Raw genomic sequence first — 576,716 nt, forward strand, 5'->3', positions numbered from 1 at the left:
CTGTAAAAAATGTAAATAGCCTTTCACACCCTGTATTTTACCCCTACCACCTTCAGAATTTGAAAGAGAGTATTCCAGTCAACATTGTCAAAAGCTTTCTCTAAGTCTACAAATGCTAGGAACGTAGGTTTGACTTTCCTTAATCTATTTTCTAAGACAAGTCGTTGTATTGCCTCACGTGTTCCAACATTTCTACGGAATCCAAACTGATCTTCCCCAAGGTCAGCTTCTACTAGTTTTTCCATTCGTCTGTAAAGAATTCGTGTTAGTATTTTGCAGCTGTGGCTTATTAAACTGATAGTTCGGTAATTTTCACATCTGTCAACACCTGCTTTCTTTGGGATTGGAATTATTGTATTCTTCTTGAAGCCTGAGGGTATTTCGCCTGTGTCATACATCTTGCTCACCAGATGGTAGAGGTTTGTCAGGGCTGACTCTCCCAAGGCTGTCAGTAGTTCTAATGGCATGTTGTCTACTCCTGGGGCCTTGTTTCGACTTAAGTCTTCCAGAGCTCTGTCAAGCTCTTCACGCAGTATCATATCTCCCATTCCTTCTTCATCTACATCCTCTTCTATTTCCATAATATTGTCCACAAAAATATCGTATTTGTATAGACTCTCTATATACTCTTTCCATCTTTCTACTTACCCCTCTTTGCTTAGAACTGGTTTTCCATCTGAGCTTTTGATATTCATGCAAATGGTTCTCTTTTCTCCAAAGGCCTCTTTAATTTTCCTGTAGGAAGTAGCTATCTTACCCCCTAGTGATATACGCTTCTACATCCTTACATTTGTCCTCTAGCCATCCCTGCTTAGCCATTCTGCACGTCTTGTCGATCTCATTTTTGAGACGTTTGTATTCCTTTTTGCCTGCTTCATTTACTGCATTTTTGTGTTTTCTCCTTTCACCAATTAAATTCAGTCTCTTTTCTGTTACTCAAGGATTTTTACTAGCCCTCGGCTTTTTACTTACTATATCCTCTGCTGCCTTCACTATTTCATCTCTCAAAGCTACCCATTCTTCTTTTACTGTATTTCTTTCCCCCATTCTTGTCAATCGTTCCCTAATGCTTTCCCTGAAACTCTGTACAGCCTCTGGTTCTGTCAGTTTGCCCAGGTCCAATCTCCTTAAATTCCCACCTTTTTGCAGTTTCTTCAGCGCCAGAGTCCACATCTGCCCCTCGAAATGTCTTACAATCTAAAACTTGGTTCCTGTATCTCTGTCTTACCATTATATAATCTATCTGAAACCTGTCAGTATTTCCAGACTTCTTCCATGTATACAACCTTCTTTTATTATTCTTGAATTTCCATGTATACAACCTTCTTTCATGATTCTTGAACCAAGTGTTAGCTATGACAAAGTTCTGCTGTGTGCAAAATTCTACCAGGCGACTTCCTCTTTCATTCCTTACCCCCATTCCATATTCACCTAGTACGTTTCCTTCTCTTCCTTTTCATACTATCGAATTCCAGCCACCCATGACTATTAAATTTTCGTCTTCCTTCACTATCTGAATAATTTATTTTATCTCATCGTACATTTCATCAATCTCTTCGTCATCTGCGAAGTTAGTTGGCGTATAAACTTGTGCTCCTTTGGTAGGCGTGGGCTTCGTGTCTCTTGGCCACAATAATGTGTTCATTATGCTGTTTGTAGTAGCTTACCTGCATTCCTATTTTTTAAATTCATTATTAAACCCACTACTGCATTATCCCTATTTGATTTTGTATTTATAACCTTGTATTCACCTGACCAGAAGTCTTGTTCCTCCTGCCACCGAACTTCACTAATTCCCACTATATCTAACTTTAACCTATCCATTTCCATTTTCAAATTTTCTAACCTACCTGCCCGATTAAGGGATCTGACATTCCACGCTCCCACCTGTAGGACGCCAGTTTTCTTTCTTCTGATAGCAACGCCCTCATGAGTAGTCCCCGCCGGAGATCCGAATGGGGGACTATTTTACCTCCGGAATATTTTACCCAAGATGACGCCATCATCATTTAACCATACAGTAAAGCTGCATGCCCTCGGGAAAAATTACTGCTGTAGTTTCCCCTTGCTTTCAGCCATTCGCAGTACCAGCACAGTAAGGCTGTTTTGGTTAGTGTTACTAGGCCAGATCAGTCAATCATCCAGACTGTTGCCCCTGCAACTACTGAATAGGCTGCTGCTCCTCTTCAGGAACCACACGTTTGTCTGGCCTCTCAACAGATACCCCTCCGTTGCGGTTGCACCTACGGTACGTCTATCTGTGTCGTTGAGGCACGCAAGCCTCCCCACCAACGGCAAGGCCCATGGTTCATGGGGTGGGGGGGTACGTCTGCATGGTTTAATTTAGTATAAAATTTTGTGAATGCAGTGTTATTATTTAATCTTGTGTTTCATTCATGTTGCAAGCTATTGTTCCAATTAAACAGCGTCTTGGCAAGGCTGAAGTTCCGTGTTACAAATTATATTAAGATCCAGTACTAACCAAAGCTCTGGAATTATTCAAACTACGAATTCCGATATTTTCAGAAAAGTCATGGTCAATTAACAATGAATGGACCTTACGCAAAAAGCCTTTGTCAAGCGCGAAAAACTTGTAGAAACTGACCACATACAATTATTATTAATTATTATTATTTGCTTGTTCTTCAATATACTTAAACCAGATAGGAAAAGCTGCCATAAATCAAACTGGTATCTTCGTGTCTGGACCTTTTACTGTATTTGCTACATTGTTTTTCTTTGTTGCGTGGATAATGGGATTATATCTGATGAGCCATTGCCACTGAATATTTGTAAAAACCAAACAAAAAGACGAACCAGTGAAATTGTTGATGAAATCTGGAATCCACACTACATATTTGGATCCTAGGTAAGACATCACATTTTTACATCAGCACACTAGTCCAAGCGCTTTCAGTAATTGTAGCTTGTTAGTAGTTTTGACAAAATTTTCCATAACCGTAGCAGTCATTTTTGCGCAAGGCCGCGTATTTCAAATTATTTTTATCGTATAGTTTCTTTCAACAACACAGTCATACCATTCCACAAAATGGCCAACTTGTGTCATGTGCGACGCAAAATGGCATGCAGCAATGAATGTTAATTTGTTCGCCATTAATTGTAATTCTTGCTCAGTTAAGCCAACATTGTTGCCATACTAAATTAATTTCATGCATTAATTCTCAAACGTGTTTAAGCATTTTTCTTGCAATATACATTACGTGTAGCAAGGTGATAACGCGTGAACAGTTATCAGAAATGGAAAATGTCAGAAAACAGATGCAAACTGAATCCAACTCGGAGATTGGACAAAACATTGACAATGACTGCAGAGTTGGCCCCAGTAGTAACGATTAATCAGCAGGTAACATGCCTAGGGACGGAAATTTCGTAAATAGACCGACCATCAGTCAAATAGCTAAATTCAGTTCAGAGCCCATTCTTGTACGTGACGTCATGCCAAACGACGTGGCGGGGGCAGAGCAGTCTCAGTTTACAAATATGGCCAGCATGTCTAACACTGTTATCAAGCAAATGACTGAAAACAAAAATAAATGACTCAAAACAAAACAGACATTGACGAACACATGACAGTTTTAAAAACGTGACATAACGAGATTAAGCTGACTTAAGAGTACTAAAAACTGGTGGTGACGCTTTGTGTGAAAGAGTAGACAAGATTAACAAAAGACTAAGCGGCCAAGTGTCCAAACTTGACTCAAAATTTTCCGAATTGAACTTACAGCAGGAAAAAACCAGAAAATAGGTAAAAGATATTAAAACTGTTGTCAAACATTTAAACGCTACATGCAAAGCCGTTCCAACTCAAGTGAAATCTTATCCATCAGTTCATGACTCAATAAAAACACGCATTACTGTAATTGAAGGTAAAGTTAACACTATGGATAAACAAGTTACAGACAAACTGCAATTGCACACTGACAATCATTTTGCCAACACTAATATAGAATTTTATGACGGGGTTGATCAGAAACATAACTATTTTGACCAATGTGTAGAGGAAAAATTACCATCAGTTGTGCACGACACCGTAGCCTAATTTGTTAAAAATTATAAAGATGTCATAGCTGAGGCAGCTCAATCCAACGCAGCACGACAGAAACAACTAAGCGATGACATACGATCGGAGTGTAGTAATACTAATAAACACAGTGCTCGCTTTGGTACTGAAAACATATGTATGACACCTATTCCCCGTACAAAACACACACGTCACAGCAACGACTGTACACACCCATACACATGGCACCTAATTACGATAGCGACATTTATTGGCAGTACATTCCTTTCCATTAACCAGCCGATCACTACAATAATTAGAGTGAAAGCAATCGACATTACAGTGTGAAAGAGGAAGAAAGTCTGATTAAACATCGGTAATTTCAACCTTCCATCCCAGAAAAACGTAGTGTACATCCTGCAATTTTATGAAAGCATTTAGAAATGCGTTCCCAAGAGCATGGAGTGACCGACAGTGAATGTCTTACGTTGTAGGTTACGTCCAGGGTGACGCAGCTGTCTGGGCATATAATGTAACTGAGAGATGCGTGACATATCAACAATTTGAAATAGCTCTCTTGGCCAAATTTTGGTCGCAGTCGGTACAAGAACGTCTACGGAAACACATTGTGGAACCAGAGCCCTACAATGCTAAACATGGCAATTTTCGGCGGTATTTTGAGAAATATTTGAATATGGACCACTTTCTCGATGAACCTGTAGCTACGCGCGATATATTCCGCGGACTGAAAGCCAGATTACCTTCAAACATCCCCTTAGAAAAATTAAGAGTAACAATGCAGGTAAACCTCTTACGTTATCTGATTTTCAAACAGCTGAGCAAAACTGAACATACTCAGACATTTCTCTCTTTACTTCTTCTGATGAACAGTAAACTGACACACTCTTTTAGCGCAACGCAATCTGACTTTCAATAATCCCTACAAAAGAATGGCCCTGACTAGCAATAACCTATACCTTTCATGAATCACTTACCTCACAAAAATCTTCGTTACTCCAACTACTGCAATACAGCGTGCACCAATACTGCCAGCTAAAAAAAGATTCTAACTACTGAAGGCGCTAACTACTGATAGGCATAGTTAGCAAATGAAAGATTTTGATGCAGAACAAACAATGTATCTACCTTAATAGTGTTCAAAAGTTATTATATATATAATGACATCCAGTCTTACAAATTTCCTTTTTCTGATGGACACACGACCAGATCATCCGCTCTCAGAACTCTGCCATCTCTCTCCCCGCATCCACCACTGCTGGCGACCCACCTCCAACTGCACAATGCTACACGCTGTTCACATCCAACTGCCCATCACTACAATAGCGAATATTCCAACAATGCCAACCATCCACAGACTGCACACAGCACAATCAGTGAGTTTCATACAGAGCACTATGTGGTGTTACCAACATAAAAATCTAAACAGCCTACTTACATAGCTCCCATGCTCCCACCAAAAATTTTACAAATTGTTTTGGGCAGTGTCCAATACTTATTTGCTAAAAATTTTTATATCAACGCTAACAAGTATATCAAATGCACAAACTTATCGATACAATGTTGGTCAAAAGCAAAAACGTTCTCACAGTCCATAAAGACAGTCCTGATCATACATCACAGTAGTAATTGCAGTTTTTTTCTCAAATTCTGAGCAGTAAAAGAAATTCCATGCAGTCTTTAAGAAGTAGTGTTGTCCTTCCAATGGAAGGACAGTGCTGACTCTTGACATGCAGACAGGTAATGTGTCACAACAGAGCAAACCCACAGCAGAATCAGTCGAAGTTTTGAAGAATATTGGTAGATAGATTATCACAGAGCAGACCCACTGTAGTCCTGGTAAAGATTATGGTATTGGTGGGCCACCAGATGTGCAGACCCACTGCAGTCCTTGTAGAGGTAATGGTATTGGTGGGCCATTAAAGGTGCAGACCCGATGTAGTCCTTGTAGAGATAACGGTATTGGTGGGCCATTGAAAGTGCAGACCCCCTGTAGTCCTTGTAGAGATGTCCAGCAGCCATCTGTTGCGACTGTGTGGGTGCACAATCACCATTGAAGAGTCTTGCGGACAATATAGCAAGTCCATGAACCACCACTTGTGCAATCACAAAAATTTTTTTTGAAATGTTCTTAAAACCAGCAATGCTGTTAAGCAGTCACTTGTTGAATTATCAACACATGTGAAATCACCAAGAGTCCCTTTTTTCACATATTGTGCATATATTATGACCAACAGAAATGTGTGCAGTGAAATGCAACTTAATTTGAAGAACTGGTTCTATACAATTACAAATTTACGACATGAAAATACGATTACAAAGGTTCAAAATACATCATTAAAGAACATAGTAATACAGATAACATTTGTAGCAATATGGGCTTTACAAAAGAATAGAATTAAACATATACATCAGTGTTGTAGGAATTATGACATAAGTAAACAAATAAAAATGAGAAGAGCTTTCGAATGATTAACTTCACACATGGCCATTAAAACAGAACAGAATAAATAATGTTTAAACATCTTTACAAAGTAAATAACATAGAATTAGAAAAATTCTCCAACGTAACTCTTATCAGATAAACACATAAAGACAGGAAGAACACAAATACACAAGGGTACACAAACACATAATGGGATAACACAAAAGGAAAGGACAGGGTTTGTTTTCAGTATGACATTTGGTACTGCAGTATTTATCATATATGATTTGCAAACAAAACTTTCTTTACTTCTTGGAGATCTCTCTGAGTTCATCATTATTCCCAAAAAGTTCTCTCTATACCTGCTTTCTGTATTCTATTCATATCCTCTTTCAAAATAATTATTCTTCATTGTGCACTCATTTTTTCTCCCAAACCCTTTTTTTATATAACTTCTCAATGAATTTCTTCCAATTCATCGCAGCTCATTCTCTTATATAGCCTACCCCCTCTTAAGCTAACTACTGAGCTTTATATATATATATATATATATATATATATATATATATATATATATATATATATACTAAGGGACAAGGCAATGTAGCAGCACAAAACAATTAACACAAACAGCAATGACAAAAAATGCAAATTGGCAAGGCAAGCAGCAGTCTATCTAGATTAACAAAGGAAATCCAACATTACAACTAATTTGAGCCAATGTGCAGCAACAAGCAAAAATAAATCTGTAGTAAAATTGGGGTAATACAATGTAAAATTCAGTGGAACTATGCCTGGCAAACAGCAGCAGCAAATGCAATAACTTATACCTAAACATGATAAAGCTCAACCAGAAAGAATATTACAGTAAAGATAGGAAATGTCGAATACCTATGTCAGATCTTAATACTACAGTGATGCATCACCTTAACTTACTCTGCCAAAAAGTTACCAAATCGAAAAAATTATGTATGCAATTCCTGTGACAGGAAATGTCTATTTGTCCTCCCTTTTTTTAATAAAGTAGATCATAAAATTATTATTTAATGTATCTGTAGGCATAAAATAGTGATATTGGTACATCTATTAAATTTTATTTTAATCAGTGCTGCAGTGCAACTAGAAACTAGATTATAAACAAAATGAGCGAATATATACATAAAGTAAGGCGTGAAACGCCATTCACTAGCCATTTGGCATTTCATAAGGCAGTAAAAAATCTCTCAACTATCAAGAAAACAGACATAAAATTTTTTTCATCATTTTATTAGGCATTTCAGTAAAAATCAGAAATTACGAGCTCCAAAGTGTAATCATGAGTTTCCAAGTATGAGCGTGTCATATTTGCGATGCTTTCTACAAAGGAATGTCAATATCGAGGTTAATGGCCTCTTTTTTCTCCACCTAATGGCTTTTTCCCTGGGTGACTGTTGAGCAGCTGGGCGCCTACAGCGCATTGCGACAAGGTCACTTACCTTCCTTACCGAAATATTTATGCCAGTAGTCTCTGCTACAGTGATAGTCTGATATATAATTTCACACGTTGAGAATTTACGTTACAAATGTGTAGAAACGAAATCTCATGAATAGCATCGTTGTGATACTCACATTCATACATGTCTGACAGTACGATTCTTGGTTTCCAACATGTTTTTTACAAATCAGAGTCCCTAATCACTACTCATCATTCATATACATATAAACATGTAATCACGTTTCTCATATAGTATCATCTTATTGATCATAAACATATCTCTACAGCATAATACACATAGGTGTTTGCAATAATAACATCATAACACCTCATTCAAATCTCAAAAACGTCGTAGCTTTCTTCAATACTCTCACAACCTTTAAAAAATGGTCTCTGCTCGTTTCAATAAAGTCATCTACCTCAAAAGTACTTCAAAAATCATTATCCCATACCAAATACATCATTCAAAACTCTCATAGTATCACAATGGTTCAAAAAAAATGAAGAGTTCACAAAGTACAGACAAAATACAATTTTGTAAGTGTGAAGTTACCCAACTGTATAATTGCGTAAACATGTGTCACTGATGTAGTAAAAAAATGATTATCTCTCTGAGTTAAATGATCAGATAGCTGTGTAATTCTGTGTTAGAGAAATATGGTACCGATGTGTAAAGTTGTATAAGCAAATACCATATTAGCTAGGGCCCCTAGCGCTTGCCACACGCTTAGTACACAAAGTAGGCGTTTACCCCCTGAGGATTAATGTAATTATACCCTCAGGTGTTACAGATTACAGCAATGGAATGAAATGCATCATGGAAAACCTTTGTATCTTTGTAATTCAAAAATCTTTAAAAATAAATGTTTTAAGTACAAAATTAATCACTCAAATACGTGAACTGTAGCGCTAAACTGTGTGTCTTGTTGTAAGATAATCTCTGTCATTACTTAATGGTAAAAATGTGCCAAGTGTCGTAATTATCGTCGTACTTAAGCAAAGTTCTGTAGAAGTCAATGTACTTACCTGATAATAAACAAAAGTGAAGTGCTATGCATATAGATATCGTAGTTATCACGTACATTACCATGATCAAGAATGTACTATACTATAATGTATTGTTGTGCTACCGGAAAGACTGCATCATTGTAGCTATACGATAAAAGTTACTACTAAAACATGTTTTACTTTCCAGAAGAATTCAAAAAATCTGTGTAGATATAAAACAGATCCAGCGCAAAAGCAATAATATAAATTCTGTCACTTATCAGTAGCGTCGCGATATAACCATGTAGCTGTCAAACAAACCAGATACTAAGTCATCTGTAATCTCTCAGAAACTACTTTAAATCCAGAATGTTTTTTCAAGTAAACCAAAATGTTGCATCAAAATCTCATTAGCAGTACTAGTATATGTTCTAATTATGTAAGCCTTATAGTCATAACGTAATCTTGCAACTAACAAGCAAGAATGTACACACACTATAACACTGTGTCGCCTGTTCACTATAATAATGCATTCGTAATTACTGTCTAAATATGTTCCCTAGGTTCTAGACTGGATAGTTAACTTCAAAACATTGTTGCATATTAGCGATTTCTAAGTGTGACAAAGCGTACTAGCAACGTGAAGTAAAAAATTTTATGGTGAAGACTACGTTAAAAAGCAGATTATCTCTCAATAAACGGTTTTACATGTGAAATGTGGTGCAATCCTTTACTCTTCCTAGTACGCAGAGTTTCAACTTCAACGCAATTATCATGTGGTATACATCGGTAAAGAATGCTCAGACCTTTCTCAAGGATAGCATCTACGTAATTTTTTTCTGAGCCAGTCGGCGCACGTGGCAGTCTGCAGTGCGAGTCATTGTCTGTTACCTTTGCTGTCGTGCGTCATTATTGGTATTTGGAATCTAACTTCTACAAATTCACCTTGTCGAGAGGGCCCTACCCTGTTTGAATCCCGCCAGTTCTGATGACATTCAGGCTGTCGTTATGATTATATCGTCTGTCGTCATGTCAGTAGTTTCCGTAGTTTCTTTTTGTCAGTCATGTGTGGAGAATTTCTCCCAGAATCGTAACTGCGTGGTGGACCGTTACGTCTGAAGTTATTCTGTCTCCCTTGGTAATAATTATGTTGGTGCCCATATTGTCTGTTTCTCTGATTGTACCTGTCATAGTCATTACCGCTGACAGGTGAACTTTCCCTGTAATTATTATTAATCTGCCAACAGTTGTCATACGGGTGGTGTCTGTTTTGGTCACAATTTGCGATGTAAGAATAGCCTTGTCGTGTCCAGTTGTTATTTCTGTCATCGCAGAATTGTGACGGATGTGACCTGTAATTGTTGTGTTCCTGTTTTCGCATCCCGCGATTGTCAGTGTAAATTCCCAATTCTTGTAACAGTCCCTGAAAAGCTTCGATGTCGTTTTTGCAACGTCCTGCCAAAATAATATGTCTTAAATGTTCAGGCAGTTTGATTCAGCAAATGTGAATAAGTTCTGAGGGGCTGTATGGGTTTGACAGATACTGATTCTTGTGCAACATGTCTTCAAAATGTTTGATAAGACTGAAAAATTCAGATTGTTCGAAATGTTTCATGATTCTGATGCTATGTTTCACGCGATCTTGAATAGCTTGAGATCAATATGCTGAGAGGAAGGCATGATAAAATTCTCCTTCACTGTGACAATCATGAAATACCGATCGCATTCTTACAGCTGGCATTCAAATCTGTGCTCTAATCTGTGCCCCAATGACTAGTTGGGATGAAAACAATGAGAGAATTGATGAAGCCACGCTTGTGGATGAATGTCGTTGCCAGAATTCTTAAATGTTGTGAATTTACGTGTAGTAATGAATAGCTTATATTCAAAGTCATCATGTCGGCGAGTCGCATATCGGTCATTGTTACGTCGTATCGGTGGTTCCATCTCAAAATTTGGCGTACCTTGCCAATCATGAAAGGAGGTTGTATACATGGAAGAACACTGGAGATACTAGAAGATATCAGATACATTATATAATGGTAAGACAGAGATTTACGAACCAGGTTTTAAATTGTAAGACATTTCCAGGGGCAGATGTGGACTCTGACCACAATCAATTGGTTATGAACTGTAGATTAAAACTGAAGAAACTGCAAAAAGGTGGGAATTTAAGGATATGGGACCTGGATAAACTGACTAAACCAGAGGTTGTACAGAGTTTCAGGGAGAGCATAAGGGAACAATTGACAGGAATGGGGGAAAAAGTACAGTAGAAGAAGAATGGGTAGCTCTGAGGGATGAAGCAGTGAAGGCAGCAGAGGATCACGTAGGTAAACAGACGAGGGCTAGTAGAAACCCATGGGTAACAGAAGAAATACTGAATTTAATTGATGAAAGGAGAAAATTTAAAAATGCAGTAATTGATGCAGGCAAAAAAGAATACAAATTTCTCAAAAATAAGATAGACAGGAAGTGCAAAATGGCTAAGTAGGGATGGCTAGAGGACAAATGTAAGGATGTAGAGGCTTATCTCACTAGGGGTAAGATAGATACTGCCTACAGGAAAATTAGAGAGACCTTTGGAGAAAGGAGAACCACTTGCATGAATATCAAGAGCTTTGATGAAAACCCAGTTCTAAGCAAAGAAGGGAAAGCAGAAAGGTGGAAGGAGTATATAGAGGGACTATACAAGGGCGATGTACTTGAAGATAATATTATGGAAATGGAAGTGGATGTAGATGAAGATGAAATGGGAGATATGATAGTGTGTGAAGAGTTTGACAGACAACTGAAAGACCTGAGTCGAAACAAGGCCCCCAGAGTAGACAACATTCCATTAGAACTACTGACAGCCTTGGGAGAGCCAGTCCTGACAAAACTCTAACATCTGGTGAGCATGGTGTATGAGACAGTCGAAATAGCCTCAGACTTCAAGAAAAATAAAATATTTCCAATCCCAAAGAAAGCAGGTGTTGACAGATGTGAAAATTACCGAACTATCAGTTTAATAAGTCACAGCTGCAAAATGCTAAAGCGAATCCTTACCGGCGAATGGAAAAACTGATAGAAGCCGACCTCAAGGAAGATCAGTTTGGATTCCGTAGAAATGTTGGAACATGTGAGGCAATACTGAGCCTAAGACTTATTTTAGAAGAAAGATCAAGAAAAGGCAAACCTACGTTTCTAGCATCTGTAGGCTTAGAGAAAGCTTTTGACAATGTTGACTGGAATACTCTCTTTCAAATTCTGAAGGTGGCAGGGGTAAAATACAGGGAAGCAAAAGGCTATTTACAATTTGTACAGAAACCACATGGCAGTTATAAGAGTCGAGGGGTATAAAAGAGAAGCAGTGGTTGGGAAGGCAGTGAGACAGTGTTGTAGCCTATCCCCGATGTTATTCAATCTGTATAATGAGCATGCAGTAAAGGAAACAAAAGAAAAGTTCGGAGTAGGTATTAAAATCCATGGAAAAGAAATAAAAACTTTGACGTTCGCCGATGACATTGTAATTCTGTCAGAGACAGCAAAGGACTTGGAAGAGCAGTTGAACGGAATGGACAGTGTCTTGAGAGGAGGGTATAAGATGAACATCAACAAAAGGAAAAAGAGGATAATGGAATGTAGTCGAATTAAGTCGGGTGATGCTGAGGGAATAAGATTAGAAAATGAGACACTTAAAGTAGTAACGAAGTTTTGCTATTTGGGGAGCAAAATAACTGATGATGCTCGAAGTAGAGAGGATATAAAATGTAAACTGTCAATGGCAAGGAAAGTACTTCTGAAGAAGAAAAATTTGTTAGCATCGAGTATAATTTAAATGTCGGGAAGTCGTTTCTGAAAGTATTTGTATGGAGTGTAGCCATGTATGGAAGTGAAACGTGGATGATAAATAGTTTAGATAAGAAGAGAATAGAAGCTTTCGAAATGTGGTGCTACAGAAGAATGCTGAAGATTAGATGGTTAGATCACATAACTAATGAGAAGGTATTGAATATAACTGGGGAGAAGAGGAGCTTGTGGCTCAACTTGACTAGAAGAAGGGATCGGTTGGTAGTACATGTTCTGAGACATCGAGGGATCACCAATTTAGTATTGGAGGGCAGCGTGGAGGGTAAAAATCGTAGAGGGAGACCAAGAGATGAATACACTAAGCAGATTCAGAGGAATGTAGGCTGCAGTAGGTCCTGGGAGATGAAGAAGCTTGCACAGGATAGAGTAGTATGGAGAGCTGCATCAAACCAGTCTCTGGACTGAAGACCACAACAACAACAACAGCTCTAATCTGTGCCCCAATGACCAGTTGGGAGGAAAACAATGAGAGAATTGATGAAGCCTCGCTTGTGGATGAATGTCGTTGCCAGAATTCTTAAATGTTTTGAATTTACGTGTAGTAATGAATAGTCATAGTCATCGTGTCGGCGAGTCGCATATAGATCATTGTTACGTCGTGTCGGCGGTTCCATCTCAAAATTTCGCAGCACCTTGCCAATTTCTTTCATAATTTCCGAAATGCCCTGTGTTATTATTTTGTGGCTTTTCCGTATTTCTAAGTCCCTCTTCCTGTGTCGGAGCGCGAGTCTCCTCTGAAATATGTAATTCTTGTATTACTTGTGCCAACTGATCTTGTACTTCCCGGATTTCTGTTTTGTGTTTCGTATTAATTTGATTTTGATTTTGTTTGAATTTCCTAATTTGTTCGTAAACTTCTGTGTCATTAAAGACGACCGGTCTTCACATTATAATCTACCTTCGTAGATAAATTATTTTGCTGATGCTAAAGTTCGACTACTTTCTCTGAGAATGAACTAATTTCCTCCATGTGTCTTTCTGAACCAATTTTCAGAGTATCTACTGTGTCCTTTAAGTTTTCCTGAGTTTTTGCAAGTTGCGTAACGGAATCAGTAGATGCAACTGAGTCAATTTTAGCCCGCAAGGTTTCTTGATTTTCGTGAACAATAGTTTGCAGTTCTTTTATGGCTGCCTCGTGATTCTGTAAAGCATTTTCATGCCGCGAAAAAACAGGTTGAAAATGCTCACAAATTTGTGTTTTTACGTCATTACAGACTTTTTGACATTTCGATTCGATGTTATGTAACTCAGTAGATAAATCTTCACGTGTTTGTTGAAGTGTTTCTTTAATGTGTTTCTGATTTTGTTCCATTTGTTGCTGTGACTGTTTCTGATATTGTTCCATTGCGTCTAACTGTTGCTGTGTTTGTCTCTGGTGTTGTTCCATTGTCTCTAACTTTCTACACCATTATTTGCCACCTGGTCCATTTCCCTATGCGCAATTACCAAATTACTACGTTGAACATTAATTAAATCATTACATGGTGGCGCTAACACACTACTCTTGTCTTCACTGTCCTTTCTCATTTTACTTTGGAGCCTAGTATTACGTTTTTCACACGCCATAATTGACACAATATTTCACACGATAACACAGAAAAGCACAATTTGAAGAGTAAAGTAAGATAACACATTAAAAGAGCACTGAAAATAATATCTAATTAATTGAAAAGCACAGCTGCGAAGTATTTGGTGCAAATCTACATGCATGCCACAACTGTTTTACTGTACAACAATGAAAAACTACAACTACAAAGAAGATTCTCTCTACAATTTCGCGCTAGCAATAAACAATAGCTACACTAATTACACAAACTACAAGAAAAAATCAGAAGATTGTAGTGAGGGATCCTCGACTAAGGGTCGACATATGAAACATTCCCTTAGAAAAATTAAAAATGACAGTGCTGGTAAACCTATTACGTAATTTGATTTCCAAACAGCTGAGCAAAACTGAATGTACTCAGACATTTCTCTCTTTACTTATTCTGATCAACAGTAAGCTGAAAAACAATATTTTTTTTTAGCGCAATGAAGTCTGACTTTCAATAACCCCTACAAAAGAATGGCCCTGACTAACAATAACCTATATCTTTCATGAATCACTTACCTCTCAAAAATCTTCGTTACTCAAACTACTGCAATATAGCGTGCGCCAATACTGCCAGCTAAATAAAAGATTCTAACTACAGAAGGCACTAACTACTGATAGGCATAGCTAGCAAATGAAAGATTTTGATGGAGAACAAACAATGTATTTACCTTAATAGTGTTCAAAAGTCATTATATATATATATATATATATATATATATATATATATATATATATATATATATATATAAGTTCATGACATCCAGTCTTACAAATTTCCTTTTTCTGACGGACACACGTCCAGATCGTCCGCTCTCAAAACTCTGCCATCTCTCTCCCCACATCCACAACTGCTGGCGGCTCACCTCCAACTGCACAACGCTACGCGCTGTTCACATCCAACTGTTCAACACTACAATAGCGAATATTCCAACAATGCCAACCAGCCACAGACTGCACACACCACAGTCAGTGATTTTCATACAGAGCGCTATGTGGTGTTACCAACATAAAAACCGGAACAGCCTACTTACAACCTTTTGACATTAAAGAGAAGTTTCTGCATATTCCAGAAAATGATGTAGAATATTTTGTGACTGTGCTTGATTCTGTGCATATGTTATATGAGGATCAACGTTCCGCACGGCAAAACAGTTGCCACAATGTTTACATCAGTGGCACGGTAATGCGCGGTCTAGGCAACTTATTCCTGGCGTGCCAGGCACTGTTAGTTACGTAGTGCAGCAGAATCAACAGCCTCCTTTCGTAAACCAATACACGTACCATAATTAGCAGCCACACACCATTATGAATAATAATCAGAACATATCATACATAACAACAGGCAACCCGTACAAGAGACGCTGCAACAATTGTAATGGAAATAACAGAAACGGAAACAACAAAAACGGGAACAAAAGCAGAAACAATTATCAGCCTGTACAAAATCAGCTGCAAAACTGGAACAGTAACTACGGTAAAGCGTACCAAAATACTGGTCCACCACCTGAATACCACATCAACACAGGTCCATGTGAAATACCACCACAGCATGTACAAAATCAGAATTGGGCTTTACCTACAAATCAGCAGGTAAGTCAAGGTGCTCCACCACAAAAGCCACAACAGATTGGAGAGTGGAATACAAATAACCTAATGTAAACGAAATACAAGTGTCAAGTGAAGCTTTACCTCCGCCTGTGTCATCACCAGCAGCAATTACGACGACGTCAAACTAAAGACAGTCGCTACTGGGCCCCAGGTCGTGATTGAAGAGGGTTGGGGGGGGGGGGGGGGAGACTTCAATATCAAATCATTATCTAATACACCCACTGATGAACAACACAATGATCATGTACCAAATAGTTTCAAGCAGCAACCACTGTTATTTATACGCTACAATCATGATGAGAGCGTATCTGGTGAACTATTGCAGGAAAATACACAATATCGTTCATCTAGCACTGAAATAGTTTTAGCTACAACTAATGATATAGTAGGAGGTATTCCAACCAGTATTGTTTTGGACACAGGAGAGGCTGTGAGTATTTTGTCGTATAATATGTATAAGAAAATGACTGAATTTGAACCTTTTCCAGAGTTGCCTGTTCAAAAGTGTAAGATTTAACTGCTGTAGGTAATAAGTCTAGTAGAGTTACGAAACAGGTTTCTGTGACCATTAAGACAGGTAATGGAACCGTACAATGGCCATTCCTCGCGGTCCAGAATCTAGTTACTAATTGTATTATAGGTTTAGATATGTTATGTGAGAAGGACGGTATTATTGACTTCTAGAAACGTAAATGTTTCCTTAGACATAAGGGCAGTGAAATCACGATTGGCTGGGATACCAGGACTTTCAAACAAGACAAGTACTGTACAGGGTAGAAAATCCCATTTCTGCAAGAGAGCGACGAAACAAACTACAGACACTCGCATCTGAAACGAATATTATGACTTGAAAACACTGATTAGCCATAAGCTAAGTGAAACCCCTACTATTACTGGTGATGAATGCAATGAGATTTATCAAGTACTATCTAAGTATATACAGGTCTGTAGCAAACTTCCATGTGCCCTTAAGAACAGATGTTAAGAGTGGAAGATAATCGAGCCTTCCACATCTCCCTACTATAGGCCATTAGTTGTCAAGAAACCGAACTGAAATATTACAGCGGTGTTGGACACACGTGCCATAAATGAAATTATATTACCAATACGTACTAAACCAGGAAATTTAGAGGAACAATTACAGAAATTTTTAGACGCTAAGTACTTTTCCACCGCCGAGTCGACAAATTAGTTTTGGCAAGTCGCAATCACTCCTGATTCTAGAAAATATACTGATTTCATATTCGGGGGCAAACATATCAATTCTGTGTTCTTCTTTCGGATTGAGCGTCAATGAGGCGTATTCATTACTGTTTTCGATACTGTGCGTGCTTGGTGACGAGTTAGTTGAGACTGTTACACATTATGTCGATGATCTTTCTATAGCTACTAATACTTGGAATGAACATTGTGATGCTCTTGAAAAGATTCTGGATAAATTTGCACAAGGTGGTATAATAGCTAACCTAAAGAAGTCAAAATCTGCTTGTAGTGAGATTAGGTATCTTGGACAACAATTAATGTACAAGGTATACGCCCTTATCCAATTGGACACTATTAGGAATTTTCCTAGTCCTCGTACTAAAAAGCAACTGAAGTCATTTCTAGGACTCTGTTCTTTCTTTCGCCATTTCCTGTCACAACAACTATTGAACAGTAAGCATCTCCTAGATTTACTTAAGAAGAATCAGGTATGGATCTGATCTGAGTAGTGCCAGCAAAATTTTGATAGCATTAAGCACACATTGGCGAATGCAAACGTTTTAGACCATCCAGAATTTAGTTTAGATTTTCGTATGATGTGTGACGCGTCATGCAGTGGCTTGGGTTGTTGCCTATTTCAAGTATTAACAATGGGGAAGATAGACAGGTTAAAATCATTTGATCTGCAGGCCATACTTGAAGTGAATGTGAACTTACTTATTCAACCACTGAACTTGCCATATACACTCGCTACACACACTCGTAATGCGAGAATTCTATAGGCTTGATTCTAGTGTGTTGCTTTAGACGTTTGTCCAACAGTATAAGTGCTTGGTCTTGTTCTCTGCTGTATCCAGATGTTGTGTCTAATCTTTTCACTTTCAGGTGACATCATTGCGTGAATGCAAAATTTGGTTCAAAAATCTGTAATGTCTGTAAAATTATATAAATACTTGTATTCCGTATAAAGCCAAAATGTAATATATGTATTTATGTGTAATTATAAATATTGACGTAAAGTAAAAACATAATATGTTGGTATGTAAATGTGATCAGAATTTCTAATATGTAGAAAATGTGTAAAACCTCGAGATCCATGTGAAAGAGACTGCTTTAAAGACATTCTACATACTTCGCAATGCATGTAATCGCGATGAAGTTTGTGTGGAAAATTGTTAAAACTATTCTTCATCTATCGCTATGAGAATGATCGCATTGAAATATTAATGTAAAAAATTTGTTAACAAACATTCTTTGTACGTCGCTAGATAAACTGTGAGCGCGATAGAACTGTCCATGTAAAGTGCAATAACATTTGTAGTGCATCACCCAATGACATTTACCACGATGTAATTGTGCGAAATAAGGAACTGGTAAACCACTAGGCCTACGGTCGCGATGCACAAAACCATTGAAGACTACTTCACTGGTGGAGGAATTTTGGATGGGACTCCAGGGAATGCAATATTCTTGGAGTACGACAGCCACTCTTTCCTGAACAAATCGAGGATCGATGCCAACAGTTTGTCAGCGGAAGTCTTGGATCCATGTATTCATGAAACTTAGGTTGTGGAATGGAAATCCACTGGTCTTCAATCACGCAATGCATGACCTAGGAAAAACAGTGTTATCAGTGAAAATAAACAGTGCGACGAGTGAACATGCACATATATCGATTGTCAAATCTGTGAACAGTGACGTCCATATGCAATAACTTTGTGTTAGCCAAACTACCAAAAAAATGCTCACCTTTGCGTTATTATTGTCTGTATTGCGTATATGAACTGCAAAGTGCGGCACATCGTACAAGGACTGCTAATCTAAAACAGAAAGACATTTTAAATCCTAAACTTTCCATGAGAGACAATGACCAACAATGAAATGTATTTCGCTTTAACATATGTAGTAGTTTTAAGACTATTTTACCTGTTTTTGATGTTAGTACACGTTTTTGTAAAAACTTCTTGGGATGACCTGTCGCAGTGATGCGAAATGCATATAAACTGCGATTACTGTGTCACAAGTTCAATCTAATGGCCACTGCCACACTGAAATACATGTGATGGGGTATGCACGGCATCTGCAATATCTACATTGAATTTTTCAGGGAGCACGCACCTCATTCAGATTTTGTATACTATGAATTGTATTTGAATATGTATGTAAATGTTGCACTGAATGTGCTTTAGGGTAAACTGCTCGCCTACAGATGCGCCCTTTCGCCTCGCAATTCAGGCAGCAATTGCAAGGCACATCTGCTGGATGGGTGTGGATATATAGCAAAAACGTAGAAATAAGTTCAGAATATTCTCTTCATGACACATGTTAACAACAAGATGCAAAATTAAGAAAATGTCTGTGATATGTATTAGGCGTATGTTCGTCACTTAAAGATAAATAAGTACATGATAACTAACAGAGAAATTGAACTTCTTTTCTTGCCTAAATGTTTACTCTTTTCCACGCTTACATCATCTAAAACCGTTGCTTACCTTTTTTCTATTTATTAATGGCTTTGTCAAGTTCTAACATCATCATTCCCACTGTGGTGTTGCTAGTCTCGATATATGTTTGTCGTCCCCTTATGTTATATTTATGCAGTCAACAGTTTTCAGTTAAGCAAGAGCCGATGAACAGCAGTATCAGAAGACAAGCTGATGTTCCCAGGACCTATCTTGAAGGCATTAGTTTATGCTTAGGTACATAATTTACACATCCACATGCTCGAGTGTTTAAGGTGAGGAGATGCTTTGAATCTATTGTTTATCTCCTCCATGATGAGGTCTTAGTCTGTCACAGAATAAACTTAAGTTGTCAATCTATTTAACAAATTTTTTCAATGCCACTCAGCAATTAACCAAATTATGTATTTACAAGAAAATTTAAAATTTTATTGGCTGAAACATAAAAATACTGGTATTAACAAATATGTAATTTAGGAATTTCATAAGTTTTTCACCTTTAGATCCACAGAATACTGAAACAAGGTTGCGAGAACACTACAGGTGCTGAGGTTTATTAACATTTGCTTGCCAATTTTCGATCTGGCGTTTTGCATTTCGTTTAAAGAAAAGTAAAAACGTAGATACACTATAATAGTTCTCCAGTCATAGTGGAACCAGCAGCTAATGCAGTCTTAGACTGAGATTGTGGTCACATAATCACATAGCTATCATGTCACTACTGTGTTCTCTGCTCTGGGATTGCCATAGTGATGGCTACGTTAGACAAGATTAGTTGTGTTTTTTGTATGGAACAAATTTTCTTGACTCGAAACCATATATTTGGTTACCCTATGTTACAATTAAAGTGAAAAATCATCCAGATTATTTAATGGACATGTCAAGAATAAATCAAGCGAAATTTGCAGGATAATTCTGTGCCACTCCAGGAAGAATCTCGAGGATTACAGTGTTGCCAAATGTAGGCCTATTCTGCAATATTGAGAATTATACTACCCTCAGTAAGCATATGTGTGGTGTCACCGCCAGACACCACACTTGCTAGGTGGTAGCCTTTAAATCGGCCGCGGTCCGTTAGTATACGTCAGACCCGCGTGTCGCCACTGTCAGTGATTGCAGACCGAGCGCCGCCACACGGCAGGTCTAGAGAGACTTCCTAGCACTCGCCCCAGTTGTAAAGCCGACTTTGCTAGCGATGGTTCACTGACAAATTACGCTCTCAATAGCCGAGACGATAGTTAGCATAGCCTTCAGCTACGTCATTTGCTACGACCTAGCAAGGCGCCATTACCCGTGACTATTGATTGTAATACATGTACCGTCAAGAGCGATGTTCACCAATTATGGATTAAAGTTAAGTATTCCAGAAGCTACGTACTTTTCTTTATAGTATCGTTACTTTACCTGTTCCAGACCCCACGCCAGCCTGCGTGAGTTTAAACGCGTGCTTTTCGGCTTCACCTCATAGTGGCTTGGCTGTCTTGCCAAGTCACAACACATGGCGACGAGTCTAAAATCGGTCTTCGTCTCTCTACTGCCTGATTTCATTGTGTAATGGCTCCGCCACAATCTCCAGATGTACTGTCCGAATTTTATCGCTTACAGAATCAGCAGACGCAGGCTTTGCTGGATGCCCTTGGACAGCTCGTCCAGGGTCAACGTGCAATGCAAAACGATGCGGCGACCGCCGCTCCACCGCTATCGCAGCCACAACATGCAGTTGCACCACCTTTTCGTCCTTTGGATGCTGCACTGGAAAGCTGGACGGAGTGGTCACGCCAATTTGGATTCCATCTCGCCGCCTACAGAATTCAAGGTAATGAGCGGTAGCCTTATCTCCTTTCGTCCGTCGGCGTCCAGACGTACTGTGTGATAGTGAAATTATTTCCCTGACGCGACGTAGCAACTCTGTCCTATGACGAAATTTTGTCTGCATTGGATGCATATTTCAAAGAATCAGTCAATGTAGTTGGAAAAAGATATACCTTCTTTCATACAAAACGTCCGGCCGGTCAAACTAATCAGGAGTGGGTTGCAACCTTGCAAGGCCTTACTAGGGATTGCGCTTTTGAGTGTGACTGTGGACTCCCTTATTCAGATACTATGGTACGTGATGCAATTGCACAGAACGTTTCTGATGTTCGTATCAGGGAACAGATTTTGAAACTAGTCAATCCCTCCCTTCAACAAGTGATAGACATATTGGATCGGCAGGACACACTTGACTTTGCTCAGAAATCATATGAAACTTCACCGGCCGTGTGTCACGTTAACCGGCCCGCCGGGCGTGCTGCACGGAACTGTCAACAGCCCTCGCGCCCGTCCGCGCAGCTGCCGCCAAGCTCTCAGCCAAGTGTGCCGCTCAAGCATGCAAATGCAGTGCTAAAATCATGCCCGCGGTGTGCTACTAGACATTCACGTGAGAATTGCCCGTCACGCCAAGCTATTTGCTTTTTCTGTAATAGAAAAGGACATGTTCAAAGTGTTTGCCAGAAAAAGCTCCAATCGGACACTCACAACCATTCCAGACCCTTTGCTTCGCGCCGGAATCGGAATCGAACCAAGCATACTCAGGCTTGTGAACCTTTGCCCATGGAAATTCATGCATTTCATTCCACTCCGCCCAGTGCCACTTTCTCTATCAGTGACTGTGTTCGTCCCACAAATAGTGTGTGTCGACATCGACGGAAATCCTGTCAAGTCGCAAGTGCTTCTGTACCAGTATTAGTTCACGTTGCACGTGACAGTCGCTCTTGTCGTCAGCAGGACAATAAAGTTTTTGTAGACTTGGACCTTAACGGCAAAGTGATACCATTCCAGCTCGATATCGGAGCTGCGGTTACACTGATCAATCACGACACGTACAAACAGCTGGGCACACCTCCGTTGCGTGCCGCAAATGTTAAGTTAAGTAGTTATTCAGGACAAGCAATCCCTGTGTTAGGACAGTGCAGCCTTCTTGCAACATACAAAGGACAAACAAAACTTGTGTCATTTTATGTACTTCATTCTTCTTCTGCGTTGAACTTGTTTGGTTTAGATTTATTTCAGTTGTTTAACTTGTCTATAGTCAATCAGGTCCTCTCAGTGAACCAGACTGTGCCTTCCGACAGTGTTTCTCGTCTATGTGAAGAGTTTGCAGACATTTTTGCACCGGGCCTTGGTTGCGCTAAGAACTATAAAGCACATTTGGAACTGAAAGTCAACGCGGAACCGAAATTTTTCAGAGCGCGCAATGTTCCCCACGCATTGTGTGATGAGGTCGCAAGAACATTACGCGATTTGGAATCACAAGGTGTAATTGAACGTGTGCAGGCTTCTCTCTGGGCATCACCCTTAGTAATTTTGCCAAAACCTTCCGGAAAATTGAGACTTTGTGTGGACTTCAAGGCAACAGTGAATCCACAACTAGTGATTGCAACTTTTCCTTTACCCCGCCCGGAAGATCTTTTTGACAAACTGTGACCGGGTAAATATTTTTCGAAGTTGGACCTAGCAGATGCGTACTTGCAAATACCGGTGGACGAAGACTCCCAGCGCGTTTTGGTGGTTAACACGCATCTTGGTTTCTCTCGATTCAAAAGACTGCCATTTGGGTGTGCATCCGCTCCTGCATTGTTTCAGCAATATCTGCAAACAGTTTGTGCGTCGGTCCCTACTGCAGCAAACTATCTGGACGATATTGTGATCTCCAGAAAGACGGAAGAAGAACATTTAGCCAATCTCCGAACTTTATTTCAGGTCTTGCGCCAAAATGGTCTTCGCTTGCGGAAGGACAAATGTGTGTTTATTGCTCGTGACTTACCCTATCTGGGACATGTAATCAATGCCCAAGGCATACATCCCAGTCCCGAGCACCTCCGTGCCATACAAGACTTGCCTTCGCTGCAGAATTTGAAGCAGCTACAGAGTGTGCTGGGAAAAATCAATTATTATCATCGCTATGTGCGCCACGCCTCTTCCATTTCAGCTCCGCTTCATCGCTTACGCCGTAAAGGTGTTCCGTTCGTCTGGACGACGGAATGCGAACGCGCCTTTCGCCAGTTGAAATCGGCGTTGCTTTCCCATACTTGCCTTACGCCATTCGATCCCCAGAAACCCCTTTTGTTGATGGTAGATGCATCGGATTTCGGGATCGGTGCTGTGCTTGCGCACAAAGATGGATCGTATGATCGACCTATTGCCTTTGCGTCCAAATTGCTCTCGTCTGCGCAAAGAAATTATTCACAGATCGAGAAAGAAGCTTTGGCTCTCGTGTTTGGTGTTACTAAGTTTCATGATTTCTTGTATGGTCGTCACTTTACCATCATCACAGACCACAAACCTTTGATGTTGCGTTTTCATCCGAACAAGCCTGTACCTCCACGTACAGCGCAGAAATTCATTCGCTGGTCAATTTTCCTCTCGCAGTACCGCTACGATATCTTGTATCAGTCCACTGCTAAGCACGGAAACGCCGATGTGTTGTCCCGTTTGCCTGTTGCTGAGGATAGAGCATTCGATTCTTCTGAACTTGCTTGCATGTTCATTGATGCGGAAACCGATGGCGAGGTCGACTCGTTTCCGATTGATTTTCGTCGTGTAGCTACAGCCACAGCTGCTGACCCTGTCCTTGCTACCGTTCTGCGTTTTGTTGTTACGCAATGGCCCTTGTCAAAGTCACGGATCGACGTGGTGTTTTGCTGTTGCGTTCTGATAATGATCAGTCCAGGGTCGTGGTCCCACGTTCGTTACAGTCCTCTGTCCTACAGATTCTCCACCAAGGACATTGGGGTATAGTGCGAACGAAACAACTTGCTCGTCAGTACTGTACTTGGTTGGGAATCGATGCTGCGATTACGAATATGTGCTCTTCTTGCATGGCGTGTGCCGAACAACAATCCGCACCACCGCGGAAATTCTTTGCATGGCCAAAAGCCACTTCCCCTTGGCAACGCTTACACATCGATTTTGCTGGTCCATTCTGGAATGCTCCATGATTGGTTCTGGTCGATTCATTCAGTAATTTTCCTTTTGTTGTCCGGATGTCTTCCACGACGTCATCTGCCACCATCCAAGCGTTATCTGCTATCTTTTGCATTGAAGGTCTTCCACAGACAATTGTTTCCGACAATGGCCCACAATTCATGTCCGCAGAATTTCAGTCATTCTGCAAGGCCAATGGTATTCAACATTTGACGTCCGCGCCGTTTTCGCCGCAGTCAAACGGTGCCGCTGAACGATTGGTCAGGACTTTCAAGTCCCAGATGTTCAAGTTGAAAGAGTCGCATTCTCAGGAGGACGCGTTATTGCTCTTTTTGTCCTCGTATCGCTCTCAGCCTCGAGATGGTCGCTCGCCGGCTGAGTTGCTCCACGGTCGTCCTCATCGAACCTTGATGTCATTGCTACATCCGCCGCATCAGGTTCCTGTGCAGCGGCAGACGCCTGCTTTTGCTCCAGGCGACGTTGTCTACTATCGTCACAATCGAGGTTCACGGCATTGGCTCGCAGGGCGCATTCTTCGCTGCCTCGGCCGCGCTATGTATCTGGTTTTGGGGGCCTCTGGTGAGGTGCATCGGCATCTCAATCAGCTGCGCCTCTGTCGTCGCACGGGTTCTGCCGCTCCCCATCTGCTTTCAGCGACGGTGCCGTCCGGTCAGCGCCCTGGGGACCCATCTACTGGCTCGCCTCATCCCCAGATGTTACCGACGATGCCTTCCATTTTTCCCCATGGCGACGCGCCGCCTCCGCCGCCGCCGCCTGTTCTCCCGCCGGCGACGCCTGCAGTGGACGCCTCGCTGCAACCGCCGGGCGCCTCCCTGGGTCACGCGTAGCCGATCGCTTTCTGTGACCAGTTGTCCTCCGCCATGGACTTCTTGTCCGCTCTGGACCACATGGCGTCTTCGCCCGTCGGGTGCCCCGACCCGATGGAGGTCGACCCTTCGGCCCCTTCTGTCTCTCTACGGGCGCATACATCGCATGTTGGCGTGCACCCTGTAGTAGGTTTTCAGGCGTTTCCTAGCTCCCCTCGGACCGAATGGCCGGGTGCGGGTGGCACAACCTCGCCTGTTGTTAGGCTCCCCACCTCGTCGCATACGTCAACATGGGGTCCTCCCCACGGCAGGCGGAAGCCTTATAACACAACCGTACGCCGATTTGCGGGGGAGGAATGTGGTGTCACCGCCAGACACCACACTTTCTAGGTGGTAGCCTTTAAATCGGCCGCGGTCCGTTAATATACGTCGGACCCGCGTGTCGCCACTGTCAGTGATTGCAGACCGAGCGTCGCCACACGGCAGGTCTAGAGAGACTTCCTAGCACTCGCCCCAGTTGTACAGACGATTTTGCTAGCGATGGTTCACTGACAAATTACGCTCTCATTTGCCGAGACGATAGTTAGCATAGCCTTCAGCTACGTCATTTGCTACGACCTAGCAAGGCGCCATTACCTGTGACGATTGATTGTAATACAATTTATATTGTGATGCATGTACCGTCCGACCGATGTTCACCAATTATAGATTAAAGTTAAGTATTCCAGAAGCTACGTACTATTTTTGCTACTATAAAGACCTTGTCCTGTTCCAGACCTTACGCCATCCTGCGTGAGCTTAAACGCGTGCGTTTCGGCCTCCTCTAGCAACACGGTGTTGGCTCTTCTGCGAACACTACATGTTTCAATATGGAGGTTTCTGAAAGCGCCAAACTAGTATTTTGCAATTATTAATCTGGTACTTAAAATCATTTTTGTTACCATTGAGTATTTGATACTATTGTTTCTGTTTGTTGTAGATCTTTTGGCCCTTCCTGTGATTAGTGGATGTGGCCTGTAACTGAAGTCTTGTGCGCTTCGCCTTAAAGTACGGACATGTGGGTGATATGTGCGTGTGCCTCTTTGTATTTGCACACTCTCCTGCTCCGTGTTGAGAAGCGCTTTGGGTTATTGGTGTACATTTTAGCCGGTCATCTACCATTCGGTCCATATCCAAATAACAGTGTCTATTAGGCCGTAAGAGGCTCTAGTGAAGGTATACCTTGACGTATTGAATCTTGTTTTAATTATTATGTAATCTCTTTAAAATGAATTTGTACATTGTTTCTTGTTATTGCAAGGAAGGTTAACTTGCAATGTTTATGAGCGGGGCGCTCCTATACTGAATTTTTAATACTTGGTTCCCTTGAAAATAATCTATAATTGACCGTTTAAGTATTGCTGTGTATGTTAATTTCTATCAAACTCGTCTGCCGTTTGTTGTTTGGTATATGTTGACAGCCTTGTATCGGCAGCGGTTGACGCGTTGTCGGTATGCTAGTCAGAGGTAGGGATGCGTTTTCCTTCTGCTTCGGCGGTTTTCCCGTCATCGCACGAGGCATAGGTGTTTGCAGGTCACACGCACTTCTGCGGAACTCCCGTTACAGGCTCAAGTTTGCGTATCGTGCCGCGGTGGGGGCACCGCTTGTTCAGGAATACTCAGTGTTTCTATTATTGTAAGCTCCTTACGGGCTTGTGTTGAAAGCATTTCGGCAAACTGAGCACAGAGTTTCTTGATTTCTTATAAAAAGGGGATTTAATTGTCATTATCATTTAATAGTGTTTTACGGGCCTGGCAGTTCATCTAAGTGCTTAACCTGATTTACGTGTCATAGGCTTGTGACCCGTCAGTGAAGTACTACTGTTTGCTTCGGTTTTTACACATGGGTAGCTTTCGGCCAGCTTGGCCGTATCTTGTCTTTACGAGAGCAGAATAACCAGTGGAGAAGTATGCATTTTAATGTATATTCTTTGACGCTAGTTGAGCTTCTGTTCACGTCCTGTTGTGGGATCAGCCCACAGTTGTGATGCTAGTCGCGCGATCGGAGTGCCGCTGCAGGTTTGTTTAGTCAGTTAACTGTGAGTAATAAGGCCACCACTGTATTGCACAGTTGACATGTTCTTCGAACAACATTTGTAGTTTTTGGTATAATGGAAATGTCCTTATGCATTGTGCTTTTAATTTAAAAACCTTAACTGTTTGTATGTGTTTGGCAAAAATCTTGGCAACTGTTAGTTGGCTCATGATAGAATTGTTATTAAATAAAACTGTTTGGGAATGATAAATTGACTGGGTGTTGTGTGATGTCCCCAGGTTAGTTAAGTTTAAGTAGTTCTAAGTTCTAGGGGACTGATGACCATAGATGTTAAGTCCCATAGTGCTCAGAGCCATTTGAACCATTTTTGAATGATAAATGACGCATCAAATTGGGTCAACCTTCAGAGTGTTTACTTAAATTAATACCGGTCCTTGTCCAGTGCCCGCAGCTCTTGGTCTCGCGGTAGCGTTCTCGCTTTCCGAGCACGGGGTCCTGGGTTCGATTCCCGGCGGGATAAAGGGTTTTCATCTGCTTCGAGATGACTGGGCGTTATTGTGTCGTCTTCATCATCATCATTCATCCCCATTACGGTCGGAGGAAGGCAACGGCAAACCACCTCCCTTAGGACCGTGCCTAGTACGGCGGTGCGGATCTCCCGCATCGTTGCCCTACGCTCTGTCAAGGAGTATGGGACTTCATCAAAGTCACTGCTTGTCCAGTAAAGGTTGCGTGTTAGTAGTTGTAAACGCGAATGGGTCGCTAGCATATTGTGACTCGGCTCTGGGACAGGGCTGTCGTAGCGCACTGACGGATTATTGGTGCGGCCTCACAGCTGTGTGACGTCACTGGCCGAGGGTCAGTGGATCGGTGCGACGCGGCGTATCCGATCTGCGGTCCATCGCCCGCTGGCGGCACCAGAGTTTGTGCTGTTGGCTTGTCGCCGTGGCGATGTGTGCCGCGAGTCTCCCGGCCGCGCACGGCGCTATTGACCCTGACGTCGACAGCACGCGGCCGCTGCTACCGCCCCCGCCGCCCCCGGCCGGCGCCCTGGCCGCAGCCAGCGTGGAGACGCTCAAGCACCGACGTCGACTGCACCCCACGTACGGCGCCACCGTGAGTAGACACCGTTCTGACCGTGCATTCCTGTTGCAGGCGTTTACTGCAGAGAATCTGCAAGGTGTTTCCGTAAGAGTGTGCAAAAATTGAATGGTAACATAGAGAATGCTTCATTGAACTATTTGAGGCAGGGAACCTGGCGTCGGAGAAGCCAGCTTAAGGAGATAATAGGAAGAAAAGCACATTACTGTGTACTTTTATAATTTACATTAGTTACAGGTAACTGCAAATACCGTCACTGACACAATGAACGTACCATTTGCACTGTATCTTACAAAAATGTGCTGAAAATGACGTGCGTCAACGCAAGCAAGCATGACATCGGCGAACATCTTCAAAATCGGGTGGTCGAGTGGTCCTCATTTTGGCAGGTCCCTCGTTCCTTCTTTCCGGTGAACCAGTCTGCCGCATTCGTCTATAGAGAGAAATAGACTCGTCGTGACGGATGATGTCTGCTAGGAAATCGTTCCCTGTACAGCCTTTCAGTAGCGAGAGCACTGCAACGTTCTTCTTCACATACAAGGTGCATGTCAGTGCCGGTATTGCTCCATTGCTGTGCGTCTCTGAATAGCATTGAGTAATGAATGGGTCTGTCGTTGATTCATAGCACGTTCTGTCATGGGACAGTGAAAATACGATACAACAGAGCGACATTATGGACAAGTAAAGTAAACAAAATCGGCAACATGACTTCCTAGTAATCAGGCTCTCCCTCCTTGTTTCCTTGAAGCCGGCCGAGGTGTGGCCGAGCGGTTCTAGGCGCTTCAGTCTGGAACCGCGCGACCGCTACGGTCGCAGGTTCGAATCCTGCCTCGGGCATGGATGTGTGTGATGTCCTTAGGTAAGTTAGGTTTAAGTAGTTCTAAGTTCTAGGGGACTGATGACCTCAGACGTTAAGTCCCATAGTGCTCAGATCCATTTGAACCATTTGTTTCCTTGAAGGAAATAAAGAATGTACATGTAAATAAACAGCACAGTACTTGTAAACTTCCAACTTCCTGGCAGATTAAAACTGTGTGGAAACATCCCCTAGGTTGTGGCTACACCATGTCTGCGCAGTATCCTTTCTTCCAGGGGTGCTAATTCTGCAAGGTTCACAGGAGAGCTTCTGTGAAGTTTAGAAGGTAGGAGACGAGGTACTGGTAGAAGTAAAGCTGTGAGGACGGGGCGTGAGTTGTGCTTGGGTAGTTCAGATGGTAGAGCACTTGTCCACGAAAGGCAAAGGTCCCGAGTTCCAATCTCGGTTTGGCACACAGTTTTAATCTGCCAGGAAGTTTCATATCAGCGCACACTCCGCTGCAGAGTGAAAGTCTCATTCTGGACTTGTAAAGTTGTACGCAAGTTAGTTATAAATAAGCTGGAAAACAGTAGTGCTAGACAAAGTGGTAGACAAGTTTACTTCCATGTCTCCTTAAGCTGGCTCCTCCGACTCTAGGATCCCTATCCCAAGTTGTTCAGTGGAGCATCGTCTATGTCCTGTTACATTTTTGCTCGCTCTTACGGAAGCACCCTGTATAGGGGCAGAGTGGCCGACCCTGACTGGTCGAGAGCTCAGAGCGCCATGTTTTGCCAGAAATGTGCTTTTTTCTCTTTTTTGTATGTTTTTCATTTATTGATGCTCCATTACCTAACTAAACGGACCGATTTTTTTACGTTATATTTTAAGACAAATTGTATATTTTGTTGTTATTTCTTAAAGTACACAGTATAAAATGATGACTTCACCATCTGCCGGCCTACAACCATTCCAGTAGCGTGTGTTCCTCGGCATTATGTTTCTTCAAAGAAAAAGCACTAGCTGTAACATACATACATCGTCCGTCCAAAAAGTTCCGAGACTAATCTTATGCGTACATTCGGTTCAAAAAGTAACGAGACTGGTTTTATTCGTTGCAGTTAAGGACGTTAGCGCAATAACTACGGTGTCAACTTGATCGACAGTAATCAACAGAAATGCATTTGACTACTCAGTTTTGCAGCATACAGTGTTAAGCAGTGGACATGCGGCCGTAGTGTGTCAACGCTGTTGCATCACGAATCTCGCTGTAGAGTAACGTTTTTAAACAAATGTTCAAGAGAATCTAGAGAAAAGCGCACAATGTTTATCGCGCGCACCTTGACTCCCGAACAAAAATAATGACTTGTGGAAGCCTGCCGCGACTTGGCTGCAATGCAAAACGCGGACAACTCTTTTCTGAAAAAAAAGTCAAGACTGGTGACGAGACTTGGTTTTATTAGTACGAACCTACTACAAAACGACGAAGGGCAGAAATTCAAACAAGGGGTCAACGCTTTCCCGACATAATTGACATTAAAGCCAATGCGACGCGCGAGTTCAACAACATTCCAGACAAGGATTTTTCTGACTGTTTCACGTTGTTGTATGAACGTTACGTGTGTGGTACTCAAGTGGAGGAGTTCACGTTGTAGAACACATGAAGGATCAAAACCTCCATCTTAACGATTCTCCGCTTTTTATTTTAATGCAGTCTCGAAACTTTTCGGACTGACGGGTGTATATATGTGAAAAGAGTTTGTGGGTGAATGATGGTACCTCAAGACTACCCACCGCCAATCACTTATGTTCGTGTCTGGTGCTGTCCTTGGTTCCCACTGTTGTACCTATAGCTGTTGGGCTGTGGTAACAGTTGTGGTTGTGGAGACATGAATGTTTTAAGTGATTGCCATCAGATCGTGGTGGTCACCAGGGTTTTCTGTTCTTTCACTTGAATGTATTTCTCGAGAGACTAACGGGGATTGTTCTATGAAGTTCTGTTGAATGCTGACTTGACGTCAAATATGTGGGGTCTAGGAAGTCTGCCTTATGGGATCGCTAGACAACATTCAAACAAATCGTATTAATGAGTTTTATTACGAAATGAAGAATGACAGTACTTAACTGTGACAATAAGACAGAAGTGTCACAAGCAAAGGGCGACACGCAAATAAGAAATCTCTTCAGTATATACAATTCCTAATACAAGTGAAGTGATGTAATTGACTCTTCTATTCGGGTCGCTACTCGTGAGGCTTCTGTAGAAGTGGGGCGCGGCCAGTTGGGAGCGGCGCTTGTGTTCTCTTCGCACAGAGGCCGCTGCTGTCGTGTTGTCGTCCTGGAGAGTGGTCGGTCAGCGTGCGATTAATTGGCTGACGTCTTCTTCACAGCTCTCTCTGCTCTGTCATTCCCAAGTGGCGTGCCGACGCTTGACTTTACGCCGTAACACGTTCTCGAGTTTTTACGATGATTCTCGAATGTTATCGAATGTTTTCGGAAGTTCTAGAATAACAGGAATGTTCCAGAACACATCTTGGAAACGAAACATACAGAACTGATCCGCACTCCAGGAAAATCACCTTAACCGACGAATCGTACAACACAGTAAAAACAAAAGAACACCTAATCGAAAAGCCTATCCGCGTGTACACAGGAACTACGTAAACAAAGAACAGTTGTGTGAACGAACAATTTTAGCAACGAAAAATGACGTACTTCAACAAAGAAATAAGCGAATACAGGCTATGATAACAGGGGAGGATAAAATATTTAAACCCATTGGCACAATGATGAACTAAGACGAAATAATTCATAATTTCATTCAATGTTCCCGGCATGTCCTCGCAAAAAAGTTTCTGAACTACATTATAGAAGCGGAAACGTCAAACGGAAAAGAAAAAGAGGCGACTCAGCATTCATACCGCGAAATCCACTCATTTCAGCAAATTTAGCATTAAGCCTCCAATTTCCGGTAAGAATAGCATATACACTCCTGGAAATGGAAAAAAGAACACATTGACACCGGTGTGTCAGACCCACCATACTTGCTCCGGACACTGCGAGAGGGCTGTACAGGCAATGATCACACGCACGGCACAGCGGACACACCAGGAACCGCGGTGTTGGCCGTCGAATGGCGCTAGCTGCGCAGCATTTGTGCACCGCCGCCGTCAGTGTCAGCCAGTTTGTCGTGGCATACGGAGCTCCATCGCAGTCTTTAACACTGGTAGCATGCCGCGACAGCGTGGACGTGAACCGTATGTGCAGTTGACGGACTTTGAGCGAGGGCGTATAGTGGGCATGCGGGAGGCCGGGTGGACGTACCGCCGAATTGCTCAACACGTGGGGCGTGAGGTCTCCACAGTACATCGATGTTGTCGCCAGTGGTCGGCGGAAGCTACACGTGCCCGTCGACCTGGGACCGGACCGCAGCGACGCACGGATGCACGCCAAGACCGTAGGATCCTACGCAGTGCCGTAGGGGACCGCACCGCCACTTCCCAGCAAATTAGGGACACTGTTGCTCCTGGGGTATCGGCGAGGACCATTCGCAACCGTCTCCATGAAGCTGGGCTACGGTCCCGCACACCGTTAGGCCGTCTTCCGCTCACGCCCCAACATCGTGCAGCCCGCCTCCAGTGGTGTCGCGACAGGCGTGAATGGAGGGACGAATGGAGACGTGTCGTCTTCAGCGATGAGAGTCGCTTCTGCCTTGCTGCCAATAATGGTCGTATGCGTGTTTGGCGCCGTGCAGGTGAGCGCCACAATCAGGACTGCATACGACCGAGGCACACAGGGCCAACACCCGGCATCATGGTGTGGGGAGCGATCTCCTACACTGGCCGTACACCACTGGTGATCGTCGAGGGGACACTGAATAGTGCACGGTACATCCAAACCGTCATCGAACCCATCGTTCTACCATTCCTAGACCGGCAAGGGAACTTGCTGTTCCAACATGACAATGCACGTCCGCATGTATCCCGTGCCACCCAACGTGCTCTAGAAGGTGTAAGTCAACTACCCTGGCCAGCAAGATCTCCGGATCTGTCCCCCATTGAGCATGTTTGGGACTGGATGAAGCGTCGTCTCACGCGGTCTGCACGTCCAGCACGAACGCTGGTCCAACTGAGGCGCCAGGTGGAAATAGCATGGCAAGCCGTTCCACAGGACTACATCCAGCATCTCTATGATCGTCTCCATGGGAGAATAGCAGCCTGCATTGCTGCGAAAGGTGGATATACACTGTTCTAGTGCTGACATTGTGCATGCTCTGTTGCCTGTGTCTATGTGCCTGTGGTTCTGTCAATGTGATCATGTGATGTATCTGACCCCAGGAATGTGTCAATAAAGTTTCCCCTTCCTGGGACAATGAATTCACGGTGTTCTTATTTCAATTTCCAGGAGTGTATTATAGCTGTCAATAAAATTCAAGGGCAAACAATCCAATTTTCCGGAGCGAATTTACGAGACCAGTTTCTCGTATGGACAGCTACACATCACGTATCCGTGTGTCTAACAACTAAAAAACATATACTTTCAATAATTTAGACGCTGTACGAATAAAATGATTAATTACACTTTTTTCCAGTTCACAAAACACGAAAGAAGAGTCACAGTGCAGTGGTTCCTTTTCAGCTAAAAACCAGCCAGTAAAACTAGCTTCCGCCTAAAACAATAAAAGATCTGTTAATAATAAGAATGAGAAAGAGTAACAATGGAAGTGAGAGAGGAGAAATGTAAAGAAGACCAGACGCCAGTATTTCAGTAACCTTAAGTAATTTCAGGAGCCGGAATACTCCACGTTTAGATTGCTTTTCGCGCTAGGTTTAGGAGCCTCGTGAATCCATAGGCTAGTCCGCAGTGCCATGGATTATTTATCGTTTTTACCACTAGTGCAGTAGGTGACGTTTCGAAGATACAGTACTTGGCTTCGGTTAGTGTAATGCATCCTGTGCTCTCCGAATACCCACTCCGTGGTATATAATTGCTGTTTAGAATTGCGACGCATCACATTTTCCGTAATTTGAATTCGATAAGCACTCGTACTGTAAATCGATTCTGTGATGAAAGTTTGCAAATTATACTTTCCCAATTGTTTTTTGTAGTCTAGATTCTGACTGAAGGTGATTTAATAGTTCTATCTAGTATGCCTAACACCGCGAAGTGAAGGTGACTCCGTGATCCTGATATTTGCAAAAAAAAAAAAAAAAAAAAAAAAAAAAAAAAAAAAAAAAAAAAAAAGGAAATAATGCGTAACGGTAGCTAGAAATCTACATCCATACTCCACAAGCCAACTAATGGTGTGTGGCTGGGAGTACCTTGAGTACTTCTATCGGTTTTCCCTTCTATTCCAGTCTCGTATTGTTCGCGGAAAGAAAGATTGTCGGTATGCCTCTATGTGGGCTCTGATCTCTCTGATTTTATCCTCATGGTCTCTTCGAGAGATATACGTAGGAAGGAGCAATATACTGCTTGACTCCTCGGTGAAGGTATGTTCTCGAAACTTAAAAAAAAAAAAAAAACCGTACCGAGATACTGAGCGTCTCTCTTGCAGAGTTTATGTATCATCTCCACAACGCTTTCACGATTACTAAATGGTCCTGTAACGAAGCGCGTTGCTCTCCGTTGGATCTTCTCTATCTCTTCTATCAACCCTATCTGGTACGGATCCCACACCGATGAGCAGTATTCAAGCAGTGGGCGAACAAGTTTACTGTAACCTACTTCGTTTTCGGACTCCATTTCCTTAGGATAATTCCAATGAATCTCAGTCTGGCATCTGCTTTATCGACGATTAATTTTATATGTTCATTCCATTTTAAATCACTTCTAATGCCTACACCTAGATGATTCATGGAATTAACTGCTTCCAATTGATGACCTGCTATATTTGAGCTAAATGATAAAGGATCTTTCTTTCTATGTATTCGCAGCACATTACACTTGACCACATTGAGATTCAATTGCCATTCCCTGTAGCATGCATCAATTCGTTGTAGATCCTCCTGCATTTCAGTACAATTTTCCATTGTTGCAACCTCTCTATATACTACAGAATCATCCGCGAAAAGCCTCAGTGAACTTCCGATGTTATCCACATGGTCATTTATATATATATTGTGAATAGCAACGGTCCTACGACACTCCCCTGCGGCACACCCGAAATCACTCTTACTTCGGAAGACTTCTCTCCATTGAGAAGGACATGCTGCGTTCTGTTATCTAGGAACTCTTCAATCCAATCACACAATTGGTCTGATAGTCCACATGCTCTTACTTTGTTCATTAAACGACTGTGGGAAACTGCATCAAATGCCTTGCGGAAGTCAATAAACACGGCATCTACCTGGGAACCCGTGTCTATGGCCCTCTGAGTCTCGTGGACGAATAACGCGAGCTGGGTTTAACACGATCGTCTTATTCGAAACCCATGCTGAATCTTACAGAGTAGATTTCTAGTCTCCAGAAAAGTCATTATACTCGATCATAGTACGTGTTCCAAAATTCTACAACTGATCGACGTTAGAGATATAGGTCTATACTTCTGCACATCAGTTTGACGTCCCTTCTTGAAAACGGGGATGACCTGTGCCCTTTTCCAATCTTTTGGAACGCTACGCTCTTCTAGAGACCTACGGTACACCGCTGCAAGAAGGGGGGCAAGTTCCTTCGCGTACTCTGTGTAAAACCGAACTGGTATCCCATCAGGTCCAGCCGCCTTTCCTCCTTTGAGCGATTTTAATTGTTTCTCTATCCCTCTGTCATCTATTTCTATATCTACCATTTTGTCATCTGTGCGACAATCTACGGAAGGAACTACAGTGCAGTCTTCCTGTGTGAAACAGCTTTGGAAAAAGACATTTAGTATTTCGGCCTTTAGTCTGTCACCCTCTGTCACAGAGTGTCTGGACATTTTGTTTTGATCCACCTACAGCTTTGACGTAAGACCAAAATCGTAAAGCAGCCTTGTGCAAACCTAAAGTAGACAAGCAATATCTAACATGTGTACAAATAATTCTTTTCGGTGTACAGTAAATTTCATGCCTGTGATATGACGTTAATAATGATCAACTAATAAATAATATTTCGGAGTATCTATTATTGTAAAAAGTACATGGGAGACATATAGTGTACAATTTTTACGCTGTTAACACAAGAACAAAATATTCCATACGTGTATTGCTAAAGAGTCGTCACACTATAATCTCACTAGTACACAGATCGTGAAACTCGTTTCTTTTCTAATGAATAACAAACTACTGTTAATTGATAAGTGACTTTTCGCTGCGTTGCATAAAAATGCCTTGCCAGGCTAAGTGGGCCAACTGTCAAAGGCGACCATGATGAGATTCAGAACATTGCCAGTCACCTTCCACAGCTGAATCCCACCTACTTCAATAAAACTTTGATTCAGTTAAACCAATTAGATTGGTGTCTGACGGCAACTTTAAATGATTACCTATTAGCTACTTCCAGTTTGCTGATGCTGCAAAGTGTCCTGTATGTGAAACCCACTGCTGTCTGTCGTGTGCCGCACATACACTCCTGGAAATGGAAAAAAGAACACATTGACACCGGTGTGTCAGACCCACCATACTTGCTCCGGACACTGCGAGAGGGCTGTACAAGCAATGATCACACGCACGGCACAGCGGACACACCAGGAACCGCGGTGTTGGCCGTCGAATGGCGCTAGCTGCGCAGCATTTGTGCACCGCCGCCGTCAGTGTCAGCCAGTTTGCCGTGGCATACGGAGCTCCATCGCAGTCTTTAACACTGGTAGCATGCCGCGACAGCGTGGACGTGAACCGTATGTGCAGTTGACGGACTTTGAGCGAGGGCGTATAGTGGGCATGCGGGAGGCCGGGTGGACGTACCGCCGAATTGCTCAACACGTGGGGCGTGAGGTCTCCACAGTACATCGATGTTGTCGCCAGTGGTCGGCGGAAGGTGCACGTGCCCGTCGACCTGGGACCGGACCGCAGCGACGCACGGATGCACGCCAAGACCGTAGGATCCTACGCAGTTACGTAGGGGACCGCACCGCCACTTCCCAGCAAATTAGGGACACTGTTGCTCCTGGGGTATCGGCGAGGACCATTCGCAACCGTCTCCATGAAGCTGGGCTACGATCCCGCACACCGTTAGGCCGTCTTCCGCTCACGCCCCAACATCGTGCAGCCCGCCTCCAGTGGGGTCGCGACAGGCGTGAATGGAGGGACGAATGGAGACGTGTCGTCTTCAGCGATGAGAGTCGCTTCTGCCTTGGTGCCAATGATGGTCGTATGCGTGTTTGGCGCCGTGCAGGTGAGCGCCACAATCAGGACTGCATACGACCGAGGCACACAGGGCCAACACCCGGCATCATGATGTGGGGAGCGATCTCCTACACTGGTTGTACACCACTGGTGATCGTCGAGGGGACACTGAATAGTGCACGGTACATCCAAACCGTCATCGAACCCATCGTTCTACCATTCCTAGACCGGCAAGGGAACTTGCTGTTCCAACAGGACAATGCACGTCCGCATGTATCCCGTGCCACCCAGCGTGCTCTAGAAGGTGTAAGTCAACTACCCTGGCCAGCAAGATCTCCGGATCTGTCCCCCATTGAGCATGTTTGGGACTGGATGAAGCGTCGTCTCACGCGGTCTGCACGTCCAGCACGAACGCTGGTCCAACTGAGGCGCCAGGTGGAAATGGCATGGCAAGCCGTTCCACAGGACTACATCCAGCATCTCTACGATCGTCTCCATGGGAGAATAGCAGCCTGCATTGCTGCGAAAGGTGGATATACACTGTACTAGTGCCGACATTGTGCATGCTCTGTTGCCTGTGTCTATGTGCCTGTGGTTCTGTCAGTGTGATCATGTGATGTATCTGACCCCAGGAATGTGTCAATAAAGTTTCCCCTTCCTGGGACAATGAATTCACGGTGTTCTTATTTGAATTTCCAGGAGTGTAGAACACCGACAAGGATACCGGCATCAAAAGTGGTCGTAATTGATCAAATGTTTATTAAATGAACTCTCTGATATCTTTCGAAATTCATCGACAGAGCGTGTCAAACAAAACATTTCCTTTTGAAATCCTAACCTCTGGAAACGCTGATAATCAACAGTGAACTTCAGTACGATAGAACAGAACACGTAACACAGATAAGAGAAACTTAACGATACATTTTGTATTTGGAAACCTTGAATGTAAGCATTAAGTGGGTGTGGTTAAAAAAAATGTAGCCCTTTTTATCTATTTGAGTCTAATAATTTAATGTCATTATGAATGAAACACACGCAACACTGGTGTAATACTCTAAAATATTTATTATTTGTTACACGAACCGGTTTTCGACTTGTACGCCATCGTCAGGTACAAAGAGAAGTATGTGGTGCAGTGATTTCCAGAGATAAAAAAGGGGGGAATATTTCAGTGTAAATACGATGCAAGATTACGAGATAACTTAGATAAAATACGTGACACATTAGCCAATAAATTGGAGACAAATTACAATGGTTGTACATAGAAGAAAATAATTGAACAGCAAACTTTGGTGATGTACTCCAAAGATGTGGCTGACAAAATAATCTTGTCATTAATACGTCCTAAATTATAAACAGATAAGATAGAATAGTGGTATTAAGCAGGTGAGTGAAGCGCCTGTGACTACATGAAATAAATTTTTTTTTAACACAACGAGAGAAATTATGGTAACTGAAATAAAGGAAAATGGGGCAAGTGAGTAAGAGGGGTAATTTATAAAATTGCGTGGATGGGATTGTGAGCAACATTTGCAGCTAGAAGTGGTGAGTAAGGGAACTGTGTCTGGTCATTCTGATAAGATAAGATAGAATAGTGGTATTAAGCAGGTGAGTGAAGCGCCTGTGACTACATGAAGTAAATTTTTTTTAACACAACGAGAGAAATTATAGTAACTGAAATAAAGGAAACTGGAGCATTGTCAGGATGGGATTATAAGTAGTATTTTCACTTATAAGCTTAAATCCAGGAATGTAAAAACCAAGTTTTATATGCATAGCACTGTTGGAGACTTTTTGCCCAATGGCAAAGACACCAGTCCAGCTTTGGAAAATAATGGAATATATAAAATTACTTGTAATTGTGCCAATTTCTATATGGCCACCAACTCAAGCATTGTGTTGAATGACCAAACACAGTTCCCTTACTCACCACTTCTAGCTTCAAATGCTGCTCACAATTCAGATAAGATAAGATCCACGCATCCCCCGGTCGGACTACGACTGTGGCTGCCCGGGATACTGCCCACATTGAAGCTGATCCCTCACCTGTGGTAGAGTGGGAGGTCGTCACGAGGTGTGGCAGGGGGCGAAAGACATTCCAGAGGGCTGAACGGAAGGCCTCTCCAGTTTGTCTGACGAACCGGTTTCAGGCTCTGTCTCAGGCTGATACTGATCTTCGGCCGGACATGGCTGCTTGTCCTGTTCCAGAGGTTGCCGCTCAGTCTGCAAGATCCGGGTGGTCGCTTAGGGTGGGCTTACTGGTAGTTGGGAGCTCCAACGTCAGGTGCGTGATGGGGCCCCTTAGGGATACGACAGCAAGAGAGGGGAAGAAAACCAATGTGTACTCCGTGTGGATACCGGGGGGAGTCATTCCAGATGTGGAAAGGGTCCTTCCGGATGCCATGAAGGGTACAGGGTGCACCCATCTGCAGGTGGTCGCTCATGTCGGCACCAATGATGTGTGTCGCTATGGATATGAGGAAATCCTCTCTGGCTTCCGGTGGCTATCTGATTTGGTGAAGACTGCTAGTCTCGCTAGCGGGATGAAAGCATAGCTCACCATCTGCAGCATCGTCGACAGGACTGACTGCGGACCTTTGGTACAGAGCCGAGTGGAGGGTCTGAACCAGAGGCTGAGACGGTTCTGCGACCGTGTGGGCTGCAGATTACTCGACTTGCGCTATAGGGTGGTGGGGTTTCGGGTTGCGCTGGATAGGTCAGGAGTCCACTACACGCAGCAAGCGGCTATACGGGTAGCAGGGGTTGTGTGGCGTGGACTGGGCGTTTTTTTTTAGGTTAGATTGCCTCAGGCAAGTACAGGAAGGGCAACAGCCTCAAAGGGTGCGGGGCAAAGTCAGGACATGCGGGGACCAAGCAGCAATCGGTATTGTAATTGTAAACTGTCGAAGCTGCATTGGTAAAGTACCGGAACTTCAAGCGCTGATAGAAAGCACCGAAATTGAAATCGTTATAGGTACAGAAAGCTGGCTGAAGCCAGAGATAAATTCTGCCGAAATTTTTACAAAAGCACAGACGGTGTTTAGAAAGGATAGATTGCATGCGACAGGTGGTGGCGTGTTTGTCGCTGTTAGTAGTAGTTTATCCTGTAGTGAAGTAGAAGTGGATAGTTCCTGTGAATTATTATGGGTGGAGGTTACATTCAACAACAGAGCTAGGTTAATAATTGGCTCCTTTTACCGACCTCCCGACTCAGCAGCATTAGTGGCAGAACAACTGAGAGAAAATTTGGAATACATATCACATAAATTTTCTCAGCATGTTATAGTCTTAGGTGAAGATTTCAATTTACCAGATATAGACTAGGACACTCAGATGTTTGGGACGGGTGGTAGGGACAGAGCATCGAGTGACATTATACTGAGTGCACTATCCGAAAAGTATCTACTCGTGGAGATAACATCTTGGACCTACTGATAACAAACAGACCCGAACTTTTCCACTCTATAAGTGCAGAATAGGGAATCAGTGATCATAAGGCCGTTGCAGCATCCCTGAATATGGAAGTTAATAGGAATATAAAGAAATGGAGGAAGGTTTATCTGTTTAGCAAGAGTAATAGAAGGCAGATTTCAGGCTACCTAACAGATCAAAACGAATATTTCTGTTCCGACACTGACAATGTTGAGTGAAAAAGTTCAAGGCAATCGTAAAATGCGTTTTAGACAGGTACGTGCCGAGTAAAACTGTGAGGGACAGGAAAAACCCACCGTGGTTCAACAACAAAGTTAGGAAACTACTGCGAAAGCAAAGAGAGCTTCACTCCAAGTTTAAACGCAGCCAAAACCCCTCAGACAAACAGAAGCTAAACGATGTCAAAGTTAGCGTAAGGAGGGCTATGCGTGAAGCGTTCAGTGAATTCGATAGTAAAATTCTATGTACCGACTTGACAGAAAATCCTAGGAAGTTCTGATATTACGTTAAATCAGTAAGTGGCTCGAAACAGCATATCCAGACACTCCGGGATGATGATGGTATTGAAACAGAGGATGACACACGTAAAACTGAAATACTAAACACCTTTTTCCAAAGCTGTTTCACAGAGGAAGACCGCACTGCAGTTCCTTCTCTAAATCCTCGCACAAACGAAAAAATGGCTGACATCGAAATAAGTGTCCAAGGAATAGAAAAGCAACTGGAATCACTCAACAGAGGAAAGTCCACTGGACCTGACGGGATACCAATTCGATTCTACACAGAGTACGCGAAAGAACTTGCCCCCCTTCTAACAGCCGTGTACCGCAAGTCTCTAGAGGAACGGAAGGTTCCAAATGATTGGAAAAGAGCACAGGTAGTCCCAGTCTTCAAGAAGGGTCGTCGAGCAGATGCGCAAAACTATAGACCTATATCTCTGACGTCGATCTGTTGTAGAATTTTAGAACATGTTTTTGGAAAGCCAGAATCTACTCTGTAGGAATCAACATGGATTCCGGAAACAGAGATCGTGTGAGACCCAACTCGCTTTATTTGTTCATGAAACCCAGAAAATATTAGATACAGGCTCCCAGGTAGATGCTATTTTCCTTGACTTCCGGAAGGCGTTCGATACAGTTCCGCACTGTCGCCTGATAAACAAAGTAAGAGCCTACGGAATATCAGATCAGCTGTGTGGCTGGATTGAAGAATTTTTAGCAAACAGAACACAGCATGTTGTTATCAATGGAGTGACGTCTACAGAAGTTAAAGTAACTTCTGGCGTGCCACAGGGGAGTATTATGGGACAATTGCTTTTCACAATATATATAAATGACCTAGTAGATAGTTTCGGAAGTTCCATGCTGCTTTTCGCGGGTGATGCTGTAGTATACAGAGAAGTTGCAGCATTAGAAAATTGTAGCGAAATGCAGGAAGATCTGCAGCGGATAAGCACTTGGTGCAGGGAGTGGCAACTGTCCCTTAACATAGACAAATGTAAAGTATTGCGAATACATAGAAAGAAGGATCCTTTATTGTATTATTACATGATAGCGGAACAAACACTGGTAGCAGTTACTTCTGTAAAATATCTGGGAGTATGCGTGCGGAACGATTTGAAGTGGAATGATCATATAAAATTAATTGTTGGTAAGGCGGGTACCAAGTTGAGATTCATTGGGAGAGTCCTTAGAAAATGAAGTCCATCAACAAAGGAGGTGGCTTACAAAACACTCGTTCGACCTATACTTGAGTATTGCTCATCAGTGTGGGATCCGTACCAGATCGGGTTGACGGAGGAGATAGAGAAGATCCAAAGAAGAGCGGCGCGTTTCGTCACAGGGTTATTTGATAACCGTGATAGCGTTACGGAGATGTTTAGCAAACTCAAGTGGCAGACTCTGCAAGAGAGGCGCTCTGCATCGCGGTGTAGCTTACTGTCCAGGTTTCGAGAGGGTGCGTTTCTGGATGAGGTATCGAATATATTGCTTCCCCCTACTTATACTTCCCGAGGAGATCACGAATGTAAAATTAGAGAGATTCGAGCGCGCACGAAGGCTTTCAGACAGTCGTTCTTCCCGCGAACCATACGCGACTGGAACAGAAAAGGGAGGTAATGACAGTGGCACGTAAAGTGCCCTCCGCCACACACCGTTGGGTGGCTTGCGGAGTATAAATATAGACGTAGATGTAGAATCCCATCCACGTAATGTTATAAATTACCACTCTTACTCACATGCCCCATTTTCCTTTATTTCAGTTACTATAATTTCCCACGTTATGTTAGGAAAATTTACGGTATACAGGATGAGTCTCCTAACATTACCGCTGGACATATTTCGTAAACCACATCAAATACTGACGAATCGATTCCACAGACCGAACGTGAGGAGAGGGGCTAGTGTAATTGGTTAATACAAACCATAAAAAAATGCACGGAACTATGTTTTTTAACACAAACCTACGTTTTTTTAAATGGAACCCCGTTAGTTTTGTTAGCACATCTGAACATATAAACAAATACGTAATCAATTCCGTTTGTTGCATTGTAAAATGTTAATTACATCCGGAGATATTGTAACCTGAAGTTGACGCTTGAGTACCACTCCTCCGCTGTTCGATCGTGTGTATCGGAGAGCACCGAATTACGTAGGGATCCAAAGGGAACGGTGATGGACCTTAGGTACAGAAGAGACTGGAACAGCACATTACGTCCACATGCTAACACCTTTTTATTGGTCTTTTTCACTGACGCACATGTACATTACCATGAGGGGTGAGGTACACGTTCGACGGGCGTTTCATAAGACGTGGAGGACGCATAAATTGGCCAGCCCGTTCTCCTGATCTTACACTTCTGGACTTCTTTCTGTGGGGTACGTTAAAGGAGAATGTGTATCGTGATGTGCCTACAACCCCAGAGGATATGAAACAACGTATTGTGGTAGCCTGCGGCGACATTACACCAGATGTACCGCGGCGTGTACGACATTCATTACGCCAGAGATTGCAATTGTGTGTAGCAAATGATGGCCACCACATTGAACATCTATTGGCCTGACATGTCGGGACACACTCTATTACACTCCGTAATTGAAAACGGAAACCACGTGTGTACGTGTACCTCACCCCTCATGGTAATGTACATGTGCGTCAGTGAAAAAACAAATAAAAAGGTGTTAGCATGTGGACGTAATGTGCTGTTCCAGTCTCTTCTGTACCTAAGGTCCATCACCGTTCCCTTTGGATCCCTACGTAATTCAGTGCTCTCCGATACACACGATCGAACAGCGGAGGAGTGGTACTCAAGCGTCACCTTTAGGTTACAATATCACCGGATGTAATTAACATTTTACAATGCAACAAACGGCACTGATTACGTATTTGTTTATATGTTCAGATGTGCTAACAAAACTAACTGGGTTCCATTTAAAAAAACGTAGGTTTGTGTTAAAAAACATACTTCCGTGCATTTTTTTATGGTTTGTATTAACCAATTACACTAGCCCCTCTCCTCACATTCGGTCTGTGGAATCGATTCGTCAGTATTTGATGTGATTTAGGAAATATATCTAGCGGTAACGTTAGGTGACTCACCATGTATAATCGGAGTTGCTTCACTCACCTGCTAAATACCATTATTATATCTTACTTCTTTGTAATTTAGGGTCTATTAAAGACAATATTATTTTTTTCAGCCACATCTTTGGAATTGACAATTATTTTCTTGTATGTAAAACTGTTGTAATTTGTCTACAGTTCATTAGTTAATGTATCACATATTTTATCTTTGTTAAATAATCTTATATTGCAATGACACTGAAATAACCCCTCTTGTTTTTTTTTCCTAATTCTAAATTAATATTTTTCATCTCTAGAAATGGAGATACTCTGTAGCTGCACTAATTTAAAAACCTTTGATCCAACAAAATTTCACTGCACCACATACTTATCTTTGTATCTGATGATGGCGTAACAGCTGAAAACCGATTCGTGTCACAAATAATAAACATCGTAGAATATTACACCAGTGTTGCGTTTGTTTCATTCATAATGTGTAAAATATTCTATCAAGAACCGACGAAATACTCACTCAGTACAGTTTAATGTCACTTTTTTTGTATATTTTTTGCTCCATCCATGAACACAGGGAGGGTAGTTTTAAAACATGTGTCTTTTCAACGAAATCGCAGCAAGCAGGTCTTGTGGCATACGGGCCCCCCCAAATGGAATATTTGGGAGAAAATTTACAGTACAGCATTCGCTAGAAAACTTCTTTTCTTTTAGACATCAGTATTATGACTGGTTTGATGCGATCCGCCACGAATTCATCTCAGAGTAGCAGTTGCAACCTACGTCCTCAGTTATTTGCTGGATGTATGCGAGTCACTGTCTTCCTGTGCAACTTTTACCCTGTACAGCTCCCTCTAATACCATGGAAGCATGGAAGTTATTTCCTGATGTCTTAACATATGACCTATCATCCTGTCTCTTCTTCTTGTCAGAGTGTTCTATATATTCATTTCCTGGGCGATCTGGGTAAAACCTCTTCTTTCCTTTCTATCAGTCCACCTAACTTTCAACATTCGTCTGTAGCACCACACGTGAAATGATAAGATTCTCTTCTGTTATGGTTTCCCCGCAGTACATGTTTCACTACCATACGATGCTATGCTGTGCTCCAAACGTACATTTTCAGACATTTCTTTGTCAAATTGTGGCCTATGTTTGATACTGGTAGACTTCTCTTGCTCAGGAATGCCCTCTTTACCAGTGCTAGTCTGCTTTTTATGTCCTCCTTGCTCTGTCCATCATGGGTTGTTTTGCTGACCACGTAGCAGAATTCCTTAACTTATATTGTATACTTATCAGACTGTCCATTCTAATCAGCAAATCCCCTAATTCTCCTTCACTTTCACTGAGAACAGCAATATCATCAGCGAATCTTATCATTGATATCCTTTCACCTGCAATTTTAATCCCACAATTGAACCTTTCTTTTATTTCCGTCATTGCTTCTTCGATGTACAGACTGAACAGTAGGGGCCAAAGACTGCAGCCCAGTCTTACACTAATTTTTATTTGAGCACTTAGTGGTTAGTCTTCCATTCTCACGGTTCCCTCTGGATTCTTGTACATATTGTACACTACCCGTCTTTCCTTACAGCTTACGACTACTTTTCTCATGATTTCGATCATGTTGCACTCTTATACACTGTCGAACGCCTTTTGCAGATCAACAAATCCTATGAACGTATCTTGATTTTTCTTCAGTCTTGCTTCAATTATCAACCGCAACGTCAGAACATCCTTTACATTTCCTAAAGCCAAACTAATTGTCATTTAACAGATCTTCAATTTTCTTTTCCATTCTACCGTATATTACCTTAATGAGCAACTTGGATGCATGAGCTGTTAACCTGATTGTGAGATAATTCTCGCATTTTTTGGCTTTTGTAATCTTCGGTATTGTGTGGTTGACGTTTCTTTCCGAAAGTCTGATGGCATATCGCCAGTCTCATAGACTTTACACACAAACTTTATTTTAGAAATTTTTATGGAATGTTATCTATCCCTTCTGCCCTATTTGATCTCAAGTCTCTCAAAGCTCTCTTATATTTCGATTGTAATACTGGATCCCCTATCTCTTCCGTATCGATTCCTGATTCTTCTTCTGTCACGTCGCCCTCCTCATAGAGGTCTTCAATGCGCTCTTTCCACGTGTCCGCTCTCTCCTCTGCATCTAACAGTGGAATTGTAGGAACCGGAGGATCAAAACTATTTTTAATTTGTTTTTGGGACTGTATTGTTCAGTGATCGCCTTCGGGTGCTCCTTGTTTCCACAATAAATAACTTTAGTTCGAATATTGTGTACAGGCTCCTCTACATAAGCTCACCGCACAAAGTAATGGTCACCGCTTTAAATACTGGTCTCTTTGGAGCTCTGCAGACGGTGTAGGTCTTATAACTGGTGTTGAGTTCGGTATGAGCAGATTCATACCCAGGGAGAAAAAGCAGAACAACTTTGTTAGTAGTAACATAAATGCACACTTCTCGTTTCTGATGCAATGACGAGGAACGAACGCAAAAGTCTTGATGAATAACCAGTTCAAAGAGGAGTAGCAGAAAGTCTAAATTGGAAGGGATCCTCTGAATCCAGACACAATAGTCAGCTACGGTATCAGTGTGGGATGCACAGTCGTAGAAGTCAGTTCTGCGCAGCGATGACCAGAAGGCTGTCGGCTCCCCTGTTGGCGTGCTGGCTACGACTCAGTCCAAAGTTGAAGCTGTAACTGCAGTATGATAGATTCTTCCTGCAGTGACTCAGATAGAGAAACCGCTAAAGCAGTCGGCATAAGCCCAGAGAGCACTCCTGCCGTTGCGTGATTGTGCGCCCGTATAAATACTGTCGGGCGCATGGGTATGCCGCGACCTACTTGCGGGGACGTGACATTGCGGAGGTAAAACACAGTTACGGATTTGCCCTTTGCTGGCGGCGCGCCATGTGCCTCTTGTGGCACCTGCTGGAGATTCTGCGGACAACAACTCGACCTTTCTTGTCCACAAAGTTTACTAACATATGAAATGCGCGCGTTTCGCTGTTTGGCTTGTAGGCACTTGTGCCGATTGCGGTGGATGACGCCTCATGTTCGGCCACCCGCTTGACGCAGCTATGTGCGTAGTAGCCTAATCGGTGGGAGAGCGACCGTGAGTGCAGCAACAGGCTATTGAGCTTGAAATCAAGTGGTTTTAAGGCGAGGAACTCGTGGAGCCATACTCGGAACGCATTTTCATCCCGAAAGGGAGTTCCTTGAATGTTGTCCGATACAGAGCGGAAAGGGTGAAATTCTGTGGGTGCAAGATCAGGTGAATAAGGTGGGCCCGGAAAGACTTCCCAACCCAACTCCTTTATAGTGTCTTTTTGTCTGCCTAGCAGAATGCGGCCGGGCGTTATCGTGGAATAGCATCACTTTCCGTACTCTTCCTGGTCGTTCTTCGTAGACTGCGTCTGCAAGGCGTTTCAGTTGGTGACAATAAACGTCAGTACTGTTGGTTACACCTCGGGGAAACAATTCATAGTACACTACAGTGTCGCTGTTCCACCAGATACATAACATCATCTCTCGTGGATCCGCGCAGGTCTTTGTTCGGGGAGTTGCTGCTTTATTTGGGCTCTGTAATTCCTTCCTTTTCCTTATGTTAGCATAAAGACAACATTTCTCGTTACCAGTAACAATAGAGGAACGAATGTTCGGTGGTCTTCACGAGCCAGTTGTTGTCGTGCAAGCAGAGATGCACGTATAGCCACCCGCAGATTTTTTGATTTTTTCTTAGAGCACGCGGTACCCATACATACGATTTTTGAACCTTCCTCTCTGTACGCAAAAGTCGCACGATGGTGGAATGATCACAGTTCATCACATTTGCCAGTTCAGTCAGTAGATCAACGCCCGAAGGTCTGCCTGAACGTGGAGAGTCACTAATGTCAAAACGATCCCCCTTAAAATGAGAAAACGATTTTCTTAGCGAGCTCTGTCCAATGACATTATTCTCATGCAAGACGCAAATATCTCTGGCTTCCTCGGCTACTGTTACTCCTCTACTGATCTCAAACAGAACAATACGTCGGAGGTCTTCCGATTTCTCCACTTGGCACGCCATTTTCTAGCGTCCACAACTCCACCCACTACCTCCAAATGACAATATGTAAACTCAGACAGCAAGAGTGAACTACAAATACAAAATGACAATAAATAAACCCATAGCAGCCAGAATACCAACTAGCAAAACAAAAACGCTACGAAGTTATGCATCAAGAAGTTATGCATTAACTTAATATTTTTGAAACAGGAAACAGCTTCAAATTTACGAATTCATATGTCGGAAGCTATTGAACTCCTAAAATAATTATATTTTGTTGACTGCTAAAATATCTTGTTCGCAACTGATTTTTGCAAAGTTGCGAATCGCATTGTACTCGTATGTATAATCTTAGCAAGATACCGTTGTATTTGAAATTTTGTCAATATTCAACTCTCAACACCTATCAAGTATAAAGTCTGTATATCATCTAAATCTACATCTACGTCCATACTCTGCAAATCACACTTAAGTACCTGGCAGAGGGTTCATCGAACCACCTTCACAGTTCTCTATTATTCAAATTTCTTATAGCGCGCGGAAACAACGAACACCTATACTTTCCCGTGCGAGCTTTGATTTCTCTTATTTTATTGTGATGATCGTTTCTCCCCCTATAGGTCGACGTCAACAAAATATGTTCACATTCGGAGGAGAAAGTTGGTGATTGAAATTTCGCTAGAAGATTCCATGGCAACGAAAAACGCCTTCGTTTTACGGTGTGCATCCCAAATCCTCTATCACGCCCGTGAAACTCTCTCCCCTGTTTCACGATATTACAAAACATGCTGCTCTTCTTTGAACTTTCTTGATGTACTCCCTTAATCCTATCTGGTAAGGATCCCAGACCGTGCAGCAGTATTCTAAAGGAGGAGGGACATGTGTAGTGTAGGTAGTCTCCTTAGTAGACCTGTTACGTTTTCTAAGTGTTCTGCCAATAAAACGCAGTCTTTGGTTTGCCTTCCCCACAACATTTTCTATCTGTTCTTTCCAATTTAAGTTGTTGCTAATTGTAATTCCAAGGTGTTTAGTTGAATTTTGGGGCCTTTAGATTTGACTGATTTATCGTGTAACCGAAGATAAATGGATTCCTTTAAGCACTCATGTGGATGACATCGCACTTTTCATTATTTAGCGTTAATTGGCAGTTTTATTACTATACATACATCTTTTATAAATCGTTTTGCAATTTGTTTAGATCTTCTGATGATTTTACTACACGATAAAGGACAGCATCAACTGCAAACAACCTAAGACGGATTCTCAGATTGTCTCCTAAAGCTACCAGAAATCACATCTGTTTTACTCGATGACCTTCCGTCAGTTACTACGAACTGTGACCTCTCTGACAGGAAATCACGAATCCAGTCACATAACTGAGGCAATATTCCATAAGTACGCAGTTTCACCATTAGCCGCTTGGTACAGTGTCAAAAGCATTCTGGAAATCCAGAAATACGGAATCAATTTGAAATCCCTTGGCAGTAGCACTCAACACTTCGTGAGAATAAAGACCTAGTTGTGTTTTACAGGAACTATGTTTTCTATATCCGTGTTGACTGTGTGTCAATAGACCGCTCTCTTCGATGTAATGTTCGAACACAATATATGTTCCAAAATCCTGCTGCATATCGACGTTAATGATATAGTCTGTAATTTAATGGATTACTCCTACTACGTTTCCTGAATATTGGTGTGACCTGTTCAACTTTCCAGTCTTTGGGTACGCATCTTTCACCCAGCGAACCGCTGTATAAGATTGTTAAGTATGGAGCTACTGCATCAGCATACTCAGAAAAGAACCTATTTTTCGTACAAAAAACAAAAGTATTCACATACGGTATAGACCTCCATAGTGTCTCCTCTTGGGTTCTCTTTCGATTACTTCCATAGTACATCGTAGGGCACGGCAAACTAAACGTTACACGAATCTTCCCACGCCCGGGTTCCCGGGTTCGATTCCCGGCGGGGGCAGGGATTTTCTCTGCCTCGTGATGGCTGGGTGTTGTGTGATGTCCTTAGGTTAGTTAGGTTTAAGTAGTTCTAAGTTCTAGGGGACTGATGACCATAGATGTTAAGTCCCATAGTGCTCAGAGCCACGAATCTTCTACTGCAACACTGGAGGCCGACAATACCAGTACTTCCCCCGATGGTGCACTTTTGGTGTAGGCAGTCCGGCGCACTAGCTGCCAAATGATGCCTTCTGTATTTGGTACACATTTAGACTGCTTCTCTAGAACGCTTGAAACGGTTGCATGCCATGTGCCCGCAGCACGTGCAACAGCACTCGCACTGGTCAGAGATGCATTACAGGATCTGTTTATCACCCAGCGGGTGGCGACCCTTTCCATGCTCAATATGTCGTGCAGAATCTTGAAAACTGATGAATTACTGTTTCTCTCTTTTTCCACTTTCGCCTCGACTGTGACACGCCGCTCTCCGAGAACCGATTCTCGTTTCTTCCCAGAGACATGCTCTGTGAGCTCTTTCATTGTCACTCAGACTTGTCTGAACACACCAGAAGCGCCAATTGCACCTGGCCACTGTCTCACATGACGGTGCACCGCTGCTGTGTACTTTCAGCGCTGAACCACGGACTGCCGCTCCGTTGTTCAGCTTTCAATGCAGAAAGCGAATTACGTCGCGATGACCTACTTTAGCGCTGAAACCATTGGAGAGGGGGAGGAGGAGCAGAGGGTGGTTCAACGATAAGTGTAGATAGACATGCAGTCAACAAGAGAAAAGAGGCTAAAATGTTATGGCTGACAAACGAACAAGACGAAAGATTAAGATTGGGAGACGTGGAGGCAGTTAGAGGAGCAAGAAAAGTGCTCCGAACATAAAAGCGGGAGTATACAGGGTGAAGAAAAATTCGCACAGTCGGACTTCGCAGCGCGATTCCTTACATACTAGCATTACAAAAATGTCTGTCGCAAAATTTCGTCCTGCACGTATTTCGACTATTAAATGGATATTAAAAATTGGCATTCTGGTGACACTGTAATCACATGTACGTAACTACCTCTGCCAGTAGGCAATAGGAGTTCTGTGCAGTTGTTGCAGTGGAAAGCGTTTTGTGTTAGCATGCAAGAGGTGGAGGCTTCGATTGTGGGTTGAGGTTTATTTGATAAATGCGGTCTCCGTGGTACAATATCTGGCGTCTTATTCGTCATACAACGATTACGGTGGGTCTTCTGCAAAACATATGCAGTTACGTACTACGAATACAGAATTGGAAGTACAATCGTTTTCATTGATCGCCGGCCTTTGGTGGCCGAGCGGTTCTAGGCGCTTCAGTCCGGAAGCGGGCGACCGCTACGGTCGCAGGTTCGAATCCTGCCTCGGTCATGGATGTGTGTGATGTCCTTAGGTTAGTTAGGTTTAAGTAGTTCTAAGTTCTAGGGGACTGATCACCTCAGACGTTAAGTCCCATAGTGCTCAGAGCCATTTGAACCATTTTAGTACACGCAGTAGTGCAAAACAATTCGCGTCCACGATATGCAAAAAGCTTCTTTAAAATCTGACCAATGAAAATGATTGCACTTCTATTTCTGCGTTCATAGTGCGGAACTGTAGATGTTTTGTAGAAGAACCATTGTAATCGCTGCACTGCCATATGCTGACGGAGGTAGTTACCATACATGTGATTACAATGTTGTCACATTTGTGTTCCTTATCTATATAAACATTTGGGAGACAGTCTGAGCAGCCGTCTTCGGTTGTTTGCAGATGAAGCTGTCGTTTCTCGAATAATAAAGCCATCAGAAGATTAAACAAACAGCAAAACAATTTAGAAAAAATATCTGAATCGTGCGAAAAGTGGCAGTTAACCCTAAATAACGAAAAGTGTGAGGTCATTCACATGAGTGCTAAAAGGAACTCGTTAAACTTCGGTTACACGATAAATCAGTGTAATCTAAAAGCCGTAAATTCAACTAAATATCTAGGTATTACAATTACGAACAACTTAAATTGGAAAGAACACATAGAAAATGTTGTGAGGAAGGCTAACCAAAGGCTGCGTTTTATTGGCAGGACACTTAGAAAATGTAACAGACCTACTAAGGAGACAGCCTACACTACGATTGTCCGTCCTCTTTTAGAATACATCTGCGCGGTGTGGGATTCTTACCAGGTAGATCTAATAGAGTACATCGAAAAAGTTCAAAGAAAGGCAGCACGTTTTGTATTATAGCGAAATATGGGAGAGAGTGTCATAGATATGGTACAGGATTTGGGCTGGAAATCATTAAAAGAAAAGCGTTTTTCGTTGCGACGGAATCTTCTCACGAAATTCCAATCACCAACTTTCTCCTCCGAATGCGAAAATATTTTGTTGAGACCGACCAACATAGGGCGGAACGATCACGGCTATAAAATTAGGGAAATCAGAGCTCGTACGGAAAGATATAGGTGTTCATTCTTTCCGCGCGCTATACGAGATTGGAATAATAGAGAATTGTGAAGGTGGTTGGATGAAACCACTACCAGGCACTTAAATTTGCAGAGTATCCATGTAGATGTAGATGTAGATGTAGATGTAGACTGCCAATCGTTAACGTCTATTTATTGCCTGAAATATGCGCAGGACGAAATTTTGTGACAGACATTTTCGTATTGCCAGTATGTGAGGATTGGCGTTGCGAAGTACGAGAGCGGAAATTTTTCTTCATCCTGTAAAAACAGCAAGATAACATTGACAGGAAATGATCGAACATTAGACAATGGAAGAGACTTCTACGTAACAGTCAGGTACTTCAATAGAGGATTTAAGGCGAGGATTGACGTCATCAAAGGCCGAGAAGGACAGTTGATAGCAGATGAAACAAAAGCTATGGAGGAATGGAAAAAATATTTCGAAAGTCTCTTGGATATGGATGACACCAGCGACAGGGTTGCGACAACAACATCAGAAGAAGAAGAACTGCACAGAGAAGACAGAGTAACAATACCAACGACGGAGAATGAATTGTCTAGCATGGAAGACATACGAGAAATCATAAAAATACTGAAGAGAGGAAAGGTGCCAGGAATTGATGGCATTCCTGCAGAGATGCTGACAGAGAGAAGAGTTATCCCACAAGAGAGAGTATACCATCTAACCAATTTATTGTGGAGGAAAGAGGGATCCCAGCAAAATAGAAGCAGTCTATCATCTACCCAATACTAAAGAAAGGAGACCCAATGAAATGCAATGGCTAGAGAAGAATTACCTTACTAAACACAACTTATATGATCCTGAGCATGTTGTTCCTTATTCGGCTAACACCATACGTTGCGAAGGTTCTTGGATTCAACAAGAAGGGTTTAGAAAGGGAAGATCAACCGTAGACCAACTACATATAATAAAGTAAACGCTATCAAAGAGCTGGTAATTTCACAGATATGTTCACTGCCTTCCAAAAAGCGTATGATACTGTGAACAGGCAAGCAGTACGGCAAGAACGGGAAAAAGCGCAGGTTCCTTGAAAACTGATAAAAATAATACAAGCATGAATGCAAGACACAACATGCATGGTGAAAGTGAACGGAAAGACGTTGCTCTAGTTTTGGAAAGAGTACTGACAAAGGTAACAAGCCTGGAGACAGGAATACAGCTAAGTAGGAGAAACAACATTCTGGGCTTATGCGGATGATGTGGTTTTAATAGCACAGAATGAACAAGATGTGGTTCAGATGGCAAGAGTGTTAATGGAAGAAGCAATGCGAGCAGGTCTGAAGATGAGTATGGATAAGACCAAATACTTTGTTGTGTGCAGACAGTAGACAGACCTTTAGATATAGAGGACAGTCCCGGATCTACGATATTTCCGAGTCGGGGCGAAAACTTGATAGTGGCGCCCCCCTCCCCCTGAACGTTTGAGATAGGACGTCAAAAATTTTAAAAAATAGATTTTTCAAAAATATGTTCATTTTGTAGCACACATCTTTCGGAAGAGTTTGATATATAAAACATATATGTTCCAGGAAAAGTAAGACATGTTATTTGCTTTTAAGTGTACCAAAGTGCAGTGGCACCCCTCTTCACACAGCATTCTTCTATCGTGGGTATTCACTCCGTAGAATTCAAACGTGTATATTTGTAATGGAAGCCATCAAACCTATATTCAGGACAGAGGAAATTAAAATGTCCTTCGGTGCCCCTCCCACTTCCAGTCGGTCGCTTTGATATCCTACCCCTCTTACAAAAAACTTACAGTTAATAGTGGTGTTATTATTCTGACCGGGAGAATAAGAACTCTTCAGAAAATTTGCACCCTTTATTGCCCATTAGCTAATAAATTTCTCTTTTGTATCGCACAAAATTAAGTATAGGAAACGTAAAAGCAGTAACGACAAGTGACAAGCAAGACAGTACACATTTCAATCCTTAGGTCCCAGCACTTTTTCCTCTCTAATCTTGCCACAGCTTTACACGGCGTGCCTTCCTTTCTGCGAAAGAATGTTACCTCATCAAAGTTCGTCAAACGTTTTTCCTAAATGAAAAATTAAAATGTCGTTGTCTAATACTGAAAAATTTGTTAATACGAACAGTACACAAGACTGGTGTGGTTTCTCGATTTGACTCCGTCTATTTTGTTACTGCTAGATAAAACGAAATAAGTCTCTCTAATATTGCTGCAATCGTAGCACACGCAAAATAAGCGAGACTGTTTTGGCACAAGTGGTCATTCTTATCTACCTCATTTACATAAATAACACGACAGACTATAATTCACAAAGTACCAATATCAAATGCCTATTAGGCCTACTGCAGGCAAAATGTTTTATGCTAGGAAATAGTTTCACATTTCATTTGTATGCTCCAGTTTCTCAAGCATGAGATCGAAAAGTAGTAGCAGCACGAATTTTTTTTATACATTTCGAATCGTTATATTCTTCCATACAATTTGTGTGATCTCCCCATTTCCTCTCCTTCCTCGAACAAACAATCCTGTTACTAATTCTGAAACTATTCCTGCAATTGTCAAAACTTATTCTCCGGCTTAACTTCAGTAACCCTGTCAGAATCACCGGTTTAGTTATCCCGCGTCTATTCTCCTGTTAGGCCTTATTACATGTTCGTACGACGCGTTTTCCGCCCTGTTCCTAGAATAAAACTTAAGCGGCTGCTAACCGTGGACTGTACAACTGGGCCTTAGTAGTGTAGCGTTCTGGCAAAAATTTTCTGTCAAAATTTCATTTTCTTGGATACGCACAGAAGATAATACGTAATCTTACATGTTATTGCTGTTAGTCGTTTATTTTCACGCTGGTTGTCTGAATCTATGGATTTCGCTAGTAACAACGCTTATCATTCTAACACCCAATCAACCACATAAACAAAAAGCGATTGGCCTTCACCCGTTCGGATTTATTCGGCTCAGCTCGTATAGCCCAGTCCCCTTTTATCTGCGGGAAAGCTTTTTATTTCTAGATGCGACGGGGATTCTCCTGGCAGAGACATTATGCACACTACGCAAGCATTCAAAAATTAACTTATGATTCATTCAGATATCAACTTATAATGTGTTCATATACCAACATGGGTGTATTTCAAAGTCATATAAATAATCGGTAGACCAACGAGCGCTGGATGCTAGGCGCTTTGTGTAAAACAAGATTTTTTCTTCAAGAATAAGAATTTGGCTCCCTCTGGAATTGCCACCCGGGGCAGTTTCCCGGTTTTGCCACCCCCCCCCCCCCTCCTCCACCTAGATCCGAGCCTGGTAGATGGTAAGACCTTTGAAATGGTAGGAGAGTTCAAATGTCTTGGGGCAGTACTGAGTGAAGGGGAAGTACTCAGTGAAGGGAATGAGATAGACCAGGAAATAACGGCAACAATCCAGGTAGGTTCAAAAATGGTTCAAATGGCTCTGAGCACTATGGGACTTAACTGCTGAGGTCATAAGTCCCCTAGAACGTAGAACTACTTAAACCTAACTAACCTAAGGACATCACACACATCCATTCCCGAGGCAGGATTCGAACCTGCGACCGTAGCAGTCGCGCGGTTCCAGACTGTAGCGCCAAGAACCGCTCGGCCACTCCGGGCGACAATCCAGACAGGAAACAGGTAAAGGTTTGCCCTCGGAAAGCTGTTGAAGTCCAGGCTTCTGTCGAGATCCACAAAGATGAGGACCTGCTGGACAGAAATACGACAACTTCCATTATGGAGCAGAGACCTGGACTGTGACACAGAAGGTAGGAAAACTTCTGACGTTTGAGAAAGCTGTTCTAAGATATATTTTGGGCAATGAAGGATGGAAACGGCTGGAGAAAAAGGAAAAACCGCGAATTCCAGGAGTTGTACAAGTCAACTGGACATAATGTTTGTGATTAGCGAGAGGAGACTGAGGTGGTACGGGCACGTAATGCGGCGAGAAGGCCAGATCACCAGGCAGCTCGTGGAAGAAGACATCAGAGGCCACAGACCGGGGGAAAGACCACGGCCGGGTTGGACTGACGGAACTAGAGAGGATGTGTGTAAGATGGGACTACTTGGAGGAGACTACGAGGCTGATTAAGAAAGTAAGGTTACAAGAATTTTTAAAGTAAAAAATGAATTTATTTTAATGAAATATACATGCATCATAATATATATCTTGTATTATATTTTCACACAATCACCATTTACCTCTATACATTTTGTCATCCGTGGGACGAGCTATTTGATTCATGTGTCATAGACGTCTCCCGCCCCTTTTTCAGCCAGTTCTTCTCTTCGATTCTCACCTTGTCGTCGTTGGAAAAGTGTTTTCCACAAAGATGTTCCTTCAGTTTAGTGAACAGATGATAGTCACTAGGTGCGAGATCGGGTCTGTGAGAGGGGTGGCTTAAAACATCCCAACCAAATGAAGTCAACAACTCTTGTGTTGCATGAGCGATATGTGGACGCACGCGACATTCATTTTGCATGGCTGTACGAAGTTTCTTTATGATCTCACAATATCTTGCAGCATTTATTGGTTCATCTCTTTCCAAAGAATCGATGAGCAGAACAATTTTTCTTTCCCAAAACAATGAAATCATGATTTTCCTCGCTGTTTGCTGAGTTTTGAATTCTTTGGCTGAAGGAGAAAGAGTATGGCGCCACTGCATTGATTGTCGTTTGCTCTCTGGAGTATGGTGATAAGCCCAAGTTTCATCTCCTGTCACTATAGAGTTGAGAAAAGCCTCGCCTTCAGTCTCAAAACTGTCAAGAAATTCGCGAGCGGCACTGGCTGTGTTAATTTTGTGTTAAGCATCTTTGCCACCCATCGCGCGCAAAACTTGTGGTAATTTAGTTGACCAGTTAAGCTTTCATGAACAAACTGCATGTATGTCGTCAATTGTCGAACGGTGATCAGAGAGAAGATATTCTTCAATTTTCTGCACGACATCATCAGTCACAACAGACGGCCTTTCGCTTCGGTCTTTATCGTGAATTTCCGTCTTTTCAAAATTGAAATTCCGAATCCATTTCGTCACATGCTGCTTTGACATCACGTCCTCTCCATGAACTGAATCAATTTCGCGACGAATCGCTGCGGCGTTCAACCCTTAGGATTTAGATAGCGAATTTCAACGCACACTTCGTACTTGGCGGGAGCCGGAATGAGGAGCTCATTTGTAACAGTCACCAAAACACTAATCGACGAGCTACTGATTGTTGGGATACCCCACGAACATCCCATATTACAGCTACATTCCTTGCAACCTTAGTGTCTGGATAATCCTCGTACATGGACCGAGGAGAATGGAGGAGGCTGGTTGGTGAGCCCAGAAACCGACTATGGTTTGTGTGGCCAACCTAGTAGTAGTAGTAGTAGTAGTAGTAGTAGTAGTAGTGTTTTATGGATAGGCCGCACCATGCAGTTTTGGATCCTCTAGCGGCATTCTACGGTACAGTGCGCCGCGGGAATCTCATTGTGTACAAGCTCTGCACACACGCGCTTGTAAACAAAAAAAAAAAAAAAAAAAAAAAATTAACTTTCTACCTGTATTCTTTCGAAGCTATAATTAAAACTTCACGACTACTTACAGTGCGACCGCACATCTTGGCCGCTGTCGGACGGTGCCCCTACCAGTCTTTACGACTGCTCGGTGAGGGTCGTCAAAATTCTGACTGCAACAAAAGGAATCCGTGTCGACTGATCGGTATGCAAACCGCAGAACAGCGCCGCCCTGCTGTACACCGACTCTCACCACAGCAGGCGCCACCCACTGCCTGGAGGTGAGGACGGCTTCCAAACCTCGCCATCCTATACTCGTACACAGAGACGATCGCAATACCGGAGCGGGGAAATGGGGGAGAGGGCACTTCCTTCCTCTTGAAATCTGGGTACAGGCTTTAATTCAACACAAAATTCTCTGGAATCTCTAGCAATGATTGTCCCCGGCTCTACTAAACTGCAGATTCAACATTACGGGGTGCAGCGAAAGATACTGTGTTTTTAGCGATGAGTACCTATCTAGGGATTTTTTCTGATTTTCGCAAGCAATTTCGTCGCGATTCTGCAATTGAGGTGTATGCAAACTTTTACAGGACATATAGTGATACGAAATATTGTGTCGTATCATTGCTGCTCTTTTCAGCAATTTGTGAAGTCGAATACGTGTTTCAATGTAACTATGACTTAAAATTTTATGTGAATGTAATTTGTGCCAAGTCGTGGGCTGAAGAACGTGCCAAGAGGGTCATCTTCTTGCAATGCCTACGTTTCAGTAGAACGAAAAACCAAGTAGGGTTGCAAATTTTTACTTTTTAATCGTTCAATGATTAGTTCCGGACCGAGACCCAGTTATCTGTATGCACTGTAAATGCGCATTCCAAATTTTTGATAACTTCGGAAATGCCATTTTCGACTTCGTTATGATGATTTGGAAATGGGTAGGGTAGGGGTAGTGGTTACAAGAGAAAAGGGATTGGATTGTTTGAGGAAGAGACCAAACAGCGAGATCATCGGTCGCATCGGATTAGGGAGGACGGGTAAGGAAGTCGGCCGTGTCCTTTCAAACGAACCATCCCGGCATTTTCCTGGAGCGATTTAGGGGAATCATGGAAAACCTAAATCAGGATGGCCGGATGCGGGATTGAACCGTCGTTGGAAATGGGTCTGGGCCCGAAACTAGTCATCGAATGAATAAAAAGTAAAAATCTGCAACTTGGACTGGTTTTTCGTTCTACTGATTAACAGAAGCTGTTGACTCATGCTACTCCAGCATTATGGAAGTTCGAAAATGCCTGTTTTTGTTAAAAATGAAAAAATAAAAAAGTTATCATTTGTATTGTAATAAGGACTTTCAATAAGTAGGCCAACACTTTTTTTTCTCGGTCAGTTTCGGTTGAAAAACTGTGAAATTTGTTGTAGGACATGGTAGAATTTTCCCACATCAACCACTAACTATACTTTCATGAAGTTCAGATAGGTGATAGAGCTACACGTAGCCTTCAAAATGGCGTCTGTAACGGAGGTGAGTTCCAAGCAGAGATGTGTCTTTGAGTTTCTTTTGGCGGAAAACCAGAGCAGATATTCCTAGGCACTTGCGCAGTACCTACGGAGACCTGGCAGTGAATAAAACCACGCTGAGTCGTTGGTCGAGGCGTCTGTCATCGAAAAAAGGCCGCGCAATCCTGTCCGACACAGCGCGTGTCGGCTGGCCACACACAGCTGTCACTCCTGTAATGTGGAACGTGTGGAAACTCTCATTAGAGGCGATCGGCGGATCACAATCAAAGACGTCGCTGCACAATGGGACATAACTGTTGGCAGTATCACACACGTCCGCGCACCCTAGAGGAACTCCCGAAACTTCATTGGACTGTTCTTCCCCGTCCACCCTTGATTTCGCACCATCCGACTTCCATCTGCTTGGCCCAACGAAAGTTGCACTCTACGGGAAGCAGTACGTGGATCGTGGGGAGGCTATTGATGCAGCAAGACGTTGGCTCTGGCGTCGACCGGTGGAGTGGTACCATGCGGGCACACAGGCCCTCCCGTAAGGCGGCATAAGTCTGTCGCATTGAATGGAGATTATACTGAAAAATAGGGTTTCGTAACCAGTAGAGCACGGAATAATATGACGAATCGGAATCCTGAATAAAAGTAACCTGCTTTCAGCCAAAATGTGTCTCCTTACTTACTGAATACCCCCCCACAAAACTTTGAAATGTTAAGAGCTGCTATCTGAGCTTGTAATTGAAAGCTACTACGTGACACGACGCTGTACGCAAGTGTTCGGATAAAACATCGAAAATTAAAATAGAGGCATGCCGCATCGCGGAAATTAGTCCAAGCTATAAACTCTGTCTCAGAGCGATGAAATAAATCGACAAAATTTTGACCACTCTTCCCTCTTTTCTTACATTCCAGCTTTGCTGACGAAACATAATTATAATAATTACACTGCAAGCCATTAAGGCCAGGCTCTCATTCAAAATGGTCGAAAATTCTATTTTTAATAAGATTTTTTGAAAAGTGTAGGTGTCTAGAATGTTGAACGAAAAGGTTTTGTAACCCGTGCGTTACGAAAGTTTCTACAGCCCCTTGTTCAAAGCAGTGGGCCACTCTCAGCCGGAGGCGGCCGGTCCAGGTAGAAAACTTGTCGAGGCGTGACGAGACGTTCACAAAATGCTTTATATTGCAGCGCGCGTGCAAAAGTTTTAGCCGAAAAAGCTGGCGAACAACATGTGCAGGCTGCCGGACGCAGCAAATCCAGCTCAGCCAGACCGGCTTTTCTCGCCAAGAAGTACGAGGTAATAGCTCTACGGGAACAGTTCGAGTTGATACACGGTCCTGGAATTGCAGACTAAACGTAGGAAACGAAAACACTTTTTTTGATCAAATTATGGTCAAAATTGGTCCAAACATAGTTTTTCGTCCGCCATGATGGATTAGCCATTTTGAATTTTGAAAATCTAACTACACATGTGTGTTCAGCGACATCAAAAATATTCAATAACATGTAGTTTTTATGCAAGTTGAACTAATAATACACATAAAACTTTGCCTAAACTTTAAACCGATTGTTCTTGAGAAACGATTTTTCAAAACTGCGTGCAGCACAAATGAAAGCTGTTCAACCTCTTAATTTCTACCTTTGATCCCCGAAAAGTAAACACTTTTCTTGGGAGCTTATACGTATAGTATACGAAATTTCTTAATATTAACTGTTTTTTTTATAAAGCCATAAAGGGTGAAGAAAAACACAAATATCTACGTGCGAGTTGGCAGCATACCATTAAATTTATGGTGATCTCATTGCAATTAGGTATAAGCTCCCACAAATTTAATGTAGTATCGACTGATATTATCCATTTTTCATTTCAGATGATTTCTGAGGGGCTACACTGCACACATCTGCGTACTTCAAACTCGCAGGCCCCTAATCGAATCATCGTTATGGGCACCATTTTGTTTTTTTGTATTGAAAATCTAAACTTCAAAGTATGATCAATCATAATCCCCAAACAGATCCTTTATACACTCCTGGAAATTGAAATAAGAACACCGTGAATTCATTGTCCCAGTAAGGGGAAACTTTATTGACACATTCCTGGGGTCAGATACATCACATGATCACACTGACAGAACCACAGGCACATAGACACAGGCAACAGAGCATGCACAATGTCGGCACTAGTACAGTGTATATCCACCTTTCGCAGCAATGCAGGCTGCTATTCTCCCATGGAGACGATCGTAGAGATGCTGGATGTAGTCCTGTGGAACGGCTTGCCATGCCATTTCCACCTGGCGCCTCAGTTGGACCAGCGTTCGTGCTGGACGTGCAGATCGCGTGAGACGACGCTTCATCCAGTCCCAAACATGCTCAATGGGGGACAGATCCGGAGATCTTGCTGGCCAGGGTAGTTGACTTACACCTTCTAGAGCACGTTGGGTGGCACGGGATACATGCGGACGTGCATTGTCCTGTTGGAACAGCAAGTTCCCTTGCCGGTCTAGGAATGGTAGAACGATGGGTTCGATGACGGTTTGGATGTACCGTGCACTATTCAGTGTCCCCTCGACGATCACCAGTGGTGTACGGCCAGTGTAGGAGATCGCTCCCCACACCATGATGCCGGGTGTTGGCCCTGTGTGCCTCGGTCGTATGCAGTCCTGATTGTGGCGCTCACCTGCACGGCGCCAAACACGCATACGACCATCATTGGCACCAAGGCAGAAGTGACTCTCATCGCTGAAGACGACACGTCTCCATTCGTCCCTCCATTCACGCCTGTCGCGACACCACTGGAGGCGGGCTGCACGATGTTGGGGCGTGAGCGGAAGACGGCCTAACGGTGTGCGGGACCGTAGCCCAGCTTCATGGAGACGGTTGCGAATGGTCCTCGCCGATACCCCAGGAGCAACAGTGTCCCTAATTTGCTGGGAAGTGGCGGTGCGGTCCCCTACGGCACTGCGTAGGATCCTACGGTCTTGGCGTGCATCCGTGCGTCGCTGCGGTCCGGTCCCAGGTCGACGGGCACGTGCACCTTCCGCCGACCACTGGCGACAACATCGATGTACTGTGGAGACCTCACGCCCCACGTGTTGAGCAATTCGGCGGTACGTCCACCCGGCCTCCCGCATGCCCACTATACGCCCTCACTCAAAGTCCGTCAACTGCACATACGGTTCACGTCCACGCTGTCGCGGCATGCTACCAGTGTTAAAGACTGCGATGGAGCTCCGTATGCCTCGGCAAACTGGCTGACACTGACGGCGGCGGTGCACAAATGCTGCGCAGCTAGCGCCATTCGACGGCCAACACCGCGGTTCCTGGTGTGTCCGCTGTGCCGTGCGTGTGATCATTGCTTGTACAGCCCTCTCGCAGTGTCCGGAGCAAGTATGGTGGGTCTGACACACCGGTGTCAATGTGTTCTTTTTTCCATTTCCAGGAGTGTATGTCTTTTCATTGTCTAAAAAAAATTTGCAAACTTTTCCCATTTTTTGCTCTCTTGAATGGGAACCTGATCTTCTACATCTACATGGACACTCTGCAAATCACACTTAAGTGCAGCAAGAGAAGTATCCTCACGGACGCTGCGGTAAGAGATGGAGCAGAGTCCGCGCAGCATACTGTGGTCGATGCGCAGTGAATAATTTTCGTCCAAAGCGCTTGGCGAGCTTATTCGTTTGTTCAGACAGTGACACCGTCAATGTCTGCTACCTTTCGGCCTGTCCGCGATGACCGAATCGAGACGCAAGCCCTGTAATCTTTCATAAAGTATTTTGCAGAAACTATTCAGCAAAAAAAAAAAAAAAAAAAAAAAAAAAAAATCCGTTACTTATAGATTTATATGTCAGGTTCATGATGATGTGCCCATCATTTCGTTAATGGTTATAATTACTGGCATATTCAAAAAAGCTTGCAATGAAAAATAGGGGGCGTTACAATTTTGCGTATGGTGCATATTACATAATATGTTGCTACATATGAAATTTAACTTTATACTGAATTTTTCTTTAGACTTGGGTGGACGTCTCTATGTGTCACCAATCTCTGGAAAATTGATCTGATGTAGCACACTCATTTGCCATCACGCCACGCCAGCGATAAAGCCAGAGTGAGATTTTATCAAATGATAACATGCAAAGAGGAGACTATTTTGCCATATGATTATTATGTAAAACGTGATTACCTACCCTGTTACTCCACCAACTACTGACTTTTTCGATGAAAGAATGTAATTTTTAAGGCCCATTGATATCTGGTGAAATGAGAAATACTATTGGTTTTGGAACAACGTAATTAAGACTTTCATGTTGAATTTGTGCCGAGATTATATTTTTTCATAAGCTACTGACCTTACTTTCCCTCATTTCCTCACTTAATAAACTTAACGAACTGTCTGAGAATTCTCTTGCAATTTTGTCTGCACAACGTGTTACTGAGGTGACACTGTGTAAACTCAACTGTGATTTGGCGAAAGGAGCATATTTTAACATGGCAACAACAGTAATGTGCAGATTTTACCCAAAATTCGCCACATGGGATGCTTCCCTGACTGTTGCAGGCGGTTAACAAACCATGGGAAAATACATTTTTGGCGAACTTTTTTAAGATGCAAATGAAAGCAGAGGTGACAGAGCTTTTTGAATAGCCACCACGCAAGTGTGGACTTGAAGAGCTCCACTGGATATTTAGAAAAAATGTGAGTGCAGGTTTCAGTTTAAAATGCCACTTCCCCTTCATTTTTCGGCATTTCCCCTACAGCAGCTGCCTGTAACATCCACTGACAGTAAAATTTAAACTGGGTGTACCTAATGGAAATTTGGGAAAAGCAGTTGTCATCGAAGTTAATGTGTCGGTAAAGATGGAGGAAAGGGTTACATCTAAATGAAAGGAAAAATGCAAATGAAACTGGTGGAAATTAATTTTGAAAAGGGGTAGAGTTAATAAAGAAAGTAAATGTGCGGTCATTAGGTTAACAATTAACTGGCGTTAATTACATATTTGAGATTTGGGGAAAATTACGGTCGTCAGTCCTATGGACAACTACTATAATAACTGAAAAAGAAAGGTTATTGCACATATAATTAGCACTAAAAGCGTGGCAACTGAAGGTTGACACATGTAGTGTGAAAACTGAATGTTTGTCAAAGTAATAAATTTCGCTACACTCTGACTTAATTTAGCAAAAGAATTAATAAAACCGGAAAACTGAAAGATAATTTAGTGACTGAAATTAATAGTGAACTTTGTTTCTGAAACACTACGAAATTCAATAAAATAAGGTTAGTCTTGGGCTACCTCAACAATCAGTTTAAACGCTACTTGAATTTACGCAATTTAGAAATAAGAGATTTAACTTTGAACTTGAATTAAATGATTCTGAACAATTAACAATAGTAAAATTTAGTACGTACCAAGATGAGCTGCAGTCACAGGTAAGTTAAAATATGGTAACAAAACTCGCACTCTTAATTTGTGCTTGTGTAATCTAAATATTGTAGCCAGCTATGAATACTTTAACTTAACTTTGAAATTAAAGCAGTGAAATGGAGTGATATTACTTTAACGCTGACGTTTGAATTTCAATGACACTGGAGTTTATTTCGGAAAAGGAAGGGACCTTGCTTGGTAATGCAATTGGGACAATGAGCAACAAAGGTTCATGCTAAGTTGCTGTATTTTAGTGATGCTAATGGAATAGTTTGAAAAGCTGAGGTGTGACATACAGTTCTAAAACTTTACGTGCTTTCATTCTTCCTTGTTGGTTGATTGAATGTTTGAAGTCGTCGATCGAGGAGGTGGCGACAATCACTCATTGTCGGCTGTAGCTGTTGCAGAAGCTGGCACGGTCACCAGGCAAAACGGGCTCTTGATGTGTGCCAGCTAATGTTTCCCGTCCGCGACATCGTGCCAGAAACTATCATAGCAAGTCAAGAGCAATTACATGCTGCCAAACCCCGGAAGCGCCGCAACTCGCGGGAGCGTCACACAACACACCTGCTCCACTGCCCTACTCCAGCCAGACTACCCGCTCTGCCCGCACTCCACGCGGCAGAGTTAACTCTACCAAAGATCCTTTACACTTTGTTTCTCTACACGACCAATCGATGTAATTGTTCGATAGCATAGTTTTCCCTAGGCAAGACCCAGCGTAAAAATTCAAATAATATTTACGAAACAAACCAATTATACAGCGACATAAATGCATAAATATATATAAACAAATAGTAAAACAATTACAATATATAAAGACACAGAAATGTCATATCTTTAGGAAACAAAATAAGGAAAAAAATTATAGTACAATTGATGGAAATAGGAGGATATGCATTTCCGGCGTTATACCACCACTACCGCTCTCCCCACATATCCCCTGCCAGCCGCACATCTGCTGGCCACGGTATTCTGGGTGGACTGTATCGTGGACCTTCTTCATGGCGACCACTCGTGTGGCTTCCCCTGACACGGCGGCAGGGAGAGTGGCGCCGACAGCGTTGCGCCCAGCGGCGATTCCGGACGCGGGAGCGCCGCTGAAAACATGTAGTCGTGGGCTACAATGCGGCTGCTACGCCACCAACCACCATTCACTACGACTGACGAGGTCTCGTTGAGGCAGCCTGAGATACGAACGTATATCTGTCATCCAGTCTCAGTTCGATTTGTTGCCTAGAAATGTTAGAGCCATTGTAGCTGCCAGAGGTGGCAGCACTGTGTGCTAAACTTTGTACCCCGTGTGCATCAAATCTCCTACAAACGTGATCATGTATTCCTCCTACCGTACTGTATATCCACAATAAACAAAGTTTCGCTGCTTGCTGCCATTTCTGGTTCTGCAAATTTAAGGCATGTTAGTTTCTTTCCGCACTGTTTGAGATTGGAATAATGGAGAATTATTGTGAAGGTGGTTTGATGGACCCTGTGCCAGGTACTTATGTGTGATTTGTAGAGTGTCCATATACATGTAGGAGGTCAAGTTCCCATTCTAGTGAGCAAAAAATGGGCAAACTTTGTAAATTTTTTTGAGACAATGAAAAGACATATACAGGACCTGTTTGGGGATTATGATTATCATACTTTGAAGTTTAGTTTAGATTTTCAATACAAACAAACAAAATAGCGCCCATAACGATGGTTCGATCAAGGGCCTGCGAGTTTGAAGTACGCCGATGCGTGCAGTGTAGACCCTCAGGAGTTATCTGAAATAAAAAATGGATAACATTAAATTTTTGGGAGTTTATACCTAACAGCAAAGAGAGCACCTTAAATTTAACGGTATGCTGCCAACTCGTACTTTGAGATAGATTTTTGGGGTTTTCTTAACTCTCTATGGATTTACAAGAAAATAGTTAATATTAAGAAATTTCATACACTGTACTATACGTATAAGCTCCCAAGAAAAGTGTTTACTTTTCGGGGATCAAAGGTAGAAATTAAGAGGTTGAACCGCTTTCATTTTTGCTGCACGCAGTTTTGAAAAATCGTTTCTCAAGAACAATCGGTTTAAAGTTTAGGCAAAGTTTTATGTGTATTATTAGTTTAACTTGCATAAAAACTACATTTTTGACCGATTTTGACCAGAATTTGACCAAAAAAGTGTTTCGTTACTTACGTTTAGTCTGTAATTCCAGGACTGTATATAAACTCGAACTGTTCCCGGAGAGCAATTCCCTCGTTCTTTCTGACGAGAAAAGCCGATCTGGCTGAGCTGGATTTCCTGCGTCCGGCAGCCTGCACAGCGTTTTCGGCATATATGTTTGGATGCATATTGCAATATATATCATTTTGTGAACGTGCGCTTTCCACATGGGACGGACGTCTTCTGTTGAGAGCGCCCCACGGCGGCCGCGACACTGCTTCGACTGATGGTCTGTAGAAACGTTTGTAACGCACAGATTAAAAGATTTGTGTCGTCCCAACATTCTAGACACATACATCTTTCAAAAAATCCGATTTAAGAAATCGAATTTTCGACCATTTTGAATGAGAATCTGGCCTTATTTGGGCTGCAGTGTAATTATTCTGATTACGTTTCGTCAGCAAACTTGGAATTGAAAAGGAACTAAAAAATGTTGTAATTTGATCTAAAAGATACAAGAAGAAAATTTGTTCGACTGTCATACCAGAGGAGTACTCTAAAAACTTTTTTATCATTGAGAGACAAAGGACTAATTTCGAGATTCTTTTATTACTTCTAGTATTAACTACCTTTTTGTTCTCATGTGCTGGGGTAAAGACGCACTGTATAGTTTCATGTCTATGCGTGTGTTAAATGAATGTGTTAAATAATGAAAAATGTGTTTTATAATTTCTGGCAAGATCAAGCCTAAATCCCATACCAATGGAGTACAAATTATTCTGTTAATTCGAGAAGGAGAATTTTAGATGGAGGCGACGATCTTGACGACGGCGCTGCTCAACAATAGAGGTACGTGATTGTGCTCACTACTTTCCTTTGGTGGCCGCTAAGATTAATTCCGATGTGTTTTTGCCGAGACATTCAGAACCTGCAATCTTCCTTTTCGTATAAAAATAGGAGTCCGATTGAAAAAGAAATATTCTTAAATTAATTGCACTTCTTTTACCCAGGCCACGGGGAATGACAGAAAGTACGTGCCTCTACCCTGATTGTACGTTCGCAATCTCCGAGTGTGTTACGACGTAATTATTTTACACAAAAAATTTAAGATAGATCTTTCTCATCAGATCGCATCTACTCGTACGCGAATGTACGTACCCTCTGAATGTGTCTAGTCAGTCGTGCGCATTGATCTAAAGCTTTTCTGTTAATATTCTGTGGACTGCATCTCCGCAATTAATTTTTGTTTATGCCGCTAATCGCACTTCACGCGAAGTATTTATTACGCAAGTTTCAGGCTCCATTTAATGTCAAAAAAATTCCGAAGTACGGCTGACTAAGCAAACCGCTACAATAATTTCATATCTCTACAACTACAATAACAAAAGAGAATGTAAGAAAAGAGCTATAATAGCACAGCGAGGGTCCCATAAGCCGAGTATAGATGGAGTGCGTCACGCACCGCAGGAAATCCGCTGTCCTCTCCCTTTCGGTAGACTGACGCCAGGCTTAAGAAACGCCTGCGTGTTTCGCGGCCGGCTGCGAGCCACAATAGCCGCCACAATTCATGCTCCTGGTTTGTACCTCAACGCAGTAGATGCGAAAAGCCAGTGGCGGTAGGGAAATTAACACTGTGGCCTCATAGTTCCTCTGCATCACGGTAGATGAGTGGATACCAACCTGGGGTAATTACCTTCTGAGGGATAAAATGAAATTTTGTGAGGATTAAAAACTAATCGGTTCGATTCTGTTTGAGTCAGGGAAACAAATTATTTTCAAAAAATCATAACTATAACTACGTTTTTGTAAGACTCTAATATTGATTATACAGGGTGTTACAAAAAGGTACTGCCAACTTTCAGGAAACATTCCTCACACACAAATAAAGAAAAGATGTTATGTGGACATGTGTCCGGAAACGCTTAATTTCCATGTTAGAGCTCATTTTAGTTTCGTCAGTATGTACTGTACTTCCTCGATTCACCGCCAGTTGGCCCAATTGAAGGAAGGTAATGTTGACTTCGGTGCTTGTGTTGGTTGACATGCGACTCATTGCTCTACAGTACGTAGCATCAACAGAACGTGGTTTTGCAGTCAGTGCAATGTTTACAAATGCGGAGTTGGCAGATGCCCATTTGATGTATGGATTAGCAAGGGGCAATAGCCGTGGCGCGGTACTTTTGTATCGAGACAGATTTCCAGAACGAAGGTTTCCCGACAGGAAGACGTTCGAAGCAATTGATCGGCGTCTTAGGGAGCACGGAACATTCCAGCCTATGACTCGCGACTGGGAAAGACCTAGAACGACGAGGACACCTGTAATGGACGAGGCAATTCTTCATGCAGTTGACGATAACCCTAATGTCAGCGTCAGAGAAGTTGCTGCTGTACAAGGTAACGTTGACCACGTCACTGTATGGAGAGTGCTACGGGAGAACCAGTTGTTTCCGTACCATGTACAGCGTCTGCAGGCACTATCAGCAGCTGATTGGCCTCCACGGGTACATTTCTGCGATTGGTTCATCCGACAATGTGTCAATCGTCATTTCAGTGCAAATGTTCTCTTTACGGATGAGGCTTCATTCCAATGTGATCAAATTGTAAATTTTCACAATCAACATGTGGGGGCTGACGAGAATCCGTACGCAATTGTGCAATCACGTCATCAACACAGATTTTCTGTGAACGTTTGGGCAGGCATTGTTGGTGATATCTTGATTGGGTCCCATGTTCTTCCACCTACGCTCAATGGAGCACATTATCATGATTTCATACGGGATACTCTACCTGTGCTGCTAGAACATGTGCCTTTACAAGTACGACACAACATGTGGTTCATGCACATTGGAGCTCCTGCACATTTCAGTCGAAGTGTTCGTACGCTTCTCAACACAGATTCGGTGACCGATGGATTGGTAGAGGTGGACCAATTCCATGGCCTCCACGCTCTCCTGACCTCAACCCTCTTGACTTTCATTTACGCAACCCCGGTGCCAAATGTAGAGACTCTTCGTGCTCGTATTGTGGACGGCTGTGATACAATACGCCATTCTCCAGGGCTGCATCAGCGCATCAGGGATTCCATGCGACGGAGGGTGGATGCATGTATCCTCGCTAACGGAGGACGTTTTGAACATTTCCTGTAACAAAGTGTTTGAAGTCACGCTGGTACGTTCTGTTGCTGTGTGTTTCAATTCGATGATTAATGTGATTTGAAGAGAAGTAATAAAATGAGCTCTAACATGGAAAGTAAGCGTTCCCGGACACATGTCCACATAACATATTTTCTTTCTTTGTGTGTGAGGAATGTTTCCTGAAAGTTTGGCCGTACCTTTTTGTAACACCCTGTATACATTACCACTAATTTCTTTTTCTCTATTACTAGTCGGCCGCTGTGGCCGAGCGGTTGTAGGTGCTTCAGTCTGGAGCCGCGCTGCTGCTTCGGTCGCAGGTTCGAATCTTGCCTCTGGCATGGAGGTGTGTGATGTCCTTAGGTCAGGTAGGTTTAAGTAGTTGTAAGTCTACAGGACTGATGACCGCAGACATTAAGTTCCATAGTGCTTAGAGCCATTTGAACCATTTTTCTCTAACATTAATACGGTGGAAGTTACAGGTTCCTCGCATACTGCATTCATTACACACATATATTGTGCTCTGTCCCATACATTGCTGATCATAAAAGTGAAACATATACGTAACAAATGCTAAATATCTCAAGAAAATGTCGTCTCCAAATTGTAGATAGTGCCTGCACTTGTACAGAAACTACTTCATTACCCGCTTCGAAACAGATAAATGAATTACGAGGGCAGTTCAATAAGTAATGCAACACTTTTTTTTTCTCTGCCAATTTTGGTTGAAAAAACCGGAAATTTCTTGTGGAATATTTTCAAACATTCCCGCTTCGTCTCGTATAGTTTCATTGACTTCCGACAGGTGGCAGCGCTGTACGGAGCTGTTAAAATGGCGTCTGTAACGGATGTGCGTTGCAAACAACGGGCAGTGATCGAGTTTCTTTTGGCGGAAAACCAGGGCATCTCAGATATTCATAGGCGCTTGCAGAATGTCTACGGTGATCTGGCAGTGGACAAAAGCACGGTGAGTCGTTGGGAAAAGCGTGTGTCATCATCGCCGCAAGGTCAAGCAAGACTGTCTGATCTCCCGCGTGCGGGCCGGCCGTGCACAGCTGTGACTCCTGCAATGGCGGAGCGTGCGAACACACTCGTTCGAGATGATCGACGGATCACCATCAAACAACTCAGTGCTCAACTTGACATCTCTGTTGGTAGTGTTGTCACAATTGTTCACCAGTTGGGATATTCAAAGGTTTGTTCCCGCTGGGTCCCTCGTTGTCTAACCGAACACCATAAAGAGCAAAGGAGAACCATCTGTGCATAATTGCTTGCTCGTCATGTGGCTGAGAGTGACAATTTCTTGTCAAAGATTGTTACAGGGGATGAAACATGGGTTCATCACTTCGAACCTGAAACAAAACGGCAATCAATGGAGTGGCGCCATACCCTCAGCCAGTAAAGTCATGGTTACAGTCTTCTGGGACGCTGAAGGGGTTATTCTGTTCGATGTCCTTCCCCATAGTCAAACGATCAACTCTGAAGTGTATTGTGCTACTCTTCAGAAATAGAGGAAACGACTTCAGCGTGTTCGTAGGCACAAAAATCTGAACGAACTTCTCCTTCTTCATGACAACGCAAGACCTCACACAAGTCTTCGCACCCGAGAGGAGCTCACAAAACTTCAGTGGACTGTTCTTCCTCATGCACCCTACAGCCCCGATCTCGCACCGTCGGATTTTCATATGTTTGGCCCAATGAAGGACGCAATCCGTGGGAGGCACTACGCGGATAATGAAGAAGTTATTGATGCAGTACGACGTTGGCTCCGACATCGACCAGTGGAATGGTACCGTGCAGGCATACAGGCCCTCACTTCAAGGTGGCGTAAGGCCGTAGCATTGAATGGAGATTACGTTGAAAAACAGTGTTGTGTAGCTAAAAGATTGGGGAATAACCTGGTGTATTTCAATGCTGAATAAAACAACCCCTGTTTCAGAAAAAAAATGTGTTGCATTACTTATTGAACTGCCCTCGTAAATATTAGAATGACACAGCAATAACTACACTGAATACCGAAAGAAATGGTACGCCTGCCTAATGTCGTGAGGGCCCCCGCAAGCGGTAGTGCCGCAACACGACGTGGCATGGTCTCGAATAATGTCTGAAGTATGAAGATGATACTCAAACTCAACAGGAACTCGCGGAACACTAGGAGTTATAGATGCCTCGGGACACAATGGGTCCATAAATACGTGTGATGGACTGCAGAGAGGACTTAAAAATTGTCCAGGTGCGAGTGGGACATGGCATACGGAAGATTTCGTACGAACTTCATTATGTACATAGACAGTTCACCCATTCTGAGAAACGAGGATTTCGACAATTATTGTCTGTTATCGACATTGATACTGGTCAGATATCGGTCCAGGGATTCCAAGGCTTCCGGGAATATATTAATTTTATATAAAATTAGTGAAAAAACAGTGTAGATGGAGATGGTTATAGTATTTAAAATGGTGATTTCGGCGTAATCTTAGGCCATCTTCAGAATAGCACAATCAGCTGAAGCTGACAGTGTCCAGAACAATCAGTAGACCTGAGTCGTTGAAACTGCAGTCTCAGCGACTGAGGTCTACTGATTGTTCTGGACACTATCAGCTTCAGGTGATTGTGCTATTCTGAAGATGGCCTAAGACTACGTCGAAATCAGCCATTTTAAATAAAATAACCATCGCTATCTAGACTGTTTTTTCACTAATTTTATGTAGCTTACAAGTGCGCTGTTCCCCAAAAATGTTATCAAAAATATTAAATTCAACTTCTAAGTCGGGTAACAAATGACAAAAAAATTTTTTTTGTGTCATATAATTACAGATTCACGACGTTCGGATTTTTTCCATTGGTTGTAGCGTGAAACGTTGCTTCTTTGAAAATTTCATGATTCCAGAGCAACGGGAAGTAACTTGTATGTTTGGATGAGTGAGTTTGCGAATATCAAAATATGTAACCGCGTTTTTTCACTGCGTTGACTTAGAAGCTTCACTTTTTTGTATCAGCAAGAGGCCATAGAAATTAATATCTGTCATAAATTTCAACTCGATACATCTACCAGTTCCTGAGAAATAAAAGTGTTCTAAACAGTCGGACAGAGAGAGAAAGAGAAAGAGAGAGAGAGAGAGAGAGAGAGAGAGAGAGAGAGAGGAACAAGGAACAACAAAGTGATCCTGTAAGGGTTCCGTTTCTACGGAACCCTAAAAAGGAATGTCAGACAGGCAAAGAGGGATGTTACTGCTACTGGGAGGTGAATAGTTTGTTACGTGAGAGGATATCACGTTCTCCCCATCACTTAGAGTAAGAGCAGTTGCTGACAGGTTTCTTAATGGAAGAAGTCTCGCTTACCTTAAATTACGATTATGACCACATTTAGATTAGGTGAAAGCTATCTTTCTGCACACATTGTGGAGGGCCGTAACCGAGAAATGACAGCCTTGTTGCCTTGCATATCATCGTTGAATCAGAGAGTTACAAATAGAGCGTTTTCTCCGTAATTGTTGTTCGTCTGTGAAAGTGTAAAGGTGAGAGGACTGTCTTCCTTAAGCGCACTTCCCTTCCTCGGTCTGCCTGCTGGCTTGACACTGCGACAGTTGGAAGATTACGTGACGAGGTCACTAAGCATCTGACTGTACACGTGGCAGGCTCTTCCGCGTAAGTCAATAACGGTGAGTTGTACAGTCGCTTCCAACTAGCTCTGCAGGCAAAATCTCAGAAACGTCTTAGAGAAAACGCTTGTGCTTTACGCCTTAACGACAAAGATACGCAGTATTTTTCCAGTTCAAAATGTCGTTTCAAAGAAAAAAATTGTTTGTTTCGATATGATGTGGTTGGTATGGTCTGAAAAATTTTATTGTTTGTCTGTAACATTATTAGTGGCTTTCAGTGTTAATTTTATGCCTCTGTGACGTCCACAGTCTTTCATAGTGTTGCATCTGTTCCCTGTTGTTCTGTTTGTTTTTCGTCTAAGGAAGAAATACGCGGAAGATTATTTTACTCAACGGGTGGACCTTCAGTGTCCAGAAAACGGTACTAATTATTCATGGATTCGAATAGAAATAACAGTATTGTTATATATTGACTCGTTACTGGCAATTTTACCTCCTGAGATCCATTAGCCTCTCCTGCTGTATCTCATTTCTCCCTTAAGTGTTCAAAAACATATTGTAAACTGTTCTTAATTGCTAAGCGTGTTTATTGGAAATGTTTGTTGGCAGTTCCTTTTCGCAAAAGAAGTTATTCATGCTAGATCTGGAGAAAGGATGTGACAGTTTGTAGAATATAAATGACTATAGATGCAGCAAAACACTTTGCAGGACGGAAATGAAATGAGCAGCAACAAATGATCATATTTATAAAGTAAATGGAAAACTGGTTAAATAAATTTCTTGCTCGTAGGTAGCTAATCTCTCAGAGGAATCAAAATGAATGATGGAATATGATCAAATAGCATACGGCAGCAGCTAAACATTCGAAAAATTGTAAAAAAAGATCGTAGAAGCTAATAGTGGAACAATATATGTAGGATGTCCAACAAAATGCATGGTGACTATAAAAAAGTCCCATTTATAAACTTTAATATTATCAGTTGTAAGCGTTGTACAATGTTGGTTCGAGGTCACAGTTAAAGAGTAACTCAACAGTTTAAGATAAATGCTTACGCGAGTACTGCTTTGTTGTTTTCCCACTTTCAGCGAAACATACGCAACATGGCGACCTCTGAACGTAAAGTGTTTTGCAGTTTGCTAAGAATGAATCTGTAATTTCAGTTCAGTCGCCATAGAGGACAATGAGAAAGGTTTTAAGAAAACATTTACACTTCTGTCCATACCGGCTACAGTTGATACATGCTTTAAAGCCAGATGACTATGGTGTACGTTATAACATTGCCAGTGAGGTGTTGCAGCGGGAAGACGACTTTCTTGATCGTGTGTTGTTCAGTGATGAGGCACCTTTTCATCTAAGTGGAAAGGTCATGACCAATAACCCATAACGTTCGTATCTGGGGGTCAGAACATCCTATGAAGCTGTACAGTATCAAAGAGATTTCCCAAATTTAAACGTTTTTGCTCTGTATCCATACTTCAAGAGGACGGACAACCTTTGTTTTCGCAGAAGTTTCCGTAACACGGGTAGCTTATCTGAAAACGTGGCAAGAATGACACTTTCCCCGGTTAGAAGGTGAGCCGGAAAACTTTATTTGGCAACAAAATGGAGCCCCTCCGCACTGGCATGTCTTTGTACCAGAGTGGTCGAACGTCGAAATCTCTGACCGTTGGATTGGTTGTAATGGTCAGTAAGACAGAACTTTTTTCTGCTTGACTCCACGTTCACCTGAGTTCACGCCACGGGATTTTTTTCCTTTGGGGCTTTATAAAGGATCGTGTCTACATTCCGCCACTACCTAATGAATTACCACAGTTCAGACACAGAACTGAAGAGGCTATTGCTTTCAACACTCTGGACTTAACCGAAGTGTCTGAAGAACTGGATTCTTTGTTGGATGTATGCCCTATAACTAAAGGTGCAAATTTTGCACATTTGTAAGGAAAGCTAGGTTAGTTTACTTTCAGCTTACTGTAAACAGTCTCAATTATACTATTATAATAGACCATTGAAAATTAGGTATTCTTTTATGGACGCCCTGTATGATTTGAGAAATCTTGGCAGACGAAGCAGAAGACGGGGCAACATATACAGACATGAAGACAAGAAGGATTACAAGGTTCACTGTCAAGCAATAAGAAGAATGAGTCTGTAACAATATTTTCAAATGACATTCCAGATGTGCGAACAAAAATAATGTGTGCCGTGCAAGACGCATGGCGTATATTATCTTCGGCATCCAAACTTATATGTGTATTAAAACTAAGTGAAAGTGTATAATGTGATGTGTATGACACCTAAGTGTAAAACAATGTTCTAGATGCTCGGTACGCGTCAAGATGACAGAAGGCTATGTTGTAGCTGTGAAGCAACCACTCGCCATCGCAAGAGTCAGCGATGGTGCAATAGCGCTACGAAGTAGCCGGCCGCCGCTCGAGTTTACCGAAGGCCGCTGCCGGTAATGCTATCTGTGGCGTTGGGTGTTTCTTCGTTTTTAATGGTTCCCACACGATTTGCATGAGAATGATAGATAGTTCACGTATAGGCCTCAGGCAGTCCAGATGTATTTCTTAATCCATCTACATACCGTCATTGCGCAATTTGGATCGTCACAAGGCGTTCAAGTTTAGCTAGGCTGGGGTATGGTTGAAGTAATTGTCAGGCGTAACCAGGTTGCCTGTCTAGAAGGCTTACGAGTGCTGTAAGTCAGATGTTTGACAAGACACTATCGTGAATCATCGTAGCTGCGTAAACTGGCTTCTCCTCTCCCCCTACCTTGGAATGTTTTGGTTCTTATGAGTTGTCATAGTGACAGTTTAGCCATTGAGTTGGCGTAAAACTGCCAGGGGTGATCTGTTCCTAGAGTTTTAGTACTGTGGGCGATTATAGTGAATTGTGATAAATTTGGGCTTTGTTGGAAGGCACAGCTGGAGTGAAATGTTGATGCGATAACAATAATTGAATTTTGTGAGGATATCGGAGGTATACAAATTTTTGGTCCGCTACGTATTGTTAGTGGCTTACAACTCGCCCAATGGTGATTGGGTTGTTTGCTGGTCTGTCAGTAGTGAATTAGATTGTTTGAAGCGCATCGAGCAAAGTTTTGGTGGAATTTTGGGCCCTACTATATACGGCGGACATCATTTGGCTCGTTAGTTTGAAATGGCCCACAGATGGTTAAATAGATCGTATCTGTAGCCGATGTTTAGAGCGCAACGTAGTAAAGTGGAACCGTTAACGAACCGCACGTAATTAAACTGAGACTTTCAGAGTGAAAAGTGACGAGTGGCTTATTTCCAAACAGGGAACGGTAACGGGTGACGTCACGCCACCCCCTGAAGAGGCAGAGCTTTGCTGTGACCGTTGATTGTCAGGGTCAAAGAGGCGGTGGTATTTACGATTTTTATTTTATTTTTGTTGATTGTATTATTACCTATGTTTGGGGTGCTAATTTGTTGCTGGAACACGACCAGTTACGTCGAGAAATTGTACTGAAATACATTAAAAGATTCAAATATGTTGATACTACGTGACTGAAATATAAAAGAGAGATTTCGTTCTGAATTATAGTTATTGTAGGTACATGAGGTAGCTCCGAATTCTGTATCACAGATTTGCAATTAATGTGCTAGGTTGAAATAGAAAGTCAGATATAGAGTTAGTATTCGTAAGATTTACGTAATTCAGGTATAGTAACCAGAATCAGCAACTAAATTTGCTAGAAGGTAAAGGTTCGTATAAAGAATACAGTAATCTGCAAGTGCTGAAACAAGCCAGCTTAGCTATTGCTCATTGGTTGTAATTTCGGATTTTAATGAAACTAAATACGCAATTGGGAATCTGTTTGATATTTTCGGCTAGTTAACGAAAAGATAGAGGAAAAGGTAACAGAAAGTAAAAAAAAAAAAGGCTGCTATTTTGTGAGTTTCTTTTGAGCAAATAACAGTTCGTAATGAAGTTTAGTGGTAATTACACATTATCGTTGACATTCAAAGATTGTGTTATCTTTGCTATACATTACGAACAGTTGGCAAGGTATTATTTTGAGCAAATAACAGTTCGTAATGAAGTTTAGTGGTAATTACACATTATCGTTGACATTCAAAGATTGTGTTATCTTTGCTATACATTACGAACAGTTGGCAAGGTATCTAAAGTTCTGATTACAACGTAGTGTTTAAACGGAAAGGAATTAGAAAGCAAAAGATATTCATATATTTCTGTTACGTTTAACTACTTCTCAGAAAATAAAGAAAGGCCGGCCGAAGTGGCCGTGCGGTTAAAGGCGCCGCAGGCTGGAACCGCAAGACCGCTACGGTCGCAGGTTCGAATCCTGCCTCGGGCATGGATGTTTGTGATGTCCTTAGGTTAGTTAGGTTTAACTAGTTCTAAGTTCTAGGGGACTAATGACCTCAGTAGTTGAGTCCCATAGTCCTCAGAGCCATTTTGAAAATAAAGAAAGAGAGATTTACTGATAATTAATAACTGTCGCTATGCTTAATTACATACGAGTAATATCTCTGTAGCAGCATTGAAAGATATTGCTATTTGATGCCAGCAGATTTAACGGATTGAACAAATGGTAGCGACTTATTACGACATATCAGAAGAATTCTTAAAGAAATCGTTTTAAAGTTATTGTCACCTAAGCTAATGCCCGGATAAGATTATTACGAGATAATCAGAATTTTTAGAGACTCGTATTCATTGTGAGTAGGATTTGTATGTCAGATGAGATTCCAATATGCGCCTTTAATCTGTAATATGTGTCGCTGAGTGATGTAAGGAAGTGCAAAATGGCTAAGCAGGGATGGCTAGAGGACAAATGTAAGGATGTAGAGGCTTATCTCACTAGGGGTAAGATAGATACTGCCTACAGGAAAATTAAAGAGACCTTTGGAGAGAAGAGAACCACTTGTATGAGTATCAAGAGCCCAGATGGCAACCCAGTTCTAAGCAAAGAAGGGAAGGCAGAAAGGTGGAAGGAGTATATAGAGAGTTTATACAAGGGCGATGTACTTGAGGACAATATTATGGAAATGGAAGAGGATGTAGATGAAGAAGAAATGGGAGATAAGATACTGCGTGAAGAGTTTGACAGAGCACTGAAAGACCTGAGTCGAAACAATGCCCCGGGAGTAGACAACATTCCATTAGAACTACTGATGGCCTTGGGAGAGCCAGTCATGACAAAACTCTACCATCTGGTGAGCAAGATGTATGAGACAGGCGAAATACCCTCAGACTTCAAGAAGAATATAATAATTCCAATCCCAAAGAAAACAGGTGTTGACAGATGTGAAAATTACCGAACTATCAGTTTAATAAGTCACAGCTGCAAAATACTAACGCGAATTCTTTACAGACGAATGGAAAAACTGGCAGAAGCGGACCTCGGGGAAGATCAGTTTGGATTCCGTAGAAATGTTGGAACACGTGAGGCAATACTAACCTTACGACTTATCTTAGAAGAAAGATTAAGAAAAGGCAAACCTACGTTTCTAGCATTTGTAGACTTAGAGAAAGCTTTTGACAACCTTAACTGTAATACTCTCTTTCAAATTCTGAAGGTGGCAGGGGTAAAATACAGGGAGCGAAAGGCTATTTACAATTTGTGCAGAAACCAGATGGCAGTTATAAGAGTCGAGGGGCCTGAAAGGGAAGCAGTGGTTGGGAAAGGAGTGAGACAGGGTTGTAGCCTCTCCCCGATGTTGTTCAATCTGTATATTGAGCAAGCAGTAAAGGAAACAAAAGAAAAATTCGGAGTAGGTATTAAAATTCATGGAGAAGAAGTACAAACTTTGAGGTTCGCCGATGACATTGTAATTCTGTCAGAGACAGCAAAGGACTTGGAAGAGCAGTTGAACGGAATGGACAGAGTCTTGAAAGGAGGATATAAGATGAACATCAACAAAAGCAAAACGAGGATAATGGAATGTAGTCAAATTAAATCGGGTGATGCTGAGGGGATTAGATTAGGAAATGAGACACTTAAAGTAGTAAAGGAGTTTTGCTATTTAGGGAGTAAAATAACTGATGATGGTCGAAGTAGAGAGGATATAATACACTCCTGGAAATTGAAATAAGAACACCGTGAATTCATTGTCCCAGGAAGGGGAAACTTTATTGACACATTCCTGGGGTCAGATACATCACATGATCACACTGACAGAACCACAGGCACATAGACACAGGCAACAGAGCATGCACAATGTCGGCACTAGCACAGTGTATATCCACCTTTCGCAGCAATGCAGGCTGCTATTTTCCCATGGAGACGATCGTAGAGATGCTGGATGTAGTCCTGTGGAACGGCTTGCCATGCCATTTCCACCTGGCGCCTCGGTTGGACCAGCGTTCGTGCTGGACGTGCAGACCGCGTGAGACGACGCTTCATCCAGTCCCAAACATGCTCAATGGGGGACAGATCCGGAGATCTTGCTGGCCAGGGTAGTTGACTTACACCTTCTAGAGCACGTTGGGTGGCACGGGATACATGCGGACGTGCAATGTCCTGTTGGAACAGCAAGTTCCCTTGCCGGTCTAGGAATGGTAGAACGATGGGTTCGATGACGGTTTGGATGTACCGTGCACTATTCAGTGTCCCCTCGACGATCACCAGTGGTGTACAGCCAGTGTAGGAGATCGCTCCCCACACCATGATGCCGGGTGTTGGCCCTGTGTGCCTCGGTCGTATGCAGTCCTGATTGTGGCGCTCACCTGCACGGCGCCAAACACGCATACGACCATCATTGGCACCAAGGCAGAAGCGACTCTCATCGCTGAAGACGACACGTCTCCATTCGTCCCTCCATTCACGCCTGTCGCTACACCACTGGAAGCGGGCTGCACGATGTTGGGGCGTGAGCGGAAGACGGCCTAACGGTGTGCGGGACCGTAGCCCAGCTTCATGGAGACGGTTACGAATGGTCCTCGCCGATACCCCAGGAGCAACAGTGTCCCTAATTTGCTGGGAAGTGGCGGTGCGGTCCCCTACGGCACTGCTTAGGATCCTACGGTCTTGGCGTGCATCCGTGCGTCGCTGCGGTCCGGTCCCAGGTCGACGGGCACGTGCACCTTCCGCCGACCACTGGCGACAACATCGATGTACTGTGGAGACCTCACGCCCCACGTGTTGAGCAATTCGGCGGTACGTCCACCCGGCCTCCCGCATGCCCACTATGCGCCCTCTCTCAAAGTCCGTCAACTGCACATACGGTTCACGTCCACGCTGTCGCGGCATGCTACCAGTGTTAAAGACTGCGATGGAGCTCCGTATGCCGTATAAATCTAGCAGCACACATCTGAATTGCTTCGAAGTCTTCCTTTAATCCGGTGTGGTGAGGATACCAAATACTAGAGCACTACTCAAGATTAGATTGCACTTGTGTTTTTAATTTATAGGCTTTTCCGGTCTGGTTTGAGACTGACTGTTCTGAAAGAACAGATACCAATGATGACAATGCATCTTCTCTAGAAAGAAATGATAATTAAACGAAACCTTCAGCTGCCAACAGGTGTTGTTGATACACCTCAATGGGGATAGTTGAAAATGTGTGCCCCGACCAGGACTCGAACCCAGGGTCTCCTGGTTACATGGCAGACGCTCTATCCATTTGCGCCACCGAAGGCACAGAAGATAGAGTGAGAGAAGGTTCCTATTCCTTGCTCGCTTCCCGTGAGACCCACATTCCCAACTGTCCACAACCTATATTCGTAATGTTCCTAAAGGATATTTGCCCATTCACACATTACTCGCGCCAACTAAGGTGACGATTTCCGTAAGAGTTCGGGCAAAGTGTGCGCATTCACACAGAAGAAGGTCAATTGTTATGAACCATATGAAGATAGTAACTGTTCTGAAAGAACAGATACCAGTGATGACCATGCAGCTTCTCTAGAAAGAAATGATAATTAAACGAAACACTCAGTTGGGCAGTTGTTGATATTCCTCAATGGGGACAGTTGAAAATGTGTGCCCCGACCGGGACTCGAACCGGGATCCCTGCTTACATGGTAGACGCTCTATCCAGCTGAGCCACCGAAGGCACAGAGGATAGAGCGACTGCAGGTACTTATCTCTTGCTCGCCTCCCGTAAGACCCATTGAAGTATATCAACAACACCTGTTGGCAGCTGAGGGTTTCGTTTAATTATCATTTCTTTCTAGAGAAGCTGCATGGCCATCACTGGTATCTGTTCTTTCAGAACAGTTACTATCGTCATATAATTAAAGGCTTCTGTGCGAATGCGCACACTTGCCCGAACTCTTACGGACATCGTCACCTTAGTTGGCGCTAGTAATGTGTGAATGGGCAAATATCCTTTAGGAACATTACGAATATAGGTTGTGGACAGTTGGAAATGTGGGTCTCACGGGAGGTTCAAATGGCTCCACTATGGGACTTAACTTCTGAGGTCGTCAGTCCCCTAGAACTCAGAACTACTTAAACCTAACTAACCTAAGGACATCACATACATCCACGCCCGAGGCAGGATTCGAACCTGCGACCGTAGCGGTCGCGCGGTTCCAGACTGTAGCGCTTAGAACCGTTCGGCCACTCCGGCCGGCTCTCACGGGAGGCGAGCAAGGGATAAGTATTTGCAGTCGTTCTATTCTCTGTGCCCTCGGTGGCTCAGATGGGTTGCCGGCACAGTAGCTCAGCGTGTTCGGTCAGAGGGCTGCGTGCTCTCTGTAATAAAAAAACTGAGTGAAGGAATCAACGATCAACTTGAACGGGTGTCTTGTGACGTCCGACCTGACCAAACGCAATGAACAATACCGAACAAAATAAAGAAAAAAAAAGATGGATAGAGCGTCTGCCGTGTAAGCAGGAGATGCCGGGTTCGAGTCCCGGTCGGGTCACACACTTTCAACTGTCCCCATGGAAGTATATCAACAACACCTGTTGGCAACTGAGCGTTTCATTTAATTATCATTTCATAGTAGTATGTGATCAGGGTATAAATTTCTAATGATGCTTTCCCATGGCTTTTTTGCGTATGCTCCGTCCGTTGTAAGTTTGACCATGAGTGACTCTTCTGAAAATATTTCCTTATCGGACTTCTTAGATTCAATAATTCCAAAGCATTGGCTCGTGCTGGACCATTCATAATATTTGTAACACGGAACCTTTAGTCCATGCCAAGATGTCTTTTAATTGGAACAATAGCTTGCAACATAAATGAAACACAATATTAAATAATACCATTGTATTCACAAAATATAACAATAATTTAAATTACACAGACACATTAATTCTGTTGCTGTGTGCAACTGTGAGTACGCTTAGTGAGACTGCGTCTCAATAAAGTAGTAATAATGGCGGTGTGCCAAATAATTATCTGCAACGGTGGCAGATATGCGTCCGATCTGGACGGCTACAGGAACAAAAAGTGTGCCGTCTTCTCAGCAAGCCAACTGAACTGCGTAACTATTCTAATATTTCAGAGATCTTCAAGCCAGAATCGATACAACCGCTTATACTAATTAATATCTTAAGTAATTCTTTATTTATATTCTCAACTTGTATATACGTTTTTGAATATATCATCGCCGATCCTGTTAATGTGCCTTTAAATGCGTTATAGGCAGTTGCCTTTATTGATGAACTAAACTTTCCTAAAATTCTCTCAATAAACCGAAGTCTGCTGTTCACCTTAGTTACTACCAACTTACGTGCAACTTTACGGCCATATACAGGGTGTTACAAAAAGGTACGGCCAAACTTTCAGAAAACATTCCTCACACAAAAAGAAAGAAAATATGTTATGTGGACATGTGTCCGGAATCGCTTACTTTCCATGTTAGAGCTCATTTTATTACTTCTCTTCAAATCACATTAATAATGCACACACAGCAACAGAACGTATCAGCGTGACGTCAAACACTTTGTTACAGGAAATGTTCAAAATGTCCTCCGGTAGCGAGGATACATGCATCCACCCTCCGTCGCATGGAATCCCTGATGCGCTGATGCAGCCCTGGAGAATGGCGTATTGTATCACAGCCGTCCACAGTACGAGCACGAAGCGTCTCTACATTTGGTACCGGGGTTGCGTAGACAAGAGCTTTCAAATGCCCCCATAAATGAAAGTCAAGAGGGTTGAGGTCAGGAGAGCGTGGAGGCCATGGAATTGGTCCGCCTCTACCAATCCATCGGTCACCGAATCTGTTGTTGAGAAGCGTACGAACACTTCGACTGAGATGTGCAGGAGCTCCATCGTGCATGAACCACATGTTGTGTCGTTCTTGTAAAGGCACATGTTCCAGCAGCACAGGTAGAGTATCCCGTATGAAATCATGATAACGTGCTCCATTGAGCGTAGGTGGAAGAACGAAACTAAAATGAGCTCTAACATGGAAATTAAGCGTGTCCGGACACATGTCCACATAACATCTTTTCTTTATTTGTGTGTAAGGAATGTTTCCTGAAAGTTTGGCCGTACCTTTTTGTAACACCCTGTATTTAACTGACATGAGACACCATTAATACTGAATTCGAACATTACAGGATTGAGTTACCTACACATCCGCCCTAACTTACAGTTTTCTACATTTAGAACAAATTGCCAGTTTATCACACAAACTAGAAATTTTATCTAAGTCATCATGTACCGTCATATAGACACTCAACGACCACACCTTCCCGTACACCACTGCGTAAATTGCTGTCCACTTTGTCCGCCAGGTCATTTATGTACCACAATTCCCTGGGACACTCCTGACGACTCCTTTGTCTATGATGAACACTCGCCAAGAGAACGTACAGTTTTTTTTTAGTTAATTAAGAAGTTTTCGGGCCACTCACATATCTGGGAACCTATAGCTACGCTCGGACCTTCATTAACAGTTTGCAGTAGGACACTGGGTCGAACGCTTCACGGAATATAGGAATTTGGAATTTGCCCTTTGCTCTTCATCCACAGTTGCCAAGATGTCGTAGGAGAAAAGAGCAAGCTGAGTTTAGCACAAGCGATGCTTTGTAAATCCGTGCTGATTTGCGTAAAGAAGCTTTTATGTCTCAAGGGTATTTATTATATCGAATTTAGGATAACTCAAGAATGCTGCAGCAAACCACTGTTAAGGATATCGGCTGTAATTTTGCACATCCGTTCTCTTATCCATCTTATGTACAGGAGTCAACTGCGCTTTTTTCTAGTCGCTTCGGACTTTGCGCTGGGCGAGAGATTCGCAACACAAGGAAACTATGGCCGTGTTGACTTAAATTTTTACAAAAACGCAAATGGTTCTTCAAGCTAAAAAAGAATCTAACAAAAAATCTAAAGTGAAGAAGAAATCTGACGCATTAGTACTGAAATGAGCACAACATCTCATACACGTAATCATGGAACAAATAAAAATATGAAATTTTTAATTTTCCCGCAATTCACTATATACGCCTACATGTGTTAGACTGTATCCATTACTGGCATTCAAAAAATGTAAGAAAGTTTCCACAGAGGCTCTGAAATACAGCAGTATGACGAGTTGCGAGATGCAAAGTCTAGTCAACACGGGCAAGTGTGGACGCTATAACGTGAGTTTGACCGTGATTGTAAGGCCGGTATTACACTATCAAATTTCTTTGTCAAAGATTTGATCAAAGATGTGATCAAATATTCCGTCAAATATATTTGACAAAGATATTTAACGTAGCGCTAGAAGGGGTATTACACTGTCATCAAATTTTTCGTCAAAGTTCAAGATGGCTGACAACAACTTGTTTTTAACCGCAGCAGTTGCACGTACCGCAATTGCATCGTGTGCACATGCGGAAAAGAAGTGGAGGAAAAAAAGGAACCATACATATGAGGTTAACAGTCTTAAATTCCTGGGATTACAACTTGATAATAAATTCAGTTGGGAGGAGCACACCACAGAACTGCAGAAACGCCTTACAAATCTGTGTTTGCAAATTTGCAATTCGGGAGTTAATAGCAGACATAGGCCACATAAAAATGAAAAAGCTTGCATACTTTGCCTACTTTCATTCCATAATGACATATGGGATAATATTTTGGGGTAAATCTTCATATGGGATAATATTTTGGGGTAAATCTTCAAGTCAAACAAAAGTTTTCAGAGTCCAAAAGCGTGTAATACGTATTATTTGTGGAGTAAATTCACGGACGTCCTGCAGAAACCTCTTCAAAGAACTGGGTATACTAACTACTGCCTCTCAGTATATTTACTTCTTAATGAATTTGTCCTAAACAATATATCTCTTTTTCCAACAAACAACTCAGTTCATACATACAATACCAGGAACCAAAATGATCTGAACAAGGACTTAAAAGCACTTACTTTAGTTCAAAAATGGGTCCACTACTCACGAACACTCATCTTCAATAATTTGCCAGCAAACATAAAAAATTTAGTTACAAATAAAGATCAGTTGAAAAGGAGCCTGAAAGACTTACTAGCGCTCAACTCATTCTACTCTATTGACGAAATTTTTAATAGAAACAAATGATGTATTTATTCATACTATTAGTATTGTTGGTTGGTTGGTTTGGGGAAGGAGACCAGACAGCGTGGTCATCGGTCTCATCGGATTAGGGAAGGATGGGGAAGGAAGTCGGCCATGCCCTTTCAGAGGAACCATCCCGGCATTTGCCTGGTATTAGTATTGTTATTTCAGCTTTAAAAAAATTGACATTTTCCACATCCACGAGGATCTCCTCACCACGGGGCTATGGAACGAAAAACTAATCTAATCTGGGTGAAGCCGTGGGTTTTACGACGACACGATAAAAGCATTCAACAAAACTTGTTATGTGAGCTTACTGTGGATGACGTCAAGCCGTACATCAATTACTTAAGAATGGATGAGCATACATTTCTGTATGTGCTCAGTGAAGTGTATCCTCATATCACAAAGCACAATATTCACTTAAGAACTGCCCATCTTCAGAAGACAGGCTCACTGTAACACTCCGATTCCTTGCTACAGGAGAGGGTTAGGTTAGGTCAGGTCGTCTCCAATCTTCTTAATCTATTTTTGTATTCAGGGTGCCTCACGTTCTAAAGCGCCTCATCAGCTTCATACATCTCTATTAATTTTGTAGTTGTCGGCACACACCAATTGTATTTACCGGCAATGTTTATAAAAACACTACAGACGACAGAACGCTACAGCGATGCTAGCGCTCCATATGGTAACATGTCACATTGCAGTGAAATGTGAACAGAAGACAAGCGATTTCTTTGATCAAATTTACAGCGAGGCCCTAGATTTGATCAAATATTGGACGACATTTGACGAAGTCCCTATTACACCATCAAAAATCTTTGACAAAGATTTTGGACAAAGATATTGGACAAAGAAATTTGATAGTGTAATACCGGCCTAAGCAAGTGAGAGCTTTGAGCGACGGAGGGGATAGGAGCGGTTCGGGGTAAGAAGCCCCCCACCCTCTCCTCCCCCCCCCCCACCCCTCTCGCAGGACAGCCAACCTACGTCCACGTTGTGTGCTTCTTCTAAAGGAGTGCCGTAATCGAACCCCATGATGGACCATTCACTCATTCCAAAATGAGCGAAGAATGCAACGAGCCGCACATAACCCAAAACAAAGTGGAGTAGCTTGCATAAAACACTTGGAAACGACTACAGAGAAATTGAGGTTGGTAGCGTGGTAAACATTGTAGTTCAGGCGCGAACTCTACCGGTACCTTGCCCAACTGTTGTTCGAAACACCTCCGCCCATCCATCTAAAACAACCAAGTTAAAGTGGCCGCACTAAATCACTCTGATTTAAAGTTTTCGCACACGATCTAAACGCTTAACGAGCGAAATCCCACCTGTTCTTTCCTGATTGGGAGAAGCCAACCGAGTTAATGGCGTATCCATACGACACGCTTTTTTATCAGCAAACTCACAAAGTCGAAATGAAATTTGCTTAAACATAAATAAGTGGGTAACACATACAAACAGTACAAATACAAGCATATGATGAAAGGCGATGAAAACATAAGTAGGAAAAATTCGTATCACTACAGAAAGCTCAAGAAAATGTAACACTAACAGCATGAAACCAGTGTCAAAAGAAACCATTTGCCCATAGGTTTCATACTATTATGAAGAAGTATTTAGTGGCAAAAATTTAGTTTCAGTTCCAGCTCCTGAAAGTACTAAAAATGATTAAAAAGATCTTGGAATAAATTTATGTGCGGCTGGTAACCACAACGAGAAGTTGTACGTGTAAATTCAGTAAAGGAATTATACATTTATTAGTCAAATCTATTTTCAAACTGATTTCTGAGGGCGAAGGACCCTGAGAATCAGAATGCTCGATAGAAAACACTTTGGTGTTGGAAACGGCGAGTCATTAACCTAATTTGGCTGACCACGAACAGTATTCCGTTACTGCAATCCTTATTAAGAACTGAAGACGTAATTGTCTTGTGAAACAAGGTCAGTTATATCACGAACCAGTAGAACATGCATTGCTTATGGCCTCCTTACTGGTTGAAATAAATCTAGTCAACGATGTAGAACGCACGCAGCTCTGACAGAAAACGTACTGTCCGCCATCTCCACTGCTCTTAATAACATTTGTCACACCTCTTCAAATGCTGTGTTTCTTATTTATTCAGGCTGAAGAAAAAATGACACATTTGGCGGTCGGCATGCGATTACTCATCCTTATTCAAGAGAAAAGTATACCTAGCAAAACCTAATCCCGCCAATAGGTTTAATGGGAATGTGACTTGAAAAGCGAGGCTGTGGCAAAGCTGTAACTGCGTGCCGCGTGGCCAAGAACAGGTAGCATGAACTCTGCGCTGTGCCAGAGCTGGCAATTATCTGAGTGAGATGAGGCAATGCCATGGGGAAGGGGCATGCACACTCCCCCTGTTCGAGTTGCATTCGCGCAAAAACATTTCCTTTCTACAATTAAAGCATCACATTGTATGCAATTTGGAGCTCCACAATGCGGTATCTTTTGTATTTCTTCCTGATAACTGTTAGCTTTACTTAAACATTAAGACAAAATATGAACTTCTTACACCCGTAAACGACCACTCTGTTTCGTCCATGACACAAATAAAGCCAACAGAAAACAATAATGGATACAGTAAAATCGTCTGTATCCAACGAGGTTAGAAAAACGTAGCAAATAGACTACACTAGATTACACATTATGCTATGCATAACAATTCCATTGTGCAGGTTTGACACACAAGGTTATCTGCATAGAGCCGGTACGTACATGTACGAGCAACGTTTACTTTGGAGAAGATAATCAAAACGACCACCTTGCATTTGCAAAAATTTCGGCAGTCGCTGAACCTTTGTTGGACCCTAAGCATCACATCTGCATCCACCATTACCGAATCGGCATGCATGCGAGCTATTAGGGTGTGTACACCCATGAGTGGAATACTATAAACTCGTTCTTTTAAGTGTCCTCACAAATAGAAATCTAATGGATTAAGATCTGGGGAACGTCGAGGCCAGAACATTGGAACTCCAAGATCAATCCATTTCCATGCAAACGCTCCATTTAAATAGTTATACACATTCATTCCAAAGTGTGGCGATGCATCATCTAACTGAAACGATAGCTGTCGCCAACACCAAATGGAACGTTTTCTAATGCACCAGGCAAAGTACTGCAAAGAAAGTTACGGTACAGGGGTGCCTTAAACTTGTCCAGCAGTAGCTAAGAGCCGAAAACCACTCCTCATACGATTCCAGCCCACAGGTTTACGCCAAAGGGTGTCTGAAAGTCACGTTCGCGGGTGACATGTTGATTGTGTACTGACTAACAAATGCTGTTGTGGAGGTTGAAAATATCTTCACGAGCGCAGTTAGATTAGTCAGTCCATATCGCGTTACTCATAATTCGTTCATTATCTTCCAATTGGTGCAAAAGCCAATCACAAAATTGTACTGGTCGAATGGGCTCTTCTGACCACTGGCGTTGAGTCAACGATTTGAAGTGGAATGATCATATAAAATTAATTGTTGGTAAAGCGGGTGCCACGTTGAGATTCATTGGGAGAGTCCTCAGAAAATGTAGTCCATCAACAAAGGAGGTGGCTTACGAAACACTCGTTCGACCTATACTTGAGTATTGCTCATCAGTGTGGGATCCGTACCAAGTCGGGTTGACAGAGGAGATAGAAAAGATCCAAAGAAGAGTGGCGCGCTTCGTCACAGGGTTATTTGGGAAGCGTGATAGCGTTACGGAGATGTTTATCAAACTCAAGTGGCAGACTCTGCATGAGAGGCGCTCTGCATTGCGGTGTAGCTTGCTGTCCAGGTTTCGAGAGGGTGCGTTTCTGGATGAGGTATCGAATGTATTGCTTCCCCCTACTTATACCTCCAGAGGAGATTACGAATGTAAAACTACAGAGATTCGAGCACGCACGGAGGCTTTCCGGCAGTCATTATTCCCGCGAACCATACGCGACTGGAACAGGAAAGGTAGGTAATGACAGTGGCACGTAAAGTGCTCTCCGCCACACACCGTTGGGTAGCTTGCGGAGTATAAATGTAGATGTAGATGTAGAATGGTATGGGTGCAGTTCTTCATCGTGCAACGGTTCAACAACCAATCTTTCAATATATCTGAAGCTGCCTTGCAATACCACGGGTACTTGGTGCACTCAAGTGCAGAGTATTGTGCACCTGTTTGGACGAACAGTCATCATACAAGGCTTGTTGATACCCAGCTGAATACGACAATGCGCATAATATCTGGCGCAATCAGATCTACTCCAGTTTACTGTCTTCCACTGTTAACCGGTATAATGCCTCCTGATCTACGCAGATGTACTGCCCTTATGAGAGAATTCCACAAGATCTCCAGAAATTCTAACCTACCCGTGCATAGCGACCTGCCACTTTTAAATCGTAAGAGACTGAAATCACGCCATCCAGCTCTGTGCGATGCTGCTGACATGGTTGCTAAGGATTTCAAACCTCTTGAAGAATGGAAAGGTCGGTGGGAAGCAGTGACAGATGTGCACCTGCATAACATCTTCTCAGGTGCTAAACTTCCAAGTGGATTGGACCTACCACGCAAGACCTGGACTACTCTCAACAGAATCCGTACCGGCCATGGCCAATGCAGGCATGCTCTCTTTAAGTGGAAAAAGCTGCCTGATCCAGCCTGTGACTGCGCGACTCCATACCAGACTGTTCACCACATTGTCAGTGAATGCAGGATTCGAACCTATCACGGCGCCAAAGAGGACTTCCTGCTAGCAACTCCAGATGCAGTGCGCTGGATTGAAGGACTGGATATTCAGTTGTAAAGACAAACTTGTGTGTCAATGTGTACATATGTATATGTCACTTAATTTCATGATATGTCTGTATTAGCCATACGCTAAATAAAACCACGGGTAGTTCGTGGATGGGACTGGTGAACGGTTTCAAGCCGGCCGGAGTGGCCGTGCGGTTCTAGGCGCTACAGTTTGGAACCGTGAGACCGCTACGGTCGCAGGTTCGAATCCTGCCTCGGGCATGGATGTGTGTGTTGTCCTTAGGTTAGTTAGGTTTAAGTAGTTCTAAGTTCTAGGGGACTGATGACCTCAGAACTTGAGTCCCATAGTGCTCAGAGCCATTTGAATCATTTTTGAACGGTTTCAAGAATCGCGTTCTCACTTTGTGAAGTACGTCTAGTTCTCGGATGATCTCTGTCCATTACTTGTCGACGAAAATTGCCGATTTCCCGAAGGTTGATTGGTTACAGGTAGGAGACCAAGCAGCGAGGTCATCGATCCCATGAGATTAGGGAAGGATGGGGAAGGACGTCGGCCGTGCACTTTCAAAGGAAACGTCCCGGCATTTTTCTGAAGCGATTTAGGGAAATCACGGAAAACCTAAATCAGGATGGCCGGACTCGGGTTTGAACTGTTGTCCTCCCGAATGCGAGTCCAGTGTGCTAACCACTGCGCCACGTCGCTCGGTCGTTGCTCCAGGTGACGAAACACATTCTTAGCAGGATGGCACCTTTGAGGGTACTGTGCAGCATACACATAAGCAGCAGCAGCAGCAGCAGCTTGGTTATCGGATGCACCCAGCACCAAAGTACACTCCTGGAAATTGAAATAAGAACACCGTGAATTCATTGTCCCAGGAAGGGGAAACTTTAATGACACATTCCTGGGGTCAGATACATCACATGATCACACTGACAGAACCACAGGCACATAGACACAGGCAACAGAGCATGCACAATGTCGGCACTAGTACAGTGTATATCCACCTTTCGCAGCAATGCAGGCTGCTATTCTCCCAGGGAGACGATCGTAGAGATGCTGGATGTAGTCCTGTGGAACGGCTTGCCATGCCATTTCCACCTGGCGCCTCAGTTGGACCAGCGTTCGTGCTGGACGTGCAGACCGCGTGAGACGACGCTTCATCCAGTCCCAAACATGCTCAATGGGGGACAGATCCGGAGATCTTGCTGGCCGGGGTAGTTGACTTACACCTTCTAGAGCACGTTGGGTGGCACGGGATACATGCGGACGTGCATTGTCATGTTGGAACAGCAAGTTCCCTTGCCGGTCTAGGAATGGTAGAACGATGGGTTCGATGACGGTTTGGATGTACCGTGCACTATTCAGTGTCCCCTCGACGATCACCAGTGGTGTACGGCCAGTGTAGGAGATCGCTCCCCACACCATGATGCCGGGTGTTGGCCCTGTGTGCCTCGGTCGTATGCAGTCCTGATTGTGGCGCTCACCTGCACGGCGCCAAACACGCATACGACCATCATTGGCACCAAGGCAGAAGCGACTCTCATCGCTGAAGACGACACGTCTCCATTCGTCCCTCCATTCACGCCTGTCGCGACACCACTGGAGGCGGGCTGCACGATGTTGGGGCGTGAGCGGAAGACGGCCTAACGGTGTGCGGGACCGTAGCCCAGCTTCATGGAGACGGTTGCGAATGGTCCTCGCCGATACCCCAGGAGCAACAGTGTCCCTAATTTGCTGGGAAGTGGCGGTGCGGTCCCCTACGGCACTGCGTAGGATCCTACGGTCTTGGCGTGCATCCGTGCGTCGCTGCGGTCCGGTCCCAGGTCGACGGGCACGTGCACCTTCCGCCGACCACTGGCGACAACATCGATGTACTGTGGAGACCTCACGCCCCACGTGTTGAGCAATTCGGCGGTACGTCCACCCGGCCTCCCGCATGCCCACTATACGCCCTCGCTCAAAGTCCGTCAACTGCACATACGGTTCACGTCCACGCTGTCGCGGCATGCTACCAGTGTTAAAGACTGCGATGGAGCTCCGTATGCCACGGCAAACTGGCTGACACTGACGGCGGCGGTGCACAAATGCTACGCAGCTAGCGCCATTCGACGGCCAACACCGCGGTTCCTGGTGTGTCCGCTGTGCCGTGCGTGTGATCATTGCTTGTACAGCCCTCTCGCAGTGTCCGGAGCAAGTATGGTGGGTCTGACACACCGGTGTCAATGTGTTCTTTTTTCCATTTCCAGGAGTGTATATCGCCGTATTCATCATTTGTGTACTCCATCGGGAAGCCATACCACATGAACTTCACGGAACCAGTTTGGGTTGTGTACGGCATGGTTAATACAGCAAGCAGTTTAATGGCTCCCACTGTCATGTGACAAAATGATTTCCTGCTTATAAAGGACGAGAACTAGAGAACGGACGTCTAAAAATAAAGGAGTCTAATGAGGATTTGAACCACAGCTCCACGGTGGATGTGGATGTCCCAGCAGTCTACTCAGTGAGCTCCGACGTCTGGTACGGTTGTGTGTGGTGGTACTTGTTCCTCTGTACACTGCTATGCTGCACGATGTGACCGTTTCGGGAACTCCACGTTTTCATACGCTGTCTGTTCAAAAAATTCCTGAACTTTGTCCACATAATTTTTCTACGCTTACCTTTAACTTACGGTGCATGGTCTGCTTCGAAACGCTTTCCTCCACAATTGATGCACCGCTCCCAACCCCGTTTCCACTTCTGGGAGGAGTCTTTGTACGCCTCTTGCTGGATCACGCGAAGCGCCGTCTGCGAATTTTCATTTATCTCGTCTATCGTTGCAAATCTTCGTCCTCTCATCGGGGTTTTCAACTTTGGAAATAAAGGAAGACCGCAGCGGTCAGGTCTGGAGAGTACAGAGGTTGAAACATCACAGTGATTTCGTTTTTTGTGCAATAGTCACGCACCAAGAGGAATGAATGTGCGGGTGCATTATCGTGATGCAAGATAATGATGTCTCGCCTCGTTACAGGCCGTTTACTTATCATTTTTTTTTTTTTTTTTTGCAGACGTCGCAACACGCCCCGATAATACCACCAGTTAACAGTTTGTTCCTGTGGCACGAATTCATTATGACTTAATCAATCAAAGTAAAAAAAAACTAAGAGCATGGCTTTGACATTTGGCCTGACCTGACAAGCTTTTTTTTGGTCTTCGAGTACCCTTCCCGACCCATTGTGAAGACTGAACCTCGGTCTCAACGTCATAGCCATAGAATCACGTCTCATCACCAGTTATGATTCCCTTAAGGAGCATGTCGTTCTCATTTGCGCGATGCAAAAGCTCTTCAAAGATTGCCAGGTGGAGGTCTTTCTGGTCTTGCTTCTTGACCTGTGAGACGAACTTGGCGGCAACTCGTTGCATTCCTAGATGCTGTGTCAGGATTTCATGACGTGATCCAACTGAACTGTTACATTCTTCTGCAATCTCTTGGATAGTGAGTCTCCGATAGGTACGCACAATTTCGTTGACATTCCTGACGTAAGCGTTAACGATAGACGTTGAAGGACGTCCTGAACAAGGGCCATCTTTAACTTCCATCCGGCCATTTTTAATGTGTGTTAACCATTTGTGGGCAACGGCCTTGCCGCAGTGGATACACTGGTTCCCGTGAGATCACCGAAGTTAAGCGCTGTCGGGCGTGGTCGGCACTTGGATGGGTGACCATCCAGGCCGCCATGCGCTGTTGCCATTGAGGAGCTACTCGACCGAATAGCAGCGGCTTCGGTCAAGAATACCATCATAACGACCGGGAGAGCAGTGTGCTGACCCCACGCCCCTCCTATCCGCATCCTTCACTGAGGATGACACGGCGGTCGGATGGTCCCGGTAGGCCACTCGTGGCCTGAAGACGGAGTGCTTTAACCATTTGTAAAACCTAGTACGGATTAAGTACTCATCATCGTAAGCTTCCTGCAACATTTGATGTCTCTCTGTAAAGGTTATCTTGAGTTTTACGCAAAATTTAATGCAGACGCCTCGCCCCGCTAACTCTGCCATCTCGAAATTCGCAAACTGTGTGACATAATGTTGTATTCAATACAGTACTGAACAATAACTAACAGGAATACAACAATGAAACTTTTTGGCAGTTACGCATTAAACGCAGATGTTTGCCCTTAATCTGGATGAGGAATCAAAATGCCGACCTCCCAAGTGCGGCATGTTTACTTCAAACTGTATACTTCATTATATTTAAACTGTTCACTTAGCACACCTGTCTTTCCACAGTGCCAGATTCGTGGCTTTTATTATTTCCTGAGATAACAGCTTAAGACGGGAATCGCTCTGATACAAGCGTATATTAAGAGTCCGTCCTGTCCACCGAAAACAGTCTACATATACACTGTTCTGCGAAACTTAAGTATGAGATACATAAAGTAACAAAACACGGAAGTTGTACGTTACATGGCGTGAGGTTAGAGTGACTATAGCGCCATATGAGGCTGACCCCGTAACACGAGGCAGTTATGGAATAGAGAGAGACGGTGTGTGTCAATCAGCCAGCAGTTACGGTGCTCTGTGGTGTTGTTCTTCACCACAACGTGGCTGGGAAACAACACTTTGGATGGGGAAGAAACATCGGGAAAGCAGAAGAAGGACGAAGTGTGACAAGTGTAGCCCATGGGTTTGATACAGCTGACAACATTATTTCACGTCCGTAGGAGAGGAGGTGGTCAGCCACGGTCAGCTACATCAACAGAAGACCGCCACATCGTACTCACTTCAAACTGTAGGTGCAGTTCAAAAATGGTTCAAATGGCTGTGAGCACTATGGTACTGAACATCTGAGGTCATCAGTCCCCTAGAACTTAGAACTACTTAAACGCAACTAACCTAAAGACATCACACATATCCATGCCCTAGGCAGGATTCGAACCTGCAACCGTAGCGGTCGCAGAGGTGGGGGGGGGGGGGATGTCTCTGTCAGATGACCAGCAGGTTGTGTTCGGTTGACACCCAGACATCAGCGGCACCGTGCGCGCTTGTGCCAAGAGATTAAGGACTGGACCAACTTAGAGTGGGGTGGCGTGCTCTTCCCAGGTGAGAGCAGATTCACTCTGAGTGGTGATTCTGGACATACCCTCATATGGCGAAAGAAGAGAGCAGGTAATGCACTAAGGCACATTGCGGAACACGATCGTTTTTTGGTCCAGGTGTTATGGTGTGGGCAGGCATAATGTCGTATGGGCATACTGAACTGTAAATATTTGAGCACAGTACACTCACCTGTCAATGTTATTGTGACACTTTACTCCTTCCCCATGTGCGTCTTTTCGGGGAGTATTCGGCCCTGACTTCATTTTTATGGATGACAGTGCCCAACTAGATCTAACTAAAAAAAAGTTCAACTGTGTGTGAAACCTTATAGGACTTAACTGCTAAGGTCATCAGTCCCTAAGCTTACACACTACTTAACCTAAATTATCCTAAGGACAACCACACACACCCATGCCTGAGGGAGGACTCGAACCTCCGCCGGGACTAGTTGCCCAGTCCATGACTGCAGCGCCCTAGACCGCTCGGCTAATCCCGCGTGCCCTAGATCTAACAGAGTAGTAGGAACTTGGTGGAGCTTTTGGAAGGAATGGATATTCGGTGATCTGACTGGACTGCCTGTTACCCCAACCTAAATACCATGGAGCATCCGTGGGATGCGGTGTGGGGACGACCACCTGCACCAACGACTGTCCAGCAGTTGTCAACTGTGCTAGTGAAGGAGTGGAACGCTCTACCACAAGAACTCCTTACCTACTCTGTGCCTAGCATGGGAGCACATTGCACATCATTGGTGATCACACACCATATTATGAATCACGTTCTGCTTTTTGTAATGTCCAGGAGACAATCATAAATCACAGTGACTTAAGTGTAATTATAATTTCCGAATAAAAATGTCATTTCCGTTTCTCTCATTACGTAAGTATTGGAACAAGGCAGGTTCTGCCACAAAGACGTCATCCAAGATGTTGGCGATGACGTCATCCATGATGGCTGCTGTGATGTCAGCTGATGACGCAAGTACCGTTATCCAAGATGGTGGTTTTTGATGGGAAGTTTGAATTTTGGCAGGAAAGTGCGATGCCCCGCTCCCCCAGAAAAATGGTGGGAAGTTCAAATCCCAAGAGGATAATGCACCACACCACGGTTATCTCTATTGACCAAAGAAAATAGCGGCTAGGTATATCACTTGGGCTACCTCCACTAAACTAAGTCACCTGACTGCCACTTCCTCGTATGAACTGGCGCCAAGTTTGAATTTTGGCCGTAAACACAGGTCACTTGTGGTTTCAGTGCTAAGATAAGAAAATGGCGCGAAAGAAAGGACACTTGTACTAACCTCAGTCACCTGACCGCCACCTCCTCCTAAGGTTTTGTGGGAAAAAAGGACTTGGACATAAGTCTTTATTGTTTATTTCATGCATTTGTGCTCGCCATGAGGTCCAGAGTCCAACTGCCTTAGTACATATCGCCACCAGCAGAGGGTGCTCTCATCTGTGACGTAATCCAAGATGGCGGCACCCAATGTGTTCACCACGAGGTCCAAAGCCCAACTGACTTAGTACATTTTGTCGCCCCAGAGGGCACTACTGTGATGTCAGGTGATGACACAAGTACCATTATTCAAGATGGTTGCATACATTTCTTTCGCTATGTGCTCTAGGACTCAGCTACTGCACAATCCCATTAAGATCATCTGCTTTCTCTCTCACACATTTATAATGGGATACGTGGCACGTGTACAGCCAGCAAGTGCATGACGGCTGACATCACAGCCTCCACCCCACATGGACATAAGTCTTTATTATCTGGCAAGCAATGTCTCCACCAAGAGACCCAGACTGCAACTGACCTAGTACACATTACTGCCACCAGAGGGTACTGTCATCTCTCCTGTAACCAAATCCCAGATGGTGGTCTGTAGGGGAAAAATGGCGCGAAAATGACTCAGCCTGCTCTGAGCTGCTGTATAGAGTAAGGAAGGAGTGCACTCTATTTATTTGGCAACATTTTATTTAGGGAATGAGTATATTTATCACACTGACACAAAACACTAGCCCTGATGTGCTTGCAGTCCCAATACACAGTCTGCAGACATGCAAACAACTCCTAGTTTTCTGAAATAATTTAAGTACAGACCTGTCAACTGCTCCTAAATAATGCAGTACACAGATGTGCAGACACCAAATCAACTCGTAAACTGCCCAAATAGTGCATAGCAAAGCCTACAGGCCCTCTCGATAAATAATGCAACAGACATGCATTCAACACATGCCACAGCCCCCGTGAAGTGATGCAGCTGTCAGCTGTCAAAGCACACACAGACGTCTGTTCAGGACTGCACGCACCGTCAAAGCCGCAACCCGCCACCGGACATAGGGGAAAGTTGTCTCTATTTCCGAGTATACAGTCACAGTTGTCCCGAAGTCACAGAACTCCAAGGCGCGTTCACGTCTGTCTCATACTCGAGGCACCTCAAGGCAGCACTTGTCTTTACTGCTGATGAGAGAATAGCACAGGCTGCTTTCCTCTTAGCGTTTGTAACGGACCATGCGTGACGTGTTCAGCCGTGCGTACCCGCCCCCAGCATGGCTCACTTATCACCTCACCACGAAACGGCCATCTAGAGGACGACAAAGTTAACTCAGATACATTCCTACACTCCAACAGGCCTCTGCATTCGGACAGCTGCTGCCATTAACGGGAAACGTGAATCATTCCCACCACAGGCCATGCATACACGGTATTGTTCCAGAAAACCGGTCACATATATTTTTTATCATTATACTTACAATTAAATGTTTACGATCGCGGTCTCAGTTGAACGCCATTCGACAATGAACGAAGTATTGGAAATACGACCTTATGTCGGCAGTTGCTCTGCAAATAGAAATATCACTACCTTTCTTATGACATGACATACTCTTCCCTTTGCTATCACAGTTCTCCAAGTGAAATCCGTACCCACTTTACGACTGGACATAGTCTTTTCCATTCCACTAACACATAAACCTTTGGACTGTAGTTTGGAGACCTACGCCAAGGCAGCAAAACTTTTGCACTTTGCTTATGTTGTAGCTGTCTTTTATTTAAAATCAATCGATGTGTGGCGTGTAATACTATCCGTTGTAAGAATATGATTTACACCATGCAACGTCTAGTTTCCTGTGAAAAGCCTTGGATCAGAACTTCTTAATGTCAGCTTAGAACTTGACACTGGCATCGAAGTCATGACAGAAAAACGAAATGTTTGGCACTGTACAAAAGGGTGTTAGAATACAGTGTTTGAATCATGACCAGAGGGAGCATCTCTTGCGACTTAGTAAGGTCTGTGGGATACGATCATTCGCCTAGAGTATAAGTGATCAAACTTTAAAGTGGCCTCTGCAGTGCCTGTATATTTAATAGGCGGCAGTAGCAGCAGCAGTTTGAGGTGTAAATTCGGTGAGGGACGAGGTATACCGTTAGGAATGCTTGGATGGCTGCATGCTACGCCATTCTAGGAAGCATTGAGTAATCTCCATCTCCGTGCTGGAGGCCCACTGCACCTTTGTGTCATTGCGTTGGCATCGGTGCCTCGGTGACTCCTTAATCGGATGAAGTTTTATAGTTCGTAATTTTTCTATGTCGGGGGCAGAGAATAACGATGATAGCACGATGGGCTGATTGATTTGAATGGACGTGGATCTGTTGTACTTGTATCTAGTTTGAGGACATACCACATTGCGCGCATTTCCGCCAAATGGTCAAAACACTGTCCTGTTGAACTAACTCAGATCGTTCTGTTTCTACATGGGCTGCAGAAGGTGGTTGGTATGGTTTTCTCCGACTTCTGCTCAGTTTCGACGTAAATTGGAACGATCACACGTGGAAAGTTGCAAGATGTGTAGGGGGTGACGAAACCAGGTTGTAATTTTACTGTAGCAGACAGGTTCGAGGAAGGTGACTGGTTTCGAGATATGAGAGTGCCACAAATATGATTCACTTATGGGTGTGATCTGATGCAGGTATGTTCTTGAATGGAAGGACCTGATTCCAAATGATGGACATCATTTCTAGCGGATAGCGTAACACTAGAGATCTGAAAAAGCTAGTGTACATTTCCTACGACCTGAATCGGCACATCATCTACTACTACTGTTTGTGTTCCTTCTCAGTCAGTCATCGCCTATAACTTAGTGGATATATCGCAGAACCTCTGACATGGTATCGAGACAGAATGCGCTAGAAATACTATATAATTATCTAGTTGGGGCGGAGTGGCTGGTTCAAATGGCTCTGAGCACTATGGGACTCAACTGCTGAGGTCATTAGTCCCCTAGAACTTAGAACTAGTTAAACCTAACTAACCTAAGGACATCTCAAACATCCATGCCCGAGGCAGGATTCGAACCTGCGACCGTAGCGGTCTTGCGGTTCCAGACTGTAGCGCCTTTAACCGCACGGCCACTTCGGCCGGCTGGGGCGGAGTGAGGTAATCGCAAATACCGCTTACATACTACGTTCCTTCGCCGAATCACTTTGAAAATGCTGTAATTTTATCCCACGGTTGTATCGTGGTCTGGTTATATGCATTCCTATGATCACTGTCACGGTATTTGCCTGGAAAAACCACCTCATTCAGAGGTAATGTCGTATATCGATTCATGAAGCGGGTATAGCTTTTAACGTGTATACTTGTGTGCACCTGTAGAACCAAGATCGCTTGTGACAGTAACATACGGTAGTTGCTTCGCTCGGTTTTTTCTTTAAAATCTGGCCTATTACGTCCCTCTTTCTAAGACACAGTGGTAGCACTTGCAAGAAAAACATAACAGCGATGCCCACATGTTGTTGATTTTCGATCAGTATTGTTTAGTATTGTACGCAATCAGTTACTGACGAAGTATTATATTTAGTAGTAGAGGTGGGTGCGTCAGGTTTAGAAAGTATGTGTTTGTGGAACTGAAATGACTATGTCCAGTCGTAAGGAGGGTATGGATTTGACTTGGAGTACTGTGATAGCAAAGGGAAGAATATGTCATGTCATGAGAAAGGTAGTGATCTTTCTATTTCCAGAGCAACTGTGGACATCACGGTGTATTTACGATACTTCGCTCACTGTTGAACGCCTTTCAATTGAGACCGCGATCGTAACATTTAATTGTAAGTATAATGACAAAAATATATGTTAACGGCTTTCTGGAATAATTCCGTGTATGCATGGCCTGTGGTGGGAATGATTCACGTTTCCCGTTAACGGCAGCAGCTGTCCGGAATGCAGAGGCCTGTTGGAGTGTAGGAATGTATCTGAGTTAACTTTGCCGTTCTATAGACGACCGAACAGCGAACTAATACTTAATGTGTGTTGGGCGGCTTTCGTGATCAAGTGAAAGTTTGAAAAGATTTATGCATGGAGGTCCGTTTGCGCTGGACCGTTATTCCCACCCATGTAAATTATTTGGTTGACTACTTCTGAACATTTCACGCCTTTACGTAGTTGAGAGAAGATCGAGTGTGGCGTGTGCATCAGGCATGTGGAAGACAGGTTTGCCTGTTCTCTAGACATGGTTCAAATGGCTCTGAGCACTATGGGACTTAACATCTCTGGTCATCAGTCCCCTAGAACTTAGAACTACTTAAACCTAACTAACCTAAGGACATCACACACATCCATGCCCGAGGCAGGATTCGAACCTGCGACCGTAGCAGTCGCGCGGTTCCGGACTGAGCGCCTGAACCGCTAGACCACCGCGGCCGGCCTCTAGACATGGGGAAGACCTTAATTGGCTTGTAAATTATATGGGTGATTTGGAATTTGTTACATCACCGACATAGGTATTCGAGAGTGGAAATAACACTTTAATTTATTTGTTTCTAGTTACTCAGTGGTTTGCAGCACTCTGCACCTCGCTAAAGTTTAGGGTTTGTAGAGAAATAATTTCCAGTCTATATCTTGGGAATTATGTTGCACTGGTGATCGGCGATCGGAGGCCGTCTAGTGCTTGATATCGAGAAGTACCGCGAAAATGGTATAATATAATGGTGAACCATGTGAAAATAGGTATGTTCTTGTAATCCCCAAGTCTGGAGATGTCTGTAGAAAAGCGAGCAGGTTCGGAGCACAAACAGTAACGCGTGTGTGCGGAGGGGAAACGATCTCGAATTTGTAGAAGATTTCTCAGAGCGACTTCGGTCTGCTGAGGGTGCTCTGATGTAAAAGGGATGCTTTTGTATGACGCAGAATGTCACATCTGTAGAAAGAAAGAAAAGGCTGATGGTGCTTCCCTAGGACTGGGTAGCACCTAGTGTGAGTGTAGGTATACCATACTTTTTTCGGGTGCTGCTCAGATATAAAAGATAACTGCACTGTTTGTGTAAAATGTGTGTATATTGTACTGTAAATTTACTGTGGTTTACGATGTGTAAAATGTGTGTATATTGCATTGTAAAGTTAGTATGGTTTATGTTATGACCTGAGTAGAGAGGATGACTGTGTGTCCTATCGTAAGAGTATTTCCGTATTTGAGGATATGTATGGTGGTTTGAATGATTTAATTGTCAGTGCAATATGGCGATCTGTGTAAAATAACCGCTGAAAGCCTCGTCTGCAGATGGAAAAAAAGGCAGATAGTGTTTCGATATCGGCGGTATCAGTAATTCAGTGGGTAAATTCGATAAGAGCCAATCATAATGCTCGATTCATTGACATCCTTTGCGCTGGGATATAGGAACCTCTACACAGCGATGAGAACATTTGCTTATGTTGAGAGCAGGAAGGCTATCGCATTACGTCTGCGAGGAAGACTGCCTTCAGCGTTATTTTCGTAAACAGGTTCTGTTAGGGTAAGAGTTTTCATGCATACAAGCTGAGACATAAAGAAAGAGAGTGTTAACTATTTCTGGGACACTGTACAATTCCCGACAGGTCGACTTCGCTGTTATTTTTTTCAAAATCATGTGACGTAAGAATAGCATTAAGAACATTTTAGATGGCGAGTCGCCACGCAGACGTGTCGCGGTGAGGTGATGTGTGAGCCATGCTGGGGGCGGGTACACACGGCTGAACACGTCATGCATGGCTTGTTGCAAAATGGTAAGGGGAAAGCAGCTTGTACTATTCTCTCATCAGCAGTAAAGACAAGTGCTGCCTTGAGGTGTCTCGAGTATGAGACAGCCGTGAACGCGCCTTGGAGTTCTGTGACGTCGGGATAACTGTGACTGTATACTCGGAAATAGAGACAACTTTCCCCCGTGTCCGGTGGCGGGTTGCGGCTGTGACGGTGCGTGCAGTCCTGAACAGACGTCTGTGTGTGCTTTGACAGCTGACAGCTGCATCACTTCACGGGGGCTGTGGCATGTGTTGAATGCATGTCTGTTGCATTATTTAGCGAGAGGGCCTGTAGGCTTTGCTATGCACTATTTGGGCAGTTTACGAGTTGATTTGGTGTCTGCACATCTGTGTACTGCATTATTTAGGAGCAGTTGACAGGTCTGTACTTAAATTATTTCAGAAAACTAGGAGTTGTTTGCATGTCTGCAGACTGTGTATTGGGACTGCAAGCACATCACGGCTAGTGTTTTGTGTCAGTGTGATAAATATACTCATTCCCTAAATAAATTGTTTCAAAATAAATCGAGTGCACTCCTTCCTTACTCTATACAGCAGCTCAGGGCAGGCTGAGTCATTGTTGCGCCATTTTCCTCCTACAGACCACCATCTGGGATTTGGTTACAGGAGGGATGACAGTACCCTCTGGTGGCAGTTGGAGTCTAGATCTCTTGGTGGAGACATTGCTTGCAAAATAATAAAGACTTATGTCCATAATAGGTAGAGTCGGTTTCCCACCATTCCACCTCACCAACTTGCATGACGTCATGTGCTGTGCACATTAGCACACTTTAGTACATGTTAGTGAATGTTAGTGTAAGTTAGCCCGACAACATTGGTCGGTAAGGGGACATGGCGGTCGGTTGAGGATCGTAGTGGAGACTTTAAGTATTTCCTTCCAAGTCCAGGTGGGCGTGGTATTCGCGAAAATTAATTCCAAGTTCACTGTAGCGCTCTCTGGTTGTGTCAATGTGTAGTAGATCTTGAATAATGGCAGTTGCATCATAACCTGATGTTATGGTAGTGCCCCCTGGCGGCGGCGAAACGTACTAAGTCATTTGGGCTCTGGACCTTATGGTGAACTCATTGAGTGCCACCATCTTGGATTGCATCACAGATGAGAGCGCCCTCTGCTGGTAGCGATGTGTACTAAGGCAGTTGGGAGAATGCTGCTCTCCTAGTGGGAAAATGTGGAACTTCTCATTTGATCATTCAATATTGAAACGGTACATTCAGTTACTGAATATCATTAAAATTGAAATGGAATTAAGGAGTTAGGTAATTTATACATTAGATGTGTGATGTGGGTGTCACATATGTTCACTTACATTCGTTAGGATATTTCCAGAAGACTATCTGTGGCGGGAGTATGAACATGCGGGCTGGAGGCTGTGACGTCATCAGTCGCACGCTCGCTGGCCATACACACGCCGCGTATCCCGTTATAAACGCGTGAGAGAGAAAATAGACGATCTTGGATTACGTAATGGAATCGTGCAGTGGCTACGTCCTAGAGCACATGGCGAAAGCAATGTATGCAGCCATCTTGAATAACGGTACTTGTGTCATCACCTGGCGCCACGGTATCGCCCTCTGGCGGCGACGAAATGTACTGTCAGTTGGGCTTTGGACCTCATGGTGAACACATTGGGTGCCGCCATATTGCATTACGTCACAGATGAGAGCGCCCTCTGCTGGTGGCGATGTGTACTAAGGCAGTTGGAGTCTGGACCTCGTGGCGAGGACATCTGCATGAAATCGGTTAAACAATACAGACTTATCTCCTACTCCTTTTTTCCCACGAATCCTTAGGAGGGTGTGGCGGTCGGGTGACAGAGGTTAGTACAAGTGTCCTTTCTTTCGCGCCATTTTCTTAGCTTAGCAGTGAAACCACAAGTGACCTTTGTTTACTGCTGAAATTGAAATTTGGTGCCAGTTTATAGGAGGAAGTGGCGGTCAGGTGACTTAGTTTAGTGAAGGTAGCCCAAGTGAGCTATCGTCCCGTGATTTTCTGTGCTTAGTAGAGATAACTGGAGTGTGACGCATTATCCTGTTGGAATTCAAACTTGGCATCAGTTGGTAGGAGGAGATGGCGGTTGAATGACTTAGGTTAGTCGAGGTAGGCTAAGTGAGCTATCTTGCCATGATTTTCTTTACTTAGTAGAGATAACTGTGGTGTGGTGCATTATCCTCTTGGAACTTCTCACTATTTTTCTGGGAGAGGGGGACGTGGCACTTTTCTGTCATGATTCAAACTTCCCGCCAAAATCCGCCATTTTGAATAACGGTACTTGCGCCATCAGCTGAAGTCATGGCAGCCATTTTGGGTGACGTCATCGCCGCCATTTTGCATAATGGTACTTTGGGGCAGAACCAGCCTTGTTCCAATACTTATATATTTCCTTCAGTTATCTTTTGTACTGTACTGTAGCAGATCTGTGTAGCTATGATCCAAGTTTCAGTGAGCTATGTTTCTTGGCAGTGACACACCATGTGAAACTAGCGTTCGTCTTTAAGTATTGCACACCAGTGTACCAGCGGCTCTCTCACATGTAACGTATCTTTCCTCATTGGCAGGCAAAAGTGAGATAAATATTTAATTTAATAAAAAATATGCTGTGCATAAATGGGCATAAATATGAGTTTGCCTCGCGAAAGCAAGTGCGATGGCACAATGTTGTTAGTATCTTAACGCAAGCACACACATACACACACACACACACACACACACACACTCGCACACACACACACACACACACACACACACACACACACACACATATATATATATATATATATATATATATATATATATATATATATATATATAGAATCACTGTTGAATTAGACCTTTTTGCCGTCGCGTCCGCGAAGTGGGGCCGAGTCAGTTTCAGATATGTTTTATAGTCTGACGATAATTTATGGATTTGTAGTTTTAACTTGATGATGACCACTATGTACTAACGGTAGTTACCGTTATTCTGAAGAAGGTTGGGTTATCCCGACTGAAACCTAGGTAAATTCTAGGTAAACGGTGCAACTGAGGCTGTTGATTATTAACATTAAAATTAATATTTATACAGTTGCTGACAGGACCGCGAAATGTTGAAGATATTTAAACAAATATTCTACTCGCAATATGATGTCCACTGTGACAAATTTCTCAAGTGTCTTTACACATTGCGTCTACACGTTTTTTATATAGCTGATTCCTATTATTACCCCAACGAGTCAGAATCGTATTTTTATTAACAATAACCTTATAGATTTTTAAATATATTATAGATAGCAGTTTTCTCATTAATATTAAGAATAAAACTTTAACGTCTGCGCCGGCCGGTGTGGCCGAGCAGTTCTATGCGCTACAGTCTGGAACCACGCGACCGCTACGGTCGCAGGTTCAAATCCCGCCTCGGGCATGGATGTGTGTAATGTCCTTAGGTTAGTTAGGTTTAAGTAGTTCTAAGTTCTAGGGGACTGATGACCTCAGGAGTTAAGTCCCACAGTGCTCAGAGCCATTTGAACCATTTTTTAACGTCTGCGTAATTACTTGTTTGACTCGAAATAAGGGCGTCTGAGACAGGAAGGAATTTCAAAACTCATTTTAGAAAGCAAATGTTTAACCAAAATAATAGCGCTTTCGGTACACGTTTGGACAGAGAAAAACTTTCGGCACGAAACATAGAGGATAATATGAAAATGTTGCATAGGGCGCCAAAGGAGCGGTTACTAAACCTACACGAGGAAATGGAGATTTACGTACACAGAAAACGGCAACACTCAGAAACGAACTAGTTTGAGCAGCGTCCAGCGTCTCATCAGCTTGGCGTGCAGCAGCGTGCGCCTTCCAGCGGCGGCGGGAAGACTGGGCCATCTTCCGCGAGCTCCGCCGCAGGAAAACAAAAACGTCATACAGAGGAGCCACGAGGGGCGCCATTGAGATCCCACTCCGGACGTATTATCGACTATCGACTTTTTAATTAATAGTCACTGTTTCGTTAATTACCTTACACTTACGGTTATGGTTAATTGTTTTGTCATGCTGAAAGAATTCAATTTATAGACAGGAATTTATTTTTAAACTTTTTATATACTGGCATTTACACAATTATGTACACTACTGGCCATTAAAATTGCTACACCAAGAAGAAATGCTGATGATAAACGGGTATTCATTGGACAAATATATTATACTAGAACTGACATGTGATTACATTTTCACGCAATTTGGGTGCATAGAGCCTGATAAATCAGTACCCAGAACAACCACCTCTGGCCGTAATAACGGCCTTGATACGCCTGGGCATTGAGTTAAACAGAGCTTGGATGGCGTGTACAGGTACAGCTGCCCATGCAGCTTCAACACGATACCACAGTTCATCAGGTGTAGTGACTGGCGTATTGTGACGAGCCAGTTGCTCCGCCACTATTGACCAGACATTTTCAATTGGTGAGAGATCTGGAGAATGTGCTGGCCAGGGCAGCAGTCGAACATTTTTTGTATCCAGAAAGGCCAGTACGGTACCTGCAACACGCGGTCGTGCATTATCTTGCTGAAATGTAGGATTTCGCAGGGATCGAATGAAGGGTAGAGCCACGGGTCGTAACACATCTGAAATGAAACGTCCACTGTTCGAAGTGCCATCAATGCGAACAAGAGGTGACCGAGACGTGTAACCAGTGGCACCCCATGCCATCACGCCGGGTGATACGCCAGTATGGCGGTACGAATACATGCTTCCAATGTGCGTTCACCGCGATGTCGCCAAACACGGATGCGACCATCATGATGCTGTAAACGGAACCTGGATTTATCCGAAAAAATGACATTTTGCCATTCGTGCACCCAGGTTCGTCGTTGAATACACCATCCCAGGCGCTCCTGTCTGTGATGTAGCGTCAAGGGTAACCGCAGCCATGGTCTCCGAGCTGATAGTCCATGCTGCTTCAAACGTCGTCGAACTGTTGGTGCAGATGGTTGTTGTCTTGCAAACGTCCCCATCTGTTGTCTCAGAGATCGAGACGTGGCTGCACGATCCGTTACAGCCATGCGGATAATATGTCTGTCATCTCGACTGGTAGTGATACGAGGCCGTTGGGATCCAGCACGGCGTTCCATATTACCCTCCTGAACCTACCGATTCCATATTCTGTTAACAGTCATTGGATCTCGACTAACGCGAGAAGCAATGTCGCGATGCGATGATCCGCAATCGCGATAGGCTACAATCCGACATTTATCAAAGTCGGAAACGTGATGGTACGCATTTCTCCTCCTTACACGAGGCATCACAACAACGTTTCACCAGGCAACGCCGGTCAATTGCTGTTTGTGTATGAGAAATCGGTTGGAAACTTCCCTCATGTCAGCACATTGTAGGTGTCGCCACCGGCGCCAACCTTGTGTGAATGCTCTGAAAAGCTGATTATTTACATATCACAGTATCTTCTTCCTGTCGGTTAAATTTCGCGTCTGTAGCACATCATCTTCGAGGTGTAGCAATTTTAATGGCCAGTAGTATATTTTACTTTCCAAGGCTAGGAGCTACCCATTATTACTATTTGCACTTTTAATGTGCACATATTGTATATCAGTACATGTTTTATTATTAGACGCTCATTTAGCTATACGAATTAATTTTAATTAATGACTACACATATTGCATTTTAACTATTAAATTTGCGATACTGGTTACTCACGTATCCTAGCTACAGTGTCTCTGCTGGTCTCAGTTATTTGTATAAATATCAGACGCATCCAGATCATCACCAGCACTTACTATGTGCTTACATGTATAATTTGACGGTGATGTTTTCACCAGAATATTTTATGGTATCCATGGCTGGTGTGCATGGCGGTTAATCATGAAAATATTTTATATGTATCTTATGTAGCACTAGGCCTTTTACAGATTTAGCTTCAACAAACTGAACTTAGTTGGTTACATCTCTCTCTTTATTTAAAAACATATCTGAAGATGGCAATAGCCGAAACCGGTGATAGTGAAGTGTAAAGGCTTTTGTGTGATCAAGACGGAGCTGTAAAATAAAGTCCCACAGTATGATGAGGGACTCATTTTCAGACTTTATGTCTTCGATTGATTAGAGCGTTGACTTTTTCTTCAAATGGTGCTACATAATCTACCCACTTTGTTTGTTTGGTGCATATTTACATATAAATCTACTGAATTCCCTAATTATTCTCCCTGTGGGGTTACTTTCTAAATGAAATTTGTACACCAAAATTTATTGTCTGCTGTTTTCCTATAGGAGACTTTCCATTTTCTATGTTTAAGTTGAATGCTTTTTCAGATAAACGGACACCGATATGCCAAGCTGCGGAATGTAGTCATCTGCAATTCTTTTGATAATGGGAACAGCTGTCGCTGACTTCGTGGGATACATTGTGACGTTTTTTGAAAACAAATTGTACATGGCTACTTTTAAGCTTTTAGCTTTCTTTATATATATTCCTGACATGATCAGTCTGGACGCGGTCTGCAGTGTATGGTAACTGAAGAAAACTTCTCAGGTCAAGATCTCTAAAAAAGCATTTCACTGGATGATCGGTTTCGACAGAGCTATGCTGTTAACATCGGATCTGTAAGACGATGAACAGAAGTTGATACGAAAATATTTAACAATTACAGTATTTTCACTTGATAAACTCTCTTGTTACATAATCTATGAAATTATAACATACGTTATGCTTCTGAATTTTTACAACACATCTACCAGTCGCTTCACACTGCATACGCACTTCTCACCACCATAGAGATCGCAGTTACATTTTGCCGATTATAAGTATTCATGTTCACAACCAACTGACAGCTGACAAAAGTGGTGAAAACAAGACAAGTTCCATTTACGCCCATCCGGAGGCACTGTGACGGTTGATTGGATTATCATCTTCTATAAAGCATAAAACGTAGATAATTCCATATGAGTGGTAATACATTATTGAGGATCATTTTTATTTACAATATTATGCAACCCAAATCAGAGGAAGATGGGAATCATTGCGTTTAATTAATGCGTGTACTAAACAAAGACTGTTTTTGCCTTGTTTCACAAATTTTATTATTAATGTTACTGCACAACCTAGGTTTCGGGTTATAAGCCCATTTTCAAGTACATTACTGATTCCCAAAAACGATAATGCACTGATAAACACGATAACAAGGCAAAGATAATCACCTCAATTTCTTAAGGTATCAATCCATAGCTCGATGTAAAATTACGTCAATGGCCATTTTTTAACAAATTAGATATGTAATAACCCAATTCAGCAATTAAATTAACGTGACAGTGTAACCTCCCCCTCACTTATCGACCTTAATGACAGTGAAAAATTAAACCGCGTGTACCTAATGGAAATTTGGGAAAAGCAATCGTCACCGAAGTTAATCTGTCGGTAAAGAGGGAGGAATGGGTTACATCTAAATGAAAGGAAAAATGCAAATGAAACTGGTGGAAATTAATTTTGAAAAGGGGTAAAGTTAATAAAGAAAGTAAATGTGCGGCCGTTAAGTTAACAATTAACTAGCGGTAATTAGATATTTGAGATTTGGGGGAAATTACGGTCGCCAGTCCTATGGACAATTACTATAGTAACTGAAAAAGAAAGGTTATTACACATTTAATTGGCACTAGAAGCGTGGCAACTGAAGGTTGACACGTGTAGTGTGAAAACTGAAAGTTTGTCAGAAGTAATAAATTTCGCTACACTCTGACTTAATTTAGCAAAATAATTAATAAAACCGGAAAATCGAAAGTTAATTTAGTGACTGAAGTTAATAGTGAGCTTTCTTTCTGAAGCACATGGAAATTCAGTAAAATACGGTTAGTCTTGGGCTACCTCAACAATCATTGCAAAAGCTACTTGAATCTACGCAATTTAGAAGTAAGAGATTTAACTTCGAACTCGAATTAAATAATTCTGAACCATTAACAATAGTAAAATTTAGTACGTACCAAGCTGAGCTGCAGTCACAGGTAAGCTAAAATATGCTAACAAAACTCGCACTCTTAATTTGTGCTCGTGTAATCTAAATGTTGTAGCCAGCTACGAATACTTTAACTGAACTTTGAAATTAAAGCAGTGAAATCGAATTATATTATTTTAATGCTGGCGTTTGACTTTCAACGACACTCGGGTTCATTTCGGAAAAGGAAGGGACCTTGCTTGGCAATGCAATTGGGACAATGAGCAACAAAGGTTCATGCTAAGTTGCTGTAATTTTGTGATGCAACAAGTTTAAAAGCTGAGGTCTGCCTTACAGTTCTGAAACTTTATGTGCTTTTAGTCTTCCTTGTTGGTTGATTGAAGATTTGAATTCGTCGATAGAGGAGGTGGCGACAGTCACTCATTGTCGGCCGTCGCTGTTGCAGAAGCTGGATGCTGGCGCGCCTTCTTCTCGACACGGTCACCAGGCGAAACGGGCTCTTGATGTGTGCCAGCTAATGCTTCCCGTCCGCGACACCGTGCTAGATACTATTATAGGCAGTTGAGCGCAATTACATGCTGTCCAACCCCGAACGCGCGGCAACTCGCGGGAGCGTCACACAACACACCTGCTCCACTGCACTACCCCAGCCAGACTCTCTCTCCTCAGCCCGCGCTCCACGCGGCAGAGTTAACACTCCCAAAGATCCTAAACACTTTCGTTCTCCACACGACCTATCGATGTATTCGTTCGATAGTACGGTTTTCCCTAGGCCAGACCCAGCGTGTAAATACACATAATATTCACAAAACAAACCAATTATACATCGACATAAATGCATATATATACAAATAGTAAAACCATTACAATATACAAAGACACAAAAATGTTATATCTTCAGGTAACAAAATAAGGAAAAAAATTTGCAGTGCAATAGATGGAAATTGGAGGATATGCATTTCCGGCGTTACAACAGGACTAAAGTTATGCATCAGCCAAGAGAATTTATCTAGTGATGGACTTAGGTCCACAGTTTTGTTTCTATTCTGGGGTTGCAAACTCGTCTAAACGAGGTGAATAAATGAATTGGGTTTGATCGTTTAATAATCGGTGTAGGGATGTACACATCTGTCTTTTAATTTGTAAAATTTCTAATTGGTTGAGTTTAGCCCTCTTTTCCTCTGTTGTAAGACTTGTACATCTATTATGTATTTGTGGTTATTGTTCAGGTGAAGTTCCCCAAAGGCTGAATCAGGTTTCTTCAATCTCCAGCTTCTGTGACGTTCTTTAAGCCTGGTGCAGATTGACCTCTCCGTCTGTCCAATATAGCAAGACTGACGCTCACGGCATGTGATTTTATAAACCCCACTTTTTGTGATGGCTGGTTGTTTGTCTTTTGTATTGAACAAGCAAATATCTATTGACTGAGTTACGTAGAAAAACACAGAGAAATGATATAATGTATGTGCTTTTGATAATTTTTTGGGATAAAGTATGTATGGCATACGTTAGGGAACAGCAATTAGGTTCGCAGTACGATAAATACAGACCAACATTTATAAACAGAGTTTGAATCTTTTATTTAGCTGGCAGTAGTGGCGCTCGCTGTATTGCAGTAGCTTGAGCAGCGAAGATTTTTGTGAGGTAAGTGATTTGTGAAAGGTATAGTTTAATGTTAGTCAGGGCCATTCTTTTGTAGGGAATTTTGAAAGCCAGATTGCGTTGCGCTAACAAAATATTGTGTGTCAGTTTAAGCACAGTCATGTATAAATTGTTCAAAGGGGACGTTTCATATGTCGACCCTTAGCCGAGGATACCTCACTGGAATCTTCTGATTTTTTGTTGTAGTTTGTGTAATTAGTGTAGATTTTGTTTATTGCTAGCGCGTCATTGTAGAGAAAATCTCCTTTGTAGTTGCAGTCTTTCATTGTTGTACTGTAAAACAGTTGTGGCATGCATGTAGATTTGCACCAAGTATTTCGCAGCTGCGCCTGCAATTAACTAGATATTATTTTCAGTGCTATGTTAATGTGTTCTCTTATTGTTGCTCTTCAAATTGTGTTTTTCTGTGTTATCGTGTGAAATATTGTGACAATAATGGCGTGTGAAAAACGTAATACTAGGCTCCAAAGTAAACTGAGAAATGACGGTGAAAATGAAAGCAGTGTGATAGCGCCACCGAGTAATGAATTAACTGATGTTCAAAGTAGTAATTTGGTAACTGTACATAGGGAAATGGAGCGGGCTGCAAACAATGGTGTAGACAGTGAAACAGGTAGTGAACAGGGAAGCATTATCGATCGATCGGTCGGCAACAGCTCGCCTCAGGAATCCGAAATGACAGGACACAATTTCGCAAATACTGTAGATTCAGGTTTTGGGTTATCACCGTTTTCTCAAATAAGTCAAGACGCATTTTCTGCTTGTCAAAATGTGAATGTTGCCGGTGCAAATGCACTGCCGAAAAGCGTAGAGAAACAGAAAATTATTGCAATTAATGCAACAAATGGAACAAAATCAGAGACAAATGGGACAAAATCTTAAAAAGTTAGACACAGTGGAACAAAATCTCAAAAAGTTAGACACAGTGGAACAAAATCTCAAAAAGTTAGACACAGTGGAACAAAATCTCAAAAAGTTAGACACAATGGAACAAAATCTTCAAAAGTTAGACACTACACTTGAACAAACACGTGAAGATTTAACCACTGAGTTACATAACATCGAATCGAAATGTCAAAAGGTCTGTAATGACGTAAAAACTCAAATTTGTGAGCATTTTCAACCTATTTTTTCGCGGCATGAAAATGCATTACAGAATCACGAAGCAGCCATAAAAGAACTGCAAATTATTGTTCATGAAAATCATGAGACCTTGCAAGCTAAATTTGACTCAGTTGCATCAACCGATTCGGTTACGCAACTTGCAAAAACTCAGGAAAACTTTAAGGACACAGTAGATACTCTGAAACTTGGTTCAGAAAAACACACTGAGGAAATAAGTACACTATCGGAGAAAGTAGCCGAACTTTTGGATCAGTTCACTAATTTATCTACGAAGGTAGATGATAATCTGATTGACGCAAGACCGGTAGTCTTTAATGACACAGAAGAGTACGAACAAATTAGGAAATTCAAACAAAATCAGAATCAAATTAATACACAACACCAAAGAGAAATCCGGGAAGTACAAGATCAGCTGACACAGGTAATACAAGAATTACGTATTTCAGAGGACACTCGCGCTCCAACACGGGAAGAGGGACTTAGAAATACGGAAAAGCCGCAAAATAATAACACAGGGCATTTCGGAAGTTATGAAAGAAATTGGCAATGTGCACCGAATTTTGAGATGGAACGGCCGACACGACCTAACAATGACCGATATGCGACTCGCCGACATGATGATTTTGACTATAAGCTGTTCATTACTACACGTAAATTCAAAACATTTAAGAATTCTGGCAATGACATTCATCCACAAGCATGGCTCCATCAATTCTCTCATTTTTTTCCTCCCAACTGGTCGTTGGAACACAGATTAGAATTTATGTGTGGCTACTTAGAGAATGAACCAGCTGTAAGAATGCGATCGGTAATTCACGATTGCCACAGTGAAGGAGAGTTTTACCATGCCTTCCTCTCAGCATATTGGTCTCAAGCTACACAAGACCGTGTAAAACATAGCATCATGATGATGAAACACTTTGAACAATCTGAATTTTCCAGTCTTGTCAAATATTTTGAAGACATGTTGCATAAGAATCAATATCTTTCAAACCCATACAGCCCCTCAGAACTCATCCGCATTTGCTTACTCAAATTGCCTGAACATTTACGACATATTATTTTGGCAGGACGTTGCAAAGACGACATTGAAGCTTTTCAGGGACTCTTACAAGAATTAGAAATTGACACAGACAGTCGCGGGATGCGAAAACAGGAAAACAATCACTACAGGTCACATCCGTCACAATTCCGTGACGACAAAAACAATAACTGGACACGACAGGTCTATTCTTACAACGCAAATCGTGACCAAAATAGACACCACCCATATGACAACCACTGGCAGAGTAATAATAGTTACAGAGAAAGATCGCATTTCCGTAATAATGACTATCACAGAGACAATCAGAGGAACAGACAATATGGGAACCAAAACAATTATTACCAGGGGAGACAGAATAACTTTAGACGCAACGGTCCAGCGCGCAGTTACGACTCAGGGAGAAATTCTCCACCACGTGACCGACAAGAAAGAAACTATGGAATCTACCGACAAAACGACAGACCTGAATTTCATCAGAACTGGCGGGATTCTAACAGAGCTGGGCCCTCTCGGCAAGGTGAATTTGTAGAAGTTAGGTCTCCTAATCCCAATAACGACGCGCGCCAACAAAGGGACAGACAATGACTCGCACCGCAGGCACCCACGTGCCCCGGCTGGCTCAGAGAAAAATAACATAGAAGCTAACCTTGAGAAAAATTCCAGTGTTCTTTACCGACGTATACTGCATGATAATTCCGTTCAAGTTGAAACTCTGAGTACTAGGAAGAGTAAAGGATTTCACCACACTTCACATATAAAACCGCCTATTGAGAGATAATCTGCTTTTTAACTTAGTCTTTGCCATAAAATTTTTCACGTCACATTTCTAGTATGCTTTGTCAGACTTAAGAAACTGTTAACATGCAACAATGTTTGAAGTTAAATATCCAGTCAAGAACCAAGAGAACTTATTGAAACAGAAATGACGAATGCATTGTTATAGTGAACAGACGTCACAGTGTTATTGTGTGTGTACATTCTTGCTTGTTAGTTGCACGATTATGGAACGACTATAAGGCTTACATACTTAGAACATTTACCAGTACTGCTAATGAGATTTTAATGCAACATTTTGGTTTACTTGAAAATATATTCTGGATTTAAAGTACTTTCAGTGAGATACCAGATGGCACAGTGGTTAGTTTATGTGACAGCTACACGATTTTATCACGACGCTACTAATGAGTGACAATTTACAATGTTGCTTTTGCAGTGTTTCTGTTTTATATCTGCACAGTTTTCTGTTTTATTCTGGAAAGTAAAACAGGTTTTAGTAGTAACTTTTGTAGTACAGCTACAATGAGACTGCCTTTTCCGTAGCACAACAATACGTTACAGTACAGTACTTTCTTCATCACGGCAATAAGCGTAATAACTAAGACATTTATACGCAAAGCATTTCACTTTTGTGTATTATGAGGTAAGTACATTGACTTCTGCAGAACTTCGCTTTCGGAGGACGGTAACTACGACACTTCCACACAGATTATGTTGCAACAAGACGCACATTTAGCGCTACAGTACACGTATTTGAGTGATTAATTTGGTACTTAAAACATTTATTTTTAAAGATTTTTTGAATTACAAAGAAAGTTTTACGTGATACATTTCATTCCATTGCTGTAATCTGTAACACCTGAGGGTATAATTACATTAATCCTCAGGGGGGTTACACACTTACTTTGTGTACCATGTGTTTGGCAACCACAAGGAACCCTAGCTAATATGGTATTTGCTTATACAACTTTACACATCGGTACCATATTTCTCTAACACACAAATTACACAGCTATCTGATCATTTAACTGAGAGACAAACATTTTTTTTTACTACATCAGTGACACATGTTTACGCAATACACAGTTGGATAACTTCACACTTATGAAACTGTATTTTGTCTGTACTTTGTAAACTGTTCATATTTTTTCGGAATCATTGTTATACTATGAGAGCTTTGAATGATGTATTTGGTATGAGATCATGATTTTTAAAGTACGTTTGAGGCAGCTGACACTTTTGACATGAGCAGAGAATTTTTTTAGGCTTAGAAATTATTGGAGGAAGTTACGACGATTTTGAGATTTGACTGAAGTGTTATGATGTTATTATTACGACGACGATGTGTATTATGTTGTTGAGGAATGTTTATTATGCTACGTATTTCTCATGATGAAATATTGAAGAAGTGTCGACGAATATGTATATGTATAATGAGGTAAGGAATAATGAGTAGTGTTTAGGGACTCTGATTTATGAAAAGGATGTTGGAAACCAAGAAACGTACTTTAAGAGTTATGAAATGTGTGTGTATATGCGTGACTGTATCACAATACTGACGAATATTTTATTTGGACACTTATATTTTTAGGATTTTCTTTCTACAGATTTGCAACGCTAATTCTTGACCTGTGAAATATTTTTATGTGAGACTGTCACAGTAGCGGAAACTGGTGTCGTAAATATTTCCGTAAGAAAGTTAAGTGACCACCTGCACGTAATGCGTTGTGGGCACGCAGCTGTGTCAAACACCTGGAGAACAAGCCATTAGGGTGTGCCTTTCCGGAAGCACAGGTAGAAAAAAAAAAAAAGGAAAAAAGGCAGGCCTTTATCCTCGCCATTGACATTCCTTTAGAGAAAATATTGCAAATGCGACACCCTCATTACTTCCATTAACCTTGCTATTGACATTCCTTTGTAGAATGCATCACAAATATTACACGCTCATTACCTGAAAACATATGATTACTCGTACTTTGTGCTAATTACTGCAATGCTTATGAATTGATGGGAAATATTCGTACATCTGCACACCTGATTATGACAAGTGTCTTTCTATGAGAGTTGAGAGCTACTGACTTACGAAATGCCACATGACTATTGAATGATGTTTTTATGCTTTGGTTTGCGTAATTGCTTATTTCATTTGACATCTGTTTTCCAGCTGTGTTGCAGCATTGGTTTCATAAAATAAAATTAAATGCATTTGCTAATGTGAACACTTTCTGTCAACAGATCTATTAAATAATAATTTTGTGATCCACATTCTTCAAAAAAGGAGCACTTGGAAAGGAAAGAACAATAAGAAGGGACTAGTAACAGTAACACGTAATTTTCTTTTCAAGTACATGGTAATATTTTTTTTTACAATAAGTTGTTGTGGTGCACCACTTTAATTACTTAGGCATTAAGATGTGAATATACATTTCCCTTATCTGCATTGTTGTTTTTACTGTAATATTTTTTCTGCTTGAGCTTTGTCATGTATAGATATAAGTTTTATATTTTTTATATTTTTTATATTTGCTGCTGCTGTTTGCCAGGCATAGTGCAACTGAATTTTAAATTGTGTTACTCTGTTAAGCTAATTTTACTACTGACTTATTTTTCTTGCTACTGTACATTGCCTCATATTAGTTGTAATGTTGAATTGCTTGGTAATTTAGATTTATTGTAGCTTGCTTTGCAATTTTCCATTTTTTTTGGTCATTGCTGTTTGTGTTACTTGTTTTGTGCTGCTGCATTGCCTCGTCCCTTAGTTTAGCATCTGAGCTCAGTAGATTTAAGTTAGCTTAAGAGGGGGTAGCCTATAAGAGAATGAGTTGCGATGAATTTGAAGAAATGCACTGAGAGGCTATACGAGAAAAGTACAGAAAGCAGGTATAGATAGGACTTTTGGAAATAATGAGGAATGAAGGGAGATCTCCGAGAAGTAAAGAAAGTTTTGTTTGCAAAATACTGCAGTAAAACAAACCCTGTCCTTTCCTTGTATTATTCCACTATATGTTTGTGTACCCTTGTGTATTTATGTTTTTCCTGTATTTATATGTTTATCTGATAAGATTTATGTTGTAGAATTTTTCTAATACTAAGCTACATTCACTATGATGAGGAATACTGTTATCCTCAAATATAATTGGCATTAATAATATGTTATGTACCTTGTAAATATGCTTAGACATTATTTATTCTGTTTTGTTTTAATGCTCTTGTGTGAAGTTGATGTTTCAATAACTATTCTGATCTTTTATGTATTTACTTATGTCATAATTCCTGTAACACTGATGTATATGTTTATTTCTATTCTTTTGTAAAGCCCCTATTACTACAAACGTTATCTGTATTATTATGTTTTTAATGATGTGTTTTGTACCTTTGTTATTGTATTCTTATGTTATAAAATTGTATAGACACCAGTTCTTCAAATTAAGTTACATTTCACTGCACACGTTTCTGTTGGTCATAGTATATGGACAATATGTGAGAAGTAGGGACTGTTAGTGTTTGCACGTGTGTTAAAAATTCAGCAAGGGACTGGATAACAGCATTGCTGGTTCTAAGGACAATTCCAAAATCTTTGTGAGTGCACAAGTGGTGGTTATGGACTTGCTATATTATCCGCAAGACTCTTCAATGATGATTGTGCACCCGCACAGTCACAACAGATGGCTGCTGGCCATCTCTACAAGGACTACAGTGGGTCTGCTCTGTGATGACCTACCTACCAATACTCTTCAAAATTTCGACTGACTCTGCTGTGGGTTTGCTCTGTTGTGGCCCATTACCTGTCTGCATGTCAAGAGTCAGCACTGTCTTTCCGTTGGAAGGACAACACTACTTCTTCAAGACTGTATGGAAATCCACAACTTCTGTGTGCAATTTCTTTTACTAATGAGAAACTGTAATTACTATTATGATGAATGATCAGGACTATCTTTATGGACTGTTAGAAAATTTTAGCTTTTGACCAACATTGTATCAATAAGTGTGTGCATTTTATATCTTTGTTACTGTAATTATGAAAAATTTATGTCAAATCTGTATTGGCCAGATCCCAACACCATTTGTAAAAATTTTTTTGTGGGGAGCATGGGGGCTATGTTAGTAGGCTGTTTATGTTTTCTTTATGTAAGTAGGCTGTTTAGGTTCTTATATTGGTAACGCCGCCGCCACGTAGCGCTCTCTGTATGAAAATGAAATCACTGGCTGTGCTGTGTGCAGTCTGTGGCTAGTTTGCATTGTTGTCTGCCATTGTAGAGGGGCAGCTGGATGTTAACAGCGCGTAGCGTTGAGCAGTTGGAGGTGAGCCGCCAGCAGTGGTGGATGTGGGGAGAGAGATGGCGGAGTTTTGACATTTGTCATGAACTGCTATATTTATATATGATGATATCAAGGTAAATACATTGTTTGTTCTCTATTAATATCTTTCATTTGCTAACTATCCCTATCAGTAGTTAGTGCCTTCCATAGTTTGAATCTTTTATTTAGCTGGCAGTAGTGGCGCTCGCTGTATTGCAGTAGCTTGAGCAGCGAAGATTTTTGTGAGGTAAGTGATTTGTGAAAGGTATAGTTTAATGTTAGTCAGGGCCATTCTTTTGTAGGGAATTTTGAAAGTCAGATTGCGTTGCGCTAACAAAATATTGTGTGTCAGTTTAAGCACAGTCATGTATAATTGTTCAAAGGGGACGTTTCAAATTTTGTGGTAAGTTCCTATGGGACCAAACTGCTGAGGTCATCGGTGGACGAGAAGTGATCTTTGTATTAAAACAGAAGGCGATGTTTCGGTCTAGTTACACACAGCAGCAGCGAGGGAAGTGGTGCAGTCTTAAGACACTGGACTCGCATTCTAGTTTTATGTTCTCCGTGGTTTCCCTAAAGCGCTTATGGCTAACGTCGGTACGTTTCCAGTGAAAAGAACGCGGTCCATTTCCCTCCCTGTCTTCGCATAAAGCGAGCTGCTGTTCCGTCTTTAATGATCTCGTCGTGCACCGAACGTTAAATCTCAGTCTACTTCTTTCCTTCTTCCTCTATTCAGCACACTGCTGGAACATTCCAGGGCCGTTAATTAGTGGAGTTCTCTCATTTACGTGGGTACGTTACAGTCGAGTATGTTTCTAGAGCAGCGAAGAGTAGATGAAGCTACCTCGTCAATGGCATTCCGTCTTATGGAGGCTGTAGCCTACAAGTTCTAAAGTTACATCCAATGAGTAATGTCCCTAGAATGAATCTACAGTCCCCAACGGAGAGTGCAATGATTTGAAACTTCTCAACACGTAAAGCTTTGTCATGAAATAGGAATCAAACTGTTGCCCCACGCGGGTCAAGTGCTCTGTCGAATGAGCTCCCCAAGCACATTTCACGACGCGCCCGTAGAGCTTTACTTCTGCCAGTACCTCTTGTGCTACATTCCAAACATCGTAGAAGTTCAGCTACAATTTGCATAAAAGCACTGTGAAACGAAGCTGCCAGTGAATGCACTTAAGCACTTTGAGGTGTACTGGCCACAATTTTATTATGCCAGTAAGCCTTATGCATTTGGACTTACTTCATTTATCCAAATTAACAACAACATTATATAATTGCGTCTCATAATGACGTAAGGCACCTGTAGTCTTAGGGTTGCGTCGTTGACTAGTAATCAAAACGGACTGGGGCTTGGGTTCAGACCTCACCAGTACTTAAATTCTGAATGAAAATCGTCAGCTATGGCCGCCGAAGACTTCTAGAATAAGAAGTGACCTGGTCCTGCCAACTGCATCGTGAAAGAGGGTGGTGGAGCGGACGGAGATTCAGGGCACTCTCTTGTCCTTGGAGTGGGAAACGGCCCCTAAAAGAATCCGCAATGATCAGTGGCATAACGTTGCAGGAAGGCAGTGAAAACCATTACATTTAAGACATATGATGCGTATTCACAGGACATTTGGCCTGTTACTGAAAAGTGTCATGATGTTCCCCAGTTGGATCTCTGGGAGGGGATGACAAGGAGGAGGTGACAGCGACAAAAAGACTGAATAACCAACGAAAGGATAACGTTATACGAGACAGGACGTGGAAAATAAGTTTGAACGTGGTAGGGAACCTAGAAAATCTGACATGGGAAATGATAATGCTCTACATATAGCTGTACTCAGCGAAGTGAAATGGAAATAAGGAAAGGATTTATGGTCAGGCGAGTATAGACTAATATCAACAGCAGCAGAAATTGGTATAACGGGAGTAGGATTCGTTGTGAATAGAAAGGTAGGTTCAAATGACTCTTAGCACTACGGGGCTTAACTTCTGAGGTCATCAGTCCCCTAGAACTTAGAACTACTTAAACCTAAATAACCTAAGGACATCACACACATCCATGCCCGAGGCAGGATTCGAACCTGCGACCGTAGCGGTCGCGCGGTTCCAGATTGTAGCGCCTAGAACCGCTCGGCCACCCCGGCTGGCAGGAAGGTAAGACAGAAGTGAGTTACTGTGACATCAAACCAACAACGACAACAGTGGGTATACATGCAGAGAATCGAAGCATTCGAGATGTGGTACTGGAGAAGAATGTTGAAAATTAGGTGGACTGATAATGAGGAGGTTCTCCTCAGAATCGTCGAAGAAAGGAATTTATGGGAAACACTGACAAGAAGAAGGGACCGGATGATAGGACATCTGCTAAGACGCCACGGAATAACTTCCACGGTACTAGAGGGAGCTGTTGAAGGTATAAACTGTAGAGGAAGGCAGAGATCGGACTACACCCAGCAAATAATTGAAGACATACAGTAGGTTGCAAGTGCCCCGTGTGGGGATTTGCCAGTTACCTCTATCGGGCACGTCCCCATTGCAATTGGGGAAAGCTCGCTGGCCCTGCCGCCAGTAGAGTCGGACGATAGTGTGGAAATAAAATACTCACCGCGAAAAAATAACTGGACTGGTCCTCCAGACTGGGGGTTGGACACTGGGCTAACAACACGTCCCATAAAAAAGAACCTATTACGAAACGTCAGGCAAATTCCTCGGAGGGAAGCAGAAACAAGGAATATAGAAAACGATTTACGAACAATGGTTCAAATGGCTCTGAGCACTATGGGACTTAACAGCTGTGGTCATCAGTCCCCTAGAACTTAGAACTACTTAAACCTAACTAACCTAAGGACATCACACACATCCATGCCCGAAGCAGGATTCGAACCTGCGACCGTAGCAGTTGCGCGGTTCCGGACTGAGCGCCTAGAACCGCTAGACCACCGCGGCCGGCCTTACGAACAATGTTGGAATGTGGAACATTAGGATTTTGACAACATCTGGAACTCTCAATATTCTGTCATAAGAACTCGGCAGATATGAAATAGATCTTGTAGCACTGCAAGAAATTAGACATCCAGGAACAGGAAAACTGGAAACGGACAGGCACATTCTATACTACAGCAGATCGGAACATGGAAAGTTCCAGAAGAGTGTAGGTTTTATGGTCAGCAAATTTTAGCAGTGGCAGTAATTGATTTCCAACCGATTGATGATAGAATAGTTGACATGAGACTAAAAGGTAGATTCACAAATATAACAATAGTTACATTATGTGCTCCGACCGAGGAAGCGGAGGATGAAAAGAAAGGTAGTTTTTATGAAATACTTGAAGAGGTAATTAGTAAGACACCAGGATATGATATGAAGTTCAGTGTGGGAGATGCCAATGCTAAAGTTGGAAAGGAATAGCTGGAACTGAAAGCCTACATGTTGAAAGTAATGATAGTGGAGTGAGGTTACTAAGCTGTGCAACTGCAGCTAACCTAAAGGTTATGAGCACATGCTTTCCTCGGAAGGATATTTACGAGGTAACTTGGGTATGACCGGATGAAAGAACAAAAGACCAAATAGACCATGTCTTGGTAGATCAAAGAAATGAAAGCAGTGTAATGAGTGTGAAAACCATAAGAGGAGCCGAGACAGGCACAGGCTATTATCTAGTCGTAACAGAGGTACGCCAAAGAATAACCATAGAAAAGCCAAATGGAGGGAAAGAGCATGAAAGACCATAACATTGACATAGACAGATTGAAGGATAACGGGAAAGCACAGGTGTTTGTGATTAAGCTACAAAAGAAATTTGATGTTCTATCAATTGGAGACAATCTTGACATTGAAGACCACTGGCAAATGATAATAACAAATGTGGAAGAAGCGGCACTATAAGTATCCGGAAAAAGAAAAAGAACGACGAAAAATTCATGGTTCTCTAAAGAATGTAAGCAAAAAGTGAAAGAAAGAAGAGCTGCAAAGGAAAAATACCTACAAGAGGAGTCCATTGAAAGTAAAGAAGAATATGAAAATGTTAATAGAGAAACTAAAAATCTTATCAGAAGGAAAAAGGGAGAACATGTGGATAGTTTAATCAAAAGAGCAGAGGAGGATAAAAGTGCAGGGAAACATGATTTTTACAGATCAATCAGATTTTTCAGAAAAAGGTAAATACCACGGATATATGGCGTCAAAGATAAAAGTGCAATACAGTTCTGGAAAGATCCAAAGGCATGGAAATTTGGAGGGAATATTTTGAGGAGCTTCTAAATGTATAGGCAGAAGTGCGGAAATGAGGCAACAACGTAATTATGAATGTGTAAATCCCGTCCTGGAGCCGCCGACAGTGAAAATACTAAAAGACAATAAGGCTCCAGGGGGAGATGACATAAGAGCCGAATTGTTTAAGAAGAGAGGAATAAAAATTGCAAAACAATTACACAAACTTGTTACGAACATCTGGAATGAAGAACGAATGCCAGATTAGTGGACAGAAGCGGCAATAATACCAATTCATGAAAAGGGTCACAAATAACAACGCAGGAACTAAAACGGCATCTCAGTAATTACCACTGCCTATAAAGTGTTCTCCAAGATCCTCCAGAAAAAATTAGAACCATATTTAAAAGAGATAATAAAAGAGAAACAAGCGGGATTTGTGAAGAATCGTTCAATTACTGACCAGCTATTCATACCGAAAGAACCCATAGACAAGTATTGGCATTATAAATGGCAATACTATTTGTTGATTTTAAGAAAGTCTTTGTCAGTACATCCAGAGGTAAGTTGTAGCAGAAAATGCAAAGATTCAGAATACCCTAGAATATTATAAACCTTTGGGTGCATAGATCCTAAGAAATCAGAACCCAAAACAACCACCTCTGGCCGTAATAACGGCCTTGATACGCCTGGGCATTGAGTCAAACAGAGCTTGGATGGCGTGTACAGATACAGCTGCCCATGCAACTTCAACACGATACCACAGTTCATCAAGAGCCAGTTGCTCAGCCACCATTGAACAGACGTTTTCAATTGGTGAGAGATCTGGAGAATGTGCTGGCCAGGACAGCAGTCGAATATTTTCTGTATCCAGAAAGGCCCGTACAGGACCTGCAACATGCGGTCGTGCATTATCCTGTTGAAATGTAGGGTTTCGCAGGGATCGAATGAAGGGTAGAGCCACGGATCGTAACGCATCTGAAATGTAACTTCCACTGTTCAAAGTGCCGTCAATGCGAACAATAGGTGACCGAGACGTGTAACCAATGGCGCCCAATACCATCACGCCGGGTGATACGCCAGTATGGCGATGACGAATACACGCTTCCAATCAGCGTTCACCGCGATGTCGCCAAACACGGATGCGACCATCATGATGCTGTAAACAGAACCTGGATTCATCCGAAAAAATGACGTTTTGCCATTCGGGGACCCAGGTTCGTCGTTGAGTACACCATCGCAAACGCTCCCGTCTGTGATGCAGCGTCAAGGGTAACAGCAGCCATGGTCTCCGAGCCGGTAGTCCATGCTGCTGCAAACGTCGTCGAACTGTTGGTGCAGATGGTTGTTGTCTTGCAAACGTCCCCATCTGTTGACTCAGGGATCGAGACGTGGCTGCACGATCCGTTAAAGCCATGCGGATAAGATTTCTGTCATCTCGACAGCTAGTGATACGAGGCCGTTGGGATCCAGCACGGCGTTTCGTATTACCCTCCTGAACCCACCGACTCCATATTCTGCTAACATTCATTGGATCTCGACCAACGCGAGCAGCAATGTCGCGATACGATAAACCGGAATCGGGATTGGCTACAATCCGACCTTTATCAAAGTCGGAAATGTGATGGTACGCATTTCTCCACCTTACACGAGGCATCACAACTACGTTTCACCTGGCAACGCAGGTGAAAATGTAATCACATGTCAGTTCTAGCATAATATATTTGTCCAATGAATACCCGTTTATCATCTGCATTTCTTCTTGGTGTAGCAATTTTAGTGGCCAGTAGTGTAGTACCACGTGATGTAACCGCAACTTCTGGTTGCGAGGAGCGAGCGCAGTCATCTACTTCCGGTTGCCGACTCCTAGCCTCGGACGGGCCTAGTAATACCTTCCTCTCAAACGGCTGAAGCCACTGCTAGCAATGCGAGCTCGGCGCGACAACTGCTGAGCGCGCCAACGGCTAATTCCCGCTCAATGTCACACTGCAACAAACGCAGACTGCATAAGTGGACCAATGTTTTTGTTTAAAAAAATCTCACGGGAGATAAGGATAAGGAAAGGAACTTTATTTAATTTCTATAATAATGAGGTAGATCACCAACAAGTTTAATGTTATAACAATTGAGTGCTCCTTTCACCCAAACACACAGATACTCATACTCGTTTGTTCTGCAATGATTCCTCGTCCTAAGAACCAAAGGCATAGTAGACATGTAATAGGATCTTCCTATGTCTCTGTTGTACACCTCACATATTTTATTTGAAAGGTGCGATAGGCAATAATGTCTCAATCTCATTTGACGACTTACTGAGACATGCCCCATTAATATGGGAGGAGAAGGCGTTCTCGCATCTTACAGTGTATAAAGCTGTAGGTAACATCGAGATGAGCACTGAAAACGGTGTCAATGGACAAGTGTTTTTGCACGGTCCTTCAGTGTTTTGTGGGTGTGCTCTGAATTTTACTTTGCAAAATAATGATAAGATCCAAGGTATATAGTAGGAACAGCAATTGAGAGATTCATACCTCATAAATTGGTAAGAGATGGAACTGATCCCCCATAGTACACAAAACAGGTCCGAACGCTGTTGCAGAGGCATCGGAAAAAGCATGCGAAGATCAAAAGAACGCGAAATCCCGAAGATTGGCTAAAACTTCAATGCGAGATGCCTTTAATAGGTTCTACAACGAAACATTGTCTAGAAATTTGGTAGAAAATCCGAAGAAATTCTGGTCGTATGTAAAGTACACAAGCGACAAGACGCAGTCAATACCTTCGCTGCGCAGTGCCGATGGTACTGTTACCGACGACTGTGCCGCTAAAGCGGAGCTATTGAACGCAGTTTTCCGAAATTCCTTCACCAGGGAAGACGAATGGAACATTCCAGAATTTGAAACACGAACAGCTGCTAACATGAGTTTCTTAGAAGTAGATACCTTAGGGATTGCGAAGCAACTCAAATCGCTTGATACGGGCAAGTCTTCAGGTCCAAATTGTGTACTGATTAGGTTCCTTTCAGATTACGCTGATACAATAGCTCCCTACTTAGCAATTATTTACAACCGCTCGCTCACCGATAGATCTGTACCTGCAGATTGGAAAATTGCTCAGGTCGCACCAGTGTTTAAGAAGGGTAGTAGGAGTAGTCCATCGAACTACAGACCTATATCATTGACGACGGTTTGCAGTAGGGTGTTGGAGCATATACTGTATTCAAACATTATGAATCACCACGAAGGGAACGATCTATTGATAAGTAATCAGCATGGTTTCAGAAAACATCGTTCTTGTGCAACGCAGCTAGCTCTTTATTCACACGAAGTAATGGCCGCTATCGACAGGGGATCTCAAGTTGATTCCGTATTTCTAGATTTCCGGAAAGCTTTTGACACCGTTCCTCACAAGCGACTTTTAATCAAGCTGCGGGCCTATGGGGTATCGTCTCAGTTGTGCGACTGGATTCGTGATTTCCTGTCAGGAAGGTCGCAGTTCGTAGTAATGGACGGCAAATCATCGAGTAAAACTGAAGTGATATCAGGTGTTCCCAGGGAAGCGTCCTGGGACCTCTGCTGTTCCTGATCTATATAAATGACCTGGGTGACAATCTGAGCAGTTCTCTTGGGTTGTTCGCAGATGATGCTGTAATTTACCGTCTAGTAAGCTCATCCGAAGACCAGTATCAGTTGCAAAGCGACTTAGAAAAGATTGCTGTATGGTGTGGCAGGTGGCAGTTGACGCTAAATAACGAAAAGTGTGAGGTGATCCACATGAGTTCCAAAAGAAATCCCTTCGAATTCGATTACTCGATAAATAGTACAATTCTCACGGCTGTCAATTCAACTAAGTACCTGGATGTAAAAATTTCGAACAACTTCAGTTGGAAAGACCACATAGATAATATTGTGGGGAAGGCGAGCCAAAGGTTGCGTTTCATTGGCAGGACATTTAGAAGATGTAACAAGTCCACCAAAGAGACAGCTTCCACTACACTCGTTCGTCATCTGTTAGAATATTGCTGCGCGGTGTGGGATCCTTACCAGGTGGGATTGACGGAGGACATCGAAAGGGTGCAAAAAAGGGCAGCTCGTTATGTATTATCACGTAATAGGGGAGAGAGTGTGGCAGATATGATACGCGATTTGGGATGGAAGTCATTAAAGCAAAGAAGTTTTTCGTCGCGGCGAGATCTATTTACGAAATTTCAGTCACCAACTTTCTCTTCCGAATGCGAAAATATTTTGTTGAGCCTAACCTACATAGGTAGGAATGATCATCAAAATAAAATAAGAGAAATCAGAGCTCGAACAGAAAGGTTTAGGTGTTCGTTTTTCCCGCGCGCTGTTCGGGAGTGGAATGGTAGAGAGATAGTATGATTGTGGTTCGATGAACCCTCTGCCAAGCACTTAAATGTGAATTGCAGAGTAATCATGTAAATGTAGATGTAGATGTAATGGTTAGGTTACTGTAGCCGTAGTACGGTATCCAGGAGACAAAGTGTCCAAAGTAGGAAGTCTTGAGAGTTTCGATGATAGAGACATTATTGCCTATCGCACCTTTCAAATATGTGAGGTGTACAACAGAGACATGGGAAGATCCTATTACATTATATATATATACATACACCGTATGGTTTGTTTACTGCGTCAACGAGCATTACTGGCTTACAAAAGTAAAATAGTGACATACTACGGAACCATGACTGTACCCAGCTGTACAGCTATTCGTCTGCAGCAAACAAATGGGGCAGATGGACTGTACCGAGGATGTGCTAGGGCTTTCCAGCGAAAATTCTGCAGTGTACTCGAAACAGCCTTGGCATCATATGGGTGGATATCACCCAGCAACAGAATGATGCCGTTCGTCGACATTCCTGGGCGTTTGGACTTGCTAGCGCGAGTCAATTTGTGCAATGTGTCCACGTTCCTGTGTACGTTAATTGCGGCACTGTGTTCCAGGAAGCCAGTGAGCAACTGGCCCTTGCAGCCAAGGAAAGAGGTCACCATGACATTCCTGAAGCTGGAGCGCCTGTCGCTTCGAGTGCGCTTCTGAAGTGTTTCTGGGAAAACATTACACTTCTTCCATAGAGTTCTCATCCCTCCCCATGCGATTTCCATGTTTTCGGAGGCCTGAAGAAAGATATTCGTGGCCGTCGATTTGCTTCGGTCGGAGAGTGCACGCCTGGTTCAAATGGCTCTGAGCACTATGCGACTCAACTTCTGAGGTCATCAGTCGCCTAGAACTTAGAACTAATTAAACCTAACTAACCTAAGGACATCACACACATCCATGCCCGAGGCAGGATTCGAACCTGCGACCGTAGTGGTCACGCGGTTCCAGACTGAAGCGCCTTTAACCGCACGGCCACACCGGCCGGCAGTGCACGCCTGGGTATAGTCATGATTCCGCGGGCAACCGCAATCATTTTTTTTTCTTTTTTCATGAAGGAGTTGACCATCTTGTCTAACAGTGAGATAAATATATTAACAGGCTGGGTCGGAGATTTTCTCCGCTCAGGGACTGGATGTTGTGTTGTCTTCATCATCATTTCATGCCCACCCGGCGCGCAGGTCGCCCAATGTGGCGTCGAATGTAATATGACCTGCAGCAAGGCGGCCGGACCTGCCCCGCAAGGGGCCTCCCGGCCAATGACGCCAAATGCTCATTTCCATTTCCATTAACAGTTATGGCGATTATTTTTGGAATAGTAAACGGTTTGCTTAGATTTTTCCACCTGTCATGTTTTCATTTCAGTGCCCCTTATAGCAGCCTGAACCTTGCTTTGCTGTATGATGAAATGTAATAAAATATGGACCAACATGGGGCACTAATGCCACACCAGATCACGAAAGATACCCCCATACCGTAACACCACTTCCTCCGTACGTCACTCTGGCACTATGCAAGATGGCAGGTAACGTTCTTCAGGCATTCGCCAAACCCAAACCCTTCCATTGGTTTGCCACAGGGCATACCGTGATTCATCTCTCCAAACCGCTCGTTTCCAGTCGTTCATTGTCCAATCACCACTTAGCTTAGATTACAGGATTACGTATCTCATGAGGAGTTGCTCATCCATTGTGTGCCATTCTTTTTATCTCCCTATGCGCACACGTTGTGCTAGCGCGACTGCAGGTAGCTCTTTGGAACTAGTGGCTGATCCCTTCCGCTGCTTTCGTGCGCTTTTTTTACAAACACCTTCTGCAGTGCTTGAGAGTCCCAGCCTGTCAGTGCATAAAGACTGCCTGTGCTTTCCCTGAACATTAATTCCCTTTCTTCATTTTTTTTACTGCTTGCTCATTGTATAGACTGAATAACACCAGTTACGATAATCCACAACTCTGTCTCACTCCCTCCTCAATTTTCAGTTCCCTTTCATGTCCTTCGACTCACAACTGCATTCTAGCTTCTGTGGTAGCTGTAGATAATCTTTTGCTCCTTGTATTTTAACCTTGCTGTGTTTGGAATTTGAAGGATTATATTTCAATATTTCAGTCAAAATTGTCAACAGCTTTCTGAAAATCCGCAATAAATGCAGGTTTGCCTTTCTTCAAACTATCGTCTACGATTAATTGGAGGGTCAATTACGCCTTTGCGTATTTATAAATTTCTCATGGGACCAAACTGATCTTCCCCAAGGTCGAATTCTATTAGTTATTTCACATTGCTGTCAATAATTAACGTCGGTATTTTGCAACAAATGGTTCTGTAATGTGCCTACTTCACTTCCAACAAAGGAAACTCCCCATCGCACCCGCTTCAGCTTTAGTGGTAAGATGGCCCAGTGGACAGCCTGTGAAAAACTGAACACAGATCAAGCATGAAAACAGGAAGAAGGTGTATTGAACTGTGAAAAATAAATAAATAGAGACAGTTGAACGCTCCAACCTTAACAAAGTGCAACATTGAGGAAAGACGAGAAGCAACGGCCTCATAGACTGCCAAGCAGGCGTGCCGTGTTCAAAACTTCCTCGTGCACTTTTTCCGCTGTATTCAAATTTGTGTCTGTGTCGTGGTGTAAAGTCAGTTTGCAACAGAGGGGTGTAAGGAAGGGACCGACAATGATAGTTGATTCTGCCCAATCACTCTATTAACATTTTGCCGACCGCACGTCTTGTACAAATTTATTCGCTTGGCGCCGGCAGCGCTAATTCGGATTACTTGGCTTGTCGCCGGCCGTTCTTGACATTATTGGAAGATTATAAATTGTTACGTTTTACTAATCTCATCGTTAATTCTCGTAAGTTCTCAACCATGTTCCCCTACCTTCATGAAATTTCGAAGATATATACAGTATATGGGCCTACGTAATTAAGTAGAAAATTTATTTGTTTCATATATTTGTTTATTTGCATTGTCTTTGGTATTTAGTATTTCTCTTTCATATGATATGCAGCAAAACAGTCTCCAAGATTACCGCAACTCCACAGGACTTGCACATTAGGTTTTTTTTTTTTTTTTTTTTTTTTTTTGAACATACATGGCAGTCTCTTCGTTTTCGTTTATTCGTTTCGGAAATACGTAGGCCTATTATCTGGTATTGCTTTATGTGACCGGGTAGTCTGTCAACCGGATCATGAGACGTATGCGATGTAGTGGCAATCTCCAAGTTTTGCTCCGCGCATTCATCGTAAATAATCGTATCGTCTTTTTCGTCTGCCATGATGAAAGGGCACAAGTACTTTTATATATATATATATATATATATATATATATATATATATATATATATATACTTGTTGACGTGTGTAACTTATTGTTACCTAAATGAAGCACCAACAGAATGCAAAAGATACTAAAATGCTAGCCGGCCGGTGTGGCCGTGCGGTTCTAGGCGCTTCAGTCTGGAACCGCGTGACCGCTACGGTCGCAGGTTCGAATCCTGCCTCGGGCATGGATGTGTGTGATGTCCTTAGGTTAGTTAGGTTTAAGTAGTTCTAAGGTCTAGGGGACTGATGACATCAGATGTTAAGTAAGTCCCATAGTGCTCAGAGCCATTTGAACCATTTCTACTAAAGTGCTGTCGCCACTGCGCGATGCTACGCTCACACCAATTTGGTGTCGCCGAACAGCAGAGTTTTAACAACCGAAAGGAAGTGGCTTTTGAATGGGAACCGCAAACTTTTGATGACAAGGCGACAAGTGAACCGAATCCTTCACCGGAAAACACGTCTGGGGTGTCATACACGGCATTGGTGACAGTATGTGTGTCATATGATAGGAATCTGTTATCGACGCACCTAATTTGTATGCCACCTTGCCCGATTTAGGTGTTCGTATGAATGTGAATGTGACTGATCACTCCCTAGAAAATGATGAAAACGTAACAGCTTGTCATATAAGAATCAACAAATGAACGTAAGAGTTTCACAATCACTCAGTTTCTCTGTGATTTCCCAAAACATATGTTTTTAACGTTTTTGAAGTTGCTTTCTGTTTTGGAAGTTTCGACTCTTGAATTCCTTTATTGTAACATAGTTCGCATCCCTTTATTTGTTGTTTTCGTTTCTGTGAGACGCCTTTTTGGTATCACGCCCGCGCTCACTATTCATCACATTTACTTGCGACGGTAATGTATTCTCACCACATAACTTATATTCTATAACCAGTCTACGAGGGCGAGTCAAACGAAAACCTTAAATTTGTAATAACAAATCGAAATTTCGCGCCGTTATGCTGTAAGTTGGTAAGCGTGCTACAAACAGCGTGCAGAATGGCCTGTAGGTGGCAGCATAGTGCAGATGCACACATACCGTCGCAGTATCAGTATTTAGATGGCCGCCCCACTTGCGACTTGCACCAGGGAAGAACAGCGTTCTGTTATTCGGTTTTTGCGTGGTGAAAGTGTGAAACCTATTGAAATTCTTCGACAAATGAAGGTTCAGTACGGTGATACATGTGTGTCACAGCAGCAAGTCTACGAATGGAGTAGAAAGTTCGCAAATGGTGTGACTTCAGTTGAAGATGCTCCTCGTCCAGGTCAGGCACAACGAGTTGTGACTCCACATAACATTACAGCAGTTGAAGCCATAGTTAAGGGAAATCGCCGAGTGACACTGAATAACATTGCAGCATGTTTACAGATTAGTTATGGGTCAGCACACCAGTGTCTGCAAGATGCACCAGTGTCTGCAAGATGGGTGCCACGGCAGCTGACTCCTGAAATGAGAGAACGACGTGTTGATGCTTGTGAAGAACTTATTCGGCGCTGATGGCTTCCTTGCAAGAATCGTTATTGAGGACGAAAGCTGGGTTCACTTCCACCAACCGGAAACGAAGAGAGCGAGTAAGGATGGCGCCATTCCTCATCACCGAAAAAGAAGTTTCGAACAGAACTATCAGCAATGAAGGTTATGCTGACTCTCTTTTGGGACGAAAAAGGCGTCATTTTGGAGCATTAGCCTAGAGGGACCACTGTCACCAGTGCATCATACACAGATCTCCTAAAAATCATCTGCGGCCTGCAATCAAATCAAAGCGACGTGGTTTGCTGTCAGCAGGTGTCCTTTTGCAACATGACAATGCAAGGCCCCACACGGCCCGTACAACAGTTGCAACAATCACAGACCTGCATTTTGAGTGTCTTCCTTATCCACCATACTCACCAGACCTTGCCCCAAGTGATTTCCATATGTTTGGACCACTCAAAGACGCAATGGGAGGAAAGAAGTTCCGTTCTGATGAAGAGGTACGCCACGTGGTGCGTGAGTGGTTGCGCGGACTACAAAAAAACTTTTTGCTAAAGGAATTTATGCACTTTGGACTTGCATTGAGCGTGTGGGAGATTATGTTGAAAAGTGATACAGCTGTTCACCACTTCTGCACAATAAATAATATTTTAAAAATATTTAAGGTTTTCATTTGACTCACTCTCGTATAAAATGATAACTGCCAAGACTATAGAAAGAGAACAAACATTTTAGTGACCGGACGTACAGTTCATAAAGTTGTGAAAAAATAAAATAAAAATAAGTGGCACGAGATGTTTTAGAACCCGGTTCGTCCGCTTCGCAATTCATCACCGTAAACACTTTTTTTTCTTTCTTTTTTTTCCATTTTGTTCGTTGTTGATCGTTGTGTTTGGTCGTTGCGGACGTCACATGACGTCCGTTCAAGTTCGTTTGTTGATCCTTCCACTCAGTTTTTTTATTACAGAGGCCAACCAGCTCTCTGACCAAACACGCTATGCTACCATGCCGGCATTTTGTATAGAAATGGCAACACGTAACCGCGGCACCATAGCTGTCGCAATTTACTGAATGTTGCACCTGTCTTTATACGTGACCTGTGTTCAGGTTTTGACGGGCTATCGACTCGGTCCTTTTACCACTAAATCTGAGGGGGGTGCGTTGGAGAGGTTCACTTGTAAGATAGCCGTCTATTGTCGCATCCTTTCCATAGTCGTAACAGTACCCGTCAAGTTGTCTTACTGCAAGAATTGGACCTATTGTGGACGTTTCTGGTCCGAAGGCGGGCTGCTCTTCTCACAACACATTTCCTACCCTTCTGTTACTATGAAGTAGGTAATTATAATTGGCAGCTGTATCGATTTGATGATATAGTTGGCTACGCGTCGGGAAGCTGCTTCATCAGCTTCGCAGTCGGGAGGATGAAGGCGACATTCCGCCCTGCTCTGATAATTGCAGGCGTGCAGCGGCGAAGTGGCCTGTTGTGGCGGCTTCTGCGCACGCGCACTGCTGCGGTCGTTGCCTCAACAGCTGGGGCCTGGCGCTGACAGAGCAGCGGCAGGAATCCGCCGAGTCACGCTCCGTGCAGAACCTGCGCAACACCGGGAACGACCTCACTCAACACTGCACCAGCACTCCGCCTTCTGTACGTCCCAGCTATGGACATCTGTATCTGTTTCTATACACGTACTCCACCAGCCACCTATGGTGCATGGCAGAGGGTTCGTTGTTCCACTGGGGAGGAAGACGTTAACTTTGCGTCCTTTTTCTACTTGATGCAGGCAGTTGCTAGGGGACACAAAAATATCTGTGAAACAAGTAGAGGCCCCTTTCCAAAAACATCCTGCTTTTGTCGGCAAGTGGATCGCAAATTGGATGTAGCTGCTCGCAGCTAGTAAGGGGACGGGCGGCAGTGGGGCGCCTCCAGCGCTGGCAAGGGACTGCTGCCTGATAAGGCCCGTCCACACGCAACGATCTGTCTGCGCAAATGTCTGCGCACATCACATCTGCGCAGACAGATCGTTGCGTGTGGACAGAAGATTTGCACCAACCTGAGGTGTGTGCAAACCTGGAAGTTGGAGTTGGAGGTTTGAGCGAAACCTCTCAAATCTGTGGGTTCAAACCACATCTGCGCAGACAAGCTGGAGCGTGTGGACAGGAGATCGCCGCAAATCTGGCGCGAAACAACTGTTTGCTCAGTCTAGTGTTTGTATTTGTGCGCACATGTCATTAAAATGGCTGATACTCATCAGTGTTCTCGAGAGTTTGTTAGTGAATTCATTGAAATACATAGAAACCACCCATGTTTGTGGAAGATTAAAAGTAAAGAATATAGTGACCGAGACAAAAAGACAGCACCATACAATGCTCTAATTCAAAAATTCGTTCTGAACTGTTTACCGAAAAGAGTTATCCAAAGTTCAGAAATCTAGAAGATCTAGTGTAGCAGTAGATCAAGTATACCAGCCAACGTTATGGTATTTTGATCTGCTTGGCTTTCTTAAGGTTCGCCCTGCAAATCTCGCAGTAAATTTACGCGAGAAAACTGCTTTCGCTTTAGCAGCCACTGTCTACACCATTTTGACCACTTTCTCTGTTTCCTGCGGTTGGTCTGAATGTTTTTTGCAACACAAGTTGCGAACACAGACCACAACAGAAGTTCCTCCATTTCTATATTTGAAAATAACTGAATTAAATTTTTGACGTTTACGGGGGGCGTAGTCGCTTGCCACTGATATTTCTTTTCTACACCGACAGATGGCGGGCGAGTAGTAGATTGGGGTTTGTGTCGTGTGAACGCACCACATTTGCAGCGATCTTTTGCATGCACAGACATCTGCGCCGATGTCTGCGCAGACAGATCGTTGCGTGTGGACCGGGCTATACGGGAAAGCTGGTGGCCACTCAGAAGCTACAGTAGCGAAGTCCCTACACTAGGCGACGGTGGTCAGCAGCGCACCGCGCAGCGTTTTAATGACTTTGCGATCGCAATATATAAAGCGATGAAACGATCGGAAGTTAAACAAGAGTACCCATGTCTTATGAAATGCAAATTATGTCCTTCTCAGATTTCCCATTCTCTGAATCGTTTCTTTTCCGATTTCTACTATTTATTCCCGTTTTATAAACAATTTCCATCAATAAGTTCTGTTAATATCATGTCCTTTGAAATGACAGTTCATTTGTACAGCGAAAATTCGGAATTGCCCCCAAAATTCGAAATTCCTCCAATAGGGTAGGTTGGGGGGAGGGGGAGGGTGGGGAGGGCTGGGACACACGTGCAGGCTGAGACATCATCCAGGGGTGGGGGTGGTCAGGAGGGGGGTTGGGCGGGGGTGGGTGGGAGCGGGGGTGATTAATTGATCAATTTAATGAATTTGCATATCAATTTGATATCAAAATAGGCTGAGGACCCCATTATACTACTACTACTCTCTACTAACGTCTATAGTAGCGACGGAGGGAACTGACACCATGAATCCTGCATCCCTGTCCATAAATCCATAAGAGTATGAGGGAGTGAAGATCTCTTCTGAACAGCACGATGCAAGGCATCCCAGATATACTCCATAGTGTTCACATCTGGGGAGTATGGTGACCAGTGGAAGTGTTTAAACTGAGAAGAGTGTTCCTGGAACCACCCTGTAGCAATTTGGATGTGTGGGGTGTCGCATTGTCCTGCTTGAATTGCCCATGTCCGCCGGAATGCACAATGGACATCAATGGCAGCAGGTGATCAGACAGAATGCTTACGTACGTCTCACCTGTCAGAGTCGTATCTAGACGTACCAGGAGTCCCATATCACTCCGACTGCATACGCACCACACCATTACAGAGCCTCCACCAATTTGAACAGTCCCCTGCTGTCAGGCAGGGTCGGTGGATTCATGAGGTTGTCTCCATACCGGTACACGTCCATCCACTAGATACTCTTTGAAACGAGACCTGTCCAGGCAACATGTTTCCAGTCATCAACAGTCCAATATCGCTGTGGACGGGCCCAGGCGAGGTGTAAAGCTTAGTGTCGTGCAATCATCAAGGGTACACGAGTGGGCCTTCGGCTCTAGAAGCCCATATAGATGATTATGTTCGTTGAATGTTTCGCACGCTGATACTTGTTGAAGGCCCAGCACTGAAATCTGCAGTAGTTTGCGGAAGGGTTACACTTCTGTTTTGTTGAACAATTCTCTTCAGTCTTGTAGGATCTTCATCCGGCCGCAGCGATGTCGGAGATTTGATGTTTTACAGGATTCCTGATATTCACGGTACACTCGTAAAATGGTCGCACGGGAAAATCCCCACTTCATCGGTACCTCGGAGAAACTGTGTCCCATTGCTCGTGGGCCGACTATAACGCCACGTTGAAACTCACTTAAATCTTGATAACTTGCCACTGTAGCAGCAGTAACCAATCTAACAACTGCGGCAGACACTTGCTGTCTTATATAGACGTTGCCTACCGCAGCGCCGTATTTTGGCTGCTTACTTATCTCTGTATTTGAATACGCATGCCTATACCAGTTTCTTTGGCGCTTCAGTGCACAAGATCAGTGCTGGAATTTTGAAACAATACAAGAAGTGACAGCCAACAATATTTTTTTACGTTTTCTATTGCACGGATTCGTATTATCGGATCAGTTCTAATTAATTGCGTCACAATGACGCTGTATTGGAAACCATTTCGTACAGAAACACTTAATACACGGAAGAGTTTGAGAATCTGCATAAACTGGAGGAAAGTAATACGTCTTCATGTATAAATTTTATCTGCATATGAACATAGCACCGATATGTATACACTGGATGGCATTTTACTCAGAAACAGCTGCAGATTTATCTGCCACTTCTCTCGTAAACGTATGTCCGTAAATACGCAGAAATCCTCTTTACGATACAAGGCTGTGTATTATCATGTCTCGATTTTCAACATATAAACTGCGTCATCTCTATATGACATTTGCAATTTCAGATTCGTTGCACATACCTACGAAAAGTAACTGATCCTCCTTTCCCATTCTTCTGTCTGCGTCTGTAGCTACAAAATTAGTGCACAAAAGCTGTTACTTAAACGCATGGCTGTAACGGATCGTGCAGCCACGTCTCGATCCCTGAGTCAACAGATGGGGATGTTTGCAAGACATCAACCATCTGCGCGAACAGTTCGACGACGTTTGCAACAGCATGGACTATCAGCTCGGGGACCATGGCTGCGGTTACCCTTGACGCTGCATCACAGACAGGAGCGCCTGCGATGGTGTACTCAACGACGCACGTGGGTGCATAAATGGCAAAAAGTCATTTTTTCGGATGAATCCAGGTTCTGTTTACAGCATCATGATGGTCGCATCCGTGTTTGGCAACATCGCGGTGAAAGCAAATTGGAAGCGTGTATTCATCATCGCCATACTGGCTATCTGGCTATCACCCGGCGTGATGGTATGGGGTGCCTGCCATTGGTTACACGTCTCGGTCACCTCTTGTTCGCATTGACGGCACTTTGAACAGTGGACGTCACATTTCAGATGTGTTACGACCCGTAGCTCTACCCTTCATTCGATCCCTGCGAAACCCTACATTTCAACAGCATAATGCATGACCGCATGTTGCAGGTCCTGTACGGGTCTTTCTGGATACAGAAAATGTTCGACTGCTGCCCTGGCCAGCACATTCTCCGGATCTCTCACCAATTGAAAACGTGTGGTCAATGGTGGCCGAGCAACTGGCTCGTCACAATACGCCAGTCACTACTCTTGATGGACTGTGGTATCGTGATGAAGCTGCACGGGCAGCTGTACCTGTACACGCCATCCAAGCTCTGTTTAACTCAATGCCCAGGCGTATCAAGGCCGTTATTACGGCCAGAGGTGGTTGTTCTGGGTACTGATTTATCAGGCTCTATGCACCCAAATTGCGTGAAAATTTAATCAAATGTCAGTTCTAGTATAATATATTTGTCCAATGAATACCCGTTTATCATTTGCATTTCTTCTTGGTGTAGCAATTTTAATGGCCAGAAGTGTATATTGTTCCTTGGTAAAACTCGCAAGTTACTAATACAATACTTATTGTAAAAACATGTAATCTGTACATTTCACATTCATGTCCACCCAGGAGAAACAGTACAGTCTTTTACTTGAAAAGGTCGAAGTCCTATAACGCATTAGCCCAAATAACTCCCCTGGAAAGGGAATGTAGTGCATAAAAATAAGACTTATTCCAAAACTTATTTGCTGAGGAAGCAGCAAATTGATTTTGCAAATCAAAAACGATCAGACGATGACAAAACCCAATTATGTTTTGGTACATAATACTGCAAAACGAGTACAGGGCACTTTCGTACAGTGTGTTCTTTGCGAAATGCGTTCTTGATGGAGCCTAAATCTGCTGTCCGGAAATCAGCTCGCCTATAAGAGCAACAATGAGTCAAAGAGACGGTATAGAACACACTTGTTTGAAAAACTGATGAATCAGTAAGAGAAACGTACCCGGTATGGTCTCACAGCTAATGAAAGTATCAACCTAACTGACACCACACAATATCTTAATTGAAACTTCCTGGCAGATTAAAACTGTGTGCCAGACCGAGACTCGAACTCGGGACCTTTGCCTTTCACGGGTAAAATCTCATTCTGGAATATCTTAATTTTATCCATGGTACTGAAGGCAACTTTGTTGTAACTCACGAACTACTTTCGGCAGGTTCAGTGCTGTCCCTTCATCGAAAAGTGTAGTGGGACGCGAAGCGTCACCCCTCCACCAGTGTCAGCCCAGTTTGCAGGTGAATATAAGTTTAATTTAGTTTTGTTTATGTATTTTTTTGTAATATTTGTAATGGCTGTGAATTATCTAAAGTTTTGTATTTATTTGTTATGTTTCATGTACGGAGAGGGCGGCGCAACGAACGGAGACAGCATCTTCGTTGCCGGGACCAGAGAGAAAATTGCTGGCCACTATACGTCGCGGGTCGACAGCCAAAGAGCAACAGAAGATCCTGAAACCGAGCTGTTGCGTCGTGCTTCTAAAAATTGAAAAATTGAGATTTTTTAATGTTTTGTACAACAATGACGTCATAGAAAGTTTAATCGTGTGTAAATGTTCAGTCCTATCTTGTCAAGGCTCAGGTTCACGCCTATATGTATGAAGATAATAAAGTAGTGTATACTACAAAAGTTTAAATACGTGTTCCGAGAGTTTATTTATGAAGAATTATATTAAGGAAGAAGGATGACTGATTTATTTGACATGATTATTAATTTTTGACAATATTCATCGCGAGTTTGAGTCTTGAAAGTTTATTCAAAGTGGGTCTAATATTTGTTAAATCAGATAACTTGCATTAATATAACTTCTGAGAAGAAACAAACGACATCTAAATTGAAAAAAAGTTTGCGCAAACCAATAGGACTGAGTGACGTAATTCTGCGCATACGACTCAAATGATGATGTTTTAGTTACAGTTTCGTTCAAGAACCATTCAGAGACAATTTAAAAAGAGTTTAAATAATTCTGAAGTGTGTTGTAACTGACGTAGGTGACGAAGTCTGCACATGGTCATATGTCCAAAGAAAACCATTTATACAAAACATACGTCGTTACACTACAAAAGCCAAGTGCACTCTATTAATAATCCAAATTTTTGTCTTCTTTAGACAAAAGAATGTATTCAACCCCAGATGCACACATCCCCCCAAATCGGACTGCCTCTCTGTACGCTAAATTCTTCACTTTTTTCCTCTTCGTGGCATGTGGCCCTTCGAGCAGGGCTAGAGTCAAGCCGTCAGAAACCAGTCCATAAGCAGAAGACTTTGCGCTCCCGTGTTCTACACCAACGCTGATAACGTTTTACTTGGAACTCAACATAGCTTGGGAGTGGGTGTCTTGCTTTACCTAGTTTAGCCGCCAGTATCAGCGAAGTGTCTACGCAAAGTGGCGTGTGTTTTGACAGTGCACATATATTCATTTCAATTACGATATCTTGAAGAAAATCATCTGCTAGTTCCGTGCTTGAGATGTATGTATGGCAGATGAATATTGTGTATGTTCTCAGCAAATTTGCATCCGACCACGGAAACAAAATACTTAACACATAATACCATGGAAATCTGCAAAAATTTATCCAGGGGAGGCGGGGAAGTAACAAGATGTTAAAATTTTCATTTTTATTTAAATGTGTTGGTAAATATCGAGACGTGTAATGCCACAAGAACTACATTTTTGTCAAATGGCTTGAGCACTATTGGACATAACATCTGAGGTCATCAGTCCCCTAGAACTTAGAACTACTTAAGCCTAACTAACCTAAAGACATCACACACATCCATGCCCGAGGCACGATTCGAACCTGCGAGCGTAGCGGTCGCGCGGTTCCAGACTGAAGCGCCTAGAACCGCTTGGCCACACCGCCCAGGCCTAAATTTTGTAAATGACACAAAAATTTATTATAGCCCAAAGGATTGATGATTATCGTAGTCTGTAATGAATAAACATTCTGGTTCTCAGTTTCCCCCCTTTGACGATCGCAGTATGCACGACATGCAGGTTGCACAGGCATCTGATGATGTGACGACAGAATGCACTTGACGCCTAGTACGTAGATATCTATGCATGTTAATTTCTCCCATCACATAATACATTCGAGATCATTAGCAGACGCATTCTGAACAACTTCACTGACGTAACAGTGACAGACAGCCATGTGTTTAATTTCATTTGCACCATAGTTTTCAGAGACGACATTTAATTATTCCGTGATGCTAAATAACTGAGAGAGAAGTGTCTTGCCTCGTTAAAGACATTAAAATATGCATCATGTATGGAAAAAATCGCGGATCCGTTTACACTCGTTCCCATTAAGGAACTGACGTTGCTGGCATATAAAACTATAGAATTCACTCAAAAATTCCGCCATCTGCACTGCTTACCATTAAAACTGCAACACCATGAAAGTGTCTAGGAGTGGCGTCTTTGCTTCGTAATCGAAACCGACCACGGTCCTGGTTCGAACACCGTCACTTCTTAAATTTTGAATAATGACCATCAGCAAATGATAACCGAAGACTTCCGGCATAGGAAGTCACTCTAATTGCAGCAACGGCCTTGTCAAAGAGGGCGTAGGAGAGGACGGAAGATCAGGACACTCACTGGCCCTTGTGGTGGGAAACTGCCCCAAAAAGGCGGAAGAATCAGCAATAATCGATGGCATGACGATGCAGAAGGCAATGGAAACCACTGCGCTAAAGATACTTAATGTATGTCCACATGACATGTGACCTTTAAGTGAAAAAGTGTCATGATGATCTCTCCAATTGCAAAATATACCGGACTAGTCCCTCATTCGGATCTCCGGAAGGGGACTGCCAAGTGGGAGGTGACCGCTAGAAAAAGATTGAACCCTACACTACATAATGTAGCATGTTTGCTACATGTAAGTTATTTGCTTGTAGATCTGTAGAATTCCAACAAATGGCAGCAGCGCTTGTGTCAGAGTGTCTCCTTGACTTATGTGAGCTTATGTGTAACATTGTTGTTTCTTAAATCTCTGTTGTATTGTTTATTGTATCTTTGACAAACGTGTTCTGTGATCTGTAATGGCGACTGTCTACCGATATCGAATTAGTGTGTGCATTTACGAAGCAAATACGGAATTTTGAAGGCTTCAAAAATTATTTTTCTACAGAAAATGTATGGAATTATACACTCCTGGAAATTGAAATAAGAACACCGTGAATTCATTGTCCCAGGAAGGGGAAACTTCATTGACACATTCCTGGGGTCAGATACATCACATGATCACACTGACAGAACCACAGGCACATAGACACAGGCAACAGAGCATGCACAATGTCGGCACTAGTACAGTGTATATCCACCTTTCGCAGCAATGCAGGCTGCTATTCTCCCATGGAGACGATCGTAGAGATGCTGGATGTAGTCCTGTGGAACGGCTTGTCATGCCATTTCCACCTGGCGCCTCAGTTGGAGCAGCGTTCGTGCTGGACGTGCAGGCCGCGTGAGACGACGCTTCATCCAGTCCCAAACATGCTCAATGGGGGACAGATCCGGAGATCTTGCTGGCCAGGGTAGTTGACTTACACCTTCTAGAGCACGTTGGGTGGCACGGGATACATGCGGACGTGCATTGTCCTGTTGGAACAGCAAGTTCCCTTGCCGGTCTAGGAATGGTAGAACGATGGGTTCGATGACGGTTTGGATGTACCGTGCACTATTCAGTGTCCCCTCGACGACCACCAGTGGTGTACGGCCAGTGTAGGAGATCGCTCCCCACACCATGATGCCGGGTGTTGGCCCTGTGTGCCTCGGTCGTATGCAGTCCTGATTGTGGCGCTCACCTGCACGGCGCCAAACACGCATACGACCATCATTGGCACCAAGGCAGAAGCGACTCTCATCGCTGAAGACGACACGTCTCCATTCGTCCCTCCATTCACGCCTGTCGCGACACCACTGGAGGCGGGCTGCACGATGTTGGGGCGTGAGCGGAAGACGGCCTAACGGTGTGCGGGACCGTAGCCCAGCTTCATGGAGACGGTTGCGAATGGTCCTCGCCGATACCCCAGGAGCAACAGTGTCCCTAATTTGCTGGGAAGTGGCGGTGCGGTCCCCTACGGCACTGCGTAGGATCCTACGGTCTTGGCGTGCATCCGTGCGTCGCTGCGGTCCGGTCCCAGGTCGACGGGCACGTGCACCTTCCGCCGACCACTGGCGACAACATCGATGTACTGTGGAGACCTCACGCCCCACGTGTTGAGCAATTCGGCGGTACGTCCACCCGGCCTCCCGCATGCCCACTATACGCCCTCGCTCAAAGTCCGTCAACTGCACATACGGTTCACGTCCACGCTGTCGCGGCATGCTACCAGTGTTAAAGACTGCGATGGAGCTCCGTATGCCACGGCAAACTGGCTGACACTGACGGCGGCGGTGCACAAATGCTGCGCAGCTAGCGCCATTCGACGGCCAACACCGCGGTTCCTGGTGTGTCCGCTGTGCCGTGCGTGTGATCATTGCTTGTACAGCCCTCTCGCAGTGTCCGGAGCAAGTATGGTGGGTCTGACACACCGGTGTCAATGTGTTCTTTTTTCCATTTCCAGGATTGTAGATATCAATGTTGAATCTGTGTTTTCTTTTGGTTCTAGTGGGGAAAATATGTCAAAATATAAAGGTAGCGTTTTTGCTACAACATTAAACAAAGGTATTTTTTACTGTGTACAGTAATTGCCAGATTCATTTATTTTTTAGTTGTTTCTTACATAGATAATCGCTATTTGAATCTAAATAAAAGTTTTGGTTGCTAATGGAAGTAGTAATGGATGTTTTTTTAGAGGTATGGACGTACAATTCATTGACGACGAAGGTCGGAAAAGAAGATTAGAGGAGGATAATATTCTTATCGTCCTTGAGGTGCCTTCTGGAAGTGAAGATGATTTCTCATCTGATGACTCAATTGCTGACCCAACTGTAAACATAGACACAATAGTTGGCAATATTGAGGAGTATTGTCCAACAGACTTTGAATTAGACGGTTGTAATAATGACGCTTCACATGTCTCCATAGTTCCAGCACCAGATTCCTTGCCTCATATGCCTAATATGAATGATAAATCTGAGTCATCAAGGAAAAAGCTGAGAACAAATCATGTAACATGGAATCTGTGTAGTTTTGATTTTCCATTTGATAAAAAATATTCAAGGGAAACCTCTATCTACCAGATGAAGCTTATGCTTTGCAAACACCATTTTAGTTCTTCAAATATATATTTACAGATAGGTTATTGAATCACATTGCAGAACAAACAATATTATACAGTGTTCAAAAAGACCCAACAAAGCTTTATAATACGAATTCTGAAGATCTTACAAAATTCGTACGAATCTGTATTATATCATGAGCCATGTCTGCAAAGAAACACTGGGCTGTATTGGAACCCAGCCGTGGGGTTATCTGTGATACGTGAAATAATGTCAGTGAATAAATTTGAGAAATTGAGGCAGTTTTTGCATTTCAGTGACAACACCAAGGAAATATCTCACGATCAGCCAAATTGTGATAAGCTGCATGAAATTCGTCCAACAAAGTCAAGGCACCATCTAAAGCAATACGTGCCTGATAAGCCACAGAAATGAGGCTAAAAAATTTTCATGTTTTGTGGTATATCTGGCTTCACTTATGATTTTGAAATTTATACTGGGAAGGAAAATCTTCCAGTACACCGCTTGCAAGATGAACTGGACTTGGGTGTCAGTAGCAATGTGGTTGTCAGATTAGAACGATCTATTCCCAAGCATGTGGGTCATAAGTTGTACTTTGACAACTACTACACATGCTTACCTCTAATGAATATTTCGCTTGTCAAGGAATTTTGTCTCTGGGAACTGTTAGGAGAAACAGAATTCCAGACTGGGGATGATGATTTGTGAAAGGAGTCAAGGGGAACATCTGTGGAGTATGTGACAAACATAAGTGGAACAGATGTATCCTCTGTAGTGTGGAAAGACAATAAATGTGTAACGTTACTATCAACGTATGCAGAACTACCGAGGTGCGCAGCCGAAAGGTACAATCGCAAGAAGAAACAGAGGGAAGTGATAAGTGTTCCTTACGTGATACAAGAATATAACAAATGTATGGGGGGTGTGGACCTTCATGTCAGTTTGCTTGGACGGTACAAAATGTAATGAGGAGCGAAAAATGGTACTTTATACTATTTTATCATCTAACAGATGTTGCAACCATCAATGCCTGGATTCTCTATAAGCGTGTTGCAAAGCAAAACACAGGTTTAAAAACACGGAAATTGTCTCAATTTCGGCTGTCGTTGGGAAAAGTGTCTGCAAAGTAGGAGCAACAGAAGGAAAGCGAGGTAGACCAACATCCAATCCCCAGAATGAAGTGAAAAGGCCTCCCGTTGCAGCTCAACCAACAGTTGATGTACGGAGAGATGGTGTTGGTCACTGGCCAAAAGTGATGGAAAAGCGTCAACGCTGTAAGCGCGTCAACTGCAAGAAATTTACGGTAGTCCAGTGTGAAAAGCGTGGAGTAGCTCTGTGTGTGAAGAAGAACATTGATTGCTTCAAAATTCATCACATTGAATAAGGGTCATTTTTTACAGTGTCATGTTTCTAAATATTTCATGGTGACTGACAGTTTCGCAAAAATATGAATATTTTTCTATATTGTGCTGAATTACCACCCACCTAATAGCCATTATGTCCACCTTTGGCTCGGATAACAGCTGCAACGAATCGTGGAGTGGAAGCAATGAGGCCTTGATAGGCCGCTGGAGGGAGTTGGCACCACATCTGCACACACGTCACCTAATTCCCGTAAATTCCGAGCAGAGGGGGAGGGGGGGGGGGGCGATGAGCTTTGACGCCGCATTCAATCACATCCCAGGTTGTCCGATCGGATTCATATCTGGCTAGTTGGGGGGTCTAGCACATCAGTTGGAACTCGCTACTGTGTTCCTCGAAGCACTCTATCATACTCCTGTCTTTGTGACAAAGCGCATTATCTTTCTGAAAAATGCCTCTGCCGTCGGGAAACAGGATCGTCCATGAAAGGCTGTACGTAGTCTGCAACCAGTGTACGATACTCCTTGGCTGCCATGGTGCCTTGCACGAGTTGCACTGAACCCATGGATGCCAAGGTAAATGTTCCCCAGCGCATAATGGAGCAGCCACCAGCTTGTCTCCGTCCCGTGTCAAGGACCTGCTCCCCTGGAAGACGACGGATTCGCGCCCTCCCATCGGCTTGATGAACAAGGTATCTGGATCCATCAGACCGTACAACGCTCTGCCACTGCACCAAGGTCCAGTGCTGATGGTCACGTACCCATTTCAGTCGTAGTTACAGATGTGGTGGTGTTTAACAATGGCACATGCGTGGGTCGTCGGCAGCAGAGGCCCATCGTTAGGAGTGTTCGGTTGTTTAGACACACTTGTACTTTGCACAACATTAAAGTCTGATGTTAATTCAGCCACAATTCGCCGTCTGTCCTGTTTTACCAGTCTGCCCAGCCTGCGACGTCTGACACCTGTAATGAATGGTGGTTGCCCAATCCCACGACGTCTGGACGTGGTCTCACCTTGGTTTCGCCACGTGTTGAAGACACTCGCCGCAGCACTCCTCGAACACCCGACAAATCGCGCAGTTTCCAAAAGCCTCGTGCCGAGCTTCCGGGCCATCACATTCTGCCCTCTGTCAAACTCAGATAGATTGCGCGCCTTACCCGTTCTACACACGGACAGCTCGCTCACTGATACTACATGCACCGTGCGTGTGTTTGGCTAGTTGTCATTATCGCCAGGTGACGCTGCTATCGCCTGGACGGGTTTATATCGACAGTAGGTCGGTGGTCATAACGTTTTGGCTGACCAGTGTATACTAACAAGAGTCGCAATACGGTAGCGACAGGATCGTAACATTTTAGCGCTGCAGTTTATTGTTCCGCTAATTTGAAGATCTGGTCGGATTGCACTACTGTCATGCCAGTATGGAATCGTAAGTCATACTCAACGCTATACAGGATCTCAGTAGTCCCAGGCAACCAGCACCCAAGAAGACAAACAGATATTGTTGCTCACTCGACTATCAGGATATCGAATAATGAGTCACGATACGATGTTGTTTGCAGCAAGATTTTATTGACTGCATAATATCTGGCAGGATAATGCAAGGCTACACACTGCATTTCACACCACATTACCGAACTGTATTATTGATTTCTATGTTGGGACCGTCCATATACAACTAATAAAAGCAATACTTGTTTTCCAAACCACAAATTGTGTTTATTCAGCCGCATACAGACGGTCTTAATCTAAAAGTCATTAGTATAATGTTAACATCTACTGAGGACTGACATGATAGCAACATTACTGCTATCAATGATGGCAATAAAATGAAAGTTTAATCATCAGAAAATCAGCCATCTGGAGTATGGAGACCGAGTAAATGCGTCTTGAGGACGACACAAATGAATTAACAACACCAGGAATTGCAAGTAATGCCAAAGATGATTTGATTTCACGAAACTTAAGCTGCAAAAGTCGTTTCTAACCTGAAAACAAGATAATAAGAGAAAACCTAATATGGGAACACGTTTGCAACTACTGTACCTATAACTCATTTATTATACACAAAAACAAACGTATATTACAGGCCTCTGAAAATGTTTCACAAATAAAAGAAGCGAAAACCGTTTTGGAAAAAAAAAAGAATTTGACTTTCATTTACTTTCAAAAACGGAATACACCTTCACAAATTTAGAGGTAACTAAGGAATAACGGCAGAAAACGGTTAAAATACATTGTAAAGTTCTTTGTAAATTTATGTGTTTATTTGCGAATGAATATGCAATGCGTAGTGTTTGTGTTACGCAAATTTACTGTGTGGTGTGTTGTTGAGCAAACTGTGTGCTTAATCAGTTTTACTGTAATCCAAAAAAGTTAAACAACTTAATCTGGTAAACCAATTCGCAATCCCCGTAATGAAACCAGTCCCTCTGAAATTTACCCAGTCTCGTGAGCACCTGTTCAAATAAACAATGAGATAAATTTTCCTTAGCTCTAGAGTCGCAACGGATGCAAGCTTGGTATTCTGTTCTCTCAACAGTACGCACTGAAAATATGCAATCTTGGCTCATCGAAGTGCAATTCCAGCCATAAAGTAGCTTCGTACGAATAATAGATTGGCTGATAAATGAATAACCTTGCAAATGTTCAGTGAAAACATAGGATATAACTCAGCGCTCTGCAATACTGCCCGCATTTAAACTGTTACGAACATTAATATTTTTCTGATTTTGGCACATTAATATAATTTTTTGATTCTAATTGAAAAATGATTTCTTGTAGAAAAATATTCATTGGATTGGATGGGACTGGATTTAAATAAACATGACATGGAAGAGGATGAGGTACTGATAAGGGGATATGATAAAACCGAATGCTTCAGTTTGAAAATTGTATTCGAAATAAAGTTTCACCTACACAAAATATGATATGAAACATTTTACATTAACTTCAAAATCAGTGAACTTCTCAACTGTTCTACAGTTCTCACTTACTGTGGTAATTAAAAACACTTGGGTTGTTATATATGCAGGCCGGTGTGGCTGAGCGGTTCTAGGCGCTTCAGTCTAGAACCACGCGACCGCTACGGTCGCAGGTTCGAATCCTGCCTCGTGCATGGGTGTGTGTGATGTCCTTAGGTTAGTTAGGTGTAAGTAGTTCTAAGTTCTAGGGGACTGATGACTTCAGATGTTAAGTCCCATAGTGCTCAGAGCCTTGAACCATTTGATCGTTATATGAGAAAAAGTCTGACATCGTTTGACAAAATAGATTCCAAAATTTAACTTCTCTGTATCAGGATTACAAAACACACAAAATATTACAAATCGAATATACCTAATCAACCTATACATTAAATCTAATGAAAAGTCCTTGGTTCCTACATTCAAGGGCAAGTACTATAAAATTCGGCCAAATCCACATACCGAATTGCTGCATACTTAAAACTAAATGTACAAAATTTCATTACCTTACAAATTGTTCTAGTTGCTTTTCCTTTGTGTTACAATATAAATTCATTATTCTTCTATAATTGCCATGGACAATAGTCACTATTTGTTAACGATCAGTATCACTTTAATTCTTGTTAATCTTATAGTCATACAAACTAATAATACACACTTTACACTTTTATAGAACTAACTACGATCTAACATTTACTGGCTCTGTGTGAGCAGCACAAACAATATCATTCATCGCTTCATTTTATAAAAACTGTGTTATGCTGAGTCCATAGACCAACAAGTAAATTCTCACAGCTAGCCACTAGCTCTAAGTCTTATACCCTAACAGAGTGCAACGGCAACTGTTACTGCGCTGTGCACACTCCTACTTACAATCGATTCTGCCACTCAGGCAATATCTTTGGTTCAGTGGTGTCAAAGATATAATTTTTTCTACATACGACAACCGTTTCAGGCCATTTTTTATGAATTATACTACAAAATCGGGCTCCATGTGCAAGTGGACCCCTCACAACACTTCATAATCTGATATCAACTGTGATATGATGAACAGCTTCACAAAGTTTGTTTGGTAGCCTAAGTACTGGACAAATACTTCATGGTGTAACACTTTCTATTTCTTTAATTTTGGTTATAATTACAAAATAAATTAGAGCATATTGGGAAATAATAAACAAAACATTTACAAAGTGAGTCAGGTGGAAAGGTAGATACCTTGAGGGATGGTAGTTATTCTGAACAAAAAACTTCATATGGACATATGCCGTGTTCCAAATGGTTTCCAAGGTAGAATACATTCTTATTTGTTTCCTGTATTATTTACACAATGTCATTGTTTAAATATACCACAGTAGTGTAGAAGAAGTTGAGACGAAAAAATTGATACAGGACACTATGTCGGGAAATTACGTCAAATCAGCATACCAAAAATTCCTAAACTACAGCGCATTCACGATGCGCCAGACATTCAGTATTCTCGCGCTCACTTCGCACAAACTATTAGTCGAGTAGAAAAAATGAATAGGGCCTTTTTTGTAAAAAAATTAATATAATTTCATTTTGTACTGTTTTCGCTGGAGGGTGTGATTTTAAAGTTTTTCAAGAAATACGTCCAAAAGTGATACTAAATCTGTTCTATCTAAGAAATCATTCGGAATACGGCATATGTTCATACGAAGTTTTTAGTTCACAATCCATAATACTATCTGTACAGGGTTGGGCCTTGCATTGTAGACCAATACGCACCAATCCCTTAACAATTATTAGTCATTTCTCAAATATTCTGTCATATATGAATTCTGAAAAGATCCGTATTTTGTTCAGTGAAATTTTTGGATCACAGATTGTATTATTTCTATTACCATATTTTAGCACGCCGTGATTTGAGTACGAAGACACTCATTTTATGTCTCACGATTATATTTGCTTTAGCACCGAATTCGCACAACCTGTTCGCGTTATCTTTGCTCACGCGTAATAGGGTGAAAGAAAGTAGCTCTTCCCCCGTGACGTAGCAGCGAAATTCCATGACGCAGTATATTGCCCCCTAATGGAAGCTTGATGAACAACGCTGACTTCGTTACGAGAGAATAATAGCGCTGGCTGGCGTTTACGTGACGCGTTGTTACTGTCAATTGCACTGTAAAGATCACAGTTCACGTTCACTGCAGGAAGGCTGAACAGAACACCAGCGTGGAGCATATCCCGTCGAAGTTTCGAGACTGGATTAATAACGAGTACAGAAATGTCAAGATGGTGGTTTTAATGCTTAAAGTGTTTTACACGCCCCCCAACCTCCCCTCCCCGCTCCACTCGGCTTAAGTGTAACGCACAGAACGTTAATACAACCACGTGAAACAGAAGAAAAGTTCTTTTTTGGGATATTGTTGAACTCGCTCCTCAAAATGACTTGAATGTCGGTTATGTCGTCAAAGCGTAGACAATTCATACGAATTTCTGTAATTTGTCGTTTTGTGCTAGCTTCGTATTGCTAACACCAAGTTTCGTCAACTGTGATGATTTTTTCCAGAAAAGAATTGTTCACGATTCGCATTTCAATCAAGTTGCAGTAGACATCCATGCGTCGTCGTTCTTGTTTGGGAGTCAAGTTGTGCGGGACAAACTTTTAAACTTTTGCGCACACTTTTCTGTCCTTCAAAACATCATGGAGAATGTGAATTCTTGATGTATAGAAATATTGCTTCCATTGCGATTTGTGACAGCAATTTTGGCACTCCACGGCAGCATCTCCACTACTTGACACAGCCTGGTTCACAACCAAGGAGCGTAGAATAACAAAGTGAAACTTCCCCTTGTATGTATTGAATGACAGCGCTGGAAAAACCCTTGCATTATTTGATTTTTAAACAGCTGAGAAAAACGCAACGTTCTCAGACTGTTCTCTTTGCTTATTCTGATCATCACTAAACTGACACACAATATTTTAGCGGAACACAATTTGACGTTCAATAATCCCTACAAAAGAATGGCCCTGACTAACAATAACTTACACCTTTCATAAATCACTTACCTCACAAAAATCTTCGTGACTCGATCTACTGCAATACAGCGAGCGCCAATGCTGCCAGCTAAATAAAAGTTTCTAACTACTGAAGGCACTAACTACTGATAGGCATAGTTAGCAAATGAAAGATTATGATAGAGAACAAACAATGTATTTACCTTAATAGCGTTCAAAAGTATATATATACATATATATATATATATATATATATATATATATATATATATATATATATATAATTTTATGACATCCAGTTAAACAAATTTCCTTTTTCTGAGGGACACACGTCCAGATCTTCCGTTCACAGCAACCTCTCAAAACTCTGGCTTCTCTCTCCCCACAGTGCTGGCGGCTCACTACCAACTGCCCAACGCTACGGGCTGTTCACATCCAACTGCCCAACACTACTCTAGCAAATAATCCAACAATGAGTCCAACCAGACACAGACTGCACACAGTGAAGTCAGCGATTTTCATACAGAGCACAACGTGTGTTACCAACATAAAAACCTGAACAGCCTACTTACATACCCCCATTACTCCCCACAAAAAATTTTACAAATTGTTTTGGGCAGTGGCCAATACTTATTTGCTAAATTTTTTTTGTATTAACGATAGCAAAAATATCAAACGCACACACTTATTGATACACTGTTGGTCAAAAGCAAAAATTGTCCTCACAGTCCATAAAGACAGTTCTGATCATTCATCACAGTAGTAATTGCAGTTTTATGCACAAAGTCTGAGCAGTAAAAGACAATGCGCACGAAAGTAGTGGAGTTCCATGCAGTCTAGAAGTAGTATTGTCCTTCCAACGAAGGACAGAGCAGACCCACAGTATTTCTTGTAGAGATAATGGTATCGGTGGGCCATCAAAGGTGCAGACCCACTGTAGTCCGTGGAGAGATGGCCAGCAGCCATCCGTTGCGACTGTGCGGGTGCACAATCACCATCGAAGAGTCTTGCAGATAATACAGCAAGTCCATGAACCACTACTTGTTCACTCACAAACTTTTTGGAATGTCCTTAGAAACAGCAATGCTGTTAACCAGTTCCTTAGTGAATTATCAACACTCGTCCAAACACTAAGACAGTCATTTAGCATCTGAAGTTTTACACATACAGTATGACCAACAGAAATGTGTGCAATAAAATGAATACCTACTATTCACTTAATTTGAAGAACTGGTGTCTATACAAGTACAAATTTACGGCATAAGAATACAATTATAAAGGTACAGAAAACATAATTAAAGAACATAATAATACAGACATTTGCAATAATACAGGCTTTACAAAAGAATAGAAATAAGCATATACATGAGTATTACAGGAATTGTGACATAAGTAAATAAGTGAGAAATGAGAATATTCATACATTAATTTGACATATGATCATTAAAGGAAAACATAACAGAATAAATAATATCTAAACATTTTTCCAAAGTATTTGAGGATACCAGTACTCCTCACCATAGTGAATGTAGCTTCGTATTAGAAAATTCTACAACATAACTCTTATCAGATAAACACATAAAGACAGGAAGAACACAAGTACACAGGGGTATACAAACACACAGCGGAATAACACAAAAAGTAAGGACAGGCTTTGTTTTCAGTGTGACATTTGGTACTGCAGTCCAAACCAAAACTTCATTCCATAGATCTTTCCTCTTGTTTCATACTGCCCAACACTACACTAGCGGATAATCCAACAATGAGTCCAATCAGCGATTTTCATACAGAGCACTACGTGGCATTACCAACGTAAAAACCTAAACAGTCTACTTACAAAAGGTATGCCAGATTGGGATAGCGGACTCGGATTGGTCAGTGTCTTGTTACGTCACCCGGCAGCCAGACAGTCGGATGGTAATGTATGGGAGATTACAAAATAAATTTTTCCACGTCTCTCCTCTTCCCATTTAACTTAAAGTTTTGCGCTGACAGGGGTCAAAACTCTTATTTTTAATAATATATACGAAGTTCCCAAAAGAAATTGGTTAAATATTAGCAGCAAAGAAAATACAGGCTGACAATTATTGAAATATAAGACAATAAACGTAAATTAGTTACAAACTTCGGCGTGCACATTCAACATGTAAACGTCACTACAGATATTCAGATTTAGGTTATGACATGTCCGATGTGCCTGCCATCCTTGGCGGTGATGTGACGCAAACGAATTCTGCGTGACCCGCTGAAGTGTGAGCACATAGATGCTGTCGATGACCTCCTGAATGGCTGTTTTCTGCTCAGAAATGTTTTTACAGTTATTGCTGTACACCTTGTCTTTAATATAGACCCACAAAAAGGAGTCGCATGCGTTCAGACCCGGAGAATATTGCGGCCAATCGAGGCCCATGCCAGTGGCCTTTGAGTATCCCAGAGTCAGAATGCGGTCCCCACAGTGCTCCTCCAGCACATCAGACACTCTTCTGCTTAGATGGGGTCGAGCTTTCTCTTTTATGAACCACATCTTTTCGAAATCAGGGTCACTTTGGATAATGTGGATGAAATCACATTCCAAAATTTTCGCGTATTGTTCGGTAGTCTCTGTACCACCAAGGAATATAGCACCCATTATTCCGTGACTGGACATTGCGCACTACAGTCACCCGTTAGGGGTGAAGAGACTTCTCGATCGAGAAATACGTATTCTCAGTCCCCCAAATGCGCCAATTCTGCTCATTGACGAACCCATCCAAATGAAAGTCAGCTTTGTCGCTAAACCAAACCAGGTATGCACTACTATTCCCGTTATATGTTAATGAGTTCTTAACTGTTCTCTTCCATTGTAAATATCACTTATACGCTGATGATCTCCAGTTATATCTAAGTGCAAATCCAACAAACGGGTGTACAGCAATACAGCATGTGAATGCTGATTTACTTGACATGCCAGTCCGGACGCAGAAATTAGGTTTGAAACTTAACCCATCTAAAACACAAGCAATCTTGGTCGCTCGTAAAAGACTCATTACCCCTCAATACAGAGAATCTCTTCATTCACTGATCCTAAACGGCACAGATATAAGCATTTCCTCTTTTGTAAGGTACTTGCTGATAATTCTGGACCATCATCTAGACTGGACTGAATACACAATTGCAGTCTGTAAGAAAGTATCACTACAGAAATATAAAAAAGTGTTTCCTTTTGAGCTTAAGAAGAAGCTTGTAGAGTCACTTATACTCCTTATACTCGACTATGGTTTCATATGAAAGCTCATGCAGGTTGGACTGGCGATGAATCCTTGTGCACAATACATTTGTAACTTTCGATTTTTCGACCATATCACTCCTGGCTACAGACAATTATAATGGCTATGTGCCAATAAGCGTAGAGACTATCATACCCCATGCTTGCTCTACCGTCTTCTCAATCACTACACTTCGGGCAGCAATGACCATACAGCCAAAGGTAGTTACAAAAGTATCACATTAAGAACATATGTAGGGCAGAATGCATTCTTGTACTTAAACACAAATATATCTCCAAAAATATTACAGCTGAAATAGTAAAACTTGAGACTATTATGTACAACGTAATGTTTGATATGCTGTGCAAGTTTTGTCTGAAAATGCGCGTTGGCAAACAGTTTACAAGGATTTGAACTGTTGTTTGCCATTGTCTCTGTAATTACCTTTTCTCGTAAACTAATCAAGCAATGAAACTGAAATTTCGCAGTTTACATCTGCATACGAGACTAATAAAATGTGTGGAACAGATTTTCCTTTAAGGTCATAGTCGCTTTGAAATTAATTTTTCAGTTTTGGTACCCAGGATTACTCTATTTTTCTCAAATTTTAAAAATGTACTTTTCTCAGAGAAAAGATAACGTAAAAGTCCTGCACAGGATTATTCAGTAAGTAATTTCTAAGTACTATGCTAAATTTTATGATGTTAGTTTTTATAGTTCGTGAGAAAAGGTACAGTACAGCTCAAAAAAGTCAGTTTACAGAAACTCACATTTAAAGTTTTTATTTCAATTTTTGAAAATTTTGCTGTATCTCTAGTGACTAATGCTGTCCATATCCATAATCTTTATTCTCTTCCTCGTCTTCCTGCCGTAATCTCTTTTCCTGCCTCCTTTGCGCAGCCATCTTTTGCATTTTTTCTTTTGCTTCCTGAGCTTTGTCCAGTCACGCTTCGTTGACAAAGGAACAAGCAAACTAGACTTATCTGCAGTTAGTTTCGATTGTGTGAACGATAAATTAACGCACAAAAAATTTCTAGTGTAGAGAAGTTAAGGATCACAGCATACGAAGAGCGGCATGGCAGTTGCAGACGCCCAAACACTTTTAAAACTTATTTGTAGCCATAATTAGATTATTAATGTTTGCGATGTTATTCTTAAAGAATCAATCTAATAAATTACCCAATAAAAAATTCAAATTTTTTCGCAGTTTTACTCTACGTCTGTCCTTAATGCAATAGCAATTTCCTCAGTAGAACAACAATGAGTTCTATGTACAAACATAAGTTCTTAACGTAAAATCAAAACTTTAAAAGAACGAACATCCGACAGCCAGCAGCAGTTAGAACAGTGTCAAAGTAACATCAGTGCAACTTTCACAATAGAACAACGCTAAAAAAGTGTGAAGTACGAAGATAAGCTCGTTATATAAAATAACAGAACAATCATAAAAATGTGACGTACAAAGATAAGCTCGTTATATAAATTAAAAAACACAAAATTACGACCCAGGCTTTGAACTGGTCCGGTTCCATAGGAGAATGACATCCATGGCAACTTACGATCAAAAACAGGACAACGGTGTCGTTTACAAAGGTAAGTTCTTAATGCAAAGTAAATACACAAACAGACGTCCTACTTATCTAACCAGGATGGTTCCATGTGAGGACAAGAGCCACCAACTTGTAGGACAAAGCAGGATGCCGGCGTCTTTCAAACAGTTTATGAGCAAATAATACCTACATGTATAGAACCGATGAAGTGAAGCAGTTACACTGGTAGGGGGGGGGGGGGGGGGTAGCCCGACGCAACCAATTCTTTATACAAGACCACCTGAGTAGGATACCTGGCACACGCCAGTATGACGTGGTTCAGATCGGCCACTGCCGATGTGTCCTGGTCATAGTGTCCAGAAGCAACGATTTTCAGCCTGTATATGTGGGCGGGGTAACACCCATATCCTAGTCTCATGCGGGTGAGAGAGGTCCACATGAGGTCTACTAAGATTCATCGAAGTGAACCATGAACGAAAAGAGACCTCCAGTTGCATGGCTACCAGGTGGCCGGTGTCATAGTGAAGGGATACGTGCCTTTCAGAACTTCAGTCGTAATGCTCCTCTTAGCGAGGCGGTCAAAACTTTCATTAATGTCTTCATGCCATTTTATCCAAAGTAAGCAGACGTCAATGCTCAACGTCCGTATGAGTATCCTATTTACAGCCTGATGGAAACGAAAATTGAGGATGTGTTAGATGACGATGAGTTTGGTTTTACGAAAGGTAAAGGAACCAGGAAGACAGTTCTGACGTTGCACATGATAATGGAAGCAATACAGAAGAAAAATCAAGACAACTTCACAGGATTTGTCGGACTAAAAATAGCGGTCGACAATGCAAAGTGGTGCAAGATGTTCCGAATTCTCAGAAAATGGGTATAAGCCTTAGACAAAGGTAATACACAAGAAGAAACAAGAAGAGTGGAAGACCAAGAACTAAGTACAGGGATTGATGAAGTCTTTCACCTTACTGTTGGACTTATACATCCTACAAGCTAAGACAGAAATAAAATGTAGGTTCAGGAGTGGCATTAAGGTTCAGGGTAGAAGAATATCAATGATTAAGATTCGCTGATGATATTGCTAATCTTGATTGATTGATTGATTGATTTTAACAGGAGAGCTAAAACAGCTTAGGTCTGACCCGCCACTGCCCGCACCGGAACTAGGTTTATTGTGCGGTATCGCTCCCTGTATATCTAGTAAAGCCAACCAGTGCCCTTAAATAGTGCAAGGAGTCCCTCTACCAGTTTTTTGTTAGACACAATTTCTTCAGGTCTAGTTGTCCCGAAGATTCTGTATCTTTTACTCTCCAATGCCATGCATTCAAAGATTAGGCGTGATGCAGTTTCTTCACCCTCATCATAGATCCTACATTTAGGGTCCTCTTCCATTATACCCATTGTGTGTAGGTGTTTTTTGAAGTTCCCATGGCCGGTCATCAGTCCAGTCATGAGTTTGATCTCTTTCCTGTTCAATCCCAGGATTACAGAGCTTCTTTTAAAACATGGCTTGGGAATCATTATCTTACCATGTTTTTGTTTATGGACCTTGGTCCAATATCCTACCTGCTGTTCCCTAAGCCAATGCCGTAATTCTAATTTGATCATAGCCTTGGTGATTGTCAAGACAGGTTCCGGTCCAATAAATGGAGTTGTTGCCCCCATCCTAGCCAATCAATCGGCTTGTTCATTGCCACAGATCCCTGAGTGGTCAGGGACCCACACTAGGTACACCCTATCGCTTCCCCCTAGCTCCACCAGAGCCCTGTGGCAATTTGTAACTATCTTAGATCAAACTCATGGCTGGACTGATGACCGGCTATGAGAAGTTCAAAAAACACCTACACACAATGGGTATAATGGAAGAAGACCCTTGCAGCAGCTGCCAATGATTTCAGGGCTGCCTGGCTGTCTGAATAGATTAGATGCTACGGTCATTGTAGCACCTACTCATATTCTCCTCCACACATGCCCTGATTGCAGTAATTTCGACTTGGAATACAAGGGCCAGTTTCCCTAGAGAGATGCTGCTCTCCAGTCTTGGCTGAACCCCGTAAAACCCTGTCCCAACGCCTTGATCTGTTTTCGACCCATCGGTGAACCAAACGATCTCCCCTGTACGGTGTCGAACTGTTTTCTCCCACTGCTCCCTACTTCCAATTATTATGTTGTAAGGCTTGTCGAAGCAGTTGGGAGTTATTATATAGTCGGCGGACATTTCCCCAGCCATACCTATATTTACCTCACTCACTATGTTAGTGTGTGATTCTGGATATCCGAATGAGACCCAGTTTTGGCCAGTTTTTAGTCTGTATGCCCCAGCTGCTGCCTCCATCTTAACCCAAAGGTGAAGTGGAGGCATATCCAGCATGGCTTCCATTCCAGCGGTTGGTATGCTGCTAATTCCTCCCGTTATGACTAAGCAGGCCAATCTCAGCACCTTAGTAAGTTCTTTAGCAGCAACCCGCTGTTATACCTTCTTCCACCACACTACGACCCCATAGGAAATCCTAGGTCTAACCACTGTGGTGCATGTTCAGTGCATACCCCTGGGGCTTAGGCCCCAGTTGCTAATCTTAGTGAAACTGAAGGAGAACTGTCGGAAATACTCAACTGAGTGAACAATCTATTGAGAACAAAATATTGCTCGATTGTAAACCGAAGGAAGACAAAAGTAATGAGGAGTGGCAGAAATGAGGTTGCCGAACGACTTAACATTGAAATTGAGGCTCACGATGCATTCACTGTGAAGGAATTCTGTTACCTTGGGAGGAAACTAACATATAATGGACGAAGCGAAGGGGACTTTAGAAACAGAACAGCGCAGACAAAGGGGGCATATGTGATCAAAAGGAATACACTGGTACAAAATTTTGTCCTTAATTTGAGGATGAAATTTCTCAAAACGTATATCTGAAGCACAGCACTGTACGGTAGAGAATCATGGACTGTGGAAAAAACGGAATAGAAGAGAATCGAACCGTCTGAGATATGGTGCTACAGAAGGATGTTGAAAATTAGGTGGACTGATTAAGTAACGAATGAGGTGGTTCTATAGAGCATTGCTGAAGAAAGGATCATATGCAAAACACTTGACAAGAAGAAGGAACAACATGATATTGTGTTATGTTAACCGGGGACCTAGAAACGACGGAGAGGCTCCGTCCCCGCCTCAGCCGCAGTGGTCCGCAACCCCACGACGACTATTGCAGTCCACTTCACCCTTCCGCCACCCCACACCGAACCCAGAGTTATTGTGCGGTTCGGCCCCCGGTGGACTCCCAGGGAACGTCTCACACTAGACGAGTGTAACCCCTATGTTTGCGTGGTAGAATAATGGTGGTGTACGCGTACGTGGAGAACTTGTTTGGGCAGCAATCGCCGACATAGTGTAGCTGAGGCGGAATAATGGGAACCAGACCGCATTCGCCGAGGCAGTTGGAAAACCGCCTAAAAACCATCCACAGACTGGCCGGGCGGATTCGTGCCGGGGACCTGCGCTCCTTCCCGCCCGGAAAGCAGTGCGTTAGACCGCACGGCCAACCGAACAACATGATACGAGAAGTGTTAAAGGGTCTAGGGATAGATGTAGAGGGGAACACCTATAGGCGAAGATGTGGACTGGAATATATCCAACAAATAATTCAAAACATTCGGTGCAAGCTCTGCTCTGAGGTGTACAGGTTGGCACTCCAGAGCGAGTTGTGGCGGGCCGCATCAAATGTGTTAGAAGTCTGATAGCAAGGAAAAAAGAAAAAAGTTATGACGGAGATGCTTGAGCGTTAATCTTATAAGTTGAGTGTTGCTGAAGTTTTGGCCTCATACAATCGTCCAGCAGTCAGCCAAACCCTCACGCGTCAAATACGCAGCTAGTGGCTTTCGGAAGCTGGAATCCTGCCCGGCAACAATTGGAGTGTTCCGAAAGGGACGGGACCGGTTGCAGTCCTGGTGGTCCGGGACTCCAGCCCGCGGCCGTAAAAAGCGACCCTGACCGCAGTAGCGCGGACTCTGCCAGGCCCTCGCGTTCTCCAGGCCGGGCTCACTGACGCACGCACGCTGCCAGTGCGCTTTCACAGCACCAGCTCTGCCCGGTCTGCGCCTCTGTCCGACAGCTGTCTCCCACCTCCACTGCTAACAGCACGAGATCCTTACCAGAAGCAGTTGGCACTCGCACGACAAGATAAGGTCCTACCTCTCATGCCCTTCGTGGTAGGCACATTTCGTACGCTTTCAAGGCAGGTATACGACTAGAACGCAGATTTCGATGTGTACAGATAATCCACCAAATACAACTTGCCATGACCCCCACTTTTAACATGCCACATGTTATGTCTTCCTTTGTACACTGTGTGGTTCGTCAGTCGCTACAGCAGCGACGAACAAATGCTGTTCATGGACAGAGTATACAGATGTTAATTTATTCTACATCTAATATCAAATAGTAAAAATAGTACATAACTTTGTTGCTGTCTTTGCAGCGTCAGTTGCTAAGAGTAGAGTTGAATGTAGAAATACATACGAGGTATGTTCAAAAAATTCCGGAACTTTGCCCAAACATTTTTTTCTACGCTTACCTTTTACCTGTTGTGCATGGTCTCCTTCGAAATACTCTCCTCCACAACTGATACACCGCTCCCAACCCCGTTTCCGCTTCACTGGAACCAGGCTTGGTACGCCTCTTGCTCGATCGCTCGAAACGCCGTCTCCGAATTTTCTTGTATCCTGTCTATCGTTGCAAATCTTCACCCTTTCAATTGGTTTTCAACTTTGGAATTAAACAGAATGTCCGCAGGGTGCCAGAGACTACGGAGAATGAGGCAACAGTCACGCATCAACAGTGATGGACGTGCGGGTGTGTTATCGTGATCCAAGAGCCATGAATTGTCTCACCACATTCCACGCCGTTTCCTTCTCACATTTTTTCGCAGGCGTAGCAATACGTCCCGATAGTACCATCGATGAACAGTTTGTCCCTGTGGCACGAATTCATGATGAACGAAACCTTCAAAGTCATAGAAAACTATCAGCATGGCTTTGACATCTGATCTGAAGAGCTTTTTTTACTCTAGGAGAACCTTTCCCGACCCGTTGTCAAGACTTAACCTGTGTCTTAACATCATCAAAGTAGACCAACGTCTCATCACCAGCTGCGATTCTTTTAAGGAACATTTCGTTCTCATTTGCGCGATACAAAAGCTCTTAAGAGGCGAAGGTCTTTCTGGTCTTGACTCGTGAGCCGTGGGACGAAGTTGGCGGTGCATTCCAAGATGCTGTGTCAGGATTTCATGATCTGATCCAACCGAAATGTTACATTCTCCTGCAAGCTCTCGGACAGTCAGTCTTCGATTGGCACGCACATTTTCGTTGATGTTCCTGACATGAGCGTTGTCGGTCGACGTCGAAGGGCGTCCTGAGCGAGGGTCATCTTTAACTTCCGTCCGGCCGATTTAAACCGTGTGAACCATTGGTAACACCGAGTACGGCTTAAGCACTCATCACCGTGGGCTTCCTGCATCATTTGGTGTCTCTCTGTAACTGTTTTCTTGAGTTTCACGCAAAATTTAATGCAGACAGCTTGCTCATCTGACTCTGCCATCTTGAGATCCATAAACTGTGCGACACGACGTTCTACTCAGTACAGTACTGAACAATAACTAACAGGCATACAACAATGTAACTTCCGGCAGTTACACATTAACCACAGGAACGTGCAGGGATGCCAATCGCATTTCGCTTCAACACACCACTGGCGCTAAATTACGAATGTTCCGGACTTTTTTGAACAGACCTCGTACAGATAAACAAGATTTATAAATCTGTCATTCTTCAATACAATGTCTATTCAGGAGATTTCGAATCCTAACCACTGTGAAAGTCTGTTAACGTCATTCAACTGGCAAACACCCAAAAAACGCTCTTAGCGCATGACTGTTCGAACTTAAATACAAGCGCGGCAGTGACGGAGAGGGGATGCTTGCATCTCATTGGCTAGCTCCGGCGTAATCGTTCGTGGCAGGCAGCGCTGTGTGGTGCGGTGGCGGCTGTAGGAAACGCGGCGGCGTAACTGGCGGCTAGCGTATTTCACTGCGGCCGACCGGATATCGGCCGATAACGCAACACAGACGAATACGATTTTAACAATAACAACGATGTAATACAGGGCTTACGGAAACGTGTCAGAATCTTAGGGATTTTATTCTTGACGTCAGAACATTACAAAAGTTCATAAGTTGGAACCGCCTTCGTTATGAAGGTACGGAAGGAGCGCAAAAAAATTATAGATTTACCAAGCACATTTACATGTATGGAAAGCGTCATTCATGGTAAAAAAAAAGATACATTTACCAAACATATTTACATTTACAAAAATTGCTCGAAGTGACCATATTCTGCTTCCATGCGCCCCTGAACCTGTATTGTACAATGCTTATTCGAACGTTGCGGAAAACTCGTGGAGTGTTCCTCATTTGGTCAAATCCATTCTGGATACGCTCCCTCAGAACTTCGATATTGGGTTCGGGAGTTAACTGCACGAAGCATTTTAAATGTCTCCACATGAAAAAAATCCATGGGATTCAAATCTGATATCGGGCAGGCCATGGAATATATGCCTCTCGACCAATCCAACCGTTGGGAAATTGCTCGTCGAGATCCTTGCAAACTGTGGGGTGGAGCACCATCGTGCACCAACCACATTCGTTCGATGTACATCATGATATAACTGAAGTAACTCACGTCTGAAAGACTTCAGCTACTTTTTGGTGCAGTAAGACGTTGGAGAAAGAAGTAGGGGCCTATGAGACGATCACGAAAGATTCCACTGCACACTTTGAGTGAGAACCTCTGTTGATGTCCGTCTTCTCGCACTCCATGAAGATTTTTTTCATAAGCATAGATGAGATCGTTATAACTGAAGATCCCATCAGCCACTGTCGTTAGCAGTAAGTTGCTTGCTAAGAACAGTATAAATACAGCACACTCCCTTAAAAAACGTTGACAGAAAGTTATTCTTGGCTGAAAGCTTACATCGTTTAATCCTTCCACCCTTTGAAAGTGATACGGGTACAGAAGACTTTCACGAGGAATGTTCGAGGTCGTCATGCGCTTCTAAGCCCTCCCCTTCTAGCAAATCTCTTTGCACTAGGTGATGGAGTGTCTTACACATTACAAATAACTAGTTCTTGAAGCTCATGCGGTTTGTACCTTGCGTGGTCTCTCGCCATCTCGAACTATGTTCACAAACGAATCTCTCGCAAACGTTGGTGGAGTCGTACAAGCTATCTTTCACAACGTAACTGCCACGCAGAATAACTTTCAGCAAAATGCTGAGCTGCTGCGTCCGTATTCCCATCTAAAACATAACAAAAGAGATTGACACAAGACGAGACAAACCAACTGTAAACAAGAACGTGAGTAAAAACTCACATTTCAGGTAGACTACACAAACAGGTATTGCTATAGACAATTTCTTTCACATCTCCCTACCGAAGGACTTTCGGACCTCCCTCTATATCAAGTGTTTCTAATGTTTCTATGTCAGGAATAAGTTCCTTATGTTTCTGACACATGATCTTGTACAACCTGCACATAAAATCTCTTGATATAATAACAATAAGAATACTGGTTTGTTTACATAAATGCTTAGTACACCGCTTTAGCATAGCTTCCAGATAACCTCAATTCAGAGGAAAAGCATTTGTTGGAAACTTCGGTTGGTTGATTTTGGGGAGGAGACCAAACAGCGACGTCATCGGTCCCAGCGGACAGGGGAAAGATTGGGAAGGAAGTCGGTCGTAACATTGCAAAGGAACCATCCCAGCATTTGCCTGAGGCTATTTAGGGAAATCACGGAAAACCTAAATCATTATGGCCAGACGCAGGTTTGAACCGTCGTCCTCCCGAATGCGAGTCCAGTGTGCTAACCACTGTGCCACCCCGCTCGGTTTGGAAACTTTAAGAAATACTCGCGCCATGTAAATATTAGGTTGGTGCGTAAGTTCTTAGCACTATTCCATAAGAGTAATAAACACAAAAGGTACACATGACAGAGACTTTAGTCATTAATAAACAGGGTGTTTATAAATGAATATCGGGGTTTTAACGCTTTATAATATTTATTACATTAAACTTACAGTTATAAATGATATTTCATATGAAAGAGCAACTCAAACAGTTGTGTTTGGCACCAGTGCGCATGCGCAGCGCGCAATTTTTCCGCGATTGGTTGAACTTCACTGTACCCAAGCGCTGGATAGGCCGCAAGGGGCTCAATGACAGGGCTTGCTTTGAATGGCCTCCACGTTAACCCGACCTAACACCATGTGATTTTTTCGTTTTAGGCTTCATCAAGGAACGTGCGTACGTGCTTCCGCTACCAGCAGATCACCCTGAATTAAGAAACCGGACTGAAGCCTCTGTTGCTACAATCACTGAAGACACGTTTGGGAAGACCTCGGCTATAGACTTGATGTGTGCCGTGTGACAAATGGTGCTCACATTGAACATTTATAAGTTTCTTGGTAAAACTGGTTGAGTTGCTCTTTCATTTGACATATCATTTATATCTGTAAGTTTAATATAAAAATTTTTATAAAGCGTTAAAATCCCAGTATTAATTTATAAACACCCTGTATTTTCTCCTTCACTATTTGTAACAGTCTACCAGCGCTAGAGTAGCTTATCGACTGTGTGACTCTAGTAATCACGTTGTTTTGAGGTGAATAACTAGTCGAGCCATATTCAGAGTGCATTTTCATCAGGAAACGAAGTTCCTTAAAGACTGTTTGATAGAGAGCAGGAAACATGATGCATAACGTTGTCTTCTGTGAATGCGTGCAGGGAGTTGCTGCTTTGTTTGGGCTCAACCATCCCTTTCTTTCACTTATGTTAGTATAATGACACCATTTCTCGTCGCCAGTAACGGCACAGAGTAGGAATGGTCAGTGTTGTTCACGAACCAATTGATGACGAGCAAACATTTTTGTCATTTTGACATGCGGTACCCATACACCGGATTTTTTATCCTTCACCACTGCATGTAAATGTCACACGATGGCTAATTGATAACACTTCATCACATTTGCCAGTTCTCGAGTACACTGACACAAATCACTGTGGATTAAAATGGGTTTAAACGATCTTCATCGAAAACCGAAGCTCTTCCTGAACGTGGAGAGTCAGTAATGTCAAAATGATCCTCCTTAAAACGAGAAAACCATTTTCTTGCCGTGTTCTGTCCAATGGTATTATCCCCGTGAGGTGCTGTCCACTCGTCTCGTATAGGTTGCCTAAAGGATGCTGCGTTCTCGGAATACTATACGACAAATTCAAGCAAAATCACATTAATAGTTTTTATTACAAATAGGCAGATGCACAATACTTGTGTTTACGACAAGTGGTAGCCAGCGATGGGCGACATGCAGTTAAGTGTCATTTGCTATATACAGTACTGGCCATTAAACTTACTACATCAAGAAGATGACGTGCTACAGACGCGAAATTTAACCGACAGGAAAAAGATGCTGTGGTATGCAAATGATTAGCTTTTCAGAGCATTCACACAAGGTTGGCGCCGGTGGCGACACCGACAACGTGCTGACATGAGGGAGGTTTCCAACCGATTTCTCATACACAAACAGCAGTTGACCGGCGTTGCCTGGTGAAAGGTTGTTGTGATGCCTCGTGTAAGGAGGAGAAAAGCGTACCATCACGTTTCCGACTTTGATATAGGTCGGATTGTAGCCTATCGCGATTGCGGTTTATCGTGTCGCGACATTGCTGCTCGCGTTGGTCGAGATCCAATGACTGTTAGCAGAATATGGAATCGGTGGGTTCAGGAGGGTAATACGGAACGTCGTGTTGGATCCCAACGGCCTCGTATCACTAGCAGTCGAGATGACAGGCCTCTTATCCGCATGGCTGTAACGGATCGTGCAGCCACGTCTCGATCCATACGTCAACAGATAGGGACGTTTGCAAGACAACAACTATCTGCACGAACAGTTCGACGACGTTTGCAGCAGCATGGACTGTCAGCTCGGAGACCATGGCTGCGGTTACCCTTGACGCTGCATCACAGACAGGAGCGCCTGCGATGGTGTACTCAACGACAAACCTGGGTGCACGAACGGCAAAACGTCATTTTTTCGGATGAATCCAGGTTCTGTTTACAGCATCATGATGGTCGCATCCGTGTTGGCGACATCGCGGTGAACGCACATTGGAAGGGTGTATTCGTCATCGGCATACTGGCATATCACCCGGCGTGATGGTATGGGGTGCCATTGGTTACATGTCTCGGTCACCTGTTGTTCGCATTGAAGGCACTTTGAACAGTGGACGTTACATTTCAGATGTGTTACGACCCGTGGCTCTTCCTTTCATTCGATCCCTGCGTTGCCGGATAATGCACGACCGCATGTTGTAGGTTCTGTACGGGCCTTTCTGGATACAGAAAATGTTCGACTGCTGCCCTGGCCAGCGCATTCTCCAGATCTCTCACCAACTGAAAACGTCTGGTCAATGGTGGCCTAGCAACTGGCTCGTCACAATATGCAAGTCACTACTCTTGATGAATTGTGGTATCATGTTGAAGCTGTATGGGCAGCTGTACCTGTAGATGCCATCCAAGTTCTGTTTGACTCAATGCCCAGGCGTATCAATGCCGTTATTACGGCCAGAGGTGGTTGTTCTGGGTACTGATTTCTCAGGATCTATGCATCCAAATTGCGTGAAAATGTAATCACCTGTCATTTCTAGTATAATATATTTGTCCAATGAATCCCCCTTTATCATCTGCATTTCTTCTTGGTGTAGCTATTTTAATTGCTAGTAGTGTACAATGTTCATGAAAGCAATTGATATGGATCACACATCACTGCACTGGGCCGTGCTAATACTGTCCGAATACTGAGCGGATACTGAGAGGCCGAGGCCGACAGGAGCGACGTTTATACTCTCCTCTTGTAGAGGCCGCTCCTGTCGTGGTGCGGTCCTAATCAGCGCACCATTGGCCGACGTCATTTCACCGCCTTCTCTTGTCTTGCGTTCTTCATCTTGTGGTCACGCCAGAACAATCTCTATACACGACACATTTGTTTCTGGCTGCCTACGCTGCCTATTGAACTCAAACAGAAGAATATGTCGGAAATGTTATGATTTTCTTCACTAGGCACTCCAATTTCTAACGTCCACATCTGCATTCACTATCTCCATATGGCAAAATGACAATATGTAAACTCAGATAGCAACTACAAATGAAAAATGACCATCGATAAGTAAACCCGTAGCAATCGGAAAACCAACATGCAAAACAAAAACGCTAAGAACTTAGGTACCAACCTAGAAATTAAAGAACAATAACAGGAAATGACTTGAAGAATTTTGACTGTAGCATAATTTACACGAATTAAAATCAAAGTGTGCATTCAACATTATATCATTTAGCACTACAGTTGTGAAAACAGGTCTGCAGATTATGCCTATGCGAGAGCATAAATGAGAGACATGTTGTTTCTTTCAGTCCTTTCTGTCTACGTTCCGATACGTTTCTTAGTGGAAGGCCTTACTTTTCTGACTTTCCTTAGACTTTTTGTGTGGTCTCAGACTCTCTGCCTTGTCTTATCCCTTCTGTTTTGCCTTACTCAACTTCCTACCGCCGGTTCTGCCAATGGGATCGCGGACTGTGTCATGAGTCGTTGGGAACAGGTACTGCAAGGCTACGAATGGGCGCCTCTACATGGCTGATGTGTTTTCTGTTGCCGTTCGGGCAGAAAACTCGTACACGTGGGGCGGCCTCAGGCAAGCACTGAAAACTATCCTGTGTTAAACGTGGTTTTTCAATTTTGTACACTCCCTTGCCACTTCCAATACTTTTAATTATTATGCTACTTTACTCTATCAAACATGGTAGTTTGTAATCAGTTAGTTAGTTAGTTAGTTACATGTTCCATTGGTCATTTGAACGATCCTTTATCGACGTGAAGTGGAACGAGTCAGTTTACAGGACATGTGTACGTGGTGTTAACATTAATGAAATTAGTTTTTAGTCATACTCATGAACTACACCTAACGAGAGGAACACCAATTTACATGGCTACTCTGCAAACCACATTTAGGTGACTGGCAGAGGATTCATCGACCCACGTTCGCAATAGTTCTCCATTATTCCACTCTCGAACAGCGAGTGGAGAAAACGAACACTTATATCTTTCCGTGTGAGCTCTGATTTCCCTTATTTTAATATGATGATCGTTTCTCCCTATGTCGGTGTCAACAAAATATTTTCGCATTCGGTGGAGAAAGCTGCTGACTGAAATTTCGTGAGAAAATCCCGCAGCAACGAAAAAAGCCTTTCTTTTAATGATTTCCATCCCAAATCCCTGTCATGTCCGTGACACTCTCCCATATATTTCTCGATAATACAAAATGAGCTGTTCTTCTTTGAACTTTCTCTATGTACTCCGTTATTCCTATCTGGTAAGGATCCCACACCGCGCAGCAGTACTCCAAAAGAGGGCGGACAAGCGTAGTGTAAGCAGTCTCTTTAGTAGATCTGTTGCATCTTCTTAAGTTTTCTGCCAAAAGAAGGCAGTTTTTGGTTCGTCTTCCCCACAACATTATCTGCGTGTTCTTCCCAATTTAAGTTGTCGTAATTTCTAGGTATTTAGTTGAATTTATGGCCTTTATGTTCGACTGATTTATCGTGTAACTGAAGTTTTGACGCATTCCTTTTAGCATTCAAGTGGATGACCTCACAATTTTCATTATTTAGGGTCAATTGCCAACTCTCGCACCATACAGATATCTTTCTTAAGTCGTTTTGCAATTTGTCATCTGCAAAGAACCTAAGATGGCTGCTCAGGTTGTTTCCTAAATAGTTTATATGGATAAGGAACAGCAGAGGGCCTATAACACGAACTTGGGGAACGCCAAAAATCACTTCTGTTTCACTCGATGACTTTCCGCCAGTACTGCGAACTGTGACCTCTCTGACAGGAAATCACGAATCCAGTCGCATAACTTAGACGATATTCCATAAGCACGTAATTTGATTACAATCCACTTGTGAGGCACGTTGTCAAAAGCGTTTTGAAAATCAAGAAATACTGAATGAATTTGAAATACCTTGTCGATAGCACTCAACACTTCGTGTGAGTAAAGATTTAGTTGTATTTCACAAGAACTATGTTTTCTAAATGCGCGTTGGCTGTGTGTCAATAGACCATTCTCTTCGTGGTAATTCATAATGTTCGAACACAATACATATTCCAAAATCCTGCAGCATATCGATCTTAATGATATGGGCCTGTAATTTAATGGATTATTCCTATTGCCTTTCGCGAATATTGGTGTGACCTGCGCAACTTTACAGTCTTTGGGTACGGAGCTTTCGTCGGGTGTGAAGTTTCTATTTAGAAATTAAAGAGAAACATGTTTTGTTCCAAATATTGATGAAAACATTATTAATCAACCTTGAAAACATACACCAGCAACAAAAAGCATTGATTTTTTTCATAGTATTATTTTCTTAAAGTTTTGAAAAGTTTTATTATTGTCAGTAGCGCAACATATGAGGAATACTAAGTAGACTTACAGTATATTGTCCTAATTTTAGTTGCAATGTCTAGTTTCCTTTCATTCGGAGGAATCAGTGTTCATTCAATGTCTCCTCGATTACTGAAACATTTTTCACACATTGGAATAATGTACACTAAGCACAAAAATTCACAGCATCTCTGGTGCCGATGTTTTGTTTTCCTGTCTTTGGATCTAGGAAATATCATATTTTGCATTGGGTCTAACTTACTGCTATCCGAAGTCCAAGATTTTTCAGAAATTCTTTTGTCTTCACATTAGATCCAGGCTTTGAAAACTGCACCACATGTTCGTTAGTTGATATTACAATTTCAACTTACAGTGCTTGTAAAAACAGAGAATCTCCTCTAATGTGACGGGGTTTCGTAAATGCCAGCGACCATAACGCGCCCCTTTGGCTTCACAAACGAAGCTAAACTATCGTTAACTGCAATATCGCCATCTACAGATTGTGGAAGTAAGATAACGAAGTTTTCAACTGCAAATTATACGCTATCTCATGACAGCGTTAAGAAATACACCACTGCTATAAGTGCAACTACTGCACAGTAACGAAGATTTAAAACCTAGGTTTTATTTTATTTTTATCTTTTTACAGATTACCAGTTATTTTTCAATAAAAATTCCTCCATGGATAGACCGAGTTGTCGAGAACAAATGATTATAGGTTAGAGCTAAAATCTGCATTGCTGCCTATCAGATATTTTATGTTATCGGGCAAAGGACAATTTTTTGTTGCTGCATATTGAACTCCTTTCTGAGGAACCAACAGCTTCGGTAAGGGGTAATAAAGTTCATTTTTTCCCTCTAGTGTCTTGGGTACCGTACGGACATCACTGCTCTTCTCAAATTATGGTGGATTACGTATGACGAATTTCATTAGCGAATATATACGTTGTGATGGCGCTGGTGCACTGTGAAATAATATATTTGGTGCAGCCAAGTAAAAAGTCAGACACCTTCATTGGCGGCACAAGAAGCAGAGAAAAGCGGGTCAAGCTACACCATCCTAACGGAATTTCAAGAAGGGAAGTCCATTGATATCGCAGTATAACGCGCGCACCTCGTTATTGTGGTGTAGTTTGTGGCCGACCTACGCATTCCGAGGCGCCAGACTACGGACGTAGCAAAATGGCGGATCAGCTACGACTCGGAAGGACTTCCACATGCCCAGGCCGTAGCAACGACATCTACATCTATATGTATACAGAGTGGTCCATTGATAGTGAGCGGGCCAAATATCTCACGAAATAAGCATCAAACGAAAAAACTACACAGAACGAAACGCGTCTAGCTTGAAGGGGGAAACCAGATGGCGCTATCGTTGGCCCGCTTGATGGCGCTGCCATAGGTCAAACGGATATCAACTGCGTTTTTTTAAAAATAGGAACCCCCATTTTTTATTACATATTCGTGCAGTACGTAAAGAAATATGAATGTTTTAGTAGGACCACATTTTTCGCTTTGTTATAGATGGCGCTGTAATAGTCACAAACATATAAGTACGTGGTATCACGTAACATTCCGCCAGTGCGGACGGTATTTGCTCCGTGATACATTACCAGTGTTAAAATGGACCGTTTACCAATTGCGAAAAAGGTCGATATCGTGTTGATGTATGGCTATTGTGATCAAAATGCCCAAGGGGTGTGTGCTATGTATGCTGCTCGGTATCATGGACGACATCATCCAAGTGTCCGGACCGTTCGCCGGATAGTTACGTTATTTAAGGAAACAGGAAGTGTTCAGCCACACGTGTAACGTCAACCACGACCTGCAACAAGTGATGATGCCCAAGTAGGTGTTTTAGCTGCTGTCGCGGCTAATCTGCACACCGGTAGCAGACAAATTGCGCGAGAATTGGGAATCTCAAAAACGTCGGTGTTGAGAATGCTACATCAACATCGATTGCACCCGTACCATATTCCTATGCACCAGGAATTGCATGGCGACGACTTTGAACGTCGTGTACAGTTCTGCCACTGGCCACAAGCGAAATTACGGGACGATGATAGATTTTTTGCACGCGTTCTATTTAGCGACGAGGCGTCATTCACCAACAGCGGTAACGTAAACCGGCATAATATGCACTATTGGGCAACGGAAAATCCACGATTGCTGCGACAAGTGGAACATTAGCGACCTTGGCGGGTTAATGTATGGTGCGGCATTAAGGGAGGAAGGATAATTGGCCCCCATTTTATCGATGGCAATCTAAATGGTACAATGTATGCTGATTTCCTACGTAATGTTCTACCGATGTTACTACAAGATGTTTCACTGCATGACAGAATGGCGATTTACTTCCAACACGATGGATGTCCGGCACATAGCTCGCGTGGTTTGAAGCGGTACTGAATAGCATATTTCATGACAGGTTGATTGGTCGTCGAAGCACCATACCATGGCCCGCACGTTCACCGGATCTGACGTCCCCGGATTTCTTTCTGTGGGGAAAGTTGAAGGATCCACCAACAACGCGTGACAACATGCGTCAGGGCATTGTCAATGCATGTGCGAACATTACGGAAGGCGAACTACTCGCTGTTGAGAGGAATGTCGTTACACGTACTGCCAAATGCATTGAGGTTGACGGACATCATTTTGAGAATTTATTGCATTAGTGTGTGTATTTACAGGTAATCACGATGTAACAGCATGGGTTCTCAGAAACGATAAGTTCACAAAGGTACATATATCACATTGGTACAACTGAAATAAAATGTTCAAACATAGCTACGTTCTGTATTTTAATTTAAAAAAGCTACCTGTTACCAACTGTTCGTCTAAAATTGTGAGCCACATGTTTGTGACTATTACAGCGCCATCTATCACAAAGCGAAAAAGTGGTCCAACTAAAACATTCATATTTCTTTACGTACTACACGAATATGTAATAAAAATTGGGGTTCCTATTTAAAAAAAAAACGCAGTTGATGTGTGTTTGACCTATGGCAGCGCCATCTAGCGGGCCAACCATAGCACCATCTGGTTTCCTCCTTGAAGCTAGACGCGTTTCGTTCTTTGTAGTTTTTTCGTTTGATGCTTATTTCGTGAGATATTTGGCCCAGTCACGATCAATGGACCATCCTGTATAATCGACAAGCTACCTTATGGTGCGGGGCGGAGGGTACCTTCTACCACTACTAGTTTTTTCCTTCCGTGTTCACTCGCAGATAGAGCCTGGGAAAAACAACTCTCCGTATGAGCCTTAATTTCTCTTGTCTTGGTGGTCCTTAAGGGAAATTGACGTAGGCGTCGTTAGAATTGTCTTACCGTCAGCTTCAAATGTCAGTTCTCTAAATTTTCTCAGTAGCGTTCCGCAAGAGAAGCATCGCCGTCCCTCGCGGGATTCCGATTTGAGTTCCCGAAACATCAGTGTAAGACTTGTGTATTGATCGGACCCGTCCGTAGCAAATCTAACAGGGCGCCGTGAAACTGCTTCGACGTCTTCCTTTAATCCGACCTGGTGAGTATCACCAACACTCGAGCAGTACTCATGTATGGGTGTCACTGGTGTTCTATAAGCGGCCTCTTTTACCTATGAATCACACTTTCCTACAGTTCTTCCAGTAAACCGAAGTCGATCATTTGCCTTCGCTACCACGATCTTCACAGGCACGATTCATCTGATATCGTTTCTCAACGTTACGCTGAGATATTCAAATGAGGTGACTGTGTGAAACAGCGCTCCACTAATTCTGTTCTCGAACATTACGGGATTGTTCTCCCTACACATTTGCATTAACTTACTTTTTTCTACATTTACAGGAAGCTGCCGATCACCACACCAGTTAGTAATTTTGTCTAAGTCATCTTGTACCCTCCTAAAGTGACTCAAAGATGATACTTTCCCGCGCAGCCTCATCAGCAAATAGTCGAAGATTAGTGCCCACCCCATCTCTGAGATCACTTATGTATGTAGAGGACAACAACAGTCCTATAACACTCCCCTGGGGCACCCATGGCGGTACCCTTTTCTCTGATGAACGCTCGCTCTGAAGCACAACGTACTGGCTTTTATTACTTAAGAAGTATTCGAACCATTCACGTATCTGCGAACCTATTCCGTATGATTGTACCTTTGCTAACAGCCACCCATAAATGTGACGTACATGTACAGACGAACAAATAATTCCACTTTCACAAAAATTGCATGATTTGTTCAATGGGAAAAGCTTCACAAGTCAATAACGCTTTGGTTGACCTCCAGCCCTTATGCAAGCAGTTATTCGGCTTGTCATTGATTAATAGAGTTGTTGGACGTCCTCCTGAGGGATATTGTGCGAAATTCTGTCCAATTGGCGAGTTAAATCGTCAAAATCCCGAGCTGGTGGGAGGGCGCTGCCAATAATGCTCCAAACGTCCGCGATTGGAGTGAGATCCAGCGACCTTACTGGCCAAGGGCGAAGACAAGGACTAGAAGCTCTCTCCGTGTGCGAGCAGATGTTATCCTGCTGAAACGTAAGCCCAGGATGGCTTTCATGAAGGGCAACAAAATGGTACGTAGAATGTCGTCGACGTACTGCTGTGCTGTAAAGGGTGCCGTGGATGGCAACCAAAGGAGTCGTGCTATGAAATGAAATGTCACCCCAAACCGTCCTTCCTGGATGTCGGTCGTATTGTGGGCGACAGCCAGGCTGATATCACACTACTGTTCCAAGACTCTCCAGAAACGTCTTCGCTGGTCGTCGGGTCTGTTTGAAGCGGGATTCATCACTGAAGACATTTTCATGGGTCTCCCAGTAGACTGGGCACAGACGCGGCGCTGCGACTAACAGCTCTGCAGCGGAGTGTGCGCTGATATGAAACTTCCTGCAGATTAAAACTGTGTGCCGGATCGAGACTCGAACTCGGGACCTCTGCCTTTCGCGGGAAAGTGTTCTACCATCTGAGCTACCCAAGCACGACTCACGCCCCGTCCTCACAGCTTCATTTCTGCTAGTATCTCGTCTCCTATCTTCCAAACTTTACAGAAGCTCTTCTGCGAGCATTGCAGAACAAGCACTCCTGAAAGAAAGGATATTGCGGAGACATGGCTTAACCACAGCGTGGGGGATGTTTCCAGAATGAGACTTTCACTCGTGCTTGGGTAGCTCAGATGGTAGAGCACTGGCCCGCGAAAGGTAAAGGTCCCGAGTTCGAGTCTCGGTCCGGCACACAGTTTTAATCTGCCAGGAAGTTTCATATCAGCGCACACTTCGCTGCAGAGTGAAAATCTCATTCTGGAAACATCACCCCGGCTGTGGCTAAGCCATGTCTCCGCAATATCCTTTCTTTCAGGAGTGCTAGTTCTGATAGGTTCGCAGGAGAGCTTCCGTAAAGTTTGGAAGGTAGGAGACGAGGTACTGGCAAAAGTGAAGCTGTGAGGACGGGGCATGAGTCGTGCTTGGGTAGCTCAGATGGTAGAGCACGGGCCTGCGAAAGGCAAAGGTTCTGAGTTCGAGTCTCGGTCCGGCACAGAGTTTTAATCTGCGAGGAAGTTTCAGTTCTACTCGTGTCAATGGGATTACGCACCGAATGTGCTCGAGACCACTGCAAAGGGGTTGTTGGTATACAGAGGTCGATGTTATTCGGCACAAGGAGCGCCTTGAGCTCAGCCTTCTCTCTGTGATTCGCCTACTAATGGTCCTTGTGGTCGCTGAAGCACCACCTGCACGTCGGATCGATGATAATGACGAATCCGGGGTTCTGAGCGATTCCATGACGATTGTTGGGTCCTTACTGTTATATCCTAGCCAGTAATGCCACCCGAGCCCGCTGCCAAAAGGTTGGCAGCATCAAAGTCCGGACGCCGTCCGCATAAGCAGCGCCAGCGAGACAGCAAATCGCCGCAAGTCTGCGCGCGCCGCCGCTGGCTTCTGGCTTCTTAAGCGCTGGAGTCGCGAGCGCTAGGACAGTTCTGTATTCGCCGCTCAGCTGTATACTCGCCACCGAATTGTGTACTTGCTAGTCAGTTGTGTGTTCATCGCAGCAGAGTTGTTGTTTGTCGTCAGCCGACGCTGACCTAGCCGCTCCGACTCGAACTAGACAGATTTCTGTAGACACGGAGTTCACTACTGTGTTTCTGTATCTTCGTTAATAAAGATAAGTACCGACTTTTATTTAATCAGAGTGTTTGGGTTTTCATCTTTCTGTTCACTGTTCCAGCGGACCGGTCGGCCCGCTATTAAAAGTGTGGCGGTGACTTCGTAAGCCGTTTCTACAGCGAATTGCTTGTCGCTACGAACGCCGCCACAAAACTTACATTCTAGCATCTCTCTAGGTCGGTCGCTTTCTTCTTAACACTGTGTTGGACCATGGTCCACCCACTGCTGCTAAAGTGGCGAAATAGTAGTATCAGCCCTTTTCAAATGTCGAACGATTCTCCGATTACTGCGACCGGCTTTTTTAAGCCCAACTACACGTCTCTCACAAGTGCTGACATTTGCGTACATTGTTCATGCGCCTGTCTGCGAGGCATAGTTACTGTCCAGCTGAGTACAAGGAATGAAATTCGCAGAGACCTTTTGGGACGTATACGTCTCCTGTTTCTATAGCAAACCTACGTTAACCCTGCGGCGGGCACGTGGCGGTATACAGTGCCGCCATCTTGTTTTCGTTCAATAATTACGTCAGCGCGCCGAGCACACAACAGAGGTGCTAGATATGCTTCGATTGTTTAGTCACGCGCCAAACTGCGTTACTGCGCCGTCATTGTACCCACCATTAACCCTAGCATTACCAACGGGGGGGCCTCGTAGGCCCACTGACTCAGTTTTTCTATGTTGTATCCACACCCTTTGATATATGAACTTGAAAGCAAAGGTAATTGTTCGTTATTGAATGTACTATTGAGTCATTACAGAATTTCGGAATAAAAATGTAATTAAAATTCATTTACTTGATTTAATTCTCTGTGGGCCTTAGAAGCCCACCCGTTGGTAATAGCAAGGAAAGATTTACGAGGTTGAGTCTCTCGTTTCAAATTCTTACCATGAAACGAATTTTGGCATTGTCGCCTTCAGACGTATTATTATGAAGCGGACCATTGTTATTTTCAGTGTTTCTGCTGCTGTTGAACCAGCAACATGAGTAGACATCGTTTACGTGATAGTTCCATTGAAAGAGTGCTAGAAGAAGTTTTGAACGAATCAGATTTAGAGGAAAGTGAAGTGGATGATGATGTGGAAGAAATTAGAACTGATTCATCGTCTGAGAATGAAGATGAGGTTGAAGCCAATCCACCAGATGATAATGATACGGAATGTGATAAATTCATTGCAAAAAGTGGACGAGAGTATATTACGAAGCCATCTCGACAATATCGGCGTTCTGTACAAAATATAGTGCGAGAAAGAATGGGGCTAGGACAACAAGGAAGAATTGCGTCTCCGAAAGAGGCTATAGAGCTCTTTTTTACACCTCAAATTATGAATCTAATAAAACTACACTCAAATGAAGAGGCTTCTCGACTAGGTATTCAGCACACAGATGAAGATGAGTTATTTTGTTATATAGGACTCTTGCTAATCATGGGTTCAAATCATGACAATAAGATACCTGTCCAAGATTTATGGTCTTTGCTTCAGGGCCGACAAGTGTACTATGGATCAATGAGTCGGACCCGATTTTTCGAATTGACTAAAATATTGAGGTTTGATGATAAGAACACAAGAGAAATTCGTCGCCAGACTGACAAGTTTGCTCCAATGAGGGAAATTTTTGAAAGCTTCAATTCTTCACTTCCATTGTATTTCATTCCTGGTCTACATACAACAGTGGATGAGATGTTGTCTTTGTTCCGTGGTCGCTGTCCATTCAAGGTGTTTCTAAAAGAAAAACCTGGAAAATACGGCATTCTAATTCGAATGCTGTCTGATTCTGAGACTAGATATGTGATCAGCATGGACATCTATACAGGCAAGTCAGGAAATACACAGCATTCAAATGGACCGATGGAAATTGTAAAGAGACTAATAAAACCTATTGAAAAATCAGGCCGTAATGTTACCACAGATCGGTACTATACTTCAGTGGAGCTTGCTGAGACTCTATGGAATGATTTTCACCTCACGCTTGTTGGCACCCTACAGTCTAACAGACGACACATACCTGAAGAGCTGAAGACTACAACTGGCCGCAGTTTACACTCTTCCATCTTTGCTTGTACTGACCCTCAGACACAGAGGCCACCAGTTACTCTTGCATCAACGCTAGTCCGCGAGAAGCCAAAACGACTGCTGTTGATGCTTTCAACTTATCACTCAGAAGGGGTGTTGAATGAAGACTCAAAAAAGACTAACATAAATCTTTTTTATAATTCTACAAAGGGAGGCGTGGACACCATAGACCAGATGGCAAGACACTACAGCACAAAGAGAGGAACAAGAAGATGGCCTTTGTCCCTCTTCTACACACTCATTGACATAGCAGCAATAAATGCATATTCACTCTTCCTCCTCAACTTTCCGAATTGGAAAAAGAATTTGCTAAACCGCAGAAGAGTTTTTATCACTAACTTAGGTCTCGAACTAATAAGATCTCAAGTAGATAAACGGGCACAAAATTTGTATGGACTTCAGAAGCCAGTAATAATGGCAATGGAAAGCATCACACAACGGAAGCTCAGCTGCTCTGTAGAACCATCATCCTCATCAGCAGAACCAGGAACACGTGGACGGTGCCACCTATGCTGCCAAGAAGCTGCATCTAAAAAGATCAACTACAACAAGCTGGGAAAGTCAACTGTTACCTGCTCTCGGTGCCACAAACACGTCTGTGGGAAACACTGCAGGAAGACAGTGTTGTGTGCAAAATGCGTTGCAGAATGAGACAGTAAATTTTGTTTGCTTCATGTAGTGTATCGAATTAAAAAAGTCGTTTTTATAAGAAAACACTATTTTGAAACATTATACCAAAAATTATATATACTGAATCTCGTGATTTGTTCATTTTATTCCTATTATAATAACATCTTTTATTATCCAGTATACAAAAACAATGTCTAAGCATTTTGAATTGTTATTAGAGGTATCAGAAGTAAATAAACTTGATTTATGATAAAATAAATTGTGGTATTCTTTATGGGCCTTTGAGGCCCCCCGTTGGTATTACATGTAACAAAAAATACGTTGGTAATGCTAGGGTTAACAGCTGTGACTCACCTGTGAAGTGGAGGACTGCACCGAGACGCCACTGCGTACCGCACGCGCCCGGTAATGTAAGTACATGTAGCCGTACCTCTGTCGAATGTTTTGATGATTAGAAGCTTTGTTTTACAACTCTGTGGGTGAATGATGATTTTGTTATTAACATTGCTTTGGCATTAGAATTAATTTATTGTCTCCCAGGCCCGCACAAAGGAAAGGACTAACACCAGAAGAAATTGAGCGTCTTCTTCTTCAATCATCTGACGAAGAAGATTACGCAGATTTCTCTGACAGAGATGAGGAAGCAGAAATAATTGAAACTGCAGATCATTCCAGCGAATCTGAGCAGTCATGCATTAACGGGAATGAAGTGAAAGGAATGCCACATGATGACTGCCATTTTTATATTGATTAGGACCAAGAAACTTTGTGGATAAATAATCCGTTAGCACTAGCAGGGAAACCAAAACGTAAGAATATAATCAGAATCCTACCTGGCCCGAAACGCAATGGTACAGAAGCTAAAACTGAAATTGAAAGTTTGTTTGATCCTGAGATATTTGATTATGTCGTTGCAAACACAAACAAATACATAAATAACAAGAGATCATCTGTGAATTACTCAAGGGCTAGAGACTGCAAAACTACTTCTGCTTCTGAAATAATGGCTCTTTTAGGAGCACTGTTTCTCATTGCTGTACAAAAAGGAGGACGCACAAATGTATTAGAACTGTGGGCATCAAATGGAACAGGAATGATTATCCTAAGGGCAGCATTTAGCTACAAGCGCTTTCTGTTCTTGCTCCGGCCACTCAGGTTTGACGATACTTCTACAAGAAAACATCGACTAGCAACTGATAAATTTGCTGCCACGCGCAATCTCCACTCAACATTTCTGAACAACTGCAGAAATAATTACAGTCTAGGGGAGTTCACAACCATAGACGAAATGCTTTTCCCATTTTGCGGATGTTGTGGTTTTGTTTAGTACATGCCCAATAATCCCGCTAAGTATGGATTGAAATTGTATGCATTATGCGATAGCAAGACATTTTATACTTTTAATTTTGGAGTATACTGCGGCAGACAGAATCCTGGACCATATGTTGCATCTAATCAGCCAATTGATATTGTGAAGAGATTGGTTGAGGCAATCATGGGAACTCACAGGAATGTAACTACGGACAACTACTGCAGTAGTTACCCCGTAGCACAGCATCTTTTACGAAATGGGCTACCGTTCATTGCAACATTGAAAATGAACAAGAAGGAAATTCCTCCGGAATTTTTTCCCAACAGATCGCGAGAAATTGGAAATCGTCTTTTCGAATTTCAAGTTGACTTCTGTCTTGTTTCGTGTCAAACAAAAAGGAACAAGGCTGTACTTTTCCTGTCGTCAATGCATGAAACTGCTGAAATCGACACCGTTACAGGCAAGTCTGTTGTAAATTTCCACTACAATGCAACAAAAGGTGGAGTCGATACTGTGGATTATATGTGTACATCCTACTCTACACAAAGGACCACAAGAAGATGGCCCTTAGCATTGTTTTTTCGTTATCTGGATATTGCTGGGATAAATTCCCGGGTCTTGTTTTTTGCAAACAATCCAGAGAAAAGATTCAGAAGAATAACCTACCTAACAAACCTGGCCTTGGCTCTGATGAACTTCCATTTGAAAGAAAGGGCTCAGCTCTCTACTCTACCACGAGATATTCAAGGATTTCTGTCACCTCATCAAACAATTCCCGCCAATCACGATGAGACCGTAAGAAGGTGTGGGAGGTACCATCTTTGTGGTGGTAAAAAAAAATGAAACTACTGTCAGTGGCAATAGCTGCAAAAGATTCGTTTGCAAGCAACTTTGCCACAATTTTGTCACATGTAATGATTACAGAGCTTCTCTGGAGGAAGAAAGTGTGTGATTCTTGATATATATTTACTGACTGCCTTATTCTTTATTAATACTACAAAATTATTATACATATTACACGTTTTGTAAAACTTGCTTTAACAATGGTAAACAATTGAATCATATCTGTGGTTATAATTTATTTAGAATTTGTTATTAAAGTAGCGCTTAGGAAATATCCTGAAAACGAATGTCAGATATTCTGTGACAATTTTAATTTTCCCATGCGCCTTGGATATATGTCTACAGATCATAATGAAAGTTGCAGTTAAGAATGATGTTATAAACAATAAATAATTAATTCCACCAGAAAATTAAAACAACTGCTTTTTTATGTATTTAAATTTAGGCGGCAGTAAGTGCCGCACGCGCCCGCTGACGCAACAACCTTAAGCGCGCCTGCCGCAGGGTTAAACGCATTGGTGTGTAATTCTGTGGGCCAGTTCTTTTAAGCTTCTTATATAGAGGAGTCACCTGTGCTTTTTCCTACTCACTTGTGACTTCGCGCTGGGCGAGAGATTCGCCATAAATGAGACCTACGTAAGGAACCAATGCCGTACAGTACTTTAATCAGTAAAACCGAACTGGGATTCGATCGGGACCTGGCGACTTAGAAGAGTCATCGGGGCAAAGAAACGGGTAAGGGAATATAACAAGAACGGTCAGGTCTCGTATAAACGTTGCTCACCTTTCGGTGGAGATATGTTATTCCGCAGCTGACCAGCCTGGAGGAGGAACCTACCACCTGCTCCTCCAGCTATCTGCACCCTTCTACGGAACAGCAAGTCCCACCATGGGGACTTGGACGCTGTTAGCCGCAGCACCGCGTCTGTGCCCAGTCTACTGGAAGACCCATGCGCCTTCGATCAGTGGTGGCCCACCAAGCGGGCTCAGTTGTACAGTCGCTCTCCCGTCCGCAGGGACACGCAGTCTGGCTTGCTACCCCACCTGCAGCTCCCGTGGGCAGAGTCCACTGCTGTTGCCAGGAGACTGCAGCGTGACTCAGCACCACTCCACGCACACACACACACACACACACACACACACACACAGGGTCGCCGACTGCAGGTGCCTGCTTAGCTGGCGCCCAGAGCCGTCTCTACAACGCCATCGCATGTGTGTCTTGCTGATTAATAAATGTTTGGTTCTGTAATAGTGTGGGCAGCAGACTGGCACCCATTTACCAAGCTCCTAACCACCCGAGTTCATGGGTGGTGGTCCACGGCAACATCACCTCGACCTTGCACTGTGCCGGAATTGCCAAGTACGAATGTCCACGTATCCAGCCCTGATGAAACGTTCAACCCAGTACACGAGGAAATCGAGAAAAAATATAGATGTAATAAATTGCTAATAATCCGTGGAGAGGCGCTATAGATCTCAACATAAACTCTCAGAAGAGCACTTTGGAACACTGTGTGAGCAATATTGAAAACAACCAGCTCTAGTGTACCTGATCGAACTGGTAAATAAACTTCCCTACATTGTAATATTGTAGTGACCCACGAATCTTTCTGAGTTAAGTTCATAAATAATTATAGAGATCATCGACACACCACAAAAGGGTGTACCATACAAATTACTGTTAATGAAAATTATACTCGGCAATCCTACTCTACCACGTAATATTGACTCCCCTTAACTCGTTACTCAGATAATCACAGCGTTGCACTTGGCATTAAATTATTTCAGATGATCAATCCAATTTTTGAATTACAGTACTTACGCCTTCCAAACTGTATAAAAATGATTTGCATTTAATTATTTTTACAAATCAGTTGTTGTCTTAGGTCAAATATGTATCTTTTACCATGGAAAAGAACAGTTGTTTACATTCTCTGATCAGCGATACCTCTGCCAATAAAGTCTTTTATAGTAAATCAGAACTCTTTTGTAAGTAAATCTTCGCGCATTGGTTTATAATTGTCAATTAAAATATTTTTTAACCGTAACTCCAATGTTACCTCTCAAGACATTACTTGAACCTGCGTCGTTAAACTTTGATAAAATACTTCTCTGTTTTCTTTTTAAAGACTCGTCATTCATTTACTTATATCGCTGACTTGAGCGTGCTTGATCTACTTGTTATAAGTCAGATCACTAAACCATAAGTCCAGACAAACGTAGGGGGCTACCATTAATCTTTAACCATCAGTATATATTTAATTTTATCCGTATTTCGCAGCTTCAATCTATTAGAACAACTGGAGATATACCTCCACAAAATCAAAAAAACCAGAATCTATGTTAAATGAACAAACAGATTTCGCAAGCCATAGTTATTTCAGTAATTTTAAAGGCCAATTCTAAGTTATTTCCTGCATATGTCAATTGTTTAATAGTTATATCTTTAGCACTAAGAAGAAATTCATCTTTGACAACATCATGTACAAAAACATCTGTGAAATGTTTACAGACATGTGTGTGCAAATATGCCTGTTGCATGAAGTGACATCTACGAAAAATACGCAGAAAAGAATGTTTGCCGGTACTAAAACGTTAAAAACGCTTTTCTTGGATTATGTGGTAAGTTCACATTGTTCATCTTTTCCACTATTTCGCACATATTTTCCGCGTTTGACTTACGAAATTCATAACCTAACATTAAACATTTTCGTGAGAGGAATTCGCATTTCACCTCATTCAAGAGAAGAAATAAAGCATGTATTAAGACAAATTACATCTGATGATGGACTCACAGGGTCCGAAATGCATCGTGTTCTTAATAAAATACGTAAAGTTGTGACTGAAGGCGTTTTTTAATTCATACATCAGTACATGGTTTCTTGTAGCTGTCGTTTTGATGTATAGCGGTCAGCTCGCCCAGGATCATCTTTGGCGGTCGTTGCTGCTGTTAGCCACTGCCGCATAGATGGTCTTTGTCGCTTCTGAGTGAACACTTGTACAGCTGGTAACAATACTGGTTTTCCTAGAACATACACACACACTGACTTTAGTTACAAAAAATAAAGCATTTTTATACCCTTTATCTCCCTTACGGTATTTTGCTGCTATCATAATAGATTGAAACGACCACGTTATTTACTTAACGACACGAAATTGCTCAAAATAAATTTTGACACGTTACGACCTACCCTCAACCGTCACCCAACGTAACGTCCGACCCCCGGGCAGTGCAGTTAAAATGCCCAACTCCTTGAAGAGGTACCTACATGACGACCATAGGTGAACACCACATATTATTCTTACTGCTTGCTTTTGTGCAATCATCACTTTCTTTCCAAATGATCCGTTGCCGCAGGAAGTTGTTCTGTACGACATTTTTGGGAGGATATCTGCTGAATGTCAGGAGGTTGATTCGTTTCTCTGGAACACTAGCAATTGTTCGGAGTGCAAAAGTATATAAAAAAATCGTCGGTCAGGCGCTGAAGACCCCTCGATAGTCGACCGACCGCCATGTCATCCTCAAACTCATCATTGGATGCGGTATTGAGGAGGGTCGAGTCAGAGTCCCGGCCGTTGTCGGTTTTTCGAACTTAGAACTGTACCTCTCAGTCAGGTTGCTCTTCAGTTGTCATCACAAGGCTGTGTGCACACCGGTCTATCCACCCACCAAGGAAAACCGAACACAGGTCCCCCGTCTAAGGGTCTCCTACGATGACTACTCGGCTTTGGAGGCAGACAGAGCAAAAATAGTCGTACTTCCTTGTTTGAGCAGCTCAGTAACATACTTCTTCTAGTTCAAGTTTTCAGTAATATGTACAACCAAAAACATGGGGCATTCTATCCTATTTACTGACTCCTGCCCATATGCTACGTCAATTGCTGGTATGATTCCATTTGGAAACATCGTTAATAATGTCTTCTGTTCCTTTCTCTGCGGTGGGATTTATTACAACACTGCTACCTTCTGCAAAAAGTACAAATTCTGCTTGATAAATGAGTGGCGGGTCATGCATATGTATAAGTAATAGGTTTGGACCTAAAATTGATCCTTGTGGGACTCTCTTCATCACTAATATTTCCCTCACACCAACATGTTTTGAATTATTAGACAAAACATTTGCATTCAGCTTGTTAAGTATGATTCAACAAGGTGTGTGGAGAGTCACCAATTTAATAAAACATAACTTTTTGTTAGAGAGTAACATGACCTACACAGTCAAACGTTATTTGAAAGCTCACAAAAAAGACCAACTGGAGATATTTTATTATTTTAAGCTTGTGATATTTCGTGAGTCCATGTGTAAACAGCATTCTCAGTCAATGATCCCTTCTGGAATTCACACTGTGATGTGCTAACAGTACGAAACTGTTCAAAACTGAAATTCGTGGCGAAGTCGTTTCGCCTCAGAGCCTGCAAGATTTAAGCTTTGTGAGCGTGCATGCGAAGTTGTGAGTACGTCGAGAGTATGTAGTTCGCTTTAATGAGGTTATCATTTGAGAACCTGTACGCTGTACTGCTACCGCCAGGAACATGGCAATAGCAGCTGTACTGGTATTTTTCGACCCCCACCAAGGGTTTTGCGCTTTCTGCAAGAAAAAATGAACCTAACTCTGATCCTAATTAAAATAAAAAACATATTTTTAAATACTTAAAGTTACTGTAGAAGATTGGACCATGTAAAACTTTCATAATTTTTACTTCATTTCTGAAGAACATAAACTTTAAAATGAAAACTCGTTACAACTTAAATAGTGACAAAATTGTTAAAAAATTGGCCAAGTGCGAATAGGACTCGCCCATTGTGGGTTCAGTACAAGATTATGTGTATAGGCAGTTCATCCATCCAGGGAATCGAGAAACTGAACGATTTTTGCCTGTTATAGATATCGATACTGGCAGGATGTTAGTCCCGATAATTTCCGGACCAAATCAAAATCTGTACGGTAGTTCCTCACGCTGGCCCGGACATGATGATGAATGCAATGTGTGTTCAAATGGCAAAAGATATATTTTATGTGATTCAATTACAATTTAAGATTTTTTTGCTTCATTTGTGTTGTGAAACATGGCTCTTGCCGAATTTCATGATTCTAGGTCAACGGGAAGCATCTTATAGGCTTTGATCATCGAGTTTTCCAGTGTCAAGATACGTATCACAAATAGCCGTATCTTTTGACTGAAGTGACTTAGAACCTTAAAAATTTTACTCCGCCTAGGGACCATAGATCTTAATATCTGACATAAATTTGAACCTAATACCTCTACACGTTTCTAGAAAAAGGGTTCTTAACAGTTGGACAGACACAGACATACGGACAGAAGAAGGATCCTATAAGGGTTCCATTTTTACAGACTGAGGCACAGAACTCTTGAAAAAATGCTGTTTTCTGAAGCTTGTACACAACAAATGCAATAAGATGCTCTGCTTTCGAATGATTCATTGTGAAGCGAGGTGTTTTGGTAATCATTAGAAAAAAGTACAGCGTTTGCACAAGAAGCCTCCCAGATTCATAATACAATAACAAAATTATGAGGAACAAATATTTGCGATTTACGGCACCATGAAAGTTAACTAAAAAGGTCGTACATATTTTTTTCTAAACAATCCCTTTGTTTTGTTTCGGGTGGTACATAATTACCAGAAATGGATACACCCCAAGACATAGCCCAATGCATGATCTGCTATGCGGAAAAGTAATCGTCCACAGGTACCCATAGAAATTTAAGCTTCCCACATGTGTGGGATGTTGCTTCGCCAGATAAAACGACGTTTCCCAGATAGCTGGGGCTTTGCCCGATCCAGTCGAACATCTCGGTAGGAAATTCTTGGCGAAGCTGCAAGTTGTTTCGCCTCGGAGCTCGCACAATCTAACTTTGTGAGCGTGCAAGCGAAGTTGTGAACTCTTTAGCGAGGGTTATTTGCCTCTCGTGGTGCTCGGTGAACTTTGATAGATATTCTTGAAAGATTCCTCTGAACTCTTCTGCCAGAACCTGACTGTTTCTTTGCACTTCCTGTGGGCGTGCTTCAGCAGTCTCCAGCGTAAACCTCACCTGAAGATGGCTGGATGGTTGTCGGCCGAAATATCGTGGCAAGATGTCGACAACATCCGGCTGCAATTCCGAAACGTCGCAGAATATTCTCATCGTATTTGCATTAAACCTCTCCTTGACTTCTTCTAACATAACGTGTGCTTGTCGAACAGTCACCATGTTACTCTTTTCATTAACTAACAATGCTGCGTCGTCTGCAAAATGTATAATACGTCCATTTGAGTGTATATCATTAAGAAACTAAGAAGACCAGGGGTCCTAGAATGGGCTCTTGTGGCTGCACATTCTCTTCTCATGAACCTGCTTCTTGGACTGATGCTACTTGATGTCTGTTGGTCGGATACGATCGAAGGCAAACCGTTTTATACGGAGAGCATTCGCAGCTGCTGGAAGTCATAATGAATGAAGACACCGCTGGCAGATGACGAAACTTGGTTTTAATTGCACACGTTACCGGTTTCACGAGCTACAGACACATCTTCATGTGCAACCTACACATTTAAAATTGATATGTAAGCTGTATTGGAAATTTGTGGCGTTATATTAAGCTTATTTGAAGACTTGTACTCACTAAAAATTACTGCATTAATCGATCATGAGTGAACCCAACGTTCTTAGCCAAGGTATTGCCGTTCATAGAATATTGGCATAAAAATAGCAACAGACAAACGACGCCCACTTGAAAAGTTGGTCTATGTAATACCTGCAACTAATGAACTGATGTTGGCGGATAGATCGTATCGATAAAGAGGGCATTCTTTGCTCGTATAAGTATCTGTAAAGAATGAAACAGTGCTGAAGGCGAAACCGATTTCGAAGCTCAAAGTTAATTAGCGGTGAAAATAGTGCCTGATCTTAGGTGCAAAGTGGAATAAACTAGGCACCCCGCTTTCTTACGTATCTCAAACCAGACGCGGAAGGCACAACTTGCATGAATAGGCCCTGCCTTCACCGGCTTCCAGCAAAAACTGACTGCCGAGGTAAATATTGCCTATCAGTGTATCTCAGTGTACACGAAGTCGGGTTCAGCAATGTTTCTTTCTTTTTACAGATACTTGTATGTGCAAAGAATGGCCTGTTTATCGGTACTACACTCCTGGAAATGGAAAAAAGAACACATTGACATCGGTGCGTCAGACCCACCATACTTGCTCCGGACACTGCGAGAGGGCTGTACAAGCAATGATCATACGCACGGCACAGCGGACACACCAGGAACCGCGGTGTTGGCCGTCGAATGGCGCTAGCTGCGCAGCATTTGTGGCACCGCCGCCGTCAGTGTCAGCCAGTTTGCCGTGGCATACGGAGCTCCATCGCAGTCTTTAACACTGGTAGCATGCCGCGACAGCGTGGACGTGAACCGTATGTGCAGTTGACGGACTTTGAGCGAGGGCGTATAGCGGGCATGCGGGAGGCCGGGTGGACGTACCGCCGAATTGCTCAACACGTGGGGCGTGAGGTCTCCACAGTACATCGATGTTGTCGCCAGTGGTCGGCGGAAGGTGCACGTGCCCGTCGACCTGGGACCGGACCGCAGCGACGCACGGATGCACGCCAAGACCGTAGGATCCTACGCAGTGCCGTAGGGGACCGCACCGCCACTTCCCAGCAAATTAGGGACACTGTTGCTCCTGGGGTATCGGCGAGGACCATTCGCAACCGTCTCCATGAAGCTGGGCTACGGTCCCGCACACCGTTAGGCCGTCTTCCGCTCACGCCCCAACATCGTGCAGCCCGCCTCCAGTGGTGTCGCGACAGGCGTGAATGGAGGGACGAATGGAGACGTGTCGTCTTCAGCGATGAGAGTCGCTTCTGCCTTGGTGCCAATGATGGTCGTATGCGTGTTTGGCGCCGTGCAGGTGAGCGCCACAATCAGGACTCCATACGACCGAGGCACACAGGGCCAACACCCGGCATCATGGTGTGGGGAGCGATCTCCTGCACTGGCCGTACACCACTGGTGATCGTCGAGGGGACACTGAATAGTGCACGGTGCATCCAAACCGTCATCGAACCCATCGTTCTACCATTCCTAGACCGGCAAGGGAACTTGCTGTTCCAACAGGACAATGCACGTCCGCATGTATCCCGTGCCACCCAACGTGCTCTAGAAGGTGTAAGTCAACTACCCTGGCCAGCAAGATCTCCGGATCTGTCCCCCATTGAGCATGTTTGGGACTGGATGAAGCGTCGTCTCACGCGGTCTGCACGTCCAGCACGAACGCTGGTCCAACTGAGGCGCCAGGTGGAAATGGCATGGCAAGCCGTTCCACAGGACTACATCCAGCATCTCTACGATCGTCTCCATGGGAGAATAGCAGCCTGCATTGCTGCGAAAGGTGGATATACACTGTACTAGTGCCGACATTGTGCATGCTCTGTTGCCTGTGTCTATGTGCCTGTGGTTCTGTCAGTGTGATCATGTGATGTATCTGACCCCAGGAATGTGTCAATAAAGTTTCCCCTTCCTGGGACAATGAATTCACGGTGTTCTTATTTCAATTTCCAGGAGTGTATCTACCCGGCAACGTTAATTTCGGAGATTACATGGACCAACTTCTCACGTAGGCTTTATTCGTCTAGTTTATTTTAAATATTGACAATACACTGAGTTGGGATAGCGATATGCACATATACGGACAGTGGCAGTATCGCCTACACAAGGTATAACAGGGCAGTGCATTGGCATAACAGCCGGCCGCTGTGGCCGGAGCTGATCTAGGCGCTTCAGTCCGGAACCGTGCTGCTGCTACGGTCGCAGGTTCTAATCCTGCCTCGGGCATGGGTGTGTGTGATGTCCTTAGGTTAGTTAGATTTAAGTAGTTCTAAGTCTAGGGGACTGATGACCTCAGATGTTAAGTCCCATAGTGCTTAGAGCCATTGGCACAACAGTCATTTGTACTCAGGTCATTCGTGTGAAAAGGTGTCCGATGTAATTATGGCTGCACGACTTGAATTAACAGACTTTGAACACGGAATGGTAGTTGGAGATACACGTTTGGGACCTTCCATTTCGGAAATCGTATGGAAATCAATGTTCCGAGATTCACAGCATCAAGAAAATACCGAGAATACCAGATTTCAGGTATGATCTCTCACCACCGACAACGCAGTGGCCGACTGCGTTCACTTAGCAACCGAGAGCAGCGGTGTTTGCGGATAGTTATCTGTCCTAATAGACAAGTAAAACTGGGTGAAATAGCCGCCGAAATGAATGCGGGACTTACGACAAACGTATCCGTTAGGACAGTGTTGTGTTTACAGGCTGTGGCAGCAGACTACCGATGCGAGTGCCTTCGCTAACAGCAAGACATCGCCTGCAGCGCCTCTCTTGCGCCCGTGAACATATCGGTTAGTGCCTAGACGACTGGAAAACAGTGGTCTGGGTGCCTATTCTGTATCTTTCCGCCATTGTGCCGATCGTTTCGGTACTCAAGAGAACCGAACGGTCTAGTACTGGAATTAGAGTCACTGCATTATTCAGTAAGCATTTCGGTAGCAATACCGTTCGGGTCTAGAGAACCGAAGAGCTGTTGTCGGTTCGCGTCGCGCAAGCCAGTCAAAAGCAAGCGGCCGCAGATCCGCACATGCGCACTGCAGCACACACATCGCCAATGACACAAAGCGGCTATCTGACGACACAGGCGCGCTATTCTTCCATGTACCGAAAATTGCGTTTACGTTGCCATAACGGTTGACGCCGCATTCCATCGAGCTGACGTGCCCGCATTCATCGCCCTTGCCTCCTCCTTAACAGTATCAGGCGCAGTATATCCATTTCCATGATTCTCAGCTGAAATGCATAAAACTTTTTACAGTTTCTCTGGCCGCATGTTTCCATGCATGCATAATAACGATAGCGTATTTGACTGTATTCTGCAGATTGTCGTAAATGCCGCATTATGTCATCTTATTCTTATTCACACTGACATCGTGTTTTGGATTTTACGTTTCGGAAAATGAGTTAGCAATAGTGTGTAGTACCACATTGTACTAATACATCTACACTCCTGGAAATTGAAATAAGAACACCGTGAATTCATTGTCCCAGGAAGGGGAAACTTTATTGACACATTCCTGGGGTCAGATACATCACATGATCACACTGACAGAACCACAGGCACATAGACACAGGCAACAGAGCATGCACAATGTCGGCACTAGTACAGTGTATATCCACCTTTCGCAGCAATGCAGGCTGCTATTCTCCCATGGAGACGATCGTAGAGATGCTGGATGTAGTCCTGTGGAACGGCTTGCCATGCCATTTCCACCTGGCGCCTCAGTTGGACCAGCGTTCGTGCTGGACGTGCAGACCGCGTGAGACGACGCTTCATCCAGTCCCAAACATGCTCAATGGGGGACAGATCCGGAGATCTTGCTGGCCAGGGTAGTTGACTTACACCTTCTAGAGCACGTTGGGTGGCACGGGATACATGCGGACGTGCATTGTCCTGTTGGAACAGCAAGTTCCCTTGCCGGTCTAGGAATGGTAGAACGATGGGTTCGATGACGGTTTGGATGTACCGTGCACTATTCAGTGTCCCCTCGACGATCACCAGTGGTGTACGGCCAGTGTAGGAGATCGCTCCCCACACCATGATGCCGGGTGTTGGCCCTGTGTGCCTCGGTCGTATGCAGTCCTGATTATGGCGCTCACCTGCACGGCGCCAAACACGCATACGACCATCATTGGCACCAAGGCAGAAGCGACTCTCATCGCTGAAGACGACACGTCTCCATTCGTCCCTCCATTCACGCCTGTCTCGCGACACCACTGGAGGCGGGCTGCACGATGTTGGGGCGTGAGCGGAAGACGGCCTAACGGTGTGCGGGACCGTAGCCCAGCTTCATGGAGACGGTTGCGAATGGTCCTCGCCGATACCCCAGGGGCAACAGTGTCCCTAATTTGCTGGGAAGTGGCGGTGCGGTCCCCTACGGCACTGCGTAGGATCCTACGGTCTTGGCGTGCATCCGTGCGTCGCTGCGGTCCGGTCCCAGGTCGACGGGCACGTGCACCTTCCGCCGACCACTGGCGACAACATCGATATACTGTGGAGACCTCACGCCCCACGTGTTGAGCAATTCGGCGGTACGTCCACCCGGCCTCCCGCATGCCCACTATACGCCCTCGCTCAAAGTCCGTCAACTGCACATACGGTTCACGTCCACGCTGTCGCGGCATGCTACCGGTGTTAAAGACTGCGATGGAGCTCCGTATGCCACGGCAAACTGGCTGACACTGACGGCGGCGGTGCACAAATGCTGCGCAGCTAGCGCCATTCGACGGCCAACACCGCGGTTCCTGGCGTGTCCGCTGTGCCGTGCGTGTGATCATTGCTTGTACAGCCCTCTCGCAGTGTCCGGAGCAAGTATGGTGGGTCTGACACACCGGTGTCAATGTGTTCTTTTTTCCATTTCCATGAGTGTATAAACACACCCGAAAAATTCATTCTGAGAGTTTCAAAGAATAAGAAGATAAACAGAAAGTGGTTATAACTCGCTCCTAGAGATCCAAATGATTAAGTAGCCCACTTCCCTATATGATACGTCAACGATTTGGGCCTTAAAAACAAAATTGAAAAAAAACGCATTTTCGAGAACTCCTGCAGTTCGTCGAAGTTTATAACATGCATCTCATGAATGAAAATGTTTCGCATATGGTGCTACAGTCATCTCTGTCTACCGTGGTTGAGGATTCGATCGCAGATAAGTACTTGTGACAAGCAAGATTATGAAGGTGACTGCTGCTAGTTACATTCCTAGTAATTTAAGTTATGCTCTTAGATTCCTGTCTAATCGCATACTCGGAAATCGCTACACATTCGGAAAAAATGGTGAATTATTTCTGACAAGAAAAAATATAAAGGTCACTGTCGATTGTTTCACTCACAGCAGTTTCATCTCCAACAATTTCACATGTCGTATTTTAAACACACAGAAATCACGAAATCATTACTGAGGAAGTGCGCTCTTACATGTAAGTAATAACAAATATTGCAGAAAAATCTTAACTTACACGAATAACAATGTCTCAGAACGTGTTGCATATATGAAGAGGAAAAAAAAATTCCTGCATCCATCCATACGCGAACCCGTGTCCATTTGTATCGCATTCCCGCGCGCTAACCACTTGGTCACGCCAAACAACAGACACACAGACTCCTCAATTCTTGTAGTATTGTGTAGAGGAACGTAGGCTGACTTCGTTGCCAAACGGTGCTGCGTAAGTCATAAATGCGTGATAGTTTGGAAGGTTTCCAATATCAGGCTTAACATAACTGCTTTTTACTGTTACTTGAAAGTTGTAAACACGTTTCGATAATTACTAACTAATCCACTTATGGGGAAAAGTACACAAAGGCACTAGTAACGTCAGTTCACACTAATGTAATATACGTAAGCAGAGCCGATGTCTTGATATTTAATGATCATTAAACTCTTATTTGCATAAGAATAACACGTATTTTGAGAAAATATTGACCGAAAACGTTTTTCTTGGATGTAATCATTCACAGTAACAACCTAACCTAACCATATTTCTAACAAAGGAAAATAGTCTATTATGAGCTCACTTTCCAAACGGATGCGTCCTCTGGTGATTCTTTAATAACACAATCACTAAATCCAAAGCTAAAACCGCTAAATATGTTTAAAATCACAAATTATAGTTGTTCATAAACCACAGCTCACCGATCGACAGGGCCAGACCGAAATCCAAAACCGAAATCCAATTGTCGTAAAATCGGTGGGAGGAACGTTCGTTAACAAGTCTCAGAAGCTTACTGAATAGGATATTTCGATAAAGAAGCGAGAATGACGTCACTAACGAGTCTAACCTACTACACCGATCGGTATGAACGATACAGAATAGGGCCCCTGGTCAGATAAGTCACTATTTCAGTTGGCAGGAGCTGATGGTAGGATTCGAGTTGGGTGTAGACCCCACGGAGCCATGGACCAAGTTGTCAACAAGGCACTACACCAGCTAGTGGTGGTTCCATAATGGTGTGGGCTGTATTTAAATGGAATGGACTGTGTCCTCTGGTCCAGCTGCAGACCATTTGCAGCCATTCATGGACTTCATGTTCCCAAACAACAAAGATATTTATAAGGGTGACAATGCGCCATGTCACTGGGACACAAATTGTACACATTTGATTTTAAGAATATTGTGGACGTTCCGAGCAAATGATTTGGCCATCCAGATCGCCCAACATGAATCCTATAGAACATTTATGGGACGTAATAGAGAGGTCAGTTTATGAAATCCTGCACCGGCAACACTTTCGCAATAATAGACGGCTGTAGAGGCAGCATGGCTCAATATTTCTGCAGGGAACTTCCAACGACTAGTTGAGTCCATGCCACTTCGAGCTACTACACTACGCCGGACAAAAGGAGGCCCGTCACGATATTGGGAGGTATCCGATGACTTTTGTCTCCTCATTATATTCTATGAAAGACAAAACCTTGCCTAAGAACGTTGGGTTCACCGATAATCTAACACTTTTTAGTGAGTACAAGTCTTCAAATAAGCTTATGTAATAGCACAAATTTCCAGTACAGTTTATGATTATATTTTAATTTTTTAATCTGTACGTTATCCCTGAAGACGCAGCTGTGAGCCGTGAAACCGCTGCTGTGGTCAATTAACACCAAGTTTCACCAGCTGTCAGCGTGAACTTCGTTCATCATCCGATTTAAGGGTTTCTGCGGCACTATGTACCTCCCCCAATTCCGTAGAATTTTAACTTAGTAAGGAGGGCTTTATGCGGAATGCATTTAAAGGACTTACTAACATGGGAAAATTCCCATCGCACCCACATCAGATTTAGTGGTAAGTAGATAGCGCCTGAGAGATCAAGCTTGAAAGCAGGAAGAAGATGTACTGAACTGTGAAAAAAGAAGCAAAATGAAAGAGTTAACGGTTCAAGCTCAAGATGCAGTTGAATAATAATGCCGTCATAGTTATATGGACACGGAGTTGAATTGTGAAGGATTAGGTATGTGTTTGAATCTCCCTCGTGCGCTCCCATTTTTTCACAAATGAACTGTCCTTCCGATCATTGGCGTGTGGATTCAGATTTGTGTTTGTGTCGTGGTGTAACGTCCGTATGCAACAGCGAGATGCAAGGCAAGGACCTCCAGACGTACGCATCTCCTATTTGTTCTACACAAGTACCACATGTAATGACTCTTACGTTTCATTTGGAAGTTTTTACTCTTGAATTCCGTTATTGTAACATAATTCAAAGTCATTTATTTGTTGTTCTCATTTCTGTAAGAGTTCTATGCGGCATCTCGCCTGCTCTCGCTTTTCAACACGTTTACCTGGGACGGTAATATATTCTTGCCACATGACTCATATTCTATAAGCTATGTATAGTATGACAATTGCCAAGACTACAGAAGGAGAACAGACACGTCAATTACCGGACGGACAGTTCATAAGTTTGTGATAATAAAAAAAAGGGGGGGGGGCATGAGGGAGGTTTGAACACGGATCTCCCAGTTCGTAGTCGGACACCGCTGTAGCAGAATCGAGACGCGGTAGCTCTAGCAGTTCGCTGTATGTTGCCTGTGTTGAGTTTGGACCGTTCACTGGTTCTATTTTGCCTCTTTTTCGAAGTTGAGTACACCTTATTCCTGTTTTCATTCTTGATCTGTGTTCAATTTTCGACGGGCTATCCACTGGGCGATTTCACCATTAGATCTGAGGAGGGTGCGATGGAGAGTTTCTGTAGTAAGAACACAAAGTGACCAGTGTTGTAGATTCTTTTTTAGAAATTTTTTTGTCGGTACGGAGAGCAAAACGCTCTGGCGGCTACATACAGATGATATTTGTCCCGAAAGTCTCTACTTTGGACATGAGACATCAGATGGCAACTGTAGCAGCCCTTTTTCTGTTTTCTCTTTTTCGTCTAATAGGTGAAAGTTTGATTTTATTTTTTACACATTGACTGTCATTGAAGGGTTTTACTTTTATTTAATATTGTCCCGGCTAAGTATTAGTTTGATTACTTTTAAAACCCAATGTTAAACGTGGGTCACTACACATATAGTCTTCCCAACTCTGAGAGAAAAAATCTTTAGTAGCTTTACTACCAATGTTTACAGACGACGATACTTTAACCTTTCGTTCAATTGTTTTAGTTACGAATCGCTAGTTTGTTCTTGGCATAGATCACGTAACCTTAATGTATATTAATCTAAGTTAAATTAATGTTCAAGACTTGTATTATGTTTCAAATTAACAACGTCAGTTTATTGACAAGAATTATTCATAAATAGGTTCACTCATACGATCTCATTCAAAGAAGTTCTTTCATTAGATGTCTAAGTAGGATTCCCGCTAGCATCAGAGATGTTAGATAATATCCTGTCACTTTCGGTATATAAGTTATGTCTATTTAATATCCGAAAACTGTCATTAACTATGATCACTAGTCGCGTGAAGTCAGTTTCCCACTATCACAATTCAAAGTCCGAATCCGGTTAAATTTCTCGATTCAGTAAAGCGTTTAAATATTCACACGAATTGACATTAAAGCCAAAGAGATTATTATTCACCTTCCCGTTTATCTAATCTGATAAATGTCCAAATTAAAGTCTTGAATTGACAATCCTAAAAAAACAATCTCGTCACGATCTATTCTTGATCCCCGTTTAATAAAGTCCCAATTGTTGTTCTCTTTTTTTTTTTTTTTTTTTTTTTTTTTTTTTTCTCATTCCAATTGATCCGTAGTGAGGAGGTCCTCCTGGATGTGGAACATGTCAGAAAAACAACAATACATGACAAATATTTACAACTAAAACAAATAAACTAATGTACCATTCCACAGGTCCCAAGTGGAATGATCGTCATTCTTAATGAACACTAAGAGTCATTTTACAAATACTAATGCACTGAATTTAAAATAAAAAACGTTTTTTATTTATTTATAAGGTAATAAACATGTAATACAACTACTGTAATACTTATTTACAATGAACACATTACTGCACTGAAATGGTGCAGAAGTTAGATTATACTTACACACACACACACACACACACACACACACACACACACACACACACACAAATTTTCAGTGAACACATTACTGCACTGAAATTGTGCAGAAGTTATGTTGTACTTATATACAAATCAGTTGGTTTTACTAAGAAATTCATCAATGGAGTAGAAGGAGTTGGCCACCAATAAATCCTTTAGGCTTCTCTTAAACTGAATTTCATTGGTTGTTAAGCTTTTTATGGCTGCTGGCAAGTTATTGAAAATGTGTGTTCCTGAATAATGCACACCTTTTTGTACAAGACTAAGTGACTTTAAATTCTTGTGAAGATTATTCTTATTTCTAGTATTGATTCCATGAATTGAGCTGTTGGTTTGAAAAAGTGATATATTTTTAATGACAAATTTCATTAAGGAATAAATATACTGGGAAGCTGTAGTTAGTATCCCTAGTTCCCTAAACAGGCTTCTGCAGGATGTTCTTGAGTTCACACCACATATAATTCTTACTGCACGTTTTTGTGCCCGGAAAACTTTAGCTTGGCTTGATGAATTACCCCAAAAAATAATCCCATATGACATTATGGAATGAAAGTAAGAATAGTATGCCAGCTTTTTCATTTTTATATCCCCTACATCTGACAAAATTCGCATTGCAAACAGAGATTTGTTAAGACGCTTCAGCAGTTCTGTGGTGTGCTCCTCCCAATTGAATTTATTATCAAGCTGTAATCCCAAGAATTTAACACTGTCCACTTCTTCTATCTTCTTGTCATCATATGTTAGACATATACTCTTGGGACACCCCTTACAAGTTCTGAACTGCATGTAGTGTGTTTTTTCAAAGTTTAGTGACAAAGAATTGGCTAGGAACCAGTGATTAATGTCCACAAATATTTTATTGGCTGATCTTTCTAAGACTACACTTGATTTGCTATTTATTGCAATGTTTGTATCATCGGCAAACAAAACAAACTTGGCATCTGGTAATGTTACTGATGAAAGGTCATTGATATACACAAGAAAAAGTAAGGGCCCCAAAATGGAACCTTGTGGGACCCCACATGTAATTAGTTCCCAGTTGGATGATGCCTGATAGACATGTATCAAGCTCTTTCCTAATAACACCCTTTGTTTCCTGCCAGTGATATAAGATTTGAACCATTTTGCAGCATTTCCTGTTACACTATAATATTCTAGTTTACTTAAAAGGATATTGTGATTTACACAGTCAAATGCCTTTGATAGATCACAAAATATACCAGTTGCCTGCAATTTTTTGTCTAATGAATTAAGCACATTTTCACTGTAAGTGAAGATAGCCTTCTCAATATCAGAACCTTTTAGAAATCCAAACTGTGACTTTGACAGTATGTTATTTGAGATAAGATGGTTATAAAGACGACAGTACATTACTTTTTCGAAAATTTTTGAGAATGCTGGTAACAGTGAAATTGGACGGAAATTTGATGCTATTTCTTTATCTCCCTTCTTAAACAGTGGCTTAACTTCAGCATATTTCAGCCATTCAGGAAATATTCCACTGATAAACGACTGGTTACACAGATAGCTTAATATGTTACTTAGCTCAGAATCACATTCTTTAATTAACTTTGTTGATATTTCATCATACCCACTAGATGTTTTTGATTTTAAAGATTTTATGATGGACATTATTTCTGTTGGGGTAGTGAGGGTCAAATTCATATTATGGAAATTACTTGAAATGTCTGGTCTAAGGTAATCCATAGCAGCATCTACCGAACCTGACAACCCCATCTTTTCAGTAACAGTTATAAAATGTTTGTTAAAAAGTTCTGCAACACTATACACATCTGTCACCAATGTATCATTTACTCTTAATGCTATTTGTTCCTCTTCATGTCTGGTCCTACCGGTCTCCTCCTTCACTATATCCCATATTGTCTTTATTTTGTTATCTGATATGACTATCTTTTCCTTGTAATATATTTGCTTTGACATCCATATTACAGTCTTTAATATTTTGCAGTATTTCTTATAATGTGCTATAGCATCAACATTGGAAATGTTTCGGATTGACAGATACAGTTTTCTTTTTGTTTTACAAGATACCCTTATTCCTCGAGTAATCCATGGCTTCTTTGTAGATTTTCCTCTAACCTTGGTAAGTTTTGGGGGAAAGCAGTGTTCAAATAAGGTAAGCACTTTATTAGCAAAAATGTTATATTTTTCATTCATGCCATGAGCACTGTAAACATCAGTCCAGTGAATGTCTCTGAGGAGTGTCCTAAAATAATCAATTTTTGGCTTACTGATTACCCTCTTGAGCTCAGATTTAACAGATTTTATATCCTGTTCAGTATTAACATTTAACAGAAGGAACTACATGTCATGGTCTGAGAGGCCATTGGCTATTGGTTTTGTAATATAATTTTGTTCATTGGACTTTTCTATAAAGATATTATCAATGGCTGTTTGTGAGCAAGTGGCTATCCTAGTGGGGAACTTTACTGTGGGAATTAAGTTGAATGATAGTGTTACTAACTCAAATAAGTTCTTATTCGGAGAGTCTTTAAGGAAATCTACATTGAAATCACCAGCAACCACTATTTCTTTGTTTTTGGTTATTAAATGGGCCAGTACAGCTTCAAGGTGGTTTACAAACAGATTAAAGTTACCTGCAGGTGCTCGATATACACTTAATATTATGAAAGATTTTTTGTGAAAATCTAATTCTGTTGCACATGCTTCCATATGCTGTTCTAGGCAAAATTTATGAATGTCTATGTTCTTAAATTTATGACAGTTCCTGATGAATGTGGCAACTCCTCCTTTCTCCATTTCTGATCTACAAAAGTGAGATGCTAACCTAAACCCTGTAACACTTAAAAGTTCTATACCAGTGGTCACATGATGTTCAGAGAGGCAGATTATGTCAGCTGGGTTTGAAGACTCTAATTCATCTATGCATATAGTTAATTCATTAATTTTATTTCTCAGTCCTCGAATATTTTGATGCAATAAAGATAGCTGACATTTCACATTGTCTGAGTTAAAATTGGGTGGAGTTAAAATATCTGCTGACAGTTGAAAATTCTTAACCAATGGCTGTTTATGCTGATGTAATAAGCTGGAATTATGTTTTTTGATTTCTTTTTCAAACTGAAGGTTTGTCTCAGTTCTAACCTCTCTTAAAATTTGCTTTCTTTCTGTCCTCCCTACCCTAAAAAAGGGTCTTTTCTGAATCCTATAACCACTGGTATTTTACCACTCATGACAGTGCCTCCCCCCTTTAACTTTCCTGCTATTTCCCCAGCCAATTTACCCTTCCCCTTCCTGTTGAGGTGAAGGCCATGCCTAGTATAATCCCACCTACTGAGAGAATCAACATGAACCACACCAATGTGTGACCCCGCACCCGACATGAGCAGCCGTTCCAGCTCCAAATTAACTCTCTTGACAGAAGAGTTCAAATGAGGTCGGTCATGGCGCCCAAGAACAGATACAAACTCAACACTAGTATGCTTCGATGCTGATGCAATCTTCGCCAGGTCACACTCTATACTGTACCCAGGATTTCTGTCAATACTGTTACCTGCCCCACCCACTATAACCACGGTGTCTTCCTTAGTGAAATCTTTGCAAAGTGATCCTAAATCCTCTGTCACCTGCTCCAGACCAGCACTAGGTTTAAAAAAATTGGTGACCTGGTATTCTGATCCTAGTTCATCCTGCAAGAGTTGGCCAACACCTCTTCCATGGGAACTACCTAACAACAACACTTTCTTTCTCTTTTCTGATTTCCCTACATTCTTACTTTTCAATCTGCTGCTGAAAGTTTGTTGTGCCCTGTCTACACCTGCAACTGCTTGAGGCTCACCAGCTTCTAACTGAAGCAACAGGTCAAATCTATTTTCCACATTCACCATAAAGCTGTCAGACAAAGTTCTAGGCCTGTTCCTCCTGTTGCCTGTTGCCACTTCCCACCTCTCTTTACCCTTCTCCCTCCTTAACCTGTCAAGATCTCCCCTGGCCTTGTCTAATTCAGCCTGAAGGGCAGCAATTTTCCCCTCCTGTTCCAGTATCTTCCTATCTCTACTACAAATCCTACAAAACCACTGATGAGTCTCATTTACTTCCCCTATTCCCACGCCACTACAGTCACCCACATGGAAAAAACTACAGCACCCATCACACCAAAGCCCCGACCTAACAATTCTACGGCAAGTCAAGCACTTTTCACTCATGATAAACGTAATAGTTGATTAAGAATAAGTCAGTTAAATTACAGATAAACACGAAAATATGGTTACACAAATTTGGCCTATACGCAACTGTGTGTAAACAAAAACAAAAGTGCAAAGTTTCTGAAACAACAAGTTAAACTTTACGCTACTTTCCGGAAATGCTAGTTAAATAATGAAGAGGTAAGCTAAGTTAAATTGCTGGAGAGAATAAGGAACAACTAAGCGAAATTCTATAGATTTCTCTAAAGCTGTACATCCTAAATAACTTCCGAACTATAACAGACTAGACTGGAGTATCGTAATTACAACGTATGGCTATTTATACTTTAATAAACACTGTCCTTGGTGTCCCAGACCTACGTTCTATGACTACAATACAGATTTTCTTAAGTATTGGAATAACTAATATTTTAATATTTTCTGCTGTTCCCCCCCCCCCCCCCTTCTCATGTTTCTAAAACTTATAGTTAAATTTTCCTTTCCTTTTCTTTTGCTTTCTATAATAGATATTTCCCTCTATTTGTTTTTTATTTATTTTTCGTAATTACTACTTGTGGAGGGACTTGGGTCATTTTGTGAATTGATATTTTATGGACATGGGAGCTAATTTGGGAGCTATTTTTGGTTTTTCAACACCGAGAGGCGCTGTAGGCGTTACACAACGAATTTAAATCAAGGGCAACTGAGGCAACTAGCTTTGACTCGCCACGGCTTGACGGACAGACCTCACAGAGGAACAGCGTGAGGCAGTGCCCGCGCCGCTGAATGGTGTCAGGAGGCGGCGGTTAGGAGGGGCCAGAGGGTGGGGACGGGGGAAGAGGAGAGAAGGGAAAAAGGGGGGGGGGAGACAGATTGGCCGCCTGCAGTGGGCCTGACCAGGTGAACGCTCTGCGCAGAGGCGAAGGTTCGCGAAGCGCAGCGAAAGCTGCGGCAGGCGGTCCAGCGCCGAGCCGAGGCTGAATTTCTACCCGCGGCTGCTTTCTCCGGACCGGTCAGCCGCGCCAGAGACGCTCCACATCCAGCGTCCTCTGCTGTCTGGCTCAAACTAGTTTAATGCCCTTCTCAACTTTCCCATTCGCCTGAAGCAGTCCCTGTGCGTTTATCAGGGAAGTACCGCAGGTATAGCGGCTAAAATTGAATAAAAATTGAAGACTTGAAATAAAAAAAGGCTCTAAAAGTGCTAAAATCATGAATTTGAGAAGAATGTGTTTTAAGTATACTAGGTACTTAATGGTCATAATTGCACAATTAATGCGTTTTATTTGGTAGTTAAGCGTGCTATGGATCTAATTTCCAAAGAAAATTACAAACACTGTATTGTAATAGTGTGAAATACTTACTGAAAGGGGAAATACAATGCAAAGATGTAAGTGCCATAGTTCAACACTCCGCAAAAACGTAGTGAAAGTTCATTCTGTGGGTTTGTTTGTAAATAACATTCTGCTACCACTCACGATTTTCTTTTATTTATCTTTTGCACAACGCGTTTCGGGAATTGATTCCCATTTTCAAGTTTGTGTTTCTTTGTGCTATTCCATTTTTTCGTAACCTTTTCGATGTGTAAGTTTCTGCTTTGCTTTGTTTACATTATTATTTTATATTTGTCAGATACTTCGACAATACACACTACTGGCCATTAAAATTGCTACACCAATAAGAAATGCAGATGATAAACAGGTATTCATTGGACAAATATATTATACTAGAAATGACATGGCATTACATTTTCACGCAATTTGGGTGCATAGATCCTGAGAAATCAGTACGCAGAACAACCACCTCTGGCCGTAATAACGGCCTTGATACGCCTGAGCGAGTCAAACAGAGATGGCGTGTACGGGTACAGCTGCCCATGTAGCTTCAACACATTACCACAGTTCATCAAGAGCAGTGACTGGCGTATTGTGACGAGCCAGTTGCTCGGCCACCGTCGAACAGACGTTTTCAACTGGTGAGAGATCTGGAGAATGTGTTGGCCAGGGCAGCAGTCGAACATTTTCTATATCCAGGAAGGCCCGTACAGGACCTACAACATGCGGTCGTGCATTATCCTTCTGAAATGTAGGGTTTCGCAGGGATCGAATGAAGGGTAGAGCCACGGGTCGTAACACATCTGAAATGTAACGTCCACTGTTCAAAGTGCCGTCAATGCGAACAAGAGGTGACAGAGACGTGTAACCAATGGCACCCCATACCATCACGCCGGGTGATACGCCAGTATGGCGATGACGAATACACCCTTCCAATGTGCATTCATCGCGATGTCGCCAAACACGGATGCAACCGTCATGATGCTGTAAACAGAACCTGGATTCATCCGAAAAAATGACGTTTTGCCATTCGTGCACCCAGGTTCGTCGTTGAGTACTCCATCGCAGGTGCTCCTGTCTGTGATGCAGCGTCAAGGGTTACCGCAGCAATGGTCTCCGAGCTGATAGTCCATGCTGCTGCAAACGTCGTCGAACTGTTATTGCAGATGGTTGTTGTCTTGCAAAATGTCCCCATCTGTTGACTCAGGGATCGAGACGTGGCTGCACGATCCGTTACAGCCATGCGGATAAGATGCCTTTTATCTCGACTGCTAGTGATACGAGGCCGTTGGGATCCAGCACGGCGTTCCGTATTACCCTCCTGAAGCCACCGATTCCATATTCTGCTAACAGTCATTGCATCTCGACCAACGAGAGCAGCAATGTCACGATACGATAAACCGCAATCGCGATAGGCTACATTCCGACCTTTATCAAAGTCGGAAACGTGATGGTACGCATTTCTCCTCCTTACACGAGGCATCACAACAACGTTTCACCAGGCAACGCCGGTCAACTGCTGTTTGTGTATGAGAAATCGGTTAGAAACTTTCCTCATGTCAGCACGTTGTAGGTGTCGCCCCGGCGCCAACCTTATGTGAATGCTCTGAAAAGTTAATGATTTGCACATCACAGCATCTTCTTCCTGTCGGTTAAATTTCGCGTCTGTACCACGTCATCTTCGTGGCGTAGCAATTTTAATGGCCTGTAGTGTACTTAGTAACACATAAAAATAAGCACAATTGTAAAATAGATGCCGGCCGCGGTGGTCTAGCGGTTCTGGGCGCGCAGTCCGGAACCGCGCGACTGCTGCGGTCGCAGGTTCGAGTCCTGCCTCGGGCATGGATGTGTGTGATGTCCTTAGGTTAGTTAGGTTTAAGTAGTTCTAAGTTCTAGGGGACTGATGACCACAGATGTTAAGTCCCATAGTGCTCAGAGCCATTTTTTTGTACTGTGCACTGAAAGTTGTGAATAATGTTTAACATGTGTGAGACTCTGCCCAAACAGACCATAAGAAAACTGAAAGTACAAGTTCTTCTACATTTCGACACTAACTACACATAAAAACCGATAACTAACTGAAAATTGCCGGTTTTTTTAAATGTGCTGTAAAGTCAACGAAACAAAGCAGAATCTGAAACATCGAAAACATTACGAAAAAATGGCATAGTACAAAGAAATACACACTTGTAAATGGGAATCATTTCCCGAAACGCTTCGTCTAAAAGATAAATAAAAGAAAATTGTGGCTAGTTGCAGGAAGTTCTCTATAAATAAACTCATTATTTTCACAGTCGCAGGCTTTAAAAAAATTTATAATGGACAAAATCAAAGTTCAGCCTGCTTTTGTAAAACTGAATGTGGTCATTATTTTCTGCATGGGCGTTGCTGCACCACTAAGTGAACTACACCTGTCACTTTGCATCCACATGTCCACATTTCAACACCCGACCTGCTGCCCAGCGGAAGATAAGCATAAATGGCTTGCTCTTGCCACTTGTACTTGGAGGTACTAACCAAACTAAAAATGAACGACTTGTAATAGCTGTAAGTATTTGTTTGCTAATGATGCAAATACTGATATAATGTTGTTCAGTACACCACCCACACTCACCAATAAAAGTATCTGCCCTTATACCTCTTACACGCTGTATAATGCATGTCTTTGAGCGGCCTATAGTTTTAAGCATCATTTTAATATAACCCCGATTAAGTACAGAGGTAAGTATGCGCTTGTAATTATCACTGATTTTCAGGTGAAGTGATGTAACTTAGCGCTATTTTTACTTACAATTTTAATATGCACCCTAGGTATTGTGTATAACCCCATTTTTCGCAGATATTTCGGAAGTAAATCTCATCTTTGACTTTCAATTGGGGGTTACATAATTATTTGCTGCATATCAGGAACCACTTTTACCCATTACTTTAATACTGTGCTTTGATTGGCTGGAGAGAAGGAGGATTTTTTTTAATACTACAGTGTAATTGGCTGGAAAGAGGGTCGTGGGGTATAAAGCACAATTGATCTAGTTCTGCAGTCTTGGATTTTTTCATTGGCTGGTAATACGGGGAAGGGGTGAGGAAAGGGAGCGAGGGGTTTCTGACATCACTGGCAGGCCAATGACCTCGGTCATCTGACGTCAGACATGTAAACTAAGTGTTCCAGAAGCCCTATAGATATATTGTTTACACTAGCCAGAAGTTCCTAGTAAGCCACCCCTTTATACGAAATAATGCGAAATACATGTCTTTTAACACATAGTAATTAATTTAAAGTGTGATTCATGAGATATAACCTTATCCCCCCCTCTAATTCTCTCCGTCCTTACGCCACATTCAGAAATTACTAACTTACACTATTGCATTTACCAGTCGCGGCCGTCATTTAATTTATACAAAAAACGTGATCACACCTTTCCAGTGCTGCTCTTAATTCTGTGACGTCAGTTGTTTCCGCTACACCGAGTCCCGCGGTTACGGTGACATGCATGTTATCGGCAAGAGCGCCAAATATTGCAACACCACAGCCTAGGAGACCAGTCCCTGCTGATGTTGATGTCCCATTCGTCTTCGTTACTAAATTATTCACACGGTACCACGAGTTTTAGACTTATCATGGATGCATGAAATCGTTAATAGTGCTGGTAACATGACCAATATTTTGTTTCCGCGCACCACGGGAGATGTATGTACTATGTCCACTTTGTGGCAAATAATCGAGCGCCCAATCCGTATGTTCTCAATATCCGCAACTCCCGTGAATTCGCTTATTTTAGTGTTGTTTCATACAGGGTTGCAGGTCCACAGCTTTATATGATGTTTGAATTAATCTTACAGTTTTTGGTATTCTGACAGTGTTATGTCACGATCTCTTTATAGGGATACCATGGAACAGTAGCTTATTTGATCTTCTTGTCGATCCTGTCTTGTGTAACTCGGTTGCAAAACTGAAGTGCGCTCCTTTCTTTTCGGGGATCGCGCCTAAACATGTACAGGGTGGTGACAAACAGTCTGAAAAACTTATAAGGGTTTTACAGGGCAGGTTGTGCTGAGAAATAATTGTTAAGAAAAAATTCGGTAAGTTGCGCCGTTTTCCAGTTAATTAGCATTGAAGATTGCCAACCATTTCGTTGCGCTCGTAAATTCAAGCGATCAGCCAAAGACGTTATCGCCATATGAGTTCTTCTTTTGCTTCCTAAAAGCGATACAAAATTGGACATGGGGCAATAGTGAGGATCGAACCCGAGCCAAAAGCTCAGCAGTCTTGTGCGCTATCATCTACGCTATGGGAGCAGAACAACTACGGTTGCCTCTTTTTGATGTAAGAAATAAGTGACATTTACCAAAAATGGGGAACAGTTCATAATACTTGGAAATCAAACGTTAAGTACCAATTTAAATTAAATTTTAATTCGTTTCGTTAGCAGGATGAGATAATTATTGAAATTCGTAAAAGAAACTTACATCTTCCTAGATGTATGCACAGAATAGTGCATTAGGGACGACTAAACATGCACAATAAACATTGACACAAGTACCTCATTTTCTCCATACGTATTTCATATTTGACCTAGCTGATTTTAAAATTGCACTTTCTAACTTTATCATGCAATGGAACTCTTTACAAAACATGTTCATGTTTGTAGTAGTTCAGATCTATTCAACTTCTCTTCCTACTGTTTGACCTCTTGTTAAGGCTTTAAGGAGGAATGCATTCAACGAATGCATTTGGCCCAGTAACGATTATCACAAAATACACAAGTTGTTATAATTTTGTTATTTCTGTTGTCCTTTTGGCTACTAATCACTGACAACATCTTGTTTCAGAAATCTTCTGTGTTCTCCAAAATACTGACAGGAATCTTCCCAACGAGAAAAAACTTAATACAGTTCCTCCAAATAAATTATTTTATTTAAAAGGAGGGCTTTGAATGCAGTTTCCAGGGAACAAAAATCTGTGCTTCTGTTTGAACCAAAAAAACTGTAGCTTTGCAGCAACATCCTCCCTCAAGAAATCGTACAATAGTTTAAGGCTTCTTGACAGAACTTGCGGTGGCGCGGTTCTTTCCGTCCCTTTACGACGGACCTGCACCTACCTGTGAACATTGTCTCAGCAGATCATCAGTAGGAAAGCCGAGTGAAACCTACTGTACTTCGACGTGAACCAGGCTGCAATTTGAGTCACTAATTTACGTTTTGGGAGAATGTTTTTTCACTAAATGAAAGGTTGGAAATTTTGTCCTCAATTAATATATTCTGAAACTTAGGTGAACAGCGGAAGTCGGAATCGAACCCAGACCATAAGTATATGAACCTCGCATCAATCCAAGAGACCACCAAATTCTCTGCTCTATCATCCATTATTCTATCATAACAATGGTGCGCCACACTGGATGAGAATTCTGACACACAGACTCCCTGTAGTGGTTTGCAGCATGTTCAGTACATTCATTTACTTGGTTGACCGAATCACCATGAACTAGCTGCCTTGGCTACCCAGTGCATACATTCGACTCTTTTGTAATCACCGAAATAAATTCACGTAACTGACACCTACACAGAACTGCCAACAGTGCAGGATGCAGAAATTAAAACAGGAAGTGTTCCTTTCGACTTGAGCTACTCTATTGCGCTATCTGTTTGCTAAAAACGTCCTGCAGTGCAAAAGAAAAGCTGTAACTGTCTGTCTCTCAGAAGTCTAGATGCGGCCATATGCATTATCTCACAGCACTGTGCAATGCGCAAGTTCTGGAGGAATTGTTGAGTTCTGGAGGTGTTGTAGCTATGTGTCAGCTAGTGGCGTAACGGTAAGTGTCCCGCACTGTTGATAAGACGCCGAGAGTTTGGGTACATTCACTGCTACATTTTTTAAAACGACATACTGCTGTCTGCTGAAGTTATCGATCTAATGGAACTTGAACATAATTCCCTTCACTTCTCAACCCAAAATAGCCGCATGTGGAAAAAGGGCTAACTTCTGCGACATTTTGTTCTTTTCAGGTTTAATAGATGGCCAGGCTGCAGACGCATCTCGAAACTTTTGTATTATGTATGGGGAGAGAGCATCGTGCCCAAATACGTCAGAAAAGTATTTTCTACATTAGCTGTCGTGTGGCAGTGGCATTTTATTCTTCATAAAACCTTGTTTGACAGCTTTAACTCAGAACAAGTTTTCTACGTGCATGTAATCAATAAACTGCATGTGCATTGTTGGACTGTTATAGATAACATCAGAGAATTCGCACATATCGTTGATGATTAATTTCTCTCTCATGTAAACTAATGTTTTAACAACACTAAAAGAAACCATACGAAAATTGTGCACTGTATTGTAAGAAATAAAATAAAACTACCCACGATAACCTTACGACGAAAGTCTGTTTGAATAAAACTGAGTATCTGTACACAAGCGTGCCTATATCGGCACGAATTAGTAAAATACTAATCACTTAGATTTCGATTGGGTCTGTGTTTGATTGGTATGCTGTGTCATACTCAAGTGGTATGCAAATGTGGCATCTCATAAATAAAGTTATGTATTCCCAGAAACCCAAATTTTGTTTGTCAGCAGCGGAAAGAGGCGTTACCTCTTGTGCAGCATTGTAAGTTTTTCACCATTGCACGATGAGCCGAAAGTATTTTCTTGCGATTTCCTTATCGATGTGTGATCTGACTGCTTGTAGCTCTTTCACAGAAGGGATAAAAACGTTACAGTCAGCAAGACTGGAACCGCAAACCATAACAGACGCTTTCTCTCAGGTTAGCACGTTTTCACAGAGATCCTTTTTTTTTTTTTTTCTTTTTTTTTTTTTTTTTAAAACAATCACATTTTGTTCGCTTTCGTTCGTTGAATCTGCTCGGGGCGGACGTCGTAAGACACCCGTTTAAGTTCGTTGTTGATCGATTAACTCAGTTTCTTTATTACAGAGGGCTGCTAACCCTCTCACCGAACACGCTGAGCTACCGTGCCGGCTGAGCTAGGGAAGAAGCATGCGTCTAGGTCTCCTCTTACCAGACTAGTAGTGGCTAGAACTCGTAAACAGCTATTTAAATGACGAGATTAGATGCAATTTTCACGTGCAGTGACTTTCCTGGGCTGAAATCCGTAAATTTACAATCTCTTGTTACAGCTCAAGCGTTAATAATAACTCAGATTATTCAATGGAAATGACAGGAAAAATCAAGTGAACTTTGAGGCTTAATTCCGTGCACACCAGGAAGTAACTCGTCGATCACAGAGTTGCCAAATATACCTTGCCTCGTTGCCAAATCTCAGTTACAATACCAGCAGGAAGAAGACGAACCGATGTGATCCTACAGCGGGCTGGGAAGTGACCATAGCTGGCGTCTCAAAGGCGCGGCCGCTACGGCCTGAAGTACGTAATCCATCTGATTCACATGTCTGTAACTGGGTCTAGGGACTGGAGCGTAGTTACTAATACTACTCAGAACTGACTGCAAACTATGCTTCATAAATCAGTAACTCTCATAGTTGTTTTTATATATCTTTCGTAAGTGTACTCAAAACTAAGAAAATTATTGACGAACGTTTTCGTGCCTCGCCGATAGTCGAACACAACAAACAAATAAAAATAAAAACTGTACGTGTGTGTGTGTGTGTGTGTGTGTGTGTGAGAGAGAGAGAGAGAGAGAGAGAGAGAGAGAGAGTGTGAGGGAGAGAGATAAAAATAAAAAAGAATGAGAGAGAGTAAAAAATTGTTGTAAAGAAATCTTTCATTAAAATGACACGTTCTACATCATTATGAAATGTCGTATTCATGATCTGTGGAACAAGTATTAATCTAATCTAATCTAATCACATCATATTTCTGACTAGTCATGAAGAGGCACGAATTATAGAAATTTCCGCCAGTATTAGTAACCAAATCTAAACTTGAAAAAAAAAAGACGACAGTTTTTGTAATAAACCGGGACTCCTTTAAAGACCCTTTCGTCCCTGTTAACTAACCACAAAAGATGTGTGATATACCTCCATCAGAAGGAACAAAGTGTTCATGCATTTAAAGATGAAGTGCATGATGTAAAGTTCTGTGACGGAGATACGAACCCAGCTCGCAATCGGATTGTTAACTAACAAGGGGAGGCCGCCAATTGTGAAATTCAGATTCGATTCATACTGCGCATAATAAAAGCTCATGGCCAGAGGTGTAATGTGGCAAAGCACCAAGATGCACTTCTCAGCCGTTCTCGAGAAAATCGACAGTTAAAAGAAACCGTTGCGGTGAAATACTCTCTACGATCAATGATTTTCTCCAGCGTCATAGCGCAGCGGTAAGCGCTGGGGTTCGTAATCCGAAGGTCGCCGGATCGAATCTCGCGACACACAATATTTCTTTATTATTAGTTTTTTGCAATTCAAATATATATATATATATATATATATATATATATATATATATATATTACTATTAATGAATTGCTTATGCATGTTGGTGAAGGCGAATCGCTCTCCAATTGTACCGCCTCCATTTTTCCGTTTGTTTAACTGGGTGTACCAAAGCTGTCCCGTCCGCACTGATTTTCGACGATGTTACAAGTTGCGCTAGGGACCGCATCTACCTTCTTTCGAAGTTAGCAGGCAACTACGCTGTTATGGGGCGGCTCGTTTCGGCCCATTCAACATCTGTCCTTCAAGTGTAACGAGCGAGTAACGGAGTTTATATTTCATACCTGCCACAGCAAGTTTGTGTTCGTGGGGTCTCTATTCTAATTCGAACGTTTGACTTACGCTATACGTATTCGTTTCTACGACTTCCGTCAACTATACGTGGTTAACATTATGAAGACAATTAATAACATTTGTGAAATACAACTTTGTTTGCGGAAGACATAATGATGTTCGAAGTCGCCAGTTTTTCCACGACAAACGACTTTCAACAACTTATTATATGCATAATTGTTGCAACTGATTGCCGGGAATTATATATATATATATATATATATATATATATATATATATATATATATATATATATATATGTGTGTGTGTATATGAATTACAAAAAACAAATACTAAAAAAAAAGTTGCATGGAACGAGATTCGATCCGGCGACCTTCGGATTACGAACCCGAGTGCTTACCGCTGCACCACCACGCTGTAGGCGTACGGTCTACCCGACGGGAGGCCCTCGTCACACGACATTTCCATTTTACCGCTGCACCACCACGCTGTAGAAAATTACTATTCGTAGAGAGTATTTCACCACAAGGGTTTCTTTTAACTGTCGATTTTCTCGACAACGGCTGAGAAGTGCATCTTGGTGCTTTGCCACATTACACCTCTGGCCATGAGCTTTTATTATGCGCAGTATGAATCGAATCTGAATTTCACAATTGGCGGCCTCCCCTTGTAAGTAAAATCAAATGTTACATATCGGTTTTTCTTACCAGCTGCTAGATGTATGAATCTAAAATAAGGATACAAATTTTTGTGCCTGAACGACAATCGAACCACACACCTACCGTACTTCTTTATCATCCACGAACATAGCTTAAGTAACACTTGCTTACTCACCAACAGTAAGATGTGTGCGTGTTTGACCAGAAATAACGACACCTATTGCGATTGTTGGCAACACGTGAAGAGACAGTGAATGCACGTTAATTTTCACTAGCAGATTGGTATGCACGTGATAGGGCTTGAAATGAAATAATGAATTTTTTTGTACTGGATCAAGATTCGGACCCACATACTTACCATTGGAGGAGACCTAGAGAAGATTGCAGTCTTGGGAAAAGCAACGGCCGGCCGAAGTGGCCGTGCGGTTAAAGGCGCTGCAGTCTAGAACCGCAAGACCGCTACGGTCGCAGGTTCGAATCCTGCCTCGGGCATGGTTGTTTGTGATGTCCTTAGGTTAGTTAGGTTTAACTAGTTCTAAGTTCTAGGGGGACTAATGACCTCAGCAGTGAAGTCTCATAGTGCTCAGAGCCATTTGAATCATTTTCGAAAAGGAACGGAATGATTGAACTATACTGTTCCGAGAGTCCGCAGGGGGCTCCCGTCTTGGGAGTATGTGGGTGGCAACCACACGGGCCCTTAGCTAAGCCTGGCATTACTTCCACTTACTTGTGTCAGGCTTCTCCTGTTTCCTTTCCTATCCGGCCCCCCTCGGCCAACTCTTGGTTTCTTCGACCCCAACGGTATTAGGTTTCCGAGGCCCAAGGGTGTCTTTCACTTTCCTCTCTAGTATCTATTATCTACCCTCCGACCCAACGGCGAAGCGAGCGGAAGAAGAATCTTATATCCCAGGTTCTCAAAGATCGTGGAGGCGGAAGAGGTCATGCCAGACGAACTGGCTGTAAAGGCGCCGCTCAGCCATCATTGAGCTCGCGGCAGTTCGTTGCAGTTCTGGTACCGGAAGTCACATGTCACATACATATGTGCCGTGATGAATTGTTCCAGAATCATAGTGTGTGGGTCACTTCCTCGCAAGCTGTAATCCACCTTAAACAAATTCACGCAAATGGCAATTTCTCCTGTCATTTTCTCTAAAGACCAATGGCGATGGGATAAGGACGATGGTAGCAGGCTCCGAGTGAGGCTGGAAGCTACTAGTCTGGACCTGCACACTGGCGGCAGGTGTGTGATGGTCGCCTTCCTGAGAACCCGTGTGACTACTCGGGAATCCGGTCCTGCACCTGCGACTGGGCAGGCCTATTTAGGATGACCGCTGCCCACCCTGAATGGGGAAGGCCCTAGAAAATGTGGGCTAAACATCGGAAGTCACACTTGAACCGGGCTGGGAATCCGCACCCAGTAAGTCACTCCTTATACTGCGGACGTAAACAAAAGAAGAATGAAATGATTATGACAATAGGGACATGGAATGTCAGGACCCTCCTGGACGTGAACAATTACAGACCAGAGAGAAGAACTGCTCTTATCACCCAAGAACTAGCCCGTCTAGATATAGACATAGCTGCCTTGAGTGAGACAAGACTCTCAGGTGAGGGACACATTAGTGAGGTACGTTCAGGGTACACCATCTTCTGGAAGGGAAAGGATGCAGGAGAACCACGCATCCATGGTGCAGGATTTGCCGTAAAAACGAAAATAGTGAAAGATCTTCGACTTACACCTGTCTCAATTAATGAAAGACTGATGACTCTTAGAGTACCCATTGGTTCAGACAGATTCATCACCTTCGTCTCTGCATATGCTCCTACTTTAGACAGTGATGAAGACACAAAGAATCAGTTCTACCACCAACTGAACAGTACTCTCTCTAAAATACCCATTCAAGATAAATTAATTTTACTTGGTGATTTCAATGCCAGAGTGGGAAGGGACAACCGTTTTTGGAGAGATGTCATGGGTAAACAAGGGGTGGGAAACTGCAATGCAAATGGGTTGCTACTTCTTGGTCTGTGTGCTGAGCACGAGCTTTTCATCTCCAATACCCAATTCCGTTTGCGTAACCGCTATAAGACCACATGGATGCACCCACGCTCCAAACATTGGCATCTTATAGACTACGTTATTACGCGACAGCGTGACAAGAAAGACATTCTCATCACAAAAGCAGCACTAAACATCGATGAGTGCTGGACGGACCATAGACTTTTAGTCAGCCGTTTGAGAGTACCAAAGTATCGCAAGCCACGATCCCACTTTTCAAACCCACCACGCAGAAAATTCAACATAAGCAACCTGAACAACAAAAATGTTCGCTCACACTTCCAAGACATACTGTCCGAACAACTTAACAAAGCTCCAGCAACCACAGATGACGTCGAACAAGAATGGACCACATTAAAGAACATCATCAAAGAAACTGCTGAGAATGTTGTTGGTTGTAGTGCACGGAAAAGAAGTGACTGGTTTGATGACAACCACGGAGAAATCCAAGCCATCATCAATGCAAAGCGGGATGCTTACCTATCCCTTGCTCAAGATCCATCCTGCGCAGAAAAGAAAGCACACTTTCTAGAACTCAAGCAGAAATGTCAAAGTGAAATACGAGTAATCAAGAACAAATGGTGGCAACAGAAAGCCACAGAACTCCAAAATCTTTCTGATGCAAGGAACCTGCGTGGCTTTTATGCTGGTATTAAAGAGCTGTATGGACCTATCCGCTCATCATCAGGAGCACTTAAAGCTGCTGACAACTCCACCATTCTTACTGAAAGTCAGGACATCTTAAATCGTTGGAAAGAGCACTTCAGCTCACTGTTAAACAGCCCTTCTACTGCCGCTGGAGATTTTCTCAAAAATGTCCCACAGCACCCTCCAAAACCCTGTCTGGCTGATCCTCCAACTTTTCAAGAATTTTGCAAGGCACTCAAGAGTGTGAAACCTGGGAAGGCTCCTGGACCTGACAGCATCCCGATGGAGCTTATTGAGGGTGGCGGCTTGCCTCTAAAAACTAGACTCTTCTCACTTATTATATTAATGTGGGAAACCCGCAAGGTACCAGCTGACTTGAAGAACTCCACAATTGTCACCATCTTCAAAAAGGGCGACAAAAGCGTCTGTGGTAACTACCGGGGAATATCTCTACTCTCTGTCACTGGAAAAATTTTTGCAAGAATCCTTTTAAATCGCCTTCAGACACTTTCAGAGACTATACTACCTGAGTCTCAATACGGGTTTCGACCTTCAAGAGGGACAATTGACATGATCTTCTGTGCACGACAACTACAGGAGAAGTGCAGAGAACAGCAAAAGCCTTTACTACTTGTTTTCTACGATCTAGAAAAGGCCTTTGATACAGTTCCCAGAGAAGCCATGTGGATGGTCTTAAAACGCTTCGGCTGCCCTGAACATTTTGTTGACCTGATTGAAGCTCTCCACGTTGATATGACTGGACAGGTCCTCTGCCAGAATGAAATGACTGGTGAATTCCCAATAACAAGTGGGCTTAAACAAGGATGCGTTCTTGCACCTACATTATTTGCATTGTATCTGGCAGCTATGCTTTACGAGACAACCGTAAACAATGCAGGAATAGAACTAAAGTACAGGTTTGATGGAGGATTATTCAACCAGTCCAGACTCCATTCAAAAAGGTTCACCAGTACCACTCGTGTGACAGAGCTGCAGTATGCTGATGACAATGCCTCTCCAGCTCATTCACCTGCAGAGTTGCAGCTGTCAGTTGATTCCTTCAGCAGGGCGTACGAACGATTTGGTCTCTCCATCAATATTTCAAAGACAAAGGTGATGGCGCAGCCAACTCCTGGCTCCTCCGTTCCTGACTTCAGCATATCCATCTATGATACACTCCTGGAACAAGTGGACCATTTCCTCTACCTGGGAAGCATACTGTCATCCAACTGCTCATCTGGAAAAGAAGTGGAGAATAGAATACGTGCTGCACATGTAGCATTTGGTCGTCTTACAAAGCGTGTCTTCCTGAATAAAGACCTAACACTGTACACCAAACTGATGGTGTACAAAGCTGTAGTCATTTCCACCCTGCTATATGGTTGCGAAACCTGGACGTTGTATCGCTGCGATCTGAAGAAACTAGAACGCTTCAACCAACAGAAGCTAAGATATATCATGAACCTGAAATGGGATGACTTCATATCCAACACGGCTGTTCTAGAGGAAGCAAAAATGCATAGCATGGAAGCTCTTATCATTGGGCATCAACTCAGATGGGTCGGACATGTCCAGCGGATGAAAAATGACAGACTTCCACGCCAAATGCTGTACAGCGAAGTGAGCACAGGTAAAAGGCCACGAGGTGCCCCTCTCAAACGTTATAAGGATCAGTACAAGAAAAATCTGAAAAACTTGAACATCGATCCGAGTAACTGGTCCACAATAGCAGAAGACCGAAGTCGCTGGCGCTCAGTTACCTCAAATGCTCTTCAAAACTTTGAGCTGGAACGTCGAAGAATGGAGAATGACAAACGCCAGAGACGTAAACTCCTCCAGGCTCAGCCACGTCCTCCACCTTCCATCAGCTGTAATGTCTGTGGCCGCCTGTTCCACGCTAGGATTGGATTGCTAAGCCATCAAAAATCACTTCCACGCCTGAACCGTGACAAAGGAAATCTCAGGAGAGAAATGAAAACTCGGATACGAGTATCAGCCGACGACGACGACGACTGTTCCGAGAGATTCAGATCCTCGAAAGATGAGATACGAATTCGAATCACAGTCCAGCACCAAATTTTTCAACGTCTCTAGTTCAATCAAGTACAAGAAAAATAAGAGCCCTGTTCCTTTAAATCAAATAAAATAAAATTTTCTAATATAAGTAAGTTTACTGGAGACAGTATTTCTGTTTACCATAACTTCCGCCTATGTCATTTCCCAACGTAAACCGGTTCTGCCCAATTGGTAATGAAGGAACGTGATGTTTAATGCGAATTCTGGATTATAACGTCTTTGTCTTGAGGTTACCAGAGGTAAAGTAAATCTGTTCGTGCCTCTTAAAAGTAAATGCCTGAACCCACGTATTGCACCTGTGATAGTTCGTTCCACCAGACCATTGTGGCCACATTTCCCAGCGCCAGGAGTGTGCTGTAACGGATGATGTGCTTAGCTTACAAAATTAGTCACTGTGGAAAAAATGCGAGTTTGTTAAATGGTTAAGTAGAAGCAATCTTCTGACGTGGAGATTATGCTATCTCATGTCAGGTTGATAATCATTTAGAATATTTAGCAGTACTGTGCCCATTAGTGTTAAACTCGGATTCAACCAATGATTCCCACAGCTACAGGAACACTGCTTGCGATACCTCATAGACAAAATACTTATGCAGTGCTATAAGACGAAAGGATCGACCTGTCTCAAACTGTGGGAAGTTTGTTTTACAAATTTCGTACCTGGATAAAGAGCTTCTCCTATTTGTGATATCTGTGAACGTTGCTGCATAAGACGATTTAAGAAGAAACTAAATTCCTTCAGCTACGACAGTGTTTAAAGAAATCTTCTTAACGGCACTAAATCGTGGTTTGTGAATCGTGTACTGGCTGTAATCTGCCGCATTTCGCTGGTTGGAAGGCAAAAAGCTTACTGACAAATTTCACACAAGGAAAACGGGGACGAAATGTCTCCCACTGGAAGGTCATTTTGTTCTATATAAATGATTTCAAAATCAGGTAAAACGAACATTGAGGCTGTCAGTACAAGCACATTACTGTTGTCAGAATGATGTTGCACTGCCCGGGGCCTGTAATGATAAAGGGCCCGATTAGGTCAGGCATATTGTATACAGAAGTGGAAGAGAGAGCACTGTAACCTCCCCCTCACTTATCGACCTTAATGACAGTGAAAAATTAAACCGCGTGTACCTAATGGAAATTTGGGAAAGGCAATCGTCACCGAAGTTAATCTGTCGGTAAAGAGGGAGGAAAGGGTTACATCTAAATGAAAGGAAAAATGCAAATGAAACTGGTGGAAATTAATTTTGGAAAGGGGTAAAGTTAATGAAGAAAGTACATGTGCGGCCGTTACGTTAACAATTAACTAGCGATAATTAGATATTTGCGATTAGGGGGAAATTACGGTCGCCAGTCCTAAGGATAATTACTGTAGTAACTGAAAAAGAAAGGTAATTACACATATAATTAGCACTAGAAGCGTGGCAACTGAGGGTTGACACGTGTAGTGTGAAAACTGAAAGTTTGTCAGAAGTAATAACTTTCGCTGCACTCTGACTTAATTTAGCAAAAGAATTAATGAAACCAGAAAACTGAAAGTTAATTTAGTGACTGAAATTAATAAGAAGCTTTCTTTCTTAAGCACATCGAAATTCAGTAAAATACGGTTAGTCTTGGACTACCTCAACAATCATTTCAAAAGCAACTTGACTCTGCGCAATTTAGAAATAAGAGATTTAACTTCGAACTTGAATTAAATGATTCTGAACAATTAACAGTAGTAAAATTTTGTACGTACCAAGCTGAGCTGCAGTCACAGGTAAGCTAAAATATGGTAACAAAACTCGCACTCTTAATTTGTGCTTGTGTAATCTAAATATTGTAGCCAGCTATGAATACTTTAACTGAACTTTGAAATTAAGGCAGTGAAATTGAATGATGCTGGCGTTTGAATTTCAACGACACTCGGGTTCATTCCGGAAAAGGAAGGGACCCTGCTTGGTAATGCAATTGGGACAATGAGCAACAAAAGTTCATGCTAAGTTGCTGTAATTTTGCGAGGCAAATGGAACAGTTTGAAAAGCTGAGGTCTGCCATACAGTTCTGAAACTGTACGTGCTTTCAGTCTACCTTGTTGGTTGATTGAAGGTTTGAAGTCGTCGATCGAGGAGGTGGCGACAGTCACTCATTGTCGGCCGTCGCTGTTGCAGAAGCTGGATGTTGGCGCGCCTTCCTCTCGACACGGTCACCAGACGAAACGGGCTCTTGATGTGCGCCAGCTAATGCTTCCCGTCCGCGACACCATGTCAGAAACTATCATCGCAAGTCGAGGGCAATTACATGCTGCCAAACTCCGAAAGCGCGGCAACTCGCGGGAGCGTCACACAACACACCTGCTCCACTGCACTACTCCAGCCAGACTCCCTCTCTGCCCGCGCTCCACGCGGCAGAGTTCACACTACCAAAGATCCTACACACTTTGATTCTTCACACGACCTATCGATGTAATCGTTCGATAGCAGTTTTCCCTAGGCAAGACCCAGCGTAAAAATACAAATAATATTTACGAAACAAACCAATTATACATCGACATAAATGCATAAATATATATATATACAAATAGTAAAACAATTTCAATATATAAAGGCACAGAAATGTCATATATTCAGGTAACAAAATAAGGAAAAAGCTTACAGTACAATATATGGAAATAGGAGGATATGCATTTCCGGCGTTACAGCACCACTAAACTCTACAATCCGTATGCATTGCATACACACAGAAATTACTGTTACAGTGTACTATTGGAGCCCAATGAGTGAATTGCACATTTTCCGGTGATAAAGAGCACTGGCAAACAGTCTTTGCTACATTAGGTTACTTAAACTGGTGTCACTCTGAGTTAGAATTTATGGTCAACGACTAAGTATAAGGTCAATGAGTCGGATGCGGGTTTTACAACTGTGAAATACTTTCCTACATTATAGAAGTGAATACTAAATCTGAACTAATAATGCGAAAATTTTGAACTTGGATAGCTTACAATGAAAATCTTTCTGTTTATTGCAAAGGAAAACAATTGATTTTCTAAAACACTCTCTGCCATACACAACTTTAAACAGGTCACGTTGACCAAAACTTGTGGAAGAACTGACAGCGACGTATAACGGAAGGCAGTAAAATCCCTTGGCTTTTGGTTTGGCAGTATTCGACAGCCATTTCTAGGCGCAAGTAAATTAAGAAAGGCAGCGCGTTTTTGTTATCAAGTAACGTCTTCGTCAATTACTTTAGTTTAAATGTAATCTGCGAGTAATTGCTGATGTTTGATATTAACATGAAAAGGAATCTGTAGACAGGGAAAGAACCTCTTCTTGGGCAACTACTTCTATAATGATCAAAAGGCATTAAATGATCTTCAAGCACATGTGTTCCAGCAACGGTATGAAGAAAATGAAAGTAACAATGACGGTAATAATCGAATTATCCGGTAACTTTACACTTCACAGTGGATTTTCTCGAAATATGAAATTTGCTGAATTAGTGAATATTTCAAAATGGCTTTACATCGAGGCTATGATGCCTAGAAGAGTCTTTACGTCCTGCTGACATGAGAACAGCATAATCTCCACGTCAAATGATTGCTTCTACTTAACCATTTAATAGACTCGCATTTTTTCCACAGTGACTAATTTTGTAAGCTAAGCACATCATCCGTTACAGCACACTCCTGGCGCTGGGAAATGTGGCCACAATGGTCTGGTGGAACGAACTATCACAGGTGCAATACGTGGGTTCAGGCATTTACTTTTAAGAGGCACGAACAGATTTACTTTACCTCTGGTAACCTCAAGACAAAGACGTTATAATCCAGAATTCGCATTAAACATCACGTTCCTTCATTACCAATTGGGCAGAACCGGTTTACGTTGGGAAATGACATAGGTGGAAGTTATAGTAAACAGAAATACTGTCTCCAGTAAACTTACTTACATTAGAAAATTTTATTTTATTTGATTTAAAGGAACAGGGCTCTTATTTTTCTTGTACTTGAATGAACTAGAGACGTTGAAAAATTTGGTGCTGGACTGTGATTCGAATTCGTATCTCATCTTTCGAGGATCTGAATCTCTCGGAACAGTATAGTTCAATCATTCCGTTCATTTACCCAAGACTGCAATCTTCTCTAGGTCTCCTCCAATGGTAAGTATGTGGGTCCGAATCCTGATCCAGTACAAGAATATTCATTATTTCATTTCAAGCCCTATCACGTGCATACCAATCTGCTAGTGAAAATTAACGTGCATTCACTGTCTGTTCATGTGTTGCCAACAATCGCAATAGGTGTCGTTATTTCTGGTCAAACACGCACACATCTTACTGTTGGTGAGTAAGCAAGTGTTACTTAAGCTATGTTCGTGGATGATAAAGAAGTACGGTAGGTGTGCGGTTCGATTGTCGCTCAGGCACAAAAATTTGTATCCTTATTTTAGATTCATACATCTAGCAGCTGGTAAGAAAAACCGATATGTAACATTTGATTTTACTTAGTTAACAATCCGATTGCGAGCTGGGTTCGTATCTCCGTCACAGAACTTCACATCATGCGCTTCATCTTTAAATGCATGGACACTTTGTTCCTTCTGATGGAGGTATATCACACATCTTTTGTGGGGTAGTTAACAGGGACGAAAGGGTCTTTAAAGGAGTCCCGGTTTATTACAAAAACTGTCGTCTTTTTTTTTTTCAAGTTTAGATTTGGTTACTGATATTGGCGGAAATTTCTATAATTCGTGCCTCGTCATGACTAGTCAGAAATATGATATGATTAGATTAGATTAGATTAATACTTGTTCCACAGATCATGAATACGACATTTCATAATGATGTAGAACGTGTCATTTTAATGAAAGATTTCTTTACAACAATTTTTTACTCTCCCTCATTCTTTTTTATTTTTATCTCTCTCCCTCACACTCTCTCTCTTCTCTTTCTCCCTCTCACTCTCTCTCTCTCTCTCTCTCTCTCTCTCTCTCTCTCTCTCTCTCTCTCTCTCACGCACACACACACACCCGCATACAGTCTTTTTTTATTTTTATTTGTTTGTTGCGTTCGACTATCGTCGAGGCACGAAAACGTTCGTCAATGATTTTCTTAGTTTTGAGTACACTTACGAATGATATATAAAAACAACTATGAGAGTTACTGATTTATGAAGTTTAGTTTGCAGTCAGTTCTGAGTAGTATTAGTAACTACGCTCCAGTCCCTAAACCCAGTAACAGACATGTGAACCAGACGGATTACGTATTTCAGGCCGTAGCGGCCGCGTCTTTGAGACGCCAGCTATGGTCACTTCCCAGCCCGCTGTAGGATCACATCGGTTCGTCTTCTTCCTGCTGGTATTGTAACTGAGATTTGGCAACAAGGCAAGGTATATTTGGCAACTCTGTGATCGACGAGTTACTTTCTGGTGTGCACGGAATTAAGCCTCAAAGTTCACTTGATTTTTCCTATCATTTCCATTGAGGTGTAACAAAAGATTGTAAATTTACGGTTTTCAGCCCAGGAAAGTCGCTGCACGTGAAAATTGCATCTAATCTCGTCATTTAAATAGCGGTTTACGAGTTCTAGCCACTACTAGTCTAATAAGAGGAGACCTAGTCGCATGCCTCTTCCCTAGCTCTGTGGAAACGTGCTAACCTGAGAAAAACCGTCTGTTATGGTTTACGGTTCCAGTCTTGCTGACTGTAACGTTTTTATCCCTTCTGTGAAAGAGCTACAGGCAGTCAGATCACACATCGATAAGGAAATCGCAAGAAAATATTTTCGGCTCATCGTGTAATGGTGAAAAACTTACGATGCTGCACAAGAGGTAACGCCTCTTTCCGCTGCTGACAAACAAATTTTGGGTTTCTAGGAATACATAACATTATTTATGAAATGCCACATTTGCATACCACTTGAGTATGACACAGCATACCAATCAAACACAGACCCAATCGAAATCTAAGTGATTAGTATTTTACTAATTCGTGCCGATAGAGGCACGCTTGTGTACAGATACTCAGTTTTATTCAAACAGACTTTCGTCGTAAGGTTATCGTGGGTAGTTTTATTTTATTTCTTACAATACAGTGCACAATTTTCGTATGGTTTCTTTTAGTGTTGTTAAAACATTAGTTTACATGAGAGAGAAATTAATCATCAACGATATGTGCGAATTCTCTGATGTTATCTATAACAGTCTAACATGCACATGCAGTTTATTGATTACATGCATGTAGAAAACTTGTTCTGAGTTAAAGCTGTCAAACAAGGTTTTATGAAGAATAAAATGTCACTGCCACACGACAGCTAATGTAGAAAATACTTTTCTGACGTATTTGGGCACGATGCGCTCTCCCCATACATAATACAAAAGTTTCGAGATGCGTCTGCAGCCTGGCCATCTATTAAACCTGAAAAGAACAAAATGTCGCAGAAGTTAGCCCTTTTTCCACATGCGACTATTTTGGGTTCAGAAGCGAAGGGAATTATGTTCAAAGTCCATTAGATCGATAACTTCAGCAGACAGCAGTATGTCGTTTTAAAAAATGTAACAGTGAATGTACCCAAACTCTCGGCGTCTTATCAACAGTGCGCGACACTTACCGCTACGCTACTAGCTGACACATAGCTACAACACCTCCAGAACTCAACAATTCCTCCAGAACTTGCGCATTGCACAGTGCTGTGAGATAATGCATATGGCCGGATCTAGACTTCTGAGAGACAGACAGTTACAGCTTTTCTTTTGCACTGCAGGACGTTTTTAGCAAACAGATAGCGCAATAGAGTAGCTCAAGTCGAAAGGAACACATCCTGTTTTAATTTCTGCATCCTACACTGTTGGCAGTTCTGTGTAGGTGTCAGTTACGTGAATTTATTTCGGTGGGTAGCCAAGGCAGCTAGTTCATGGTGATTCGGTCAACCAAGTAAATGAATGTACTGAACATGCTGCAAACCACTACAGGGAGTCTGTGTGTCAGAATTCTCATCCAGTGTGGCGCACCATTGTTATGATAGAATAATGGGTGATAGAGCAGAGAATTTGGTGGTCTCTTGGATTGATGCGAGGTTCATATACTTATGGTCTGGGTTCGATTCCGACTTCTGCTGATGATTTTTGATAAGGAGAGACAGATTCTGTTCTCTTCTGGCTACGCCAAGTGAAGAAGGTATAATGGGATTGTGGTCTGAAATTCACGTTAAACGTGATATTCCTTCTCTACCAAGTAGACGTTAGGTTGAACCACAATCAAGTCAGGAGTCGCGTCACGTAGAAACTCTATCAGCAGTAACCTTTCTTATACTAGTTATTTATTTCTAGTGACGAAACAAACGCAATGTAGGGTCACAGGACACTTATTCCATCTTTTATTTGAGCTTCTGTATGTCGATAAAATTGGTTCTGATCTGGGAATGCAACTCAGACGACGAGGTCATTAGAGACGCGGTCTCTTCGAGTATTTGCTGCACTAAATAATTATAAAAATCGTTTTATTAAGCTATTTTTAAACGTGTACAGGTGTTATAATATTATAAGTGTTGTTGAATTAGTGGAAGTGTTAGTGAAGTGTAAAATAAGATTAAACGGGGTAAGAAGCGTATTTTTCTTCTCGCGCCTGTAGCACGAATCCTAGGCCTAATCTCTCGCGCGCGAATCGTAAGTAAGCAGTGAATTAAACTCATAGATAAACGTTTCCAGTTGGTATAAATATAAGTGTTGTTACATTAGTGGAAGTGTTAGTGAAGTGTTAAAGAAGATTAAACGGGGTAAGAAGTTTATTTTCCTTCTCGCGCCTATAGCACGAATTTTAGGCTTAATTTCACGCGCGCGTATCGTAAGTAATACAGTGAGTTATATGTAATCACCAGTTTTTTTATTCAGTACTCTTTCAATTTATTTATATCTGCCTGAATAGTTTCTAGGGTCCTTTGTTTACGTTTAGTCACTACTTAAATCAGCTTATACGATTTCTGTTTTTACCATGAGTGAGAAGTGTGTGACTTGCCGTAGGCTCGTTAGTTCCGGGGTATGGTGTGATGGGTGCTGTAGTTTCTTTCATTGGGGCGAATGTAGTGGCGTGGGAAATGGGGACATAAATGAGGCTCACCAGTGGTATTGTAGGATCTGCAGTAGAGATAGGAAAATACTGGAACAGGAAGGGAAAATTGCAGCTCTTCAAGCTGACCTAGACAAGGCAAGGGAGGATCTGGACAGGTTAAAGAGGGAGAAGCGTGAACAGAGGTGGAAAGTGGCAACAGGTAATAGGGGGAACAGGCAAAGGAGAGCATCAGACAGCTTTGTCATAAATCTTGAAAATAGATTTGACGTGTTGCCTCAGTCAGAATCGGATGAGCCTCATGTAGCTGAAGCTGTAGAAAGGGCACAATAAGCTTTCAAGGACTTGAAAAAGGTAGGGAAATTTGTAAAGAGAAAGAAACTTCTGTTGTTAGGTAGTTCCCATGGTAGAGGTGTTGGCCAACTACTGCAGGAAAATCTAGGTTCAGAGTACCAGGTCACAAACTTTTTCAAGCCTAGTGCAGATCTGGGTCAGGTAACAGAGGATGCAGGTGCTTTATGCAAGGATTTCACAAAGGAGGATGCCGTGGTTATAGCGGGTGGTTCGGGAAATAGCATTGACAGAGACTCTGAATATTCCATAGAGAGTGACCTGGTGAAGATAGCATCAGCAACGAAACATACGAGTGTGGGATTTGTGTCTGTGTTGAGACGCCATGATCGGCCTCATTTGAACTCTTCCGTAGGGAGGGTGAACTTGGAGTTGGAGTGGCTGCTTAGGACGGATAGAGGGTCCCATATTGGTTTGATTCCTGTGGATGCTATCGATAGGTAGGACTACACTATGCATGGCCTTCACCTCAATAGGAAAGGGAAGGGAAAACTGTCTGGGTTGATTGCAGAAAACTTAAGAGGGGACACTGGCACAAGTGGTAAAATACCAGTGGTCACAGGTGTCAGAGGGATGCCTTTTTTAGGATAGGGAAGGGGGAAAGAAAACGAGTTTTAAGAGAGATTGGCAGACACACTCAGTTTGAGAAAACAGATGAACAGGAATCAGATTGTATCATACAGCCTCCATTTAAACAGTGTTTAACAGAAAGTAATCAGAAACTGCCAGTTCATCTTCGCCAAAGCAGTTACAATCCCATTAGTATGCAGTATCAATTATCTTTATTACACTAGAACATTCCGGGACTTAGAAATAAAGCTGATGAACTACTCATTTGTATCGATGAAATGAATTCATCTAACCAAATTGACATAATCTGCCTCTCTGAACATCAAGTGACCACTGATATAGATATGTTAGACATATCAGGACTTCTGCAGAGTAGATATGGATGGAGGAGGAGTTGCCACATTTATCAAGAACTGCCATAAATTCAAGAACATTGACATTAATAAATTCTGTTCAGAGCAGCATCTAGAAGCATGTGCAACAGAAGTAGAGTTCCATAACAGATCCTATATAATAATAACTATTTACCAAGCACCTGCAGGAAATTATAATATATTCTTAGATCATCTAGAAGCTCTTTTGGGTTATTTAACAGGAAGAAACCAAGAAATTTTGATTTCTGGTGACTTTAATACAGATTTTCTAATGCAATCTTCCAGTAAACATTCACTGCAGTTAGTAATGTTGTCTTTCAATCTAACTCACACTGTAAACTTTCCAACTAGGATCACTAAATCCTCAAGGACAGCCATTGATAACATTTTTATAGACAAATCAAAGAAACAAAATCATATCATAAAACCTGTTATAAATGGACTATCAGATCATGACATGCAGCTCCTTGTTTTAGATGTAAATTCTAAGCAGATTATCAAGACTGCTAAATCTGAGTACAGGAGAGTAGTCAATCAACCAAAAATTGAGTGTTTTAGAAAACTGCTCAAAGATATGAACTGGAAAGATGTTTATAGTGCTCATGACATGAATGAAAAATATAGAACATTCATGGACAATGTCAGTACCATGTTTGAAAACTGTTTTCCTCTAAAAGTTACTCAAATTAAACAGAAGTCTATAATAAAACCATGGATTACACAAGGAATAAAGATTTCCTGTAAGACAAAAAGGAAAATGTATCTGTTGACCAAGAATAGCTCCAATGCTGATCATTTAGCTAAGTACAAGGAATACTGTAAAACATTAAAACAAGTAATTCAGACGTCTAAAGAAATGCACTACGAGAAGGAGATAGCAATGTCAGGGAACAAAATAAAAACAATATGGGATATAGTGAAAGAGCAGACTGGTAGAACCAGAAAGGAACAGGAGCAAATAGCATTAAGGGTAGATGACACATTAGTAACTGATGGGCGTAGTGTGGCAAATCTATTTAACAAGTACTTTATATCCATTACTGATAGAATGGGACTTTCAGGATCAGTAACTGAAACTAGCCTTCACAAATAGCTTCAAGTACATGAATATATCACTCACTTCACCAAAAGAAATAACTTCCATAATAAAATCTTTAAAAACAAAGCATTCTAGTGGGTACGATGAAATATCAACAAAGTTAATTAAGGCATGTTCTTGTGAGTTTAGTACAATTCTAAGTTACTTGTGTAACCAGTCAATTATAACTGGGACATTTCCTGACTGGCTAAAATATGCAGATGTTAAGCCTCTATTCAAGAAAGGGGATAAAGAGATACCACCAAACTACAGACCGATTTCACTGTTGCCAGCATTCTCAAAAATTTTAGAAAAAGTAATGTACAGGCAGCTGCTCAACCATTTGACCACAAATAACATATTATCAAGAACACAGTTTGGATTTCTGAAGGGTTCTGATATCGAGAAGGCTATTTACACCTACAGTGAAAATGTACTTAATTCATTAAATAACAAATTACGAGCAGCAGGTATTTTCTGTGATTTGTCAAAGGCATTTGATTGTGTGAACCACAACATCCTTTTAAGTAAATTAGAATTCTATGGTGTCATGGGCAGTGCTGCAAAATCGTTCAAGTCATACCTCACTAACAGGAAACAAAGGGTGTCAGTGCAAGGGACTAGTGAATTAAGTCATCAGTCATCATCAGAATGGGAAGAAATTACATGTGGTGTCCCACAAGGATCCATCTTAGGGCCATTGCTTTTTCTTGTGTACATTAATGATCTCTCATCAGTTACACTGCCAGAAGCAGAGTTCGTTTTGTTTGCAGATGACACAAGTATTGCAATAAATAGTATGTCAAGTGTAGTTCTAGAAAGATCTGCTAATGATATTTTTATGGATATTAATAAATGGTTTAAAGCCAAGTCAGTGACATTAAACTTCGAAAAGACTCACTATATGCAGTTCAGAACCTGTAAGAGGTTTCCACCCAGCATATGCATAAAATACGGAGAAGAGCAGATAGAAGAGGTTGACAGTCTTAAATTTCTGGGATTACAACTTGATAATAAATTCAGTTGGGAAGGGCACACCACAGAACTGCATAAACGCCTTAACAAATCTGTATTTGCAATTCGAGTGTTAGCAGACATAGGGGACATAAAAATGAAAAAGCTTGCATACTTTGCCTACTTACATTCCATAATGTCTTATGGTATAATATTTTGGGGTAAATCTTCAAGTCAAACAAAAGTTTTCAGAGCCCAAAAGCGTGCAATACGTATTATTTGTGGAGTAAATTCACGGACGTCCTGTAGAAACCTCTTCAAAGAACTGGGTATACTAATTACTGCCCCTCAGTATATTTACTCATTAATGAAATTTGTCCTAAATAATATATCTCTTTTTCCAGCAAACAGATCAGTTCATACATACAATACCAGGAACAAAAATGATTCGCACAAGGATTTAAAAGCACTTACTTTAGTTCAAAAAGGGGTCCACTGCTCAGGAACACACATCTTCAATAATTTGCCAGTAAACATAAAAAATTTAGTTACAAATAAAGATCAGTTTAAAAGGAGCCTGAAAGACTTACTAGTGGCCAACTCCTTCTACTCCATTGCTGAATTTTTTAATAGAAACAAATGATGTATTGTATATATTCATACTATTAGTATTGTTATTTCAGCTTAAAAAAAATTGACATGTTCCACATCCACGAGGATCTCCTCAGCACGGATCTATGGAACGAAAAACTAATCTAATCTAATCTAATCTAAAACCACCCTTAACGCGGAATTTGATCCCTTCGTGACATTACAGCTCGACTGCAATTTGTTGTTTGTTCAAAACTGCAGATTCCTCAACATCTCCACATTTTGCGCGTGAAAGGGTTCGAATCCTGGCCCGGCACTAAAGCTTTCATTATGTATTATCAAGCTCTAGCATGAGAACACCTATCTGCTGGTGGGTAATAATTTTGTTTTTTAATGTATTTTCATTCGTTGTCAACACTAACGGTATCTGACGTTTTCGAGTCCCAGTGAGACACAGAACTGTTTGCGAAATCATTGTAAATTCAAGGATGTTATTCCGAGCTGCTGGTGGAGAAAAATTCGGTACCTGACGTCTCTTCGTGTGCAGTCAACAACGATATGTGTGGTGCTCGATTCCCAGTCAGCACCGAACTCTTCTTCATATTATTTCTAGTTCAAACATGCTCACACGTCGCTGCTGGTGTAACAAACCCATTTTTAACTTTCGTTTTCTCTAGAATATAACAGCGATAGGTGCCAGGTTGGAGTCCTGGGAAAGAAAAAATTAATGTTTCGTCTCGTCATTTCAGTTAAAGCATCTAGCTACTGCCGAGAAAATCCGATATGTCACAGTTGATTGTGCTTCGATGACAACCCAATTAGGTTCTGCGTTCGAATCCCTGTCCAACACAAAGCTTTACCTCACGGCATTTCAAGTAAGGTACTTGCGAAGAAGCAATATTTAACATCTCTCGTAGTTCGTTAACAAGGACTTGATCTAGGAATTCGCGTCCGTTAACAATGTTTACGTTCTGTAATTTAAAGTTGCTATTTGCTAACTGATACTGTCTAAAATCGAGGTATGTCACTCTCTGTATACCTAGTCAGGAATGACTGTTAGTTTCCGTCAGTCACGAAGTCTTTGCTTAGTCTGCATGACCTGGGTTTGAATTCATATGCAGAACGAGACGGTTCGTCGTGTCATTTGAAGTTCATACATATTCTCAACTAGCTGCTCGTGAATAACTTAAACTTTTATTGTCATTTTGTGTTAAATAATAAGTACGGTATGTTATTTTGAAGAGGAAATCATGAATACGACGAACTTACTACGTGAATTACCGATCTGACGTAATAATGAGAGTGGTAACATTTCGTGTATGTCATTTATTGTAATAAATGTGAACTTACAAGCCTGAAGAACCGTCTTATCTGTGATAAGATGTTCCCTGATATTTGTAGTATCTTAGTATTACTTTATATCTTGAGTTATTGCGATACACAGCAGTGTTTTCTAGTGGTGACTTGTTGGAACCATTATCAATAGTCAAACGACTGTACCGAGGGGCGATTAGAGGACCTGCTAGACAGCTGCGCTATGTGGGTTGCATTCGAATCAGATGAAATGCAATTCAGGTCGTTCGGATACTTTTGAGCACGACTTTACATCAAACAATCTTTCCGCTTGCTAGAATTACGACAGTCAGTATTAAGGTGAATAACGTAATAAAAAGTTTCTGTCCATAGCCAGTAAACAATCTTACTTTAATTGATCTTTGAAAATTAATATAATATGTTGTACGTGTTTTTGCTATTCGATTATGATTTGACTACTTGACGTGTGTGGTAAGAAGTACTTGAAAGTGTGCGTTAGGTACTGTTCCTACGTTATGACGCCAATAACTATTCTTACATAAGATTGGTTACAAGTATAAAGTTCAGTTTAAATTTAATTATTTTCGTTCCGGTGAGGAACTGGCGACCGTTGGTTCTTTTGAGTAATGAAAACTTTGAAAAACTTTTTTCCAAATTTTCCACTAGTTACTGTGAATTAAAAACTAGTTTATGTGAAAAAATGTATAAAGTTAACCGAACTTCGTTTATAACCGTCATTGCTAAAGTACTGAGCAGTGGTGACTCGGTTATAACTTCATCTGCTTCTCTTGGTTTCGCATTATTATTCGGAGTAGATGCCTTTTCGCCACAGATTAGGGACTTCAGGTACACAGTCTTATAGAAAAGCCTAACTAGCCGGAGAGGTAGGAGGGTTGTACAACCACAGCAAAATATCTAAAAGTATGTATCTGGAGCGGCCTTAAGTGAAATGACCACATAAAAAATAGTGGGAAAATCAGATGGCAGGCAGAGATCCATAGAAAGGATCTTAAAGAAATATAAATCATCCACTAAAGAAGTAGTTTACAAGGCCCTTGTTCGACCGATTCTTGAGTACTGTTCATAAATCTGGGATGCTTACCAGAAGAGAGAGAGCGAGAAGTAGCGTGTGTATGTGTGTGTGTGTGTGTGTGTGTGTGTGTGTGAGAGAGAGAGAGAGAGAGAGAGAGAAAGAAGATCCAAAGAGAAGCGGCACGTTTCGTCACGTGACCGTTTAGTCGACACGAGAGCGTCGCAGAGACGCTCAACAGACCCCAGTGGCAGGCGCCACAGGAGAGGCTTTGTGCACCACAGGGAGATTTACGTATCGAAATTTCGAGGGAGTACTTTCCGGGAAGAGCCGGACAACATATTACTTCCTCCACATACGTCTCGCAAAATAGTCACAACGACAAATTTCGAGTTCATACAGTATTACCGACAATCATTCTACCCACGCTCCATTTACGAGTGGAGCAGGGTGAGGACATCAGTTAACGGTACCAGAAGTAGCCTACGCCATACAACACCAGGCTTGCAGAGTATTTTAGATTAATACATGATCCGTTGACACTTCTCGTGTTCAGGTATATTTTCAAATAATCTTGGTACGGACTCTTTTTTTCTTTGTGAACTACTAGAATCCACGTTCACAGTTTTTCCAGTGTTATCTCTCTCTGTCTCTCGTAAAAGGCACTGGAAACAATTTTGTAGCTTCCAAAACGGATACGGGATGATATGTGATTTGTGGACTTAGGTGTCACTTGTTTTGCTGATCTATAGTGCCCATATGGGATTAATGTTCTGTACTATACTTTTTAAACATTATGACATCATTTTCTCAGAATTTTACCGTAGGCTCATTTATTTACATGGAGAATTTTCGTTTGTCCTATGTAGCCACGTGGTCTTGTTCATTCGTATTGATGCGAGGTAACCTCGAGTGACCTAAGCCCATTATCCTGCGTATTTTGTTTCGAAACCAAAGCAACTACGCGCTTTGCAATGTGCCTTCTTTCTTTCGTATGGTTTTTCAGGTATGATCCATATTGCAGTACCAGTTATATAATTTTTAGGTTCACTTCAGCTTACGATTTAGTAACTCTGAAGTGAAATCTGTAACAAATGGCAAGCTCATTTGACCTGCATGAGTAGGATCTGTAAGGCAAATTCATTCCACGTTTGGTCGTTGTTTAAACAGTGAGTATACGCAATATTCAATCTATGCTGTTTAAAAATGCCTAACAGAAAACAACGTTATTGCGCTTGCCAAGGTTCTACCATGTCATTGCCTAAGTTTTACAAGATGCGTTATCGAGGCTTCTACATTTGAAAATCGATATAAAATTCAAGAGTAAACTCGTTCAAAATTTATCTGAACCCGCAATTAAGTTTCACAAGACTTGTTAGATTATCTACATACAAGGCTCTTTAACAATTACAATCTAAATTTTCATGTCATAGCAGTCGGTTCTGATTAAATATTACACAGTTTCAGCTACAGCATAAAACTGCTTGAATTTATCCGTCTCTTTCCATGAAAGTCATTTTGCTTGTATTCACTGAATCAGATCTCGTAATGTCATTCAAGTTTTTGGTTTTGATTTCCTTTTTAGAAATTGTGCCCAACATTACTAGAATTTATTGAAACTCAGAACCCCATCTTATCCACAGTTACATAATAAGGTTTTTGGGGGATAGGTTCGATGAACTACTCCTGTATGCGTGGTACGAGAGCATTACTTAATTTTTAACCATTTCTTTAAAAAGTATTCAGAAGCAACTCACGTACCTAAGTCGAAGTACAAGGTCAAAATGTTTCGATACGAATAATTTCTTCTATCTAAAAGAGATGGTTTAGGTAGCGTTAATAAATTTAAAAAAAGATGAAATTTGCAAATCACTTTAGAAATAGTTTGCCTTGAGAAAGTCCGATTCCGTATTTGTAATGCACATCAAATACAATCATTTGATACATATGTCAATATTTTGTTCAGCTTAAATTTTTGCATTTTTGTAATAGTATTTTTCTTTTTTGTGTGGGTTACTGTCCCCTCTCCCCACGTCACTCCAGTTGAATCAACATCTTATGCAAATGATTTGCATGCGAACACCGTAACCTTCCCCAAGAAACTTATGAAAATATTTTTAATGAGAATTGGACATCGTGCTGTAAAACGTAATCTCCCGTAAAAATATGAAAATGACAATAATTTAAATGTCAATGGGAATAGAGGCAAATGTTCTTGAGCTCCCACAAAACATCGTTAAATTGAAATAAAAGTGACTGTAACTTTGCTACAAAAATATTGAAAAATAATCGCCCAATGTGAACTCGACACAAAAATTGAGAAATGAACATTAATCATTAAACCCACAATAATAGGGCAGCATCGCTGACCTAAGGCCCTGTGCAATAATTAATCTGATAGATTGAAGGGCAGCATCGCTGACCTTATGCCCTGTGCAATAACTAATCTGATAAATTGATTCTGGGATGAAAAGCATAGGAAATATTGTTTCAATTGGAATGATTCTTTTCTTAAAAAAGATTGCTTTGAAAACAAAATTATTATTGGGGCATTTCTTGAACAAATTAATTACAATTGACATACATTACATTATCAGATGTGCGCAATGCTGCTTCATTACCTTATTTAACAATATACCTCATCCCGAACCTTGACCAGAGACCCATGTCATCCTGCCTCGGGCATGGATGTGTGTGATGTCCTTAGGTTAGTTAGGTTTAAGTAGTTCTAAGTTCTAGGGGACTGATGACCACAGCTGTTAAGTCCCATAGTGCTCAGAGCCATTTGAACCAGACCCATGTCGACGCCCGCCGACTCCTCACACACAACTCCGACTCGTAACTGCTAACTCGCAACAAAATTCAACTCGCAACTGAACTACATGCTTTTGCGACTCGCTACGTACAACTACTTTCTGGCAACTCGCTACGTACAACAACCTTCTCGCAACTGAACTCTCGCGCGGTCAAGCGCAGACTAGCAACGATAAATGACTCTCTGGTCAGAGATTCTGTCGTGCCTCGCCATCGCTGCTACTGAATACATACGTGTTTCAGAACCCTCCACTGGGGGGGGGGGGGGGGGGGGGGGGGCAAAAAATTGGCAGCGATGGTGAGTCATTTGGACTTAGCATGAGCAACAAATTTTTTCTTAACTAATTAACTTTACAATCACAGAATATTCAGATGTAGATCATGAAGTAAATGTGGTGCATCGCACCGAGTACAAAATATATATACAATGAGTGCAAAACAAATGACATAAGTGCACATGCACTGAAAACTCTTTAGCAACATAATGGCAAAAAATCATGTTGACAAGTGACATAAATGCACATGCACTGTAGTTCAGAATATATCAGCAAATCAAAATGTACATACAATGAGTAGTAGTCATGTTAGAAAATGACAAAAGTGCACACGCACTGAAATTCAGAATATAACAGCAAATCACAAAATGTATATACAATAAGTAGAAATCATGTTAGAAAAATGACAAAAGTGCACACGCACTGTAGTTCAGAATATATCCAAAAAAATGTATAGGCCATGAATATAAATCATGTTAGCAAAAATGATTTTCACTATGTTACAAGAATTAAGATAGGAAAGGGAAGGATTGCATCATGGTTGTAGCACTTTAGGTTGCACGCAGCTGCACTGAAAGTCCATATCTTTCCACAGAAGTACAACACCAAGTGACACAATCTGAAGTTTTTTTCCCAAAAGTATTTATCAGCGTACCCAAGACACTGAAATGCCATAGTAATATTCCATGTTATCATTTTGGCAGTACATCAGGTACACCAAACAGTGGGACCATAGTAATGTCTCCATCGCTCACGGTGGTGGACAGCATGTCGTGTCAACACCACGCTCTTACAAGGCACACCAACGTAGAATTAGTGCAAAAACCAAATATAGTGCTCCATGATCAAGAGGATATACAGGACAAATGGATATTGCAGTAATTCAGGGTAGTTAGGTCAGAAAGTGAAGGACATTAAGTCACATACTAGTCTTCATTGGGAATTACATTAGTAGTTTGCGGCATTCATAGCCCAGTTATTGAACATTTCTGTACCATGTATGTAGTATTACAGAAAAATGTTCATTAATTGATTTACAGACAACATTGTCATTGGTCATTTTAATACCGTGATCAGTAGCATTCATTTCCCAGTTACAAAGCATAATCAGTAGCATTCATTTCCTTGTTACAAAGCATAATTTGTAGCATTCATTTCCTAGTTACAAAGCGTTATTAATCATTGGTCATTTCAATACCATAATCAGTAGCATTCATTTCCCAGTTACAAAGCATAATCCGTAGCATTCATTTCCTTGTTACAAAGCATAATTAGTAGCATTCATTTCCTAGTTACAAAGCATTATTAATCATTGGTCATTTCAATACCGTAATCAGTAGCATTCATTTCCCAGTTACAAAGCACAATCAGTAGCATTCATTTCCTTGTTACAAAGCATAATCAGTAGCATTCATTTCCTTGTTACAAAGCATAATTAGTAGCATTCATTACTTAGTTACAAAGCATTATTAATCATTGGTCATTTCAATACTGTAATCAGTAGCATTCATTATTCAAGTGACATATTATTCATAGCTGATCAGCATTACTCAGAACTCTCTTAAACTGATATCATTATTGGGGACTGGTAATACATTTTTTTGTTAGCAATGCATTGCTTTGGGTAATTATAGGGGAAAGCAAGAAAAAAAAAATTTGCTTCTGGGTTGTTGCTGTAAATGAAAATGTGTAACGTCATTCGTCATGAGTCCGCTGTTGCAAGATTATGAAACAAGTAGAGTATATGTAATCACATTCATAAATGACATAGATTTAATGAACAACTGCCTATAGCACATTAATTTCATAAATAATTTCTCCTGCAAAAATATACAAAAAATGGATTATTAAGCTGAAAGAAGAAATGCATTTTATGCTGAAAAGTAGCGAACTTCGAATTAACAGGTAGTGAAATGTGTATAAAAATGTGTTCCATAGCTGTCCTTTCCAAAACCTTCAGTCATTATACTATGCAATATAACACCTGCTGTCAAAGCGAACTGCAACAAATACTTAAATAACTACATAGCATAAATACATAACTTCCACATTATCCTCATCTCTAAAGAAAAAACTTCATTATCCATCACTTCATTATCTATATTATCATAACTCCATTATTATCATCACATGTAAAGAAAAACTTCATTATCCACAGTAGCATTATTCTTCATCATTATTCATCAGTATTCATTATCATCTGCAAAAAAATCACTTCATTACTCATTACATAACTATTCCTTATCTCTAGCATACTTCATCACTAAAACTAAGATGTATAGTTCTGTCTGACAGCCTGCATCAATCGCCTTGTATTCTGAAAAAAAAAAATTAGTTAAGACTGCTATTCTGCGATGCATATAGTATATTCTTGTTAATGCTTGTTAATTCTGATCCATTTACTCTCCCTCACGAGGTTTGCATCTTCTTTCGATTATTCCGAAGGTGAAATTACCATTTCTGTTTAATTTATCTCTTTCACGCATCATTTCTTTCTGAAATTGATGAACAGAGATAAATGTCTTGCATTTAAATCATATACTCATTAAATAATGACTGGTTTGTGGTAACATAATTAAGCATACAGCATTACATGACAGAAAACGTAATATGTCAAAACAACAAAACAAAAAAATAGACAGCGTTCAAAGGCAAAAAATGTACTCAGTGTATCACAATGTAACAGTAAAGTAGTCACGATGTTGAGATATCATAAGGCAAAATGTCAAAGTTAACTGGTGTTTGCTATATCTTAACTATCTCATAGTGCATACAAACAAAACATGAAACAATCGTATATACCTAAGAAAGACAAAAAATGTGACGTTCGTTGTGTTCAGCTTGTATGTTGTGTAGTTAATAGAGGCGAGAATTAAAGACTTTAATGGAGAGAAAATTTAATAAAAATTAATATGTCACTAGATAACATTGCATAATTATTCATAAGATACGTAAGTTTCTCTGAAAAAAATGTGCACAGTCTGATATGTAACGACAAGAAGAGCGACCTGCTAACCTTACCTTGCCGGGCACTTGCCAAGAAAAAATACGATAATCATCAGTAATTAGTCATGTGAATATAATTGCATAAGTGATCATAAAAATTAGTAAATGGCATCACATAGTATGTTGAATCATAAAGTGTCTTCATTCAATAAAGGGTTTAATATTGGAGACATGGTGGTTGCCTTTACTTTTTCTGGTTCTCAGAGTTTCGACGTGTACAACATTGGGGTGAGGAATGCTGCGAATCCGATAAGGACCTGCGTATAGAAGTTCAAATTTACTGCACCTATCTTTTATTCTGCTGGATAAATAGTGTGTACGTACTAATATCTTCTGTACAATGTGAAAATCACGGCGTATACAAACCTGTTTTTGCTGTCTTCTCCGGCGCTCTGCGGCAGGTTTGATGTTGTTCAGCGCAATGTCGATTATTTCGTGGTGTAGTAATCGACGAGATATAGGAAAGTTTACTAATTCTGTAATTTTGTTAGGTGGTTCAGCATTTTTCAGTATAACAGACGGAGATAGCATAGTGGATTCATTTGGAATGGAATTAAATACATCCTGGAATGAGAGTATGTGTGTGTCCCAATCAATATGTTGGTTATGGCAGTAAATTCTACACAGTTTACCAATTTCTTTCATTAATCGTTAACAAGGGTTCGAAGAAGCATGGTACCTGGATATATATATCGGAGAAATGTTTCTAGCTCGTAACATACGTGTCCATATAGCAGAACGAAATTGTGATCCATTGTCAGAAATTACTTTCAACACATGCCCTACATGAAATAAGAAATGCTTTACAAATGCTTTCGAAACGGTTTTAGCAGTAGCTTTGCGTAACGGAGTGAAGGTAACAAATTTTGAAGTGAGTTCAACAGCGACAAAGATGTAGCAAAAACCTCTATTAGTTCTCGGAATTGGACCAAAAATGTCTACAGCGGCCATGTGTCTTGATTTAACAGGTACAATTGGATGTAATGGAGGAATATGTGAAGTCGTGTCTGACTTAGCTTTCTGGCAGATTTTGCATGACGCTAAAACTCGTCGTATACGTTTTTCCATGTTGGTAAAATAACAGTTCTGTCTCAGTATAAGAAAACATTTTCTGGCTCCGTCATGTGCATAACTTAAATGAGTATATCATATTAATTTGTTAACCAGTTCGTCAGGAATGCATAACAACCAATTGTTGCTGTCAGGATGAGAGCGGCGAAACAGAATGTCATTGCGTACAGTGTAATGGTTTCTAATCGTAACATTATTCTTATCTTGCCAAACGTGTTTAATTTCTTTCCACACGTTGTCTTTATTTTGCTCTTTTGCTATGTCCTGTAATGACGACGAAATAAAATTTTCAAATGCAACTTGCTGAATGTACATGACGCTGAAATTTGCTTTACAGAAGTTGGTTGCGATTTCTTGCTGATTGTTGCTGAAAGAACGAGATAGTGCGTCTGCTATAATATTTTGTGTGCCGGGAATATGAACTATTGTAAAATTAAATTCTTGTAAATAAATCTTCCATCTGCTTAACCTGTCGTGAGTAAATTTATCTGAAAGTAAAAATTGTATCGCTCTGTGGTCTGTGTAAACGGTGGTATGTCTGCCATAAAGAAAGTGCCGAAATCTCATAAAAGTCCATACAACACATAATGTTTCCAGTTCTGTAACAGAATAATTTCGTTCAGCAGGTGACAGAATGCGACTTGCAAATGTGATGTTTTTAATTACTGTTGAGCCATCTTCTTCAATTTCCTGAAAAATATGTACGCCTAAAGCGGTGTTAGAACTTTCGGTGGCAATGGAAAAATTTCTGGTAAGATCTGGGTGCGATAAAAGCGGTGCATTCAACAAGGCGTGTTTCAAGTTCATAAATTCAGAATGTGCTTGCTTATCCCAGGACCAAATAGTGTTTTTACCTGTCAATTGGCATAATCTAGGTGTGTCTAAAGCAGAGTGATGAATACATTTACGAAAAAAGTTAATTAAGCCCAAAAAACTGTGTAGTTGCTTCTTCGTTGTAGGAACAGTAATGTCACGTAGAGCTTGAAGTTTTTCCGTATCAGGCGCAATGCCTTCTGCTGAAATTACGTGTCCAAGAAATTTTATAGAAGTTTTGCCAAAGTGCGATTTACTGAGATTAACTGTGAGTCCTTGTGCATGAAAGGTTTGCAACAGTTGTTCTAAAATCAGATTGTGTTCAGACCAGTTAGCTTCTGCAATCAGAATGTCGTCTACGTACGTCGTGATTCTGTCTTTAAGTTCTGTCGGAAGTATTGTGTTCAAACCACGAATAAAAGCTGCAGAAGAAATAGTTAAACCGAATGGTAATTTGCAAAATTGATAACAGTCACCAAAACAGAGAAAAGCTGTGTACTTTCTGCATTTCGGATGGAGCTGAATTTGCCAAAATCACGATTTCAAATCTAGTGTGGAATAAATAGCCGTACCATGCAATTTCTGTAGTAGTTCTTCTAGTGTCTGTGGTCGATCTGTTTCATTAATAATTATGTCATTGATGTGACGTGAATCAAGCACGAGGCGAAGTGAGCCATCTTTTTTCTTAACAATATGTAGCGGGTTTATGTACGGACTAACTGACGGTTCAATAATTCCTTGGTCAAGCATAGCTTACAATTCTTTCTTAACCTGTTCTCTATGGATATATGAAATGGGATAATGCTTAGCTTTAAATGTGTCGTGTTGTTTGACTTGAAATTCATACATAAAACCGGACATAGTACCAGGAATGTTGTTGAAAACTGGAGCTTGCTGTAAAAGAATTTTGTGTAGTTGTGTGCGTTCGTCGTCTGTATTTGCACAGCTCTGCTTAACTTTATCAGAAATCATTTGCATTACATCATAGTCAGCTTCGTCTGGAGTATTATACTTATGTACGTACGTATCTGTGAACAATGTGGAATTACAATCAATGTTACGTGATGCGGAAATGACCTCTGTGCGATTAAATGTTTGTTCTTCCGCAGATAAAGAGTGCTGAAATTCTATAGCAAATTGTATATTTTCATCCTTCAACATTAAATAGGAATTCTGAAAATCGATAACTGCGTCGTGTTGTACCAGAAAATTCGTACCTAAAATAATGTCTGTCGTCAATAACGGAATAATCCAAAAATTTGAGTGAAACGTGTGACCTGCAATACAAAATGATAAATGTGTCTGAAATTTAACGTCTACTCATATACTCGATACTGCTCCTTTTACTTTCATTTTGCCTAATGGTAATGTAGGATAGGTATTCTCTTTGTTACACTCATTAATAGTTTCTTCATTTATTACTAACATAGGTGATCCGGAATCGATTACTGCTGAAAATTTCGATGAACCAATTTTAATTTCGATGACAGGATGTGAAATGGTTTTCTGAACAACTGGTCTTTCCTGTAAAACAGTGTCTCTGATGTCGTCAAAAGTAATAACATTTTCGTGAACAACATTTTGCGTGTCTAAAGTAGTGCTTGTGTTACTGGAAGATGCGACCTGTACAGTATCTAGTCAAATTCTATCTGACGTGTTATTATTTTCAGGAGGATGCTGTGGCATTTCGACTATTTGAACTGTTCTATTATTTCTTCCAGACGTATTACGCTCTGGATGATACCTACTGTCGGGTTCATTCATGAGAATATATTGTTGCTGATCCTTTTTTTGTTGGTAAGACCGACTGTTGTTAGATGTACGCTGAAAATTGTCCTCATTAGTTTTACGTCTGTCGTAATAGTCATTTTTATACGGTGCATTACGATAGGAATTGAAATACTGTCTTCTCTGTACGTAGTTATTTCCTTGCTGCCGTGCGTTACTATTTGTTGTGGGTGGGACTATACGTGCACGCGGCGAAACATTAAAGCTAGGTTGACCTTGTGCATTACATTGTGGGTTACATATGCTAACCGGCTGACTTTCATGCTGTTGTGGTGGAAAACGTCTATTGTTACTAAAATGTGGTTCCTGTTGCTGAAAATTTTGACGATATTGATAACTAGAATTTGGTCTGTTACTAAAGTTCTGTTGGTTGTCATTCCTAAAGCGTCTACTAGCTTTACTATTGAAATTGCGTGGTTGATCGTAATTACTGTAAATTTGTTGGCCTTGGTTGTCATATGAAAAATTTTTGTTTACGAAGGAATAATCTGATTGCTGCACTTCTAAAAGCTGCAGCAGATCCCTGAATGCCGAAATATTTTCTTTTTGCTGACCCGTTAAAAGAGACACACATAATGATCGTGGTAATTTAGAGATACATAGTTGAATAAGTGCAGATTCACTATATGGTTCACTTAGGTACTGGTTTTGTTGAACCATGCGTTCGAAAATTTGCGTGACACTGGGAAAATTTGAGTTCTCATAATTTGGTAAACTAATTAACTGATCTTTAATTCCGCGCTGTGTCGTCTTCGACCAATACGCTGACAGAAAAGCGTTCTGAAACTCTTCTACTGAATAACATTGTCTCGCGATTGGTCTCATATGAGTTGCCGGTTCGCCTTCCAAAAAACTACAAATAAATTCAAGTTTATGTGTTACGGGCCAAGTCGGTGGAAAAGCAAAGCTAAATTGTTGTATCCAATCTAGTGGGTGAATCTGTGTTCTGTCATTTTTAAACACTTTAAATTTTCTCACTGACAGAAAATGTTTGTAGTCGAAATTGTCGTCTCTGTATGATGGAACAGGTTCACGATTGTAAGAGAATCTATTTGTCTGTGTCTGTTTGGAATCTAAATCACGTACTCTCTGTAGATTACACAAATTATACGCGCTGTGTGAGTTTGACAAATGTTCGCGAAGTGGCGTCTGCTGTGATGTGTTATTAACTGAAATATTTTTCATCTCTGTTACTTCTTGCTGTAAACTTGACAACTTTCTACATAATGTATTGTTAGATGAATTGATCTCATTGATTGTCTGCTGTAAATTTTGGAATTCAGGTGTTTGGTTAAACGAGATCGGTGCAGTATCGTCTGATTTGCTGTCATTATTATTTTCTTTTAACGTCAATACGACTGGCCAATTCATCAAATTTTTCAGTCAGTATTTTTACCTGATCATCGTTCTTAGTGTCAGAAGCATTAATCTGTTTTTGTAAGTTATGTGTGGTTTCGTTCAATTTTTTAACGTCAGCTTTGACGACATCGGAATCCTGTATTACTTCTAATTGTTCGAGTCTGTCGGTCACTGTTTGAAAATCTGTTGTGTATGTGTCATTTCGGATTTTAAGTTGCGTAGCTTTTCAGATTTTAAGTCGCGTACTGTTTGTGAATTGCTTAAGTTACACTGGCTGTGTGAGTGTGACAAATGCTCGCAACGTGGCGGATTCTGTGACGTATTGGTGACTGAAATAGTTTTCATTTCTGTTACTTTAAAACTCTCGGCAATTTGGTTGTTCTGTCGTTCACTTTTATTATCGACTTCCGTATTCAGAATGGGTGAAACTTCTGGTGACTTTAAGTTAAACTCGTCGCATATCTGTACTGCATTTTTAGGACATTGTTCAATGACTGCATTAATTTCATCTTCAAGTGATTCTGTTGTACATGCATGTCTATTACCTAATCCTTGTGCAACAGTTCCAAATTCTTTATTACTTTTACTAGCACAAGCCTTAGCATCCTCACGTAATTGTTCTTTAGTGTCCTGACATTGCACGGTAACAGCTGTAATCTGTTCACTAACTTGTTTGTTCTGTTCGTTAAGATTGTCTTGTTTTTCGTTCGTCAGTTTGAAACTTTCATTAAATTGTTTGTTGTGTTCATCGAGTTTTTTGATCATGTCCTCTTGTTGTTTGAGAAAGTCGTCTTGTTTCTTAATTATTTGTAGCAATAATGCCATAATTTGATCCTCAGTAACATTGCCTACTCTATTCTCTGTGCTGTTTAACGGCGTACCTGCAATTGCCACGTTTTGTGTGACCATTTGGTCATACTGTAATTTATAAAAAGGTTTGCCAGTCGGATGTACACTGTCAATCACTGTTTTGGAATTAAATAAATCTGTCCTACTTTGAGTACCCTGTTCATTTTCATTAGAAAAATTCGTCTGTCCGTTACGTGAATTTTACAAACCGGGTGTGTTAAGCTGGGCAGCGCTCATTACACTAGAGCACCCCGCGTCATCAATTGTCGTCAAATTAACATACGACGCAATCGAATTTATCTGTTCAGCACAAAGATCAAAATTAACATTGGTGGTCGGTACATACTGATTGTCACTAAATGGAGGATTGTCATCGTTACATTGCGTGTCACAATTACTATCGGTCAAGTTGTTTAATTCGGTTATTTCACTCATTATACCTCGCGATGTACTATTAATAGTCTTTCGCGGCATTTTTACACTAATCACAATTATTCACAAATGAAACAAAGACAATGCAAAATCCAACAAATACAAATACAACAAAGAGCAACGAATTGCCGATGATCTGAGGAAAGAAAGTCACAAAATTAGTAAAAGCGTTGCGCCAAATGCTAATTATATTTTAGTTAATAAGAGCAGATATCTGACTACTTTTCAGAAGATTCTCAAAGAAATACGATCCTGGACCGGATGTCGCCAAGTGTAACCTTCCCACAGAAATTTATGAAAATATTTTAAATGAGAATTGGACATCGTGCTGTAAAACGTAACCTCCCGTAAACATACGAAAATGACAATAATTTAAATGTTAATGGGAATAGAGGCAAATGTTCTTGAGCTCCCACAAAACATCGTTAAATTGAAATAAAAGTGACTGTAACTTTGCTACAAAAATACTGAAAAATAATCGCCCAATGTAAACTCGACACAAAAATTGAGAAATGAACATTAATCATTAAACCCACAATAATAGGGCAGCATCGCTGACCTAAGGCCCTGTGCAATAATTAATCTGATAAATTGAAGGGCAGCATCGCTGACCTTATGCCCTGTGCAATAACTAATCTGATAAATTGATTCTGGGATGAAAAGCATAGGAAATATTGTTTCAATTGGAATGATTCTTTTCTTAAAAAAGATTGCTTTGAAAACAAAATTATTATTGGGGCATTTCTTGAACAAATTAATTACAGTTGACAAACATTACATTATCAGATGTGCGCAATGCTGCTTCATTACCTTATTTAACAATATACCTCGTCCCGAACCTTGACCAGAGACCCATGTCGACACCCGCCGTCTCCTCACACACAACTCCGACTCGTAACTGCTAACTCGCAACAAAATCCAACTCGCAACTGAACTACATGCTTTTGCGACTCGCTACGTACAACTACTTTCTGGCAACTCGCTACGTACAACAACCTTCTCACAACTGAACTCTCGCGCGGTCAAGCGCAGACTAGCAACGATAAATAACTCTCTGGTCAGAGATTCTGTCATGCCTCGCCATCGCTGCTACTGAATACATACGTGTTTCAACACTTCCAGCGATTTGTAAGGGTCCAGACTTCCGTTTTGATGCACTGAATCTTGCTTAAATGTGTGTGAATTCCTAAGGGTCCAAACTGCTTAGGTCATCGGTCCCTAGACTTAGACACTACTTAAACAAATTTATGCTAAGAACAACAATATTAATTTTATGGAATATAGAATATCTTATGTTCTTATGTTAGATTTGTGTTATCTTTATTTCCAAGTTGTAACTTTTTCAGATTCCATTGTGTTGTATAAGAAACTGTCTGTACTTTAGTGTTGTAACATCAACGTAAACGGATAAAATAATGAGAAACAAAATAGTATGGGGGGATTTCGAAAAAAATGACTTCTTCGACAAATATGGTGCATGGTTGTAATGAACATTAAAAATCATAAAACTTTTATTTGAAGTTCTTTTTATATCTGATACCATTTCAATGGTATTCATTCAGAAATATTAGACTGCATTTTTTTCAACAGGGTGTGTCACTCCCTTAATGGCCGTATAGGCACCTATAAGAAATGTGTGTTTCTTATTTTGGGTTACACTACAACATATTCAGAGTCGATCAGAATCGAACTGTGTCCCTTGGATAGGTTTACTTGTAAGATATGTCACGCCAAGGGGCGCAGAGGTCAACGCCGCTTGCCCATCGACTCGTACGCCACGCTACACTTTGCACGCAAGTGATACGCGCAAGTATATGAATTGTGAAACAGGTCGGAGTGCATAGTGCTGACGAGTCTGTCTGAAGCAATGGATTAGATACTAACAGTCTGTCTGCAATCGACATTAGATTGACAAAAAGGGCAGAGAACGCTACAGAATTCTACGACACACTCTAGGTCGCTGTCAAGTAGACGTGACAGCAGACACCGAACATATTCATGGACGCGGCACAGGAATAGTAACAGGTCGTTAGTCGCCAAATTAGTGCATCTTCTGAGAAAGTAGACAGGGTTACTGTTACAGATGCGACGTCCAACGGCTGCAAACGTTGCTTTCAGGACGTTCAAACACCGACAGTTTCCTTTCTTCGTCAGAGACTGGCGCTTTCTCCTCTACGACGGACATGGGTGTCGCGTCTTCGCTCCTGCCACGACTGACAGAAGTAGCACTGAAGATCTCGAACGACCTGGTACCTACCCGTCACCAGCAGCTGACGCGTCTCTTCAGCGATTACAGATCTTGGCCACATTTTGCCTACTCTCTCCCCCCCCCCCCCCCCCCCCTCGCTGTACGCTTTCATTTACGAAGAGATACAAAAAAAAAAAAGAACAGAATAATATTGCCGTGGGGGCGGAGCTTGTGTAGTACGCATTTCTGCCGCTAGACGTGCACAGCGCAACTCACTGCAAGTTCAGTGCCGTATGTGTTGTCGATCTGGTTTTTTCTGTCCATCTGCAAGGACTGTTTTGTCAGCGCTGTTTTGTTGTTGTTACGTTTTTTATGATGGAAAGTTTAAATGAAAAACGTGCAGCTCTGGAATTTTGTTTTCTATTCGGTAAAAATGTTGCTGAAACTATTCTAACGTTAAAAATAGCTTACCAAGACGATGCTATGGGAAAAAATCAAATGTACGAGTGGTTTGGTCGATTTCAAAATGGCGACATGTGGATTGATGAAAAACCTCATTCTGGACCTCCATCAACTGCACAATCGACGAAAACATTGCAAAAATTCGAGAGCTTGTGCACACAGCCCGTCGACAGACAACTGATTGACTTTCAGAGATTAGTGGGTTATTTTGGAGCTCGGTTCAGCGAATTTTAACGCGAGATTCGAGAATGAAAAGGGTTGCAGCCAAGTTTGTCCCTCGGTTTCTGATTGACAATCAAAAGGAACGTCGAGTTGAAACACGTGCTTTGAAACAACAGCTTGAAACTGATGCAGATTTTCTGTATTTCATAACAGATTTCCGCCGTCCATGACTTCAGTCGCCGAATGCATCGTAGTGTGCCGCCTTGGCCAGTAGGATGGTAAAGTATTCGCTGCTGCAACGTAGGGCTATAATATCTATTTCTCAGCACCCTGTTCTTTTGAACCATAATTTTCCTTGTTTTTGTATGGTAGAATATAGATGCTTGGTGGTGGCGTAGATTGATGCCTTGACCTGGATTCACGTGTATGAAGTGAGATAGAGCGAGTAGTGTTCTGGTTAGTGTTGTGTGTCGTTCCCCATCAGATCACTTTGTCCACCATAGATCCCATTTAGTAAGGCTGTTGTTAAATCAATATTTTTGCATGCTGTTTCTTTAATAATTTTGTTGTCTTGTCTTGTTTAAGATCAATAAATCGATTGTGACTTAGACTACAACTTCTCCCTGAGTTCTGATTAACAATTCCTTCGCATTTTTGTGGCAGTCTAGGTCAGAAACATAAGGAGTAGCTTTTTCATTTGGTGTCCACTACGTGGATCTATTACTCCATTAACAGTATCATCTTTCAAGATCTTCAAGAAACTCCAGTGGCCGACGCTACAAGAGAGGCGTTTTGCATCACAGAGAGGTTTACTGTTGAAATTTCGAGATAGTACTTTTCAGAAAGAGTCGGACGCAATATTATTTTCCCCTCAGACGTCTCGTGAAATGACCACAACGAGAAAATTCGAGAATTTAGAGCTAATACAAAGGGCTACCGACAGTCGTTTTTTCCCATGCGCCATTCGCGAATGGAGCAGGGTGGGGGTGGGGGTGGGGGTGGGGGTGGGGGGGGGGGGGGGGGGGAATCAGTTAGTGATACCGGAAGTACCCTCTGCCACGCACCATAAGGTAGCTTGCAGAGTATTAATATAGACATAGAAGTAGACTCATTCGCATTCCGTTCACGCTTCTCTTGTGTCAGGTATATTTTCATATAGTGTCGATTCAAATTAACTTGTCGAACTGTGTATTTGATGACTTGGTACAATCTTCGTATTTCCTTTGTGAGCGACTAGAACCTACATGCACAACTTTTCCGTCTGTGAGTAGAAATGGTTTACGTTACACACATATCGTAAAAGGCATTGGAAACAATTTTGTAGCTAGAATGGGATTTTCACTCTGCAGCGGAGTGTGCGCTGATATGAAACTTCCTGGCAGATTAAAACTGTGTGCCCGAACGAGACTCGAACTCGGGACCTTTGCCTTTCGCGGGCAAGTGCTCTACCATCTGAGCTACCGAAGCACGACCCACGCCCGGTCTCACAGCCTTACTTCTGCCAGTATTTTGTAGCTTCCAAACGGATATTGGGTGACAAGTGATTTGTGGACTTACGCATCAACTGTATTGCTGATCTATACTCTCAGTTCAGGATTAGCATTTCTGTACTGCCTTTTTTTAAACATTGTATAACATTCATTTTCCCAGGCTGTACTGTAGGCTACATAAGGGGTGCGAACACCGTCAGATCTTGAATGATCACTGTGAAAGACAAGCCGCATAGTCGTGTGAGACAACGACATCGGCATTGGACGGAGTTTGAAAGGGGTCTCATTGTGGATTTCCATTTGGCCGTCTGGTCGAATAGTGCAGTATCTAGATTTGTGGGGCATTCGGATGTATCAGTGAGTGGCCCGATGTTGGACTGCATGCGAACGACTGATCATGACAACGGAGGATCGTCGTATTCTACACCAAGCACATCGTAACCCCTTGACAACTGCGTCTGCTACCCAAGAATAACCAACGCACTCCCTGCAACATTCTGTCATCCTGCACCACTGGTCGGAGCCTATGAGCGACCAGCAACCGGACTGGGTAATTATCGTCCCATGCGTGGCTGCCGTTGACGCAACAACACAAAACGGCTGCGTTGGGAGCGGTGCCGTGACTACTGGCGAATGGCGTCGCACGGTATTCAGCAATGAATCGTCGCACTGCACTATCCTGGATGACCATCGTTGGCGAATTGGGCAACAGTATAGGGAGAGATCCCATTCTTCCAAATCGTTGCAGGGTAACAGCGGTTTTATTGCTGGCGTGGTGCGAGGAGGCATTGGGCATGGCTTCGGGTCATACTGACGAAGCTCTGAAAGGAAAACGATGTCACGGACAACCTGCGTCGTCATGTGTTACCACTCGTGCGGGTCTATCGTAGTGGCACTTTTCAGGAGGAACATGGTCCGCACATGATAGTTGACTGTATGAACTGATTGGATGATGATGATGATGCCCTTGACGATGATGATGACGTACTCTTGAGGCCAGCAAGATCCCCAGATCTGTCCCCAATAGAAAGTTACAACCTATCTACTATATTTATTTCTGTCTGAAATTAATCCCAACTTTACCTCCCACTCTATAAAATCTACGTGCTACCAAAACTATGTATCCATTGTTATCCAACTTAAACCCTTATGCTAACTTTTGACCAAGAAGAATCTAATATGAACCATACTGTGACTGAACTCAATGCAACTTGTCTTTATATTAAATGTGCAACTGAAGTGAAACAATTATCTCGCCCTGATCAAAATTTACACTTACCTCGCGTCTAGACAAAATAGTTGCAGATTTCTCGAAAGTACAACAGCAGACAGCAGTCAGACAGCGGCTAAGGTAAATTTCTATTTTTAAATGAAATTTTCAGACAGTGTTAAAACAGTTCCGTAATGATAAACCAGCCGGCCGGTGTGGCCGTGCGGTTAATGGCGCTTCAGTCTGGAACCGCGTGACAGCTACGGTCGCAGGTTCGAATCCTGCCTCGGGCATGGATGTGTGTGATGTCCTTAGGTTAGTTAGGTTTAAGTAGTTCTAAGTTCTAGGGGACTTATGACCACAGATGTTAAGTCCCATAGTGCTCAGAGCCATTTGAACCATTTTTTGAACCAATGATAAACCTCCTTTAAACAAAGGGGTGGAGAGAGTAACTACTCCAATGAAATGATACACTCCTGGAAATTGAAATAAGAACACCGTGAATACATTGTCCCAGGAAGGGGAAACTTTATTGACACATTCCTGGGGTCAGATACATCACATGATCACACTGACAGAATCACAGGCACATAGACACAGGCAACAGAGCATGCACTAGTACAGTGTATATCCACCTTTCGCAGCAATGCAGGCTGCTATTCTCCCATGGAGACGATCGTAGAGATGCTGGATGTAGTCCTGCGGAACGGCTTGCCATGCCATTTCCACCTGGCGCCTCAGTTGGACCAGCGTTCGTGCTGGACGTGCAGACCGGGTGAGACGACGCTTCATCCAGTCCCAAACATGCTCAATGGGGGACAGATCCGGAGATCTTGCTGGCCAGGGTAGTTGACTTACACCTTCTAGAGCACGTTGGGTGGCACGGGATACATGCGGACGTGCATTGTCTTGTTGGAACAGCAAGTTCCCTTGCCGGTCTAGGAATGGCAGAACGATGGGTTCGATGACGGTTTGGATGTACCGTGCACTATTCAGTGTCCCCTCGACGATCACCAGTGGTGTACGGCCAGTGTAGGAGATCGCTCCCCACACCATGATGCCGGGTGTTGGCCCTGTGTGCCTCGGTCGTATGCAGTCCTGATTGTGGCACTCACCTGCACGGCGCCAAACACGCATACGACCATCATTGGCACCAAGGCAGAAGCGACTCTCATCGCTGAAGACGACACGTCTCCATTCGTCCCTCCATTCACGCCTGTCGCGACACCACTGGAGGCGGGCTGCACGATGTTGGGGCGTGAGCGGAAGACGGCCTAACGGTGTGCGGGACCGTAGCCCAGCTTCATGGAGACGGTTGCGAATGGTCCTCGCCGATACCCCAGGAGCAACAGTGTCCCTAATTTGCTGGGAAGTGGCGGTGCGGTCCCCTACGGCACTGCGTAGGATCCTACGGTCTTGGCGTGCATCCGTGCGTCGCTGCGGTCCGGTCCCAGGTCGACGGGCACGTGCACCTTCCGCCGACCACTGACGACAACATCGATGTACTGTGGAGACCTCACGCCCCACGTGTTGAGCAATTCGGCGGTACGTCCACCAGGCCTCCCGCATGCCCACTATACGCCCTCGCTCAAAGTCCGTCAACTGCACATACGGTTCATGTCCACGCTGTCGCGGCATGCTACCAGTGTTAAAGACTGCGATGGAGCTCCGTATGCCACGGCAAACTGGCTGACACTGACGGCGGCGGTGCACAAATGCAGCGCAGCTAGCGCCATTCGACGGCCAACACCGCGGTTCCTGGTGTGTCCGCTGTGCCGTGCGTGTGATCATTGCTTGTACAGCCCTCTCGCAGTGTCCGGAGCAAGTATGGTGGGTCTGACACACCGGTGTCAATGTGTTCTTTTTTCCATTTCCAGGAGTGTATTTCAAGATAATGATTTTAGAATGAAGTATGTATTCAAAAATACAAATTAAAACTTACCGTGATTTCACACATAACACTGGTCTGAACAATACTTTGACTAAAAAACTGAACAATGATTTAGAGAGGGTGTATGTTAAATGATAATTTCTATAAAAGTCAAACAGCTTAATCAGTTAATATGTTAACGTGCGACTCAGGGAAGTGGGGTGGTCTTTCTCTCATCTCTGAGCAAGTTAACTAGCTGATAACAATCATTCCGATAGCCTAGCAATGCTGCAGTCTTACCTCAAACTTGTTCTCATCAAAAAATATCAATCAAAATTTATATTCTTTTCGCTTTCTAAAATATACATCTTATTCCTCGTTCCTGTCCTTTACAATCAATCTTTCTTCATCTCACAGATACAATCACAAGTCAACACAGCACTACAGAATACCTCCATCACCTACCACGCTTCAACCAAGAATATATCAGACTGCGCACAGAATATGCCACAACAAGAACAAAGATTGTTTAACAGTAACGTAAATTGCTCTGTCTCTGACGTGCACATCAATAAAAAGTGGTATGACAATCTTACAAAGTGTGTGGAGCCATCTCGGACGTCACCTGCATCCCGAGAGCATACAATGGGTTTCATAATGTGCTTCCCAATTAAAACTATGCATGCAACCAGGTGATGCCGGATGCAACGTCACACTAGCGGCCTCATATTGCCAAGTTATTGGTAAATATGACTCGATTTAGCAATCACTGATATAACGTCACATACTTTCTCAACAGAAGGAGAATCATTATGTTTCCTCTTCTTCTCCTAGGCACTTTCCATTTTTGACACGCAGTGTATATTCACGGGCAAACGAAACGTTTATTCGTAATTCCTGTTTTAATAACAAGTGATGCATACAACTTCAGAGGATCAAGTCGTATAACATTCCCTCTCGTCGTGCGCTTCGTATTAAATTAAAAAGTCGTATTGAGTTTATAATGTAATCTCAGAGGTACATTAAGAGTGTAATCGAGGCTGCTGACGTCTTCATCCAATTCTGTGCAGATCACTGTAAAGTGCGTGAGAGAGAGAGAGAGAGAGAGAGAGAGAGAGAGTGCTCTTGGTATCACTTATTACGGTTTCTTCCCATTCCATTCACATTCGGAGCGCGGGAAGAATAACTGCTTAAAAATTTGTGTGCGTGCTGTGGCCAGTCTTATTCCTCGATTCTTCGCTTAATACTGTTTGCCGAAACTTTAAGCGGGTTTTCACGGGATGGTTGGCATCTCTCAAGCGTGTGCTGATTTAAGTTTTTCAGCATCCCAATGACGCTCTGCCATGATTCAAACAAACTTGTGACAAATCGTGCTGGCCTTCTTTGTATACTTTCAATAATCTCTGATAGTACTATTTGGTATGGGTTCCATAAACTTGAGCAGTATTGTAGGACGACTAATGCGAACGTCCTTGTAGACTCATTGAATTGTAGACTTGTAAACTCATTGAATTCCTCAGTATACTACTGTTTCATTTTATTCTTGCTTATGGGCCCGTTAACTGATATTCCGACACCAAGCCTGTCTATAAATTACGTAAATCTGCATATAGTAGAGTCAGAATTCCGTAGACAAGCTAATGAAATAAGAATATGTAAAGAGAATAAAATGCTGTTTCTGTATTTACTTTTTGTTAGTGGGTTCACTTTTATCATATAAAGCGCCTACACAATTAATATATTTTTGTGTATTTTAAAATTCTTTCGTTCATAGTCTAGGCCGAAGATGCTGTAGGCTATGTAGCTTCGATCTAAAATATTGTAAATACTCACGCTGTAATACAATAAACTCTTTTCTATGCAAGCTCTTCTTAAAAGAAATGCTTCAAACTGCTTTGTGGCTATTGCTGTGGAAAAAGACATGAATTTTGTAATATTTGAAACTGCCGCGTAATGGCGGCTGAAATAGCGATGTGCTATCTCCTGGCGGCACGGCAGTTACAAATTGTTAGAAATTGTTTAAATGTTCAGAGCATTGACGTGAAGGATCGGAAGGTTACTTTCAATATTAACAAGGGTAACATTTCATAAATGTAGTAACAATTAGAAAATACACACCTCCTCAGCGTAAATGACTATTTCTCTAAGAACAGCGAAAACAAAAGACAGGCAGAAGACGTACCGGCTATTACGATCTCTTCTTTTACAGAATAAGAAAAAGTATTATTATGTACAAGTCAGGGATGGTAGCTATATTATTCAAACTAAGTCTCTGATGAAAAATGATTACACATTTTAGAAATAAGTTACAAAAATCACGCTGTCTTCAATGTCCAAATTTGGAGACGTTATACTACCAATGGAACAACGCCTGGCACTCGCTCTACATACGACTGAACGGACATAATCGTTCCATTTCATATCCTTTCAAATTTTACATTCCATTTTTGAATAAGTTGACTGATTCCAATTGTGGTTTACTGATACTGCAGTCGTAGGATTCTGTGGTTTTCAGCTTTGTGCCTGTGCCACTAAATTACCTGACGAAGGTCGTTCGGTGTGGTGAACGCAGATTTAAATAGCTGATAGCTTGCGAGCTGGAGGAGATGCCTAAGTTGCCGCGATGCAGTCCTTTAAAACTGAATCAATTTGGATGGAAACTAGAATACATACCAACAATCATTCACGGTCTGAAAACGTTAGATGTTACAACAACGCAGTAAACAGTGCGGCAGCTAGTCCCCTCTTGAAGAAAAGAGGGGCGCTGACTTTTGAGAGTAGTGGCGGATCTCGGTTGCCGGCCGGAGTGGCCGAGCGGTTAAAGGCGCTACAGTCTGGAACCGCACGACCGCTACGATCGCAGGTTCGAATCCTGCCTCGGGCATGGCTGTGTGTGATGTCCTTAGGTTAGTTAGGTTTAAGTAGTTCTAAGTTCTAGGGAACTTATGACCACAGCAGTTGAGTCCCATAGTGCTCAGAGCCATTTGAACCATTTTTGGATCTCGGTAAGTGCAGCCTACAAAGTGCGCATCTGGTGCGGTTGGAAGCGCTCCTTTCTCCAGGCCTGGAGGCGGGGCGGCTGGAGTAACACACACACACACACACACACACACACACACTTACACAGAGAGAGAGAGAGAGAGAGAGAGAGAGAGAGAAAGGGGGAGAGACGCACAGCCTCTCTACCCGTCCATCTGCTGAGTCACGCCAACTCGGCGCCTTTCTCGCCTTTCTGCAGCACCGTGGAGACGGTCTCAACTCTGAGGTACCTGACCCAGAGGCACATAAAATCAAAGATGGTCTACAACTTGCGCCTTGCACAGTTAGGAGTCTCTTTCGTGACGAAAACACTGCAAAGGCGAGGGGAGTAATTGTCATTATTGTTTCTATGTTTAGACGTCAGTGAGCTCTCACCAACTAAATACTAAATACTACATTTTTTGCCTTTATTCCGTACGCCAACTTCTATGCGTGCTGGAGTGTACTTCTGGCATGATTTAAAAAATTACCCATTCATTCTTTTACTTGCGTATGGTACGTGAGGAAATGATCTGTGGTATATTGCTTCCGTTGACCGCTGCACGCAAGAACTCTATACGTGAAACAGGTTGTGACTGGCTGACATGACTTTCATTTCGCCAACTATAGTCGAATTTTCTTTGTTAACTCGCGTTTGTTTTAGAGTTTATTGGCATATATTGATGAACTATAAAGAAAAGTGTCAATTTGTTTATTTGTAATGCAAAAAATGGTTGAAATGCCTGTGAGCACTATAGGACTTAACATCTGAGGTCATCAGTCTCCTAGAACTTAGAACTACTTAAACCTGACTAACCTAAGGACATCACACACATCCATGCCCGAGGCAGGACTCGAAACTGCGACCGTAGCGGTCGCGCGGTTCCAGACTGAAGCGCCTAGAACCGCTCGGTCTCATCGGCCGGCATTTGTAATGCATATAAATCTACAGTTTGATTCCGATCTTGATTAAATTTTGCGCATTTTAACTCCAAGACAAGAGGAAACTCACTGTCTATGTAAGACTTCGTAATCTGATTTCAAACATGTGTGTATGTAATGTACAAAGGCGAAAGGTTGTTGCCAAAGTCTCTAAAAGTTCTTGGCCGATTTACTTCAAATTTCTACTTAAGATAAAACAATGAAGAAAATTAATGAAAACTGAAATGCCTAAGAAGCAAAATGTATCGTGGTAAACTGACTTTAATTCCGATAGTGAGATTAAATTACAGCGGCAATACCCGTCTCGGAGATACGTAGTACCATCAGACGTCGCTAGACCGCGGGACGAGGGGAAGCTCGAGTATTTGACAGAAATATGATTGCAAATTCTATTTATTGATTAGCTGCCGTTGTTGCGTAAGACCTATACTCTAGAAGATATTTTAGTCCGTATCTCTTAATTATTTTCATTATTAAATTCCACCGTGCCTTACAAAAGCTGAGCCAGGTCGTGGATGTCGTACCAATAAAAGACACTAGATCACGGACCGATGCATACCTTCTGCCGGCCGTGGTGGCCGAGCGGTTCTAGGCGCTTCAGTCCGGAACCGCGCGACTGCTACGGTCGCAAGTTCGAATCCTGCCTCGGGCTCGTGTGTGTGATGTCCTTAGGTTAGTTAAGTTTAAGTAGTTCTAAGTTCTAGGGGGCTGATGACCTCAGATATTAAGTCCCATAGTGCTCAGAGCCATTTGAACCTTTTTTTTTTGCATACTTCCTGCGATAAACACGTGTTTACAGGAGTTGTTCAACGTGACGTCCATTCATGTCAATGCACCCTCTGCATCCGGCGTAGGGAATGAGGCACCCTTTGAAGTATGCAGGGCTATTGTTGTATCTGCTGGTACGCTTTGAAGGAGCGACCCCGTAGTGTCCGCACATCGTTGATTAGCGTAGCGTAGACTAATTCCTTCAAATGTTTCCATAACCAAAAGACTGGAGGATTGAGGTCTGGGGAATGAGCAGATCAAGTTGCGGGACTTCCTCGACCAATCTAGCGGTCCGGAATTGTCGGCACATTGTCGCACACATTGTGACGAAAGTGTGCTGGTTCAACATCATGTATGAACCACATTTATATTCGTTGTTGTAATTACACAGCCTCCAGCTAGATAGGCAGTACAGTGTTGAGAAAGTCCAGATAATGCACCCCACTTAACCTTTGTGGTAGCATGTGTGGTCCTATTACTCTATCGCCAAGTACGCCTCCCTATACGTTGTTTGAAATCGGTGTTGGTGCCCGTTTTCCTGAACTCCTTTGGGATTTACATCTGCAAACACATGTTGGTTATGGTAAGTCGCTACATCATCTATTGTGAACCGTGCCCCATCGGTTGGATGTGGACAGTGGATCTGCGGCACATTTCTGCAACAGCCATTGGCAGAACCGCCGTCTGCCATGACGATCCTGTGGCCATAGGGACTCAAAGGCGCTGTAGACAATATGGGTACAGCAATTGTTCATGAAATACCCCACAGATAAGAGAATGAGACACGCCTATTGCTGCTGCTAATCGTCGCACACTGGTCCCAGGGGTTTCTTCCACCGAACTGTGCGGGACCTTCCACTGTCAGTCTTCCGAGGTGCATGTACCTGTGTCCCTCAGACGCTGGAAAAGTCCTCCGAACAGCTTATCAGAGGGGACTCTGCATTGTGGATCTTTTTCAGCGTGGATGACGCGGGCTCGCAGGCTACGTCCATTTGATGAACCACGGCAGAATATCATATCCGCCATTTCACTTGTCGAGTAGTAAGCTTCCATTGCTAACAAGTTGTGGAAGGGAGAGAATGTATATGTACTACACCATTTGTACGTACAAACAGTGCAATAACAGTAAAGACATAAGTGAATCCGCATTTGGAAGAAGATAAGGCACCATGATACGTACCCAGTGTCGTCAGTACTGTACAATAAGGCACACAAACACGATGAAAACTAACGCAGCCTACAACACGACTGGACCCACACAACTAACTGCAGACTACCTGATGGTAGGTAGAGTACTGTAAGACATCATAATACCCTGCGACAAATTAGGCGGTGAGACGCCCTGATACACCTGCAGGACAGGATAGGTAGTTTAAATTGTAGAAAGGGACCAAAATAAGGGGCTGTCAGTTACACTCGAACATACAACTTTATTGTTTGATCAAACATTACAAGAGCCCAAAAAAAAGTTTTTTAAACACACAGCTTTAATCCTTGGGACTTAATTAATTTTAATTTAAAAACGGCTGAAGACCAATAACTTAAAATGCATGCATAATCAGAAATTTAAAAGGCAAGTTTTTCTTCGAACAGTTCCTTATTTAGGCTGAAGGCTCAAAGGATCTGAGATTTTCAGAGCAAACAATCTGAATTCAAAACGGGCTGAATGCTCAACACTTAAGGCTAAATAACAATAAATTTCTTTTTTTTTTTAAAAAAAAGCAAAGCCTTGCGTAAAATAGTTCTTAATTAGGCAAAACTGAACCAAAACAGAAATTTAAAAGGCAAAGCCTTATCTTAAAACAGTTCTTTAGTTAGGCTAAAGGCCCAAGGAATCAGACACTTCAAGAGCAAACAAGTTAAATTCAAATCGGTTGAAGGCCTAACACTTAAAACTCCATCACATTAATTTTTTAAAATACCAAAGGCCTTACATGAAACAGTTCTTTGAACTAGGCTGAAGGCCTTAAGAGCAAAACAACTCAAAATCGGCTGAAGGCCCAACACTTAAAATAAACAACATTAAAACCTTTAAAATGCCAAAGGTCTTACGTGAAACAGTTCTTTAAATTAGGCTGAAGGCCTAAAGTATCTTACGCCTTAAGAGCAAAACAACCTTAATTTTTAAAAAATCGGCTAGAAGCCATACAAGTACAAACAAAAAGAACAACAAGAAACGCCATTGCACCCAAGGGCGCTCAGAATTTCCAAGGGTCGGCCTGGAACTAAAACACTAACGCTCACTTAGGTGAGACAGGCAGTCGGCCCAACAATTCTCAATCCGACGGCAACCCAACCGACAGACCGTCAACGGACCAAGCGATAGGATAACTTAACTTTCGTGTCCGGGATCGGTGAGCCACGGACCTCGTAGCAATGGGAACATCCCTTCACACTCCGACCGCGCGTGGACGCAGGCAGCGGCCCAGCCAGACACGCGCCACGGAGACTTCCTCGCTGCTCCATTCCAACCAACCAACTGCCCAGGCCCGGAAACGGTGAAGGACCAAATATATGTCAGCCGATGAGACGACCAACCGAACGACCAACCAACGGTTGTCCCGCTCCAATCTCCCTCCATCGGACAGTGCATGTGTGTAGCCAGCTGTCGGATAGCACTGGCTTTCCGCACCTCACCGGCGCTTCGTCCCCGACTACATTGCTGCTGCGTCCCGACTGCACTGCTGGTCTGTCTTCAACTCACTGCCAGACACATGACGACTCGGAAATACTATCGGTCACTCCAGAGATGGTACGACAGTGCACTTATCGATACGCGCGGCTGCTGCCACTCACGGGCAAGTAAGGCAACAAGTTAGTGACACCAGTAAATGGAATAACAAAACGAGGCGGCAGTACCGTAATACAATATGACAAACAATAAATGGGATAAACGTGAGCCGTGCACGGTTCAGGCGGAGCGACAGTACAACTACTGTGCTAATATCCGCAACCAAGCATCAGGCACCCTTCCCATAAACACCTGTTTATCTCGGAAAGGATATGCTTTTTTGGACCCATGTTTATTGGACTTACTTTTGTTGCTTCGTTGAGTACTACCACATCTAAATTCGACACTTTTTTTGAGCACCCTATATACAGGGTGTTACAAAAAGGTACGGCAAAACTTACAAGAAACATTCCTCACACACAAATAAAGAAAAGATGTTATGTGGACATGTGTCCGGAAACACTTAATTTCCATGTTAGAGCTCATTTTGGTTTCGTCAGTATGTACTGTACTTCCTCGATTCACCGCCAGTTGGCCCAATTGAAGGAAGCTAGTGTTGACTTCGGTGCTTGTGTTGACATGCGACTCATTGCTCTACAGTACTAGCATCAAGCATTCAGTACGTAGCATCAACAGGTTAGTGTTCATCACGAGCGTGGTTTTGCAGTCAGTGCAATGTTTACAAATGCGGAGTTGGCAGATGCCCATTTGATGTATGGATTAGCACGGGGCAATAGCCGTGGCGCAGTACGTTTCTATCGAGACAGATTTCCAGAACGAAGGTGTCCCAACAGGAAGACGTTCGAAGCCATTGATCGGCGTCTTAGGGAGCACGGAACATTCCAGCCTATGACTCGCGGCTGGGGAAGACCTAGAACGACGAGGACACCTGCAATGGACGAGGTAATTCTTCGTGCATTTGACGATAACCCTAATGTTAGCGTCAGAGAAGTTGCTGCTGTACAAGGTAACGTTGACCACGTCACTGTATTGAGAGTGCTACGGGAGAACCAGTTGTTTCCGTACCATGTACAGGGTGTGCAGGCACTATCAGCAGCTGATTGGCCTCCACGGGTACACTTCTGCAAATGGTTCATCCAACAATGTGTCAATCCTCATTTCAGTGCAAATGTTCTCTTTACGGATGAGGCTTCATTCCAACGTGATCAAATTGTAAATTTTCACAATCAACATGTGTGGGCTGACGAGAATCCGCACGCAATTGTGCAATCACATCAACACAGATTTTCTGTGAACGTTTGGGCAGGCATTGTTGGTGATGCCTTGATTGGGCCCCATGTTCTTCCACCTACGCTCAATGGAGCACGTTATCACGATTTCATACGGGATATTCTACCCGTGCTGCCAGAACATATGCCTTTACAAGTACGACACAACATGTGGTTCATGCACGATGGAGCTCGTGCACATTTCAGTCGAAGTGTTCGTACGCTTCTCAACAACAGATTCGGTGACCGATGGATTGGTAGAGGCGGACCAATTCCATGGCCTCCACGCTCTCCTGACCTCAACCCTCTTGACTTTCATTTATGGGGCCATTTGAAAGCTCTTGTCTACGCAACCCCGGTACCAAATGTAGAGACTCTTCGTGCTCGTATTGTGGACGGCTGTGATACAATACGCCATTCTCCAGGGCTGCATCAGCGCATCAGGGATTACATGCGACGGAGGGTGGATGCATGTATCCTCGCTAACGGAGGACATTTTGAACATTTCCTGTAACAAAGTGTTTGAAGTCACGCTGGTACATTCTGTTGCTGTGTGTTTCCATTCCATGATTAATGTGATTTGAAGAGAAGTAATAAAATGAGCTCTAACTTGGAAAGTAAGCGTTTCCGTACGCATGTCCACCTAACATATTTTCTTTCTTTGTGTGTGAGGAATGTTTCCTGAAAGTTTGGCCGTACCTTTTTGTAACACCCTGTATACAATAACACTGAATAAGCCTGAAATTCAAAGAGAGGGGAAAGAGGAAATTACAGATATGAAACTTCCTGGCACATTAAAACTGTGTGCTGGACCGAGACTAGCACTCGGGACCTTAACCTTTCGTGGGCAAGTGCTCTACCAACTTTGTGGACGGGGCGTGGGTCGTGCTTGGGTAGCTCATTTGGTAGAGCACTTGCCCTCGAAAGGCAAGGGTCCCGAGTTCGAGTCTCGGTCGGGCACACAGTTTTAATCTGCCAGGAAGTTTCATATCAGCGCACACTCCGCTGCAGAGAGAAAATCTCATTCTGGAAATTACAGATAGGTGGGACGTATTAACTGATGAGCCAGAACATTATGACTAGATACATAATAGCCCGTAGGTCCACCTTCGGAACGGATATAAACGGTTACGTGTAGTGGCATGGAACCAATGAGGCCTTGGTAGGTCGCTGGAGGGAGCTGGCACAACATCTGCACATACAAGTCACCTGATTCCCATAAATTCCGAGAAGGGGGACGATGGACTCTGACAACACGTTTAATGAAATCCACAAGTGTTCCTCTCCCTTCAGATCTGGCGAGTTGGGGGAGGGGGCCAGCACATCAATCACAACTCGTCACTGCGTTCCTCGAACAACTCCATCACATTCCTGGAGTTGTGAGATGGCGCATTATCTTGCTGAAAAATGCCACTGTTGTCAGGAAACATGAACATCGTCAAGGGGCGTACGTAGTCTGCAACCAGTATACCATACTCCTCGGCCGTCATGGTGCCTTGCACGAGCTCCACTGGACCCATGGATGCCCACGTGAATATTCTCCACAGAATAATGGAGCCGACACCAGCTTGTCTCCGTTTCGTAGTATAGATTTCAAGGAGCTAGTGCCCTGGAAGATGACTGATTCGCGGCCTCCCATCAGCATGATGAAGAAGGTATCAGGATTTATCAGACCATGCAAAGCTTTGCCAGTGCACGAAAGTCCAGTGTCGATGGTCAAGTGCCCATTTCAGTCGTAGTTGCCGATGTTGTGGTGTACACATTGGCCACATGCATGGGTCGGCGGCTGCGGAGACCCATCGTCAGGAGTGTTCCGAGCACTATATGTTCAGACACAGTTACACTATGCCCAGCATTAAAGTCTGATGTTAGTTCCGCCACAATTCGCCGCCTGTCCTGTTTTACCAGGCTGCCCAGCCTACGACGACCGACATCTGTAATGAGGGATGGCCACTCAACCGCACGACGTCTTGGTTTCGCCATGTGCTGAAGACACTCATCGCAGCACTCCTAGAACACCCGACAGGTCATGCAGTTTTCGAAATGCCCGTGCCGAGTCTCCAGGCCATCGTAATCTGTCCTCGGTCAAACTCAGATAGATCGCGCGTCTTTCCCATTCTACACACGGACAGCTCGCTCACTGTTACTGCATGCACCGTGCTTGTGTCATTCCTCGCCAGGTGACACTGCTGTCGCCTGTATGGGTGTATATTGACAGTCGGTCTGTGGCCATTATGTTCTGGCTGATCAGTGTATCCAGTTCCCATACATATCAGAAACGTGTGCTTTCTCTTTCCTTTGTTTTCCATTTACGCAGACTGAGCCTTGCCAAAGCGTGGCCAGGTACAACTAATATTTATTTATTTATGTCCTACATTGGACTACTTTACTCAATATTATCAACTAGGTGCTTCTGTTTGTTGTTGACCCAATACTTTTTCATTCTTTAAGATCGGGCCCTTGTTCCCTCATCCGAAATCACCCTTCCCATTCTCTGTTTGTTAATTTTTATTGGTAGAGTGATATGTTTGTCCTGAAGTATCTTGAGTGCGTCTGTCTTGCCTTTACAATCCTCTATCGTACTCTGAAATTTGATCATGTCCTCCTTGATCTCTGCGATCCATCTAATGCCGCTCTTACTATTCCGTAACTTCTCTATTATCTCCTGCTGATTCTGTTTTCTATGATCTCCATCAAATGTCGTAGAAAACTGTTTCATCTGAAGCTATCCTCCAAACTCCATCTTTTTATATTTTTTATTTACACGTGATCTGACTATCCTTCTTTCTATTTTGAGTAATCTGTCTATTGCTACAATGTTTGTTGTTTGAAATATAGTTTCGGTAGTATATGTTATTTGCGGCTGTGTGACTGTTTTGTAGTGTTCCAATTTTGTGGCTATTGAGAGGCATTTTTTGTTTTATGTGTTCCTGGTAACATAATGTGTTTTAATCAATTTGTTTATTCTACTCTGCCATGATGGTTTTTCATTCAGGTTGTGTGATATTATTTCTCCCAAGTATTTACACTTTTTAACAGTTTTTATGTCGTGTTCCTCAATTCTAATTTTGTTTGCCAATGATGGTTCCGTTAGCATTATTTCTGTTTTTTCGAAAGATATTTTAAGGCCAATACTTTGGGCTATTTCCTGTAATGATTGTATTTGTTGTTTGGTTTCTTGAATGTAATGAGGAGAAGAGCGAGGTCATCTGCAAATCCTAATCGTCTTTTTGTGTTCCAATCTGAATGCTCTTTGAGTTGTACTTGTACCGGTCCCTCGTTATGTATTCAAGGGCACAATCCGAAAGAAGTGGTGACAGGCCATCTCCCTGCTTTAAACCATTTTTGACCAAAAATGATTTAGGAAGTTCTCCTCTGAACTTAATTTTCGAATTTGTATTTGTTAAGGTAAGATCTATCAGTTTAATTAATTTTGGGTGGAGTCCAAAATGTCTCAAAAATTTTAATAGTGAGGGCTATGGACAGATTCCTTAAAATCTATAAATGTAATTGAGAGAAGCTTGTTTCGTTTGCGGTATTAGGCCATGATTAATTTCAGAGTATTTGTTTGGTCTGAAGCCTCCTTGGTATTCCCCCAGGTCCTTATCCAGCTGTTCTTTGATCTATTGTGTAAAATCTTGGGAAAATCTTCTAAGTACAGTCCAAGAGCGAGATTCCTCTATAGTTGTTGGATCACTTTTGTCTCCTTTCTTATAAAGTGGGTTAATTGTAGCAGTGGTCCATTCTTCTGGGAATTTTTCTGTTCCCCAAATTTTTTGTAAAATAATATGTAAGGATGTTTGAGTTATTTTACCAGCATACTTCCATATTTCCGCAAACAGTTGATTTTCCCCACGTGCTTTGTAGTTTCTCATTTCTTTAAATGCAGTTTCTTTTTCTTGTGCTGTCGGTGGGTTTATATTTTCTGGTTTGGCTTTTATAGGGATGCTTGTGTCTATTGTTAAAAGCTTTTCAGGTCCATCACAGTTCAACAGCTTGTTGCATGCTTCTTCCATGATTTCTGCGTTTTTCTTGTTATTATGGGCAATTCTTGCATCTCTATTTGTCAGGAATAGCGTGGAATGGTTGTAATTACGTAATCGTTCATCAAAGGCTGGAATTGGCCTTGTAGAAGTTTTCTTCAACGGAACTCAGTAGATCCTTTTGATATTGCCGCTTTGTTTTTCTGATAATTTGCGAGAATTTTTTTCTGACGTTTTTGAGGTTAGTTTCATTTTATTCTGTCTTGTGAGTTTGAAATTTTGTCCAAGCTTGATGTCTTTCATCATGAACTTCGTCACATTGTTTAGTCCAACATGTATGTTTTTTTTTTGCTGATTTTCTGGGGTCAATTTTTCAGCACGCTGTTTTAAAATTTGTATTAGTTCATCAAGATTATCGGTTACTATTGTATTTTGTGTTTTTCTGATATTTCTCACTTTTGATTAATTTATGTGGGTCATACTTTCTTTCATCTCCAATTGTTCTCTGTCTTTTTTCCCTTAATGGGTTGAATCTGATTTTGATTTTGACCAAATAATGATCTGACCAGTGTCTGCTCCTCTCAGTACTTTAACATTTCAAATTTCTTTATGAAATAATTTGTCCATGCAGACATGGTCCAGCTGTCACTCTCTTCCTGCCCAATCAGGATGTTACCATATCACAAACTGGCTTGGGTTTCTTTTAAAATGTGTAGATGAGCCCATATGTTCTGCAAATTTGAATGAGGCTTTCTCCATTTCTATTAGTTTGCTTATGTGTAGCCTATTTTCCTATTATATCCCTGTACTTCTCTTCTTTCCCAGTTAGGCATTAAAATTTCCTCTTAAGATCTTTACATTGTTTTTATTGACTTGATTTATTGTCTCATCCAAAAGATCCCAGAAATTTTCTGAAGTAGTACCATCGTACATGTTACAAAATTTTTCTCATTGGTAGGCGCATGGGAGTTTATGATAGTATAGATCTTGTTTGTGGTTTTAGGTTTAAAGTTGCGATTCGTGGAGAAATAGGTTTAAAATTAATTATTGAATCTATCACTTTCAAATTTACTATAAATCCTGTTCCGAATTGTGGGCACTGTTTCATAACTCTTTGTCCTGGTTTTCCGTTGTAAATTCTGTAACCTTGAGATTCAAATGGATCTTCTGTTGTATTTCTCATTTCTTGGAGTCCAATTGATTTGTGGAGTTTTTGAGCTTTCCACTTTTCAGTAAAGTGTTGTAGTGTAGTTAACGTGTGTATGCTTTATTTTGGCATTACGCGCTTGATGATGGTTGAGTAATTTCAAATGCTACGATTCATTTGAGTCTTCTAGTTGGCTACCCACCGAATCCAATGTAGCTTTCTCCTTCCCTATTGGATAGGACGGTGGAAATTTTTCTCTAAAGACCTTTTCATGTTTGACCCTCAGAGGCTATCAATCTCGAGTGGAGCAAGCTCCGTGTTACAACTTTGGTTGTTAGCCACTAACATATGGAACAGACGCTGTTGGGGTACCGCCACTGATATATGAAACCGTCGTGCCCTTGGTACTTGTTTCGGTCCACCCGGTATTTTATTTCCCTGCTACCGACCATATCTGGTGAGCATCCTCCTATCCGCCACCTGGGGAGGCGCCCAGTAGGAGACCAGAAACTCCCCTGAGGTACAGCTATAATATTAAATACAAAAATTTTTGTTTCCCGTGGAAGACATTAAATGCATTTAGTACTACAGACAGTCTAATTGTGCCGTGATGTAGACAGCACAGTTCCGTTCGCGCCCGCATTGCCTGTGAATTGCACCGTTGAGCCATGTAGAGGGGCGTGGTTGATCGTGCTCCACTGAAGGCAGCCAGGTACTGTAGCGTCGACCAGCCGACCGGTCATGTAACTGCAGCTAGGCAAGTGTACTAACCTTGTCTGCCGATCTGTTTGGAAGTGCTGCTAAATGTGGAGGAAGTCTCACACAACAGCTTTGTCGCCAGTACCCTGGTCGACGTTCCGCTGTGCTGTAAGGATGCCGTGGGTGACAACCAAAGGGATCCTGCTATGAACTAAAATGGGCACCCCAGACCATTACTCCTGGCTGGCGAGCCGTATGGCAACCGACATTCAGGTTGGTATCCCATCCAGAGCATCCCTAGAAACGCCTGGACTTTCACTGGAGTAGAGTTGTCTTCAGTGATGAGTCGCAAGATGAATTCAGCCCTGATGACCATCGAAGAGATTTTTGGAGATGCCCTAGACACTGGTGCCATACCAACCTGACTGTCGCCCGCCCTACCGCCCGAGAGCCAGGACTGATAGTCTGGTCTGCCATTTCTTTTCATAGTAGAACCCATTTGGTTCCCACCCTGGCATCATTACATGACAGCAGTACGTCGATGAGGATACTGGACTTACATTTCAGCAACATAACGCCTGCTCTCACATTGCAAGAGTTTCTACTGCTTGTGAACGCGCTTCCCAAACTCTGCCTTGGCCAACAGGGTCGCCAGATGTCTCCCCACTTGAGAACATTTGGAGCATTGCCTGCAGGACCATCCATCCACCTCGGGATTTTCACGATCTAACGCACCTATTGGACACAACACTGTCAATCAATCTCAAGCTGGATAACTGACTGAATAGGTGGTCCAATGTGTTATTGACTTCCTCAACTTGTAAAGCTCATTCTCTTGATTAACATTTTTCTGAAATTGATATCATTTGTTTGCCTTTGCATGTGCATCACATCTACCGATTTCCCTCCCATTCGGATAATTAATTAGTCGCAGGTGTTTTTCTTTTGTCTTAGAGTATGTCACGGCGAACTGGTTGCGAACCTTGATTTTGTTTATGCTTTTTTAATTGGTGATGACACCTGATTTTAGTTTCTTCTACTGGGCCATGGCGCTTGAGTGCTGTAGTGGAAGTTTTGAAAGCTGGATCCCTGTTCTGGGTCAGAGTCGAAGAGCATAGGTGTAGTTCTCGTCATGAAACAAGTCATTCATCATAAAAAACGAGAGATCCCAATTCTCTTCCTTTTCTCAAAGTCTTTAATATAACTGATCGTTGAGTTTGGCCACTGTGCTCAGTGATACCAGTCACAGTGACAACACCAAGCTTACGTATGCACCAGGCAATGTTTATTATTAGATGTCCGCCCCGATAACTGTGTGGTCAGCGTGACGCATTGCCGTCCTACGGGCCGGGGTTCGATTCCCGGCTGGGTCGGGGATTTTCTCCGCTCATCATCATTTCATCCCCATCCGGCGCGCAGGTCGCCCAGTTTGGCGTCGAATGCAATAAGACCTAATAAGACCTGCACCAAGGCGGCCGGGCCTGCCTCCCGGCCAATGACGCCAAACGCTCATTTCCGTTATTAGTTGCTCGCCTAACATGAAAAAGTTGTGGGGCAGTGTAAAGTATCTTGTAATGTGAAGTCAAGACTGAGATTAACAGATACTTATTTTGTTGGATGGAAGGTCCGCCAGTTACGCAAAACACCGTTTTTTCAAAATTCCCGAACATGTTTCAGCATCTCTGTGCCTTCATCAGTGGGTTTCTGTTTTATTTACTCTGTAATGTGAACATTTTTACTAAATGATTACAAAATTACGGAAAATTTAGCATCCTGCTGAGAAGAAAGGGCTTGCCACAAAAAAATGTTAGTAAAAACGAATATATGCGCGAAATATCGCTACAAACGTTTGCAGCATAAAGTGATAGGTTAACTCCCAACAAAATTTCTCAGCAACACCTTTTGGTTGCAGATGACAAGCTACCTGTAAGAAATAATACGCAAGTGGTCATGCAAAACCAAGCAAATCGAATGTAAAGATATTAACTAAAAGAAATAAATTGTTGTCTGAACTAAATATTTTCGTAATTTTGTAATCATTAAATAAAAATGTTCACAATACAGATTAAATAAAACAGAAACCCACGGATGACGGTACAGAGGTGCTGAAACATGTTTGGGAACTTCGAAAAAACGGTATTTTGCGTAACTGGAGGACCTTACATCCAAGAATTTTGACTGCAGACACAAAAAAACACAAGGAGCTGTAAATTCAAATGGTGGATACTTATTTTCTCTACTGATTGACAAAAATCACAATAAAAGTAATACAGAACTAAGTTCTCAAAAGCTCAAATAAAATTACAAAATGATGCTAACACTGTGGAAAGGTACGTAAAAAACTATATGGAGGAAATGCATCATGAACTGCTCATCTGGGCAGCTCGCAAAATCAAAATTATCGATACGACTTGATGACACAAATTATAGCCAAATTAAGCAACAGAAGTTGCCGACAAAAGTAAGCAAGTAACGAACAGTTCATAATACGGGTTGCACTATCGCAATTGCCTCACTTACACTCCCCAAAAATCAGCCAACACTATGCTCTTCAGCTCCAAATGGTGCCCGGGAAATGAATGACCTTCACGGCGAGCGACGATCGAATGACCATTAACATAGGTCTCCCCCCACAACACTTAGCTTTCAAAGAAACTCTTTATGTAGGGGAAAAAAAATAAAATCAAATCAAAAATTTAAAAAATTTAAAAATAAATAAAAAAGGTGAAACACAGCAGAAACGTCCCACTCTTGATCTACAAAACGCGTCTTAACAGATTAGAGGCTGATAATAGGATGGAACAGTGTCTCATTTATTGGTCGACTTCTTTGCACCAAGCTCAGTGGCGGGGCGTTCGATTGGGTACACTAAATTTTGGAGCGAAAACAATGTACCTTTCAACGTTGGTTGGGCGGCTTCTTAGTTGTTCCTCTCTAATATCCAAACATAAGCAAAAGTGTCAAGCTGAGTTATTGTCTGGGGATAGCAGTGGGGCCATGGCAGCATTCACTCAGTGGTCGGGAGAGGCACCGGATCTGCTGACGAAAACACAAAGCAGGCCGCAGCCTTACTTCCCCGATAACTGCCCAATTCCCAGGCGAACTCCACCCTTCCTAATGAGATTCACTGACTGCGTCCTGCTGATAAAGAGGACCCAAAGAGCACACCGGGAGGATCAGCCTCTAACCTTCTTTTAGCAAACGTGCTCAGCACGCTTTAAATGAAATTAACCATTAAATGGCGTAGCGAAATGTGACAGAATTGTCAAAATTTTTTTCCTAGTTAATATTATGAAGGACAGTCCACGAAATCAGCTCATTTGCACCTCTCATGCGCCACTCTGCTACAAAATGGTAGCAGATAGTGATTACTTCGGATTACATGAGTTGTTAATTAATAGTGCAACTGAATCTGAATATTTTTGCAACACTTACACTAATCGAAATTTGGTTTCTCAGGATATGTGACGGAGCCTTAGCTGGATTGAGCGACCTGTGGAGGGACATGGTAGAGTATATGAGACTAGAATTATGTTTGACAATGTTCCTGTGTGCATTATGTGTTCCAACCTCTCACCATATGGAAGTACATCCGAGAGTGTCGAAGGTGATGGTTTCGGTGATGCAAGTGTTATGGTGTGGGGAGGCATAATGTTGCATGGGTGTAATGACCTCCAAATCTGCGAACACAGTATACTCACAGGTCAGTGCTATTATGATTCTGAACTCCTACCCCAAGTGCGTGATTTCAGGGTTTGTGTTCGGCACTGACTTAAGTTCTAGGGATGAAAATGGGCGCCCGTATCGACATGCGCGGTGGATGAGCTCTTTGAACGAGAGGATACTCGGCGAATGGACTAATCTGACCGTTCCCAAGACTTAAATCCTCTCGAGCACTTATGGGATGCAATGGGGAGACTATTGCAGGACATCCACATGACCCAACCATCATCCAACGCTTGTCAACCGCGCTGTTGGGGGAATGTAGCGCCCTACCACAGAAACTCCTTAGCAACCCTATGACCAGTATGGGAACACATTACAATGCATGCACTGCCGTGCGTAATGAGTACACACTCCATTAGTAAGCTTATCACGCCCTGTTTAATGTCTAGCGGAATTGTCTTTGAATAAAACTACCTTTTCTGTTCGTCTCATTTCGTATTTCTTTCAGCTATTTTCTGTACTGTACTGTAGTAGTTCTTCCCGTGTGCGGTTCAACTTTCGTCGAGCTATGTTACATGGCAGTGACACATTATTTCGCCCTTAAGTTCTTCACATCACCGTACGATTCATGAGATGTAATGCAATAATTACCATCAACAACCACTTATAAAGGGCGACAATCCTGAGGATGACAAGAAGTACGAGTAATGTGTGGATTCTATCTGCTTTAAATACAGGGAGCTGATCTGTCGTGAACGACAAGCTAAAGAAATAAGGTATCTAAATTCCGGACTGGTTGCAAAGCCTTTTACAGTTAAAACTATTTTTGTTTGTTCTTGTAGAGAACACTAGCTTTAATCAGCTGCGTTAGTCGGACAATAGCGCGTCCATATTTTTTTTCTGATCAGCTTTGTTCCATGTTTGACACTTTCCTTCTTTTCCTTTTTGTTTGTTTTCATCAGCTCTCTTCCGCTGCAGTGCCTCGAGTTGAGAACTTTGCAAAGCATGAGGATAAAGATGTAAAAAGAGCAGAGAGCCGGGACAATGCGTGCAGCAGGTGCTCTGCGTAATGACTCTGCGCGCTTTGTCCCCGCGGCTATTATCAACGCGGCACGGCCAACGCGTAGAGTAGTTCTCGCGCGAGAGAGTCTAGCGCCCAGATGCTGCCTACGAAGATACTAGTAGTAGTAGTAGTAGCAGTTCTATTCATCCGTAGATCTCTGTTTACAAGGGCATAGGACACGTCAAAGTATTTACAAATTTAGATCAATTTAAAATAAGCTAATTCGTTTACACATATATTTACATACTTCTAGTTAGATACAACCATTAGATTTACTCCTGGTATACAATACTTTTCTTACAAATAACCTATTAAATAATGTAATGCCACATTGTTCACTCATATCTCACTCTCAGTCACTGCACACACTATACACACATTGTTTCATAACACTTCACTCACTACACACACACACACACACACACACACACACACACACACTGGTGATATCTGGGCGATTTTCTGTACCGCAACTTCTCATTTGCTATCCTGAAAAACTGAGTCAGCATCTCTCCATAATGAGTGAGATGTTGAACTCAGAAAGAGGAAGAGGTGTTAGGATTGTACCATGCATAGTTTGGGGGTAAGTATTTCTAGAAAGGAAAAAAAGAAGGAAAAAAACATAAAGTGAAGGTGTTATGTGGAATGTTGGATATTTTATAATCATTATTATTTATTTGTATAACATTTTTATCAAACCCCTACTCTGTTTTAGCTAAGTAATTCTTCAATGTATAAAATGTATTACATAACAGGTACTTTTTAGCTGACTTTTTAAATAAGTGTATTTTTGCAATTTCTTTAATCTCTTTTGGTAATTTATTGTACAGTTTTATTCCCTGGAAGAAAATGCTGTTTTGAGTCTTATGTTTATTTTTTCTTGGTAAATGTAAGTTGAGTCTATATCTTGTTGCATGGTCATGGACAGAGCTGTTTGTGCAGTTACTTTTGATGTGTACAACTGACTGGTAAATGTATTCACATGGAGCAGTTAAAATCCTCAGTGTTCTGAACTGGTCTTAACAATGAACTCGACTAGTATTTTTGGTTATTATTCTTACGGCTCTTTTCTGAAGTTTAAAAATTGTGTTCATATTTTGTGTATTTGTTACCCACAAAAGAATGCCTTAACCAAGAATTGACTGTACATATGAATAATATGTAACTAAAAGACACTGCATGTTACACACTGATGATAGGATTCTAAGGGAATAACATGCTGATGACGCTCTGTTTGCAAGTCCCTTTGTGTGTTCACACCACTTCAATTGGGAATCAATATTCATTCCTTGAAATTTTGCATTTGTTAGACAGACTGTAGAGGTGCCATCTACATTTAATTTAACATTGTCATTTTTCCTCTTCAAACTGAAATTCATGGCATTAGTTTTCTTTATGTTCAATGTCACTTTATTACTTATTGACCAATCATAAACTTCCTTGAGAGTTTCATTTGCTTTCTCGGCAAGGAGTTTTCTTGTTTTCTCAGTGACTATAATATTCTTGTCATCAGCGAAGAGGATTTTTTCACCATCGGTAACACTACTGGGAAAGTCATTGATGTATATCAGGAACAGTATTGGTCCTAATTTGCTACCTTGCGGAACCCCTATATAAATGTATTTTGGTCCTGATAAGTGTTTTACTAAATGTTTAGATCTATTTTAAGTATGTGTTATCTCTGCTCTTTGTACCCTATCTGTTAGGTATGAGCGAAACCAGTCATTAGCTACCTCTCTTATTCCTAATGCTTCTTATTTATTTAATAGAATCTTGTGGTCAACTGTATCAAACGCCTTAGAAAGATCCAAAAATATTCCGGAGGCACACTCATCTTTATCAAGAGCATCAAGTACACCTTTTGTGAATTCTACTATGGTTGACTCTGTATTTTTGCCACTTCGTAAACCAAACTGATTCGCTTAAAAGATTGTATTTATTCAGGTAATTCATTAATCTGTCTTTCGTAATTGTTTCTATTATTTTTGAGAATGGTGACAGCAGGGAAATGGGCCGGTAATTTTCTATGTCTTCTGCATTACCTTTCTTAAGCAAAGGTACATCTCTTGCCTGTTTTAACTGCTCTGGAAATGTCCATGATGTGATGGATTCATTTATTATATTTGTTAAGGGGCCTTGCATAATCCCTATGCATTGTTTCAGTTCACACATTGGTACTTCATCTAAAGCTACTGACGTTTTGTTTTTTAGTTTTTGAATTGTTTTACTGACTTCATTCTCTGTGGTTGGAAGTAACATCATTGTATTTAGTGCAACATTATTTACAGGTGTTATATTTGTTTGGGGGAATTTTTGCTGTAACTTCTCTGCAATACTCGAAAAATGCTCGTTTACATAGTTTGCTAAGTGCTGTGGATCATTTATTACTTTATCCCCCTCCCTTACCAGTATGTTATTCTGCATTTGTTTGCCTCTCCCCGTTTCCTTTTTTTATAACATTCCAGACTGCTTTGCTTTTATTCTCTGCACTATATATTATTTTTTCATTAAATGATGTCGGTCGTTGAGGCCTGGCATGACGTCGGCGTTCCAAAACATCTCAGAGGTGTTCTAGAGGACTCAGGTCAGGACTCTGTGCAGGTCAGTCCGTTACAGGGATGTTATTGTCGTGTAACCACTCCACCACAGGCCGTGCATTTTGCACAGGTGCTCGATCGTGTTGAAATATGCAATCGCCATCCCCGTATTGCTCTTCAGCCGTGGGAAGCAAGAAGGTGCCTACAACATCAATATAGGTCTGTGCTGTGATAGTGCCACGCAAAACACCAAGGGGTACAATCCTCCTCCATGAAAAACACGACCACACCATAACACAACCGCCTCCGAATTTTACTGTTGGCACTACACACGCTGGCAGATGTTCACCGGGCATTCGCCATACCCATATCCTGCCATCGGATCGCCACATTGTGTACCGTGATTCGTCACTTCACACGTTTTTCTACTGTTCAATCGTGCAATGTATACGCTTCTTACACCAGGCGAGGCGACGTTTGCCATTTACCGGTGTAATGTATGGTTTGTGAGCAGCCACTCGACCATGAAATCCAAGTTTTCTCACCTCCCGCCTAATTGTCATAATACTTGCAGTGGATCCTGATGCAGTTTAGAAATCCTGTGTGATGGTCTGAATAGATGTCTGCCTATTATACATTACGACCATCTTCAACTGTTGGCGGTCTTTGTCAGTCAACAGACGAGGTTGGCCTGTACGCTTTTGTTCTGTACGTGTCCCTTCACGTTCCCACTTAACTATCACATTGGAAACAGTGGACCTAGGGATGTTTAGGAGTGTGAAAATCTCGCGTAATACATTTTCTCCATTACTATATTACCTATTGTGACTGACCAGGATGGACTGCGAATAATGCGCAAGGGTCAACTATTATTCAAGTAATGGCCGAACGTATAATCTACCACCTTTGTTGACTGACTAAATTTCCTGGGGATTCATCCAATAAATTTCAGCCTGGCATCTGCTATCCCTGAAATCAGTTTCATGTGGCCTTACCACTTTAAATAGCTCTTTACGCAGACTTCTAACAATAATGAGTCTTTCTGCCTTTTGATACGCAGTACTTTAGTTTGTTTATGTTCGAGGTGAACTGCCAGTCTCTGTACCAAACGTCGGCCTTCTGTAGATCTTCTTGCATTTCGTTACAATTTTATAGCATTACGATTTCTCCGCGTGCGAAAGCATCATCCTCGGAAAGCCCCACGGAACTTCCAACGTTGTCTATTACATCATTTATTCACTGAAGAGCCAAAGAAACTGGTGCACCTGCCTTATGTCGTTTAGGGCCCGCGCGAGCACGCACAAATGCCACCACACGACGTGACATGGAGTCGACTAATGTCAGATGTAGTGCTGGAGGGAACTTGCACCATGAATGCTGCAGGTCTGTCCATAAATCCGTAAGAGAACAAGAGGGTGGACATCTCTTCTGAGCAGCACGTTGCAATGCATTCCAGATATGCTCAATGATGTACATGTCTGGGGAGTCTGGTGGCCATCGAAAGTGTTTAAACTCACAAGAGTGTTCCTGGAGCCACTCTGTAGCAATTATGGGCGTGTGCAGTGTCGCACTGTCCTGCTGGAATTGCCCAAGTCCGTCGGAATGCACAATGGAAATGACTGGACGCAGGTGATAAGACAGGATGCTTACGTACGTATCACCTGTCAGAGTCGTATCTAGACGTATCAGGGGTCCCACATTACTCAAGCTACACACGCCCCACACCATTACAGAGCCTCCACAGCTCGAACAGCCTCTGCTAAGATGCAGGGTCCATGGATTCATGAGATTCTCTCCATACCCGTACAAGTCCATCCACTCGATACAATATGAAATAAGACTTGTGAGACCAGGCAACATGTTTCCAGTCTTCAACAGTCCAGTGTCGGTGTTTGAGGGGCCCAGGAGAGGCGTAAAGCTTTGTGTCGTGCCCTCATCAAGGGTACACGAGTGGGCCTTCGGCTCCGAAAGCCCATATCGATGATGTTTCGTTGAATGGTTCGCAAGCTGACAGTTGTTGATGGTCGATCACTGAAATCTGCAGCAGTTTGCGGAAGGGTTGCACTTCTGTCATATTGAACGACTCTTCAGTCGTCGTTGGTTCCGGAACAGGATCTTCTTCCGGCGGCAGCGACGTCGGATATTTGATGTTTTAACGGATTCCTGATATTGGCGGAACACTCGCGAAATGGTTGTACGGGAAAATCCCCACTTCCTTGCTACCTCGGAGATGTGTCCCATCGCTCGTGCGCCGACTGTAACACCACGATCAAACTCACCTAAATCTTGCCATCCTCCCATTGTGGCAGCAGTAACCTATAAAAACAACTGCGCCAGACACTTGTTGTCTTATATAGACGTTGCCGACCCCAGCGCCATATTCTGCCTGTTTACATATCTCTGTATTTGATTACGCATACCTATACCAGTTTTTTTGGCGCTTCAGTGTATATATTGTGAAAATTAATGAATCTTTAACACTCCGTTGGGGTACGCCGGAATTGATTTTTAGGTCTGAAGACTCCTTTCAGTTGAGAATGAGACACAGTGTTCTGTTTGCTGGAAACTCTTCAGTCCAACCACACACATGGTGCGAAATTCCGTTCTCTCGTATCTTTCTCACTAGGCGGCAATGCAGAACCGTGTCGAACGCCGTAGGGAAATCGAGGAACACGGCATCCACCTTGGCGCCTGTACCTACTGCTTCCTGGGTCTCGTGGACGAACAATGTAAGTTCGGCTTGTTAATGTAAAAATTCAAAAGAAGGTTGACATACTAAAATGAGACAATATATATTAACGTAACAACAAAAATTCTGCAACAACAATCTTCAAATTTATTTAGATCAATTCAACCACAAGGAAGTAAAATGTGAGAATTTCAGCTTCAAGAATCAGACCGCTAGACAAGACACGAAAAGCTAAGGAAACTAGAAAGTTGATTGTAATCATCGCTTCACTCAAATTTTACATAAGAGACATTGCTTATTGTGGACAACAGCTGGAATCAGGAAGGAGGGGGGGGGAGATTACAAGCCGTATAATTAAGTGAATATGCGAAGGAAGAACTAGACCTAAACTAAAACCAGACAGATCTCATATACTGATAGACAGGGGCAGTCCACGATTACGGCGGGTGGACGTAAGAAACCATGTGAAATCAGCACGTGTTCCAAAGCGCCATCAACAGTCCAGCTAGCACAGTGACTGTGCGTAGGGAGTTAAAAGGAACGGGGTACAATTGTCGGGCAGCTCCTCATAAGGCACACATTTCTGTGGTCAGTTCTGAGACACGCTTGAGGGGATGTAAAAAGAGTGGCACCACTGCACAATGGGTGACTGGAAACGGGTGATTTATAGTGGCAAATCACGCTACGCCCTGATGCAATCCGACGGAATGGTTTGGGTTTGGCGAATTCCTGAACAACTTTGCCCGCCATCACAAACTCATGGAAAAAAATCACGACAGGAAGAAGGAATTATGCGACATAAACGAAAGTGTGTGTTTCCATATCTGAAAAATGATGTGCATTCAAATTTCGCACCATTGGCATAAGAGTGGCGCCAGTAGCGTCACTATGAGGATGCAAATCAGGTTTGTTAAATACACGCTGCAGTGGTCGTGAGCGTCAGTTGCCTTTGAGATTGGACGTGTTGATTTGATGTTAGTCAAGAATGCATTTAAGTCGACAAAGACCCCATTAACAACACCTGATTGAGTTTGTGTGAGGTCGTGTAATACGGCTACGAGGATCTGGATGTTCCACTGCAATACTACAGAAAGACTTGGCAGGAATGTAGCCACTGTACATGATTGCTGGCAGTGGTGATCATGAGAATGTGCAGTCGCAAGAAGCCCGGACACCGGACAGCCACGTGGCACTACCGAGACGGAACAGTATCGTGTCCCGCGTGCGGCTCCGGTGCGAACCGTTACAAGCCCGTCATGCCAATGACAGCTCCGAGCCAGATGCCCTGTAGCGCGCATTCCAGTGATCCCAAACCACCGCCATTTGCGACTTCAATGGTGTAAGCGAGAGCTCATTGGAGGGCAAGGTAGAGGTCTGTCGTGTTTTCTTATGAAAGCTGGTTCTGCCTCGATGTCAGTGATGGCCGTGTGTTGGCCAGTTGAGAGCCTGAAACCAACCAGTCTACGGGCTAGACCCGCTCGACTTACACCTGGTGTGGGGTGCGATATCGTATACGAGGGGCGTTTGAAAAGTCCGCGCAAAGTCCGAGAGATGGCACCACTGGCGCGTATCGAGGTCATGTTTAGTTAGTAGCATCTTTGGAAATAACGCATACCAAGTTTCAGCCATATTGGTCTATTTCTTTGTGTTTGGCATACGTGCGAATCAAGGAAGTCGAGTGATTGTCAAAAAATGGACGAAAAAGAATGTCGTGTGGTGATTAAACATTACTTTATGAAAGGCAAAACGCCCCAGGAGAGCAAAGAGATGCTGAATAAACATTCTGGTGACTCTACACCTTCAATTTCAAAATTTTCGGAGTGCCCATATCGGCACAAGTGATACTGAACGTTCTGGACGCCCTGTGGAGGTTATGACTCCATAAATCATTGATAAAATCCATGATATGGTGATGGATGACAGAAGAGTTAAGGTGCGTGAGATTGCTAGTGCTGTGGGCATATCGAATGAACGGGTATATAATATTTTGCATAAACATTTGGACATGAGAAAGCTATCCGCAAGATGGGTTCCGCGATTGCTAACGCTTGACCAGAAACGGAATCGTGTGAAGTGTTGCAAGGATGGTTTGCAGCTGTTCAGGAAGAATCTGCAGGACTTAAAGCGTCGTTTCATCACTGTAGATGAAACATAGATACATTACTATACTCCTGAGACCAAACAACAATCTAAGCAATATGTTACCAAGGGAGAATCTGCACCAAAAAAGGCGGAGACCATTCATTCGGCCAGAAAGGTTATGGCGACTGTCTTTTGGGATTCGCAAGGGGCAATCCTCATCGACTATCTGGAAAAGGGTAAAACTATTACGGGTGCATATTATTCATCTTTGTTGCACCGGTTGAAAATCGAGCTGCAAGAAAAACGCCGACGATTGGACCGCAAAAAAGTCCTTTTCCAGCACGACAATGCACCAGTACACACCTCAGCAGTTGTGGTCGCAAAATTAATAGAAATAGAATTCCAACTCGTCTCACATCCCCCCCTCCCCCTATTCTCCATACTTGGCTCCCTCGGACTACTATTTGTTCCCCAATTTGAAGAAGTGGCTGGCAGGACAAACATTTTATTCAAACGAGGAAGTGATTGCAGCAACTAATAGCTATTTTGCACACCTTGACAATTCCTACTATTCGGAAGGGATCAACAAATTAGAACAGCATTGGACGAAGTGTAGAAGTGTAAAATGAGACTATGTCGAAAAATAAAAAAAGGTTTACCCCAAACTCTTAAGTAGTTTTTATTTTTGCACGGACTTTTCCAATGCCACTCGTAACGGCAAAAGCACTCAGATGGTTATCCCACGTAACCTGATTGCAAAATTATGCTCCAGTCTGGTGATTCGACCTGTTGTGCTGACTTTCATGAACAACATTCCAGGGGGGTGTTTTCCAACAAGATAACGCTCGCCCATATACTGCTGTTGTAACCCAACATGCTCTACAGAATGTCGGCATGTTACCTTGGCCTGATCCATCACCAGATCTGTCTCCAGGGACATTGTCGGACGTCAACTCCAGCGTCATGCACTGACAGCCTTAAACGTACGTTATTGACGGACCAACTGCAACAGGCATTTAACTCTACCCCTCAAAGTGACGTGTGGCACCTGTGGAACACAACAAAGGACGTTTGCATGCTTGCATTCAATACTCTGGCGGTTATGACAGTTATTAACGAGCTGTCTACTGCTCAAATTACGCAACTACTCAAGGAAACAGGAAGCTAGTGACTTTTGCTGGTGGACAGACTAGTGGTTGGTACATAATTTTAATTTTGACTAGAGAACAACTTTCATTATTACAAAATTACACAACAAAAAAATGGCAGTATACAAATTTAATTCGGACTTTTGTATCCTTTTTTTTACTGGTACACATACAAACTTATTTTTCACAGACTGAATTGCATTAAACAATTAAGATTTTAATTGAATACTGAACCATAATCAGCGATGGCAGAAAATGTCAATTATAGCTCGCACGCAATCATTCTTTGCCTGGCCACAAAATAAGATACTAATGATACAACCTTAAAGCCAAATTTAAACAGCCATAAAATTACCAAAACGTCATGGGCACAAGAGGGAATAAAAATTTAATAAAACTAAACCGGACACATAATAGGCCACAGTCCAAAACTTCTTATACTAAAACACAAGGTGGCCAAAGAAGGAGAACCCGGAGTTGAAAACCTCACCAAACAGGAATGATAGCAAGGGTTACAGCGTTCCCCAACAATATTCAAATAAGTAAAATTTACATTAAATAAGAATGACGGTTGTTATCTCAACCACTAGTATAATGTTTAAATAACTTCCAGAAGCAATAAGGTTAGAAAAGGGCAGCCTCTCTTAATTAACAAATGGAATGACTCAAAATTGTTCTAAAATTGCGACTTAACTTTAAACAACAGCATTAAAGGCCGTAGCGGCGCTTGAAAAAAAAAATAACACTGCGGAAGACAGACAGCGCGAGCTTTCGCTGTCCAAAACTTGTTTGCAGGATCACATAAACTGGCGGATGTGTAATCCGACTGGGCCCAACATAAGTAGCCCTGACAAGGATTTGTAAACAGCACCGACCCCGGAGCACAAGTAGTCTTAACAAAATTCCCTGCAGCACATATAAATTCCAATAAGTGCAAGCTACAGTCACAGTCAAGATTATAATTAACAATAATTACGCTCCCGAGAGTTAATGCAAATTCTTACGGAGCGATCCTGGAAAATTAACAGTCTTCTAAGAAGCTAGCAAAATTTAAGACACCACGTACAGTAGGCTTAAGGAAATTCCCGCATTAAATAATTATACCAGATACTGCTGGAACAAGTGATTAAACGAACCCCAAGCCAATTGTGTTGAATTCTACGGCTGCTGGACACGTACACAGTCCCGGCCAAGCTCGGACCGAACAGTGTGTCCTAGAACAGACTGAAATTTCTATAAAAACCACTTAAAATAATATGTCCTGTACAAGTCCTGAAGCAGAATAAGCAGTACATTAGTCTCAATGAATAAGACACTGTGGAACCAAGTTCAGAACTATCCTTAACTAATCTCCGGCAGATATAACAAGACACCCTAACTCTCACACATCTTCACCGGTTAACATCAGAATATGAATCACACGTAACTTAATGCTTCCAGTTACGCGATGAGAAGATGTCCAGCATGAGACAACGAACCCGCCACCGTTTCGCACGCAATTGCCCTGACTAATCAGCACACTACTGACAAGGACGGCGAGGCCCAGGCTGGAGCACCGTCATACAAGAAACATGTTCAGGCGTTGGTTCAGTGCGGCATCATCACGTACATTTGGAAGTACAGTCCACAAATTCCGCGTGGTTAGCTGTCCGGTTAGTCACTGTGGTAGACGAGTATTGGTATCAGCGACACAACTGGAACATACCTAGCTCCAGACACCACGACTTAATTAATATACCAGCATTTCACATTTGCAATGACTTATCTCGCCCTTACATTAAGCTGTGACCTTGCAATATTAACCATTCAAATATGTAACTTAGACAAATGTTTTCTCGAAATTTTATTACTCTACATTGATTATGATTTGGTATTGCTGTCGTCTTTCCGCCACTGTTATGTGGTGCCAACAGTGAAGTATGGAGGAAATGGTGTTACAGTATGAAAGTGTTTCTCGTGGTGACGGTGTGGTCTTGTTATTGCGCTCAAGCAAACGCAAAATGCGGAACAATATGAACACGTTTTACTGTGTAACTTTCATTAGCACGTGAATGCACAATCTCCTAATCCAGCATCTGGTTTGTAGACAATAGCGTTCCTGAGATGGACTTCCCAGAATCTCGACCTCAACCCAATGAAACACCTTTGGGACGAATGAGAACGTTGAGCTCTCTCCACACCCCAGCTCTTTCCGCTCTTGAGTAAGAATGGGCTGCCATTCGTCCACAGACTTTCAGACGCCAGACTGAAAATGTGCCCAGCAGAGTTAAGACCGGCATGAAAGTGAATGGTAGACACGTCCAGTATTAGCCCAGGTACTTTTGACCGGGTAATGTACAGGGTGTTTCAGAAGGAACTTTGAAAATCCATCTAAATTAATTCATAGTGCGTACAGAGGTGATTGCAGTGTAAATTTGTAGGGAAATACATCAAGTTTTGTCTCGCGTAGTTCGATAATTCCGAATCGCACCGTAAGGAGCGCTAGCGGCAGTTTCGTTAAAGATGGCTGTCTTCACTGGACCCGAGCGTGCTACCTGTGTGTTCTGGTTTGAAGAATCGAAGTGGGCGACAACAGTTCAGCGTAATTTTCGTTCCAACTTCGCTAAAGATCCCCCTAGAAGGCCTACAATTTGTGAGTCACATAAGTGTTTTGAAAAATAGGGTGCTCGGTAAGACATGGGAAATCACCAGGTCGTCCAGGCACATCTGACGACGCCGTTGAGCGACATTTTATCAAAAGCCTACGAAATAGACCCGGCGTGCACCTCCAGAACTGCAAATCCCACATAATACGACTGTTTGGCATGTGTTGAGAGACCGTTTGCATTTGAAACAGTACAGATTGACGATCGTACAAGCAATAAAAGACACTAACAAAATGGCTCGCAAGAACTTCTGTAGGGATATGTTAAATCGATTACATGAGGATTAACATTTCTAGGACAAAATCACCTTTTCTGACTAGTCTGCCGGCCGCGGTGGCCATGCGGTTCTAGGCGCTTCAGTCTGGAACTGCGCGACTGCTACGGTCGCAGGTTCGAATCCTGCCCCGGGCTTGGATGTGTGTGATGTCCTTAGGTTAGTTATGTTTAAGTAGTTCTAAGTTCTAGGAGATTGATGACCTCAGATGTTAAGTCCCATAGTGCTCAGAGCCATTTGAACCATTTGACTAGTCTAGTTTTCACTTAAGTGGCGGGGTAAACACACATAACTGTAGGATTTGTGGCAATGAAAATCCACATCAAACATTGCAACATGTCCGTGGTAGCCCTAAACTGAACGTTTTTTGTGCATTGAGCAAGAAAAAAGTGTACGGCCCCTTCTTTTTCCGTGAGAGAATCATCAACGGTATAGTGTACATGGATATGTTACAACAATTTTTGATACCACAGATCGGTGCACACTTTATGCGAGATGGTGCACCATCCCACTACCTAGCTGACATGCAAGCTTTTCTTAGTGACCACTTTCCAGATCAATGGATTGGCCGCGATGCGCCAATTGCATGGCCTCCACGTTCCCCAGACCTCACACCACTCGGTTATTTTTATGGGGATTCATTAAGGATATCGTGTTTGTACCTCCTGTGCCAGCTTCTCTATCTGAACTTAGAGCAAGAATTTACGCCGCCACTGAGCAATGTTACAGCGAGTTTGGGAAGAAATTGACTTTCAGTGGGATGTGTGCAGGGTAACCAACGGAAGCCACGTACAACATCTTTAGTTCACACTTCACGTGTTTCCCTGCGAAATAATATTAAACCCAGGTCCATATTTTCTTTCAATAAATTTATATGAATTTTTTAAAGTTGGAAAGTACTTTTTGAAACACACTGTACAGTACGTCCCCTGAAAACGACGTTTTTCTGTTGCTCTGTTCGTCTTTGTCCTTCCTAGCGTTGTCTAGCAAGTAACAAGTGTGCGCTGTAAGTAGCCTGCTGGTACTTGAGAAATTTCTGCGTGATCACTGAGATAACGTATATATGTGTGTGTGTGTGTGTGTGTGTGTGTGTGTGTCTGTGTGTGTGCTTGTGTGTGTGTGTGTGGAGGACTGCAGGACAAGCACTTGTGGTTGCTGCGTCCATGACGAATCAGAGCGAGAAATACTGTACTTATCTCACACACTCCAGGCGGAAAAAAGACTACATCAAGATTTAATATCATGGAATCACAGAGATAAGAGGCTGTGGAGATGGTGGCTAACGATCAGATCTCAGAATGTTTTTGTTTGTAGGTAATTCCCTTATTGACCTTTTATGTTCCATCCACAGTCAAGATAATTAGACGACAGGTTTGTGTACTGTGGCTGTCTTGAATAATACAAACATTGTCAGAAATGGGTAACATTTCAACATGTCGCAAATACGTGACATCAGATGGACAATTTCTCCTCTTTCTCTATGGCGTCTGAATATCGGTGTCAGCTCGCTGAATCTCTATAATTCCATAATCCAGACAGACCCAGAATGCATTTTTACTCTGAAGCGGAGTGTGCGCTGATTTGGAACTTCCTGGCAGATTTAACCTGTGTGCCGGACCAGGACTCGAATGCGGCACCTTTGCCTTTCGCTGGCGTGTGCTCTACCGATGGAGCTGTGGCAAAGCCAGGTTTCCGTAACACACTTTCTTCCAAGTGTGCAAGTCCCTCAAGATATGTCTGAGACCTGTGAAGGTTTGAAAGTAGGAGATGAGGTACCGGCGGAATTGCGGCTGTGAGGTGAGCCGGTGAGGGAGGGAGGGGGGGAGTGTGTTGGCACTGTCGCGACTCTTGCTTGGGTAGCTCAGCCAGTACAGCACTTGCTCGCGAAAGGCAAAGGTCTCAGATTTGAGTCCCAGTCTAGCGAGAGAATATCACGGAACTATCGCGGGCTGATCAGAGAACCGTTTGAAGTTCCTAGTTTTTCGTCAGCCTCTAGTACTGCATATAGTTTCAGATTGATTTCCGTGAGGCGGGAAGTAAACTATCCACAATATAAGGAGGGACTGAAAATACTGCATATGTCAAAAAGATGATGGTTTGGAGATACGTCTTACGTCTTCTTATAAACAATAAAAAGTAACTAACTGGGAGATTATTTAAATATTTCGAGGTTTTAGATGGCATTTAATACATCTTCTCTGTTGCGAATTCAAGCACATTATAAGGTTTGTTTTTGTAGAGGGCCTCCCCTGAGCAGAACACAATTCTTATCTTTTCTTTTATTTCCCAAACACGTTTCGCTGAAGTTTCAGCATCTTCAGTGGGCCTTTATTATCTTTCTTAAAATAGGAAAAATGCTCTTTACTGCTTGTACACAAATAAATGTGAGTTTTTATACGTTATTTACAAGTCTGAAAAACCCAAAGAATATATCTATATATATATTTGTCACCACATGCTGTGGTTTTCCTGGTTGGAGTTGGGTTGTTTTTGGGGGAGGAGACCAGACAGGAAGGTCATCGGTCTTATCGAATTAGGGAGGGATGGGGAAGGAGGTCGGCCGTGCCCTTTCAAAGGAACCATCCCGGCATTTGCCTGGAGGGATTTAGGGAAATCACGGAAAACCTAAATCAGGATGGCCGGACGCGGGATTGAACCGTCGACCTCCCGAATGCGAGTCCAGTGTGCTAGCCACTGGTTGTCCTAGATTTTTATGTTGTTTATTGTAGTTGTTTCTTTCAAAGTTATGGTCAACTAATTCCATGTGGAAGAGTGTGTGTGTGTGTGTGTATATGTGTTTGCACTATATTTCCCTTACTTTTTCGGGCTTCCCCATTATCTTCACTGTGAATACCAGCACTAAGTAGCTTTCACCTTCACTGTTTATAAAATACAAAAACAAGATGGAAGACAACTGAAGAGTTGAAAGTTTCCTGGGCGAGAGTTTTGAACCTTTGTAAGCTGTATCTGGCATCGGGCTTACCGCAGTGGATACACCGGTTCCTGCCAAATCACCGAAGTTAAGCGCTGTTGGGCGTGGCCGGCACTGGGATGGGTGACCGCCAGGGCCGCTATGTGCTGTTGCCATTTTTCGGGGTGCACTCAGCCTCGTGATGCGAATTAAGGAGCTACTCGACCGAATAGTAGCGGCTCCGGTCACAGAAAACCATCACAACGACCGGCAGAGTGGTGAGCTGACCACACGCCCCTCCTATCCGCATCCTCAGCGGAGGATGATACGGCGGTCGGATGGTCCCGATGGGCCACTTGTGGCCAATAGTTCTTTGAGGACAGAGAATAGAGTTCCATCACAGAGAACTGTATATTAATTTATTATTTGTTTTCCTTTGACTACGGCTTTTTGTATTTGATAGTTTAACTTCAATTATTAGCTTTTGCGGGGGTTGTTGTTGCACTTGGGAATTATCAAGTCAGGTTTATGTCTGCTGGGGCTGCATTTCATGTCCATAAGGTGATCAACCCCCCCCCAACCCCCCCCCCCCCCCCCCCCCCCCCATGAACCACGGACCTTGCCGTTGGTGGGGAGGCTTGCGTGCCTCAGCGATACCGATAACCGTACCGTAGATGCAACCACAACGGAGGGGTTTCTGTTGAGGGGCCAGACAAACGTGTGGTTCCTGAAGAGAGGCAGCAGCCTTTTCAGTAGTTGAAGGGCCAACAGCCTGGATGATTGACTGATCTGGCCTTGTAACACTAACCAAAACAGCCTTGCTGTGCTGGTACTGCGAACGACTGAAAGCAAGGGGAAACTACAGCCGTAATTTTTCCCGAGGTCATGCAGCTTTACTGTATAGCTATATGATGATGGTCGTGTCCTCTTGGGGCCGGCCGATGTGGCCGAGTGGTTCTAGGAGCTTCAGTCCGGAACCGCGCGACCGCTACGGTCGCAGGTTCGAATCCTGCCTCGGGCATGGATGTGTGTGATGTCCTTAGTTAGGTTTAAGTAGTTCTAAGTTCGAGGGGATTGGTGACCTCAGATGTTAAGTCCCATAGTGCTCAGAGCCATTTGAACCATTTTGTCCTCCTGGGTAAAATATTCTGGAGGTAAGTCAGTTTGTTAATTACGTTCTCCATTGATCAATTGCACGGAAAAAACCGTTATGATGTGGAAAGTGTCAAGTGCACAAGAAATGAGCACAGGAAACTGTTTTTTTTTTTTTTTTTTACATTATAGTGGTGTACCTAAATATTTCTATTATATATCACATTATCTTAAATGGCACCAAATGCATATATTATATCTCCAGATTTATTTACTCAGAAGCAGGCAAAAAGAAATACAAACGTCTCAAAAATGAGATCGACAGGAAGTGCAAAATGGCTAAGCAGGGATGGCTAGAGGGCAAATGTAAGGATGTAGAGGCTTGTCTCACTAGGTGTAAGATAGATACTGCCTACAGGAAAATTAAAGAGACCTTTGGAGAGAAGAGAACCACTTGTACGAATATCAAGAGCTCAGATGGCAACCCAGTTCTAAGCAAAGAAGAGAAGGCAGAAAGGTGGAAGGAGTATATAGAGGGTTTATACAAGGGCGATGTACTTGAGGACAATATTACGGAAATGGAAGAGGATGTAGATGAAGATGAAATGGGAGATACGATACTGCGTGAAGAGTTTGACAGACCACAGAAAGACCTGAGTCGTAACAAGGCCCCGCGAGTAGACAACATTCCATTAGAACTACTGACAGCCTTGGGAGAGCCAGTCCTGACAAAACTCTACCATCTGGTGAGCAAGATATATGAGACAGGTGAAATACCCTCAGACTTCAAGAAGAATATAATAATTCCATTCCCAAAGAAAGCAGGTGTTGACAGATGTGAAAATTACCGAACTATCAGTTTAATAAGTCACAGCTGCAAATACTAACGCGAATTTTGTACAGACGAATGGAAAAACTGGTAGAAGCGGACCTCGGGGAAGATCAGTTTGGATTCCGTAGAAATGTTGGAACACATGAGGCAATACTAACCTTACGACTTATCTTAGAAGAAAGATTAAGAAAAGGCAAACCTACGTTTCTAGCATTTGTAGACTTAGAGAAAGCTTTTGACAATGTTGACTGGAATACTCTGTTTCACATTCTAAAGGTGGCAGGAGTAAAATACAGGGAGCGAAAGGCTATTTACAATTTGTACAGAAACCAGATGGCAGTTATAAGAGTCGAGGGGCATGAAAGGGAAGCAGTGGTTGGGAAGGGAGTGAGACAGGGTTGTAGCCTCTCCCCGATGTGTTTCAATCTGTATATTGAGCAAGCAGTAAAGGAAACAAAAGAAAAATTCGGAGTAGGTATTAAAATTCATGGAGAAGAAGGAAAAACTTTGAGGTTCGCCGATGACATTGTAATCCTGTCAGAGACAGCAAAGAACTTGGATGAGCAGTTGAACGGAATGGACAGTGTCTTGAAAGGAGGATATAAGATGAACATCAACAAAAGCAAAACGAGGATAATGGAATGTAGTCAAATTAAATCGGGTGATGCTGAGGGAATTAGATTAGGAAATGAGACACTTAAAGTAGTAAAGGAGTTTTGCTATTTAGGGAGTAAAATAACTGATGATGGTCGTAGTAGAGAGGATATAAAATGTAGACTGGCAATGGAAAGGAAAGCGTTTCTGAAGAAGAGAAATTTGTTAACATCGAGTATAGATTTAAGTGTCAGGAAGTCGTTTCTGAAAGTATTTGTATGGAGTGTAGCCATGTATGGAAGTGAAACATGGACGATAACTAGTATGGACAAGAAGAGAATAGAAGCTTTTGAAATGTGGTGCTACAGAAGAATGCTGAAGATAAGGTGGGTAGATCACGTAACTAATGAGGAGGTATTGAATAGGATTGGGGAGAAGAGAAGTTTGTGACACAACTTGACTAGAAGAAGGGATCGGTTGGTAGGACATGTTTTGAGGGATCACAAATTTAGCATCGGAGGGCAGCGTGGAGGGTAAAAATCGGAGACCAAGAGATGAATACACTAAGCAGATTCAGAAGGATGTAGGTTGCAGTAGGTACTGGAAGATGAAGAAGCTTGCACAGGATAGAGTAGCATGGAGAGCTGCATCAAACCAGTCTCAGGACTGAAGACCACAACAACAACTTTCAAGAATTCATCTATGGTATAGATGGAGTTGTCAAGGAGGTATGATTTCAATTTGTTTTTGAAACTATTACTACTGTCTGTCAGACATTTTTTTTCATCTGGTAATTTATCAAAAAGTTTTATAGCAGCATATTTTACCCCTTTCTGTGCCAAAGGTTGGTTAAGTAAAGGATAGTGTAGGTCTTTCTTTTTTCTGGTATTGTAATAATGAATGTCGCTGTTGATTTTAAACTGGTCCATGCTGTTGAGAAAAAATTTCCTTACTGAGTAAATGTACTGTGAAGAAGTTGTAAGAATTCCTAACCTTTTAAATAGATGCCTACAAGATGTGCGACTATGAACCCCACACATTATTCTAACTACTTTCTTTTGAAGTGAATACCTTTTGCCTGAGTGTTGAGTTGCCCCAGAATATTATTCCGTATGACATCAGAGAGTGGAAGTATGCAAAATATGTTAGCTTACTAATTTCTACATCCTCAAAATTGGCAATTATTCTGATTGCAAAATTTGCTGAACCTAGTTACTTTAGGAGATCCAAAATATGAATTTTCCAATTAAGATTCTCATCTACCGGGTGATCAGTCAGTAAATGTCAGTATAAATTTGAAAACTGAATAAATCACGGAATAATGTAGATAGAGAGGTACAAATTGACACACATGCTTGGCCTGACATGGGATCTTATTAGAAGCAAAAAAATACGAAAGTTCAAAAAATGTCCGACAGATGGCGCTTCATCTCATCAGAATAGCAATAATTAGCATAACAAAGTAAGACAAAGCAAAGATGATGTTCTTTACAGGGAATGCTCAATATGTCCACCGTCATTCCTCAACAATAGCTGTAGCCCAGAAATAATGTTGTGAACAGCACTATAAAGCATGTCCGGAGTTATGGTGAGGCATTGGCGTCGGATGTTGTCTTTCAGCATCCCTAGAGATGTCGGTCGATCACGATACACTTGCGACTTCAGGTAACCCCAAAGTCAATAATCGCACTGACTGAGGTCTGGGGACCTGGGAGGCCAAGATGACGAAAGTGGCGTCTGAGCACATGATCATCACCAAACGACGCACGCAAGAGATCTTTCACGCGTCTAGCAATATGGGGTGGAGCGCCATCCTGCATAAACATCGTACATTCCAACAGGTGTTTATCAGCCAGGCTGGGGATGATGCGATTCTGTAACATATCGGCGTAAGGTACCTCTCACCCGTCACGGTAGCAATTACAAAACCAGTATCACGCATTTCCTCGAAGAAAAAAGGCCCGATAACGGTAGATGTGGCGAATCCAACCCATACCGTGACTTTCTCGTCGTGCAATGGAGTTTTCACGACAGTTCTAGGATTTTCAGTAGCCCAAATTCTGCAGTTGTGGGCGTTGACAGACCCTCGGAGCGTGAAATGAGCTTCGTCGGTCCACAACACGTTACTCAACCAATCGTCATCTTCCGCCATCTTTTGAAACGCCCACACCGCAAATGCCCTCCGCTTCACTAAATCGCCAGGTAACAGTTCATGAAGCCGATGGATTTTGTACGGATAACATCGGAGGGTACGCCTCAGTGCCAACCAAACAGTAGTGTGTGGAATGCCGGTGCGACGTGCGACTGCACGAGCGCTGACTTCCCCGTGCATAGACGAACCCGCTACAGTCTCCATTTCTTCCTGAACTGTCTCAGCAGCATTACGCCTTGTGCTCGGTCGGCCACTACGGGGTCTATCGTCTAAACAACCCGTGGCTTCGAACTTAGAAATCATTCTCGCCACAGCTGCATTTGTCAACGGACTTTTGCCCGTTCGAATCCCCTTCCTATGGCGATGGGATCGTAACGCCGAACTAGCACATTCTCCATTCTGATAATACAGCTTCACTAAAAGCGCCTTTTCAGCTAACATCAACATACTGCGACAGATGGCGCATCTGATTCTCTCATTACCGCTCCTTTTATACAGGATTGTCATGCGCAGTCACTGACGTTTTGCTGTCCAGCGCTATCTTGTGTTGGACATTTTGTCAACTATGTTTTTTTTTGTTCTAATAAAACTTCATGTTATTCCAAGCATCTGTGTCAAATTTTACCTCTCTATCTACATTATTCCGTGGTTTATTAAGTTTTCAAATTTATACTGACTTTTTGATCACCCGGTATATGTACACCCAAAAACTTAGTATGCTCTACCCTGGCTACTGACTTATTTTGATGTGTTATGTTTATTGAAGAAAGTATACTTTTTGCAGCAGAAAATTGGATTTACTGTGTTTATTCAAAGTTCAGAGCAAGTCCATTCGCAGAAAACCAATTAATAACTTTTCCAAAGACCTTATTTGTATCATTTTCTATCGGACTTTCTTTTACTGGATTAATAATTATGCTTGTATCATCAGCAAACAGTGTCAGTTCAAAATCTCGTTTCACATAAGAAGGGAGGCCATTCACATATATCAAGAACAGGAGGGGACCCATGATCGAACCTTGTGGAACACCTAATGTAATTTCACCCTAGTCAGATGAAGTGGCAAACTCCTTTGAATCACTTGAAGCATATAAAGAGACTTTTTGCTTCCTGTTCTGTAGATATGACTTAAACCGCTCATATGCTGTTCCATTTATACCATAGAATTGTAATTTCTCTAACATAATGTCATGGTTGACACAAGCAAATGCTTTGGATAAGTCACAGATTATTCCTACTGGGTAATATAACCCGGAGGTAAAATAGTCCCCCATTCGGATCTCCGGGAGGGGACTACTCAATAGGACGTCGATATCAGGAGAAATAAAACTGGCGTTCTAGGAGGGATCGGAGCGTGGAATGTCAGATCCCTTAATCGGGCAGGTAGATTAGAAAATTTAAAAAGGTAAATGAATAGGTTAAAGTTAGATATAGTGGGAATTAGTGAAGTTCGTTGGTAGAAAGAACAAGACTTCTGGTCAGGTGAATACAGGGTTATAAATACAAAATCGTATAGTAGCAATGCAGGAGTAGGTTTAATAATGAATAAAAAATATAAACGCGGATAAGCTACTACGAACAGCATGTTGTTGTTGTTGTGGTCTTCAGTCCTGAGACTGGTTTGATGCAGCACTCCATGCTACTCTATCCTTTGCAAGCTTCCTCATCTCCCAGTACTTACTGCAACCTACATCCTTCTGAATCTGCTTAATGTATTCATCTCTTGGTCTCCCTCTACAATTTTTACCCTCCACACTGCCCTCCAATGCTAAATTTGTGATCCCTTGATGCCTCAGAACATGTCCTACCAACCGGTCCCTTCTTCTTGTCAAGTTGTGCCACAAACTCCTCTTCTCCCCAATGCTATTCAGTACCTCCTCATTAGTTATGTGATCTTCCCATCCCATTCTTCTGTAGCACCACATTTCGAAAGCTTCTATTCTCTTCTTGTCCAAACTATTTATTGTCCATGTTTCACTTCCATACATTGCTACACTCCACACAAATACTTTCAGTAAAGACTTCCTGACACTTAAATCTATACTCGATGTTAACAAATTTCTCTTCTTCAGAAACGATTTCCTTGCCATTGCCAGTCTACATTTTATATCCTCTCTACTTCGACCATCATCAGTTATTTTGCTCCCCAAATAGCAAAACTCCTTTACTACTTTAAGTGTCTCATTTCCTAATCTAATTCCCTCAGCATCACCCGACTTAATTCAACTACATTCCATTATCCTCGTTTTGCTTTTGTTGATGCTCATCTTATATCCTCCTTTCAAGACACTGTCCATTCCGTTCAACTGCTCTTCCAAGTTCTTTGCTGTCTCTGACAGGATTACAATGTCATCGGCGAACCTCAAGGTTTTTATTTCTTCTCCATGGATTTTAATACCTACTCCGAATTTTTCTTTTGTTTCCTTTACTGCTTGCTCAATATACAGATTGAATAACATTGGAGAGAGGCTACAACCCTGTCTCACTCCCTTCCCAACCGCTGCTTCCTTTTCATGTCCCTCGACTCTTATAACTGCCATCTGGTTTCTGTACAAATTGTAAATAGCCTTTCGCTCCCTGTATTTTACCCCTGCCACCTTTAGAATTTGAAAGAGAGTATTCCAGTCAACATTGTCAAAAGCTTTCTCTAAGTCTACAAATGCTAGAAAGGTAGGATTGCCTTTCCTTAATCTTTCTTCTAAGATAAGTCGTAAGGTCAGTATTGCCTCACGTGTTCCAATATTTCTACGGAATCCAAACTGATCTTCTCCGAGGACGGCTTCCACCAGTTTTTCCATTCGTCTGTAAAGTATTCGCGTTAGTATTTTGCATCTGTGACATTAAACTGATAGTTCGGTAATTTCCACATCTGTCAACACCTGCTTTCTTTGGGATTGGAATTATTATATTCTTCTTGAAGTCTGCGGGTATTTCACCTGTCTCATACATCTTGCTCACCAGATGGTAGAGCTATGTCAGGACTGGCTCTCCCAAGGGTGTCAGTAGTTCTAATGGAATGTTATCTACTCCCGGGGCCTTGTTTCGACTCTGTCAAACTCTTCACGCAGTATCGTATCTCCCATTTCATCTTCATCTACATCCTCTTTCATTTCCATAATATTGTCCTCAAGTACATCGCCCTTGTATAGACCCTCTATATACTCCTTCCACCTTTCTGCTTTCCCTTCTTTGCTTAGAACTGGGTTTCCATCTGAGCTCTTGATATTCATACAAATGGTTCTCTTTTCTCCGAAGGTCTCTTTAATTTTCCTGTAGGCAGTATTTATCTTACCCCTAGTGCGATAAGCCTCTACATCCTTACATTTGTCCTCTAGCTATCCCTGCTTAGCCATTTTGCATTTCCTGTCGATCTCATTTTTGAGACGTTTGTATTCCTTTTTGCCTGCTTCATTTACTGCATTTTTATATTTTCTTCTTTCATCAATTAAATTCAATATTTCTTCTGTTACCCAAGGATTTCTACTAGCCCTCGTCTTTTTACCTACTTGATCCTCTGCTGCCTTCACCACTTCATCCCTCAGAGCTACTCATTCTTCTTCTACTGTATTTTTTCCCCCCATTCTTGTCAATTGTTCCCTTACGCTCTCCTTGAAACTCTGTACAACCTCTGGTTCCTTCAGTTTATCCAGGTCCCATCTCCTTAAATTCCCACCTTTTTGCAGTTTCTTCAGTTTTAACCTACAGCTCATAACCAATAGATTGTGGTCAGAGTCCACATCTGCTCCTGGAAATGTCTTACAATTTAATAGCTGGTTCCTAAATCTCTGTCTTACCATTATATAGTCTATCTGATACCTTCTAGTATTTCCAGGATTCTTCCATGTGTACAACCTTTTTTTGTGATTCTTGAACCAAGTGTTAGCTATGATTAAGTTATACTCTGTGCAAAATTCTACTAGACGGCTTCCTCTTTCATTTCTTTCCCCCAACGAACAGCATAGTGAACGCATTATTGTAGCCAAGATAGACACGAAGCCCACACCTGCCACAGTAGTACAAGTTTATATGCCAACTAGCTCCGCAGGTGCTGAAGAAATCGAAGAAATATACGTTGTGATAAAATAAATTATTCAGATAATTAAGGGAGACGAAAACTTAATAGTCATGGGGACTGGAATTCGACAGTAGGAAAAGGAAGAGGAGGAAAAGTAGTAGGTGAATATGGACTGGGAATAAGGAATGCAAGAGGAAGCCGTCTGGTAGAATTTTGCACGGAGGATGACTCAATCATCGCTAACACTTGGTTTAAGAATCATAAAAGAAGGTTGTATAAGTGGATGTTTAAGGAGAAGGGACCTGGATAAACTGAAAGAAGCAGAGGTTGTAGAGTGTTTCAGAGAGAGCATTAGGGAACCGTTGACAAGAACAGGGGAAAGAAATACAGAAGAAGAATGGGTAGCTTTGAGGGATGAAATATTAAAGGCGATCAAATAGGTAAAAAGACAAGGGCTAGTGGCTGTCCTTGGGTAACGAAAGACATAATGAATTTAATTGATGAAAGAAAAAAATTTAAAAATGCAGTATATGAATCAGTTAAAAAAGAATACAAACGCTCAAAAATGATGAAATACTCGAAAATTCCCTGTTATCTGCTACTCAGTTAGTGCAACAGCTATCTGCTTCCCAAACCTGAATCATGAATATTAACAAAATAGTCATGACAATCGCGCAAATACATTAGCGCGATGCGTTTAAATATTCACCGGCGGATCGAAAACACAGGTTGCCCATGAAGTACCACTATCGTTCCAAAGACCCATAACTTCGAAGCTATTAGAGATAGAGAAGTGTCGTAAGACTTTCAGCGGCTTTCAAAGTTTTTTCCCTTTGTCCTTTGTTGCATATTTGATTTGCAATGCATGATAACGGCACCAGTCCAGGAGAAGGCGCACTGTGTCATCTGGTACGCGGAATATAACTCAGTGACAACGGTACTGCGGAACACCCAACGCTAGTCTATGAGGGCACCACCAGCAAAAACAAGCTTAATGAGGTCGTTCAAAAACTTGAAAGATACAAGCAGTTTCACAGATCTTCCTCCAAATCGACGTCCCTCAGTGTTAACAGAGTGCACGTTGTATTTGAGCACACGCCCAAGAATTCAATTCGCCGTTCATCAGGCAAATTGCAGAAAGGAAGATCAACTGTCCATAAAGTGTTACATAAGTGGTTATGGTTTTCTGCGCGCAAAGTGGAAATGTTCCAAGAATTGCTGCCAAACGACCTTCCCCTGCGGTACGCATACGCGTGTTTCACGTTTCTTCGTAGCTGCTGACAATGACTGCCTGAAAAAGTGAGATGAAGCAAACGTTCCACTTTTGTGGACACGTGAATCGCCACATCATTAGCATTTGCGGTTCCGAGAATCCGCAGTCATGTGAACACATTCGTGATAACCTCAAGTTTAATGTCTGGTGTCGCCTAATGCATAATAGGGTGACGGGCCCATATTTTCTTCGCAGAGAAAACCATAATGGGAAATGTTTACGGTGGGAATAAAAAAAATGGTTCAAATGGCTCTGAGCACTATGGGACTCAACTGCTGAGGTCATTAGTCCCCTAAAACTTAGAACTAGTTAAACCTAACTAACCTAAGGACATCACAAACATCCATGCCCGAGGCAGGAGTCGAACCTGCGACCGTAGCGGTCTTGCGGTTCCAGACTGCAGCGCCTTTAACCGCACGGCCACTTCGGCCGGCACGGTGGGAATACTCGAATAATTACGGCTACAACAGATTGAACAGCTTCAGCCGCCCGTCGCCTTCCAGCATGATGATTCACCCTCACATTGAAGTTTGAACTTGCAGGATGTGCTGAATGGCACATTCGTTGAGAAGTGCATGGAGCGTGATCTCATCGTACGATCCTCCGCGCTTTCGCGTTGTCGCGTCATTAGACTTCCCTTTGTGGCGTTACGTGAAGGATGGCGCGTACACAATTCCAGTCATTGTCATTCCTACCCGTCATGCTTGGATCAATGAAGCAATCAGAACAGTCTATGCTGTAATGCTGACCCGTACATGGCTAGAATTCGATTATCACCTTCATTTTCTAATAGTAACGAGCAGGGCGTACATTGAAATTCTGACGAAATAGGGTAAAATTTTGAGAGCTGCTAAACATTTATCAACAAATAACGACGCTATGTCGTTAATGGTTTCCAAGTTATGATTTTTAAACGATAGTGCGATAATTCGATAATGTTCGCACTTGCCAACACCTGATTTCTTTGGGATTGGAGTTATTATATTCTTCTTGAAGTCTGAGATATTTCGCCTGTCTCTAACATCTTGCTCATCAGATGGTAGAGTTTTGTCAGGGCTGGCTCCCCCAAGGCTGTCAGTAGTTCTAACGGCATGTTGTTTACTCCCGGGGCCTTGTTTCGACTTAGGTCTTTCAGTACTCTGTTAAACTCTTCAAGCAGTATCATATCTCCCATTTCATCTTCTTTTACGTCCTCTTCCCGCTCCATAATGTTACCCTCAAGTACATCGCCTTTGTGTAAACCCTCTATGTACTCCTTCCACCTTTCTACTTTCCCTTCTTTGCTCAGTACTGGTTTTCCATCTGAGTTCTTGATATTCATTCAACTAGTTCTCTTTTCTCCAAAGGGCTCTTTAATTTTCCTGTAGCCAATATCTAACTTAACCCTACTGCTTCATTTACTGCATTTTTATATTTTCTGCTTTCATCAATTAAATTCAATATCTCTTCTATTACCCAAGGATTTCTGCTAGCCCTGTTCTTTTTACCTATTTGATCCTCTGCTGCCTTCACTATTTCAACTCTCAAAGCTACCCATTCTTCTTCTACTGTATTTCTTTCCCCCGTTCTTGTCAATAGTTCCCTGATGCTCTCTCTGAAACTTTCTACAACCTCTGGTTCTTTCAGTTTATCCAGCTCCCATCTCCTTAAATTCCCACCTTTTTGCAGTTTCTTCACTTTTAGTCTACAGTTCATAACCAACAGATTGTGGTCAGAGTCCATATCTGACCTTGGAAATGTCTTACAATTTAAAACCTGGTTCCTAAATATTTGTCTTACCATCATATAATCTGTCTGAAACCTTCCAGTGTCTCGAGTCCTCTTCCACGTATACAACCTTCTTTCATGATTCTTAAACAAATTGTTAGCTATGATTAAGTTATGCACTGTGCAAAATTCTACCAGGCGGCTTCCTCTTTCATTTATTACCCCATACCATATTCACCTACTACGTTTCCTTCTCTTCCTTTTCCTACTATCGAGTTCCAGTCCCCCATGACTATTAAATTTTCGTCTCTCTTCACTATCTGAATAATTTCTTTAATCTTATCATACACTTCCTCAATCCCTTCGTCATCTGCAGAGCTAGTTAGCATATAAACTTGTACTACTGTGGTAGGCGTGGCCTTCGAGTCTATCTTGGCTACAATAATGGGTTCACTATGCTGTTCGTAGTAGCTTACCCGCGATCCTATTTTTTTATTCATTATTAAACCTACTCCTACATTACCGTTATTTGATTTTGTATTTATAAAGCTGTATTCACCTGACCGGAAGTCTTGTTCCTCCTACCACCGAACTTCACTAATTCCCACTATATCTAACTTTGCTTTGTTAAATTTTCTGACCTACCTGCCCGATTAAGGGATCTGACATTCCATGCTCCGATCCGCAGAACGCCAGTTTTCTTTCTCCTGATAACAACTTCCTCCTGAGTAGTTCCCACCCGGAGATCCGATGGGGGACTATTTTACCTCCGTAATATTTTACCCACGAGGACCCCATCATCATTTAACCATACAGTAAAGTGCATGCTCTCGGGGAAAATTACGGCTGTAGTTTCCCCTTGCTTTCAGTCGTTCGCAGTACCAGCACAGCAAGGCCGTTTTGGTTAGTGTTACAAGCCCAGATGAGTCAATTATCCAGACTGTTGCCCCTGCGACTACTGAAAGGCTGGTGCCCCTCTTCTGGAACCATACTTTATCTTGCCTCTCAACATATACCCCTCCTTTGTAGTTGCACCTACGGTACGGCTATCTGTATCGCTGCGGCACGCAAGCCTCCCCACCAGCGGCACGGCCCATGGTTCATTCAGACAGCTTTTCATTAATACCTCGTAATCGCTTACAGCAAATGGTGTCACGGGTTTTTGGTGAGGCTACAGCCGATTTCATGCCCGTCCTTCGCCAGTTCTACCTTGGGCTGCACTTCTAATGACCTTGTAGTCGACGGGATGTAAACTCTAGTCTTTCTTCCTTCACTCATTTCGTGTGATTCCTATTGTGATCAGTAGATCACATCTGCAGGTCCAGATGATTGATACGCCTGTTTCCCACTAGTGGCAGCATGACCTCCGCATCAAAAAAATGCAACAACTTAAAGAATCATCATGCAATTTTTAAGGGATTGAAGCTGCACACGCAAGTACACAGAGATTTACAGTCCCATGTACTTTGAATTTCCTTACACATGTGTTTCTTAAATTCCCGTCAGATCACCGAAGTTAAGCGCTGTCGCGCTGGGCTAGCACTTGGATGGGTGACCACCTGAGGATGACGCTGCCAGTCAGTACCTTTGGCCCTTCGTGGGCTGTCGGGGTGAAGTTTAGTAGTTTATATGAATGCACAGGAAACATTCGTGATTCACTTTCATCAACATTGCGGGGCTAAGAGTACTTCAGCCGTGGTCCAAAAGCCGACTGCTATATACAGGGTGATTAAAAAAGTGTTTCACTTTTTCAGGTGGCATTTCAGTTGTTTAGCGTGGCCCTAAGATGCAACATATCCGATCCCTGGCGACCTACAGAGAAGGGGAGCTCCACATAAGATTACACAAGTTTAGAAAAAACAGAGTCGTGCAACGGATAACGTCTTATTATGTGGAATTTACTATGGGAGGTCCAGTTAAACAGGAAAGTATGGGCACTACACCTCACGTGGACATATTACTGAAGGGAACCATCAAACTACGAAACGAAACTACTGGTCACTATTAAAATCTGGATTATTGTCATGAGACATCAACGGAATGATTTACCCTCTGAATCGAATATCCAAGGGATTGCAATATGAACTATACCCTTGGCGTAGCTAGGGGGGTACATAAAATAAAGGAATAAAACAATAACTCGAATATGAAAAATGACCGAGGAAAAAGTTAGTGATTTAAAGAAACGGTCGCAGAAAAGCATGAACGAATACAATTAGTTTCGCCAAAGGTGCAACTAGCTGGCTGTGAGATTTAATCTGCGAAATGGAATCTTGATGAAAATGAGCTGCGATAACTTCACGTTTCCCTCGTCACGGTAGCTACAACTATCGTGCATGCTTACCACTCTTAAGGTGTGCTAGTGTCGAAGACGTCTGTAGTGGTGGGTGAAAATTGAAGTACAACTCCGCCTCTGTACGCTGCTCTAAGTCAGAAATATCTCTCTCTGCAGCTCCCTACAAAGACCTGCAGCAAGTGTGTTCTTCGCGGCGTCACCGAGCGAAGTGTATCTTTTGGAGTACCCACGGAGCCGGCCGGTGTGGCCAAGCGGTTCTAGGCGCTACAGTCTGGATCCGTGGGACCACTACGGTCGCAGGTTCGAATCCTGCCTCGGGCAAGGATGTGTGTGAGGTCCTTAGGTTAGTTAGGTTTAAGTAGTTCTAAGTTCTAGGGGACTGATAACCTCAGAAGTTAAGTCCCATAGTGCTCAGAGCCATTACAACCATTTGAGTACGCACGGAGGAAATGCGTTCTCATTTTGCTCTCCGAAAGTTGGCTGGTTCTGCCAGCATCAGAATTTTGCCGGCCAATTACAGCAGACCTTGCGATTTCCGATCACTGCTATTTTTACAAAGAAGTTTAACATTTTCCTGCTCTTCTGTATTTTGTCACGGTTAACCAATAAGGTACGGCACAGCAGAAAATGTCTCCCACAACATGAGAGACTTTCAGTCATGATCAACCAAAGACCTATACATCCGCACGTATGGGAACTCACCCCTTCTTCCAAAATAATTGATGAGAATCAGAAGATCCCTTACTAGAATTTGATTAAAGGTTCCAGAAAAATACGCTAGAGCTCAACAGCTGCTCCCACTTCATATTCTTCTCTAGCTTGAAAGGATTCCTTTTCACTTCTCGCACAATGTAGTTTTTACGGCAAGCCGTTAGGCCTTCTGGATGCTCCATCTGCACAGACACTGGAGACTTTTTTTACCCTGTTCTATATGTGTGCGAGGAATGGCTTTCAGTGCCAAACAACTTTACGTCACTGCTATTAACTTCCACTCGGGGGACCAGTAAAAGTACCCTGAAGGGTGCTAAAATAATAAGACTCACCAAAGGAAGGGGAAAGGATAAAAAGAAATAATTAGCAATGGAATCATTGGCAGTAACCAACATTACTTGCAGTTTTCGTGCAGTGGAAACGACTTTAATCTACTGACAATTCGGACCCGCGTATTAAATTATGAAACAGGTTACATTACAGTTTGGACATAAAGTGCCACGAAAAAAACGTATTCCTGCAGGAGACAGTACTGGTCAAAACTCGAAGAACAGTTCCTAGCCGGCCGTAGTGGCCGTGCGGTTCTAGGCGCTTCAGTTTGGAACCGCGTGACCGCTGCGGTCGCAGGTTCGAATCCTGCCTCGGGCATGGATGTGTGTGATGTCTTTAGGTTAGTTAGGTTTAAGTAGTTCTAAGTTCTAGGGGACTGATGACCACAGATGTTAAGTCCCATAGTGCTCAGAGCCATTTGAACCATTTTGAAAAGTTCCTATAATAATACGTTCAGGAACCAAAACCTGTTGATATATGGGCCACTCTGTCCTCTAATTCCCATCTGTTACGTAGAAGTAGACATTATAGGCAGTGCTGCATGTTGCTATCACGCATCCTGCACTTTTGGCTGTGAATGGTGCACTCTTTCAGGTACGCCTCCCTCCATTCATTGGTCCTTTAACGTCTCTACACATTGTCGATGGGTTGGGCATGCACCAATGCTTTTAAAAGTCCTTATATCCAGAAATGCATTGGATTCGGGTCCACTGAACAGACTGACTACACAGACCTACTTGACCAATCCATCTCGATAGAAAATGTTATGGTGCCCCTTGGTGCGTGAACCAAACTCATTGTCTTTCTGCAGCAGCAACGTTTTCCATTAGCCCTAGTAAATGGTAACGGAGAGATTGGTGATACACATCACTCCTGTTAAACAATTTGGTAAAGTCTGTGCTGTGTGTGTCACTATTGCCTAGATTGGAACTATCAGGCGGAAATCAGAGGTTGGCCACACTTCCTGGTGCTTTATAGTCTGCTCTCTCTCTGGTGGTGGAAGTTTTTATCTGGCCGCAGTGGGGACTCGGAAGCGGTCAGACAGTGGGTGTACGGAGCCACGAGGAAAGGCGGTTACTCGCTCGCTCTGGAGGGGCCTCGCATAGCCGCAAGCTATGAATGCGGTTTGTTTACTGAGCCGTGCGCGCACTCTGCTGTATTGTCGATTCTGGAGGCGGTGCGGCATGATCTTACGGCCGTGATTATAGTGTGGCTAACCAAGCGGCACGCACGAAATGAATTCCGGCCGTGATACGTGTATTCTTCAGAAAAAATGGGGCACTGAGATTTGCTGTGGCTGTATCGTCATATCGTGGTTACCACTCACAGACCGTGCGCCAATATAGTATATTTAAACTGTGCTCACGGATTCGGTCGTACATTGTGTTTGTGTGATTCTAAATAGAGGCTGACCCTGTATTAGTATACTACGTTAGTAGGAAGTTGTCTGATTACTTTAGACTGTTTCTTTTGTGGCGGCGTTCGTAGCGACAAGCAATTCGCTGTAGAAACGGCTTACGAAGTCACCGCCACACTTTTAATAGCGGGCCGACCGGTCCGCTGGAACAGTGAACAGAAAGATGAAAACCCAAACACTCTGATTAAATAAAAGTCGGTACTTATCTTTATTAACGAAGATACAGAAACACAGTAGTGAACTCCGTGTCTACAGAAATCTGTCTAGTTCGAGTCGGAGCGGCTAGGTCAGCGTCGGCTGACGACAAACAACAACTCTGCTGCGATGAACACACAACTGACTAGCAAGTATACAATTCGGTGGCGAGTATACAACTGAGCGGCGAATACAGAACTGTCCTAGCGCTCGCGGCTCCAGCGCTTAAGAAACCAGAAGCCAGCGGTGGCGCGCGCAGACTTGCGGCGATTTCCTGTCTCGCTGGCGCTGCTTATGCGGACGGCGTCCGGACTTTGATGCTGCCAACCTTTTGGCAGCGGGCTCGGGTGGCATTACTGGCTAGGATATAACAGTTTCTATGAATCTGACTGCTCACTGCACACTAACGTCGTTCTATAAAGATTGGCTTTCTATGACTGCACGTTGTGCTGCACCTACATCTACATAGATATTCCGTAAGCCTCGTTCGGTGCGTGGCGGAGGGTATCCCATAACAATATTAGGCATTTGATTTCCTGTTCCACTCGCAAACAGAGCGAACGAAAAATGACTATTTATGTGCTTTCGTATGAGCCCTAATTTGTCTTATCTTCGTGGCTCTGACGCGCAGTGCATGTTGGTGGCAGTAGAATCGTTTGGCAGTAAGCTTCAAATAGCGGTTCTCAAAATTTTCTCGACAGTGCTTTTCGAAAATATCTTCACCCTCCCTCCAGGGATTTCCATTTCAGTTCCTAAGCATCTCTGTAACACTTTGTTCGAACTTGCCGGCAACAAATCTAGCAGGCCGCCTCTGAATTGCTTCGATATCTTCTTTCAGTCCGATCTGATACGGATCCGAAACACCTGCGCAGTACTCATGAATAGGTCGCACCAGCATCCTATATGCGATCTGCTTTACAGATGAACCGCATTTCCCTAAATTTTTTCCAACGAACCGAAGTCACCCATACTCCTTCCCTACCACAGTTCTCACATGCTCGTTCCATTTCATATCGCTTTGTAACGTTACGCCCAGATATTTAGTCTTTTAGAAGTTACAGGACTGCTATATTGCCTGGCAGCACCAAAAAGCCGCCGCTTCCCGTTTCTGATTTGTTTCAGAGTAGGAGGTGGCATTTCTTTATATTTGTACGATATGATGCGGACTGATGTTGATGCGCCGAAATTCGAATGAGCGATTGAGATCCAACGTACTACGTGAGACAAGTAACCGTTGCCTTCATGGTTCTACGTAATTTCAGCGTGGGTACCGATCTGTTTGTAAACTATTAACCCGTAACCGGCGTTCCTTATACGTCTTTGATGACGTACACGTCCCAAAACAACAACAACAAAATCATTACCACATACAACACACTTTTTTTGTTCTGTAGTCCCTAGGACTCCGCAACACAATGTTCGACCACTCGGTTAAGGGCAAAAAAGAGCATGTGTTTTAGGAAGAAAAAGTTAAATTGAAAATTTTTTGGACAGTTAAGTAAGTTACTGGTTGTCGTTTTAAGGAATTCTATTAGAGAGTGTTTTGTGAATATTTCATTTTCAAAATCGAGTAAAAAATGGAAGCAGTTGTTCCACTTGTCGTTATGCTTATGATCAGTTGCCTGTGATACTAAATGCTGTAGAGTTTAAAACAGAGTATTTAAAACATTTTGTTGTCCACCCAAGGCGACGAGCTACACATCTGTATAGCAAAGAGTCTGTCATCGACAACTCCTGCCCATAAATGGGTACTATGGCTTTGCAGCTGCTCGCACTTGCGTCTTGCGGTAATTTACCCTGCCATCTCTTTGTGAATCCAGGCTGCACCACCGATGCTACACATACTCGTCCCTAGTAAAACTGCCCATATCTCAATTATTGGTTTTCGGTCATATTATTCTTTCCTTCTGGTTTTGACCAGTAGTACCTCCTGTGGGAATGTGAGACACCTCTTTTTTTTTTAATTTCGTGTCCAGCATCTGGAGCATGGAACCATAACTATAGTGCTGGTTTTGAATAAAATTCCAGCATCAGTTGCTCTTTTCTTTTTATTTTAAAAACAACGACCGTATTCGGCCCCCAAGGTTATTATTCAGTGGTATATACATAGCATCGAACAACGGAGTACAACAGAGTTAGCCAAACAAAGAAGAATCCAGCAATAAGCATCATCAACAACAAGTATAATAGATAAATGTTGCAAAACAACTCGTCCACATAGCTCATAAAAGAAAAAAAGAAGAAATAATGTTACGTGAACTCTTCTACTATTAAAACTAGAGATATACATGATGCTCATGAACAGTCTTAAAAAGCACTGAACAGTGGTACAGGGAAGATTGTGCTTAGAAATAATTGTTTAGAAAAAATATTGATACGTTGCACTTAGTTAATTAGCACTGAAGTTAGCCAATCACCCAATGATTGCCCACATTAAAGCAGCCCAAAGATACGGTGTCGCCAAAGGTGTACAACGTTTGGTTTCCTAAAACCGAACAAGGGACCGGTACAAAAGTTGAGACGGCCGTTGTGACCGAACGGTTCTAGGCGCTTCAGTACGGAACCGCGCGAGTGCTACGGTCGCAGGTTGGAATCCCGCCTCGGGGATGGATGTGTGTGATGTCCTTAGGTTAGTTAGGTTTAAGTAGTTCTAAGTTCTAGGGGACTGATGACCTCAGATGTTAAGTCCCCTAGTGCTCAGAACCACTTGAACCATTTTTACAAAAGTTCGAACCCGAGCCAAAGGTTCAACAGTCTCGTGCGCTATCATCTACGCTATGAGAACAACGGACACAAATATTGTATCTGTCGGACTGCTTGAATTTAGGCGTGCAACGGCCTGATTGGCTAAATAAAATGCTAATTCGGAAACGGCGCAATGTATCGAACTTTTTCTTAGCAGTTACTCCTCATCACAACCTAACCTACAACACCCTTACAGGCTTTTCATAGTGTTTTTGACCACTCTGTACATTAAATCAACAAAATGTGTTGAAAAATAGCCGGCCGGAGTGGCCGCGCAGTTCTAGGCGCTGCAGTCTGGAACCGCGAGACCGCTACGGTCGCAGGTTGAATCCTGCCTCGGGCATGAATGTGTGTGATGTCCTTAGGTTAGTTAGGTTTAAGTAGTTCTAAGTTCTAGGGGACTGATGACCTCAGAAGTTGAGCCCATAGTGCTCAGAGCCATTTGAACAATTTTTTTGTTGAAAAATAACTTATCAACAAATACCATGCCCTGCAGCCTTTCTGTTACCGCACGAACTAGCTGTAATTGCGAGAAAATATTTAGAAACATTTCTAAAGCAGTGCGAGGTGCGGCTGCTTGAGGACAGAAGTGACGTCAGAACGGTCTACTCGTGGGCAAATCGCTTCTCGCTGCACCCGCCTTTATCTGGTTGATCTCACTGATAGCGGCTTACAGTAGGGTCCAGTAGTGGCCAGGTGCGGAACTACTGCGTATGCGATTCAGCGGTGAACTCACCGTCAGCCGCGACTTCGCTACCTGGGCTACTTTCTCGTTTTCCCCTCTCGCTGCTGGTGTCCACTCTCGTGACGTCACAGAGCCGCCGCCGCCGTCGCCACCGCCTCCATGGTGCACCACGTTTACGACTACGCCATCCCGCCAATGGTGAGTCTCATTTCATGGTGACATTCGAAAGGCGTTGTTTCCTTGTTACTGTTTGCGCAGGAGGAAAAACCCTTCAAATTGTGGAGGGACTACCACAATGGATACGCAACAGAGAAAAATATAGTAACCTGTGTGCTGGCGCATTTTAAATGCGTTATTTACTTGGGTATTGAGCTTCCTTAAGTGGCAATTCGCCAGTATTTAGATATTTCTGATTTCTTGAATTTTCGATCCATATAATCTGCAGTGAGGTGACAAAAGTCGTGGGACAGCGACATGTACCGGGTGATCAAAAAGTCAGTATAAATTTGAAAACTTAATAAACCACCGAATAATGTAGATAGAGAGGAAAAATTTGACACAGATGCTTGGAATGACATGAAGTTTTATTAGAACAAAAAAAACATAGTTGACAAAATGTCCAACAGAAGATAGCGCTGGACAGCAAAACGTCAGTGACTGCGCATGACAATCCTGTATAAAAGGAGCGGTAATGAGAGAATCAGATGCGCCATCTGTCGCAGTATGTTGATGTTAGCTGAAAAGCCGCTTTTAGTGAAGCTGTATTATCAGAATGGAGAATGTGCTAGTTCGGCGTTACGATCCCATCGCCATAGGAAGGGGATTCGAACGGGCAAAAGTCCGTTGACAAATGCAGCTGTGGCGAGAATGATTTCGAAGTTCGAAGCCACGGGTTGTTTAGACGATAGACCCCGTAGTGGCCGACCGAGCACAAGGCGTAATGCTGCTGAGACAGTTCAGGAAGAAATGGAGACTATAGCGGGTTCGTCTATGCACCGGGAAGTCAGCGCTCTTGCAGTCGCACGTCGCACCGGCATTCCACACACTACTGTTTGGTTGGCACTGAGGCGTACCCTCCGATGCTATCCGTACAAAATCCATTGGCTTCATGAACTGTTACCTGGCGATTTAGTGAAGCGGAGGGCATTTGCGGTGTGGGCGTTTCAAAAGATGGTGGAAGATGACGATTGGTTGAGTAACGTGTTGTGGACCGACGTAGCTCATTTCACGCTCCGAGGGTCTGTCAACGCCCACAACTGCAGAATCTGGGCTACCGAAAATCCTAGAGCTGTCGTGGAAACTCCATTGCACGACGAGAAAGCCACGGTATGGGTTGGAGTTACCACATCTACTGTTATCGGGCCTTTTTTCTTCGAGGAAATGCGTGATTCTGGTTTTGTAACTGCTACCGTGAGGGTGAGAGGTACGCCGATATGTTACAGAATCGCATCATCCCCAGCCTGGCTGATAAACACCTGTTGGAACGTACGATGTTTATGCAGTATGGCGCTCCACCCCATATTGCTAGACGCGTGAAAGATCTCTTGCGTGCGTCGTTTGGTGATGATCGTGTGCTCAGCCGCCACTTTCGTCATGCTTGGCCGCCCAGGTCCCCAGATCTCAGTCCGTGCGATTATTGGCTTTGGGGTTACCTGAGGTCGCAAGTGTATCGTGATCGACCGACATCTCTAGGGATGCTGAAAGACAACATCCGACGCCAATGCCTCACCTTAACTCCGGACATGCTTTACAGTGCTGTTCACAACATTATTCCTCGACTACAGTTATTGTTGAGGAATGATGGTGGACATATCGAGCATTACCTGTAAAAAACATAAGTTTTGCTTTGTCTTACTTTGTTATGGTAATTATTGCTATTCTGATGAGATGAAGCGCCATCTGTCGGCCTTTTTTGAACTTTTGTATTTTTTTGTTTCTAATAAAACCCCATGTCATTTCAAGCATGTGTGTCAATTTGTACCTCTCTGTCTACATTATTCCATGATTATTCAGTTTTCAAATTTATACTGACTTTTTGATCACCTGGTATATAAACTGATTTCTTTAGTATCGTGTACACATCGTATAAAATGGCAGTGTATTAGCGTAGCTGTCATTTGTACTCAGGTAATCGTATAAAAAGGTTTGCGACGTTATTATGGGCCCTCGACGGGGATTAACAGACTTTGAACGTGGGATGGTAGCTGGAGCTAGACGTGTGGGGCATTCTGTTTCAGAAATCGTTACAGAAAATTCCCAGATGCACAATGCCAAGAGTGTGCCAAATTTCAGGCATTACCTGTCACCACAGACACAGCAGTGGCCAACGGCCTTCACTTAACGACCGAGAGCAACGGCGTTTGCGTAGAATTGTCAGTGCTTACAGACAAGCAACACTCTGTGATGTAACCGTACAAAACAAAGTGAGACGTACGACATACGGCGGAATTTGAAGTTAATGGGCTATGGCAGCAGACGGCCGATGTGAGTGTCTTTGCTAACAGCACGACATCTCCTGCAGCACCTATCCTGGGCTCGTGATCATAGACGATTGGAAGACCGTGACCTCGTCAGATGAGTCCAGATTTCAGTTGGTAAGAGTTGATGGTAGGATTCGAGTGTGGCGCAGACACCCACGTAGCCATGGACCCAACTTGTGAGCACGGCACTGTACAAGCTGGTGGTGCTCCATAATGGTGTCGGCTGCGTGAAACTGGAACGGAGTAGGTCCTTTGTTCCAAATGAATCGATCATTGACCGGAAACGGTTGTGTTCGGCTGCTTAGCGTCCATGTTTCCAAACATGTCATTGGGCCACAATCGTTCGCGATTGGTCTGAAGAACATTCTGGACAATTCGAGCAAATGATTTGGTCACCGAGATGGCTCAGCATTTCTGCAGAGGACTTCCAGTGACTTGTTCAGTCCGTGCCACCTCGAGTTGCTACCCTGCGCCGGACAAAAGGAGGGCCGACACGATGTCAGGATGTACGCCAAGAATTTTTGGCACGTCAACCGTACATCGCATAAAATCGCTACCATATATTTCGGTTTAGCTCCTGAAACTTTTTCAGAGAGCTTGTTAAGGCTTCGCAGAGTGCTAATTTTTGAAAACAATAATGTTTGGTATATACGTCTACATTGATTTACAGGTAAACGGAAACAATGGAATTCTAATATTTCCCCTTTATTGGCACTATTACATCAGGCAACGAGTCAGCTGAAACGAGCTTGGTTTAGTAGCTGTCAGCATCAAACTTGTTGACAGATTACGAGGATCATGTTCAGAGTTTGAGATACTGCTACTTAAATCGGGAGACTACGTTAAAAGCAATAAAATAACCTTTCCGCAGGACACTTTTTACCGTTGTAACTGTCATTTAAGTCAAAACCTAGATCATGAACTTGTGAAGATTCTGCAAACTCATTACAATAAGCGTGTACTTTCAAAACAAACTGATTATAATTAATCTCTTCATTTCTACCAGTCACAGATTTTTGACTTCCTTAAATTATTAAAAAAAGCAACATGTTTCGAGGTACGAACGTCATCCTCAGGCTTCTAGAGAACTACAGAATTAACAGAAATACGCTTAGACATTACAGTTGCGCCTTATAGTCTTCGAATGTGCTATGGCCATCCTGCGGACGAAGATGAATAACGTACTGTGAGGGATTATACACTTCATTTGATGATTTGCTGTTCACATTAAAAAAGTGTCTTCAATAGTCAGTGACTTTGTTGATATTAAAATGCTATCGTCTTGTGGTGTGTTCTGTTACCTCCAACGCGTCTTGTTAAGCATTGTTTACAAACTCGCACGGACACTTAGAACAGGTTATCACAAGCAATTCAACTGTGAACAAAAACGAAACGGCAAGCAAATCTTGTTTCGACTTAACAGACGATGTGTCGAATCTGGTGTCGTCGGTCGCTAGTACTGTTTTCTGTGCACCCCGCTGGTGCATCTCTGATGTTGGTCAGTGAAACAACTATGACACACGCGGAAAATTTACTGTTAATAACGCCAGTATAAAGATTTAATTAAATGAAACTATATGTGGTTCCAAAGACCTTTTCAAGTCTTGAACATCTGTGATGTATATATGCAGACTGAAGCGACGAATGAATGGGGCGTGCAGTTACGCAAAGCAACTTTGCCGAGATGGTGTAGTGGTTAGTGCACCTACTTGTAAGCAGCACACCTGGCTTTGAATCCCGGCCTTGGTGCAAATTTTCATTCGTCGCTTCATACGGCATATACCAGGTGTAGAATTATGAAACCGGAATTTCCCTATAGATGGTGCTAGCCGTCAGTGTAGGGCCCATGAGACCGCGTCTGCAGCGCCATCTTCTTCCTGTAACGGCTGACGACGAATGTCAACACACAGTAACCCAAGTTACTGTTTCAAACCCGTGAACATGTCGAGTTCATCAGTTATCATTTGAAGAAAATTATTGCAGAATCGCATCGAATGCTTGTCGAAGCTTTCAGCGACTATGCTCTTGGGGAAAACACAGTGCTTCGAGTGGTTCAAAAAATTCAAAAGTGGTGATTTTGAGCCGGCCGCTGGTGGCCGAGCGGTTCTGGCGCTACAGTCTGGAACCGCGCGACCGCTACGGTCGCAGGTTCGAATCCTGCCTCGGGCATGGATGTGTGTGTTGTCCTTAGGTTAGTTAGGTTTAAGTAGTTCTAAGTTCTAGGGGACTTATGACCTCAGCAGTTGAGTCCCATAGTGCTCAGAGCCATTTGAACCATTTTGGTGATTTTGATGTGGGAAACGATGAGGGCAAGAAACCACCGAAAAAGTTCGGAGACAACCAATTGCAGACTTTATTGGATGAAGATGATAGTCAAACTCAATAGGAACTAGCGGAACAATTGAATGTGACGTAGAAAGCCGTTTCTCTTCAGCTGAAAGCTATGGGAAAGGTGCAGAAAGTGGGAAAATGGGTTCCGCGTGAACTGAATTAAAGACAGCAAGCAAATCGGAAGACCACTTGTGAAATACTGCTCGCCAGGTATAAAAGAAAGTCGGTTCTCCGTCGAATAGTGACAGATGATGAAAAATGGATATATTTTGAGAATCCCAAGCGTCGTAAATCATGGGTAAATCCAGACAAATCATCGACATCCATTGCAAGACAAAATCGCTTTGAAAAGACGACAATAATCTGTGTTTACTCGGACAGAAGGGTTTGATCTGTTAGGAGCTGCTAAAACCTGGTGAAACCGGTAACACTGATCGCTACCAATAGCAAATGATCGAGTTAAATCGAGCATTACGTGTAAAATGACGGGAATATGGAAAAAGGCAACACAGAATCATATTGCTCCATGATGACGCCCCATCACACACAGCTAAACGGGTAAGGGAAACGATCGAGGCGTTCAGTTGGGAAATACTAGGGCATGAGGCTTATTCTTCAGACATAGCTCCGTCCGATTATCATGTACTCGTATTTGCAATGCTGAGACACACTCTCGCTGAACAATGCTTCAATTCGTATGAAACTTACAAAAATAATTCACTGATTGGTTCGCTTCAAAAGAAGAATTTTGTAAGGAATTACGAAGATATTGCTACTGAGACACAGCCTAACCATTTCCGATTTTCTATTTTAACAGTATTTAAATGAAATCGGTGAGCTCTTGCAATCTGTAACTTGGTTTAGGATCTCCTTTTTACACTTTTGGCCATCTTTACATGTATCGCTTAGGTCATTGCCTGGGGCAAACTAAAGTGTTGCGGTCACGAAGTTTAAAATTATGAAAATGAATGCAATAAAAGTACGCCGAAAGCTTAGCACGTACAACACCTCATAAATCATGGTATAAACAGTTGGCATTTGACGCTTTTGTATTGTCACAGATTACTTAAAACAGTAGTGTGTACGCATTAATACAGTTACAGCTTCGCACAGACGACTCTGAAATCGTAGCAGTCACCTAAGTGTGATTGATAGCATATGATGTTTGTTCACAAGCTAGTGCGTCAGATATTGGGAGAACGCCTAACGTATAACGTATATCTTAGTTTGTTGAAGTTGTGGGAGACGGGTAACGACATGACTTCAGCAACTGCCTTTAAGGGTGAAATACAAATGCAATAATTTTCTGGTGTAACTCAGCACTTAGAAAGAAAGTACTGACAGCACAGGAACGAGCAGTAAGAATAATATGTGATGCTCATTCACGGACGCCTTGTTGCACATCTTCAAGGAGCTATAGGCATTTTAACTGTGGCGCCGCAATGCGTATTTTGGTTAATGAAATTCGTCATACATAACCCATCACAGTTTCAGAAGAGCAGTGTAGTCCATACCTCCAACACTAGAGAGAAAAATTACTTTTATTAACCACTATTAAAACTGTCAGTGGCTCAGAAGGAAGTTCAGTATGCAATGACAAAAATCTTTGATTACACCTTAGTTTTAATGTGTAGATGCATGTGTAGGATTAAAAAATATTGCGTTCATTTATATAAACACTAATGATGTATAAGTACCCTGTAAACTAACTCGTTCCACATCATTTCGATAAAAGAATCGTTCAAATGATCTATGGAACATGCAATTGATTCACTAAACATAAAAGAAGGAGAACTCTCAGGCCCCGTGTTTAAGATCAGTGGCGCAGACATTTATTTTGACACCAGTGGTGCCTGAAATCGCTGAAGAGAATGATAGCAGCTGAACCTTTCCTGGACTTCAAGCTCTATAGTTGTCAGCTTCACTCGAGACCGTCGTCGACACGATTATGAATTATACCCTACGTTTGTTACAGCACATACATCGGGACGGTTAAACCCACATACATGCGGAGCTCGATCGTGGTTTTGAAAATCTGCTGCCGTTTAAGTCAATCTGGAGATACTACATGTATTTTTGTCCAGGCGGAAGAAAGACAAGATATTTGTCGAAAAGATGAACTACGAAAAAACCTGTTGTTGTTCAGAATGTTTGGTATGAAAGATTTCACTTCCCGTTAATGTCAATCTGTCACAAAAATAAACAAGTTATTCATCCGTAGGATGTTCTACCGCTTCCTTACTGAACTGTGTTACACAATAAAAAATTACCAAAACACTTATCATTTTTGTTTATCATTCTTCGAACAGCGTATGGAGCAGTTTTTCAACAGATAATTATTCTCTCTCACACTCCCTCGTTGCTAAAACTGGAATTTTGTGAGTGATATATGTATATATGCTGATTATTAGAGTGAATGTTAGGTATTAATACATAAGTCATTTACTGAAGCACCTTTTCCTCCATTCTTGACAAATACACACACACACACACACACACACACACACACACACACACACACGAATGAATATATTGGGGATACTTCCACCTGGAAGTAAGTGAAATTCGAGGATGGCAGATGTGAAGAGGATATATATGTTGAATTGAAATAGCAAGAAAAGCTTTGCTGATGAAGAGAAGTGTGGAGAAGCGAAACTTGGACGATTAACTGTGCAAACAAGAACAGAATAGAAGATTCTAAAATGTTGTCTAACAGAACAATGTTGAAGATTAGATGGTAAACTAGGATAATTAGTGAGGGCACTGAATCGAATCGGAGGACAGAAAGAAGTCTGTGGCACATCTGGGTTAAAGACGAGGTAGACTGACAGGTCAAACCCTGGTAGACTAAGGAATCGTCAATTTGGTATAGGAAGGAAGTGGAATGGGGGGGGGGGGGGCGGGAGATTGTAGAGGAAGGCCAAAGACTGACTATAGTGAGTAGGTATAAGAGCATGTAGATTGTAGTCATTAATGCAGAGATAGAGAGGCTTGCACGGGATAAAGCAGCGTGGAGAGCTGCATCTGTCATAGAATTGAAGAGAACAACAACAACATGTATTGATACCTATCGCTGGTGAAAATGCTCAGCATATACCCACATATTAACTGAAAAATACGTGTTTTTGTGAACTAACTAGTACGTCGCACGTCACTGTGATATACTGAACACCTTCTCCTTCTTTTCATGCTTGGAATACGTAATTCACAAGGCAAACTCCCCATCACAATCCCCCTCAGATTTAGTGGTAAAATGACCCAATGGATAGCCCCTGAAAACTGAACATAGATAAAACATGAAAACAAGAAGAAAGTTTACTGAACTCTGAAAAAAGAAACAAAATAAAAATACTGAACACTCCAAGCCTAATATATGCAACATTGGGCAAACTGCAAGGACGGCGCTGTCGCGATTGTGTGGTTATGATGTTGGACCGCAAAGCGGCAGATCTGCGTTCAAATCTCTCTTATACCCAATGTTTATTTTTCGCAAAATTATGAACTTTCCTTCCTATTACTGCCGAATATGTTCTCTTCTCCTTCTGTAGTATTGGCATTCGCTATGCTATACACTCGTTATAGAATATGAGTCATGTGATAAGAATATATTACCGTCGCGAGTAAATGTGATGAATAGTGAGAGCAAGCAAGACCTCACTGAAATGAAAGCAACAAGTAAACGGGTGTGAGCTATACTGAAGAGCCAAAGAAACTGGTACACCTGCGTAATATCGTGTAGGGACCCCGCGAGCACACACAGAAGTGCCGCAAAACGATGTGGTATGGACTCGACTAATGTCTGAAGTAGTGCTGGAGGGAACTGATTCCATGAATCCTGCAGGGCTGCCCATAAATCCGTAAGAGTACGAGGGGGTGAAGACCAGCATGTTGCAAGGCATCCCAGATATGCTCAATAATGTTCATGTCTGGGGAGTTTGATGGCCAGCGAAAGTGTTTAAACTCAGAACAATGTTCTGGGAGCCACTCTGTAGCAATTCTGGAAGTGAGGGATGTCGCATTGTCCTGCTGGAGTTGCCCAAGTCCGTCGGAATGCACAATGGACATGAATCGATGCAGCTGATCAGACAGGATGCTTACGTACGTGTCACCAGTCAGAGTCGTATCTAGACGTATGAGGGGTCCCAAATCACTCCAGCTGCACACGTAACACACCATTACAGAGCTCCCACCAGGTTGAACATTCCCTGCTAACATGCAGGATCCATGGATCCATGAAGTTGTTCCATACTCGTGCAGGTCCATCCGCTCGATACAATTTGAAACTAGACTCGTCCAACCAGGCAGAATGTTTCCAGTCATCAGCAGTCCAATGTCGGTGTTGACGGGCCCAGGCGAGGCGTAAACCTCTGCGTCATGCAGTCATCAAGGTTACATAAGTAGGCCTTCGGTTCCGAAAGCCCATATGGATGATTTTTCGTTGAATGGTTCCCACTTCGACACTTGTTGATGTCCCTACGTTGAGATCTGCAGCAGTCCTCGGAAGAGTTGCACTTCTGTCACATTGAAAGATTCTCTTCAGATGTCGTTGATCCCGTTCTTGCAGGACCTTTTTCCGGCCACAGCGATGTGGGAAATTTGATGTTTTACCGGATTCCTAATATTGACGGTCCACTCATGAAATGGTCGTATGGGAAAATCGCTACTTCTTCGCTACCTCGGAGACGTTCTGTCTTATATAGGCGTTGACCGCAGCGCCAAGTTCTGCCTGTTTACATATCTTTTTATTTGAATACGCATGCCTATACCAGTTTCTCCTGCGCTTCAGTGTATGTTACAACAAAGAAATTCAAGAGTCAAAACGCACTTGTCATAACATGTGCTGCTTGTGTAGAACAAGTAGGTGGTTCGTACGTCTGGAGGCCCCTTCCGCACACCTCGCTGACTGTTGAAAACGACGCTGCACCACTGTAACGTCAATGAGCAGACACAAAGATCATAATTTCGTAAAAAAAAAAAAAAAAATTAAAAAAAATTTGCGGTATCAGCGAGATTTGACCACTTTCGAGTCCGACAGCGTGACCACACAACCAATACGCCGCCGCTGTTCAAGTCAACTCGATATTAGAGATATTGAGTTTGGATAGTTCGCTGTTTCGATTTTGCTTATTTTTTTGCAGTTCAGTACACCTTCCTCCTGTTTTCATGCCTGATCCGTGTTCAGCTTTTGATGGGCTACCCACAGGGCCATCTTATCACTAAAGCTGAGGGAGATGCGATGGGGAGATTCCCTTGTCAGCAAATAGCGAAGTATTTGACGCGTACCGAAACTGACACACTTTGCTGTATTACATCAATCTGCTTCTCTAAACTGTGATGCTCCCATAAATATATCCCTCTTCTTGTAGCAGTTAGTTATTTTTGCACACGCCATAGTAACTGTAAAACAGTTATCCGAAAATAAGTAGGCAAAACCCTGGAAATGAGAAAAAAAATTAAATTTTATCTTCACTTGTGACTTAGTAAGTCATAGTTTACTTTTCAAGCTTGTACCATTAATGACTGTAATGTAATTTTGTGCCCACAGAGGACATTACAATAGCTTTTTTTTCAGTCGTTAAGACTACAAATGGTTCAAATGGCTCTGAGTACTAGGGGACTTAACATCTGAGGTCATCAGTCCCCTAGAACTTAGAAGTACTTTAACCTACCTAACCTAAGGACATCACACACATCCATGCCCGAGACAGGATTCGAACCTGCGACCGTAGCGGTCGCGCGGTTCCAGACTGAAGCGCCTAGAACCGCTCGGCCACAACGGCCGGCCGTTAAGACTACGCTTTATTTAAATTTAAACAGAATATTTGTTCTCCAGAAATAAGTATAATTCACGTTTCGAAGCACCAAAGTTTATTTCATCTTCGTTATACTTCTAGTACTGCCGTAAATACATTGCTTTGTGAAATTTATCTGCGATTTCGCACGCTTGGTTTCCCCACGGTGAAATGTTCGTTCGCTATACTGCAAAGCTGAACGAACGTAATAATCACGGGACACTGTTCACGTTTTGCGCAATCGCTTCGGTTTCATTAGCATTTATCACTGCGTAATTAGCGTCTACGAGCACTATCGAACCAGTAACGGCTCCACAGTATCTTCAAGTGCATCTCCTAAATAGTTTGTCAAGTGTCCACTCCTGTGGCCTTGCAGGTGCAGTCAACCCTTGACTGTCCTCTGGAGATCCAGAGTCCAAGCCCTCAGAAGGAGAACCGAGTGGCAGACCAGACTACGCATGGCACGAAAACTCTGATAACTACTTAATACCGAGTGTCGCAAAGTCGTACCATACCAGTGCTGTGCCAATAATTGGAAGGTTAGCCTCTTTTGAATGCCACTGCCGGTAGACGTTGATTCGTTGTGAAGCTACCAATGCTTCTGACAAGTGCTGCATTCTCCTGAGTGTTTACGTTACCTCTAAATGTTTGAGTTTTATCTTTCATCCAGAAATTTATTCAGGCACTAGATTACTGCCCGCTGCTTTGCTCGCGTAGACTGTATGGTCTGCAAATATGTTTTTGTTTTCTTTCAATCGAATTTTTAGGTCGTGCACAAACTGGAACACTTTCTAAGCTTTTCACGTTATGTAAGGCCTACAAGCATAGTCTTATCCGATTGTACTTCTCACCTAAAAGCGATTGTGGTAGATGGAGTCCAATGTTTTCGTTAAACATGTCTTTTGCGTTCTTGTGATTTCCATAGCAGTTTTCATCCCCCAACAAACGTTTCTTTATACCTAACCGAGAAGTGAAATATCAAGTTTCATAAATTTAGCTTTGAATTTTTTAATGACACGAAATATTATCTTAAAAATTTTCATCCGCTATTGCACTCCCCTACGGGTTGAATTTCCAGAAACACAGAAATACGTATTTTTTATTTCTAACTGAGACGTCAAATATCAATTGTCATAGATGTAGTCTTAAATATTTTTATTAGTTCTTTATCAACTGTTTATTTCCAAAAAAAAGTCACCCATTATTTTACCCCCTTTGATTCACTTTCCAAAAATGTTGAACGTATTGTTTATTTTCTTGTTGAGGAACAAAATACCAGATTTCGTAGTTCTAGCTTTAAAATTCCCTTAATAGCGATATACTTTCAAAAAGGTCTTTCATCCCCTATTCCACCACGTCTGGAATGGGATTTCGGAAAATCCTTTCTTAAACAATGCTTACAGTATAAGATCCACACTCTCCACAAACTTCAAGTTTCTATCCTTAGCAGTTTGAGTTGGCGACGATGTGTCAGTGAATCGGTCTGATCATATTTCAGCTCTTTGGAGATGGATTTCCAAAAACAGTGAAATTTTTTATTTTTTCGTCTCAAATCAAAAAGTCAAATATCAATTTGCAAATATTTAGCTTTAAACATGCTTTCCCAATGGAATATTTTCATAGAACGTTTCAATCCCTATTTCACGCCCGTTAGGCGTTGAATTTCCAAAAACATTGAAACATGTATTTTTTTTTATTTCTAACAGAGAAGTCAAATACCAATGTTCATAGATGTAGCTTCAGAACTACTTTAGTAGTTTTTAATAATGATATATTTTTTTAGAAAAAAGCTTTCAACCACTATTTCACCCCCATAAAGTTAAATTTCCAAAAATGCTGAAACACGTGTTTCTGACCAAGAAACCAGATACCAACTTTCGTAGGTCTAGCTTCGAAATTGCCTTAATAGCAACATTAAAAAAAACTCTTTATCCCCTATTTCACCCCCTGGGTTAGAATTTTGAAAGAATCCCTTCGTAAACGACGCATACAGTATAAGATCCACACCTCCTCAAAATTTCAACTTTCTATTCTTAATGGTTTGTACTGGGCGATGGTGAGTCAGTCGGACAGAACATTGCCGTTTATATACAGAGATTAGTGGGTTTAAGTGCCATGTGAGAGAGAACCGCCATTGCCTGTTTATCACGAAGAAAGATACCACTCGAGGGTTTTAAACTACAGACCGAGACGTGACAGCACTTTAGACGTCGGTTCGCTATGTTGGAGGAGCGAGACAAAATTCCCAGTGGAGCCATCATGATACAGGTTTTCCCATGGCTTGCCAACGCACTTCAGACGAAATTCGAAATGATTTTGTCAAACTATCAAGGTCACTCAAATTCTTCCCTAGAGACCTATGCCCAGGAGAGGCATTAACTCTTCTGCTTTGTTCTGTCTCCAGATATTCTTTCCCTCCTCCTTTTCACATTTCTTTCACCCATTCTTTCTTCTTCCGTCTATATCTTTATAGGCCTCCGCCGCACGCATACGAGCAAGAAAAGTGTACCGGTCTTACAAGGCGTATTGTCAAGACTACAGGCTCATATACCCGTGAACAACAGCTTTAGAATTTTGTTTTGCCTCTTTTAGCTACAGTTCAGCAATCGCAGGTAGAAGTGTGGATGTCACCTTTACAAATAATATTTACGTTACTTCCAGCTATTGTAATCTTTTAATTCAATTGTTTTTTTGAAACAGTACTGTCATTTACAACTGCATTGCAGAGTTAATTAAAGCAGTTAAATCTAATAAACAGGCGAACAAAGAAGGCTGTCATGGTGGGGTTGCATTTCGTACCTCAACAATTCGGGTAGCTGTATGATAGGTCCAACTGAAATGGAGGGGTATTTGTGGAGAGACCAGAGTAATACATGTTTCAAGAAGAGGGGGAGCAGCCTTTTCATTAGTTAAAGGGACAGCAGACCACATGACTGATTGACCTGACCTTGTAGCATTGGTCAACATGGCCTTTCTAGGATCGTACTGCGAACGACTAAAAGCATGGGGAAACTTCAGTCGTTTTATTTGCCAAAGGCATGCAGCTGTACTGTATCGCTTAATGATGATGTCACTCTCTTGGGTAAAATATTTCGAAGATAAGTCAGTCTACCTTCGTATCAATGGACGTGAATATTCACAGATACTGTCATCAGAAAAAACAGTGTTGGCGCTCTACGGATAGGAGTGTGGAATGTTAAAGCCCTTCGACGAGAAAGTAAGTTGTAATATTTAAAGAGAGAAACAGGGGAGTTGCAGTTGGATATAGCGGGAATTAGTGAAGTACGGAAAAGGAAGGAAGGAAGATTAGGGTGTACCGTACCGTCGACATCGAAGAGGTTCCCTAAAGCTCTCCGACATTTGCCTGGAGTGGTTTACGGAGGTGACGGAAAGCGTGAATTAGGACAGTCGGACGCGGATTGGCAAGAAAATTGGAAGATAAGGAGACAATGAAGTTACTCTAGAAGTTTTTCACATCTGACATTGAGACACAGACTTAGGAAAGTGGTGATTCTGAAAAGAAACACGTTCTTGAATAATATGAATTTACCAGTTTACAGGCCAAAGAAACAAAAAATGGCACCATGACATATGTTATCATCAACAGAATATTTCCACTTATTCTCTACAAGCTGAAGAAGGCAGTGATAACAAGAAATATCTCCCAACCCATTTTAGAACAAAAGAAGAAGGAAGGGGGTTTCAATTTCAAATGAAATTTGAACCGAAAATCTTAGCTCATGACCAGATTTTATTGCTAATCGTGGGAAATGTGAAAACTATGCTAGTTACGAAATACAATCAAGAACACAATCAAAGTGTTCCCAATGTGAAATGTTACTATTTGCCAATGAGAGAAAAAACTGATTTTGTCAAAACCAGTGTTCTTGAAGTAATGTTTGTCGATGACTGGACCATTACGACCTGGCAGGATTCTGAAGCCACGTTTTGGAAAAATCAAATAAAACACCAAAAACATGTATTTCTCCAGTTTTATTTCTAAAGCCATTTCCAACTTACCACAATGACACAAAAAGAACCGAGAATTATCAACGCCAAAGAACAAAAAAACTGTAGGAAAACCTATCTAAAAACCTAAGTAATGGTTGGTTTGGTTTAGTAATTCGGCTCTCCTTGGAGTTCATCATCTTCTAGGATTCCCTCAAAGTCCTGTACGCCTGGTAACATTGTGTCTATTGTCTGCGCTATGGCTCTAGGTGTGTATGGATGTCTGAACTTCTGGAGGCTCAAACTAATCGGTGAGTGTTTAAGTAACCTTGCTGTGAGCATGTACTTTGTTAACCTGCACGCTCCAGAAGTGGCTGGCAGTCGTATGACTATTTTCTCTACTACCTCAGCGTCATCGTGCTCAAGTAGGACTCATTTACTGGTGCTTGGGTTGGTTCTGGCCGCAACGCGTAATATTCTTCTTCCGGTGCTAAATATTTTTGGTGTATAGGCTCTTGCTGTTGACCAGACTGTAGCTGAATCTCCAATACAGGTTTGATGAAACGGTAGCAGATGAAAGTGACTGACGGAGTATTTGCGCCGTTGAATTTTATGAGACATAGCATTTTTCTGGTCTTCCCTCTTACGTCCTTGACTGCTTCTTTGTATGCTGACTTATTGCCAAAGATGGTTTCTAGATATTTCGTAGACCTTCTTGCTGTTATCCCTTTTCCCCATAGTGCTCTGAGAAGCTTTTCAGCGTTTTGTCGCATTGTATCAGGTAAGGTTTTATTACTGAACATTACAAGATATATTTTTTAAGAATTTGGACGTATCCTCCAAGTGGCTAACCATGGTTCCAATACCTTGAAGTATCCTTTAATGTCTTCCACCTTTGGTGCGTAGAATCAATGGGCAGTGTCACTCCCCATATAAAACTAATCCATCATTTCATTTTCGTGGTTGCGGAGTCTCTGCTGTATATAATGCACAGAATATTGGTAACAGGATTGCACCTTGCGGGATCCCAACCTTTGGGGTGAATGCTGTCGCCGTACTCCCACTTACATGGACCCCTGTTCACCAATCACCTAAGCTGCTATTTAGGTTAACTATTTTTGCTTGGGGGACCCCACTGCCCATCTGATGATGTCCACACTGCTGTAGTTTTCGAATGGAGGTTCCTTCCGGAAGTTGCGCATACGCGTCCGAGTTGCTTCCAAACCAGTGACCGGTCCTTCATAAGAAGACAACCACACTCTACAAACCGGCAGTTTTCTGTAGAAACTGTTGTACAATTCGGACTATAAGACGCGCTTTTTTCTTCGAAAAATTGCCTCCAAAATTCATGTGCGCCTTATACTCGAAATTAATATAAAAATGTCCAGTTTATTATTTAAAATTCCCGTCAGTCTTAAAAATGGCCATATATTCGTTGCCGCGGGAGGCCTTTCTCTATCTGGAAACATTAAATTCAACTGGCAGCAATAGTACACCGATGCGACGAACGTGAGTTGCGAGGATTCACAAGATTGCTAACACTGTCTCCCTCCAGCCCGGTCCTCACAAAGTCAGAAAATTGCCTAGCCTGTGATACGTCATTGTAGTCTACGGTGCCAGCGAGCTTCAACTGAAAGTGATTTCTGTTACCGGTAACAGTGCAGTATTTTTGTTAGTACCTATGGAAAAAAATAAAAGGTATCCATATGATGCAGGGCGTAAATTGAAAGTAATAGCATATATAGAAGAACATGGAAAAAGAGCAGCTGAGTGGCATTTCGGCCCTCCACCAACGGAATAGACCATTCGCGATTGGCGGGATGGAAAAAGGTTGAAAAAAAATGAGGAAGACTAAATGTGCAAATAGAGGACTGATTGCAAAATGGCCAAAATTAGAAGATGACTTAGCGAAATGGATTCAGGGACACCATCAAAATGGTACTGGAATCAATACAAAAATGATTTAAACATAGGCAGTTAAGCTAGCGCTACAGCGGAACTTGACGGACTTCAAGGATGAAGTTAGTTGGTGCTACAGGTTTATGAAGCGACATAGAATTAGCGTGCGAACCAAAACCAAAATACCTCACAAAATGCAACAAGAGTATGAGGAGAAAATATTATGTTTCCATCGCTTTATTATTTAACATCGAATGAAAACCAATGCGGAACTAAGCCAAATAGCGAATATGGACCAAACTCCTTTGACATTTGATGTGCCGAGTAACAGAACACTTGCCGTGAAAGGTGCTGCAACTGTAACTATAAAAACAAGTGGACATTAAAAAATGCACTACACTGTTGTCCTTTAATGTTGTGGTGTCGGTACTAAATCTAATCCAATGATCGTTTTCAAGCGCAAGGCAATGCCAAAACCTTCTGAAATATCGCCGGGTGCTGTTGTTCACGTACATGACAAGAGATGCATGGACGAGGCTGGTGTGAAATTATGGGCTAACAGAATGTGGGAGAAAAAGAAATGTGCTTGAAGAAGAATTTTCTCCTTGTGCTAGATCAGTTTAGCAGTCATTTGAAAAAATTCTGTGAAAGAGAAACTGAGACAGGGAAATACAGAACTTGCTGTTATTCCGGGAGGACTTACTTCACAATTACAACCTGTTGAAGCCTCGATAAACAAATCATTCAAAATGTATACGAGAGAAGATTGGAACAGATAGATTATGAATGAAAGCCAACATGAATTCATGTCGTAAAACGACCTACAGTCAAACAAGTGTGTCAGTGGATAAAATAGTCGAGTTCTAGAGTGAGAGAAGACACTATTGTTAAACCTTTCAAGAAGTGCGGCATAAGTAACTTCCTCCATGGCAATGAAGACCATCTTATATATGAATAGAACGACGATGATGACGATATCGATTCGCACAACCACTTATATGAAGGTGAGCACGTGTAATAGTCCCAACAGCATGTGTGTACGTAGCTGTTATTTTAAGACTAACATGCCGACTTCTTGTAAAGGTCACGATATCAACATGGACATACATTGTGTTGCACGACGTCCTGTACTGAAGGAGAAAAAATGGCTCTGAGCACTATGCGACTTAACTTCTGAGGTCATCAGTCGCCTAGAACTTAGAACTAATTAAACCTAACTAACCTAAGGACATCACACACATCCATGCCCGAGGCAGGATTCGAACCTGCGACCGTAGCGGTCGCCCGGTTCCAGACTGTAGCGCCTAGAACCGCACGGCCACTCTGGCCGGCTCTGAAGGAGAAGATTGTGTAAACATAGACATGTTGCATATAATTATATACGCTGTTATGATAGTTGCTGTATCCTAGCATTTTCAGTTCCGTCTTTTACAGATCCGAAGATAGAGAATTTCCGAAACCGGTAATGTATAAGAATAAATGATTTTAGCGATCCTGGCAGCTGAAAATTTAATCAGCGTCCATAATACTGCAGGTCACCCCGACACTGGCGATGCGGTAGTAAACTCAAAGGAGGTAGGTGCTGACAGGAATGAGTATTACCGAATTATCATTTCAGGTTACAAAATACTAACACGAATTAGCTAGGAACAATGGAAAAAATTGGTAGTAACCTACCTTGCAGAAGATAAGATTGGGTTCGTCACATATGTAGGAACACGCGAGGCAACACTGACCATACAGCTTGGGCTAGAACATAGGCTAAATAATGGCAACCCTACGTTAACAGTACCTGTACGCTTAGGGAAAGGTTTTGGCAATATCAGCTGGACTGCACTCTTTAAAATTCTGGAGGCAACAGAGCTTAAATATAGCGAATGAAAGGTTTGTTACAATTTGTACAGAAACCAGACGGCAGCTATAAGACTCGGAAGGGCGTGAAAGAGAAGCTGTAATTAAGAAGGGAATGAGACGGGCATGTAGTCTGTCCCCGATATTCAGCCGGCCGGAGTGACCGAGCGGTTCTAGGCGCTACAGTCTGGAACCGCGCGACCGCTACGGTCGGAGGTTCGAATCCTGCCTCGGACATGGATGTGTGTGATGGCCTTAGGTTAGTTAGGTTTAAGTAGTTCTAAGTTCTAGGGGACTGATGACCTCAGAAGTTAAGTCCCATAGTGCTCAGAGCCATTTGAACCAGATATTCAATTTACACACTGAGCAAGGAGTAAGAGAACGCGAAGAAAATTTCAGAGAAAAGAAAAATACTGTGACTTGTTTTTCGGCTAGAATCATTGGGAGAAGAATAAGAATAAGAAGAAGAAGAAGAAGGACTTTAGGTCACTTCGGTTTTATAAACTAAGAATTTTTTTTAGTCTGGCTTTGCAATCTAATAATAAAAATGGTGAGATGTTATTTTTTAAAAACTTGCTTAAAAATTAAGGTGCGTCTTATATTCCTTAGTGTCTTACAGTTCGTAAAATACGGTACATAATATCGCCCGGAGGCAAACCTGAGAGCCTTGTATTCAACACAGTGCAAAGTTCGAAACAGCTATCCGTTCTTTTATGAGGCCAAATATAACTTCTCTGAGTTCCGATGTTCATAATATGATTCCTAAACCTTCCACAAAACTGTGTCTGCTGCCATCTACCAGTGCGCTACGCACATATTGCGTTTAGAGTGTTACATCTTCAGAGACGTTCCATTTTCATTTTCCGCTAGAGGGTAGTAAGTTCTGAAAACAATGTTTATCGTCCTTCATCAGTGACACAGCATCAGATTCGCACTTTCTGAAGAGATGAGATGTTTCTTGGCACTCAGTGAACATCGCCCATAAATCAGACAACAAATTTGTTTTCTCGGATAGCTAATACTCTAAGCCAGGGCTTCCCAACCTGTGGTCCGCGGACCTCTTAGGGGTCCGCCGGCTCTTTCTAGGGGGTTCGCGGCCACGTTTCACCAAATCGTGAAAAACAATGAGTAAAATTATTGAATAAAAATGTGAAAATCAAATTCATCGCTTTTTTTCGTGTGAAAAACATGTGTACTTTTACTTCAGGTCGTATTCCCAAGCAGCCTTTGGGGTTCCTAAGTGAGAACGCATACACAGTTTAGTGCCGGAGAATGCGGCTTCTCTGATCGACTGTTTCGCAACAATACGGGGTTCGTTTGTGCGCCGGCTCACGGCGCTAGATGCGCTGAAACCTTTTACGCGTGAGCGGAGCGAGCTTTGCCGACCAATCACAGCGCTCGCTGTCACGTTGGCAGCCCCAGGCATCATTAAATGTTAAACTTGCTTTGTCAGTGCCCTACCTATTTCATAAGTTGATTTTTGACCTTCAAGTTGTTTTCATTCATCTCTAAACCAAAGACTATTGATACTTCGGTGGGAGGGTGGGGGGGGGGGGGGGGGAGAGGGGGTCATTGGGAACATGGCACTTGCATTAAGAAGCTTTCAGTTTCCATGGCTTTCGCTCTGAAATTTAAAGTTACTGTTCTTGTGACTGACTAGGGGTTCGCCATGGATTTTCGACTGAAGAAGGGGTCCGCCAGCTGAAAAGGTTGGGAAGCCCTGCTCTAAGCTGTTCGTTTCCAAGCAGCGACACAGGCTTCTGCTGTTACGTACTCAAGTTACTGGTTTTTCCACGTTCCACCCGTGATACAATGCTCGACAAGTGATTGCGGTACTGTCGAGAGGAGCTCGTTAGCTGCATTCGCGCCGCTGGCCTTGGAAGGGGAACTGTCTCATGGTCACCAAGCCGTACTTTCACCTCTCCGCAGTGTTTATTTCCGCAATGCTACGCGGCCGCATTCACCATGTGGGCGTCCGTTCGTGTTCTCCAGTAAGTACGCACATTCTCTCGCAGCAACGCTTTGGACAGGAATACTGCAAGCAATATGTGGCTGCTGGAGACAGTTCAAAAAAGTTTTTGTGGGAATCAGGTCAAGAGATTGTTCTGACTATTCTGTCAGCTGAATTATTTGCTGCTGCTGATAAGGTTCATTCACGGAACGAGCCCTCGGAGCGGTCGCCAATTGTTGTCGTATGACTCAAAACATTACAAACTGCACAAATTGAAATTCCTCCCAAGCATTAATGATGTAAGTTGGGAAACTGTGGAAACACAACTTTATGATACGTGTATTTCGTTAATATGTCCACCCTAATGTAGGTCATTCAGATTGCAATGCGGCACGCAAGGAACGGAGCCGGCCGGGGTGGCCGACCGGTTCTAGGCGCTACAGTCTGGAACCGCGCGACTGCTATTGTCGCAGGTTCGAATCCTGCCTCGGGCATGGATGTGTGTGATATCCTTAGGTTAGTTAGGTTTAATTAGTTCTAAGTTCTAGGGGACTGATGACCTCAGAAGTTAAGTCCCATAGTGCTCAGAGCCATTTGAACCATTTTTTTTTTTTTGAACGGAGACTGACATAAGTCTCTGAATATGCAAGTGATTAACATTTCAGTGCAACTGCACGAAGTTGGTAGGAGTAGCGCCATCTATGCCTGCAGCTACATCTATACTTCAGATGCCACCTTATGGTTTGTGGCAGAGATTATGTTGTGTGTACCTGCATTCTGTATAGAGGGAAAGATTGTACAACGTGTTTCTCATTAAGGAATCGTATCTGAATGTTGTTTGTTTTTGAGAAGATCGTGTTGTGCCTGGAGTTATGAAGAAAAACCTCAACCACCACGTGTCGGATTCCGACAGAGGCAGGATCTTGACCCGTCTAGACTTTTCCTTCTGTCATGCGTTAGGTATTCCTCGGCCTGTTGCACCTACATTTGGTCCTTCTATCTTTTTGGTGGTCATCCATTGTATCTTTTACAGGGCGACAATTATTGAACCATATGAAATAAAATCCTCGTAACTTCTGAACGGTTTGCGTAAGGACGTTCAAACTGCACGGTTGGAAGCGGGACATAATGGGAATCAGTACGCGAATCCATGATTTCGCTTAGCGACGAAGCGCACTTTCATTTGGATGGGTTCGTCAATAAGCAAAACTGGCGCATTTGGGGGACTGAGAATACGCATTTCGCGATCGAGAAGTCTCTTTACACTCAACAAATGATTATGTGGTGTGCAATGTACAGTCACGGAATAAACGGTGCGATATTCCTTGATGGCACGGTGGCTACCGAGCGAACGGTACGTGAAGGTTTTGGAAGATGATTTCATTCCCATTACCCAAAGTGACTCCTGATTTCGATCAGATGTGGTTCATGCGAGACGGAGCTCGACCCCTCGCAGGAGAGTGTTTGATGTCTTGGAGAGGCTGCGCGGGTTTAGTCGATCTCAGGCGCTGCAGTCATGGACTGTGCGGCTGGTCCCGGCGGAGGTTCGAGTCCTCCCTCGGGCATGGGTATGTCTGTTTGTCCTTAGTATAATTTAGGTTAAGTAGTGTGTAAGCTTGGGGCTGATGACCTTAACAATTAAGTCCCATAAGATTGCACACACATTTGAACACATTTTGTCCTGGAGGATCACATTCTGGCTTGGGGTACCTAGAGGTCACTGGCATAGGCCTCGACTGGCCGCCATATTCTCTGGATCCGCAGACACGCGACTTCTTTTTCTGGGGGCTACATCTAAAGGCAAGGTGTACAGCAATAACCTGAGTTGGAAACAGCAGCCATTCAGAAGGTCATCGACAGCATCGATGTTCCGACACTTCAGCGGGTCATGCAGAATTTCGCTATTCGTCTGCGCCACATCGTCAGCAATGATGGCAGGCATATCAAACATTTCATAACCTAAATCCGAATATCTGTAGTGACGTTTACACAATGAATAAAGGGTGTGCACGCCGTAGTTTGTAACTAATTTACGGTTTCTCATGTAGTTGAATAATTATCACCCTGTACCTTGTGGAATATAATGTTAAAAATGTAGTGGTAATCTTGACCCTTCGTATTGGAACCAGTTCGCATACCCATTTCTACCCATTTTCTTTAATGTCATTTATATCAAGCATTTTAAATTCCTTCCTAATATTTATATTTCTTTTATAATCTAACTTTATGTGTCCTGTTATCTGCCTAAAGAGTTTCATTTCAAAGGCCTCGAATTTTATTTGAGCTTTTCTTAGTTACCCAAGATTCATTACCGTGCAGCAATTTACAAAACTTTAGGTAACTTTCTGTTCTTACTTTATTCTGGAGAGATTTTCTAATGGTACTGTTTAGGTAATTGAACTTGTCAGTTTTGTCGTTTTTATACAGGTCTCCTCTTTACGTTATCATAGTCCCTACAAGATTAAACCTATCTACTTGGTCTATGAGTTGTCTTCTATTACTATTTTTGTCTTTATCGGGTTTTTGCCACAGAGAGACGTTGTCTTTTTTTAATTGATACTGACGTGTGATACGGGGTGATTCCGTGATGATGTTACAAACTTTCAGGGACGATGGAGAAGGTTAATGGAAATGAGCGTATGGCATTGTAGGCCGGGAGTCTCCCATTCGTGGAAGTTCGGCCGCCGAGGGCAAGTACTTATTGCATTCGACGCCACATAGGACGATTTGCGCTCGGAGATGGGGACGAAATGATGGTGAGGACAACACAACATCCAGTTCCTGAGCGAAGAAAATCTCCTGCCCCAGCCGGGAGTCGAACCCGGGCCCCTTGGAGTGGCAGTCCGCTGCGCTGGCCACTCGGCAAACGGGGGCGAACGGAGAAGGGTAAATGTATAAATTCTAAGCAGGAGACGCTAATCTGGAAATGATAGAGTTGGAAACTATGCGCGAACAACGTTCTGATGCCTCTCGCAGTGGACGTCTTCTACTGTAAGCTCTTTGCTTTTCATATTTTGGTAGGAGGCAGTGCGGGCAAAACAAGAAAACATCGCGTAGTAAACGGGCTTTAAAACGCATACCTCAAGAGCTTTGATCACTTGTTCGGTGGGAGAGGAGTATCTCTCAGCAGCAAAGATGAACAAGTGCTCGTTGCCCAGTATCTGGTGTGATGATATGGCCTGCCATTTGGGTACACAGTACGACCACTTTTGGGTCGCATAACCCGAAATTTGGACAGCTTAGAAGTCATCATTATATTATGTGCCAACAAGATAACGCTAGACGGCATGCTGCCTGTTCTGTCCTGATCTGCCTCCACATAGAGTGTGTTAGACTCTTGCCCTGGCCAGCATGTTCTCCAAATATCTTACCACTGAAGACATCTGGTTGTGGGTTGCCCCTAAACACTGGAACTTTAAGAATCCTGGGACAGAGTTGAAGCAGCGTGGAATGACATATGCTTCTCTGTTATAGAACCTCAGTTTCACTCGATACCAATGGGTTCGAGCCATCATTACTGACAGAATAGCAGCTCTATACCCCAGTTAATTTGCTATTCTTCCTCGTGTAGCAATTTTAAGTAGTGTGTGCCGCTTCTGCTTACCATCAGGTGACCATGCAGGATACAATAATACATTAATTTTCGTTTCGTATTCTGACACTCCATTCTTTTTCACATTCGTCAGACATAAGCAAAAACACCCTGTGAGAGCGTTAGCATCAATAGAATAAATTACTGAGGTTAGAAGGGGACCCTTCTTCTATGACAGAGCACATCGGTGTTTAGCTGTACAAAATGTTTAATTTTTGTATTATTGTTAAAGAAGCACACTGGTCTACATAGATTGAGACATAACAATATCAGGACAGTTGCCAAGATAACATATTACGTCTGATTAACAGAAATAACACCGAACACAACAATATCAAATTTAAGTAGAATGTTCTCTACAAGGTTTTTCTTACTTATACACCGTGAAGTTGGCCAATATTACGACAAATCCTCCGATTCCGGTAAGTTCAGTAGCATTTAGAATGACAATCAAGATGGTTAGTTTTTGTGACAAGATCAGCAAAAGGTTACTCAAGGTTGCTCGAGTTCATAGTGGATGGAAGCTGGTGAACCAACAAGTTTACGGCTCTGCCAGCGGCATTTACCTTTTTTAGCTGTGATGTGCTGTCTACTGCATGGCTGCTCTCGTTCACTGAAAATCCTATGAAAAGCTAATCAAAAACTTTGCTGATTTTATCAGCTGAAACTGTCCTATAGTTCTCGTTAGGCGAGAAAACATGCTATCATCCCTAGTCCGGAAAATATGGCAATGTACACGTGTATAGATGGAGCAGCGCGTGTTATTCAACGTCCTCACAGTTCTCGCAAGAACAATTAACTAGGTGGCTTAGGTGGCTGTTTCGTTTCTCCGTTATCGGAGCTCAACGAGTCTTCGGCTAATTTCTAGCTGAATGTCAGCCAAAGTGAGCTCAGTGTTCACACAAAATTCCTCTTTTGACGTCGTACAGAACGTGATGCGCCCTGTTCTACTCTTGACGCTGGTTCAGAGGAGAGTCCCCAAAGTTCTCGGTATTCTGTCTTTCGTAGCAAAATCTCCCACCTGTGTCCTTTCGTGCAGTGCGTCACGGCCTTTTCAGACCAATGGGAGCGTGCCTTTTATCTCGTGGAAACTACCTCCGCCAATCGCAAATGGCCTACCTTTAAACTGCGTCGAAATATCAACAATTCTACTCCTTCTGAGTTTATTTCAGCCAATCAGACATTTTGTGCCCGCTCCTGACGCGTAAAAGTTACACATGTACATCATGAAAGCATCATGTACCTTTCACGTGATCAGTAATTGCGCCTCTCTTTTAACTGCATCTCTCGCCTGTTTGTATCCATCTGGAAATTCCCCAACGCAGTTTTCTGATGAATTTCTCCATCGCAGGCAGAGCAGGACCGCTACCTGCTCCCCTACATGTATCGCCAGGCGCATTCGTTGCTTCGCTGCAGGTCACCGACTTCAGTTAGAAGCCTTTCGTTGTACGCGGGCCGTGATGGCGCAACTCGCGTCTGTCCCCAAACTAAAGCGTTTCTTAGTTATTTTCAGCCGTAATGGCGGTGTTTGTGCACTGTGACTGTGTGGGATAATTATTTATTTCAAGTTTCTGCTACCAGTCACTTTTTATGTTATGTTTAATCTAACATGATGCAACGAGTTTCGAACATGTTCTGTTCATCTTCAGGCGTTTATACATACATACATACATACAGAGAAATGTTACTTAAAAATAAACAGTCTTAAACTAGATTAATCTAGAACTCTTTGTCCATTGTTTTTTACTGTAGCTGCTGGTGTGCCATTTGGGGGGGGGGGGGGGGGGGTGGAAGAAGGGGGGCAGTGTATGGATAGAAATCGAAATCAGCAGAAGACATCACTGATTTCGATTTCTAGCCATACACTGCCCCCCTCCTTTCCCCCCAAATGCCACACCAGCAGCTACAGTAAAAAACAATGGACAAAGAGTTCTAGATTAATCTAGTTTAAGACTGTTTATTTTTAAGTAACATTTCTCTGTGTGTATGAATGTATAAACGCCTGAAGACGAACAGAACATGTTCGAAACGCGTTGCATCATGTTAGATTAAGCATAAAATAAAAAGTGACAGGTAGCAGGAACTTGAAATAAATAATTAAAGCGTTTCTTCCAGCAGCATTTTTCACCTTTTGCTCATTGACATGCAGGATTTGGGTTTGGTGTGTTAATACCGTCGAATCGAGTGTCATACCTTTTGGCATTACCTATGGTACATTTTTATAGGCAAATTTGCTCACTATCACCGACATGTGTCACGTGACATATCCATCTGCTTGTTACGACATATAAAATCTCATGTAAGGTGCGAAATTAACATTCATTCTAGCAGCCACCTTACAGTATCAGACAACTTCATTTATATTCTTCGAAGGTGGAAACCTTGAACAGTAGGTCTTCATATGCTAAATCACAAACTGGTATAAGAACAGGTCGTAGTAAACCATCTTAACACAAATCAACCAAAGAGAAGTATAGACAGAGAGTCGGGAGTGGATTGAATTGTAGCCATGATGATTCAGCTGCCCCTACTGACGTCGTTTTGTGAAACCTGGCCTATGTCTGTATCAGGGACGGTATCTGCATAGGCGACAACAACTTAATCGATTTAAGTTCTCTCTCACAGCTTTGGGCGACTGTTAGCAAACGAGATCATAGTGTAAAAACCACAAGTGAAGATTGGCCGTGAGGTAAACGGTATTTGTGCACCAAGATATGCGTTACTTCTGTCACACTTTTCCCGTTTTTTGTGTAATTAGCGGCGTAGTCATACAGGTTCAGCATGTCTATGTAAGTTTACTCAATTTGTATTACGAGTAATCGAGTGAGGTGGCACAGTAGTTAGCAAGCTGTACTCGCATTTGGGAGGACGACAGTTCAAACCTGCACCTGGCCATCGTGATTTAGGTTTTCTGTGATTTTCCTAAATCGCTTCGTTCAAGTGCGGAGATGGTTCTTTTGAAAGGCCATGGCCGATTTCCTTTCCCGTCCTTGCTTAATGCAGGCTTGCGATCCACCTCTATAACCTCGTTGTCGACAGAACGTTAAACATTAATCTCCTCTTCCTCCTATAAAACGAGTACTTAATCTTTCGTAAACGGTTCAGAAACGTTGGCTTATGTAGTGTGTTTCACCGTTTGGGAACAACGAAATTAACAGGAGATATCAAAATGTGAAGTGTGGGCATAATGACTGTCCGGTATATAACCCAATAAAAAGATTAATATACACTACTGGCCATTAAAATTGCTACACTAAGAAGAAATGCATATTATAAACGGGTATTCATCGGACAAATATATTGTACTAGAACTTACATATGATTACATTTTCACGCAATTTGGGTGCATAGATCCTGAGAAATCAGTGCCGACAAAAACCACCTCAGGCCGTAATAACGGCCTTGATACGCCTGGGCATTGAGTCAAACAGAGCTTGGATGGCGTGTACAGATACAGCTGCCCAAGCAGCTTCAAGACGATATCACAGTTCATCAAGAGTAGTGACTGGCGTATTGTGACGAGCCAGTTGCTCGGCCACCATTGACCAGACGTTTTCAGTTGGTGAGAGATCTGGAGAATGTGCTGGCCATGGCAGCAGTCGAACATTGCCTGTATCCAGAAAGGCCCGTACAGGACCTGCAACATGCGGTCGTGCATTCTCCTGCTGAAATGTAGGGTTTCGCAGGGACCGAATGAAGGATAGAGCCACGGGTCGTAACACATCTGAAATGAAGCGTCCACTGTTCAAACTGGCGTCAATGCGAACAAGAGGTGACCCAGACGTGTAACCAATGGCACCCCATACCATCACGCCGGGTGATACACCAGTATGGCGATGACGAATACACGCTTCCAATGTGCGTTCACCGCGATGTCGCCAAACACGGATGCGACCATCATGATGCTGTAAAGAAAACCTGGATTCATCCGAAAAAATGACGTTTTGCCATTCGTGCACCCAGGTTCGTCGTTGAGTACACCATCGCAGGCGCTCCTGTTTGTGATGCAGCGTCATGGGTTACTGCAGCCATGGTCTCCGAGCTGATAGTCCATGCTGCTGCAAACGTCGTCGAACTGTTCGTGCAGATGGTTGTTGTCTTGCAAACGTCCCCATCTGTTGACTCAGAGATCGAGACGTGGCTGCACGATCCGTTACAGCCATGCGGATGAGATGCCTGTCATCTCGATTGCTAGTGATACGAGGCCGTTGGGATCCAGCACGGCGTTCCGTATTGCCCTCCTGAACCCACCGATTCCATATTCTGCTAACAGTCATTGGATCTCGACCAACGCGAACAGCAATGTCGCGATACGATAAACCGCAATCGCGATAGGCTACAATCCGACCTTTATCAAAGTCGGAAACGTGATGGTACGCATTTCTCCTCCTTACACGAGGCATGACAACGTTTCACCAGGCAACGCCGGTCAACTTCTGTTTGTGTATGAGAAATCGGTTGGAAACTTTCCTCGTGTCAGCTCTGAAAAGCTAATCATTTGCATATCACAGCATCTTCTTCCTGTCGGTTAAATTTCGCGTCTGTAACACGTCATCTTCGTGGTGTAGCAATTGTAATGGCCAGTAGTGTATGACTCACTGCATTAGAGGGCTAAAGCACTTTCATAAACAAAATTTGTACAATATATTTAAGATGTGTGTCGTATACTTTACCAGTTATTCTGGAACATTATGACAATATGCTTCACTTCTCCAGAGCTAATAAGCCAACAACATTGTTCTGTCATGTGGGGTTGCATAAAACGACATTGATAAGGTCAGCTGAATCACCCTAAATAGCCAAATCTCTGTCTTCCCCTAGGGTTTTTGCCCTTGATGGCTACGTCTAGTGCCATAGAAGTTACTCCCTGTTGTCTAATAGTGAGTTCTGCCAACCTGTCCCATCTTATAATTATTGTCGTTCACGTAAACCTTTCCTTGGCGACTCTGTAGAGAATGTCCAAATTTCTAATCAGGACACTTCATTTTTAGGATCATTCTACAACACCAAATCTAAAAAAGCTTCGACTTTCTTAGTTTCCATTTTTCCCACAGTCCATGATTCATTTCCGTACAGCGCTTTGCTCCCTACTCAAACTAAGGCCAAGGACTTCTTTTAGCGATGAATACCATCATATATGTGCAAGTCTGCTTCTTATGGCCTCGTTGCTTGGCTTATTATGCGTTATTTTGCTTCCAATGCAGCATAATCCCTTCGCTTTGTGTACTACGCAGGCCCAGTTTTGACGTTAAGTTTGTTGCTAGTCTCATTTCTGCAGCTTCCGAGCGCTTTCGTCCTTCTTTTGTTTGCTCTCACTCCACAGCGAGCGTCGCTGAAGGCAATGCCTATGGCTTCGGTGAGCAGGCCACACTCTGTTCTTTTGTTTCAAAGTCAGCATGTCATAAATTAAGACAAATATTCGCTCCCCAGGAAATGACAGATGTGTAATCATCATCTTGTAAAAAGATGATTGTACATCTCGCATTTCGTGGAGAGCGAATATTTTTCATCTTGTAAAAAGATGATTGTACATCTGCCATTTCGTGGGGAGCGAATATTTTCTTAATTTATGGCGAATTTTGAGCCTGACATCCTGCAATATACGTTAATGATATAAATACAGTGAGTTGATAATGACATAAAACGCCGACAGCTAGGTCGTAATTAAATAAACAACAATACAGTCAAATGGCGTGGGTTCATCTAAAAATTATCGTATGTCTTGCTCAGCAACATCAAAAACTATTTATTGAAAGTGGGGGCAGCTTTTAATTTTTACCTGTTGTTAATACTGTACGCTGGTTCTCACAGAGACGGTAAGATTAAATTCACATACTTTGAAGATGTACTTCCGATTCTATAGCAGTCTTAGAAGATACATTAATGGAAGGCGAACCTACGTTTCTAGCATTTGTAGACCTACAGAAAGCTTTTGACAATGTAGACTGGAATACTCTCTTTCAAATTATGAAGATGGCAGGGGTAAAATACACGGGGCGAAAGGCTATTTACAGTTTGTACAGAAACTAGACTGCAGTTATAAGAGTCGAGGGGCATGAAAGGGAAGCAGTGGTTGAGAAGGGAGTAATATGAGGTTGTAGCCTATCCCCGATGTTATCCAATCTGTATATTGAGCAAGCAGCAAAGGAAACAAAAGAAAAATTTGGAATAGGAATTAAAATCCTTGACATTGTAATTCTGCAGAGACTACAAAGGACTTGGAAGAGCAGTTGAACGGAATGGACAGTGTCTTGAAAAGAGAATATAAGATGAACATCAACAAAAGCAAAACGAGGATAATGGAACGTAGTCGAATTAAATCAGGTGATGCTGAGGGAATTAGACTAGGAAATGAGACACTTAAAGTAGTAGGTCGGTTTTGTTATTTGGGGAGCAAAATAACTGATGACGGTCGAAGTAGAGAGGATATAAAATGTAGGCTTACAATGGCAAGGAAAGCATTTCTGAAGAAGAGAAATTTGTTAACATCGAGTATAGATTTAAGTGTCAGGAAGTGTTTTCTGAAAGTATTTGCATGGAGAGTAGTCATGTATGGAAGTGAAACATGGACGATTAATAATTTAAGCCGGCCTCTGTGACCGAGCGATTCTAGGCGCTTCAGGCCGGAACCGCGCGACTGCTCCGGTCGCAGGTTCGAATCCTGCCTCGGGCATGGATGTGTGTGATGTCCTTAGGTTAGTTAGGTTTAAGTAGTTCTAAGTTATAGGGGACTGATGACCTCAGATGTTAAGTCCCATAGTGCTCAGAGCCATTTGAACCATATTTTGAATAATTTAGACAGGAAGAGAATAGAAGCTTTCGAAATGTGGTGCTACGGAAGAATGCTGAAGATTACACGGGTAGATCACGTAACTAATGAGGAGGTACTGAATAAATTGGGAAGAAGAGGATCTTGTGACACAACGTGACTAAAAGAAGGGATCGGTTGCTAGAACACGTTCTGAAGAATCAAAGTATCACCAATGTAGTATTGGAGGGACGCAATGAGGGTGAAAATGGTAGAGGGAGACCAAGAGATGAGTACACTGAAGAGATTCAAAAGGATGTAGGTTGCAGTAGTTACTCGGAGATGAAGAGGCTTGCACGGGATAGGGTAGCATGGAGAGCTGCATCAAACCAGTCTCTGGAGTGAAGGCCACAACAACAACAGCAACACTAGTGCACTTCACACCGAACTGTATACTTCGTTACGAAATTCAAGCTCGGACCGTGTCACGGATGGGGAAGGATATCGGCACTACCGGGCGTGATGAGTAATCGTGTGCGACTGTACCAGAAGCACCTCAAAGACTGGAATGGAAAACTGCGCCGTCAACCACTTTGGCGCTGCCGCCGAGTGCCGCTGTTTCACGGCTGGCAGTGTTAGCCCTTCACTCCTCGTGTTGCTCCACTGACGCAGATGCGTACTGCGGTGCTCAGTTTGACGGAGCGACACGCAGCCAGAGTAACAGGTACCTCGCATGAGGCCTGCAGCACACCCTGGGGGACTCCCCGCAGCTATCGATCACTCGCAGCCATCACGCCGCGGCGTAGTGCCGCCAGCGTCGCTGCGGGGGCACTCGGCATGGAGTCTGCTCGACTCTTGGGAGAAGCTACGCTACGCAGCACAGTTAAAGAAAGGATCACTTTCTCGAAACTATCTCTCTTTGTAACGAGTAAGGTTGAAATTTTGGTCAAACGTGCCTAGATCTTTCCTCTGTAATGGTGCACAAGCGTGGCGCCCTGCGTCGTCATTCAAGGGCTCGACGACTCTCCAAACAGCGAGTGGTCGACACATTCGAAAAACAGCCCACAGGTCAGAAGTTCACATGAGATGTGAGGCGTGTTAATGATGTCACACTGGCACCAAATTTCGCCACAATTATGCCCAATGTGACCGTGGACGTGATCGCTAAGGGAAGGTTATCAAAGCGGCTCATGCCCACATTTCATCACCTAAACGATGGAGGCCAGAACTGCGACACCCAGCGTCGAAATCATGCGGTTTTCCTATGGGTGGCCGAGAATCGACAAGAAAAGCCGTCGGATAAAGGTCACCAATGGAACGACGCCTTCGTTGGCGCGCTGATTCGTACACATTGTAGTGGAGTGAGCAAAAGGACGACGTTCTTGACAACGACGCTGCTGACATTCTCTGGACGATTCAAGCTCACTCTCCAGGACATCCTACTGAATATGGTCTGACCCCTTTGGAGAGTAGTGAGACCGCAATTTTTGCTCTGGTTTATTGTGTGGGACCTCTAGGGACCATTCAAAACTATTTGACGAAATTTAAACGTGATCCGAGCCAGCAAAGTGTGTTTATGCTTTTTCAGACCTCCTGTTTCACTTCTTCCTCTGGCGTGATCATGTGGGGATGCAACGCTGACATCTGTTTGAATAGGATGGCTAAAGGGTCCCTTTAGGACCCACCAGCTCAGCTACACCCTCAGCACCACCCACACACGTTTATTGAGCACATTAAAAATGTACCTGCCTGACACTTCGACTGTGGCATGCGGCAGCTCTAGCCCCTGAAGGCAGGCAGCCCCTTAGACACCACTCAACGTGGCGTTCTGTATTACCCTCCTGTACCCACTGATTCCATATTCTGCTAACAGTCATTGGATCTCGACCAATAGCGAGCAGCAATGTCGCGATACGATAAACCGCAATCGCGATAGGCTGCAATCCGACCTTTATCAAAGTCGGAAACGTGATGGTACGCATTGCTCCTCCTTACACGAGGCATCACAACAACGTTTCACCAGGCAACGCCGGTCAACTGCTGTTTGTGTATGAGAAATCGGTTGGAAACTTTCCTCATGTCAGCACGTTGTAGGTGTCGCCACCGGCGCCAACCTTGTGTGAATGCTCTGAAAAGCTAATCATTTGCATATCATGGCATCTTCTTCCTGTCGGTTAAATTTCGCGTCTGTAGCACGTCATCTTCTTGGTGTAGCAATTTTAATGGCCAGTAGTGTATATAATCAGTGATTATGACTGTCTCTGTCCCGTGAGCAACACAGAGGCTGGGAACCCTTATTAAAACCACTTCACTAATGTAGAAGCGAAGAGAAACGAACTGGGGCATCCGAGCGACGTTCCTTTGTCGACGGTGACGGAACTTAAGCCACGTAGCGAACGCGCATTGGTCGCGCATCGCCTACAACCCGCGCACGAAGGCAAAGGAAACTTCTTTGGCGACTTCAAGCGACCAGAAGAGAACAGCAATGCTTCAACTCGGCAGGACGGTTTTATTAACAGATATCACTTTATGTGTGCACATAAACTGATGAAAATGATAGTGATGTACTACGCAACTGATGATGTCCCTGGTAAAAATATAAAAGCAGTAATAGAACGCTCCTAAATTAGGACGCCGAACATATTTCGCACCGATGCGAACATAAATATGTCTGTAAGACGATTGCGCAAAAACTGGGTAAAGCACGATAGGTGGCGTATTGTGGCAAATCTAAAGAGAGAGTGCAATGTTGGTATGTGCGCAGCTGTTGCGAAGCACAATGTTCACCTAACATTGTTGAAATGGGGTTCTTCAGCAGACGACCACTAGAGCGTATTCCCATGTTGATCCGTCCCAATTGCCTACGTAACGGAGTTCAGAGGTAAAAAAATAATAATAATTATAATAAAAAGAAGTCACAGAAGAACTGACGGAATTTAAAATTTAAAATACTGTCATAATCTACTGCCTACGGCACTGGCGCAGTGGTAACACCGGAATAACACCGGTTGTCGTCAGATCACCGAAGTTAAGCGCTGTCGGGCTTGGCTAGCACTTGGACGGGTCACCGTCTAGGTCCGCCGAGTGCTGTTGGCAAGCGGGGCGCACTCAGCCCTTGAGAAGTGGCTGCTCCAGTCTCGTAAACTGACAACGGCCAGGAGAGCAGTGTGCTGACCACATGATCCTCCATATCTGCATCCGGTGACGCTTTTGGCTGAGGATGACACGGCGGCCGGTCGGTACCTTTGGGTCTCCGAGGACTGTTCGGACGGTGTTTGTTTGCTGTTTTTTTTGTCATAACTTACTCGTTAAGAGACTTAATTTTACGTTAAAGGTTTTACACAGTAAGTCAAGTATTGGAATTAAAAACTGTGTATGTTTTTTCAGGCAGCGAAACTCATAATGCGCAAATTACACAGATTTCATTAATTCAGTAATTGTGAATAGGAGCACGGCAACTTACAACAAACTTTTCACATAAATCCAAAGGTCGCGAAATTTATTCTCGCTGGCACTCCACACAATGTAACGAAACGAAAACAGTTTATTGTTTACTACAATTTCGCTGTTTATGCAGTAAAACTCCACTATCAGGCACGACGTTTTAATTTATTACACTCTAAGACAAATGAAACGAAGCACCGCGAGGGAATTAGCCGAATAGGACGGATATTAATAGATGTGATGTACCTCTACAGACAAACAAATGGTTACACTTTCAGAAACATTCGATGATTCATTCGTGAGAAAGACGCCTTGGTCACACCTGGCGCTTAAGCAAACAATTATGCTGTTTGGCATTGATTGACGGGGTTGTTGGATGACCTCCTGAGGGATATCGTGCCAAATTCTGTCCTACTGGCGCGTTAGCTCGTCAAAATTCCGAGCAAGTTGGAGGGGCCTGCCCATAATGCTTCAAACATTCTCAGTTGGAGAGAGACCCGTCCTCTTGCCGGTCACGGTAGGGTTTGGCAAGCGCCAAGGCAAGTAGTGGAAACTCTCGCTCGGATGGAAGCCCAGTTGTAATCAAAGAAGAGAAAGTAGAAAGGTGGAAGGAGTATATAGAGGGTCTATACAAGGGCGATGTACTTGACGACAATGGAAATGGAAGAGGATGTAGATGTAGCTGAAATGGGAGATATGATGCTACGTGAAGAGTTTGACAGAGCACTGAAAGACCTAAGTCGAAACAAGGCCCCAGGAGTAGACAACGTTCCATTAGAACTACTGAGAGCCTTGGGAGAGTCAGCCCTAACAAATCTCTACCATCTGATGAGCAAGATGTATGAGACAGGCGAAATACCCTCAGACTTCAAGCAGAATATAATAATTCCAATCCCAAAGAGAGCAAGTGTTGACAGATGTGAAAATTACCGAACGATCAGTTTAATAAGTCACTGCAGCAAAATACTAACGCGAATTCTTTACAGACGAATGGAAAAACTGACAGAAGCCGACCTCGAGGAAAATCAGTTTGGATTCCGTAGAAATGTCAGAACACGTGAGGCAATACTGACCCTACGACGTATCTTAGAAGATAGGTTAAGGAAAGGTTAACCTACGTTTGTAGCATTTTTAGACTTAGAGAAAGGTTTTGACAATGTTGACTGGAATACTCTCTTTCAAATTCTGAAGGTGGCAGGGATAAAATACAGGGAGCGAAAGGCTATTTACAATTTGTACAGGAACCATACGGCAGTTATAAGAGTCGAGGGGCATGAAAGGGAAGCAGTGGTTGGGAAGCGAGTGAGACAGAGTTTTAGCCTATCCCCGATGTTATTCAGTCTGTATATTGAGCAAGCAGTAAAGGAAACATAAGAAAAATTTGGAGTAGGAATGAAAATCCTTGGAGGAGAAATAAAAACTTTGAGATTCGCCGATTACATCGTAATTGCGCAGAGACTACAAAAGACCTGGAAGAGCAGTTGAACGGAATGGACAGTGTCTTGAAAAGAGGATATAAGATGAACATCAACAAAAGCAAAACGAGGATAATGGAATGTAATCGAATTAAATCAGGTGATGCTGAGGGTATTAGATTAGAAAATGATGTACTTAAAGTAGTAGATGAGTTTTGCTAGATGGAAAGCAAAATAACTGATGATGGTCGAAGTAGAGAGGATATAAAATGTAGACTGGCAATGGCAAGGGAAGCGTTTCTGAAGAAGAGAAATTTATTAACATCGAGTATGCTGTGTCAGGAAGTTATTTCTGAAAGTATTTGTATGGAGTGTAGCCATGTATGGAAGTGAAACATGGACAATAAATAGTTTGGACAAGAAGAGAATAGAAGCTTTCGAATTGTGGTGCTACAGAAGAATGCTGAACATTAGGTGGGTAGATCACATAACTAATGAGGAGGTATTGAATAGAATTGGGAGAAGAGAAATTTGTGGCATAACTTGACTAGAAGAAGGGATCGGTTGGTAGGAGATGTTCTGAGGCATCAAGGGATCACCAATTTAGTATTTAGTATTGGAGGGCAGCGTGGAGGGTAAAAATCGTAGAGGGAGACCAAGAGATGAATACACTAAGCAGATTCATAAGAATGTTGGCTGCAGTAGGTACTCGGAGATGAAAAAGCTTGCAAACGATAGAGTAGCTAAAATGGTTCAAATGGCTCTGAGTACTATGGGACTTAACATCTGAGGTCGTCAGTCCCCTAGAACTTAGAACTAATTAAATCTAACTAATCTAAGGACGTGTCCATTATAATTATCCGGGCTGTTATGCCGTGGTCGGTTGATGAATTCTGTGTCATTTCCCAACGTTTCGTCTCCGACTGCGGGAGACATATTCAATGGGGTCCGTAGCACAATGGAAGGTCCAACACACCCACTGGCTCGCTACTGACTGCCGCTAAATTCCGTGTAAGCGCGCTCCCACGCCGCGGCGTGGCGTCACGTGTTTTGAAAACGTCAGTGCAATTGGCCGCTGTCCGTCGCCGTCGAACGCCGTTGCCATCACCCAGTGGTGGACGGGTGGTACACATCTTCTTCAACACCGGCATCCATATACCGTTTAATTTAACGCCCTCCTCCTTTCGACTGAAATTATTAGGGTGTTTGGCGATTTGCACCGGGATTCGAACCACCACCCACAACAGAAGCGAAGACGTTAGCGGAGAGAGCTAGAAATATTTGTGAACCTGAGTCGCTCAACGCTGAGATGGAACATCTCCACAATGCACTAATGAAGAACGGGTATTCGTCCGCCGAAATAAAACGTGCGTTGTTACAGCCACGCAGAAACCATAGTGACGTACAGGCAACTGCAAAATCTAAGGTTTTCCTGCCGTTTGTTAAAAATGTAACAGAAAGAATAGGGAGGATCTTTACGAAGCGGAATATTACCGTAATTTACAAGCCCACCAGGAGGATACAGCAATACCTTAAGCCTGCCAAGGACGCTCGCAAACCATTGGAAAAAGCTGGAGTGTATAGGATCCCAAGCAGCTGTGGAGATGTTTATGTGGGTACTACTAAAAGAACTGTTGCAAAACGTTTGGAAGAGCACAAGGGCAGTTGTAGAAGATGAGAAACGGAACGATCAGCTGTTGCGGAGCATGCTTTCCAGCCAGGTAACCACCATATTCGTTTTGAGCAGACGCAAGTACTAGCGGCCACAAGCGGATATTACGAAAGGATCTACAGGGAAGCAATCGAAAGCGCCAAAGACCCTAATAATTTCAATCGAATGGAGGATGGCGTGAAATTAAACGGTAATAGATGCCGGTGTTGAAGAAGATGTGTACCACCCGTCCACCACTGGTTGATGCCAACGGCGATCGACGGCAGCAGACAGCGGCCAATTGCACTGACGTTTTCAAAACACGTGACGTCACGCCTCGGCGCGGGAGCGCGCTGACACGGAATTTAGCGGCAGTCAGTAGCGAGCCAGTGGGTGTGTTGGACCTTCCATCGAGCTACAGATCCCTTTGAAGATGTCCTCCGCAGACGGGGACGAAACGTTGGGAATTGACACAGCATTCATCAACCGACCACGGCATAACAGCCCGGATAATTATAATGGACATGACATTTCCGGCCGTGAAAGTCTACATTTTAGTATCAATAATAAAGTGCATTCAGCAAAATGTCATAGTTCTAATAAGGAGCAATAAGTAATACAATGTTGAATCCATTAATAAAATAAGAGCCCTTAGATACCTACTTTTTTGCCGTCGGTAAACTTGACAGTCATGAAGGGGTTTACGTGGTCTGCAATCACTATACGATACTCTTTGGCCGGGAGCCGTGATGGTACCTTACACGAGCTCCACTGGATCCACAGATGTCTACGCGAATGTCCCCAGGGCAAAATTCAGCCGCCGCCAGCGTGTCTCCATCTCGCAGTACAGGTGTCAAGGAGCTGTTCCCCTGGAAGACGACGGATTCGCGCCCTCCCATCGGCATGATGAAGAAGGCATCGGGATTCATCAGACTATGCAACACTCTGCCACTGCGCCAACGTCCAGAGCCGATGGTCACGCGCCCATTTCAATCGCAGTTGCCCGGCGGGGTCAGGGATTTTCTCTGCCTCGTGATGACTGGGTGTTGTGTGATGTCCTTAGGTTAGTTAGGTTTAAGTAGTTCTAAGTTCTAGGGGACTGATGACAATAGATGTTAAGTCCCATAGTGCTCAGAGCCATTTTCAATCGCAGTTGCCGATGTCGTGGTGTTAACACCGGCATATGCGTGGGTAGTCGGCTGCGGAGGCCCATCGTTAGGAGTGTTCGGTGCACTGTGTATTCAAACACACTCGTACTCTGCCGAGCACTAAAGCCTGATGTTGGTTCCGCCACGGTTCGCCGCCTGTTCTGTTTTACCATTCGGCCCTGCTTACGACCTCCGACATCTTTAATGAGAGATGACCGTCCAACCTCACGGCGTCTGAACGTGGTTTCACCTTGGTTTAGCCAAGTGTTGCAGACACTCACGACAGCACTCCTCGAACGTCCGACAACTCGTGCAGTTTCCGAAATGCCCGTGCCGAGCCTACAGGCCATCACAGTCTGCCCTCGGTCAAACTCAGATAGATGGCGCGCCTTCCCCATTCTACACACGGACAGCACGCTGACTGATGCTACAAGTACCTGTGTGTGTCTGACTAGGTGGTGACGCTGCTATCACTTGGACGAGTCTATATTGATAGTGGGTTGGTGGTCATAATGTTCTAGTTGATCAGTGTATTGAACAATCTGAAACAGCGGGAGCGTCATGGTTCACATTCCCGCAATTTTGTAGCTCTATCGCATACAATCATCAGTAAGAGGCGTGAGCTAGATATGGCACACCTGAAGAAAAACGTGGACTGTCTTCTTCGCTGCACTGAATCAGTTATCATGGCTTAGGCGGTCTCACACGTTACGATGTCTCCTGGGAGGTGACAAATTTTTAATCTGGTGATTTTATTTGCAACAAGTGGGGGGCAACAGACGAGGTAAGTGTCTCTCACGTCCTCTGTCCGGTTTCCGGTGTATATTGCACTGCATGGAGATTTTACACCGTACGCCACTTTCCTGCATGGAGCGTACTTCGTTGCCGTTGTCGTTTCTGACATGCCTTTTTGATTTACGAATCATACGAAGGGGAAACGACTGCCTCTGTGTGACCTCGAATCGTTAATAATCGGCCATGGTTATTGCGCACGTTGTTTGTAGGAGGTATTCATACGTCGCCCCAACCTTCCTGGAACGAAAGCTCCTGGAATATAAACCTCTACGTGGTGTGCAATATTTTTTTTACGGTATCGAACACTGTACTCTAATGAACATCTTCCTGAGGTTTTCGCGGCTGGCCAGCCAGAGTGGCCGAGCGGTTCTAGGTGCTACAGTCTGGAACCTCGCGACCGCTACGGTCGCAGGTTCGAATCCTGCCTCGGTCATGGATGTGTGTGTTGTCCTTAGGTTAGTTAGGTTTAAGTAGTTCTTAGTTCTAGGGGACTGATGACCTCAGAAGTTAAGTCCCATAGTGCTCAGAGCAATTTTTTTTTCGTGGTTGGTTTACAAACCCATTGCGAAACGTCCTTTCTTTCTTTGGTCGTCTCTATTTGCTCTGTTAATCCTATCTGGTAATGGTTCTAAACTGACTAGCAATACTCAGAGTCTGTAGAACGACAGCCTATTGAGCTACAGCTGAGCTGTACCTCTAACGACCGTTAATTGTACTTAGGATTCCTAGAATAGATATCAGGCTCTCATCTCCTTCTCGTACGACTTGTTCTGTATGGTCGCTCCATTTTGTGCATACACATACTTCTAGATTTTTTCAGTTAAAACCCGGTAATGTAAGAGAATGGTGCCATAATTGTTAATTGCTAGACCTTTTACGTTAGCAGTAGGCCTATTTCGACATTAGCACCATCTTTTAGGCTATACACGACCAAATTCGTTTTGTTAAAAGTTGTAATATTATAACTAATAACAATTTTGTTTTACTGCACACTAGTACTTACTTCCATATTGCATCGTGCTGCTGTCGCTGTCTCGTAGTCTGTTTGCTGCATAGGACGTTTCCAACTGCACCAAAATTTTTAAATATTTAACTTAATTATCTCTATTAACTGGTGTTCTTCGCAAATGTAAGCTATGTCTTTTATCGCTTCTATATACTGTTTTGATTTTGACAGCTACGATTGACAGCTGATCCAGCGATGCTGTATGGTTACAATTGTTTATTCATTTGTCTCTCTATCGTAATTATGTATGAAAGGATCCAGCACTGACGTACAGCAGTTATGTAAAACGCTGAATTAACAACAAGTGAAAAATAAATTCACAATGAACATGAAACCAATAAAACTATAAATTTTTTGGACCTGACTATCAAAAATAGTGACAATGAAGACAAATCTGAAATATACCGAAAACACAAAGTCAGACAACATTATTAACGCGAGCTCTTGCCACCTGTAAACACAAATACACATATTTTAACAGACTGATTAACAGACTAATAATTCTATCTTTAGAATATACAGCTATACAAAAGCAAAAGAATTCGCAGTCCTCACTTACGTAGCTCAATAAAATAACTTCGATCCAAGCATAGTGAGAAAACTATACGACATTGCAGTAAACCTAAATTCATTAAGATCCATAGCGCCATAAAATTAACGAAGGAATTACCCACAAACTAAAGTGCAAATACATACCACAAACTTACACAGGACAGATATACAACGAACTGAACACATTTTTAACGAAGACAGCAGTTAAATTCGCGTACAGAACCAATCACAACCTCACAACGATAAAGCGAAACCATCACTACACACACAACCAGTCATATATAAAATCACAGGCATATATAAAATAAATTATGAAAGCTATGATAAATTCTACAGGCAGAATCTTTGAAATTAGATTCAGATAACAAACAAGAATTAGCGACACAAACCAATCCACCTTCTCCAACCATTTAAGAACAGAAAATCATGAATATCACATAATATGCGCAATAAAAATCTTACATGTAACATCAGAGGAATTTAAAATGAACATTTTGGACGAAAGCGAAATCTACATACACTCGCGGACAGACCATGATGAAGTATTATACGAATAAACGGGCCTAAAACAAACATTTTCTAGATAACTTTATTGAAATCATACAGCTCTATTCGGGTTGATCGTGATTAAATAAAAACATCGATATATACACACTTCAAAACCTAACAAAGATTATAATACCACGCCATAGATAATTAAGATACATACGCAAATGAATAACCAGTCTGTAACCATGCAACATCGCTGGATTAGCTGTCGATCCTAGCTGTTACAACCACAACAGTTCATACTCGTGCAAGCGAAAAAAAACCTAGTTTACATTTGCGAAAAACAGCAATTAATAGAGATAATGAAGATAAATATTTAAAAATTTTGGTGCACTTGGAAACATCATATGCAGCAAAAAAATTATAGGACAGCGACAGGGCCACGATGCAATGTGGAAGTACTGTAAGTACTAGCACACAGTAAAACAAAATTCTTACTGGCTATAGTATTAAAAGTTTTAACAAAGCGAATTTGGTTGCAGATAGCCTGAAGATGACGATAATGCCGAAACAGTCCTACTGTTACTGCAAAACGTCTAGCAATTAACAACTATAGCAGCATTCTGGTACATTACCCTTTTTTTTATTATGTCAATGCAAGACACCTACCACGATGCAGGCCCAATCAAGCGCAAATAATTTTTTTTCAGTCGTCATTGCTTCTCACCAGTCGCGTAAATGATCGGTGACTGGCCTTCCCGCCAATTACTACTCAATATGTTACATTTATTTACGTCAATCTTCTGGCGTTGCTCTTGCATTTTTCTACGTTGTGGTTCCCGACGTTGTAAGGTCCGTAAGTACAACAGTATTCGTCAACAGCTACATACAATTTGTGACGTCGTTACCATACCATTTAAATATACGGTGGACAATAGCGGTTCTATGACTTCCCCTTATGGTATTTCCGAAATTACGTTTTCATCTGATGTTTTGGCCCCGTTAACAACGTTTTGATTTCTATCCCTTATGAACTTCCGTGGCCTCGCACGTGCACAGAACGAATTCACGATAGTAATGAGAGTGTCTGACAGGGTTTCTTGAGACATCTATTTCAAACTCTGCCTTCCTCTACAGTTTTTACTCTCTACACCTCCCTCTCAGTACTATGGAAGCTATTCCACGATGTCTTAACACGTGTCCTATCATCCTTTCCCTGCTTTTGTCAGTGTTTTCAATATATTCCTTTCGTCGCCCATTGTGCGGAGAATCTCCACATTCCTTACCTCCTCAGTCCACCTAATTTTCAACATACTTCTCTAGCACCACACCTCAAATGCTTTGATTGTCTTCTTTTCCGGTTTTCCCATGGTCCGTGCCTCATTACCATACAATGATGTTCTCCAGACGTACAGTATCAGAAACTTCTCAAATTAAGACCTGTGTTTAATACTAGTAAATTTCTTTTTGCCAGGAATGCTCTTTTTACCAATAGTAGTCTGCTTTCTGTGTCCTCCTTGCTTCATCCGTCAAGTGTCATTTTACATTCAGGCAAGCAGAATTCCTTAACTTCGCCTACTTGGTGGTCCTCAATTTTGACATTAAGTTTATCGCTAATTTCATTTCAGCTACTGCTCTCAATCCATATTTTGTATTCGTTACACTGCTCGTTCCTTTAAACCCGTCCTGTAGTTCTTCTTCACTTTCGCTGAGGATAGAAGTGTCATCAGATACCCTGACGTCCTTTAATCCGGAATTTTAATTTCATTCTTGAACCTTTCTTTTATTTTCGTCATTGATTTTTCAACGTATAGATTGAACAGCAGGGGCGAAAAACTACAGCCCTGTCTTACACCCTTTTAATCTCGGTTCTTGTACATATCGTCTATTACCTGTCTTTCCCTTATAGCCGACCCATATTGTTCTTAGGATTTCGAACATATTGCATCGATTTACAATGTCAGACGCTTTCCACAGGGCGGCAGGTACTATGAACATTGTCTTCATTCGTCTTAAGTCTTGCTTCCATTATCTACTGCCAAACTGATCTCTATCTAACACATCTTTGTTTCCCATTCTCCTGTATATAATTCTTGTCAGCAACTTAGATCGATCATGACTTGGGGGTTTTAGTATTATACTCTTAGTACGGAGTAATAATACGAAAACCGCCAGATTCTTGATCTAATAGCTTGCAGCTTACGTTAACAAAACGTTTTACGGAGTATCAAATAGACTTGGAAGAGCAGTTGATCGTAATAGACATTGTCTTGAAAGAAGGAAGGTGAACATCAACAAAAGCAGAACGAGTATAATGGAATGTAGTCAAATTAAATCAGGTTAACTGAGGGAATTAGGTTAGGGAATGAGACACTTAAAGTAGTAGATGAGTTTTGTTATTTGGACAGCAAAATAACTGACGATGGTGGAAGTAGAGAGGACATAAAATGTTGACTGGAAATGGCAAGAAAGGCGTTACTGAAGAAGAATAATCTGTTAACATCGAGTATAGACTGAAGCGTCAGGAAGTCTTTCTGAAAGTATTTGCGTGGAGTGTAGCCATGCATGGAAGTGAAACGTGAACGATAAACAGTTTAGGCGTGAAGAGAACAGAAGCTTCTGAAGTGAAGTGCTACAGAAGAATGCTGAAGATTAGATGGGTAGATCACGTAACTAATGAGGGGGTACTGAATTGAATTGAGGAGAAGAGGAATTTGTGGCACAACCTTACTAGAAGAAGGAACACATTCTGTGGTATCAAAGGATCACCAGTTTAGTACTTGAAGGTAGCGTGGGGGGGGGGGGGGGAGGGTAAAAATCGTAGAGGGAGACAGTAAGCAGATTCAGAAGGATGTATATGTATTGCAGTAGTTGCTCAGAGATGAAGAGGCTTGCACAGAATAAAGTAGCATGGAGAGCTGCGTCAAACCAGTTTTCCGACTGAAGACCACAACAACAACGACAAATAGGAACCAAGATTCCCGTCAAATTTCCGTCGCTCAGTGGCTATTTCATTTGATTTGCTGGTCTATTTCCCGCGGAATGCTGCGGGTGTTTTATTAGCACAATAACTGTCGGTTATTTCCACATACTCTCGGCAAATTTGAGATAGTATTTCAATTTTACTGTCCTACTTACAAGGGAGCCTCCCCATCGCACCCCCCTCAGATTTAGTTACAAGTTGGCACAGTGGATAGGCCTTGAAAAACTGAACACAGATCAATCGAGAAAAGAGGAAGAAGTTGTGTGGAACTATGAAAAAAATAAGCAAAATATACAAACTGAGTAGTCCATGCGAAAGGTAGGCAACATCAAGGAAAATGTGAGCTTACGAGCGCCGTGGTCCCGCGGTTAGCGTGAGCAGTTACAGAGCGAGAGGTCTTTGGTTCAAGTCTTATCTCTAGTGAAAATTTTAATTTTTTATTTTCAGACAATTATCAAAGATCAGGCACTCACACATAATCAACTTCGCTCTCCAAAATTCCAGGACATGTTCAGATTTGCTTGGACATAAGCAGAATTTGACGGTCTACACACGGAAACATTTGAAAACGTAAAAAACATATGTTTTGACAGAGCACAGGGAAAACTGTGCGACTGTGAAACTGTTGCATTCATTTATTGCAGTTTATGTGACAAACTCTTATGTTTTCATCACTTTTTTGGGAGTGATTATCACATCCACAAGAAAACCTAAATCGGGCAAGGCAGAAGAATCTTTTTACCCATTCGCCAAGTGTGCAAGTTAGGTGGGTCGACAACATATTCCTATCATGTGACGCACATGCCGTCACCAATGTCGTATAGAATATATCAGACGTGTTTTCCTGTGGAGGAATCGGTTGACCTATGACCTTGCGATCAAATGTTTTCGGTTCCCATTGCAGAGGCACGTCCATTCGTCTACTAATCGCACGGTTTTGCGGTGCAAAACACAGATACTAAACTTATTACAGTGAACAGAGACGTCAATGAATGAACGGACAGATCGTAGCTTTGCGAAAATAAAGAAAGTAAAATTTTCACTCGCGGGAAGACTCGAACCAAGAGCCTCTGATTCCGCAGCTGCTCACGCTAACCACGGGACCACGGTGCTCCTCAGCTCAGATTGTCCTTGATGTTACATATGTTGCGCATGGACTACTCAGTTTGTATATTTTGCTTATTTTTTCATAGTTCCACACAACTTCTTCCTGTTTTCTCGATTGATCTGTGTTCAGTTTTTCAAGGCCTATCCACTGTGTCAATTTATAACTAAATCTGAGGGGGGTGCGATGGCGAGGTTCCCTTGTTAGTAGCGGACTTACAACCGTACGTGAAAAAGGCAACACTTACGATGCCGTACGTTATTTGTCATCGATCTCCCTCCGCCGAGAAAGACACTTCACGGACGCGACTCCGACATGTGCGTGAGGTACCAAGAGAGATGAATGACTGCTCATTGCTATGGTATTGCCGTCGTGAGGTCAGAACACCTTCACGCACATCGCGTGATGTATGTAGGACAGCCGCGCACGCGATCTGCCTACGTCATCAGACATATGCGCTATGTTCCGTCTCCCAGAAGCACAGACGAATCTTTAGAACATTCAGTCCCGGGCTGTGTCTATAACATCTATCCCTATATTTGCGTTGTTGAATAGTGGATCCTGGAGAAAACCTGGTGCCAGTATTATTTATACTGATTCGCGAGCTGCCTTAGGTACGTACACCAGTCCTTCTTATTTCATCTCTGTCTGCCTTGAGCTTGCGATAACCATTCACGGGGATCAGGAACGGTCTTAGGAACCTCTCAAAACGTAAATGATATAAGGTTTTTAAAGTATTACTTCAAGTAGTACATGACGCCGTTCTTTCGTAGTGTACCACAGCAGTTTGCGGCACATTTCCAAAATGCTCTCTAGCCGCTGAAACAGATCAGATGCAAAATGCGCAGCGAACTACGAGATAATCGAGTTGGCACCACCGAGGAAGAATTCCATCTGCTCTCAGCACTCACTCGGTTTTAGGCTATCTACTATATCGCTGTTTCCTTCATGTTATCATATGATCATAGTTATTTAAGTAAACGTCGTTAGTGTATTGCCTAAAGGAAACACTTTTTTGTCTTGTTTCAAAGGGATTTATTAATTTTGTAGGTAGGCTGTTTATCTTTGGTACCTGCCGTAATGAAAACTGGGGTTTTATAAGATCATCTGCAAGGAGTGTCAGTCCTGCTATATAGGACAGATTGTGCAATAAATGTGTACTACGCTCAGGGAACACCACAGAAGCGGAAGATTAAAGAAGCCGGATTCAGCGTTTGCTAAAAATTGCTTAATCCACAACCACAAATATTTAACAAATACTAAAAATTAAAAAAATAGATTTGAGTATTTACTAGGGAATGAGCAGACCCAATAAAATTATACCTGGGGTGTAGAGGGGAGGGGGGAGACCTTGGTATCTTCATTCATTAACAGATTAGCACACAATTACCCATTCATCTCCGTATATCTGTATTCCATTGTACGTTTATTCACAGTTAGAGTAAATAATGCCCAATTAATCCCATAAGGTTGTCCAATACCACTGCAACTATCAAAATAGTCGACAAAGATAACTTTTATAATTTAAGTTCAGAGTCGATAGTTTAAGAAATTGACATCAGTTTAGCTTACCTTCGTTTCTACTTTTGACATTAGGTGTACACTAGAAAATGGGCTTCAACCAGACCCTAAGCCGTACATAAATAATAAAGTTTTCTGAAACAAGGTAACAAAGGGATTCTTTTAGTTAAATAAAATGTATTATGTCTCACTGAGACCCCTACAGTTGAACAAGTTAAAATGTAGTCGTGTTCAAATCTCGTCTTCTCGTCTTTTATTTTCAGTTGTTTCTTTTCTAGCCGGACGACGTGGCCGAGCGGTTCTAGGCGCTTTAGTCCGGAACCGCTCGACTGCAACGGTCGCAAGTTCGAATCCTGCCTTGGGCATGGATGTGTGTGATGTCCTTAGGTTAGTTAGGTTTAAGTAGTTCTAAGTTCTAGGGGACTGATGACCTCCGATGTTAAGTTCCATAGTACTCATTGTCAGAGCCATTTGAACCATTTTTGCTACTCTATCGTGTGCAAGCTTCTTCATCTCCCAGTACCTACTGCAACCTACATCCTTCTGAATCTGTTTAGTGCATTCATCTCGTGGTCTCCCTATGCGATTTTTGCCCTCCACGCTGTCCTCCAATACTAAATTGGTGATCCCTTGATGCATCAGAACATGGCCTACCAACCGATCCCTTCTTCTATTCAAGTTATGCCACAAATTTCTCTTCTCTCCCATTCTATTCAATACCTCCCCATTAGTTATGTGATCTACCCATTTAATCTTCAGCATTCTTCTGTAGCAATACATTCCGAAAGCTTTTATTCTCTTACTGTCCAACTTATTAATGTCCATGTTTCACTTCCATACATGGCTACACTCCATACAAATACTTTAAGAAAAGACTTGCTGACACTTAAATCTACACTCGATGTTAATAAATTTCTCTTCATCAGAAATGCTTTCCTTGCCATAGCCAGTCTACATTTTATATCCTCTCTACTTCGACCGTCATCATTTGATTTGCTCTGCAAATAGGAAAACTTATTTACTGCTTTAAGATACTCATTTCCTAATCTAATTCTCTCAGCATCATCCTATTCAATTCAACTACATTCCATTATCCTCGTTTTGCTTTTGCTTATGTTCATCTTATATCCTCCTTTCAAGACACTGTCCATTTCTCAGCTGCTCTTCCAGGTCCTTTGCTGTCTCTGACGGAATTACATGTCATCGGCAAATCTCAAAGTTTTTATTTCTTCTCCATGGATTTTAATACCTACACCCAATTTTGATTTTGTTTTCCTTATTGCTTGCTCAGTATACAGATTGAATAACATCGGTGATATGCTACAACCCTGTCTCACTTCCTTCTCAATCACTGCTTCCCTTTCATGTCCCTGGACTCTTTATAACTGCCATCTGGTTTATGTACAAATTGTAAATGCCGGCCGAAGTGGCCGTGCGGTTAAAGGCGCTGCAGTCTGGAACCGCGAGACCGCTACGGTCGCAGGTTCGAATCCTGCCTCGGGCATGGATGTTTGTGATGTCCTTAGGTTAGTTAGGTTTAACTAGTTCTAAGTTCTAGGGGACTAATGACCTCAGCAGTTGAGTCCCATAGTGCTCAGAGCCATTTTTGTACAAATTGTAAATAAGCTTTCGCTCCCTGTATTTGACTCTTACCATCTTCAGAATTTGAAAGAGAGTATTCCAGTCATCATTGTCAAAAGCTTTTTCTAAGTCTGCAAATGCTTCAAACGCAGATCTGCCGTTCTTTAACCTACTTTCTAACAGTAAGATCAGTCGTAGGGTCAGTATTGTCTCGCGTGCTCTAACATTTCTACGGAATCCAAACTGATCTTCCCCGAGGTCGGCTTCTACCAGTTTTTCTACTCATCTGTAAAGAATTTGTGTCAGTATTTTGCAACTGTGACTTATTAAACTGATAGTTCGATAATTTTCACACCTGTCAACACCTGCTTTCTTTGAGATTGGAATTATTATATTCTTCTTGAAGTCTGAAGGTATTTCACCTATCTAATACATCTTCCTCGCCGGATGGAAGAGTTTTGCCAAGGCTGGCTCTCCCAAGGCTATCAGTAGTTCTAATGGAATGTTGCCTATTCCCGGGGCGTTGTTTCGACTTAGGTCTTTCAGTGCTTTGTCAAATTCTTCACGCAGTATTACATCTCCTTTCTCGTCTTCATCCACGTCCTCTTCCATTTCCATAATATTGCCCTCAAGTACATCGCCCTCGTATATATCCTATATGTACTGCTTCCACCTTTCTGCTTTTCATTCTTTGCTTAGGACTGTTTTTCCATCTGAGCTCTTGATCTTCATACAAATGGTTCTCTTTTCTCCAAAGGTCTCTTTAATTTTCCTGTAGGCAGTATCTATCTTACCTCTAGTGATATATGCTTCTACATCCTTACATTTGTCCTCTAGCCATCCCTTCTTACCCATTTTGCGCTTCCTGTCGAACTCATTTTTGAGACGCTTGTCTTCCTGTTAGCCTGCTTCATTTTCTGCATTTTTAAATTTTCTTCTTTCATCAATTAAATTCAATATTTCTTCTGTTACCCAAGGATTTCCACTAGATCTCGTCTTCTTACACACCTGATCCTCTGCTGCATTCAATATTTCATCCCTCAAAGCTAAACATTCTTCTTCTGTATTTCTTTCCACTGTTCATGTCAACCTTTTCATAATGCTCCCTCTGAAACGCTCACAATCTCCGGTTCTTTCAGTTTATCCAGGTCCCTTCTCCTTTAATTTCAGCCCTTTTGCAGTTTCTTCAGTCTTAATCTACAGTTCATAACCAATAAATTGTGGCCAGGGTCCACATCTGCCCCTGAAAATGTCTTACAATTTAAAACCTGGTTCCTAAATCTCTGTCTCACCATTATATAATATATCTTAAACTTTCGGTGTCTCATGCTCCGTGCAAAATTCTGCCAGGCGGCTTCCTCTTTCATTCCTTATTTCCAGTCCATATTTACCTACTACTTTTCCTTCTCTTCCTTTTCCTACTATCGAATTCCAGTCCCGCAAGACTATTAAGTTTTCGTCTTCCTTAACTATCTGAATAATTTCTTTTATCGCATCATATATTTCTTCAATTTCTTCAGCATCTGCGGAGCTAGTTGGCATATAAACTTGTACTACTGTGGTAGGGGTGGGCTTCGTGTCTATCTTGGCTACAATAATGCGTTCACTATTCTGTTTGTAGTACCTCACCCACTTTTCTATTTTTTTTTATTCATTGTTAAACCTACTCCTGCATTACCATTATTTGATTTTGTATTTATAACTCCGTATTCACCTGACCGGAAGTCACCGAACATCACTAATTCCCACTATATCTCTTCTATCCATTTCCCTTATTAAATTTTCCAACCTACCTGCCCGATTAATGGATCTGACATTCCACACTCCAATCCGTAGAACGCCATTTTTGTTCCTCCTGATAATGACGTCCTCCTGAGTAGTCGCCGCCCGGAAATCCGAATGAGGGGCTATTTTACCTCCGGTATATTTTACCCAAGAAGACGCCATCATGGGCGCTGATGGCTGCACAGATGAGCGTCCCACAAATCAAACATCATCATGACGCCATCATCATTTAATCATTCAATAACGCTGCATGCCCTCGGGATAAAATTACAGCTATCGTTTCCCCTTGCTTTCAGCCGTTCGCTGTACCAGCACAGCAAGACCGATTTGGTTAATGTTACAAGGCCGTATCAGTCAATCATCGAGACTGTTGCCCCTGCAACTACTGAAAAGGCTGCTGCCCCTCTTCAGGAACCACACGTTTGTCTGGCCTCTTAACAGATACCCCTCCGTTGTGGTTGCACCTACGGTACGGCTATCTGTATCACTGAGGCACGACAGCCTCCCCACCAACTGCAAGGTCCATGGTTCGAGGGAGGGCATACGTTTCTTAAAGAAGGGATATTTGAGTTTATCCTCCTGTTGGTATTCTAGCTTCACAGATGTACATGTTTTTTTGGAAACTTAAAAATGGAAAGCACTACAGTGAGTAGTGTCCCAGAAATTTGCAATTACACTACTGGCCATTAAGATTGCTACACCATGAAGATGACGTGCTACAGATGCGAAATTTAACCGACAAGAAGAAGATGCTGTGATATGCAAATGATTAGCTTTTCAGAGCATTCACACAAGGTTGGCGCCTGTGGCGACACCTACAACGTGCTGACACGAGGAAAGTTTAAAACCGATTTCACATACACAAACAGCAGTTGACCGGCGTTCCCTGGTGAAACGTTGTTGTGATGCCTCGTGTAAGGAGGAGAAATGCGTACCATCACGTTTCCGTCTTTGATAAACGTCGGATTGTAGCCTATCGCGATTGCGGTTTATCGTATCGCGACATTGCTGCTCACGTTGGTCGAGATCCAATGGCTGTTAGCAGAATATGGAATCGGTGGGTTCAGGAGGGTAATACGGAACGCCGTGCTGGATCCCAACGGCGTCGTATCACTAGCAGTCGAGATGACAGGCATCTTATCCTCTTGGCTGTAACGGATGGTGCAGCCACGTCTCGGTCCCTGTCAACAGATAGGGACGTTTGTAAGACAACAACCATCTGCACGAACAGTTGCAGCAGCATGGACTATCAGCTCGGAGACCATGGCTGCGGTTAACCTTGACGCTGCATCACAGACAGGAGCGCCTGCGATGATGTGCTCAAGGACGAACCTGGGTGCACGAATGGCAAAACGTCATTTTTTTGGATGAATCCAGGTTCTGTTTACAGCATCATGATGGTCGCATCCGTATTTGGCGACATCGCGGTGAACGCACATTGGAAGCGTGTATTCGCCATCGCCATACTGGCATATCAACCGGCGTGATGGTATGGGGTGCCATTGGTTAGACGTCTCGTATGGGGTGCCATTGGTTAGACGTCTCGGTCAGCTCTTGTTCGCATTGACGGCACTTTGAACAGTGGAAGTTACATTTCAGATGTGTTACGACCCGTGGCTGTACCCTTCATTCGATCTCTGCGAAACCCTACATATCAGGAGGATAATGCACGAGCGCATGCTGCAGGTCCCGTACGGGCCTTTCTGGATACAGAAAATGTTCGACTGCTGCACTGGCCAGCAGATTTTCCAGATCTCTCACCAATTGAAAACGTCTGGTCAATGGAAGCCGAGCAACTGGCTCGTCACAATAAGCCAGTCACTACTCTTGATGAACTGTGGTATCGTGTTGAAGCTGCATGGGCAGCTGTACCTGTACACGCCATCCAAGCTCTGTTTGACTCAATGTCCAGGCGTATCAAGACCGTTATTACGGCCAGAGGTGGTTGTCAGGTTACTGATTTCTCAGGATCTATGCACCCAAACTGCGTGAAAATGTAATCACAGGTCAGTTCTAGTATAATATATTTGTCCAATGAATACTAGTTTATCATCTGCATTTCTTCTTGGTGTAGCATTTTTAATGGCCTGTAGTGTAGTTTGAACTTTTTTTCACAAAAGGTGTTTAACTATGAGTCGATTTTACTCAATCATCTTCCAGTTCCTGGTATTCTAACATACAGTAAGTTTTTCATTCATTTCAGCCGCTAAAGGCAATTAACTGTACAGTCGTCATACTGTGCGTTCCCCAATCCGTTATTACTTTTCATTTGCGTGAAAGATGCAGAGTTTTTACGCTGTACGTATTGCAAGTATTAAGTACTGACCTAAGGTCACGGTAGGTCTACCAACGATCCAAGGAAATCTGAAAGAGCTGTCGAAGTTCTAATGGTGCGTCACGCCTCTCAATTACCTGTGAGAGTGAGATGAAGTTTTCGACACAGGTGAGTTCGGAAGGTTATAATTTTGAGATGCTATTGCCCTACAGTCAAGAATGTTGTGTAGTTTGTGTGACCGTCTTTTTTACGCAAGATACAGTACCTTTTAATCTGAATAAAAGAGTTTGTTCAAAAGCTACTGATACCATTCCAGCTGAAATTTAGAAGTGAATCAACAAGTAAATAGCCTTTAAAAAGTAGGGAGAGCAAAGGAGCACAAAACACGCCTGAGTCTTTTTAACTCTGGTGGACTCCCAGCTCACTTTCCCCAAGCCAATGAACAAAATTTCTAATTATTGTGATGAATTGATCTGGGTTTAAATGTAGAAAAATGTAAGTTAATGCGAATGATTAGGAAAAACAAACCCGTAATGTGCGGATACATCATTAGGAGATCCTGCTTGACACAGCCACGTTGCAAGGCGATATAGAATGGAAAGAGCATGTGAGGATTGTGGTAGGATATGTGAATGGTTGACTTCGATTTATTGGGAGAATTCTAAGAAATTTTGGGTCATCTGTAAAGGAGACCGCACATATGATGCTAGTGCGACCTATTCTTGCGCATTACCCGAGTGTTTGGGATCCGTACCAGATCGGAATGAAGGAAGACATCAAAGCAATTCAGAGGCTAGCTGCTAGATTTGTTACTGGTAGGTTCGAACAACACGTGTTACGGCGATGCTTCGGGAACTGAAATGGGAATCACTGCAGGGAAGGCGACGTTCTTCTCGAGGAACACTGCTGAGAACATTTAGAGAACAGAGATTTGAAGCTGACTGCCGAACGATTGTACTGCCTCCAACATACACTGAGCGTAAGGACCGCGAAGATACGGTACGAGAAATTAGGCCTCATACCGAGGCATGTAAGCAGTTGTTTTCCCCACGCTCTATTTGGGAGTCGAACAGGAAAGGAAATGACTACTGGTGGATGGGGTACCCTCTGCCCCGTGTCGTAAGGTGGATTGCTGAGTATCAGAGTAAATGTTGATGTAGAACTTGTTGTTGATCACTTGATTTCCTTAACGTACTGCCAAAGAAGAGATGCTGTAATAAATTTCTATTTAGGATTGACACTTTCTACAGATACGTGGTCCTTTACTTGTCTCCGGTTTTGTGTACAATGTTACCAGCGTGACTGGTCTGACTGCGTTAGTGTGTACTTATTGTTTTATTTCGTACTATTTTGTTGCACTTTGTAGGTGGGGTCTGTGAAGATTTTTACGACGGTGATAGTTTGGTCCCACGGGATATGTTGCAATTTGCCCCTGTCTTCCAACTAGGAGTAAAAGGTAGGAGAACAACAGTTCGTTAGACCCAAGGAAAATATCCCAAGATCCTTGATCGGCACTGTGGGAATGGGACTATTATTTGTTTTGTTTCTGCGATAATTATGTCTACTATCCTAGATAAAACCAAAGATCATTGTACTAATGTTCGTCTGGTAATGTAGGTGAGATGTGAGTGACAAGCACCAAACGACAATGTATACATAGCAAACATTCGTGCACTTTTGCCCGCGGGAATCCTTCCACACAAATAACTTGTTTCACCAGATAAACAAAGAAGTCTGTAAGCAGCCTGGCAGCTCCAATTCTTACTACTTGCTACACTCTGGATCGATGCAGTAGTGTTCGGACGGGATTGACATAATGTTTTCAGTTCAATACAGAATTTCTAAATACGAATGATCGCAAACCTGATTCATTTTCAATTTGGTGCGACCGTCTACTAAATAGCCACTCAATAATGATACTGTGTTACGCTCTTAAAAAATGTAGCCGCTCATTATTCTCATTCGTACAACACTGTTTACGCAAGAAAATATCCATGTGAATTTCACAGAATGTGCTTGACATTCATTTCAGATGTCATGAACATCTAATTAACACATTTTCTTTCTTTTAATACATTATTACGAAGTCTTTGGCAGTCCGGGATCTCTTCACACAACTCCGAAACAGATAATTAAATTTTCATTACCTTGGCTGCAAAATTTTCGTACCGCCAACACTACAAAAAGAGCCATTACAACATCCTCTAATCACGCACTGGTATTTGGCTCTATGAAATTATCACCAGAATATTACGATTCAAACTCTACTACGCACATTCTTCCACAGGAAGTAATTCACCATGTACACTTTCAAACTGTATTTAACAAAAAATTCACACACACTCTTACGTACACACATCTGTTCCAGCGAAACTCTATAACAGCAACCTTATTCACTTTCAACTGTCTCCTCCCTTCTCTTCGCTGAATTTACATAGACAATGTTTTCTCTCTCGGTACAGAACTCAAATTATGTAAACTATGCGGGTAAAACACTTCACAAATATAGAATTTGTGCCCGTTAGGTAACATAAATAACATTGACGTTAGATAAGGTTTAATAAATGTATAAACAAATATACAAAGAAAAAATCCATCTCAGGGTCATTTGAAAAGTCGAGACACAAATCGAGGCTGAAGGGCATCTCCTGGTAAGAGTTCTGGCTGTTGGAATAAAACCCATGAGATTCGAACAAATGCTACAAAGTCAGACCTGCATAGAAGGTGTGGGGCTTCCAATCTGAACAAGGGTTTTGAATATAACTCCTGGTGAAAGTTATGAAGATGTATAAAATTGTTACGAAAATGTATCTGCTTGAACTAACAATATGACAGAACTGTATAAAGGATCGAAGAAGGGGGGGGGGGTGTAGAGTGGTGGAGTGTTGGGCTCAAATTTTGGTTCAAATGGCTCTGAGCACTATGGGACTTAACATCTATGGTCATCAGTCCCCTAGAACTTAGAACTACTTAAACCTAACTAACCTAAGGACAGCACACAACACCCAGCCATCACGAGGCAGAGAAAATCCCTGACCCCGCCGGGAATCGAACCCGGGAACCCGGGCGTGGGAAGCGAGAACGCTACCGCACGACCACGAGATGCGGGCGGCTCAAATTTTGAACAGATACACTCCTGGAAATTGAAATAAGAACACCGGGAATTCATTGTCCCAGGAAGGGGAAACTTTATTGACACATTCCTGGGGTCAGATACATCACATGATCACACTGACAGAACCACAGGCACATAGACACAGGCAACAGAGCATGCACAATGTCGGCACTAGTACAGTGTATATCCACCTTTCGCAGCAATGCAGGCTGCTATTCTCCCATGGAGACGATCGTAGAGATGCTGGATGTAGTCCTGTGGAACGGCTTGCCATGCCATTTCCACCTGGCGCCTCAGTTGGACCAGCGTTCCTGCTGGACGTGCAGACCGCGTGAGACGACGCTTCATCCAGTCCCAAACATGCTCAACGGGGGACAGATCCGGAGATCTTGCTGGCCAGGGTAGTTGACTTACACCTTCTAGAGCACGTTGGGTGGCACGGGATACATGCGGACGTGCATTGTCCTGTTGGAACAGCAAGTTCCCTTGCCGGTCTAGGAATGGTAGAACGATGGGTTCGATGACGGTTTGGATGTACCGTGCACTATTCAGTGTCCCCTCGACGATCACCAGTGGTGTACGGCATAGGAGATCGCTCCCCACACCATGATGCCGGGTGTTGGCCCTGTGTGCCTCGGTCGTATGCAGTCCTGATTGTGGCGCTCACCTGCACGGCGCCAAACACGCATACGACCATCATTGGCACCAAGGCAGAAGCGACTCTCATCGCTGAAGACGACACGTCTCCATTCGTCCCTCCATTCACGCCTGTCGCGACACCACTGGAGGCGGGCTGCACGATGTTGGGGCGTGAGCGGAAGACGGTCTAACGGTGTGCGGGACCGTAGCCCAGCTTCATGGAGACGGTTGCGAATGGTCCTCGCCGATACCCCAGGAGCAACAGTGTCCCTAATTTGCTGGGAAGTGGCGGTGCGGTCCCCTACGGCACTGCGTAGGATCCTACGGTCTTGGCGTGCATCCGTGCGTCGCTGCGGTCCGGTCCCTGGTCGACGGGCACGTGCACCTTCCACCAACCACTGGCGACAACATCGATGTACTGTGGAGACCTCACACCCCACGTGTTGAGCAATTCGGCGGTACGTCCACCCAGCCTCCCGCATGCCCACTATACGCCCTCGCTCAAAGTCCGTCAACTGCACATACGGTTCACGTCCACGCTGTCGCGGCATGCTACCAGTGTTAAAGACTGCGATGGAGCTCCGTATGCCACGGCAAACTGGCTGACACTGACGGCGGCGGTGCACAAATGCTGCGCAGCTAGCGCCATTTGACGGCCAACACCGCGGTTCCTGGTGTGTCCGCTGTGCCGTGCGTGTGATCATTGCTTGTACAGCCCTCTCGCAGTGTCCGGAGCAAGTATGGTGGGTCTGACACACCGGTGTCGATGTGTTCTTTTTTCCATTTCCAGGAGTGTATTTTCAATGTAGCATTTGGGAAAAGTTGTAAAGATATATAAAATTGTCACAAAACTATATCTTCTAGGAATTTTTAGAACCGTCAACAGACTAACGGTAATCTAAAATTACCTCGTTTTCTGATGACTTTAGAATGAATTACTGGATCAGAGTTTTTTACCACAAGTCTATGTTTAGCTCTTCTCCATAACCGTGGGAACTCCGTATCATGGACACGGAATTACCATGTACCTGCGATGAAAACAAGGAAATAACAAATACAAAACCACAATTCCAACCTACCGCATGATTCTGCTTCACGAATCTCTCGGTCTTCTACCATGTCGAATATTTTTAGTCCGTAGTTATTCATTATGCAAGAAAGTTTCAAATGACAGAGACAAAGAAAAAAACTAAGCTGTTGAAGTTTCATAAACCTTTGGACGCAAACGGTACTTAAGACGAGAGGTCGTCGAATGTAGAGGGTGCTTCAGCTTGTGCGCAGCAATAATCGATTGCGCGCAGTGAGCTTAGGTCTGAAAGTCAACGACTGGGAGCAGCTGAAAGCGTAATGAGCTATAGATACTGCAAGAAGGCAGTGAAGGAGGAGGGGAGGGTGGGGTAAGGGGGGGGGCGGCAATTCTCCATGACAACAAAGAAAATGTGCACGGCACACCACGTGCCACGGCGATAGGAGCACAGGCTGTGTTTGTTAACGGTTAATCAGCGAAACGTATAGTCGAACTCTCGAAACAAGTGAGTAGCAATCTACACAAATGCCTTCTGCTACATTATTACGCTCTCGTCCGAAACTTTACGGTTCAGCACAATAACATAACTCTGTACGGATTACCGCTGAATAATAAAGGGCGTGGATTCGTATCCGACCTCACTCATGATTGGGGGCTTGACTTTTAATGAGCAGTTAACGCGCACGTGTTCTGCATATTGATGTGTAATTCACGGTCCTCGTTTCCTTCGAAAATCTGTATGTCAAAGGAAAAAAAATGAAAAATAAGGCAAGCAGTTGTTGTAAGTAAATATTGCTGTGTTGAAATGATAATTAAATGGACACCCTAGCTACAAACAGGAGTTGATATACTTCATTGGGGACATGTTGAAAATGTTTGCCCCGACCTGGACTCGAACCCGGGATCTCCTGCTTACATGCAGACGTTCTATCCACCTTTTTTTTTTTTTAATCTCATCTTGTTCGTTTTCGTTCGTTGTATCTGCTCGGGGCGGACGTCGAAAGACACCCATGTCAGTTCGTTGTTGATCCATTAACTCAGCAGCTAGCCCTCTGACCGAATACGCTGAGTTACCGTGCCGGCATCCATCTCAGCCGCCGAGGGCACAGAGGATAGTGCGCCTGCAGGGACTTATCCCTTGCACGCTCCCCGTGAGATCCACATTCCCAACATGTCCACACCACTACTTTCGTAGTGCGCCTAATAGATGCTTGCCCATCACACTCATTACTCGTGGCAGATTAATCTACCAAGTCCCGTACGAGTTCGGGCATAGCGAGTGCACTCGCACAAGAAGGTCAATGGCCGGCAAGCCATATTTTAACTATATATGGCGGTAGTATCTGTTCCAGAAAGAACAGTTACCGTTGATGACCATGCAGCTATGCTAGAATGAAATGATAATTAAATGGACACCGTAGCTGCGAACAGGCGTTGATCTTGCAAAGCTGCATGGTCATCAACGGTAACTGTTCTTTCGGGAACAGATACTACCGTCATATACAGGGTGTTACAGAAAGGTACGGCCAAACTTTCAGGAAACATTCCTCACACACAAATAAAGAAAAGATGTTATGTGGACATGTGTCCGGAAACGCTTGATTACCATGATAGAGCTCATTTTAGTTTCTTCCACCTACGCTCAATGGAGCACGTTATCATGATTTCATACGGGATACTCTACCTGTGCTGCTAGAACATGTGCCTTTACAAGTACTACACAACTTGTGGGTCATGCACGATGGAGCTCCTGAAGATTTCAGTCGAAGTGTTTGTACGCTTCTCAACAACAGATTCGGTGACCGATGGGTTGGTAGAGGCGGACCAATTCCATGGCCTCCACGCTCTCCTGACCTCAACCCTCTTGACTTTCATTTATGGGGGCATTTGAAAGCTCTTGTCTACGCAACCCCGGTACCAAACGTAGAGATTCTTCGTGCTCGTATTGTGGACGGCTGTGATACAATACGCCATTCTCCAGGGCTGCATCAGCGCATCAGGGATTCCATGCGACGGAGGGTGGATGCATGTATCCTCGCTAACGGAGGACATTTTGAACATTTCCTGTAACAAAGTGTTTGAAGTGATGCTGGTACGTTCTATTGCTGTGTGTTTCCATTCCATGATTAATGTGATTTGAAGAGAAGTAATAAAATGAGCTCTAACATGGGAAGTAAGCGTTTCCGGACACATGTCCACATAACATATTTTCTTTCTTTGTGTGCGAGGAATGTTTCCTGAAAGTTTGGCCGTACCTTTTTGTAACACCCTGTATAGTTAAAATATGGTTTTCCGGCCATTAACTTTCTTGTGCGAATGCACTCGCTATGCCCGAACTCGCAGAGTAGTGGTGAATTTGATGTCGATGTGATACCATTAACCATACCTTACAGCTCACATGAAACTCCCGACCTGTGGCCCTTTTTTCGCATGTGTTGAGACCTTGCGTCGCCGAGACCCTGGGTAACGTCGTGGGGGCCCCACGCTTTTGCACCATTACAGTTGAAGGTTGAAGGCAGCTTTGAGCCGAATTTCAAAGTTATGAGTCTTAGTGGGAGGCAATTACGCGGCTTCAGAAAACATGACTCTTTAACTATGTTGCACTGTGTAGAAAAAATAAATATGAGCGAACTACACTGGTGTCCAAAATTAAAGTAGCAAACGGAAATTTTGCAAGGTTGTGTTTATTTTGCCTAAAATAGAATAAACAGGTGATAGTAAAGCAGAAACAATGTAAAGAATACGCAATGTATACAACTGCAACATGCACAACGGTAGACAAAAATGTTCTTGCTTTTTCGTTCCGACAAGTGGCTGTTGTGCTCAGTATGGGGTCTGACCTCCTCTGGCAGCAATACAGGCCCGACAACGACGGGGCATGGTGTGAATGATGTCATCAGTCCCATGTAGAGACAATAACGCCCGTTCTTCCTGCAGAGCTGCTCGCAGTCTTGGAGAGTGGTTGCTGGATGCTGACATAATGCAACCCGTGTCCCTAGTGCATTGCGTACATGCTCTATGGGATTCAAATCGTGAGAGCGAGCAGGCCACGCTATGCATGGAATATCTTCCGCTTTCGAGAAAACATCAACCACCTGTGCTCTTAGAGGTCGACGTCCATCAATACGAAGTCTGGACGCACAGCACCTCGCAACAATCGCACTGGGGTCCCAAGATCTCGTCACGATACCTGACGCCAATTAAACCTTCCCATTCACCCGTACAATTTCATGAAGAAGGGTTCCAGTGATCAACATTATCCCTGCCCACACCATTAGGCCGCGCTGGGTAGCGGCGCTGTTCGTTGGAGGTTCGAGTCCTCCCTCGGGCATGGATGGGTGTGTGTTGTCTTCAGCGTAAATTAGTTTAAGTTCTGTGTAAGCTTAGGGACCGATGACCTCAGCAGTTTGGTCCCATAGGACTTACCACAAATTTCCATTGTGCCGATTTTCGGCACGATTGTGTTCCGGCCGCGAGTGTTAAGGTCGATATTGGCTTTGCCAGAGATACTGGGGCGCCGAGTTGGTGGCGAGTGGCCCTCTGGTGAGGAGCAGAGGAGGGTTGGAGAGTGCCGAACGAGGGAGACAGGACAGCGGAGTGTTTGAGTCTGGATGGACCGAATTGTGCATTAATGATTTTGGCACTCTGTGGTAGTGAACTGGTGGTGAAACCGAGAGGCTTGGGAATTCAACGCTGCTGTGGAACGATAAGTCGTGGGCTTTGCAATTGTATGGACGCAATTTACGCAGAGCTGTGGCCGATGTGGTTTGTGGGTGTTTTGCCACAGCAGATAAACAAGACAGCGTGGGCCCAACCTGAACACGCTGTACTGTAACATGTTCGTCCACAATAAGGACGTCATGATATTGGAGAAGAAAGCAGTGGAATACAGTACGTCAGCAAGGGCGTACCCAGGATCTGAACTAGGGGGCAGCGAGGGGGGGGGGGGGGGGCGCAGGTCATACTAGTCTCAGGAAACAAGGACTCGAGACAACATACAGCACTTCTTATTAAATAAAACAGTAAACCAGTGAAAAACTGCTTTTAATAAACATTTTAAATGCAAGAATGCATTGTACAATCCGAGAAAACATGCAGAATTTCTTATTAAATAAAACAGTAAACTAGTGATAAACTGCGAATATCTTCTAGGGGGGAGGGGGCAGCTGCCCCCCCTCCCCCCCTGCCCCTCGCTGGGTACGCCCATGAGTACGTGTATTAACCTTCAGTGACTTCTGCGGTGTTAGTTTACTTAACTGTGTGGAGATTGAGCAGTAACTGTCACTTTTCAACAGAATTTACGATTGTGTAAAAGTGTCGCCAATGCCGGATGGGCGTTGTCATAAAGTTATTATATTTCTTATTTGTGAACATAATTTTCATCAGCATTACTCATTCGACATATTTGAAATTGTCAGTTCTGTGCTGTAGTTCAGCGGGTTATAAATACTGGAATTTGACAATAATGCTAACTGTGAGTTTTGGATATGTTTTTATATCTGCGTATTAAATGAGAGTTAATTTTGAAGTTTGTAAGGTACCTTTCTACCGTTACGATACTCGAAGTTTTTATTTGGAAGTTATGCTGTTTGCTACTGTTATTGATTGAGAATTTATTACCCGATTAATAAAAGGAACAGTTATTTAATCAGCCTTTCTATGAAGCGTTTTAAGACTTGCTTTTCAGTGAACTATTATTAATAAATTACGCAAATCAGTAATGTTGTGTAAGCAGTTATTGAAGGCACCCATCTCCATAAGCCATCAACCATGGCCAGTTGGGAACGGGCATTGATGTAACATTAGGGGACTAGAGGCTACTTGTTATGTTGTGGCAACGCTAATCCTGTTGTTTGTTGTTCTTGTTGAAGTGTCTAGTCGCACCTAAATTAAATACTAGTTCCGCACATCATTTTCCACACCATTAGGGATCCTCCTCGACATCGGTCTCTTTCCACAATGTTTGGGTCCAGAAATCGTGTTCCACGTACCTCCAGATGCGAATCCACCGGGAATCTTTCTCCAGACTAAATCGGACTCGTATGTGAAAACAGCATGAGCTCACTGTTCGATCTTGCAGGAAACATGTTTATGACACAACTCTAGACGTTCCCTACTGTGAAGACGCGTCACAGCTGGACGTACAGTAGGTCTTCGACAGTAAAGGTAATTCTGCCGAAGCCTTCTGCACATCGTTTGCCTAGATACAACATGTCCAGTGGCTGCTGCGAGCTCACATACCAGCTGCCATACGACACTAAGGCGGTACTGTCGTAAGCTTACAGCCAAATAACGGTCCTCTCTCTGTTACTTGGTCGGCCCTGTCCTTGTCTTCGGGATACTGTTCTGTCCTCTATAAACTGTCGCCACATCCGAGAAACGAACGATTCAAATTAAGGCATCGCTCCAAATGAGTTTGAGATTGTCCTGCTTCCTCTCTCGCTACGGCCCTACACTGCACAGAATCTGGTAAGCATCTTCTCTGTGCCATACTGCACCGTCTGTCACTGTGTACACGGCGAATGTGGATGTGGGACTACCAGGGAAACACTACCTCGTTTCATAGGTGCCCTGACGTTATCGTTGCCACGATTGTCCGTTGACTGGAATGCCATCTTCCGCGTGGACATCTGGTTGACAGTTTGTATAATTATATCGTGAATTAGACACAGGAGGGGGAAATAGCGGTTTGTTGCTTTAATTTTGGACACCAGTGTATATTGGTCCGTCACAGACTGTTGGTGTCGAGTGATGAACCGAGACAAGTTCGGTTGTGAGTAGCAGGCAGACCTGCGCCGCCCGTATTGTACAGTGCGTAGATGGCTCGTGGCCTCGGCACCCAGCTGTGCGCTGTGGGCTGCTGCCACACACACACTCACACACACACACACACACACACACACGGAGAGAGAGAGAGAGAGATCGATGCGGCACAGCCTGTGGCTGAGTTGGGCCGCCGGGCCGGCAAACACAGCCACACCGCAGCCACACCTCACAGCCGTGTCTGTGTGGCCATGCCTGCCCGCGCGGCCGGTGCTGCCCCGAGTCGATAAGGCAGGGCCCTGCTCGGGGCTGATACCCACCACGCACTCCGGGGACGAAAAGCCGGCCGCAAACCGCCGCGGCTTTTCAGTTGGCAGCCAAATCCAGCAACGCCACGTTCCGAGAATCGGATCACGCACTCGTTGTCCTAGGCCGTCAGCGAGTTAGCCAAACAATAGAACTTCCTATAGTTTCGGCTAGCCGCACCCTAGCACCTAGGCGAACAGGCCGAGAAAGAAAGAAGTGGCTCTCGACCTGCAGAGAAAAAGCCTTGAGCGACCTTTACACAACGTCAGCGACTGTTGTTCCCAGTTTTCCGTGACAGCTTTATAAAACTTGTTAATTAATAAATGTTCATCAAAAGACGCTGAGGGAATGAGATTAGGAAATGAGACATTAAAAATAGTAAATGAGATCCAAGATAGGAGGAAGGGCCGCTTCGGTCGTAAACTTTTAATCTGTTTATTGCAGACAGATTTCAGCTACAGTGTAGCTATCTTCAGCACTACATGAATAAAAGAGCATAATGAGAATCATTAAAATGTAAGTTAAAACCAGATCACGAATAAATCAGCTTGTAACCATAAATTTACATAACAATTATATCCAATTTCTTCAATTTGACTGGTGAAATATAATAATGTACTGAAAAAAGAAACCATGTTCATTTCTGTCGTTATGTTTGTTATATAAAGTTAGTGAAAATGTACTGTTGGAGCAACATTCCCTCCCCCTCCTTCTTGGACCCCCTCCATCCCTTCATGCTGCCCCTACATCTACATCTACATCTATACTCCGCGAGCTACCTTACGGTGTGTGGCGGAGGGTACTTTTTGTACCACTATCTGATCCCCCCTTCCCTGTTCCATTCACGAATTGTGCGTGGGAAGAACGACTGCTTGTAAGTCTCCGTATTTGCTCTAATTTCTCGCATCTTTTCGTTGTGATCATTACGCGAGATATATGTGGGCGGTAGTAATATGTTGCCCATCTCTTCCCGGAATGTGCTCTCTCGTAATTTCGATAATAAACCTCTCCGTATTGCGTAACGCCTTTCTTGAAGTGTCCGCCACTGGAGCTTGTTCAGCATCTCCGTAACGCTCTCGCGCTGACTAAATGTCCCCATGACGAATCGCGCTGCTTTTCGCTGGATCATGTCTATCTCTTCTATTAATCCAACCTGGTAAGGGTCCCATACTGATGAGCAATACTCAAGAATCGGACGAACAAGCGTTTTGTAAGCTACTTCTTTCGTCGATGAGTCACATTTTCTTAGAATTCTTCCTATGAATCTCAACCTGGCGCCTGCTTTTCCCACTATTTGTTTTATGTGATCATTCCACTTCAGATCGCTCCGGATAGTAACTCCTAAGTATTTTACGGTCGTTACCGCTTCCAATAATTTACCACCTATGGCATAATCGTACTGGAATGGATTTCTGCCCCTATGTATGCGCATTATATTACATTTATCTACGTTTAGGGAAAGCTGCCAGCTGTCGCACCATGCATTAATCCTCTGCAGGTCCTCCTGGAGCACGTACGAGTCTTCTGATGTTGCTACTTTCTTGTAGACAACCGTGTCATCTGCAAATAGCCTCACGGAGCTACCGATGTTGTCAACTAAGTCATTTATGTATATTGTAAACAATAAAGGTCCTATCACGCTTCCCTGCGGTACTCCCGAAATTACCTCTACATCTGCAGATTTTGAACCGTTAAGAATGACATGTTGTGTTCTTTCTTCTAGGAAATCCTGAATCCAATCACAAACCTGGTCCGATATTCCGTAAGCTCGTATTTTTTTCACTAAACGTAAGTGCGGAACCGTATCAAATGCCTTCCTGAAGTCCAGGAATACGGCATCAATCTGCTCGCCAGTGTCTACGGCACTGTGAATTTCTTGGGCAAATAGGGCGAGCTGAGTTTCACATGATCTCTGTTTGCGGAATCCATGTTGGTTATGATGAAGGAGATTTGTATTATCTAAGAAGTCATAATACGAGAACACAAAACATGTTCCATTATTCTACAACAGATTGACGTAAGCGAAATAGGCCTATAATTATTCGCATCTGATTTATGACCCGTCTTGAAAATGGGAACGACCTGCGCTTTCTTCCAGTCGCTAGGTACTTTACGTTCTTCCAGCGATCTACGATAAATTGCTGATAGAAAGGGGGCAAGTTCTTTAGCATAATCACTGTAGAATCTTAAGGGTATCTCGTCTGGTCCGGATGCTTTTCCGCTACTAAGTGATAGCAGTTGTTTTTCAATTCCGATATCGTTTATTTCAATATTTTCCATTTTGGCGTCCGTGCGACGGCTGAAGTCAGGGACCGTGTTACGATTTTCCGCAGTGAAACAGTTTCGGAACACTGAATTCAGTATTTCTGCCTTTCTTCGGTCGTCCTCTGTTTCGGTGCCATCGTGGTCAACGAGTGACTGAATAGGGGATTTAGATCCGCTTACCGATTTTACATATGACCAAAACTTTTTAGGGTTCTTGTTTAGATTGTTTGCCAATGTTTTATGTTCGAATTCGTTGAATGCTTCTCTCATTGCTCTCTTTACGCTCTTTTTCGCTTCGTTCAGCTTTTCCTGATCAGCTATGATTCGACTACTCTTAAACCTATGATGAAGCTTTCTTTGTTTCCGTAGTACCTTTCGTACATGATTGTTATACCACGGTGGATCTTTCCCCTCGCTTTGGATCTTAGTCGGTACGAACTTATCTAAGGCGTACTGGACGATGTTTCTGAATTTTTCCATTTTTGTTCCACATCCTCTTCCTCAGAAATGAACGTTTGATGGTGGTCACTCAGATATTCTGCGATTTGTGCCCTATCACTCTTGTTAAGCAAATATATTTTCCTTCCTTTCTTGGCATTTCTTATTACACTTGTAGTCATTGATGCAACCACTGACTTATGATCACTGATACCCTCTTCTACATTCACGGAGTCGAAAAGTTCCGGTCTATTTGTTGCTATGAGGTCTAAAACGTTAGCTCCACGAGTTGGTTCTCTAACTATCTGCTCGAAGTAATTCTCGGACCCTCCTTCCAGCTCCTCGGTTTTCCACCCTCCCTAACCTCTACTATTTTCCTACACACCTCCACCTGTCCCTCCCCCCTCCAAGTAATTGAACATCTGCCCCCTACTCTGCCCTTGGCTTTTCCGCCACAGCCACTACACCTAGTTCCTATCCATCTCCAGTCCATCCTGACACGGTTGGAAAAATTACTATTTTGCGATACGTTTTGTTCTTGACATGACCCGTTTGTGGGCTCTATAGGTTGAACGTTGCTTGCTTTGTTCGGAAAACTTAAATTAAAAAAAAAAAAAACTGTCATGTCTTTCTTTATCATGTTGGCCTTTGCACTGTTTTCTCTCGCGATGGAATATTTGGAAATTGTGCCTAGTTGCCTAATGTGTTGTCCGATCTTTGTATATGTCCCATGACAGGTTTTGACTCATAACGTATTCTATATTTTATTTGTTGATTGACGATATGACGCTTATTCTAGAAAAAAGCAGATGTAGTGTGGTAAGAATACTAACGTTGTTTTGTGTGTTATAAAAGCTATGTCCTGGTTTTTCTCGATCTTTGACATCAACGCCATCTGGCGCCAAGTTGATATAATACGTTTCTCAAGACTGCTGTCTTCAGTCTGGTATGCGAAGTCTCCAAATAACATCTTATGCATATACGTCTAACGGCAGTTGCACATGACGCTGTACGTTTTTCTTGTATCGTTCACTTGTGTGAGCATTCCTAAGCATATTATAAGTATTTGTAAATATTATGTACTTCCATTCATGATGTAATTATGATGAATTAGTTTTTCTAATTTGTCTTTTGCGTAAATTGTGCCCCACTCTTAGCCTGTGTTATTTGTGGGTGCCGACCCATTGTCTGTTACTGCTTCCGGGTGTCCTGTAAGATTTCACAGCAAAACTGTGTTTTTGTGGCATTCTGTGTTTCTGGCTCAGCCTCCGCCTAGAAAGGGGAAAGATTTGTTCCCCAACTGAATGGAGGGGGGGGGGGGCGGTTGGATATCTTTTGGAATTCCTTAATGCTTTAATTTAAACATATAAAAAAATTGTTCTTTCAAAATAAGCGCCTGTTTCTTTGGGACACTGCTGTTCAAACAGGAGTGGCGTAATGTTAATGAGTATTTGTTATTCGTCAAATGAGCTGTGTTTAATGTCTTGCAGTTTTCTGGGGCACGCAGCTGTGTTATTGAACTCATTTTGAAGTGTTTTGTCGGGTGAATGACTGCTCCCCACTTCAGTGTATGCTTTTGAGTAGTATTGTAAGTTTTTGGATATTTGTCAGTGGGGTGTATTGATTGAATTTTGTTTTTCTCTTTCTTTTGAATTACGGAGAATTGTTTAGTTTATCTGGTTATTGGCTTAACTCGCGCTTCACACACTAAATCAGCTGATATTGAAATTGTTTTTTTTATTCCTGTTTAATGTCAGACAGATTCAAATGTAACTTCATTTATGTTATTTGAAATAAACCTGTTGGATTGACCTTAACGAATTATGTGCAATCGAAGTAAGGGACCCAGTCCCTCATTAGTACTTAACAGTGGCGTGTAGTTCGGGTTGTGAGCCCCGTGCTCTGACCACCAGTAATGTGATTTTATTCTTATTATCTCCTTAAGGTGGGTTCTCCGATCCCAATTTCCCTACCTCAAATTGTTCAGTGGAGCATCCTCTATGTCCTGTTAAATTTTTGCATCCTCTTTTGGAAACATCCTGTTTATTTCAGTGATGTCTATTCTGTCGGACACGTCCGAGAGAAAGGGGAGGAATGGGTGGGAATTCGTGAGCGCCAGCCGTACAGGGCACTGTGTACTGCAAAGACGAAGGTGAAAACCTGCTGCGGACCGGGACTCGAACCCGCATTTACCGTTTCTCATGAGCGGTTGACTTAACCACTTAGGCCACCCAGACACGGTGCCTGAACGACTCAAATTTCCAACTCACCGCACGCTGCAATCCGATGCAGGTGGCTCCTTGATGTTTGTTTCAGTGCGGATGCAGTAATGTCGTCCGAACTCCTACGTGAATCAGTAATTTGCGAGTCGGGAGTTAATGAAGGAGGAACGCCGCACTGTAGCGTTCGATAAGTTGAAAATTTGAGAGTATCCGGGACCGCGTCCGGATGGACGAAGTGATCTTTTTGAGAACATCAGGACGGGTGTTCGAAGTCAGTTATTGCGGGCAATGGACGTGTTAGAAAAGGTGCAGTTCATTAACATTTATATGGCATCCCGCACAACACACATAGCAGAAATTTTTAACTGTCTGTACAGTGACGGTGCGTATTTTGTCAATGGTGGTCACAGATTCAACGTCAAGTGCAGGGTGTAGCGCCGTAAATTGCTGATTTGGGAATGAAATAAAAAAATGGACACTTAGAAACCTGCTTTTTATTTTTCTCATATTGGAAAACAATGGAGGTTTCTAATAACATGGTTTAAACAGTATATCTGGCAAATGTCTATCCTCACAATCCACAAAACTGCCGCAGTCGTTTTCTGAAATTCTCACGCTCCCTTTCAAACGTTTCTTCTCGTATTCTTGCAATTTCAGCCTCAATGTTGTTCTGTAGGCCTTCCAGGGTGTTGGGACGATTGCAATTGACCTTTGACTTCAGGCAAGCCAAAAAAAAAAAAAAAAAAAAAAAACATTCGCATGGAGCTAAGTCCGGTGATCGTGCGGGCCAGTTTAGATCCCCCATCCGAAAGATAAGCCTTACAGGGAAAGTTTGCCTCAAAAAAACTCATGGTAATGCCTTCTGTGTGTGCAGTGGCATCGCCTTGTTGAAACCTGGTGTCCTGTAATTGCATTGCCTCGAAAGCGGGCTGGAAAAACTCTTGCAGCATAATTAAGTAACGATCCGAATTAACAGTTACAGCACGACGATTTTCCTGGAAAAAGTTAGGGCCAATGATGCCTACTCGTGATATGGTGCAGCACACAGTGACGCGGTCTTAGCGCTGCTGAAGTCTCTGGTGAATTTGCCTGGGGTTTGTATCGCTCCAGTACCGCATATTATGTTTGTTTACACACCCACTGCGATGAAAGTGTGCCTCATCAAGAAAGAACACATTTGCGTCACTGCTTCGTATTACATAATCGCGTACTGACAATTGGTGGACTACGCACATTTTATATGGATGAAAATCCAGTTCTTTATGAAGAATCCGGTGGAGAGAACGTCGTGAAATGTTCAAATATGCGTGAATTCCTAAGGGACCAAACAGCTTAGGTCATCGGTCCCTAGACTTACACACTACTTAAACTAACTTATATTAAGAACAACAGACACACCCATGCCCGAGGAGGGAGGACTCGAAGCTCCGGCTGGAGGGGCCGCGTCTTAAAATGCCGAGAGCGAGTGAGTGTTTCCGAGGTGAGCGTTTCGATTTCAGTACTGCTTTTCTAACTCGTTCGACGTTTTGTGGTGTTGTTACGCTTCTCTCAGGTCCTCTTCGTACAAGATGACACATTCCCTGTTGCTCTGAATGCATTTACCCAATTTAAAATTGATTGCCGTCTGCGTGGGGGGGGGACTGCAGATGGCAAACGATAAACACGCTGCACTGCAATGATCGAGTGGGAATTCGAGAAATACACTTCAACACAAAATAAGCGCTCCTCATGCGACCACTGCATTATCGCAGTTGAGGAACAATGAATACACACCTCCCGTCGGTCACTATAAATCACGCCCACTTTCCCTTCTATTCGACCAACAGTGCCCCGACAACGTGAATTCTAAAAAAGCAATTTTTCGAGCTCCACCCTGTGTGACACCCTCATACTCCCTAAGCGAAGAGGGGGTCTCACCCTGGCCAGAGTCCTGGCGCGCGCTACATCTCTTTACGCACGTACGATCTTGAAACTATGCATCGCAGTCTCAACAGTATCAATGAGCTTTTGGTCGACGAACACTCTCCTAGTCCGTGTCATCCGCCGATCGCCCTGGCCCACTTTGCACCAGCGCTATCACATATCGAACTTTCCATTTTGGAATTCTGTTGTGTCTCTGCAGACTTTCCTCGCTCTAGGGCCCCCAATACACGAGATTTTTATCACGTCTTAATGCCGACCCACCCCAGGAATGCCGTCGAAGCACGTCACCCACAGGTTAGGTGGCCGGCGGCGTGGCGCGCACTTCATCGACCATACCTCACCATGGAAACGGGCGCCACCTAGTACATCGCCGTTGCCGGTAAGTACCCGACGCGACACAAACTCCACGCCATCGCACTGGCGGTGAGTCCGCTCTGCCTGAGGTGGTGGACGACACAGACGAACACCGTCTCCTCCGCGGCGCGGTGGCGGACGTATGGTTCCTTCTCCAGCAGCTACTGGCCCTTTATCTCTGGATGCCAACGAACACGGTTGTTCCCAGTATGCTCCTTTGTCCGAACGAGACTTATTTTCCTCCATCAAAGATGCATGCGGTCACGTGGATAAAGGATATTTATCTTTTCGGAAACGGACACAAGAACGCGATCAATTTTTCGACATTTTTGCTAACACGACACCACACAATGAGGCGACGCATTAAATACCAGTCCACCTTGGCTGACTATCTAGGGAGAATTTTTTCCAACCCGCCCCGCAATTGGAACCACTCCGGCGAGCGGTTTTCACAGGTGAAGTTATATTCTCATGACCATCAAATGCTCGGCGTACCTTTCTGAAGGCATGTCTGCAGCCGGCGCCTTCAAAACGAGCGGTCGCCAATTCGTTTTCGCACACAAGGAGCGTCTTTGAGTTATTTGTTTATCTGTTTTCTACATCAAATTGTGTGTTAAATCCTGCCTAATCGTCGAATATGGGGTGTCTAGGAAACCTGCTTTATCGGTTCGGTAGACAAACATTTTTTTTCTTTATTGTGATTTCATTCCCCTGCCCCATATGGACAGGGGAGGGCTGTCAGTGGCACAATCCGCCGCTCTTCAGCCAAGAGACATGACAGCTAATACAAGAAGAAAATGATACATAGAAAGGCGATAAAATGGGTGACATAAAAACACAGCAAGGGGAGATAATGGAGGTAAAAATACACTGGCATTGAGACGTTCATGAAGGGGGGGGGGGGGGACAATTAAAAAAGTCGACTTAAAGTGAAAAAACACAGTTGTCGATTCATAGAGCACAAAAAAGACACTGAAGTCACACGCACACGTTAAAAGTTGGCCGCAGTATTAAAAACACTCCACAACAAGACCCTTTAAACCCACTTGGAGAGATGAAGCATACACAACGAAGTATAAAACTACCAGGAGGGATCCGCCAAGGAAGAGGCCTGAGAGGATGGAAAAGGAGGGGAGAGCAAGGTGCAGGAGGGGAGGGGGCAAAATGAAAAGACTAGGGGTGTCAGGGTGTACACCAAGAGGCAGAAGACAGGTGGGGCAGGATATGAAGAGGGAAGACAAGGTAGGAGGGAGTGCAGAGACACTAAAGGGAGCACAGGAGAGACAGGGGGTGTAGGAGGGGAAAGCCGCTCAGGAGAAGGGAGGGGGAGGAGAGTGAGCCATGAGGAAGAGGCAGGAGGAAGGTGGGGTTAGAGTTGGTAGGAAGGGTAGACGTCTGGGCGAAGCTCATCATTCGGGAGGGGTAGATGCTGCAAGTTGCGTTGGGAAAGGAGGCGAAGGGTGTGGAGATGGAGAGAGGGTGGGATACAACGGTAAAGGCGTGGCAACAGGCTGGGGGTGGAGAGGAAGGGAGACACCAGGGGGTGAGGGGGATCGAGGCAGCGGACAATATATAGGGTACAGATGTGTTCAAGGAAAAGGAGAAAGTGAGGGAAGGAGATGAGGTTGTAGAGGATGTGCATGGGGGACAGAAGGCAGATGCGGAAGGCGAGGTGGAGTGCATGGCGTTCGAGGATTGGGAGGGCTTTATAGAATCTGAGATGGGTGGAAATCCAAGCAACGCTGGCATAACAAAGGATGGGATGGATCAAGGATTTGAAGGTGTGAAGGATGGTGGAAGGATGCAGACCCTATGTCTGGCCAGACAGGAGTTTCAGGGGGCAGATGCTGTGAGCTTTGTGTTGGATGGTAAAGAGATGGGGAGTTCAGGTGGCGGTCGAGGATGAGGCCAAGGTATTTGAGCATAGGGGTGAGGTCAGTAGGATGGCCACAAATGGTGAGGTAGGAAACATGGAGACGGAAAGAGCAGGTGGTGCGGACTATGATGATCGCCTGGGTCTTGGAGGGGTTGATACGGATGAACCACTGGTTGCACCAAGTGGTGAATAGGTCAAGGTGGGTTTGGAGGGTACGTTGGGACCGTTGAAGGGTAGGATAAAGGGCTAGGAAGGCGATGTCATCAGCAAATTGGAGGAAATGAACAGGTGGGGGAGGTGACAAGCAATTCAAACAACTCGTATTAATGAGTTCTATTACGAAAAATGAATGACAATACTTAACTTTGAATATTACACAGATGTGTCGCAAGCAAAGAGTGACACACAAAACAATCGAGTTTCTTCAGTATAACAGTTCCGAGTTTGAGCTATGTTGAATATACGAGCAAAGTAATGAGCTTTGACGCCTGTGTTCAGGTCGCTGGTCTTGAAGCTTCTCGTAGAACTGTGCCACGACCAGTCGGGCGCGGCGCTTATGTCCTCTTGGCATAGAGGCCGCTGCTGTCGCGTTGTCGTCCTGGAGAGGCGTCGCTCAGCATGCAACTGGATGACGTATTCTTTACCGCCTTCTCTGCTCTATCGTTCCCGACTGGGGTGCTGGCGCTTGACTTTACGCCGTAACAAAATATAGGAGTTTCCTGTTTTTTTTTTACACTGTGTAACTAAACAGGACCCACACAAAATTGTTTCCTTAATTGTCTGTATTTGGCAATTTCTAGTCATTGGTTAAAAGTTAATTTTAGAGTAAGCGCTGCTTCATGTAAGCACTTCAATTATTATGTTCATATATGTAAATTTGTTTTGTTATCAGCATTCCTAATTGAGATATTGTATTTTGTAATGCTGGAAAACCGTTCTTATATATAAAAAAAGGTGGTCAAGGCAACCGTTCGAGTCCCAGTCCAGTACAAATTTTCTGCTTTCGCCATTCCATTGCCACAATGTCCTCTGCGGCTGGCAGAAACGAATTCCCACCCATCGCTTTCCTTTCTCTCCCCAATCTCTATTTCACACAGAAGTACATCTACCATGGTCTGTCTTCTTTTGAACACATTGACACGTCTCCATTCTTCTGTTTCAGAATAAGAATTTTTAATAGCTGTTTAAGATGGAGACGTTGACCACTTTGCATTTGGAGATTTTACACGGCTGCGTTGACAGTTCTGGCATGATCTTGAAAACAAGAAAGATAGTTGTGTGTATTGGAATTGCATGGGATGGGCTCGTAGGTTTAGGTGACTCAACAGGCTCGTGCAAATCGTGCGAAAGCTTCGTCGCAGCTCGGAATGTTAGGTCTGTTCACAATAAATTGGTGTGTTGTGTCTTCAAACCATCTCATGCTAAATGGAGGACGCCTTGGCCCATTGGTACTTTGGACTCCTGAGCGAAGCACTTCCTGGCGCACAGATCATGCGCCAGCTACTGGCACGCGCACGAACTTTCAACGTGATTTGGCACCTGAGTCAGGGTTAGCACGTTGGAGACTGGCCAGTTAGCAGAATTCAGAGACTAGGAAATCGGCAAGTTAGGTCTTTTCTTAAAGTGTTACTGGCATATATGTAGCTGATGTACCATCAAGAGTGATACATACCAAAAAAGGGCCAATTTTTCATATTTACTTTAGATCTTTGATAGATTACAAATTTTAAAATAATCATGACAGAAAGTATAGTTCTCCTCCAAACAAAATAGTGCGAGGTGAGTGACTGAGCACATTCTTCCTCTTGAGCGTCCAAAATTTCTTGCGCACTCAACAAACACGACGTATTTGTAGCAGAATTAGAGAAAACTCCGAAACCTAACAGGTAGGCCTATACGCACGAAATTACATAAATGTGATCATATCTGCTCAGCCAATCACGGCAGCTGCTATTACGTTCGCTAATGTTTCTTTCGAAATAAACTGATGGAAAAAAATCGCAACACCATGAAGGAATTATGCGACGTAAATTACAGTTGGAAGACATATTTTTACATCTGAAAAATGACTTCGCCAGCCGATGTCGCCGAGCGGTTCTAGGCGCTTCAGTCTGGAACCGGGCGACCGCTACGGTCGCAGGTTCGAATCCTGCCTCAGGCATGGATGTGTGCGATGTCCTTAGGTTAGTTAGGTTTAAGTGGTTCTAAGTTCTAGGCAACTGATGACCTCAGATGTTAAGCCCCATAGTGCTCAGAGCCATCTGAACCGTTTTGAAAGATAGCTTCTATTCAAATTTCGCGCCAGTCGCATAGGAGCAGCGCCACTATGAGGGTCCAAGTCAGGTTTTCTTTAAATACACGATGAACGGTCGTGAGCGTTAGCTACCCTTAAGACTGGTCGTGCTGAGTAGATGTTGGTCGAAAATGTCTTTAAGGCGTCAAAGACGCCGTTATCAGCATCTCAGTTTGAACGAGATTGTGTAATAGGACTACAAGAAGCTGGATATTCCTTCTGCGATGTTGCAGAAAGTCGTGGCAGGAATGTAGTCACTGGACATGATTGCTGGCAGCGGTGGTAACTAGAATGTACGTTCGCAAGAAGACCGGGCTCCGGATGGCCACTTGGCACTACAGACAGGGAGGACCATCGTATTCAGCGTATGGCTCTGGCGCATAGTACTGGATCTGCAGCAGCAATTTGAGCAGCAGCTAGCACCACAGTGACACAACGAACTGTCACAGACCGATTAGTTCACGGACAGGTCGGAGCGTGCGTACCACCGACCCCAAACCACCGTCACTTGCGATTTCAATGGCGTGAAGCGAGAGCTCACTGTAGGGTAGGGTGGAGGTGTGTTGCGTTTTCTAATGGAAACTGGTTCCGCCTCGGTGCCAGTGGTTGGTTAGAAGGAGGCCGGTTGAGGGCCTGCAACCATCCTATACGCGTGCTAGACACACTGGATCTACACCTGGAGTTATGGTCTGGGATGCGATTTCGTATGACAACAGAAGCACTCTCCTGGTTATCCCATGCGTCCTGCGTGCAAAACTGTACGTCAGCCTGCTGATTCGATCCCTGTGCTGGCATTCATGGACAGCATTTCAAGTGCTTTTTTCCAACAGGATAACGTTCGACCAAATACCGCCGTTGTAACCGAACATACTTTACACAGTGTAGACACGTTGCCTTGGCCTGCTCGGTCACCAGATCTGTCCCCAATGGAGCGCATATGGGACATCATCGGACGAGAAGTCGAGCTTCATCCACATGCAGCACTGACCGTCCCTGTATTGACCGACCAAGTGCAACAGGCATGGAACTGCATCGCACAAACTGACATCCGGTACCTCATGCTTGAATTCAACATTCTGGCGGTTACATCGGTTATTAACATACTAGTATTTACATTTGCAGTGGCTTGCATTAACCTGTGAACTTGCAATTTTAGACACTTAACCATGTTACCTAGACAAATGTATTCCCGAAATTTCGTTTCTCTACATTAATTATTTTTTGATGTTGCGATTTTTTTCCCGACAGCGGAATATAGCACCAGTCAATGGGTAGGTCGCGATATGTCAGTACATTGTTCGTGTACGAAATGAGTCCAGTTTTCGAGCGATAGGTCGCTCGGGGGCAGAAAACCGCGGCACGATCTATACTCGGCCGCGGTCTTTTTAACACAAAATAGCGGCCCTAGCAATGCTCGGGCTTGGTCTCCAAAGTACTAGGAAAATGCAACAGAGCACCGGGAACACAGCAGCACTGAAAGGGCGTTTTGTGAAAAAAAATGGGACTTTGGTCGTTTACAATGTCTAGTCTTCATTTATATGAAATACTTTAAATTTTTGTTGCCCCTCGAAGCCATTAGACTTGCAACTGGAACGCGGAGACCGGGTAAAGGTTTTAGACGTTTCCTAATATAGACAGCGAGACTATACTTGGGCCTTCCTTTCTAACAGAAAGAAAGAAATGTAAATAATTGACTACAAATCTGTCAGTACCAAGAATATCGATACAAAACCTCGATAATCGATACAGACTCACATGCTACGGTCCGCCATCTTGTTTTGTGTGTACAACATCGAAGCAATTTGTGCAGTGAATTACGTTGGCAATCGGTGACAAAATGTAATGTGCAATAGTGTAATGTCAATCAACAGCTCTGCCATTACACCAGTGATGCAAGTGAAGCAGCAAGATGATGAAATTGTAAGTGATCAACTGTCATATAACAGCCTTTCACACTATTTTCGTATCACATAACTGATGCAAATCTATCTGCGTCCTATACAGTCTGTGATATCTTACACAGTCAACCACATGGAAGAAAACCAGCAGAAGACTTCACTGATTACTTCATACGTAATAGAACCCAGTACGTTGTCCTCGATGGTGAGTGTTCATCGGAGGTGAGGGTATCATCTGGAGCGCCCCAGGGAAGTGTGGTAGGTCCGCTATTGTTTTCTATCTACATAAATGATCTTTAGGATAGGGTGGATAGCAATGTGCGGATGTTTGCTGATGATGCTGTGGTGTACGGTAAGGTGTCGTCGTTGAGTGACTGTAGGAGGATACAAGATGACTTGGACAGGATTTGTGATTGGTGTAAAGGATGGCAGCTAACTCTAAATATAGATAAATGTAAATTAATGCAGATGAATAGGAAAAAGAATCCCGTAATGTTTGAATACTCCATTAGTAGTGTAGCGCTTGACACAGTCACGTCGATTAAATATTTGGGCGTAACATTGCAGAGCGATATGAAGTGGGACAAGCATGTAATGGCAGTTGTGGGGAAGGCGGATAGTCGTCTTCGGTTCATTGGTAGAATTTTGGGAAGATGTGGTTCATCTGTAAAGGAGACGGCTTATAAAACACTAATACGACCTATTCTTGAGTACTGCTTGAGCGTTTGGGATCCCTATCAGGTCGGATTGAGGGAGGACATAGAAGCAATACAGAGGCGGGCTGCTAGATTTGTTACTGGTAGGTTTGATCATCACGCGAGTGTTACGGAAATGCTTCAGGAACTCGGGTGGAAGTCTCTGGAGGAAAGGAGGCGTTCTTTTCGTGTATCGCTACTAAGGAAATTTAGAGAACCAGCATCTGAGGCTGACTGCAGTATAATTTTACTGCCGCCAACTTACATTTCGCGGAAAGACCACAAAGATAAGATAAGAGAGATTAGGGCTAGTACAGAGGCATATAGGCAGTCATTTTTCCCTCGTTCTGTTTGAGAGTGTAACAGGGAGAGAAGATGCTAGTTGTGGTACGAGGTACCCTCCGCCACGCACCGTATGGTGGATTTCGGAGTATGTATGTAGATGTAGATGAGTTCGATTTCTAGCCATACAGTGCCCCCTCCTTCCCCCCCAAATGCCACACCAGCAGCTACAGTAAAAAACAATGGACAAAGAAAACTTCCTGGCAGATTGAAACTGTGTGCCGGACCGAGACTCGAACTCAGGACCTTTGCCTTTCGCGGGCAAGTGCTCTACCAACTGAGCTACCCAATCATGACTCACGCCCCGTCCTCACAGCTTTACTTCTGCCAGTACCTCGTCTCCTACCTTCCAAACTTTACAGAAGCCCTCCTGCGAAACCTGCAGAACTAGCACTCCAGAAAGAAAGAATATTGCGGAGACATGGCTTAGCCACAGCCTGGGGGGATGTTTCCAGAATGAGATTTTCACTCTGCAGCGGAGTGTGCGCTGATATTAAACTTCCTGGCAGATTAAAACTGTGTGCCGGACCGAGACTCGAACTCGGGACCTTTGCCTTCCGCGGGCAAGTGCTCTACCAACTGAGCTACCCAAGCACGACTCATGCCCCGTCCTCACAGCTTTACTTTTGCCAGTACCTCGTCTCCTACCTTCCAAACTTTACAGAAGATCTCCTGCGAAACTTGCAGAACTAGCACTCCTGAAAGAAAGGATATTGCGGAGACATGGCTTAGCCACAGCCTGAGGGATGTTTCCAGAATGTGATTTTCACTCTGCAGCGGAGTGTGCGCTGATATGAGGACGTGGCGTGAGTCGTGCTTGGGTAGCTCAGTTGGTAGGGCACTGGCCCGCCAAAGGCAAAGGTCCCGAGTTCGAGTCTCGGTCCGGTACACAGTTTTAATCTGCCAGGAAGTTTCATATCAGCGCACACTCTGTTGCAGAGTGAAAATCACATTCTGGAATGGACAAAGAGTTCTAGATTAATCTAGTTTAAGACCGTTTATTTTTAAGTAACATTTCTCTATATGTATGTATGTATAAACGCCTGAAGATGAATAGAACATGTTCGAAACGCGTTGCTTTATGTTAGATTAAGCGTAAAATAAAAAGTGACATAGCAGAAACTTGAAATAAAGTTATCCCACACAGTCACGGTTCACAAACATATCCATTATGGCTGAAAATAAGGAAACAAGCGTTCGAACTTGGCTGCGGAATGGCTCGGCAAGTCTTGATCGGTTGGCGGTGTGCGGGGGGAGACAGAAGGAGCAGGAGGCGGCAGGCTGGGGACTTTGGCGCGTAAAGGCCGGTTCCCACTAGAGCGCGGCAGCGCGGCGTGCGGAAACGGCAGCGGCAAGCGTTTTCCGCGTTGACGCGGCGGCTCGCGGAATTGGCGTTCCCATCTGGAAGCGGCAGACGTTAGCGGTAGCCAATGACGGACAGCCACTGAGGTACGGGGAGGGACCCACTGAACGCCCGGTGCGTTTGATTAACTATATCTTACACCTACATGAAGGAAAGACGAAGTTGGGTTAAGACATACGAATTTTTCATTTACTGTAGAACGTACTGTTTCACATATGTCATTATTCATGTTTTCTCATTTAACCATAAACAGGTTTCATGACTACCGTTCATGATTGTTCACTATCTCCTAACACATTGAAACAATGTACGACAAAAGAGATTATTCAGATAGTTAAACGAGACAAAAAATTAAAATCTGATACGGTAGCAGGTACAGGAAAACACTAAGAACACAAAGGCTTGGGGGAAGGGATGAAAGTGGAAGCCACTGATAGAATTTCGCACAGAGCATAATGTAATCATCGCCAGCACCTTGCTTAAGAATCATGAAAGAATAATACATATTTGGAACAAAGTTTTCGAAACCAGATTTTAAATTATAAGACATTTCCCGGTGCAGGCGCAAACCTACAATACTTTATTGGTTACGAGCTGCAGTTTACAACTAAAGAGACAGTAAACGATAACAAATTAAGGAAATGGAACTTGAATAAGTCAAGACCTACAGTTTTTCGATAATCTTAAAGTTACCATAATGCAACGACTGACTGAAACAGGGAAAGGAATCCGCTAGAATACGAATGGATATCTTTGAGAGAAGAAGTGGTGTAAACAGCAGAGTATGTGAACAGGAAGAAGGTACAGTAGAAAGCGTTAAATAAAACATGATATATTAAATTTGACAAGAGGGAAAAATATAAAAATGCAGCAAATAAAGTAGGCCATGGGAAATGTCTAAACATGAAGTTGACAGAAAGTCCAAAATTGCAACGCGATTTTGCACTTGGGAAACGTAGGGGAATGAAAATGAGAAAGAACAAAGAAAACTTTGCTCAAAGGAGAAGCAACTGTCAAGAACTCATTTGGCAAGCCAGAACTTAGCAAATAAGAGAAGGCTAGAAAGTGGAAGGAATATGTAGAGAGGAGAGGGGGAGGGGTTGTACAAACTAACATAAGCACAATGTTAGATTCCTGTGAGATGTCTGAACACGCAAGGCAATACTGATCCTACCACTTAGCTAAGTAGACACACTGAAGAACTGCGAAACTGTGTTTATAGCATTTGCTTGTTTAGGAAAGGTTTTGACAATCTTAATTAAAACATTCTTTGAAGCTCTGGAGATGTCATAGATAAAACACAGGGCCACAAGATTATCTACAACTTGTACAGAAACCAAACTGCATTTCTAAGACTTAAATGACTTGAAAGGGAAGCAGTAATTGAGAAGGTAGAAGTAGAGAGGATATAAAATGAAGACTGAATAGCAAGAAAAGTGTTCTGAAAAAAAAATTTGTTCACATCGAATATAAATTCTAATGATTGGGTACTATTTTACAAAGGTATTTGTGTGGAGTGCTGTATTTGTGAGGAGTGCAGCCTTGGATGTAAGTGAAACGTGGGCGATGAACAGTTCTGTCAAGAAGACAATGGACGCTTTCAAAACGTGGTGATCACTAAGAATGCTGAAGATTAGATATGAGGATCGTGTAACTAAAGAAGAGGTACGGAATTAAATAGAGGAGGAAGAGGAAATTACGGCACAACTTTGACTACAAGAGGGGTAAATTGACAGGACATATTATGAGGCGTCAAAGAGTGAGGACAAAGGGGCTGGGTGATATATTCTGATAATAATCATCTGTTGAAATGCTATTCTACTATTTTATCTATTAATGTAAGCAGTGAATTTACTCTTCCATGCACTCCTCCACAAAACATTTAAACCAAAACTGAAATCAGCTGAACACCAAATCTTTCAACCACTGTCTGACAACTACTGCATTCAGTTTCAACTTTCTATAACTATCACTGTCTAGCCACACACACATACAGATATAAGGAGAACAGAAATAAACAAACATTAGTTTTCAGCATATAATTCTTTAGGTTGGCAACATGTATATAAACAAACCAAACAGGAAGGGACATGAGGTGAACACACTGTAGTTACGACTTCAAATCAGTGTTTTCGGTAAAATGTGTACAGCTAGTGACAGAAGAAAAAAGAGCGAACGTGAAAATGTGCTTATGTTCCATAATCTAAGTTTTAGTTCAACCACCAACTTGTGACCAGGTGAGGGGAAAAGCAGATGTCTGCCAAAAACTCGATTCACTGTAAGTAATCAGTTATTCACGTAAAAAAAGATGTGAACTGTCTCATAATCTGCAAGTATCACATATCAAAACAAAACTTAATCATTCTAGATTCCACCGAAGATGCCTTAAAGTAAAAGCGAAACGCGTCTTGAACCAATAAAGTACACTGGATAAATAAAAAAAACGTTTGTTACTTACGAAAGGAAATAATCAATAGCTGTAGATACTTAGCAAATGACATCTTATAATGTACCAGCAAATTAGTCTCGGTTTAACTACTCATTCCACATGCTATTAAATGCCGTTTCAAACAATTCATCTATCCCTTCTGAAAAACTGTAGTTACTTTCATATCTCGGTAGATAAACAGATTTTGGATATTTATCATGCGACGAAATACATCACTGTTTACAAGTTATCGTTTGCAAAAAAACGCGTTTCGATTTCTTGAACCGTTTACGAAATTTGCAGTTGATACAACCACATGGCTTACGACGAGCAGGACGAACTATCGGTCGCGTCGCGAGCGACCAGCGCGCGGTCACCGCACAGCCCGTCCGCCGACATATCATGCAATATCTCGAGAACGGTGATAGCTATCGTTCTGCTCTCAGCTTTAAAAACAATTTGTATATGTTGACTAAATTTCATACGCAATAATGTATTACCTAAAATGAACTGTACGCAAAATCCACGCAATGCGTTTTTACCTCTGCACACTCATTAAAATTTCGTGTAAAGGTTTACGTAAATGCGATACAGCAAGTAACCACGACGAATAACGAAAAGAAATTCGGTCCTTTATCGAGAGAAGATATCGGGCTGTAACATGCCCAAGAACCAAATTTTTCTGCCGAATAGTTTCCTCGGAATCGGATGATAAGTATTTCATAGCTGCCGCCGCGTCCGCGCCAGCGGTTCGGCGAAAGTTCGTGTGGCCCGGGATTCCGTACCTGACGTCACGCTCAGCGCGTTCTGTGATTGGCGGCGCGCACCTGGAGCGCGGCACGCGGCAGCGGAAGCGGTTCGACATGGTCAAACCGCGACGCAGAGCCCGCCGCGCCGTGCCGCTGACGCCGTTTCCATGGCAACCACGCCGCTGACGCGCGGTTTTGACGCGCGGCAGCCCTAGTGGGAACCGGCCTTAAGGCCGGTTCCCACTAGAGCGCGGCAGCGCGTCGTGCGGCAGCGGCAGCGGCAAGCGTTTTCCGCTTTGACGCGGCGGCTCGCGGAATTGGCGTTCCCATCTGGAAGCGGCAGACGCTAGCGGTAGCCAATGACGGACAGCCACTGAGGTACGGGGCAAGACCCACTGAAACGCGCGGTGCGTTTGATTAGCTATATCTTACACCTACATGAAGGAAAGACGAAGTTGGGTGAAGACATACCAATTTTTCATTTTCTGTACAATGTACTCTTTCACATATTTCATTATTCATGTTTTCTCATTTCACCATAAACAGATTTCATGACTACCGTTCACGATTGTTCACTATCTCCTAACACATTGAAACAATGTACGACAAAAGAGATTCAAAGGCTAGGTGGAAGGGATGAAAGTGGAAGCCACCTGATAGAATTTCCCACAGAGCATAATGTAATCATCGCCAGCACCTTGCTTAAGAATCACGAAAGAATAATATATATTTGGAACAGTTTTCGAAACCAGATTTTAAATTGTAAGGCATTTCCTGGTGCAGACGCAAACCTGACTGAAGACTGTCAATAGCAAGAAAAGCGTTCTGAAAAAGAAAATTTGTTCACACCGAATATAAATGCTAATGGTTGGATACTATTTTACAAAGGTATTTGTGTGGAGTGCAGCCTCGTATGTAAGTGAAACGTGGACGATGAACACTTCTGTCAAGAAGACAATGGACGCTTTCAAAACGTGGTGATTCATAAGAATGCTGAACTTTAGATACGAGGATCGTGTGACTAAAGAAGAGGTACGGAATTAAATAGAGGAGGAAGAGGAAATTACGGTACAACTTTGACGACAATAGGGGTTAGTTGACAGGGCGTATTGTGGGGCGTCAAAGAGTGAGGACAAAGGGGTTGGGTGATAGTATTCTGATAATAATCATCTGTTGAAATACTATTCTACTATTTTATCTATTAATGTAAGCAGTGAATTTACTCTTCCATGCACTTCTTAAAACATTTAAACCAAAACTGAAATCAGCTGAACACCAAATCTTTCAACCACTGTCTGACAACTACTGGATTCACTTTCAACTTTCTATAACTATCACTGGCTAGCCACACACACATACAGATATAAGGAGAACAAAAATAAACAAACATTAGTTTTCAGCATATAATTCTGCAGGTTGGCAACATGTACATAAACAAACCAGACAGGAAGGGACATGAGGTGAACACACTGTAGTTACGACTTTAAATCAGAGTTTTCGGTAAAACGTCTACCGCTAGTGACAGAAGAAAAAAGAGCGAACATGAAAATGTGCTTATGTTCCATAATCTAAGTTTTAGTTCAACCTCCAGCATGTGAGCAGGTGAGGGGATCGTATATGTCAGCCAAAAACTCAATTCACTGTAAGTAATCAGTCATTCACGTAAACAAAGATGTGAACTGTTTTATAATCTCCAAGTATCACAGATCAAAACAAAACTGAGTCATTCTAGATTCCACCGAAGATGCCTTAAAGTAAAAGGCGAAACGCGTCTTGAATCAGTAAAGTACACTGGATAAAGAAAAAAGAAAGGAAATAATCAATAGCTCTACATATTTAGTAAATTACATCTTATGACATACCAGCAAATTAGTTTCGGTTTAACATCTCATTCGACATGCTATTAATGCCATTTAAAAAAATTCATCTATCCCTTCTGAAAAACTGTAGTTACTTTCATATCTTGGTAGATAAACAGATTTAGGATATTTATCATGCGACGAAATACATGACTTTTCACACGTTATCGTTTGCAAAAAAAAAAAAAAAAAAAAAAAAAACCACCACATTTCGATTTCTTGAACCGTTTACGAAATTTGCGGTTGATACAACCACATGGTTTACGACGAGCAGGACGAAGTACCGGTCGCGTCGCCGAGCAACCCGCGCGCGGTCACGACATAGCCCGTCCGTCGACATATCAGACAATATCTCGAGAACGGTGATAGCTATCGATCTGCTCTCAGCTTTAAAAACAATTTCGATATGTTGACTAAATTTCATACGCAATAATGTATTACCTAAAATGAACTGTACGCAAAGTCCACGCAATGCGTTTTTACCTCTGCACACTCATTAAAATTTCGTGTAAAGGTTTACATAAATGCGATACAGCAAGTAACCACGGCGAATAACGAAAAGAAATTCGGTCCTTTATCGAGAGAAGATATCAGGCTGTAACATGCCCAAGAATCAAATTTTTCTACCGAATAGTTTCCTTGGAATCGGATGATAAGTATTTCATAGCTGCCGCCGCGTCCGCGCCAGCGGTTCGGCGAAAGTTCGTGTGGCCCGGGAGTCCGTACCTGACGTCACGCTCAGCGCGTTCTGTGATTGGCGGCGCGCACCTGGAGCGCGGCACGCGGCAGCGGAAGCGGTTCGACATGGTCAAACCGCGACGCAGAGCCCGCCGCGCCTTGCCGCTGACGCCATTTCCATGGCAACCACGCCGCTGACGCGCCGTTTTGACGCGCGGCAGCCCTAGTGGGAACCGGCCTTTAATGCTGCTGCTGCGCGCTGGGCTCCCTGTCTGCCGCGGACGCGCCGGGCCGTGACGAGCTGGCGGTGGGGCAGGAGAGGAGAGAACGCAGGTGGCCTTGACCTCGGCTCTGGCCCAGCGGCGGGGGCGGCGGAGGCGGCGGAGGCGCGTCCTTGGCCGGTGCGCTGGCAGCCGTGGCGCCGCGGTGCAACGCTTCGCAGAGTGCGTCCACCGGACCGGAGGCGACGTCGGGGAACTGAACTGTGTTCGTCTTAAGAATAAACCTGATGTGAACATCACACCACTTATTCTTCCGCGTTCGCTTGGATCTCATTGGATTTCGTTTCACGCGGAGCGGAAGCCGAGCTGTGCCCAATACAGTGAAGTACGATTGTGAGGCTACGTGTCATGCTGTGTTACACGCACACAATTTGAGCGATAGTGCGGGACAACAGCTTTACCGGCGTCTTAAACTTGGACAGCGCTGGACAGCCAGCTGGTCCAACTAACCTGCAATGATGTGAGCGGTTGAAGTTCACCCGAAGAAAGTGACGAGCAGCGAAACAATTTAGCTTCGAATCTCATTTAATTTTTAAAGAGAATGAAACAACTCCAGCATTACCGCGCGCTTCTTAGGTGACCAGACGGAAAACATAAAGTGCTCTCGTTCTCACCTGACATAGTATTGTACACTACTGGCTATTAAAATTGCTACACCACGAAGATGACGTGCTACAGACGCGAAATTTAACCGACAGGAAGAAGATGCTGCGATATGCCAATGTTTAGCTTTACAGAGCATTCACACAAGGTTGGCGCCGGTGGCGACACCTACAACGTGCTCACATGAGGAAAGTTTCCAACCGATTTCTCATACACAAACAGCGGTTCACCGGCGTTGCCTGGTGAAAGGTTGTTGTGATGCCTCGTGTAAGGAGGAGCAATGCGTACCATCACGTTTCCGACTTTGATAAAAGTCGGATTGTAGCCTATCGCGATTCCGGTTTATCGTATCGCGACATTGCTGCTCGCGTTGGTCGACATCCAATGACTGTTAGCAGAATATGGAATCGGTGGGTTCAGGAGGGTAATACGGAACGCCGTGCTGGATCCCAACGGCCTCGTATGACTAGCAGTCGAGATGACAGGCATCTTATCGGCATGGCTGTAACGGATCGTGCAGCCACGTCTCGATCCCTGAATCAACAGATGGGGACGTTTGCAAGACAACAACCATCTGCAGGAACAGTTCGACGACGTTTGCAGCAGCACGGACTACCAGCTCGGAGACCATGGCTGCGGTTACCCTTGACGCTGCATCACAGACAGGAGCACCTGCGATGATGTTCTCAACGACGAACCTGGGTGCACGAATGGCAAAACGTCATATTTTACGAGGAATCCAGGTTCTGTTTACAGTATCATGATGATCGCATCCGTGTTTGACGACATAGCGGTGAACGCACATTGGAAGCGTGTATTCGTAATCGCCATACTGGTGTATCACCCGGCGTGATGGTATGGGGTGCCATTGGTTACACGTCTCGGTCACCTCTTGTTCGCATTGACGGCACTTTGAACAGTTGACGTTACATTTCAGCGATGTGTTACGACCCGTGGCTCTACCCTTCAGCCGGCCGGAGTGGCCGTGCGGTTCTAGGCGCTGCAGTCTGGAACCGAGCGACGGCTACGGTCGCAGGTTCGAATCCTGCCTCGGGCATGGATGTGTGTGATGTCCTTAGATTAGTTAGGTTTAATTAGTTCTAAGTTCTAGGCGACTGATGACCTCAGAAGTTAAGTCGCATAGTGCTCAGAGGCATTTGAACCATTTTTTTCTATCCTTCCTTCGATACCTGCGAAAACCTACATTTGAGAAGGATAATGCACGACCGCATGTTGCAGGTCCTGTACGTGCCTTTCTGGATACAGTAAATGAGCGATTGCTGTCCTGGCCAGCACATTCTCCAGATCTCTCACCAATTGAAAATGTCTGGTCAATGGTGGCCGAGCAACTGGCTCATCACAATACGCCAGTCACTACTCTTGATTAAATGCAGTATCGTGTTGAAGCTGCATGGGTATCTGTACCTGTACACGCAATCCAAGCTCTGTTAGACTCAATGCGCAGGCGTATCAAGGCTGTTATTATGGCCAGAGGTGGTTGTTCTGGGTACTGATTTCTCAGGATCTATGTACCCAAACTGCGTGAAAATGTAATCATATGTCAGTTCTAGTATAATATATTTGTCCTATGGATACTCGTTTATCATCTGCATTTCTTCTTGGTGTAGCAATTTTAATGGCCAGTAGTGTAATTGCAAACAACAATAATGAAAATTCCTAACTTAAATACAGGATAATTTTTCTGAGAGAGCTATGTGTGATGCAAAACCATACTGCAGGGATTTCACCGTGTTGTTGAACACTGAAGCCACTGAAGGTATTAATAACAGCCAGTCGTCTGGTAATCTTTTAGCTCCTTCGTTATCCTGATCCGAGAAATACATTTCAGTTCCGGAACTGTCATCTGCTACCTTGATAACGAGTCGATGAACAACAGAAACCACGAAACCACCCAGGCGCCGCATTTTTTCCTCTTCTTTTATGATGCGCCGTTCTGTATCCCGCCAGGGTTCGGCAGTGACATGTGAAAAAGCCGCGTGCGTTAGTTCCAGCAAGTCCAGCAACTTAACACTCTTGATACTTCTCGCTACAGATTCGCTAACTTGGCTCCAGATCATTTCTGTGGGATTCATATTGTAATGGTACATTGTAAAATGTAAAAATGCACTTTTGTTTGGTGCCCTCGATGCTGTGAAAATGATTGGTCTTCATGTTTCTGCACACTTATCACTCTGGTTAGTGTCAGAGTACATATGTGGTGTAAAACAATGGGCATAGTCCAAATAAAAAGCATTTGGTTTTTCATTTCTGGCCTAAAAAATTAAACTGTTATTTTTTCATAGTTTAAGCAACTTTTATTAACAAACTGTCATAAAAAATCGATAATTAAGAATTTTTACTTGAAATGAAAACAAGAATTTTGCGTGCAGTATGTAATTACAAACAAATGGACGTGCATTATTCATAAAAAATTATGATGAATTTTGCAATTACGAGATGAATGTATTTCAAATTGAACGAAAAAAAACAGAAAGGATGACCATGGCGAGAACTGAACCAACGATCCATGAACTCCACCAGATTATTAATCTACTACACTACCAATTCTGTTATACGGCCATTGCGTATGTGTATCGCAACTGTACTAAATACAGCCCTTCGGAAAAATTCACAGGCGATTTTTCTGTAAATTTATGAATTTTCGGCACTTTTTAACCGTGTTCCACACGCGTATTTCACTACGGAGCAGGAAGCAGCCTCAACCAACTGCATACTGCGTATTAACAGCGCGACAATCAGAGCACAACAATACAGATACTGTGACTTTACACCATTTTTTAAAATAAAAACCACATAAGTAAAGCATGATCAAGAAAAACGTTGATGGCTGTTAATAAATTAGAATATCTTAAAGTTTCATTTAACGTAACTTAGTAATAAGATATCTAATACGTAAGGTTAAGTACCCTCCGCCACACACCATTAGGTGGCTTGCTTCCATGAGCGTAATTACAACAGAGTACTTGTGCTACGGCCTCTGACCATCATGGCGTTTGTGTTTGTTTACATCAGGTTTATTTTTATAATGAACAAAATATGCATATAACACTTCTCAACAAGTTGTGGCGTGTTTCTTTCGCTCGACGAGGACCAGTCTCGCGTCAAAAGTCTGGTTCTGTCCGTCTGCGGAGTCAGCGGGACAGACTGCTAACTGAAGGGATCCTAGTCCGACTCCTGGCCGAGTCGGAAATTTTCTGCGATCAGGGACTGGGTGTTGTGTTATCCTTACGTATCGTCGTAACTGACTACAAAATCGTCTCCAATACGCTATTACTGAAATGGCTGGCTGGGCACGACTCGAAAGCCAATAAATCGAAATAACAAAATAAAAAGACCAGGCCAAAGACGCGTTGGAAACTTGCTCCGAAACAAGTAAAACTTCTCCTTCTTACTTTCTATCTTCTGCTCTCCCGAATTTTTTACAGCGCAGACGATCGTAATACGATTCCTCTTCCCTGCGAGTGTTTACTCCGAAATGGCAAATATCGAGAAAACTGATCGCGGGATGGGAGCTCAACTAAACCCGTTCAACAGTGGATGGCATCCGGATCTGATGAGAAAACCGCGAGATTCTGCAAAGTTTTGCGAAAGAACTTACTCTTTCTCTGTCATCAGACTTCTGATTGGTTTGATGAGGCTCGCCACGCTTTCCTCTCCTGTGCCAAATTCCTCTTCTCAGAGTAACACTTGCACCCACATCCTCAATTATTTCTTGGATATAGTCCCCTACAATTTTTGCCCTCCACAGCTCCCTCGATTTCCATGGAGGTTAACTGTTGATGTCTTAACGCATTTATTGCCATAGTGTTCCTTGTCAGTATCTACCAAATACTGTATTTCTTTCCTCGCCTCACCCGATTTTCAACATTCTCCTACGGCACCACATCTCGGGAAATTTGATTTTCTTCTTTTCGTTTTCCTCAACACCCCATGATTCGCTTCCACACGATGGTGTTTTTCAAATGTAAATTCTGGTAAGCTTTATCCTTAAATTAAGACCAATGATAGTAGCAGAGTTTTTTTGCCCCGAAGAGTTCCCTTTGCGTGTTCTGCTCTGCTCTGGATGTCCTCCTTCTTTCGTCTATCATGTATTATCCAAGACAATAGAATTCCTTCACTCTGTCTACATCGTAGAGCCCAATAATGATGATAAGTACCCCACCAGTCTCCTCTTTGTTACTCCCCATTACCGTCTTCTTCGTTCGGTTCACTATCAAGTCATACCCTGAGCTCAGAAGTCTGTTCACTCCATTCAGTACGTCTCATAATTTCATAATTCTTCTTCGTTTTCCCTGAGAGTAGTAATGTCATTAGCGAATCTTATCTCTGATATCCTTTCATCCCGAACTTTAATCATAGTCCTGGCCCTATTCTTTCATGCTGAATTTTAATGTGGCTAGAATACCTATAGGTACCAAGCTATAAAAAAAATTAAAAAAAAAACCAACGAAACAAAATGGAAAAGCAGGTCTTTCCCTTTTGAAGAACTCAACAGACAGATGTACATGATTACAACGCTGGAGTCATTCTGTTACAGTATTGTAAGACAAGATCTGTGTTCTCGCATTATGGAGCTGTTAGAGACCGAAAATCTCCCTATAAGAGTCAACATGGATTCCGTAAAAAGAGGTCCGACGAAATTCATTTTTATCCATGAGGGCCAGATAGCTGTACACGAAGGAGCCCAGGTTGAGGCGGTGTTCCTTCACTTCGATGGCGTTCGGTCCACTTACGCACTGTCGTTTAACAAACAACATTCGAACTTACCCAGTGTAGGATCAGAATTTTGACTGGTTGCAGAGCTTCCTTGCAGATATATCTCAGCACGTCGGTAAGAGTCGTCAGGGACATTTTGTCTGGTGTTTCAGCATATACTGTATTTTCAATTTCGTTGCCGCATCGTGTAGCTAGAGTCATACCTAACAGGTAGTGCTCCTCACATCTTTCATGTGACGGCCATTTTCGACGGAAAGCTTCAGTTAAAGCGGAATTTTACGCGCCCATTCGATAAAGCGGTCCCAGATAAGTTTAGTGCGACCTTTGTTTTATCGATGTGTGCTAACAGGCGGAGTGAAACACGAGGGATAATGAGTACTCCAGCAGCGACTGACTAGCGCTGCATGCTTGGCAGTGGCAGCAAGCGCGAGCCAGGGCGGTGCTGTCACTGTCCCACTTAATACATATCGATAAAACAAATAACGCACTAGACTAATCTGGGACCACTTTATCGACGGACAGGGCAGTAGCCTTGCCACGGTGGATACACCGGTTCCCGTTAGATCACCAAAGTTAAGCGCTGTTGGGCGTGGCCGGCACTTGGATGGGTGACCATCCGGGCCGCCATACGCTGTTGTCATTTTTCAGGGTGCACGGAGCCTCGTGATGCCAATTGAGGAGCTACTCGACCGAACAGCAGCGGCTCCGGTCAGGGAAAACCATCACAAAAATTGGGAGAGCGGTGTACTGACCATACGTCCCTAATATCCGCATCCTCAGCTGAGGATGACACGGCGGTCGGATAGCCCCAATGGGCCACTTGTGGCCTGAAGACGGAGTGCTTATCGATGGGCACGTAAAATTCCGCTTTAAAAATAATTTTGCTTGTCACTGGAAACAAACTGAAGCTTTCCGTCGACGCTACCCGTCGCATGAAACATCTGATGAGCAGTATTTGTCTGGGCTCACTTCAGCCACGCAATGCAAAAATGAAATTGCAGATACCTGCACAAACACGAGACAAAACGCGCCTGACGACTCTTAGGAGGGGTACTTTGGTCAGAAACAGTCTGAAAAGGTTGTAATGATATTGCAGGGTGGGTTGTGCTGAGAAATAACTGTTGAGAAAATAATTCGTTGGGCTGTTTTCGAGTTAATTAGCATCGACGTTAGCCAATCGTGTCCTTGCGCGTGAAGATTCAAGCACTAAAATGTGGTAATGTACAGACGCCTGTGGGTCGTAAATTACCACTTGTTCAAATGCTCACTACCAGTTAAATTGTGCTTTTTTCGGAAGTGACAAATTTAATCTAGGTGAGCACAAGCTCTCTTTGTTCGCTTTGAGGAAACCAAACGAAGAACAAGTTTGGCGACACTGTTTGTAGCAGGCTGCTTGAATTTGCGATCACGGGGACCTAATTCAGTGCTAAATAACTTGTAAATGGCGTAATGTCCCGAAGTTTTTTCTTAACAAATATTTCTCTCAATTTTAAACATGGGTGACAGCAGCGACCGTAAATAAATTTTCTATGTACTCGTATAAAGTACGCAGCCAACTTGTTGCATAAGTTTAACGTAAAAACCTTGACCAGGTTTTGACACCACTAAAGGTATCTTCTTCAGAAGTAAGTTATGTAATTTATGTGATTTCCGTCTGCGGAAGATATTCTTAGTGGTCTCGAAACTTCATCAAGGTTTTTGCGTTAGACTTATGCAACCGGTTGGCTGTATACATTGCTTATTGAAATATTTCCCAACACTACCTCCACTGCAACACCCTTACGGTTTTTTGCGCTGATTTTGACTACCCTGTATAAATGAGCTAGTAGAAACCGTCAGAAGCTCCATTAGGCTGTTCGCGATGATGAGTGTGTCTTCAACAAAGTAGCAACGCCAGAAGACTGTAGCGATTTGCAGGGAGACTGCATAGAACTGACGATTGTTGCACAGACTGGCAGTTGGCGCTGAACGTAAATAAATGTAGCGTTGTACACTTAAATACACGAGGAGTTACATAACTGTGAGTAACTGTTCGTACTTACCTATTTTGGAATGCCCACATAAAACAAATTCTAGGGGAAACGGTCTGAGGTTAACTGGCAGGATCTTATCTGGTCTTGGAAGAAGTAGGTTAAAAAGATTATTCCAAGACCGACTCTTGATCGTTGTACATCAGTCATGGATACTCACAATTTTGAGTTAGTGGAAGAGAGAGAAAGTCCAACGAAGAGCGGCTCGTTTTGTCACGGATTCGTTTTGTACGCCCGAGAACGTTTCGGAGGTGTTGAACGAACTGTAGCGACAGCTGCTACGTTGGATAGCTAGAGCAACACGGAGAGGTTTGTTGTTGAAATTCTAAAAGCGTATGTTCCAGGAACAGTCGGGTAACATATTACTTCCTCCCACATACGCCTCTAAAAATAACCACGAGCTGAATATCAGAGAAAGTAGAGGTTATACGAAGGTTTATCGAGAGACGTTCTTCCAACGCACAATTAGCGAATGGAACAGTTAGGGACGGAAATGATGTTGGTTTGAGAATTATTCTACACCACACACCGTACGGTGGTTTGCGGAGAATATAGGTACGAGCTCTGGCTATAAAATGACCGAACTATTGCTGTAAAACATTTCATTTCAAAAATATATACATTTAGTTATTGTCGGTCTCACTCCTCTATTCTATCCTTTCAACGCTCGATTCGAATTTTCCATTGTTGGGAACAGTGCTAGAAGTTTTCCTCTGCGAGTTTCTTGCTGACATGCGCTGCTTTTTCTTTGCTGCTTCGACAGACTAAAATCTAATTCCCCTTAATTAAGATTTGACCTTGGGAAATAGATAAAAGTCACATGGCGCTAGATAGGGCGAATAAGGTAGGTGATCCAACACTGAGATGCTGTAGAAATCTCTTAACAGACAATGCGGCATGAGCCGGGGCGTTGTCTTGATGCAGAATCTGTGACTTGTTATTCCAGAATTCGGGAGTTGAGCAAGAACCTCAAGATAGTAATGTTGATTAATACTACGAACTTCAGGAGCCCAGCGAAGAAACACAGTGCTATGAAAATCGAAAAAAAATCATCATTGCTTAGAATCTCATTCAAGCTTTTTTCGCTCTCGGTGTAATAGGGGCCTTCCATTGCAAAGATTGGCGCTTAGTTTCTGGGCCGTAAGCGAAGAAGCCAAGTTTGTCGCACGTTATCGCTATTTCCAAGATATTAGGATCATTTTCAATTGTATTTTAAGCGCCAGTACAAATATCTTCAGGAACTACGTTTTGTTCGATTGTGAGAATTTCCAGCATTAGTTTTCATGTCATGTTAAACAGGTTACGCAAAATTTACCTACAGTTTCAGCAATCGATCACATACTCAATCGACATTCAGATCGAATCAGATTGTCTCATTTTTCGATATTTCCATCGTTTTTGGTGTTTGTTTAAGGGTGCCCTGCGCGTCAGTCATCTTTAACGTCTTCTCAGCCACCTTGGAAACTCTTGAAGCACCCAAAAACTCGTGTCCATGATAAGCAATCTTCGCTATACATTTTTTTTAGTAATATATAAGTTTCAGTTACAGTTTTTCTAAGGTTGCACTATTACACTTACCTTTTTATGGAAAAAATGTCAACATCTTTTGCACAAACGAGGACTACGGTCACACTACTTTGTTTATACACACAAGAGATGCCGCATTCGACTGAGAAGGCTTCACGCTTCTCAGTTATTGGTTATTGATCTTTGGCGCGTGCATATTTACTCTGTGACAGCAGCAGTCCCGTTATTTTACAGTCTCATCTTCTAAGTGCAGGACTTCATCGCTGATCTAAACGCTGCCAAAGCGTCGTAGGCATACAAAAAATTAACGAAACTAAATCGAGCGCGAGGATAGCTATACGTGAAGCACTGAACGAATTCGAAAGTAAAATTTTATCTCTGGATCTGACAAAATACCTGAGACGTTTTGGTCTTACATTATAAGTCAGTAGACGGGTCAGGGCCAACTGTCCAGTCATCAAAAACCTATACTGGCACCGAAACGGATAATGACAGACAGAAAGTCAAAATAGTGAAATGAATCATATCGAGATAAGTGTCTCCGAAACAGAAAATAAGTAAAATCCCTGAGCAAAGGGACAGCAGATGGGCCTGATGAAGTGACTCCACGCGAGTGTGCGACAGATCTTCCTCCTCTTGTAGCGGCAGCCCATCACAAGTAGCTGAAGCAACGCTGCGTTCCTAGTGATTGAAAAAATGAGCGAGACACCCTCTGCTTTTAAGAACGGTCGACGAAAAGCTGCACACAATTGGCGTAAATCTGTTTCTGTAGGAATCAACAAGGATTCCACAAACAACGATGGTATGAAATCCAACCCGCTCAGTTCTTCTTAGAACTGTTGATATTTTTAAAAATATCGGGATGTGATGTACTGATATTAAAAAAAAAATTATCTGCTCTCTATATTCGAGAAAAAGTATAGATATAACGTCGGAAAAAATTTCGACGTACCGGCCCATAAAAATATCGTCCTCAATATACTACTGGTTTTAGAGCTGTATATTTAAGTCAGAGACAGCAAAAGACTTGGAAGAGCAGTTGAACGGAATGGACAGTGTCTTGAAAGGAGGATATAAGATGAACATCAACAAAAGCAAAACGAGGATAATGGAATGTAGTCGAATTAAGTCGGGTGATGCTGAGGGAATTAGATTAGGAAATGAGGCACTTAAAGCAGTAAAGGAGTTTTGCTATTTGGGGAGCAAAATAAATGATGATGGTCGAAGTAAAAAAGATATAAAATGTAGACTGGCAATGGCAAGGAAAGCGTTTCTGAAGAAGAGAAATTTGTTAACATCGAGTATAGATTTAAGTGTCAGGAAGTCGTTTCTGAAAGTATTCGTATGGAGTGTAGCCATGTATAGAAGTGAAACATGAACGATAAATAGTTTGGACAGGAAGAGAATAGAAGCTTTCGAAATGTGGTGCTACAGAAGAATGCTGAAGATTAGATGGGTAGATCATATAACTAATGAGGAGGTACTGAACAGAACTAGGGAGAAGAGGAGTTTGTGGCGCACTTGACGAGAAGAAGGGACCCTTGGTAGGACATGTTCTGAGGCATCAAGTGATCACAAATTTAGGATTGGGGAGCAGCGTGGAGGGTAAAAATCGTAGAGGGAGACCAAGAGCAGATTCAGAAGGATGTGGGTTGCAGTAGATACTGGGAGATGAAGAAACTTGCACAGGATAGGGTAGCATGGAGAGCTGCATCAAACCAGTCTCACGACTGAAGACAACAACAACAACAACAACAACAACATATTTAAGTCCTGATTTATTATTACATACTCTATACATCAACAAACTAGGAGCCTGCCTGTCTCCGTTAAAGCAATAATTGAGAGGAAAACTACGCCACGTTCACGCATGGCCACAACCATTTTGCTAACAATGGTAACTGCACGTAAGTGGCACAATAAAAAGTGTGCGATGGGTCAGTCGTTCGGTTTCGTCACGTATCGTATATATCTCGAACATTTCATGTCGACTTCCCTGTTTTACTCTTTTTTTCATTTCTGAAAACGCCAGCAATCTAGCAGTTGTAGTGTCAAAATTGCGTTGTGATGTTAAACGTTGCAGTTTCTGCTGGTTGCGCCAACATTTCTCCTCACACGTCTCCGCCCACCGCAGAGACAAGTCTTGTCATTCAGATTTTTGTTCATCATTTTCAGAAACCTTTTGCGAAGAATGGCAATTTGAAGAAATAGCACACTAGTTGCATTAATTTTTTTTAACGAAGCTGGTGTGCTATCTCTTTACATCGGAAATCTTGTTATTCCATTAGCATCGCCGCCCCACAGTGCAATCGAACATCTTCTTTTGTGCCACATATGTTTGCTTCCCACAGTCGAAGAGAAAGATTGGACACGATGAAAGCTCAAGAGCGCGGGATTAGCCGAGCGATCTTAGGCGTTGCAGTCATGGACTGTGCGGTTGGTCCCGGCGGAGGTTCGAGTCCTCCCTCGGGCATGGGTGTGTGTGTTTGACCTTAGGGTAATTTAGGTTAAATAATGTGTAAGCTTACGGACTGTTGACCTTAGCAGTTAAGTCCCATAAGATTTCACACACATTTGAACATTTTTTGAAAGCTCAAGAAGTAGTATGACTCCTTACTACAGCGAAAGTAAAATTATGTTCTCCCCCCAATTTGAAAAGAACTACTTCAAATAAGTACCGAAAACTGTGAAAATATATAATTAAAAATAAATATATCGGCATTCGACATTGTCACCTTGATATAGATATATGATTAAATCAGGAGTGAACGTCGCTGATGTATATCGATGTGTTTTTGGAAACTATCAATATATCGATACTTTGTGTACATCACTAGTTCTTCCACGAAACCCAGAAAGCAATAGGCGCCAGTGCCGACTTCAGTGCTACGTTTCTTGATTTCCGGTCGGTGTTCGACACAGTTCTGTTCTGTCGCCCAGTGAACAAAATACCAGCCTGCGGACTGCCACACTAGTTTTGTGACTGCAGTATCGAATTCCCAGAACATGTAACACAGCATGACGTTCTTACCGCCGGCCGCGGTGGTCTAGCGGTTCAGGCGCTCAGTCCGGAACAGCGCGACTGCTACGGTCGCAGGTTCGAATCCTGCCTCGGGCATGGATGTGTGTGATGTCCTTAGGTTAGTTAGGTTTAAGTAGTTCTAAGTTCTAGGGGACTGATGACCACAGATGTTAAGTACCATAGTGCTCAGAGCCATTTGAACCATTAACATTCTTACCGAACACAAATCCTTAGACACAAATCTTCGTTGATCCATCGAGTCTGTGTCGCCTGGCCACCAAGAGCTGTTGCAGGACGTTTGATTCACGGATCCAGTTATATGGCTCCTTCGGTGTATAGCGATTTTACGACTATGACGAGTGGGGCCTGAAGATGGCATCAATGTAATGCCGAAACTGGTAGCACATAGAAGTTCATAAAATAAAATAAATTTCTACGGTACATACGGTTGTTGGTAAATTATTGCATCAAGAAGTTAGACACAAATGTATCTTCTGGCGTACACCAAAGGAGTGTTGTATGCTACAGTTCACAAGGTACAGACGTGATCTGGTGGATAAGATAGAAGGCTACGCGAATGGTGCCGTGGTAAATAGAGACGTTGCAACACTAGAAAATTGTAGGGTGACCCATGCTTAATGTAGGTGTTAGCAGTTGACCCTCCATCTTCACGCTACCAGCTGCCGCCACCAAGCACAGACGCTCTCTTTCCTGAGTATCTTGGCGCATCGAGCGGAAGCCATTTCGGAAGCTGAAAAGCTGCCGAAAGAACTGCGCCACTTACAGAAAGTGTTAAAAGTAAACAGCTGTAACAACCAAAAAATTTCGCAAATCATTTCACGGAAGAATCCTAAGGTAGAGACCCCCGAGTAGGACACGAAGAATCTTCCGTTTATGCTGCACTGTGACTCAGTAACAGGAAAGATTAGCGGGCTTTGAATGAGGCACAAAATCGATTCAGTATCCAGCCAAAATTGGACTACTCGCGAGAACTGTGAAAGATGATGTAGGCTTCAGACCGCCAGGAGTGTATAAAATACCGTGTGGGTGTGGGCAGTTTTATGTCTCTCAGACTGGTCGTGCTGTTGAACAGCACCGTATAGGACACGAAGTATTTCCGCCTAGAACTCAGCGGTAGCAGAGCATGCTCTTGGAAACTTACACCAAAATACGCCCGACGAAAGATCTTTTGTTAAACGGACGTATGGTTTCAAATTATACAACCGTTATACTGTTATCAGTCACTGTTTATTTAACCCCACGACGGGTTTAAATCTCCATCATCACGTGGATACTATCCTTGCACCTAATAGTTTCCAGACGCCATATTTGTTTACAAGATATGACAGTATACATGTGATATGTTATGTCAGTAAAAGGAACCTGTGACCACTAGAGGTACTCTACTTTACCTATTTTATTTTGGCCGTTAGATTTGCGGGACATATTGTTACTGAGATAGGGATGTAGACGAAGCGATCCAGATAAAAATTGCTATCAAAATAATCAATACAGACGGCGTTCTGCAGTTAAGCACAGCTTGGGACCCGGCGGTCGCGCTACCAAAACATTACGCTATATGGTGATCGATGGGCACCAGTGACGTCACAGTCCATAACGCTGCTACATAAAGATCGCAACAGCAATCATAAGACAGTTACCGTTTGACAATGGTCGGTGAACACTCGGCCGAAAGCTCGTGGTTTTGTAACCACTTCGCACGGCTGGAAGCTAGGGAAAATTCTGTCAGTACGTATCGCCGTGAAACTATGCGCTTGTACATTCCGAGAGTGTGCATTCCAGCAGCAGTCAACCAGTAGCTGACATCCTCCTACATATGTCTTACAAGAAGGCTTTGAAGGTAAAATTAGGAAGCTTTGACCATATACTGAGGTTTTCCGCATACCATTCGAAACTGCAACAGGAAGTAGGGTATGTGACAGTGGCGCACAAACTACACTCCGCCACACGCTATAAGGTGACTGGCGAGTAGAAAGACAGAACATCAAAGTTTGTATTTAAAAAGATGAATTGAACCCATCGATACGTGACGTTGGCTTTGATCCGAGACCTGATGAAGTATTGTGTGACATCATACGTGCGCACAGTGTGGTGGAATAGGACACTGGAAACATTTATTTTGCTTCAGTATTCTTATTTGCCATGTTTGTAGCTTATAAGCTACACTAACGCTTGACGATGCTTCTCCACCCAGAAAGAACAGCTCGAGTAAACCTAATATATATTGAACAATCTACCACAAATGAGTCAGTAAGACTACAAGTGGATGGCATACAGCTAGACCCAGAAGTGCTTATGTTTGGTAACCTGAAATGTCGTTGTTCAACCAAGCTCATTCTATGACATGCCTCTGAATGAAATGGAAACATGAAAACCTTTAACATGGTGCACCATCAACATGTTAGTAAGCTTCAGTGTCTAAAGCAACCCATCTCCAGGACTTAGTATGTCATATCGTGAAATTTCAGCTCTGACACTAAAACTAACAACCAGTTGAACATTGGGAACAATACTTCCCAACGCCATCTGAGACCTCCAAAAATCTTATTCGACGCATTCTTTGTCAGTGTTGCGTGGATTCCTGCTCGTCTCGAATTATACCAGTACCATAAGTCCTTGAATGTCATTCCCGTCCCTACCAGCATAGTCTTCCAGCTAATTGAGTTTTCGCCCCTTCTCGGTTTCCTAGAACACCTCCAGAAATCTTGTACATCCTGCAAACTTTATATCCAAAATCCCGTTAAGAAAAAGCAAGTACTATTCATAGGATCTGTCGACCTAGAAAAAACGTTGCACAATGTAAGATGTGCAAGATGTTCGAAATTCTGAGAAAAACAGGAGTATGCTGTGGGGAAAGACGGGTAATATGCAACATGAAAAAAAAAAAAAAACGAGAGGAAACAATAAGAATGAAAATGAGGAACAAATTGCTCAGAGTAAAAAGGGTTTGAGACAGGGATAAGGTCTTACGCCCCTCCTGTTCAGTCTATACATCGAAGAAGCACGGACGGAAATCAAAGAAATACTCAAAGAGGGGTTTAATATTCGGGGTGAAAGAATATCAGCGATAAGATTCGCTGATGGCAGTGCTATCTCTACTTAAAGCGAGGACCAATTACAGGACGTATTGAATGGAATGAACAGTTTAATGAGTACAGAATAAAGACTGAAAATAAACAGAAGAAAGACGAAAGTAACAAGGAGTAGTAGGAACAAAAAAGCGAGAAAATTAAGATTAGATTTGGGGATCACGAAGTAGACGAAGTTAAGGAATTCTACTACCTTGGAAGCAAAATACCAGAGACAAAAATGGAATAAAAACAGTCTCAATAGCGTTTTCAGAATTTTACTCATTAGCAACCGGTTTCGGCCATTTTCTCAGACCATCTTCAGGCTTTTCCCCGCCGTTATTGGCTGCTGGTGGCATCAGACGAAGCGAGATCCATAGAAGTAAGGATGTCACGGCTTACGCCTACGGATCTCGCTTCGTCTGATGCCACCAGCAGCCAGTAACGGCGGGGAAAAGCCTGAAGATTTAAGGAAGGGGCCGAAACCGGTTGCCAACGAGTAAAATTCTGATAACGCGATCGAGAGTGTTTTTATTTGATTTTTAAAATTTTGTGCCGATGGCTGCTTTGCTCCACTTACAGAATGCTTTCTAAAATTTTAAAATATCACAGGATGGACGAAGGAAGGAGGACGTAAAAAGTAGACTAGGACAGGTAAAGAGAGCTCTAGCCAAGAGAAGTGTACTAGTACCAAACACAGACCTTTACTAGGGGGAGACATTTTTGGGAATGTACATTTGGAGTACAGCATTCTATGATAGTGAAACGAAGTGAATCGAACCGTTTGAGATGTGGTGCCGCAGAAGGGTACTGAATATTAAATAGACATATCGGATAACGGAGGAGGTTCTCTGCAGAACAGGAGTAGAAAGACACGTATGGAAAACACTGACAACAAGAAGGTTCAAAAATGGTTCAAATGGCTCGGAGCACTATGGAACTTAACTTCTGAGGTCATCAGTCTCCTAGAACTTAGAACTACTTAAACATAACTAACATAAGGACAGCACACACATCCATGCCCGAGGCAGGATTCGAACCTGCGACCGTAGCAGTCGCGCGGTTCCGGACTGAGCGCCTAGAACCGCTAGACCACCGCGGCCGGCAGTAGGAGCCGGTAGAAACTCCATGGGGAGAATAAGACATGCTAGAAACGAAACACTTCAGACAGTAACGAAACGGTACTTCGTTCTCGCGTCGTATTCGTTACTCAGCAACGAATACGTACGATGTCCAACAGCTCTGCAGTGGAAGTCATCGACACTGTACTCATTCGTACATGTGACACCTCAGTGGCTCGTAACAGCAACTGGAAAATAGAGCAAAACACAGTAGATAATTGTCGCTGTCTGTTTTCCGTGAAAGGCTTTCACGCTGGTGAGGGCGTGTCGGCAAGGTGATAAGGGCGCTAGTAGCCTCAGAACGGAAGTCTCTCGACGCCTGCCCTATCAGTGCGCTATATCAGGAAACTGCCCTTTTCCTCATGACGCACTTCCTTTCAAGGTGTACTTGAGTCGCTGTGTGTTTCATGTCACGCTAATTACCGCTGTAAACATACAAGAAGGTAGGTTATAACGTTCCACCGACCGCGTACTCATTAAAAGAGAGAGAGACTCTCACACTGGGCGAGGAAGCGAAAGGGATAGGACTGTGGTCTGTTCAGTGGAAGCGGGGCGCATACGACTGATGTGATGCAGAGAAATCACAAAAGACCTAAATCTGCAGGTTCGGACGGCTTGAAATCCTGTTCCTTTCGAAGGCAGATACAGTGTTGAAAGCGCTACCGCATCGCACTAGGTGCCACAGACCAAGTGCGAAATACTTGACAGTTATTCTACCGACCTCGGATGAAACAATAATTTTCATCGACAGTGCAAGGTGCATTGCACCCTACAACACGATACCCTAGCAGAAAAATTGACCCATCACGCGAAAAGCCACGCATAACGCTATAATACGGGGAATTGTGCATATAGTATACACGTCATAAACGTGCCTACTATCCGTAATTTTCCTATAATGTTACTTCTTTTACAGGATTTGGCCGTCGTATATGACTAATGGATATGGAAATCAGACTATTAGTTCCTTTGCCTAAGAGTTTTCTAGCTGTCAGAAAGAAGTTTGAAGGTGGCAGGGGTAAAATACCGGGAGCGAATGGCTATTTACAATTTGTACAGGAAAGTTTGAGGTTCGCCGATGACATTGTAACTCTGTCAGAGACAGCAAAGGACTTGGAAGAGCGGTTGAATGGAACGGACTGTGTCTTGAAAGGAGGATATAAGATATACATCAACAAAAGCAAAACGAAGAAAATAAGGTAATGCTGAGGAAATTAGATTAGAAAATGAGACACTTAAAGTAGTAGATGAGTTTTGCCATTTGGACAGAAAAATAGCTGATGGTGCCCAAAGTAGAGAGGATATAAAACGTAGACTGGTAATGAGAAGGAAAGCGTTTCTGCAGAAGAGAAACAAGAAGAGAAATTTGTTAACATCGAGTATAGATTTAAGTGTCAGGAAGTCTTTCCTGAAAATATTGGAATCGAGTGTAGCTAAGTTGTTTTTGTTGTGATGTTCAGTCCTGAGACTGGTTTGATGCAGCTCTCCATGCTACTCTATCCTGTGCAAGCTGCTTCATCTCCCAGTACCTACTGCAACCTACATCATTCTGAATCTCTTTAGTGTATTCATCTCTTGGTCTCCCTCTACGATTTTTACCCTCCACGCTGCCCTCCAATACTAAATTGGTGATCCCTTCATGCCTCAGAACGTGTCCTACCAACCGATCCCTTCTTCTAGTGAAGTTGTGCCACAAACTCCTCTTCTCCCCAATCCTATTCAATACCTCCTCATTAGTTATGTAATCTACCCATCTAATCTTCAGCATTCTTCTGCAGTACCACATTTCGAAAGCTTCTATTCTCTTCTTGTCCAAACTGTTAATCGACCATGTTTCAGTTCCATGCATGGCTACACTCCATACAAATACTTTCAGAAAAGAATTCCTGACACTTAAATCTGTACTCGATGTTAACAAATTTCTAAGTATGGAAGTGAAATATGGGCGATAAACAGTTTAGACAAGAAGAGAATAGAATTTTTTGAAATGTGGTGCTACAGAAGAATGCTGAAGATCAGATGAGTGGATCACGTAACTAATGAAGGAGGTACTGAGTAGAATTGGGGAGAAGATAAATTTGTGGTACAACCTGACTAGAAGAAGGGATCGGTTGGTACGACACATACTGAGTCTTGAAGGGATCACCGATTTAGTGCTGGAGGGAAGCGTGGGGGATACAAATTGTAGATGGAGACTAAGAGATGAATACAGTAAGCAGATTCAGATGGATGTAGGTTGCAGTAGTTACTAGGAGATGAAAAGTCTTGCGCAGGATAGATTAACATGGAGAGCGGCATCAAACCAGTCTCTGGACTGAAGACCACAACAACAGAAAGAAACGTAGTAAAAATGAAATAATACTGAATCCAGGACCTTGTGTACCAAGTTCATTAAGTGGTTTGTCTAATGGATTTACGGGCATCATCCTATCTAGATGAATAAATGGATAAGTTTCAGAAAAGCAGAAGAAGTAAATCTGGCCTACTTTCCTGCTGTTCGCTAACAAAACTTCACAAATAAATATAACTTTTCAGGATATGGTTCTGAGAAAGACGCAGCAATCTTTTAGCTACTGCACACAGATACATACATGGTTTTGATCGAGAAAGGCCACGAATTTTCACTCACCACTATGTGCTAAGAAAAATTTGGCCAGCGGGGACTTCTAAGTTTGCATTTTGTATAACCAACAATTTAAATACTCAAATATAAAATAATGCACGCATTTAAATTTATCAATACACTTTGTTTGTACGTTTCTCTAAACAAATGATCTATCAAAAACCAAAGTTAGAGTGTGGTCACTTTACATTCAGTATTTTTATACAACCCTACTTCAGTGTTACTGAGCCACACAAGCAATTTTCTTTTCATAACTTTTTGTGGTTTGCTAAATATCATTCATAACTGAAAGAATTTAGTCTTTACTTCATTCAAAACTTAAATAAGCAAAACCTCAGTATTTATGCACGACAAGTTCATCCTTTTAGCAAAACGTATTTACTGACTTTTACTTTACTTATTACCGCAAAGATGGTAAGAATATTATAAGCGTTAAATGTGTCTGAAAACATCTACTTCAGCACTTAAGCAAAATTTCGCTTCAACACTTCTACTACATAAATCATACAGTACCTTTACCTCCTCTTTGAAAGTTAGTCCACAGCAATTATTTTCAGACATTTATTCAGAGATGAAAATTAGTGCTTGTAGATAGTGAATAAAGTCACTTATAATGTTTTTATAACAGGTTTACTCGGAATAATCAAATACTGGGAATGGACCCTATATAGGTGAATGATAGGAATATAGTAATTAGGTGAAGCAATTTTTATGTTTAACACAATAGTTATTCAAAAAAGATAATTTTGAATTAATGGTTTACACTTCTCAAATTCTAATTATACAGTTCGTTGCCTGCTGGCTGCAGTAGTTGGGTGTGGCGGATAGTAATGGCGGTTACACTACCCATGGTATGGCGTACAAGTTTCTTGAAGTATGGGCTAATTAATTATTCTTGGCGTCGTTTTAACGTCCATAACATAGCCCAACAACTTGTACCAAAGCCGTAATAATTCAGCAGTCGTCACGCGAGACTACTGTGCAACTGTTTCCAGGCAAGGCATCGCCTGCTCCGTCCGAGCGTTGCGTCTTCCATTGCTGCCTACAGACTGTTTCCTCTCGTTTCCGCTCGCTCTACAGGCAGCGCTCCAAAAACCCAAGCCACCTTTTACGCTCCCCACAATAACTTCCGTACAGCACAAGAACACTCCATCTTTTAACTTATCTTACGTGCGCCCCCGGTAGCTGACTAGCCGGCACGGTAGCTCAGCGTGTTCGGTCAGAGGGCTGCGTGCTCTCTGTAATAAAACAAACTGAGTCAAAGAATCCACGATGAATTTGAACGGATGTCTTGTGACTACCGCCCAGACCAAACGCAACGAACAATATCGAACAAAATGAATTTTTAAAAAAAAAGTGGTCAGCGCGACAGACTGACAATTCTAAGGGCTCGGGTTCGATTCCCGGCTGGGTCGCAGATTTTCTCCACTCAGGGACTGGGTGTTGTGTTGTCCGAATCATCATCATTTCATCCCCATCGACGCGCAAGTCGCTGAAGTGGCGTCAAATCGAAAGACTTGCACCAGGCGAGCGGTCTACCCGACGGGAGGCCCTTGTCACACGCCATTATATTTACTTATCCTAAGCGTGTTCCATTATACAAATGACAACTTGCGCAAATACATAAAATTACATACACCAACATTTTCATTTCATTAATCCATGACGAAATAGTATTTAGTAAATTACGCATTTCACGTATTTCTTTACATAAGTTACAAACATACATTATCCAAACACTCTAACATCACGCATATCGCACTTTCCATATGGTCCTTGCATATAACAGTTGTATTATGACAAACGTTGAAGAGAAAAAAATTATAAATTAGATGACTGATTGAATAATAGTGTTATAAGCAGAATTAAGAAATTTATTTTGACCTTCATTTCACTTAACATAAGTACAGTGATAATGTATGAATAATTGAACAGAAAATAAAGTTTTACTAGTCTCTGTAAAAGAATAAGTCATAGCCTATGAGAAGAATATAATAATTCCAATTCCAAAGAAAGCAAGTGTTGACAGATGTGAAAATTACCGAACTATCAGTGTAATAAGTCACAGCTGCAAAATACTAACACGAATTCTTTACAGACGAATGGAAAATCTGGTAGAAGCCGACCTCGGGGAAGATCAGTTTGGATTCTGTAGAAATATTGGAACACGTGAGGCAATACTGACCCTACGACTTATCTTAGAAGAAAGATTAAGGAAAGGCAAACCTACGTTTCTAGCATTTGTAGACTTAGAGAAAGCATTTAATTATGTTGACTGGAATACTCTCGTTCAACTTCTAAAGATGGCAGGGGTAAAATACAAGGAGCGAAAGGCTATTTACAATCTGTACAGAAACCAGATGGCAGTTATAAGAGTCGAGGGGCATGAAAGGGAAGCAGTGGTTGGGAAGGGAGTGAGACAGGGTTGTAGCCTCTCCCCGATGTTGTTCAATCTGTATATTGAGCAAGCAGTAAAGGAAACAAAAGAAAAATTCGGAGTAGGTATTAAAACCCATGGAGAAGAAATAAAAACTTTGAGGTTCGCCGATGACATTGTAATTCTCTCAAAGACAGGAAAGGACTTGCAAGAGCAGTTGAACGGAATGGACAGTGTCTTGAAAGGAGGATATAAGATGAACATCAACAAAAGCAAAACGAGGATAATGGAATGTAGTCGAATTAAGTCGAGTGATGCTGAGGGAATTAGATTAGGAAATGAGACACTTGAAGTAGTAAAGGAGTTTTGCTATTTGGGGAGCAAAATAACTGATGATGGTCGAAGTAGAGAAGACATAAAATGTAGACTGGCAATGGCAAGGAAAGCGTTTCTGAAAAAGAGAAATTTGCTAACATCGAGTATATATTTAAGTGTCAGGAAGTCGTTTCTGAAAGTATTTTTATGGAGTGTAGCCATGTATGGAAGTGAAACATGGACGATAAATAGTTTGGACAAGAAGAGAATAGAAGCTTTAGAAATGTGGTGCTACAGAAGAATGCTGAATATTAGATGGGTAGATCACATAACTAATGAGGAGGTATTGAATAGAATTGGGGAGAAGAGGAGTTTGAGGCACAACTTGACGAGAAGAAGGGACCGGTTGGTAGTACATGTACTGAGGCATCAAGGGATCATATATTTAGCGTTGGAGGGCAACGTGGAGGGTAAAAATCGTAGAGGGAGACCAAGAGATGAGTACACTAAGCAGATTCAGAAGGTTGTAGGCTGCAGTAAGCACTTGGAGGTAAAGAAACTTGCACAGGGTAGGGTAGCACGGAGAGCTGCATCAAACCAGTCTCAGGACTGAAGACAACAACAACAACAAAGAAACGTAGCAAAAGCAGACTCTTCATCATATCAGTGAGGACGATTCGATAATGTACACGGCACAGTCACATTAATGTGACCGCTGCCTATGCTCGACGTCAGCGTGCAATTACCACTCACATACGACAGATGGCAGCACTAGCAGTGGAGGGTATATATGGTGTGTCGCGGGGACATGGACAATAGTGCAGTTGTAATGCGGAAATGGAGAGATTTATCTAACGACGAGAGGGGCATGACCACTGGCTTTCGAGCCGAGCGTGGAACCATTTCCGTAACGGTTAAGTATGCCGTATACCGTGCATGGCAAATGGTACTATTCGGACAGGTCCGAAGGCAGTTGTGGTGCACCATGGGACATGGATGACAGGGTCAATTTATCCAAATACGCTGTACAATGGGAGGTGTGTAGATCATACACATGTTCTCTCATACTGTGACCGAGCGAGGAGGTGCAGTGGTTAGCACCAGGACTTGCATTTGGGAGGACGTCGGTTCAAACCCGTGTCCAGATGGCCAACCGGATGTAAGTTTTCCGTGATTTCTCTAAATCGCTCCAGGCAAATGCCGATATCGTTCCTTTGAAAGGACATGGCTGATTTCCTTCCCCAACCTTGACACAAATCGAGCTTGTCCTCCGTCTCTAATGACCTCGATGTAGGCGGGACGTTAAACAAAATCATTCCCCTTTTTCCTCAGACTGCGCCTCAAATTCACGTATCCACTACTGGAAGCAAACCAGAATTAACCTAAATCTTAAAAAAATGAGGTAGACTTGTAAACTTCACACTATATGTTTCTGTATGGAACGTAGCCCTAATTTACCTCCCATTGTTTAAAGAAAAGTCTGCGTATAACCCACAAACTGTTATCTAACTGAAACTCTTATGCTAAACTCGTTCTAGACAGAACGTAACTTGAACAGAACTGTATTTTTCTGAACACTACTAGTTTTTACATTAAATGCGTAACTGAAGTAAAACAATTATGTGGCGCTAATCAAAATTTTCACTTGCATCGCATCATGGCAACATTGTTGCAGATTTTTCGAAAGCACAACAGCAAACAGCAAGCAGGCAGCTAAGCTAGATTTCTAAACGATATTCAAACTGTTGCACACCATATGGTGCAAGATGGTAATGCTCAATGATAAACCTTCTTTAAAGAGTGTGATGGGGACAGTAACTACTCCCATGAAATGATATTCCGAGACATCGATTTTAGAATGAAGTACGTATTCAAAAAGACAGAATAAAATTTCGCGTGATCTTCAAACATAACGTTGGTCTGAGCAATAATATGATTAACAAAGTTAATAGTGATTTAAAAAGGATATAATGTTAACAGAGAATTTCTGTAAAAACCAAAACAGCTTGATCGTCACGCATGATTCAAGGAAAAAAGCCTTATTCAAAATTCATATTCCTTATGCCTGCCTTACTGTCCTTTACAATAAATCTTTCTTCATCTAACATATACAATCACAAGTCAACACAGCATAACTGAATACATCTATGACCTACCACACTTCAATTAAGAATGTATGAGACTACGCAGAGGCAAAGAGTTTGCCACAACAAGACCAAAGATTGTTTAACAGTAACATAACCTGCTCTCTCTCTCTCTCTCTGACGTGGACATCGATAACTTACAAAAATCAGAATGACATGCCCAGCTTATAGACCATCAAATCACTTGAAGGTGAGCATCCAGTGCTCGAAATGCGTCGGGCATTGGAATAAAATCACGATTGTGACTAAACACGGTTCTTCTTTAAATTCTTGTATGTTGTAGAATATGCCATTACGTAAAATGATAAAGATATTTTGGCCACTCTACATCGCCTTATGTACGAGGGGTCTTCAGAACTTGAGTTACTATGACCATTTCGCAACAAGAGCAGAGCATTGTCGGAGAAGAGTAAGTGTTTCCCGTTTCCCGCAGACAACGTTCCGCTGCGGTAGGGATAACAGGTGCATCAGAAAGTGCGAAAGGAATGGTGCGGCAACTGGGAACGTACTCCAGATTTGAAGTAGGCGTGACAGTACAGTTCTTTGTACAGTGAAGAGCCAAAGAAACAGGTACATATGCCTAATATCGTGTGGGGCCCCCGCGAGGACGCATAAGTGCCGCAACACGACTTGGCATGCACTCGACTAATGTCTGAAGTCGTGCTGGAGGGCATCGAAACCATGAACCCCGCACAGCTGTCCATAAATCCGTAAGAGCACGATGGGGTGGAGTTCTCCTCTGAACAGCACGTTCCAAGGCATCCCATATATGCTCAATAAGGTTCATGTCTGGGGAGTTTGGTGGCCAGCGGAAGTGTTTAAACTCAAAAGAGTGTTCCTGGAGCCACTCTGTAGCAATTCTGGACGTGTGGGGTGTCGCATTGTCCTGCTGGAACTGCCCAAGTCCGTCGGAATGCACAATCGACATGAATGGATGCGAGTGATCGGACAGGATGCTTACGCACGTGTCATCTGTCAGAGTCGAATCTAAACGAATCAGGGGTCCCATATCACCTCAGCTGGACACGTACCACGCCATTACAGAGCCTCCACCAGCTTGCACAGTCGCCTGCTGACATACAGGGTCTGTGGGTTCATGAGATTGTCTCCATACCCGTACACGTCCATCCGCTCGAAACAATTTTAAACGAGGTTCGTCCGACCAGACAACATGTTTCCAGTCATAAACAGCCCAATGTCGGTATTCACGGGCTCAGGCGAGGCGTAAAGCTTTGTGTTGTACAGTAATCAAGGCTACACGAATGGGCATTCGGCTCTGAATGCCCATATCGATGATGTTTCGTTGAATGGTTCGGATGCTGACGCTTGGTGATGGTGCAACATTCATTCCTTACCCCCATTCCATATTCACCTACTACGTTTCCTTCTCTTACTTTTCCTACTATCGAATTCCAGTCACCCATGACTATTAAATTTTCGTCTCCCTTCACTATCTGAAAAATTTCTTTTATCTCATCATACATTTCATCAAAATACAAAAATTACATATATAAAATTTTATGTGTCTTTTTCTATCATAATTAATTTAAGTAAATTAAACAAAATGACAGGCAGGCTGTAATCGCCATTGTGCGCAGGTTGCCCCATGTGGGCATTTGTATGTACTCGCTGCAGCAAGGACAGCTGTATTTGGTTACTGTTGGGCCGAAACTTGTTGCTAACGAATAAAAAGCTGAAAACGTAATCGAGACTGTTTTTACTTGATTTTTAGCATTTTATATCGATCGCTGCTTTGCTCCAGTTACAGAATGTTTCCTAGAAAATGAGGTCGTGACAAATAGCGTTCCATGTCAGCCTTGGAAGAAAACAGGAATAATGACTCAACTAACGTCATTTTCAGCGTTTTAGGGAAACGATAGTGGTGTCTATTCTAACAATACCACCACTAACAAAGTAGATTAGAAATCAGATTAATAATGTTGTTCATGCAGCATATGTTCGCTTTATCGGGCAACAACAAAACTATTGACTGTGGATGGTATCGTCAGAATCGAAATAATGAGGTCATTGTAAACGTCAGTAATTTGCCACTTATCTTGAATGGATTCCCACGTAGATTTCGTCGAAGTCGTTATGGCTCATCTTGTTGATTCTAGGGTGATTCCACTTTGGCTGCTAGAAGGTCCGGATCTGTATTTTAGCAATATTTGAAGACCTAACAAATGCGTTTTTCAGGAAATTCTTAATGATCAAACAATCCCAGATCAGAACAATGGCATGGTAGAAATAATTTTTGACTTGGTGTTCACGATCGACATTGTTAATAAACTTCTTGTAAATTCACATATACTTCTTAATTGTCACATCGTCAAGAAAACAGTTTTGTATCAATCTTCACACATTTAATTTCCACTTTCACCAAACACAAGACTTGACTGTTCTTTTACGAAGCGAAATAACAACATAACTTCTGCAATGTGAAACAAAGACTGCTCTGTGCGCATTTATGCCAACACGATTACAAGTAAGTCAAAGATTATGACAGTCTCACAGAAATGCATACACACAAGAACCATATCACTGTAATACAGGGTGATTCAAAAAGAATACCACAACTTTAAAAATGTGTATTTAATGAAAGAAACATTATATAACCTTCTGTTATACATCATTACAAAGAGTATTTAAAAAGGTTTTTTTTCACTCAAAAACAAATTCAGAGATGTTCAATATGGCCCCCTCCAGACACTCGAGCAATATCAACCCGTTACTCCAACTCGTTCCACACTCTCTGTAGCATATCAGGCGTAACAGTTTGGATAGCTGCTGTTATTTCTCGTTTCAAATCATCAATGGTGGCTGGGAGAGGTGGCCGAAGCACCATATCCTTAACATACCCCCATAAGAAAAAATCGCAGGGGGTAAGATCAGGGCTTCTTGGAGGCCAGTGATGAAGTGCTCTGTCACGGGCTGCCTGGCGGCCGATCCATCGCCTCGGGTAGTTGACGTTCAGGTAGTTACGGACAGATAAGTGCCAATGTGGTGGCGCTCCATCCTGCTGAAATACGAATTGTTGTGCTTCTTGTTCGAGCTGAGGGAACAGCCAATTCTCTAACATCTCCAGATACTGTAGTCCAGTTACAGTAGCACCTTCGTTCTCGGCCGTCCAGAACTTTTCCCTTTGCACAAACACCTATTCTCTGTAAACTGTTTATACCAACGTTTAATACACCACCTACGAAGAGGTTTAACACCATACTTCGTTCGAAATGCACGCTGAACAACTGTCGTCGATTCACTTCTGCCGTACTCAATAACACAAAAAGCTTTTTGTTGAGCGGTCGCCGTCTTAGCATCAACTGACGCTGACGCCTAGTCAACTGCGCCTCAAGCGAACAAATGTACAACTAAATGAAACTTTATAGCTCCCTTAATTCGCCGACAGATAGTGCTTAGCTCTGCCTTTTGTCGTTGCAGAGTTTTAAATTCCTAAAGTTGTGGTATTCTTTTTGAATCACCCTGTATATAGATACATTGGAGTACCTATACATTAATAAAACCAAATGTGAATATTGTCACAAAAATATGTCTCTTACTTCGCAGAAAAGTAGTTCGATATTACTGGTATCGTGAACTGGGGTTGGAATGCCGTAATGGTCACGTAAATAAAGAACCATTACACTGTACAGTCGGGTCGGTATTTGACTTTATTCATATCGACTACGAACCCGATTTACTTATCTTCGCGAATAGAGAAGATGAATCGTAACCTAGACCAATGAGTGAAGCGATTAGGAAACTGCCTAAAAAGAATTTAGAACGACAAGTCAGCTGACAGAATCAAACAAGCCACGGCACCTGTCTTTTGATCCGTCAAGGAGCAGCGCGTACGGGGGAGGTCCCATAAGTACCCAGCCGGACCGAGAGATGGCAGTCGTCGTTGAAAAATATCTCTGGATCAGAAAATATACGATCTATGAATTTCATGTTTGAAGACGCCACATTGTTTAGTATATGTTTGGCAGCTTGGTGAACTTGTGAAAATGGAGATAATTGGTTGTCGTTATGTGATACAATTTTTTTTTTTTTTTAAAAAAAAGGAAGGCCTCAGCGCAACCAATGTTAAAGCTGAGCTAGATTCTACTTTGGCTGAGTCTGCTCCTGCGTTTGCAACAGTAAAATATTGGGTAGCTGAGTTTAAACGAGGCCGTACGATCTGCCAAGACGAGCATCGCAGTGCTCGACCAAGGGAGGTGAAGAATCCAAAAATAATGAAGAAAATCCACAAAGCGGTACCGGATGATCGTCGACTGAAAGTGCGCGAGCTAGCAGACATAGTAGGCATTTCCAAAAGTGCGGTACATCGCATATTATCCGAAAATTTGGACATGAGAAAACTGTGTGCAAGGTTTGTGCCGCGTTTGCTCACACTCGAGCAAATACAGTGTCGTGAAGATGTTTCAGTTGAGTGTTTAGCGAAGTTTCGCAGCAACAAAGCTCATTTTTTGCGCCGTTTCATAACCATGGATGAAAGTCCACGACTTCACTCCCGAGACAAAAGAACAATAAAAGGAATGGACACAAACTGGAGAACCTACTCCAAAGAAGGTGAAGACCGTTTCATCCGCAGGCAAGGTCATGGGGTCGGTGTTCTGGGATGCGCGTGCTTAGTTTTCATTGACTACCTGGAAAAACTATCAACGTCGAGTATTATGCGATCTTATTGCAACGTTTGGGGGAAGAAATCAAGCAAAAACGGCCATATTTAGCCAAGAAGAAAGTGTTGTTTCTTCAGGACAATGTACCAGCTCACTAGTCCGTTATTGCAATGTTTGTTCTTTGAGGAAACTGTGTGAACGGAATCCATGCACTTTGCAATTCAGCATTTCACATATATCTAAAATATTGCTAGATATGAATGCCCCTGTAACCACTGAGCAATTTAGCATTTATCACATGCGCAGAATACTGCTAGAAGTGAATGCACCTGACAGCGACAAAAAATACGTGTGTATAACGACAGAAAGTATTCTGAACGCCGAATCATGTGATTTGTCTGACACTTAACCATCTAAATAGTAATCTATTTCGTTAACAGTTTCGAACATTGCTCTAAAGAAGTTCTGTCGACGCGGTATTAGTGGTTTGCTGCTTGACACAGTGAAGTCGATGAAATATCTCGGCGTAATATATGGGAAAAAGCTGTAGCTTGAGAATGTCTTTATTCTATCACACGACTAGTTCCGCTGCCTCATTACCGCCATCTTCAGACCCCGCCACTGCCAAAAGATCATTCGATTTCCTTGGTGCACTTACTGTGGGATCTTTGCTACTAGCACACGTGGCCTAGCTTTCATCAGGAATCTATACTCGACACTCTGTTGTCTCCAATTAAACTGCCTACTCTTTTGGCAATGGGGGGGCCTGAGGATGGCGGTAATGTGCCGCCGAAACTAGTGGTGTGATAGAATAAAGACAGTCTCAAATACAGCTGTGGTGGTACTTTTTCTCATTAAATCATCAGCTGCAGTCCCTCGTCCATTGAATAAGATGGGCATCCATGAATCTAGGTGTAATGTGGCAAGCTATATGAAATGGAACGAACACGTAATATCAGTTGTAGGGCAGGCGAATGGTCGGCTTCGGTTTATTGGAAAAATTCTAGGAAAGTGTAAGTCATCTATAAATGGAACCGAAATTAATCACTTGTATGACACATTCTTTAGTACTGCTCGATTGTTCCCCACCCCCCTCCCAGGTCGGATTCACGAAAGAATCAAATCAGTTCAGACGCTAGTTGCAAGATATCTCACCAAAAGGTTCGATCAAGAAAAAGCTCCGTGTAGTGATATAGTAATATCTGGAGGGAAGAAAATATTCTTTTTGCGAAACGCTGTTGAGAATCACTGAGAGTGTATTGTCTGTGTTTGACAGAGTCTGTATAGTTCGGTGGAAATGTCCTTCAGGCATGCATGCGTTCACCTGCATCGATCTATACAGACACTGTCAAATGCAGACAATACTGTAACTGTATTTCATGCCAAACCAGCGCAAACTGACGAGAAAAACCTTGTCTCGACCCGCGCAAGGATCACATGAATGGTGTACCACCAGGAAGGAACGTAACCACTATGACACATGGAGATTAGGGCGATACGGGAGGGGGAGGGGGGGGGCGTGCACGAATAGCCGAAGTGGACAACCTGCACGGTAGCACAGCGTGTTCTGCCAGGGGGTTAGCTGCCTTCTGTAATAAAAAAAAAAAAAAAACTGAGTTAGTGGATCAGTGATGAACATGAACAAGCGTCATGCGACGTCTGTCCCGAACAAACAGAACGAACAATAACGAACAAAATGAGATCTACAAAAAAAAAAAGGGGTTAAGGGGCACGCTTGTGACAAGCGGGAAATCCGGGTTGGAGTCCCGACACTGCACAAATTTTCATGTCCCTACACTAAACCCGTACAGCCGATCTAATATCGTTTTCGGAATTTGCAAATACAGTTCATAATATCATAACTGTTGACAAAGTTCAGTGAACCGGCATTTGCGACAAACTCCGAAACTACACTCCACTGCCACCAACATACGTCTCGCGTAACGACGGCGAAGAAAAAAATAAGAGGGGCTCGTAGGGAGCCAAACAGACAGTCGTTTTTCACTCGCTCAGTTTGCGAATGGAACAGCAATGGTACAGGGTACCCTCCGCCAAGCACCGTATAAGGAGTATGTACGCAGGTGTACATTGTTTGTTATTGACAATGAAACGTCCCCTTTGAACAATTATACATGACTGTGCTTAAACTGACACACAATATTTTTTTTTTAGCGCAACGCAATCTGCCTTTCAATAATCCCTACAAAAGAATGGCCCTGACTAACATTAACCTATACCTTTCACAAATCACTTACCTCACAAAAATCTTCGTTACTCGAACTACTGCAATACAGCGAGCGCCACTACTGCCAGCTAAATAAAAGATTCAAACTACGGAAGGCACTAACTACTGATAGGCATAGTTAGCAAATGAAAGATTTTGATAGAGAACAAATGATGTATTTACCTTAATAGTCATAATATGTATAGCAATTCATGACAGCCAGTCTTACAAATTTCAAAACTCCACCATCTCTCTCCCCACATCCACCACTGCTGGCGGCTCACCTCCAACTGCGCAACGCTACGCGCTGTTCACATCCAGCTGCCGCTGCCCAACACTACAATGGCAGACAACAATGCAAACTAGCCACAGACTGCACACAGCACAGCCATTGATTTTAATACAGAGCGCTACGTAACGTTGCCAGTAAGAAAACATAAACAGCCTACTTACATAGCCCCCATGCTCCGCACAAAAAATTTTACAAATTGTTTTGGGCAGTGGCCAATAATGATTTGATAAAATTTTTCATAATTACAATAACAAAGATATCAAATGCACACACTTATTGATACAATGTTGGTCAAAAGCTAAAATTTTCTCGCAGTCCATAAAGACAGTCCTGATCATTCATCACAGAAAAATAGCAGTGTTTTTCTCGAAGTCTGAGCAGTTGAAGAAAATGCACACGGAAGTAGTGGATTTCCATGCAGTCTTGAAGAAGTAGTGTTGTCCTTCCAACGAAAAGGCAGTGCTGACTCTTGACATGCAGACAGGTAATGGGCCACAACAGAGCAAACCCACAGCAGAGTCAGTCGAAGTTTGGAAGAATATTGGTAGGTAGGTCATCACAGAGTAGACCCACTGTAGTCCTTGTAGAGATGGCCAGCAGCCATCTGCTGCGACTGTGCAGGTGCACAATCACCATCGAAGAGTCTTGCGGAGAATATAGCAAGTCCATAAACCACCACTTGTGCACTCACACAGTTTTTGGAATTGTCCTTAGAACCAGCAATGCTGTTATCCAGTCCCTTGCTGAATTACTAACACACGTGCAAACACTAACAGTCCCTACTTCTCACATATTGTCCATATACTATGACCAACAGAAACGTGTGCAGTGAAATGGAACTTACAAGTTAATAATATGATGAACTGGCGTCAATTACAATTTTATAACACAAGAATACAATTACAAAGGTACAATATACATCACTAAAGAACATAACAAAACAGATAACATTTGTAGTACAGGCTTTACAAAAGAATAGAAATAAACATATACATCAGTGTTACAGGAATTATGACATGAGTACATACATAAAAGATCAGAATAACTTTCGAAACATCAACTTCACACATGAGCAACAAAACAGAACAGATAAATAATGTCCAAACATCTTTACAAAGTAAATAACATAGTATTAGAAAAATTCTACAACGTAACTCATATCAGCTAAACACATAAAGACAGGAAAAACACAAATATACAAGAGTACACAAACACATAGCAGAATAACAAAAAGAGGAAAAGGCAGGGTTTGTTTTCAGTGTAACATTTGGTACTGCAGTCCAACCTAAAACTTCATTCCATAGATCTTTCGTCTTATTTCAACATTTGTTTCCACCAAAAAAATCCTATCCAAGCATGCCTTCTGTATTTATATGTTCACATATTTCTTACCTCATTATTTATTTTCCATTATCTTACCTAATCATTTATTTCCAAGAAAATCCTACGTAAACCTGTTGTCCCTAAACTCTACTTTTTTGCTCATATCCTCTTTCAAAATACTTTTTTGGCCAAACCATTTTCTTACAGCTTCTCAATGCATTTCTTCCAATTCATCACAACTCGTTCTCTCATATAGCCTACCCCATCTTAAGCTAACTTAAATCTATTGAGCTCAGATGCTAAACTAAGGGACGAGACAATGCAGCAGCACAAAACAATTAACACAAACAGCAATGCCAAAAAAAATGGAAATTTGCAAAGCAAGCTACAGTAAATCTAAATTACCAAGCAATGCAACATTACAACTAATATGAGCCAATGTGCAGCAACAAGAAAAATAAATCAGTAGTAAAACTAGCTTAACAGAGTAATACAAAGTGAAATTTAGTGGCACTATGCCTGGCAAACAGCCGCAGCAAATGCAATAACTTATATCTAAACATGAGAAAGCTCAAGCAGAAAAAATATTATAGTAAAAATGGCCATGTTTAATACCTATGTCACATCTTAACACTAGAGTGATGCATCACGATAACTTACTCTACCAAAAAAATTACCGAGTAGTTGAAAAGAAAATTATGTATGCAGTTACTGTTATTAATCCCTTCTTATTGTTCTTTCCATTCCAAGTGCTCCGGATCATAAAATTATTTATTTAATAGATCTGTTGGCAGAAAGTGTTCACATTAGCAAACACATTTAATTTTATTTTATAAAACCAATGTTGCAACACAGCTGGAAACCAGATATCAAATGAAATAAGCAACTATGTACAAAGTAAAGCATAAAAATATCATTCAATAGTCATGTGACATTTCATAAGTTAGTAGAAATTCTCTCAACTCTCGTAGAAAGATGCTTGTCATAATCAGGTGTGCAGATGTAAGTATCTTTCCAACTAATGAGCGTGTCGTTTTTGCGATGCTTTCTGCAAAGGAATGTCAATAGCGAGGATAATGGCCTCCCCTTTTTTTTTTCTACCAGTGCCTCTGAAAAGGCACACACTAATGGCTTTTTCTCCAGGCGTCTGACACAGCTGGGTGCCCACAACGCATTACGTGCAGGTGGTCACTTAACTTTCTTACGGAAATATTTACGACAGCAGTTTCCGCTACAGTGACAGTCTCATATAAAAATATTTCACAGGTCAAGAATTTGTGTTACAAATCTGTAGAAACAAAATCCTATTGACATAACAGAGTCCAAAAAATTTTCGTTGGCATTGTAATACATTCACGCATTTACATACATTTCATAACTCTTAAAGTACGATTCTTGGTTTCCAACAACCTTTTTCACAAACCAGAGTCCCTAACCACTACTCATTATTCCTTACCTTATTCGTCGACACTTCTTCAATATTTCATCATAACAGATACGTAGCATACTCAAATAACTCATATAGCATCAGCTTATTGATCATAAACATACCACAAGAGCATAATACACATCGTCGTCGTAATAATGTCATAACACCTCAGTCAAATCTCAAAAACGTCGTAGCTTTCTGCAATAATTTCAAAACTTAAAAAAAATTCTCTGCTCATTTCAATAGTGTCATCTACCGCAAACGTACTTTAAAATCATGCTCCCTTACCAAATACATCATTCAACACTCTCATAGTATCACAATGGTTCCAAAAAAATATGAACAGTTCACAAAGTACAGACAAAATACAATTTCATAAGTGTGAAGTTATCCAACTGTGTAATTGCGTAAACATGTGTCACTGATGTAGTAAAAAAAAGTTTATCTCTCAGTTAAATGATCAGATAGCTGTGTAATTTGTGTGTTAGAGAAATATGGTACCGATGTGTAAAGTTGTATAAGCAAATACCATATTAGCTAGGGCTCCTTGTGCTTGCCAAACACATGGTACACAAAGTAAGCGTGTACCCCCGTGAGGATTAATGTAATTACACTCTCAGGTGTTACAGATTACAGCAATGGAATGAAATGTATCACGGAAAACTTTCTTTGTAATTCAAAAATCTTTAAAAATAAATGTTTTAAGTACAAAATCAATCACTGAAATGCGTGTCCTGTAGCGCTAAATGTGCATCTTGCTGTGAGATAATTCTGTTGAAGTGTCGTAGTTATCATCCTCTGTAAGCAAAGTTCTGCTGAAGTCAATGTACTCACCTCCTCATAAACAAAAGTGAGATGCTTTGCGTATAGATATCGTAGTTATTATGCTTATTGCCGTGATGAAGAAAGTACTATAATGTATTGTTGTGCTACGAAAAAGGCTGTCTCATTGTAGCTATACCACAAAAGTTACTACTAAAACATGTTTTACTTTCCAGAAGAATTCAGAAAAACTGTGCAGATATAAAACAGATACAGCGCAAAAGCAACATTGTAAATTGTCACTCATTAGTAGCATCGTGATAAAATCGTGTAGCTGTCACATAAACAAACCACTGTGTCATCTGGTATCTCACAGAAAGTAATTTAAATCCAGAATGTATTTTCAAGTAAACCAAAATGTTGCATTAAAATCTCATTAGCAGTACTGGTAAATGTTCTAAGTATGTGAGCCTTATAGTCGTTACGTAATCGTGCAACTAACAAGCAAGAATGTACACACACAATAACACTGTGTCGTCTCTTCACTATAACAATGCATTCGTAATTACTGTCTAAACATGTTCCCTAGGTTCTAGACTGGATAGTTAACTTCAAAACATTGTTGGATGTTAACAGTTTCTAAGTGTGACAAAGCGTACTAGAAACTTGAAGTGAAAAATTTTATAGCAAAGGCTGAAGTTAAAAATCAGATTATCTCTCAATAAACGGTTTTACATGTGAAAGGTGGTGCAATCCTTTACTCTTCATAGTACTCAGAGTTTCAACTTGAATGCAATTATCATGCGGTATACGTCGGTAAAGAATACTGGAATTTTTCTCAAGGTTAGCGTCAATGTTATTTTTCTCTGAGCAAGCCGGCGCACGTGGCTACCTGCGGTGCGAGTCATTTCTGTTTCTTTGTTGGCGCGCGCCGTTATTGGGACTAGGAGACCTAACTTCTACAATTTCACCTTGTCGAGAGGGCCCTGCTCTGTTTGAATCCCGCCAGTTCTGATGCAATTCAGGTCTGTCGTTACGATCATATCGTCTGTCGTCATGTCGGTAGATTCCATAGTTTCTTTCTTGTCGGTCACGTGGTGGAGAATTTCTCCCTGAATCGTAACTGCGCGCTGGACCGTTGCATCTAAAGTTATTCTTTCTCCCTTGATAGTAATTATTTTGGTTCCCATATTGTCCGTTTCTATGGTAATCTCTGTCATATTCATTACTATGGAAGTGCGATCTTTCTCTGTACCTATTATTCCGCCAACGGTTGTCATAAGGGTGGTGTCTTTTTTGGTCACGATTTGCGTTGTAAGAATAGCCTTGTCATGTCCAGTTATTATTTCTTTCATCGCGGAATTGCGACGGATGTGACCTGTAATTGTTGTGTTTCTGTTTTCGCATTCCGCGATTGTCAGTGTCAATTTCTAATTCTTGTAAGAGTCCCTGAAAAGCTTCAATGTCGTCTTTGCATCGTCCTCCCAAAATAATATGTTGTAAACGTTCAGGTAATTTGATTAAGCAAATGCGGATGAGTTCTGAGGGGCTGTATGGGTTTGACGGGTACTGATTCTTGTGCAACATGTCTTCAAAATATTTCACAAGACTGGAAAATTCAGATTGTTCAAAGTGTTTATCATCATGATGCTATGTTTTACTCGGTCTTGTGTAGCTTGAGACCAATATGCTGAGAGGAAGGCATGGTAAAATTCTCCTTCACTGTGGCAATCGTGAATGACCAATCGCATTCCTACAGCTGGTTCATTCTCTAAATAGCCACACATAAATTATAACCTGTGCTCCAGTGACCAGTTGGGACGAAAACAATGAGAGAATTCATGAAGCCATGCTTGTGGATGAATGTCGTTGTCAGAATTCTTAAATGTTTTGAATTTACGTGTAGTAATGAACAGCTTATAGTCAAAATCATGGTGTCGGCGAGTCGCACATCGCTCATTGTTACTTCGTTTCGGCGGTTCCATCTCAAAATCCAATGCGCCTTGCCAATTTCTTTCATAATTTCCGAAGTGTCCTGTGTTATTATTTTGTGGTTGTTCCATATTTCTATGTCCCTCTTCCCGTACTGGAGCGCGAGTGTCCTCTGAAATACGTAATTCTTGTATTACTTGTGCCAACTGATCTTGTACTTCCCGGATTTCTCTTTTATACTGTGTATTGATTTGATTTTGATTTTGTTTGAATTTTCTAGTTTGTTCATACTCTTCAGTGTCCGTGAAGGCTACAGGTCTTGTGTCATTCATAACATCATCTACCTTTGTAGATAAGTTAGTGAACTGATCTGAAAGTTCGTCTACTTTATCCGTTAGTGAAATTATTTCCTCTGTGTGTTTTTCTGAACCAAGTTTCAGAGTGTCCATTTGTGTTGAAATCGTATCTACTGTGTCCTTTAAGTTTTCCTGAGTTTTTGCAAGTTGCGTAACCGAATCGGTAGATGCAACTGAGTCAATTTTAGCTTGCAAGATGTCGTGATTTTCATGAACAATAGTTTGCAGTTCCTTTATAGCTGCTTCGTGATTCTGTAATGCATTTTCATGACGCGAAAAATAGGTTGGAAATGCTCACAAATTTGTGTTTTTACGTCGTTACAGACTTTTTGACATTTCGATTCGATTTTATGTAACTCAGTAGTTAAATCTTCACGTGTTTGTTCAAGCGTGTTGTGAAGATTTTGTTCCATTGCGTCTAACTTTTGAAGATTTTGTCCCATTTGTTTCTGATTTTGTTCAAGCGTTGTGTCTAACTTTTGAAGATTTTGTTCCACTGTGTCTAACTTTTGTAGCCTTTCTCCCATTTGTTGCGTTAACTGTAATAACAATGCACTGGTGTCTGAAACATGTTCCTCAGTGCTTTTCGGCAGTGAATTTGCACCAGTAACATTCACATTTTGACAAGCGGAAAATGTGTCTTGACTCATTTGAGAAAACGGTGAGAACCCAAAACCTGAGTCTACAGTATTTGCAATATTGTGTTCTGTCATTCCCGACTCCTGAGGCGAGCTGTTGCCGACCGATCGATCGATAATGCTGTTTCACTGTCGACACCATTATTTGACGCCCGCTCCATTTCCCTATGCACAGTTACCAAATTACTACTTTGAATGTCTGTTAATTCATTACACAGCGGTGCTGGTAAGCTACGCTCGTCGTCACTATTATTTCTCTGTTTACTTTGGAGCCTAGTGTTACGTTTTTCACACGCCATTATTGTCACAATATTTCACGCGATAACACAGAAAATAAGAGAACACATTAACATAGCGCTGAAAATAATATCTAGTTAATTGCTGCGAAATACTTGGTTCAAATTTACATCCGTGCCACACCTGTTTTACTGTACAGCAATGAAAGACTGCAACTGCAAAGGAGATTCTCTCTACAATTACGCGCTAGCAATAAACAAAATCTACACTAATTACACAAACTACAACAAAAAATCAGAAGATTCCAGTGAGGTATCCTCGGCTAAGGGTCGACATATGAAACGTCCTCTTTGAAAAATTGTACAAGGACTGTGCTTAAACTGACCCACAATTTTTTTTTTTTTTTTTTTTTAGCGCAACGCAATCTGACTTTCAATAATCCCTACAAAAGAATGGCCCTGACTAACATTAACCTATACCTTTCACAAATCACTTACCTCACAAAAATCTTCGTTACTCGAACTACTGCAATACAGCGAGCGCCACTACTGCCAGCTAAATAAAAGATTCAAACTACGGAAGGCACTAACTACTGATAGGCATAGTTAGCAAATGAAAGATTTTGATAGAGAACAAATGATGTATTTACCTTAATAGTCATAATATGTATAGCAGTTCATGACAGCCAGTCTTACAAATTTCAAAACTCCGCCATCTCTCTCCCCACATCCACCACTGCTGGCGGCTCACCTCCAACTGCGCAACGCTACGCGCTGTTCACATCCAGCTGCCGCTGCCCAACACTACAATGGCAGACAACAATGCAAACTAGCCACAGACTGCACACAGCACAGCCAGTGATTTTAATACAGAGCGCTACGTAACGTTGCCAATAAGAAAACATAAACAGCCTACTTACAACAATACGTAGTCGCTTTTAAAGCAGATCGGAGCAGATCATTTCTGGTGGAAGTGCTACAGTTTCAACGTGAATGGGACAACATTCCTTTGAGTTGCATATTTCTGTTTCACGGGAATCACAAGTGAAAGAAGAAATATTCCTGATTTATCGCCGTGTTAGTTCAGGACGGTGCACTTTTTCAGCAAAAGCCTATAAGGAGCGCGAGTTGATGTTAGAGTACATCCTGCTCAGTCTTCCTTCGCCTGCACTAAGTCTCGCATCACAGTAGTAGCCAGCCGCGTTTCCAGTAAACGCGGCTAGTCCAGTTGGCACTCTGCCGAGCCGTCTGGAGTTTGGACAACGTGACCTACTGGAAGCACTCCAGTCCCGGCACGTTTCTGCGAGACAAAACACGTGCGCTAGCCTTCCGGGCTAATTTAAACTATGCGCCAGTCCATGTCTCGAAACCGAAAACCTGCCTACCTCGAGCTGCATCTACACCTATTCTGGAAATCATTGTGAAGTGCATGGCTGAGGGTACTTCCCGCGCTCCAGTTATTAGGGCTTCTTCCCTTTCCAGTCACGTACGGAGCGCAGGAAGAACGGCTGTTTCAACGCCTCTTTACGCACTGCGATTAAATTTGTCTTCACTATCTCTACGGGAACGATACGTAGGTGATTATATCGTCTTTGATTATAGATTCTTCACTTAAAACTGGCTCTTGACAGCTTCTATGTAGGCTTTACGGGACAGTTCGCGTCAATCTTTAAGCGTCTGCCGACATTTCTGTAACGCTGTTCCATGAGTCATACAAACCTGTGACATTTCGTGCTACCGTTGTTTGTATATATTCATTATCCTCTGCTAGTCCCATCTAGTATAGGTTGAGCGATACTGATTTGTAAGTAATCCGCTTTTGTATATTGACTGCATTTCGCTAGAGTTCTACCAATAAACCGAAATCTGCCTCCTGCTTTACCCATGACAGAGCCAATGTGTCGTTCCATTTCATATCCTTACAAAGTGTTAGACCCATGTATTTGTATGAGTTGACCAATTCCAACTGTGATACTGTAGTCGCAGGACACAACATTTCTCTTTTTTTCGTTTCGTGTAGTGCAGTTTTACATTTCCGAATATTCAAAGTAAGTTGCCAATCTTTGCACCACTTTGAAAACGTACCGAGATCTAAATGAATGCTTGTGCAGCTTTTATCAGACAGTGCTTCGTTAGGTATAACTGCATCATCTGCGAAAAGTCTAAGCCTATATCAATATTCTTAAAAATCCTCTCATTTGTGCTCTACCCGTTTACAAGCACATTTCAGTAAGCGAAAGATTGATACTGCCAACAAGAAAGTTAAAGAGGCCTTTGAGGAAAAGAGAAAAGAGAAGCAGCTGCCTCAGTATCAAGAGCTCAGATGATAAACCAGACGTAAGCAAAGAGGGGAAAGCCAAAGGGTGGAAGGCGTATATAGAGGGTCTATACAAGAAAGATGGAACTTGAAAGTAATATTATAGAAAGGGAAGTGGACGTAGATGAAGATGAAAGGGAGATATGATACTGCGAGAAAAATTTGACGAAGCTCTGAAATATCTAAGACGAAACACGGCTCCGGGAGGAGACAATATTCCGTCAGAGCTACTGATAGCCTTGGGAGAGCCAGCCATGACAAATCTCTTCCATCTGGCGTGCAGGATGTATGAACTAGCCTCAGAGTTCAAGAAGAATGTAGTAACTCCAATTCCAAAGAAAGCCGTTGCTGACAGGTGTGAAAATTATCTAACGGTCACTTTAATAAGTCACGGTTGCAAAATAGTAACACGAATTCCTTACGGAAGAATGGAAAAACTGGTAGAAGCAGACCTCAGGGAAGATCAGTTTGGATTCCGGAGGAACGCAGGAACACGCAAGGCAATATTGACCCTAAGACTTAACTTAGAAGATAGGTTACGAAAAGGCAAACCTACGTGTCTAGGTTTTGTGGACATAGAGAAAGTTTTTGACAAAGCTGACTGGAATACTGTCTTTGAAATTCTGAAGGTACTCGGGCTAAAATATAGTGACCGAAACGCTATTTACACCACGTACGGAAACCAGACGGCAGTCATAAGTGTCGAGGAAGGGAAACAGTAGTTGAGAAGGGAGTAAGACAGCGTTGTAGCCTATTCCCGATGTTATTCAATCTGTATATTGAGCAAGCAGTAAAGGAAACCAAAGAAATATTTGGAGTAGGAATTCAAGATCAGAAAGAAGAAATAAAAACTTTGAGTTTTGCCGATGACATTGATTGTAATTCTGTCAGAGACAGCAAAGGACGTGAAAGAGCAGTTGAACGGAAAGGACAGTGTCTTGAAAGGAGGATATAAGATGAACATCAACAAAAGCAAAACGAGGATAATGGATAATGGAATGTAGTCCAATTAAATCGGGTGATGCAGAGGGAGTTAGGTTAGGAAATGAAACAGGTAAAGTAGTAGATACGTTTTGCTATTTGGACAGCAAAATAACTTATAATGGTCGATGTAGAGAGGCAATATCAAGAAAACCGTTTCTGAAGAAGATAAATTTGTTGAAGCTGAGTACAGTTGTAAGTCAGGAAGTCTTTTTTTTTTTTTTTAAAGAAGTATTTGTATGGAGTGTAGCCATGCATGGAAGTGAAACATGGACGATAAACAGTTCAGATAAAAAGAGAATAGAAGCTTATGAAACATCGTGATACAAAAGAATGCTGAGGACTGGAAGGGTCAATCATGTAACAAATGAGGAGGTACTAAATAGAACTGGGGAGAAGAAGAATTTATGGCACAACCTGACTAGAAGAAGGTTCAAAAATGGCTCTGAGCACTATGGGACTCAACTTCTGAGGCCATCAGTCCCCTAGAACTTAGAACTACTTAAACCTAACTAACCTAAGGACAACACATATCCATGCCCGAGGCAGGATTCGAACCTGCGACCGTAGCGATCTGGCGGTTCCAGGCTGTAGCGCCTAGAACCGCACGGCCACTCCGGCCGGCCTAGAAGAAGGGATCGATTGATAGGACACATTTTGAGGCATCAAGTGATCACCAACATATTACTGGAGGGAAGTGTGGGCAGTAGAAAGCATCGAGGGAGACCAATAGATGAATACAGTAGGCAGATTCCGAAGGATGTACTCGTAGGTTGTAGTAGTTAGTCGGAGATGAACAGTCTTGCACAGAATAGGGTACCATGGAGAGCTGCATCAAACCAGGCTTCAGACTGAAGACCACCACAATACGAACTACTACTATTAGTATGACCTGAAAGGTCATTAATATACAACATGAAGAAGAAGTGGCCAAACACACTTTCCTGAGGCGTACCGGGTGTTTCAATCTGCCATGAAATTTCAAAACAGACACTCCGTTGCAGAGTGAAGTATTCTTTTTGGAAACATATGCATCTCCAGCAACGCGCTTCTCTGTTGAGAAACTGGTATAGACAAAACGCTTTGTAGTTCTCTGGGTTGCCATATTGGGTAAGTATTCAAGTCGATAACGCTGATACATCAAACACTTCGGCCGTGTATGTACTGTACTAGTGAATAACTTAAAGAGCACCCGTGCACCACGTTCAGCGTTGTTTGTGTATTGAAGAACCTTGTCGATTCAGAGTGTCTGCCGGTATTTGGGACGTTTAACAGAGAAACATGTATTTAGCCAGACCCGGTGGCTTTAAATTTCCTTAGTAACAAACAAAAATAAAGGCAACATACACACCACTTGAACACGTACAGTTAAAAAATGAATATGGAAGAAGTTGTCTGAAAGTTTCATGTACTGCGCTCTTGTGTACTGCATACAGTTAGCGAGAAATTACAAACTAATTATTCGATCTATACATTCCCTCCGGTATTATAGGGAAGGAAACTTTAAGGCATCGACGACAATGCGATTATCAGGAAAGGGCCACTAAGTACGATTAAGGTTGATCAGTAATCAGCTGTAGTGTTCTTGATGGAACCATCCCAATATTTGCCGAGGAGTGGGAACGAACGAAAACGGGTTCGTGATAAGGAGTCGTCTCATGTCGTGTCAAATATCTTGGCCTATGCGACTCCTCGATCGATAAACAGGGGGAAAATGAAACAACGTAGAGATAACACTGGAAGGAATCGACAAGTTGTGTACCATTTTTCGTACAAATATTTACGGAGCAATTACTCCTCCTCCTTAGCTCATATAAACAGGTCAGAAGGATATAAAACTAATACAATAAAGTGATTATTTCTTAGAGGGAGAGCACGTTAGTGACAAAGGACGCGAAATCTTACAGTGACGAACCAAGCGAAAGAGAATGAGAACGTTGGAAACGCCAAATTTCCTGTGGGCTTGTCCGGAAGCGATACTTGCCAAATGTCGTCGAGTGAATGGATACGGCACATTTTTCCTTGTAGGTATCCGCCGCACTTCCTCAACACTAATCAGTAAGTCTCGTGCGTGGCTGTTTGTTCCGACATTCGAGAGCGGCAGGCTCTTCCGGTCACAAAACGCTTCCGAAGGTCATTTATATAACCAAAAACTCCGACTTTAATTACTGACTAAACCGTTGACCAGTCAAAAAATGGAAGAGGATTTTTCGTGTTCTGTTGCTGCAGGCGCAGTATCCGTACGCATCGAAAAACCACCCGTAATACCTCAAAGGAATGAATGGCTCTGTAAGCAAATCAGCAGTCTTTTCAGAGTCACTAGCGTTTATCTTAAGCTATTGTTCTTGTCGGCGCCATGGCTCCCAGTGAACTTGGGTTTAGACAGTGTATGACAGGAAGCACTCCCATTATTTCGTCTCTTGAACTTTTTGCAAAATAAATTTTTGTTTATATAACGATTCAATATCCTCCTTGGCTTCCGATTCTTAATGTAATCTGAACTTCGTTGTCTATCTACATCTACATCCATACTCCGCAAGCCACCTGACAGTGTGTGGCGGAGGGTACCTTGAGTACCTCCATCGGTTCTCTCTTCTATTCCAGTCTCGTATTGTTCGTGGAAAGAAGGATTGTCGGTATGCTTCTGTGTGGGTTCTAATCTCTCTGATTTTATCCTCATGGTCTCTTCGCGAGATATACGTAGGAGGGAGCAATATACTGCTTGACTCTTCGGTGAAAGTATGTTCTCGAAACTTCAACAAAAGCCCGTACCGAGCTACTGAGCGTCTCTCCTGCAGAGTCTTACACTGGAGTTTATCTATCATCTCCGTAACGCTTTCGCGATTACTAAATGATCCTGTAACGAAGCGCACTATTCTCCGTTGGATCTTCTCTATCTCTTCTATCAATCCTATCTGGTACGGATCCCACACTGCTGAGCAGTATTCAAGCAGTGGGCGAACAAGTGTACTGTAACCTACTTCCTTTGTTTTCGGATTGCATTTCCTTAGGATTCTTCCAATGAATCTCAGTCTGGCATCTGCTTTACCGACGATCAACTTTATATGAGCATTCCATTTTAAATCACTCCTAATCTATCTCGTCGATGAGCCATCATTGCCGTACGTATAGTTTTCAACTGCATCTTACATCCGCCATGAATTTTCAGTCTGCAGCATCTACATCTGCATCTACATGGACACTCCACAAATCACTCTTAAGTGGCTGGCAGAGGGTTCATCGAACTATCTTCATAATTATTCTCTATTATTCCACTCTCGAGCAGCGCCCAGAAGAAACGAACACCTATATCTTTCCGGGCGACCTCCGACTTCCCTTATTTTATAACGATGACCGCTTCTCCCTTTGTAGTTCAATTTCAATAAAATATTTTCGTATTCGGAGGAGAAAGTTGGTGATGGAAATTCCGTGAGAAGATCTCGCTGTCCATATTCATCAGGATTATGGAACATATATTGTGTTCAAACATTATGAATTACCTCGAAGAGAACGGTCTATTGACACACATTCAACACGGATTTAGAAAACATCGTTCTTGTGAAACTCAACTAGCTCTTTACTCACACGAATTGTTGAGTGCTATCGACAAGGTATTTCAACTTGATTCCGTATTTCTAGAAGGCTTTCGACACCATACCTCACAAGTGGCTTGTAATCAAATTGAGGCTTATATGGCCTTACATGGCCTCAGTTATGCGACTGGATTCGTGATTTCCTGTCAGAAAGGTCACAATTCGTAGTAACTGACGGAAAGTCATCGAGTAAAGCGGAAGTGATTTCTGGAGTTCCTAAAGGTAGCCCTCTGTTGTTCCTTATCAATACAAACGATAGTGTTAGGTTGTTTGCAGATGACGCTGTCGTTTATCGACTAATAAAGTCATCAGAAGATCAAAACAAATTGCAAAACGATTTAGGAAAGATATATGTATGGCGCGAAAATTGGTAACTGATCCTGAATAACGAAAAATGTGAAGTCATCCACAGAAGTGCTAAAATGAATTCGTTCCGTTGCACGAAAAATCAATCAAATCTAAAGGCTGCAAATTTGGATAAATGCCTAGGAATTACCATTTCGAATAACTTAAATTGGAAAGAATACACAGTAAATGTTGTGGGGAAGGCAAACCAAAGACTTCGTTTTACTGGCGATGTAACAGATCTGCCTGCATTATACTTGTCCGTCCTCTTTCAAACTACTGTTGTGTGACGTGGAATCCTTACTAGATAGGATTAACGGAGTACATCGAGAAAGTTCAAAGAAGAGCAGCACGTTTAGTATCATCGCTAAATAGGGGAGAGAGTGTCACTGACATGTTGCAAGAGTTGGAGTGTACCTCATTAAAAAAAAGGCGTTTCAAAGCAGGAAGCAAACGAATGACACTGTAAGGAATTAGCGTTCAGCAGAAAAGAGGACGAAAAACCAAAGGAAGTGGGACTAGGATTTCGTTAGCGCGTTACGCACGTTACAGGAAACTGTATCTATTTCATAAGGGTACATCTCACTAGGGATAAGATAGATACTGCCTACAGGAAAATTAAACAGACCTTTTGAGAAAAGAGAACCACTTGTATCAACATCAAGAGCTCAGATGGAAACCCAGATCTAAGCAAAGAAGGGAAAGCAGAAAGGTGGAAGGAGTATTTAGAGAGTCTGTACAAGGGCAGTGTACTTGTGGACAATATTATGGAAATGAAAGGGGATGTAGATGATGATGAAATGGGAGACACGATACTGCGTGAAGAGTTTGACAGAGCACTGAAAGACCTGAGTCGAAACAAGGCCCCGGGAGTAGACAACATTCCATTAGAACTACTGACAGCCTTGGGAGAGCCAGTCCTGACAAAACTCTACCATCTGGTGAACAAGATGTATGAGACAGGCGAAATACCCTCAGACATCAAGAAGAATATAATAATTCCAATCCCAAAGAAAGCAGGTGTTAACAGGGGTGAAAATTACCGAACTATCAGTTTAATAAGTCACGGATGCAAAATACTAACGCGAATTCTTTACAGACGAATGGAAAACTGGTAGAAGCCGACCTCGGGCAAGATCAGTTTGGATTCCGTAGAAATATTGGAACACGTGAGGCAATACTGACCATACGACTTATCTTAGAAGAAAGATTAAGGAAAGGCAAACCTACGTTTGTGCAAGCAGTGAAGGAAACAAAAGAAAAATTCGGAGTACGTATTAAAACCCATGGAGAAGAAATAAAAACTTTGAGGTTCGCCGATGACATTGTAATTCTGTGAGAGACAGCAAAGGACTTGGAAGAGCAGTTGAATGGAATGGACAGTGCCTTGAAAGGAGGGTGTAAGATGAACATCAACAAAAGCAAAACGAGGATAATGGAATGTAGTCGAATTAAGTCGGGTAATGCTGAGGGAATTAGATTAGGAAATGAGACACTTAAAGTAGTAAAGGAGTTTTGCTATTTGGGGAGCAAAATAACTGGTGATGGTCGACGTAGAGAGTATATCAAATGTAGACTGGCAATGGCAAGGAAAGCGTTTCTGAAGAAGAGAAATTTGTTAACAACGAGTATAGATTTAAGTGTCAGGAAGTCGTTTCTGAAAGTATTTGTATGGAGCGTAGCCGTGTATGGAAGTGAAACATGGACGATAACTAGTTTGGACAAGAAGAGAATAGAAGCTTTCGAAATGTGGTGCTACAGAAGAATGCTGAAGATTAGATGGGTAGATCATATAACTAATGAGGGGGTATTGAATAGGATTGGGGAGAAGAGATGTTTGTGGCACAACTTGACTAGAAGAAGGGATCGGTTGGTAGGACATGTTCTGAGGCATCAGGGGATCATCAAATTAGTATTGGAGGGCAGCGTGGAGGGTAAAAATTGTAGAGGGAGACCAAGAGATGAATACACTAAACAGATTCAGAGGGATGTAGGTTGCTGTAGGTACTGGGAGATGAAGAAGCTTGCAGAGGTTACAGTAGCATGGAGAGCTGCATCAAACCAGTCTCAGGACTGAAGACCACAACAACAACAACATAGAAAGGGACCAACACAGCAGTTAACACCCTGTTAAGTGAATATAGCAGAATCAGCATGTTTTTAGAAAGCATCGCTCGTGCGAAATTCAGCTTACCCTTTTCTCACATGATATACTGCGAACTGTGGATGAGGGGCGACAGGCGGATTCCATATTCGTAGACTTACGGATGGCGTTTGATACGGCGTCCCATTGCAGGCTGTTAACGAAGGTACGAGCATACGGAATAAATTCACAGATATACGAGTGGCTCGAAGACTTCTTAAGTAGTAGAACTCACTATGTTGTCCTCGATGGTGAGTGTTCATCGGAGACGAGGATATCGATAGGAGTGCCCCAGGAAAGTGCGGTAGGACTGCTATTATTTTCTATATATATGAATGATTTGGCAGGCGGGATGGGCAGGGATCTGTGGTTGTTTCCTGATGATGCTGTGGTGTACGCTAAGCTGCCGAAGTTGAGTTACTGTAGAATGATACAAGATGACTTACACAATATCCCATTGGTGTGATGAATTGGAAAGAGCTTTAAATGTAGAAAAATGTAAATTAATTCGGAATAGTAGTAAAAAAATCCGTTATGTTCGGATACAGCATTAGTAGTATCCTGCTTGGCACACTGACGTCGTTTAAATATCTGGGTGTAATGTTGCAAAGCGATACGAAGTGGAAAGAACATGGAGGGATTGCAGTACGGAAGACGAATGGTCGACTTGGGTATATTGGGAGAATTTTTGGAAAGGGTGGTTCATCCGTAAAGGATTTGTTACCGGTAGATTTGAACAATACGCCAGTGTTATGGAGATGCTTCGGGAAATCAAATGAGAATCCCTGAATGGAAGGTGACGTTCTTTTCGAGGAATGCTATTAGGAAAATTAAAAGAACAGGTATTTAAAGCTGACTGCAGAACGATCCAAGGCCGCCAACATACACTGCGCGTAGGGACCACGAAAATAATTTACGGGAAATTATGGCTCATACGGAGGTATACACAGTCGTTTCTCCCTCGCTCTATTTGAGAGTAGAACAAGAAAGGAAATCAGCAGTAGTGATACAGGGTACCCTCCGTCAAGCACTGTATGGTGGCTAGCGGAATATGTATGCAGATGTAGAAGGAGATGTGCATATGATGGCCATCAAATTCGCGTCATGTGAAATCAATGGAACACATGTACGGTGCTAACGGACACACGTATTCCTCCCACTAAGTCCCAGCCCGTTTTTTAACGTTTATTGCGTGATATAAGCGTAGATAATGCTCCCATATACCTGTGGAAACCGGAAACTTGTCGAATCCGTGCTAAATACATCTACATCGACATCTACATGGATACTCTGCAAATCACATTTAAGTGTCTGGCAGAGGGTTCATCGAACCACCTTCCCAATTCTATGTTATTCCAATCTCCGCACGAGCTCTGATTTCCCTTATTTTATCGTGGTGATCGTTTCTCCCTATGTAGGTCGGTGTCAACAAAATATTTTCGCATTCGGAGGAGAAAGTTGCTGATAGGAATTTCGATGTCCAGCCCAAATCGTGTATCATTTCTGTGACACTCACTCCCATATTTCGCGATAATACAAAACGTGCTTCCGTTCTCTGAAGTTTTCGATGTACTCCGTCAGTCCTATCTGGTAAGGATCCCACACCACGCAGTAGTATTCTAAAAGAGGACGGACAAGCGCAGTGTAGGCAATCTCCTTAGTAGTTCTGTTACATTTTCTAAGTGTCCTGCCAATAAAACGCAGTCTTTGGGTAGCCTTCCCTACAACATTTTCTATGTGTAGCTTCCAATTTAAATTGTTCGTAATTGTAATACCTAGGTATTTAGTTGAATTTACGGCTTTTAGATTAGACTGATTTATCGTGTAACCGAAGTTTAACGAATTCCTTTTAGCACACATGCGGATGACCTTACACTTTGATGTACTGCGTTCCACAGGTGATGGTCATTATTTATTGGGTCATCATTGTGTACGTGTTCTATCGGAGTGTCCTTCTGATTCCGTATTTTTAATATTACAGTGCGATATCATTTCACACATGGCGTGAAATATAGCTTTCCTCGCTACATAGTTCGTACATTCCTTCCCCTCTCGTAGTCGACTGATTACACACGAGACAGGGTCACTCAGCAATCTGTTGTGTCTGTCCAAGAGAAAACTGTTACGGACAACTATGGACTTCTACTGAAAGAACATGGCATGTAGTACCTCAGACACACATCAAAACTCCCCAGGATCTAAGGAAACTCGCATTTTAGCTTGGGGTGCCATCGTACAAGATCAGTTTTTCAGCACTGAGGTATGAGTGTTTGTATGAAATTTTATCTATTTAACTACGAAGCTTACTGTCTGGTTTTTACTCCTGACGACGACGGCGGAGAAAGGCATCGAAAGCTTGAGAATTTTATTCGAAATGACGAGGCTTGAAAACCGATAAAATTTTATTCACACGTGTTGCCGCGAAAGAGTCCGAGGACACACACGTTTTGTGTTTTTCTGATGATGTTATTTAGGCCATCAATGATGTATGTCCAAGTGCAAAGCTGTTTACGTAACGTTCTTTGAACAAAATATCAAATAAAAATATGTGAGGAAAAGTAATATGAGATTTTCAAATAACACAGGTCAGTAAGTTTGGAACTGAAGGGAAAATTGAGAAATGTGATTGCTTGATTGCTCGAACTGTTCTGCTAAGCAAACGAGGACAACAAGGATGAAGGCTGCAGAGACGGCTGAGTTGTACCGCGTGAAGCACATGAGAGAAATTCATACGAAGCCCCCGGAGGAGCCTCTTCCACGAAACAACTTTATGGTCGCGACTTCCTGCTCGGCACAGGCGGAGACCGAAGAGCATTGCACTGCCGCGACCTACGGCCCCACACGTGGTCCACACGTGTCAGGCAAACACAGACGTCCGTCTCTGCTCTTCGAAGGCAACATCTGAGCCGCGGATTACTTGAACAGTCTGCAAAGGTCCAAATTTTCCAGGCACTTCACCTTTCCGTTGCTGAGTGTGCAGAGATCCGTCACCTTTCTGTGGCTGACAGAGAGAATAAAATGCACAAAAGAAAATTATGTAAAAAATATAAAATTTATAACGAACTACGGATGCCGAAAGTTAAATGTGTACACATAGTAGGAATCGAAGGTGTCTTTCGTAAGAAATTTACTATGAGGCAGGATCGATGGTCCGACTCAAATGTTGAACCGGCTACTATAGACCGATTAAAATTACTTGATAGTTGATACTTCGCACGTTGCAGTTGGTTTCCTCCAATCACAGCGCTCAACGTCACGCCCAAACTGTTCGACGTTGCCAAATTGTCACAATTAGTTCACTTCCAATTCCTCGTCCGGATTTCATTCTTAATGTATTTGGATCTCGAATTACTGGATCTGGCCCGTTTATTTCCTGTTTCGTAAGACATGATAACCACACCAAAAACAACACAAACACACACACACACACACACACACACACACACACACACACATACGCACTCAAAACGATGCTTACAAAATATGCGCTTTCATACAAAGCACTAACAAAACATTGCTGCATTCTTACCCACAAGAATCGATTCAGCGTCACATTTACAGTTATTATAATCACAGAGATCGGTTCACATTAGATAAGCTTCGCACGCCATTGCGTGGAGCGGAATTTTTGAAGGCTGTAGTTAATCGTTGCGACTGGGTCACCAGCGACATAAATACAACCCACCTTCGACGGTGTAATGGCGGAGGACAGCGGTTAGTGAATAAACCTGAAGTGTGGAAGATCGAAGGTTAGAGTTTCGTCAAACGCAGCGAAATTTTTTATTTTTCTGAATGTAATCAAAGGACTTCGATTATGATTTTTATTCAGTTAATTTAAATGTAGTTTTTTTAATTTATAACGTTTTGCCATATCATTTTCATCACCGTATTGTCTCTTTTCTTTGCTCTTCTTTTTTCCAGTCATTCTTTTACGTTTGAAATCTGCTTGCGTCGCCTATAATCCGCAGCCAAGTGCCAACCAAGACTGCTGATTAGATGGTAAAGAGGCAAAACGTGTAGCCAGTGTGAAGGTTGTTTCGGGTAACCAGTGACAGCCAGAAATTACAGTTTGCATTTAGCGCTGAAACTGAAATTTTTCCGTATTGAGTTTGCTCGTAGAGGTTAGCCTTAAACGCCGCGAACAGTGCTATCGCGATTCTAGTTCTGCCGCAGACTGCTGATCGCCGTTTTCTTGAATACATTGCAGTTAGCGGCTGAAACTGAAATTTTTCCGTATTGAGTTTGCTCGTAGAGGTTAGCCTTAAACGCCGCGAACAGTGCTATCGTGATTCTAGTTCTGCCGCAGACTGCTGATCGCCGTTTTCTTGAATACATTGCAGTTAGCGAGGTTGTGGTTACATTAGGACGTGAGTTTAAATTCAAGGCTACAAAACGCCTCGTCTGCCTCATTTCAGTCATTGGTCACTTAAAATCATCTGTCGACAGAGCATCTTCCATTTCCGTTCAAATGGTTCAAATGGCAGTAAGCACTATGGGACTTGACATCTGAGGTCATCATTCCCCTAGACTTAGAACTACGTAAACCTAACCAACCTAAGGACATCATGCACATCCATGCAAGAGGCAGGATTTGAACCTACGACCGTAGCAGCCGCGTGGTCACAGCGGCCGGCCTCAATTTCCATCATATCCCGTGGCGGCAGTTGGTTCCAACATTGTTACACAATACATTTAGAGCATATGTGAAGTAATCTGCAATGTTTGTGTGTCAGCTATAGAGAAGATATAGTCGGTAGTGGATACGGCAATACCGCAGCTGCAGGCGGCAGACGCCAACTATAAAGCATTGTTAATCAGACTATATAGAGGAAGAATGTATTATACCAACAACACAGCTAAGGCCGTGAACAAGTACTGTGATTGCTGCAGGTTCTGGAATGTACGGAGGGTAACTGGATAAACATGGGCTTCTCAGGGCGACAGTGGGGCCTGCTCAGATAGTGTGACAGGTGATTCACTGCTCCCCAAGAAGACCTAGGCTCCTCTTCCAGACTTCACTTGAAGATAAGCAGTATTTTTTTTCTTCTGTCATTAAAAATATTCTACGGTTTTTTTCTTGTTTACAATTTTTTTACCTGGACTTTCCTGTTTATCCCAGTCTTACGTTAAACAGAAAAACAATCAACAGTTTCTAAATATAAAAACATACTTACTGTACTTCAAGTAGACTAATAAATCGAAACAAGGCCCCGGGAGTAGGCAACATTCCATTAGAACTACCGACAGCCTTGGGAGAGCCAGTCCTGACAAAACTCCACCATCTGGTGAGCAAGATGTATGAGACAGAGCGAAATTCCTTCAGACTTCAAGAAGAATGTAATAATTCCAATCCCAAAGAAAGCAGGTGTTGACAGATGTGAAAATTACCGAACTATCAGTTTAATAAGTCACAGTTGCAAAATACTAACGCGAATTCTTTACAGACGAATGGAAAAACTGGTAGAAGCCGACCTCGGGGAAGATCAGTTTGGATTCCGTAGAAATGTTGCAACACGTGAGGCAATACTGACACTACGACTTATCTTAGAAGAAAAATTAAGGAAAGGCAAACCTACGTTTCTAGAATTTGTAGACTAGCTTTTGACAATGTTGAATCGAATACTCTCTTTCAAATTCTGAAGATGGCAGGGGTAAAATACAGGGAGCGAAAGGCTATTTACAATTTGTACAGAAACCAGATGGCAGTTAAAAGAGTCGAGGAACATGAAAGGGAAGCAGTGGTTGGGAAGGGAGTGAGACAGGGTTGTAGCCTCTCCCCGATGCTATTCAATCTGTATATTGAGCAAGCAGAAAAGGAAACAAAAGAAAAGTTCGGAGTAGGCATTAAAGTTCGTGGAGAAGAAATAAAAACTTTGAGGTTCGCCGATGACATTGTAATTCTGTCAGAGACAGTAAAGTACTTGGAAGAGCAGTTGAATGGAATGGACAGTGTCTTGAAAGGAGGGTATAAGATGAACATCAACAAAAGCGAAACGAGGATAATGGAATGTAGTCGCATTAAGTCGGATAATGCTGAGGGAATTAGATTAGGAAATGAGACACTTAAAGTAGTAAAGGAGCTTTGCTATTTGGGGAGCAAAATAACTTATGATGGTCGAAGTAGAGAGGATATAAAATGTGGACTGGCAATGGCAAGGAAAGCGTTTATGAAGAAGAGAAATATGTTAACATCGAGTATAGATTTAAGTGTCAGGAAGTCGTTTCTGAAAGTATTTGTATGGAGCGTAGCCGTGTATGGAAGTGAAACATGGACGATAAATAGTTTGGACAATAAGGGAATAGAAGCTTTCGAAATGTGGTGCTACAGAAGAATGCTGAAGATTAGATGGGTAGATCATATAACTAATGAGGAGGTATTGGTTAGCATTGGGGAGAAGAGGAGTTTGTGGCACAATTTGACTAGAAGAAGGGATCGGTTGGCAGGACATGCTCTGAGGCATCAAGGGATCACCAATTTAGTACTGGAGGGCAGCGTGGAGGGTAAAAATCGTAGAGGGAGACCAAGAGATGAATACACTAAGCAGATTCAGAAGTATGTAGGCTGCAGTAGGTACTGGGAGATGAAGAAGCTTGCACAGGATAGAGTAACATGGAGAGGTGCATCAAACCAGTCTCAGAACTGTAGACCACAACAACAACAACGCTACTTCAAAATATAATATCCAACACAGAAAGTAATTTCTTTTACAAATGCACTATAACACTAACAGTTTATCGACAAACTGTCAAGAACATATTTTATAACGTAATGTATACATCCCAACAGCCAGTACTAGTCGATTACTGAACAGTGCATCGACAATAGTCGATACTGTCAAAGACTGCTGAGATAATTATTTCTTCTTCGCCTTTCCTTCTATTACGGTGAGGGGGACCTGTTATTTTCTGCAGCCTTCGAGCTTTTCTTAGCTGTCTCATGTAACATGGAAGCTTACTTTTAACCAGAGGCTCTTAAAAGTGTTCATAGCTGAGTGCAGCCCTCACAGATGGGTTGAAGTCGGAGAATTTGCCACATCCTATCTCAGCACAGCAGGATTCTTGGGAGTCCTGTCTGCTGGAAAATTAGTTTGTGCCAGGCACTAGGAGAGATATTTTTCAGAAAGATAAAATATAAGTCAGGTGTAGTCTTCACAACGGAAATGTGTGACACTGACCATATTTTATGCAACGATGAAGAAATGTTCGTGCCGGTCGAAGTGGCCGTGCGGTTAAAGGCGCTGCAGTCTGGAACCGCAAGACCGCTACGGTCGCAGGTTCGAATCCTGCCTCGGGCATGGATGTTTGTGATGTCCTTAGGTTAGTTAGGTTTAACTAGTTCTAAGTTCTAGGGGACTAATGACCTCAGCAGTTGAGTCCCATAGTGCTCAGAGCCATTTGAACCAAGAAATGTTCGTTTAAAATCCTAGTAACGGAGACAATGGTTGGCTTACAATAATTATTTATGTAGGAGGCATGCGTTCCCACACTTGTCTATGTACAAGCCTTTAGGTTGGCTGCGGTTAGAAACCTGTCATGGAGTGGGAGAGATTTTCTGCCTTCCTCGCCATACCAGACCATCATTGGTCAAACATGACAAAATCCGTAAGAATAGGAGTTTTTTAAACTTATTTATAAGTTTATTATTATTTGTTTTGTAAATAAAAATAAGCTTTTCTTGCTGCACTGTATTTTATTTCTCTCAGCCGCGTTTCGCCTTTTTCACTTTAAGATATCATCAGTGTGGTATAGAACGACACAGTTTTGTTTTGATATGTGTTATTTATAGATTGTAAAACAGTTCACATCACATTTTTCACGTGAATGAGTGATTACTTACAGTTCTTCGCGTAAGTAAGTATTTGTTTGCATAAAAACGAGACGTGAACTTTTTATAATCTACAAAAACACATATCAAAACAAAATTGTATCATTCTATATCCTACTAATGATGCGTGAAAGTGAAAAAGACGAAACGCGTCTGGGAGAAATAAAAAGCAGTGCAGCAAGAAAAAGCGGTTTTTATTTACAAAACGAATATTTCTGTACTTGCTGCGGAGGCTGGCCGCGCCAACAAACTCCTTAAGTTCATTATTGGTCGAAAGTTACAAGGTCTGCTGCAGTTGGCTGGCGAAGTTCCTATACTGGCAGGAACAGCCAAGTTTCGTGGAGGTAAGTGAGGGGAAACTTGCTGCCAGGCGATTAATGAGAGGACATTTACTGCCAAAGCGTCATAGAGGGCACTTTTGCTGCCGAAGCACTGCACAATAGGATGTCTCCATATTAAACCCGAGTACAGTGGGGCTGCTGGACTGATAATCATCAGCCATTCCACATAAGAGTGGTAAGAATGAGCCAGCGATGCAGTCGCCGAATCAAGGGGGACAGAGACTAGTTAACTTACATCAGTTTTCACTGCACAGTTTTAACATTCACAGCCAGCTAGTTGCTTCCACCATGCGCTTTGGCGACTATACTGGTGTTCGTACTTTTCTTAAACTACTAACCATTTTCACAGTCATTGGTTGTATGCGCGATATAGTTTCACGGTATTCTTTCATGTGTCCACCCACCTACGCCAAGGCTTCTGTTCACTCATAAAATGTTTACATACTTCATTCAGTGGGTAATTCATTTGTTTGATATTTTATGGTAATAAAACAAATTGTTCTAGTGACTGCTAGTTTCCTTTCGTAGTTAGCTGAGTCTCTTCACTCACATATCCATGTGTGGTGTGGTACCATTACTTCCACGCCTAACTGGGCTAATCCCAGCAATTTTTTTTCAATAAGACGTTTCCACTACATGACGCTATTTTTCCTAAATTTGCATGATCGCATGGGGAGTGTCCCTTCACTGTAGATCACCAGGGATCGGATTTATAGCAACTTAGGGGTATGATAGACAGCTCCACCGAGCTTTACATGCTCTATTAGTGATCTCTCTCGAAAACGTCCTTAAAGTTCGCCTGTGCATCTCGCTGCACGGGTAGCGGTCGTCTGAATACTTGATCTTTCTTTCTGTTTTCGTCCCTGCTGCTAGAAGCGTTAATGGGAAACGTGGAAGGGGATTGGTCACTATTTTACAGCGGCTCTCACAAACGAAATTGTATGGGTATGTCTCTCTCTGTCTCTCTCTGTGTGTGTGTGTGTGTGTGGGTGGGTGGGTGGGTGGGTGGGTCGGTGGGTGGGTGGATGTGTGGGTGGATTAGGGGCGCTCAACGACGAGGTTATTAGGGTGTATAGATGTACAAATACCTTTTGAACAGTAAAACAAAAATGACATTACCATTGAATTAGTTGGATAGTATGTGCCTGTATCATTACGAAAGAAACATTATTTTATTTTCATTGTTTTGTGTAAAAGAAAACTCACAAATGTTCTTACCTCAGACATGGAGTGGTTAAAGTGTATTTAAATTCTTGACGGAGTCACACAGTTTTAAATGTTTTCCGTGAATGACTACTATGCCTGGTGTGCACTCGATCCACTTCTTGCCCCGGAAAAGATGTGACATGTAAATATCTCGGTCGGTTGGAGATGTAATAGGAGGTCTGCTCAGAAAACTCCGGAACTTTGTCCACAAAATTTTTCCACGGTTACCCTTTACTTACTGTGCATGGTCTCCTTCGAAATACTCTCCTCCAAAATTGATTCACCGCTCCCAATGCCGTTTCCACTTCCGGAAGCAGACTTGGTACGCCTCTTGCTGGATCGGGCGAAGCGGCGTCTTCGAATTTTCTTCGTCTATCGTTGCAAATCTTCGTTCTCTCGGCGGAGTTTTCAGCTTTGGAAATAAAAAAAGTCCACAGTGGCCAGCTCTGGAGAGTACAGAGGATGAGGCAGCACAGTGATTTTGTTTTTTGTGCAATAGTCGCGCACCAATAGGGATGAATGCGCGGGTGCGTTATCGTGATGCAAGAGCCATAAATCGTCTCGCCACATTTAAGGCCGTTTCCTTCTCATATTTACTCGCAGGCGTCGCAACACGTCCCGATAGTACCATCGATTAACAGTTTGTCCCTGTGGTACGAATTCATGATGAACTAATGCTTTAAAGTCAAAGCAAACTATCAGCATGGGTTTGACATTTGATCTGACCTGACGAGCTTTTTTTGGTCTTGAAGAACCTTTCCCGACCCGTTGTGGAGACTGAACCTTGGTCTCAACCTCATAACCGTAGACCCACGTCTCATCGCCAGTTATGATTCTCTTAAGGAACATCCCGTTCTCATTCGCGCGATCCAAAAGCTCTTCATAGATTGCGAGATGAAGGTCTTTCTGATCTTCGCTCACTAGCCGTTGGACGAACTTGCCGGCAAGACGACGCGTCCCAAGATACTGTGTCAGGATTTCATGACATCATGCAACTGAAATGTTACACTCTTTTGCAGTCTCTCGGACAGACAGTCTTCGATTGGAAGGCACAATTTCGTTGACTTTCCTGACAAGAGGGTCGTGCCGGCCGAAGTGGCCGTGCGGTTAAAGGCGCTGCAGTCTGGAACCGCAAGACCGCTACGGTCGCAGGTTCGAATCCTGCCTCGGGCATGGATGTTTGTGATGTCCTTAGGTTAGTTAGGTTTAACTAGTTCTAAGTTCTAGGGGACTAATGACCTCAGCAGTTGAGTCCCATAGTGCTCAGAGCCATTTGAACAAGAGGGTCGTCGGTAGGCGTCGAAGGGCGTCCTGAACGAGGGTCATCTTTAACTTCCGTCCGGTCATTTTTAAACCGTGTGAATCATTCGTAACACCGAGTACTGCTTAAGCACTCATCACTAAGGATTTCTGCATCTTTCGGTGTGTCACGCAAAATTTAATGTAGGCGGGTTGATGCTCTAATTCTCCCATCTCGAAATTCGCGAACAGTCCGACACAAAGTTAGATTCAACACAGCAATGCACAATAACTAACAGACAAACAACAATGAAACTTCCGGCAGTTACACATTACACACAGGCGTGTGCAGGGATGCCAACCGCATTTCGATCCAGCGCACCATTGGCGCCAAATTACGAATGATCCGGAATTTTTTGAACAGACCTCTTATACACTTGGTGAAGCACACATTTCCAACAATAGGGCTGTGGGGCAGCGAAGGTCTCATGCTATTTTAGCCTCACAATGATAAAAGCACTAACTCATGAAAGTACTTTCGTCCCGTAATGCAAGTCGTGATGTGGCCTTGCGAGTCAGTTTGCCTAACGTGACAGACGTCAGTTGCTAGTGGAGTGACAATCAGCAGAGGTGACCGTGCTAACGAACTGCCGCTACAGCAGTCGGCGAATCCCGGATGGACTGTGGTGAAAAGATTAGCAGCGTCCTAGTGCTGGTGAGCTATCAATATTTGCCAAACGGTTAAGGAACGAAGAATATCTGTCGTGTTACACCTCCGCACGGACTTCTCCATCAGAAATGACAAAGAATCCACTGAAGCAAAATTATACAGCGTGCCGGGAGACAGACTTAACACCATTTTGCTTCGTAGTTCAATGCAAATAGTCATACAGTTACCTCTGACAGAGTGAATACAAGAACAGCAGTTACTAACGAATCAAATGCGAATCAGTCCTCACGACAAAATCAAAAAGTGATTAATTCAACTCTCCGAGCAGAAATGATGCCAGACCTCTTAACTGACGATGTGTCATAAGTGGCAAAAAAAAAAAAAAAACTTTTGATTTCGGGCTAGTCACAAGAGCTTGATGGCAAATGGACAGTTTCATTTCCTGCAATGAAATCACTTAACTTCTGTATCTGTAAACGGGTTGCAGCCAGCAAAGTGACAAGTAACACTACCTTCTTAAAATAATATGCAAGCCAAATTAAATTGCTTATTTTACGCTCGGAGATGAAAGCGTTAAAATTTAACGTTCTCGAATCGCAATCACGTTAGCTCCTTCTCGTTTTGAAATGAAAAATAAGTAACTGTCCATTTTTTTTAAAAAAAAGGAAATACATAACTGGGTATACTTGAATTCACTGAAATGCATTCGTAATGCAGTGATCCTGTAGCTGTGAGATGAGAATTCGAACCTCGCAGAACAAACTTTAACACGCTGGAAAACATTAGGTTTCGTTTTGTATGTTCGTATTCCTATTGCTATGGTTTTTTTATCGATTTTCACTTTTTATTTGTAGTTCGTTGTTGCTATTTGAGTTTACATAGTGTCATTTTGTCATCTTGGGGTTTAAGCTCTTTTTTTCCGTGTGTGCTTTAACAATATGTATGTTTTTGGGTAGGGTCCGCCTTTAGCAGAACACATTTTTTGTTTTTTAACCCAAACATGTTTCACGGCAGTTGCAGTCTTTCACATGATGTAATACCTAACTACGGTCACTGTAGAAGCACAACACATCAGAAAAACCACAACATGTGGTAGAAAGGTAAGAATTCGTAATTTATGTGTTTTTACAAATATGTGTAATTACGATTTAAAAACTAATAGCTACATGTATACAAACAGCGAAGAACACTGAAGATGCTGCAACTGCAATGAAACATGTTTAGGTTAAAAAACAAAAAATGTATTTTGCTAAAGGCGGCCCCTATCCAAAAACATACATATTGTCATTTTGTCATTTGGAGATAGTGAGTGGAGTTGTGTGCGCTAGAAAATGGAGTGCCAACTGAAGAAATCGGAACATTTCGGACACATTCTTCTGTTTGAGTCAAGTAGAGGGATGACAGCAGCAGATGCAGCCATAAACATTAGCGCCGTGTATGGGGATAATGCATTGGACAGAACACGACAAGAAAATGGTTTTGTCTTTTTAAGGATAGTTTTGACATTAATGACCCTCCACGTTCAGGAAGACTTTCGGTGTTTGATGAAAATCGTTTAAACGCATTAATACACAATGATTCACATCAACACACAGTGATCCACTTCACATTAATACACGTCGGTGTGTTCGAGAACTGGCAAATGTGATGGAATGTGACCATTCCGCCATTGTAAGAAATTTGCATGCAATGGAGAAGGTTCGGAAGTTGAGTGTATGGGTAGCTTATACTCTAAGCCAAAATCATAAAAATCAGCGGGTTGCCGTATGTTCATCTCTGCTTGCTCGTCATCAACTGGCTAGTGAACGACAACTATTCCTCTCCTGTTTAGTTAGGGGTGACGAGAAATGGTGTCTGGTATGGAAGTGAAACATGGACGATAACTAGTTTGGACAAGAAGAGAATAGAAGCTATCGAAATGTGGTGCTACAGAAGAATGCTGAAGATTAGATGGGTGGGTCACATAACTAATGAGGAGGTATTCAATAGGACTGCGGAGAAGAGAAGTTTGTGGCACAACTTGACTAGAAGAAGGGATCGGTTGGTAGGACATGTCCTGAGGCATCAAGGGATCACCAAATTAGTATTGGAGGGCAGCTTGGAGGTTAAAAATCGTAGAGGGAGACTAAGAGATGAATACACTAAGCAGATTCAAAAGGATGTAGGTTGCAATAGGTACTGGGAGATGAAGAAGCTTGCACAGGATAGAGTAGCATGGAGAGCTGCATCAAACCAGTCTCAGGACTGAAGACCACAACAACAACAATGCTAACAGAAGGAAAAGTAGACTGGTTGAACCTAAACAAAGCTGTAACTCCTCGTACAAAACCTGTGTGCATCCAGAAAAGATAATGTTATGCATCTGGTGGAACAGTGAAGGTGTGGTGTACTGCGAATTGTTTCCCCGAGGTGTATTGTCAACAACTGAGATGTCTCGCAGACGCAGTCCATGAACAATTACCAGGATGACTGCGTGGAGTGACGCTACTCCACGATAACGCCTGCCCGTATTTTACTAGACTGACAAAAAACGCTATACTGGAGTTGAGGTGGGAAGTCATTCCGCACTCATTTTATTCACCTGATCTTGCGCCCTCAGATCTTCACCTTTTCCGCTCTCTGTCAAACAGTCTTAAAGGAACTTCCTTTCCAGGCAAAAACGCGCTCAGAATATGGTTCGTCGAGTTCTTCGTCTCAAAACCACGTGATTTCTACAGTCGCTACAGTCACTTGCCCTCATCACAAACGCTGCGCAGCATGGAGACAGTGGTGGGGCAGTCACCTTTGCAGACTCTGTCCCAGCTGACTGTGTTTCGCTTTTGATTTGTCCCAGACATACAGTCTCCTCTACGGCTTCGATATCTGGCTGCCACTGTGCCCGGTTTGGTCCTCCCCGGGTATTTTATTTCCCTGGTACCTTCCGTATATGGTGATCATTCCACTGTCCACTACCTCGAGAAGCTCCCGATGAAGACTTGCCAACTCCACACGGGGTTAGCGAAGAAAAAGGTTCGTTGAAGACTAGCAAATTTCAATAATATTACAATGAAACTAAAATTTCCAAGGAAATATAACAGTTTAATATTCCCCTTTAAAATGTCGTGTGACTAGGGCCTTCTGTCGGGTAGACAGTTCGCCGCGTGCAAGTCTTTCGATTTGACGCCACTTCGGCGACTTGCGCGTCGATGGGGATGAAATGATGACGATTGGGACAACACAACACTCAGTCGCTGAGCGGAGAAAATCCACGACGCAGCCGGGAATCGAACCCAGGCCCTTAGGATTGACATCCTGTCGCGCTGATCACTTTTTTTTATCTCATTTTGTTCTATCTTGACCGTTGAATTTGTTCGTGGCGGACGTCCGATGACACCCGTTCAGGTTGTTCGTTGATCGGTTCACTCAGTTTTTTTTATTACAGAGGGTAGCTAAACCCTCTGACCGAGCACGCTGAGCTACCGTGGCGGCAATGATGATGAAGAATACACAACACACAGTCCCCTGCCGGGAATCGAACCCGGGCCCTCTGCGTGGTAGTCGGTAACGCTACCGCTACGCTGCGGAGGCGGACGGACCACTCAGCTACCGGGGGCGGATGATCTGTTATTGACAAACTGTAACATAATCACATTAAAGTGTACAGCGAACCAGTGAGTAAGAACTTGAGGAATCCAGAACAGTCTTTTTTTACTTTATTGTATGATCGGTACTTGGAAGAGCAGTTGAATGGAATGGACAGAGTCTTGAAAGGAGGATATAAGATGAACATCAACAAAAGCAAAACGAGGATAATGGAATGTAGTCTAATTAAGTCGGGTGATGCTGAGGGAATTAGATTAGGAAATGAGGCACTTAAAGTAGTAAAGGAGTTTTGCTATTTGGGGAGCAAAATAACTGATGATGGTCGAAGTAGAGAGGATATAAAATGTAGGCTGGCAATGGCAAGGAAAGCGTTTCTGAAGAAGAGAAATTTGTTAACATCCAGTATTGATTTAAGTGTCAGGAAGTCATTTCTGAAAGTATTCGTATGGAGTGTAGCCATGTATGGAAGTGAAACATGGACGATAAATAGTTTGGACAAGAAGAGAATAGAAGCTTTCGAAATGTGGTGCTACAGAAGAATGCTGAAGATTAGATGGGTAGATCACGTAACTAATGAGGAAGTATTGAATAGGATTGGGGAGAAGAGAAGTTTGTGGCACAACTTGACCAGAAGAAGGGATCGGTTGGTAGGACATGTTCTGAGGCATCAAGGGATCACCAATTTAGTATTGGAGGGCAGCGTGGAGGGTAAAAATCGTAGAGGGAGACCAAGAGATGAATACACTAAGCAGATTCAGAAGGATGTAGGTTGCAGTAGGTACTGGGAGATGAAAAAGCTTGCACAGGATAGAGTAGCATGGAGAGCTGCATCAAACCAGTCTCAGGACTGAAGACCACAACAACAACAACATGATCGGTGCGCTTTGATAGGTCATTACCAGCAAACCTCAAATCGCTGATTCTGTAAAAAATCGAACCCCCATGCATAAAACAGCTTCAAACGTCTGATTACTTTACAAATGAGTCAATGCGTCAAATATTTGACGTTAAACTTGTGAGCGAGAAACAGTTTAGAAATAGTTTAAAAATTTGTTTTAAGTTTGAGGGAAGTCGCTAAGTTCTGTCATTGTCAAACACTGGATGAGTGTAGTCCGGGTTAATCCGCTCTCCGTTTTAAGAAATGGCAGTTTTTTACGCATCTCACTATTCGTGACTCATCTCCTGAACTATGTGCCGTACGGTGACTTAATTTTGGAGGTACGTTCAGTGGTTTATGTATATACTGTCTGCAAAATATGCTGCGGACAGAGTAAGTAGTAAAGAACCGAAGTTTTACTGCATGAACGGCAAAAATACAGTAAGCGATAGTTTTTTCCTTTCATCACTTTGTAAGGGTGTCAGGGAGAAAATGCTTTGTAAAGGTTTGAAACTATATCTATAGTTTATTTTTCGTTTTCGTTCGTTGCATCTGCTCGGTGGGCACGTCGCAAGATTCCCGGTTAAGTTCGTCGCTGATCCATTAACTCAGTTTTTTTTTTTTTTATTACAGAGGGCAGCTAATCCTCTGAAACAACTCAACTACCGGGGGCGGACATATTCCCCATTGACAGTCGGAATCTTCTCCTCCTCCTTTTGAAATATTTAATACATAAAGTGCGTTTTTGAAAGCAATGAATAGCATCAACGGTAATACAGCAATTTCCGTGCTTCCGGCTTATCCATGCATAGTCCGACGATTTTTGAAACGATAAAAAACGAAGCCAGCAATATTCTCTTATAATTAAAACGAATATTTTCGCTTAGAATAAAAATGTCTGGTTCTGGGGACAAAAATCACAAGAATACCCATGAATGATTTTAGCTTTGGCTATGAACTGGGAATTCCCTTGCTAAATGATGCGGATATATTGAATAAAATGTGTGGAGGATTTATAGCGAATAAATTAATAAAAGATGGTACTGACCTCTCATGGCGCACAAAAGAAATCAGAACACTGTTGCAGAAGTAACGAAAAAAAGCATGCCAAATTTGAAAGGACGCCAACTTTCCAAGATTGTCAACATTTTACTGAAGTTCGAAACCTAGCGCGTATTTCAGCGCGAAATGCTTTTAACAGCTTCGATAACGAAATTCTGCCTCGAAATCTCGCGGAAAATCCAAAGAGGTTCAGGTCGTATGTAAAGTACACCCGTGGTAACACATAATCAATACCTTCACTGCACGCTACCAATGGTAATGTTACCAATGACAGTGCCACTAAAGCGGAGTTACTAAGCGCCGTTTCCCGAAATTCTTTCTCCAGGGAGGACGGAGTGAACATACCAGAATTTGAATCAAGCTCAACTACCAATATGAGTAACTTAGATATCCTTCGTATAGCGAGGCACCTTAAATTACTTAATAAAGACGAGTCTTCCGGTTCAGATTGTTTGCCAGTTAGGTTCGTTTCAAAATATGCTGATACAATAGCTTCATACTTAGCAGTCATGTACAACCTCTAGGTTAACGAAAGACCCGCGCCTTAACACAGGAAAGCTGCACAGATCACATCAATACTCAAGAAAGAAAATATGAGTAATCCAATCAATTCTGGAATATATACAGTGTTCCAACATTACGAATTACCTCGAACCAAACAGTCTATTGATACATAATCATTACGGATTAAGAAAATACCGTTCTTGTGAAACATAGTTGCTCTTTATTCGCACGAAGTAATGAGTGCTATCGACAAGGAATTTCAAATTGATAACATATTTCTGGATTTGCAGGATGCTTTTAACACCATTCCTCGAAAACGACTTCTAATCAATTTGCGTGCCTGCGGAACATCATCTCTGTAGTGCGATTGAGTTCGTAATTTCCTGTCATAAGTTCACAGCTCTTAGTAATCGAACAAAAGTCATGGAGTAAAATCGGAGTGATGTCTGGCGTTCCCCAAGGCAGTGTTGTAGGTCCTCTGTTGTTCTTAAACGATTTAACTGACAATCTGGGCAGTTCTCTTAGACTGTTTGTAGATGATACCGTCATTTACCGTCTAGTAAACTCATTAGAAGATTAAAAACAATTGGACAATGACTAAGGCACGATATCTGTATTGTGCGAAAAATGGCAATTGACTCTAAATATTGGAAAGTCCCAGGTCATCCACGTGAGTATAAAGAGAAATTCGTTACGTTTCGGTTGCACGATAAATCACACAAATATAAAGGCTGTAATTTCAGTTAAATACCTAGGAATTGCAATTATGAACAACTTAAATTGGAACGAGCACGTAGATAACGTTGTCGGGAAGACAAACCAAAGACTGCATTTTATTGGCAGAGCACTTCAAGGATGCAACACGTCTGATAAAGAGACTGGCTCCACTACTGTCTGTTCTCTGCCAGAGGATTGTTGTGCGGTATGGGGTCCTTACCAGATAGGATTGACGGAGGACATTAAAAAAGCACAAAGATGGGCATGCAGCTCGTTTTATATTGTCGCGAAACAGGGGTGAGAGTGTCACGGATATGATAAACGTGTTGGGTTGGCAACCATTAAAGCAAAGGCGTTTTTCGTTGCGGCGAGATCTTTTCACGAAATTTCAATCATCAACTTCCTCCTCCCAATGCGAAAATATTTTGTGGGCGTTCACCTGCACAGGGAGAAATAATCGTCATAATAAAATAAGGAAAAAAAGCTCGCATGGGAAGATTTAAGTATTCGTTTTTCCCGTGCGCTGTTCTAGAGTACAACAGTAGAGAAATAGCTTGAAGGTTGTTCGATGAACCCTAAGCAAAGCACTTAATTGTGAACTGCAGAGCAGTTATGCAGATGTAGATGTAGGAAGAGAGCAAAGAATGTTCGAGGAAACCTTTATCACGCAGCCGGATCTACTTAGATGCGTCGATCTGTTGTTGGAATATGCTGGACAAAATTCGTTTAATTATTCCGATGCTTTGACTCCCCGGCAAATGAGAATTGTCAGGAAAAAAGTGGATGAGAAACGGAAAGAAATGGACGATTACTTCTCGAAACCGAACTGAAAGCAAGGGATACGAAATACGGTACACTGTAAGTGTAATTTGTAAATAAATTGTCAATTTCTGGCGAGTAACGTGAAAGCAGTCAATGCGTTTTCAGATGTGACGTTTAACATGTTTCATAAAGACAGTAAATAGGAGATTCTGGTAAAAAACGTATGTATTTTGGATTAGCCGTAGCTTTCGGTTATCGTGCATTCTCTGGTCCGCATTAACTCGGTAATAGGGGCCAACAAAACCAACAGAAACAGTAACTTTTTTCTATTGCCATGATCCTTCGGCTGCGGAAGGAGAATGCAGATCTCTCAGAATTCAACAGCTTCCTGCACTGCGAAAAAATTAATCGTAGATTAGAATTTATTTGCAAATCAGTGTTCCATAAATTTCTTTATACTTTCCCCTTTTTTAATTTAACGACGGTATTGGTGGCAGTGGAAGTCATAGAGGTTATGCATATGAAGACACATAATTTTTAGTGTTATAGAAAGTAGTATATCAATTGGAGAGAAATCTCCTTCCTCTCTTTGTCCAAAAGTGACTTTACTATTTTTAAGGTATAGTACGTCTTAAGCTCCCATGAGACTTGAAACTCTTATAGCGATGAAAATTATTATGTTGGAGAATAAGTACTCCTTAACGTTCTTGTGAGAATGATCTAAGAGGTTAGACACGTAGAAAAAAACTCGCTATGAAAAAGGTTAGTTCGCGGGTGTTTCCTATGATATTACACTCCTAACACTGTGAGGTAACTTGACTGTGTTAATATAAACTTAAGTTTTCGTCATCGAGAAAGACCACTTCTCCTTACTCTTGTATGAAATCGTCTAACTTAGCTCTCTACACGTCTGAAAAATTATAATTATATGCAAAGGAATCTAGAGGTCCGTACATTCTTCTGACAAGGTTCTCCTTCAAACATGCGATGCTAATCTCACACACGACCCTGCAATGGCGCTGGACGGATGTTGAACACTTCTTGCTTCTCTCTGGGCCTACTCGCGTCTAGAACAGAAACAGGAACTATGAGCTCATGTGTGATGACTAACTGTCGTAACTCTTGTGTCTAAAGCTACATGTATTCCGGATAATTTTTTGTGCTCATTTCTTTGATGCTGCATAAGCACGTACGTGTCCTGATATTCTGAAATTCTGACCCTCTGCTTGAAAGCGCGTCTGTGAACTCTACCGTCGATTACAGATCGGCCAGCGTCACAACCTCCACCTGCGCATTACTGGTTTGGAGCTACTCACCTGTTTCTTCCGGCATTCTCGAACGAATCGATCATCCGTAATCGATGTTACGCGTGGGCGAACTTTCAGTGTGGTCACGATAGCATCCTGCGCCCAGTAGGACTGTTCCCACAGCATACAGACTCAAGAATAAACACGAAGACTCCTTTCTGCGCCGGACGACCATATCTCAAATGCACGCCTCCGCAATTTGTCAACAAATGTAGTCTTGTGGCAATTTTCGACTATTTTCACGAACTAATAAACTACAATAAAACTCTGACACAGCTATTCATATTTCGGTACCTTATTTTAGAGAATGTAACTTTTAATATGTTAGTTTAAGCGTTGCCATAGTCTTTTTTTGCGGTGACTGGTAGATTAACGAAATCCATGGCAGCCAATATGTGTTTATTGCATAAACAATGACAGACCAATTTCATCTTTGTCCATTCCCTGCTGCATGTGCAATATCTGTTATGTACCGTTGATTCCGCAAAAGTTAATGAGCTGTGGTCACGCACTAGCCTGTTTGAAATAATAGCATATCTTCCACTCAAGTAGTTACTTTGCTGTTCGTGACTCGCACACTGTTTTACATGTAACACTTTTTCTTGTAGTTCAACGGTTAATGCAACTGTTGGGAAGGGAAAATAGCTAAACTGAGCGTTGTTTGTCAACAAAATGGCTCAAATGGCTCTGAGCACTATGGGACTTAACTTCTGAGGTCATCAGTCTCTAGAACGTAGAACTACTTAAACCTGACTAACCTAAGGACGTCACACACATCCATGCCCGAGGCAGGATTCGAACCTGCGACCGTAGCGGTCGCGCGGCAGTGGTAAAATGGCGGAAAAATCGTGAAACGTAAAACATAGAACAAAGGGTTGATGACGCTAATATAATACATATGAAGCAGACAGGTAAAATAATAGAGAGACAATTAAAAAAACACGGCGACACTGAACATTCAGGAGGACGACAGTTCAATCCCGCGTCCGGCCATCCTGATTTAGGTTTTCCGTGATTTCCCTAGATCACTCGAGGCAAATGCTGGGATGGTTCGTTCGAAAGGGCACGGCCGACTTCCTTCCCCATCCTTCCCTAATCCGAGCTTGTGCTCCGTCTCTAATGACCTTGTTGTCGACGGGACGTTAAACACCAATATCCTCCTCCTCCTCCTCCTCCTCCTCCTCCTCCTGAACGTTCACTTGAACGCTGCACTAAAAAATTGGCACAAATATGATATACCACAGCTGAGAGCAGATGGGGGGACCCTGGACAGATGACAGGAAAGGAAAGGGGGGAAGGTGAGGAAAAAACGAAGTGCAGGGGGAGGGGGGAAAGGAGCTGATGGAGGACGAGGACCCATAAGAGAGGGGCGGGTGCTGGGCAGATGCGTCAGGGAGAGGGGAAAATCAGAGGAGAGGTATACAAAAGGACTCGGGGGGGGGGGGGGGGAGGGCAGAGAGAGGTTAGGTGGGGAGAAAACAGGATGGAAGAGGGGAAGAGGGAGCCCGGGGAAAGGACAAAGGAAAGGAGGGCGGGTGAGGATCAGAGTTGATAAGAGGGGTAAATGGAGGGACGGAGGACATCATCCGGGAGGGGGAGTTGACGGAAGCCACCTTGGGAAAGGAGATGAAGGGTGTAGAGATGGAGGGTAGGGGAGGACACAACAGTGAAGGTGTGGCAGTGGGCGGGGATTGAGAGGAGCAACCAGGGGGTGAGGGGGATCGAGGCAGCGGGAGGTGTAGAGTATGCAGATATGTTCGAGGAATAGGAGCAGAGGGGGAAAGGAATGAGGTTGCAGAGGATCTGCGTGGGGGACGGGAGGTGTACACAGAAGGCGAGGCGGAGTGCATGGCGGTCGAGGATCTGGAGGGACTTATAGAATTTGGGTGGGGGGGGGGGGGCGGATATCCAGGTGGGACTGGCATAACAGAGGATTTGAGGAGTCGGAGGTGGTTGTGGGCTGTGGATTTGATGGAGCGGAGATGAGGAATCCAGGTGAGGTGACGGTCAATGGTGAGGCCAAGGTAGGTGAGGGTGGGGGAGAGGCAGACAGGACGGGCGCAGATGGTAAGGGAGAAATCCAGGAGCCGGGAGTAAAAATGTGTCGTTTTACAAAGTAAAATGTAATAAGCTGGCAGACGTACGTGAGAATACTATCCAGCTACCGAGACGTAACGAGTGGATGACAGACAAAACACATGGTATCTTTCTGGGATTCACCAAAAAGTGACGTATTTCAGAAAGGTGCGCTTTATAAGACTGCAATAATATACAGGGTGAACATTAATAAAAGCGACAAAATGCAAGGACCGATTCGTGGCCGGAAATAGAGGAAAAATGGTCCTGTGCACATGTGTGCGGAGATGCATCGTTGTCACGTAGATGGTGCTGGCGAATGACAGTTCCTCTGGCCACGTGACCTGTGTTCCTTGCTGTCTGATTGACGTAGCGTACTGTAAGCAGCAGAAGAGTCGGATATTCATGTCGGGAACAAACTGCGATGGTGTTTGTGCATGGCCATGCAGACAGAAGTAGTCGAGAGGCAGCACGGCTATACTAAAACAAGTACCTTCACAGACACCAATATCATTACACAGCATTCAAGCCCTTTTTGGGTGTTTGTGTGACCATGGGTTCTTTCAGATAGACGAACGTGCAGAGAGGCGGCGGACTGTGCGTATACCAGATTTTGAGGACCGGGTTCTACGGGATTGAGACGCGCCCTAGTATAAGCCCCAAATGTGGTGTACGATCATAGTCCGGCCCCTTCGTCTGTCTGAAAGCACCCAAGATCACACCAACGCCCAGAAAGTGATTGAAATGTTCTGTATTGTGGTTGGTGTCTGTGAAGGTACTTGTGTAGTATAACCGTGCTGCCTCTCGATCGTTCCCACCTGCTTGGCCGTACATAAACACCATCTCGGCCTGTTCCCGACATGAATACCAGACCAGTCTGCTGCTTACAGTTCGCTCGTCAATCACCCAGCCTGCAACAAACAAGGGACACACGGCATATGGTCAGAGAAACGTCATTCATCAGTGTTACCTGTCGTCGCAACAATACATTTCCGGACACATGTTCATAGCATGTTCCTTCCTCCATTTTCAATCAGGAATCCGTCCATGCAGTTTGTTGGTTTTATTAATGTAGGGTGACAATTATTGAACTATATGAAAGGAAACGTAAATTAGTTACAAACCACGGCGTGCACACACTTTATTCAACACCTAAACGCCACTACAGATATTCGGATTTTGGTTATGACATGTTCGATATGCGTGCCATCATTGGCGATGACGTGGCGCGACGAATAGCGAAATTCTGCATGACTCGCTGAAGTGTCGGAGCATCGATGCTGTCGGTGACCTCCTGAATGGCTGTTTTCAGCTCAGCAAAGGATTTGTGGTTATTGCTGTACACCTTGCCTTTAATATATCCCGACACAAAGGAGTCGCATGTGTTCAGATCCCGAGGATATGGCGACCAATAGAGACCCATGCCAATGGCCTCTGGGTACCCCAGAACCAGAATGCGGTCCCCAAAGTGCTCCTCCAGTACATCAAACACTCTCCTGCTTCGAGGAGGTTGAGCTCCGTCTTGCATGAACCACGTCTTGTCGAAATCAGTGTCACTTTAGGTAATGGGGATGAAATCATCTTCCAAAACCTTAACGTAACCTTCGGTAGTCACAGAGCCATCGAGAAATATCGCACCGATTATTCCGTGACTGAAGACTGCACGCCACACAGTCGCCCGTTGAGGGTGAAGAGACTTTTCGATCGCGAAATGCCGGTTCTCAGTCCCCCAAATGAGCCAGTTTTGTTTATTGACGAACCCATCCAAATGAAAGTGGGCTTCGTCACTAAACCAAACCATACACGCACATACTATTTCCCATCATACCCCGCTGCCAATCGTGCAGTTTGAACGTCCTAACGAAAACCGTTCAGAAGTTTTTTGTTTTTTCTTTTTTTTGGGTCATCAGTCTTCTCACTGGTTTGATGCGGCCCCTCCACGAAATACTTTCCTCTGACAACCTCTTCATCTCAGAGTAGCACTTGCAGCCTACGTCCTCAATTATTTGATGTATGTATTCCAATCTCTGTCTTCCTCTACAGTTTTTGCCCTCCACAGCTCCCTCTAGTACCATTGAAGTCATTGCCTCATTTCTTAACAGATATCCTATCATCCTGGCCCTTCTCCTTGTCAATGTTTTTCACATATTCCTTTCCTCTACGATTCTGCGCAGAACTTCCTTATTTCTTTACCAGTCTACTAATTTTCAATATTCGTCTGTAGCAGCACATCTCAAATGCTGTAATTCTCTTCTTTTGCGGTTTTCCCAAAGTCCAATTTTTTACTAGCATGCAATGCTGGGCTCCAAACGTACATTCTCAGAACTTTCTTCCTCGAATTAAGGCCTATGTTTCATACTAGTAGTCTTCTCTTGACCTTTTCGCCACTGCTAGTCTCCTTTTGATGTCCTCGCTGCTCCGTCCGTCATTGGTTATTTTGCTGCCTAGGTTGTACAATTGTTTACCTTCATCTACTTCGTGACCATCAATCCTGATCTAAAGTTTCTCGCTGTTCTCATTTCTGCTACTTTTCATTACTTTCGCCTCTCTTTGATTTACTGTCAGTCCATATTCCGTACTCATTAGATTGTTCATTCCAATCAGCAGATCATATAATTCATCTTCCTTTCACTCAGGATAGCAATGTGATCAGCGAATCGTATCATTGATATCCTTTCACCTTGAATTTTAGTTCCACTCCTGAACATCTCTTTTATTTCAACCAGCACTTCTTCGATGTACAGATTGAACGGTAGGGGCGAAAGACTACATCCCTGTCTTACACCCTTTTTAATCCGAGCACTTCGTTCTTGTGGGAACGGCCTTGCCGCAGTGGATACACCGGTTCGCGTCAGATCACCGAAGTTAAGCACTGTCGGGCGTAACCGGCACTTGGATGGGTGACCATCCAGCCGCCCTGCGCTGTTGCCGTTTTTAGGGGTGCACTCAGCCTCGTGATGCCAATTGAGGAGCTACTCGATCGAATAGTAGCGGCTCCGGTCAAAGAAAACCATCATGACGACCGGGAGAGCGGTGTGCTGACCACACGCCTCTGCTATCCGCATCCTCAGCTGAGGTTGACACGGCGGTTGGATGGCACCTGTGAGCCACTTGTGGCCTGAAGACGGAGTGAACTTAGTTCTTGGTCGTCCACTCTTATTATTCCCTCTTGGCCTTTGCACATATTTTATATTACCCGTCTCTCCCTATAGTTTATCCCTATTTTTCTCAGAATTTCGAACATCTTGCACCATTTTACTTTCTCGAAAGCTTTTTGCAGTTCGACAAATCCTAGGAACGTGTCTTGATTTTTCTTTAATCTTGGTTCGATTATCAATCGCAACGTCAGAATTGCTGTGAATTTTAATGGCACTCTTGTACCTGAGTTTTATTTCCATCATTCCTTCTTCGATGTACATATTGAGCCGTAGGGGCAAAAGACTGCAGCCCTGTCTTTACCCTTTTTAATCCACGATTTTCAACGGCATGAGGATGCAGAAGGCAATGGAAACCACTGCATTAAAGACACGTAACGTGTATCCACAGGACATGTTGTCTGTAACTGAAAAAGTGTCGTAATCATCTCTCCATTGGCAAAAGATTCCGGAATAGTCCCCCATGCGGATCTCTGGGAGACGACTGCCAAGGGGGAGGTGACCATGGGAAAAAGAGTGAAAAATCAACCAGAGGATAACGTTGTACGAGTAGGGGTGTGGAGTGTCAGATGCTTGAACGTGGTAGGGAAACTAGAAACGGAAATGCAAAGGCTCAATCTAGATACAGTAGGGGTCAGTGAAGTTCATAAGTTATCGCAATTTTATTTCATGTAGTTCAATAATTGTCACCCTGTATTTATGAAGAAGACGACTAAGAGGAAGAAGAAGAAGGAAGTTAAGATGACGATTTACAAGAATTTAAAGATCAGTTCGGTTTTATAAACCAGGATTTTTTTTTTTATTCTGCCTTTGCATTCTAATAGTCCCCCACGCAGATCTCCGGGAGGGGACTGCCAAGAGGTAGGTGATCATGGGAAAAAGAGTGAAAAATCAACCAAAGGATAAAGTTCTACGAGTAGGGGAGTGGAATGTCAGGGAAATTGGTGGGGAAACTAGAAAGGGAAACGCAAAGGCTCTATCTAGATACAGTAGGGGTCAGTGAAGTTCATAAGTTATGACGATTTTATTTCGTGTAGTTCAATAACTGTCACCCTATATATATGAAGAGGACGACGAAGAAGAAGAAGAAGAAGAAGAAAGTTGAGATGACGATTTTTAGGGATTTAAAGGTCAATTCGGCTTTATAAACTAAGAATTTTTTTAATTCTGTCTTTGCATTCTAATAACAAAAATGGTTAAAATATTTTTTTAAAAAACTTATTAAAAATTAAGGTGCGTCTTATAGTCCGTAACGTCTTGTAGTCCTTAAAATAGGTAGTGTGAGCTACGTTTCTACGCGGTCCACCGACGCTGGTTGCTTCTGTATCGCATATCGTAATGGCATACGGTGTCGCCTCCAGTGAGATCTGCGCCTGAATGAAGGCAGCCGTGCAACAGCGCGCCGCCTCAGCTGTCTGGCTCCGAGGTCTATCAATGACGCCGCCTCCACCGCCGCCGCCTCCGCCGGCCCCGTCAGCTGTTTTGGCACTGCAGAGTGACGCCCTCTGGCGGCGAGAGCGCGCACCAGCACGCCGCGGCCGAAGCACAGGCAGAAGCAGAGGCCGGTGTGCGGCTGACGCCCGACGGCCAATCGATAGCGTCTGGCGCGGGACGGCTCATGGCCGGGAAGCCGCACGCCACGTACCACACGTGCCACGTACTCGCTCACTCCAGCCTGCGGAGCACAGCATATGCAGCGCCGCCCATGCACAGCCGGCGCTGGGTGGCTGCCGCGTATCGTCCGGCCACGTAACGCTCCCACAAGAGGAACGGTTGCTCTCTCACGGGATCACTTTTATCACAAATGTATTCGCAGTTGCCAATATGGACAATCATAAGTTACACTACTGGCCATTAAAATTGCTACACCAAGAAGAAATGCAGATGATAAACGGGTATTCATTGGACAAAAATATTATACTAGAACTAACATGTGATTACATTTTCAAGCAATTTGGGTGCATAGATCCTGAGAAATCAGTACCCGCAACAACCACCTCTGGCCGCTATAGCGGCCTTAATACGCCTGGGCATTGAGTCAAACAGAGCTTGGATGGAGTGTACAGGTACAGCTGCTCATGCAGCTTCAACACGATACCACAGTTCATCAAGAGTAGTGACTGACATATTATTGTGACGAGCCAGTTGCTCGGCCACCATTGACCAGGCGTTTTCAATTCGTGAGAGACCTGAAGAATGTGCTGGCCAGGGCAGCAGTCGAACATTTTCTGTATGCAGAAAGGCGCGTACAGGACCTGCAACATGCGGTCATGCATTATCCTGCTGAAATGTACGGTTTCGCAGGGATCGAATGAAGGGTACAGCCACGGGTCGTAACACATCTGAAATGTAACGTGCACTGTTCAAAGCGCCGTCAATGCGAACAAGAGGTGACCGAGACGTGTAACCAATGGCAGCCCATACCATCACGCTGGGTGATACGCCAGTATGGCGATGACGAATACACGCTTCCAACGTGCGTTCACCGCGATGTCGCCAAACACGGATGCGACCATCATGATGCTGTAAACAGAACCTGGATTCATCCGGAAAAATAACGTTTTGCCACTCGTGCACCCAGGTTCGTCGTTGGGTACACCATCGCAGGCGCTCCTGTCTGTGATGCAGCGTCAGTGGTAACCGCAGCCATGGTCTCCGAGCTGATAGTCCATGCTGCTGCAAACGTCGTCGAACTGTTCGTGCAGATGGTTGTTGTCTTGCAAACGACCCCATCTGTTGACTGAGGTGTCAAGACATGGCTGCACGTTCCGTTACAGCCATGCGGATAAGATGCCTGTCATCTCGACTGCTAGTGATACGAGGCCGTTGGGATCCAGCTAGGCGTTCCGTATTACTCTCCTGAACCCACCGATTCCATATTCTGCTAACAGTCATTGGATGTCGACCAACGTGAACAGCAATGTCGCGATACGATAAACCGCAATCGCGATAGGCTACAATCCGACCTTTATCAAAGTCGGAAACGTGATGGTACGCATTTCTCCTCCTTACACGAGGCATCACAACAACATTTCAGCAGGCAACGCCGGTCAGTTGCCGTTTGTGAATGAGAAATCGGTTTCTCTGCCTCGTGATCACTGGGTGTTGTGTGATGGCCTTAGATTAGTTAGGTTTAAGTAGTTCTAAGTTCTAGGGGACTGGTGACCATAGATGTTAAGTCCCATAGTGCTCAGAGCCATTTGAACCATTTTTTTGAGAAATCGGTTGGAAACTTTGCTCATGTTGGCACGTTGAAGGTGTCGCCACCGGCGCCAACCTTGTGTGAATGCTCTGAAAAGCTAGTCATTTGCATGTCACAGCATCTTCTTCCTGTCGGATAAATTTCGCTTCTGTAGGACGTCATCTTCGTGGTGTAGCAATTTTAATGGCCAGTAGTGTATTTGACGCATTAACTTATTTGTAAAGTAATCAGACTGTGGTAGTTGTTTTATACATAAGGGCTCGATTCTTTACAGAATGAGCGATTGAGGTTTGCTGGTAATGACCTATCAAAGCGCACCGATCACACAGTAAAGTAAAAATTTCGGATGAAAGACTGTTCTGGATTCATCAAGTTCTTAGCCACTGGTTCGCTGTTCACTTGAATGTGATTATGTCACACTTTGTCAATAACAAATTTTGCTACGGTGGAGACAGAAAATCCCTGACAGCTCGCAGCACTGTTGCGAACTTTAACTGTGAAACGAAGCACATACTGCTCCAGGCGAAAACAATAGCCGTGTGCAGAGGCGCGACAGAACTGAGGCGTTGCCGTAGGGACGTTTACAAACGCGCGCCAAGCTGCTGTGCCCATCGCACGGGAACTGTCAGAGATCTGCTTACTCACACTCAGCTATAGGTATGTCGCTGCAAAGATTACCAAAAGTCAGTATCCGGTACCCTTGATTTGATTTTTTTATGTTTAATCAATTATTACGTCAACACTGAGCTTGCAGTACTCAACGTGTCATATTCAGAGATTTATTATAGAACTACAATAGGAAGCAATCTAGTTTTCTATGAAAGCTCTAAATGTTATTCAGAAACTCCAAATTTATGCTGCATAAACATGAAGAATGTGTTACTTCTGCGGTTTTTCCGTCTCTACATATAGAAGACAGTGTCTTGACTGACTGACTCACCGTCGCCCAGCCCAAACCGCTGAGGATAGGAACTTGAATTTTATAGAAGGTGTGGATTTTATACTGTAGACGTCGTTTAAAAAGAGATTTTTCGAAATTACAATCCTCACGGGGTGAAATAGGGGATGAATTTTCGAAAAATGTCGCTATTAAGGCAATTTTAAAGCTACACCTACGAAAATTCGTGTTTGAGCTGAAATAAAGAAATACGCGTTTCAGCATTTTTGGAAATTTAACACAATGGAGGTGAAATAGTGGGCGAAAGCTTTTTTTGAGAATTTATCGTTATTAAAGAATTACTAAAGTATTTTGAAAGCTACATCTGTGAACAATGATGTTTGACTATTCCGTTACAAATATTTTTAAAAAACGTGTTTCACTGCTTTTGGAAATGGAACCCTTAAGGGGGTCAAATAGGGGACGAGATTTTCCATAAAAATATTTTATTACGAAAGCATTTTTAAAGTTAAATGCTTGAAAATTTAAATTTGGCTTCTCGATTAGCAATAAAAAAAATACGTGCTTCGCTGCATTTGGAAATTCTGCCCCTATGGGGATGAAACGCGGATGAAAACTTTTATGGAAATTTTTCATTGTGCAAGCATTTTTGAAGCTAGAACTATAAAAATTTGTATTTGGCTTCTCTGTTAGAAGTAAAACATACACATGTCGGTGTTTTTGGAAATTCAACCCCTAAGGCCATCAAATAGGGGATGAAACGTTTTATGAAAATATTTCATCCGTCAGAGTGGTTAGAGGCCTAGTCGTCCATAAACAGCTCTTTTCAATCTATCGCAGGCATGTTCAATAGGGTTCGTGCCTGGAGAACGTGCTGGCCTCTCTAGTCGAGCGATGGATCCTGAAGGAAGTCATTCACAAGATGTGCACAATGGGGGCGCGAATTGTCGTCCATGAAGACGAATGCCTCGCCAATATGCTGCCGATATATTTGCACTATCTGTTGGAGGACCGCATTCACGTATCGTACTGCCGTCACGGCTCCTTCCACGACCACCAGCGGCGTACGTCGGCCCCACATAATGCCACCCCACAACAGGGAACCTCCACTTTTCTGCACTCGCTGGACGGTGTGTCTAAGGCGTTCAGCCTGACCGTGTTGCCTCCAAACACGTCTCCGACGATTGTCTGGTTGAAGGCATATGCGACACTCATCGGTGAAGAGAACGTGATGCCAATCCTGAGCGGTCCGTTCGTCATGTTGTTGGGCCCATCTGTACCGCTCTGCATGGTGTGATGGTTGCAAAAATGGACCTCGCCATGGACATGGGGAGTGAAGTTGCGCATCATGCAGCCTACTACGCACAGTTTGAGTCGTAACACGACATCTTGTGGCTGCACGAAAAGCATTATTCAACATGCTGGCGTTGCTGTCAGGGTTCCTAATCAGTAGGTAGCGGTCATCCACTGCAGTAGTAGCCCTTTCGCGGCCTGAACGGGGCATGCCTCTCTGTATCTCCTCCATGTCCGAACAACATCGCTTTGGTTCATTCCGTGACGCCTGGACACTTCCCTTGTTGAGAGCCCTTCCTGGCACAAAGTAACAACGCGGGCGTGATCGAATCGCGGTATTGACCGTCTAGGCATCGTTGAACTACAGACAACACGAGCCGTGCACCTCCTTCTAGGTGGAATGACTGGAACTGATCGGCTGTCGCCGGCCGAAGTGGCCGTGCGGTTAAAGGCGCTGCAGTCTGTAACCGCAAGACCGCTACGGTCGCAGGTTCGAATCCTGCCTCGGGCATGGATGTTTGTGATGTCCTTAGGTTAGTTAGGTTTAACTAGTTCTAAGTTCTAGGGGACTAATGACCTCGGCAGTTGAGTCCCATAGTGCTCAGAGCCATTTGAACCATTTTTGATCGGCTGTCGGACTCCCTCCGTCTAATAGGCGCTGCTTGCTCATGCATGGTTGTTTACATCTTTGGGCGCGTTTAGTGACATCTCTGAAAAGTCTCAGGGGCTGTGTCTGTGATACAATATCCACAGTCAACGTCTATCGTGAGGAGTTCTAGGAAGTGGATCGATTCAACACTATTTTTGAAGTGTGTGTTTTATTACGAAAGCATTTTTAAAACTAAATTTTTGAAAATTGGTTTCTCAGTTAGCAATAAAAAATACGTGTTTCACTGTTTTTGGCAGTTCAACCCCTATGGGTATGAAACGGGGAGGCAAGTATTTCATTGTACAAGCATCTTTCAAGCTAAATCTAAAAAAAAAAATTGTATTTGGCTTCTGTGTTAGAAGTAAAACATACACATCTTGCGCTGATGACCACGCAGATGAGCGCCCCACAAACCAAACATCATCATCATCATCAAAACATACACATGTCACTGTTTTCGGAAATTTAACCGCTAAGCGGCTGAAATAGGGTGTTTTACGAAAACAATTTCATTGAGAAAACATTTTTAAAACTAAATCTTTGAAAATTGGTGTTTCGCTTCTTGGTTAGAGATGAAAAATACATTTTCAGTGTTTTTTGAAATTAAACCCATTAGAGGGTGAAACAAGGTCAGACTGATTCGCTGACTCATCATCGCCCAGCCCAAACCGCTAAGGATAAAAACTTGAAGTTTGGAGAAGGTGTGGGTCTTATACTGTACGCATCATTTAAGAAGGCATTTTCCGAAATTCGACTCCTAAGGGGTTGAAATAGGGGATGAAAGACTTTTTCGTAGTGTGTCACAATAATGAGAATTTTGGAGCTAGAACTACGAAAATTTGTTTTGGTTTCTCAGTCAGAAAACGAAAAATATGTTTTTCAGCATTTTTGGAAAATCAAACACGAAAGGGATGAAGTAGTGGGTGAAAGTTTTTTGAAAATAAACAATTACTAAATAACTACTGAAGTATTTTTAAGGCAACACTTATGATTATTTATATTTGACGTCTCGATTAGAAATTTAAAAAAAAATTGCGTGTTTCAGCGTTTCTGGAAATTCAACCCCTTAGGGAGTGCAGTAGAGGATGAGAATTTTTAAGAAAATGTTTAGTTGCATTTAAAAAATTGAAGTTAAATTTACAAAAACTGGTATTTCATCTCTCAGTTAGATATAAAGAGATATTTGTTAGCGGATGAAAGGTGCTCTGGAAATATCTCCACAAGAACGCAAAAGGCATGATTAACAAAAACTTTGGTCTCCAGCTACCAGATTTGCTTTCTGTTCAGAAGTACATTCGAAAACAATATGCTTATATCTCCTTAATAAGCGTTGAAAGTTTAGAAGGAGGTGATGCAATTTGGGAACAACATAAAAAAAATCTCCGTAGGTCATACGGTTTACCCGTGCGAAACAGCGGGCCTTAAGAGAATTTTTAAATTAACGTAAATGGATTTTAAAAGTACGAAAAAATAATTTTTACACAAAAATGTTACCCCTGGACATTACGGAATACTAATCAGCAGCGGCTCAGGATATTTCAACAGATATTTCTGTACAAGACTTGTGGCACAGTTCAGGATAACAATGGTTTCTGGGGATGTAGGACGAACGCTGGGATGGACCACCTCATACTATGAGCTGACATCGTGATATTAATGAGAAACAGGAGTGTAGCTTGATTTCGACGTCCTGAAAATGGATAGTGGAAGAACGGCTGAAAAAGTTTTTGACTGGAAGCTATCTAGAAGGAGACAGAGAAAAAGGCCGCGAAAGCGGTGGGCAAACGATGAGAAGGAAGAAACAAAATCGCTCAGAGTCACAGGATGGCGAATAGACGCGCTGCAGAGGGCAGAATGGACAAAACTTGTTGAGGAGGCTAAGAATGAGGCAGGATTTTAATGCCTTGAGAGGAAGAAGAAAATGTAACAGCCCAAAAAAATACTATACTGCGTGCCTCCTTTTGAGCAGGAAGCATGCAAACGTCAAATACTTCTGTAGTACGAGTTATCGTCTTCGTGTGTACATAACAAGGGGACCGCACGAACTTCCCTCACCGATTTGATACATACTGACGGTGTGTACTTAGGACACAACTACAACACATACGAAGAGGTTGAAAAAAATCAACCAACTAGTTGCAAACAAAAGGTTTATTTAGCCCTTGACGTAGGTTTCGAAATTTCTAAAAATATCTTCTTCAGGAGTAGGGCTTATTAAGAAATATCGAAACCTTGGTCAAGGTCTAAATAAACCTTTGATTTGCAACTAGTTGGCTGATTTTTTCAACCTCTTCAGATTTATACAGTTGATGATTCGCATCCATGTGTACGGGTCTGTTTCAGATTTTACAACGGATACTTTTGAGTGATCCCTAGTATTCGTAGATGCTGCAGCCGAACGAATAAGCGCTTAGTTTAACAAGGACGAGATATCTGTATCTAATCTCGCCGTCGGTACTTATTTTTCCTTCCCACGTAATTCTAACAATAGATTTATTATGACTGCAAGTTGTCAGTATTTAATCATTCGTTCATTTATAACCTTTAGCCTGAAAAACGAGAAAAAGTTTTTCGGAAAGAGATTGGAAACAGGGCACACGAGAACTTTCAATCAAATCAGTATGATCATTTTATTCATGTTATTGTATCACATTTGTGACAAGTACATTGCTGCCAACCTTGAGAAGAGGCTGTCAGTAATCACATGGAAAACAGAGAGGTGGGTCCGGAGGCCCTACCCGAGGGAAAAATTTTCACCGCCTGATTAGGCCTTTAAACGCTGTATTTCAGACACTTTACGACCTAAATAAAGAAGATTTTCGACGAATAATATCAATTGTATGTGGAAAAATCAGGTTAGGTTGAAAGTCATCAAACTGGTATCTTGGAAACTCCATTTCTATGGTATTTTTTTCGTATTCACTCAGCACGTCAGCAAATAGCTCATCAAACTTTACAACAGATGAAAAAGATTTACTTTTCCTAGAACCAATATCGATAGCTCTATGCTTTTTAAGAAATTATCTAGTGGGAATTTTTGTTTGATGTAATTAGACGAGTCGACGTAACAGCTTCTGATATTTTCACAAAATTTACAACAATAGATTTTTCAAACCTCGTATGATGAATGTAGCTTCCAGTGTCTACACAAATGAGGGCATCTTCATCCCTTTTCTGGTATTTATTTTTTTGAAATTTAAGTTCCAGCAGACAGTCAGCAGTAGGTACTGCTGAAAGTTCGATAAATCCCATAATCAAATTTGTAAATTAGGAATTACTGGCTGTTCTTTGTGAGACAATACATTTGCTTTGGTAAATAACGAGAGAGTATTATGCTAAAAAGAGAAGAAATAGGTTAGTAATTGTATCATTTACGATAGGGTTTACTTTAGTTAAGTGAGAATTGTTTATATCCTTTTAAGCTTCCTCGTTGATAAATTGTACCAGAGGTTCCCATTGTTGTATTCACTGAAGCAAATAAAGGTCTCTTGTACAAACGTACTTCAGTATTTTATGGGGTTTAGTGCTATATATACTTTGACACAGTTTAAAAGTAGACTGTCTTTTTGAATGTTTTTTAGGAAAGTAGTGAAGTTCTATGACAAATTCCTCAGCATCAAAGTATTTGAGACTCTTCACACTTGTTTGTGCAGCTAAATTAAGAAAGTGGCAGGAACAAGTCTGTATTCTTATGTGTGATTGAACTTTCTTCAAAAAAGCAACAGCTCCTTTTATGTATCTTTCTGCTGTATTTGCATTATCAAATGCGAATGAAATGCAATTTTTCCGGGGAATTCGTTTTCTTACGAGCTCTCCACTCAAGAGATAAGAGAAACGTCACCTGTTTAGAAAAACCGCAACAGGCTACAGACGAATGCCTTGAACCATGTGACGTCATTTGGCTCGAAAGCAGTTTTATTCCAATTTTTTTAGCTGACACGTGCAGAACGAAAAATTTTCGTCATCACTCACCATAACCTACCTCAGTAAACCGTGGTGACGAAATTATTGGTAGATAGGTTTTCTGCATACTCAGGAAGGAAATCGTTACAACATTTTACGAGTAGTAGCATGTGATGGCCGATATGTAAATAGTACCTTTCCCAATTTTTTTTTTGAACGTCAAACTATAAAATGTCTATATCCGTAATTTTTAGTAACTTCCCATAACTCCGTAGTTAAGGTGATCGATCCGTAACAATTCCGGACAATTCGTAACAGTTGGCAGTCATGCTTCTATAATGTGTAACTTACGTTGCACTGCACGAATCAGGATGACACTGATCGTAGAAACAAGGAAAACGATAATTTTTGCGACATACAGCACATGTAACGAACACCGACTTTTTGCATGTGCATGGTTTTTTTCTATGCGCCTATTGCAAAATAAACTTGACTTGCTTTCATAAACCGTTCTCGCTCATCACACAACTTCACGGCGTACCAAGCGGATTGAAACGTAAATTGAATTCTGGTGCAGGCAAGAGATCCCGTCTTCTCTAGAAGCTCTCTCGCAAGGTTGCACGATCGGAGTACGTTTTGGAGGAATTACTTCGATAGAGCCCATTGGCAGACCCCTCTCCATCCTGAAGAGCTTCGTCATGCAGATGTAGGTTCGTTCGCACTGCCCATGAACCAAGGAGCAAAAGAAATTGTCCTTCTCTTACGTACGGGGTTAATACGTCGGTTAGGAAATTATTGTATAATGCTACTGTGATTTTGCCTGACGTTGAAGATGTTATCGTACGATTTTTGCATTTACGTCTGTACTCATCAACTGACGTTTTCGCGATTGGTTTAAATGGGCCACTGGTCTCCTCCTAGTTTTTTTTTTTCAGGATACAGAGTAGGAAAATAATAAAAGAGCGATTAAATATTTAATTTGCACAGTCGTGTTATAGTTGTTGTTAGACTTACGTGGGAATGAAGAAGAAGTGCCCGCAGTGAAATTCGATCTCGCTCCTATGTACCTAAGCTCTTACTTGGTCGGCTGCGGAGTCTTCGAAGTGTGGCGACCACACATAATATACAGGGTGGTCCATTGATAGTGACCGGGCAAAATATCTCACGAAGCACGCGTCAAAGGAAAAAACTACAAAGAACGAAATTTGTATAGCTTGAAGGGGGAAACCAGATGACGCTATGGTTGACCCGCTAGATGGCGCTGCCATAGGTCAAACGGATATCAACTGCGTTTTTCTTTAAATAGGAACCCCCATTTTTTATTACATATTCGTGTAGTACGTAAAGAAATATGAATGTTTCAGTTGGACCACTTTTGTCGCTTTGTGATATATGGCGCTGTAATAGTCATAAACGTATAAGTACATGGTATCACGTAACACGCCGGCCGAAGTGGCCGTGCGGTTAAAGGCGCTGCAGGCTGGAACCGCAAGACCGCTACGGTCGCAGGTTCGAATCCTGCCTCGGGCATGGATGTTTGTGATGTCCTTAGGTTAGTTAGGTTTAACTAGTTCTAAGTTCTAGGGGACTAATGACCCCAGCAGTTGAATCCCATAGTGCTCAGAGCCATTTGAACCATCACGTAAAATTCCGCCAGTGCGGACGGTATTTGCTTCGTGATACATTACCCGTGTTAAAATGGACCGTTTACCAACTGCGGAGAAGGTCAATATCGTGTTGATGTATGGTTATTGTGATCAAAATGCCCAACGGGCGTGTGCTTTGTATGCTGCTCGGTATCCTGGACGACATCATCCAAGTGTCTGGACCGTTCGCCGGATAGTTACGTTATTTAAGAAAACAGGAAGTGTTCAGCCACATGTGAAACGTCGACCACGACCTGCAACAAAAGATGATGCCCAAGTAGGTGTTTTAGCTGCTGTCGTGGCTAATCCGCATATCAGTAGCAGACAAATTGCGCGAGAATCGTGAATCTCAAAAACGTCGGTGTTGAGAAAGCTACATCAACATCGATTGCACCCGTACCATATTTCTATGGACCAGGAACTGCATGGCGACGACTTAGAACGTCGTGTACAGTTCTACCACTGGGCACAAGAGAAATTACGGGACGATGACACATTTTTTGCACACGTTCCATTTAGCGACGAATTGTCATTCACCAATGGCGGTAACGTAAACCGGCATAATATGCACTATTGGGCAACGGAAAATCCACGATGGCTGCGACAAGTGGAACATCAGTGACCTTGGTGGGTTAATGTATGGTGCGGCAATAGGGGAGGAAGGATAATTGGCCCCCATTTTAAAATCGATGGAAATCTAAATGGTGCAATGTATACTGATTTCCTACGTAATGTTCTACCGATGTTACTACAAGATGTATCACTGCATGGCAGTATGGCGATGTACTTCCAACATGATGGATGTCCGGCACATAGCTCGCGTGCGGTTGAAGCGGTATTGAATAGCATATTTCATGACAGGTGGATTGTTCGTCGACGTCCCCGGATTTATTTCTGTGTGGAAAGTTAAAGGATATTTGCTGTCGTGATCCACCGACAGCACCTGACAACATGCATCAGCGCATTGTCAATGCATGTGCGAACGTCACGGAAGGCGAACTACTCGCTGTTGAGAGCAGTGTCGTTACACGTATTGCCAAATGCATTGAGGTTGACTGACATCATTTTGAGCATTTATTGCATTGGTTGGTTGGTTGTTTCGGGGAAGGAGACCAGACAGCGGGGTCATCGGTCTCATCGGATTAGGGAAGGACGGGGAAGGAAATCGGCCGTGTCCTTTGAAAGGAACCATCCCGGCATTTGCCTGGAGCGATTCAGGGAAATCATGGAAAACCTAAATCAGGATGGCCGGACGCGGGATTGAACCGTCGTCCTCCCGAATGCGAGTCCAGTGCCTAACCACTGCGCCACCTCTCTCGGTTTATTGCATTAATGTGGTATTTACAGGTAATCACGCTGTAACAGCATGCGTTCTCGGAAATGATAAGATCACAAAGATAGATGTATCAAATTGGAACAACCGAAATAAAATGTTCAAACGTACCTACGTTCTGCATTTTAGTTTAAAAAACCTACCTGTTACCAACTGTTCGTCTAAAATTATGAGCCATATGTTTGTGGCTATTACAACGCCATCTATCACAAAGTAAAAAAAGTGGTCCAACTAAAACATTCATATTTCTTTACGTACTACACGAATATGTAATAAAAATGGGGGTTCCTACTGAAAAAAACGCAGTTGATATCCGTTTGACCTATGGCAGCGCCATCTAGCGTGCCAATCATAGCGCCATCTGGTTTCCCCCTTCAAGCTAGAGAAGTTTCGTTCTTTGTAGTTATTTCGTTTGACGCTTATTTCGTGAGATATTTGGCCCGGTCACGATCAATGGACCACCATGTATACTGAATCGCCAAAGAAACGTGTATAGGCATACGTATTCAAATACAGAATATGTAAACAAGCAGAATACGGCGGTGCGCTCGGCACAAGTGTCTGTCGTAGTTGGTAGATTGGTTACTGCCGCTACAATGGCAGATTATCAAGATTTAAGTCAGTTTGAACGTCGTGTTATAGTCTGCGCACGAGAGATGGCGCACAACATCTACAGGGTATAGACGAAGCGGGGATTTTCCCGTACGACCATTTCACGAGTGTACCGTGAATATCAGGAAGCCGGTAAAACATCAAATTTCCGACATTGCTGCGGCCGTAAAAAGATCCTGCAAGAAGGGAACAACGGCGACTGAATAGAATCGTTCTACGTGACAGAAGTGCAATCCTTCCACAAATTGCTGCAGATTTCAATATTGGGCATCAACAAGAGTCAGCCTGCGAACCATTCAACGAAACACCATCGATACGGGCTTTCGGAGCCGAAGGTCCACTCGTTTACCCTTGATGACAGCGCGACACAAAGCTTTACGCCTCGCCTGGGCGCGACTGTCGATGAGTGGAAACATGTTGCCTGGTCGGACGAGTCTCGTTTCAAATTGTATCGAGCCGATGGACGTGTGTGGCTATGGAGACAACCTCATGAGTCCATGGACCCTGCATGTCAGCAGGGGCTGTTCAAGCTGGTGGAGGTTCTGTCATGGTGAGGGGCGTGTGTAGTTGGAGTGATGTGGGGTCCCTGATACGTCTAGGTATGACTCTGACTAGTGACACGTACGTAAACATCCTGACTTATCAACTGCATCCTTTCATGTCCATTGCGCATTCCGACGGACTTGGCCAATTCCAGCAGGAAAATGCGACCCCTCACACGTCCAGAATTGCTTACAGGGTAGCTCCAGGACCACTGTTCTGAGTTTAAAAACTTCTGCTGGCCACCAAACTCCCCAGACATGAACATTATTGAGCATATCTGGGAGGTCTTGCAACGTGCTGTTGAGAAGAGAACTCAGCCCCCTCGTACTCTTACGGATTTATGAATAGCCCTGCAGGATTCATGGTGTCAGTTCCCTCCAATACTGCTTCAGACATTGGTCGAGTACTTGCCACGTCGTGTTGCGGCACGTCTGCCTGCTTGCGGGTGTCCTGCACGATATTAGGCAGGTGTACCAGTTTCTTTGGCTCTTGAGTGCATAATATGCACAGTCATCATATAGCTGTTGTTGGGCTTATGTGGTAAGGAAAAAATGTCCCAGGGTTGGGATTCGATCCAAAGATCTCTCGCTTATGAAACTAAGGGCTTCCTAGCTTGCCTGTAGATTCCTCGAATAAGAACGACCACGCATAGTATATAAGCACGCCTCAAATAGTCTAATTCGCTTTGCTCGAAGACCGTTCAGAGTTGCGTCTTCCTGTTTACGTACTTTGTAGCTCTAGTTGCGTCCTACACACCTGATCAATATGAATTAAATCGGGAAGTTCGCACGGCGCCCTTCTACGTCAGTTACATTTCAACTACAGCTTTGTCCGATATATTCGGATTGGGAACATAGGTGAGTGACGCACATAAGGAGTGACGTGTTTCCTGACGTGCGCACTGATGGTCGCCAATCAACCTCAATCAGCCTTTCTCTGAGAGATACAGAGGGGGGGGGGAGGGAGGGAGGGGGTGTAGAAGGGGAGGGGAACTGGAGTAGGTCGAGAGTATGTTTAGTACCGCCGTGCTTCCCACGCATGGTGGCCAGCTAGGCAGAAGAGAATGCAGCGAGGCATCTGCGGACGCTGCACGCGCTCTGCACACCACACGCGAGATAGCGAGGTGTCGGCCCGTGGTCACGTGCGCACACACAGCACGCCAGATAGCCGCGCGGGGTCACAGCTGAGTAGTGCAAGCGACGTGTCACGTCCACGCCGGCAGGAGAACAGCTCGCCCACCCGGCTGTCAATTTTACACACGTCAAGCGCGACGACAGAGACCGCTGTAGTTTCGGCGGAATTTTAGCATCAATGACGCGTGTGGATCAGCTGGATTTCAAGAAGGCGTTACGCTACTTTCAATGCCGGCAGCGTTACGCCGTCGGCACTCGGACCGTGCAATTGAACGTTCAACGTGGCGAGTTTCTGACGTCGTAACGTGGCACGTTGAGGAGCCTCTCCGAACGTGCAGACCGACATCGAGCACGTCAGATATTCTGCACTTGCGTTTGAACCTGAATCACCGTACTGACTTTTCTCTGTTTTTTATTAATCCCATATCGGAACATTTTGCATTCTTTTTATTTCAGGAGAAGACACAGAATTTTCGAAGGTAGCAGAGAAAAAATACAGGGAGGGAAAGATTATACACAACTTGTACAGAAACCAGTGTGTAGTTATAAAAGTCGACGGATATGAAAGGGAAGCCGTAGTTGAAAATGGCGTGGGACCGTTTTGTAGCCTGTAGCCGATGTTATTCAATCTGTACGCTGATCAAACTGTGAAGGAAACCGAAGAAAAATTTACAGAGAGATTTCGAGTCCAGGAAGAAGAAATAGAAACTTCAAGGTTTGCCGATGACGTCGTAATTGCGTCAGAGACGGCTAAGGCCTTGGAACAGAAGTTGAACGGAATGGATAATGCCTTGCAAACCTATTATAATATGAGCATCAACAAGTGTAATGGAATGCAGTCGCATTACATCTGGATAAGTTGAGGAAATTAGATTAGTAAATGAGCCAGTAAGCGTGGTAGACGAGTTTTGCTATTTGAGAAGCAAAATGATTGACGAGGGCCGAAGTAGAGAGGTTATGAAATGAAATCTGGCACCATCAAGAAAAGCACTTCTGAATGAGAGGATTCTGCTAACAAGTAATTTACGTTAAGCGTTAAGAAGTCTTATCTCTAGATATCTGGAGTGTAGCCTTGTACCGAAACGAAACGTGGACGATGAACAATTGAAACAAGAAGAAAATAGAAGGTTTTCACATGTGATGGCATAGAAGAATGGGTGGATAGAGCGGGTGGATAAATAAATGACAAATCAGGAGGAAGTGTATGGAATTGAGGAAAAACGAAAAGTTGACTAGAGGAAGGTTTCGTTCGACAGGACATGTCAATTTGGTAATAGAAGGATGTATGAGAGGTAGAAACTGTAGAGGGATAACAATGCTTGAATACAGCAGGCAGGTTTAAATGGATGTGGGTTGCGTTAGTAGCGCAGAGAGGAAGAGGTTTGCACAGGATAGACTATCGTGCACCAGATCAGTCTTCGGATACGAAACCACAACAACAACAACAACAACAACAACAATTATGCCTCCATACAAGCCCAGATTTCTCTTGTCTTCGTGGCCCTTACGTGAGATGAACGTCGGTGGCGGTAGAATCATTCTGCAGTCTGTCGCAAATGCCGGATCTCGACACTTTCTCAAAAGTACTTTGCGAACAACTTCCTCCTCCACCCACGGATTCCCATCCGAGTCCACAGAGCATTTCCGTAATACTCAGGTGTTGATCGAACCTAACGGCGACAAATCTAGCAATACGTCTGTGAATTACTTCAATGTCTTCCCTTAATCAGAACTGGTAATCTTCACTTCTAAAGTTGTAAAACTATCGTATGCCACCGTATACTATCACACTATCATAAGTAATCGTAGATTGCAGTAGTTTTTCTAGTATTTTCGGTCAGTTAAGATAGCAGCCGGGTTACCTGTACATTAAGTGTGTGTTGCATAGCTATGGGGCGTTACCTCATTTCGATCACTTTGCTTGTGTATGCAGTCAGTCTCTTACTACTTTCGCCTAGAAACTGGAAGCCGTGAACCATCTAGAAACTGAGCGAGTATATACACTGATCAGCCAGAACATTATGACCACTTACCTAATAGCCGGTATGTCTACCTTTGGCACAGATAACAGCGGCGGCGCATAGTCGCACGGAAGCAGCGAGGCGTTGGTAGATCGCTGGAGGGAGCTGGCACCGCATCCCGACACACAAGTCCCCCAGTTCCTGCAAATACCGAGGACAGGCGTGACAAGCTATGACGCCATGTTCAATCACATCCCAGATGTGTTTGATCGGGTTCCGGTCATCCGAAATCGTACTGAATGGCCGGCCGAGGTGGCCGAGCGGTTCTAGGCGCTACGATATGGAACCGCGCGACCGCTACGGCCGCAGGTTCGAATCCTGCCTCGGGCATGGATGTGTGTGATGTCCTTAGGTTAGTTAGGTTTAAGTAGTTCTAAGTTCTGTACTGAATGCTTTCTCAGAAAATTATTTTGAACAATTAGTTCACGAGCCCACTCGAAGCATAAATGGCTGCGAAAGCATACTTGACCTTTTAGCAACAAATAATCCTGGACAAATAGTGAGTATTGTGACGAATACAGAGATTAGCGACCACAAGGTAGTTGCTGCTAGGCTGAATACCGTAACACCTACAACCATCAAAAAGAAACGCAAAGTATATCTGTCTAAAAAAGCTGATAAAAATGCTCTTAACGTCTTTTTAAGAGACAGTCTTCACTCCTTCCGATCTGATCATGTAAGTGTAGAAAAGTTGTGGAATGTTTTCAACAGATTGTATCGACAGCAATTGGGAGATATATACCACATAAATTAATAAGTGATGGTACTGATCCCCCATGGTACACAATACAGGTCAGATCGCTGTTGCAGAAGCAGCGAAAAAAGCGTGCCAAATTTAAAAGAACACAATATCCCCAAGATTGGCAAAGTTTTACAGAAATTCCAAATATAGCGCGTATTTCAGTGCGAGATGCTTTTAATAATTTCCAAAAGAAATTGTGTCTCGAAATCTGGCAGAAAACCCAAAGATATTCTGGTCATACATAAAGCACTTCAGTGGCAAGACGCAATCAATACCTTCACTGCGCAATGACAACGGTGAAGTCACTGATGACAGCGCCACTAAAGCAGAGTTATTAAACACAGTTTTCCGAAACTCCTTCACCAAAGAAGACGAAGTATATATTCTTGAATTCCAATCAAGAACAACCGCCAAGATGAGGAACATACAAGAAGATAACCTCGGAGTAACGAAGCAGCTTAAATCACTTAATAAAGGCAGGGCCTCCGGTCCAGATTATATACCAGTCAGGTTCTTCTCAGAGTATGCTGATAAAATAGCTCCATATTTAGCAATTATATACAACCACTCGCTCACAGAAAGATCCGTATCTAAAGACTGGAAAATTGCACAAGTCACACCAAAAAGGGAAGTAGGATGATGATGATGATTAGTGTTTTAGGGCGCACAACAGCGAGGTTATCAGCGCCGGGAAGTAGGAGTACTCCGCTGAATTACAGGCCTATATCACTAACGTCGATTTTCAGTAGGGTTTTGGAACACATACTGTATTCGGACAATATGAATTACCTCGAAGAAAACGATTTATTGACACATAGTCAGAACGGTTTCTGAAAATATCGTTCTTGTGAAACATAACTAGCTCTTTATACTCGTGAAGTAATCAGTGCTATCGACAGGGGGTGTCAAATTGATTCAATACTTTTGGATTTCCAGAAGGCTTTCGAGACCGTTCCTCACAAGCGTCTTCTAACCAAACTGCGTGCCTACGGAGTATTGCCTCAGTTGTGCGACTGGATTCGTGATTTCGTGTCAGAAAGGTCACTGTTCGTAGTAATAGACGGAAAGTCATCGAGTAAAACAGAAGTAATATCCGGCGTTTCCCAAGGAAGTGTTATAGGTCCTCTATTGTTCCTGAGCTATATTAACGACATAGGAGACAATCTGAGTAGCCGTCTTATATCGTTTGCAGATGATGCTGTTATTTACCGTCGTGTATAGTCATCAGATGATCAAAACGACTTGCAAAATGACTGAGATAAGATATTTGTATGGTGCGAAAAGTGGCAATTGACCCTGAATAAGAATACTAAAAGAAATCAGCTAAATTTCGATTACGCGATAAGTCACACAAATCTGAAGGCTATAAATTCAGCTAAATACTTAGGGATTACAATTACAAATTACCTAAATTCGAAGGATCACATAGATATTATTGTGGGTAGAGCAAACCAAAGACTGCGAATCGTTGGCAGAACACTTAGAAGGTGCAACAGGTCTACTAAAGACACTGCTTGCACCACGCTTGTCCGCCCTATTCTGAAATACTGGTGTGCGGTGTGGGATCCGCATCAGGTGGGACTGACGGATGACATCGAAAAAGTACAAAGAAGGGCAGCTCGTTTTGTATTATCGCGATGTAGGGGAGATAGTGTCACACACATGATACGTAAATTGGAGTGGCAATCATTAAAACAAAAGCGTTTTTCGTTGCGACGGGATCTTCTTATGGAATTCCAATCACCAGTTTTCTCCTCCAAAAATGGTTCACATGGCTCTAAGCGCTATGGGACTTAACATCTGGGGTCATCAGACTTAGAACTACTTAAACCTAAATAACCTAGGGACATCACACACATCCATGCCCGAGGCAGGATGCGAACCTGCGACCGTAGAAGCCGCGTGGTTCCGGACTGAAGCGCCTCGAACCGCTCGACTACCGCGGCCGGCTTTTTCTCCTCCGATTGCGAAAACATTCTGTTGGCACCCACTACATAGGGAGAAATGATCATCACTATAAAGTAGGAGACATCAGGGCTCGCACAGAAAAATTTAAGTGCTCGTTTTTCCCGCGTGCCGTTCGAGAGTGGAACGGTAGAGAGCCAGCTTGAAGGTGGTTCATTGAACCCACTGCCAGGCACTTTATTGTGAATAGCAGAGTAACCACGTGGATGTAGATGTTGGTCTGTGCGAGTTGAGGAGCCAGCACATCAACTGGAATTTGCTACAGCATTCCTCGAACCATTCCATCACACTCCTGGCGTTGTGGCGTGGTGCGTTAACTTCCTGAAAAATGCCACTGCGGTCGGCAAACATGATCGTCATGGTGGGGTGTACGTTGTCTGCAGTCAGTGTACGATACTCCTCGGCCGTCATGGTGCCTTGCACGAGCTCCACTGTACACATGGGTGCCCACGTGAATGTTCCCCAGAGCATAATGGAGGCGCCGCCAGCTTGTCTCCATCCCACAGAACAGGTGTCAAGAAGCTGTTCCCCTGGAAGACGACGGATTCGCACCCTTCCATCGGCATGATGAAAATGTATCGGGATTCATCAAATCATGCAACGCTCTGGAACTTCGCTAACGTCCGGTCCCGATGGTCATGTGACAAATTCAGTCGTAGCTGCCGGAGTCGTGGTGTTAACATTGGTACACACAAGGATCGTCGGCTGTGGGGGCCCATCGTTAGGAGTGTTCGGTGCCCTGTGTCTTTAGACACACTTGTACTCTGCGCAGCACTAAGGTCTGATGTTAGTTACGCCACAGTTCGCCAACTGTCCTGTTTTAGCGGTCTGGTCAGCTAACGACTTTCGACGTCTGTAATGAGGGATGGCCGGCCAACCCCACGACGTCTGGACGTGGTCTCACCTTGGTTTCGCCACGTGTTGGAGATACTCACGGCAGCACGCCTCGAACACCCAAGTCGTCCAGTTTCCGAAATGCTCGTGTCGAGCCTGCGGGACATCAAAGTCTGCCCTCGGTCAGACAGAGGGCGCCCCTTCCCCATTCTAAACACGGACAGCACGCTCGTGACGGGTTTAACAAGGTAGCAGGCAGGTGGTCATAATGTTCTGCTGATCGGTGTATAAAAGGCCGCGTAACGTACGAAACATTTCTGTTCCACATAGTTATCCTCCCGTTTGTTGCTTATAAATAAACAGTATTTACAGGAAAACTGAAATTGTCTACGTTTAATTTTGGTTTTACTCGAAAATTGTCGATTTGTAACGTGAGACAGACGGGCGTTGAAGACAAAAAATAAAAAAAAAAACAGCCTTTGTGATATACTACTAGAAACCGACATTTATCGAACTAAGTTAAAATTAAAAAAACGCAAAACAAAAACATATCAAACATCGCTTCAATACGTCATCGAGCTTATATAAAACATGATTCTCTTACTCATAAACTCCTTTCGCAGTTATCAAGTCTAAGAGAAAACTGTTGCCTTTGATCATGCTGAAGAGCGTTCTATTGAGTACAAAATAACAACAATAATTGCATAGAATTTTTATTTTTGTGCACGCAAACTATACTTGCATCAAAGGTAAAGCTTTGGTTACATAAAAGCGCAGAAGTCAGGCGGCCAAATAATTTTTGTTATTTGCTGTCCAGAGACCGGTTTGATGCAGCTCTCCATGCTACTCTATCCTGTGCAAGCTACTTCAACTCCAAGTATCTACTGCAACCTACATCCTTCTGAATCTGCTTAGTGTATTCGTCTCGTGGTCTCCCTCTACTATTTTTACCCTCCACGCTGCCCTCCAATTGGTGATCCCTTGACGTCCTACCAACCGATCCCTTCTACTAATCAAGTTATGCCACAAATTCCTCTTCTCCCCAATTCTGTTCAATAGCTCCTCATTAGTAACGTGATCTACCCATCTAAGCTTCAGCATTCATCTGTAGCTTATTTCGAAAGCTACTATTCTCTTCTTGTCCAAACTATTTTTCGTCCATATTTCACTTCCATACATGGCGACACTTCGTACAAATACTTTCAGAAAAGACTTCCTGGCATTTAAATCTATACTCGATGTTAACAGACTTTTCTTTTTCAGAAACACTTTCCTTGGCATAGCCAGTCTGCATTTTATATCCTCTCTTCTTCGACCATCATCAGTTATTTTGCTCCCCAAATAGCAAAACACATTTACTACTTTAAGTGTTTCATTTCCTAACCTAATTCCCTCATCATCACCTGATTTAATTCGACTACATTCCGTTATCCTCGTTTTGCTTTTGTTGATGTTCATCTTACATCCTCATTTCAAGACACTGTCCATTCTGTTCAACTGCTCTTCCAGGTTCACTACTGTCTCTGACAGAATTATAATGTCATCGGCAAACCTCAAAGTTTATATTTCCTCTCCATGAATTTTAACTCCTACTTCGTATTTTTCTTTTGTTTCCTTTACTGCTTGCTCAATATACATATTGAATAACATCTGGGATAGGCTACAACTCTGTCTCACTCCATTCCCAACTACTGCTTCCCTTTCACGCCCCTCGACTCTTATAACTGCCATCTGGTTTCTGTACAAATTGTAAATAGCCTTTCGCTCTCTGTATTTGACCTCCACCAACTTCAGAGTTTGAAAGAGAGTCTTCCAGTCAACATTGTCTAAAGCCAAATGCCAGAAACGTAGGTTTGCCTTTCCTTAATCTATCTTCTAAGAAAAGTCGTAGGGTCGGTATAGCCCCACGTGTTCCAACATTTCTACGGTATCAGATCTGATCCTCCCCGAGGTCGGCTTCTGCCAGGTTTTCCATTCGTTAGTTTTTTCAGCCGTGACTTATTAAACTGATAGTGCGGTTATTTTCACACTTGTCAACACATGCTTTCTTTGGTATTGAAATCATTATATTCTTCTTGAAGTATGAGTGTATTTCGCCTGTCTAATACATCTTGCTCACCAGATGATAGAGTTTTGTCATGGTTGGCTCTCCCAAGGCTATCAGTAGTTCTAATGGAATGTTGTCTACTCCCGGGGCCTTGTTTCGACAGGTCTTTCAGTGCTCCGTCAAACTCTTCACGCAGTACCATATCTCCCATTTCATCTTCATCTACATCCTTTTCCATCTCCATAACGTTGTCCTCAAGTACATCACCTTTGTATAGATCCTCTATATACTCCTTCCACGTTTCTGATTTCCCTTCTTTGTTTAGTTCTGGTTTTCCATTGTGAGCTCTTGATTTTCATACAGGTGGTTCTCTTTTCTCCAAAGGTCACTTTAATTATCCTGTGGGCAGTATCTATCTTTCTCCTAGTGATTTATGCCTTTACATACTTACATTTATCCTCTAGCCATCCCTGCTTAGGCATTTCGCGCTACCTGTCGATCAAATTTTTTGTGACGTTTATATTGTTTTTTGCCTGCTTCATTTACTGCATTTTTATATTTTCTCCTTTCATCACGGCTGTTTTGGTTAATGTTACAAGGACATATCAGTCAATCATCCATACTATTGCCCCTGCAAATACTGAAAAGGCTACTGCCCCTCTCCAGGAATCACACGTTTGTCTGGCCTCTCAACAGATACCCCTCCGTTGTGGTTGCACCTACGGTAGGGCTATCTGTATCGCTGAGGCACGCATGCCTCCCCCCCAACGGCAAGGTCAATGGTTCACGGGGGAGGGGGTTATTACTTATAAAATGCAATTTATATTTTGTAAAGATCTATAATACTCAGTGGACCAACACTGAACGATATACGGTTATAATTACGTGCAAAACAAGCGAACAAAGAGAAATAGTCGGCTCCCAGTTCAGATGGATTTATGTTTCCTACCCAAGTAAGGCTGCAAGCAATCCTAGCAGTAACTATGTCATTTATATTCTACTCTACCAAAAGTACCGAACCGCAGTTTTAGCAGAGCGCAACCCTATTGACTTCATACTCAGCACCTGAAGTCACTTCAAATACACAGAGGACACAGTGGCTTGTGCAGTGCTACACTGCAACTGATAATTATAATCACATCGCGTGACCGCACGGTTGCACTTGCGTCTTATCGGCCACGTTTGCGGCTCTGCTACGTGGGTCTTGCGGTAGCTCATGCCTCCTGCAGAAACACCGCACTATATCAGGAACTATGTGCGGAAATAGAAATTGCTGGGGCGCAGTAATGAGTGATATATTGAGGCAAGAAACAATTTTTTACCACTTATCCAGAGACTACAAAAATTTAATAGAATAAACTTCCAGCACAAACTGATCTTATATCTAGTGATCATTTTGACATGTAATAACACAATGTGTGGGTGATTAACCATCGTTATGAATTAGTGTGTGTAAAAAACAAATAGGTTAAGATCAATGTAAAAGACAGTCAGTTAAATACGATATTGCAGTGCCTGTGTCGTTCCGAGTTACAGTGCTCGCGATAAGCGGGAAATCTGGGTTCGAGTCCCGATCCGGCAAAAATTTCCACTGTCGTCATTCTATTACATAGCTGATGGTTGTCCATATTCGCAACTCCGTATACATTTCATGCAAGTCTATTAAATGGCCGGTGTGTATTTTCTACTGAGGATATAGTAAAACTGAATCGTTCTGCATCATAGATACAGATCGCAGTGTTGAGCCGTGGGAAATGTAAATTACTGAAAGCCAAAGTAAGCCTGAAGAGATCCATCTACGAGAGGTCACTCTTAGCAAGCACCACAATAGCGGGCAGGTCAGTGAGAGGCTAATGGGTCCCGTATTCTCCATAACGAATTGTTTCGCAACTTTGAGACATCGCTGAGTTCTTTCCCTCACTATTTACAATGTACATGTGATGTCTGTGTCCACCTAAAAGTACCTTTGCTCGGTGGTCTTGGGTGCAACATCGTTGGACAAGTTGGGTGGCTTCAAAATTGTGTTCATTCGCAATTTAAGAAACAGTTATCGTCAAAATAATAAATCTAAGAGCTATCGAGACATTTCGATCAATAGGCTGATTAGATATGAATATGTTGCTCTTGGTAGCTTAGTTTAACAAACGAAGGCGAGTTCTTCCCACTTGCGTTGTACACGGAAGTGCCAAAGAAACTGGTACAGCTGGCTAATATCGTGTAGGGCCCCCGCGAACGCGCAAAAGTGCCACAACACGGCGTGGCATGTCTGAAGTAGTGCAGGAGGGAACTGACTCCATGAATCTTGCACGGCTGTCCATAAATCCGTAAGAGTATGAGGGGGTGGAGATACCTCCTGAACAGCACGTTGCGAGGCATCCCAGATATGCGCAATAATGTTCGTGTATGGAGAGTTTGCTGGCCAGGGAACTGTTTAAACTCAGAAGAGTGTTCCTCTGTAGCAATTCTGGACGTGTGCTGTGTCCTATTGTCCTGCTGGAATTTCCCAAGCCCGTCGGTATGTACAATGGACATGAATGGATGCAGGTGATCAGTCAGGATGCTTACGTGATTGTCACCTGGCAGACTCGTATTAAAAGACGTATCGAGGTCCCATATAACTCTAACTGCACACGCATCACACCATTACAGAACCTCCCCCAACTTGTACAGTCCCCTGTGGACATGCAGGGTCTATGGATTCATAAGATTGTCTCCATACCCGTACACGTGCATCCGCCGGATTCAATTTGAAACGACACTCGTCCGACCAGGCAAATGTTTCCAGTCATCAGTAGCCCAATGTCGGTGCTGAGGGGCCCAGGCGTAAAGCATAGTGTTGTGCAGTCATAAAGGATACAAGAGTGGGCCTTTGGCTGCGAAAGCCTGTATCGTTGAATAGTTGTTTCGTTGAATGGCTCACACTTGTTGATGACCCAGCATTGAAATCTGCAGTAATTTGCGGAAGGGTTGCACTTCTGTCACGTTGAACGATTCTCTTCAGTCGTCGTTGGTACCGTTCTTGCAGGATCTTTTCCCGGTCGCAGCGATGTCTGAGATTTGATGTTTTACCGGATTCCTCATACTCAGGGTACACTCGTGAAATGGTTTTACATGATAATCCCCACTTCATCGCTACCTCGGAGATGCTGTGTCCCATCGCTCGTGCGCCGATGATCATGCTCTTCCCTTTGTTCTTCACCTATCTCGCTTTGTTCGGTCTTGGAGAGCCCGGGCTCTTCCACTGGGACGATTGTTACTTTGTATGTGGGTCATAACCGTAAATCCAGTTGAATCATTGCAAGGGTCTCCGTGGCACCTTTCCCGAGATTCGCACAGAACTTGATACACACGCGCTGTTCTGTTCGCGGATCCATCGTAAAATCGCCACGCACCAAACACAGAGTGTTACGGAAATCACTGTGGACACGCAACACGTCCTCCCAGCTGAATGCCACTCCGCACACTGACTCATCAGATATGCAGCTCTCGCCACCTAGTAATACAAGGATCTACTACTCCTACTTTCCAGATGGCAGCACCTGTCCCGAAAATTTTGGATTCCACCTCGTATAACACCACGTTCAAACTCACTTAAATCCTGATAACCTACTGTTGTAACAGCAGTAACCGATCTAACAATTGCGCCAGGCACTTATTCTGCCTGTTAACATACAGGGTGTTTCAAAAATGACCGGTATATTTGAAACGGCAATAAAAACTAAACGAGCAGCGATAGAAATACACCGTTTGTTGCAATATGCTTGGGACAACAGTACATTTACAGGCGGACAAACTTTCGAAATTACAGTAGTTACAATTTTCAACAACAGATGGCGCTGCAAGTGATGTGAAAGATATAGAAGACAACGCAGTCTGTGGGTGCGCCATTCTGTACGTCGTCTTTCTGCTGTAAGCGTGTGCTGTTCACAACGTGCAAGTGTGCTGTAGACAACATAGTTTATTCCTTAGAACAGAGGATTTTTCTGGTGTTGGAATTCCACCGCCTAGAACACAGTGTTGTTGCAACAAGACGAAGTTTTCAACGGAGGTTTAATGTAACCAAAGGACCGAAAAGCGATACAATAAAGGATATGTTTGAAAAATTTCAACGGACTGGGAACGTGACGGATGAACGTGCTGGAAAGGTAGGGCGACCGCGTACGGCAACCACAGAGGGCAACGCGCAGCTAGTGCAGCAGGTGATCCAACAGCGGCCTCGGGTTTCCGTTCGCCGTGTTGCAGCTGCGGTCCAAATGACGCCAACGTCCACGTATCGTCTCATGCGCCAGAGTTTACACCTCTATCCATACAAAATTCAAACGCGGTAACCCCTCAGCGCCGCTACCATTGCTGCACGAGAGACATTCGCTAACGATATAGTGCACAGGATTGATGACGGCGATATGCATGTGGGCAGCATTTGGTTTACTGACGAAGCTTATTTTTACCTGGACGGCTTTGTCAATAAACAGAACTGGCGCATATGGGGAACCGAAAAGCCCCATGTTGCAGTCCCATCGTCCCTGCATCCTCAAAAAGTACTGGTCTGGGCCGCCATTTCTTCCAAAGGAATCATTGGCCCATTTTTCAGATCCGAAACGATTACTGCATCACGCTATCTGAACATTTTTCGTGAATTTGTGGCGGTACAAACTGCCTTAGACGACACTGCGTACACCTCGTGGTTTATGCAAGATGGTGCCCGGCCACATCGCACGGCCGACGTCTTTAATTTCCTGAATGAATATTTCGATGATCGTGTGATTGCTTTGGGCTATCCGAAACATACAGGAGGCGGCGTGGATTGGCCTCCCTATTCGCCAGGCATGAACCCCTGTGACTTCTTTCTGTGGGGACACTTGAAAGACCAGGTGTACCGCCAGAATCCAGAAACAATTGAACAGCTGAAGCAGTACATTTCATCTGCATGTGAAGCCATTCCGCCAGACACGTTGTCAAAGGTTTCGGGTAATTTAATTCAGAGACTACGCCATATTATTGCTACGCATGGTGGATATGTGGAAAATATCGTACTATAGAGTTTCCCAGACCGCAGCGCCATCTGTTGTTGAAAATTGTAACTACTGTAATTCCGAAAGTTTGTCTGCCTGAAAATGTACTGTTGTCCCAAGCATATTGCAACAAACGGTGTATTTCTATCGCTGCTCGTTTAGTTTTTATTGCTGTTTCAAATATACCGGTCATTTTTGAAACACCTTGTATATCTGTATTTGAATACGCATGCCTATACAAGTTTCTTTGACGCTTCAGTGTATATCTACAAACACGTCTTCTTCGTTGAACAACCAATTTTCGCTTTAAAGCCATTCACAAGTGATTATCCAGAAGAAGACTACATCTGCTCAGTGCTTGAGAAACTGTAGTGTTCATGGTGGTTCGACCGACAGTCGGTTGCCTTCAGACTATCAAACCCTCAGGACGAGTATAATTTCTAAAGACGAACACTGGACAGTATTGTTTCGCACATGTTAGATCATAACCACAACTCGTTTTCACATTACGAAAATTAAAATTACCGGCGATTTTAGGTGCTGCTAGAATCAGTTGGTGAGCTGTCGAGGTCATTTGTGTTGACGTAATTGTTGGTTGGATTTTCGTGGGATTTTAGTGCTGCAAAGATTAGCGAGGCATCTGTTGGCGTGGTTGATGTTGCTGCAGATTTTGTTGTTATCTATTAATACGGATTTATTTGCTGCGCAGCTCTGACTAGCAGCTTTTAAGTTGATTAGCGAGGCTACAGGCTGACGTTGGTGGTCCTCATGGCAGTTGCGATTTGAAGGAAGCTGTTGCCGATATTTACCGTTTCTATCAAGGTCGCAGTAGTAGGCGCTGACTCCACGGAGATTATACTCCAGCGATTACGAAATTATCCGCTATTAACGGATTGCATACCCTTTGCGTCGGAAGGCGTGAATGATAACAGTTTTAGAAAGCTTTGAAACAAGTATAACCTTCAGCGTTGCATATCTCCAATTAATCTGCGCCCTAGTGGCCAATGTGGATTGTCGGTTCTACCCGCTCATTTGGTTGTTGAAATGTGTGGTTATTAAGTCATTGTAACTGGGATAATTTCACAGCCCTCCTCTCGAGCACTGCTCGCGGGATCGAGCTCGGGTTACATAGTATTGCATCGAGAAGATACGTGGGCAACTAATTCTTCATGTTGCGGGGGTCCGGCAACTGTCACCGCATTCCGCACCTCTGTCGCCAAACTCCTCAATATCGCCACTATTATCTTAGCCACCCTTTCTGTGGTCGTCCGTTTCTTCTCCTTCTATGAGATTGCCTAGAAAATACTCTCTTGAGCCATCTGTCTTCAACTATTCATTTGTCATGCCCAGACAATCCTCGCTGTCTTTCTTTTATTTTATTTGTAATACTACACTACTGGTCATTAAAATTGCTACACCACGAAGATGACGCGCTACAGACGAGAAATTTAACCGTCAGGAAGAAGATGCTGTGATATGCAAATGATTAGCTTTTCACACAAGGTTGGCGCCGGTGGCGACACCAACAACGTGCTGACATAAGGAAAGTTTCCGACCGATTTCTCATACACAAACAGCAGTTGACCGGCGTTGCCTGGTGAAACGTTGTTGTGATGCCTCGTGTAAGGAGGAGAAATGCGTACCATCACGTTTCCGACTTTGATAAAGGTCGGATTGTAGCCTATCGCGATTGCGGTTTATCGTATCGCGACATTTCTGCTTGCGTTGGTCGAGATCCAATGACTGTTAGCAGAGTATGGAATCGGTGGGTTCAGGAGGGTAATAGGAACGCCGTGCTGGATCCCAACGGTCTCGTATCACTAGCAGTCGAGATGAAAGGCATCTTATCCGCATGGCTGTAACGGATCGTGCAGCCACGTCTCGATCCCTGAGTCAACAGATGGGGTCGTTTGCACGACAGCAACCATCTGCACGAACACTTCGACGACGTTTGCAGCAGCATAGACTATCAGCTCGGAGACCATGGCTGCGGTTACCCTTGACGCTGCATCACACACAGGAGCGCCTGCGATGGTGTACTCAACGACGAACCTGGGTGCACGAATGGCAAACCGTCATTTTTTCGGATGAATCCAGGTTCTGTTTACAGCATCATGATGGTCGCATCCGTGTTTGGCGACATCGCGGTAACGCACATTGGAAGCATGTATTAGTAATCGCCATACTGGTGTATCACCCGGCGTGATGGAATGGGGTGCCATTCCTTACACGTCTCGGTCACCTCTTGTTCGCATTGACGGCACTTTGAATAGTGGACGTTACATTTCAGATGTGTTACGACCCGTGGCTCTACCTTTCATTCGATCCCTGTGAAACCCTACATTTCAGCAGGATAATGCATGGCCGCATGTTGCAGGTCCTGTACGGGCCTTCCTGGATATAGAAAATGTTCGACTGCTGCCCTGGCTAGCACATTCTCCAGATCTCTCACCAAGTGAAAACGTCTGGTCAATGGTGGCCGAGCAACTGGCTTGTCACAACACACCAGTCACTACTCTTGATGAAGTGGTATTGTGTTGGAGCTGCATGGGCAGCTGTACCTGTACACGCCATCCAAGCTCTGTTTGACTCAATGCCCAGGCGTATCAAGGCCGTTATTACGGCCAGAGGTGGTTGTTGTGGGTACTGATTTCTCAGGATCTATGCACCCAAATTGCGTGAAAATGTAATCACATGTCAGTTCTAGTATAATATATTTGTCCAATGAATACCCGTTTATCATCTGCATTTCTTCTTGGTGTAACAATTTGAATGGCCAGTAGTGTATAATGAGTCTGTGTACTTTCTCTTATTTCCTCATTTCCTACGTCATGATTCTACAATTATTGAACTAGATGTAAAAAACGTAAATTAGTTAGAAACTACGACGTGCACACACCTTATTCAACACGTAAACGTCACTACAAATATTCGGATTTAGGTTATAACATGTTCGATATGCCTGCCATCATTGTCGATGATGTGGCGTAGACGAATAGCGAAATTCTGCATGATCAATGCTGTCGATGAATGGCTGTTTTGGCTCATCAATTGTTTTGGGGTTATTGCTGTACACCTTGTCTTTAATATAGCACCTCAGGAAGGAGTCGCATGTATTCAGATCCGGAGGGTATGAAGGCCAGTCGAGGCCCACGCCAGTGGCGTCTGGGTACCCCAGAGCCAGGATGCGCTCCTGCAGGACATCAAACGCTCTCCTTCTTCGATGGGGTCGAGCTCCGGCTTACATGAACTACATCTTGTCGAAATTAGGGTCGCATTGGCTAATGGGAATCAAATCATCTTCAAGAACTTTCACATAGCGTTCGATAGTCACCGTACCATCAAGGAATATCGCAGAGACTATTCTGTGACTGGACATTCCACACCATGCAGTAATCCGTTGAGGGTGAGGAGACTTCTCGGTAACCAAATGCCTATTCTCAGTCCCAAAAACGCGCCAGTTTACTTATTGACGAACCCATCCAAATGAAAGTGGGCTTCTTCGCTAAACCAAACCATGCATGCTCATACTATTTTCCATCGTCCCTCGCTGCCAACCATGCAGTTTGAACGTCCTAGAGCGAATCATTCAGAAGTTATGACGATTTAATTTCACATAGTTCAATAATTGTCACCTCGCTACATATTGTTCTCAAGTGGTCCATTTCTAAAGCTCTAAGTCTCTTTTTATTTCTTTCTGTTAGTTTCCAGTACTCACTTCCATAGCTTGTTATTAGTTCCGCGATTGATTTGTATAAATGAATTTTAACCTTTAAACTCATTTTTGAGAACCGAAGAACAGGATATAATTTTTGATAGCCCCCCTCCCTACCTGATCCGTTGTTGGATATCTCTGTCACATCTCCACTCAGGTGGTAGGATGCTACTCAGATACTTAAATTTTTTACATACTTTAATAATATGTTCCTCAACGTCCAAGTTACTTCCACGTTCTCCGTAACAAAGATATTCCGTCTTCGCAAAATTAATTTTCAAACCCCACTGTTTATACTATTGCAACAACTTTCTAAGCATCTAAGATATATCTTCTTCATCGTATGCTGCAACGACCCGATTATCAGCACCGTCAGCAAAGTGTACGTACACTGCTTCCCAACATCAATCCCGATGCTCATGCACTGTCTACACCACAGATCCAGTGCCTTCTGCACATACTTCTTAAAGACTGTGGGAGACAGACAGCATCCTTGCTTCAATCCTTTAGTTATTTCAAAGGTCTTTCTAGAAAGTTCTTTCTCCACTTTAATGACGCATTCTGCCGGCCTGTAGAGATTTATGATAGATTTTACATAAAATTTTGGCAGTTCCCTTCAGCACTATCCATCGAACAATAGTTTTAGTGGCACGTGTCATTTGCTTTCTCAAAATCTGTGGCTATTTAAATTCCTTTCCACTCTCTTCTCAATGATTTGTCTTATGGTGAAGATGTTATCTACACATGACCTGCGTCTTCTAAAGCCACTACATTTAAACTTCTCCATTCTCCATTTTAAAATCTCCCATACAGCCTAATTCAATTTATGATACTTATACTACGGTAATTGGTACACACTTCAAAAAAAAAGGTTCAAATTGCTCTGAGCACTATGGGACTTAACTGCTGAGGTCATCAGTCCCCTAGAACTTAGAATTACTTAAACCTAACTAACCTAAGGACATCACACACATCCATGCCCGAGGCAGGATTCGAACCTGCGACCCTTTCGCCAGTAGGTTACTGGGTAACAAGCGAGTCGCTCAAGGGGTGGGTGGAGGGTGGTGGGGTGGGGGGGGGGGGGGGGGAAGGGCAACTTGCACCGGACCGTTGTGCCACATGGAATAAGTGATGAAGGAAAATTACGGAAATTCTGAATCTGGATGGCCGGTAGGATATTTGAACTGATTCAAAATAGTTCAAATGGCTCTGAGCACTATGGGACTTAACAGCTATGGTCATCAGTCCCCTAGAACTTAGAATTACTTAAACCTAACTAACCTAAGGACATCACACAACACCCAGCCATCACGAGGCAGAGAAAATCCCTGACCCCGCCAGGAATCGAACCCGGGAACCCGGGCGTGGGAAGCGAGAACGCTACCGCACGACTACGAGATGCGGGCGATATTTGAACTGAAAATGAGTCCGTGGTCTTACCACTATGCAACCTCAACAAATGAGAGAGAAAGACAGATAGATGACAATGAAAATAATGGCTTTCCGAGTGTAAAAAAATGGCTCTGAGCACTATGGGACTCAACTGCTGTGGTCATAAGTCCCCTAGAACTTAGAACTACTTAAACCTAACTAACCTAAGGACATCACACAACACCCAGCCATCACGAGGCAGAGAAAATCCCTGACCCCGCCAGGAATCGAACCCGGGAACCCGGGCGTGGGAAGCGAGAACGCTACCGCACGACTACGAGATGCGGGCGATATTTGAACTGAAAATGAGTCCGTGGTCTTACCACTATGCAACCTCAACAAATGAGAGAGAAAGACAGATAGATGACAATGAAAATAATGGCTTTCCGAGTGTAATGACATATACAAGTAGTGATGTAGTAACGAAAAACTTATCAGGGATTCAGGAAAATATTTGCTTTATTATAATTCCATTCTTGGATCACAAAATTTATTTGTAATCGGATAATTAATTTCTGTAATATATAGCACTGCCAACAAATTAATTACCTTATTGTATTACCGTTACACGTATCACGCCGTTGCATGTGATGGTGCAGTCAAAATCATTAGCTGTTTCTGCTTCGTCAGACAAACAGAATTGCGGTACGAGTGAGTGCATTGTTCGTATGCAACAATGTTTTCACCAATGAGCTGTAATTCTTTATCTAATTAAACTGTTTCGATTGTGCAAAGAGAGTGTACAATCTTTTGACGTAGGCGCTTGTTTAAATAAAGCATGCTTTCCTACTAAATTTCTATATATAAAAGGCAATGTCCTGACTGACTAGCTAACTGACTAACCCATCATCGCCCAGCCCAAATAGCTAATGATAGAAAATTCAGATTTGAAGAAGGTGTGTATCTTATGCTATAGGAGTCGTTTGAAAAGGGATTTTTCGCCCCTAACTAGGTGAAATAGGGGATGAAGCCTTTTTTTTTTAAAATGTCATTATTAAGGCAATTCTGAAACTATACCTACGAAAATTGGTACTTGGTTTCCCGGTCAGAAATAAAGAAATACATGTTTCAGAATTTTTGGAAATTTAACTCTATGGGGGTGAAATAGTGGATGAAAACTTTTTTCGAAAATATATCATTATTAAAGAACTACTAAAGTATTTTTAAAGCTAACTCTATTAACACTGGTATTTGATTTATCGGTTACAAATTTAAAAAGTACGTATTTCAGTGGTTTTCGAGATTGAATCCCTAAGGGTGTGAAATAGGAGATGATTTTTTTTGTGAAAATGTTTCATTATGAAAGAAGTTTTAAAATTGGTGTTGGCTTCCCGATTGGAGATGAATGAGTACGTGTTTCAGTGTTTTTGGAAATTCAACTCTTAAGGGGGTAAAATACGGTCAGAATGATTTCACTGATTTCTCATCGCCCAGCCCAAAGCTCTAAGGATAGAAACTTGAAGTTTTGGGGACGGTGTGGCTCTCGCACAGAAGGCATCGTTTAAGCAGGGATTGTCCGAAATTCCACTCCTACGGGGTATGAAATACTAGATGAAAGACTTTTTGAATGTATGTCACTATTAAGGGAATTATGAAGCTAGAACTATGAAAACAGAGATTTTGTTTCTCATTCAGAAAATAAAAAATACATGTTGCAGTATTTTTGCAAATTCAACCACTAAGGGGGTAAAATAGTGGACGAAAGTCTTTTGAAAATAAATAACTACTAAAGGACTTTTGAGGCTGCATCTGTTACAATTGATATTTGTGTTTCCATTAAGAAATAAAAAATACGTATTTCAGTGTTTCTGGAAACTCTCAACCTGTAAGGGAGTTCAGTAGGGGATGAAAATTGTTAAGAAAATATTTAGTTACATTAAAAAGCATTTAAAGCTAAATTTACGAAAATTGGTGTTTCACTTCTCGGTTACATGTAAAAATGTATTTATTGAGGGATGAAAGTTTCTATGGAAATATGTCCCGAAGAACGCAAAAGGCTTGATTAACAAAACCTTTTGATTCCCGCTACTAGAATCAATTTTGTGGTCAGAAATACATACGCAAAAGACCACGCTTGTACGGCCTTAATTAGTGTGAGAAGCTTAGTATGTGTTCCAGTATGTGAAAAATATGAAATTCGATACTCCAGGGCTTTTTCATTCACACATCAAAAATAGTTTTGCATCACCTCGGTCCCGAGAGTTCCGGAACCTGTACAGAAAATTGGAATAGTGATCAACATAAACATCATTTCCGCCCTTTTTATTGCTCGTGAAAACCACACATTGCGTGTTGTACCACCACACAGCGATACCTTCAGTGGTTTTGGTCCAGGTTGCTGCACACACCCGTACCTCTGATATCCAGTAGCACGTCCTCTTGCATTGATGCAAGCCTGTACTGGTTGTGGCATACTATCCACAAGTCCATCAACGCACTGTAGGTCCATATTGTCCCACTCCTCAATGGCGATTCGGCATAGATGCCTCATGGTGGTTGGTGGGTCACGTCGTCCGTAAACAGCTCTTTTCAATCTATCCCAGGCAATTTCGATAGGGTTCATGTCTGGTGAACATACTGGCCACTCTAGTCGGGCGATGTCGTTATCCTGAAGGAAGTCATTCACAAGATGTACACGACGTGGGCGCAGATTGTCATCCAGGAAGACGAATGCCTCGCCAGTATGCTTCCGATATGCTTGCACTATCGGTCGGAGGATGGCATTCACGGATTGTACAGCGTTACGGCGCCTTCCATGACCACCAGCGGCGTAAGTCAGCCCCACATAATGCCACATCAAAACAGCAGGGAACCTCCATCTTGCTGCACTCGTTGGACAGTGTGTTTAAGGCGTTCAGCCTGACTGGGTTGCCTCCAAACACGTCTCCGACGACTGGCTGCTTAAAGGCATATACGACACTCGTCGGTGAAGAGAACGTGATGCCAATCCTGAGCGGTCCATTCGGCTTGTTGGCGGGCCCATCTGTACCGAGCTGCATGGTATCGTGGTTGCAAAGATGGACCTCGCCATGGGCGTAGGGGGTGAAGTTGCCCATCATGCAGACTATTGTGGCGGTGGTCTCGCGGTTCTAGGCGCGCAGTCCTGAACCGTGCGACTGCTACGGTCGCAGGTTCGAATCCTGCCTCGGGCATGGATGTGTGTGATGTCCTTAGGTTAGTTAGGTTTAAGTAGTTCTAAGTTCTAGGAGACTGATAACCACAGCAGTTGAGTCCCATAGTGCTCAGAGCCATTTAAGCCATTTAGACTATTGTGCATTGTTTGAGTCGTAACACGACTTCCTGTGGCTGCACGAAAAGCATTATTCAACATGCTGGCGTTGCTGCCAGGGTTCCTCTGAGCTATAATCCGTAGGTAGCGGTTATCCACTGCAGTAGTAGTCCTTGGGTGACCTGAACGAGGCATGTCATCGACAGTTCCTGTCTCTCTGTATCGCCATGTCCGAACAACATCGCTTTGGTTCACTCCGTGACGCCTGGACACTTCCCTTGTTGAGAGCCCTTCCCGGCACAAAGTAACAATGCGGGCGCGATCGAAACGCGGTATTGACCATCTAGGCATGGTTGAACTACAGACAACACGAGTCGTGTACCTCCCTCCTTCTTGGTGGAATGACTGGAACTGATCGGCTGTCGGACCCCACTCCGTCTAATAGGCGCTGCTCATGCATGGTTGTTTACATCTTTGGACGGGTTTAGTGACATCTCTGAACAGTCAAAGGGACTGTGTCTGTGATATAATATCCACATTCAACGTCTGTCTTCAGGAGTTCTGGGAACCGGGGCGATGCAAACTTTTTTTGATGTATATAGAAGTATATCAATTCATCGCAACCGTTTTTTAAAATTTTATATATTTTTCGTCGTTTTAGCGGTCCGTCTTAAATGTTTTTAATTTTAAACGTAAACAGAATTTATGTTTTTATTCTTTTACCGTCTTTGTTATAACTTTACGAACGCTCTTTCCTGAAAAGCAGAGGATTGTGCCACTGATAACCCACCCGCCGTCCATATGGGGCTTGGGGGATGAAATAACAATAAAGAAAAAAAATGCATTCGTATCGTTACAAGTGCGTTTCTGAACTAGGCTACCTCTATGTACTTACATTTTCTAGCTCTGAAGATAGTCGTTACCGACGGAAATTAATTACATAACTGCAAATGAACAGTTTGATCCAAGATTGGAATTATCATAAAGCAAAGCAATGACATATCGCCTGCATTAAATCATTCGAGACATGAACAATGGGGAAATTCCAGAAGATCTGATGGAGAAGTAGTACAAAAGAAACATGCAACATTATTTTCATTAACTGGAGCAATGTCGTAATCGTTGAACTTCATAAAACAGGTACAATGTAAAAAGTAATAGACAGCCTCCCTCGTCCCACCCTCTCTTTCTTTCCCTCCTGTTTGTAATATCTGAACAAGGATATTACCGAACCATTTCGTTCTGTGTCCAAAGAAAAGTTTAAATGCCTTTTGCATGATTCAGAATCTCTAGAGGATTTAGAATATTTTCTTCGCAAGAAGTCGAGTTAAACTGCTGAACGACGTTCAGGATTCAAACGGAGCAGTCACCATGAAAACTCGCGTTGGTTTCGATGCCAGATGCGTCCCTGTTCCGCATTACAAGCGTGTTCGTATAATTTTGTCTAACTTCTGTATCTCCACTGTCTTCCCACGTAATTAGCGCCGAGCTGCCAGTAGGCACCAGAGGTGTACCTTTCATTAGCGTCGAGTGCTCGTCATGTGTGTCGTCGAGCGGCAAAGCTATCGACGTGTTAGTCAGGCAGCGCCGCGAAACGTAACGCGGCTAATCTAATCTTATCCGCCAAATGAATTTCGAGTGGATACTCCCAGCGCTTAACAAAGTACGAGTAAAGCATAATTACCATACAGAGGCATCTGACAACCGAACAGAGATTCATCCTCGTGGTGTTGAAACAGCAGCGGGCTGTATTAGTACGTACCGCCTACAGCGGGCACACAAGATTACCAGTTTTGGCTTTGCAGCCATCATCAATTTAATGGCTACAGCTCTAATAACGTAAGCGTGAGGTCGATACAATGATTGAAGGTAGTCCCGTCGTTCGACAGGTTCTGACGTTTAAACTGATAATAACAGCAGAAAGAGAGCAATGAGAGAAGCGTTCAATTATTTTGAAAGTAAGACGTTGTCAAACGACCTGGGCCTTTGGTCATATGTAAGAGGGTCTATTCATTCTCTCAATGACCACACCAGCACTGAAACAGAAGATAACAGAGAGAAGCCCGAAATACTGAATTCGGTCTTCCGAAGTTGTTTCACCGCGGAAGATCGTAGCACTGTCCCTCCTTTCAATCATCGTACGAACGTCGAAATGGGAGATATTGAGATAACCGTTCGCGGAAGTGAAAATCAGTTACAACCGCTTAGTAGTGGTAAGGCGTCAGGACCAGATGAGATACCTATAAGATTCTATAAAGATTATGGCAAAGAACTTGCTCGCCTTCTAGCAGTAATTTATTGTAGATCACTTGAGCAACGGAAGGTACCCACCGACCGGAAAAAAGGGCAGGTCATTCCCGTTTTTAAGAAAGACCGTAAGACAGGTCCACACAATTATAGACCTATATCGTTGCGTCAGTCTGTTGTAGAATTATGGAACATATTTTACGCTCAAGAATGATGACGTTTTTGGAAAATGAACATCTCCTCTATAAAAATCAACACGGATTCCGCAAACAGAGATCCTGCGAAACTCAGCTCGCTCTGTTCCTCCATGAGATCCACAGCGCAGTGGAAAACGGCGCTTAGCTTGATATCGTGTTCCTTGATTTCAGTAAGGCATTTGACACTGTCCCACATTTCCGTTTAGTGAAAAATATACGAGGTTACGGAGTCTCGGAGCAGAGTTTCCATTGAATTCAAGACTTTCTTGCAGGTAGGACTTAACACGTCGCCCTTTAACGGAACAAAATCGACAGATGCAAAGGTAATATCCAGAGTACCACAGGGAAGTGTGATAGGGGCGTTGCTGTTTACAGTATTTATAAATGATCTAGTGGAAAGCGTCGGATGCTCTTTAAGGCTATTCGCATGTGACGCAGTTGTCTATATCAAAGTAGCAGCGCCAGAAGATAGTAAGAACTTGCAGAACGACCTGCAGAGAATTGATGAATCGTGCAGGCTCTGGCAGTTGACTCTGAACGTAAGTAAATGTAACATATTGCCTATACACAGGAAAAGAAGTCCACTACTGTACAGCTACACTATTGATGATAAACAGCTGGAGACAGCGTCTGCCATAAAATATTTAGGCGTAACTATCCAGAACGACCTTAAGTGGCACGGCCACATAAAACAGATAGTGGGAAAAGCAGACACCAGACTTAGATTCGTCTGAAGAATCCTAAGGAAATGTAACACATCCACGAAATAAATGGCTTATAAGGCGCTTGTTCTCCCGATTCTTGAGTATTGTTCATCTATCTGGGATCCCTAGCAGGTAGGACTGATAAGTGAGATAGAGAAGATCCAACGAAGAGCATCGCGTGTCATCACGGTATCGTTTAGCTAGCGAGAGCGTTACGGAGAAGCTAAATAAACTCCACTGGCAGACGTTACAAGAGAGGCGTTGTGCATCACGGAGAGATTTACTATTGAAATTTCGGGGCAACACTTTTCCCGAGGAGTCGGACAACGTGTTACTTCCCACCACACACATCTCCACGAGGAGAAAACTCGAGAAGTTAGAGCCAATACAGAGGCTTGCCGACAATCGTTCTTCCCACGCACTATTCGCGAGTGGAATGGGGTTGGAGGGATCAGATAGTGGTACCAAAGTGCCCTCTGCCACACACCATTTGGTGACTTGCGGAGTATGGTGTAGATGTAGAATCCTGGGCAGTGCTTACAGGAAGAGAGTCACTATGAACCATCGAGAACAGATTACTGGTAGCTGGGTTCAGATCTCGAGTTGCCACGCGACTTTTAATGCCGACCCCGTACCAGAGGCAACTGAGACATGGATGGTGTGGAACCAGAGGTAACTGGGAACTGCGTGGCATTCTGTGGCCTTCGGCGATGAGTTTCCCTAAAGTATGAAGCGGTCAGATCGACGTCTCCGTGTCCGTAAACGACCTAGTGACAGATCATATGAAGCAGTGACTCCCGTGACCCAGACCTCTCTAGCAGACCTATTGATAAAATACCGCTATATCGATACCTTTCCCCAAATATTTCGATGTACATGAGCGATGTTCTACGGTGACTGTCGATATGTCGATATCGACGACAATATCGAGTTACAAATTTTTATATTTTTTTTTCGCAATTTTCTGTAAATTTACGAAATCGTTCTTTTGAAATTGTAGTAGAATATAATTTTACCTTCCCTGTGTGAAGGAGTCTTACTACTTCTTGAGCTCCCGTCACTTCAAGTCTTTCTCTTTGATTGTGTGGAGCAAGTATAGGTGGCACAAAGAAGAAAACTTTGGAAATTTGTAGTAATTTCCTATAGGACCAAACTGCTGAGGTAATCGGTCCCTAGGCTTACACACTACTTAATCTAACTCAAATTAAGTTAGGCAAAGGACAACACCGACACCCATGCCCGAGGGACTCGAACCTGCGGCGGAGGAAGCCGCGCGAACCGTGGCAAGATGCCCTGTTACTCCGCGCGGCAGGAAGAAGTCCGATTATACTGCTAGGTGGCAGTGTGAGTGGAATAACAAAGTTTTCCATTGTGGAGAAATAGCAACTAGTGTGCTATGTCTTCACATCGACATTGTTCAAAAACAGTTGCTGAAATAGATGAACAAAAATCTAAATGACAAGATTGTTTTTTGCTGTTGACGGAGACGTGTGACGGGGTATTCTGACGTAATCGGCGCTGGAGCTACCAACAGAAACTGCAACATTTAACTTCACCACGCAATTTTGACGCTACAACTACTAAGTCGCTGGCGTTTGCAGAAATGAAAAAACAGCTAAGTCGGCATGAAGTGTTCTGAACAAATCCGATATGTGACGAAACCGACAGACAGGCCCACCGGACACTTTTATCGTGCCACATGCATGCAGTTACCATTGTCAGCAAAGTGGTTATTGCCAAACCCTGAACGTGCATCGTTCTCCCTTCAATTCTTGCTGTAAGCCGGATACGCTGGCGGTTTGGTTGTTTATGCACAGCGTATCTAATAATAAATCAATACTTAAATAAACAGCTCTGAAACCGGAAGAATATTTACAATGTGCAGCCGATATTTATATAGGCCAGTACGTAGATATTTTTCTCGTTATATGTCGATAGTTGTTTCGACGTATAGGTGGCCGATAATGATATTTTTTAAGAGTCTATACATAGGATTCTCCATATTGTTAAAAATATGAAGAGTCCTACTCTCCATCTCCTGCACCCATTATGTGCATGGAGCAACTGGATACGGCGACAGAACTGATATAGTAATTGTAGAAGGAGTCCCGCATACTCATCCGTATGTGGGTACATTTGTGAAACTTGACAAGTGCACCAAACGTCACATTCCAACAGGATAATGCACGAACCCCCCACTGCACTCCACGCCCTTAGACGCCTTCAGAAACCTACGGATTCATGACTGGCCTCACCAAACGCTGATTTGTCATCCGTAGAGCGTGTCTGTGACCGGAAGGGAAGACGTGTTTCAGACATAGCATTTAATTTCTAAAAAATTCGGCGGCTGATTGCTTCTTCTGTAACACAACGAATGCGATAGTGTGTGCCCTTGGGCGTCACTTCTCGTACTGATGTTGACGGTGAACGTAACGCCTGAATGCAATGAAAGTTCAAATCATTTAAGCCCGTCATGTGACGAACATCTCCACAAACTTTGATACATATCTGACTGATGCTCCATGGTGTGACACTCTCCACACAATCTCACACACACACACACACACACACACACACACACACACACACACAAATGTTTGATTTTCGCCCAGGGGAAAGGACAACATTGCAAGTAGTTCCAGTGCCATGGTTCCGATCAAGGTGTGTGGTTAAAATTCGGTCCTCCTTTGGGCTACCGCGCTTTGCTGCCTATGCAGGAAATCACTGGGGAATAGATAGAAGACTTAAAAAGAAGCGAAAAAGTTTATATACACATACGGACAACTTTTTATCTTCTTAGTTACAGACTTCTTTTTTCATTACATGTCTGCTTCGTTTCTGTCTTTTTGTTTCCAAATTTCCTGCTTGGTTCTACAAGTATTTTTTCTTTTTCAAATCTTATTCCTTTTCGGGAGCGTTAAGTCGAAGCTTTCTAATGTTTATGTTAGCTGCCATAATAGTTGTAAATAGACAAATCCTTTCAGTATTGAGAACATAATCAGTAGCTCAGGTTATTATTGGACTAGTGTTTAGTGTGTACTGAACATTCCTCCCCTGCCAGGAATGGAATTAACTATTTCTGGGATGGGCGCCAGCGAACAAGCGTGTTTTAGCGACCTCAGCTGGAGAGCGACTTCAGTCACAGGCGTGACGTCTGCTCGGTTGTACTCTTGTTGGACTAGTGCGTAACGTACACTTCTGGTTGAAATGTATTCTGATCAGCATATGGGGGGCATGCGTCTGATGTGCGGATTTGCAGTTTGAAATGCGTCTGGAATGGTTCAAATGGCTCTGAGCACTATGGGACTTAACATCTGAGGTCATCAGTCCCCTAGAACTACTTAAATCTAACTAACCTAAGGACATCACACACATCCATCCCCAAGGCAGGTTTCGAACATGCGATCGTAGCGGTCGCGCGGCTCCAGACTGAAGCGCCTAGAACCGCTCGGCCACACCGGCCGGCAATGCGTCTGGAGCCAGACGTTCGTATGCGGGAAGGTTTCCAAATAGACATTTACCGAACGATGAGACCTTGCATAGAATACATGAACGTTTTGCGGAGGCACGCTCTTCTGAGAAAAGGTTCTTTTATTGTAGAAGACCCCCGCTGTAGTGGACGGCGAAGAAATAACTCGGCACCCTCTGAAAGCCGCTACACTTGTGTGACTTTCTGGCACGGTTTTATGCTCAGAGGATTAAAGACACTATCACGCTGCACTTTATCACGTAGGCGTTACCTGGGTGTGATAAGAGACTGCACACACGGGGACGCTGTCGCGATTCGCGACGTTGAAAGCAAACCTACAGCTGTGGGACGGCGAACTTGCAGAATCCCAGAGGCACGGAAGGCAAGTCCGCGACGCCTTCACGTATTTAGTTACTAGAACTACACGTGCTGCCGGGACAACTGCGGGGCAGCAGGGTCGTGAAACCTTACGTAATTCCTTCTCTCTCCACAGAACGCGAGACAGCCGATGCGGTTACAGCACACAGCGTCTTCTCCGCCATCTTCTGAACCTGTACGATCATCAGCACATCCAAAACCTCCTCAAAGCTCTAATACGTCACCACAATGGCTGGGTTTAGTGATCACAAAGATTTGCAGGTGCGGGAGTAATGATTCAGGCTGTCATATATAAACCTTAATTGCAACTGACGAATGGAAAAACTGGTAGAAGCCGACCTCGGGGAAGATCAGTTTGGATTCCGTAGAAATGTTGGAACACGTGAGGCAATACTGACCCTACGACTTATCTTATAAAATAGATTAAGGAAACGCAAACCTACGTGTCTAGCATTTGTAGACTTAGAGAAAGCTTTTGACAATGTTGACTGGAATACTCTCTTTCAAATTCTGAAGGTCGCAGGAGTAAAATACAGGGAGCGAAAGGCTATTTACAAATTGTACAGAAACCAGATGGCAGTTATAAGAGTCCAGGGGCATGAAAGGGAAGCAGTGATTGGGAAGGGAGTGAGACAGGGTTGTAGCATATCCCCGATGTTATTCAATCTGTATATTGAGCAAGCAGTAAAGGAAACAAAAGAAAAATTCGGAGTTGGAATTAAAGTCCATGGAGAAGAAATAAAAACTTTGAGGTTCGCCGATGATATTGTAATTCTGTCAGAGCAGCTGAACGGAATGGACAGTGTCTTTAAAGGAAGATATAAGATGAACATCAACAAAAGCAAAACGAGTATAATGGAATGTAATCGAATTAAATTGGGTGATGCTGCGGAAATTAGATTAGGAAATGAGACGCTTAAAGTAGTAGACGAGGTTTGCTTTTTGGGGAGCAAAATAACTGATGATGGTCGAAGTAGAGAAGATATAAAATGTAGACTGGCAATGGCAAGGAAACCGTTTCTGAAGAAGAGAAATTTGTTAACATCGAGTATAGATTTAAGTTTCAGGAAGTCGTTCCGGAAAGTATTTGTATGGAGTGTGGCCATGTATGGAAGTGAAACGTGGACGATAAATAGTTTAGACAAGAAGAGAAGCTTTCGAAATGTGGTGCTACAGAAGAATGCTGAAGATTAGATGGGTAGATCACATAACTAATGAGGAGGTATTGACTAGAATTGGAGAGAAGAGAAACTTGACTAGAAGAAGGGATCAGTTGGTAGGGCATATTCTGAGGCATCAAGGGATCACCAATTTAGAACTGGAGGTCAGCGTGGAGGGTAAAAATCGTAGAGAGAGAGATCAAGAGATGAATACAGTAAGCAGATTCAGGAGGATGTAGGTTGCAGTAGGTACTGGGAGATGAAGAAGCTTGCACAGTATGGAGTAGCATGGAGAGCTGCATCAAAGCAGTTTCTGGACTGAAGACCACAACAACAACAACTTAAAATTACAGAGTGACTGACAGCACACCCCATCACTTTTTATGAGCTGTCAGCCTTCTGTGACGCGGCTGTTAAATATCCATCTCCCTCTACATACCGAATTCCTCGCTAAATATCCTCATATACTTTCGCCGACTCATCTTCGGCTTTCGACGTTGCCATGTGTAACTGAACTATCAATGCCGAAGTTAGTTTGCTGTCAAGTCTGACGAGAACAACCCTATCACTGAACTGTTCTCAGTTCATTACTTTCCTATTCATAACAAATCCTACTCCCATTACACCATTTTCTGTGCTGTTGATATTACCCCATATTTATGTGACAACTAAACGTTATCTTTTTCCATTTCACGCCGGCCGGTGTGGCCGTGCGGTTCTAGGCGCGTCAGTCTGGAACCGCGAGACCGCTACGGTCGCAGGTTCGAATCCTGCCTCGGGCATGAATGTGTGTGATGTCCTTAGGTTAGTTAGGTTTAAGTGGTTCTAAGTTCTAGGGGACTGATGACCTCAGCTGTTAAGTCCCATAGTGCTTAGAGCCACTTGAACCATTTCCATTTCACTACACTGGCCTCCACTGTATCTAGATTGAGCCTTTGGATTTCTCTTTTCAGATTTTGTAGCCTTCCTACAACGTTGAAACTTCCAACATTCCAAGCTCTGACTCGTGTAAAATGTCATCCGGTTGCTTTCTCATATACAGGCCCTTTAGCCCTATGGATACACGATGTGTGTCTCTAATGCAGTGGGTTTCCATTGCCGTCTGCATCCTCATGCCGTTGACCATTGCTGATTCTTCCGCCTTTTAGGGGCAGTTTCCTGTCCCAGGGGCAAGAGTACGCTCTGAACCTCGGTCTGCACCTCCGCCCCCTTCAACAAGTTCGTTGGCAGAACGAGGGTGACTTCTTATTTCGGAAGTCTTCGGCCGCCATTGCTGAAGATTTTTATTTAAAATTTAAGCAGTGGTTGGGTTCGAATCCGGGGTCCAGGTAATTTTGATACTAGCTCGATGACCTGGGGTAAAACATATGTTAGCCGTACGAGATATTTTATATGAAACGTCCCCTTAGAAAAATATATCAATGACAGTGCTGATTTTCAAATAGCTGAGCAAAACAGAACGTACTCAGACATTTCTCTCTTTACTATTCTGATCAACACTAAATAGACACACAATATTTTTTTTAGCGCAACGCACTCTGACTTTCAATAATCCATACAAAAGAATGACCCTGACTAACATTAAACTATACCTTTCATGAATCACTTACCTCACAAAAATCTTCGTTACTCAAACTACTGCAATACAGCGTGCGCCAATACTGCCAGCTAAATAAAAGATTCTAACTACTGAAGGCACTAACTACTAATAGGCATAGTTATCAAATGAAAGATTTTCATAGAGAACAAACAATGTATATACCTTAATAGTGTTCAAAAGTCATGATATATATATGAATTCATGACATCCAGTCTTACAAATTTCGTTTTTCTGACGGACACACGTCCAGATCGTCCGCTGTCAAACCTCTGCCATCTCTCTTCCCACATCCACCACTGCTGGCGGCTCACCTCTAACTGAGCAACGCTACGCGCTGTTCACATCCAACTGCCCAACACTACAATAGAAAATATTCCAACAATGCAAATCAGCCACAGACTGCACACAGCACAGTAAGCGATTTTCATACAGAGCGCTACGTGGCGTTACCAGCATAAAAACATGAACAGCCTACTTACAGAGATATTTTATTTGTTGTCAACTGTCAAAAATATTACATGTAGTACGAGCGATCATTTATTTTGCATAAAAATGGATAAGAGAATTTTTATCAAATTTTAATATAAAAAGTGAATAAATTGTAGCAAAGTTTTAGAAGCGCTGGTGCTTTACAACAGTAAACCAAGGATTTGTGAGTGGTACAATCGCTTCGAAAAAGGCCATGAAGACGTTGGAAAAGACGAGCGTCAATGACGCCCTCAGTACATCGTCAGTCGAAGAAATCGTGGGAAAAATGTAAGAAATTATTACTAACAATCACCGATCACCATCAGAGAAGTCGCTGATGCTGATGGCTTATCAGCTGGCTCATACCATTGATTTTTCGGATGTTCTCGGTATGGTGTCACAGCAAATTTTGCTCCAAAACTGTTGAATTTCTAACGAAGTTGGCCAAGGGCCGCTAGATGAACTCAGTAACGATGCAAAACCACTGAAACGTCTCGTAGAAGGAGCTGAAGCAGGGGTTTATGGGTGTGGCGTCGAAACTAGGGCTCAATCGTCCCGGCAAAAGCATCCTGGATCACCGACATAGAAAAAAGCGCGACAGGTGCTGTTCACAGACGTGAAGGTTATGATCGCTGTGTTCTTCGATTTTAACAACATCGTGTATCATGAGTTTTTTTCCTACAAAGTCGAACTATCAGTAAGGAGTACTGCATACAAGGTCTATGCCGTTTGTGTACAGCAGTCCGAAGAAAAAAGTCCGGATTTGTGGCGAAATAATTCATGGCTTTTACACCAGGATAACGTACCTACTCAAGCTTCGTTGCTTGTCCGTGAGTTTTTGGCCAAAAACACTGCTGCAGTGATGTCCCTGCCTCGATATTCCTCAGACATGACCCCATACGAATTTTTCCCTATCTAAAAATAAAGAAAGCTTCAAAAGATCGTCGTTTATCAAGGATACATCAGATTATAATCGCATCGCTGGAGCATCCTCAAGCTACCCTAAAGATAGAGTTGCAGAAGTGCTTCGAGTATTGGAAAAGGTGCTGGTGTAAGTGTATCATATCCAATCGGATAACACTGCTAAATTTGACAGAATTGATTGGGCGGCCATTATCTCGCTCAAATACAAGCACAGGATGGCTTGCCACGAAGAGCAGCAATACGAGGCGTAGGTTATCGTCAACGTACCGCTGGGCTGTAAGGGTGCCGCTGATGAAAAAAAAAAGGGCGTCCTTTTATGAAAAGAGATGCCAACGCAAACCATCACTCATGATTGTCGGGCCTTATGGCTGGCGACAGTCAGTTTGGTTTCCCATCTCTGTCTGAGGCGCCTCCAGACACGTTTTCGACCAGTAATCCCATTGACGATAGTAGATTTGTCTTCGGTGATAGATCCCGCTATTAACTAGCCGCGATGCTATGCTTGTGAAACCCTACCGTGGCCAACGAAGCCGCCAGATCTCGCATGAATTGAGAACGTTTTGAGCATTATAAGCAGTACCCTCTAAACAGCTCGGGATTTTGACAATCTGAAGCCCCAGTTGGACAGAATTTGGCAGGATATTCCTCAAGAGGATTCCAACAACGCTGCCAGTCAATTCCAAGCCGAATAACAGATTGGATAAGGGCCAGAGGTGGATCATTACTTTACTGACTTGCTCAGTACGTGAATCTCTTCCTCTTGAACGAATCATCCAACTTTATTGACTTGCTCAGTACGTGAATCTCTTCCTCTTGAATGAATCATCCAATGTTTTTGAAATTGTAAACATCTGTCTCTGCATTTACAATACATCTACCGATTTCTGTCCGAATAATCCCTTCGCTGTGCGCCTTTTTTGTCGTAGAATGTATATGCCGAAAAGCTAATCAGTAAGGCCTTGCAAAAATCAAAAGGACCTGTAGTGAGAGGAGAAAGAATAAAAACCATCACGTATGCTGATGATACGACTGTGCTAGGAGAAACGGAGGAAGGTCTCCAAGTAACGATGGAGAATATTTCAAGTGTGGGTAAAAAGCGTGCAATGAAATTGGACATTGGCAAGACCAAAGTGATGAGAATCGGAAAGGAAGACAACACGATTAATATATAACTAGACAGAATAATATTAGAACGGGTTCAGCCTTTCCAGTATTTGGGAACCTTGGCAAATTGCAGCGGAAATTGTACAGAGGAAGTGAGACGGAGAATCTCTTTGGGAAACTGAGCTTTCGGGAAAGTGAACGGTTTGTTGACAGTCACAAGCATCTCCATTGCACTTAGGAAGAGGTTAGTCAAATGTTTTGTGTGGAGTTTGGTGTCTTATGGTTCTGAGACGTGGGCATAACAGTCAGAAAGGACAAAAATCACTGGAAAATTTTGAAATGTGTTTATGGAGAAGAACTGAGTAAGTAAAACGGATCGACAGAATGAGAAATGAGGAGGTGTGGGGCAGGACAGGAGAGGAACTTCATGAGGATGAAACAGAAGAGGAAAACACCTTGTCTGCTTCAAATAACCATGGAGGGAAAAGTAGAAGGAAGAAGAGGGAGGGGAAGAAGGAGGTTTGGAATGAATGCTAACAGATGTGAAGAGAGGAACAGTTGCAAGCAAGTGAAGGAGGATGATGAGGACAGAGAGATTGATACCTGTCTGCGGGCAGAGTATTGAAAGAAGAAAAACGTTGATGTGGACGGATAAATAAAATTACTAAGTTGATGCATAAGTCCAAAGCGGCTTTGTTTTGTATGCTGGTATTTTGCTTGCTATGGGTTCATTTATGGATTGTCGTTCTTTATTTCTAGTTCACTGTTGCTAGTTGAGTTTACATTCTGTCATTTTGTCATTTAGAGATAGTGAGTTGACCTGTGGACGCTATAAAATGGAGTGCCAACTGGAGAAATCGTAACGTTTCCGACACATTCTGCTGTCTGAGTTCAATAAAGGAGCGGAGGCAGCCAGAACTATTTGCGCCATGTATAGTTTCATTGAACAGAGCACGGCAATAAAATGGTTTTCTCGTTTTAAGGATGGTCGTTTTGACATTTGTGACTCTCCACATTTAGGAAGATCTTCAAGATTTTATGAAAATCGTTTGAATGCCTTAAATTACAATGATACGTGTCAGTGTTCTCGAAAACTGATAAATGTGATGAACTGAAATTATTCCATCATCGTGCAAACTGCAGGCAATGGGGAAGATTCAGAAAATCGGGTGTATGGGTACCACGTGTTCTAAACCAAAATATGTAGCCATATGTGTTCTCTACTTGCTCATTATCAACTGGATCGTGAACAACACCGACCTTTCATTCAGTATCGTTGCTGGCGACGAGAAATTGTGTCATTATGCTAACGTAAGAAAAAGAAAGGAATCAGAATGAGATTTTCACTCTGCAGCGCGGTGTGGGCTGATATGAAACTTTCTGGCAGATTAAAACTGTGTGCCGGACCGAGACTCGAACTCGGGAACTTTGCCTTTCGGGGGGGGCAAGTGCTCTACTCAAGCACGACTCACGCCCTCTCCTCGCAGCTTTACTTCTGCCAGTACCTCGTCTCCTATCTTCCAAACATTAGAGAAGCTCTCCTGCGAACTTTTTACACTCCGCTGCAGAGTGAAAAGCTCATTCTGGAAACATCCCCCATGCTGTGGCTAAGCCATGTCTCCGCAATATCCTTTCTTTCAGGAGTGCTAGTTCTGCAAGGTTCGCAGGAGAGCTTCTGTAAAGTTTGGAAGGTAGGAGACGAGGTACTGGCAGAAGTAAAGCTGTGAGGAGAGGGCGTGAGTCGTGCTTGAGTAGAGCACTTGCCCCCCGAAAGGCAAAGTTCCCGAGTTCGAGTCTCGGTCCGGCACACAGTTTTAATCTGACAGAAAGTTTCAAAGAAAGGAATGTTTGAGTCCAAACGAGAGCAACCCCCCGTACAAAGACTTGCGCACAGCCGCAAACGATAATGTTGTGCATCTGGTGTAACAGCTACGGTGCGGTATACTACGAATTGCTTCACCCATGTTTAATCATCACTGCTGACATTTATTGTCAACAACTGAGGCGCAGTCCATGAACAAGGACAGGAAAACTGCGAGATGTGATGAAACTCCGTGATAACGCCAACCCGCATTCTGCTAGACTGACAGAAACCACTACACAGCAGTTGAGTTGGAAAGTCAATCCGCGCCTAACAAATTCATCTGATCTTGCGCACTCAGATTTTCACCTTTTCCGCTATCCATCGAAGAGCATTCAAGGAACTTTCTTTGCGAATGAGTATGCGACCCGATCCACGGCTCGACGAGTTCTCCGCCTCGGAACCGTGTGATTCCTGCAGTCGTGGAATCCAAAAGTTATCCCGGCGTTAGCAGATCGTTGTAAACAGTGAAGGAGAATATACAGTTGATGACTAAAGTCTCTGTTACGTGTAGTTATGTTTACAAAATCTACGGGAAAACGACACGAAATTATGCACCAACCCAAAATTTTCGAAACACTCCAAATTTTTTTTGAACACATCACATACGGATTCCGATGTAATCCTTTGGGCCTAGGAGTATGTTGATGGTTTCTGTACCTAATGACGCTTTAAATACTCCCAGAATCAGCCCATTTCTACCCAAGATAATTTCCAGTCCCTCATGTCGTTCTGCAAGGCTTTTGTTTCTGAATCGACAGGAGAAAATAAAGTCGTTACCCGCTAAAAGCTATGCGCTACGGAACCGTTAATGAGTTTACCGGAATTTGAAATGCAGCCTGCGCGTCGAGCATAAAAGCTCCATAAACTGCATCTCATTTTCGCATTGCCGAACACTCACTCATTGCCGTTACGGGAGAACATCAAATTAAAACACGCGCGCTGCGCAATATGCGTAATGGATATAACGGCACAGGCATCGTCAGCGAACCGGCACGCGACGCCAGAACTACTTTGTACTATGTTCGAGCTCACTCATGGACTTAAGAAATGCTCGGAGTTTGGCCGTTCTAAATACGATTGCGTTCATCCTGTTACCCTCCATTCAAATCGTGTATGTATTAAAGACCCTAATTCAAAAAGAAAACAGTCCGTAGCTGCTAACCATTTATTTATTCCTACATTTGAGAAAATTTGGAAGTACGTAGGTACGTCATTTGTGATGTTACAAAATAGAAGTGATGTTGTTATTCAATGGAAAGTTGGAAATTGAGATTTAGCTTACTGTTTTATCAATCACAATTGGCGTAAGAATCATAGATTGACCATTGTCATAAAATATTGCATTATGAGATGTGATTAGTTTTTACTTGCAGTTTCGCGTGGCTTGAGGCAGTCACAACTAGCGTGCTATTGATTAAGAAATCGCATTATCGTCTTTCTAATTACTTCATGATCGTAGATACGATCATACCCGGTTGTGAAGTTATTGTTATGACAAAACAATTTCCTAAGGGACCAGAAAGTTCTTAAGGGCGCAAAAACAACTGTAACATCACACAAAAGGGAAATTCAGTATTAAAGCTGATGCAAGAAGACGATAAAACAGTTTTCTTTTTATCAATGTAACACGCGCATTGGACTGCTTATCTTGGTGTCTGTAATATTAGCAAAATGAATAATTAAAATGAAAATAATACTGAGGAGATGATAGGAATGAGCACTGCTAAATGATTCAGTATTCCCAGAACAAATATTTATTACAAACTAAAACATATATCGTACCTTAAGCTTAGTACTACAATGACGGTAGATTTCTATGTCCGTATCATGTCCATTGAGCGCTCTTTTATATGGCCATTGTCTTCTTTGAGTCGCTCGTGCGTCGTCATGGTAAGTTATAACAGTTCTTTACACTTCACTCAAACTTAGACATAACACGTTTTTATACATTTAGTAAAAAATTAGATCAGACTGCCACAGATCTGCGTCCGTCTTACTTGAGAAAAACAGTACAAGTCTTTTTAGCGTTCAAGGCTTCATTTGTTCTCCAGCGAACAAAATAGTGAAGGATCGCGTATCTATCCGTATTTTTCTGTTTATATTGCCACCCAAAGACGACGAATTACATTATTTAGAAAATTTCACCGTCGCCATGCGACGCCTCATTATACATTAATCATTATTTGTAAACAAGTATTTGCCTTCTGGCTGAAAGTATTAACTACTCGTATTTGCTGTTTTAATAAAGTCAAAAATAGCGAATATCACACATTGTACACCGAAGCACCAAAGAAACTGGTTTACACATGCGTATTCAATTACGCCATCAACAAGTGTCAGTGTGTGAACTATTCAACGAGTTATGTAAACAGGCAGAATATGGCGCTGCGATCAGCAACGCCTATATAAGACAACAAGCGTCTGGTGCAGTTGTTAGATAGCTGCTACAATCGCAGGTTATCAAGATTTAAGTGGGTTTGAACGTGGTGTTATAGTCGGCGCACGAGCGATGGGACACAGCATCTCCGAGAGTGCAGATTTTACCGTACGACCATTTCTCGAGTGTACCGTGAATATCAGGAATCCGGTAAAACACCAAAACTCCGACATCGCTGTGACTGGAAAAAGATCCCACAAGAACGGGACCAACGACGACTGAAGAGAATCGTTCAGTGTGACAGAAGTGCAACCCTTACCCAATTCGCTGCAGATTTCAGTGCAAGGCCATCAGCGAGTTTCAGCATCCGAACCATTCAACGAAACATCATCGATATGGGCCTTCGGAGCGGAAGGGCCACTCATGCACCCCTGCTGACTACGCGACACAAAGTTTTACGCCTCGCCTTGGCCCGCCAACACCGACATTGGACTGTTGATGGCTGGAAACATGTTGTTTGGTTGGACGAGTCTCGTTTCAAATTGTATCGAGAGGACGAACGTGTACGGGTATGGAGACAATCTATTGAATCCATGTGCCCTACATGTCAATAGGGGACTGTTCAAGCTTGTGGAGGCTCTGTAATGGTGTGGGACGTGTGCAGTTGGAGTGATATGGAACCCCTGATACGTCTAGATACGACTCTGACAGTTTACACTTACGTAAGCGTCCTGTCTGATTACCTGCATCGATTCATGTCCATTGTGCATTTCGACGGACTTGGGCAATTCCAGCAGGACAATGCGACATCCCACTCGTCCAGAATTGCTACAGAGTGGCCTGTCTCGCCCTATGTAGGTGGGAGATTGAAATTTCGTTAAAAGATATAACCACAACGAAAAAAAAGAAAAGAAATACTTGTCAAGAATCATTCCGTGATGCCCTAGTTATCTCTTCCAACTGCCAGGCAGCACGTCATTGATATGTCTGATAGGCTAATTAATTAAATTGGTCATGAGAGTCAGTCACTTTGTATGGCGAATAATTCTTTATTCAGCAGTCGGATTACACTCGCCAAGTAGGACACGTGGGAATCCATAGAGGGAACACGATGTTCTTTTCAAGGAACGCTTTTGAGAAATGACATCCGAAGCTGACCACAGAGGGATTCTACAGCCCACAACATGCATTTCGCATAAGGACCGCGCTATTAAAAACACGATCATAACGCCTATGTTACCATCACCCTGCATAAAAAGCGATCTTGTGTCTACGAAGATACACACGGGTCACTGGCAGTGTTACGCTTTCAGGCAGAAATGCTGTCCGCAATTTGAAATCTAGGTCTATCCATTCAATCACATATTTGCGTTGGATCCTGTAGAGACGTCTTTTAAAGATTACAGCCACTAGTGAATCTTATTCGTGCCACTCTCGTATCTCGAAACGAGTCACCTTTTTTTTTTTATCGAACCTATATGCTAAGGATCCCATATACCAAGAACTCCAGCGCTGTTTTTTTAGATAGTCCCTCTGCATTTTGTAACTGCACCTGCCGTCCCTGCAGCTTAGACTATGAGATCGTCCCAATTTAAGTCTGAACTGTACGGAAGTCGGAGAGTGCTATTTCTAAGACATTCTGCATCCTGTGGGGAAACAGGACGAGCTGAGTTAATGGGACGGGAGCGCGTTTGACCACTCGGTGGAAATGGGAACATGGTGTCACAGCTCCGCCAACCGTGTACAGGCCAACGCCAAACGAAGCTTTCCCCTGCAACATGAGGAAGTTGAAGAGATAGTACGAGCAGTTACAGTGGTGTTCCTTGTTGGGAAAATTAGGAAGACACATCATATACGGCATGGAGGAAGGACGAAGATTTTGCGACACATCTCCAGACTACATACAGGTGGTCCAAAGAAGATCTGTGTCTCTCAGGCTAGGCGCGCAGTCCGGAACCGCGCGACTGCTACCGTCGCAGGTTCGAATCCTGCCTCGGGCATGGATATGTGTGATGTCCTTAGGTTAGTTAGGCTTAAGTAGTTCTAAGTTCTAGGGGACTGATGACCACAGGTGTTAAGTCCCATAGTGCTCAGAGCCATTTGAACCATTTTGTGTCTCTCAGGATGCATTCGTCTCTATCACCCAAACATATGTGGCGATCCTATTACATATACAGGTATTGGTTCATTGGAGCAGTTGGTTCGTGGTCGAAGTCGCTTCCACAGACCGGTGTAAAGTTTCATCACCTGTAATGCAGGGTGACCCTATCCAACAGACAATCAATCACACGAGAGGGTTCCAGTATTGCTCTTTCATAAGCAGTTTAATACATTGCTTTTTCGGTTGTAACACACCCAATCAGTGTACACCGCCATACACTTTGTTTTTTCTACCATGACTTAGAGATCCGTGTCAGCTCTGCTAATCTGACATTAAGACGTTTCGATCCTCTGGCTTTCTCAGAAAACTGACCATCGCAAGGCATAAACTATACAGTTCAAAAAATGGTTCAAATGCCTCTGAGCACTATGGGACTTAACATCTGTGGTCATCAGTCCCCTAGAACTTAGAACTACTTAAACCTAACTAACCTCAGGACATCATGTACACCCATACCCGAGGCAGGATTCGAACCTGCGACCGTAGCGGTCACGCGGTTCCAGACTGAAGCGCCTTTAACCGCACGGCCATACCGGCCGGCAAAACTATACAGTACCACAACTTTGGCTGGTAGAAATAAAACGTTTCTCATTGACAAAAATGTGGAAGACATTGCATCATACAGAAACTGGAAGAGTTTGCAGTTTTGTAGAGTGCTTCCAACAGCTGTTAAAAGGTGGTGACCTGTACAGTTAATCTCATCTTTCCATTGACAGGGTGGGTGATGTCTCGGTGCTTTGTTTTGGAAAGCGTCGTGTCTTCATTTTGCAGTCTATTAGGACGACGATTTTCCCCAGTGCATGTGCTGCATTATGACCCGTGCATTACGAGTGCTGGTTTTTCACAACAATTCAGAAGTTTAATTAACACTGTGAGGCATTTTTTTCATAATTTGTGGTACCGTGTATTGGCTTTGATTACCTGGGCTGCAGGATGGTTTTTGAGCAGGCATCTGTAGTGAACTCTAACGTCAAACAGCGATGTATGCTTACAGGTAATACACTTTTTAAACTCCTCTCTATCGAACACCAACACCTAGTCAGTTGAACATATTTCCCACCAAGAAGAATGAAGATAGTACCTTACACCCCTGCCTTTTTCCAGCCAGGCTGTAGGTTAAGGGTAAAGTTTAAGTGTGTTGTCCTTAGTTTCGAATGGTACTGCGACGTTTTTTCCAAGCATGATAACAGCAGTTGTATGGTATCATCAGTTTTTGATTTGTATTGCGATTTTATGACATCCTTGTGTAGCACTATACATATTGTTGTGTAATTAGGCCTTATCTTTGTGAATAATTATGTAATTAGGACCGATCTTTGCGTCAATTTCCCAACCAAAATAAATAAATTACACTAACCTAACCTTTCTCTCCTGCATCTGGACATTTTCCATGTGTTAGGGGGTGCACTTGGGTTTTCCATCCAGTATAATCATGGTTCAAGTCTCGGAGGGCACCGCCATTTTTAATTTCCGTCAATGCCAAGTGCCTCTGGGGTTTAATTGTACTAGGGAGGGGTGCACTTGGGCTTTCTGTCCAGGAGTACCAGGGTTTGAGTACCGGGAAAGGAACCGCAAATTTTAATTTCCCACCAATTCCTGGTTGGGAGTGGGGTGAATGTCAGCGCAACCCTAGGACAAAAGAAATTCCCCCCAAAATTTGAAGTTCCCACCAAAATTTGAAATTCTCACCAAAATCCGAAATTCCCGCCAAAATTCAAAATTCCCACCAATAGGGTAGGCTGGGGGAGGGTGGAGGGGGCTGGGCACACGTGACGTCATCAGGTGGTGGGGGTGGGCGTGGTCGGGGGCGAGGGTGAACAGGGGTGGGTGGGGATGATTAATTGATCAATTTAATTAATTTGCATATCAATTTGATATCAAAAGTGTCGTACAAACGGTTTTATACTACTACTAACGTATACCACAGTTGACATTACAGAAAATGAAGCGTGGTAATAAAAGTCCTTAAACGCACAAAATGCCGTTTACACCGGTAAGAAAATCTGTGCACGTACAGAACAACAAAGCAGACTATGTACACATACGGTTAGCATCGAAACTATTTTAACATGACGGAGGTATAACAAAACATGCCAAACGTTACAAAAAAGAAATAATTAAAATAAAATAAAAACTAGACAATATACAAAATCAGAAAGACAAACGAATGAAGCTTATTTAGTTTCTTCCTTTTCGTGTTATATTTGTTTTAATTTTTAATTTTTTTATTGAAAAAACCTTTGTAATTCTTACAGGTGAGAAACTCCCTAGTGCTTAGGAAAACCTATCCTCATTCAAATTAAAACATCGCGAAGTAACATATGGAGTACGCAATAGTGTGCACATCTATCGCTGAACTATTATCACCGCCAGTTACATATCAGAATTTGTTGTCACAATATCAAAAGAAACGCAACCAGAGGCAATACCCAACGACTGACAAATTACGAACTGAAAAACTGTAACCAAAGAAATTACTATTAATACGCATAAAATATCTAGGGCGTAACGTTATATACTAAATCAAAAAATAAAGAGATATGACTTTTTGTCCCTCAAACATCAATTAATCGGCGGGCAAAATCTAGGGTGGAACGAAGAAGGATCCTATGTACCACATTAACCAAGGGGAGTCCTCCGAAAATCTCAGTTGACTAGGACAAGGGAACCTTGGTAATATAAGCTATCATAATATCGACCTATTTGTAAAACAGGCTGTCTGGCGACATTTTTTGGTGAATATCAGACCAGCTTCTGTCCTATATCCCTGATGGATCAACAGAGAAGCGACTACAACCAAATATACCAACCGAAATTACACATATTGCTTGATACTGGACTTCCAAGGAAGCGTCGTTCTTTCAGTGTTGGCAACGTCACAACGCTTTTTAGGTTTTCCTCTACTAAATGCTTAAGCAGCCCCATTTCCTTGTCAACACAGTTTTAATGTCATCACAAATAATACCACGACAGCAGTTACACAACTTTCAGTACAGTTGTTAGATTGGCCCACAAATCCTGAGGTGTGTTTTTAAAATTTACGTTTCGGCAGGAATAAACAAGAAATAAACAACAAACCAATCAATAAAGAATTCTCCACTGTTGATTACAACTTCTACCCAGTGTTCAACAATCTGTTCAATCACTTAGTTCCCACTCGAAAACTCGTCCACCAAGCCTTCAGTTCCACGTCATTACTGAGCGAAGTGCCACACAGGGTCTTCGAGACCGATCGGAACGTAAGGAAATCCGAAGGCGCCAAGTAGGGAGAATACGGAGGACGTGGCAGCACTTCCTTAGTCGAGCCTCTGAGTGGCTCCCTTGGTGATGTGAGGGCGATGTCGTGTTGCAGCAGAACGCCATGTCACCGATGAGATTGTTTTTGCTGGATAGCATTGCTGAGTCGTTGCATTTGTTGACGTGAAGTTGCGCACTCGTCTTTGATTCCGATCAAGTAATTCTTGGTGGGTCATGCATGTCTCTGAGGTCGAAATTGCTGTCACTGAATCACTTAAAGCAGTTCTGAGCCGCCCTAAGAGGCACTGTTTCTTCGCCCATAGACTTCGCAAATCTCTGGAGCAGTTTCTGTGACTTTGAGACCTAGAATAAACGCAAAAAGCAGAAGGTGGCGGAAATGCTCTTATGTGTAGACCTGACTCTCCACTTTAATGACTTGAGAAGAACAGAAATATCAGTATAAAAAAACTAAACACACTGTTTTGTAGAGCACATAATTCTCTATCGAATAACATAAAACGCATTGCCTGAATATTTTATTTTTACGCAGAATTTCCACTTAAAAATAAAACATCAGAACTTGTTGGACAGCCAAATACAATTCATAGTAACAACTTTGTTTGCGTTGCCATTCACCGGACCAAGCACAGAAATATTTGTTTTGTAAATAAAATCAACTTGTCTTGCTGCAACTGTAGTTTATTATCCCCAGAGGCGTTTCGCCTTTTTCTTAGTCTAAGGCATCTTCAGTGGGATCTAGAACGACACAGTTTTGTTATTTTTAGATTATTCAACAGTTCATGTTCCGTTTTTTTATGTAAGTAAGTAATTACTTACAGTTTTTTGGCATTTGCGTTTCCTCTCATCTAGTCTGGAGGTCACACTACTATTCCATTTCCGCACCATAATCAGAATTTTATCTTCCAAAGTTTTTCTTTCACGGTGTTCGCCATGTTTCGGAAATGAAGTGGTAGTGTGACCTCCAGACCAAATGCGAGGAGGAGGCCCACAAACTTTAAGTAATTACTTGCATACATAAAAAAAACGCCACGTGAACTGTTTGATAACCTAAAAATAACAAAACTTGTAAGGTGGCTATAATTTCGCACCTTACAAGCACTCATCTACATACTTTGCCGCGATTTACAACCGGAATTAGGTACCATTCGATAGGGTGCAAATCGTATACTTGGATATTTAAAGATGACTGACATTGTCACATACACCTTGTAAATAGTAATTATTGTATGAAAGGGAGTGTCTTTATTGTCAAAACGGCGTAATGAATGATTGACTATACTACTAGAGGTTGGAATGCCAGTGGAAATGAAACAGCAGGCGTAAGTCAAGCCCTGGGTGGAAAAGCCCACACAGTTGTGTTGGCCCTGCTTAACACAGGAAGTAGACAAGATGGACGGTCGGGGCACCTGAGTGCTGAAGCACAATACAGTGGTCGCCAGCCGGTGTTGTAGCAGGGCGGGAAGGATAACCGGATAATACTTCAGAAACTCTGAAAATCTTGGACGCAGCAGAGAGGAACGAGGAAATGTTACCTCGGAAATCACACAGGCTGGGTTATTTCCGTGGATTTTTGCTCTGAGAAGCGTACCCGCGCTGGACGACAAATGACTAAAGTATGGTATTCGGAAGAATTTGAAGAGAGGGAGAATACTGCGTGTTTTCGAGAATATGATTCGCCTTCTGCAGTTACGAGGCAGGGGAGCCGAGGTTTTCTGGGAAGCCAGCGGTGGAGAGAAAGAGGTCTTCCGTTTTGAGCACCCGTGTTTGACGGTCGCTTAGAATCAGCTTTTGTTGGTACAGATAGACTTGCCGTCTTTGCTCTCAGGAGATTTTATAGTTAGAACGGTTAGGCACTGTATTGTAGCGAACTTATACGATTCTGTACTTTGCCTCCGGGTAGGAAGTCATCGTTGAGTACTCAGAGTTCAGTGATTTAGAGCACTTCCTCTGTCTAAACTCACGTAGAGACACATCTGAATTCTGTCCTTGTGGCTGGGAGCTCGCGTTTCTTGTCTGTAGAACACAGAGAGGAGAAGACAGTATCAGATCATACTAGTCAGAGGACCGCCTTCTGCCGTCCTAGTGTTTGAAAGAGTTTTTATTTTGTGGCTGGAGTTCTTCCATCGTCACAGACATGTACGAGAACCATCACTCCAATGCACCGGACGCAGTACATACGGTGATATTGCTAATTGCTTCGGCTTATTTGGGCTATAAAGCTAAACAGCTGTGATCACGTAAATTTTTACTTCCACTGAGGTTGCACGCCACTGTAGATCATTTTTGAAAGTAGTGTCTTCTAGTGTTTGGTATGTAGGTGATGTCAGTCATTTTGCGTTTTTTATATTAGATAGCGTAACCATAAAAAGGGGCAGACTTGGGCAATTGATCAATAATATTAGTTAGGAAATCCATTTGTATCTCTTTATGTATATTGGATATTGATATATAAACATTTGTAATATATAAAGAGGTTGTAATCGACAATAAATGTATAAGTAGAAACAGCATTTACGATTTGTAGTTACTAGTTCCCTTGATTATTCATTTATGTTTATGTTGTAATTTATATGTTAAAAATCAGGAAGGAGGAGATAACATCACCATTAACAGATCCTAAGATCTGCTTCAGGGGGTAGTCAGACAGGGCCAAATCTTCATATTAGTGTTCAGTATTTCCCATTGCGCGCATTCATTTCACATGCGCCTGGAGTAGCATCTTGGAAACTGTATCGTTGTAGATCCCATTGAAGGCCTCTTAGAGTAAGAATAAGGCTAAACGCGTCTGGGAAAAATAAACTACAATTGCAGCAAGAAAAGCCGGTTTTATTTTTAAAAAATAAACAATTCTAAGTACTTTTACCACATATAAATCGCTATTCTTAACAATTCTCCATTATGAAGTGACTACGCTCCCATACATCAATTGCTCTGTCGTTTGTTTGCTAAATGTAGGAATCAGTCATAAATTAGCAAGTATTCTAGAACCTCCTCCGTACAAAACATGTACGAAAAAGTGAAATAAATAATACAGTTTCTATTTGAAATTGTTCAATATATCACTGCACAGTGCTAAAAGAGACCCAACGACTTTTACACCACAACCACTGCTTGAATCTACTAATGTCAGTTAGATCAATACACATTCATAGATAAATATGGTCACTGAAGATAGTGTTATCCCACCGGCTGACCTGACCCACAACATTACACGCATATTAACAGAGAAACAGGCTTAGATTTTTTTCCATTGTATCACGAGTGTTTCCTGTGACAAAAGACATTTATTTTGCGTGTTAGTCATCCCGTTTCTCGTAAATGTCATTAGTTTACAGACTAATATTAACGGTATCATATCACGATTAATTTTTAACCAGAGATGAAACCGAAGTGCCGCAGCGGTGTCTCCAGTGTGAAAATGTGCATCTGTTGTAGCTGGATTTGACGAAAGATATTAAGCGTACAGACATTCGGAGAAAAGGCGACAGCTGGATAAGATAGGAACCGCACGTCACAATAAAAAAAAAACACAATGATTAAATGTGTTATGCCTCAGAAAGCATTAGGAATGGAGTATATGTCCATATGATGCAATCTGCCTCGCCTCCTTTCCTCCAGGGAATCACCGTACACAGGGTCACACACTTCTAAGGGTTGTAGAAGGGACTTAGTAGGTCAAGTTTTATAGAGGAACCCATGTCTGGAAACTTCGTCCAACGACGCTACAAAAAGTCAAAACTGTAGGCGCCGGCACCTATAAATGTGTGTATATACAGGGCGATTCCGTGATCATTTTACGAACTTTCTAGGATGGCGGAGAAGGATAAATGTATCATTTTCAGGCGAGAGTCGAAAGTTATGAGCGAAAAGCGTTCTGATACCTCTGACAGTGGAATACATGTACTGGTACTGTTGTTGGTAAGACCGTAGGGTAAGCAGCTTTCAGAGGTGGTAGTACGGAGCAAAGTAAGGAAGAAATGTCCAGTAAACATAAGCTCCAAACTGCATACCTGAGGAGCTATGAGCTTGTTCAACAGAAATTTTGGAAATTTGTGTAAGAACTTACAGGACCAAACTCATCGGTCCCTAAGCTTACACACTACTTAATCTAACTTAAACTAACTTACGCTAAGGATAACACACCCATGCCCGAGGGGGGACTCGAACCACCGACAGGGGGAGCCGCGCGAACTGTGATAGGACGCCCGAGACCTCGCGGCCTGTTCAATAGAGGAAATGTGTTTGACAACAGCGAAGATGAACAACTGCTCATAGCGCCTCAGGTATGCATTTCCGATCTCATGTTTACTGGAAATTTTTCCTTGTTTTGGGCCATACTGCCACCTCTGAAAGTTGCCAAAATTACAGTCTTACCAGCAACAGTACCAGCAGATGTGTCCCACAGTCAGAGGTAGCAGAATGATTTTCGCTTGTAACTTTCGGCTCGTTCGTTTCCGAACGAAGGACGCTTACCTCATATCGATACATTTATCCGAATGCATCATTCTTGAAACTGTAACATCTTCATTGACTCATCCTGTGTACAGGGTAGTCCACTGATCGTGACCGGGCCAAATATCTCACGAAATAAGCGTCAAACGAAATAACTACAAAGAACGAAACTTGTCTAGCTTGATGGGGGAAACCAGATGGCGTTATGGTTGGCGCGCTAGATGGCGGTGCCATAGGTCAAACGGATATCAACTGCGTATTTTTAAATAGGACCACCCATTTTGTATTACATATTCGTGTAGTACGTAAAGAAATGTGAATGTTTGAGTTGGACCACTTTTTTCGCTTTGTGATAGATGGCGTTGTAATAGTCACAAACATATCAGTTTGTAAGTTTTTTAAAAGAAAACACAGAACGTAGGTACGTTTGAACATTTTATTTCGATTGTTCCAATGTGATACATGTACCTATGTACCTTTGTGAACTTATCGTTTCTGAGAACGCATGCTGTTACAGCGTGATTACTTGTAAATACCACATTAATGCAATAAATGCTCAAAATGATGTCCGTCAACCTCAATGCATTTGGCAATACGTGTAACACCATTCCTCTCAACAGCGAGTAGTTCGCCTTCCGTAATGTTCGCACATGCATTGATAATGCGCTGACGCATGTTGTCAGGCGTTGTCGGTTGATCACGATAGCAAATATCCTTCAACTTTCCCCATAAAAAGAAATCCGGGGACGTCAGATCCGGTGAACGTACGGACCATGGTATGGTGCTTCGACGACCAATCCACCTCTCTTGAAATACACTATTCATTACCACTTCAACCGCACGCGAGCTATGTGCCGGACATCCATCATGTTGGAAGTACATCGCCATTCTGTCATGCAGTGAAACATCTTGTAGTAACATGGGTAGAACATTACGTAGGAAATCAGTATACATTGTACCATTTATATTGCCATCGATAAAATGGGGGCCAATTATTCTTCCTCCCATAATGCCGCACCATACATTAACCTGCCAAGGTCACTGATGTTCCACTTGTCGCAGCCATCGTGGATTTTCCGTTGCCCAATAGTGCATATTATGCTGGTTTACGTTACCGCTATTGGTGAATGACACTTCGTCGCTAAATGGAACGTGTGCAAAAAATGTGTCATCGTCCCGTAATTTCTCTTGTGCCCAGTGGTAGAACGGTAACGGCGTTCAAAGTCGTCGCCATGCAATTCCTGGTGCATAGAAATATGGTACGGGTGCAATCGATGTTGATGTAGCTCTCTCAACACCGACGTTTTTGAGATTCACGATTCTCGCGCAATTTGTCTGCTACTGATATGAGAATTAGCCACGACAGCAGCTAAAACACCTACTTGGGCATCGTCATTTGTTGGACGTCGTGGTTGACGTTTCACATGTGGCTGAACACTTCCTGTTTCCTCAAATAACGTAACTATCCGGCGAACGGTCCGGACACTTGGATGATGTCGTCCAGGATACCGAGCAGCATACATACACACGCCCGTTGGGCAATTTGATCACAATAGCTATACATCAACCCGATATCGACCTTTTCCGCAATTGGTAAACGGTCCATTTTAACACGGGTAATGTATCACGAAGCAAATACCGTCCGCACTGGCGGAATGTTACGTTATATACCACGTACTTATACGTTTGTGACTATTACAGCGCCATCTATCACAAAGCGACAAAAGTGGTCCAACTAAAACATTCATATTTCTTTACGTACTACACAAATATGTAATAAAAAATGGGGATTCCTATTTAAAAAAACGCAGTTGATATCCGTTTGACGTATGGCAGCACTATCTAGCGGGCCAACCATAGCGCCATCTGGTTTCCTCCTTCAAGCAAGACGAGTTTCGTTCTTTGCAGTTTTTTCGTTTGATGCTTATTTCGTGAGATATTTGGCCCGGTCACTATCAATGGACCACCCTGTATATATACGTTTACAGGCGCCGACGCCCACATCTATGACGCTTTGCATCGTCATTGATGAAGTTTCCGGACTTCGTTTCCTACGTAAAACTGATCTAGTAAGTTACCTCCACAGCGACTAGAAGCGTGTAATATGATTCGTGAAAACACGCTGTAACATCAGTTAACAAGCTCCAGCTGCAGGGTTGCGAGTAATGTGACGTATCTATACTATACTCGAAAACATCTGCAGGGATGAGCCAAAACATAATGATATCTGCTCACCTTGAGATTAAATGTAGCCTGATGAGTGACCGTTCGGTTCTAGGCGCTACAGTCTGGAACCGCGCGACCGCTACGGACGCAGGTTCGAATTCTGCCTCGGGCAAGGGTGTGTGTGATGTCCTTTGGTTAGTTAGGTTTAAGTAGTTCTAAGTTCTAGGGGACTGATGACCTCAGAAGTTAAGTCCCGTAGTGCTCAGAGCCATTTGAACCTTTTTTTTTTTGACCTTGTCTATTCATGGTCGAAGTTTCGGACGCTTATAAACCTTCAGCTTTTACAATTGTACTATAATGTCGGAACTTGGCCCCTATATTCATAGACTTTTTGTTATAAGTATTCTTTGGCAGTTGGTATCCTTGGTCTAACTTCCTCATCCTGACGTTAACTGCTTCTTCTTCTAATCCATTCTCCTGGATGAACCACCGAGATACCTGAAATTCTTAACTCGTCCGATTTTTCCCAGATTGGTGATCATTCATTCAGGTCTATCATAGATGTTCGTCATATATTTTGTCCTTTGAATAGAGATATGGAGTCCAACTTTTCAGCAGTTTCTGACAGCCTATTGATCTTGTTGACTGCTGTCTCTACGTTGTTAGCAAAAATGGCCAGGTCATCCGCAAAGACCAAGCAGTCAATTTACACCCCTTTGTTCTTAGGAACAATTATGGACCACTCTTCATTTGTTTTCTTTTGGGCTAACAACCTTCTCCATTCTCGAATGACCTTTTCCAACATGCAGTTGAAAAGGAGTGGGGATAGTCCATCTCCTTGTCTTACGCTCGTTCTGATTGTAAAAGGTTCTGATATCTCACCTATAAATTTTTTTGTGACACTGTGTTAGTGAGAGTTTGTTTGATTAACTTTCTTGATGTATCATCCACCCGAAACTCTTCGAAAATATTCATTAATGCTTGTCGGTCGATGGAGTCATATGCCTTCTGAAAATCAACAAACACGACCACGTAGTTATTTCTCCAGGTTTTTTTTTTTTTTTTTTTTTTTTTTTTTTTTTTTTTTTTTTTTTTTTTTGGTACCTGATGATGTTATTCAGGTTAAGGATCTGTTCTGGGCAAGAACGGCCCTTTCGAAAACCAGCTTGATATTCCCCAATCAGTTGGTCAAGATGGTCTTCTGTTCTGTTCTGTATCGCTTTGGAGAGAATCTTATACGGAACAGATACTAATGAGATGCCTTTTCTGTATCGTTTTGCAGTTTGTTTTGACCTTCTGATGACATTACTAGACGATAAACGACAGCGTCATCTGCAAACAACCTGAGACGGCTGCTGAGATTGTCTCCTAAATCATTTATATAGATAAGGAACAGCAGAGGGTCTATGACACTACCTTGGGGAACGTCAGAAAACACTTATGTTTTATTCAGTGACTTCCCGTCAGTTAGTACAAAACGTGAGCTCTCTGACAGGAAATCACGAATCCAGTCGCATAACTGAGGCGATATTCCATAAGCACTCAATTTGATTACAAGTCGCTTTTGAGCTACGGTGTCAAAATCCTTCTGGAAATCTAGAGATACGGAATCAATTTGATATCTCTTGTCGATAGCACTCAGCACTTCGTGTGAATAGAGAGCTAGCTGCGTTTCACGAGAACGATGTTTTGTAAATCCGTGTTGACTGTGTGTCAATAGACCGTTCTCCTCGAGGCAATTCAAAATGTCGAACATAACATATGTACCAAAATGCTTCTGCATATCGACGTTAATGATATGGGCTTCAGTAGTAGTATGAAGTGCATATGAATGTGAAGAAACTTGCAGTACTAATGGACAACACGTTATAAAAATTTTAAAGCGTAAGATTCGATGATGAAAACATAGCTCCGACGAAACTGGACAATCAGTAAAATGATTTTTTAGCGATCTTCGCTTGTGAAGGTTTTTTCAGTTATCACACATTCCAGATCGCCTCCAGACTGATAATGTCTGGAATATATAAAAATTTGATTAATTACTTTACTTCATACCGTTGTATTAAGTATTTGCAGGTCTAATTTAAGTTCCTGTGCACTTCCGGCATTCTTTTTTAAGTCGTATCACCGCAACAATTACAACACCGAATTTTGTAGCAATGATGCATGGCATGACACAAAAAGAGAGTAAAGTTATATATCAATTTTAAGTACTACGTTCCAGTAGGATACTACTCTTGTGAGAAAGAGGTATCAAGGTCAGATATCACTCTACAACTTCGCTGAATATTGCTGCACAAGTATTCTCCAGAGTGAGCTTCTACATCTACATCTACGTGATTACTCTGCTACTCACAATAAAGTGTCTGGCAGAGGGTTCAATGAACCAGCTGTCTCTCTACCGTTCCACTCTCGGACGACGTGCGGAGAAAACGAGCACTTAAATTTTACAGAAGAGCACACAGGAGTGTGATAGGACCACTCTTTTTGTCTATATACATCCAATGATTGACGGATACGCTGAGCAGTAATCTGCCGTTGTCTGCTGATGACGATGTGGTGTACGGGAAAGTGTCGCTGTTTGCGTTACTCTAGGAGGTTGCAAGATGACTTTCGTTTGGTGTAATGAATGTAAGATTGCCCTAGATGTGGAAAATTTAAGTGACTGAGTTTTTTTTATTTTTGTTTACACGTCAAGTTCCGTAGGACCAAATTGAGGAGCAAATCTTCAAGGTCATGGAACGTGTCAGTACATGAAATTACAACATAAAAATAATAACAGATAAAAATAAAAATAAAAACAGTTTGAATACAGTATTTACTGGTGTCCTGCCTGACACAGCCACATCGTTTAAACATGCAGGCGTAACGTCGGAAAGCGATTTGAAATGGAACGAGCACCTAATATTGGTTTAAGGGAAAGCGAATGGTCGACTTCAGTGTAGAGCGAAGATTCTAGGAAAGTGTAGTTCATCTGGAAAGGAAACAACATACAGAACACTTGTGCGAACTATTCTTACGTAGTGCTAGACTGTTTGCGATCCCCACCACATCGGATTAAAGAAAGCAATTCAGAAGCAGTCTGCTGGATTTGTTACCGGTAGGTACGAACAACACACGAGTAATAGGCAAATGCTCTGGGTACACCTTTGGGAAGCCCTGGAGGGAAGACGTTGTTTTCGCGAAACACTACTGAGGAAGTCTAGGAAACAAGCATTGCGGCTGACTGTATAACTATTCTACTGCCGAAAACGTACACTTCACCTAAGGACCACAAATACATCTATGTCTACATCTACGTGATTACTCTCCTATTCACAATAAAGTGCCTGGCAGAGGGTTCAATGAACCACGTGCAAGATGTCTCTCTACTGATCCACTCTCGAACGGCACGCGGGAAAACGAGCACTTAAATTTTCCTGTGCGAGCCCTGATTTCTCTTATTTTATCGTGATGATCATTTCTCCCTATCCTATGTAGGTGTGTGCCAACAGAATGTTTTCGCAGTCGGAGGAGAAAACTGGTGGTTGAAATTTCATGAGAATATCCCGTTGCAACGAAAAACGTTTTTGTTTTAATGATTGCCACTCCAATTCACGTATCATGTCTGTGACGCTATCTCCCCTATTTCGCGATAATACTTTTTCGATGTCATCCGCCAGTCCCACCTGATGCGGATCCCACACCGCACAGCAATACTCCAGAATAGGGCGGACAAGCGTTGAGGAAGCAGTCTCTTTAGTAGGCCTGTTGCACCTTCTAAGTGTTCTGCCAATGAATCGCAGTCTTTGGTTTGCTCTACCAACAATATTATCTATGTGATCGTTCCAATTTAGATTATTTGTGATTGGAATCCCTAAGCATTTAGCTGAATTTACAGCATTCAGACTTGTGTGACTTATCGTGTAATCGAAATTTAGCTGATTTCCTCTGTCGATAGCACTTATTACTTCATGAGTATAAAGAGCTAGTTGTGTTTCACAAGAACGATATTTTCTGAAACCGTGCTGACTATGTTCAATAAATCGTTTTCTTCGAGGTACTTCATAATGTTCGAATACAGTTATGTTCCAAAACCGTACTGCAAATCGACGTTAGTGATATTGGCCTGTAATTCAGTGGATGATACAAAGAGAAATTAGGACTCCTACGGAGGCCTACAGACGGTCATTTTTTCCTCGCTCCGTTTGCGAGTGCAGCAGGAGAAGAATTACTCGTAGTAGTGCACCGTATTGTGGCTTGTGGAGTTTGTATGTAGACGTAGATGTACTGCAGTGAATTTTATTTCACTGGGAGGCACAATGAATTGTTATTCGACAAATACTTCCTGATCTATCTGCAAGCACCTAGAGAAACGTATTCGTCTGTCAAGGCACACTGCATTCTGCTCGCCGCGTTTCGTAACAGCTGACGTCAGCACTGCTGCCGTAACAGAAAAACAAATCAATGAAGCGGCAGCTTCTTGCATTCATCGTGACATATCACTGACGGTGAATCTGAATTCTAAACTTGAGCAAAGAAGCGCGGCGTGGCTGCCCCGCCGAGAAGCGTCAGTCAAGTCACAAAGTTCAATCGCAGCAGAATTTCAAGCTTATACTGAAATTACTAAGTTTTGGTGTGCGTAAGAAGTGATCGAGCGTACATGGACTTAAATTTGCAATGCTTTTGAAGTCTCGAATACATCTACAAGCAACGGCACGGTGTGAGGTGTAGGGAACATTTTGCTTCCAAGTTGTTTCAGTCGCAGAATGTGCGCGGAACAGAGATTATTGATACTCTTAGGTCAGAATTTCGCTGATTTTACCCTTGTGCTCACCATGCCAGGTGTAATTTGGTGGAAGTAAACTTTTCTTGTACTCATCAGAGTAATGTTTTCTGTGATACACAACGTCGTCCATGCAGCCTGTCCAAATGGCGTTTGATGGGCATTTCTGTGATGTTCCCATTCTGAACGGACTAACCTGGGGAAATTCAGTGGAAAGAAATGTAATGAGAATCTGTGAGCGAAAAGCGTTGGGAGGTTTGTGGTACAAATATTCGAGGTTAACAATCACCCGAAACAGTATTTGATGTAAGATTCAGTAAGTTTCAGGCGAAGACAATAACCAGAATGAAACCAGTGTACTAATGTTGTAAGCCAATCGTGAGTGTGAGAGTGAACTCAACTATTGTCAGGTTAAATTAATTGTCTAATAAACGTTGAGGTTAATTGTAAATAGTTCTTTTTAAAGTTTCACTATAACCAAAGACATTTTATTATCTACTAAATTTCACTGCAAAAATAATTTCAGCTATACCAAAAACTTGTAATGGTTCTTTATTTGCGAAACCATTACCACCAGCCAACCCTATTTTTCGATACCGTAGGTTGATAAATATTTTTCTACGTAATGTCTCATATTTTTCACTCTATTCAAATTTGATTTCATTTTTATATTTACGTACGCCGATATTTTGAGATGTTGAAATCGATATAATATCTAGTGTGAATATCTTTGTACTTATTGTTATCTTTGATGCTGTGTTGTGACTTTTGGCGCGGAAGCGTACAGAGTAGTCAAGTTTTTGTGTTGAATATGAACAATCTTGACTTTGTGTTGGAAATGAAAAGATGACTGTGAGTTGTGGACAATGAAAAATGTGGTGAGTTTTATTAAGAGCAGTAACTGCTGCGAAATTGTATGATGAAGTAATGCTTTGGACATGCGAAAGTATAAAAAGTTTAATAAATGTGAATTTTTGTGAAAATTAAGTGTCAAGAATTATTTTCAAGTGGCCATTGTTTAAAAAAGTATGAAGCACATTGCAATAAAAAAAATCATCAAATTAATCCTAAACGATTGTCTTCGTAAGTTCTTCAAGTCGGCGTAGTTAACATCCGAGTGCCTTTCGCACCAACAGCGACAGTCATGCTACCTAGACAACATTTTTAATTACTAGCCAAAGCCAGAGCGAGATCGTCTTTGGATTGCAAATACAAGATAAGTGATATTATTGTTAATTTTCTTCAGGGACTGTAATCAATTGATGTAGCAATACCTGCCACATTAAAGACCTTTTAGTTGCGCAATAAAAAGATCATACTTTGAGTGCGTGACGTGATAATTTTTGAACTAGTTAACTGTTAATGGAGGTATTGTTATAAACTGAAACATCGGATTGGTAATAGACACACCATCACATTTCTTAACCTTACCTTGTTCACTTACATGTAGCTTCTTCGTAGCCCCTTCCCCCTGCCTCCACCCCCTACTAAAATAAACAAACATTTCATATATAGTAAAAGGGGGTCGAGTATATCAACGTGCTAACACTAAATTTATTTTAAAACTGTGGACAAATAAATGCTTTAGCTTCTGAAGATGAAAGAGATTTGGCTTTCAAAGATGTTCAAACTCAACAACTGCAGTACAAGCTTCGAGTCTGCCATGTAAAGACTGTTCCACACCTTCTAGTTTATCAAAGATTTCAGCACAGTCTACATTGATACGCGATTTCATATCATCTGGTGTAGTCGGTATGTCCTTGTAAAAAGTGCTTTTAGCTTTTCCAGACAAAAAAATCTAATTTTGACATACCTGGTGAACGGACTGAATACGTGCAGTTCCCCTTCGTCCAGCACAACGGTTTTGCAAACAATCGATGAATACAAGCTGTAGTACGTAGTGAACTACGTTCGCTCTGTTTCCTTTACTGCACAGTGATGGCATTGCGACTTCTTTGTCACATACTTTGCGGTAGTGTTAATGGTGTATGGACAGTGCTGTTCTACCTTGTGGCACCAACCACTAGGTAAGTCACTGTCGACAACAGACTATCTCCCAGTGGATCTGTACTCCCGCGAACTACGTATGTGATTCCCCGTTTAGGTTTAGCAAGTAGGAGAGAAGTACAAGAAGATTAAAGCTAGGAGTCGGCCCTTCATGTGTGTTTATCTAGCACACATGACAGGACGTTATATTCATTCCTAGGATATACTGCTCGCTGTTTTAATTTCCTATAGAATTACTTATTTATGGCCCATACTTCCAAGCTTGTTTGCAAAGCGTTTAATGCTACTCGAATGGCAGTTATTTACTGGAGTGAATCGAAGCGGCCACTCTCTCCTCAGTCCCAGAGGAAAATTTTCAGTTACCTATAACATTAAATTTACTTTCGTTTACCTTCACGAATGTTTCGTGTATCTGAAAAAGAGCTTTTAACTACATAAGAGTCGGCCGCGACTGCTGCGGCCGCGACTGCTACGGTCGCAGATTCGAATCCTGCCTCGGCATGGATGCGTGTGATGTCCTTAGGTTAGTTAGGTTTAAGTAGTTCTAAGTTCTAGGGGACTGATAACCTCAGATGTTAAGTCCCATAGTGCTCAGAGCCATTTGAACCATCTGAACAGCATAAGAAAACAGGAGCTAGGACGGTAAGCTTGCGCTCGCAGGGAACTGAAATAACCGGCTTTTCTACAAACCTTATGCGTTGCTATAATTCTCGATTGTTGACAGCGAGGGGAGATACGATTTATTCTTAAATGAATAATACCGATAAATGTAGGCTTAAGCGACATTGTTGTTGTTGTTGTCTTCAGTCCTCAGAGTGGTTTGATGCAGCTCTCCTTGCTACTCTATCCTGTGCAAGCTTCTTCATCTCCCAGTACGTACTGCAGCCTACATCCTTCTGAATCAGCTTAGTGTATTCATCTCTTGGTCTCCCTCTACGATTTTTACCCTCCATGCTGCCCTCCAGTACTAAATTGGTGATCCCTTGATGCCTCAGAGCATGTCCTACCAACCGATCCCTTCTTTTAGTCAAGTTGTGCCACAAACTGCTCTTCTCCCCAATTCTATTCAATACCTCCTCATTAGTTATGTGATCTACCCATCTAATCTTCAGCATTCTTCTGTAGCACCACATTTCGAAAGCTTCTATTCTCTGCTTTTCCAAACTATTCATCGTCCATGTTTCACTTCCATACATGGATACACTCCATACAAATACTTTCAGAAATGACTTCCTGACACTTAAATCTATACTCGCTGTTAACAAATTTCTCTTCTTCAGAAACGCTTTCCTTGCCATTGCCAGTCTACATATGATATACTCTCTACTTCGACCATCATCAGTTATTTTGCTCCCCAAATAGCAAAACTCCTTTACTACTTTAAGTGTCTCATTTCCTAATCTAATTCCCTCAGCATCACCCGACTTAATTCGACTACATTCCATTATCCTCGTTTTGCTTTTGTTGATGTACGTCTTGCCGGCCGAAGTGGCCGTGCGGTTAAAGGCGCTGCAGTCTGGAACCGCAAGACCGCTACGGTCGCAGGTTCGAATCCTGCCTCGGGCATGGATGTTTGTGATGTCCTTAGGTTTAACTAGTTCTAAGTTCTAGGGGACTAATGACCTCAGCAGTTGAGTCCCATAGTGCTCAGAGCCATTTGAACCATTGATGTACGTCTTATATCCTCCTTTCAAGACACTGTCGATTCCGTTCAACTGCTCTTCCAAATCCTTTGCTGTCTCTGACAGAATTACAGTGTCATCGGCGAACCTTAAGGTTTTTATTTCTTCTCCATGGATTTTAATACCTACACCGAATTTTTCTTTTGTTTCTTTTACTGCTTGCTCAGTATACAGATTGAACAACATCGGGGAGAGGCTACAACCCTGTCTCACTCCCTTCCCAACCACTGCTTCCCTTTCATGTCCCTCGACTCTTATAACTGACATCTCGTTTCTGTAAAAATTGTAAATAGCCTTTCGTTCCCTGTATTTTACACCTGCCACCTTCAGGATTTGAAAGAGAGTATTCCAGTCAACATTGTCAAAAGCTTTCTCTAAGTCTACAAATGCTAGAAACGTAGGTTTGCCTTTTCTTAATCTAGCTTCTAAAATACGTCGTAGGGTCAGTATTGCCTCACGTGGTCCCATATTTCTACGGAATCCAAACTGATCTTCCCCGAGGTCGGCTTCTACCAGTTTTTCCATTCATCTGTAAAGAATTCGCGTTAGTATTTTGCAGCCGTGACTTATTAAACTGATAGTTCGGTAATTTTCACATCTGTCAACGCCTGCTTTCTTTGGGATTGGAATTATTATATTCTTCTTGAAGTCTGAGGGTATTTCGCCTGTCTCATACATTTTGCTCTCCACATGGTAGGTTTTTGTCAGGACTGGCTCTCCTAAGGCTGTCAGTAGTTCTAATGGAATGTTGTCTACTCCCGGGGCCTTGTTTCGACTTAGGTCTTTCAGTGCTCTATCAAACTCTTCATGCAGTATGATATCTCCCATTTCATCTTCATCTACATTCTCTTCCATTTCTATAACATTGCCCTCAAGTACATCGCCCTTGTATAGACCCTCTTATATACTCCTTCCACCTTTCTGCTTTCCCCTCTTTGCTTAGAACTGGGTTTCCATCTGAGCTCTTGATATTCATACAAGTGGTTTTCTTTTCTCCAAAGATCTCTTTAATTTTCCTGTAGGCAGTATCTATCTTACCCCTAGTGAGATAAGCCTCTACACCCTTACATTTGTCCTCTAGCCACGCCTGCTTAGCCATTTTGCACTTCCTGTCGATCTCATTTTTGAGACGTTTGTATTCCTTTTTGCATGTTTCATTTACTGAATTTTTATATTTTCTCCTTTCGTCAATTAAATTCAATGTTTCTTCTCTCACCCAAGGATTTCTACTAGCCCTCGTCTTTTTACCTACTTGATCCTCTGCTGCCTTAACAGGAGTAAATACGACTGCAATGGGAAGTTGTCCCGTGAGTTCATCAGCTCCATGGGAACGCTTGTTCTTAAGGTATGTTGAGGGGGAATGTTTTAAAGGTCTAAGGCTGTCCAAGGAAGGCAATGGTAGAAACAAAATTTCCAGTACGGCTTTGGCTTGAACGGCTATACGTCCATCCTATGTGAATGTAGATTTTCAAACAAAATAAATATTCCTGTAATATTAAAGGACCAACACTATGCGATAATTGTATGAAAAGAACGCACAGCTGTAAACACCGGACTTACAAAGGGAGAAAATTATGAACGATGTTGAGGTACATTGGCAAGTTTACCTACAATAACTGGAGCATAACGAATAATAACTGAAACTTTCTGACAGATTAAAACTGTGTACCGGACCGAGACTCGAACTCGGGACCTTTGCCAATCGCGGGCGAGTGCTCTACCAAATGAGCTACCCAAGCACGACTCACGCCCGGTCCTCACAGCTTTACCACTGCCAGTATCTAGTCTCCTACCTTCCAAACTTCACAGAAGCTCTCCTGTGAAGTTTGGAAGGTAGGAGACGAGATACTGGCAGAGGTGAAGCTGTGAGGACCGGGCGTGAGTCGTGCTTGTGTAACTCAGTTGGCAGATCACTTGCCCGCGAAAGGCCAAGGTCCCGAGTTCGAGTCTCGGTCCGGCACACAGTTTTAATCTGTCAGGAAGTTTCGTATCAGCGCACACTCCGCTGCAGAGTGAAAATCTCATTCTGGACGAATAATAACTGTTTGCAAAACTTTTCTGTATTTGGAGAAAATGACATTTCATCCTTCTATCACATTTGTTATTAAATAAAGTCATCGTTATACGCAAAAGGTCATACCTTCTCGTGGCCACCTCTTTCTTCAGTCTTCAGCACTACTTTTCATTTCTTTATAGTCCTTGTATCCCTTGAAATTGTTAACAAAACTTTTCTACATATGGAAGAAAAGACATTTCATCCGTCTGTCCTCAGGTTTATTATTAAATATAGTCACCGTTACGCGTATACGCTAAAGGTTACACCTTTTAGTGGCCACCTCTTTCTTCAGCCTTCCGCTGTACTTTTCACTTCGTTATAGGCCTTGTATCCCTCTGTCTTGTTAGGTCTCGAATAACCATTTCGGGAATCCACCTGCATCCTGTCACCCAATATATTACTTCTAAAATGGTTATTTGCAACTAACTTAAATATCAACCCAAGACTCCAAACACACAGTAGTGAAATTGTCAGATGATGTAGTGTTTCTACGAATATTCCTAACTTGCTTCAGCTCGAGTACTTTCCATCACAATTCAGGCAGTGGAGCAATAATACACTTTGGAAGTCACTGCTACGTCGATCGCCAGTGATGCATAACAAGGCGCAAGTTCGGCCGATTCTTGATAACTGTCCGTCAACATTGCCAAGTCGGACTGATAGAAGAAATAGAGAAGATCCAAAGAAAAGCGGCGCGTTTCGTCACGGGATCGTTTAGTCGGCCCGAGAGCGTTATAGAGATGCTCAACGAACTCCAGTGGCAGACACTACAAGAGAGGCGTTGTGCATCACGTAGAGATTTATTATCGAAATTTCGAGAGAATACTTTCCAGGAAGAGTCTGAAACCATGTTACTTCCTCCCACAAACGTCTTGCGAAATGACCACGACGAGAAAATTCGAGAAATTAGAGCCAATACAGAGGCTTACCGATAATCATTCTTCCGACGCACTATTCGCGAGTGGAACAGGGTTGGAGGGTTCAGATAGTGGTACCGAAAGTACCCTCCGCCACACACCATCAGGTGGCTTGCGGAGTACTGATGTAGATCTCAGATGCAATTGCTATGCTGATGATTGTAATCACCGTCCTCTAACACTCTGAAAGAAGATATTTGTGTTAGAGTTCCATATTCCGTACTCACGATGCCGCATGCAAGGGTATCCAATCGTCACATCCTGCTACGTGCAACACTGCCATTATGCAATCGGATTTGAAATCATCCAGTTGCATCTCCGCCGAATATAGAAGAAGAAATAGTGCTCCTAATGCGCAGCGAAGTCGTTTTCAAGGGAAAATATCACCGAATCAGCGATCTGTTTCGCAGTGCTTACAACTATCAACGCCGCACACAACAGAACTCCAGTCATAATAGCACCACTGAGTTAAGCAGCAAAACAGCAGTCCACACAATGTTTACAAAGCTGTGTTTACTTTCTGTATCTAAATGCTGGTACCTATGGACCAATGCTCCTGACTTTTCAGTTTGCTCCTTCTAGGTGACATTGCTGACGAAACTACCCATATTCCTGGGTCGCGCCCGTTTAACAGGTTCTTCGAACCCGAAGCGTGTGTTTGTGTTCTTTCAGTTATGACAAAAACGTGTCATTTTGTTGTACACAATCCATTATCTCTTTTCGTCTCGGAATCTCGTGTTCAACGTAAACTAACTGAACTCTGACTCGCAAGAAAACTTAGGACTAAAGACTTTCAAACATCTTCCTGGTATGTGGCCTTCGTGACTGTCCGTGAAGGTAGTCACCACCACGAATGGGGCTCTGGTCCGTCGCGAACGTTTCCTGTAATCGATTCCCAGAACAGCAAATTTAGCTTATAAAATTTATTCCTTGTAAACAGACATTCTGAGAAGAACGATCAGCAGTCCATGCAGGAAAACGCATCAGTAAAGAGAGGGGAAGTGCAAATAGCTACATGCGATATTATTGCGTTGGTGCATTCTCCACAAAGCTGCTCACAAGTTCACTATATACGCTGTCCCATTCGCCACTCTGTGATTGACAGAGCCTGAAGAATTCGGAGAGGTGGAGTTTTGTGCTCGAAGAGTACCTTCACCTGCTATGAACGAAACGCATCCAGCGAATATCCACATCGTTTCATTGGAATAATTCCATCATTAACGAATGATCCAGCAGTGCGTCATGTACTAATGGACGATTTCAATAACGAGAGTGCGATCAGGAATTACTGTACCATGAACACATAGTATGAATCCCTAACTCTGTACAATATCTCCCTTGGGACCGACCGTGCTATTAAGGTATCTGTCTTTCTACACTGATCAGAATACTTGCCCAGTCTAAGACATCACATCTATTGTAATTATCGTCGCCATGTGTCTTTCATGTATATTCTTCGCCCTCCACACGCAAGCTGGTGTGCAGAATCACCCCTTACCCTGAACTGTCGTTCCGGAATGTATATTCGTTTAGAAAAGTCAACTTGTACGACCAGCGGAGATACTTGACCGGGTCACGGTTATTGTCTATGACAATGCTCTATAAAAAGGGCCAGTTAATACGTACTTTAAAACAAATAAAATAGTATTTGTTATAAGGTAATATGAAAAGGGAGTGTGTTAGTCGTGATTATTAATTTTTTTTGTTATTCTTCGTACAGTATAGGTATGGAACTGGGCGTCCATGATGCTCTTTTGCCTATGCTATGAAAGTCTCTTTTATGTTAAAATTTTCTACAAATTGTAAGTTTTAACGCAAAATCAGTACACAATGTCAGAAACTGGTTAAAAAACCTTTCTAAAGCTACTTCACTCATCCCTGTTGAGAAAAAGGGATGTTGACTTGAGAAGCAATATATATGATGAGGACTCTCCACCACGCCTAATTTTGGTTTGCCGACGATCAAATAATGATTCAAATAAACGAGACACAGTTACAGAAATCCAAGCACCTTTTAAATAATCTATATAAATCTTTAAAAAACCTAAAACCAAACTAAACTCCTCCCGAAAAGAGCGTGAAGGCCCAATGGCTCCGATCGGTCGCCGTGTCATCCTCAGCCCATAGGCGTCACTGGATGCTGATATGGAGGGGCATGTGGTCAGCACACCGCTCTCCCGGCCGTATGTCAGTTTACGAGACAGGAGCCGCTACTTCTCAATGAAGTAGCTCCTCAGTTTGCCTCATAAGGGCTGAGTACACCCCGCTTGCCACCAGCGCTAGGCAGACCGGATGGTCACACACCCATGTGCTAACCCAGCCCGACAGCGCTTAACTTCAGTGATCTGACGGGAACCGGTGTTACCACTGCGGCAAGGCCGTTTGCTATACAAATCTTATACTTTTAAAATCTGAGTTAGTAATACGAAAATTATACCTTTTAGAGGAAAGGATCCAGTGAAATCGAATATTATGCTTCAAAACATTATAATAGAGGAAGTACCAAGTTTTAAGTATCTTGGCTGTAGCATAAGTTTTTATAATGATAAGGTCACTAAGCGAAAGTCAAATTTCAAGCGGTATTCTCAGAACTTTTAAAAATAAGAAAACCGCGAAAATGAAAGTATATAAATTAATAGCCTTACCCACAATGTTTTATTGCAGCAAAGTCTGGGCGCCGACCCAAAAACGCCTGAATAAAATACAATCGGCAAAAATGATGCTGTTAAGGATCGTTGAAGGAGTTACGAGGATGGATAGGACACTAGTTAAGGTAGAAGAAAGAATTAAATACAAAATCAGTAAATTATAAAATATTAAATAATAGACGGAATTGGGCTGAGGAAAATATCAGACTTGCCTAGGCAGTGTTGGATTACATGCCGAAGGAAAGAATATTTTGAGGACGACCCAGGACACACCGGAGACAACTCTACAGCCGGAACGCGCAATAAGTAGAGAAAAAGATGAAAGGAGAACTGGTACTTATCTGACAATCTGTCACTTTGCTCCTAACCACTGTCTGCAATCCACGACAGCCGTCAGGTATGCATGGCCTCAGCGTATTTTGGTTTTGTCGTTGCAACTACAAGAAAAGCGTGTTTCGTTTTTCACCAGGCGCGTTTCGCTTTGCTGAGGTAAAGCATCATCAGTGGTGGTGATATACGCTCCGTTTCTCGCCTATATCGGGAAACGCCGTCTGCTAGCACATCTTTGGAGTTTTTCTTGTTATACACTGATACTTGTAGTCTAATTGTTAGTTTCTGTGCAGAACTTTGCACTGACCACGTTTTACACAGCACACTTTTTCGCACAACACTGCTTTCTCTTTATTTTTATGTGCTACCAGGTGGCATTTCCCGATGTAGGCGAGAAACGAAGCGGGTATCACCACCACTGATGATGCTTACCTCAATAAAGCGAAATGCCTCTGGTGAAGAAAAAAACAAGCATTTTCTTGTAGTTGCAACGACGGAACGAAAATACCCTCAGGGAATTTGCTGCAGCTGCTACGGGCAATATGACCACACAAATGAAGAATTTAATGGAATGCAGGTGGATGGGAATCAGTACGTATCACTCTGTTACGACCAGTGCAGTCGCCATGAACTGCTTCTATAAAAATCAAGAGCCCCTGAAAAACTGGTAATTTCTGAAACTAGTTTTGCGGAACTACTAGACTTGTTTCTTTTTCCAGTTGGGCAATGCGCCAATCTTCTCTGCCTGTAGTAGACCTTCCAGCAACTCCACCAACAGGACTGTGTGTTTGGTAACAGCAGCTTCACTAGTGAGATAACACTCTTTGCCACTGCTATGTCACTCGAAATCATGGTGACCCACTTTGGGCTGAGTAGTGACCACAATGTCCTGTTTCGTGGGCTTCTGGACCGCTTGCCTGGACGTGCTGGAACTCGCCCCCGAGAGGTGGCACTGCAGAGTCACCAGGCAGCGAACGACGTCACTTCCTGTGAGTCCTCGCTGAGGGGAGGTTTCGTCACGTGAAACACAAAAGGTTTGCGATATTTCGGCAATGTGCCACGTAAAATAGAACCAATAAGAAGCAAGAACGTTCCCTACGTCACAAGAAAAACTTCTGAATTGCAGTGTTGCGTTTGTCATGTCCAGCTGAAGTCATTTTTTGCGGGGTTTATGTTATAATTTATAACCCTATGAATATATGCTGCTTCTAAGCACCAGCAAAATGAATCCCTCCAGCACGCATCGTTATTGGTACAATGTGTTGCAATAAAATGACGACGTCGCGTGCAGTAGCCGCTCGGTCTCAGGCGTCTTGACATGGTTCGCACGGTTTCCTCCGTCGAAGGTTGGAGTCCTCCCTCGGGCATGGGTGTGTGGGTTGTCCTTAGCGTAAGTTAGTTTAAGTTATATGAAGTAGTGTGTAAGTCTAGGGAGCGATGACCTCAGCAATTTGGTCCCTTAGACGCTTACCACGACCATCTCAATAAAATGACGGTAAACATCATATTGGTGACAAAAAAATTTGTATTTACTTATTTTCACGTTATATCTCGCGAGTTATAAAAGTAAGCAGTTTTAAGGCAAGGACACACCGTAGGTTCTTTAAAAACGTGTCGTTCTTGGTTCGGTTTTTTGTAATTAAATGTTAGTTAATAACATGTTGGCGATTAAACCCTTCAGAAGACCGTAACAGTAAATACAAAGCCCTTTGCAGCAAAAACGTCAAGGTAGTGTAGTTGATAGGGCGCCAAGTTAGGGAACACTGTGCAGCGGTTTCGTGCCTCAGTGTACCCAGATTTATTTTTTTCTTTTACCTTTGCATTTTCGTAAAAGTTTTAGGACTTTATTGTTGAATTAATAGAAATAATTTCTATTACACATTACAAGACCAAAAAAAGTCGACACACCTCGAAGAATTTGTCAAAATGCGATGGAAATCGATAGATGTGACGGACACGTGCAGAGAAACAAATGAGTATATGTGAGTCTTCAAGCTTTTCTGGCGGATGTGTTGTAAATAGTCTTCACGGGTTTGCCACCGTGAAGGAAAACCCGTGAAGGAAAACCCGTGAAGACTATTTACAAATGAGTACATTCTCAGAAAAATTCGATGATTTATTCAAGAGGAAGAGATTCACAAACTGAGCGAGTCAATAACGCGTTGGTTCACCTCTAACACTTATGCAAATAATTATTCGGCTTCGCAAGGACAGAGAGAGTTATTGGATGTCCCCCTGAAGGTTATCACGCCAAATTACTTCCAATTGGAAAGTTAGATGGTCAAAATACCGAACTTGTTGGAGGGTCCAGCCCATAATGATCCAAACATTCTCAGTTAACGAGAGATATGGCGACCTTGCTGGCCAAGGCAGGGTTTGGCAAGCTCAAAGACAAGCAATAGAAACTCTCGCTGTGTGGGGGCAGGCATTGTCTTGCTGAAATTTAAGCCCTGGATGGCTTGCCATGAAGGGTAACAAAACAGAACGTGGAATATCGTCGACTTACTGCTATGCTTTAACGGCGCCGCAGATGACAACCAAAGGAGTCCTGCTAAGAAATAAAATGACAGCCCAGACCCACTCCTGGTTGTCTGGCCGATGGCGGGAGACAGTCAGGCTGGTATCCCACCGCTGTCCAGGGCGTCTCCAGATACGTCTTCCAGATCACTGGAGCTCATTTAGAAGCGTCACTCACCACTGAAGACACTTGTACTCCAGTCAATGAAATCCCAGGCCGAAGACATGACTAGAGACGTTTCGGACAGCGGCGGGGTACCCACCTGCCGAGCGGGGTAGCCGCGCTGTCTCAGACTCCCCCCTCCCCCCCCCCCCCCCCGGTCTTAGGTTCGAATCCTCCCTCGGGCATAGGTGTGTGTGTTGTTCTTCGTGTAAATTTAAGTTAGATTAAGTAGGGTGAAAGCTTAGGGACCGATTACCTCAGCAATATGGTCCCATAAGATACTACCACAAATTTCCAAAAATACCAACCTGTTTGTAGCCCACCATAGAGCCCAATAACAGGAGTGATGGTCTGAGGCGCCGTTCCATTCCATAGCAGGACATCTTCAGTTGTCATCTGCGGCATCCTTACAATACAACGGTATGTCGACGACATTCTACGCCCCGTTTTGTTGCCCTTCACTGCAAGCCATCCTAGCCTTATATTTCAGCAAGATAATGCCCGCCCCCACACGGCGAGAATTTCTGGTGTTTGTCTTCGTGCTTGCCAAAGCCTACCTTGGCCAGCAGCGTCGCCAGATCTCAATTCAGAATGTTTGGAGCATAATGGCGGGGCCCTCCAACCATCTCTGCATTTTAACGATCTAACGCGCTAGATGGACAGAATTTGGCACAATATCCTTCATGAGGACATCCAACACCTCTCTCAATCAATGCCAAGCGGAATAACTGTTTGTATTAGGGCGAAGGGCGCACCAATGTGTTATTGACTTGTACAGTTCATGAACCTCTTTATCTTGAATAAATAATGCAAGTTTTTCTGAAATTGTGATCATTTGTAGTCTGTACATTATGCGACATCTACTCATTTCTGTCCCATTCGGATAGTTTCTTCATGGTGCGTTGTTTTTTTTTTTCTTGTCTTAGAATGTATTCAATTTTATGTAAACACAAGTGCGCTCTTTAGGAGGTGAAATTCTATAAGCTGATGTACTCACTGACAGATCATGTAACTTTCCTTATTGTTTTATTATACGTCCATGGATTTTGAACTTTTTATTTTTATATACTACGGACAAAAGAACGTGACTAGCATATGGACAAGGGAGAAAATGTGTGTTTTAATAGAACTAAAGCAGGAATTGCACGTGCGTCCATCTTCGTAAACACACTGAACGATTTCCTAACTAAGTAAAGCCGATAAGTGCTGCTGGAGAGCGCTGAGAGCGCAGAATCACGTTAACTATCTCGTCCCGTGTGCAGATGATGCTGTGCCTTGTAATTCTGTATGTCCCGTCCACGTCAGTGTTGGTTGCCTCGTCCCGTGTGAGGCCGGCTTAAGGAGACGAACCCTCAGGAAACGGCCAGGCACGGACTCATTAAATGCTTGACCGCCAATAAGATAGACTCTTTGGTTATTCTGTAGGCTGATTCTGATTGCATCAGTAGCATTCTACATATATGCAAATGCCGGGTTCCTTGGACTCTGACTTTGGAACCATAATAGTGGATTTATTTTATTGTGCTGGTAACGAACTCGGGTATTACTTCAATCTGTGGAACATCTCCCTCCCTTCCTCTTCGCGGTGTACGTTAATATTCCCGTTCATCTTCTTGTCTTTCTCACCAAGCGAGCTAGCACAGTGGTTAGCACTTTGGACTCGCGTTCTGGAGGACAACGGTTCAAAACCGTGGTCGGCCGTTAGGATTCGGGTTTTCACTGATTTTCCTAAATCACTCAAGGCAAATGCCGGGATGGTTCCTTCGAAAGAGTACGGCGGATTTCCTACCCCTATCTTTGAATCATTCTGAGCGTCTCCTTCAATCTTGTATGACTCCAATGTCAACAGGACATTAAACCTTTAAGCTTCTCTCCTTCTTTTTGTCTTTATTACTGTATCTTGCTGTGACTATGCCGAAACCGAATAAAGTGCCACGAATAAGAGAAGTAATATGGTGAATTATTCACTGTACGCAACGATGCAGACTGCAGCAGAATATTCCTCGTAAATGAACCAACATGTGGCTGTTAAAAGCACCGTCACAATTTATGAATATTCAGCGCCCCTAGAAATACCTTCTTCCAGCAGATACATCGCTATAAACCACTTGCCAATATGAAAACCATATTGTTTTCTAGAAACAGTAAATAGTCGATGAATGTACAGTTATCCTGCATTCACTTGTGAAAATTTGCAGAATAATGGGTGGTTGGAAGGAAGGCAACGGAATATAATTCGTCTTGGTCAGATGGCAAACAGGCTAGCTCAGCAAACGTAAATGAAATTCACAGATTGTACCATAATATTCATCAGTTTCCAACAAATCAACTGGACTGTTACAGAAACTTCAATCACTTGCATGTTGAAGCAAGTATCTTTGACAAGTGTAAATAAAATTTCCGCTGCCAGTCACAATAAAAGATTGTTTATTCGCCACACGACCGGTTTCGGGCTTGTGCCCATCCTCAGGTGTTTATACATTCATGTACATGTTTATATTACTGGAGATCACTCTTTATATACAAAAAAAAAGTTCAAATGTATGTGAATTCCTTAGGTTGAGGTCATAGGGCTCTAGACTTACACACTACTGAAACAACCTTATGCTAAGAACCATACACACCCATGTCCGAGGGAGGACTCGAACCTCCGGCGGGAGGGGCCGTGCAGTCCGTGACATGGCGCCTCAAACTTCGCGGCCACTCCGCGCAGCTTTAAATACAAACAACATTATTTGCTGATGACTAAACAGATACAAGTGGAAACAACTGTAAGTGATATGGCAGCATTTGTCGAAAATATATCTGTACTTACATAAAGATGAAGCATCCTTATTGTACTTACCCTGTGCTGACAGTTTTTCTACTCAGTTGCACATTTGTTACCATTTTCACGTCCATTTTTCAGTTTTTTAAACGAAAATGATAACAAATGTGCAACTAAGTGGAAAAACTGCCAGCACAGGGTAATTATAATAATGATGCTTCATCCTTATGTAAGTACACATATATATTTTCGACAAATGCTGCCTTGCCACTTACAATTGTTTCCACTTGTATCTGTTTAGTCACCAGAAAATAATTTTCTTTGTATTTAAACAGTGATCTAGAGCAATATAAACATGTACATGAATGTGTAAACACCTGAGGATGGGCACAAGCCAGAAATGGCCGTGTGACGAATAAATCATCTTTTATTGTGACTGGTAGCGGAAATTTTATCTACACCCTATAAAGCATCAGTCACGGAGTTGAACAGCATTCTCTACGTATAAAATTCACTTTATCTTTCACGAGTTCCCTCATTTCAAAATGTAATTTTTTGCTAAAGTAGATACATGATTGGATGGAGGTTAGGAAGATTAGCATTTACGATGAAGTCATTACAGACGTAACTGGAAGTGGGTAGAGAAGGAGACAGCTAGTGTTCTTTGAACGGAATAATTCCAACATTGCTGGCTGAAAAAGTACTTTCGTGTTTTCCGCGAAGTAAGAATCTTATTTACATCCGTATCCACATTTCTTCAGCACTTCTGTTGGTCTTAACTTTCTTTGCCGTTGTGCAGATTTTATTTATAGCACCGAGATAGAAGTAGTAGAAGACTGACCAGGCGGAATAAATGTATATCTTGTGCTCAAAAATGTGTAGTAATAGTTAAGGCATTAGAGATAGTGGGAAACAACTCTGTTGGTGGCAAAAAAGTGCCAGAATGGTTCCAATGGCTCTGAGCACTATGGGATCTAACATCTGAGGCCATCAGTCCCCTAGAACTTAGAACTACTTAAACCTAACTAACCTAAGGACATCACACACATCCATGCCCGAGGCAGGATTCGAACCTGCGGATCCAGAACGTGCGGTTCCAGACTGAAGCGCCTAGAACCGCTCGGCCACTCCGGCCGGCAGTGCCAGAATGTTCCTTTCTAAGGATACCATAGCGTACTGTGTTTTTTGAAAATAAGCAGGCTCGTTTATTTCCGTAAAAGGGATTCTTACATCCGTTGGTAATGGCGACATTTCTGAAATTTATTTGCGTAAAAACATTTGAAATTTCGTGAGGTTGATGTGCAGGAACGAACTGTCTTCGGACTTGAAGATTTCGAGGATAAAAACAGAATTGCTAAGGCACCCAAACAGTTAAATATAAAGAACAAACGAGGCAAAGGTTCTAGTTCTTATTCTAGCCCCAGGCTAGCAGCACAGAGCAGAATGGTAATTTCTTTCAAGGCAATTAACCAAGAAAGCGACTGAAACCACGGATGGCTAAATCCTCCTCAAATCTATACCTCACAGACAAATCCCGCATGTTTACATTTCGTACAAACCTGCCCTGAAAAGAACAAATAGGCACGATTAAATGCTAGCATGTGTGAGTGCGCAAGTAGACGCTCCAGTTTCATAGGATATAATGTATGCCATTTTAAGCTGAGTTTTCTACGACCTTCCAGCATACTGGAGTAATTGCAGGGCAGCAATTTGAATTAACCAGTACATCGGAAAAAAGAAGTTGCAAATTTCACTTTTATTTACTTGACGATTAGCTTTTGGTTGGGACCCATCTTCAAATCATCCACATAGTCAAAATGGTATTTCCCAAAATGAACAAACCATGTCAAGATAACAAACATGTACCTATAACAAAATGCCAATGAACAATTACTGAGTTATCCGTATGTTCTGTAACCGTTCATTTGCACTTTCTTATACGTATATGTTTGTTATCTTGACAAGATTCTTAATATTTCAGGAAACACCATTTTGACTATCTGGATGATGGCACAGTTTGCCATGTCTGCTAACTGCGGCAACATTTCTGCAGGGATCTATACGGCCTTTAAAGTTTGTTTGGTTACTTCCTTCCTTTTGAGGCGTCTTCTCTGTCCGTTAGACGCCTCGACGCCGCTGATAAGACGAAGGCGATAGAAAATAAACTTCAATGGTGAACCCGGATTGGGGTTCTCCACTTTGCTAATATTTTGTAAAATTAATTAATTCCTCTCTCACTTCTGCCTCCTCGAGACAAAGCTTAAGAGATAATCCTCCCAAATTAATACAAGTCCAGAAACTTTCAGCTTCCGCAGAACTTTATGATTTGTCTCTCGAAGCAAACTTTGATAACCGTTCTTAGAGCTTTCTTTTCCTTCTAGACGTTGAAATACTACTGTACAGCCCAGAAGTAAGAAATCGTTCTCAGCATTAACACGTAGAATTTATTATAATAAAGACAATGATAATTTAATCCAGTTTACGGTGTCAATTGTCTCCAGTTAAATGCAACATTAGGTAAAGATGAATTAAATCTTTAACAGATGTTTTAAGAGCTTTCGACTCTTTACTGTCATCCGCACAGAAAACACTACGATAAAAAAACGACAATGCTCTATGATTGTTATTCGCTCGCTTTCTCGTCTCGAAAATTCTAGATAAGGCTGAGAAAGAAATAAAGTAATATTGGACCAGAACTAACAATTTAGCCTGTCAATAACCCCACACACATGAGTTTTACTGTATTTTCGACATGTCTGTAGATTCGTGATCACCCTATTAACAGTCTTACTCATACGAGAACTTTTCTTTCCATTATTTGCGACTTAACGATGGCTACAGGTTCATATCTCTACTGTCGCACCTAAAAACCGTCAGTATCTGGTCCTATCAACGACTGATTAGACAGGTCAAATCAACTGCGACTCGTGAATAGATCTCATCCAATTCCTGCGACTTCCAGTTTCAGTCTCCACTAGTCAGGTCGACGTACTGAGAGGCAACTAATAAAAATCTATTGGTCCTAGCATATAATGTGTGTTTTTCTACCTTGAACTGTGTTACAATTCATCAAAATCGATTAATTCAGTGGTAGTGGATAAAAAATTTAGCAAGGACACTTTCTTTCGTTCCGCTGGAAATTATCGCGATCGACTTGCGACACAACGTAAATGAGAGTGAAGTTGCAAAGTTGTGTATATGAAATCCGTAAGACACAAGAAAAACTGAGAGACACTTTGATCTGTGCCATTCAACATCTGTCCATAAATCACAAAGGTGTCGGAGCTACCTCCAAGCTACGCATATTACTTCACCAGCATCGCAAATGTTTGGGCAACAGAAAATTACGGTCAGGTCCGCCTCTCATCTCTAGCTACTCAGTTTAAGATCTTCTATGAGATTCATAAATTTGAAGCTAAAGTTTTGGGACCCCCAGTAATAGTGATGTGTAGGTAAATCAGTTTCAGTGTTGTAAATTAAAAGTGAGGTAAATCTTTCATTGGGGAGTTTCCATATGATTTTAAAGACGTCCACGACGCGTTTCGAACAGTGTTTTCCGCCAGGAGTATGTTCATCACAAATTTTTGTGTTCTGAGTGCGTACCACAAAAGACTTATCACCTGTTCTGAACGAGGGGAGGTACTTCATCACGAGCAGGTGCAATTGTTCCATATTTTACAGGACGTGACAAAACGTGAGGGTAGGATTCCATATTGAACACATCTGTACGCCCTATTGACTGCAGTCAAAGTAATAACGCTAAATGTGTGAGTAGACGGAACATTGTTTTGAATACATGTGCGATCGTGGCGGAAATGTCGCAGCGATAGCCCCGGGGGTCACGTTAATGCGACGTACTCCGTCAGCAGTTGCTGGGCGCTTGCGCTGTCTTGTGGGTGTTGTCTCGGGTAAACCGCATAACTGGATACTTCGCATTGTACCAGCTGTTAGGGCTTTTTCTTGTCCAGTTCACGCACGGAGCACGGCGAGAATGGCTGATTAAATTCCTCTGTGGGCGCTGTAATTAATATATATTGTTCCTCATGGTCCCTACGGGAGCGATAAGTAGGAAGTGCTCCTGGATGCAGCATTTAAGGCTGGTTCTTGAAATTTTGTAAGTAGGCTTTGTTGGGACAGTCTGCGTCTACTGGTTCAGCTTTTCAGCACATCCGCCAAACTATCCCGCGGTTCAAGTACACCTGTGACCACTTGTGCTGCCATTGTCTGTATGCATTCAATATCTCCTCTTAGTCCTATTAGATACGGGTCCCACACGCTTGCGCAATATTCTACAATGGGTCGCGCGAGTGATTTGTAAGCAATCTCCTTTGGAAATTGGATGCATTTCCCTAGTGTTCTACGAATAAATCGAAATTTGCCACCTGCTTTATCTACGACTGAACCTATGAGATCGTTTTACTTCAGGTCCCTGCTTAGTGTTACACCCAAGTATTTGTATGAGTTGGCGGATTTCAACTGTGACTCTTTGATACTGTATTCATGGGATACCACAATTTTTTCGGTTTGTGAAATATAGAATTTTACATTCTTCAACATTTAAAGTAAACCATCAATCTTGCATCATTTTGAAATCTTATCAAGATCTGACTGAATATTTGTGCAGCTTTTTTTCAGACAGCAGCTCATTGTAGGCAACTGCATCATCTGTAAAAAGTCCAAGGTTGCTATTAATGTTGTCCACAAGATCATTAATATACAGCGTGAACAGCAAGGGTCCCAACACACTGCCCTGAGGCACACCTAAAGTTACTTCTACATGTGTCGATGACGCTCGATCCAAGGCAACTTGCTGCGACCTAGCTACCAAACAAATCCTCAATCCAGTGACAAATTTTGCTTGATGCTCCATAGGAAAAGCCTTTCGGAAATGAAGAAATACAGCATCAATCTGGTTGCCTTGATCAGTATGTCATGCGAGAAAAGTACAAGTTGGCTGTCCCACGGTATTTGACTTCTCTGATCGTCTTGTACGCGACTTCCTTTTTCAGAGTCGATCCATTTACCCACAATCCTTGTACCAAATCTTACTGATTCACTCGCGTTCCCTAATATTGATTTCACTTGATTGTCCCTTTTCATATTACTTCTTACAAGGGAACCTCCCCATCGCACCCCCCTCAGATTTAGTTATAAATTGACACAGTGGATAGGCCTTGAAAAACTGAGCACAGATCAATCGAGAAAACAGGAAGAATTTGTGTGGAACTATGAAAAAATAAACAAAATATACAAACTGAGTAGTCCAAGTGTAACATATCCAACATCAAGGACTATATAACACGAAGAGCGCCGTGGCCCTGTGGTTAGAGTGAGCAACTGGTTCAAGTCCTCCCTCGAGCAAAAATTTTACTTACTTTATTTTCGCAAAGTTACGATCTGACCGTTCATTCATTGACGTCTCTGTTCACTGTAATAAGTTTAGTGTCTGTGTTTTGCGACCGCACCACAAAACCGTGCGATTAGTAGACAAGGACGTGCCTCTCCAATAGGAACCGAAAACATTTGATCGCAGATTCATAGGTCAACCGATTCCTCCACAGGAAAACACGTCTGAAATATTCTATACGACACTGGTGACGGCATGTGCGTCACATTACAGGAATATGTTGTCGACCCACCTAACTTACACACTTGGCGAATGGGTAAAAAGATTCTTCTGCCTTGCCCGATTTAGGTTAATCACTCCCAAAAAAGTGATGAAAACATTGAGTTTGTCACATAAACGGCAACAAATGAATGCAACAGTTTCACAGTCGCACAGTTTTCCCTGTGCTCTGTCAAAACAAACGTTTTTAACGTTTTCAAGTTTTTCCGTGTGTAGACCGTTAAATCCTGCATGTGTCCAAGCAAATCTGAACAAGGCCATGGAATTTTGGAGAGCAAAGTTGATCATGTCTGAGTGCATGAACTTTGATAATTGTCTGAAAATAAAAAATTAAAACTTTCCAGTCGAGGGAGGGTTGAACCAGGGACCTTCCGTTCCGTAGCTGCTCACGGTAACCACGGGACTACGGTCTCCTCAGTGAACAGGCACCTTAATGTGACATATGTTGCACACGGACTACTCAGTTTGTATATTTTGCTTATTTCTTTCATAGTTCCATACAACTTCTTCCTGTTTTCTCGATTGATCTGTGTTCAGTTTTTCATGGCCTATCCCTGTGCCAACTTATAACTAAATCTGAGGGGGGTGCGATGGGGAGGTTCCCTTGTTAGCATTACATCGAAATACACTTGTGTCCAAAATTAAAGCAACAAACGAAAATTTTGCAAGGTTGTGTTTATCTTGCCACAAAACAATACTTGTATAAACAGGTGATAGGCAAGTAGAAACAATGTAAAGAATACAGAACGTTAACAACTGCAACATGCACTAACGGTAGACAAAAACGTTCTTCGTTTTTTCCAACTTAATGGATTTGCACGCTCATTCCGACAACTGATTAATGTGCCCAGTATGGGGTGTGATCACCTCCGGCAGCAATACAGGCCTAGCATGCTGCAGGCATGCTGTGAATGACGTCATCAGTCTCATGTTCAGGCAATAACACCCATTCTTCCTGCAGAGCTGATCGCAAGTCTTGGCGAGTGGTTGGTGGATGCTGACGTGATTAAGCCGTCACCCTAGTGCATCCCAGGCATGCTCTATGGGTTTCAAATCGGGAAAGCGAGTAGGCTACGCCATGCGTGCAATATCTTCCGTTTCCAAGAAAACATCAACTACCTCTGCTTTGTGAGATTGAGCATTATCGTTCATCATTACGAAGTCTGGGTTCACAGCACCTCGAAACAACCACTAATGAGGTCCCAAGATCTCGTCACGATACCTGACAGCAGTCGCCGATTTACCCGTACAATTCCATGAAGAGGGGTTCGTGTGGTAAACACAATCCTTGCCCACACCATTATGGATCCTTCTCGATATCGGTCTCTTTCCACAATGTTTCGGTCCCGAAATCGTGTTCCACGTTCCCTCCAGATGCGGATTCATCCAGAATCACTCTCCGGACCAAATCGGAACTCATCTGTGAAAACATCATTGGACCAATGTTCGACCGTCCAGGTGGCATGTTGATGACTCCACTCCAGACGTTGCCTTCTATGAAGATGCGACAGAGGTAGACATGAAGCAGGTCTCCGACAGTAAAAGCCACCATGCCGAAGCCTTCTGCTCACCGTTTACCTCGATACAGCACGTCCAGTGGATGCTGCGAGGTCAGATGCCAGTCGCCGTGCGGTACTGAGGCGATACTGAGGCGATACTGTCGTACCCTTACAGCCAAATAACGGTCTTCTCTTCTGGAGTTACACGTGGTCAGCCCTACCCTGGTCTTCAGGATACAGTTTCGGTCTCTATGAACTGTCGCTACATCCGAGAAACAGCAGACCGATTCACATTAAGCCATCGGTCCAAATCAGTTTGCGACTGTCCTACTTCCTTTCTTTCTATGGCCTTCCGCTGCAGAGAGTCTGGTAGGCCATACTGCACCGTCTCTGGCTGTGTGCACAGCGACTGTGAATGCGGGTTCAAATGGCGCTGAGCATTATGGGACTTAACTTCTGAGGTCATCAGTCTCCTAGAACTTAGAACTACTTAAACCTAACTAACCTAAGGACATCACACACATACATGCCCGAGGCAGGATTCGAACCTGCCACCGTAGCGGTCGCGCGGTTCCAGACGGTAGCGCCTAGAACCGCTCGGCCACTCCGGCCGGCGTGAATGTGGGACTTCCCGCCAAACACAATGTCGTTTAATAGGTTCCCTAACGTCATCGTTGGCATGGTTGTCAGTTGATCGAAATGTCATCTTCCGTGCAGAACACGATCGTACGGACATCTAATTGTATCGTGAATTAGAAACAGGACGGGGAAATAGCAGTTTCTCGTTTTAATTTTGGACACCAGTGTACATGTAGGGGAGAGCGAGGCTGAGGTGTTCCTCTTTTTGAAGATGAGTAGCAACAGGCAGAAATGCAAAGAAATCAGTGATTATATCCCGCATCTATTGAAGTATAATATGGAATGGCTTAATCAACTTAGGATCAAATTAAGCCGGCCAGGGAGGCCGAGCGGTTCTAGGCGCTACAGTCTGGAACCGTGCGACCACTACGGTCGCAGGTTCGAATCCTGCCTCGGGCATGGATGTGTGTGGTGTCCTTAGGTTAGTTCGGTTTAAGTAGTACTAAATTCTATGGGACTGATGACCTTAGAAGATAAGTCCCATAGTGCTCAGATCCATTTGAACCATTTTTTGATCAAATTAAGTGCTTTAAACAATTCAGTTTTACAAAGTGGCAAAGCGGCCACTTCGCCCGACATGAGCGGCCAAAGTGGCCACTTAGTTTCAAACTCAAGAATAAGGGATAAAAAACAGTTTTAACAAAGAATTAAATAGATTTTACTGTGAAACGTGACAAATTAAAACGTTACTTTTCACAAATATAGGTGAAAGTGTGTTCCTCAACTCCTGTACAGGGTTCGTGGGCCCAGAGTGGTACTTCATCCACTGGTCTTTTGGCCTTGAATCTGAAAATTTATCTTCGAATTACGTGCACTCTGTGCCATCATTGTTGTCGCAAAAAAAGAACTCTTCTGGGGTTGGGCTGTCGTGCGTGGCACTGTACTTGCTAGTGCTTTTCTTCTGTAAGGCTGCTTTCCGTTTTTTCTTCTTTTTACTTTCTTTTTCTCCTCTTTCTTCGACTGCTGCTTCTAGCTCACTGTTATAAGGACTTGCTGCAAGTATCCCCGCCGAACTCTTCACCTTTTCCGCCTACACAAAGTGGCCGGAAGCCTCCGCCGAGGTGGCCACACTTCCCGCATTGACGCCATTACACAAAATCTGTATACCCTCTAATAGCATTACCCAAATTTCAATAAACAAAGCAGGATTACGGACTGAAGATATGGCACTTTCAACAAGATTCGTTTAAAAGACATGAATCACATTCCGTCTCCATAATAAATACACGGACTGACCAATTCTCTTACATCAGATAACTAAAGTTCACCAAAATTATTATAGCTGTGAGGATCGGCACAGCAAACAGGTTTGACTTCATGCGGTGTCTGGGACCCCCAGGGAGAATAACGTAGAGTATTTCCCGCGCCATTTCTGCACCTTATAGTTTCCAGGACCCCAATGGAAACTTTGCCCGGCTTTCCCCTACGATGTGAGATGCTCTAGATGTTCATCGTTAAACTTCTAATCAGATGCTGTATCATTCTTTCTCTTTTTGTTACAGGCATTGTCTTATATTTATCCACATTTCAAGATATGAGGTTTGGTTTGTAGGGCGCTCAATTGCTAGGTCATCAGCGCCTGTACAAAGTCCCAATTTTTTACACAGTCCAATTTTTTTTCCACAGTCCAATCTAGCCACAGTCACAAATGATGATGATGATGAAATGATGAGGACAACAGAAACACCAAATCGCCGGGCAGAGAAAATCCCCAAACAGGCCAGGAATCGAACCCAGGACCCCGGGACCCAGAGGCAGCAACGCTAGCCACTAGACCACGATCTGCGAACAATATTTAATGAGAGCAGCCATTCTTTACACCAAGTGGAAATTATATCCAAATCTTTCTGCAGTTTCTCTCGCTCATCCGACAGCGATATGTTCCTGTACATAAGAGCATCGCCAGCTGCTGAATCTGTTCTAAAAATCGTTTATGTATACTGAAAACAGCAGAAGTACCTTTCCTTGCAGCACACTAGATGTTGCTTTCGTTACTGCAGAGTATTCGCCCTCGAGTATAATTTCGTGGGTTCTGTTACATCATTAAGAAATGATATAGATACAAATAAGCAGAAATTTCAGTATCTGTGTGGCACAATCAAACGGAATTTTGAAAATATCAGAAGAGATATATATCTTAAATGGCCTTTTTTGGAGAGATAGGGAGGAGAAGGAGGGGTCGTCAGGCTTCTGATTGGTTTGATGCGGCCGCGAATTCCTCTTCTGTCCCGAGCTCTTCACCTCGGAGTAGCACATGCTTCCCACTTCGTCAATTATTTGTAGTATATTTTCCAGTCTCTGGGTTCCTCTACAGTTTTTTCCCTCTAAGCTCCCTCTAGTACCATGGAAGTTAGTCCCTGAGGTCTTAACAGACGTCCCATCATCCTGTCCCATCTTCTTCTACATCTACATCATTCTCCGCAAGCCACCTAATCGTGTGTGGCGCGGCGTACTTCCGGTACCATTATCTGATCCCTCCAACCCTGTTCCACTTGCAAATAGTGCGTGCGAAGAACGATTGTCGGTAAGCCTCGGTATTGGCTCTAATTTCTCGAATCTTCTGCTCGTGGCCAATACGCGAGCTGTATGTGGGGGGAAGTAATATGTTGTTCGACTTCTCCTGAAAAGTGCTGTCACGAAATTTCGATAGTAACTCTCGCCGTGATGCACAACGCCTCTCTTGTAACGTCTGCCAGCGGAGTTTGTTTAGCATCGCCATAATGCTCTTTCGCCAGCTAAACGATCCCGTGACGAAACGCGCCGGTAGGTATTCGTTGTATCTTCTCTATCTCCTCTATCAGCCCTGGTAGGATCCCAGATAGATGAGCAACACTCAAGAATCGAGCGAACAAACGCCTTATAAGCCACTTCTTTCGTGGATAAGTTACATTTCTTTAAGATTCTTCCGATGAATCTGAGTCTTGTATCTACTTCTCCCTCTGTTTTATATGGTCATTCCACTTAAGGTCTCTCTGGGTAGTTACGCCTAGATATTTTACGGCAGGCGCTTTCTCCAGCTGTCTGTCATCAATGGTGTGCTGTACAGTAGTGGATTTCTTTTCCTATGTCTGCGCAATATGTTACATTTTATTACGTTCAGGGTCTCACTGGCAGAGCCTGCACCAATCATTGATTATCTACAGGTCAAAGGTTGATGTTGTTGGGACAGCAACCAGCCACAAATTTATTTTCAGTTCCTTTATTCAAAGGGCACCGTTACCGGTTTCGAATCGTTATGATTCATCTTCATACGGTTTACACGCTTTCCTTATAACATGTGGTGCGTTTTTTACAGATTAATTGTCCTAAAATATAAATAATACATAATTATAAGCACGCCACACACAAGTGGTTGCTTTACAGAGTTTCATTGGATGTGACTTACGTGAAATGTCGGTTTGGACTGTTTTGTTTTCATAACATTCGTCCAACAGATGTGAATACATTCCCACTGCGTTCTTATTGTTGCACAAGTAAATTTTTCTCACTGAACACTTTAGATTTGTCACTGAAAAGATTTCTACCACGCACCACATGTTTTGATACATACAAAGAGCTTACAAATATATGAGTATCAGAGATGCTATGATATATCGTAACATTTGAAAATGTCCTATGTTTGGAAAAAGATCATATATTAACTTATGCAACTGAAATGCGTTTTACACTAGTACAGAGACATTGAGTTTTTGAGTTGATACTGTTACATTAATTATAAAGTTGTTCCATTTTTTTAGTACTGTATAGGTGAAACAGTACCTTATTTAATTACATTTAGCATCATGAGAATTATAGTAACACATAAATTTGCTACTTGATCTGCAGATATGTGTAGAAATATTATTTGCTTTGGAGGCTGGAAAATAATTTTCGGAAATTTTTCAGGAAAGGGGTGTTAGCTAACTCTGTTTGTTCATTAAGGATAAAGTCTGGGGTGCTGTTTGTGTGTGTGTATTTCCATTTCTTCTAATACATTCATAGTGGCTCCTTTTTCTGTTAGGTGTAAAATTTTTAAGTTGTTCTCAATGTTTCTCACTGAATGGTTTTCTTCAGCAATATGGGCTGCAAATGCAGATTTGTTCAAGTTTCCAAGTCTTAAAGCATCATTGTGTTCTTTGTATCTAATTTCAAAACTTCTCCCTGACTGTCCAATGTAGAATTTTGGGCACTTATCGCTTTTGAGTTTTTATATTCCTGATTTACGATAGGGACTCTTGGAGGTACTTACATCATTGTAATTTATTATTTGTGGAAAAGCTGATTGTGATATTTTTCTTTTTAAATAAGTTTTCTGTTTGCTATGATAGTGGGCCTATGTATGGGAGAGTAGCATATTTAGGTTTGGCTTCTGTGGCACACTGATTTGGCTAGAAGTGACTGCTGTGAAGTGGATCTATGGTTTTTGTCTGCATTTTGTTGTGGAGTTTTTCTATTATTATGCGTTTATATCCATTATTATGAGGAACTGTTTTAATTATATTGATTTCATTTTGTTGGTCTGTGTCACTCATTGATACGTTTTAATTCTGTGTAGCGTCGCTCTGAAATATGCCATTTTTTGTTGGCGGGGGTGGAAAGAATAGTTGTAAGTACTGGCATCTGTGGTGGTAGGTTTTCTGTAAATACTAACTTGATGTTTATTATTACTATTAAAAATCTTCAGGTCAAGAAAGTTAACGGTTTTATTAGTTTCATGTTCAATTGTGCATTCAATATTTTTGTGTATTTTGCTTAGATCTGCTGCTAATGTATCTATTTCATTATTTGTACCATCAAAAAGCAAGATTGTATCATCAACATATCTTCTGTAGTAGATTATTTGGTTTGAGATGTGCTGGTTGGTTGAGAAGAATTTTTGTTCTATGTGGTTGATGTAAATATCAGCCAATATCCCAGCTAAGCTACTTCCCATTGCCAAACCATCATGTTGTTGGTACAGTTTGTTGTTGAAGCTGAAGTAATTATGCTCTAGAATGCTAAATTAGCATCACCAGACATAGTCAACCTATACCCGAACATCTCTGTCAAAGAGACTATTAACATTATAAGAAATAATGTGCTTAAATATAAGAAAATTAGTATTGCAGAGATCTGTGAACTCATAGAAATACTTTCACTTATTCTACTGAAAATCGACAAAAATGCATTTAGCGGCTTTTGCTTCTGAGCTATTCAAATAATGGACTCAGGCGACAGTACTTACGGCCTCTGGCCGCGTGGCTCACAAGGAATGCTACGTTTTCAACCAGGCAAAAAGTGCACGAATACCGCCACACGCCGTTGCGGTGCTTTCCTGCACTTGACACCCTAAAAGATCAACTCGCCTGAACCTGCCTCACGTTTGAAGAAAGAGTACACTTAAAAAATAAGGCCTGTCTGCGAAACACTTGCCGCATTCTAGGTGTATCAGGCCATCATCAAAAAAACTCACAGAACACACACAATCGTAGCTTACACATCTCCATGGATACTCTGAAAATCACATTTAAGTGACTGGCAGAGGGTTCATCAAACCACCTTCACAATTCTCTATTATTCAGATCTCGTATAGCGTGCGGAAAGAACGATCACCTATGACTTGCCGTAAGAGGTCTGATTTCCCCTATTTCATCATGATGATCGCTTTTCGCATTCGGAGGAGGAAGCTGGTGATTGGAATTTCGTGACAAGATTCCTCTGCAACGAAAAAGCCTTTGTTTTCATGGTGCCCATCCCAAATCCTGTATCATTTCAGTGACACTTTCTCCCCTATTTCGCGATAATACAAAACGTGCTACTCTTCTTTGAACCTTTTCGATGTATTCCGTAAATCCTATCTGGTAAGGATCCCACGTTACGCCACAGTACTCTAAAAGAGGACGGAGAAGCGTAACGTAGTCAGTCTCTTTAGTAGATCGGTTACATTTCCTAAATGCCCTGCCAATAAAACGCAGTCTTTAGTTAGCCTTCCCCCACAACATTTTCCATGTGTTTGTTCCAATTCAAGTTATTCGTAAGTGTAATTCCTAGGAATTTCGTTGAATTTACGGCCTTAAGATTTGTGTGATTCATCGTGTAACCACAGTTTAATGGATTCTTTCTAGGACTCATGTGGATGACCTCACACTTATCGTTATTTAACATGAATTTCCAATTTTCGCACCATACAGATATCTTTTCTAAATCGTTTAGCAATTTGTTTTGATTTTCTGATGACTTTACTAGTCGATAAACGACAGCGTCATCTGCAAACAACCTAAGACAGTTGCTCAGATTGTCTCCAAATCGTTTATACAGATAACGAACGGGAAAGAGCCTATAACACTGCGTTGGGGAACACCAGAAATCACTTCTGTTTTACTCGATGATATTCTGTCAGTTACTCCGAACTGTGACCACTCTGACAGGAAATCACGAATTCAGTCACTGAGATGATATTCCATAAGCACGCAATTTCACTACAAGCCACTTCTTTTATATAGTGCCAAAAGCCTTTCGGAAATCCAGAAAAACAGAACCCATTTGAAATCCCTCATCAATAGCACTCAACACTTCGTGCGAATAAAGAGCTACTTGTGTTTCACAAGAACGATGTCTTCTAAATCCGTGTTTACTGTGTGTCAATAGACCGTTCACTTTGACGCAATTCATAATGCCCGAACACAATATAGGTTCCATAATCCTGCTGCATATCGACGTTAATGATATGCTTCGCGCATGTAAAACATGATAGAACGTTCAAATACGACAAAAGTTTACAAAGTACGAAACGCGGAAACCGACTGAGCGCTGATTGGCTAGCTGCGCAGCCTTCTACTGTGCATCCCAAGCTCAGAGGCCATAAACGCTGTCTCAGACTATTGCAGCAACGAATCTAGGATATTATAGACTCATTTCTACGTTGCTATTATCACCACGACATTAAAAGCTGGGTTTGGAGTGGTTCCGTGGGCAAGAAGAACGGACTGCTCACGAATGGCGTTCATTTGTGTTCAGCGATGAATACCAGTACTGGTCTACCTCGAATGACAGTTGTTGATTAGTATGGCGGAAGTCTGGCGAGATGTCTCATACTAGTGTTATGGAGAGACACAGCGACATACTCATGTTATGATGGAATGGATAGCTATCAGCTATGACTTCATTTCGTGGCTGGTAGTGACTGCGGGAATTCAGACAGAGCAACAGTATGTCACCATCATTCTGGAACCTCATGTACTGCCTCTCATTCAGCAGTATTGTGTTGCCATTTTTCAACAGGACAATGCTCGCCCACACGTGGCAGGTGTCTCCAAGAACTTTTCAGCGTGATGTGAGGATCTACCGTGCTGAGCAAGATCCCCTTATGTGTCCCCAACAGAAAGTGTGTGGAGCCAGCTTGGATGCCATTTCCGTCGAAGCACATTTATTCAGGATATCAAAGGCCAGTTATAGCAGTTGTGTGCCAGCTTGCCACAGGAGACGGCTTTATGACACCCTTGGAGACCAGAGGGGGCTTAGTGTTATACTGCCAAGTGGAATGGTACTGGCAAGTTCTTTGTAAATTTGACTTGATATTGTAATCACCAAAATAACGTCACGTACCCTTTCAGCCCGTGAAGTTTCATTTTGTTCCTTTCTCTTCTTCTAGGTGCTTCACTTTTCTGTCAGGCAGTGAGTATTAAAATTCATTTGCGATTAACCTTTCACTTCAGTTGTATACAACACAGATTTTTATATAACTATCTGTGCAGTATATGCGAGGTGCGACAATAAAGTAATGAGACTGATTTTATTTGCAAGATGTGGCAACCCTGCAGGCTTTTGTAGGCACAATATCTTTGACCTTGGTCTATGACCTGCTTCTAGTCCAAGCGGCACATCAATGCAACTGCTCAGTCGTGAGTTGTGCTGTAATAAGTTAACATGTGTTTGTGTCTCTCATCACGGAAATGGAACCACATAATATTGCACAACAGTATGCCATTTCTTTTTGCTTTAAAACGCGACGAAAACTTACAGTAAGCTTCAGAAGGCATTTGGACAGGAGGTTATGTCAAGAGCTCAAGTTTTTCGTTGGCATAAAATGTTTAGTGAAGGCAGAAAGAATATTGAAGATGAAGACCGCAGTGGATGACCATCAACCTCACGGACGGATGTCAACTTGGCCGGGATGCGTGAACTCGTATGATCTGATCGAAGATCTTCCGTGAAAATGATTGCAGAAGAACTGAATATCAGTCGAGAAACGGTTCGTCTAATAATAACTGAAGGTCTTGGTATAAGAAAGATTTGTGCAAAAATGGTCCCCAAAAATCTCACACCACAACAGCGAGAAACACGGAAAAATGTGGCACTGATCTGTTAGAGCAAACAGAAATCAATCCAGAATTGTTGAGCCGTGTTATCACTGGTGATGAAAGTTGGTTTTTTCAGTACGATCCAGAGACAAAACGCCAAAGTTCGCAATGGTGCTCAAAGGGATCACCCAGACCAAAAAAAGCTCGCATGTCAAAGTCAATAGTGAAATGCATGCTTGTGTGCTTCTTTGATTCCAAGGGAATTGATCATAAAGAGTGGGTGCCTCCTGTACAAACAGTTAACCAATATTACTACAAAGAAATTTTACAAAAACCTCGAAACAAATTTCAGTACTAAGACAGCCACCTTATTCACCAGATATCTCTCCGTGCGACTTTTTTCTATTTCCAAGAGTCAAAACGATGGTCAAGGGACACCATTATCAAAGAACACAAGATGTCCAAAAATCTGTGACGAGGGTCTTGGAGGATATTACAGATGATGAGTTCCAGAAATGTTACCATCAATGGCAGAAGCGCTGAAAAAAGTGTGTGCAATCAGAAGGGAACTACTTTGAAGGAGACAACACTAAACTTGACTAAAACGGTAAGCAACATTTTTTCACATCAGTCTCGTTACTTTATTGTCGCACCTCGTAGATGCAGAAGAAACTCCGTGTTTCTGCTTCTACAATTCTCTTTAGTTCCACCTCTGGAGAGAACTGTGTGAGTTAGAGCATGGAAGCAGTGCTTCGGCTTTAGGAAGAGACAGGCCTTCAGCCCTAATCCGTCCGTGGTCTCTGTTGACACACGCAGATTAACGCGGCGCGCCTGCAGCACCGCCCCGGCGAGTTCAGTCTACGCGAGACAGTCCGCTACTCACAAGAGGAGAGCGTATATTTCACGTTTGGCTCCGTAAAAGCCTTCCACAAAGCGGCGTGCTAGAGCTTCTGGCTCCGTCACTGCCCAGCGCAACTGTGAAACCAGCCGACCGAGTTTCAGTGAGCGCGTTTTCCTCTTTTGCGCCAACATTACGTGACGTTTCACCCATATAGCTCACTTGCGGGAATCGACATGAACCGCACAGTTGCGATTGTCCGAAATGCGTTCGGAGCTGTGCACGTGATTGACTAGAATGGAGTTATTTTAAATCTGCTAGGACCTGTGCTCTTTCTCAGCCTCTTTCAGGACAGAAACGCGACATTCTGCCAAACAAAATCCGCTGTTCAGTATTATCGTATAACCACCTGGCAGCAACTGTAGCAACACTCTATACTGTCGGTAAGTTCCTCAAGTGTGTATGCTTGCCTTATCTCGTTGCACTAAATGTGTACACTAATTACTATAATCTGACACACGAACGATGGCGGTTCTCGCAGGTCGAGAAACAGACGGGGATTGCACTGTTGCCGGTTCTAAGTGTGACAGTTGTGGTACCCGTAGACATGTGCTTCGCGACTGATGTCAGCGTGTATCCTGCAAATTATGTCTCTCCCTTCCTTGTGTAGAATTTTCCGCTTACCACCACCATCAGCCATGACAACTCGCAACAGACGGAATAAAAATTCGCTAAACAACTCCTACGATCGCGCATAATACTCTCATCGCACTCAACATTCACAACAGAACACTACTGAACGTTCACTGGCTGGTCAAGAATTTTAATAAATCTTTATCCTGCAACTGTTTTGGCTGTCATCATTTACCGTGAAAGATTTCCCTAATCAATGAACTGAAGTCTACCACCCGCTTTACTAACGTCTGTGCCTATGTGATCGTTCCACCTCAGATCCATACAAAATTTTACATACAGATACTTGTGCGGGTTTATCGATTCCAGTTGTGACTCGTTCGTACTGTAGTCATACATACTTGTCCTGGTGTTCTTTAATTGTCCCAGTGTGTGGTTTTTTGTGTGCGCTACTTTTTTGCGGTTTTTATCTCCATTTTACAGTCGCCCTTTTTTGTCTATTGTCTTCCATGATCTTCCCCATTTTTTATATCTATGTTCACCATGTTTTCTCCTTTGTATACTTTTAAATGTCTTCTATTGTTTGTTCCATGTCTTTCGGCTGAAGAGCAGCGCATATACTGCTGCCAGCCCGCCCCGATGGGGAATTGAAATACAATAAAGGAAAAAAAGATTCTTTCTCATTTCCGATGCTAAGTTTTTGCTAATAAAAGTGTCTTCCTGTTCAGGGTATTTTACTTCTGATGAAGGTATATTTATGTATACCGAAACCGTGGTCAAGAATTTTAATAAATCTTTATCCTGCAACTGTTTTGGCTGTCATCATTTACCGTGAAAGATTTCCCTAACCAATGAACTGAAGTCTACCACCCGCTTTACCAACGTCTGTGCCTATCTGATCGTTCCACCTCAGATCCATACAAAGTATTACATACAGATACTTGTGCGGGTTGATGGATTCCAATTGTGAGTCGTTCGTACTGTAGCCATAGGACACAATGTTTTGTCGTTTTGTGAAGTTCGCAATTGCATATTTTTGAACATTTGAGCCAAGTTGTCAATCTTTGCACCACTTTGAAATAATTTGTACAGCTTTCGTCAGACAGATTAAAGTCATTCATTACGGATGTTTAAGAACCTGTGACTGTTTATTCAGAATACACTAAATACAGGAAACTGCAGCCAGTCACTTTTTTGGAACTGTTATTCGTTCCATGAACCTGTTTTGGAGACTTTTCTGAATCGTCTTCAGATGTGCAGAGGAGTTTATATATTTCAAAGCGTAATGCTGGATGCTGTCTCTGTGCTTTAAGGCATCGCCATAACTATTGTTTACATGGCGATTTGGATCCAAAAATGAATTCTGTACCTACTGCAACAGTATGGGAGGTTTTATTGTCAATATCTGTCTATCAACTTCCACTGTGATGTGTGAGTGATTTGTTACCAACACTCCATGACAATGGAACCTGATAGACGGATATTGACAACAAAACCACCCACACTGTCGCAGTAAACACAGAATTCACTTTTGGATCCAAATCGCCATGTAAACAATATTCATGGCAATGCATTAAATCATGTTCCATCCTCTTGTCACAGAGCCACCCAACATTACGCCTCGAAACAGTCTTGTGTACCATCTGAAGATGAGCCTGAAAAGATCCAAAACTTGCTTCATGGAATAAATATTTCAAATACAGTGACTGGATACAATTTTCTGTATTTATCCAATTTGTCAGCCAATTTGTCATTACTGATAACGGCGCTATCTGCAAAAGATCTGAGCTCACGTTAATATTGTCTGCAAGGTCATTAACAGTGGCGGCTTTTGTGTAACAGCGAAAGAGCACATGAACACCGTAACTTTTGATATCTTTCGGGTCTATTGGTTATTTTTCTTTCATTGTTGTTAAACGTAATGTAAATGCGGTATAATCTGAAATACACGGCACTAAATCTACCGCGCTATGCTACATTACTACTTCTCTAGACTGCGTGAAACTTGGCATGAGGGTCACTATCAGACCTTCAGTTGTGCGAGCTTTAAGGAGCTTTTGCACATGTGCAAGTGGTGTGACGTAATTGCCTTACGGGCCAAATACATACTGATTTGATAAACAGCGTGCACCGTTCACAGCGTGCACAGCTAGCCCTTACTACTCAAATACAAGTTTGCATCAATGCCACCAAATGGTAGCACACTGCAGCAGACTTGTGTTCCTGTTTGCTTGGAATCAATCCCGCTCTGAGATATGACAATTCACTCACTATATAGTAAAATTAGATCAGTCATCAATGTATGTTATAGTTATACCGATAGAAAAATCTATTTTGTGGGATTCTGAATGAGACATAGTATATTAAGTGTGTGTGTGAAATCTTGTGGGACTTAACTGCTAAGGTCATCAGTCCCTAAGCTTACACACTACTTAAACTAAATTATCTTAAGGACAAACACACACACCCATGCCCGAGGGAGGACTCGAACCTCCGCCGGGACCAGGCGCACAGTCCATGACTGCAGCGCCTGAGACCGCTTGGCTAATTCCGCGCGATAGTATATTAAGTTTTGGATTTTATCATACAGTAATCCATTTGAGGCGCTGAGTACCATAAAGTACATCAGCGTCGATTGTGAGACTGTAGCATTTATTCATGCTTCTGATGTCTGTTGATCTCGTGGTGTGTCAGGTTTATCAGTGCTTTAGGCCCACTTTGTATACATTAACAATCACGAAAAGCTGTCTCACTGGTTACTTTGATATTCATCTAAATGTGGGATCGACGGCGGTGTGCTTCTGGCCCTTACGGTCCTCAGCGCTTCATTTGTATTGTAGTCAAGTGATCATGTTGGTGGGCAGTACTACATGAATGTAATCATTTCCGCAAACGGCAGCTTGTGTTTGGAGTTGTTTGTTTACTGTGCAGGAATCTGCAAAATGCCCCTCGTAAATGAGTGGTCAGCGCGACAGAACGTCAATCCTAAAGCCGTCGGCACACGGACCGTGCATCCGAACGTGGAGCGTTGAGCGTGCGAGTTTCTGACGTCATAGTGTGCAATAGCACGTTCAGGAGTCTTTCCGAACGTGCAGAGCAATATTTGCCATGTCAGATATTCTGAGCGTGCGTCTGAGCGTTGACCAATCAGATGGCACAACGGCACCTACGTCACACGCACGCAATCTCCCTTCAGTACAGAGTTGTGAGGCGCCATACTGGCGTTCATTTCAAGCCTATATGTATATATGCCGTTTCTGAGCACCAGCAAATTGAAAATCACTGGAAAGCACGTTGTTAGTTATGTGATTCGTTCCAATAAAATACTGAGAAACATCATATTCGTGGCAAAAGAATTATTGTAACTTGCATATTATGAGAGTAGGCTGTTTGAAGGCAGCGACACACTGAAGATCCACTCAAAACGCATTGGTCTTGGTACAATTTATTATAATTAAATTTCAATTAGTAACATAATATCTACGATTAACGTTTTTAGCAAGGAATAACACAATATGATTAAGTACAAAGAGCGAGTTGTTAGTTTATCGTAATGAGTAGCGTCTCTATGCAATAATGAATTTTTGTTGGGGCGGTAGTTCGCGTCTAAACACTTCCAATTTTTTTTTCCTTTCGCGTTTTTATTAGGTTCTGATACTTTATTATTAGTTTAATATAAGTATATGCTATAGTATTTGATGTTATGCAAATATAAGTTCACCTTTTTTGAGGGGTGACTTTGTTCGATTGGCTTAATCTACAGGACAGCTTGCGCTACTTGTATAAAGATATTTTGCTCCTCTTTCTTTTACGCTTCGTAATTCACATGTTGCAAAGATTCTGCTACTGGGTGGGAACAGTGATCAAGTAAGACTGACCTTGGGGTTTTACTAAAATGTGGGAATGATGAAATAATGTTTATCTTATGCGGAGAAGTATTTCAAATTTGTACCGCACTGTTTGTAATGGAACTTTTATAAGTCTGTGTCCTTATTGATTGGACATGGTACTTTCCTTTTCGTGGACGATGGAGGTAATGCGCGTTTTAATAGAGCTAACGTGAGAATTTTACGCGCGCGCGTTGAGTAAACAGTGTGATTTACGAACTAGGAACATCCCTCAACTGCCGCTGGAGTGCGTTGCGATCGCGTATACCACGTTGGGGCCCACGTACCGTATGCACAAGTCGCATCGTTCCTGAGCGTTCAGCAGCACGTTGAACTTGGCACGCTCAACGTTAACATTCGACAGCACGGCCCGTGTGCCGACGGCTTAAGGGCCGGGAGACTCGCTGGGTCGGAGATTTTCTCCGCTCAAGGACTGGGTGTTGAGTTGTCCTATTCATCATCATTTCATCCCCATCGACGCGCAAGTCGCCGAAGTGGCGTCATATCGAAAGACTTGCACCCGGCGAACGGTCAACCCGACGGGAGGCCCTAGTCACGCGACATTTACATTTAAGAGCGTACTTCAACTGATACAGTCAAAACCTTTCCCTAAGCTTACAGTCAATATAAACGTAGGCTTGCCTTTATTTTTAAAGAGCTAGAGATCTTCACTATAGCCTCAAATGGTTCAAATGGCTCTGAGCACTACGGGACTCAACATCTGAGGTTATAAGTCCCCTAGAACTTAGAACTACTTAAACCTAACTAACCTAAGGATACTACACACATCCATGCCTGAGGCATGATTCGAACCTGCAACCGTAGCGGTCGCGCGGTTCCAGACTGAAGCGCCTAGAACCGCTCGGCCACAACGGCCGGCGCTGCAGCCTCACAATATATATATATATTCACTTATGAAATTTGTTATTAACAATCCGAGCGAATTCAAAAGTAATAGCAGTGTACATGGCTACAACACTATTAGAAAGGATGATCTTCACTGCTCAAGGTTAAATCTAGATTTAGCTCAGAAGAGGGTAAATTACGCTGCCACAAAAGTCTTTGGTCACTTACGTAATAGCATCAAAAGTTTGACAGATAGCCATATAGCATTTAAAAGAAAATTAAAAGAATTTCTTAATGGCAACTTCTTCTACTCATTAGATGAATTTTTGGATATAGTAAGTGGGTAATTTCCCCAACACCCACAAAAAAAATTAAAAATATTAAGTGTCATGTACGAGGGCAGTTCAATAAGTAATGCAACACATTTTTTTTCTGAAACAGGGGTTGTTTTATTCAGCATTGAAATACACCAGGTTATTCCCCAATCTTTTAGCTACACCACAATATTTTTCAACGTAATCTCCATTCAATGCTACGGCCTTACGCCACCTTGAAATGAGGGCCTGTATGCCTGCGCGGTACCATTCCACTGGTCGATGTCGGAGCCAGCGTCGTACTGCATCAATAACTTCTTCATCATCCGCGTAGTGCTTCCCACGGATTGCATCCTTCATTGGGCCAAACATATGGAAATCCGACGGTGCGAGATCGGGGCTGTAGGGTGCATGAGGAAGAACAGTCCACTGAAGTTTTGTGAGCTCTTGCGTTGTCATGAAGAAGGAGAAGTTCGTTCAGATTTTTGTGCCTACGAACACGCTGAAGTCGTTTCTTCAATTTCTGAAGAGTAGCACAATACACTTCAGAGTTGATCGTTTGACCATGGGGAAGGACATCGAACAGAATAACCCCTTCAGCGTCCCAGAAGACTGTAACCATGACTTTTCCAGCTGAGGGTATGGCTTTAAACTTTTTCTTGGTAGGGGAGTGGGTGTGGCGCCACTCCATTGATTGCCGTTTTGTTTCAGGTTCGAAGTGATGAACCCATGTTTCATCGCCTGTAACAATCTTTGACAAGAAATTGTCACCCTCAGCCACATGACGAGCAAGCAATTCCGCACAGATGGTTCTCCTTTGCTCTTTATGGTGTTCGGTTAGACAACGAGGGACCCAGCGGGAACAAACCTTTGAATATCCCAACTGGTGAACAATTGTGACAGCACTACCAACAGAGATGTCAAGTTGAGCACTGAGTTGTTTGATGGTGATCCGTCGATCATCTCGAACGAGTGTGTTCGCACGCTCCGCCATTGCAGGAGTCACAGCTGTGCACGGCCGGCCCGCACGCGGGAGATCAGACAGTCTTGCTTGACATTGCGGCGATGATGACACACGCTTTGCCCAACGACTCACCGTGCTTTTGTCCACTGCCAGATCACCGTAGACATTCTGCAAGCGCCTATGAATATCTGAGATGCCCTGGTTTTCCGCCAAAAGAAACTCGATCACTGCCCGTTGTTTGCAACGCACATCCGTTACAGACGCCATTTTAACAGCTCCGTACAGCGCTGCCACCTGTCGGAAGTCAATGAAACTATACGAGACGAAGCGGGAATGTTTGAAAATATGGCACAAGAAATTTCCGGTTTTTTCAACCAAAATTGGTCGAGAAAAAAAATGTGTTGCATTACTTATTGAACTGCCCTCGTAATATTTTGTTTAATGTAATATCTTGTATAGACACCTTTTATTAACCTGACACGTTCCATATCATTAAAAAGTGCTGTATTCATGATCTATGGAACAAGTACTAATCTAATCTCTAATCTAACCTAAGGTGTCGTGTCTAGTGTCAACACGAACTCTGCTGCATCTGCTTTAAGTGCTAACAGAAAAAGTTAGCCGCAAAGGAGCTATGGCCTCCCAGACCAGATCTGTTGTCTGAGAAAGTGACTAAATCAAATGAGCGTGACTACAAACAAACGAAGAAGTCAATCATAAGTTGTTGTGTGGGTATCTTGTACATTTGTCCAAAAAAATAAAAAAAGCACGAAAACTCCCACTTACACAAAAATGCGAAGCAGAGGGTAACGAAAACTTAAACGTTATTTCGTTCTTGTCCTAAACTGTACTTAATTACGTGCAAACAACAAAATTACGCAAAAACAAGTATCTCTTCTTTCAGACAAGTTATGCATGTTACTACTATTATCACTGTTATTATTATTATTGGCAGTGGCTGTAGTTGTATAAATATGCTGATAAGTGTAACAGTTATACAGCAGATGCTGTTAATTTCAGACTCTCCTATTTACGTGAATCTAAAAATTTGTGAACACCCGGAATGTATACTCACGAGCGGCCACTGGTCATTAACGTACAAGGCGAACAGGAAGGACCCGCCAGGTCATTAAAATGTAGTATGAACAGCATCCCAACACATTATCGAGAAATACTGCATGTACAATGCCAGAAAAAATTAGTACATCTCGGAAGAGGACTTCGATTTTGATCAGATGACGGTGTATACCATCTGGGTGATAGTAGGTTTCTGCTAATGGTTTGAACGTCGTCCGCCGACGGGTAGAGTAGAGCGCCATCTATGTCTGCCCTTTAACAGGGAATGCTCACAGCCACGAGGCGCAGTATGATGCAAACGTGTGAAGCAAGTAGGCAACAGTGCCATGGAGACGCAGTCGTGCTATGTAGAGCCAACTAAGCGATCTGAAAGGAGACAAATTGTGGGGTCCCGAGTGGAGGGACAGTCCTTTCAGAGAACTGCGTCATGTGTGCAACGATCCTGGTGTCACTGGTTATGTGAACATTCTCGCACCTGTAGGTGAGGCTCCGGACGTCCACACATCACAGCTCCCCACCAGGATCGTCGTATTGTAAGGGCAGCAGTGGCTGATCATACAGCTACCACAGCACAGATAGGAGGGCTTGTGAGCCCAGATGCATCAAAACGAACTACTGCAAAGCGGATGTTAGCAATGGGACTACGGGCACGCACAGCACTAGCTCGTATTCCACTCACATCATAGCATCTGTAGGCGCCCCGGTGGTCCCGGTCGCCTACGGTGGACTGGATGGCCGAGTGGTGACCTCTCCAGTTGTCAGGATGCTAGGAAATGGCTGTAGAAGCGTCAGAAACGCCAAAGAAACATTATTAATTCATAACACCTTTATTCCTGCCGAGTACAATGTGGCTTGGTGATATCAACGACCTTCCCAAGTCCTCGCTGACTCGTAGCGATGACACCAGCTCCGGGCCGCACAGCCTTGCTAGCGCAGCGCCGCGCGCTGTGAGGTAGCGAAGGAATGTCCTTACTCGTACTTCGGCCGCGCGTGGCTGGTGGCGTCCCGGTGGCCAGCCGGCTCGGTTGCGGACAGCAGCCACTGCGCGTATGAGGCTCCGGGTTGGAGTCCCGGCGCTGTCGGCACGAAAGGCGTTCTCGTAGTGTGGAGTGTACTCTATCCCACCCCGTCTTCTTCCCTGCTCCTCCTGGTGGCTCGTCCGCGGTGTACGGACGGAACGGGCTGCAGTCCCTCAGCGTCGTCGGCTCACCCGGTTGTGACGGCGGATGCACAGGGCCTAGGCCCAACACGATCTCGACGACGGCTCACTGATGTGGTCAGCATTGGCGGCGAGCGAGTCTGCCGCGATGTCTGCTAATCCTGGGTTGATGATTGACAGCGGCAGCAGAGAGGACCAGAGCTGGTACTGTCCCCTCACGTCTGCTGCTGGATGGGCATCAGTCAGATGCCGTCAGAGGACCACTTGGAAGATGGAATGGCGCGCCGTGGTCTTGAGCGATGAAAGTGCGTTCTGCCTGCCTGCATGCACGTGATGATCGTTTGTGCACATAGACATGGTGAGTGCTATCCCGTAGAGTGCATTAGTCCAACACACACTGACACCATCCCAGGCATTATGGTCTGCGGTGCGATAAGCTACAACTCTCCTTCTGCTCTGGTGTTTCTGGAGGGAACGCTAAACAGCGACCGTTACGTACAGAATGTTGTTAGACCTGTTCTTCTGCCATTCTCGCAGCATGTAGTTGATGTGTTGTTCCAACAGGATTATGCTCGCCCATACACTGCCCGTGAAACTCAACGCGCTCTGTGATAGGTGCAGAAACTTCCTTGGCCAGTACGAGCTCCGAACTTGTCTCCAATCGAGCATGTGCGGGATGTGACGGGACGAGAAGTGACTTGCTCGACTCGTCAACCTACAGAGCTATGTGAAGAGGTCGAGCAGGCGTGGCATAAGGCATCCCAGGACGATATTCGCCATCTGTACGATCGACTGGATGCCGGAACCAGTGCCTGCACTGCCACCCACGGAGGCTCCACCACGTGCTAATATGGGTGTTTCAGTATGGATCAATACCTCGTGATGTGGCTTACCAACACAAGTACAACGATAGCGTACCAATAGGGACAAGAAAGGAGGCATGAAGGGCGCCAAAAACAGAAATAACAATCATCCATTTATTGCACCATTACACACGCACATCATGATATACGAGACATTATAATTCCCATACTCAAATCTATTACGACAAACAATATGTATCACGAAGGGCACACGCAGTGGAGTTTAAGAAATTACAATGGCACATCAACTCCGCTATGACAAACATTTTGCATAACGAAGGCCGCACAATTTTACCAATGTAAGAAATTCAAATAATACTAGCATAAAATTAACTAAAATGCCTTGAAGGAAATGTTTATGAAAAGAACACGACGGGGCCGCAAGGGAGGAGGCAACACAATACTTAACTCAGGTGCACCAAAACAAACAACGGACACGTAAGGCACGCAGCTACTCTCTCCGTTGCGGTTCTGCGCGTTCCATCCAGGTAACAGCTACTTGAAACATTTTAATACTCGGAACAGTACACCAGTGATCAGCAAATTAAAAAAAAACCAATAACATGACATAAAAATACAATAATTTAAGAAAATCACATCATATGACAATGAGCTTAAGGTCTTTCGGTAATTAACAGACTACGAAGCAGGTAAAGGGGCATGTGCCACTACTAAATCTTCCGTAATTACACTACTAAATTTCTCAGTACCCAAGTTGCAATTAACGTAACAAGAATTAAATCATTTAAGTGATAATGTTACTTCAAAACAATAACAAAATCATTTCATACAGCAGCGGACCAGGAATGCCCCGATCAGTACTCCCCAGTGAAGCAGTTCACACAAATGGTACTCCACGGTTCCGAGCTCACAGCCCCACACAAAATGCAACACAACCACAGCGACCCAGCGTACTACCAGAACCACCAGGCAGTAAACCAAAATCGTACTAAGCCAAAACAAGGACCGACTTTTAAAATAACGAAACCCAGCCCGGGCCGGACAACAAACCAAATGCCCGGAAATCCATAAGAAACCTCAGCCAACTTAATACCAAAACAACAATTTATGAACAATATGCAAAACACAAGACCTCTCAGTCCAAAGGCTTCCGTTTAGTCGCGAAGGTGGCTCCGACCCGCCTGCTGAGGTGCCAAGCGTCGTACGGAGTGCCAAATGAAGCTTAACTTTCGTTAACGCAAAGCGGAAGCACCACAAGACAAAATAAACTCCAATCTAACTGCGCAAGGCAAACTCTAAGGAGTGCCACTCGAAGACTATGCACTTGAAGATCAAACATAAAGCACCCAGACTAACGTGCCGCTGAACGACGCACTTCCATCACCAGCGTCTAGTAGAGTACGGAGAGCAGCGTACCCCATCGATATACATCCATGGGACGGTAAACGAGGATAGCAATCCCAGCGACGGAGAGACAGGAGGACGAAATGACATCCCGCCGCACATAGAAGGTATTTCAAACTCAGGCTCGACAAACTACAACAAGCGAGATTTCGCTCACCTTGCGAATCAAGTTAAACAGCACACCACGCCGTTGTCCACACTATTAACCGTAAAATTACGGTCCGGTCTTCCCATCGGGCCGCACTCGGCATACAGACGCAAACAACCCCAGCCGTGCCGAACTGTCTCCACGCCAAGGCAGCCACTTCTTTCCTCCTCACACGCCTCCAGCTAAGCTCCGGCCAGCGATCACACACGGAAACAACCGCCTAACGCCAAAGCGCCGTCTGAGTGAAAACTCAGCACTAAGATCGATACGGACTTGGAAATAAGCGAGCACCATAACACCTGGCATCTCAGAATCACTTACGCTTTTGATCTGTAACTCTAATCATGGAACAATAATTCTTGAGTGATATGGAAACCTGTAAAAGAATGTATTAATTTTTTTCCAGCAGAGTTTCTGACTGCTTTCATCCATGGATTTCAAGATGTCATGTGAGAAAACGTGCTTGATGGGTTTCTTCACATGATCAATGTTGAATCTGTCCACATAAAAGCTTTCTGGGTATGACACCACGTCATAATGTATAAAACTACCGCTGCTGGAGAAAAACTAACGTTTCGGCCACGGTTGCAGCGGCCTTCTTCTGGGTCTACTGGTGCGTTATAACTATGCAGTGTCCCTTATATTTTGTTGTTACTGATCACTGCGCATGCCACTACGTCATAATTTTTAAAAAAGATGGTTCGTTTCTTTGGTCGCTTAAGGAAGAAGGAGAGGGAACGTTGTTTTAATAGGTTATTGCGGAGGAGGGAGAACGTAACCTCTGTTGTCTATTGGCTCTTGTGTGATGTGCCATGATTGGTGGCCACCGTCGAATGAGAAGTTGGCTGCTGTTTACCAAGGGCTGGGCGTCGGCCGCGCGGCGGCAGTTACTCGCCGGTAGTGCTCGCGCCTCGTGTTGACAGTGCGGTCTGTTGGGCTCTGATTGCTGGCAGCCAAGATGGGGCAAGCCTGAGTCCATCCAGCCTTTCAGGCTGTTTTAAGTATTTCGATAGCCTCTCTAATTTTGTGTTTCGTCATAACCGGCTGCCTGGCCAACACAAAGGCTTCGCTGAATTTTATTTCTTTTCCGGATCTTGCTGATGTTCTGCCACTGCAGATTTGTTGTGTTGCCCTAGACGAATATAGCGGCCGTGTTCCCGAATGCGCGTTGCTATTGTCCTGCCAGTCTCGCTGATGTATGCCTCTCCACATTCGCATTCCACCTTATACACGCCT

The 576,716-nt window shown here is 42.7% G+C and overlaps 1 non-coding gene and 1 pseudogene across 1 annotated transcript; one reads left to right on the forward strand and one right to left on the reverse strand.

Annotated features, from left to right (window-relative positions):
• The first annotated feature begins 95,256 nt into the window (after positions 1-95,256).
• LOC126476054 (5S ribosomal RNA) lies at positions 95,257-95,374 on the forward strand (annotated as a pseudogene).
• A 288,462-nt stretch (positions 95,375-383,836) lies between these two features.
• Positions 383,837-383,911, reverse strand: Trnap-cgg (transfer RNA proline (anticodon CGG)). Its single transcript has one exon. It is a non-coding gene; the product is annotated as a tRNA-Pro (tRNA).
• Between the last annotated feature and the right edge of the window lie 192,805 nt (positions 383,912-576,716).

The sequence above is a fragment of the Schistocerca serialis genome, chromosome 4, assembly GCF_023864345.2.
Source record: "Schistocerca serialis cubense isolate TAMUIC-IGC-003099 chromosome 4, iqSchSeri2.2, whole genome shotgun sequence".
Classification (NCBI taxonomy): domain Eukaryota; kingdom Metazoa; phylum Arthropoda; class Insecta; order Orthoptera; family Acrididae; genus Schistocerca; species Schistocerca serialis.